Here is a 576,716-nt window from a genome sequence, read left to right on the forward strand (position 1 = left end):
TGATTCTGAACTGGGACGTGGCTCCACCCGGAAACCCCAAAGTTATTCTGAACTGGTACTCACATTAACTCACATGCTCTCAAGCGCAATGGCTTCTCCGTGTTATTGGACACATCACAAAGCCTATTAGCGATAGAACCTATTTTCTCACTAAAAGCAACATAACCTAGTTACATGTAACAAGACTACAGCATTTTGTTTTAAACACAAAGGTTGGTCCTTTTGGAAAGTCACTGGGGAAATGAATGTTATGCCCTGGAATGTCTAAGATCCAGGAACAATGTATCATTTTGTATCTCAACCAAACATCAACACCCTATGGCTGCCCTCCTGCTATCTACAGTAAACATGGGCGTACTGCTACCATTGTATCCTATATTTAAAATGACTCTCATTATTGTCTATAAATATAGTTGACACAGCTCCAGGAAACATTATTAGCAACATCAGTCTGTCGCTGTTTTTGCCTGGGCAAGGCCAGAGAAGATGTCGCCGTATTGCTAAAATAAAGTTACTTTTGTAAAGAATTATACTTTGTGAAATAGAGATAAGCATACGGATGTGTCTTTACTTAGCTTTACTGAAAACACGCCAAAGGCCCCTCTCCTTCGCGCCATGGAGATGAAGACCGTGGTGTGCCATGTTACTGGCTGTGTGATTGACAATGACCATTATGTGCACTGCACCATACAACTCACCTTGTGCTAGAGAAACATCAGCATTATACAGTATAATACAAAGCTTAAATACAAATTAACTACCCGCCGCCTGATTACCTGTATTGCTCTTGCCAGGGCCGTAAAAGGGCGCTGCGGCTAGTGCTATCACACATGGCGGGATGTCCTGAGGGCGTCAGAACGATTTTATATGGGGGGGAGGAAGGATATTTAATTTTGACGTGTGTCACGCAGATGGGACGCCTGTTTCCGACGGGTATTTTGCACCCAGCATGGGATAGGCATAAGTGCTGATACCAATGATGGCGGCCGCAGACATGAAAACAGTGGCCTTCCATATAAAGATGGACGGATTTTCGGCATAGACAGGTGGGTATTCCATTGTCATAAGGTAGCAGGAAGGCAGCCGCTGACGCTTTTCGAAACGCGCTTTCCCAAACGCGCCCAATTGACTTTTTTCAAAATAACTGAATTGTCTTTAAGGCAGGGCTTAACAAATCCCAGGGGCCAGGTCGCCATGGCTACAAGATTTTGCTGCCTGGCTACCAGATTTTGCAGTGAGGGAGGAAGCAGATCCTCATCAGCCCCTTCGGAGATTCGTGCCTATAGTATTGCGACGTTCATTTCATGCACAGGAGTGCATGTGCTGAGTGTCGCCTGTGGTGACTGCTGCGCCTGTGTCCTTCCCATCCTGCGCTGACTCCTCCTGTCCGTACCATCCTGCGCTGACTCTTCCTGTCCTGCTCTGATCCCTGCTGTCTGTCTAAAGGTGCGTACACACGGACAGATATATCGTTACGATATGAATGATAACGATATCGTTCAACGATATATCGTTCATTTTTATTCAGTGAACAACCAATGATGCGCGTTCCCGCATGAACGATAACTATATCTCTGATCGTCCGTACATGCAGGCCAATCTGGACGATATCATCAACTTTGCATGTTCAGAGATGTGGCAGGATGACTCACTGAAAGATATCTTTCATGTCGTTGGTGGTGCAGATCGCCCCGTGTGTATGCACCTTTAGTCGTCACTGATCCTCCTGTATGTCCCGGCTGTCTACTGTCTCCTATCTCTGGCTGCATAGAGCTCCTCGGTAGTAGGGTCTATGGGGGTCATTCAGACCCGCTCGCGAGCGCTGGACGCTCGCTAGCGGGTCGATGGTGCCCTACTGCGCATGTGCACGACGGAGGGAGCTCCGTCGCGCGCATGCGTGAGACCCGGCTAGCGACGGGATAGCCGTCGCTCCGGGTCTTGCACCAAAGGGGGCGTGCTGTCGATGTTGATTGACAGCACGCCCCCTTTGGTGGGCGTGCCGGGGGCGTGGCTGCCAGACGGAGGCGTTCCCATGGGAACGCCTACCGTCTGAGGCCGGCCCCACTGACATCAGTAGTGATGTCAGTGGGAGTGATTTTGGCTCTGATAGAGACAAAATCACTCCAGGGCTTGCGGCAGCGAGACCCTAACGCGGGGTCTCCGTCGCAAGCCCGATGGTCGCGATGGTCTTGACCATCGCGACCATCATCATGGACGCTCGCTATAGCTGTGGGACCACCCACAGCTATGCGAGCGTCCAAGAGGCCGCTCCATTTTCATGTAGGAGGGCCCTGATTCAGAGCGAGCGCTCTGGTCAGAGCGTCCGGCTCTGAATCAGGCGCTATGTGTGGCCAGGGATTGTGGAGCGGCGTCAGAGGGATAGTGGTGTGACCACAAGGGGAGAGGGGTTCTGTTGTACTTTCTGGCACCATTGTTTTATATGAAATGTGGTCATTTATTACTGGAGGGTGGGTGATGGAGCAGGGGAGCTGTACAGAGCAGTGAGGGGGCCTCCATGTTACTGTATCCATTCAACTGCACCATTTTGTGGACTAGTATAGTGTGTATAACACAGAGCTGCGCTCCTCACTCCTGTAACTATTTGGGGGGGCGGTGGTCTGGCTCCTACACTTTCATCCTGGCTCCTAGATTTTGGAAAAATTTGTCAAGCCCTGCTTTAAGGCCTCAGTAATTTTGTGATACTCACTATGGTTTAATGTTTCACTTTCTCAGAGATGTCGGTAAATGCATCACAGTTCAAGGGATTAACCAGATTACTAAAGGCATTATTTATATTTTTCTTCCTGTGACATTTTGATTTGTTTTGGGACTCCTGAATCTCGCACACTGCACATGACTGTATGCTAACACTAACTGAAGCGAATGCTGATTAGAGGTGAGAAACAAACCTCATTAAAATGAGTTAAATATTGCAAAGGCAGCACACATGACCAGACAAGGCAGCATTAATCTGTACTGAGATAAACAACTGCTTTACATTTTGTATGAATACTATAAATGTCTATAGTTTAATGTTGCGGAATGAAACCCAACTTGGTAGTATTTGGATAGCCTGAACACACCAGAATTCTGGGTAATCCCATGGTAGGGGCGCCTTCAGGGGGGGACTGACAGGACTGGTCTCCCAGGCCCGCACACTCAGACATTGGGGGGGTGAGTGGGACCATCCACTTCTACTGCCGTGTATTAAAGTTAGAAGGGGGTCCATACCTGCTCCCACTACCTGCCCATTCCGACAGTAACTGTGCAATAAAAAGCAAGAGGGGGGCCGCATCTACCGCCCACCAGTTCCTACTGCCGGCTGGCACAGTGTAATAAAGTATTTTTTGTTTGAGAGCCGGCGCATGTGACGTCACGCCATGCTGCGAATCCTCTCTCTTTCAACCGCACAACGTGACGTCACGTGCTCCAGCTCTCGGACACAAAAAAACGTTATTGCACTGCGCTAACCCAGCGGTAGGAGCAGGTGAGTATCAACCCCAACAGATGAAAGTAAGTCTGAATGGGATTCGGGGACTGGCTAGGGCTAGAGATGAGACAAAGCAGGGCTGGAGAGACAGAAGGTACTGGATGGGCTAAGGAGACAGCGCAGTGCTGGAGACACAGAAGGGGTGCTGGCCGGGAAGATAGAAGGGGTGCCGGAGAGACAGAGGGGGCTGGCTGGGAAGATAGAAGGGGTGCAGGAGAGACAGAAGGGGCTGGTTGGGAAGATAGAAGGGGTGCCGGAGAGACAGAGGGGGCTGGCTGGGAAGATAGAAGGGGTGCCGAAGAGACAGAGGGGGCTGGCTGGACCTGGAGAGACACTGCAGTGCTGGAGTTGCAAAAACGTGGGGGGGGGGGGGGGGGTGCGTGGGGGCCCTGCCTATATTTTCATTCCCGGAAGCCCAGATCCCATGATGCATTGCTCCAGCATCGAGCAGGAAGTGAATGTCAGCAGAGTATTCTATATGAATAGTACCCATGGACACTTGTTTTACTTTGCTATTAGACACAATAGGAATAAGTAGCAAAAATTAGTCAATTGCTCATTTATACCGCTCCAACACCGAAACCTGTTAGGCCTCACTCCTGGCCGGTTCAGGCTGTTTAAGCCTGGCCCAATTTTAGTATGGCCCCTTCGGCCTTCTGTAAATCAGGACTGCCTGAGAAAAATAGGACTGTCTGGTTTATGTTGCTTATGGAGCTGATTTATCAGTACTCCCACAGTACCCCCATCAAGTATTATTTCTCATCATTGCATAGCGCAGTAATAAGAACAATTATTTTAGTTTGCAGTTTAGCAGGTTTGTCTTGCTGAGACAGTGGCTCCGATAAGAAGCCGTCCCAGACCAGAGTACAAAGTGATAAATTACGCTATCACATTACTGCCAGTTTTACACCCGGCTTCCATATTGCACAAGAGATTTCTCTTTCCAAATAAATAAAATCCATTAGTTGTTAATACGCACGCAATTGGCCGATTGTTGCGTTATGCGTATGCATCGCAGTGTGCGAACTAGCCATTGCAATCGGGACTGCGATGGGAGTCACTACACAGACCCATCTCAGAGTGATTGACGGGAAGTGCCGTTTGTGGGTGGTGATAGGGGGTTGGTTGGGGAAAGGCAGGCAGGCGTGCCAGTGCGTTTGAACGCCATTGCAGAGGCGTGCATAAATTATCCACTGTGATGCCCTACGCAGCCTGAGGACTGATGGCGTGAGCGGAAGTTGGCAATTCCTGAGTAAGGTCAGAGCTTGTGCAAGTGTGCGTGAGGCTGCGATGGATGGTACTCCATGTTACCGATGGTTTTGCAGTCTTGCTAAGATTTACGGATGTGTGTAAGGTAAGGTGGGCGTCCTTATGTAGTGCTGTGACGGCATAGCGATCGCAGTGAATTAGCATACTATTGCAGTTCATCTGCGTGCGTAATCACTATCGCAGTTGCGATCCATAGTGAATCAGGCCCTGAAAACTGTATTATCCGTACTTTACCGCTTCTATACAAACACTTGGGAGAAAGCAGGCGTGCCTGTGCGTTGGGACACCGTTATAGGGGCGTGCATAATTAAGGCACTGCGGCAGCATACACAGCCAGACGACTCGATGCACGCAGGAAGTGGCCAAAATCCTGCACGACATCAGGTCATCCTCTGTTGTGCGTCTGGTTCCGATGGTTTTTGATGTTACCGATGTTTCCGCTGTCTTGCGGACTACTCAGGCTTTGAGTGAAGGGAAGCGGGCGGCGTTGTGTAGTGCTGGGCGTCTGCTTCTTGTGCTGCGGTTGTCGTGCGTACGCATTGATTAGCATATACACGCAGCGTACTAATGCGTACAGCTTGGCGCATATCCGCAGTAAGCTACATGCACTCAGTGCCGGTGTATTGTAACTGCGGCTGGCTTGCATGTAACTCTTAATCGCCGCTAATCGACTCAATGATCTTGTAGATACTCCAAGCTAGTGTCTATACAGTAATGTTGGCTATATGGAGGCCATTGAAAGCCTAGTTGTTATACAGAAGGGTTCCTGCTTCCAGTCACATAGACAGATGTGGTGGGGCCGATAGTTACTTCCGTCACTTCGCCTGAAGTCTGCTGTGTTTCATATCTGTCTGCGGCTGGTTGAGCAATCCACAAAAAACTATCTTTCTTCCTCATTCGCTGTATACTACCTGCTTAACTGATCAGTGGCATCTAGAATCCATGACTACACAGTTTCTGTATAACCTGATTTTGCTTCAGGGGATCTGACTGAAACACCCTGTAAAAGAATCTACAACCAGCCGCACACCTACAATGAAGTCTAATGGTAAAGTCACTCTTGTGAACAATAAATATTTTGTCTTGTGTCTGCATATATAAATGCAACGTACTGTACATAAAATGTCAGGGTAATATTTAGCTCTTTCTGTTTTATGGGTTGAGTATTGCTGCGTTAAAGGCCATACTCTCCTACACTCCCACACTGTCTGTGAGATTACCCAATTTCAGGGAGTTCACCTGGGGACAATGGAGGGCTACCCACCCTCACGGATGCCCCAAGTGAAGCTTCGTTAAGCCCCGCCCTCTGCTGATTGATGCCGCAAATGGCAGCATTTTGCAGCGGGAGGGCTGGGCCGTGATGGCACAAATTGCGGCAGGATCGCGCCCCTCACACTGGCACTGTGGACCTCACCCTCTTGAGATCTATTGGCAGGGAGCCCCAGAAAGTCGGTAAGCATGGTAAAGGTCCTCTGCGTCTATATAGAAACAGTGTAAGTAGCCAGTCTTATGTGCTATTGTTTGTTCAGTCTACTTATTGAAGGGTATGGTATATTTATACAATTGTCTCCTTTTGTATTTGCTTAATTTGCTGAAAATATTACGGGACGGATATATAAAAATATTCTTGCTATCTGGTTTCTGTGATTGGGCTTGTAAACCAGCATGTATGGGCCACTATTCAGTGTGGTTGCCGTTGTTTGATTCCTCTTCCCCCATTTTTCCTTATCTTCTTCCCAGAGATCTGCTGTTAAGCGGCCCATACACGGTGCGATTTTTTGCACGATTTCAATCGATCGTAACGATCAATCATGCACATCGTGTGTTGTTTTGGTATGGTTGCTATGTCGATGCGCGTCTCCGCCGTCGTGTAGTTGGATCGTAAATATTACCGATAAAACGTAAGATTGCGATCTAGTGTGTAGGATGTATTATGATGTATGTATGATCGTAACGATCAATCGTACACCATTTGATCACATCGTATGGAGACTTTCAAAGGAGGAATCGCAAGGGCAATCGTACAACACATTGTGAGGTTTCTAATCGCACCGTGTATGGCCACCATTAGTCTCAGATAATTGTGATGCTCCTCTCACAACAAGGCAATAGATATGATTCATGGTCTAATCAAGAGAGATTTATGTGACATCATGAGGATTGTGTAAGATGTAATGTGAGGTTATGGTCCTATTCGGGAAGGGAAGCGAGCAGACCATGAGTTAGCATACTGTACATACTGTAGACAGACAGTAACGTGACTAGTGGGGAGCTCCGAGGGGTGACACCAAAATGCCGGATCCTCCTCAGTGATCGGGAGCCTGGCGCTGAGCTGTAATGTTATTGTGCAGTGCTGGCTCACAGTCACTGAGGAGAAGCTGGCAGTGCGGAGAGAATCTCTGGGGCAGTCCGTCATCTTCGGGAGTGCTGGGCAAGCCCCCAGAGTGATGAAACGGGGAAGGGGGGGATGCCGAGACAATGCCCTCTTATTAGCGATGCCACACACTCTTTTTGAGTGTCGCTGACCCCAGTGATGTCACTGTAGACAGGTAACACAAAGCTGTGTCTAGTATTTCACAATCAATCAAGAAATAATTTTTGAGGTTACTTGGGAGAATTTATCAAACTGCAGGTTTGATGGCTGCAATGTAATTGCCGTATATCATCGTTGATTTTGCCCTCCAAACCGCCGGTAGTATGCGATAGAGGTTTTCTGCTTTACCGGGGAAATTTTGGTAGGCTCTTGGTACAGTAGACAAGTATGGATGACAGCTAGGGGCATTCCGCCTGTACCATGTTTCTGGTGATTTGTTTACTGTGCATGTGCAAATCTTCAGGAAAATGGCGGCCGCCGGAGAGGTAAGTAAAATGTATGGGTGCAGGGTGTAAGATGTGGGCCGACATGGACCCCCGGGCCCTGTGTGCACTGCACACCCTGCACCCCTGTTATAGATATGCATATGGTGAGCCATCTTCTCCATTACTGATATTTACCCAAATGTCTATCTCACAGGACCCTCACACCTCCATTTTCCTGCCACACAGACTCCTGAGCTGCAGAAGTCCCCAGAACTCCATGATGGAGAAGTCCTCCTACATTTTGTAGAAGAGCCGGTTCTGGCACCTGAGGAACAGAGACATCCAGAAACTGACACCTTCTCCGCCATTCCCTCCACCACAAGACCCACCCTTACAGAATCTTTATGGCACCCTGAAGGATTTCAGAAACTTTGACGCATCATTTCTGCATGGACAAAAAGCAGATACTCAACATATAGAACCATATGAGGAAGAGCGTCGGGTATATGACAAAAACCCCAATACATAAGAAGGAGAATAGGCAATTCATTGGACAGAATAGATACAAGAACGTTGACGATGACAACTGCTGTCACTGGGCTGATCAGTGCAGTAAGAGAGACCTCCTTTGGCCAGCTCCTAGACATCCTGCTTACGCAACTACCTGGGCACCAATGTCAGCAGACATATACACCTTCGTATGCCCCCAACACCACCACTAGTGTACTAGAAGGGAACGCATAAGGTTACTGTCCAGCATGGTTGCCGTGGGCCAACATTACCAACAAATGTAAGTTGTTTGTGCATTTCAATGGTTCAGTTTTTATGCTATATATGTCTGAATTTATGCTTTTTTTGTTTTACTTATCTTGCTAGAATAATCACGTGTACCTAACATGCTTGATAATAAATATGCAGACGTTCCTACTAAGAGTGTGGCCTGCTGTAAAATTGGCTTAGCCATGGGTGAGTAAAGGTGATTATAGATTACAAAGTACACATACCAGGATAGTGGTAACACTAGAGCCCATAGACACCGGAACTGGGAGGGGGTGACTCACCCCTGCCCCAACATTTTGCGAGAGGTGCCAGCTACATGTAAAGACTGACCATCGGGACACACGGAGTCTGCACAAGTTTGGTACATTGCTGGGAGCTGAGTAAGGCTGGGTACACACCTGGGCAACTTGTCCTCCGACCCAGTGATCCGCAGACCAAGCGGCGATTGGTAAGCTATACACCCCACTCTGCCGCGCCATGTGTCTGAGCTGACATCACAACTGGGCGGGAATTTAAATTTGCCCGTCCAACAAAAAGGGTACTGACACTTGGCAGAATCCCAGCGCCGACATCCCGCCTGCCGGCATCTCGAATGTAATTAGCGGGGTTAGGGGGAGGGTTAGGGGTAAAGGTTAGGCACTAGGAGGAGTTTTAGGGTTAGGCACTAAGGGTGGAGGGTTAGGTTTAGGGTGCGGGAAGGGAGGGTTAGGGAGAGGGGTAGGGTTAGGATCCCGACCGACAAGTGTCACTATCCTAACCCTGTCGGGATGATACCCATCCCCCTGGAAATAACTATAACCTGCTTATACTACACCCCACTATCTAACAAAAATGTGACAGGCCTGTTCCATCCACGGACCAGTCACCAAGTATCTCTTTTAATAATGAACATCTGTAAAACCCATGAAAAAAGTTATCATGAAAATCACTGATTCCTCTAAAACAGGGGTTCTCAAACTCCGTCCTCAGGGCCCCAAACGGTTCATGTTTTCCAGGTCACCCAGCAGGTGCACAGGTCATTGCTCACTGGCACATTTTTATAAGATCCACAGGTGGAGATAATTATCTCACTTGTCATTCGGTGAGGAAGCCTGGAAAACATGCACCGTTTGGGGTCCTGAGGACCGAGTATGAGAACCTGTGCTCTAAAGTGTGCGCACTGGAACAGAAACCCAGTCTTTCTCACACCCGGTCCATATTGCCCTGACGGTGCATATTTTCCAGATAACCTAGCTGGAGCACAGGTGTTTTAACTGATTTAACAGATCTACAGGTAGTACTAATTATTCCTTGGGATACCTTGAAAACATGCACTGTTAGGGTTCCATGATGACAGAGGGAACCATTCAGCGATGGACGCAATGCCTAGGTTTAAGTAGTTGAGCAATTATCGGCGGTCTTCTGCGCATATGTCATTAGCGTCGGCGGTTGCAGTGTGATTGACAGGGAGCGTTTGTCGGAGGTAACGGGAGTGTGGATTCAAATACAGGCACATGGAAACTTATCCGGGGGGGGTGGTCGCAGCCTGCGATGGCGATCCCATACACTGTTACTACGGCTGCGGCGTCTCCGTTCCGGTTTCCATTCTGTGTAACTATAAGGTTACTCTGACCGGTCTGTGTCCGATGCTGCGTCCTTGTACGCAATCTCTCGGATTGGCGAAGCCGCTGGCGGGCGTCTCAATACAAATTCCGGCAGCTTGCAACATTTGAATATTTTCACGCAGCTGTTGCGTACGAATTCGCGACAGCGCCTGCTTTGGCCCAGAGTTGGAGAAACACTGGGATCATCTGATAAGAAGTCTGCCCTGAAGGGATGCATTGAGAACCTGCTGTTCAGTGCAACCCTTCACCATAGAGTTATTATTAATCTTTACATCATGATTTATAATCTCTCTCACCGTGGTGACAACATGGATCATAATCCAGAGTGGGGGGAATGGCATGATGTGGATTATTTTCGGTTTGTCATTTGCCCATGGAGTTATACTGTAAATGTGTCCTCTGACTGCTCATTTTTGATTATTTGTTTTTGTAAAATGTACAGGATTTCATACACTGCAAGATTCCCTTTTACACTGACGGGCCGCAATGGGAAGGTGACGCGATACCTATCGGTGAGTGATTGATAACGTTACATCTATTGGACACATAGCTGTGAGCTGCTGCTTGTATCTAATTTCAGCTATTCTGCGGTATCCCGTTGTTGGGTACACAATGTGGTTTCCATGGCGAAGCACAGCATCTGTTTTGTTGCAAAGTTTATTATTTGGTGGAGACATGAAACTGTCATCCACCTACCACAGGATGACGCATGGCTGAGTAATGCTCTAAATGGTGGAGAATATGCACAAATGTAAATGAACTACTGTAGTGTAAAAACGCTGTAATCCAAACGGACCTCTGGGCCTGATTCAGAGCCGGACGCTCTGACCAGAGCGCTCGCTCTGAATCAGGGCCCTCCTACCTAAACTTGGAGCGGCCTCTTGGACGCTCGCATAGCTGTGGGTTACCACCCACAGCTTATGCGAGCGTCCATGATGATGGTCGCGATGGTCAAGACCATCGCGACCATCGGGCTTGCGACAGGACCCTGCGGTAGGGTCTCGCTGCCGCAAGCCCTGGAGTGATTTTGGCTCTATCAGAGCCAAAATCACTCCCACTGACATCACTAGTAATGTCAGTGGGGCCGGACCCAGACGGTAGGCAGCCACGCCCCCGGCACGCCCACCAAAGGGGGCGTGCTGTCTCTCATCATCGACAGCACGCCCCCTTTGGTGCGAGACCCCGAGCGACGGCTACCCCGTCGCTCGCCGGGTCTCGCGCATGCGCACGACGGAGCTCCCTCCATCGTGCGCATGCGCATTTGGGTACCATCGACCCGCTTGCAAGCGTCCTGCGCTCGCGTGCGGGTCTGAATGAGACCCTCTGTTTTCTCTTTCCACTTGCACTAGATCCATTAAAACAAATCGCTGAGTGGTTGCAATGGGTTGCTGCACATTGGGCCTGATTCAGACCCGCTCGCGAGCGCTAAGCGCTCGCAAGTGGGTCGATGGTGGCCCAGTGCGCATGTGCACGACGGAGCCGGCTCCGTCGTGCGCATGCGCGAGACCCGAATAGCGACGGGCAAGCCGTCGCTCCGGGTCTCGTACCGAAGGGGGCGTGCTGTCGATTTTGAGTGACAGCACGCCCCCTTTGGTGGGCTGGCTGGGGGCGTGGCTGCCCAGACGGAGGCGCTCCCATGGGAACGCCTACCGTCTGAGGCCGGCCCCGTTGACATCACAAGCGATGTCAGTGGGAGTGCTTTCGGCTCTGTTAGCACTCTGGGCTTGCGGCAACGAGACCCTACCGCAAGGGTCTCGTTGCAAGCCCGATGGTCTTGACCATCGCGACCATCATCATGGCCGCTCGCATAAGCTGTGGGTGGTAACCCACAGCTATGCGAGTGGCCAAGAGGCCACAAAAAAAACAAGAAAAAAACGCCCTGATTCAGAGCGGGCGCTCGTTCAGAGCATCCGGCTCTGAATCAGATTGCCCCTTGTTAGTATATCGCACATGTTATGTTATTTTTACCTCCAGCAATTGACCAGATACCAGTAACATCACTGAGGGAAGATACCAGTCCTTGTAGCTTTTGCAGTCACCTTTCTCTTCACTATCCTGATGAAGTTTCCATAAGGATTGGGGGAAAATACATGAAGAACTGGTTGAAGGATATAATTCAATGGGTAACTATAAACAGAATGTATTCAAACTTGGCTACAGGCACGGTGACTGGAGTATAAGGAGGGCACTTGTATTGGGCCCCGAGATTTGGGGGGGCCCTACCACTCAGGGAGCAGGCTCTGATCGCTGCCTGTGCAACTACACTATTGTTACAAGTCACCAGCATGACTGGCTACCTTCCAGCACTTACTTCCGCCTGCCGTACGAGTACTGCACCATCTGTCAGACATCACGTGTTACTGGAACACTGAATGATCTTCCGTTACTTTGATTGGTTCTTCACCTGTTAAATATCCGGCGGCATCTTCACGGCCTTGCCGGCTATAGCGTCTCTGTATGTGCCCTTCCGGTTTTTGTTTCTGGACTCTGGGCCTGATTCAGACCCGGTCGCGAGCGCTCGCAACCGGGTCGATGGTGGCTCACTGGGCATGCGCACGACTGAGCCGGCTCCGTCGTGCCCATGCGCGAGACCCGGATAGCGACGGGCGCTCCGTCGCTCCGGGTCTCGCACCAAAGGGGGTGAGTGACAGCTCGCCCCCTTCGGTAGGCGGGCCGGGGGCGTGGCCGGCCAAACGGAGGCGTTCCCGAAGGAACGCCTGCCGTTTGGGGGCGGCCCCACTGACATCACTAGTGATGTCAGTGGGAGAGCTTCCGGCTCTATTAGAGCCGGAAGCTCTCTGAGGATTGCGGCCACGAGACCCTACCACAAGGGTCTTGTCGCAAATCGCGACCATCATCCCGGCCGCTCGCAATAGCTGTGGGTGGTCACCCACAGCTATGCGAGCGGCCAGGAGGCCGCTCCTTAAATTAAATAAAAACACCCTGATTCAGAGCGAGCGCTCTGTCAGAGCGTCCGGCTCTGAATCAGGCCCTCTGTTCCTTCATCTCTCTAAACCGTACCTCCGTCATCAGGCCGCACCATATCCTCTGACTCTCATAGCCGCACCACGGCTAACCAAGCCGCACCTCAGTCCATATGCCGCACCATATCCTCCGGCTCTCGTAGCCGCACTATGGCTAACTAAGCCGCACCTCGGTCTTTAGGCTGCACCATATGCTCTGGTTCTCTTAGCCGCACCACGGCAAACCAAGCCATACCTCGGTCATCAGGCCGCACCATTTTCTTTGGCTCTTGTAGCTGCACCACGGCTAATTAAGCCGCACCTCAGTCATCAGGCCGCATCATATCCTCCGGCTCTGGTAGCTGCACCACGGCTAACCAAGCTGCACCTCAGTCATCAAGCCGCATCGTATCCTCCGGCTCTCGTAGTGGCACCACGGCTAATCAAGCTGCTCCTCGGCATTCAATCACATCAATTCTACCAGCTCCTTGCTGCATCAATTCAACCGGCAATACCAGCCACATCAAGTCTACCAGCTACTTGCTGCATAAATTCAACAGACTGTACCAGCCTCATTATCTCACCAGCGGCAATTGCCGCACCTGTACCACCAGTGCAGCATTAACCGCATCTATACCACCAGTGCTACATTAGTTGCATCTATACCACTAGTGCTTCATTAGCCGCATCTATACCTCCAGTGCTGCACTAGCCGCATCTCAGCTTCCGGCTCTCGTTGGTGTCATCTTCTATTTTGGTACTCCTGGGTGGCCTGCGTAAACCCCTACTACTTCGAGCTTAAGTCTAGGCGGCAGCCTAAGTACCGGTGAACGTTCCTAGTTCTAAGGGAACAACGGATGGCTGTCAGTGGCAGAAGATCTCGTCTTTTGAGTTTTGGGGGTTTACGCAGGGTATCCAGGGAAAACTGAAACAACTATTCACCGGGGGATTCTTAGGGCACATAGCAAACGGCTCACTGATATACTGATCCTGTTGTGGGGGTTTTCGGTGCTGTTTGCATGATGTCCTGGTGTCGCACCACTGAAGGGAATATGAGGCACATGCAGCGGAGCAACCACTAAGAAGGGAGCAGAGCGAACTAGGGTAATTGGGGCCAGAGCAAACCGTTGAGATGAGGATGGAGAGACCCAGAGTGGGATGAGCTGGAGACACAGGGGCAATGGCTTTAGAGACAGAGAGGCTGATTCTGAGTTGCACGCAGTGCTGAAGACGCGCAACTGCTCACACAGGAGGCCACAGACAGAAAAACTGCACCTGTCATAGAGCTGGTGCAAGTTTCGATGGTGCGTCCAAAGATGCACCGGGGCGGAAATGCACCTTCACAAGACGCTGCAAGTGGGGGTCTCAGTTAGATTAATTGCAAGCAGTATTAACATAAGACGCAGCTGTGGCAAAAGACGCATCTACGTGCATCTCAGAATCAGCCCCAGAATGGTTAGAGAGAGACAGGGGGCATGAGACTGGAAACACAGGGGCAATGGCTGGAGAAACAGGAGGGATGAGGCTGAAGAGACACAGCAGGCTGGAGAGACACATGAGGCATGGGATTGGAGAGACACAGGGGGCAATGGCTGGAAGTCACAGGTGGCCTGAAGGTGGAGAGACATAGACACAAACCCTGCTTATTTCAACTCTGTACCAGGAAGAAAATAAGGGGCAGGGGGGAACTTGAGTGTACTGGGGCCCAATATATCTGTTGTCTCGACTACTGGGCTAACATAGTTTTATCATTGTATAGTCAGAACACATCTTGAATAGCTGGTACAGTTTTTGGGCACCTCGCTGTAAGAAAAACACATGAAAACTGTGGAGGGCTCATAGCAGGTGTCCTTATTATTAAATGAATGCAATTATAAAGAGTGGTTAGAAAAACTAGGTTTGTTTACTTTGCAAACCTTGTGCCTTAGAGGTGACCTAATTAATATGTATAACTATATTCAAGGTAGGGGGCGTGGCCGAGACGTTAATGGAGTAGCACATGCGGGAGTGAGCGCTCCAGTGTCAGCATCCTCCATCACATGCTGATTCGCACACCCCGGGGCCAGTGCATAGTTACCGTGTGCCGGAGTGTTGGGTGCTCCTGCTGAGACGGATTCCGGGGCATTCTGAGGTCTCCTGTGCTGATACGGAGCGTCTCCTCCGGCAGGGCCTGAGGCCGCGGCATACCACGTGGGACGCCGGACGGCTCCCTGACTCAGCGTGGTGCGGCTGAACGAGGCACCGTTCTCCCCCTGACACACGCTGCTCTCCCTCTGCACACGCAGTCTACCTGGTGGTCTGGGTCACTGCTTGCCTTTGTGGTGTCCCTTGTGGGGGGTGTATATACTCTGTGAAGGAGCGGCTGCCATCTTGCCTGCTATGGCCCATCCTGACTCCCTGGCCTGCATTACGCTGTTCTCCTGTATTGCAGCTCTGGAATAATTGCTATACGTATCTTTCTGTATCCTGCACTGCCTTATCATGGGGAAAACTCCTCATGCTGCAGTCGCAGCAAAACTGGAGCTATACACCCACTCCTCTACTCCACAGCCCCCACCCGCGGGTGATCGGGGCGGTGGGTCTCCCCCCGCGTCCCCAGCATCCCCTGCACGGTTGGTGGACAGCCCTGCAACTACTCTACAAAGTGCGCTGGACGCGGTCACGGCTAGTGAGAAAAGGCTGGCGTATAAGACCGGTGAGGCGCAATCTGATCTATCTATTATCCATCATGATTTACAACGTGTCCGTGAGCGAGTGGGCGAGGTGGAAACAGGTACTTCCACATTGAAGGACGCGGTATCTCCGTTAAAGATGAAAGTGGATAACTTACAATCTCAAACGAACACGGCGAATAAAAAGATGTGAGATATGGAAGGGCGCCTTAGACGCAATAACATCAGATTTGTGGGGCTTCCGGAGAAGGAGGAAGGGTCGTGACCTGAGGAGTTCCTTGAGAAATGGTTATTGGAAACATTTGGTAAAGAAGCTCTCACTTCCCATTTTGCCGTAGAACGAACCCACCGTGTGACGACTAGAGCGCTGCCCCCTGGAGCACCTCCCCGTACTTTCATTGCCAAATCCCTTCATTATCAGGATCGGGATGCGGTATTCAGGCTGGCTCGCACTAAAGGTCCGCTGGAACGCGATGGCTCTAGGATCTGGGTGTTTCCTGATTTTTCTGTTGGAAGTTCAGAAAGAAAGAGAGCGCAATTTCTTTCCGTAAAGAGGCGTTTGCGGGACCTTAGTTTTCCTTATGCTATGTTGTTGCCTGCAAAATTGGGTGTTGCTGCAGATGGTGAAACTAAATTCTTTTTCACCCCACGAGAGGCTGCTTTGTGGTTGGACCGTTGTGCACCGGCCAGGAGGCCGCTGGTAAGTGACTGACGACAGTGATCGCTTCTCTGATTCAGTTTGCACGAGAATATTATATGTTTACATTTTCATAATGATCATATTATGTATAATGTGTATTTTAGTGTTGAATGTGATGCCAACAGCTATCTGCTATTTACTATATTGATATTTGAGTTAGTAGAGGGGTTAACTTTTTCTGCTATGCTGCAATAATTATATTTTTATTGTTTGTTGTTTTCTATTTCGGTGGGTATGATTGAAATTTTTCTGCCACTGTACTTACCTGGCTGATGGGGTGGATTCATCCAAGAATGCATGGTTGTTGGCACAGAGGGCATGGACTGATTGCTTGAAAGATAAGGCTCAATATAAACTTTTATTTAACTCCCATTCTAGATATGCAACAGGTGATAGACCTGGTAGTTACTTGGCCAATTTGGCGAGATTGGAACGTCCTTCGACAACTATAGTGGAGATTATGGGTCCGGGGGCTCTAACCTATGATCAAACTCCTGATATTGCACAAGAGTTTGTCCGATACTACCAGCGATTGTATAGTTCTTGTCTGACATATGATATTGAGGAAATACGCCGATATCTTGTGGCGGTGGCACTTCCTCAGTTGGCGTCTGAGGCAAAATATTTTTTCAGATTCCCCATTAACTGTGGAAGAAATTGATATAGCTATAAGATCCTTTCCAAACGGTAAGGCCCCTGGGTTGGATTGAATCCCTCCTGGAATTATATAAAAAACACAATCAGTTTTATGTGCCCCGCCTGCTCGAGCTATTCAGTCAGTTATATGAGAGCGATTCTCTTCCTCATTCCATGTCGGAGGCTCTGATAATGGTGTTGACAAAGCCGGGAAAAGATCCTAGGCAGACAGACTCGTACAGACCCATATCTCTTCTGCCCACGGATATCAAAATCTTGGCTAGAGTTCTGGCCATTAGACTGAGCCAGGTGATTACCCAGCTGATTCACCAGGATCAGACTGGATTTATGCCAGGTAAATCGACATCAATAAATCTCCGTTGCCTCTTCACACATTTACAGGTCTCACACGAGAACCCCTCTTCTAAAATAATTGTGTCACTGGACACCGCTAAGGCCTTCGATTCTGTGGAGTGGTCGCTTCTGCAGGAGACAATGAGTAGTTTCGGCATAGGCTCTGGTTTTACTAAGTGGGTTAAGTTATTATACTCAGCACCTGTGGCTCGGGTATCGGTTAATGGGTTTGTTTTATCCTCATTCCCCCTCTCAAGAGGTACAAGGCAGGGCTGCCCCTTGTCACCCATTCTGTTTGCCATGGCCATTGAGCCTTTAGCTTGTATGCTTATGGTCAATCCTGGGGTTCAGGGATTTCACATGGGACCTAAAACTGATAAAATAGCATTATATGCTGATGATATCGTCCTTTTTTTCTCCAATTATAATATTTCCATGCCTAAAGCCCTTGAAATTATTAATTCATTTGGGAAGTATTCAGGTTTGTTGATAAATTAGGAGAAATCATGTATACTTCCTATTAGAGGAGCTTGTCCTGTTGCTCCACTTGTATCTCTCCCTTTGAAATGGGTTGATTCCTTTAAATACCTAGGTGTATGGATTACTAATGGCCCTCACAGCTATATGACATTAAATATCAAACCACAAATAGATTACTTAAGATCCCGGGTGGTAACGTGGGGGAAACTACCATTGACACTTACTGGGCGAATAAACCTTATTAAAATGATGCTACAACCCAAATTTCTATACGTGATGCAACATTCCCCAATTTATGTCCCTCAAAGTGTGGTCAGACGAATAGTAGACCTACTGTCTTCCCTGATTTGGGTTAATCGTAGAGCCCGTATTCAATTGAATACAGTTATAAGGTCATGAGACTCCGCGGGACTTGCGTCACCCCATTTTAAGTTCTATTATTATACATCACAATTGACAGATGTGTGGACTTGGCTGCAGGATTCAGACGCAGAAGTTTTATCTGCTCTCCTGGTGCAACAAGAATCTACAGGACATACCCCACTTCAAATATTACTCAATGGTAGTTTGAGGGGGGTTAAAGCTCCATTAATTAGACAAGCGGTCCTGATTTGGAGGCAGGTTTTGCAAATTTTTCAGGGCCAGGGATGCTGATACCCCCTTACTCAATACTAAGGGACTTGAAGAGCTTGCTTTGCTCCAGGTTGATAGAGTCTGGGGGACGTGGGGGGGGGGAACGCCCTAGGACAATTGTATACGTCTGGGGTATTTAAAACATTTTATCAGCTGCAATACGAATTTAAAATTCCAAAGCAATATTTCTATAGATACTTGCAGCTCCTTCTACTATGACTGCACAATTTGTGGATGCCCCCCCAGAGCTCCGAGATTGCCCTGTTAAAATGTTACTACGAGCCGCTGGTCCTCGGCACTTAGTGTCTGTTGTGTATGCAGCCATAATGAGAGCGCACCATGTTACGGATTTGCTGTCTATTTGGCAAAAATGGGAGGTTGACCTGGGAATACTATCGGATGACGAATGGACAGGGGCTCTGGGTAGTCCGAGACTGTCCACTATTCCCATTCGGTTTCAACAAATTCAATTGTTCTTGCTGCATATAATATACTTAACACCAGATCGTCTATTTAAATTTGGAGGTAGATTGGATTCTAGATGCCCTAAGTGTGGATCCCCTGCTGGTAATTTTTGGCACTTACTATGGACATGTCCTGTAGATAGTTCCTTTTAGGTGGAGGTTATTCATATACTGGTGTCTACTGGAGTTCCCCAAGTTGTGCTAACCTCTACGGTGTGTACTTTAGCTTCAATTGAAGAGGATACCTTAGATAAATCTGTGTATGCTTGCTAAGGTTTGCATAGCTAGAACATGGCTGGCCCCTGGTGGTCTAACGATAGGATCATGGGTGGCATTGGTGAATGGACCATGGCGCATGAGAAGTTTGTTTACCTAGCCAGAAAAGCTGAAGAGAAGTTTCACCTTGTTTGGTGTAGATGGATAGATTCGCCATATGGGCGGAAATGGAGTAATGTGAGATCCAATCAGACACGGGTAGCTAATGAGGATGTAGATGTTTAAACTGCCTAACACCTGTATTTTATATGATCCCATCATGGTACTGTACTACATCAAAGTGAATACTGTTGTATGCTCATACCCTGGAGCAGTTTACATGCCCCGATGTCTTATAGTCTTATTGTTATTATATGTTGTATTTTTTTGTACGATATACATTATATATTAGACTGTACACCTTTAGTTTGAATATGTACTGTATTATGTTTTGCACTGTCCAAATAATCTGATGTATTTTAGTGTTCACTCTAGCTCCGGCGGCAGGCAGGGCGCCGGAGCTAGAGATGGCAACCTTATGTGCGTCCGAAAAAGGGGGCGTGTCTATAAGACGCGTCCCCTTTTCGTCATACTTGGGGGCGTGCCCGGCGCTTACGGACATGCCGGGCAGCCCCCAAGCGCTGCAGGGGGCGTGCCCGGTGTCTATTCTCCGGCGGTGACCGGGACACCGAATGTTTCTCCACCCGCGGGACACTGCGTCCCGCGGGTGAGAACGGCACCCGCAGGCTGTGAGGGCAGGGCGCTTTTTGCCCTCCTCCTGGAGGGCAGGGCGCTTTTTGCCCTCCTCCTGGAGGGCAGGGTGCTTTTTGCCCTCCAGAAGGAGGGCAGGGCGCCACGCCCCGCTAAAACAGCCTAGTGGGAACGCTAGTATTTAACTATGAGACCACGTATGTAATGTTTATTATATTGTATAGGTTTTATTTTATGTTGTAAGTTTGTTTCTTCTTTTCTGGAAAAATAAATAAAAATGATTGAATTAAAAAAATATATATATATATGTATATTCAAGGTTCAATACAAAGACTTGTCTAACAAACTGTGCATAAAAGGACCAGACCATACAGAGAACAAAGAGTCATCAACTGGAAATGGAAGAAAGATGTTCTCTTCATTTGCATTAAAAAGGAGATTGGATGCAGCAAATAAAGCAGAGGACACTATAGGGGTAAGTGTTCCACGGAATTGATCAATTTGCCACTTTCAGTGTCAGAAAGGAATCCCACCCACTCTATTCCTTTGCAGTCATCATATTAGGGGTTTTATTAGTCTTCTGAGTCAAATAAAATAAATGTTGAACTCATAAATAGTTAAGGAACATTATGATCTTCACACATTTCAGAAGTCTGTATGCTATCACATAATCTCTTTTAAATTAAACTGATGATGAAGATGCTCCTTGTGTTTGCAGGGGGTGACCCTATTGCAATATGTGTTTTATGTACCCTCGTTATAAATTACATATTTATCCCTTTTTTACTTAACATTGTGAAGCCCACTATGACTCAACCGATATTACTATGGTCTTCTTTCCTTTTGTGGTAAGATTTTGGTTAACTGTTTCACTCACCTGGCACTGGCTGCTGTAGTTGCAGACCTCTGCTCCATTTGAAGTTTGACATATCAGAAGTTGTGAAATTAAAACTCCCAACATACATGATATTTGCAGTTCTACAACAGCTGTAAATCCAAAGGTAGGCTACTGATGCTTCAGTATATGTTTTACTTGTGGATTATAAAGTTACAAGTTAGTACATCCCACCGCTGCCACCAATTACATGAAAAAAAAGCTTTGTATATAATGATGTAACATTGATCAGAACCCTTATTTGGTAAAAAATACTTTATTTTGCTTTATACTGTATTAATGCATAGAAAGCATATTGTAGCATAAATTTAGGATCCATTTTGTAAACATTTTGCTTTTTGAAACTTATTTTGTAACTATTTTTTCTGTTTTTGTAAACATTTTTGATTCATCCTCACAGACATCCTAGACAAAAAAAAATGGGTTGACACTGTAGCAGGATCCATATTAAAATGTGTCTAGCCAAAAAAAAAAAAAAAAACTTAAAAATTTACATATAAATATGGTACTCATGGTAAGAACGTCCTACCAGTACACAGTAGTGTACAGATGGAGTGCTGGATGGTTTATGGATGTAACGCAATACGGAGATAAGACGCTTTTTCAACATGGTCACTGCACACAGGGTTGGTTGATCCTCTCTAAAAGAAAAAAGATCATGTAAAAGCGGAACCTTCTGTTTGTGCGTTTACAAAGTGCACTAGCTATTGTGAAAGACATGTATTATCTCAAACATGACAGGTTTTATTTCACATAATAAAGAGTTATGCATAGGTGTAATAATATTTGCCAACTCTATGTAACTCCTCTCTGGGAGAACTCCTGAGAGAAGTTGCAGCTGGCCGCTGAGTGGTAGGGGTTGGGCACTTTGTGTCATTCTCTTTGACTTGCGTCATGTTGGCCCCGTCCCCTCCCTGTGAACTCGCAATTCTTGTCACTACACTCCCCATCCTGCTCACATCACTTCCAGGAGAGCAGGAAAGTGTGGGTATAATAAGGGGCATTTATAAAAACTGTTCTCAGCCAACTGTGATCTAAAACCATCATAATGGAGTTGATAGTAACAAGTCAGATGTTTGCTTTCATTGTCTAATTTGTGGTGAGCGGAGAACACATTAGATAAGCTCTGTCTTGCCGCTGATTGTGATCTCGCCACCAGTACGTTCGCTGGAATGTATTGATGTGATCTTGCCAGGACCGCTCTTCCAGTAAACAGCTAAAAGTCTGATTCTGAGTCGCCCGCTGCTGCTACAATTTACTTTCTTTTGCCGTAGTTGCGTCTGTGACCTTATGCTGTTCCAGCCCTTCCCCTGGTGTACAAGCGTCTGACTGTGCAAGGGACGGGACGCAGCCATCGGATGCACCATCAAAACTAGCACTTGCCCCATGCTAGGGGCAGATTCTCTGTCAGAATATGGGTTCCAATGAAAGCGATTAAGTGTCCTGAGGGCCTGATTTAGAGACAAACGCAGTGCCGATATTTACGCAGTCGATCGATGTTTTGCTACTGCGCATCTGCAAAAGTGTAGAGAACCCTTACTGCGTACATGCGGAGCAATGTAAGCGATGCCATTCGCGATTGTGTACGGAATGGCTAACACTTGAGAAGGGGTTTGCTATCCCTAGGTGCATCATTGTGGAAACTGGGGGGGGACCGCAAAAAGGAGCCGTGTCATGGGTGTGATAGGGGAGTGTCACAGGGGTCCTCTATCCAATGGCCCGCGTTTAGTTGGATTAGAGGAGAGTAGCTAGAGTAGACCCAAAGCTGCCGCATATGTCGATGGCTGAGATTAGCATTTACATATTCCTATTGCGACCGCGGCTGCATTACCAACCCTCTCTGAATCGGGCTCCTAGTTCGCAACTTCTTCAGCGACACGCCTGCGACCCTCTCATAGCACGCCCATTGGACGGTACATCTTCGTACGTCAGAATAGCCATCGGCCCGGAGCGCCCAATAATTTTCCTATACATTTCCTAGACCTTGGGGTAGCTGTAACGAGCCGCAATAACGCTCCCTGCTTCATCTCTTTACCAAGGCGAAGCAGGAAGCACTATCGATGAGATGTATGAAAATGTAATCGGCCAGAGCGGGGGAGCGTTAACTCCCCCTCTCCGGTGATCCCTAGTGCTGATGCGCTGTGTCTATGTACTGGCCGGATCCACTGAGTCTGCGCAGGATCTCGCAAGTATCGCGAGATCCCTGCGTGCAGCCCTGGAGCCGGCAGCCCACGCAGCAGGGACAGCGCTGTCCCTGCTGTGCGGATCGGGCGTCGCCAGGCTGTAGCTGTCGATAGCGACAGCTGCAGCGGGCGGAACGATCAGGCGAACTAACCGTTCATACATTGCCCCTGTCATTTACCACCAACCACCTGATCATACATTGGGGATAAGTGGTATCAGCGCACACAACGTGCGCTGATACCACTTTGACGCTTGACGCTTCATACCCCTTTGCGTCTTAATCGCACCTGTGCCTCTGTGTGCATACAGACCGTGGAGCTCATGTGCTGTGCGACTCTTTAGCTACTTAGGTAAATGGAAAAACCTTGACCATTTGCGCGAATATCGGCATTGTGTGCAGCTCAGAATCCCTAACTTTACTACAGTGTTCCGGACCCGGCAGAGGTAACGCGCACGCACAAGTGGCCATTAGTGGAGAGTGAAACGGAGGATCCCTCTCTGATAAATTTTGCGATTAAGCAGTTAATAGGCTACATTGGCTAACTCCATCAAAATAGAGCGTTCACTATCGGGGCTCAGGCTCCATAACCGGATCATTTAGAGCTGAATTTCACCGGGTAGTAGCGCAGCACCGGCTCTGACATCATGTAAGATTTGTCATATGGACACAGAAGGAGCAGCACGTATCTAGCACTCGCATGGCAGATCCTGGTTCACTTTTACAGGTACAGCAAAGGCGTGCATATGGGAATTAAGCGCACCCCTTTAAAATGCATCTTATTTTGGGTTACCAGTTTCTTTGAAACGCTGCGTATATTCTGCGCTCGGTAAAGACCAGGGCCCTCATTCAGAGCCACTCGCTAGCGGCAGTACGCTCGTTCCGAGCGATGTTCGCACATCTGCGCATGCGTACGGATCGTTATACGCATGCGCGAACCAGTCAGTGCGGCCGAAATTCATGTGCTCGCAAAATAGCGAATGCCTGATAATTTGAGTGACAGGATGAGGCGTATGTGGGTGGTAACAGGGGAAGGTGCTTGAAAACGGGGAGTGGAAATCAGAACGCAGGCGTGCTTAAAGGTCAAAACGGGCGTTTTATGGGTGTGCATATTTAAAACAGCAGCGTCATTGACCACGTCACTGGGTTTTTTTATAGCCAGAACTGTTTGCAAAATTGTGGTAGCAAAAACCAACCACAAGAATAGCGAGCAGTTCATACGCTGGTCGATGTACTCGATTAATCTAATAAATAGCGGACATGACGTATGGTGCGAGCGGCCAGGGGGCGTTTTTAACAAATAAACGAGCGTATGTTTTGCTCGCTCGTTCAGACTTAGAGGTGTGAACAGACTGCAATTTGCGAACGGATCATTTGAATAGCCACCCCTTGTTTTTGAACGAACGACCGCAAATAGCGAACGGCTCTGAATCAGGCCCCAGATGCGGCTTTCTAGTTGATGCTGATTGACGCATGTTACACCTCTATGCGATAAAGATTGCCCGTATCTTAATATGAATGATACTTGGAAATACAGAAGACCTGTAGCCGTGAGCATGAATATTTATACACATGTGCATATGGGCAACTGTAAATCCCCCCATAATGCTCCTATCTCAGCCAGGATCACCATTAGCCTGTCACATGGGTTCGATTCCCACCATGGCCCTACCTGTGCAGAGTTTGTATATTCTCCCTGTGCTTGCGTGGGTTTCCTCCGGGTACTCCGGTTTCCTCCAGCACTCCAAAAAATATACTGGTAGGTTAATTGGCTCCCAATACAAATTAACCCTGGTGTGTATGTGTGTGTGCATGTGATAGGGAATATAGGGCCTGATTCAGAGCCGAACGCTCTGACCAGAGCGCTCGCTCTGAATCAGGGCCCTCCTCCATGAAAATGGAGCGGCCTCCTGGCTGCTCGCATAGCTGTGGGTGACCGCCCACAGCATATGCGAGCGTCCATGATGATGGTCTTGACCATCGCGACCATCGGGCTTGCGACGGAGAACGCCTCCGTCTGGCAGCCACGCCCCCGGCACGCCCACCAAAGGGGGCGTGCTGTCAATCAGCATCGACAGCACGCCCCCTTTGGTGCGAGACCCGGAGCGATGGTGAGCCCGTTGCTCGCCGGGTCTTGCGCATGCGCACGACGGAGCTCCCTCCGTCGTGCGCATGCGCAGTGGGGGAACATCAACCCGCTTGCGAGCTTACTGCCGCTCGCGAGCGGGTCTGAATGACCCCCATAGAGTGTAAGCTCCACTGGGGGAGGGACTGATGTGAATGAATATTCTCTGTAAAGCGCTGCGGAATATGTGTGCGCTATATAAATAACTGGTAATAAATAATTATAACTACACAGTAGTAATAACTCAGGTCACCATGGGCATTGCTCCAGGCCTTGTTGTCATTTAAAGAAGCTCTGACTAAAGCTGAATAATCAGCCTGTGAGATGGACATAGGTTTGGCGTGTAAACTGGTTTATACATTCCTACCTCTCAGCAATATTGAATTCACAAGTAAACATTGAAGCGAAGCCCTGCTCCCTGTACATAGCTGTGTATGCTTCATTATACAGCTGACAGGGCGGAATGCACATTACATTTTGTACTGAGGCTGCTTTAGTCAATCAAGGAGAACAGGGCTTCATGTTGGCAGTATGAAAAGAAGTCTGTGCCCAGGTCCAATATTAGAACCCTTTTCCTATTATGGATTAAGTAAATGTACATTTATTTTAATGTTATATTGTTAGAAATCTGGGCTATAACTGAGGACCTCATTCAGAGCCGCTCGCAAAATGCGAGCGCTCGCTCTGAATGAGGGCGGCTGCTTCTCTTTAATGAGTCGGCCTCCTGGCCGCTCGCTAAGCTGTGGGTGACCACCCACAGCTTTAGACTGCGGCCAGGTTGATGGTCGCGATGGTCAAGACCATCGCGACCATCGGGGCTTGTGACGAGACCCTTGTGGTAGGGTCTCGTCTGCCGCAAGCCCCAGTGAGCTTTCGGCTCTAATAGATCCCGGAAGCTCACCACTGACATCATGAGTGATGTCAGCGGGACCGCCCCCAAACGGCCTCCGTTTGGCAAGCCACCCGCTTCGGGGCTTGCGCACGCGCAGTGCGGCTGCTGCGCGTGCGCAGGGCCTCAACATCGACCCGCTTGCGAGCGGGTCTGTATGGGACCCTAAATCTCATCAAAATTTCAATACGGGCTCTCAAGACCCACTTCTAATCAAAGGCTGCCAACTCTCATCCTAACCCACTATCCCATGCTCCGGGGCTCACTGACTCTTCCCTCTGTGTCACCCCTGTCTGTCTGCCCCTCCCCTGTAGATTGTAAGATCTCACATGCAGGGCCCTCTCCCCTCATGTGCTCCTCCTTCCATCACGACCATCATCTTAGGCGGTCGTAAGGCTGTGGGTGTTAACCCACAGCCTTACCACCGCAAAGGAGGATGTCTTGAAAATTCAAGACGTCCTCCCCTCATTCAGACCGACCGCACGCTCTGTGCGACCGGCTCTGAATGAGGTCCTGAATCCCATGAGGTAAGCCAGCCAATTAAACTAACAAGGTGATATGACTCATCCACCCTAATTTGTTTTTGGACAGGTAAGTGGTTAAATTTCGGCTTCTCTTCCGCAATTTGTAACTTTCTGAAATAACTGTTTTTCACAGATAGAAAATGTGATCAATAGTAATTACTCATGGGGGCAGTGACCACAGCTACCACTGGGTGAGTTAGCTGACCATTTGGTAAGAGCAAGATCATCACTTGGTCCTAAACTACCTTTCTCGGTGAGTCGCACACAGCATCCTGCTTAAAGTCATGTACTAGTAACCTACACATAATAGAGACACTGTGAGATGGAACAGAGGGCCTGATTCAGAGCCGCTCGTTCGCTCTGAGCGATGTTCGTACAACTGCGCATGCGTATGGGTCATAATGCGCATGCGCAAAACAGTCATTGCGGTCGGAAATTGTACGCTTGTAAAACAGCGAGGGGCTGCTAATTAGATTGACAGAATGTACCGTTTGTGGGTGGTAACGGGAAGGTGCTTGAAAACGTGGGGGGGGAGATCAGAACGCAGAGGCGTGCCTAGCGGTCAAAAGGGCGTTTAATGGGAGTGCATAATTAGTAAAGGAGCGTCATCGACCACGTCACTTGGTTGTCTCTTAGCCTGAACTGCTCGCAGTGATAGCGGTGGGAAAAACCTACCACAAGCACTGCCAGCAGTTCAGATGCCTTTCGATGTACCCGATTAATCTAATAAATAACGGAGATGACGTGTGATGCGAACGGCAAAGGGGCGTCTTTACAAAATAGCGAGAAATGTTTGCATAGTAAAGTTTAATATTTTCTTCTCATTAGCATTTAGTTGTGTTTGTTTGTGTGTTTTTTTTAGAACCGTGTCTGTGCAGTGCCGGCCTTATTTTTAGATTTTAAACTCATTTGCATAGATCAATGGCAGCCATCCGGTGCGCCGGATACATTAATGTGTCACAGAGCCAGGATGCATGCGTCACAGGTACCAGTGAAAACCACACTGTAGCCATGCAATGGGGGCTATAGAGGTGACTCAGAGCTGGACTCTATGTTCTAGCTGAGGCCACTGGGCGTCCTATCCAGGCGCTTACAGACAGCAGTGCGAGTCCGCCAATGCGTGTACAAAGACGCTCCGTCGTACATTGCACTTGCTTATAGCAGGCACAGAATGTCCGAGAGACCATGGGCGTCAGTGTCTCCAGGCTCTTTCGATCTGTGCCCCCTTGCGGTATCCATCGGGTCACGTGCGCAGTGCCCCTCGGATCTATGCACAGAGAGAGTGCCGGCGGCTTTCCCTGTGTCCGACTCCGAATCACCCCCCTTATATCTGACCTCTATTTAATAGCTTATTATACAAATGAACTGTAATCTGCACTGGTTTAGTTTTAGTTACTACAAATTTGTGACTTTGTTGCATCATGACAAAATGGATCATGTGACATCTGCGAGTCGCTGTGCAGCAGTTTGCTCAGATGTTCCCCCAGTAATGGGGCTGATTCCAAAAGCGGAGCAAGGCGGAAAGAAGGAGCAGATTTGCACCTTGGCTAAAACATATTAGACTGCAGGTGGGGCAGAGTTCAAGTGTGCAGCGAGATTTAGGCTTGGAAGGGTCGTGTCCTAGCCAGTGGTAGACTCTACCAAGGGGCTGCAGCCAGTAACAATCTACCACTGCACCGTCACTCCAGTGAGTTCCAGATCCAGGCCTAACCCACCGCGATCACTTCTGTATCCTTGCTAGTGAGAGACAGTCCCGGAGATTGTGTAGACTGGCTCTGCATGAGGAGTCGTTGTGTAGTGGCTTCCAATTGGAAGCACTGCATGCTTATCTGACACAAGGCTGGCAGTCTCCTCTCCCTGGCACTGCCAGTCCGGAGTAGGGATGGCCATCGGTGTACCCTCCATCAATGGTTGCCATCGTTGGAAAATACGGACAGAACCATCAATGGTATTAAACTATGCAATGGCGTACCACCGATGGTTCCAGCCTAGTAGCTTTGAAGTTCAGTTGTGTGTGTGGGGGTAGGCATTGGGTCCACAAGTACCATCGATGGCGGGAAAATATCTGCATCTCCACCATCGATAGTAAAACAATCTACCGTCAATGGGCAACCATTGATGGTTTCTAACCATCGATGGTTAGCCCTAGACCGGAGTGCTATTAGCAGTAAGAGCTTCCAGCAGGAAGCCCATGCTGTGCTAATAGGGGCTGCAGTCTGTGCACAAGAATTACGTCAGCAATTAGAGAGCATCCATTCAAGGTATGCTGACAAGGAAATGTAACAAAGTAACACTCAATTATATATCAATAGTATTGTTACAAATGCACTGAATCGTTATAATAGTGGCTTAATGTTCTCAAATAATTTTCCTTTTTAATGTTATAGGTGTAATTCCCACCTGTCAGCATGAGAGCAAGCTTTATGTTTTACACACTATAGAAGGCGTAACTATATAAATAAGGCTTTTATAGTGTGTAAAACATAAAGCTTGCTCTCAGATGCTGACAGGTGGGAATTACACCTATAACATTAGTAAGGAAAATTATTGTAAGACACTGAACCTGATTCAGCAAGGAACGCAGTTGCTTAAACGCACGCAATCGGTCGTTTGTTGTTACTGCGCATGCGCGAACTAACCACCGTGATCGGGACAGCGAGTCGGTAGAGTATACGCAGACCCATGGCAGATTGATTGACAGGAAGTGCCGTTTGTGGGTGGTGACGAGGGGGTGGTCGGGTCGGGTGAACGCAGGCGTGACAGTGCATTTCAACGGTGTTGCATGGGCGTGCATTAATTAGCCACTGCAATACCTGAGGCCTCATAGCGTGCGCTGAAGTAAGCAATTCCCGAGTGTGGTCTGGGCCTCATTAACTGTCCAATGTTACTCGATGTTACCGATTGTTTCTCTATGTTGGCCAAGTGTACGAATGTGAGTAAGGGGAAGTGGGCGTCCTTACGGTAAGCTGTGATCGCAATGTGAGTGCAAGCCTTTACATATCACGCGTTGCATGCGTATAAGCAGAATAGCGACCCATAGTGATCAGGGCCTAAGTCACTATTCTAAAAAACAAACAGAAATAATGTATAAAACAGAACAATTCCACCCGTGCGGCCTGTTGTACATAATATTGCTGTAGTGAGCCCTGCACTACCCAGGCTATAGCACACGCTGGGCCTGATTCAATAAGTTGGACACCATGCTATTTGCGCAAATTGTCAGTTTTTCAACTGCGTATGCGTCTAAACACTGCCTGTAAAGTGACAGGAGCTGATTGGTTGGTGCTTTATCTCTCTCCGAGGCTTAGTACATACAGTAGAACCCTATAACAATATGCTATCGATTTAAAGTAGATTATCTGTATGTGGTGCAACTAGCAGTAGCAGTGTAAAGGAGGAGCCACCCAGGGGCGGAACTACCGTTTTGGGCCTGCCGCAATATAGGGTTCCACACTGCCTGTATGGCAGGTGCAGTGCAGCTGCTTGCCAGGTAGTCATCAAGGCTGTGACTGATCCGGCCGGCAGCTACACGCAGGGGACGGGAGCACAGTGCAGTCAGGCTCAGCATTGCAGTGCATTACTGGGTAATAACTCCCAGTAGTCTCTGCAGTGGGGTCAGAGGAGCATGTGCTGAGCTCTGATTGGAGGAGCCCATCACATGCTCCTCTCTCTGTCCTGGAGCTTAGCAGCAGCGCAGCCTCATGGGTGTGACTTATTATGAGGCTGTGACTGCTGCTCTGCCGGCTGCCTGAGGGAAGATGAGGATACTGCTGCTGCTGGTGAGTACACTGTGGGGGCACTACAGGTGGTATAATGTGTGGGCACTACAGGCGGCATAATGTGAGGGGACTGCAGGTGGCATAATGTGTGGGCACTACAGCTGGCATAATGTGTGGGCACTACAGCTGGCATAATGTGTGGGCACTACAGCTGGCATAATGTGTGGGCACTACAGTGTAGCATAATGTGTGGGCACTACAGGTGGCATAACGTGTGGGGACTACAGGTGGCATAACGTGCGGGGACTACAGTGTAGCATGTGTGGGCACTACAGGTGGCATAATATGTGGGCACTACAGGTGGCATAACGTGTGGGGACTACAGGTGGCATAACGTGTGGGGACTACAGTGTAGCATGTGTGGGCACTAGAGGTGGCAAAATCTGTGGGCACTACAGTGTAGCATTATTTGCGGGCACTACAGTGTGACAATGTGGTGGGTACTACAGTGCGGTATGTGTCGGGCACCCACTGCGTCTCCCTGTCACCCACTGCCTCTCCCTGTCACCTCTCCCTATCACTCTCTCCGTCACCCACTCCCTATCCCCTCTCCCTGTCACCCACTGCCTGTCACCCACTGCCTGTCACCCACTACCTGTTATCTCTCCTTGTCACCCACTGCTTCTCCCTGTCACCCACTGCCTGTTACCTCCCCCTGTCACCCACTGCTTCTATGTCACCCTCTCCTTGTCTTGCCTCTCTTTGTCTACCTCTTGCCTCTTCCTGTCACCCTCTACCTCTCTCTGTCACCACTGCACTTTGAACTTGTAGTAGGGCAAAGGAGAGGGGCCCAAAGCAAACTTTTGCACCTGGGCCCACCACTCACAAGTTCCGCCACTGGAGCCACCACTTGTTCCTAGCACACCTCTAAGTTCCAGTGTAATGGTGCATACACGTTCCAATTTAAAAGAACGATATAAACGATAACATAATCGTTTGATCATCTATATCGTTCTTTTTTTCAACCCCTCTAAGGGCCAAACGATGGTCGATGCGCTGACACGGACGATCGATATCGACCATCGCCCGTGCATGCAGGCCAACCTGGTCGATATCGACCAGGTTAGTGTGTTTGTTCTAGGGACCCACGATAGTTAAGTTGTTAGGGGGTTGATGCATGTGCTGGATGTTCGATATTGAACATCCAGCACACGCAGGACGATCAGACAACGATATCTGATTGACTCGTGTGTATGGGACATAAGAATAAAGCTGTCCAGCAATTATGGACTACATGCAAAAGCAGCCACTATTTACTTGCATGAAAAAGGATGTATAACTTACATTGCATCAAGGTTTAGCCAGGTGCAGAGATGCTCCTTTTTTAAAAATTGTTGTTTCGGATGGGGATCTGGGGGTGTCGACAATGCGATCAGGCAGAACTGTTCTGTCTTGTGAGAGTCTTGTGGGCGTATAGCATGAGTTCCGTGTGATACCTAGGCGCGCGTACGTGGAAGGGAAGCCGGTTTCTGATGGATATCTTGCACCTAGCATGGGGCAGGTTCTAAAGATGACGATTGGGGGTGTGGACGCAAAAACAGTGGGCGGAACAGCTTCCCGCTCGTAAAGCACAGGTCCTCGCATGAGCTCTGCGGAAACGCAGGTAATGACTCAGGCTTCCGCGGCATCGCTCCATACTAGGTGCAGATTCGCCGTCAGACTACCGCCTCCAATGGGAGAGATTATGCGCCTGAGTTCGCAGCCAGTTATACGATTCTCCCATAACACGCCCATAAGATGGACCAACGCTGTGTGTCTGTTTAGCCATTCAGAGGTGCACGCGATGCCGATGTTTACGCAATTGAGTGATTATTTGCTACTGCGCACGCACAAAAAGGTCCTGCAAACCCCTAAGGCGCATGAGTGTACGTGTCGACGACAACGGCTGCGTTCTCAAACGCAGTGCCGCAGCCACAGAGGCCATGATTAGGGAAAGTTCAGAAGGAGATACTGCTCCAGCCATAGGGTCTCGTAGGTAGGGGGAATGGCTGAGGCACTCAAGTGGGGATGACCCGGCATACTATAACAGAGGTGGGTTCTAGGGGGCACTGGGGCAGAGCACAGGGCAGTGCCAGCAGGGTGGGAGCAGAGTTAGTGGGGACACAACACAGGGTCGGTTGGGCAGTGAAGCAGAGGTGACCTGGTATATGCATATGCTGGGTCACTTCACTATACTCTGGCGGGAATTGGTATGAAATGGCCGGCGGTTCGATTCCCGTCAGCGGCAGCCCGACAGGAGCAGAGTGCGACGCAGCGGAAGCCCGACAGCGCTGGAAATCCCGATCGTGGATAGGTAAGTATTTACTAACCTAACCCCTCTAACCCTCCTTAGGGGTGCCTAACCCTAACTTCCCCCCCAAGTGCCTAACCCTAACCACCCCCTTCCCCGCTGCCTAAACCTAAGTCCCCCCCAGGGGTGCCTAACCCTAAGTCCCCCCCAGGGGTGCCTAACCCTCCCTCCCCCTAGCCTAACCCTCCCGGGGGGGTGCCTAGCCCTAAGTCCCCCCCGGGAGCCCTAAACCTAACCCTCCCCCCCCCGCGGCTGTCCGCTCGCGGCGCCCGGCATCCCTACGATCGGGATGCCGGGCATCGGTCTCCCGGCGTCGGGGAAATGCGGGCGTCTACATATAGACGCCCGGCATTTCACCCTTGCCGGGAAATGGCAGTCGGGAAGCCGGCTGCCGGTATTTAGGCAGTCGGCTTCCCGATTGCCTCCCCTCTGGCGAATGTCCCTGTAACACACAGGGAGCAGGGGAGTTTTTCTCCCTCCCACATTCTCCCTTAGCACCGCTGATTGGCCGGTGTCAGGGAAGGGGGCGGGGTGAAGGCGGGGAGACGGCTGTCTTTCCTGCTCTTCTCCTCTCAGGACGCTGTCACCGCCATCCTGAGATGGAGACAAAAATGTAGAAGTGAAACGGAAAGCTGAGCTTTCCCTTCTCCTGTGTATGGGGACGTGATCCTAAAACAGAGCTGCCGGACATATCTGCGATGTCTCCACGGTAACCCCTGCTGTGAACAGGAGGAAGCAGGGAATAGCCCCGTCATCACTAATAAAGGGCTTTTCTCTGCTTTATGTATAGATCCCTGAGAGAGAAATAATGTCTTTCCCAAGAACGAAATAACCTGAACAATATCACTCAGGAGAGGACGTGTCCTTATGTCATGTTCGGTTCCTCGTTGGTTTCTGTTTTGATATTAGGTGTTTTTAATTTGAAACCTGCAAACTCCTAGGGGGATTTCTGCCAGAAACGCAACCCTGGAGCGAGCGAGGCAGCTGTGCAAACGCGACAAAGGATCCCCTGCAGGACTTATTATAATGTTATTATTGAATTACAAAAAGAGGCGTGCAACCCGAATATTTATTTACAGTCATCTCGCGGACGGTTAGAACGTTTTACAAGGACTAATTGGGAAAGCAGAATAAAACAACGATCTCTTCAGATTTCTCATAGGCGTACACTCGCCTGTAGCACATTCCTATATCGCTTCTTGAAAAATGAAAACTATTATTTAAATACAAGTTGTTCTGCCAGGTGTTCTTATGGAGAGCGCGTCTTGTGCACCATTATTTTACTCCCCCTCTCTGTCTATGTAGAGAGAAACAACTCGTCCCATCCAGTAAGAGGTTTCCAGCTCAACTAAGGACCATACGAGAGGGCCTGATACAGTGGTGGTCGCTATTGCAGCTGGGACTGTGGGCCTGACCAGACCCGGACGCTATTTGCGTCCGCTCGCTGGTTAAAAGGGGCCGGCTATTTAAATCATGTGCTCGCACTGCGTCGTGTTAAGCCGCCCACTAAGTAAAAGCGAGCGGCCGCACTATGCGCTCGCACCTGTATAAAGACGCCCCTTTGCCACTCACAACACACGTCATCTCCGGCAGTTGTAGGATTAATCGGGAACATCGAGAGCCATCGGAGCTGCTCGCAGCGCTTGTGGTAGCCTTTTCCCACCACAACATTGCGAGCAGTTCAGGCTAAAATACAACCCAGTCACGTGTGTAATAACGCTACTTTGCTAATTATGCACATCCATTAAACGCCGTTGTGACGGTCGGCACGCCTGCGTTCGCACATCCACACCCCCGTTTTCAAGCACCTTCCCCTGTTACCACCCACAAACGGCACGTGCTGGGTGCCTGGAGATGCACCCTACTACATAGAAAGACACTGGGTGTTTTCTTAGGGTGCTCTTGGCGGCCGTCTTCCTGTTCCCAATGCTCCTCTGACTATGTTGCGTGATGTCATAGCGTTACATGTGCTAGGAATGGCCCAGGTGCATCGTGCTACTTTACTGTGTTTTGGGGCAAAGGGGCATCCTACCAAGTACTAGCAAGGTGCACCTAATAATAAATAAGCACAATCTCTACCGTCTCTTTAATATCCTGTCCACAAATCAATCTATGATTTTGTGCCTGATTCAGGTCCGGAGCTCTGATTATGGCAAAACTGGGCATGTGCAGAACGGGTCCTGCGATCTCGCTCTCTGATACCCCAAACCGCAGCATTATTGACATTCTATGGCGTTTGGGGGGAGTGCCTGGCCAAAGTTCCCAGAAACGGGGGGCATATGGCCCCCATTTTCCGGGAGTGCCAACCCAGGGTCTGCATCGGTGGGCGCAGATTTCCTAGCCTCCCAGGTTGCAAGTTGCTGCCGCCATTGCACAAATTGGTCATAATGGTGATCTGAGACGGTGTCTATGGAAGCTGCACTCAGATCGCTATTGCTGTCAGGAGGCGTCTGCTTCCTACAGGCGCCTCCTGCAGTACATTAATATTTGCTGCACGGTATTGCACAGACGCTTCCTTGCGGCTGTGTAATACCTGAATCTGGAAAAAGATGCCAACATGAAGAATTACTAATGCCGCTGCACCGAGCAGTCATATCACAGCAGGTTCTCTGGGTCTGTTTTATGCTATAGTCTGTCTGTGAATAATCACTGGCTTGTCTGCGGTAATGCGGTTTCAATAAACGCTTTGTGATTAATATCAGAGGGCCTGGTTCATTACTGATCGCAACTGCGATTGTTGCATACTGTGCATGCATCGCAGTGCGCGTGCGCAAACCAACCACTGCGACCGGGACTGTGATCGCAGTGACTATGCAGACTCATTGCAGAGTGATTGACAGGAAGTGCCGTTTGTGGGTGGTGACGGGACGGTGGCCGGGGAAACGCAGGCGTGCCAAGGCGTTTGAACACCGTTGCAAGGGGCATGCATAAATTAGCCACTGCGATGCCTTACGCAGCCTGAGGCCTGATAGCGTGCGTTGAAGTTAGCAATTCCTGGGTAAGGTCGATTATTCCGATGGTTTTGGCTAAACATTACGGATATGTGTAAGGTAAAGTAGGCGTCCTTATGTTATGCTACGGCGGCATAGCGATCGCAATGGATTAGCATACTATCGCAGTTGAACTGCGTGCGTAATCGCTATGGCAATCGCAGTTGCGATCGCTAGTGAATCAGTCCCAGAGTCAACTGATTAAAAAAATACGTATAGTCTACTACACATTATTTTATTAACAGAGATAAGTGAGAGCCTCAAACATTTACCACAAATATCCTTCACAAGCGCTGATCTTCCTTATCGCAATGCAAATACATGTGTTATATAATACATCAGAATATTTGCTTCTGAATTTCTCCTGGAGGGATTTATCAGAGGTAAAGTCTGTAACTTATTCTGCATGCCCTTCTGCAAGTTTTGCTATATACTTTGATACACCTTGCTTCCTTCTGTGCTTTTCAGTCATGTTCTTACATCAACAGGCAGAGCTGTTTTTGGTTACTGCCCAGAGTGTATGTCAGTAATTGTACCCCACGTTGAGATCACAGCGGGGGCTGTTCAAGGGTAACGGAAATAAACAACTCTGATTATAAATTGGGGTAAGCCATTTCTAGAGGTAAGGACGCAGTAGGACAAGCCAAACAAAAACAGCAACTTGGACTTGGAAAATCCCTTCAATGCACTATTGACTCTCTGAAACAAGAAATGTGAATAAATGCAAACTACATATATAACTACATAAAATAAAATTAAATAGATGAAGAATACCCAATTTTTATAAATGTATAACAATGGTAATTTTTGGTACACAAGCCAATGCAGTCATTTTGGTTTTTTTGTTTGCCTGTCTACCATCTGGGAAGAGACTTCTGACTCACTGTCATACTAGTTACATCTTGCAGAAGAATACTCTGTATCCATTCATTTACAGTCATTAGTAGCTGTTTTGTTGCAGTGTTTTCCAGTCCATGCCTTTGAGAAGAAGTGTGATAAATACCAGCCTTATCTCTCTGGACCTTTGAAGTCTGCCACGAACCTCCTGATTGCTTCCCAAGTCACATTCCCAGGTGTTTTTGTTTTATCTACATGGGCATAATCTGTGGCATTTCCAGGACAAAACCAATAACACAAGCAGTCTGGCCTTGAGAAAGAAAATAAGTCATGTACAAATATTATTTATTCCACTTTGGTGCTGTTTTTTTGTTCTTGGCGAAACATTCGACAGTAATGCTGGGTACACACTGGCCGATATATTGGCCTATCAATTGATCAGCCGATGTATCTGGTGCCCGTCGGCCAGTGTGTACAGACGAAACGTCTGTGAACCGCGTTGTACACGGACATATCGCATCGGCTGTGCTGCACACGTAGACATATCTGTCCATCGGCAAATGTGCATGGGCGGTCTGCAGACCGCCCGTACGCACACAGCGGCAGCCGCAGGGGGGAGGGTGGTCCCGACCCGCCTCCCTGTCAGCGGGACTCGCGGCTGCTGGATAGATGATGGCCATTCAGTGTGTATGAACGATCATCATCTACAGATATATCTGCAGATCACTCGAATGGTGTTTACCCACCATTACTGTTCTGGATACTTTTTGTTACGTTCCTACTTATCATATATCAGAAAAGGGGCGGGGGGGGGCATTGATAATTTACTGTACAGCCTTTAAATACTCCTTATATATATCCTCCTAGAGCAGGGATGGGGAACCTCAGGCCCGGGGGCCGTATAAGGCCTGCGGAATCATTTGGTCTGGCGCTCAGAGGTTTTTTCTGTTAGCCTCATCTGGATCGCAGGGTGCCTAGAATGCCATCCTGCAGCCAGAATCTATGCAGCAGTGCCGCCTGGAGCCGTCCTTAGGACATTTCAGTCGGTCTTACTACTGCCCTCACAGCTCCCAGGAGCATCCTCAGGAGGCTCCGGGCATTGCTGTAATCACCAGCGATTGTTGCCCGCCCCATATGATGTCACACAGAGGGGGCGTGGCCTGCACCAGGCCCGCAAATAATGTTATATATATCAAAATACCCTCGGCAGAAAAAAGGTTCCCCACCCCTGTCCCAGAGGATATAAAAAGCTAGCCATCTACAGTGCATATTAATTATAATTAATAGCTGCCAACATACACTCAGCAATCGGCTCAGTTCAGTGAACATACATTCTAGGGCCTGGATTTAGTTAGCTCCCCTTGGCACTACAAGCCCACCTTGTCACTGGGTCACAGCCCTTGGTTCCAAACGTCAGATTTCTACTTCAGGGTCCATAGGGTATCCACAGGATACCTTGGGGTATAGGTGTGACGTCAGTCGCAGGGCACCAAAGAGTTAAGCTTTCAGCCTCCCAGGATGCACTAGGTCCCCCTCCTATACCCCGCCCCCGGGCCAAGGCACCTCAGTTTAGTTTGGTGCCCGGCCGGAGTCGGGTGCACCTGTTGGAGTGGGGGCTAGAAGAGCCCCTGAAGCTTATTCTTCATGCAGCTGTGGCTGCACAACTGGATGTACAGCATGGACAGTCAGTCCTGACGTCCATGCTGTCTTCCCTACACCCCGCCGGTACCAGAACGCCGGTACTGATCCGGGGATGCTGGTGGGCGTCTGGGGTCACAGCTAGCGGTGACCCCAGATGCTCCGGACCATGGCCGGATTCAAGGGGGACAGAGGTAAGCAGCGGGGTCCCGCGGTGGGTCCCCGCTGATCACATGGTCCTAAGTCCCCAGGCAGGGGGCTCCCTGGGGACTGGCTGCAGCGTGGAGCCAGGCGACCAACCTGCGCTTCCACTACCCCCTGGGACAGCGGACCGCAGCAGAGCGGTAGCGCTGCGGCGTCCCAGGGGTTAAATGCATGCCAGGGGAGCGCGCCTTCCCTGTCTCACAGCCGGCGCCTCCCCCGCTGCACACAGCCCTCTCTGCATGCTGCCGACTGGTCCTGTGGCAGCGCTCCTCCCCCAGGCCAGCCTCCTCTCTGCTCCTCGGCGGCCATCTTCTCCAGAACGCATGGTGAACGCTGCTGGAAGCGCTGGACGGAAGCATCGTGGTCTGGGTCCCCCCGCATACCTCTCCTCCGCTGTGGTCAGGTCTGTGTATGCAGCGCTGTGTCCTACCAGGCCCTGTGTCTGTGTAGTTGAGTGATCAGCGCTGTTAGTGCAGGAATTGTTATTTCTCTGCATTGTATGTGACTGTGCTAGCGCTGCTGCCTGTAATCTTTTCTTCATCTAAACTGTCAGCTTTATTACTGTCCCTGTTCTTTCTGCTAAAGCCCTTGCGGTGCGGTGCTGCAGGGTGGTCTCTCGCCTATTTAATACTTAATTGGTGAGAGAGGTCACATACGTGGTGCCATCATGTCTGAAAGTGATTTTCCCCTCCGGCTACAGTGTACCACGTGATAGCGGAGGGGGAGGGTAGTGCGGAGGGCCTTTGCCGGCAGTGTTTGTCCATGGCGCGGCCTATTACGGTTACAGCACCGGTACAGGAGCCGCCCTGGGCTTGTTTCGCTCAGGCGTTAACAGCTTTAGTGGGCCAGTTAGCTCCGCAGCCCGCGTTTACTCCGATGGGTTTGTCCCAGCAGTCTGTGGTGTCGTCACCCATGCAGGGGTTCCCACGACAATTGGTGGTACCCCACAGTCTCCCTATTTCCCCGCTCCCGGGTTCTCAGGAGCCAGCGTGGGTTAACTCCCTGACGAGTTCTGTACAGCACTTGTCGGATGTGTTGCAAGGGGAGTCTGTGATGCGGTCTCATAAAAGGCCGGTGGCGTCTCTGTCCGCTCCTTATGAGGATGACGAAGGGACGTCTGATGATGGGGAGATTCTAGATCCTTACGATCAGGAACCTCTCCATACTAAGGACGCTGATGCTAAGTCCAAAGTATATATTCCTGGACTTATTCGGGCGGTCCGCACAGCCTTGGTGATTGAGGACGAAGTTCCCCCAGCGGCTAAATCTAAGTATGCCTTTTTCAAAGATGTGAAGGGCGATGCCACAGTCTTTCCTCTTTCGGGTCAGTTGGTGGACCATTTAGAGGAGGCGTGGAAACAACCTGGCAAAAGATACCAGCCGCAGAGACGCCTGGCGGTGGCTTATCCGTTCGCGGATAATTATTTTGCGAAGTGGGAATCCCCTCCACAGGTGGATTCTCACGTGACCCGTCTTGTCCGTAGTGCCACATTGCCGATGCCATCCATGTCCTCCCTTAAGGATGCTACGGACCGCAAGGTAGAAATCTGCCTGAAGTCCGCTTATTCCCTTGCAGGGGGGGCAGCACGGCCGGCTATGGCCATTTGCTGGGTTGCCAGAGCGATGGAGCGCTGGGCGGATTCATTAGAGGCTTCTTTTGAATCCGACTGTCCGACCGATCAGGCGGAGTTGATTGGCAATCTCCGTGATTCGGCCACCTACATCAACGAGGCGGCTCTAGACATTAGTACTCTGGTGTCTAGAATTTCTTCAGCAGCGGTAGCTGCTCGTCGCACCTTGTGGCTGCGATCCTGGAAGGCGGACGCAGATTCCAAGAAAGGTCTGGAAGCGTTGCCGTTTACCGGAGAAGTTCTCTTCGGTCCGGATCTGGATAAGATTGTGGCCACGCTGGCGGCAGCCAAATCTGCCTGTCTCCCGTCGGCCGCTGCTCCTTCTGGTTCGGGACCATCGTCCTTTCGGTCATCTAGGGCCCAGGGCAGGCCCAAACCACAGTCGTTTCCTCGACAGGCTGGCCCTAAGAAATCGGTCAAGCCCCGGAAGCAGGCATGGAGTACCAGACGTCCGGCCCCCAAGCCAGATGACAAGCCTGCGGCCTGACGGTCCGGGCCTCCCTTTGGGGGATCCCAGGGTGGGAGGCCGCCTGCTACAGTTCGCCCAGTGTTGGTCGACCACTACGACAGACACTTGGGTTCTGGAGGTGGTTTCTCACGGATACGCCCTCTCCTTCCGGCACAGACCCCCGGCTCGCTTCTTCACCACGGGTCTCCCATCAGACCGGAACAAGGCTACGGAGCTGCGGAAGGTATTGCACACTATGCTCCAGGCTGGAGTTATAGTGGCGGTTCCATTCTCCCAGAGGGGCCAGGGTTTCTATTCAAATCTATTTTTGGTACAGAAACCCAATGGGTCATATCGTCCGATTCTCAACCTCAAAGCACTCAACAAGTCTTTGCGGGTCCCGAAGTTTCGGATGGAGACCCTACGGTCCATCATTCTGGCGCTGGAACCTGGGGACTACTTGGTGTCATTGGACATACAGGACGCTTACCTGCATGTCCCTATTCTTTGGCGCCATCAACAGTTCCTCAGGTTCGCAATCAGCAGCGACCACTTCCAGTTTCGGGCGTTACCTTTTGGCCTGGCAACAGCACCACGTGTTTTCACCAAGGTGATGGCGGTCATGGCGGCTTCTCTGCGGCTGCAAGGAGTCCGCATGTTGCCGTATTTGGACGACCTGTTATTGGTGGCAGGATCTCCAGAGCTCCTGTTACGCCACTTGGACCTGACCATTGCACTGCTGCAACGGCACGGCTGGCTAATCAACTGGCAGAAGTCCACTCTAATCTCGTCTCGGAGGATTCTGCATCTTGGAGCCTTATTGGACTCGGGACAGCAAAGGATCTTCGTGACGGAGGACAAGATCTCTGCTTTACAGTCAAGGGTGCGCAGTTGTCTGCACAGCCGCCGGGTGTCCTTACACTCGGCGATGAGGTTACTGGGCTCCATGGTGTCGGTGTTCGACATGGTGGAATACGCCCAGTTTCACTCCAGACCTCTGCAGCACCTGATCCTGTCCAAGTGGAACGGGCTGACTCAGTCTCTGAAGTCCCAGACGATTGTGCTCACCCAGGAGGTTCGCCTGTCCCTTACGTGGTGGTTACAGACGACCCACCTCAACAAGGGACGTCCGTTCTGGGTTCCAAATTGGGTCCTGTTGACAACGGACGCCAGTCTTCGGGGCTGGGGAGCAGTTTCGGGTCCACACTTGTTCCAGGGCAGGTGGACGCCGACAGAAGCGGAGCTTCCAATAAATATCTTGGAACTCCGTGCGGTCTTCAATGCTCTCCAGCAGGCACAGCGGTTTCTCCAGGGTCGCCCGGTGCAGGTCCAGTCGGACAACGCTACCACCGTGGCCTACATAAACAGGCAAGGAGGAACTCGCAGTCGGGCGGCTCTCGTAGAGGTCTCTCGGATCCTGGTTTGGGCGGAGCGCAATCTTCCGGCCATATCAGCGGTCTTCATCCCGGGAGTGCTCAATTGGGAGGCGGACTTTCTAAGTCGCCAGGACGTTCATCCGGGGGAATGGTCCCTGCACCCGGACGTTTTTCAACTACTGGTGGACAGGTGGGGTCTTCCAGAAATCGACCTCATGGCGTCCCGGCACAACAACAAGTTGCCGGTGTACGGGTCTCGCACAAGAGACGAAGGGGCGTCTCTGGTGGATGCTCTGTCCGTCCGGTGGACGTTCCGGTTCGCATACCTGTTCCCTCCGGTCTCCCTTCTTCCACGGGTAATCCGGAAATTCAAACAGGAAGGAGGGACGCTCCTGTTGATAGCTCCCGCGTGGCCCAGACGGCACTGGTTCTCAGACCTTCAGGGTCTGTCCGTGGACATTCCTCTGCGGTTGCCGCTACGACCGGACCTTCTGTCTCAGGGTCCTTGCCTTCACCCGGACCTGACTCGGCTGTCTTTGACGGCGTGGCTGTTGAGACGGCCATGCTGAGGTCCCGGGGGTTTTCCAGCTCTGTGGTGCGTACCATGTTGCGAGCTCGGAAACCGTCTTCCGCGAGGATATACCATCGCGTGTGGCATACGTTCTTCCAGTGGTGTCGACCGAGAGGTTATGCACCGCGGGAGTTTCGTCTGTCTCGGATTCTCGCCTTCCTGCAAGCGGGACTAGATCATGGGCTTCGCCTTGCTTCTTTGAAGGTACAGGTTTCGGCCCTATCTATCTGGTTTCACCGTAGGATTGCTACAATCCCGGATGTGCGCACCTTTATGCAGGGTGTTCTCCGCATTCAGCCGCCCTTTGTTCCACCTGTGGCGCCTTGGATTTGGCTGTGGTCCTGAGGGCTCTCCAAGGACCGCCGTTTGAACCACTGGGCTCAGTGGATCTTAAATGGCTAACAGCTAAGACTGTTTTCCTTCTGGCCATTGCTTCGGCCAGACGTGTTTCTGAGTTAGGGGCTCTTTCTTGTAGACCCCCTTTCTTGGTTTTTTATGGGAACAGGGCAGTGCTCCGCACTCGGCCGAGTTTCTTCCCAAAGTTGTTTCCCAGTTTCATATTAACGAGGAAATAGTTGTTCCGGCCTTTAACTCACCGGGTCTTTCCGTGGGTGAGGCCTCTTTGGATGTTGTGCGGGCCTTAAGGACTTATGTTGACCGCACTTCTTCGTTTAGGAAGTCGGACGCTTTGTTTGTCCTCTTTGGCTTCCGTAAAAAGGGTTGGCCTGCTTCAAAGCAAACTTTGGCAGCCTGGATCCGTATGGCTATTTCTGAAGCTTATCTTCATGAAGGCCTACCGGTCCCTCCTTCTCTGAAGGCTCATTCCACTAGGTCTGTGGGTCCTTCGTGGGCAGCTCGACGTGGTGCCTCGGCAGTTCAGATCTGCAAGGCTGCTACGTGGTCTTCTGTCCATACCTTCGTGAGGTATTACAGGTTTGACACCTTCGCCTCTCAGGATGCTTCCTTCGGGCGGCGGATTCTCCTTTCTGCACAGGAGCGTCCCCACCCTTAAAGGATACTGCTTTGGGACATCCCCAAGGTATCCTGTGGATACCCTATGGACCCTGAAGTAGAAAATATGAGATATGGTAAGAACTTACCCTTGTTATCTCTATTTCTACGAAGTCCATAGGGTTCCACAGGACTCCCGCCCTGTCGCACCTGTGCTGCAGATGGGCTTTGCTCTGGTCACCGGTTTTCCGTCTCCCTCTGGTGAGAATGTGATTCTTGTATGTGTCCAGATCTTTGTTCTCTCTCTTCCTTCTCCTCCTCCGGCCTATGGCTTGGTAACTAACTGAGGTGCCTTGGCCCGGGGGCGGGGTATAGGAGGGGGACCTAGTGCATCCTGGGAGGCTGAAAGCTTAACTCTTTGGTGCCCTGCGACTGACGTCACACCTATACCCCAAGGTATCCTGTGGAACCCTATGGACTTCGTAGAAATAGAGATAACAAGGGTAAGTTCTTACCATATCTCATATTTTTCTCCTCAGATAATTGTCTATCTACAGGTCCTTGGAGGTGGTGCCTCAGCCTATACTTCCAACAAGAGGCATTTTACACCTTCCAAGCACATTTCTAAGTGCGCTTTGTTCCAACCTAATGGAAACATAAGCACACACAAAGTGACAAGGTGCGCTATGCTCCGTAACTAGAGGAACGTGTTTGCCACTGCAAATGGTGGTCCTGAATCTCCCACTCACCACCCCCTACCCGTGTGTTAGTCGGTAGACCCACTCCCGCTCTCCCAGACACCTTTACTAGTTCTAGTGTGTGACTGTAATAATCAGGTGTAAGCAGCGGTCACTGGCAGCGCCATTGCTCATTGTAAATAGAAAGTAAGGCAAACCCTGATGTCTCAGCTTCTGTTTACTGCAATAGAAAATCCCCTTAGTGTTTATGGAACAGTAATTACATAGTGATCAGAGGTGCTAGATTTAATTAACACTAATAAGTAATGACAGCCTGATCACTGGTGTGACTAAATGATTTACTGTGCACTGTACGGGACTTCAAGACCTACTTTTAGATATCACAAAGGTTTACATTACACCTCCACCTGTGTTTAATCAGGAATGTCACTCGATGGATCTACAGCACAGATGTGGAGCCTATTCCCAGAATGCTTTGGGCTTTGGACCGACTATACTAAGCTGGTTTTAATCAGCGTAAGAACCTAGGTAAATCATGAGTGGCATTCTCTGGATGCCAGAATACGCTAGCGCTTATAGTTCTGCAAGTGGCAGCATGCTCTGGCAGCCATGGGTCTGCTGGTGCTTGTAGTTTCACAAATCCCAGCATACCCGCTTTAGCCATGACAGAGTTTCCTAGGATCTGCAGTTTGCCAGCAAAAGATAAAAAAAAACCTATGATCCTGCAGAAGGCTGTCCTTTACTATTGATGTTGCACCTTAAATAAATAAACACACGGTGCAACATCCAACTTAGGATACCAACCATCATCCACTAGCCCAGGGTGCTCTGTGTCATGGGGAGCTCAGCCAGACTGCCTGAGATTCAAACCAGGATCTCAATGATCATCACCAGCAGTAATCCGGGCAGCTATTCAGCTGAGCCACCTCATGACCAAGTGAGACTTTTATCAATGTTATCGTTCAGTCTGGGAGAAATATAAATAGCACTGGTCCTGGGATTCAAACCAGGATCTTCTCCATGGTCATCGCCAGCAGTAAACCCAGCAGCCGTTCAACTGAGCCACCACATGACCAGGAATGTGATGAGACTCTTACCAATGTTATCATGCAGTCTGGGGGAAAATTAAAGGTAATATAAATAACACTGGTCCTGGGATTCAAACTGGGGACCCCACTATAACTATGTGCTAAGAGAGAATCAACTAGGCTGCTGCTGATTAGCAGTGTAAGTTAGCTCACTGGCCTAGTTGTAAAGTTCTCTATACATTGTTATGGTGGGGTCCCTGGTTTGAATCACATGACCGGTGTTATTCCGATTACCTGTAATTTTCACCCAGACTACATGATAACATTGGTAAAAGTCTCACCATATACTTGGTCATGTGGTGGTTCAGCTGAATGGCTGTCAGGTTTACTGGTGGAGATGACCATGGAGATCCTGGTTCGAAACCCAGGTTCCGTGTGTTTTATATTACCTGTAATTTTCCCCCAGACTAAATGATAACATTGATAATAGTCTCACAATATATGTGGTTACGTGGCGGCTCAGCTGACTGGCTGCCAGGCTTACTGCTGGTGATGACCATGGAGATCCTGGTTCGAATCTCAGGACTAGTTTTATTTATGTTACTTGTAATTTCCCCCAGACTCCATGATAACATTAGTAAAAGTCTCATTGTCTACTCGGTCATGTGGTGGCTCAGCTAAATGGCTGTCAGGATTACTGCTGGTCATAATGGAGATCCTGGTTCGAATCTCAGGCAGTCTGGTTGAGTTCCTCATGACACAAAACACCCTGGGCTAGTGGATGATGGTTGGTATCCTCAGTCAGGTGTCCTAAGTTGGATGTTGCACCGTGTGTTTATTTATTTAAGGTGCAACATCAACAGTAAAGGACAGCCTTCTGCAGGATCATCTACCACAATCTACTAACAGGTGATCTGCCTACTGGGGTCTTTTTGTCAATTTCATCCATCTTCCATAGAAGACACTAAAAATGAAGTCACCACACCCATGGAGCCTTGATCCAAGATACTAAAAGAATCTTACATGGCGATCTATCTACTAGAGATCCTGCTTCAGGTAAGATTCTTTTAGTATCTTGGATGTTGATCTAGGTGTCTTCTCTTCTTCCTCCTCCTTTCTTCTCTTCCTCCTCTCTCGTCTTTTCTTCCTCCTCATCTTCTCTTCCTCCCAGGTGTGGTGACTTCATTTTTAGTGTCTTCTTTGGAAGATGGATGACATTGACAAAAGGCCCCCAGTAGGCAGATCACCTGTTAGTAGATTGTGGTAGATGATCCTGCAGAAGGCTGTCCTTTACTGTTGATGTTGCACCTTAAATAAATAAACACACGGTGCAACATCCAACTTAGGACACTTGACTGAGGATACCAACCATCATCCACTAGCCCAGGGTGCTTTGTGTCATGAGGAACTCAACCAGACTGCCTGAGATTCGAACCAGGATCTCCATTATCACCAGCAGTAAGCCGGGCAGCCATTCAGCTGAGCCACCGCATGACCAAGTATAAGATGAGACTTTTACTAATGTTATCATGGAGTCTAGGTGAAAATTACAGGTAATATAAAATACACTGACCCTGGGTTTCGAACCAGGATCTCCATGGTCATCACCAGCAGTAATCCTGGCAGCCATTCAGCTGAGCCACCACATGACCGAGTATGTGAGTAGACTGTTACCAATGTTATCATTTAGTCTGGGGGAAAATTACAGGTAATATAAAATACACTGAACCTGGGTTTCGAACCAGGATCTCCATGGTCATCACCATCAGTAACCCTGGCAGCAATTCAGCTGAGCCACCACATGACCAAACATAGTGTGAGACTTTTACTAATGTTATCATGGAGTCTGGGGGAAAATTACAGGTAATATAAATAACACTGGTCCTGGGATTCAAACCAGGATCTCCATGGTCATCAGCAGCAGTATTCCTGGCAGCCATTCAGCTGAGACACCTCATGACGAAGCGCATAAGGAGACTATTACTAATGTTATCATGAAGTCTGGGGGAAAATTACAGGTAATATAAAATACACTGACCCTGGGTTTCGAACCAGGATCTCCATGGTCATCACCAGCAGTAAACCTGGCAGCCATTCAGCTGAGCCACCTCATAACCAAGTATATGAGTAGACTGTTACCAATGTTATCATGCAGTCTTGGCGAAAATGTATCCTGATACTGCACTGATCAGTGATTTGGAGGTCCAGGTTCTATTCCCCATGCAACATTTGTTTTATGGGGCATACACACGGTCAGATGTGTCAGATAAGCGATTGAACGATTTTGCAAACGATTTGAACTACGAACGATTTTTTACTGCATTAAAATTACTGAAAACGTCCAATTCTGACTGCAAACACATCAGATGTCGGATATCGTTATCTGACCATCGGGAACGCGCATCGTTCATCGTTCAGATATGTCAGATTTTCCTTCAGATATGAACGATTGAACGATTTTTTAAATCGTTATCGTTCAGATCTGAAGAAAAATCTGACCGTGTGTATGCACCATTAATACTTTGAATGTTGTTTTGGAATGTTTAATGAAACTGACACAAGTCACTTGGGTTGTATAGCAGGCTCGCTGGCTCAGTGTGCTAGTGTCCAGCTTCTCTGTTTATGTTGGTGGAGGTGTCTCAGCTTTGATTGTTCAAAAAAGTTTACTTTTATTACTTTAGTATCTGTACTAAACAAATTGGTGACACTGAGAAAATTAGCCTTGCTATGTTAGAGAGTAAGCTGGCTGAAAGTGCAGGTGGTGCCATTCAGCATTCACATAATTCCGCACTTACACAGCTGATGCTGCTGCTCCCTGTTCAAATCTCCAAGTGGCTGTAATGTTACATCTTCGGATCTTATACCAGTCTTGCTGTTGATATTGAGAATAGTCTCCCTGTTTGTCCCCAGGTATTAGGTGGCTCAGTAACTATTCTCTCCTTGACCTTAGCATGTTGGAGTTCTTGGGTCAATTCCCCCTGCAGCCTCTTTTGATTCCTTGACTTCAGCGTGATTGATGACATTGAGATAAGTTATCCCTATTGTTTAGGTGCCAAACTGATTGTGGCCTGATTCAGCAAGAATCGCAAGGCTGCGTTGGCACGTAACCGCTCACTGCTAATGAATGCAATCGCACGGCAACCGTAGCACCATACCAAGCCGCCCACTTCCCATGACATGCTTCCGCAAGTCTGCAGTAACATCGGAACCATTTGCACAGTTGTGGTTGACCTGACCCTACCTCACAAACTGCTAAACTTCCTGTCGCCATCTAGGCCTCTGCCAGCGTATCCAATCGCATTGGATTTAATTATGCACGCCCATGAAATGGCATTCAAATGCACTGGCACGCCTGCGTTTCTTTGACCACCCTCCGTCTCCACCCCCAAATGGTCACTTCATGTCAATCGCTGTGCTATGGGACTGCGCGCTCGCTGTGATTGCTTCCCGATCGCAGTTGCCGGTACGCGCATACACACTGCGATGCACAGAGCACAAACATCGACTGGCTCCGTGCCAATGCGGCATTGAGACCCAACCTGGATAAGGCCCTAAGTACACTAATAACCCTGTGCGTTATGCACTGCAATTGGCACAGAGTTATTAGTGTACTGTACTTAATCAGACTTGGGGCCGATTTCAATTAGAAGCGAAAAGCCGTTTTTGCCGCGGAAGAGTATCGCCGATCAGGGCTTTTCGTGTGGTCAGAACTTATCTCCAAATTCAATTCCAGAGGTTTTTGGCCTACGCGGAAAGTCAATACAATGTAATAGGCGAAAAAGATTTGCCTAAGAATAGCAGGAGGAAAAAAGTGCAACATTTTTATTTTGGGGTGTAATCGTGGGGAAACAACTCAGAACCCTTGGGACAGCCCCCCCCCCCCAAAGGATAACTGTGTCAGAAAATCCTGAGAAAAAACTTAAGAACACCCCAAAAGAGGACTTTCATTTTGAGGGTGAAAAAGTACAAAGTGGGGGGACACGTATAAAAACTAGTGAAATAGACTTCTTGGGGTGCTGTAAGGAAGGGTCAGGTGTTTTTGGGATTGCAGGTGCATGTATGACTGTGGCTTTTTTAAGAGTTCACTGTAGCGATCTAAAAATATGCTAGCACCCATTTTCATGTACCCCAAATTTGACAGGACTACTTATTTTCACCAAAAAAATACAGCTGTATTCCATTCTTCACCACTTTTTCAATGACTTTAATAACAAGGTTTTTTAAATAACTTCAGTACCCCAAATAGTTTATTAGGGCTATTGGAACACTTCTACATTGATCCCCCAATGTTAGTGCATCTTTTTCTGGGGTACAGACTGATTTCCCCTATTCTGACAGTACTTTCCGCATGGTCTGCATTCGCCACTTGCCGTTTTCGCCTGGTTAGTAATTGGAAAGGGCGAAAAGCGGGGACGCGCATGATAAGTTTTCGCGTCCAGAACACGAGACGTAGGCGAAAATTTTTTAATCCGACGCAAAACTAATTGAATACCGCCCATAGAGGTAAATTTACTATAGGTTGATTTTAGATCAATCTAAATCGATGTTGTGTGTTAGGGACTAAGTTGCACATTTACTATCAGATGATATTTTTATATTGATTTTTAAATGTTAGTAAATGTGCAATGTAGCCCCTGAAATGCAACATTGATATTAGATTGATTTATCATTTTGATAAATCTCCCCTTAAGTTTCTATATACCTCTGTAAGTTCACTTGTTATAGAAATCTAAGACTAATTGACATAACATGAATCTCTTTTTCAAGCCGTAAAATCACGTGAAGCCGTTTGGCCTTGGCCATTGGGGCTGATTTGAGTTGAACACACGCAGGTCCATTTTGCGGAGGGATCTTGCGATTTTTCACACTGTGAATGCTGTGCGGCTGAGCCCAGGAAACTTTGGCCAACTGCGGGAGATGTAGAGTCGCATGCATTCTGTAGCGCATTACCTTTCTGGCTGAGCGGGCATAAAAGGGTGCCCGAAAGTGTTCTGAGAGGTTGTCCTGGGCGGGATTGTGGTCTATTAAGGCTCGAGCACAGAAATGAAATCAGACGGATGTCTAGACGCAAGGATAGCACTGGTGCAAGTAGGGGAGCCAATGCCAGGGTTTGGATCGGCGGTATCCCGGGATTTAGCGTGAAAAACACCAAGATTTGAATCCTGGGATTGGTGCCTCCAATCCAGGTATTTTTTGGATTAAGCTGCGCACATTCTCTTCTGCCCGGGGACAGTGCTGCCCGCCTCTTATACAACCATGTGCACCTGTCTGCTCTGGGGGAGCCTGCTGTGGGCGGTCGGCGGCTACGTTAAGCAAAGGCATGGCTTACTACCTGGACCCTGTTGCGTGAGGCGCCAGAGCCAGTCCGGCCTAAGAGGTGGAGAACTGGAGGAGAGGCGAGGACTGGCTGGCTGCCTGGTTTGGGAGTCGGTGGGAGCCTGCTGCTGCCTGCCAGACAGCATAAACCTACAGTACATCTGGTTTTTGTTACTGTGGGTCAGTGGTACTTAGAAAAAGTACAGACTAATAATATTTTCATTGATCCCGAATGAGGCGGAATTGGCTTCCCTAGGTGCAAGTTTTCGCTGATTGCTGCTTTCACAAGCGGATCGATAAGGGCAGTGGAACTGCAATGATGCGGTCAACTCATTATATAGGGTACGCAAGGAGGAAAGGATCTGCAACCCACTTGCGTACTACACTGAATCGGCCCCACAATTGCCTACGCTCCTGGAACATCTCAGAGACTCTTGAAAGTTTGGGATACACACTGGGAGAGCAGGGTAAGATCTCAGAAGATCAGAAAGTGGGCGGGACCTGTGTTGATGATGCTTCACCTCATGCCTTGCCCAATCAATGCGATGAAGCTAATGGTGTAATAAAGTAACGCCCAGTGGCATCACTAGGGGGGTACGGGTCACTGGGTGTCACCTTCCAATGGGGTGACACCAAAATGCTGGCTCCTCCACAGTGACCGGGAGCCCCTTGCTGCACCGTGACATTAGTGTGTACGGCCCGGCTCCCGATCACTGAGGAAGAGCTGGGAGAGTCTCTGGGGGCAGCCTGGCATCTCAGGGAGTGCTGGATATGCCCTCAGATGAAGCCGGGGGGTTTGCTTACAAGGCCCCATTTTGGCCGCATGCAGGGGTGTTACTTGCTTCACTGGGTGTCACCTGCCCCACTGACGACCCTGGTAAGGGACACCTTTTATTTTTTTACCTGCCATCTGGAAGTCTCGGGGCAGATATAAAAAGTAGAAAAGTATGTTTATCCAAGACATGTACAAAGACTTCCAACAGCCATAACTGTAGATAATATACAAGTATTATTTGCCATTTGATAAAGGCAGAACCTCCACCCTCCACATCTTGTTCATTTGTTTATTTTATTATACCTGAGCACCTTGTGTCCGCCTCTCCCTGTACTAGGTTTATCTCCACTATCACTGTTTTCTTGTCAGCTATACAAATAATTCTCACCTTCAGCCTCCCATGCTCAGACGCCCATGTAAAAGGACAATGCGGCTACACTTCTGCAGTTTCCGCCTGATTTAAAATTTAGGGTCTATTTAACAATCAAAAGAGATATCAGAGATATATCCTGCAAAAGGTTCAATAGTACTACAGACTGCTACTTATTCTCTGCTGGGGACTGTGATCTGGCTTTGTTACCAAGTTGCTTTGGCTAATGCCATCTTCAGGAAACGGTCGTCCTCCTTGGCAGCCGTTTTCGAAAATGTAGCTTTCATTTCACTACCAAGCTCTTCATCGGTACAGACTTCTTATAAGAGCTGCCGTCCCAGAGTTCTTTGTTAAATAGGTGCAAAAAATCTTTCCTTATTGCCTCTCCACTCCGGGGCCTGTAGGGAGGGATGTGCAAGGGGTGCTGTCGCCCAGGGTGCAGGGCCCTGGCGAGAGTGGCACCGTTGCTGCCCCCGCATCAGACTAGCATGGTGCCTGGAACAGCGCCCTGCGGCCAGAAGCACTGCACAGAGGAAGCTCCACACAGTTCTGATGGCGCCAACCCCTCCCCCTGCCTTGATGTTACGGGTTCAGGGGCAGGGTTGGCACAGGAGGGCGCTGGAGATCACTGCTCCGGCGCTGCACTCCTCCCTCTCATCAGAACATGGAAGAGGGTATGATAAGAGTGGTCTCCAGCACCAGTCTAAAGGTGTATAGAGGCCACATTACTTGTTTAGCAATGATCATGTATTCAGCAAGACTCAAATCAACTGAAGGGAAAGTTGCATATTCTGCAAATTCAGCTTTTATGTGGTTTTCAGACATTTACCTCTGTGCAAGTTCATTTCGGAAGTGGGTGCATGCAGACACCTTGGTGCACACTTATGATTGCAGTAGGCGCTGACACACTGGTGTAACGTAACTAAAATTCACTATTTTTTTTTTGCCATTGTTGTTGTTTTCTTCTCTTTTTTGGGTTCTCCAGGTGATGTACTTTCACAAGAGAATGACATACTGCATGTGCACTAAAGTATCCTTGCACAATTTCTGTTCTGAGTGGAACATCAAGGAGCAGAAAACCTGGCATGTAAACTATGTAAATTTTTTGGCACAGACGTGGTATTTTAAACATGTAAACAAGTATGTTTAATTAACCTGGTAAAAACACAGGGTAGTCACAACATAGCCAGAATTCTAAGTGCATTCTCAGCACGCTGCGTTTTTCACGGCACACGCTAAGCAAATTTTTGAAATGTTGCTGTGTAGGGCCTTTGCGATAAGTGGAGCCGTATTAACAGCTAGCGATGTGTGAAGACCGCCATGTTTTGGTTTTGGTACAGGTTTTGCTTCTAAACCCATTTTGTGTTGCGGTTTTGGCAAAGCCACCCTGATGTGTTTTGGATTTCATTACAGTCCTGAAAACAAGTGAAGTCAAAAATTGGACCTTGTTTTGCTATCATTAACATTCATTTACAGTCCATTTCCTAATGACAAGCTCACAACTGTCAATATTTAAATTTTTAACCAATATTGACCAAAGGCTGCAGCTAGCTGGCTGGCTAAAATTACTGACGGCAATTCAGTACAAGATACAACACCTATCAAACTTGCAGGCAGTGCACCTACTGATAGGATGGTCGCTTTAGAAGAAGATACATGAAGGTGGTCATCACGCAGAAGTGAAATGGTTACACAACTTGTGTGACATAGAGATGATTATGTTATACACACCAAGCAGCATGTTTGGCATACAGACAGAGGCATAGCAGTGGCAGACTGCTCATTTTGAAAAAACAAAACAAGTTTGACATACAGACAGAGGCATAGCAGCAGCAGACTGTTCATTTTAAAAAAGCAATATGCCTGTATAGAGGCATAGCAGTGGCAATAATGCATGCTCAGAAATAAATGGGTATCTAGAAGTCTATGCAGTGTCGGCCACATCTATGCGGCTGCACTGCCGTTATCCATCCACTTGTGAAAGTAGCCATGATCACTATCAGCGTGGATTTGCACCAGCCCTATCCTGGTGCAAGAGATCCTTCTAAGTTCAGACAAAACTGGATGAATGTGCAACTCTGAATAGGTCGAAATTCCACCTACATGCCCATGGCACAATCTCACTCTACGTACGTGCGATTGCCCAGTTCCTGCCCACTTACTTCCATTCAGGCCCTGGTGGAGACATAGATGCTGGAGACTGCATATACTCACCTGTGCGGAAATCACAAGATCCATCCGCAAATCGGTGTGGAATTCCATTTTCTTTCCACCTCTTGCTGGGGTGGCATATGATATTTTGTTTGGAGCTATCTGCAATGTTGTACATGTCGCCGAATGCCCATAACGCCCATGTATGTGTACAGGCCACAGACCGCATCCCTAGCACCGCCATTTTGCTGTGACATTCCTGAGATTTAATAACATATTGACACCTCATCCGGTATGTTTATACAGAGAGTAGCTTGCCTGTGTGCGACCTGGCAGTGGGGGAGATGTATCAAACCTTGGAGCTGAATTAGCCCCTCAGCATGCATTAGTAAGTTGGATGCAGCAGGACTGCATTGCAATAATAATAGGAGGGTGATGATGAGGGTGTTGGAAATGAAGATTGTATGAGGTATCTATCTATGCTGCCGGTAACTGATGCTGGATGCTTGTTACTATGCACAATTTTCCAGCTTTTGATGAAGCACTTGAATGAACTTGCTGCAGATGACATACGGGGAGTATGGTGCCTAGATGCCTAATCAGGGCCTGGATTATAGGGCTGCATAGGCCTGAAAATGTGCAAGGGCCTATACTGAGAAGGGGAGTAGCTGTGACCAGTGCTGTGTGGGTGTGGCCAGTGCCATGTGGGCGTGTACACCACCTACATTATCTGTCCCAATGTCTCCCTAAATACATTCCAAAAAAATCGATAATTTGCAGACATTTCTGAGAAAACTATAACTACACTTTTAATGCTCATGAAGATGGTCCTATTATACATGGAAGCTCCGTCCGCCCCATTGTTAATCTGCCCCTGTGGCTAATATCACTACCTCTTCTTGTGAAAAAGGCTACAGATGGCCTGACAAGTATTGTCTTATTTGGGGTTACTATACTTCCACATGCAAAAGGTGGATTGTTAGGTCTTTTATCCAAGCACGAATAGGCGCTTATCATGGACCCAAGGGGGTACCACAGGTGCCTGCCTGGCTGGGACACAACAAACATCATTCTCATGATCTTCTTGAAGTCCAAAAGGCTGAGCAGGCTGGGGCTGGCAACTTTTGTCCTGTGGGGAAAGCACAATTAAATGGCCGAGGCTTTTCTACCAGTGCACCACACAGGAAAGGTTGGTGGGTGTCGTAAACCGTGTGGGCCTTGGTTTCTCTTATATGGGTGTGATTTTATATAGCCTATGAAATGTATGAAAAATTGTTATATCTAAGAGCTATAGTGAAGTACAGCCCCATCTGACTAGTCTTCAATACAGTACAGAGATGATTCATGTGACCTCTATACAATACTTAGCCCGTATAAATATCCAATATACAATATGTCAAATATTCTAGCTACCTCCATACAATACAGAGAGTAGTCTAATGGCCTCAATACAATAGAGATTTTATATAGTCACATGCAGATGAACTATATACAATACAGAGAGCATTCTAGTGACCTCCGTACATTAGAAAGACCATTCTAGTGTACATACACAATACAAAAAAGCATTGTAGTGACCGCTATGCAATATAGATATTCGTCTTGTTTACCTCCAAGTAATATACACAGAGATCTCTACCGGGTTATTATACACCAGGCACCGGTGTTCTTTCTTGCCCAGGATGCGAAAATGTCTAGTTATAGCTCTGATCCACTGTGTGAGTGTCGAAATAAAGGGGAACATGTTCTCAGCCAGTCTACACATTTTGCAATTATTATACTACCAATAGTTCAATGCTCAGGTGGCAGCTGAATGCCCTTATCCTGAATTGCTGCCCTGCATTCGGAGTGGTCCCATCAGTTTCAAACTCAACAATATGTGTGATTAAAGTCTGTATTAGTATAGAAATGGTATGTGTATATAAAATAATTCATATTAGTTACATTACCATCATCTGGATGCAGCACAGGTGCACAGTTTGTCCTAGAGTGACAAGGAGTACATTCTTGTGGTTGTGGCCTCTTCCTCATATGAGACACTGCCGATCGGCCAGTGAGACTGGAGCAGGCTGATCACAAAGGGGCTCACTTCCTGTCGTAGTGAATTGCGCAGCTGTATTTGGAAGCGGTACCACTTCTGGAGCGGTTTTAGGCAAAACGGGGCACCATAGAAAAATCATTGTAGGCCTCATACATGGTGGATGCTGAACCAGCATCTGCCCCTGTATCTGTTTTATGCTTCCAAAAATATCTCCACACCATGTTGTGATTGTGTTTGTTTTGGAATGTAGGAGGAAGGAAGATCCTACTCTACCAGGGCCTGACTGTTCAGGGCAGTGTGACAAGTCCAGATTTGGGATTGTTGGGGGGTATGTACATGTACAGTGCCATGACTCACTACAGCTTTCCCCGTGTAATACATTAACCTTGATGTGCTGCACGTAACACATACAGCTTTCCCAAACATCCCTATGTACCATATTATGCCCTCCTCACACTCCCATTGCCACACATACCAGACGTCCTACTCACACCACACATTCTGCCTCCCACCCTCTTCTCGCACATACCATCACCACAATATAGTATGCAGTACCTTCTTCCCTTTCTTCTTTTGCCCATATTTTAGTCCCCCTACACCATCTCATGTCTTGTCTTGCGGTTCGGTAGACAAAAGGGCGGATTGAAGTGGCCCTGGAAAAATTCTAAAAGTGGCCGCATATAGGCAGGGTCAAATGAACTATGGGCGGGACCAACTCCAAAGTAGGTGGGTTTTGCACGCCATCATATATAGCCTTATTGGGGGTAGGTGAGGCCAATGCAACACTATATGGTAGATGGAGTTAAAATAATGGCAGGCATTCATGGGACCTATATACAATACAGAGAGCATCCCAGCAACTGGGATTCATTATAAAAAAACATACCAGTGGTCTTGTACAATACAGAGAGCATCTTAGTGGACACCATTTAATAGAGAGCATTTTGTGACTGCCATAAAATATAATATCCTAATTATTAATTAACTCTTCAAAAACCATTAACTCTATCAGCATTTTCAGAAATAATTGTCCTTTTCTGCCAACTTCTGCTCTTCCTGGACCAGCGAGTCTTCCTTCTTCGGTTCCGCAGTGTGGTTCTTCTTCAGCTCCTGCAGGACGGTGGGTTAATGGCCTCTATGTTTTTGGTTGACAGGTAGCCTAGATTGCCCCCCACTGGATCTGCCCATGTGGACCCAATTGCGGACGGCTGGTTGCTCACTCTGGACATCTGTACTATGTCTATGAAGTGGCATGTGAAGAGGAATAGCTTTCACAGATGAAGCAGGGACCATGTACTGTAGGAATAGGCTGCACATCCCCTACAACGAGAGAAGTAGTGATAAAACAATTTAATCAAGACTACCCCAACTGCAAAAGAAACAGTCATAATTCTGCCTGCGGGTTTGAAAAGTTGTTCAAGTCCACAGTTGAAGCAATGCCAACGGTCTTTGTTGATTCAATGGGGTAGATTTCTCATCCCTTCTAAAGAGGGCTAGTGGAGGCTTTGCCCATAGCGACCAGATTCTAGCTATGATTCATGTAGCACATGCTATAAAATGATAGGTAGGATCCTACTATCTGCTATAGGAAACACATCCACTCATTCTCTTTAGAAGGTTGGATAAATCTTCCGAAAGAGTGTTCTCTGTATTTCTTATTTTATACTTTTTGGGTCTTAAGTGCTCATTAATATTGTTGGGGGTAAGCCCAGTCTCAGACCTTCACCTATCTGTCCCATCTTACTAAGTTCCCACCGTACATTAGGCAGATGTCATGGAAGTCCATGTGCTATCACGTATCATATGAAGTCTTCCCACCAGTTTTAAAGACTTGTCCGAATAAGGTTATGGTTTTTATTGTCAATGAGCTATCCATCTGATATGTAGTTTAGGCACTCCCAGATTGACATGTCTAATTGTCTAGACCTAAATAATGAAAACATCCATAATAAATAACAGGTTCTCCTGGTTCTTCATGTAACTGACTAAGCTTGGAAGGCTCTCACACAGCATTTAAAAATCCCCATGTGCCCTGGGAAGCGGCAGATTCAGCACATAGGTGCTTTAATATTCCTAAATTGTGCTTCATCCGGTGTGATTGACAGAAGGCTCTCGTTACATGTCAACGTGACCATCCCAGCTGTTCCTCCAGCTCTTGGTAAATGCATCATTGTAAAGCTATGGACAGACCTATAAACATTTTATTACATGGACTGTCCTCCTACAGCCCAGAGTGGTTTATTGCATGTGGTTAGCGTTATTAAAAGGACTTCTAAATAGAAACTGTGACACCTAGACATTATGGAAAGGTACTACACCACCATATTGACGAAATGAGGGCAAATTGTAAAAGATATTTAAAAAAAAAATAAAAAAATTCTAGAACTTTTTTTTTACCAAAGGAAAAAATATAAAAAAATTTATAATTTAATTTTCCACATTGCACATATGTTGATGATACTTTGTGGCTAATTTGTATCTTAAATTTGTTAGTGATAGAACAAATTGTACTGAATAATACATCCGTTCCTGCCTATGTTCTCTTCCTACTGTATCTCAAGTTATTTCACGCACAGTCTATCGATATTATCCAATGAATCTGAAATTGCCCCATTATGCATGGAACTCGCTTCCATAAACGCCATATAAATTGTCTGTAAACTAAAATATTATTCAACTTATAGCGCTGACAACACATTCATTCTAAACTAACTATATATTTTTTCTTTTATTATTCTTTAACCACTTAACTGGCTGATTTGAAAAAAAAAAAAAAAAAAGGGAGAAAAAAAAATTCAGAAATTTTTTAATTCTTTTATGTAAGTTCAGAACATAGTTTTAAAAATGTATTTAAATACTTTATTGAACGAAAAATTATGCCTAGAGATGTTCCCCTGCTTGAACCTTTATTACAGCCGCGTGCGCTGAAGAATGCAGTCTGCACGGCCTCATGGGGTGCGATTACTACATTGACGTCAGCAGCCACAGTCAACCACATCATGCCATTTCGACAAAAGCACTGCTTGCTGTCTTTCACTGTCTGAAGTGCCGCTGCAGGCCCTGGTAAGTAGTACCCATTCCCTACTATGGTGCCCCTGGTAGTCACATCCCATGCGACCGTCTCAGGTAAGTGGTCTATGGGTCAGTTCACTTATGGGCAACCCCTGAGGTTTCGGCAGACCTCCAATGTAGTTCTTCAGTGGGTGTTGTTGCTAGGAAAAAGCCACCACTATGTACATGTGGCTCTCAGCTCTATCTTCTAAAGGGAAGAGCCCTCTGCAAAGCTTGGTGTGAGATCCCTGGCGCTCTACTTTTATGGGACAGCCAATATGAAATGAGCTGCAGCCAGTCCCATTAGTTGCCATACACAAAATACAGTCTTCTCTAGGTGGCCAAGTAACCACTCTATGGCCCCGATACAGAGGCGGACACACGGCCGGTGTCGGACGTAGTGGAGCAAATTTTTGCCACCGCCCACGCATTAACCGTCCCTAGAGAGACGCATTTGTAAGTTCAGGCGCAGGCAGGGAGAAGTGTAGTGAAAATGTAGCGGGTGTTCATAGGTGGCGACAGGGGAGTGGCTAAGAGCACGCACGGAGTTGGCCCATTTTATTGGCGTCTTATGGGAGTGTCGCGAGCAGTATACAGATCCACGACCGCTCACATAGGAGGCCATACACGGACGTAGACCCTGCGCATGCCATAGGACTGGCGCAGGTTTTGATGGTGCGACCAATGACGGCATCTAAGGAGGCACCAATCAGTATCACAGCGTGTACCGATGCTGACAGTGGGCGTCTCAGCCCCTGCACATTCAGACGCGCGGTGATGGCTCCGGTCACCCTGCTAAACCTCTGACTGCTGAGAAGAAACTTGCGCAAACTTTTGGAAAGTTGCTCCTCTTCTCCAACCATTCATTTCTATCTGTTCCTGACCATCTCTGACCACTTATAGATTATACGGATATCGGTTGGTGCTGGGTCTCATCTCCTCTTCCTGGGGCATTTCCAAGGACCGGGAAGCGGGCATGCACCAAACGTGCAGATCAGACAATTAGACACACTGCGGAAATGAATACACTGCTTTTTTTTGTGGTTCATTAAAGACCCTTAAAGATTTATAGTTTATTCTAGGAGACCACATGGAAAAGGCAAAGGGTCTTCCTGGGGATAATATAATGTTTCCTCTAAAGTGTGATGTGTGGATGTGTATAATACGTAGACCCACTTGTTGTTGTCCTGACTGAATGGTCAGCGTGGGACCGGTCCCTGACACATACTGTAACTCCTGACTACTAGAACTTCTTACGAAAAAGGGGACATCTTGTTTTTCCTGGAAATTACATGCAGTACAATATAAACCGTTGGTTCCTCATTTCATCAGTCAGATATAATATAGCAGAACTTTTGTTAGATGGTTTTGAGGGGAAACACCTATTATTACAAATATGTATCTCTAGACTTCACAACGCTATAATGCACGCCAGTCTAGTGGTGAACTGGAGCTTTACTGTACACATATATAACATACAGCACTAGTTATCTCGGATAGCGATCGCTCATGACATTTGCTAAATAGTATAAGATTGCTAGTCACGCTAAGATGACTCAAGGTATAGGTACGTGTAGACAGGGCTGAAACTAGGATTTTTGTCACCTGGGGCAAGGCCATAATTTGGTGCCCCCACCCCGAAAAAAATACAACATAGAGGACGAAAAGGGTGTGTAGTTCTGTGACACAGTAATGCCCCTTATAACACATTATGCCACACATTAATGACCCTTATAACACATTATGCCACAGTAATGTCCCTTACATTACATTATGCAACACAGTAATGCCCCTTACAACACATTATGCCACAGGAATGCCCCTTATTCATTATGCCACAGTAATGCTCCTTATTCATCAAGCCACAGTAATGCCCCTTATACATTCATACCACAGTAATGCCCCATATACATTATGCCACAGTAAGGCCTCTTTTACATTAAGCCACAGTAAGGCCCATCTCCCTTCTCTTACCTGCCAGGGCCGTGCGGTGGGTGAGCTCGGGGTGGCGCAGGACGGGGCTGTCACACGCTGGGGAACTGTCAGTACTGCCATCATTGTAATGTGGCGCCACTCGCGAACCAATTGGAGCTCACGGACTGGCAGCCTCTGCTGATTGGCTTGCGACCAGCACCACATTAGACTGACGGTGTCTCTGTGCCTCTCAAGGCCGGGATGCGGCTCCAAATCCACAAGTGCAGCAACCCTGCCTCCCGACAGCATCTTCCCGGCACCCCCTCAAGTCCGGCACCTGGGTCACGTGCCCCCTTAGTTAAGGCCCTGGTGTACATCTTGGCAAGAATAATCAGACTTTTATTTATTTTTTTTTCCAGTAAATGTCTATATTGACGTCCTAAATATCACTGGGCAGGGAGAATACACTCACTGTAGAGTTTGTTTTTCCCCCAAGATATAAACCGAATGAATTTTTGTAGACCAAATTTCTACCAGTATGTTGTGCACAGGCCTCCCATCAATTTAAGGTTCCCGGATGAAGAAATATCACCAGTCTGCATAAAATAGAATTACAGCAGGATGTTTTTACATGTTTCGTGGGACAACTGTCTGCCTCATTAGAAAATGTGATGCTAAGGTATAGATTTAAATAGCCAGTGTTCTTGTATCAGGGAGACCTTACACTGGGAATCAGCGAGTGAAATGCACTCACTGCACGGAACGCTCTGCAGACAGACGTGGCCACATCTCCATTCTATTAAACCACAGCACGGAGATCTCCCTGATACAAGGACACTGGCGGACTATTTGCATCTATACCTTACCAGCATGTTTTCTGATGAAGTGGGCAGTTGTAATGTGAAACGCGTAAGGAAAATCTTGCTGTAAGAGTATTATTATAGAGTATTCTCACAAGATTTCGTTACAAATGTTTTTCTTTGGAGTGGAAACATCAACTCCTCTGAAGAACCTTAATTTGATGGGTGACAATCCTTTCATAACACATTACCCCACTGAGGAGGCTCTGGAATCCCCTCACTATCTCAAAGCAGCAGGATAGATAACCATCCATTTGATTTCTAATATTGGAGGGTTGCTGATCAACCCCCTAATCTAAATACTGGTAGACATTGCTTCATGTACATGGAGGCTCTTACAAAATTTTGCTATTAAGTCCTTGTAGGATGCGTACCTTCCTTACAACTGTCACGACCAGGGTCTCTCGGCATGGTAGTCGACTGGTAATACCTGTGAGGAGGCTATGGCGAGGGGCATCTGGTGGTGGCAGTGGTGCCTGGCGAAGAGCATTGGCTGTGCATGGTTCTGTGGGGGCATACTGTCACTCTGGTCTGGTTAGGCCTGGTGGTGCTTCCATTCCGTTCTGGCATGGGCGCCGCCATCATGCCTCCGGACATGTGACCTAGTTGCCCTATCCTGGTGTGTCACATGCTCCTCTCTGACCAGTCACGGCTGAGCACTGGGGATTTAAGGGAGTTCAGAGCTCCCTTGCATTGCCAGTGCAACGTGTTTCTCTGTGAGAGCTGAGAGAGAGTGTTCCTGTGCTTAAACCTGTCTATTGGATTCATTGCCTAAGCCTGCTTTTCCTACCTGCTCCAAACCCTGCTGGATTCCCCTACCTCCTCCATATACCTTTCTACCTGCCTAAGTACCTGAACCTGCTGCTTCCCTGCACCTTGTTCCATTTCATTCCCAGCTGGACTTCACTACCTTCTGTCTGCATCAGCTACAGCTCACCAAACCTGCATTCACTTACAGCTCATCAAGCCTGCATTCTGTTTTAGCTCACCATACCTATACTGGACTGTTCTGCCTGTCACTACCTGGACATTTGTTCATTAACCCTCACAACAGTTATCAAGTGCACTTTAGTGCTATACCTGAACTTTTGTTTGCCACTCCCATGTCTTCTCAGTCCCTTATTAAAAACCCCACTTTTTCATTTAAGTCTGCTCCTGTGTCTGCTACTATCACCACCCCGGGTCCACAACAAATTCAGAACCTCACAACAACTATAAATGCATTTCATATATAACACAGCTGCCAAACAAACCTATATTCCCATCCCCAAGTCATTTTCTAAGGAAATTAATATCTGCAAGATCTACTTAATTGTGGCTGGACTACAATCTCCAAATCCTCATACTCATCACCAATACTGTATGTGTACAATAATAATGCCCGTCACCGACCATCACTGAAAATTCAGTAAATGAATGAAAGTTAAGGAGAGTTCTGGCTTCTCTGTTAGATCAAAGAAAGACGAGTCAGCTGTAAGGTTTTGTGGGAGAGTTCAGATGACCACTAACTGCCCTCATCACACCTGGGGGGTATCCATGTATGAATCTATATTTCCTTTGTCCTTAGCTCAGTGCTAGTGGAATTTCTGAAACACGTGGAATTGCGTCTCAAGAGTATGGACAAAGACGCAAAATAAATTTTATCGGTCACGTGGCTGGCTTGATACAAGGAATCCATTTATCGGTTTATAGTCGGAGCTGGCAGTATCGAGGTGCGGAATCTTCACCAGAAACCACTACCGGGAGCCCACGTGCCCAGGCTAACTCTAACTGCCCCCTTAACGTAACTAGCTGAGCGGCAAGGTTGTAGGGTGGCGATGCGAGGTACAGAATCAGGAGGCAGAGCAATGGTCAGGGTCACAGGCACAGTATTACATACATAATACAGACAGAGGTCAGGGTCACAGGCACAGTACTACATACATAATACAGACAGAGGTCAGGGTCACAGGCACAGTACTACATACATAATACAGACAGAGGTCAGGGTCACAGGCACAGTACTACATACATAATACAGACAGAGGTCAGGGTCACAGGCACAGTACTACATACATAATACAGACAGAGGTCAGGGTCACAGGCACAGTACTACATACATAATACAGACAGAGGTCAGGGTCACAGGCACAGTACTACATACATAATACAGACAGAGGTCAGGGTCACAGGCACAGTACTACATACATAATACAGACAGAGGTCAGGGTCACAGGCACAGTACTACATACATAATACAGACAGAGGTCAGGGTCACAGGCACAGTACTACATACATAATACAGACAGAGGTCAGGGGCACAGTACTACATACATAATACAGACAGAGGTCAGGGGCACAGTACTACATACATAATACAGACAGAGGTCAGGGTCACAGGCACAGTACTACATACATAATACAGACAGAGGTCAGGGTCACAGGCACAGTACTACATACATAATACAGACAGAGGTCAGGGTCACAGGCACAGTACTACATACATAATACAGACAGAGGTCAGGGTCACAGGCACAGTACTACATACATAATACAGACAGAGGTCAGGGTCACAGGCACAGTACTACATACATAATACAGACAGAGGTCAGGGTCACAGGCACAGTACTACATACATAATACAGACAGAGGTCAGGGTCACAGGCACAGTACTACATACATAATACAGACAGAGGTCAGGGTCACAGGCACAGTACTACATACATAATACAGACAGAGGTCAGGGTCACAGGCACAGTACTACATACATAATACAGACAGAGGTCAGGGTCACAGGCACAGTACTACATACATAATACAGACAGAGGTCAGGGTCACAGGCACAGTACTACATACATAATACAGACAGAGGTCAGGGTCACAGGCACAGTACTACATACATAATACAGACAGAGGTCAGGGTCACAGGCACAGTACTACATACATAAGACAGACAGAGGTCAGGGTCACAGGCACAGTACTACATACATAAGACAGACAGAGGTCAGGGTCACAGGCACAGTACTACATACATAAGACAGACAGAGGTCAGGGTCACAGGCACAGTACTACATACATAAGACAGAGGTCAGGGTCACAGGCACAGTACTACATACATAATACAGACAGAGGTCAGGGTCACAGGCACAGTACTACATACATAATACAGACAGAGGTCAGGGTCACAGGCACAGTACTACATACATAATACAGACAGAGGTCAGGGTCACAGGCACAGTACTACATACATAATACAGACAGAGGTCAGGGTCACAGGCACAGTACTACATACATAATACAGACAGAGGTCAGGGTCACAGGCACAGTACTACATACATAATACAGACAGGTCAGGGTCACAGGCACAGTGCTACATACATAATACAGACAGAGGTCAGGGTCACAGGCACAGTGCTACATACATAATACAGATAGAGGTCAGGGTCACAGGCACAGTGCTACATACATAATACAGATAGAGGTCAGGGTCACAGGCACAGTGCTACATACATAATACAGACAGAGGTCAGGGTCACAGGCACAGTACTACATACATAATACAGACAGAGGTCAGGGTCACAGGCACAGTGCTACATACATAATACAGACAGAGGTCAGGGTCACAGGCCCAGTGCTACATACATAATACAGACAGGTCAGGGTCACAGGCACAGTACTACATACATAATACAGACAGAGGTCAGGGTCACAGGCACAGTACTACATACATAATACAGACAGAGGTCAGGGTCACAGGCACAGTACTACATACATAATACAGACAGAGGTCAGGGTCACAGGCACAGTACTACATACATAATACAGACAGAGGTCAGGGGCACAGTACTACATACATAATACAGACAGAGGTCAGGGGCACAGTACTACATACATAATACAGACAGAGGTCAGGGGCACAGTACTACATACATAATACAGACAGAGGTCAGGGTCACAGGCACAGTACTACATACATAATACAGACAGAGGTCAGGGTCACAGGCACAGTGCTACATACATAATACAGACAGAGGTCAGGGTCACAGGCACAGTGCTACATACATAATACAGACAGAGGTCAGGGTCACAGGCACAGTACTACATACATAATACAGACAGAGGTCAGGGTCACAGGCACAGTGCTACATACATAATACAGACAGAGGTCAGGGTCACAGGCACAGTGCTACATACATAATACAGACAGAGGTCAGGGTCACAGGCACAGTGCTACATACATAATACAGACAGAGGTCAGGGTCACAGACACAGTGCTACATACATAATACAGACAGAGGTCAGGGTCACAGGCACAGTGCTACATACATAATACAGACAGAGGTCAGGGTCACAGGCACAGTGCTACATACATAATACAGACAGAGGTCAGGGTCACAGGCACAGTGCTACATACATAATACAGACAGAGGTCAGGGTTACAGACACAGTGCTACATACATAATACAGACAGAGGTCAGGGTTACAGACATGGATTCTGTAGTATTTCAGAAGATGATGTGGCTAGAAATTAGATACAAGAAGTAACGGTATTGGCGAACCCTATATAAGTTTGCAGCAATAAAGGTACTCCATGCATAGAATAAAGGGCACAGAGAGGGGGGAGGCAGGCTTGCTGGGGAATTATAACCCCCCCCATGATGTCATAGCCAAACCCCAAGTGAGCTCACAGCTGCTTTGCAACCGCACATAGTTTATATAGAAGCATCCCAACAAGAATAGGCCTCTCACATGGTTACATGACCCCACCCAGCACGGGGGCCGTCGGATGTGTCACCGGCCCTGCACAAAATAGAAAAGGGGTCAAAGAGAGAACAATTGTTGGGTCTGTTGTTTACACAAATGTGTTTACAAGGATGATTAAAAAGAAACTTATCCATGCAGCCAGCAGTGATCATCACGTGGTGTCATCCTGCACTTGTGACATACTTAGTACATGTCACAAGGTCTTAATAAATGTTGTGGGGGAAAGTGTAAGAGGCAGAAGGTGAATTTGTGGGTGAGAACCAGATCTCGCCATTTGTTTCTAATGACATTGAACACATGCTACCCCATGAACTGGCAGGGGTGCTGTAGGTTGGAGGCGGCACAGAGTGCCTGGGCCTGTCTTGGGGTCTGGGTTTGCCTGGAAGGTGTAACCATGTCCCCCCCACATTGGCATGACCATGTTCCCTCAGCAGTGGTGCACAGCTTCTTAAAGGAGGGCACTTGCAATCACAACGGAGCATGGCCTCAACCCCCATGAACGTACATAATATTTGCTAAGAACTATGGGCCTGATTCAGACCCACTCGCGAGCGGCTGTCCGCTCGCAAGTGGGTCGATGTTATGCACTGAGCATGCGCACGACGGAGGGAGCTCCGTCGTGCGCATGCGCCAGACGCGACGAGCGAAGGAAAGTCCTTCGCTCGTTGTGTCCGATCAAAGGGGGCGTGCTGTCAATGTTGATTGACAGCACGCCCCCTTTGGTGGGCGTGCCGGGGGCGTGCCTCCCTGACGGGGGCGTTCCCACGGGAACGCCTCCCGTCAGAAGCCGGCCCACTGACATCACTAGTGATGTCAGTGGGAGTGATTTTGGCTCTGATAGAGCCAAAATCACTCCGGAGCTTGCGGTTGAAAACCTCAACCGCAGGCTCCGGCTCGCAATTTCGATGGTCTCGACCATCGCGGCCATCAAAAAGCACGCTCGTATAGCCTGTGGGTGGTGACCCACAGCTATACGAGCGTCCAGGAGGACGCTCCATGAAAATGGAGCCCGGCCCTCATTCAGAGCGTGCGCTCTGCTCAGAGCGTACGGCTCTGAATGAGGGCCTATGTCTTATTTTAAGTTAAATGTCAGACTTACAGGTCTAATGACATTAAGTATCCACAGCAACCCAGTGATGAATATATGCCTCACCTAACTGACCGATAACTATCTAGCTAACTATAAATGTACAAAACACAATGTGAGACGTGGTATTACCTAGACGGCTTGAACCTTCGGCATACTCGGGTCGCATTTGGGTCTTTGCACAAGTTAGGGCCCATATACTGTGTGACGCAACACATGATAGTTACAAATAATAAAAGCATTGTATGGTAGTTTGTATAGCTATGAACAAAATGGTTATTTTCTCCCCCAGGGCATGGAACATTTTAGTTGGGTTGTGGTTCCACAAACCTCAGCAATACTCTGGTCTCCTGCAGCCGGTCTTTCAAAGGTTGGTGACAGATTGTCAGTGGAAAATGTGGAAGGTTTGTAGTAGCTGGATCTGGGAGGGCTTTGTGCTGGTCTCTGGAAGGCTTGTGTTGGTCTTTGGAGGGTGGTTTTCTATCCTCCGGCTGGTCTTTATGCAGTCTATACAGGTCACAGGCATTGGCTATCACCACCCGGACACTCTTATGGTGCATACACACGGTCAGATTTTCCTTCAGATCTGTACAATAACTAGTTTAAAAATCGGTCAATCGTTCATATCTGAAGGATAATCTGACATATCTGACATGTTTGTCAGATGAACGATGCGCGTTCCCGCTTGTCAGATAACGATATCTGACATCTGATGTGTTTACAGTCAGATTTGGCCGATTCCATTCATTTTAATGCAGTCAGAAATCGTTCATAGTTCAAATCGTTCAATCGTTCATCTGACACATGTGACACATCTGACCGTGTGTATGCACCATTAGTTGTATTCTCCTCTCTACAATCAGGCTGTGGAAAAGCTGGTATATAGCTGTACTCCTCTGTTGATGTCTCTGTGCCTCTCCCACAATATCTTCACTTGCCACTCTGACCCTTTCCTTCTTTCTCAGCCAAACTCTAATGTTCCTCTCCAGAACTCTTCTCCCAAAAACATGACGCCAACTCCACTTTTCCCAGGCTATCTGCACTCCCCCCTCACCTGTTTTCACTGGGTGTTTGGCCCAAACGCCCCCTTTTTGCTGCCCTTAAGTCTCCTATGAAATGCACAGTTCTCTCTGGGCCATGGGAACGCCTACCGTCTGGGGCCGGCCCCACTGACATCACTAGTGATGTCAGTGGGAGTGTTTTTGGCTCTGATAGAGCCAAAAGCACTCCGGGCTTGCGGCCAACGAGACCCTACCGCAAGGGTCTCGTCGCAAGCCTGATGGTCGTGATGGTCTTGACCATCGCGACCATCTTTTTGGCCGCTCGCATTAGCTGTGGGTGGTCACCCACAGCTATGCGAGTGGCCAGGAGGCCGCTCCAATTTTAGGTAGGACGGCCCTGATTCAGAGCGAGCGCTCTTGTCAGAGCGTCCGGCTCTGAATCAGGCCCTCTGTTTCTTCACTCATACTTCACATGGTTAGCTCCCCTGTGTCCGCTCACTCATCCCCCATGTCACCGGTCCCCCCTGTGTCCGCTCACTCATCCCCCATGTCATCAGTCCCCCCTGTGTTCCATCACTCATCCTCCATGTCATCAGTCCCCCCTGTGTTCCATCACTCATCCTCCATGTCATCAGTCCCCCCTGTGTTCCTTCACATCCTCCATGTCATCAGTTCACCCTGTGTTCCCTCACTCATCCCCCATGTCATCAGTCCCCCCTGTGTTCCCTCACTCATCCCCCATGTCATCAGTTCACCCTGTGTTCCATCACTCATCCTCCATGTCATCAGTCCCCCCTGTGTCCGCTCACTAATCCCCCATGTCATCAGTCTCCCCTGTGTTCCCTCACTCATCCCCCATGTCATCAGTCTCCCCTGTGTTCCCTCATTCATCCCCCATGTCATCAGTCTCCCCTGTGTTCCCTCACTCATCCCCCATGTCATCAGTCCCCCCTGTGTTCCATCATTCATCCCCCATGTCATCAGTCTCCCTGTGTTCCCTCACTCATCCTCCATGTCATCAGTCCCCCCTGTGTTCCATCACTCATCCTCCATGTCATCAGTTCACCCTGTGTTCCCTCACTCATCCTCCATGTCATCAGTCCCCCCTGTGTTCCCTCACTCATCCCCCATGTCATCAGTCTCCTCTGTGTTCCCTCAATCATCCCCCATGTCATCAGTCTCCCCTGTGTTCCCTCACTCATCCCCCATGTCATCAGTCTCCCCTGTGTTCCCTCACTCATCCCCCATGTCATCAGTCTCCCCTGTGTATTCCCTCACTCATCCCCCATGTCATCAGTCTCCCCTGTGTTCCCTCACTCATCCCCCATGTCATCAGTCTCCCCTGTGTTCCCTCACTCATCCTCCATGTCATCAGTCCCCCCTGTGTTCCATCACTCATCCCCCATGTCATCAGTCCCCCCTGTGTTCCATCCCTAATCCTCCATGTCATCAGTCCCCTGTGTTCCCTCACTCATCCTCCATGTCATCAGTCCCCCTTGTGTTCCATCACTCATGCTCCATGTCATCAGTCCACCTGTGGTCCCTCACTCATCCCCCATGTCATCAGTTCACCCTGTGTTCCATCCCTAATCCTCCATGTCATCAGTCCCCCTTGTGTTCCATCACTCATCCTTCATGTCATCAGTCCTCCTGTGTCCGCTCACTCAACCCCCATGTCATCAGTCCCCCGTGTTCCATCACTCATCCTCCATGTCATCAGTCCCCCCTGTGTTCCATCACTCATCCTCCATGTCATCAGTCCCCCCTGTGTTCCAGCACTCATCCTCCATGTCATCAGTCCCCCCTGTGTTCCATCACTCATCCTCCATGTCATCAGTCCTCCTGTGTCCGCTCACTCAACCCCCATGTCATCAGTCCCCCGTGTTCCATCACTCATCCTCCATGTCATCAGTCCCCCCTGTGTTCCATCACTCATCCTCCATGTCATCAGTCCCCCCTGTGTTCCATCACTCATCCTCCATGTCATCAGTCCCCCCTGTGTTCCATCACTCATCCCCCATGTCATCAGTCTCCCCTGTGTTCCCTCTCTCATCCCCCATGTCATCAGTCTCCCCTGTGTTCCCTCACTCATCCCCCATGTCATCAGTCTCCCCTGTGTTCCCTCACTCATCCCCCATGTCATCAGTCTCCCCTGTGTTCCCTCACTCATCCCCCATGTCATCAGTCTCCCCTGTGTTCCCTCACTCATCCCCCATGTCATCATTCTACCCTGTGTTCCCTCACTCATCCCCCATGTCATCAGTCTCCCTTGTGTTCCCTCACTCGTCCCCCATGTCATCAGTCTCCCGTGTTCCCTCACTCATCCCCCATGTCATCAGTCTCCCCTGTGTTCCCTCACTCATCCCCCATGTCATCAGTCTCCCCTGTGTTCCCTCACTCATCCCCCATGTCATCAGTCTCCCCTGTGTTCCCTCACTCATCCCCATGTCATCAGTCTCCCCTGTGTTCCCTCACTCATCCCCCATGTCATCAGTCTCCCCTGTGTTCCCTCACTCATCCCCCATGTCATCAGTCCCCCCTGTGTTCCCTCCCTAATCCTCCATGTCATCAGTCCCCTGTGTTCCCTCACTCATCCTCCATGTCATCAGTCCCCTCTGTGTTCCCTCACTCATCCCCCATGTCATCAGTCCCCCCTGTGTTCCCTCACTCATCCCCCATGTAATCAGTTCCCTGTGTGTTCCCTCACTCATCCCCCATATCACCAGTTCTCATTAGGGTAAGTCTTCTATTCTTAGTGAATTCACAGGACTGAATTTTCAGAAATGTTGAGTCAGACCACAAAATGGCTGCCTCCATTGTGTATAAGTAACAGATGCACTATATACATTCTTCCTAGCAATTTCAGTTTGCAGTGGGTAAGAAAGGTGTGGCCTCACATGAATTTGGTGTGTCATATCTGAATGGGCGGCACGGCTAGATCGGAGGCATGACTAAATTTATCCTTCCTTTTCTGTCATTGGTGGTTATGAGCTATATACACATTTGTCTGTTTCAAATTCACTGTCAGTAATACATGGAAACTAGGCAAGCAGAACCAACTATCTTACAGTCCTAACCTGGCACATTGACCTGTTTGTACAGTCACACAATTGACACTGCACTGAATACACATCATAATTACATGTTTAAGCGTGTTTGGAATTCCTTGGCTTTCAGCAATCAGCTCGGAGGCCTAACGTCAAGAATGAAAGAATGAAGAAATAAACAAACAGACGCAGCCAGTCTGCATGGGGCAAGGGACTTTTCTGTACACAAGAGCGATAACTAATACAGAATAGCCATTCATGGTGACTGCACACTGCTCACAGATCATTAACTCCCTCTCCAGGGTCATAATGAAAGTAGAAGGTCTGTACAGGAGGCATGGGAAATATGTCTGGGAAAATGACTATAACTATCATTTGGCGCTCACAAATTGTTCCAACAGACGTTATAGTTCAAGGTTATCGGCCACGGGAATTCAGCCATTATCCTATAATATTTCACCACCAACTTGAAAAGTGAGGAGAGACAAAGGAAACTCATATATTTGATACGTTTTTATATTTGTTGTGTCCTGTGTGTTCGTCTGCGGTCTGAGCACTGTCTGCAGCCCAAGTCGGCCATTCATTGAAAACCTGTTTCCCTGTCCTCTAACAAACTACAAAAATACGGTCTGTTTATTCTCTGAAAAAGCTTTGAGGCCTAAAGCTAAAACAAAAGTCACCCTCCGAGTTGAATAGTTACCCCGCCTATCCTTAAATAGCAGCCTGGAAGAACCGCCATTCTGTTTTTATATAGGATCTATCCGTGCACAGTGAAATGTTCCTACACAATTACATGGAATCTGTTTAATTTCTCCGCCAATCTCTCCGCCCGCCTACATAGCTGTTCTCTTTGCACTCGTAGGGCCAGATTCAGTGGTGGACACTAATGCACGCATGGTTACGGAATTTTGCGGCGGAGGTAAGACGTAAATGCTAGTTTCAGCCTACCTCTTGTGTACTGGTGTGCGCTGGACAGTGCAAGCCCAGGGAGGCCCACTTTCAGTGACCGTGGACAGTGCAAATCCGCCGGTGGTTCCAAGCGCTCCACCATAGGCGCACCATCGATACTTGCACCAGCCTATGGCTGACGCAGTGCCTCTTTCCGGCTAAACATGGCCTCTGTGGCTCTGTGTTTGGGAATGCAGCCAAGTTCAGGACGTTTCGCGCATGCGCGGTAGCAAATAATCGCTCAGCTGCACAAATATCGGTATTATGTCCCACCCTCTGAATCGGGTATCAAGGCCAGAGACTCCATCATCAAGGAAGCATAAAACGCAAAGCCAGGTACAATGGCATCAGAAACACTGGGGAGGAGATGCACTAAGCCCTAGGGAGAGATAAAGTGCCAACCAATCAGCTCCTGTCATTTTTCAAACACAGCCTGTGACATGACAGGAGCTGATTAGTTGGTACTTTATCTCTCTCCAAGGGTTAGTACATCTACCCCTGGAAGTAATACGCTCATTGTATAAATCTCCCTATTGGCCTGCAGTTGCAGGATAAACTTATGATCTAGAACTTTAAATCTACAATGGTAGAACAAGCTGGGTTTATATTTTAACACTCTTGATAGTATCTAATTTCTTTCACCCTAATGCCGCGTATCCATGACTATCCGATTAAAATGAGCGATTGAACGATAACGACATCGTTATCTTTCAATCGCTCATTAATCGTTCACAAATCGTCCATTAAAATGTCAAAAACGACCAGCGATGCGCGCTCCCGCTGGTCGTTTACGACATTAATCCTCGCCTGAACATGCAGGTCAATCTGCAGATAACGACAGATTGACCATGTTTAGGGATAAGGGAGGGTGCCTACACTGACCGACATATCGTCTAGTGTAGGCACCTGCAGGATGAGGAATGACTGTACGATTACAATGTTGTAGTCGTACTGTCGTTCCTCTATCGCCTGGTAGATAAGCACCTTTATAATGATAAATTGGTATTCGGAATAAATGTAGCAATTCCCAGACTTCTCAACAATTTTGCCCAACTTGTGGCTACAGGGACTCTAGCCTACTATAACCGGAATCTTACCAACCGATTTCCACTTGAGACAAAGACATTAAAATATTAGCACAGTTAATGGCTGTTAAACTAAATAGTTATACTACAGATCAGCCCCAAAGACCAGATTGGAGTTATCCCCGGAAAACACTAATGCAACAATCATGAGTCTTGTTTTATCATGGATAATTGAGTAACCTTTGATATAACAAGTAGAAAATTAGTGTTACATCTTGCCATCAGGGTTCTTGCTGCTGGGCGTGGTCTATCAGAAGTGTACCCGTCACCCGCGTACAGAGTGAGCGCCACCCCAGTACACGTAGCGCATCTTGCATGATTTTACTGTGGTCTTGCCCAGAAAGCGAATGCACACTGAGGCACCTACACCGAGCAGCAGGCACTTTGCATGGATCAAACCTAGAGAGTCACAGGCCAGTGGGAGGAATTGGATGGATTTGGATTAAGGATATTGACACTAAATGGCAGAGCAGAAGGCACCAGGGCGCTCATTCCTCGGTCTGCAAAGGGCGCACAGCCATCTGCACTCCGCAGCAAGACTTCATTTTTGCACTGGCTTATGGGCAGTGGGGTTAAGGTCCTAGCCTATACTTGTAATGGGACACATATAACAGAGTACATCCTGGCCTTGTCATCTACTTAACTTTTTTTGTTAACTAGGTACCAGAGCGCCAATGTTCTTGGACTCCGAAAAGAAGAGGGGTCTTGATTATAGATATAATGAATTGGATTATCAGAGACCTCCAGAAATAGATTCTGGGAATCCTCTTGGCGTCCTGAACAACAGGTTCCTCTGCTATATACGGGGATATATTTTTAGATGTGACATACTAGAAGAGGAAAGGCCTTTTGTCCTGCTTCCCAGGCATCGCTTTCATGAATGAGACGCGGTGGGTCACGCCTGTAGTCTTTCCTTTGTATTGGTTTCCCATGTTGCTGCAGATCAGTTAACAAGATCTTCTTGTACATATAAGAGAACACAATAGTGTGACCCTTGTGTGACATTGACACTTCATACGCCTGAAACCCTATATCCCTGCAGGAGCTCTTTGTACATTAGGGCATTTGCGTTACAGCATATGGGGAAAGGAGAGCGCAACAGTGTAACCATGATGCCAGGAGGATAAAGTGTGCCAGCCATAAGGCCCAATGCCAAATATGCCAATGATAATGCCCAGTGGCAATAGGATAATATGTGGCAGTGATAATGCCCAATGTCTAATATGCCAATAATGCACGGTGGCAGTAGGATAAAATGTGCCAGTAACAATAACCAATACTCGTTGGATAAAATGTGCCAGTAACAATGCCCAATACTCATAGGATAAATTGTGCCAGTAACAATGCCCAATACTCATACGATAAATTGTGCCAGTAACAATGCCCAATACTCGTAGGATAAATTGTGCCAGTAACAATGCCCAATACTCGTAGGATAAATTGTGCCAGTAACAATGCCCAATACTCGTAGGATAAAATGTGCCAGTAACAATGCCCAATACTCGTAGGATAAAATGTGCCAGTAACAATACCCAATACTCGTAGGATAAAATGTGCCAGTAACAATACCCAATACTCGTAGGATAAAATGTGCCAGTAACAATACCCAATACTCGTAGGATAAAATGTGCCAGTAACAATACCCAATACTCATAGGATAAAATGTGCCAGTAACAATACCCAATACTCGTAGGATAAAATGTGCCAGTAACAATACCCAATACTCGTAGGATAAAATGTGCCAGTAACAATACCCCATACTCGTAGGATAAAATGTGCCAGTAACAATGCCCCATACTCGTAGGATAAAATGTGCCAGTAACAATACCCAATACTCGTAGGATAAAATGTGCCAGTAACAATACCCAATACTCGTAGGATAAATTGTGCCAGTAACAATACCCAATACTCGTAGGATAAAATGTGCCAGTAACAATACCCAATACTCGTAGGATATATGTGCCAGTAACAATACCCAATACTAATAGGATAAATGTGCCAGTAACAATACCCAATACTCGTAGGATAAATTGTGCCAGTAACAATGCCCAATACTCGTAGGATAAAATGTGCCAGTAACAATACCCAATACTCGTAGGATAAAATGTGCCAGTAACAATACCCAATACTCATAGGATAAAATGTGCCAGTAACAATACCCAATACTCGTAGGATAAAATGTGCCAGTAATAATACCCAATACTCGTAGGATAAATTGTGCCAGTAACAATACCCAATACCCATAAGATAAAATGTTCCCGTAACAATACCCAATACTCATAGGATAAAATGTTCCCGTAACAATACCCAATACTAATAGGATAAATGTGCCAGTAACAATACCCCATGCGCCCAGTGCAGTCTGCAACCCCCGCACACGATGCCACTGCCCCGATGGGCATCTCAATGCAAATCCAGACAGCTGCAACATTTGCATATTTTCACACAGCCGATGCGTACAAATTCGCAGCTGCATTGGCACTAGCGTCCATCACTGAATCAGGCCCTCTGTCCACACTGCACATGTGCAACCAACAAATCCTCTTTTAGCAGCTTGTCTCTTTTATGCTCTATGTGGCTCCACCTGGTGGCTGCCTTGGGAATACCAGTGTCCATTAGCTTTCATTGAAGCCAGGGGTATCACAATAGTGATACAAGATGGGGCTGGGCGCATAAGCTCGATTTGCCATTGGTCTGGGTGGAAGTAGTGATGTATGTTGGAATGCTGGCTATAGCAATAAATAAACTAGATAGATGCTATTATTCATGTAGGATACATTTGTTTTGCGCCATTATAGACATTTATACATACCGGCCTATACATCATTGTCCAAAGGAAGCACCTTGTGAAATGAGAAAGGGAGAAAGGAGTCTTCTCTAGTTGTGCATATGTGCGCTGTATAGGGAACACCAGATGGGGATATGTACTGTGTACCAGTGTGCGCTGTATAGGTATCACCAGATGGGGATATGTACTGTGTACCAGTGTGCGCTGTATAGGTAACACCAGATGGGGATATGTACTGTGTACCAGTGTGCGCTGTATAGGTAACACCAGATGGGGATATGTACTGTGTACCAGTGTGCGCTGTATAGGTAACACCAGATGGGGATATGTACTGTGTACCAGTGTGCGCTGTATAGGTAACACCAGATGGGGATATGTACTGTGTACCAGTGTGCGCTGTATAGGTAACACCAGATGGGGGATATGTACTGTGTATCAGTGTGCGCTGTATAGGTAACACCAGATGGGGGATATGTACTGTGTATCAGTGTGCGCTGTATAGGTAACACCAGATGGGGATATGTACTGTGTACCAGTGTGTGCTGTATAGGTAACACCAGATGGGGGACATGTACTCTGTACCAGTGTGCGCTGTATAGGTAACAGCAGAACGGGATATGTACTGTGTACCAGTGTGTGCTGTATAGGTAACACCAGATTGACATGTACTGTGTACCAGTGTGCGCTGTATAGGTAACACCAGATGGGGACATGTACTGTGTACCAGTGTGCGCTGTATAGGTAACACCAGATGGGGATATGTACTGTGTACCAGTGTGCGCTGTATAGGTAACACCAGATCGGGACATGTACTGTGTACCAGTGTGCGCTGTATAGGTAACACCAGATGGGGATATGTACTGTGTACCAGTGTGCGCTGTATAGGTAACACCAGATGGGGATCTGTACTGTGTACCAGTGTGCGCTGTATAGGTAACACCAGAACGGGATATGTACTGTGTACCAGTGTGTGCTGTATAGGTAACAGCAGATGGGGATATGTACTGTGTACCAGTGTGCCCTGTATAGGTAACACCAGATGGGGGTATGTACTGTGTATCAGTGTGCGCTGTATAGGTAACACCAGATGGGGGACATGTACTCTGTATCAGTGTGCCCTGTATAGGTAACACCAGAACGGGATATGTACTGTGTACCAGTGTGCGCTGTATAGGTAACACCAGATGGGGATATGTACTGTGTACCAGTGTGCGCTGTATAGGTAACACCAGATGGGGATATGTACTGTGTACCAGTGTGCGCTGTATAGGTAACACCAGATGGGGATATGTACTGTGTACCAGTGTGCGCTGTATAGGTAACACCAGAACGGGATATGTACTGTGTACCAGTGTGTGCTGTATAGGTAACAGCAGATGGGGATATGTACTGTGTACCAGTGTGCCCTGTATAGGTAACACCAGATGGGGGTATGTACTGTGTATCAGTGTGCGCTGTATAGGTAACACCAGATGGGGGACATGTACTCTGTATCAGTGTGCCCTGTATAGGTAACACCAGAACGGGATATGTACTGTGTACCAGTGTGCGCTGTATAGGTAACACCAGATGGGGACATGTACTGTGTACCAGTGTGTGCTGTATAGGTAACACCAGATGGGGGATATGTACTGTGTACCAGTGTGCGCTGTATAGGTAACACCAGATGGGGATATGTACTGTGTACCAGTGTGCGCTGTATAGGTAACACCAGATGGGGGTATGTACTGTGTACCAGTGTGCGCTGTATAGGTAACACCAGATGGGATATGTACTGTGTACCAGTGTGCGCTGTGTAGGTAACACCAGATGGGGGTATGTACTGTGTACCAGTGTGCGCTGTATAGGTAACACCAGATGGGGATATGTACTGTGTACTAGTGTGCGCTGTATAGGTAACACCAGATGGGGGTATGTACTGTGTACCAGTGTGCGCTGTATAGGTAACATATTGTGTACCAGTGTGCGCTGTATAGGTAACACCAGATGGGGATATGTACTGTGTACCAGTGTGCGCTGTATAGGTATCACCAGATGGGGGTATGTACTGTGTACCAGTGTGTGCTGTATAGGTTACACCAGATGGGGACATATACTGTGTATCAGTGTGCGCTGTATGGGTAACACCAGATGGAGATATGTACTGTGTACCAGTGTGCGCTGTATAGGTAACAGCAGATGGGGGATATGTACTGTGTACCAGTGTGCGCTGTATAGGTAACAGCGGATGGGGATATGTACTGTGTACCAGTGTGTGCTGTATAGGTAACACCAGATGGGGATATGTACTGTGTACCAGTGTGCGCTGTATAGGTAACACCAGATGGGGATATGTACTGTGTACCAGTGTGTGCTGTATAGGTAACACCAGATGGGGATATGTACTGTGTACTAGTGTGCGCTGTATAGGCAACACCAGATGGGGGTATATACTGTGTACCAGTGTGCGCTGTATAGGTAACATATTGTGTACCAGTGTGCGCTGTATAGGTAACACCAGATGGGGATATGTACTGTGTACCAGTGTGCCCTGTATAGGTAACACCAGATGGGGGACATGTACTCTGTATCAGTGTGCCCTGTATAGGTAACACCAGAACGGGATATGTACTGTGTACTAGTGTGCGCTGTATAGGTAACACCAGATGGGGATATGTACTGTGTACCAGTGTGCGCTGTATAGGTAACACCAGATGGGGATATGTACTGTGTACCAGTGTGCGCTGTATACTTAACACCAGATGGGGATATGTACTGTGTACCAGTGTGCGTTGTATAGGTAACACCAGAACGGGATATGTACTGTGTACCAGTGTGTGCTGTATAGGTAACAGCAGATGGGGATATGTACTGTGTACCAGTGTGCCCTGTATAGGTAACACCAGATGGGGGTATGTACTGTGTACCAGTGTGCGCTGTATAGGTAACACCAGATGGGGGATATGTACTGTGTACCAGTGTGTGCTGTATAGGTAACACCAGATGGGGGTATGTACTGTGTACCAGTGTGCGCTGTATAGGTAACACCAGATGGGGATATGTACTGTGTACCAGTGTGTGCTGTATAGGTAACACCAGATGGGGGACATGTACTCTGTACCAGTGTGCGCTGTATAGGTAACACCAGATGGGGGTATGTACTGTGTACCAGTGTGCGCTGTATAGGTAACACCAGATGGGGATCTGTACTGTGTACCAGTGTGCACTGTATAGGTAACACCAGAACGGGATATGTACTGTGTACCAGTGTGTGCTGTATAGGTAACAGCAGATGGGGATATGTACTGTGTACCAGTGTGCCCTGTATAGGTAACACCAGATGGGGGTATGTACTGTGTATCAGTGTGCGCTGTATAGGTAACACCAGATGGGGGACATGTACTCTGTATCAGTGTGCCCTGTATAGGTAACACCAGAACGGGATATGTACTGTGTACCAGTGTGCGCTGTATAGGTAACACCAGATGGGGATATGTACTGTGTACCAGTGTGCGCTGTATAGGTAACACCAGATGGGGATATGTACTGTGTACCAGTGTGCGCTGTATAGGTAACACCAGATGGGGATATGTACTGTGTACCAGTGTGCGCTGTATAGGTAACACCAGATGGGGATATGTACTGTGTACCAGTGTGCGCTGTATAGGTAACACCAGAACGGGATATGTACTGTGTACCAGTGTGTGCTGTATAGGTAACAGCAGATGGGGATATGTACTGTGTACCAGTGTGCCCTGTATAGGTAACACCAGATGGGGGTATGTACTGTGTATCAGTGTGCGCTGTATAGGTAACACCAGATGGGGGACATGTACTCTGTATCAGTGTGCCCTGTATAGGTAACACCAGAACGGGATATGTACTGTGTACCAGTGTGCGCTGTATAGGTAACACCAGATGGGGATATGTACTGTGTACCAGTGTGCGCTGTATAGGTAACACCAGATGGGGATATGTACTGTGTACCAGTGTGCGCTGTATAGGTAACACCAGATGGGGATATGTACTGTGTACCAGTGTGCGCTGTATAGGTAACACCAGATGGGGATATGTACTGTGTACCAGTGTGCGCTGTATAGGTAACACCAGATGGGGGATATGTACTGTGTATCAGTGTGCGCTGTATAGGTAACACCAGATGGGGATATGTACTGTGTATCAGTGTGCGCTGTATAGGTAACACCAGATGGGGATATGTACTGTGTTCCAGTGTGCGCTGTATAGGTAACACCAGATGGGGGACATGTACTGTGTACCAGTGTGTGCTGTATAGGTAACACCAGATGGGGGATATGTACTGTGTACCAGTGTGCGCTGTATAGGTAACACCAGATGGGGATATGTACTGTGTACCAGTGTGCGCTGTATAGGTAACACCAGATGGGGGTATGTACTGTGTACCAGTGTGCGCTGTATAGGTAACACCAGATGGGATATGTACTGTGTACCAGTGTGCGCTGTGTAGGTAACACCAGATGGGGGTATGTACTGTGTACCAGTGTGCGCTGTATAGGTAACACCAGATGGGGATATGTACTGTGTACTAGTGTGCGCTGTATAGGTAACACCAGATGGGGATATGTACTGTGTACCAGTGTGCGCTGTATAGGTAACACCAGATGGGGATATGTACTGTGTACCAGTGTGTGCTGTATAGGTAACACCAGATGGGGATATGTACTGTGTACCAGTGTGCGCTGTATAGGTAACACCAGATGGGGATATGTACTGTGTACCAGTGTGCGCTGTATAGGTAACACCAGATGGGGATATGTACTGTGTACCAGTGTGCGCTGTATAGGTAACAGCGGATGGGGATATGTACTGTGTACCAGTGTGTGCTGTATAGGTAACACCAGATGGGGATATGTACTGTGTACCAGTGTGCGCTGTATAGGTAACACCAGATGGGGATATGTACTGTGTACCAGTGTGTGCTGTATAGGTAACACCAGATGGGGATATGTACTGTGTACTAGTGTGCGCTGTATAGGCAACACCAGATGGGGGTATATACTGTGTACCAGTGTGCGCTGTATAGGTAACATATTGTGTACCAGTGTGCGCTGTATAGGTAACACCAGATGGGGATATGTACTGTGTACCAGTGTGCCCTGTATAGGTAACACCAGATGGGGGACATGTACTCTGTATCAGTGTGCCCTGTATAGGTAACACCAGAACGGGATATGTACTGTGTACTAGTGTGCGCTGTATAGGTAACACCAGATGGGGATATGTACTGTGTACCAGTGTGCGCTGTATAGGTAACACCAGATGGGGATATGTACTGTGTACCAGTGTGCGCTGTATACTTAACACCAGATGGGGATATGTACTGTGTACCAGTGTGCGTTGTATAGGTAACACCAGAACGGGATATGTACTGTGTACCAGTGTGTGCTGTATAGGTAACAGCAGATGGGGATATGTACTGTGTACCAGTGTGCCCTGTATAGGTAACACCAGATGGGGGTATGTACTGTGTACCAGTGTGCGCTGTATAGGTAACACCAGATGGGGGATATGTACTGTGTACCAGTGTGTGCTGTATAGGTAACACCAGATGGGGGTATGTACTGTGTACCAGTGTGCGCTGTATAGGTAACACCAGATGGGGATATGTACTGTGTACCAGTGTGTGCTGTATAGGTAACACCAGATGGGGGACATGTACTCTGTACCAGTGTGCGCTGTATAGGTAACACCAGATGGGGGTATGTACTGTGTACCAGTGTGCGCTGTATAGGTAACACCAGATGGGGATCTGTACTGTGTACCAGTGTGCACTGTATAGGTAACACCAGAACGGGATATGTACTGTGTACCAGTGTGTGCTGTATAGGTAACAGCAGATGGGGATATGTACTGTGTACCAGTGTGCCCTGTATAGGTAACACCAGATGGGGGTATGTACTGTGTATCAGTGTGCGCTGTATAGGTAACACCAGATGGGGGACATGTACTCTGTATCAGTGTGCCCTGTATAGGTAACACCAGAACGGGATATGTACTGTGTACCAGTGTGCGCTGTATAGGTAACACCAGATGGGGATATGTACTGTGTACCAGTGTGCGCTGTATAGGTAACACCAGATGGGGATATGTACTGTGTACCAGTGTGCGCTGTATAGGTAACACCAGATGGGGATATGTACTGTGTACCAGTGTGCGCTGTATAGGTAACACCAGATGGGGATATGTACTGTGTACCAGTGTGCGCTGTATAGGTAACACCAGAACGGGATATGTACTGTGTACCAGTGTGTGCTGTATAGGTAACAGCAGATGGGGATATGTACTGTGTACCAGTGTGCCCTGTATAGGTAACACCAGATGGGGGTATGTACTGTGTATCAGTGTGCGCTGTATAGGTAACACCAGATGGGGGACATGTACTCTGTATCAGTGTGCCCTGTATAGGTAACACCAGAACGGGATATGTACTGTGTACCAGTGTGCGCTGTATAGGTAACACCAGATGGGGATATGTACTGTGTACCAGTGTGCGCTGTATAGGTAACACCAGATGGGGATATGTACTGTGTACCAGTGTGCGCTGTATAGGTAACACCAGATGGGGATATGTACTGTGTACCAGTGTGCGCTGTATAGGTAACACCAGATGGGGATATGTACTGTGTACCAGTGTGCGCTGTATAGGTAACACCAGATGGGGGATATGTACTGTGTATCAGTGTGCGCTGTATAGGTAACACCAGATGGGGATATGTACTGTGTATCAGTGTGCGCTGTATAGGTAACACCAGATGGGGATATGTACTGTGTTCCAGTGTGCGCTGTATAGGTAACACCAGATGGGGGACATGTACTGTGTACCAGTGTGTGCTGTATAGGTAACACCAGATGGGGGATATGTACTGTGTACCAGTGTGCGCTGTATAGGTAACACCAGATGGGGATATGTACTGTGTACCAGTGTGCGCTGTATAGGTAACACCAGATGGGGGTATGTACTGTGTACCAGTGTGCGCTGTATAGGTAACACCAGATGGGATATGTACTGTGTACCAGTGTGCGCTGTGTAGGTAACACCAGATGGGGGTATGTACTGTGTACCAGTGTGCGCTGTATAGGTAACACCAGATGGGGATATGTACTGTGTACTAGTGTGCGCTGTATAGGTAACACCAGATGGGGGTATGTACTGTGTACCAGTGTGCGCTGTATAGGTAACATATTGTGTACCAGTGTGCGCTGTATAGGTAACACCAGATGGGGATATGTACTGTGTACCAGTGTGCGCTGTATAGGTATCACCAGATGGGGGTATGTACTGTGTACCAGTGTGCGCTGTATAGGTAACACCAGATGGGGATCTGTACTGTGTACCAGTGTGCGCTGTATAGGTAACACCAGAACGGGATATGTACTGTGTACCAGTGTGTGCTGTATAGGTAACAGCAGATGGGGATATGTACTGTGTACCAGTGTGCCCTGTATAGGTAACACCAGATGGGGGTATGTACTGTGTATCAGTGTGCGCTGTATAGGTAACACCAGATGGGGGACATGTACTCTGTATCAGTGTGCCCTGTATAGGTAACACCAGAACGGGATATGTACTGTGTACCAGTGTGCGCTGTATAGGTAACACCAGATGGGGATATGTACTGTGTACCAGTGTGCGCTGTATAGGTAACACCAGATGGGGATATGTACTGTGTACCAGTGTGCGCTGTATAGGTAACACCAGATGGGGATATGTACTGTGTACCAGTGTGCGCTGTATAGGTAACACCAGAACGGGATATGTACTGTGTACCAGTGTGTGCTGTATAGGTAACAGCAGATGGGGATATGTACTGTGTACCAGTGTGCCCTGTATAGGTAACACCAGATGGGGGTATGTACTGTGTATCAGTGTGCGCTGTATAGGTAACACCAGATGGGGGACATGTACTCTGTATCAGTGTGCCCTGTATAGGTAACACCAGAACGGGATATGTACTGTGTACCAGTGTGCGCTGTATAGGTAACACCAGATGGGGACATGTACTGTGTACCAGTGTGTGCTGTATAGGTAACACCAGATGGGGGATATGTACTGTGTACCAGTGTGCGCTGTATAGGTAACACCAGATGGGGATATGTACTGTGTACCAGTGTGCGCTGTATAGGTAACACCAGATGGGGGTATGTACTGTGTACCAGTGTGCGCTGTATAGGTAACACCAGATGGGATATGTACTGTGTACCAGTGTGCGCTGTGTAGGTAACACCAGATGGGGGTATGTACTGTGTACCAGTGTGCGCTGTATAGGTAACACCAGATGGGGATATGTACTGTGTACTAGTGTGCGCTGTATAGGTAACACCAGATGGGGGTATGTACTGTGTACCAGTGTGCGCTGTATAGGTAACATATTGTGTACCAGTGTGCGCTGTATAGGTAACACCAGATGGGGATATGTACTGTGTACCAGTGTGCGCTGTATAGGTATCACCAGATGGGGGTATGTACTGTGTACCAGTGTGTGCTGTATAGGTTACACCAGATGGGGACATATACTGTGTATCAGTGTGCGCTGTATGGGTAACACCAGATGGAGATATGTACTGTGTACCAGTGTGCGCTGTATAGGTAACAGCAGATGGGGGATATGTACTGTGTACCAGTGTGCGCTGTATAGGTAACAGCGGATGGGGATATGTACTGTGTACCAGTGTGTGCTGTATAGGTAACACCAGATGGGGATATGTACTGTGTACCAGTGTGCGCTGTATAGGTAACACCAGATGGGGATATGTACTGTGTACCAGTGTGTGCTGTATAGGTAACACCAGATGGGGATATGTACTGTGTACTAGTGTGCGCTGTATAGGCAACACCAGATGGGGGTATATACTGTGTACCAGTGTGCGCTGTATAGGTAACATATTGTGTACCAGTGTGCGCTGTATAGGTAACACCAGATGGGGATATGTACTGTGTACCAGTGTGCCCTGTATAGGTAACACCAGATGGGGGACATGTACTCTGTATCAGTGTGCCCTGTATAGGTAACACCAGAACGGGATATGTACTGTGTACTAGTGTGCGCTGTATAGGTAACACCAGATGGGGATATGTACTGTGTACCAGTGTGCGCTGTATAGGTAACACCAGATGGGGATATGTACTGTGTACCAGTGTGCGCTGTATACTTAACACCAGATGGGGATATGTACTGTGTACCAGTGTGCGTTGTATAGGTAACACCAGAACGGGATATGTACTGTGTACCAGTGTGTGCTGTATAGGTAACAGCAGATGGGGATATGTACTGTGTACCAGTGTGCCCTGTATAGGTAACACCAGATGGGGGTATGTACTGTGTACCAGTGTGCGCTGTATAGGTAACACCAGATGGGGGATATGTACTGTGTACCAGTGTGTGCTGTATAGGTAACACCAGATGGGGGTATGTACTGTGTACCAGTGTGCGCTGTATAGGTAACACCAGATGGGGATATGTACTGTGTACCAGTGTGTGCTGTATAGGTAACACCAGATGGGGGACATGTACTCTGTACCAGTGTGCGCTGTATAGGTAACACCAGATGGGGGTATGTACTGTGTACCAGTGTGCGCTGTATAGGTAACACCAGATGGGGATATGTACTGTGTACCAGTGTGCGCTGTATAGGTAACACCAGATGGGGATCTGTACTGTGTACCAGTGTGCACTGTATAGGTAACACCAGAACGGGATATGTACTGTGTACCAGTGTGTGCTGTATAGGTAACAGCAGATGGGGATATGTACTGTGTACCAGTGTGCCCTGTATAGGTAACACCAGATGGGGGTATGTACTGTGTATCAGTGTGCGCTGTATAGGTAACACCAGATGGGGGACATGTACTCTGTATCAGTGTGCCCTGTATAGGTAACACCAGAACGGGATATGTACTGTGTACCAGTGTGCGCTGTATAGGTAACACCAGATGGGGATATGTACTGTGTACCAGTGTGCGCTGTATAGGTAACACCAGATGGGGATATGTACTGTGTACCAGTGTGCGCTGTATAGGTAACACCAGATGGGGATATGTACTGTGTACCAGTGTGCGCTGTATAGGTAACACCAGATGGGGATATGTACTGTGTACCAGTGTGCGCTGTATAGGTAACACCAGAACGGGATATGTACTGTGTACCAGTGTGTGCTGTATAGGTAACAGCAGATGGGGATATGTACTGTGTACCAGTGTGCCCTGTATAGGTAACACCAGATGGGGGTATGTACTGTGTATCAGTGTGCGCTGTATAGGTAACACCAGATGGGGGACATGTACTCTGTATCAGTGTGCCCTGTATAGGTAACACCAGAACGGGATATGTACTGTGTACCAGTGTGCGCTGTATAGGTAACACCAGATGGGGATATGTACTGTGTACCAGTGTGCGCTGTATAGGTAACACCAGATGGGGATATGTACTGTGTACCAGTGTGCGCTGTATAGGTAACACCAGATGGGGATATGTACTGTGTACCAGTGTGCGCTGTATAGGTAACACCAGATGGGGATATGTACTGTGTACCAGTGTGCGCTGTATAGGTAACACCAGATGGGGGATATGTACTGTGTATCAGTGTGCGCTGTATAGGTAACACCAGATGGGGATATGTACTGTGTATCAGTGTGCGCTGTATAGGTAACACCAGATGGGGATATGTACTGTGTTCCAGTGTGCGCTGTATAGGTAACACCAGATGGGGGACATGTACTGTGTACCAGTGTGTGCTGTATAGGTAACACCAGATGGGGGATATGTACTGTGTACCAGTGTGCGCTGTATAGGTAACACCAGATGGGGATATGTACTGTGTACCAGTGTGCGCTGTATAGGTAACACCAGATGGGGGTATGTACTGTGTACCAGTGTGCGCTGTATAGGTAACACCAGATGGGATATGTACTGTGTACCAGTGTGCGCTGTGTAGGTAACACCAGATGGGGGTATGTACTGTGTACCAGTGTGCGCTGTATAGGTAACACCAGATGGGGATATGTACTGTGTACTAGTGTGCGCTGTATAGGTAACACCAGATGGGGGTATGTACTGTGTACCAGTGTGCGCTGTATAGGTAACATATTGTGTACCAGTGTGCGCTGTATAGGTAACACCAGATGGGGATATGTACTGTGTACCAGTGTGCGCTGTATAGGTATCACCAGATGGGGGTATGTACTGTGTACCAGTGTGTGCTGTATAGGTTACACCAGATGGGGACATATACTGTGTATCAGTGTGCGCTGTATAGGTAACACCAGATGGAGATATGTACTGTGTACCAGTGTGCGCTGTATAGGTAACAGCAGATGGGGGATATGTACTGTGTACCAGTGTGCGCTGTATAGGTAACAGCGGATGGGGATATGTACTGTGTACCAGTGTGTGCTGTATAGGTAACACCAGATGGGGATATGTACTGTGTACCAGTGTGCGCTGTATAGGTAACACCAGATGGGGATATGTACTGTGTACCAGTGTGTGCTGTATAGGTAACACCAGATGGGGATATGTACTGTGTACTAGTGTGCGCTGTATAGGCAACACCAGATGGGGGTATATACTGTGTACCAGTGTGCGCTGTATAGGTAACATATTGTGTACCAGTGTGCGCTGTATAGGTAACACCAGATGGGGATATGTACTGTGTACCAGTGTGCCCTGTATAGGTAACACCAGATGGGGGACATGTACTCTGTATCAGTGTGCCCTGTATAGGTAACACCAGAACGGGATATGTACTGTGTACTAGTGTGCGCTGTATAGGTAACACCAGATGGGGATATGTACTGTGTACCAGTGTGCGCTGTATAGGTAACACCAGATGGGGATATGTACTGTGTACCAGTGTGCGCTGTATACTTAACACCAGATGGGGATATGTACTGTGTACCAGTGTGCGTTGTATAGGTAACACCAGAACGGGATATGTACTGTGTACCAGTGTGTGCTGTATAGGTAACAGCAGATGGGGATATGTACTGTGTACCAGTGTGCCCTGTATAGGTAACACCAGATGGGGGTATGTACTGTGTACCAGTGTGCGCTGTATAGGTAACACCAGATGGGGGATATGTACTGTGTACCAGTGTGTGCTGTATAGGTAACACCAGATGGGGGTATGTACTGTGTACCAGTGTGCGCTGTATAGGTAACACCAGATGGGGATATGTACTGTGTACCAGTGTGTGCTGTATAGGTAACACCAGATGGGGGACATGTACTCTGTACCAGTGTGCGCTGTATAGGTAACACCAGATGGGGGTATGTACTGTGTACCAGTGTGCGCTGTATAGGTAACACCAGATGGGGATATGTACTGTGTACCAGTGTGCGCTGTATAGGTAACACCAGATGGGGATCTGTACTGTGTACCAGTGTGCACTGTATAGGTAACACCAGAACGGGATATGTACTGTGTACCAGTGTGTGCTGTATAGGTAACAGCAGATGGGGATATGTACTGTGTACCAGTGTGCCCTGTATAGGTAACACCAGATGGGGGTATGTACTGTGTATCAGTGTGCGCTGTATAGGTAACACCAGATGGGGGACATGTACTCTGTATCAGTGTGCCCTGTATAGGTAACACCAGAACGGGATATGTACTGTGTACCAGTGTGCGCTGTATAGGTAACACCAGATGGGGATATGTACTGTGTACCAGTGTGCGCTGTATAGGTAACACCAGATGGGGATATGTACTGTGTACCAGTGTGCGCTGTATAGGTAACACCAGATGGGGATATGTACTGTGTACCAGTGTGCGCTGTATAGGTAACACCAGATGGGGATATGTACTGTGTACCAGTGTGCGCTGTATAGGTAACACCAGAACGGGATATGTACTGTGTACCAGTGTGTGCTGTATAGGTAACAGCAGATGGGGATATGTACTGTGTACCAGTGTGCCCTGTATAGGTAACACCAGATGGGGGTATGTACTGTGTATCAGTGTGCGCTGTATAGGTAACACCAGATGGGGGACATGTACTCTGTATCAGTGTGCCCTGTATAGGTAACACCAGAACGGGATATGTACTGTGTACCAGTGTGCGCTGTATAGGTAACACCAGATGGGGATATGTACTGTGTACCAGTGTGCGCTGTATAGGTAACACCAGATGGGGATATGTACTGTGTACCAGTGTGCGCTGTATAGGTAACACCAGATGGGGATATGTACTGTGTACCAGTGTGCGCTGTATAGGTAACACCAGATGGGGATATGTACTGTGTACCAGTGTGCGCTGTATAGGTAACACCAGATGGGGGATATGTACTGTGTATCAGTGTGCGCTGTATAGGTAACACCAGATGGGGATATGTACTGTGTATCAGTGTGCGCTGTATAGGTAACACCAGATGGGGATATGTACTGTGTTCCAGTGTGCGCTGTATAGGTAACACCAGATGGGGGACATGTACTGTGTACCAGTGTGTGCTGTATAGGTAACACCAGATGGGGGATATGTACTGTGTACCAGTGTGCGCTGTATAGGTAACACCAGATGGGGATATGTACTGTGTACCAGTGTGCGCTGTATAGGTAACACCAGATGGGGGTATGTACTGTGTACCAGTGTGCGCTGTATAGGTAACACCAGATGGGATATGTACTGTGTACCAGTGTGCGCTGTGTAGGTAACACCAGATGGGGGTATGTACTGTGTACCAGTGTGCGCTGTATAGGTAACACCAGATGGGGATATGTACTGTGTACTAGTGTGCGCTGTATAGGTAACACCAGATGGGGGTATGTACTGTGTACCAGTGTGCGCTGTATAGGTAACATATTGTGTACCAGTGTGCGCTGTATAGGTAACACCAGATGGGGATATGTACTGTGTACCAGTGTGCGCTGTATAGGTATCACCAGATGGGGGTATGTACTGTGTACCAGTGTGCGCTGTATAGGTAACACCAGATGGGGATCTGTACTGTGTACCAGTGTGCGCTGTATAGGTAACACCAGAACGGGATATGTACTGTGTACCAGTGTGTGCTGTATAGGTAACAGCAGATGGGGATATGTACTGTGTACCAGTGTGCGCTGTGTAGGTAACACCAGATGGGGGTATGTACTGTGTACCAGTGTGCGCTGTATAGGTAACACCAGATGGGGATATGTACTGTGTACTAGTGTGCGCTGTATAGGTAACACCAGATGGGGGTATGTACTGTGTACCAGTGTGCGCTGTATAGGTAACATATTGTGTACCAGTGTGCGCTGTATAGGTAACACCAGATGGGGATATGTACTGTGTACCAGTGTGCGCTGTATAGGTATCACCAGATGGGGGTATGTACTGTGTACCAGTGTGCGCTGTATAGGTAACACCAGATGGGGATCTGTACTGTGTACCAGTGTGCGCTGTATAGGTAACACCAGAACGGGATATGTACTGTGTACCAGTGTGTGCTGTATAGGTAACAGCAGATGGGGATATGTACTGTGTACCAGTGTGCCCTGTATAGGTAACACCAGATGGGGGTATGTACTGTGTATCAGTGTGCGCTGTATAGGTAACACCAGATGGGGGACATGTACTCTGTATCAGTGTGCCCTGTATAGGTAACACCAGAACGGGATATGTACTGTGTACCAGTGTGCGCTGTATAGGTAACACCAGATGGGGATATGTACTGTGTACCAGTGTGCGCTGTATAGGTAACACCAGATGGGGATATGTACTGTGTACCAGTGTGCGCTGTATAGGTAACACCAGATGGGGATATGTACTGTGTACCAGTGTGCGCTGTATAGGTAACACCAGAACGGGATATGTACTGTGTACCAGTGTGTGCTGTATAGGTAACAGCAGATGGGGATATGTACTGTGTACCAGTGTGCCCTGTATAGGTAACACCAGATGGGGGTATGTACTGTGTATCAGTGTGCGCTGTATAGGTAACACCAGATGGAGGACATGTACTCTGTATCAGTGTGCCCTGTATAGGTAACACCAGAACGGGATATGTACTGTGTACCAGTGTGCGCTGTATAGGTAACACCAGATGGGGACATGTACTGTGTACCAGTGTGTGCTGTATAGGTAACACCAGATGGGGGATATGTACTGTGTACCAGTGTGCGCTGTATAGGTAACACCAGATGGGGATATGTACTGTGTACCAGTGTGCGCTGTATAGGTAACACCAGATGGGGGTATGTACTGTGTACCAGTGTGCGCTGTATAGGTAACACCAGATGGGATATGTACTGTGTACCAGTGTGCGCTGTGTAGGTAACACCAGATGGGGGTATGTACTGTGTACCAGTGTGCGCTGTATAGGTAACACCAGATGGGGATATGTACTGTGTACTAGTGTGCGCTGTATAGGTAACACCAGATGGGGGTATGTACTGTGTACCAGTGTGCGCTGTATAGGTAACATATTGTGTACCAGTGTGCGCTGTATAGGTAACACCAGATGGGGATATGTACTGTGTACCAGTGTGCGCTGTATAGGTATCACCAGATGGGGGTATGTACTGTGTACCAGTGTGTGCTGTATAGGTTACACCAGATGGGGACATATACTGTGTATCAGTGTGCGCTGTATGGGTAACACCAGATGGAGATATGTACTGTGTACCAGTGTGCGCTGTATAGGTAACAGCAGATGGGGGATATGTACTGTGTACCAGTGTGCGCTGTATAGGTAACAGCGGATGGGGATATGTACTGTGTACCAGTGTGTGCTGTATAGGTAACACCAGATGGGGATATGTACTGTGTACCAGTGTGCGCTGTATAGGTAACACCAGATGGGGATATGTACTGTGTACCAGTGTGTGCTGTATAGGTAACACCAGATGGGGATATGTACTGTGTACTAGTGTGCGCTGTATAGGCAACACCAGATGGGGGTATATACTGTGTACCAGTGTGCGCTGTATAGGTAACATATTGTGTACCAGTGTGCGCTGTATAGGTAACACCAGATGGGGATATGTACTGTGTACCAGTGTGCCCTGTATAGGTAACACCAGATGGGGGACATGTACTCTGTATCAGTGTGCCCTGTATAGGTAACACCAGAACGGGATATGTACTGTGTACTAGTGTGCGCTGTATAGGTAACACCAGATGGGGATATGTACTGTGTACCAGTGTGCGCTGTATAGGTAACACCAGATGGGGATATGTACTGTGTACCAGTGTGCGCTGTATACTTAACACCAGATGGGGATATGTACTGTGTACCAGTGTGCGTTGTATAGGTAACACCAGAACGGGATATGTACTGTGTACCAGTGTGTGCTGTATAGGTAACAGCAGATGGGGATATGTACTGTGTACCAGTGTGCCCTGTATAGGTAACACCAGATGGGGGTATGTACTGTGTACCAGTGTGCGCTGTATAGGTAACACCAGATGGGGGATATGTACTGTGTACCAGTGTGTGCTGTATAGGTAACACCAGATGGGGGTATGTACTGTGTACCAGTGTGCGCTGTATAGGTAACACCAGATGGGGATATGTACTGTGTACCAGTGTGTGCTGTATAGGTAACACCAGATGGGGGACATGTACTCTGTACCAGTGTGCGCTGTATAGGTAACACCAGATGGGGGTATGTACTGTGTACCAGTGTGCGCTGTATAGGTAACACCAGATGGGGATATGTACTGTGTACCAGTGTGCGCTGTATAGGTAACACCAGATGGGGATCTGTACTGTGTACCAGTGTGCACTGTATAGGTAACACCAGAACGGGATATGTACTGTGTACCAGTGTGTGCTGTATAGGTAACACCAGATGGGGATATGTACTGTGTACCAGTGTGCGCTGTATAGGTAACACCAGATGGGGATATGTACTGTGTACCAGTGTGTGCTGTATAGGTAACACCAGATGGGGATATGTACTGTGTACTAGTGTGCGCTGTATAGGCAACACCAGATGGGGGTATATACTGTGTACCAGTGTGCGCTGTATAGGTAACATATTGTGTACCAGTGTGCGCTGTATAGGTAACACCAGATGGGGATATGTACTGTGTACCAGTGTGCCCTGTATAGGTAACACCAGATGGGGGACATGTACTCTGTATCAGTGTGCCCTGTATAGGTAACACCAGAACGGGATATGTACTGTGTACTAGTGTGCGCTGTATAGGTAACACCAGATGGGGATATGTACTGTGTACCAGTGTGCGCTGTATAGGTAACACCAGATGGGGATATGTACTGTGTACCAGTGTGCGCTGTATACTTAACACCAGATGGGGATATGTACTGTGTACCAGTGTGCGTTGTATAGGTAACACCAGAACGGGATATGTACTGTGTACCAGTGTGTGCTGTATAGGTAACAGCAGATGGGGATATGTACTGTGTACCAGTGTGCCCTGTATAGGTAACACCAGATGGGGGTATGTACTGTGTACCAGTGTGCGCTGTATAGGTAACACCAGATGGGGGATATGTACTGTGTACCAGTGTGTGCTGTATAGGTAACACCAGATGGGGGTATGTACTGTGTACCAGTGTGCGCTGTATAGGTAACACCAGATGGGGATATGTACTGTGTACCAGTGTGTGCTGTATAGGTAACACCAGATGGGGGACATGTACTCTGTACCAGTGTGCGCTGTATAGGTAACACCAGATGGGGATATGTACTGTGTACCAGTGTGCGCTGTATAGGTAACACCAGATGGGGATATGTACTGTGTACCAGTGTGCGCTGTATAGGTAACACCAGATGGGGATCTGTACTGTGTACCAGTGTGCACTGTATAGGTAACACCAGAACGGGATATGTACTGTGTACCAGTGTGTGCTGTATAGGTAACAGCAGATGGGGATATGTACTGTGTACCAGTGTGCCCTGTATAGGTAACACCAGATGGGGGTATGTACTGTGTATCAGTGTGCGCTGTATAGGTAACACCAGATGGGGGACATGTACTCTGTATCAGTGTGCCCTGTATAGGTAACACCAGAACGGGATATGTACTGTGTACCAGTGTGCGCTGTATAGGTAACACCAGATGGGGATATGTACTGTGTACCAGTGTGCGCTGTATAGGTAACACCAGATGGGGATATGTACTGTGTACCAGTGTGCGCTGTATAGGTAACACCAGATGGGGATATGTACTGTGTACCAGTGTGCGCTGTATAGGTAACACCAGATGGGGATATGTACTGTGTACCAGTGTGCGCTGTATAGGTAACACCAGAACGGGATATGTACTGTGTACCAGTGTGTGCTGTATAGGTAACAGCAGATGGGGATATGTACTGTGTACCAGTGTGCCCTGTATAGGTAACACCAGATGGGGGTATGTACTGTGTATCAGTGTGCGCTGTATAGGTAACACCAGATGGGGGACATGTACTCTGTATCAGTGTGCCCTGTATAGGTAACACCAGAACGGGATATGTACTGTGTACCAGTGTGCGCTGTATAGGTAACACCAGATGGGGATATGTACTGTGTACCAGTGTGCGCTGTATAGGTAACACCAGATGGGGATATGTACTGTGTACCAGTGTGCGCTGTATAGGTAACACCAGATGGGGATATGTACTGTGTACCAGTGTGCGCTGTATAGGTAACACCAGATGGGGATATGTACTGTGTACCAGTGTGCGCTGTATAGGTAACACCAGATGGGGGATATGTACTGTGTATCAGTGTGCGCTGTATAGGTAACACCAGATGGGGATATGTACTGTGTATCAGTGTGCGCTGTATAGGTAACACCAGATGGGGATATGTACTGTGTTCCAGTGTGCGCTGTATAGGTAACACCAGATGGGGGACATGTACTGTGTACCAGTGTGTGCTGTATAGGTAACACCAGATGGGGGATATGTACTGTGTACCAGTGTGCGCTGTATAGGTAACACCAGATGGGGATATGTACTGTGTACCAGTGTGCGCTGTATAGGTAACACCAGATGGGGGTATGTACTGTGTACCAGTGTGCGCTGTATAGGTAACACCAGATGGGATATGTACTGTGTACCAGTGTGCGCTGTGTAGGTAACACCAGATGGGGGTATGTACTGTGTACCAGTGTGCGCTGTATAGGTAACACCAGATGGGGATATGTACTGTGTACTAGTGTGCGCTGTATAGGTAACACCAGATGGGGGTATGTACTGTGTACCAGTGTGCGCTGTATAGGTAACATATTGTGTACCAGTGTGCGCTGTATAGGTAACACCAGATGGGGATATGTACTGTGTACCAGTGTGCGCTGTATAGGTATCACCAGATGGGGGTATGTACTGTGTACCAGTGTGTGCTGTATAGGTTACACCAGATGGGGACATATACTGTGTATCAGTGTGCGCTGTATAGGTAACACCAGATGGAGATATGTACTGTGTACCAGTGTGCGCTGTATAGGTAACAGCAGATGGGGGATATGTACTGTGTACCAGTGTGCGCTGTATAGGTAACAGCGGATGGGGATATGTACTGTGTACCAGTGTGTGCTGTATAGGTAACACCAGATGGGGATATGTACTGTGTACCAGTGTGCGCTGTATAGGTAACACCAGATGGGGATATGTACTGTGTACCAGTGTGTGCTGTATAGGTAACACCAGATGGGGATATGTACTGTGTACTAGTGTGCGCTGTATAGGCAACACCAGATGGGGGTATATACTGTGTACCAGTGTGCGCTGTATAGGTAACATATTGTGTACCAGTGTGCGCTGTATAGGTAACACCAGATGGGGATATGTACTGTGTACCAGTGTGCCCTGTATAGGTAACACCAGATGGGGGACATGTACTCTGTATCAGTGTGCCCTGTATAGGTAACACCAGAACGGGATATGTACTGTGTACTAGTGTGCGCTGTATAGGTAACACCAGATGGGGATATGTACTGTGTACCAGTGTGCGCTGTATAGGTAACACCAGATGGGGATATGTACTGTGTACCAGTGTGCGCTGTATACTTAACACCAGATGGGGATATGTACTGTGTACCAGTGTGCGTTGTATAGGTAACACCAGAACGGGATATGTACTGTGTACCAGTGTGTGCTGTATAGGTAACAGCAGATGGGGATATGTACTGTGTACCAGTGTGCCCTGTATAGGTAACACCAGATGGGGGTATGTACTGTGTACCAGTGTGCGCTGTATAGGTAACACCAGATGGGGATATGTACTGTGTACCAGTGTGCGCTGTATAGGTAACACCAGATGGGGGTATGTACTGTGTACCAGTGTGCGCTGTATAGGTAACACCAGATGGGGATATGTACTGTGTACCAGTGTGCGCTGTATAGGTAACACCAGATGGGGATCTGTACTGTGTACCAGTGTGCACTGTATAGGTAACACCAGAACGGGATATGTACTGTGTACCAGTGTGTGCTGTATAGGTAACAGCAGATGGGGATATGTACTGTGTACCAGTGTGCCCTGTATAGGTAACACCAGATGGGGGTATGTACTGTGTATCAGTGTGCGCTGTATAGGTAACACCAGATGGGGGACATGTACTCTGTATCAGTGTGCCCTGTATAGGTAACACCAGAACGGGATATGTACTGTGTACCAGTGTGCGCTGTATAGGTAACACCAGATGGGGATATGTACTGTGTACCAGTGTGCGCTGTATAGGTAACACCAGATGGGGATATGTACTGTGTACCAGTGTGCGCTGTATAGGTAACACCAGATGGGGATATGTACTGTGTACCAGTGTGCGCTGTATAGGTAACACCAGATGGGGATATGTACTGTGTACCAGTGTGCGCTGTATAGGTAACACCAGAACGGGATATGTACTGTGTACCAGTGTGTGCTGTATAGGTAACAGCAGATGGGGATATGTACTGTGTACCAGTGTGCCCTGTATAGGTAACACCAGATGGGGGTATGTACTGTGTATCAGTGTGCGCTGTATAGGTAACACCAGATGGGGGACATGTACTCTGTATCAGTGTGCCCTGTATAGGTAACACCAGAACGGGATATGTACTGTGTACCAGTGTGCGCTGTATAGGTAACACCAGATGGGGATATGTACTGTGTACCAGTGTGCGCTGTATAGGTAACACCAGATGGGGATATGTACTGTGTACCAGTGTGCGCTGTATAGGTAACACCAGATGGGGATATGTACTGTGTACCAGTGTGCGCTGTATAGGTAACACCAGATGGGGATATGTACTGTGTACCAGTGTGCGCTGTATAGGTAACACCAGATGGGGGATATGTACTGTGTATCAGTGTGCGCTGTATAGGTAACACCAGATGGGGATATGTACTGTGTATCAGTGTGCGCTGTATAGGTAACACCAGATGGGGATATGTACTGTGTTCCAGTGTGCGCTGTATAGGTAACACCAGATGGGGGACATGTACTGTGTACCAGTGTGTGCTGTATAGGTAACACCAGATGGGGGATATGTACTGTGTACCAGTGTGCGCTGTATAGGTAACACCAGATGGGGATATGTACTGTGTACCAGTGTGCGCTGTATAGGTAACACCAGATGGGGGTATGTACTGTGTACCAGTGTGCGCTGTATAGGTAACACCAGATGGGATATGTACTGTGTACCAGTGTGCGCTGTGTAGGTAACACCAGATGGGGGTATGTACTGTGTACCAGTGTGCGCTGTATAGGTAACACCAGATGGGGATATGTACTGTGTACTAGTGTGCGCTGTATAGGTAACACCAGATGGGGGTATGTACTGTGTACCAGTGTGCGCTGTATAGGTAACATATTGTGTACCAGTGTGCGCTGTATAGGTAACACCAGATGGGGATATGTACTGTGTACCAGTGTGCGCTGTATAGGTATCACCAGATGGGGGTATGTACTGTGTACCAGTGTGCGCTGTATAGGTAACACCAGATGGGGATCTGTACTGTGTACCAGTGTGCGCTGTATAGGTAACACCAGAACGGGATATGTACTGTGTACCAGTGTGTGCTGTATAGGTAACAGCAGATGGGGATATGTACTGTGTACCAGTGTGCGCTGTGTAGGTAACACCAGATGGGGGTATGTACTGTGTACCAGTGTGCGCTGTATAGGTAACACCAGATGGGGATATGTACTGTGTACTAGTGTGCGCTGTATAGGTAACACCAGATGGGGGTATGTACTGTGTACCAGTGTGCGCTGTATAGGTAACATATTGTGTACCAGTGTGCGCTGTATAGGTAACACCAGATGGGGATATGTACTGTGTACCAGTGTGCGCTGTATAGGTATCACCAGATGGGGGTATGTACTGTGTACCAGTGTGCGCTGTATAGGTAACACCAGATGGGGATCTGTACTGTGTACCAGTGTGCGCTGTATAGGTAACACCAGAACGGGATATGTACTGTGTACCAGTGTGTGCTGTATAGGTAACAGCAGATGGGGATATGTACTGTGTACCAGTGTGCCCTGTATAGGTAACACCAGATGGGGGTATGTACTGTGTATCAGTGTGCGCTGTATAGGTAACACCAGATGGGGGACATGTACTCTGTATCAGTGTGCCCTGTATAGGTAACACCAGAACGGGATATGTACTGTGTACCAGTGTGCGCTGTATAGGTAACACCAGATGGGGATATGTACTGTGTACCAGTGTGCGCTGTATAGGTAACACCAGATGGGGATATGTACTGTGTACCAGTGTGCGCTGTATAGGTAACACCAGATGGGGATATGTACTGTGTACCAGTGTGCGCTGTATAGGTAACACCAGAACGGGATATGTACTGTGTACCAGTGTGTGCTGTATAGGTAACAGCAGATGGGGATATGTACTGTGTACCAGTGTGCCCTGTATAGGTAACACCAGATGGGGGTATGTACTGTGTATCAGTGTGCGCTGTATAGGTAACACCAGATGGGGGACATGTACTCTGTATCAGTGTGCCCTGTATAGGTAACACTAGAACGGGATATGTACTGTGTACCAGTGTGCGCTGTATAGGTAACACCAGATGGGGACATGTACTGTGTACCAGTGTGTGCTGTATAGGTAACACCAGATGGGGGATATGTACTGTGTACCAGTGTGCGCTGTATAGGTAACACCAGATGGGGATATGTACTGTGTACCAGTGTGCGCTGTATAGGTAACACCAGATGGGGGTATGTACTGTGTACCAGTGTGCGCTGTATAGGTAACACCAGATGGGATATGTACTGTGTACCAGTGTGCGCTGTGTAGGTAACACCAGATGGGGGTATGTACTGTGTACCAGTGTGCGCTGTATAGGTAACACCAGATGGGGATATGTACTGTGTACTAGTGTGCGCTGTATAGGTAACACCAGATGGGGGTATGTACTGTGTACCAGTGTGCGCTGTATAGGTAACATATTGTGTACCAGTGTGCGCTGTATAGGTAACACCAGATGGGGATATGTACTGTGTACCAGTGTGCGCTGTATAGGTATCACCAGATGGGGGTATGTACTGTGTACCAGTGTGTGCTGTATAGGTTACACCAGATGGGGACATATACTGTGTATCAGTGTGCGCTGTATGGGTAACACCAGATGGAGATATGTACTGTGTACCAGTGTGCGCTGTATAGGTAACAGCAGATGGGGGATATGTACTGTGTACCAGTGTGCGCTGTATAGGTAACAGCGGATGGGGATATGTACTGTGTACCAGTGTGTGCTGTATAGGTAACACCAGATGGGGATATGTACTGTGTACCAGTGTGCGCTGTATAGGTAACACCAGATGGGGATATGTACTGTGTACCAGTGTGTGCTGTATAGGTAACACCAGATGGGGATATGTACTGTGTACTAGTGTGCGCTGTATAGGCAACACCAGATGGGGGTATATACTGTGTACCAGTGTGCGCTGTATAGGTAACATATTGTGTACCAGTGTGCGCTGTATAGGTAACACCAGATGGGGATATGTACTGTGTACCAGTGTGCCCTGTATAGGTAACACCAGATGGGGGACATGTACTCTGTATCAGTGTGCCCTGTATAGGTAACACCAGAACGGGATATGTACTGTGTACTAGTGTGCGCTGTATAGGTAACACCAGATGGGGATATGTACTGTGTACCAGTGTGCGCTGTATAGGTAACACCAGATGGGGATATGTACTGTGTACCAGTGTGCGCTGTATACTTAACACCAGATGGGGATATGTACTGTGTACCAGTGTGCGTTGTATAGGTAACACCAGAACGGGATATGTACTGTGTACCAGTGTGTGCTGTATAGGTAACAGCAGATGGGGATATGTACTGTGTACCAGTGTGCCCTGTATAGGTAACACCAGATGGGGGTATGTACTGTGTACCAGTGTGCGCTGTATAGGTAACACCAGATGGGGGATATGTACTGTGTACCAGTGTGTGCTGTATAGGTAACACCAGATGGGGGTATGTACTGTGTACCAGTGTGCGCTGTATAGGTAACACCAGATGGGGATATGTACTGTGTACCAGTGTGTGCTGTATAGGTAACACCAGATGGGGGACATGTACTCTGTACCAGTGTGCGCTGTATAGGTAACACCAGATGGGGGTATGTACTGTGTACCAGTGTGCGCTGTATAGGTAACACCAGATGGGGATATGTACTGTGTACCAGTGTGCGCTGTATAGGTAACACCAGATGGGGATCTGTACTGTGTACCAGTGTGCACTGTATAGGTAACACCAGAACGGGATATGTACTGTGTACCAGTGTGTGCTGTATAGGTAACAGCAGATGGGGATATGTACTGTGTACCAGTGTGCCCTGTATAGGTAACACCAGATGGGGGTATGTACTGTGTATCAGTGTGCGCTGTATAGGTAACACCAGATGGGGGACATGTACTCTGTATCAGTGTGCCCTGTATAGGTAACACCAGAACGGGATATGTACTGTGTACCAGTGTGCGCTGTATAGGTAACACCAGATGGGGATATGTACTGTGTACCAGTGTGCGCTGTATAGGTAACACCAGATGGGGATATGTACTGTGTACCAGTGTGCGCTGTATAGGTAACACCAGATGGGGATATGTACTGTGTACCAGTGTGCGCTGTATAGGTAACACCAGATGGGGATATGTACTGTGTACCAGTGTGCGCTGTATAGGTAACACCAGAACGGGATATGTACTGTGTACCAGTGTGTGCTGTATAGGTAACAGCAGATGGGGATATGTACTGTGTACCAGTGTGCCCTGTATAGGTAACACCAGATGGGGGTATGTACTGTGTATCAGTGTGCGCTGTATAGGTAACACCAGATGGGGGACATGTACTCTGTATCAGTGTGCCCTGTATAGGTAACACCAGAACGGGATATGTACTGTGTACCAGTGTGCGCTGTATAGGTAACACCAGATGGGGATATGTACTGTGTACCAGTGTGCGCTGTATAGGTAACACCAGATGGGGATATGTACTGTGTACCAGTGTGCGCTGTATAGGTAACACCAGATGGGGATATGTACTGTGTACCAGTGTGCGCTGTATAGGTAACACCAGATGGGGATATGTACTGTGTACCAGTGTGCGCTGTATAGGTAACACCAGATGGGGGATATGTACTGTGTATCAGTGTGCGCTGTATAGGTAACACCAGATGGGGATATGTACTGTGTATCAGTGTGCGCTGTATAGGTAACACCAGATGGGGATATGTACTGTGTTCCAGTGTGCGCTGTATAGGTAACACCAGATGGGGGACATGTACTGTGTACCAGTGTGTGCTGTATAGGTAACACCAGATGGGGGATATGTACTGTGTACCAGTGTGCGCTGTATAGGTAACACCAGATGGGGATATGTACTGTGTACCAGTGTGCGCTGTATAGGTAACACCAGATGGGGGTATGTACTGTGTACCAGTGTGCGCTGTATAGGTAACACCAGATGGGATATGTACTGTGTACCAGTGTGCGCTGTGTAGGTAACACCAGATGGGGGTATGTACTGTGTACCAGTGTGCGCTGTATAGGTAACACCAGATGGGGATATGTACTGTGTACTAGTGTGCGCTGTATAGGTAACACCAGATGGGGGTATGTACTGTGTACCAGTGTGCGCTGTATAGGTAACATATTGTGTACCAGTGTGCGCTGTATAGATAACACCAGATGGGGATATGTACTGTGTACCAGTGTGCGCTGTATAGGTATCACCAGATGGGGGTATGTACTGTGTACCAGTGTGTGCTGTATAGGTTACACCAGATGGGGACATATACTGTGTATCAGTGTGCGCTGTATAGGTAACACCAGATGGAGATATGTACTGTGTACCAGTGTGCGCTGTATAGGTAACAGCAGATGGGGGATATGTACTGTGTACCAGTGTGCGCTGTATAGGTAACAGCGGATGGGGATATGTACTGTGTACCAGTGTGTGCTGTATAGGTAACACCAGATGGGGATATGTACTGTGTACCAGTGTGCGCTGTATAGGTAACACCAGATGGGGATATGTACTGTGTACCAGTGTGTGCTGTATAGGTAACACCAGATGGGGATATGTACTGTGTACCAGTGTGCGCTGTATAGGCAACACCAGATGGGGGTATATACTGTGTACCAGTGTGCGCTGTATAGGTAACATATTGTGTACCAGTGTGCGCTGTATAGGTAACACCAGATGGGGGTATGTACTGTGTACCAGTGTGTGCTGTATAGGTAACACCAGAATGGGATATGTAATGTGTACCAGTGTGCGCTGTATAGGTAACACCAGATGGGGGATATGTACTGTGTACCAGTGTGCGCTGTATAGGTAACACCAGATGGGGATATGTACTGTGTACCAGTGTGCGCTGTATAGGTAACACCAGATGGGGATATGTACTGTGTACCAGTGTGTGCTGTATAGGTAACACCAGATGGGAATATGTACTGTGTACCAGTGTGCGCTGTATAGGTAACACCAGATGGGGATATGTACTGTGTATCAGTGTGTGCTGTATAGGTAACACCAGATGGGAATATGTACTGTGTACCAGTGTGCGCTGTATAGGTAACACCAGATGGGGATATGTACTGTGTACCAGTGTGCGCTGTGTAGGTAACACCAGATGGGGGTATGTACTGTGTACCAGTGTGCGCTGTATAGGTAACACCAGATGGGGATATGTACTGTGTACCAGTGTGCGCTGTGTAGGTAACACCAGATGGGGGTATGTACTGTGTACCAGTGTGCGCTGTATAGGTAACACCAGATGGGAATATGTACTGTGTACTAGTGTGCGCTGTATAGGTAACACCAGATGGGGGTATGTACTGTGTACCAGTGTGCGCTGTATATCTAACATATTGTGTACCAGTGTGCGCTGTATAGGTAACACCGGATGGGGATATGTACTGTGTACCAGTGTGCGCTGTATAGTTATCACCAGATGGGGGTATGTACTGTGTACCAGTGTGTGCTATATAGGTTACACCAGATGGGGACATATACTGTGTATCAGTGTGCGCTGTATAGGTAACACCAGATGGAGATATGTACTGTGTACCAGTGTGCGCTGTATAGGTAACAGCGGATGGGGATATGTACTGTGTATCAGTGTGCGCTGTATAGGTAACACCAGATGGGGGATATGTACTGTGTACCAGTGTGCACTGTATAGGTAACACCAGAGGGGGGTATGTACTGTGTACCAGTGTGCGCTGTATATCTAACATATTGTGTACCAGTGTGCGCTGTATAGGTAACACCAGATGGGGATATGTACTGTGTACCAGTGTGCGCTGTATAGGTATCACCAGATGGGGGTATGTACTGTGTACCAGTGTGTGCTATATAGGTTACACCAGATGGGGACATATACTGTGTATCAGTGTGCGCTGTATAGGTAACACCAGATGGAGATATGTACTGTGTACCAGTGTGCGCTGTATAGGTAACAGCAGATGGGGGATATGTACTGTGTACCAGTGTGCGCTGTATAGGTAACAGCGGATGGGGATATGTACTGTGTATCAGTGTGCGCTGTATAGGTAACTGCGGATGGGGATATGTACTGTGTACCAGTGTGCGCTGTGTAGGTAACACCAGATGGGGATATGTACTGTGTATCAGTGTGCGCTGTATAGGTAACACCAGATGGGGATATGTACTGTGTACTAGTGTGCGCTGTATAGGTAACACCAGATGGGGGTATGTACTGTGTACCAGTGTGCGCTGTATATCTAACATATTGTGTACCAGTGTGCGCTGTATAGGTAACACCGGATGGGGATATGTACTGTGTACCAGTGTGCGCTGTATAGGTATCACCAGATGGGGGTATGTACTGTGTACCAGTGTGTGCTATATAGGTTACACCAGATGGGGACATATACTGTGTATCAGTGTGCGCTGTATAGGTAACACCAGATGGAGATATGTACTGTGTACCAGTGTGCGCTGTATAGGTAACAGCAGATGGGGGATATGTACTGTGTACCAGTGTGCGCTGTATAGGTAACAGCGGATGGGGATATGTACTGTGTATCAGTGTGCGCTGTATAGGTAACTGCGGATGGGGATATGTACTGTGTACCAGTGTGCGCTGTGTAGGTAACACCAGATGGGGATATGTACTGTGTATCAGTGTGCGCTGTATAGGTAACACCAGATGGGGGATATGTACTGTGCACCTGTGTGCGCTGTATAGGTAACACCAGATGGGGATATGTACTGTGTACCAGTGTGTGCTGTATAGGTAACACCAGATGGGGATATGTACTGTGTACCAGTGTGCGCTGTATAGGTAACACCAGATGGGGATATGTATTGTGTACCAGTGTGTGCTGTATAGGTAACACCAGATGGGGATATGTACTGTGTACCAGTGTGCGCTGTATAGGTAACAGCGGATGGGGATATGTACTGTGTATCAGTGTGCGCTGTATAGGTAACACCAGATGGGGATATGTACTGTGTACCAGTGTGCGCTATATAGGTAACACCAGATGGGGGTATGTACTGTGTACCAGTGTGTGCTGTATAGGTAACACCAGATGGGGATATGTACTGTGTACCAGTGTGCGCTGTATAGGTAACACCAGAACGGGATATGTACTGTGTATCAGTGTGTGCTGTATAGGTAACACCAGATGGGGATATGTACTGTGTATCAGTGTGCGCTGTATAGGTAACAGCAGATGGGGGATATGTACTGTGTACCAGTGTGCGCTGTATAGGTAACACCAGATGGGGATATGTACTGTGTACCAGTGTGCGCTGTATAGGTAACACCAGATGGGGGTATGTACTGTGTACCAGTGTGCGCTGTATAGGTAACACCAGATGGGATATGTACTGTGTACCAGTGTGCGCTGTGTAGGTAACACCAGATGGGGGTATGTACTGTGTACCAGTGTGCGCTGTATAGGTAACACCAGATGGGGATATGTACTGTGTACTAGTGTGCGCTGTATAGGTAACACCAGATGGGGGTATGTACTGTGTACCAGTGTGCGCTGTATAGGTAACATATTGTGTACCAGTGTGCGCTGTATAGGTAACACCAGATGGGGATATGTACTGTGTACCAGTGTGCGCTGTATAGGTATCACCAGATGGGGGTATGTACTGTGTACCAGTGTGTGCTGTATAGGTTACACCAGATGGGGACATATACTGTGTATCAGTGTGCGCTGTATAGGTAACACCAGATGGAGATATGTACTGTGTACCAGTGTGCGCTGTATAGGTAACAGCAGATGGGGGATATGTACTGTGTACCAGTGTGCGCTGTATAGGTAACAGCGGATGGGGATATGTACTGTGTACCAGTGTGTGCTGTATAGGTAACACCAGATGGGGATATGTACTGTGTACCAGTGTGCGCTGTATAGGTAACACCAGATGGGGATATGTACTGTGTACCAGTGTGTGCTGTATAGGTAACACCAGATGGGGATATGTACTGTGTACCAGTGTGCGCTGTATAGGCAACACCAGATGGGGGTATATACTGTGTACCAGTGTGCGCTGTATAGGTAACATATTGTGTACCAGTGTGCGCTGTATAGGTAACACCAGATGGGGGTATGTACTGTGTACCAGTGTGTGCTGTATAGGTAACACCAGAATGGGATATGTAATGTGTACCAGTGTGCGCTGTATAGGTAACACCAGATGGGGGATATGTACTGTGTACCAGTGTGCGCTGTATAGGTAACACCAGATGGGGATATGTACTGTGTACCAGTGTGCGCTGTATAGGTAACACCAGATGGGGATATGTACTGTGTACCAGTGTGTGCTGTATAGGTAACACCAGATGGGAATATGTACTGTGTACCAGTGTGCGCTGTATAGGTAACACCAGATGGGGATATGTACTGTGTATCAGTGTGTGCTGTATAGGTAACACCAGATGGGAATATGTACTGTGTACCAGTGTGCGCTGTATAGGTAACACCAGATGGGGATATGTACTGTGTACCAGTGTGCGCTGTGTAGGTAACACCAGATGGGGGTATGTACTGTGTACCAGTGTGCGCTGTATAGGTAACACCAGATGGGGATATGTACTGTGTACCAGTGTGCGCTGTGTAGGTAACACCAGATGGGGGTATGTACTGTGTACCAGTGTGCGCTGTATAGGTAACACCAGATGGGAATATGTACTGTGTACTAGTGTGCGCTGTATAGGTAACACCAGATGGGGGTATGTACTGTGTACCAGTGTGCGCTGTATATCTAACATATTGTGTACCAGTGTGCGCTGTATAGGTAACACCGGATGGGGATATGTACTGTGTACCAGTGTGCGCTGTATAGTTATCACCAGATGGGGGTATGTACTGTGTACCAGTGTGTGCTATATAGGTTACACCAGATGGGGACATATACTGTGTATCAGTGTGCGCTGTATAGGTAACACCAGATGGAGATATGTACTGTGTACCAGTGTGTGCTGTATAGGTAACAGCGGATGGGGATATGTACTGTGTATCAGTGTGCGCTGTATAGGTAACACCAGATGGGGGATATGTACTGTGTACCAGTGTGCACTGTATAGGTAACACCAGAGGGGGGTATGTACTGTGTACCAGTGTGCGCTGTATATCTAACATATTGTGTACCAGTGTGCGCTGTATAGGTAACACCAGATGGGGATATGTACTGTGTACCAGTGTGCGCTGTATAGGTATCACCAGATGGGGGTATGTACTGTGTACCAGTGTGTGCTATATAGGTTACACCAGATGGGGACATATACTGTGTATCAGTGTGCGCTGTATAGGTAACACCAGATGGAGATATGTACTGTGTACCAGTGTGCGCTGTATAGGTAACAGCAGATGGGGGATATGTACTGTGTACCAGTGTGCGCTGTATAGGTAACAGCGGATGGGGATATGTACTGTGTATCAGTGTGCGCTGTATAGGTAACTGCGGATGGGGATATGTACTGTGTACCAGTGTGCGCTGTGTAGGTAACACCAGATGGGGATATGTACTGTGTATCAGTGTGCGCTGTATAGGTAACACCAGATGGGGATATGTACTGTGTACTAGTGTGCGCTGTATAGGTAACACCAGATGGGGGTATGTACTGTGTACCAGTGTGCGCTGTATATCTAACATATTGTGTACCAGTGTGCGCTGTATAGGTAACACCGGATGGGGATATGTACTGTGTACCAGTGTGCGCTGTATAGGTATCACCAGATGGGGGTATGTACTGTGTACCAGTGTGTGCTATATAGGTTACACCAGATGGGGACATATACTGTGTATCAGTGTGCGCTGTATAGGTAACACCAGATGGAGATATGTACTGTGTACCAGTGTGCGCTGTATAGGTAACAGCAGATGGGGGATATGTACTGTGTACCAGTGTGCGCTGTATAGGTAACAGCGGATGGGGATATGTACTGTGTATCAGTGTGCGCTGTATAGGTAACTGCGGATGGGGATATGTACTGTGTACCAGTGTGCGCTGTGTAGGTAACACCAGATGGGGATATGTACTGTGTATCAGTGTGCGCTGTATAGGTAACACCAGATGGGGGATATGTACTGTGCACCTGTGTGCGCTGTATAGGTAACACCAGATGGGGATATGTACTGTGTACCAGTGTGTGCTGTATAGGTAACACCAGATGGGGATATGTACTGTGTACCAGTGTGCGCTGTATAGGTAACACCAGATGGGGATATGTATTGTGTACCAGTGTGTGCTGTATAGGTAACACCAGATGGGGATATGTACTGTGTACCAGTGTGCGCTGTATAGGTAACAGCGGATGGGGATATGTACTGTGTATCAGTGTGCGCTGTATAGGTAACACCAGATGGGGATATGTACTGTGTACCAGTGTGCGCTATATAGGTAACACCAGATGGGGGTATGTACTGTGTACCAGTGTGTGCTGTATAGGTAACACCAGATGGGGATATGTACTGTGTACCAGTGTGCGCTGTATAGGTAACACCAGAACGGGATATGTACTGTGTATCAGTGTGTGCTGTATAGGTAACACCAGATGGGGATATGTACTGTGTATCAGTGTGCGCTGTATAGGTAACAGCAGATGGGGGATATGTACTGTGTACCAGTGTGCGCTGTATAGGTAACACCAGATGGGGATATGTACTGTGTACCAGTGTGCGCTGTATAGGTAACACCAGATGGGGGACATGTACTGTGTGCCAGTGTGCGCTGTATAGGTAACACCAGATGGGGGACATGTACTGTGTACCTGTGTGCGCTGTATAGGTAACACCAGATGGGGATATGTACTGTGTTCCAGTGTGCGCTGTATAGGTAACACCAGATGGGGATATGTACTGTGTTCCAGTGTGCGCTGTATAGGTAACACCAGATGGGGGATATGTACTGTGTACCAGTGTGCGCTGTATAGGTAACACCAGATGGGGGTATGTACTGTGTACCAGTGTGCGCTGTATAGGTAACACCAGATGGGATATGTACTGTGTACCAGTGTGCGCTGTGTAGGTAACACCAGATGGGGGTATGTACTGTGTACCAGTGTGCGCTGTATAGGTAACACCAGATGGGGATATGTACTGTGTACTAGTGTGCGCTGTATAGGTAACACCAGATGGGGGTATGTACTGTGTACCAGTGTGCGCTGTATAGGTAACATATTGTGTACCAGTGTGCGCTGTATAGGTAACACCAGATGGGGGTATGTACTGTGTACCAGTGTGCGCTGTATAGGTAACATTGTGTACCAGTGTGCGCTGTATAGGTAACACCAGATGGGGATATGTACTGTGTACCAGTGTGCGCTGTATAGGTATCACCAGATGGGGGTATGTACTGTGTACCAGTGTGTGCTGTATAGGTTACACCAGATGGGGACATATACTGTGTATCAGTGTGCGCTGTATAGGTAACACCAGATGGAGATATGTACTGTGTACCAGTGTGCGCTGTATAGGTAACAGCAGATGGGGGATATGTACTGTGTACCAGTGTGCGCTGTATAGGTAACAGCGGATGGGGATATGTACTGTGTACCAGTGTGTGCTGTATAGGTAACACCAGATGGGGATATGTACTGTGTACCAGTGTGCGCTGTATAGGTAACACCAGATGGGGATATGTACTGTGTACCAGTGTGTGCTGTATAGGTAACACCAGATGGGGATATGTACTGTGTACTAGTGTGCGCTGTATAGGCAACACCAGATGGGGGTATATACTGTGTACCAGTGTGCGCTGTATAGGTAACATATTGTGTACCAGTGTGCGCTGTATAGGTAACACCAGATGGGGGTATGTACTGTGTACCAGTGTGCGCTGTATAGGTAACACCAGAATGGGATATGTAATGTGTACCAGTGTGCGCTGTATAGGTAACACCAGATGGGGGATATGTACTGTGTACCAGTGTGCGCTGTATAGGTAACACCAGATGGGGATATGTACTGTGTACCAGTGTGCGCTGTATAGGTAACACCAGATGGGGATATGTACTGTGTACCAGTGTGCGCTGTATAGGTAACACCAGATGGGGATATGTACTGTGTATCAGTGTGTGCTGTATAGGTAACACCAGATGGGAATATGTACTGTGTACCAGTGTGTGCTGTATAGGTAACACCAGATGGGGATATGTACTGTGTACCAGTGTGCGCTGTGTAGGTAACACCAGATGGGGGTATGTACTGTGTACCAGTGTGCGCTGTGTAGGTAACACCAGATGGGGATATGTACTGTGTACCAGTGTGCGCTGTGTAGGTAACACCAGATGGGGGTATGTACTGTGTACCAGTGTGCGCTGTATAGGTAACACCAGATGGGGATATGTACTGTGTACTAGTGTGCGCTGTATAGGTAACACCAGATGGGGGTATGTACTGTGTACCAGTGTGCGCTGTATATCTAACATATTGTGTACCAGTGTGCGCTGTATAGGTAACACCGGATGGGGATATGTACTGTGTACCAGTGTGCGCTGTATAGGTATCACCAGATGGGGGTATGTACTGTGTACCAGTGTGTGCTATATAGGTTACACCAGATGGGGACATATACTGTGTATCAGTGTGCGCTGTATAGGTAACACCAGATGGAGATATGTACTGTGTACCAGTGTGCGCTGTATAGGTAACAGCGGATGGGGATATGTACTGTGTATCAGTGTGCGCTGTATAGGTAACACCAGATGGGGGATATGTACTGTGTACCAGTGTGCACTGTATAGGTAACACCAGAGGGGGGTATGTACTGTGTACCAGTGTGCGCTGTATATCTAACATATTGTGTACCAGTGTGCGCTGTATAGGTAACACCAGATGGGGATATGTACTGTGTACCAGTGTGCGCTGTATAGGTATCACCAGATGGGGGTATGTACTGTGTACCAGTGTGTGCTATATAGGTTACACCAGATGGGGACATATACTGTGTATCAGTGTGCGCTGTATAGGTAACACCAGATGGAGATATGTACTGTGTACCAGTGTGCGCTGTATAGGTAACAGCAGATGGGGGATATGTACTGTGTACCAGTGTGCGCTGTATAGGTAACAGCGGATGGGGATATGTACTGTGTATCAGTGTGCGCTGTATAGGTAACTGCGGATGGGGATATGTACTGTGTACCAGTGTGCGCTGTGTAGGTAACACCAGATGGGGATATGTACTGTGTATCAGTGTGCGCTGTATAGGTAACACCAGATGGGGGATATGTACTGTGCACCTGTGTGCGCTGTATAGGTAACACCAGATGGGGATATGTACTGTGTACCAGTGTGTGCTGTATAGGTAACACCAGATGGGGATATGTACTGTGTACCAGTGTGCGCTGTATAGGTAACACCAGATGGGGATATGTATTGTGTACCAGTGTGTGCTGTATAGGTAACACCAGATGGGGATATGTACTGTGTACCAGTGTGCGCTGTATAGGTAACAGCGGATGGGGATATGTACTGTGTATCAGTGTGCGCTGTATAGGTAACACCAGATGGGGATATGTACTGTGTACCAGTGTGCGCTATATAGGTAACACCAGATGGGGGTATGTACTGTGTACCAGTGTGTGCTGTATAGGTAACACCAGATGGGGATATGTACTGTGTACCAGTGTGCGCTGTATAGGTAACACCAGAACGGGATATGTACTGTGTATCAGTGTGTGCTGTATAGGTAACACCAGATGGGGATATGTACTGTGTATCAGTGTGCGCTGTATAGGTAACAGCAGATGGGGGATATGTACTGTGTACCAGTGTGCACTGTATAGGTAACACCAGATGGGGATATGTACTGTGTATCAGTGTGCGCTGTATAGGTAACACCAGATGGGGATATGTACTGTGTACCAGTGTGCGCTGTATAGGTAACACCAGATGGGGATATGTACTGTGTACCAGTGTGCGCTGTATAGGTAACACCAGATGGGGGACATGTACTGTGTGCCAGTGTGCGCTGTATAGGTAACACCAGATGGGGGACATGTACTGTGTACCAGTGTGCGCTGTATAGGTAACACCAGATGGGGATATGTACTGTGTACCAGTGTGCGCTGTATAGGTAACACCTGATGGGGATATGTACTGTGTATCAGTGTGCGCTGTATAGGTAACACCAGATGGGGATATGTACTGTGTACCAGTGTGCGCTGTATAGGTAACACCAGATGGGGATATGTACTGTGTACCAGTGTGTGCTGTATAGGTAACACCAGAAGGGGGGTATGTACTGTGTTACACCAGATGGGTTTGTGTGAAAAATATATGTAAGATTCTGTTGGTTTATGCTATAATTTATGTTATATGTTATGTTATTTTTGGCCATAATTGTTTATGCCTGGTTTATGTGCAGGCGTATGTGCTGTGTAGCATTGTATGCTGTTGGCCTGAGTCAGAGATGGATACAATGCTGATTTTTCCACATATGCACCGATTGTTTTGCGATTACACCCGCACCTAGAAATCAGGTAGTCACCGTTTGGGGGAGGTAACAGGGGGTGGGTAGGGAAACGGAGGCGTGTCTGACTATTTAAACGCTGTTTTATGGGTGAGCATAAATTAGCCATTGCGATCTGTGCAGCATGTGAGCTCTCTGCATGACAGGTGAGCTGCAGTGTTTGCAGCTGATCAGACATATGCCGCCCCGATGTATGTCGATGGTACCGATGTTTACACTGTTGCACATCGTCGGACAGATATGAGAAGGCAGCGGTGGGTGTCCCTATGCTCGGCTGTGCTTTGGAATGTATTAGCATATTTTAGCAACTGCGATCTGTGAGAGTATATACAGTCAGGTCCATAAATATTGGGACATTGACAGAGTTTTCAGATTTTGGCCTCTATGCACCACCACAATGGTTTTGAAATGAAACAAACAAGATGTGCTTTACCTGCAGACTTTCAGATTTAATTTGAGGGTAATTACATCCAAATCGGGTGAACGGTGTAGGAATTACAACGGTTTCAATATGTGCCTCCCACTTTTTAAGGGGCCAAAAGTAATGGGACTATCAACTCAAATGCTATTTCATGGGCTATTCCCTCATTATTTCATTATCAATTAAGCAGGTAAAAGGTCTGGAGTTGATTCTAGGTGTGACATTTGTATTTGGAATCAGTTGCTGTCAACTCTCAATATGAGATCCAAAGAGCTGTCACTATCAGTGAAGCAAGCCATCATTAGGCTGAAAAATCAAAACAAACCTATCAGAGAGATAGCAAAAACATTAGGTGTGGCCAAATCAACTGTTTGGAACATTCTTAAAAAGAAAGAACGCACCGGAGAGCTCAGCAACACCAAAAGACCCGGAAGACCACGGGAAAAACAATCGTGGTGGATGACAGAAGAATTATTTCCCTGGTGAAGAAAAACCCCTTCACAACAGTTGGCCAAATCAAGAACACTCTCCAGGAGGTAGATGTATATGTGTCAAAGTCAACAATCAAGAGAAGACTTCACAAGAGTGAATATAGAGGGTTCACCACAAGATGCAAACCATTGGTGAGCCACAAAAACAGGAAGACCAGATTAGAGTTTACCAAACAACATCTAAAAAAGCCATTACAGTTCTGCAACAACATCCTATTGACAGATGAGACAAAGATCAACTTGTACCAGAGTGATGGGAAGAGAAGAGAAGGAAAGGAACTGCTCATGATCCATAACATACCACCTCATCAGTGAAGCATGGTGGTGGTAGTGTCATGGCGTGGGCATGTATGGCTGCCAATGGAACTGGTTCCCTTGTATTTATTGATGATGTGATTGCTGACAAAAGCAGCAGAATGAATTCTGAAGTGTTTTGGGCAATATTATATGCTCATATTCAGTCAAATGCTTCAGAACTCATTGGACAGCGCTTCACAGTACAGATGGACAATGACCCGAAGCATACTGCAAAAGCAACCAAAGAGTTTTTTAAGGCTAAAAAGTGGAATGTTATGCAATGGCCAAGTCAATCCATGACCTGAATCCGATTGAGCATGCATTTCACTTGATGAAGACAAAACTGAAGGGAAAATGCCCCAAGAACAAGCAGGAACTGAAGACATTTGCAGTAGAGGCCTGGCAGAGCATCACCAGGGATGAAACCCAGCGTCTGGTGATGTCTATACGTTCCAGACTTCAGGCTGTAATTGCCTGCAAAGGATTTGCAACAAAGTATTAAAAAGTGAAAGTTAGATTTAGGATTGTTTAGTTTGTCCCATTACTTTTGGCCCCTTAAAAAGTGGGAGGCACAAATAGAAACCGTTGTAATTCCTACACCGTTCACCTGATTTGGATGTAATTACCCTCAAATTAAATCTGAAAGTCTGCAGGTAAAGCACATCTTGTTTATTTCATTTCAAAGCCATTGTGGTGGTGAATAGAGGCCAAAATATGAGAATTATGTCAATGTCCCAATATTTATGGACCTGACTGTATGTGCAGTTGCATTAGTGTCTGAATCAGGCTCTGTATACGTAACAACACAGTTATGTTGCCGATAAGTGAGTGAGTGGGTGTAAGTGACACTTCACCTGAGGTTACACAACAGCTACACTCACACCATCACCTGAGGTTACAAACCAGTACAATCAATATAAAAAGAATTAATCATTATATCATCACAATATTATGAATGTGATAAGGTGAGTAACAAGAACAAAGCCGATTTATGAGGCCGTTGCACTCTATGTTAGGATTGTGACCCTTTCATCAGATATAACGTGGCGAGGTTAAAGGTTAGGCTAGAAGATAACGGTATCTAGACTTTGTCCCCCCCATAGTCCTCTCCTGACATTATCTTAATTTTACAGGGATTCGCCCACAAGCACGATATCATGTGAACAGGTGGTGCCAGGGTGCCCGATTCTCATACGCCATGTAATTAGACTGGGCAGAGCCACATGGAATGAGAGACATGTATGTTATCTAAATGAAACAACTACAGTAGTTACTATCAATTGGAGCAGAACACTGTGTGCCAGGTCCAGAGGCAGACGGTGTAGCGTGTGCACGGCAGCCGAGAACGACAAAGTGCCCAGGTACTGAGGGTGCGGGCAAAGCTGGAGAGGCCACACCCCCTAAGAAATGTAAATAGATTTAGGCAAATGCAGGAAAGAGCGGCAATGCCCCCCCTTAGCAGCAGCCCCCGGCCCCTCCAACAAGCTTGAGCCCAGGTAATTAGTAACGTCATCACTCCTGTGCGTGTGCGACTTTATGACAATACTGGTACAAGCCCTGCCCTGGTGTACATCTGTGCCAATGAATGTGCCGTGCATATTTACATTCAACCATCGGTCGCACCATTGAAACTTCCACCAGCCTCCAATGTGTGCGTCTGAGGACTCAACTACTTCAGCGACCCGCCCGACACTCCTATAACACGCCCATTGGATAGTACATCTCCATGCATCTGAAAAGCCGCCTTCCAGTCACCAACCAGGAACGCCCATTACACACCTGAGACCGCGCATTTCATTCTCAACTGCACCTCTGTGCGTTCACACTGTTGGGCGCATGTGCAGTGAAACTTTTTAGCCATTTGAAAGACTTCGACTATTGCGCAAATAGCATTCTGTGCGACTCAGGCCCTGGGGGGGTGCACTAAAGGCGCATATCCACTACAAGAGAGTGGAGCGACTGTGTGATTACAACATTGTAATCATTCACCATCCTGTGCAGTGGATAATGTGCCCACACTGAACGATATGTCATTCAGCGCAGGCACCCTCCCTCGTCCCCGAACATGCACAACCTGATGATCTCGGCAGGTTGGCCTGCGTGTTCACGCAATGACAGATGCCGGCCACGACCAGTAGGAGAACGCATCGTTGGTCGTTGCCGGCAATCTACTGCATGAATTATGAACGATTATTGAACGATTGAACAATAACGATGTCGTAATCGTTCAATCGCTTATTTTTCTCGTCTAGTGGATACGCACCTTAAGCCTTGGAGAGAGATAAAGTGGAAAGAGCTAAAGTACCAAGCAATCAGCTCCTGTCATTTTTCAAACACAGCCTGTAACATGACAGGAGCTGATTGGCTGGTACTTTATATCCATACACTTCATCACTCCTCAAGACTTCGCACATCTCCACCTGGGTCGCAAAATAAACAAATTTGTTGAGTGAGTAATAAATAAGAAGGTTATATTAATATATATATATATCTGGAAGCAAGCGGCACTCAAACGGACTTTTCACACAATAATACTCAGGAGCTAGATAATGCCTTCAACGTTTCGGAATTTAATCCGGATTAAATACCGAAACGTTGAAGGCATTATCTAGCTCCTGAGTATTATTGTGTGAAAAGTCTGTTTGAGTGCCGCTTGCTTCCAGATATACCTCTTCTTATGCAGTGCAACTCGGCCGTTGCCCGCTGTATTGGAGTGCCATTCCGTGTTGTCTATATAGTTTTGATTTAAGTACTGCACATGACGAGTAATAATTTTAATATATCCTTTCGGAATGAATATGAAATACCGGCGGCTGAAGAACCGAAGTCTCCCTGGGGGGGTGCCTAGCCCTAACCTCCTCCTGATGGTGCCTAAACCCCCCTCCCCGCACCCTAACACTCCAGGGGGGGTGCCTACCCCTAAATTCCAAACGGGGGTGCCTAAACCTAACCCCCCTTACCCGGGAAGCAGCTCATACTTACCCGGCCCTGGAAGTTCGGCGGTTCAGGAAGCTGATGCAGGTATCCCGATCCCCTTCTGGATATCGGTGTCGGCATTTTGCTGGGCGGCAGGATTCCGGCGTCGGTATTTCGACGGCCAGTATCCCGTATTCCGGCATCTCAACTGCATTCCATCTTTTCTGCAGTGCTCCTAGTAAATTACTGAAGGTGGCCTGATATCTTATATTTCTTTGTGATCAGGCGCCAAATGCTATGTGATATCATCAAATACAGAGCTTTCAGGAAAGCAATAGGCCTGGAGGTTCCACATACTGTACAACTAGCGGAGCATGAGTTGCATAGCCTTGCTGAGCTAAAACACTGCCTTCTTTTGCTATTTACTATTAACTCCAGTCAAAAAGGACTTCTCCATTAAGAAACATAGAATGGGAAACCACGTGACTGGAAATTCTGCAGAGGCCGCCATTTACTCAGCTATGTAGGATCTGGATGATTGAACAACTGGCCAGAACTCTTCTCAACACTGGGAGGTGGGGGCACTAAAAGCATCACATGACCTGAAAGGACAGGTGCCACATGGTCTAAACACTCAATGATCTCAGCACAAGCAGCTTAACTCCAGGAGGACAAGAGACGTTGGATTAGGGTTGGCTATTGACCACCGATGGTTAGCAACCATCAGTGATTTTGCTGGTAATTGTCGATGGTTTTACCAGAGGTCATTTTTTGCTTGTATATGCTGCTGAAAACCATCAGTGGCTCAATTATCAATGGTTTCCCAAAGATTGTCAGAAACCTATCGATGATCGACGGAAGAACCTTTGATGGACAACCCTAGGTCGGATACAAATTAACCGCGCCCATGCTAGTCATGGAGGTGACACCACACCCAATCTGGCTTCATGGAAGCGCAGCATTTACGCACTATGGGACGTGACCACACCCCTAATTGGCCATTCCCACTTCAAAGTTTAGGCTCAACTCCTGTAGAACCTGAAGATGAAAGGTAAGGGACAGCTTCACTACTCCCTGTGGGGGCTGGTCTTACTTAGGGATGAGATGTCTTTTTGACTGGAGTTTTGTTTAACACCTAAGTATAATGTTTCATGTGAGCCGCGGTTAATACATAAGATAGTGGGGTGGAACCCATATGGATTTCCATCTACCCCACAGTCTATATAGCGCAGCTTGGTCCAGCAGTTCCCGTACACACAGCAGGATTGCAGACGGATGGCTACAGGGAACAATTTTGAGGAGTTTTTATCCTCTTAGGCTACCTCCAGCCTGTTTCCTCCCTACATTCATACAAATTCTAGCAGGTTAATTGCCTTTTGTCTAAAATTGCCCAGTGCGTGTGTCCCTGTGGTAGGGAAATTAGATGGTAAGCTCCTCTGGCGAGGGACCATGTTACGTGTGTTTGTTTATAACATTTCTATCAAAGCTGGAAAAGTGTATCATGTTTACATGTAACGTGGCAGGTTGTGCTGAAATGGAAGGGATCTCAATCAACCAGCGATGTTAGCGAACATTTCAGACAAACTATAATAATCTCTGAAGAGTGGATATTATACATGTGCTTGTGTGCCAACCGCTCTGTGAATAATTTACACTTTCTAAAAATGAGATGATGGGATGTGTGACACACATTGATATTACTATCCCAAAAATAAAGCAGATATCTCATCCAGACTGACACCGGGCTTGTCCCAACACCGCGGCTCCCAGTTCCCTACACTCCCAGTGAAAGCTCTTGACATCACGGAGACGCATTCCTCGTCAAGTGAAGATTTCCTCCTTACACAATCATAAAGCCCATTACATCACTTATAGATTACTCTCAGATCCCGGATATGCCAGAGGATACAGGAGATTAATCTGGCTGAATAGAGATAGAGGAAATTAATCTGGATGATAAAATGACCAAAATAGAAACTAACAATCACAACCTCACTCTGCTGACCTAGAAAAATATATATTACATCACAATAATACACCTGAAGTTACATAATAATCCCCCTCCTCCCCCCATTCACACCCATACCTGTAAATAGGTGACGCACAATGTGGATTGGGTGTGGTGTCTTGGTTCATTAGAGTCAATGAAGGGATTTAGATGACTGTACTTGTCAAATTACCCCATAACTAGACTACACAATCCTGACCTGCCTGATTGAATTTCTGATTACGGTGATATTGTCGGGAACACAAAATTAGACGCAATAGGCCTGATCCATTTTTTTTTTTACTACATGTGCAGTATGCTGGGATCCACAAGATCCGTTGGGTTGGGTACGCAATCCTGGCGCCAATAATGCCAGTTGGTCAGAATCCCGGCAGCGAAATCCCAACGCATGCAGGTAAGTATTATAACCGTAACCTTAACCCACCTTTCCCACAGCCTAACCCTCCCCTCCCGCAGCCTAACTCTAACTCTCCCCCTAGTGCCTAACCATAAACATCCTATTTTACAACCTAACCATAATGCTCTCCTCCCGCAGCTTAACCCGCCGCCCAGTGCTGAACCCTAATACCGTCAGGATGGCAGCCGTTGAGATTCTAAAACTGGTATTCTAAATGCAATCGGGACTCCGGTGCCGGGATTCTGACTGCAGACATTGTGCGTGTTGAGATGCTGACTACATTCCGATCCGTGCGTATTGTGACTTACGCGGGACTCAGAATCAGCGCCGATGTCCAACTCAAGATCAGCTTCCTACAGAAGCTGAAGAACCTATATGCTCTTCAGGCTAGATATGTGCAGGCTCAGTTTTCTGAAAACCGAGCCCACTCTAACTTCCTCGATCCGAGTGGCTGCTGTGTCCATCCTCTCCACCTCCAGTTTCTGCTGCTGTGCTATGTCCACTCCAGTCCCTGTGTCCAGTGGCTGCTGCTGTGTCCTTACACTCTCTGGACCTGATTCAGAGCCGGACGCTCTGAACGAGCGCCCGCTCTGAATCAGGGCATTTTGTTTTTTTTTTTTTGTGCGTCCTCCTGGACGTTCGCATAGCTGTGGGTTACCACCCACAGCTTATGCGAGCGTCCATGATGATGATCAAGACCATCGGGCTTGCGACGAGACCTTTGCGGTAGGGTCTCGTTGCCGCAAGCACTGGAGTGATTTTGGCTCTATCAGAGCCAAAATCACTTCCACTGACATCACTAGTGATGTCAGTGGGGCCGGACCCAGACGGTAGGCGTTCCCATGGGAACGCCTCCGTCTGGGCAGCCACGCCCCCGGCACGCCCACCAAAGGGGGCGTGCTGTCACTCACCATCGACAGCACGCCCCCTTTGGTGCGAGACCTGGAGCGACAGCTTCCCCGTCGCTCGCCGGGTCTCACGCATGCGCACGACGGAGCTCCCTCCGTCGTGCGCATGCGCACTTGGGCACCATCGACCCGCTTGCGAGCGTACAGTGCTCGCGAGCGGGTCTGAATGAGACCCTCTGTGTCCAGTGGTTGCTCTACTGTGTCCATCCTCTCCACCTCCAGTAGCTGCTGCTGTGCTGTGTCTACTCCAGTCCCTGTGTCCAGTGGCTGCTGCTGTGTCCATCCTCTCCACCTCCAGTAGCTGCTGCTGTGCTGTGTCTACTCCAGTCCCTGTGTCCAGTGGCTGCTGCTGTGTCCATCCAGTCCCTGTGTCCTTACACTCTCTGTATCCAGTGCTTGGTGTACTGTGTCCATCCTCTCCACCTCCAGTGGCTGCTGCTGTGCTGTATCCACTCCAGTCCCTGTGTCCAGAGGCTGCTGCTATGTCCTTGGTGCCCAGTGGCTGCTGCTGCTGCTGTGTCCATCCTCTCCACCTCCAGTGACTGCTGCTGTGCTGTGTCCTTACACTCCCTGCTGCTGCTGTGTCCATCCTGTCCCCGTGTCCAGTGGCTGCTGTTTCCATCCTCTCTACCTCCAGTGACTGCTGCTGTACTGTGTCCTTACACTCCCTGCTGCTGCTGTGTCCATCCTGTCCCCGTGTCCAGTGGCTGCTGTTTCCATCCTCTCCACCTCCAGTGGCTGCTGCTGTGCTGTATCCACTCCAGTCCCTGTGTCCAGAGGCTGCTGCTATGTCCTTGGTGTCCAGTGGCTGCTGCTGCTGCTGTGTCCATCCTCTCCACCTCCAGTGACTGCTGCTGTGCTGTGTCCTTACACCCTGCTGCTGCTGTGTCCATCCTGTCCCCGTGTCCAGTGGCTGCTGTGTCCATCCTCTCCACCTCCAGTGGCTGCTGCTGTGCTGTGTCCTTACACTCCCTGCTGCTGCTGTGTCCATCCTGTCCCCGTGTCCAGTGGCTGCTGTTTCCATCCTCTCTACCTCCAGTGGCTGCTGCTGTGCTGTGTCCACTCCAGTCCCCTTAGTGTTAAACATTGTTAATATTGGCTGAGCTATATTTACAGTACAGACAGATAGCAAATCATTGTTTATTTATTTTGTTATAGTGCAGGAATTATTATAGCATTATTACTAGTCTAACTCACACAGAGGTGCTGCAATGTAACTCCGCAGGCAATACCCCACTGCGATATAAGTAGTGTCATTTGCGAAAAAAGTAAAAAAAAAAAATGATAAATGAATTTTTTTTATATACAACCTGTGTGCACTGTCTGCCAGGGCATTTTCTTCTATTGTTGTTTGTACTACGTCTGTGCACTGTTCTTGTTTATGTACATATAAGCGCTGTGACTGCACGCAGTGTCAGCTGAGCTGAAAATTTAAAAAGTTATTTAAAAAAAATAAAAAATGTCTTCTATTGTATTTACTATTTCCACTGCCGGCAATAGAAATCTCGGGGCCCGGTACACTGTCGTCTCTGGGGACCCCACCTCCTCACCACCACCCCCCCCCGATCCCGCTCTTACCTTCCCTGCATGTGTGATATGTGAAGCATGAGAATGTTAACTGAAATATATGCCAGCCTTTACATAAAGTAGTAATACACTATGACTTACACCACACCGTCTCTCTGTCACTGATGGTACAGGCTGTAGTTCTTATCTGCCGACTCTTGCGAGGTCTTCTTGATGACCTCGCTGTGGATGCCTCAGGGCTAGGAGGGATGGTGCCTGCAGCCAGCCATCCACAGTACTCATCACCTTCCTCAAATTCAGCCTCTCATCACCATCCTTAGCCCAGAAGCCTCTATCACCTTCCTCTGCCCCCAGACCAGGTCACCTTTTGCCCCCAGCCCCCTTCACCAGGGCCGGCCCTAGCCCATTTTTTTTAGTAAGCGAATCTTCTTCTTTGCGCCCCCCTAGTTATGTTTAAGGGGGCATGGTCTCGTGGAATAAGCCATATATATATATATATATATATATATATAGACACGTGGTATTGTCTCCCTATACCATTCTCTGCGGTCTCCCCACAGGGTCACAACACTACCAACCTGCTTTTTCATCCAGCTGTTGCTCACTGCTCCCACCCACAAGTCACGGGGTGCATGGCTTTCGTGGAGCTGAGTTATCGCACCGTGTATGGGCCGCTAAAGATACGAAATAAAAAAAACTAAAAACAATATTTATGACAACATAGCATTGAGGATTATTCTGATCACAAGTGGACTACAGTCAGTAACTATTTAAGAGGTAGGCAGTGGGGTGGCATCTTCCCAGATAGCAGAGGCCGGCTTACCTCCACAGTGAGGAAACACTCTGCCCACTGTAACTGCAGGCACAAGAAACAGCAAAATTTGTTTACATCAATCTTACCAGCTAGCGATTCTGTATACCAGGGATAAGTGGCCCATGGCATGCCAGCTGCAGTGAAACTACACATCCCTGCATGTCCTGACAGTTTTAGCATGCCCTGACAGCAAAGCTGGGATGTGTAGTTCTACAACAGCTTGAGTGCCACAAGTTGCCTACCCCTGGTGTACAGGCAAATATCCTTGTATGCTGACCCAGGGATATTCGTACAGTAGTGTAAATGCAGAACAATTTCTTACAGAGACTGAGCATATTGGTCTATAGCGATGTACAATCCAAATCAGTAAAGACTTTTAGCTTCCCCCTATATAACCCCTCCAGCTCCACCGTTTATAGAGAACTGCACATTGCCATGTTCCAACTACCTCTTAACATACATGGTTATAGGGAACAGGGCCATAACTAGGGTGGTGCGACCAGTGCCATGGCACAGGGCACCGCAGGGCAGGGGGCGCTGTTCGGGCCTGTCAGTTTTCTGTTTATTATCATTCTCACTTGTAGCTTCCTCTTCTATTATCCCCAGCATCTCCTGGTCTCCCCTATCTCTTCCCTGGCCCATCCCCATCAGGTGCTCTATATTATGTCCCTATTTATCCCCGGCATCTCCTGGCCTCTCCTATCTCTTCACTGGCCCTTCCCCATCAGGTGCACTATATTATGTCCCTATTTATCCCCAGCATCTCCTGGTCTCCCCTATCTCTTCCCTGGCCCTTCCCCATCAGGTGCACTATATTATGTCCCTATTTATCCCCAGCATCTCCTGGCCTCCCCTATCTCTTCCCTGGCCCTTCCCCATCAGGTGCACTATATTATGTTCCTATTTATCCCCAGCATCTCCTGGCCTCTCCTATCTCTTCCCTGGCCCTTCCCCATCAGGTGCACTATATTATGTCCTTATTTATCCCCAGCATCTCCTGGCCTCCCCTATCTCTTCCCTGGCCCTTCCCCATCAGGTGCACTATATTATGTCCCTATTTATCCCCAGGATCTCCTGGCCTCTCCTATCTCTTCCCTGGCCCTTCCCCATCAGGTGCTCTATATTATGTCCCTATTTATCCCCGACATCTCCTGGCCTCCCCTATCTCTTCCCTGGCCCTTCCCCATCAGGTGCACTATATTATGTCCCTATTTCTACTTCAGGGTCCATAGGGTATCCACAGGATACCTTGGGGTATAGGTGTGACGTCAGTCGCTGGGCACCATAGAGTTAAGCTTTTCAGCCTCCCAGGATGCACTAGGGTCCCCCTCCTATACCCCGCCCCCGAGCCAAGGCACCTCAGTTTAGTTTGGTGCCCGGCCGGCGTCGGGTGCACCTGTCGGAGTGGGGGCTAGAAGAGCCCCTGAAGCTTTCTTCAGTGCAGCTGTGGCTGCACTTCTGGATGTACAGCATGGACAGTCAGTCCTGACGTCCATGCTGTCTTCCCTACACCCCCGCCGGTACCAGAACGCCGGTACCGATCCGGGGATGCTGGTGAGCATCTGGGGTCACAGCTAGCGGTGACCCCAGATGTTCCGGACCATGGCCGGATCCAAGGGGGACAAAGGTAAGCAGCGGGGTCCCGCGGTGGGTCCCCGCTGGTCACATGGTCCTAAGTCCCCAATCAGGGGGCTCCCTGGGGACTGGCTGCAGCGTGGAGCCAGGCGACCAACCTGCGCTTTCCACTACCCCCTGGGACAGTGGTCCGCAGCAGAGCGGTAGCGCTGCGGCGTCCCAGGGGATAAATGCATGCCAGGGGAGCGCGCCTTCCCTGTCTCACAGCCGGCGCCTCCCCCGCTGCACACAGCCCTCTCTGCATGCTGCCGACTGGTCCTGTGGCAGCGCTCCTCCCCCAGGCCAGCCTCCTCTCTGCTCCTCGGCGGCCATCTTCTCCAGAACGCATGGTGAACGCTGCTGGAAGCGCTGGACGGAAGCATCGTGGTCTGGGTCCCCCCGCATACCTCTCCTCCGCTGTGGCTCAGGTCTGTGTATGCAGCGCTGTGTCCTACCAGGCCCTGTGTCTGTGTAGTTGAGTGATCAGTGCTGTTAGTGCAGGAATTGTTATTTCTCTGCATTGTATGTGACTGTGCTAGCGCTGCCTGTAACTTTTCTTCTCTAAACTGTCAGCTTTATTACTGTCCCTGTTCTTTCTGCTAAAGCCCTTGCGGTGCGGTGCTGCAGGGTGGTCTCTCGCCTATTTAATACTTAATTGGTGAGAGAGGTCACATACGTGGTGCCATCATGTCTGAAAGTGATTTTCCCCTCCGGCTACAGTGTACCACGTGCAAAGTACCGTTAGCGGAGGGGGAGGGTAGCGCGGAGGGCCTTTGCCGGCAGTGTTTGTCCATGGCGCGGCCTATTACGGTTACAGCACCGGTACTGGAGCCGCCCTGGGCTTGTTTCGCTCAGGCGTTAACAGCTTTAGTGGGCCAGTTAGCTCCGCAGCCCGCGTTTACTCCGATGGGTTTGTCCCAGCAGTCTGTGGTGTCGTCACCCATGCAGGGGTTCCCACGACAATTGGTGGTACCCCACAGTCTCCCTATTTCCCCGCTCCCGGGTTCTCAGGAGCCAGCGTGGGTTAACTCCCTGACGAGTTCTGTACAGCACTTGTCGGATGTGTTGCAAGGGGAGTCTGTGATGCGGCCTCATAAAAGGCCGGTGGCGTCTCTGTCCGCTCCTTATGAGGATGACGAAGGGACGTCTGATGATGGGGAGATTCTGGATCCTTACGATCAGGAACCTCTCCATACTAAGGACGCTGATGCTAAGTCCAAAGTATATATTCCTGGACTTATTCGGGCGGTCCGCACAGCCTTGGTGATTGAGGACGAAGTTCCCCCAGCGGCTAAATCTAAGTATGCCTTTTTCAAAGATGTGATGGGCGATGCCACAGTCTTTCCTCTTTCGGGTCAGCTGGTGGACCATTTAGAGGAGGCGTGGAAACAGCCTGGCAAACGATACCAGCCGCAGAGACGCCTGGTGGTGGCTTATCCGTTCGCGGATAATTATTTTGCTAAGTGGGAATCCCCTCCACAGGTGGATTCTCACGTGACCCGTCTTGTCCGTAGTGCCACATTGCCGATGCCATCCATGTCCTCCCTTAAGGATGCTACGGACCGCAAGGTAGAAATCTGCCTGAAGTCCGCTTATTCCCTTGCAGGGGGGGCAGCACGGCCGGCTATGGCCATTTGCTGGGTTGCCAGAGCGATGGAGCGCTGGGCGGATTCATTAGAGGCTTCTTTTGAATCCGACTGTCCGGCCGAACAGGCGGAGTTGATTGGCAATCTCCGTGATTCGGCCACCTACATCAACGAGGCGGCTCTAGACATTAGTACTCTGGTGTCTAGAATTTCTTCAGCAGCGGTAGCTGCTCGTCGCACCTTGTGGCTGCGATCCTGGAAGGCGGACGCAGATTCCAAGAAAGGTCTGGAAGCGTTGACGTTTACCGGAGAAGTTCTCTTCTGTCCGGATCTGGATAAGATTGTGGCCACGCTGGCGGCAGCCAAATCTGCTTGTCTCCCGTCGGCCGCTGCTCCTTCTGGTTCTGGACCATCGTCCTTTCGGTCATCTAGGGCCCAGGGCAGGCCCAAACCACAGTCGTTTCCTCGACAGGCTGGCCCTAAGAAATCGGTCAAGCCCCGGAAGCAGGCATGGAGTACCAGACGTCCGGCCCCCAAGCCAGATGACAAGCCTGCGGCCTGACGGTCCGGGCCTCCCTTTGGGGGATCCCAGGGTGGGAGGCCGCCTGCTACAGTTCGCCCAGTGTTGGTCGACCACTACGACAGACACTTGGGTTCTGGAGGTGGTTTCCCACGGATATGCCCTCTCCTTCCGGCACAGACCCCCGGCTCGCTTCTTCACCACGGGTCTACCATCAGACCGGAACAAGGCTACGGAGCTGCGGAAGGTATTGCACACTATGCTCCAGGCTGGAGTTATAGTGCCTGTTCCATTCTCCCAGAGGGGCCAGGGTTTCTATTCAAATCTATTTTTGGTACAGAAACCCAATGGGTCATATCGTCCGATTCTCAACCTCAAAGCACTCAACAAGTCTTTGCGGGTCCCGAAGTTTCGGATGGAGACCCTACGGTCCATCATTCTGGCGCTGGAACCTGGGGACTACATGGTGTCATTGGACATACAGGACGCTTACCTGCATGTCCCTATTCTTTTGCGCCATCAACAGTTCCTCAGGTTTGCAATCCGCAGCGACCACTTCCAGTTTCGGGCGTTACCTTTTGGCTTGGCAACAGCACCACGTGTTTTCACCAAGGTGATGGCGATCATGGCGGCTTCTCTGCGGCTGCAGGGAGTCCGCATGTTGCCGTATTTGGACGACCTGTTATTGGTGGCAGGATCTCCAGAGCTCCTGTTACGCCACTTGGACCTGACCATTGCACTGCTGCAACGGCACGGCTGGCTAATCAACTGGCAGAAGTCCACTCTAATCCCGTCTCGGAGGATTCTGCGTCTTGGAGCCTTATTGGACTCGGGACAGCAAAGGATCTTCGTGACGGAGGACAAGATCTCTGCTTTACAGTCAAGGGTGCGCAGTTGTCTGCACAGCCGCCGGGTGTCCTTACACTCGGCGATGAGGTTACTGGGCTCCATGGTGTCGGTGTTCGACATGGTGGAATACGCCCAGTTTCACTCCAGACCTCTGCAGCACCTGATCCTGTCCAAGTGGAACGGGCTGCCTCAGTCTCTGAAGTCCCAGACGATTGTGCTCACCCCGGAGGTTCGCCTGTCCCTTGCGTGGTGGTTACAGACGACCCACCTCAACAAGGGACGTCCGTTCTGGGTTCCAAATTGGGTCCTGTTGACAACGGACGCCAGTCTTCGGGGCTGGGGAGCAGTTTCGGGTCCACACTTGTTCCAGGGCAGGTGGACGCCGACAGAAGCGGAGCTTCCAATAAATATCTTGGAACTCCGTGCGGTCTTCAATGCTCTCCAGCAGGCACAGCGGTTTCTCCAGGGTCGCCCGGTGCAGGTCCAGTCGGACAACGCTACCACCGTGGTCTACATAAACAGGCAAGGAGGAACTCGCAGTCGGGCGGCTCTCGTAGAGGTCTCTCGGATCCTGGTTTGGGCGGAGCGCAATCTTCCGGCCATATCAGCGGTCTTCATTCCGGGAGTGCTAAATTGGGAGGCGGACTTTCTAAGTCGCCAAGACGTTCATCCGGGGGAATGGTCCCTGCACCCGGACGTTTTTCATCTACTGGTGGACAGGTGGGGTCTTCCAGAAATCGACCTCATGGCGTCCCGGCACAACAACAAGTTGCCGGTGTACGGGTCTCGCACAAGAGACGAAGGGGCGTCTCTGGTGGATGCTCTGTCCGTCCGGTGGACGTTCCGGTTCGCATACCTGTTCCCTCCGGTCTCCCTTCTTCCACGGGTAATCCGGAAATTCAAACAGGAAGGAGGGACGCTCCTGTTGATAGCTCCCGCGTGGCCCAGACGGCACTGGTTCTCAGACCTTCAGGGTCTGTCCGTGGACAGTCCTCTGCGGTTGCCGCTACGACCGGACCTTCTGTCTCAGGGTCGTTGCCTTCACCCGGACCTGACTCGGCTGTCTTTGACGGCGTGGCTGTTGAGACGGCCATGCTGAGGTCCCGGGGGTTTTCCAGCTCTGTGGTGCGTACCATGTTACGAGCTTGGAAACCGTCTTCCGCGAGGATATACCATCGCGTGTGGCATACGTTCTTCCAGTGGTGTCGACCGAGAGGTTATGCACCGCGGGAGTTTCGTCTGTCTCGGATTCTCGCCTTCCTGCAAGCGGGACTAGATCATGGGCTTCGCCTTGCTTCTTTGAAGGTACAGGTTTCGGCCCTATCTGTCTGGTTTCACCGTAGGATTGCTACAATCCCGGATGTGCGCACCTTTATGCAGGGTGTTCTCCGCATTCAGCCGCCCTTTGTTCCACCTGTGGCGCCTTGGGATTTGGCTGTGGTCCTGAGGGCTCTCCAAGGACCGCCGTTTGAACCACTGGGCTCAGTGGATCTTAAATGGCTAACAGCTAAGACTGTTTTCCTTCTGGCCATTGCTTCGGCCAGACGTGTTTCTGAGTTAGGGGCTCTTTCTTGTAGACCCCCTTTCTTGGTTTTTCATGGGAACAGGGCAGTGCTCCGCACTCGGCCCGAGTTTCTTCCCAAAGTTGTTTCCCAGTTTCATGTTAACGAGGAAATAGTTGTTCCGGCCTTTAACTCACCGGGTCTTTCCGTGGGTGAGGCCTCTTTGGATGTTGTGCGGGCCTTAAGGACTTATGTTGACCGCACTTCTTCGTTTAGGAAGTCGGACGCTTTGTTTGTCCTCTATGGCTTCCGTAAAAAGGGTTGGCCTGCTTCAAAGCAAACTTTGGCAGCCTGGATCCGTATGGCTATTTCTGAAGCTTATCTTCATGAAGGCCTACCGGTCCCACCTTCTCTGAAGGCTCATTCCACTAGGTCTGTGGGTCCTTCGTGGGCAGCTCGACATGGTGCCTCGGCAGTTCAGATCTGCAAGGCTGCTACGTGGTCCTCTGTCCATACCTTCGTGAGGTATTACAGGTTTGACACCTTCGCCTCTCAGGATGCTTCCTTCGGGCGGCGGATTCTCCTTTCTGCACAGGAGCGTCCCCACCCTTAAAGGATACTGCTTTGGGACATCCCCAAGGTATCCTGTGGATACCCTATGGACCCTGAAGTAGAAAATATGAGATATGGTAAGAACTTACCCTTGTTATCTCTATTTCTACGAAGTCCATAGGGTTCCACAGGACTCCCGCCCTGTCGCACCTGTGCTGCAGATGGGCTTTGCTCTGGTCACCGGTTTTCCGTCTCCCTCTGGTGAGAATGTGATTCTTGTATGTGTCCAGATCTTTGTTCTCTCTCTTCCTTCTCCTCCTCCGGCCTATGGCTTGATAACTAACTGAGGTGCCTTGGCTCGGGGGCGGGGTATAGGAGGGGGACCCTAGTGCATCCTGGGAGGCTGAAAAGCTTAACTCTATGGTGCCCAGCGACTGACATCACACCTATACCCCAAGGTATCCTGTGGAACCCTATGGACTTCGTAGAAATAGAGATAACAAGGGTAAGTTCTTACCATATCTCATATTTTATTCCCGGCATCTCCTGGCCTCCCCTATCTCTTCCCTGGCCCTTCCCCATCAGGTGCTCTATATTATGTCCCTATTTATCCCCGGCATCTCCTGGCCTCCCCTATCTCTTCCCCGGCCCTTCCCCATCAGGTGCACTATATTATGTCCCTATTTATCCCCAGCATCTCCTGGCCTCCCCTATCTCTTCCCTGGCCCTTCCCCATCAGGTGCACTATATTATGTCCCTATTTATCCCCGGCATCTCCTGGCCTCCCCTATCTCTTCCCCGGCCCTTCCCCATCAGGTGCGCTATATTATGTCCCTATTTATCCCCGGCATCTCCTGGCCTCTCCTATCTCTTCCCTGGCCCTTCCCCATCAGGTGCGCTATATTATGTCCCTATTTATCCCCGGCATCTCCTGGCCTCCCCTATCTCTTCCCTGGCCCTTCCCCATCAGGTGCGCTATATTATGTCCCTATTTATCCCCAGCATCTCCTGGCCTCCCCTATCTCTTCCCTGGCCCTTCCCCATCAGGTGCACTATATTATGTCCCTATTTATCCCCAGCATCTCCTGGCCTCCCCTATCTCTTCCCTGGCCCTTCCCCATCAGGTGCACTATATTATGTCCCTATTTATCCCCAGCATCTCCTGGCCTCCCCTATCTCTTCCCTGGCCCTTCCCCATCAGGTGCACTATATTATGTCCCTATTTATCCCCAGCATCTCCTGGCCTCCCCTATCTCTTTCCTGGCCCTTCCCCATGAGGCTATGGCCCTTTTTCAGGTGCACTATCTTATGTCCCTATTCAAAAATTGGGAGGGGGGGGGGCCAATGCTCTCTATGACACAGGGCACCAAAAAGTCTAGTTACGGCTCTGATAGGGAAGGTATATAATGATTTCAGTCACTACTGTGGATGTCTATACATATGCAGATCTGGTCTGTAGATAACAGTAGTATTAACTCCATCTGTAGTTGTATAGGTCATGTCCTTAGGGAATAGAATCCTCCCCTGTGCATGTGTATTAGTGTATATAGGTCATGTCTATAGGGAATAACAGCTTCCCGTGTGCATCTGTATATAGGTCAGGTCTATAGGTGATAGCAGCTTCCCCTGTGCATCTGTATATAGGTCAGGTCTATAGGTGATAGCAGCTTCCCCTGTGCAGCTGTATATAGGTCAGGTCTATAGGTGATAGCAGCTTCCCCTGTGCAGCTGTATATAGGGCAGGTCTATAGGTGATGGCAGTCTCCCCTGTTCAGCTGTATAGAGCTCAGGTCTATGGGGGACAGCAGTTGTAAATAGATCAGGTCTGTAGGTGACACCATGACTGTAGCTAGGATCTATATGATGATAGATGACTGTACTGTATATAAAAATGCTGGGAATACAGAGAGCCGTATTCAATTTGAGGCGAAAAGTCCATACCAGCGATACTTTTTCGCCGATGATGTCATTTTCGCCTGTTTTGAGTTTACCCCGTATTCAATTTGAAAGACTTTCTGCCTAGGCGGAAAGTCAATGCAATGTAATAGGCGGAAAAGTTTGGCCTATGAATAGGAGGCGGAAAAAAGTGCAGAATTGGGGTTTTGAGGTGCAACGTTGCAGGAACCCCCCCTGCAGCCTACAGACAGACCCCCAAAGGTAAACTGTGTCAAAAATATTTAAAAAAAGACTTAAGGACACCCCAAAAAATGACTTTGAATTTGGGGGCATAAGAAAAAAAATGTTGGGGGACAAAGTTAAAAACTAGCGAACTTGACTCTGGGGGGGTCCCCACGTATGCCCAAAGTGTTTTTTTTTTATTGCAGGGGCTTGCGGCAGGTGGATTTTTCATGATTTTTTCAACTTTACTTTAGCAACTTATAAATATGCTGACCCCCATTTTCAAGTACCCCAAATTTGCTGGGATAAGCTATTTTCTGGAAAGCATACTCCAGAATACTATTCTGCATGAGGTATAGAAAAACGCTATTTAGCAGCTATTGAGCCCGTTTAAAAACACCAAATACCTTCAGCAAGCCAAATCAGGGGGTACTATAGGAAACCCCCATGTCAGAGCATCATTTGGGGGGTGTCAGGCTGATTTCCCACAAATCTGACAGTACTTTCTGTCTGTTGACGGGGTCTGCATCGGCAGGTAGCATGGAGGGGCAGCCCTGGGGGGTCCTGTTCGTGCACACTGCACTCCACTCAGTGGTTGTAGCCGCACTGGGGAGACTGAATTGTGGTCCGGTGGCTATTCACAGCGCCCTCTGCTGGCTGGTGCTCTACGTGCCTGCGTAGTCTGTGTAACGGGTGGGCCCGGCCCTGCCCTTCTCCTTCCTCCGCCCCCAGCCCATGTCACCTTCTGCCCCCAGCCCCCATCACCTTCCTCTGCCCCTTCATCTTCCTCTATCCCCGGCCCCCCTCCCCTTCCTCTGCCCCAGCCCATGTCACCTTCTGCACCTAACCCCTATCACCTTCCTCTATCCCCAGCCCATGTCACCTTCTACCTCCAGCCCCCATCACCTTCCTTTGCCTCCCCACCCTTATCAGCTTCCTATGCCCTCTTCACCTTCTTCCGTATCCAGGTCCCAACATCTTCCCCTTCCGCAGTCCTTATTCCTCTACCGTCCCCTCCACTCTGCAGTAGGCTGATTTGGAGTTAGCTGCAACTATTAAGTTTCTTGGCTTCTCTTTCAACCCTTGTGAGGAATCCTTGCCTACTGACAATGTAATCTTTTATGGGCTCCTTAAGTTTAACAATGTACTACAGGGGTGTGTTACCCAATTAGGGGAGGGGTAGTATGGCCAGTAGTTCAGTCTCCTCTAATTTATTTTTACTAGTATACGATAGGCTGATTTGGAGTTATCTGCTCTGCGGTGCAACGATTCTGTTTCTTGGCTTCTCTTGTGAGGAATTCCTGGCTATTAATGTAATCTTTAATGGCCTTAAATTTAATTTTATTAATCAATTATTAAATCAATCAATTCATTATTGCACCACTTTCATCCATTTTAGGTGCTTATTTTTTAATAGCAATTTTCACTTCTCTACTTTGTTTTTTTAAAGCAGTAATAAAGTAATAATTACTCAATCAATCTCTCTTCCACTACATACTCCACCTCCATTTCCCTGTACTGCCCTCGGCCTCTGATCTAGTTCTTGATTAATTAAAACATTCTATAGCATTGTATAGTTTACATTAAACTACCATCCTGTCTGCCACTGCAGTGCCACTCTGTTTCCTAGATGTGTCATTTTGGACTGCCACAGCCGCTGAAATCTTCGACATGCTGTTGCTGAATGCCGAATATGTCCAGAAATGTTTATGGCCACAGACAACATCTCCTGCATGCCCCTGTCATTTAAAAAAAAAAATTCTGAACCACCAAGTATATTTTGTGGGAAAAACATAGGACATGTTCACCAAGTTGTTGTAATACTCTCCCCTCCTCCCTCATAAATTTGATTCGGAATAAAAAAAAATAATTACATTTATAAACTAATCAATCCTTCTTTTCCCTGCCTTCAACTACATACATACTCCATCTCTCTCAGGCCTCTTGATTATTAAAACATTCTTAGTTTCTTTCTATAGGGTCGAATAGTTTATTGAACTGCCATCCTGCCTGCCTCGCAAATGCCACTCTGTTTCCTAGATGTTGGAAGTTGAACTGCCACATGTTTGTGCGCCCACTGGTGTCGCTTAGCTTAGTCCGCCAGCTATCTCGGTGCAACCTTTTGGCCTAAACTGGATGAAAACAATATTGTGAGGTGGTCAAAATTGATTGGAAATTAATGTTATTGGGGTTAATAATACTGTAGGGACAAAAACATGCCCAAATTATGTGCTTTTAGGTGTTTTGATTATATTTTTAAAAAATACAGATCCAAAACCCGTGAGGGCGGTTTTGCCAAAACCAAAACACAAGGTAAATACAGAACCAAAACACGAGGTTCGGCGCACATCTCTACTTATGGTGAAAATGGTCCAAGAGTCAAAATAGGAGATTTAAAGGAAAGCAAAAAGATGCAATTTTGTATGCGTCTCAACTAGATACATAACCACATCTCCGCAGCACCATGCCCCTGCTGATGCCAGGCCACCTTTACTCAACCTTGGCAGACTTTTGGACACAAAGCATAAAACAAATTTTTACTATTCAGAGTTACGGACAACAATAAAAGCGCTAACGTAATAGTCAACAATAGCATTGGAAGGAAAATCTGGAATCAAGCTGCCAAGCAGTAAACAGACCACACAAAAGGGTAACACAAGTCCAAAATAATGACGGGTCCTGCGGGACGTTTCAGAGGTGCATTACGCAATCACAGACTGGGAGTACGGAAAATTTCCCAGGCTCTTTGACCTCGTTTTACACAACTGCTGAACAAATGAGGAAGAGAAGGAAAAAAATAATAATTCTATGAATTCATAGAGAAAACAGTAAAATAAAATCTGTCAGTGAGTAACTGGTGCAGGTTCTAAGTTGGCCATTCTGGTTCTATAGGCAAGTGCACAGTGGAGGATATACATGATCTGGCAGTCTTCCTTTTGTGTGTATGATACAGTTCAGGAAATTTCTATCACTTCCTTTTCCTTGAATTAAAGTTTGGTAATTTGGACATTCCCCAGACAGCCGAAATCCATTACATCACATCAATAAACACTTCCTTAATCTTTTTTATTTCATTTCTCTCTACGGCAGAAACATAATGGAAAGCCTCAACAACTTGAGTGGCGATTATTATTATTTTTTTCCCAAAAGTGACCCAACAAAATTGACAATTTATTCTATTTAGTTAAAAAATATATATTTATATATTTTAGTGAAAATAAAAAAAAATACCCCTACGGGTAACTAGCACCCACTACCCTGTCCATAGGGCCCCATTAACCACCTACCACCCAGTAGCAAATATCCCAGAAGTATTACCCCCATCCTTGTGTTGTGCATAGATAGCCATTAAAGAATAACCCCCTCCCCCCAGGGTAGGGAAACTCCCTCAGTTATTATAATTCTCCCACCCCTGTAAGGACAATAATCCTTCCTGTTGAAATAAACCCAGTATATTATGCCAGAGCTCAGCACTATGCTCTCACTAAACTTTGCCTACCTGCGAATGCCCCGCTGATACACTCATTCATCCGCAAGTGGATGCACAGTGTGCACAGTCACAAGATCCATCTGCAATACTGACTTGCAGCTCTGAAATAGCCTCACAGTCTTTATATCCACAATAAAGAGGTGGCCATATTCATACGGTATGCAGTCGGGAAGCCGGCGGACCTAATCCCGACAGCCGGCTTCCCGACTGCTTAATCCCGGCGAGGGTTAAATGACAGGCGTCTAAATCTAGACGCCTGTCATTTTTCTGATGCCTGGAGACCGGCGCCTGGCATCCCGAACGAAGGGATGCCAAGCGGATAGCCGGGGGGGGGTTAGGGTTAGGTTTAGGGTTTCCATGGGGGGGACTTAGGGTTAGGCACCCCCCCAAGGAGGTTAGGTTTAGGCTAGGGGAAGGGGGGGGGTTTAGGGTTAGACACCCCCGGGGGGGGGACTTAGGGTTAGGCACCCCCCCAGGAGGTTAGGTTTAGGCTAGGGGGAGGGGGGGGGGTTATGGTTAGGCAACCCCTGGGGGACTTAGGGTTAGGCACCCCCGGGGGGGACTTAGGGTTAGGCGGCGGGGAAGGGGGGGGTTAGGTTTAGGCACGGTTAGGGGAGGAATTAGGTTAGTAGTTACCTTAGGGACGATCGGGATTTTCACCCATGTCGGGCAGCCGCTGTGGGGGATTCCAACCGCCGGACATGCGTCCATTCATACAGTAGCTGGGTTCTACTTCTGCTCTGTATCCTCATTCCCTGTCGGCATTGCGTCCCGTTAGGTAATGCAACCTCGGCGCCGGCCTCAAGTTTTCTGTTGGCCACACACACTGCAATAGGTTATATGGAGAATCCTCCTTAAATAGTCCAGATACCCTAAATTGCCGCAATCCTATGATCTAAGGACTGACGGCAATTTTTTGTTTCATAAATAGGCCTCTATCTAATTGCTCGCTCACTTTCCTCGTACTGCAAACAGTGGATACTTTGATATTATTACAGCGTGGAGTTGAGTTGCTTATAGCTCACCATGGGCCAAGCAATATAAGTGAATGGAGCAAGATATATGGGGGCAATTGAATTAACCGAACAACCCGTAATTTGGCTGCGTACGTATCGGCCTATTACGGTAGGCCCAGCATCACTAATATTCCTGCACAATTTTGGGTATGAGAAAGACTGGCAATGTTGATGGTTGTTACAGAACGGCAACTCGCCGCTAATTGCCGCTATAGCAAATCAGTGAACTTGCACAGGGGCTGATTCCGGTTGGACGCAAAGTGGCTGTTTTTGCAGGTAGTGGCCGAAACCTGATTTACTATTATATGCTACAGGGAGTTTCCATAGTGCCAATGTAAGGATCTGTGCCGCTACAAGTGGAAAAGCCGCTCAGCCCACTGTTTTCCTGTCCACAGCCAGAACCATCATCAGTATCTGCACTGACTGCTCAAAGTCGCTATTTGCGGCCATACAGAGAGAACCATCAGAATCAGCCCAACAGTGATACAGTAACACAGATAATCAATAAATGTGATATATTCTGTCTCATCTATTACACCTATTATTATTATCTATAATACCACACAACAAAAAAAGGAACTTTTGCAAAGATCTATGCTGACAGCATGTGTCGTGTACCACCAGGACAGGGTCACCCGGCAGGACACACACACACAGATTACACTGACAAACACAGACTTTAGAAGAGGCTCCAGGACTTGTTTGGCAATTGCAAAATGAGATTACCCCTTGTCTAATGCAATAACTGCTTATGTTTTACGAGTGGACATAAGCTTACAATGTAGTCATTGACATTTGGACTCTTCTCAATGTTATCCTGATAAAAGCTCAGACAATGAATACATACAGATTTCTGTTTTCTTTTTCCAAAAATGATGGGCGTTTAGTCTATGGTGACCAAAGAGGAAATCTTATCTCTGTCCCGGAGTACACAGTGCATAATCGGATTTATTTATCAGATGCAAAAAATCTCAGCAACCTTCAGGTTACTCAGGATGGCCGGGAAATTCACACGATGACGCAGCTACTGGCCTCGGCACACCAAGAAAACAGGGCCGACATGCCCTTGTTTTCTGGGCCGCCGTCGCAGCAACTTCCCCACCTCCAAATGACTGCAGCTTGTCAATCATGCTGCATCCTATGAGGCACTGCGACCGTTGTCACAGACACCGATCGGCACATCCACAGTCCAGATCATGCACGTGTGCTGGTCGCCCACCATCGGGGTTGCGTACACCTCTGGATCAGGTCCAATGTGCCTACATTTGGGGGTTTCTATATATAAACCATTTGATAATGTCTCACTCCTTAATATACAATCAGTCAGACAGCCTTCACAAGTGAGAGACTCTCTCTCCAGCATCAGCTGCTCCTGTGTACGGTCACTTGACAGCCTTACGCGTTTCTTCACATTCTATTGAGATTTCTTCAGAGGCTCAGGCCTAAGTAGGGCTGTGATTTCTAGCAGGGTTTTTTTAAGAAATGACGTGGCCCAAGTACAAGTGTATTGAATATCCTCACAATGGGGTAGATGTATCAAGCCTTGGAGAAAGTGTAAAAATCGCCCAAAGCTTCCAATGAGCATCTAATGGTGGGTACACACTGGCAGACATATGGGCCGATCAATTGATTGGCCAATATATCGTGTGCGTCGGCCAGTGTGTACCAGCGATATGTCTGTGGACGCCGTACACTTGCGGCAGAGGCTGCGGTGAGGGGGGCGTGACCCCCCTGCCAGCGGGGACCCATGGCCAGAAGATGGTTGTTCCATCTGCAGATATCTGTTAGGTGTGTACCCAGCATAACGGTCATTAACTGGACCTAGCACAGTCTATGAAATGACAGAAGCCGATTGGTTGCTTTGGCCAACTTCTCCACTCTATATCTCTCCAATGCCTGATTCATCTCCCCCAATACCACTGAGCATTTTATCACGTGAGAGAGTATGAACCTGTATGTGAAATAGAAAATAAATTCTACTTCCTCTTAAACTGGTGACATTCTACAATATTGTTGCTACTGAGAGCAACGCTTTCCAGAAATGGGATGACCATTGGTCTAATCCACGCAAGGACCTCAAAGCAGGGTTGCTATTTGTTCCGATTTTCACACCTACGCAGAAAACCTTCAGCAGAACTGGCCATGTCATAGCCGTGCTAGGTTTTGGCAAATCTGTCTTCCATTTTCCTTTCTTTCTTTCTTTGTTCATTGTACATTTGCAATTCCCTAAATGTATCATCTACAAGTTGGTCTGAAAAAATGCTCAATTCATTCTGCTGTGGTGAAGTTTAATTTCTAGGTGGAACAATAATGGGGAAATCCTGTGTGGGACACTCTTGGGAGAAACATACCAACATTTCTCAGCCAAAAGCAAAATGCAGCAGATATTTGGCAGAACGGGTTCCATACAAAAGGTTGACAATGATTCGGTTGACACCAGAAGGGTGACATGATAACTGGTCAATAGTACAGAAGGGTGACAGTTACAAAAAGTCAACATGGAAATGGATGACATGTTTTTATTGTTTGAGTTGGGGTTAGGCACTAGGAGGGATGGTTATGCACTTCCCCCAACGGTTAGGGTTAGGCACCAAGGGAAGGGTTAAGGTGAAGATTAGTGTTAGAAAAAAAAACCATGTCGACCATTATGGTGTCAACCGGTTCAATGTCGACCTTTTGATCATGCAAACCTTTCTTGTCAACCATTATTTTTTGTTGTTGATTTTTTTGTATAAATTGCACTACCGACATTCCAAAATGGCTGCTTCCCCGAGTTACCAGGGCTGAGCTAGACCGTCACACAAACATGAGAATTCATCATCTCCTGCCAGTAGAAATCTACAAGAGTCTGACTATTAGAGATGCTGATAAAGATATACTACAGAACCACAATATTCATGTTCAAACATGCCCTTTTACCTCAGACATGCCGATACGTAGGAATCTGACAGAAAATAGCTAAACTGAGTCAGAGGCAGAGGTCAGGAATGTGAGAATTTTGGCTGTACAATATGTTCTCTTCTCGCTGTATCCTTTTGTGACAGAGGATGTTATATAAAACTCTCAGCGCCGTACAGGCTTGGAACCTGTCCAGAATTATGTAACCGTGACGTCATTTTCAAATCAGCTGTGAGCAATCTCCTCAAAGGAAGGGACGGTACTGCCCATTGGCTAACGCCGGTGTGCACATTCCTGTGGTAAAGATGGCGCATGACATGTACTGTACACCTCAGGAGATATATGAATTTTTTGCATTAAAAATACAAAAACTTTAATAATCCCTGGGACAGAATTTATGGAGAATTTATTTAAGGCATCAAAAATAAAAAATAGTCACACAGAGGGAAAAAATAGGTGGATACAACACAGACGAATACTTACCTATTGTTACCTTATGTCGATAACTATTTTATTGTCATTTTTGGCTGTTTGATGGAAATATGGAGATTTGTGCATAATCTTCCTACAGCATAAACATGATACTAAGGGGCCCCATTTAACAAAGAATTTTATTACCAGCAGTATCTTTCATATAGTAAAGCAAAGGTCCAGCGACATCCTGCTGCCAGCGACAGGCTGCTGTGTCAGCGTATGTGCAACGGCCAGTCTGCACCTGTGCATGGCAGGGAGTCGGCAGTGCCTGGGTTGCTTTGCTGAAGCCAGAAAGGCTGTTGCTGGGACCCGGACCGTATCGCTCTCACCATCTGGCAAACAGCGGTAACCTTAGATTGCCGCTGTTTGCTAATTACCGACATTACTGAAAGGAGAACTTAACCCCTTTAGAGAGTGCTAAAGGGATTATGAGCGGGATGCCACGAAGCATATTTTGCGTTCAAACCTCCGAAAAAGACGTTCCAATCGGATCCCTCTCAGCACCCCCCACGGTGCGTGCGTCACTCTACGCATGCGTAGAAGGACCCCCAGGTCATACACCCAGAAATCCTTTTATCTTACCGGGAGCACTGTCCTGTGTGATTCTCTTACAGGATACGGCGTTAGTAAACGCCGCTATGCTTGTGATGAGTGGCATCCCGCCCCATGTATCATTGTTAAATGGGACCCTAACTCTGCTTGCCTAGTTTACCACTGGCTTGATCACTGCCCCATAATCCTCTCTAAAGCTGGGTGCACGCCACAGCAATGCGCCAACCCCAATGGGGCGACGGCAGTGCTGGGAAGGCTTCGCTTTGCCAGAAAATGGGCCGGTCAGTGACAGGCAGTTATGTGAGATAGGGGAATTATCATGGTGAGAGGTAAGGGACCACTTGTCCTGGTAGCAATAGGAAGTGACAGCAGTGAGGTGGCATGACCTAGCAGTACAGTACGTGATAGGAAGTGTAGAGGAAATACCTTATGCCCTTTAACCCAGTTAGGTGTCTGAGTCCGCGCTAAGTCACCAGCAGCACAAAGCATTGTATCACAATGTACTAGGCTGACAAGTTCCAATACGGCCTGTCCTGCAGAGAGATATGCCATGACATGTAAGGATTTACGTAATGTGACTTTGTACATGCACACGGCCCTGATCACAAGGGGAGAAAACCTTTGTCCCACTACATATTACTCACTAAACTGGGGTTTATAATGTTCACACTCCATATAGAGGACACTTCAGCTATAGAAGAATCTAGATGGATACAGGATGATGCGCCTCTTCCAATCGTATTATCATTCATCTTATTTTACTTCTATTCTACTTTAAACAAAAAATCGTAATTTCCACGTCACTCAGAGGAACACTACGTACTAATTAGCACATTTATTAAACACTTTCCAAAAAAATCCTGCGGAGACGGACCCGCAAAATGTAAGTCTCCCCTGACTGTATGACGGGGGTCCCGCGGCAGATATCTGCGCTATCAACTGCGGTTCCTGTTACCCATCGCAATAGCAGCTCCCACAGGCTTCTGTGGCGGCTGCTATATTATGAGGTTGACCAAAATCCAGAAGGCGAAGCATTCCGGAGCTGGGCCTCGTGAGCTAACGCTTAAGATAGTGCTCGCCATTGTATTGTAGCCTATAGGCTACATATCATATTATTTAGCGGGAGAGGCTTCTCCAGGTATTAGCCACTGGTGCATGTGCAGTCTTACCACCAGGGGGCCACGCAGCATAAAGTGACTGCTGATGCGATCACTTTACTCTGCCCATGGCATGCGCTACTGCTGGACGAGGAGGTTTTGCTTCCCTGGCGCACATTCATGTTCCTGAAACTACTCGTGTTGTCTTGGGTTCACATCCACATCATAGACTTCTGCGCCCACGTCTGCTTCTTTTAGTGGTCATGTGTCCGAGACTTTATGCAAATGCCGCTAAGAAGCCCTTCCCTGGTGTACAACCGCGCAGACTGAGGCGCCCGCTAGAAGTGTCGGCAGACGCTGTAATACCGGCTGCTCTGTCTTTAGACGTCACCATTGGTCGCATCGAAACTCTCAGAGTATGGCTTCCTATGTTAGTGGCTGAGCGTCTGTGTACATCCACTTTCACCGACTCTCCCACAACACGGACCATCTCCATGTGTGCGTTAAGACGCCTCCCTCTCACCGCCAAGGAGCGCCCACTTCATTTTCACTACACTTCGCCCCGTGTGCGCCTGAAATCACAACTGCGGCCCTGTACGGACACAATTGAGACACATGCTCGGTGCTACTTAGACGCATGCGCAGTAGACAGAAATCGCCCTGTTGCGACCGACATCGGCATTGCGACCACCTGTGACCGGGCCTTCGAGTATCCATCTCTTCACTGATTCTTGCTCTTGATACCATCAACTCAGGTCTTGGAGATGTCAGAAGAGTCGGTCAGCTCCTCCCTTACGTCCAGGAGATAACGTATAGCTCTCCCCTAAACGCATCAAACTCAGCTTATCTCATTGCCCCCGATAAGAGGGTGACGTGCCCAACCCCGCCTTACGCTGGTTAAGGTTACCCATTCTTTATACATTGTTCATTTTTTTCCACATCCCTTTTCTCAAACCATTAACGAATAATTGTGTGTCCCTAATTTTATTTTACTCTAAGATCTCTCATTGCAGATTATTATATTTGGGTGACCAGAAGAGCTCCCCCTTCCATCCACGTCCCCTTTGAAGGTGATGATGCTCAGTCATATGTAAGAGCTCACAGTGGCATCAGTTTGGGCATTCTCCTCTTCCTGCCTCCAGAACGTATGTTAGCTTTGTGCCTGCTGACATCAGTAGGTGCTGGATTTGAGAGTACAGTTATCTATGCTACTTTATGCATGCTCATCTTTCTAGTCATTACTGGTCAGGCTTGTTCCTAACCTATGTACCTGCTGCTTGTTTGCCATCTCCCCCCCCCCATCCTTTACTGGGTACACAGTAGGACGACAGGTCGGGCATCCGGCAATCCACCAATCCACCTTCCTGACGATTGGTACACACTTCACCAATTGTCAGCCCGATGTGTCATGCCCAACATCACAACTGAGAAGGCTTTTACTTATGCCCACCCAGTTGTGATGACAGTCACCGGCAGCTTGTGCAGCAAGTGACGCCTGTGCGTCGGCTGACCGCCCGTACAAACAGCATGATGTGCCGATATATCTGCAGATATATCGGCTGTGCTGCACAGCCAGCATGATAAGTCTGAACGACAGGGATATCGCTTGTACACACTCATCGATGTGCCCACAATATATCGTCCGTTCAACTGAACTTCCAATATATCGGCCAGTGTTTACCCAGCATTAGTATCACTGCTGCCGATCTTGATCTTTGACCTGAGTGTGATCTTCTATTTCTCATTCCGTTGTCTCCTGGTCAGTGCACGGCTGCCTAGTGGGGTCAGTCTGGGGGCTGTAACCTGTGATGTCTTTCAGCTAAGCTCATTATGTCTTGCAATATGTGGCAACTAGAGACAGAGCTGTAACTAGGGGCATGGGAGCAGTGCCAACACAAAGAGCACAGGGTCCTGTGGATGGCACAGTCGCTGCCCCATGGCACCTACATTTAGCTTGAAGGGTGCCCGGAACAGCACCTTGCAGCCACTAGCAGTACTGCAGAGGGGTTCAGAGCGTCCAAGGAACTCTCCATGCAGGCACTCTGCTGCCTGTGGAGCTTCCTTCCTTAGGGCGCTCCTGGTAGAGCTCTACTAACCGGAGCCGGCACAGGGTGGCATAGAACCCTGGCACTGACTAGAGAGACGGTGCATGCATTCCCCTGTTTCGTACGGATGCGTTGGCATTAGAACCGGTGAGGCAAAACCATGGGCGTTCCTGGGCAGTGTCAGGGAGGTGACCTGAAGTGGGTGCAAAAAAAAAAAAAGGCGTCTCACAGGCATGTTGGTGAACGCATTCGCAAATGCAGAAACACAAAAGACATGTTTAGAGCAATTTCAGAAGGAGACACCGCATCTGCCATAGGCTGATGCAAGGCTCGATAGTAAATGTGATGGTGCGCCCATGGAGGAAGTGTTCAGAACTATTGGTGGAGTTGCAGTGTCCACGGTCATTCACCAGGGGCGTATTAAGAGGAGGTGGCCAGGTGTCCACTCACCGTCCGGTGCCCCTTCCTCTCTCCCCGGCTGCCATCAGCGAACTGACAGCAGTGGTAGACCCTGGGCACTAGATTGTGCCCGGAGTCTACTGCGCATGCGCAGATCACTGTAAAACATGGCGCGGCAGCCATTCTCCTGGCGATTTCTTACTGCGCAAGCGCAAAATGCTGGGAAAATGTCCGTGGCGGCTATTTTCCAGGCATTTTCTGTAGCACTACTCCATGGGACGTAAGTATAAAAAAAAAAAAAAAGTATGGGTGCAGGTTGTGTGGTGCGGGCTCTCCCCGGGCCACTGCACACCCTGCACCCATTATAAATACGCCCCTGGCTTGCACTTTCCGATGCACTCTAGTACACAAGGGATGGCTTGAAAGCAGCATTTGCATATTGCCACCCTACAAAAAGTTGCAGTTGCTGTTGCAATAGTGTTCACCCCTGAACCAAGCCCAGTGTCCGGGGGAAGAGTGATAGCTCTCACTATATTTACTGGGCTGTACTATCTGCACACGAGCACCCAATAAACTGCACATGTGTGAGTTTAAGATGACAGTGAGGAGTCTGTATATCAGTCTCCAGTGAAAACATGCTAGAGCCATCTTTAAGGTGGTGTAGGCTACCGATTGCCACAATGGTAAATTTAGTATTTGCAGTCCCCATTAGCTACGGGCAATTCTATTGCAAGCAGAAATACCCTCATAATAAATAAATGTCCCTGACACTAAACGAATCGGCTATCCTCTGAAAACAAATCCAGCAACAAGGTGCAATACTGTAAAGCCACGTTGCGCTGTGGTGGTGCACATTTAAATGTCACTGAGAGAGTAAATGCAGGGGAGGGGGGCAAGTCCTTGCTCAACTCCACAGTAAATGTAAAGCTGTGCAGTATTTGCCACATAGAAAAGCTGCCGGTTTTCTGTGTTCTCCATGCAATACCAGAAACTGCATTTTTACTGATTGCATCGCAAGGTGGATTGTCAAGCATTAAATTAATACATTTTAGCTGGATCATTTGCTCCCACCTCTGGATATGATCCTAAAGCACATAATTGGCTGATAGGCCCGATAATTGAATAGCGTGTATGCAGGAACACGAGAGCATTTGTAGACAATAAATGGCCTCAAACGCTCCTGCAACAGTCAGATCAGGAGGATGATCGTTCCCAACCTCCTGATCCCGTTGTAGAGATCAAAAGAAAGTGCAGCAGTGAGCAGTTACTTTCTCATTGTGTACGGGTGCACACAAATCCGACAATCGCTACCTCGGTTGGGGTAAGATCAAGGCCTCTATGAGCGTTAATTCCACATATACTCAGAGGATGCAGAATGAACATTGGCCCTGATTCAGAGCCGGACGCTCTGACAGAGCACTCGCTCTGAATCAGGGCCGGGCTGTTTTCTTTTTTGAACGGCCTCCTGGCCGCTCGCATAGCTGTGGATGACCACCCACGGCTATAGCGAGCGGCCAAAATGATGGTCGCGATGGTCAAGACCATCGGGCTTGAGACGAGGCACTTGCGGTAGGGTCTCGTGGCCGCAAGCCATGGAGTGCTTTTGGCTCTATCAGAGCCAAAAGCACTCCCACTGACATCACTAGTGATGTCAGTGGGGTCGGCCCCAGACGGTAGGCGTTCCCATGGGAACGCCTCCGTCTGGCCAGCCACTCCCCCGGCACGCCTACCAAAGGGGGCGTGCTGTCACTTACCATCGACAGCATGCCCCCTTTAGTGCGAGATCCATAACGACGGCTTGGCCGTCGTTATTCGGGTCTCGCGCATGCGCAGGACGGAGCCGCCTCTGTCGTTCGCATGCGCACTTGGGCAACATCGACCCGCTTGCGAGCGCTCAGCGCTCGCGAGCGGGTCTGAATTAGGCCCATTGTCCGAAGGCATTGTGGCACTGAGTTATTTGAATCCCTCTATACACAACACTGTTTTATCAGTTATTCAGTTACCTTGTAGTTCTGTGCCATCTCATCTGTTGTGATAGCAGCAACTTCCCCTACTGGCCGTTACACGGTAAAACAAACATCTACAATTGAATGGTTACAAGTGGATAGACCGGTGTGATACAAAATGACCAACAGTAACCTCAGTGTTTTTCTGTAGCTGCGTTACTTACCTGCTCCCCGTTGTCCTGGCTATGCACCTTGGGTCACGCCTGTGCAAAGCTGCCGGGGAGGTAGTGAGGAGGCGGCGGAGGGATCCGCTCTTTGCATCCCTGGAACTCCTTCCCATAGGAAGGAGCGGGACATCCGAGAACAAGTGCCGTCTGAAGATGACGCCTGTTCTCAGCAGCAAACAACAAAAAGGTTCAGTTTTCGGAGCTTGCTGAATACCAAGGGGGTCCTGTCGGACCCCTGATGATGAATGGCCCGTTAAGTTAAATATGTGTAAACTAGTGCTTCTGCATGGTTACTTGGCCACTTATCGATGATGAATAGGCCCCTCTATGCAAAGATTAGTGCGAAGTAATAAAATCCATATAGACCAGTGGTTCTCAAACTCGGTCCTCAAGACCTCATTATCTGTCCAACCAGCCAACTAGTTGATTGGTTGGAATTAAAATCTGGTAATGTATGGGAGTAACTGATGATCAGCAATTTGCTCCTAAATGCCAGAAAACAGATGAAAATGGTCGGTCAGACAAGTTTGTTAAATGTTTGATCTAAATAATTTGTTCGAACAACAGTTTTTGTCCATTTTCCGGCGTTTAGGAGCAAATTGCTGAGCATCAGTTACTCCCATACGTTACCAGATTTTCATTCCAACCAATCAACTAGTTGGCTGGTTGGACAGATAATCTTTAGATGTGTGGCCAGCTTAAGTGATCACAGCCAAAAATGGAGCTGGCCAGTGGCTGTTGATATAAATGCACAGTCTGTAGCCTCCTATATTAAGGGGCTGTAGTCGGCATCACGGTGGTAGTGATGCCGGTGGTTAGAATCCCGACTGCGGACATCCCGACGGTTAGAATTAGGTTAAGGTTAGGCTGCGGGAGGGGAAGGGTTAGGCTGCGGGAGGGGGAGGCGAGGTTAGGGTTGGGCTGCGAGAGAGGTAGGTTAACGTAGGGGTACTTACCTTCAAGCGTCGGGAGTCTCACCGCTGGCATCCTATTTCCAACCCATATTAAGGGTGTTTCATTATTGAAAATGGCTGATCCTGTGCAATTTGGAAACCAAGTGCGTGACCCGCTGTTTGGCAATCTGATCAAATGTCCAGATGTTAGTGAGTAGGGCGAGCTCAGCGTATTGTGGGCCTAATTCAGACTTTCCGTATACGTCCAATGATGTGTGATCTGCACATGTGCGGATCTTGGTTTTGGCGATGGCGCGCAGTACTCAGGATGCCGCAGCCTGTCAGTCATCCATTTGGGGGCGGCGACAGGAAGCATTGCAGAAAACGGGGGCACGTTTTCGCTGGTTTCAGCAGCGTGAAGTCCCCCAGGTCACTCAGATGACCGATGTTCATGCAGATAATCTCATGCTGCATCCTCGGACGCAGCAACGCACCAGAGAAGCCAGCAGGCGGCATCTATTCACACAAGACGCCTCTTGCGCCAGTAGCAGATTATTGCACAGCTGCCGCCCACACAAAGTCGCAGCCGCCGTGTGAATAGCGTCCAGCTCTGTTTCAGGCCCTGTGTGTTGTATTTAAGTACAATATACACTAGGCATTATAAATGTGCTTAATCACACCGGGTGGAGGTGGCTACACGTGCTTAGGCCTATGGAGGTCACATTCCAGCCCCTTTTTGTCCTCAGGACGCCTCTTCTTTCATTTCTGGTTTCCTTTTAAAAAAATCACAGTTAAAGTCTTAGAAGCCTTCTTATTAATTATCGGGAATTGGTCCCGATGATTATAATTCCTTATGGCCTCTCATCACAGCAGTAAGAACTTAAGTATTGCAGGAATGTACCAAGAATCGCACACAGGGACGGGGGCTCCGATAGATGATGTTAGCTGCTGTGCCCAAGATAGAGTCGACATATTAGCTGCCCCCATAGAAAACCTATGGGGGCTGTTTCTGCAATCGAAAATGGTGGCTGCTGCGGCCCCCTGTACATTCAGTCAGAGGATGCTTAATAATTGTGAATACCCCTTGAAAATAGGTGTTTTTCGCTGCAAAACCCACAACTATTGTTTGATAAATAGGCTCCTTAGTAATTCTGGCTATAGACTTATGAGGACCGTTCTGCCTTAAGCCTTTAGAGAAGTTCATTTATTGCCTGGCCTGATTTATGGGGACAAAGGGCCTGATTCAGAGCCGCTTGTAAACGGCCGCTCGGTCCGCTCCGAGCGATGTTCGCACATCTGCGCATGCGTATGGGTTGTAATGCGCATGCGCCAACCAGTCAGTGCGGTCGGAATTCGTGTGCTTGCAAAATAGCGAGTGCCTGCTAATTTGAGTGACAGGATGAGGCGTTTGTGGGTGGTAACAGGGGAAGGTGCTTGAAAACGGGAAGTGGAGATCCGAACGCAGGCATGCCAAACGGTCAAAACTGGCGTTTTAAGGGTGTGCAAAATTAACAAAGCAGCGTCATCGACCACGTCACTTGGTTGTCTTTTAGCCTGAACTGCTCACATGATTGCGGTAGGAAAATGCTACCACAAGAATAGCGAGCAGTTCATACGCCGTTCGATGTACTCGATTAATCTAATAAATAGCGGAGATGACGTATGATGCGAGCGGCCAGGGGGCGTTTTTTTCAAAATCGCGAGCGCATGTTTCGTTCACTCGTTCAGACAGAGGCGTCAGACCGCAAAGAGCGAGCGCTTAATTTAAATATCCGGCTCTGAATCAGGCCCAAAGTGTTGTCTGGATGTCCCACTACTAAATCGATCCTTTAGGGTAGGAAAAGGACTTTGGGGCTGATATGGAGACTGAAGACGTTTGTGACACATTCTCCATACTAATAAGACCACACAATGCCTATGCAGAACCGCAAACAAAAAAACGACAGATGGGTGCAGGCTATGCGCCTGGCTTATGCCAAACCTACATCGGGTACACTTACAACTCTTTTAAAACTTTTGTTTTGATTAAGAAATACTCACCCGCTATTAGGAATACATTTTTCTTAAAGAATGAAGTAGGTATGGCTCACCCTCTTATGTCCGAGGAAACCCCCTCCCCCAGAGTATTGATCAAATGCGCTCCCAAAATCATATAATAAATGCACGCCGCTCCAGCGAAGGAGAAATCACCAATCAGCTTTACTGTTGAATCAGCCATCAGCCTATCAGAAGCCGTTATGAAGTTCTGGCCACATCATCACTATAATTGTACATTTGCACCTGCCCTCGGGCACCCAATATTGACATGGTTTGGCAGATACTGTATAATGTATGTGTCTCTCTGTGCAGGGCTGCATCTGTTTATAATTATGTAAAGATCATGTGCCATTACTATACTAAGAATACGTTAGATCACCCTATGGGCGGATCCAGAAAAAAAATGACAGAGGGGGAGGGGCACTATAATCAGTCAGGAAAGGAGGGGACATGACCAAGTGTATGAGGAGGTGTTGCCTCAGCGTGAATGCACCCACAGTTACTGTGCACTACTGGAGGGGGTATGTGTCCTTGGAAGCCTGTTGCATTGCTATGTGCTTCATGGGTACTTTTGTCAAATAAAATAAACTCCTACCTGCTCCTGGCTGGCAAGGCTGCAGTCCAGATGTGCTGAAATCTGCAAGGTTGGGCTACCACAATCCTTAGTTATGTGTGCAGTAACCAAAGCGTCTGTTGTAAATAAGGGATTCAATATAATGAAGATGTGAAAATCTCCACCAGCTTTTAATTCACAAGCCCTTCTGTCCTCCTTCTCCCACCAGCTTTTCTCATACCCATCTGCCCACCAACTCTTCCCTCATATTTCCCTCTGCCCACAAGCTCTTTCCTCACATGCGCATCGATCACCAGCTTTTCCCTCACATTGCACATCACTGTGCGCCAGCATTTCTCACATGCCCCATGTTGCCCACCAGCTTTCCTCTTACATGCCCATCATCTTTTCCCTCTGCACACCAGCTTTCCTCTTACATGCCCATCACCTTTTCCCTCAGAGTCCTGCAAGTGGCGAAAGTCCAACTCATCATCAGCCCCTTTGGGACCCAGAATCTGCAATCTCACATGCACCGGTCTCATAATCCATCCTGGATTGAGCCTTATTACTAATATTGTTTACACACTTTGTAGACTGCCACCTTGTGGCCTGAGAGTTAATAACGCAAAGCCAAATACCAATGATATGCGGTCAGTTTTCGGACTTTGCTGAACACTATCATTTCTGCATGTGTAATGGGCCCAGTAGTGATAATGAATAGGTCCCTAAAACTTCAAATCCATCCGTATTTTGTAGATGTAGTAAGAAGGGGATTTTTAGAGCCCGTAAATTGGACCTGCAAATCTCAATTCTGAAAGCGCAATGAAATATAGCGATATATAAGTACATATTAAAAATATGTTAGTAAATAAATCATGTCCATTATGTCCCAGATATTGCAGGCACCATTATTTTACTCACCAAGAAGAGGTAAAAAACAACATTATTACACAGAAAATAAGTCTCTTGTTAGTGTAATGTTGTTGGCTTGTAACAAGTTCTACAGGAAACAACACAACCAAAAATGTGTTTTCTTTAGAAGACAAGATGGTATTGTAGTGTATTTAGTTTGCGGTTGTTTGTATTCCTTTGTTGGCAGTTAGGCATTATAAACACTCTATAGAGAAACACTTTGTTCTCAGGGAGGCTCTGCTGTCTGACTGTCCTTTCTATCGCTGTATGGTTTCTGTGGGAAACATTCCCGGCATACCAAGGCAGGCGGGGAAGGAATGCAGAGCCTCCTAGCTAAGTTCTCTTCGCTCTGTGATTTTCTAGAAAAACAGAATAGTCAAGTTGTTTATGTACCGAGGCGGCCATTGTCAGTACAAGGAGAAGCAAGGGATAAAATTCTCCCCCGAATATATGAAAATATAGGATACTGGAATCTATTGTCCCTTGCAAAGTTATCTTTTGTTTATAAGGCAGCACAAGGGTTCTGCAGCGCCGTATAATGGACACCAAGGAATAGAAGTACAGACAGTGTATGAACTCTCATAGATACATACATAAAGTGAGCATTTAGGGGCAGAATATCCCCCTAAAAACACTCGCAAATATTAAGTATCCCCCGAATGTATGGACAGGGGTCCGCAGCAGAAATCAGAGCTATATGCTGTGATCCCCCATTTCAGTCACAAAACAGCCCCCAGAGCTTAGTTCAAATAGCCAACGCAAAAAGTAGGATCCCTCCCCGGCAATCTCCACTCGCGGGGGATTGGCGTATTGTAAAATGATAAAGATCACTGACAGACAGGAGGTGATATAGGAGAGGATAGAGGAAGAGGGGTCCGGGAAAGACCGGTAAACTTGGGTATCGTCTGCATCTATAGAGGTTCATGGTTTGACATTAGTACGCCCACTATGTCTTGGCCATACTTGCCGACACTCAGTTCCCTCCTTCCGGGAGGGAGCTGATTGTCGGCTAACAGCGGGGGGCGTGCCCGGCCATGATGTCACATTTGGTTGCGGAGCCGGGGGTGGAGCTGCGTGATCGCGTCATCGTAGCCCCGCCCCCTCTTCACAATGCCATTATTTTTGGCATTGTGAAGCAGGGGGCGGGGCCACGATGACGTGATGCAGCGCGAATCGCGTCATCGGCCCCCTGCTGCGGGGGTTTTTAGTTTATTCTGGGTGGTGGTCGGGAGGGTTGCCGGCTGCCGGGAGGCTTGCCTGCCTTTCCGGGGGGCCGGGAGGCTCCCGGCCAAATCGGGAGGGTAGGCAAGCCTGGTCTTGGCGTGCGATCGCGGTGTGTATTTAGACGCCCACCAGCCTGTCATAAGACGCCCACTTTCCCTACGTAACACACGTCATATCCAGGAAGTGTATGCAAAAATCGGTGACATCGAGTAACATTGGACCCATACGCAGCACTTTGCGGCTGACCATAACCTACCGCAAGCACTGCGAACGCTGCAGTGTGTAATTCAGACATGTGACATGTTCTATGACGCTGCTTCTTAATTATGCACGCCCCTGAAACGGTGTTTTGACACACAGACACGCCTGCGTTCGCAGCACCACACCCCCGTTTCTATCGACCTTCCGCTGTTACCACCCACAAACGGCACGTCCTGTCACTCATCCTTGCGAGGCGTCAGTGTACTCACTGTGATCGCTTCCTGATCGCAGCGACTGGTTCGCGCACTGCGTCTTATACGCAGGCGCCGATTGCAAAAATCAGCCAGCTACGCGCGAGCGGGTCTGAATCAGGCCCAGAGTACAAAGTTAGGGCCTAGTATGCTCACATCTACATCTGGCACAGGGATCACGGTTCCAGTATTCAACTGGAGAACCAACTGACTGCCCAGCGATTGTCCTTTGGTCACTAGAAAGGCTCTGCCATGTTCCTGATTACTGTAACACAGGGCCACATGGTGATGCCTTCCACACTGGTGATTCTGGTCTTCTCTAACCTTCTCCTCCTACCTGATGGCCTAAGCCATGGAGATCTCAACTCCATTGCTCAAGTAACCCAGACAGGTTGTGTTTTCAGGATTACTCTAATCATTCACGGATGAGTTCATCTATTTGTCAGCAATTATAGCACCTGTTTCCACAGACAGATATCCTGAAAACATTACCTGTTGGTTGTACTTGAGGCTTCAGGTTGAGTACCACTTCGCTAGACAAAGTACTTCTGCCACCCCCCATCTAGCCAGACCAGCACCCCAAATTCCTTCTAGGATTATGACAATGAACAGATGTTTGACCTCGGGAGTTGCTAGCAATGAGAAAATACTGTAAATATGAGAGGGCACATGCCGCACATACTATCTACTGACAATAAGCTGGTGTGTTACCAAACAGCATGGCTGTGATCTTCAGTAACGTGCGGCCCGTGCCCTCACCCCTTTGGTAAAGAACTAACGCCAATGCCTGTTCCTTTTACTGAAATCTAAGATGGATACAATGCAAGTCCCCAAACTAGTCCACCTGGTACATAGGAAATGCATCTGTAATCACCTCATTATTTAGTCAGAAGGAGCTGCACCCAGGATCCTGTCTTGATGTTGTGCTGGACCTCTGGAGGTATTTGTTAAGGGGTTTCTATCTCAGCAGTTTGTTGCATCAGCTGAGTGTGCTAGAAGCACCAGAGCAGAGAGCGACACCCCAGGCAGGAAAGAGGAACTGCACGGGTTGTGTGACAGGTGCAGGGTGCTAGAATGAACACTACACAACATCATTTCTGCCCAACCTGTGCCCCCTGGAGGCCACTGTGCCACTCTGGGTAATTAGGCCATACTTTAGGTGAACTTACCCCCTTACGGTGCAATTAGAAGGTTTGCACGGTGTCAACCGATGTTTGAAAGCTATGAAGTCTCTAGGTGCCTAGTTACACATACAGTAGGGCCCAATACAATGCTGACAAGTGCCCATCAATGTCCTGTCTACTCATCATATTTAGGAAGTTGACCACATTCTGCTGCCAAACTCTCCACTGACACAGCTCGTGGTCCTACAACCATCAGTGTCTCACTCAGCGGAATCAGTATTTGGATACGGTGGCCAGTTAGTACCTGGTCACTATGCCAGTACAATACCAGTACCTGGCCACTGTACCAGTACAACACCAGTGCCTGGTCACTATACCAGTACTATACCAGTACCTTTGTCACTATACCAGTACATATTAACAGTTGAGCACTATAAGCAGAGATATGCACCATATTGCTCCACAGAGTGTGTGTGTGAGAGAGAAAATGTGTGTGTATGTGTGCGAGTGAGTATGTGTAAGAGAGACAGTGAGAGTGTATGTGTGTGAGTGAGTGTGTGTGAGTATGTGTAAGAAAGACGGTGAGAGTGTATGTGTGAGAGGAAGTGTGTATGTGTGTGTAAGAGAGAGTGAGAGTGTATGTGTGAGAGGAAGTCTGTGTGTAAGATACAGTGAGAGTGTATGTGTGAGAGGAAGTGTGTATGTGTGTGTTAGAGAGAGTGTGTGTGTGTGAAAGGAAGTGTGTGTATGAGTGTATGTGTAAGAGAGAGTGAGAGTGTATATGAGTGTGTGTGTGTGTGTATATATGAGAGTGTGTGTGTATATGAGAGTATGAGTGTGTCAGTGTATATGAGAGAGTGAGTGTATATAAGAGAGTGTGTGAGTGTATATAAGAGAGAGAGTGTGAGTGTATATAAGAGAGAGAGTGTATATGAGAGAGAGTGTGTGACTGTATATAAGAGAGAGAGTGTGTGAGTGTATATAAGAGTGTGTGAGTGTATATGAGAGAGAGTGTGTGTCAGTGTATATAAGAGAGAGAGTGTGTGAGTGTATATGAGAGTGAGTGTGTGAGTGTATATGAGAGAGTGAGTGTATATGAGAGAGTGTGTGAGTGTATATGAGAGAGAGAGTGTGAGTGTATATGAGAGAGTGAGTGTATATGAGAGAGTGTATATGAGAGAGAGAGTGTATATGAGAGAGAGAGTGTATATGAGAGAGAGAGTGTGAGTGTATATGAGAGAGAGAGAGAGTGTGTGTGTATATGAGAGAGAGAGAGAGTATATGAGAGAGTGTGAGTGTATATGAGAGAGTGTGTGTGAGTGTATATGAGAGAGAGTGTGAGTATGAGAGTGAGAGTGTATATGAGAGAGTGAGTGTATATGAGAGAGAGAGTGAGTGTATATGAGAGAGTGTGTGCGCGCGTGTGTGTATAGGAGAATGAGTGTATATGAGAGAGTGTGAGTCTGTGTGAGTGTATATGAGAGAGAGTGTGTGAGTGTATATGAGAGAGAGTGTATATGAGAGAGAGTGTGTGTGTATATGAGAGTGTGTGAGTGTATATGAGAGTGAGTGTGTGAGTATGAGAGAGAGTGTGTGTGTATATATGAGAGAGAGTGTGTGTGTATATGAGAGTGAGTGTGTGTGTGTGTGTATATGAGAGTGTGTGAGTGTATATGAGAGTGTGAGTGTGTGTATATGAGAGAGAGTGAGAGTATATGAGAGAGAGAGTGTGTGTATATGAGAGAGAGAGTGTGAGAGTATAAGAGAGAGAGTGAGAGTATATGAGAGAGAGAGTGTGTGTATATGAGAGAGAGAGTGAGTGTATATGAGAGGGTGTGTGTGAGTGTATATGAGAGAGAGTGTGAGTATGATAGAGAGAGTGAGAGTGTATATGAGAGAGAGTGTGAGTGTATATGAGAGAGAGTGTGAGTATATATGAGAGTGTGTGTGTGTATATGAGAGTGTGTGAGTATATATGAGAGAGAGTGTGTGTATATATGAGATAGAGTGTGTGTGTATATGAGAGTGAGTGTGTGTGTGTATATGAGAGTGAGTGTGTGTGTGTATATGAGAGTGAGTGTGTGTGTGTATGAGAGTGTGTGAGTGTATATGAGAGAGTGTGTGTATATGAGAGTGAGTGTATATGAGAGTGTGTGTGTATATGTGAGTGTGTGAGTGTATATGAGAGAGAGTTTGAGTGTATATGAGAGAGTGTGTATATGAGACTGTGTGTATATGTGAGTGTGTATATGAGAGTGTGTGAGTGTATATGAGAGAGAGAGTGTGTGTATATGAGAGAGAGTGTGTGAGTGTATATGAGAGAGTGTGTGAGTGTATATGAGAGAGAGAGTGAGTGTATATGAGAGTGAGTGTATATGAGAGAGTGTGTGTGAGTGTATATGAGAGTGTGTGTGAGTGTATATGAGAGTGTGTGAGTGTATATGAGAGAGAGTTTGAGTGTATATGAGAGAGTGTGTGTATATGAGACTGTGTGTATATGTGAGTGTGTATATGAGAGTGTGTGAGTGTATATGAGAGAGAGAGTGTGTGTATATGAGAGAGAGTGTGTGAGTGTATATGAGAGAGTGTGTGAGTGTATATGAGAGAGAGTGTGAGTGTATATGAGAGAGAGTGAGTGTATATGAGAGAGAGAGTGAGTGTATATGAGAGTGAGTGTATATGAGAGAGTGAGTGTGTGAGTGTATATGAGAGTGTGTGTGAGTGTATATGAGAGTGTGTGAGTGTATATGAGAGAGTGTGTGAGTGTATATGAGAGAGAGAGTGTGAGTGTATATGAGAGAGAGAGTGTGAGTGTATATGAGAGAGAGAGTGTATATGAGAGAGAGTGTATATGAGAGAGAGAGTGTGAGTGTATATGAGAGAGAGTGAGTGTATATGAGAGAGAGAGTGTGAGTGTATATAAGAGAGTGAGAGTATATGAGAGAGTGTGTGTGAGTGTATATGAGAGAGAGTGTGAGTATGAGAGAGTGAGAGTGTATATGAGAGAGTGTGAGTGTATATGAGAGAGAGAGTGAGTGTATATGAGAGAGTGTGCGCGCGTGTGTGTATAGGAGAATGAGTGTATATGAGAGAGTGTGAGTCTGTGTGTGAGTGTATATGAGAGAGAGTGTGTGAGTGTATATGAGAGAGTGTGTGTGAGTGTATATGAGAGAGAGAGGTGTATATGAGAGAGAGTGTGTGTGTATATGAGAGAGAGAGTGAGTGTATATGAGAGTGAGTGTGTGTATATGAGAGAGAGTGTGTGTGTGTATATGAGAGAGCGTGTGTGTGTGTATATGAGAGTGTGTGAGTGTATATGAGAGTGTGAGTGTATATGAGAGAGAGAGTGTGAGTATATGAGAGAGAGAGTGAGTGTATATGAGAGGGTGTGTGTGAGTGTATATGAGAGAGAGAGTGAGAGTGTATATGAGAGAGAGAGAGTGTGAGTGTATATGAGAGAGAGTGTGAGTGTATATGAGAGAGTGTGTGTGTATATGAGAGAGAGTGTGAGTATATATGAGAGAGTGTGTGTGTATATGAGTGTGTGTGTGTGTGTATATGAGAGTGAGTGTGTGTGTATATGAGAGTGTGTGAGTGTATATGAGAGAGTGTGTGTATATGAGAGTGAGTGTATATGAGAGTGTGTGTGTATATGTGAGTGTATATGAGAGTGTGTGAGTGTATATGAGAGTGAGTGTGAGTGTATATGAGAGAGAGTGTGAGTGTATATGAGAGAGTGTGTATATGAGAGTGTGTGTGTGTATATGAGAGAGTGTGTGTATATGAGAGAGTGTGTGTATATGAGAGAGTGTGTGTATATGAGAGTGTGTGAGTGTATATGAGAGAGTGTGTGTATATGAGAGTGAGTGTGTGAGTGTATATGAGAGTGTGTGTGTATATGTGAGTGTATATGAGAGTGTGTGAGTGTATATGAGAGTGTGTGTGAGTGTATATGAGAGTGTGTGTATATGTGAATGTATATGAGAGTGTGAGTGTATATGAGAGTGAGTGTGAGTGTATATGAGAGAGAGTGTGAGTGTATATGAGAGAGAGTGTATATGAGAGTGTGTGTGAGTGTATATGAGAGAGTGTGTATATGAGAGAGTGTGTGTATATGAGAGAGTGTGTGTATATGAGAGTGTATATGAGAGTGTGTGAGTGTATATGAGAGAGTGTGTGTATATGAGAGTGAGTGTGTGAGTGTATATGAGAGTGTGTGTGTATATGAGAGAGTGTGTATATGAGAGAGTGTGTGTATATGAGAGAGTGTGTGTATATGAGAGTGTATATGAGAGTGTGTGAGTGTATATGAGAGAGTGTGTGTATATGAGAGTGAGTGTGTGAGTGTATATGAGAGAGAGTGTGTATATGAGAGAGAGTGTGTGTATATGAGAGAGAGTGTGTGTGTATATGAGAGAGTGTGTGTGTATATGAGAGAGAGTGTGTGTGTATATGAGAGTGTGTGAGTGTATATGAGAGTGAGTGTGTGAGTGTATATGAGAGTGAGTGTGTGAGAGTATATGAGAGTGAGTGTATATGAGAGAGTGAGTGTATATGAGAGAGTGTGTATATAAGAGTGAGTGTGTGAGTGTATATGAGAGTGAGTGTGTGTGTATATGTGAGTGTGTATATGAGAGAGTCTGTGTGCGCGCGTGTGTGTATAGGAGAATGAGTGTATATGAGAGAGTGTGAGTCTGTGTGTGAGTGTATAAGAGAGAGTGTGTGAGTATATATGAGAGAGAGTGTGTGTGTGTATATGAGAGTGTGTGAGTGTATATGAGAGAGAGTGTGTGTGTATATATGAGAGAGAGTGTGTGTGTGTATATGAGAGTGAGTGTGTGTGTGTGTATATGAGAGTGAGTGTGTGTGTGTATATGAGAGTGTGTGAGTGTATATGAGAGAGTGTGTGTGTATATGAGAGAGAGAGAGTGAGTGTGTGAGTGTATGTGAGTGTGAGTATATATGAGAGTGTGTGTATATGAGAGAGAGTGTGTGTGTGTATATGAGAGTGAGTGTGTGTGTGTATATGAGAGTGAGTGAGTGTGTGTGTGTGTGTGTATATGAGAGTGTGTGAGTGTATATGAGAGAGAGAGTGTGTGTATATGAGAGAGAGAGTGAGAGTATATGAGAGAGAGAGTGAGTGTATATGAGAGGGTGTGTGTGAGTGTATATGAGAGTGAGAGTGTATATGAGAGAGAGAGTGTGAGTGTATATGAGTGTGAGTGTATATGAGAGAGAGTGTGAGTGTATATGAGAGAGTGTGTGAGTATATATGAGAGAGTGTGTGTGTATATGAGAGAGAGTGTGTGAGTATATATGAGAGTGTGTGTGTGTATATGAGTGAGTGTGTGTGTGTATATGAGAGTGAGTGTGTATGTATATGAGAGTGAGTGTGTGTGTATATGAGAGTGTGTGAGTGTATATGAGAGTGAGTGTGTGTGTATATGAGAGTGTGAGTGTATATGAGAGAGAGAGTGTGTGTATATGAGAGTGTGTGTATATGTGAGTGTATATGAGAGTGTGTGAGTGTATATGAGAGAGTGTGTATATGAGAGTGTGTGTGTGTATATGAGAGTGAGTGTGTGTGTATATGAGAGTGAGTGTGTGTGTATATGAGAGTGAGTGTGTGTGTATATGAGAGTGAGTGTGTGTGTATATGAGAGAGAGAGTGTGTGTATATGAGAGTGAGTGTGTGTGTATATGAGAGAGAGAGTGTGTGTATATGAGAGTGAGTGTATATGAGAGTGTGTGAGTGTATATGAGAGAGTGTGTATATGAGAGTGAGTGTGTGAGTGTATATGAGAGTGTGTGTGTATATGTGAGTGTATATGAGAGTGTGTGCGTGTATATGAGAGAGAGAGTGTGAGTGTATATGAGAGTGTGTGTATATGAGAGAGTGTGTGTGTATATGAGAGAGAGTGTGTGAGTGTATATGAGAGAGAGAGTGTGTGTATATGAGAGTGAGTGTATATGAGAGAGAGTGTGAGTGTATATGAGAGAGTGTGTATATAAGAGTGAGTGTGTGAGTGTATATGAGAGTGAGTGTGTGTGTATATGTGAGTGTGTATATGAGAGAGTCTGTGTGCGCGCGTGTGTGTATAGGAGAATGATTGTATATGAGAGAGAGTGAGTCTGTGTGTGAGTGTATACGAGAGAGAGAGTGTGTGAGTATATATGAGAGAGAGTGTGTGTGTATATGAGAGTGTGTGAGTGTATATGAGAGAGAGTGTGTGAGTATATATGAGAGAGTGTGTGTGTATATATGAGAGAGTGAGTGTGTGTATATGAGAGTGTGTGTGTGTATATGAGAGTGTGTGTGTGTGTATATGAGAGTGTGTGTGTGTATAGGAGAGTGTGTGAGTGTATATGAGAGAGAGAGTGTGTGTATATGAGAGTGTGTGTGTGTGTATATGAGTGTGTGTGTGTATATGTGAGTGTGTATATGAGAGTGTGTGAGTATATATGAGAGTGTGTGTGTATATGAGAGAGAGTGTGAGTGTATATGAGAGAGAGAGTGTGTGTATATGAGAGTGTGTGAGTGTATATGAGAGTAAGTGTATATGAGTGAGTGTGTGAGTGTATATGAGAGAGTGAGTGTGTGATTGTATATGAGAGAGTGAGTGTGTGATTGTATATGAGAGAGTGAGTGTGTGAGTGTATATGAGAGAGTGAGTGTGTGAGTGTATATGAGAGAGTGAGTATATATGAGAGAGAGTGTGTGTATATGAGAGTGAGTGTGTGAGTATATATGAGAAAGAGTGTGTGTGTATATGAGTGTGTGTGTGTGTGTGTATGAGAGTGTGTGTGTATGAGAGTGTGTGTGTGTGTGTGTATATGAGAGTGAGTGTGTGTGTATATGAGAGTGAGTGTGTGTGTATATGAGAGTGAGTGTGTGTGTATATGAGAGTGTGTGAGTGTATATGAGAGAGTGTGTGTATATGAGAGAGAGAGTGAGAGTATATGAGAGAGAGAGAGAGAGAGTGAGTGTATATGAGAGAGTCTGTGTGCGCGCGTGTGTGTGTATAGGAGAATGAGTGTATATGAGAGAGTGTGAGTCTGTGTGTGAGTGTATATGAGAGAGTGTGTGTGAGTATATAGAGAGTGTGTGTGTATATATGAGAGTGTGTGTGTATATGAGAGTGAGTGTGTGAGTATATATGAGAGAGAGTGTGTGTGTATATGAGAGTGAGTGTGTGAGTGTATATGAGAGTGAGTGTATATGAGAGAGTGTGTGAGTGTATATAAGAGAGTGTGTGAGTGTATATGAGAGCGAGTGTATATGAGAGAGTGTGTGTGAGTATATATGAGAGAGAGTGTGTCTGTGTATATGAGAGTGAGTGTGTGAGTGTATATGAGAGTGAGTGTGTGAGTGTATATGAGAGAGTGTATGAGAGTGAGTGTATATGAGAGTGAGTGTGTGAGTGTATATGAGAGAGTGAGTGTATATGAGAGAGAGTGTGTGAGTGTATATGAGAGAGTGAGTGTATATGAGAGAGTGAGTGTGTGAGTGTATATGAGAGAGAATGTGTGTATATGAGAGAGAGTGTGAGTGTATATGAGAGTGTGTGTATATGAGAGTGAGTGTGTGAGTGTATATGAGAGAGAGAGTGTGTGTGTATATGAGAGTGTGTGAGTGTATATGAGAGAGTGAGTGTGTGTGTGTATGAGAGAGAGTGTGTGAGTGTATATGAGAGTGAGAGTGTGTGTATATGAGAGTGTGTGTGTGAGTGTATATGAGAGTGAGTGTGTGAGTGTATATGAGAGTGAGTGTGTGAGTGTATATGAGAGTGAATGTGTGAGTGTATATGAGAGAGTGAGTGTGTGAGTCTATATGAGAGAGTGTGTGAGTGTATATGAGTGAGTGTGTGAGTGTATATGAGAGTGAGTGTGTGTGTATATATGAGAGTGAGTGTGTGTGTATATGAGAGTGAGTGTGTGAGTGTATATGAGAGAGTGTGTGAGTGTATATGAGAGAGTGTGTGAGTGTATATGAGAGAGTGAGAGTGTATATGAAAGAGAGAGTGAGTGTATATGAGAGAGAGAGTGAGAGTGTATATGAGAGAGAGAGTGTGTGTATATGAGAGTGAGTGTATATGAGAGTGTGTGAGTGTATATGAGAGAGTGTGTGTATATGAGAGTGAGTGTGTGAGTGTATATGAGAGTGTGTGTGTATATGTGAGTGTATATGAGAGTGTGTGAGTGTATATGAGAGAGAGAGTGTGAGTGTATATGAGAGTGTGTGTATATGAGAGAGTGTGTGTGTATATGAGAGAGAGTGTGTGTGAGTGTATATGAGAGAGAGAGTGTGTATATGAGAGTGAGTGTATATGAGAGAGAGTGTGAGTGTATATGAGAGAGTGTGTATATAAGAGTGAGTGTGTGTGTATATGTGAGTGTGTATATGAGAGAGTCTGTGTGCGCGCGTGTGTGTATAGGAGAATGATTGTATATGAGAGAGAGTGAGTCTGTGTGTGAGTGTATACGAGAGAGAGAGTGTGTGAGTATATATGAGAGAGAGTGTGTGTGTATATGAGAGTGTGTGAGTGTATATGAGAGAGAGTGTGTGAGTATATATGAGAGAGTGTGTGTGTATATATGAGAGAGTGAGTGTGTGTATATGAGAGTGTGTGTGTGTATATGAGAGTGTGTGTGTGTATATGAGAGTGTGTGTGTGTATAGGAGAGTGTGTGAGTGTATATGAGAGAGAGAGTGTGTGTATATGAGAGTGAGTGTATGAGTGTGTGTGTGTATATGTGAGTGTGTATATGAGAGTGTGTGAGTATATATGAGAGTGTGTGTGTATATGAGAGAGTGTGAGTGTATATGAGAGAGAGAGTGTGTGTATATGAGAGTGTGTGAGTGTATATGAGAGTAAGTGTATATGAGTGAGTGTGTGAGTGTATATGAGAGAGTGAGTGTGTGATTGTATATGAGAGAGTGAGTGTGTGATTGTATATGAGAGAGTGAGTGTGTGAGTGTATATGAGAGAGTGAGTGTGTGAGTGTATATGAGAGAGTGAGTATATATGAGAGAGAGTGTGTGTATATGAGAGTGAGTGTGTGAGTATATATGAGAAAGAGTGTGTGTGTATATGAGTGTGTGTGTGTATGAGAGTGTGTGTGTATGAGAGTGTGTGTGTGTGTGTGTGTGTGTGTGTGTATATGAGAGTGTGTGTGTGTATATGAGAGTGAGTGTGTGTGTATATGAGAGTGAGTGTGTGTGTATATGAGAGTGTGTGAGTGTATATGAGAGAGTGTGTGTATATGAGAGAGAGAGTGTGAGAGTATATGAGAGAGAGAGAGAGTGAGTGTATATGAGAGTCTGTGTGCGCGCGTGTGTGTGTATAGGAGAATGAGTGTATATGAGAGAGTGTGAGTCTGTGTGTGAGTGTATATGAGAGAGTGTGTGTGAGTATATAGAGAGTGTGTGTGTATATATGAGAGTGTGTGTGTATATGAGAGTGAGTGTGTGAGTATATATGAGAGAGAGTGTGTGTGTATATGAGAGTGAGTGTGTGAGTGTATATGAGAGTGAGTGTGTGAGTGTATATGAGAGTGAGTGTATATCAGAGTGAGTGTGTGAGTGTATATGAGTGTGTGAGTGTATATGAGAGAGTGTGTGAGTGTATATAAGAGAGTGTGTGAGTGTATATGAGAGCGAGTGTATATGAGAGAGTGTGTGTGAGTATATATGAGAGAGAGTGCGTCTGTATATGAGAGTGAGTGTGTGAGTGTATATGAGAGTGAGTGTGTGAGTGTATATGAGAGAGTGTATGAGAGTGAGTGTATATGAGAGTGAGTGTATATGAGAGAGTGAGTGTGTGAGTGTATATGAGAGAGTGTGTGAGTGTATATGAGAGAGTGAGTGTATATGAGAGAGTGAGTGTGTGAGTGTATATGAGAGAGTGTGTGAGTGTATATGAGAGAGTGAGTGTATATGAGAGAGTGAGTGTGTGAGTGTATATGAGAGTGAGTGTGTGAGTGTATATGAGAGTGTGTATATGAGAGTGAGTGTGTGAGTGTATATGAGAGAGAGAGTGTGTGTGTATATGAGAGTGTGTGAGTGTATATGAGAGAGTGAGTGTGTGTGTGTATGAGAGAGAGTGTGTGAGTGTATATGAGAGTGAGAGTGTGTGTATATGAGAGTGTGTGTGTGAGTGTATATGAGAGTGAGTGTGTGAGTGTATATGAGAGTGAGTGTGTGAGTGTATATGAGAGTGAATGTGTGAGTGTATATGAGAGAGTGTGTGTGTGAGTCTATATGAGAGAGTGTGTGAGTGTATATGAGTGAGTGTGTGAGTGTATATGAGAGTGAGTGTGTGTGTATATATGAGAGTGAGTGTGTGTGTATATGAGAGTGAGTGTGTGAGTGTATATGAGAGAGTGTGTGAGTGTATATGAGAGAGTGTGTGAGTGTATATGAGAGAGTGAGAGTGTATATGAAAGAGAGAGTGAGTGTATATGAGAGAGAGAGTGAGAGTGTATATGAGAGAGAGAGTGAGAGTGTATATGAGAGAGTCTGTGTGCTCGCGTGTGTGTATAGGAGAGTGTGTGTATATGAGAGTGAGTGTGTGAGTGTATATGAGAGTGAGTGTGTGAGTGTATATGAGAGAGTGTATGAGAGTGAGTGTATATGAGAGTGAGTTTGTGAGTGTATATGAGAGAGTGAGTGTATATGAGAGAGTGATTGTGTGAGTGTATATGAGAGAGTGATTGTGTGAGTGTATATGAGAGAGTGAGTGTGTGAGTGTATATGAGAGAGTGAGTGTATATGAGAGAGTGAGTGTGTGAGTGTATATGAGAGAGAGTGTGTGTATATGAGAGAGAGTGTGAGTGTATATGAGAGTGTGTATATGAGAGTGAGTGTGTGAGTGTATATGAGAGAGAGAGTGTGTGTGTATATGAGTGTGTGAGTGTATATGAGAGAGAGAGTGTGTGTGTATATGAGAGAGAGTGTGTGAGTGTATATGAGAGTGAGAGTGTGTGTATATGAGAGTGAGTGTGTGAGTGTATATGAGAGTGAGTGTGTGAGTGTATATGAGAGTGAGTGTGTGAGTGTATATGAGAGTGAATGTGTGAGTGTATATGAGAGAGTGAGTGTGTGAGTCTATATGAGAGAGTGTGTGAGTGTATATGAGAGTGAGTGTGTGTGTATATATGAGAGTGAGTGTGTGTGTATATGAGAGTGAGTGTGTGAGTGTATATGAGAGATTGTGTGAGTGTATATGAGAGAGTGAGAGTGTATATGAAAGAGAGAGTGAGTGTATATGAGAGAGAGAGTGAGAGTGTATATGAGAGAGAGAGTGAGAGTGTATATGAGAGAGTCTGTGTGCTCGCGTGTGTGTATAGGAGAGTGTGTGTATATGAGAGAGAGTGTGTGAGTGTATATGAGAGTGAGTGTGTGAGTATATGAGAGTGAGTGTGTGAGTGAATATGAGTGTGAGTGTGTGAGTGTATATGAGAGAAGAAAAAACACCTTGCAGTGCCTTGTAGCGATAGTGACCGGCAGACATAGGCGCTAATTTACAACTTCTCTGGGGTTAGGCTCTGTAACGCTGCCAGCCAATGTTTAATAAGCCGCCCTAAACAGAGGCCTCCCCGAGAGCGGTACTGCATTCCTTTATTGGGTGCTGCCTTATTTTCTAAAATGTAAATAGCTTTACACCAGCATTAGAGAAACTTTGTCTCTTCATGCTGTCATGTACTACACGTCCCTATCTGTGCTACATACTGAGCAGGCTATGAGCTTTCTCCAGTGTGTGACATTGTGGCTATCACTCATCATACACCTTACACCTCATCCACTGCTCACTACATAAGTCCTTTCCTCCCATCACACCCCTTACTCAGCGTCTTCCCTCAAGGACACTAATACCCCTTTCAGACATCTTGAGAATCCCGGGAATTTGGCCTGCCTCAGCCAAATTCCCGGGTAGCCAAGTCTGTCTGAAAGGTACCTACACGTTCCCGGGTAGCCGCCCCTTCAATCGACCAGGGTTTTTCCCGGGACTTATGTCCCGGGAAATTACCCTGCTTCTGTCTGAATGGTGCTACCCGGGACTTTACTACTCCCGGGCAGCACCAACCAGCTTTTACATTGGCAGCGCAGAGCATCCTATAGGACGCTCTGCGCTGCTGCTCACAATCCCCCGCGCCGGTGGCTGTGGCTCTGACAACCAAATCAGCGACCATGGCCAGGTCCTCAGGCACAGAGAACCCCAGCCGGACGCCGGGGACACACACCGGCGCTGGAGACCGCCAGTGGGTCGCAGCCACAGCGTGCTGGACTACCTCGGCAGGACCACCCGCTGGACCACCAGGGCAGGGTCAATTATTTATTTTATTAACTATTTTAATAGTGGCTGCATTTGGATTGGACGGCTGCCTGGTGCATGATGATGACATCATCAGCGGCAGCCGGAGAGGGGATAGGCTAGGAAGAACAGAGGAGAGGCAGGTAATATTTAAAACTAAAAAAACCTGGCTTATGTCTGAAAGGGGTCTACCTGGGAATTTCCCGGGTAGACGCTGTAGTGTGAAAAGGGGGGTCTCGACCAAATAACCCGGAATTTGCACAGGAGAAATTCCCGGGTCTGAGCAGGAAATTTCCCGGGTCATATGTCTGAAAGGGGTATTAGGGGTATATTTACTAAAGTGCGGATATTTTGGAAATAGAGATGTTGCCCATAGCAACCAATCACATTCTAGTTATCTTCTAGAAGGTGCTAGTTAACGGATACAGTGGAGAAGTTGCCCAAAGCAGCCAATAAGCTTCTATTTATCATCTCTCTCCAAGGCTTGATACACCTCTCCCCCTCAGAATGAATAGAGATACATACATTGCCCTCCTGCCCATATACTGGACAGAATGTGCCAATTTAGTTCAGAGAGCCAACGCATCGAAGCCTATCACATATGTGGACCTTGGAGCACTATAATTCCTGTCATACCAAGGGGTCTATTCATAAAGAACACAAAGTGGCTCACGATAAATATCGCTATATATGGGATTACATCGATGCGATACAGTATGTAGTGAAGTTTAGTATCCATAGCGTTCCCGCTAGGCTGTTTTAGCGGGGCGCGGCGCCCTGCCCTCCTTCAGGAAGGCAAAAAGCGCCCTGCCCTCCAGAAGGAGGGCAAAAAGCGCCCTGCCCTAACAGCCTGCGGGTGCCGTCTTCACCCGCGGGTCGCAGTGTCCCGCGGGTGAAGAAATGTACGGTGACACGGTCACCGCCGGAGAATAGACGCCGGGCGCATGCGCCCAGTGTCTATTCTCCCTGTCTGCAGGGCTTGGGGGCTGCCCGGCGTGTCCGTAAGTGCCAGGCACGCCCCCAAGAGTGACGAAAAGGGGACGTGTCATAGACATACATGCCCCCTTTTCAATGACCACGCCCCCTTCTCGGTCACGCGTGTGCCTTTGGCACACGCACAAACGTGCCCTCTCCTGCTCCGGCGCCCTGCCTCGCGCCGGAGCTAGAGTGAACACTATATCCATTGATGTATACTCACCTGTCCGACATCTTCATGCGCTATCCCGCCCCTCCGCGATCCCTGGACACAGTGAGAATACAGACATATCGAGTGCCCGGCGTCCCAGATCAGCAGGTCAGACCTGCTGCAAAGGCCTCTGGGAAAAGGGGGCGGGGCCAGCGCCGGTGCTGGGCAGATAGCAGGGAAGTATGCAGCTTCTCCTCTGTTCTCCTTGCGGTACAGATAACGCTATCCTCAGATTGTGAATCTGTACGCAGGAGAGGGATGGGAAGCTGAGCTTTCCGTTTGTTTATGAATTGCGATGCAGGCATGGAGCGGGGGTGCCGCTGGGGAAGTAATACACTTCTCCACAGTAACTTGCTTCATGAATAGCACGAAGCAGAGAAGAGCCCTGATTTTAGCTAAACAGGCATCTTCTCTGCTTCATTAATAGACCCCCCAAGTTTTTATTGCACCTCAGAAACTCCTCTTCAATTAAAAAATGACTGACATGGGTGTTGGAATAGGAATACATTGCATAATGATATCTAACGTGCAGAAAATTCTGCCTCCCCATATATAGGCGCACACAGGGTCTGTGCACGCTATTCCCACAACCGCTGTGTTTCCGTACGCTGCTGCTGTGCAAACTTACGCAAATGCTGCAGGAGGCGTTTTGCGTAAAAAGATGTCTTTTTCCGGTTTCTTTGATCCGCTGCTGCGTCCGAGGAGTGACCATACATCTCTGAATCAGGCTCACAGTTGGGAACTATAAGCCCCACCCCCAATCTACCAAAACTCTGCCCAGAAATGTGCGCTTTACGGTAAAACTCTGCCCATTTCAAGGTCTGCTAATGGCGACTGTTCTGCCAAAACCGGAACAGTGGGGAGGTGGTCAGTACAGAAATAAAAGCTATTTGCAGGAACAAATCTTTAAAACATGGGACTGTGCAACTAAGCAGCCATGTACCCATGTCCAAAAATGTTATGCTCACAGCTAGGGATGGCCATTGGTGGTAAAATATCAAGTAATCATCGATGGTTACAGTCTATTCACTGGATGACCATTTTCCAATAATAATAGTCTTAGTAAGATTATTATTATTATTATTAATAACAGTAATGCAGTGCTGTGATTCCTCACAACCCAGGCATCAGATAAGGACATCAGTGCCAGCCAAAGTCACGTGTTCATTCAAGCCATATATCCAGGTAGAGCTGAGCAAAGCTTCTAAAGGCTAAGTTCTGCACCAAGCAATAGCAGCAATTGGATACCTAGGGAACCACTGACCTAAAGCATATCTAGCGGTCCGCCAGATGCTGTTGAACTACACATCTCAGCATGCTCTGCAACAGATCTAGCATGGCCTGTTAGCAAAACTGGGGCAGGGCATGCTGGGATGGCTAGTCCCACAACAGCTGGAAGGACGCATATTGCCCACCTCTGATCTAGTGTATACTTGGCCCTTGTCAATGGTAGGTACTATGCTATTGTAACGCGTTGGCCCAGGGGCTTAGGGGTCCATTTACTAAGCAGTGTTAGGAGACAGAGTGAAAAGTGATAAGGTGCCAGCATGACAGTTGGGAGCTGATTGGCTGGCACCTTCTCACTTTCTTATCACTTTTCACTCTGTCTCCTAACACTGCTTAGTAACTAGACCCCTTAGAGTGGTTATGGTGCAGCTATTGTCCAGCAATGTGGGGTTGTAACCACTCCGACTCCCCGCTCCCATTTGAAGCCCCTGCTCATTTTTTTTCAGGGCAGGTATGATCATGCCCAGAAGAGACACCAGCTTAAGGGATGGCCATCGAAGGGGTCACCATTGATTGTCACTATTGAGGGTGCCACATGTACTTTTGCATCGATAGCATGAAAAACCATTGATGGTTTCACCCATATGGGAAGTGGGCCAAATATTACTATGGGGCCCGGCAATGCACAGCCTGCTGAGTGGCTGAATTGAAATCAGGGCCTAGTTCTGAAATGTACGTCTCCGATAATGTTAGATATGGGCGTGCACAGAAGCCGCACTGCACAGGTGCAGATCTGGGTTTGCAATCTGCTTGCAGTGCCCCAAATGCTGCAGGAAGACTGACATGACGCTGGAGTTTGGAGGCGGTGAGGGGACAGTGACGGCCTGCGTCCCAGAAAACAGGGAAGTCGGCAGACATCTGTGAGGGTTACACAGTTGTCTGATGTTCACACAGATGATCCGATTTTGGACCTCAGAGGTAGGAGCGGATCAGAGAAGCCAGCAAGACGATCAAGACACGTCCTGCAGCTTTTCCGGATTTTAGCGCAGCGACGGTGCTACTGCGTCCCTCTATAAATCAGCCCCTCAGCTCAGATTACTGCCTATCTGCCATTATGGTACAGTGCAGTATTTTTCTCTTATTACCAATGTGTTTATGGTTACTACTCTGACAGAGAAACGCGTGTTAGAACAGACGCTGGGCCTGATTCAGGGGTGGACGCAAATCCTGCCGCGGCTGCAACTTGCAGCATGCAAATGTTCCCGGCCACTGAGACGTGTATAGCGCCATCTAAGGTCTGCCACTTGCATACAAAGATGCACCATCGGCCGCACATCAGTTGTAACATCGATGTTAGGACCCTACGGGTCGCTCAGAATGTCCATCTCAAGTAATCCAACCGGAGTCTTAACCACTGTGTATAAATTCGCTGTTCAAGGCACAAACTCTCCCCGAAAGGGTTGCAACATGCCTCAGTTTGAGTCGCCGCCCCTGCCTGCCCCCTCCTGACCTCCAAATCCTCACTGCGACCGCCGTCTTCAAGCCATCGGGATGCATGCGCCGTGCAACACTTGCGCAGTACAAAGAACATGGGCCAATTGCGAAAACATCGGCAGTACGCCCATCAGGCCCACTAACAGGTAGCTCGCTCAGCGTCAGGGGCATGGATCATGCTGATTGCACACAGACACTGTCTGTTAGTAACATACAAACATTGCCTGGGTGGAGCGGCTTTGGTGCATTCATTAATGACTCCAGCCGTCCTTAATCTCTGCTCATGGCTGGCTTCACTTTATTTTTCTTTTCTTGAGTGAAGTCAGTGAACATGTCCCAACAAATTCCCAATCTTTATTACATGGTCAGTAATAACCACTTTACAAGGCATGTGTATGAGAGCGGTCACACGACATTACCCCTGCACCAGAGTTATCTTCTGTTCCATGCAGCTCAGATGTGGGTTTATAGCACAGATCACAAGGCCGAAATCAGGGACGTACGCTAACAGGCTGCTGATGCATCTATGCGGCATGCGCCCGGCGTCTATTCTCCGGCGGTGACCGGGTCACCGCATGTTTCTCCACCCGCGGGACACTGCGTCCCGCGGGTGAGAACGGCTCCCGCAGGCTGTTAGGGCAGGGCGCTTTTTGCCCTCCTCCTGGAGGGCAGGGTGCTTTTTGCCCTCCAGAAGGAGGGCAGGGCGCCGCGCCCCGCTAAAACAGCCTAGCGGGAACGCTACCTACAGACACCACATACACACAGTACGATCACCTACAGACACCACATAGACAGTACGATCACCTACAGACACCACATACACAGTACGATCACCTACAGACACCACATACACAGTACGATCACCTACAGACACCACATACACGGTACGATCACCTACAGACACCATATATACATTACGATCACCTACAGCCACCATATATACAGTATGATCACCTACAGCCACCATATATACAGTATGATCACCTACAGCCACCATATATACAGTATGATCACCTACAGACATCATATACATAGTATGATCACCTACAGACACCACGTACACACAGTACGATCACCTACAGACACCACATAGACAGTACGATCACCTACAGACACCACATACACAGTACGATCACCTACAGACACCACATACACAGTACGATCACCTACAGACACCATATATACATTACGATCACCTACAGCCACCATATATACAGTATGATCACCTACAGACACCATATACATAGTATGATCACCTACAGACACCACATACACAGTATGATCACCTACAGCCACCATATATACAGTATGATCACCTACAGACACCATATACATAGTATGATCACCTACAGACACCACATACACAGTATGATCACCTACAGACACCATATACATAGTATGATCACCTACAGACACCACATACACAGTATGATCACCTACAGACACCATATATACATTACGATCACCTACAGCCACCATATATACAGTATGATCACCTACAGACACCATATACATAGTATGATCACCTACAGACACCATATATACATTACGATCACCTACAGCCACCATATATACAGTATGATCACCTACAGACACCATATACATAGTATGATCACCTACAGACACCATATATACAGTACGATCACCTACAGCCACCATATACACAGTACAATCACCTACAGCCACCATATATACAGTATGATCACCTACAGACACCATATACATGGTATGATCACCTACAGACACCATATACACAGTATGATCACCTACAGACACCATATATACAGTATGATCACCTACAGACGCCATATACATAGTATGATCACCTACAGACACCACATACACAGTATGATCACCTACAGACACCACATACATAGTATGATCACCTACAGACACCACATACACAGTATGATCACCTACAGACACCATATATACATTACGATCACCTACAGCCACCATATATACAGTATGATCACCTACAGACACCATATACATAGTATGATCACCTACAGACACCATATATACAGTATGATCACCTACAGACACCATATACACAGTATGATCACCTACAGACACCATATACACAGTATGATCACCTACAGACACCATATACACAGTATGATCACCTACAGACACCATATAGACAGTATGATCACCTACAGACACCATATACAGATTGTAAAGCAATTCAGAGCATTTGATAATGATGCCATGCCCATATGACATATTGCCCTGTTTGCGCTGGTGTTCCTGTGTATTATAATGTCATAGTGTTTGTCACCTCTGTCCCCTCAGAAGCCTGCATAAAGGCCTCGGGAGGTGAAGGGTACGACCAGGTCACATGATCTGCCGCCTTATTACATCCTATGAGGAAGTTGGATAATTTTATTCTAAATCTGGAATGACAGCGATCTGTCTAAGTAACTCCACACTGCAATCAGTCATAAGCAAACATATTGTAACGTTATTATATTTGGTCATCTCATGATAACAGCCAAGCTTCCTCCTGCAGAATGCAATGGGTACGTGATGCTAAAATGTACAGTATTTATAGGTGTATATTTGCCATTTGTTTATATAGTTATAACTATGGAGAATGAATGACAGGGAAAGCGGATTACTCTCACTACTGGGAAATCTGCCGCTCAGCAAACACTAATAATAACGGGGATGATGCAGAGATACTGGCGAGGCCGTTACGCAACCGTGCATATACAACTACGGGCGGTTCAGAGCCATTCGCGTCTGGCTTTCACCTCCACTGGCGGCTGATTGGGCGAAGCTGTGGGCTCGCACATAGGCTAAGTATATCGCCGGCTTGTCATGGTCGTGTAGACGGAACTGCGGGCTATGCAGAGATCTGGCTGATTTCCGGCACCAGGTATAGGTCTGCCGCAAGTGCGCGCCGATAGTAATAATGACTGTTTGACCACGTGTATTGATAGGGACGCGTATTGATAGGGATCCCTCTTCGCAATCCAGCGCGGGAACCAACGCCATCTGAAGAGTTTGCTGACTATTAGGCGGCTCTACCGGGCCCATGAGGTATCATGAATAGCGATACTTGTCTACACTTTTGGAATACACACAAATTTGTGGGCAGTCCCTCACACACCCAGAAGAGTAGGCGGTCCTCCCGCATCCTGCCCACTTCTTAATGGCGCAAATCGCGGATAAATGGGGATGGGGTGGGGCTAACATGACACGTTTGTATGCAAATCACATCATACTGGTCCAACCCCCTCAAGATCAACCCGCGAATGGCGGCATTCCCCCCGAGGGGGCTGGGCCGAATAACGTGTAGTGCCAGGCCATGCCCCCACCTGCAGTCAGACGGTATCTCTCCTCTGGGCTTCTCACGGAGGAGAGAGCTGAAAAGTATGTGAATAGCCCCCTTAGTCATTTATGTTTGTATTATGTGCTGTACATAGTGTTGTGTGACCTTTTTATATAAGAAATTACCTGAGTAGAAATCTTCTCTTAAAGAAAATCCTGTGTTTGCCATATCCCGGTTCTCTGCCTGGAAACCTCAATCATGACAGCGCTTTCTTAGTGTGCTTCCTATAAAAGGGGTAATACAGTTAAAGACTTTTCTCCCAAACCAACATTGAGATCTTACTAATGATCATTTTGTACGGTACGTACTTAGCTTACCCATCTGCGTGGGGCTCACCTTCCTGCTCAGGCCTGCAGGAGAACAATTTGTCCGGTTGTTTGTCGGTGGCTGTGCGCAAGCCTGCTGCCTTGCAGGTGTAGTCTGGTATTCACTGCACGCCATGCGCTCTCACCATGAGGCCGGTCAACGGTCCTGAGACGCAGGTCGGACACGGCCGATGCGAGAGGGAAAATCCTGATCACAGACCCTGGAAAGGAAGGCAAACGCACTGAGTCCGGATGCACACTTTTGGGTACAGAGGAAGGTCAGCATTGGCACACATAGCCTCAGCCAACACGGTCACGGTGCCAAGCACCATAGAACAACTGTTTGAATCGCTTGAAGGAAAGGGGGTAGCGATAACACACAAAACACAGATACACTCACCTGGGGTACTCATATCACCTTGATGGACAAACGGTCACTATCTCAGTACCTGCAAAGAACAACAAAACAGCCCACCCACATGACCTTTTCCCTAAGCGTGTTCCACCCACATGGCTGTGCTCCACCGACCTTTTCCCTAACCGTGTACCACCCACATGGCTGTGCTCCACTGACCTTTTCCCTAAGCGTGTACCACCCACATGGCTGTGCTCCACCGACCTTTTCCCTAACCATGTACCACCCACATGGCTGTGCTCCACTGACCTTTTACCTAACAGTGTACCACCCACATGGCTGTGCTACACTGACCTTTTCCCTAAGCGTGTACCACCCACATGGCTGTGCTACACTGACCTTTTCCCTAAGCATGTACCACCCACATGGCTGTGCTCCACCGACCTTTTCCCTAAGCGTGTACCACCCACATGGCTGTGCTCCACCGACCTTTTCCCTAAGCGTGTACCACCCACATGGCTGTGCTCCACCGACCTTTTCCCTAAGCGTGTACCACCCACATGGCTGTGCTCCACTGACCTTTTCCCTAACCGTGTACCACCCACATGGCTGTGCTCCACTGACCTTTTACCTAACAGTGTACCACCCACATGGCTGTGCTACACTGACCTTTTCCCTAAGCGTGTACCACCCACATGGCTGTGCTACACTGACCTTTTCCCTAAGCGTGTACCACTCACATGGCTGTGCTACACTGACCTTTTCCCTAACCGTGTACCACCCACATGGCTGTGCTACACTGACCTTTTCCCTAACCGTGTACCACCCACATGGCTGTGCTACACTGACCTTTTACCTAACAGTGTACCACCCACATGGCTGTGCTACACTGACCTTTTCCCTAAGCGTGTACCACCCACATGGCTGTGCTATACTGACCTTTTTCCTAAGCGTGTACCACCCACATGGCTGTGCTCCACTGACCTTTTCCCTAAGCGTGTACCACTCACATGGCTGTGCTCCACTGACCTTTTCCCTAAGCGTGTACCACCCACATGGCTGTGCTACACTGACCTTTTACCTAACAGTGTACCACCCACATGGCTGTGCTACACTGACCTTTTCCCTAAGCGTGTACCACCCACATGGCTGTGCGCCACTGACCTTTTCCCTAAGCGTGTACCACTCACAACACCCTGACTACAGATACTATATATATCGGGGCCCTAACTATCTGGCCCAGTGAAATAACAGCAACAATCACAGGCTGGGTGTTAGGCACTTAGGGCCTGATTCAGCACGGATCACAATTGCAATCGCAGCTGCGTAATTGCACGCAATGAATATGCAAAAATATGCTAATGTCTGCCACCGCTCAGCCAGCATAGAGACGCCCACTGCTGCCTTCTCACATCCGTAATACCTCGCAGTCCTGCGCATACATCGGAGAACATCGGCCCCTCACGCACAATTACTGCAGGTCTAACCTGTCTCGTTGCACGCAGTGAGTACTCAGGCTGCGTAGGCAATCGCAGTTGCTAATTTATGCACGCCCAGGCAACGGCGTTTAAACAGACAGGCACGCTTGCGTTTCTCCGACCACTCCTCGTCATCACCCCCAAACGCTCATGGCCTGTCACTCACTCTGCGATGGATTCCACAGTGCGTCCGTAATCGCAGTGCAATCACCAGGCTCGCGCAGTACGCAACATTCAACTGATCTGCGCACGCGGTTGCTATTGCGATCCATGCCTCTCTTCATGCTATTGCTTTATTCTCCAGCAATACAGTTACACAGCAATGCAATAAATAGGAGCAGGTAACTTACCTATAGTCTACCTTTAATGGGGGCCTGACTGTGGGAACTGCAATAACGCTGTGATCACCTACACACAGGGGACTCATGCAATACGTGCCCTCAGTAGGTCAGGCCTAGTGCCCAACTAACAAGGGACAACAGCAACCATGGGCCTGGTACACAATCACTATAGAGGGCCTAGTGCCCCATTATGCCTCCCGGGCCTTGTGCCTGCCTTTGTTGCTACAGACCTAATGCCTGACGATGCCCACAGGCCTGAACCCTGGTGGTCTATGGGGGATACAGAAATATAATAAATGGACATACCAGTCTTGCAGTCTTCGGCTGAACCAAGCCTGGTTCAGCCAGTGGGCCTCCCTGACTCTCCAAGTGCTTCACCTGAGGGTCAGTACCCTCTGCGACCCAGGGCTTCTGATGACTGCACCTGGTCAGCATTGGCCATGCTTAAGCTCTATTGCAGAGGCTACTGCTACTCCTGGCGTTTCCACCAACCCTGCACCTGGCAGATGTCAGCTCTTTTGCCGCGGCCTGTAGGTGGCGGCTCTTTTATACTAGCCCCTGCCTCCAGGACGTCCAGAGCCTTCTTCCCACTCTAATCTTCAGGAAGTCTACTCTTTCTCCGCTCATGGATTTAAGGCCCCCATACACGGTGTGATGGCACCATGCGAGGAGACAGGGGATCCGTCAGACATATCGGGCGGTCCGCACACACGGTGCGATCGGGTGGCTGACCGCCTGATATGCTGGCTCCCCCCTCTCTCTCACCCACATAGTAATCCATGGGATCGCACATCGCATCCCCTGATCTTATGGTTCTGCAGAAAGATCAGGGGGTGCGATGTAACACCCCACGGTAGCGCGCTCGGCCCGACATCAGGGCCATACACCGTGCAATATAGCAGGCAAATCGCACCAATCAGTCGGATCGACTGCTTTATCGCCCCGTGTATGGGGGCCTTATGGCCTGCAACCTGACAGGGCTCATCACGACTGGCTCGCCATGGCCATCTTGGATTTGTGGCGCAATTGCCCATTTTCAAACTGGGCGGCTGTGATTTGCGGGGCCTGAATCTTTGCAGATTCAGGGCCCGGCCTTGTGCTTGTGGGACGGCTCTGGGCCCTCCACCGCTGCAGAGATCGGATGTACTTACCGACGGGGACTGGATCCACTGGGGACTCCGCTACAGGGTTTGCTGCCCTTTCCTTCCCTGCTGCAATCCTGCATGCTGATTTTCTTGCTGCTGTTACTGTGCAGTGACACCTAGCGCTATAATGAGTTATCACATACAGCACATTGCAGGGCATGAGAGACACCCATTACATCCTTACCATGCTGGGAGTCTAGCCATGTACAGTGCCCAGGGGGGGGAGGGGGAGAAGATCTATTTTAATGAAAGAGTCCCTATAGAACAATCTGAACAAATAAAAAGAAACTCATTTAACTACCCAACGTGAGCATTGTCTGTGACTACAGGAATTCATCTGCATCAAGACAAAATGTGTGTGTATATATATATATATATATATTTCTACTTCAGGGTCCATAGGGTATCCACAGGATACCTTGGGGTATAGGTGTGACGTCAGTCGCAGGGCACCAAAGAGTTAAGCTTTCAGCCTCCCAGGATGCACTAGGTCCCCCTCCTATACCCCGCCCCCGGGCCAAGGCACCTCAGTTTAGTTTGGTGCCCGGCCGGAGTCGGGTGCACCTGTTGGAGTGGGGGCTAGAAGAGCCCCTGAAGCTTTTTCTTCATGCAGCTGTGGCTGCACATCTGGATGAACAGCATGGACAGTCAGTCCTGACGTCCATGCTGTCTTCCCTACACCCCGCCGGTACCAGAACGCCGGTACTGATCCGGGGATGCTGGTGGGCGTCTGGGGTCACAGCTAGCGGTGACCCCAGATGCTCCGGACCATGGCCGGATTCAAGGGGGACAGAGGTAAGCAGCGGGGTCCCGCGGTGGGTCCCCGCTGATCACATGGTCCTAAGTCCCCAGGCAGGGGGCTCCCTGGGGACTGGCTGCAGCGTGGAGCCAGGCGACCAACCTGCGCTTCCACTACCCCCTGGGACAGCGGACCGCAGCAGAGCGGTAGCGCTGCGGCGTCCCAGGGGTTAAATGCATGCCAGGGGAGCGCGCCTTCCCTGTCTCACAGCCGGCGCCTCCCCCGCTGCACACAGCCCTCTCTGCACTGTGCTGACTGGTCCTGTGTCAGCGCTCCTCCCCCAGGCCAGCTTCTCTCTGCTCCTCGGCGGCCATCTTCTCTGCAACGCATGGTGAACGCTGCTGGAAGTCTGGAAGGAAGCATCGTGGTCTGGGTCCCCCCGCATACCTCTCCTCCGCTGTGGCTCAGGTCTGTGTATGCAGCGCTGTGTCCTACCAGGCCCTGTGTCTGTGTAGTTGAGTGATCAGCGCTGTTAGTGCAGGAATTGTTATTTCTCTGCATTGTATGTGACTGTGCTAGCGCTGCCTGTAACTTTTCTTCTCTAAACTGTCAGCTTTATTACTGTCCCTGTTCTTTCTGCTAAAGCCCTTGCGGTGCGGTGCTGCAGGGTGGTCTCTCGCCTATTTAATACTTAATTGGTGAGAGAGGTCACATACGTGGTGCCATAATGTCTGAAAGTGATTTTCCCCTCCGGCTACAGTGTACCACGTGCAAAGTACCGTTAGCGGAGGGGGAGGGTAGCGCGGAGGGCCTTTGCCGGCAGTGTTTGTCCATGGCGCGGCCTATTACGGTTACAGCACCGGTACAGGAGCCGCCCTGGGCTTGTTTCGCTCAGGCGTTAACAGCTTTAGTGGGCCAGTTAGCTCCGCAGCCCGCGTTTACTCCGATGGGTTTGTCCCAGCAGTCTGTGGTGTCGTCACCCATGCAGGGGTTCCCACGACAATTGGTGGTACCCCACAGTCTCCCTATTTCCCCGCTCCCGGGTTCTCAGGAGCCAGCGTGGGTTAACTCCCTGACGAGTTCTGTACAGCACTTGTCGGATGTGTTGCAAGGGGAGTCTGTGATGCGGCCTCATAAAAGGCCGGTGGCGTCTCTGTCCGCTCCTTATGAGGATGACGAAGGGACGTCTGATGATGGGGAGATTCTGGATCCTTACGATCAGGAACCTTTCCATACTAAGGACGCTGATGCTAAGTCCAAAGTATATATTCCTGGACTTATTCGGGCGGTCCGCACAGCCTTGGTGATTGAGGACGAAGTTCCCCCAGCGGCTAAATCTAAGTATGCCTTTTTCAAAGATGTGAAGGGCGATGCCACAGTCTTTCCTCTTTCGGGTCAGTTGGTGGACCATTTAGAGGAGGCGTGGAAACAACCTGGCAAAAGATACCAGCCGCAGAGACGCCTGGCGGTGGCTTACCCGTTCGCGGATAATTATTTTGCTAAGTGGGAATCCCCTCCACAGGTGGATTCTCACGTGACCCGTCTTGTCCGTAGTGCCACATTGCCGATGCCATCCATGTCCTCCCTTAAGGATGCTACGGACCGCAAGGTAGAAATCTGCCTGAAGTCCGCTTATTCCCTTGCAGGGGGGGCAGCACGGCCGGCTATGGCCATTTGCTGGGTTGCCAGAGCGATGGAGCGCTGGGCGGATTCATTAGAGGCTTCTTTTGAATCCGACTGTCCGGCCGAACAGGCGGAGTTGATTGGCAATCTCCGTGATTCGGCCACCTACATCAACGAGGCGGCTCTAGACATTAGTACTCTGGTGTCTAGAATTTCTTCAGCAGCGGTAGCTGCTCGTCGCACCTTGTGGCTGCGATCCTGGAAGGCGGACGCAGATCCAAGAAAGGTCTGGAAGCGTTGCCGTTTACCGGAGAAGTTCTCTTCGGTCCGGATCTGGATAAGATTGTGGCCACGCTGGCGGCAGCCAAATCTGCTTGTCTCCCGTCGGCCGCTGCTCCTTCTGGTTCTGGACCATCGTCCTTTCGGTCATCTAGGGCCCAGGGCAGGCCCAAACCACAGTCGTTTCCTCGACAGGCTGGCCCTAAGAAATCGGTCAAGCCCCGGAAACAGGCATGGAGTACCAGACGTCCGGCCCCCAAGCCAGATGACAAGCCTGCGGCCTGACGGTCCGGGTCTCCCCTTGGGGGATCCCAGGGTGGGAGGCCGCCTGCTGCAGTTCTCCCGGTGTTGGTCGTTCACTACGACAGACACTTGGGTTCTGGAGGTGGTCTCTCACGGGTACGCCCTCTCCTTCCGGCACAGACCCCCGGCTCGATTCTTCACCACGGGTCTACCATCAGACCGGAACAAGGCTACGGAGCTGCGGAAGGTATTGCACACTATGCTCCAGGCTGGAGTTATAGTGCCTGTTCCATTCTCCCAGAGGGGCCAGGGTTTCTATTCAAATCTATTTTTGGTACAGAAACCCAATGGGTCATATCGTCCGATTCTCAACCTCAAAGCACTCAACAAGTCTTTGCGGGTCCCGAAGTTTCGGATGGAGACCCTACGGTCCATCATTCTGGCGCTGGAACCTGGGGACTACATGGTGTCATTGGACATACAGGACGCTATGGCGGTCATGGCGGCTTCTCTGCGGCTGCAAGGAGTCCGCATGTTGCCCTACTTGGACGACCTGTTATTGGTGGCAGGATCTCCAGAGCTCCTGTTACACCACTTGGACCTGACCATTGCACTGCTGCAACGGCACGGCTGGCTAATCAACTGGCAGAAGTCCACTCTAATCCCGTCTCGGAGGATTCTGCATCTTGGAGCCTTATTGGACTCGGGACAGCAAAGGATCTTCGTGACGGAGGACAAGATCTCTGCTTTACAGTCAAGGGTGCGCAGTTGTCTGCACAGCCGCCGGGTGTCCTTACACTCGGCGATGAGGTTACTGGGCTCCATGGTGTCGGTGTTCGACATGGTGGAATACGCCCAGTTTCACTCCAGACCTCTGCAGCACCTGATCCTGTCCAAGTGGAACGGGCTGCCTCAGTCTCTGAAGTTCCAGACGATTGTGCTCACCCCGGAGGTTCGCCTGTCCCTTGCGTGGTGGTTAAAGACGACCCACCTCAACAAGGGACGTCCGTTCTGGGTTCCAAATTGGGTCCTGTTGACAACGGACGCCAGTCTTCGGGGCTGGGGAGCAGTTTCAGGTCCACACTTGTTCCAGGGCAGGTGGACACCGACAGAAGCGGAGCTTCCAATAAATATCTTGGAACTCCGTGCGGTCTTCAATGCTCTCCTGCAGGCACAGCGGTTTCTCCAGGGTCACCCGGTGCAGGTCCAGTCGGACAATGCTACCACCGTGGCCTACATAAACAGGCAAGGAGGAACTCGCAGTCGGGCGGCTCTCGTAGAGGTCTCTCGGATCCTGGTTTGGGCGGAGCGCAATCTTCCGGCCATATCAGCGGTCTTCATCCCGGGAGTGCTAAATTGGGAGGCGGACTTTCTAAGTTGCCAGGACGTTCATCCAGGGGAATGGTCCCTGCACCCGGACGTTTTTCAACTACTGGTGGACAGGTGGGGTCTTCCAGAAATCGACCTCATGGCGTCCCGGCACAACAACAAGTTGCCAGTGTACGGGTCTCGCACAAGAGACGAAGGGGCGTCTCTGGTGGATGCTCTGTCCGTCCGGTGGACGTTCAGGTTCGCATACCTGTTCCCTCCGGTCTCCCTTCTTCCACGGGTAATCCGGAAATTCAAACAGGAAGGAGGGACGCTCCTGTTGATAGCTCCCGCGTGGCCCAGACGGCACTGGTTCTCAGACCTTCAGGGTCTGTCCGTGGACAGTCCTCTGCGGTTGCCGCTACGACCGGACCTTCTGTCTCAGGGTCCTTGTCTTCACCCGGACCTGACTCGGCTGTCTTTGGCGGCGTGGCTGTTGAGACGGCCATGCTGAGGTCCTGGGGGTTTTCCAGCTCTGTGGTGCGTACCATGTTACGAGCTTGGAAACCGTCTTCCGCGAGGATATACCATCGCGTGTGGCATACGTTCTTCCAGTGGTGTCGACCGAGAGGTTATGCACCGCGGGAGTTTCGTCTGTCTCGGATTCTCGCCTTCCTGCAAGCGGGACTAGATCATGGGCTTCGCCTTGCTTCTTTGAAGGTACAGGTTTCGGCCCTATCTGTCTGGTTTCACCGTAGGATTGCTACAATCCCGGATGTGCGCACCTTTATGCAAGGTGTTCTCCGTATTCAGCCGCCCTTTGTTCCACCTGTGGCGCCTTGGGATTTGGCTGTGGTCCTGAGGGCTCTCCAAGGACCGCCGTTTGAACCACTGGGCTCAGTGGATATTAAATGGCTAACAGCTAAGACTGTTTTCCTTCTGGCCGTTGCTTCAGCCAGACGTGTTTCTGAGTTAGGGGCTCTTTCTTGTAGACCCCCTTTCTTGGTTTTTCATGGGAACAGGGCAGTGCTCCGCACTCGGCCCGCATTTCTTCCCAAAGTTGTTTCCCAGTTTCATGTTAACGAGGAAATAGTTGTTCCGGCCTTTAACTCACCGGGTCTTTCCGTGGGTGAGGCCTCTTTGGATGTTGTGCGGGCCTTAAGGACTTATGTTGACCGCACTGCTTTGTTTAGGAAATCGGACGCTTTGTTGTCCTCTATGGCTTCTGTAAAAAGGGTTGGCCTGCTTCAAAGCAAACTTTGGCAGCCTGGATCCGTATGGCTATTTCTGAAGCTTATCTTCATGAAGGCCTACCGGTCCCTCCTTCTCTGAAGGCTCATTCCACTAGGTCTGTGGGTCCTTCGTGGGCAGCTCGACGTGGTGCCTCGGCAGTTCAGATCTGCAAGGCTGCTACGTGGTCTTCTGTCCATACCTTCGTGAGGTATTACAGGTTTGACACCTTCGCCTCTCAGGATGCTTCCTTCGGGCGGCGGATTCTCCTTTCTGCACAGGAGCGTCCCCACCCTTAAAGGATACTGCTTTGGGACATCCCCAAGGTATCCTGTGGATACCCTATGGACCCTGAAGTAGAAAATATGAGATATGGTAAGAACTTACCCTTGTTATCTCTATTTCTACGAAGTCCATAGGGTTCCACAGGACTCCCGCCCTGTCGCACCTGTGCTGCAGATGGGCTTTGCTCTGGTCACCGGTTTTCCGTCTCCCTCTGGTGAGAATGTGATTCTTGTATGTGTCCAGATCTTTGTTCTCTCTCTTCCTTCTCCTCCTCCGGCCTATGGCTTGGTAACTAACTGAGGTGCCTTGGCCCGGGGGCGGGGTATAGGAGGGGGACCTAGTGCATCCTGGGAGGCTGAAAGCTTAACTCTTTGGTGCCCTGCGACTGACGTCACACCTATACCCCAAGGTATCCTGTGGAACCCTATGGACTTCGTAGAAATAGAGATAACAAGGGTAAGTTCTTACCATATCTCATAGTATATATATATATATATATATATATATATATATATATATATATATATACACACACACACACACAGTGCATCCGGAAAGTATTCACAACACGTCACTTTTTCCACATTTCGTTATGTTACAGCCTTATTCCAAAATGGTAATAAATTCATTTTTGTCCACAAAATTCTACACACAATACCCCATAATGACAAAGTGTAAAAGTTTTTTTTGCGATTTTTGCAAATTTAATTAATAAAAACAAAACTAAGAAATCACATGTACATAAGTAGTCACAGCATTTGCTCAGTACTTTGTTGATGCACCTTTGGCAGCAATTACAGCCTCAAGTCTTTTTGAATATGATGCCACAAGCTTGGCACACCTATCTTTGGGCAGTTTCGCCCATTCCTCTTTGCAGCACCTCTCCAGCTCCATCAGGTTGGATGGGAAGTGTCGGTGCACAGCCATTATCAGATCTCTCCAGAGATGTTCAATCAGATTCAAGTCTGGGCTCTGGCTGGGCCACTCAAGGACATTCACAGAGTTGTCCTGAAGCCGCTCCTTTCATATCTTGGCTGTGTGCTTCGGGTCGTTGTCCTGCGGAAAGATGAACTGTCGCCCCAGTCTGAGGTCAAGAGCGCTCTGGAGCAGGTTTTCATCCAGGATGTCTCTGTACATTGCTGCATTCATCTTTCCCTCTATCCTGACTAGTCTCCCAGTTCCTGCCGCTGAAAAACATCCTCACAGCATGATGCTGCCACCACCATGCTTCACTGTAGTGATGGTATTGGCCTGGTGATGAGCGGTGCCTGGTTTCCTCCAAACATAACGTCTGGCATTCACACCAAAGAGTTCAATCTTTGTCTCTCATGGTCAGAGTCCTACAGGTGCATTTTGGCAAACTCCAGGCGGGCTGCCATGTGCTTTTTACTAAGGAGTAGCTTCCGTCTGGCCACTCTACCATACAGGCCTGATTGGTGGAAGGTTCTCCTCTCTCCACAGAGGAATGCTGTAGCTCTGACAGAGTGACCATCGGGTTCTTGGTCACCTCCCTAACTAGGGACCTTCTCCCACGATCGCTCAGTTTAGACGGTCGGCCAACTCTAGGAAGAGTCCTGGTGGTTCTGAACTTCATCCATTTACGAATGATGGAGGCCACTGTGCTCACTGGGACCTTCAAAGAAGCAGATATTTATCTGTACCCTCCCCCAGATTTGTGCCTCGAGACAATCCTGTCTCGGAGGGCTACAGACAATTCCACGGACTTCATGCTTGGTTTGTGCTCTGACATGCACTGTCAAGTGTGTGACCTTATATAGATAGGTGTATGCCTTTCAAAATCATGTCCAATCAACTGAATTTACCACAGGTGGACTCCAATTAAGCAGTAGGAACATCTCAAGGATGATCAGTGGAAACAGGATGCACCTGAGCTCAATTTTGAGCTACATGGCAAAGGCAGTGAATACTTATTTACATGTGATTTCTTAGTGGGTTTTTTTTTTTTCAATTACATTTGCAAAAATCTCAAAAAAAGTTTTTACACGTTGTCATTATGGGGAATTGTGTGTAGAATTTTGAGGACAAAAATTAATTTATTTCATTTTGGAATAAGGCTGTAACAAACAAAATGTGGAAAAAGTGAAGTGAATACTATCCGGATGCACTAATATATATATATATACACATATATACATATATACATACATACATACACACACACACACACACACACACCGTGTGTGTAATATATATATATATATATATATATAACCTTTTAGATGTGTTCCTGAACTCCCTTTTGTGACTCCATATTATTTGCAAACTACAAAAAAAAGTAAGTTACCATTCATAACACTACAAACCATTGCAATAGTTTGGTACTTTTGTTTAATTCAGTGCATTTCATGTATTCGTGAATATGCTGCCACCTAGTGGTCGCACTGTAGTACTGCCTAAAATAAAAATTGCCAATATTATTACAGTAAGTAAAATAGAATGGTCAGGGGCATAACTATAGTGGGTGCAGGGGGTGCTATTGCTATGGGTCAAGGTGACTAAGAGGGACCACTCTCGGGGTTCGTGTCCCCTGCACTCAGCTCATATCAGTACCAAATGGTGTCAGTGGTGAAGTGTTTACCTCTACCGGGTATTTATTGTATGCATCTATCCTTGTCCTGTGTGCTGCCCACTAAACTAACCCAGTCACCTGTGATTGTTGCATGTCCTCTGTACAACAGCTTCGGTTGTGATACAAAAGGTCAACAATGAAAAGGTCGCCATTCATTTGGCCGACACAACAAAAGTTAGACAGTACAGAAAATCGACAGATAGAAAAGGTTGACACAAAATTTGTCGACACTTTTTTTTCCCCCTTGGTGCCTAAACCTTCTGCAGCCTAACTCGAACCCTGGAAAAAAAAATTAGTCGGCCATTTCCATGTCGATCTTGTAGAGTTAACCATATAAATGTTCCCATGTAACTTACCAAGTTTGCAGTGCTCAATGTGTATAGAGAGCAGGGCGTAACCGGGGTGGTGCGGGCGGAACCGGCTGCCTCAACCCCAGATGACTGCCATTAGTCTTCTACTGCCCGCTACATGTATAATAGTAGCAGTGTGCCTGGCTCTTATGGTGCGGGACGCACCACTACTAATACACATTACAGCTGCAGCTCTGCAGCTGTCTGTCCTATGTGCTCCTCCCTCTCCCCCGCCCGTCTCCTGTAGTCGTCAGGGGCTGGGAGAGATGTCATGAAGTCTCTCCCATCCAGTCCCACAGTGCCCATTCCTCCGGCACTGGGCTGCATGGAAAGATGCAACTGGAGGACAGAGCTGGATGATTTTAGCAATGTGCGCATGCGTACGCCAGTGCAAGGGATCGAGAAGCGTTCGCTCGCTGCGCATAGACTGCCCAGTAGAGTGAGTAACAGGAGAAGCCTTTTGTGGGTGGTAAAAGGGGCTGGCTGTTAGAAACGGGGGAGTGGAGATACGTACGCAGGCGTGCCCGAGCGTCTCAACGCTGTTTCGGAGGCGTGCATAATTTAGAGGCAGCATCATAGTCACCTCGCTGGATTTTCACTTAAGTGCTTGCAGTAGGGTATGGTCAACCACAAGCGCTGCATCCGATGGTACCCGATATACAGATGGTTGCATATACTGGAGATGACGTGCGCAAATGAGCATCTTAAGACTTTCTGGTGGGTGTCTACATACACTGAGCGATCGCACGCCAAGACATAGTGGTCGTGCTACTGCCCTGCCGTGCGATCGCCTGCCTTCCCAAATTTGCATACGCTGGCTGTGAGCGTAAGCATCTAGCGAGCGGGTCTGAATGAGCTCCAGAGACTTCGGCTGCAGAATCTTGTTATGGGCATAATGTGTAAGGGGCATTACTACTGTGTGGCATAATGTGTAAGGGGCATTACTACTGTGTGGTATAATGTGTGAGGGGCATTACTACTATGGGTATAATGTGCAAGGGGCATTACTACTGTGTGGCCGTAATGTGTAAGGGGCATTACTACTGTGTGGCATGTGTAATGGGCATTACTGCTGTGTGGCATAATGTGTAAGGGGCATTACTACTGTGTGGCATAATGTGTAAGGGGCATTACTACTGTGTGGCGTAATGTGTAAGGTGCATTACTACTGTGTGGGCATAATGTGTAAGGGGCATTACTACTGTGTGGTGTAATGTGTAAGGGGCATTACTACTGTGTGGCTTAAGGTGCATTACTACTGTGTGGGCATAATGTGTAATGTGTAAGGGGCATTACTACTGTGTGGGCATAATGTGTAAGGGGCATTACTACTGTGTGGTGTAACGTGTAAGGGGCATTACTACTGTGTGGCATAACGTGTAAGGGGCATTACTACTGTGTGGCATAACGTGTAAGGGGCATTACTACTGTGTGGCCGTAATGTGTAAGGGGCATTACTACTGTGTGGTATAATGTGTGAGGGGCATTACTACTATGGGTATAATGTGTAAGGGGCATTACTACTGTGTGGCCGTAATGTGTAAGGGGCATTACTACTGTGTGGCATAATGTGTAATGGGCATTACTGCTGTGTGGCATAATGTGTAAGGGGCATTACTACTGTGTGGCATAATGTGTAAGGGGCATTACTACTGTGTGGCGTAATGTGTAAGGTGCATTACTACTGTGTGGGCATAATGTGTAAGGGGCATTACTACTGTGTGGTGTAATGTGTAAGGGGCATTACTACTGTGTGGCTTAAGGTGCATTACTACTGTGTGGGCATAATGTGTAATGTGTAAGGGGCATTACTACTGTGTGGGCATAATGTGTAAGGGGCATTACTACTGTGTGGTGTAACGTGTAAGGGGCATTACTACTGTGTGGCATAACGTGTAAGGGGCATTACTACTGTGTGGCATAACGTGTAAGGGGCATTACTACTGTGTGGCCGTAATGTGTAAGGGGCATTACTACTGTGTGGCATAACGTGTAAGGGGCATTACTACTGTGTGGCCGTAATGTGTAAGGGGCATTACTACTGTGTGGTGTAATGTGTATTAATGTGTAATGTGTAAGGTGCATTACTACTGTGTGGCATAACGTGTAAGGGGCATTACTACTGTGTGGCCGTAATGTGTAAGGGGCATTACTACTGTGTGGCATAACGTGTAAGGGGCATTACTACTGTGTGGCCGTAATGTGTAAGGGGCATTACTACTGTGTGGCATAACGTGTAAGGGGCATTACTACTGTGTGGCCGTAATGTGTAAGGGGCATTACTACTGTGTGGCCGTAATGTGTATTAATGTGTAATGTGTAAGGTGCATTACTACTGTGTGGGCGTAATGTGTAAGGGGCATTACTACTGTGTGGTGTAATATGTAAGGGGCATTACTACTGTGTGGGCATAATGTGTAAGGGGCATTACTACTGTGTGGTGTAATATGTAAGGGGCATTACTACTGTGTGGGCATAATGTGTAAGGGGCATTACTACTGTGTGGCATAATGTGTAAGGGGCATTACTACTGTGTGGCGTAATGTGTAAGGGGCATTACTACTGTGTGGCATAATGTGTAAGGGGCATTACTACTGTGTGGCATAAGGGGCATTACTATTGTTGCTGTGTAGCGTAACGCGTATCAGGGACACTATGTAGTGTAATGTGAATTGGGGGTACTAAAGTGTGGCCACGACCTTTCCCCCGCTCCGGTGCCTCCCTATAGCATTTGTGGTCTCTTCAATATGCTCCTATTGGGCCCACATAGTTCTAGCGCCCTGTTATGTGTACAGTATATTCGCTCTACTGCTTTTCCTAGCTCTTCTTTCCTGTGTGAATAATAGCGTGTGCATGGTTTCTGTAGTTCTGCATCTTGGTGGCTGTGCCACTTGCACCTCCCATGGACGCCGTGTCTCTTACTTGTACCTTGTGTTCTTCCTGGCTTGTTTCCCTATTGGCGCATGTCCCTTGCCTTAATGTTCCTGGTGTTCTCCTACCTTGTATGTGCTCCTTAGTAGTATGTGACTGGGGTAGAAGAAGAGATGATGGCGCGCTAGACCCTGGCTTATCTGTCCAGCACTCCCAGAATCCTGTGCAGACAGATGAGCACAAGGGCGATATTGCACAGATGTGGTCCCAGTGGCATTTATCTGAGCCAGAGAGCCCTGCAACCTCCCATTTACAGGGTGCTGTTCCAGGCAACCTGCTAGCCAGATGCTGGGGCCGTGGGATAGTGACCGTGTCGCCCACAGAGCAGGGGCGTATTAAGAGAGGAGGAGGCCCATGTGTATTCCCCGCCCGGGGCCCTCTCCTCTCTTCCCGGCGGCTGGCAGCAGACTGACGCATCTGACCCGCCGACCGCAGCATCAGTAAATATCTGGGCATTAGTCTGTGCCCAGAGTCTACTGTGCATGCGCCGGTCGCCGGGTAAATGGTGCGCCCGCCATTTTCCCGGCAATTCCCCCATAGCGCATGCGCAAACAGCCGAAAAAATGGTGGTGCCCATTTTTCAACGTTTTCTGCAGGGCCGAGACACCCAACGCGGGACCTCGGAAAGGTAAGTATGCGCCCTAAACACTAGTCTCTCCGGCAGCTATCGCTCTCAGACGGAGCAACAATTGAATTCCTCTGCCGGGTGCCTTAAAAAAAATAGCCGCCTGTAAAACAATTGATTTGCCCCACCTCAGAATCTAAGGGGTATATTTACTAAAGTGCAGGCTTTTAGAAGTGATGTTGCTCATAGCAACCAATCGGATTCTAGCTATTATCTTCTAGAGCAGTGATTCCCAACCTCGGTCCTCAAGGCACACTAACAGTCCTAGTTTTAGTAATATCCAGGCTTAAGCACAGATGGTTAAATTAAAATAACTGAGATACTAATTAAGTCACCTGTGCTCAAGTTTGGTTATCCTTAAAACATGGACTGTTAGTGTGCCTTGAGGATCGTGTTTGGGAATCCCTGTTCTAGAAGGCTCTAGATAATAAGCATAATCTGATTGGTTGCTATGGGCAACAATTCCACTTCTAAAAACATGCACTTTAGTACATATACCCGTCAGGCCGTAGGCTGTGCTAGATAAATAACAGCAAGTGGCTTATTATCCTATACAGGCCCCACTCATCCCCACATTATACCCAAGAGGGATTATCAGCAGAGCCATTCTCCTCATTATTTTATGCATGTTTTATACAGATGTGATTAATTCCATTAAATCCCAGCCTATATAATATCCAAACACCTCTGACAATCATTCATTTCATTATACAGGGATTGTGCACCAATATTTTGTTTTGGTCTATTACCACCAAGGAGGGCCAGACACCCCCCTTATTCAGCAGCACGTCCCGCCACAGTGCGCAGTGTTCGCTCTGTTGTATACCTGAAATTAATAAGGCAGCTGGACATGAAATTCCTGGTATATAATGAATGTGTTGTAGACAAATTCATATTTCACACAATGAACAGAACAAACTGAACACAAAACACAATTAAAAAAAACAAATTTAATATATTTTACAATCTCTTTCCATAAGAAAAAAAAACAAAAAAAAAAAAACATAAAATCTTCATTTCTTAAAAAATAAATTAAAAAATTTACAAGAAAACAATGGACAAAGTTTATAATTCGATATAACAGCTGTAATATGAATCTCCGGATAGAGTAAAAACAATAATAGAATTAGATATTCTTGTAATGTTCCTTCGCTAAGCTTAAAAATACAATGGGGGGGGACAGTTAGGAAAACTGGTGCGCAAGTGCACTGTACGTAATTGGTTGCCACGGGTACGGTTACCCACGGCAACAAATTAGAATCTTCTATCCAATGTGTTCGATTTCCCCGATTTGCAGATCCAACCAAAATATGATCGTGATCAACAAACCTGGGATTTGATCAGCATCATCGATGGCCACCGATCGCCATTTAAGTCTCCAGGCAGATTACCTGCAGACGTATGAGGGGTGTTACTCCAGTTACCTGCACACTAATTTTCAGAAATGCCCCCCAGTCTGTTTTCCAATACTGATGTGTGAGTCTACTCCAGGGGTGGGGGAAATGTGGGGTACAGTAAAATACAGTACTATATTATATACCATCTGCATAGCACCACCTGAAACTCCCAGCAGGCACCTGTCTAGGTAGATTTATTGAATGTTAGACAGTAGAGAGGCATTTTCTTGCATAGAATCTTCTATTACAGTGTATCAAGGATGTATTGATTCAGGATAGAGCACAACAAGCATAAAGGTGTCCCTCAGACAGGTAATAATTCTCATCATTTTAACCGCATGACGTAATTGGCTGTGGACAGTCATGTGACCACTGTCGCCATCTCAGAGTGGAACCATAAACCACCTATTTAGAATACACACAGACTGCAGCAGGCAGGGATGGCCAGAAATAGGCCATGCTATGTCACAGGGAGTTTTGGCACTAACAGTGTGTTTTGCTGAAAACCATACACATCCAAAATTTGGGGTTCAGAGTCAGAGTCCCGGCTAGGATCACTTTTGGGGTTCCAAGTAGAACAGAGTCCAAGTCCGAATTTTGGATCTAAAAACCAGATCTCGGGTGTTGGATTGAATGTAAACAGGTCCAAATTACATGGTTTTAGCATCTATCGATTTTAAAGAAAACCAAAACCATAACATTTGAGGGTGGTTTTGCCAAAACCAAAATACGGGGGTCAGCTTAACAAAAAACTGCCTCTTACCATAGACAAAATGGCTGCCACTCACAAGATGGCAGACTTCCTCTCATGTTCCTCTCTATTTATTTACATTCTACTCTGGGGCCTACAGTAAATGCCTCCCTGTAATGTATTCCCACCCTCTCTCACATTGGCATACTTCCCAACCGTCTCAATTTCAGCTGGACAGTCCTGCTTTTTGGGCACTGGCCCGCCATTTCGGCACGCGCGGGGTCCCGATCTAGAAAGTACATTTGTTTGGAGGTCTAAGGAAAATCGGTGATCATTCAGACACATGGGCCTCTATCTATTAAACTGAAAAAAGCTCTGTCACCAGCAAAACTAGGGAGAGATTTACTAAAAACTTTCTAAAGAGCACAAGTGGAGGTGTTTCCCATACAACCAATTAGGTACTAGCTCTCATTTTAGAGTACTAAATAAATGATAGCTACAATCTGATTGTTTGCTATGGGGACCCCCCCTTTTAGAAGGATTGGTAAATTCTCCCCCTATATATGAAAGGATCATAGCTGGCGATAGCAGTCTTATCTTTACCGATAGACCCTACTGTAGAAAAGTTCACCAGGTCTCGCCAGTGAAAGCTGACCCATGCAGAGCGCAGGGGAACCTACCTGACCACGATCACATACATTTTCTTTTAATAAAAGTCAAGCTGAAATTCTGGTCTTTCAGTGCAACCTGGCATACGTGAGCTGGCTATCCGGGTCACACATGCCCAGATCCCCCTCAGACTGCCCAGGCAAAGCGGTAAGTTGTCTCTTACCACTCCCGGCCATCATCGCTGAGGCAGCTCAGCTGCACCAGCAATGCTATAACGGTAAATCATGGCGATAGGTGGTTTTCTTATCTGCGCGATAAGCGTCAACAGAAAACCAGCCCCATGACTCATTTCTTACAGACCCTATAGTCTGATTTAGTCCTCACGGTGTATATACATTGAAGAAACGGTGTAACAAAATGGTGGTGTTACCAAGGTGCACTGTAGGTAACTGTTGTGGTAACAGTTACCCACATATGGGTGGTGGCACTGAGGTATTGTGAGGGCATATCAAGTACATGTGGCGATATGGAGGTAACTCCTCCAATGCCAGGAAGGGATGAACAGAAATGTATAAAGAACTTGGAAACGGAAGGATGATGAGGAGAGGAAGGGGATCAGCACCATCATTAAGTCCCTGATCAATTAAAGTGCAATTGTTGCCTATGCACAGCGGTGGCAGCCATTTTGTGGGCTGAACAAATAATCAAGCGAATGATGCAGCCTATCCGCTACATAGAGAACACTGACGAATACTGGCCTGGCCTCATGAATATGTAATAAATGGACTTGGTTCTGAGCGGATAGGCCGCATTCTCATGGATATTCTTTCAGCACACAAAATGTCTGCCTACGCTGTGTGTAGGAGTCAGGTGTCCTTTGAGTTGGCAATTCATGTGATCAGTTGCCAATCAGTCACATTCTCCTATGGAGTATAAGTCCAAACATCAATAGTTTGGTGTAGCTGTTGCTAATGCTGAAGAGAAAAATGGCGTCGGCCTGGTGAAACTATCCGCGCCAATGGTGACGTCCTTTGTCAGCATGCATTGTGCCCCGGCCTGATCACGTAACCAGGGCAAATATTTCTCAAATCCTAGCAACAAAGTCATCACATACAGTAAGTACTGTAGATACGGCAATAGCACAATGCTGTGTAGAAGGCCGTCACAACACAACCAGCGTTCAGGTGTCATTGTGCAGATTACGAGGGGATGAAATGAATATTTACACACTTAAGTGAAAAATGCAAAATATTTCAGGTTCGGGAAACTGGCGAAGAAAAAAGGAGGCAAAATATAGGTCTCTCGGGGATGCAGTCAGGAAGCAGACGGTAGAAACGCCGACCACCGGCTTACCGACTGTCTAATCCCGGCAGGGATCTAATGACAGGAGCAGAGATCCCAACGCCTGTCATTTTATCTATGCTGTGAGCCTAACACCCAGCAAACCGATCGAAGGTAAGGCAGGACGCGGACAGCCGTGGGGGGGGGGGGGGGTTAGGTTAGGGGCTCCCGGGGGGTACTTAGGGATAGGCAGCCCCCCTGGGAGGGTTAGGCTAGGGAAAGGGGGGGGGGGGGGCTTAGGTTTAGGCTGTGGGAAAGGGGGGGTTAGGTTTAGGCACTTGGGGGGGAGGTTAGGGTTAGGCACCCCTAATGGAGGGTTGGGGGGGGGGGGGTTAGGTTAGTAATAGTAGAAATACTTACCTGTCGGGATCTTCACTGCCGGTCTTCCAGCGTCGGGATTTCATACCGATCCCATCTCTCGCTACTACGCACCTGTCAGAGACTGTCTTAGGTACCGGGCAGTTAGTGCATCTGTATTTGGGCTTATGTGGACGTTGCTAATGTTGTGACCGTCATTTCCCCATGATTCCTATTATGAAATATCAGCATGACGCTGACTTGCACCTGTCACAATCTGCAGCCTATAAATCACAGTTGACGTGGATTAGGAAGTCGGTATAGGAGTTTGGTTGTGTAGCAGGACAAAGGATTTGGGAAAGCCGACGGACATAAAAAGCAAATATACAATAAAGTCTTTCACCACTCTTCTGCTGGCGTGGCTTACAGGCAAAGTGTCGCAGGCTGGACCAGCACTAAAGAGGTTAATAAATACAGTCTCTTCTGAATATATAAAATATAGAATCTGGTGCGGCAGGGGGCGGTGGTGGGCGACGTGCTTGCTATCGACTCTCGGACGCCCTGGATCGCTGGAGAGAGTGGGTGCAGGAGGAGCAGCAGGCTTGCTTGTAGTAGGCGTAGACACAAAGCCTGGCTTGGACGACCACCGCACAGTTGTGGTACCGATCTCGGCAGTTCTCGTCTGGTTGGAATAGAGAAATATCACTTCTGAGCTCGGGAATGTACTATACAATGCAAATCGCACTCATGGCATACAGAAATTGACAGAACTACTGGTTTCACAGATATAATCACATGCCGAGATTACATGCAATTCTCAGGTTTCATGCATGTTTTATAATGTGTGCTCAATCTGGAATGTAATTCTATAGACTAGAGAATATGACCTATATACTGAATTACACTAGCCGTTTGTTTTAAAGGTTATTTACTCTTGGAACTAAATTTACTAAAAGCAGCAGGTTTGGCCTAGACATTTAAAGCGGCACTAAAATTAAATGCAAAACCAGGCATGCTTTGCACATAATGTTAGTACCGCTTTAAATTTTGAGTTGAAACATGCCGTGGAGAGTGCAGGTTCTTAAGTCTGCGGCTTTGGAAATCTTGCTCGTCTCGTCTTTCTGTTGCATTGAGTGCTGCTGACGTTACGGAAAGATGAGACTGAGGACCTCATTCAGAGTCGGTCATTGCGGCCGCACGGTCGTAGGGGAAAGGGGCCGGATATGCAAATGAAGCGATCACAAGTTGCAGTCCTAAGATGAGATCGTTAGCTGAACGACCGAGGGTAAGAAGCGGTCGTAAGACTACATCACGCCCCCTTCTCGATCACAACACACGTCATCTCCTGGGATATAAGGATTAATCGCAACCATCGGAGCTGATCGCAGAGCTTAAGGCTGACCATACCCTCTCTTAAGCACTACGATCATGTCAGTGTAAAAACCTCCCATGTCACATGTGCCATGACATTACTTTGTTAATTATGCACTCCCACTAAACGCCGTTTGCATAATTAGGCACGCCTGCGTTCGGATCTCCACTCCCCCGTTTTCAAGCACCTTCCCCTGTTACCAGCCACAAACGCCTCATCCTGTCACTCAAACTACCGACCTGGCTGTGTTCAAGGAGAGAGAAATTTCTGATCATAACAGCTAGTTTGCGCACGCGCATTGCGAACTTTACTCATGCGCAGTTTAGCTAACATCGGCTGTGTACGACCGTGCGGCCGCAACCACCGACTCTGAATGAGGTCCTGATTTTGCAACCTTCTATCAGTGACACACCCATAAGGCGGACCATCTCAGTGTAATTGCATTGCCACCGTCCAGCTCATTTTCAAGACAAGTATGCGACCGCATGTCTCAATCAAAACTGCGACTGTGCGCTCGGACTCTGGACACGTGCTCAGTAGAAGAAAAAACGCTCAACTGTGTCTGACATCGGCATTGCATGCATCTTAGTATCAGGGAGACCTGCACGTGGGGTCCCCCGTCATAACGTGCCCGAATGCTTGCTGCAACTTGTAGTTCCACAGAGGTACGTAATCTATTTTTGAATGCATAATATTAAGAGCCCATGTGCAACTTAAGATGGGGTTTAGTTACCCCTGGAGGGGAAGGCAACAGGGAAAACCCTGGAGGGCGATTTCGGCATCATGCCGACCAGGCTGTTTCTGGTTTAACATTACAAAGTTATGACATGCCACAAAGCGGGTCTGATTTACTGTATATGAGCAAAGTACACCCGCTCCCTTGAGTTCGAGGTGGACACATTGAAAGCCGTGCATACACACTTACTAATCACTCATCAGCGGGTCCCTGCAGCATGGTACGGACGATTGGCAGGTCGCCCTTACACACCAGCAGATGACCAATAGATCTTTTCCGTTCAATGGAACGGCCAATACATATATCAGTGTGTACCCAACTTTAAAGTATGAGCAGCCTTAAATCTAGCGTCCAGATTCCTATGAAGCAAACAATCACACTCTCCAAAATCGTGTAGCTCAGAATAAGCCAAATCTTAGCGCTTAACCTGCACCCATAGTGTATGTGAATACCCCCGGTGCGCCTATCCAAGATACGCATAACCTGAAACACGGATGATAATAGTGCATTTATGCCATGCGTCAGTTTTGCACCAAGACACAACGCACAAATGCACTTAGGTGCAGCTCTAAGCCGGCCTTATTTCTGAAGTTTACAAATATCTGTGTCTATAATGCAGGAGCAAGTGCAACAGCCAGGTGATATTAATATGGAACAGCCATGTAACATTAACAGTGACACAGGGTTTAGTTCACATCACTCTTCAAATAAACACAGAGACACACAGGCCTGATGTGATGCTATAAAAGTATTATGGATGGGGATTAATTGCAGCCTTTTTTTACATGGACACGAGCAGCGGTGATTCACATTTGGGGGGGGGGGTCACTGATACTTTCTTGCACTGCAAAGCATTCACTGTGGTTTATTAACCTCTTAGCTGCTGGAGAGGCCTGCAAGGTAATGTCAGATCAGGGCTGGGGCGCTTTCCTCCCTCTCCTCACCTAGTACAGCGGAGCAGGGCTGGGTGTTGCACACTTTCTTCTCGTCCGGCTTGGAGTCCAGGTCACAGAGCTGGCTGGAGCTCTTATCGGCTGCCAGGCACCGGACCTCTCTCACCTGAACGCCACCGAGGCAGGACTGCGAGCACTGGATGGGGGTGGGGATAAAAGATTTGCATCAACTGTCAGCAGGAACAATATTATCCTGTAGCAACCAGTTATTATATACTGTACATCTGACTTGTGTTTATTTAGTCCCCTGAACGTAGAGGGAGGTGTTAAAGTGGCTTCTACTGTGCCATATTATATAAAGGAAAGTGTTTATTACAGTTGAGCTGATGTAATATATTGGGACCACTCACGGAGCTCCAAGGCGTGGTGAACCAGCGTGAGCCGCAGGGCCCGGAGTTGCATGACTGCAGTCCGGCAGGTTTCTCAAGACTGGCGCACTCCGACGGGTCAGTGACGTTGAATTCCGTCCCCAGCTTGCTTACGCAGATCACATCGCGCCTCTGTGAGCCTTCGTCGCAATCGGCTGAGCACTGCAGACCAGGAGACACCAGGCAATAAGATTCGCCAGCTCTTAAACATCTCTTCTTTTCCAGAATTACAGCACTACTTTTATTTTAAATGAGCGTTTCGATGAAGAATGGAGATGATCCATTTACCTGAGACCAAGGTCCCGTGTACCACTTCACCGTGCGCTCACAGGGGCCGCTGTTGCACACGCGCATGTCCGAAGGTTTGGTTCCTGTGCAGCTTTCTTGAGACTCGTCTGTGGCAGAACTAGAGAGGCAGAAGACCGAGCGCCGCTGTATACCTGGTCCACACTCTGAAGAGCACTGTAAATAAAGACACACCGGCTGAAGTGAAACATATAAGTAGCTAGGAATACTGTGACATACTCCCAATCAACCAGTATCCTTAACTGTCCCAGCGTGAGCCCTCAAGTGACTCAGGGCCTTACTATTCCAACATCTCACAACCCAACCAATAACTATGACCCAGTATCCAAACTGAACAGACAACATTTTTACCAACTCATAACCAGCAACACTTCTTCAGCAGGCAACTAAAGTTGGAGAAGACTTACTGTGGCGCTCCATTCATTGTGGAACCAGCTGCGGACACATGGACCCATGTCACAGGCCTCGTTGGTCCTAGGTCGGAGGCGGTTGCTGCACTCTCCCTCGCCGATGACATCTCCGTGGTTCGTGACGCACCTGACATGACGGGTCCTTTGGCCGAGGCCACACATGACAGAGCACTGCAGATTTAATAACAATGACAGGATGATAGTCATGCGTAGCAATCGGAAGACCATGAAGGATTGGAATTCACATATACATCTTACAGATAAAGAGCTAGCAATCTAATTAATGGGACAATAATGGCTGTATGCAATGTTCCCTCGAAACTGATTGATCCTGAAAGACGTGTCAGAAGCTCAAGCTAATGAGGAGTCCACTCCACCTACGTCACTATAAGATGGTTCTCTTCCATGCGTGTGCCTGCTTGTTGCCGGCTTTCACCCACACAAACGGACAAGACCCACCCAAGTCAAGACCGCCCATTGAAAAGATGCCTAAACTTGCTATGGCGCGTGTGAAGTTTGCTGAAACCTGCTAGATGTGGCCACATAGGGACCTGCATGAGACTCAGAATCACCATCTGCAGGGTTACATTATAACACTATCATTTCCAAAACTCATCTTAAAGGGAACATGGAGTGTAATCTACCAAGTTACATACCATCAGGTCTATATACTAAGCTATGGGGAGAGATAAAGTACCAACCAATCAGCTCCTGTCATTTTTTCAAGCCTGTAACATGCAAACAAAAAAGTATGGTGGTCGCTCACATCAGCCACATCAGCTTAATGACTTTGCAAAGGTGCTTGTAAAGGGTGGGGGTTTACACTAAACTACAGAAAAAAAAACAGCCTGTAACATGACAGGAGCTGGTTGGTTGGTACTTTCTCTCCAAGGTTTCGTACACAGACCCCCATATCTGAAGTAAGCTTAACTTTCTGATATATCTATCTTTATCCAGCAATCTCACTGTCCCATCGGCTTCCTGAAAACTGACATGTGAGAGAAGCATCACACTGGGAGGTGAGATGATAGCTAGAGCACAAGGCCCTAACCTTTCATACATCTGAGTGACCGGCATGCAATTTCCTACGTTGAGTGAATCAGAGAGATGCTCCTGCCAGTTTGTAGGGCCGTGCTCTCCTTTGGTATTTCAGCTTTTTGATCCAGCAAAGCAGATGTTCCCGTTACACATAGTCACTAATGTTGGGCAAGTACTATACAGGATAAACCTCAGCTGTCTGCGACTACTAAACTTTACCACACGGAATGGGATATCAAAGGCGTAATTATAGGAGAGTTCAGATGCATCTGTTCCTCACCGTGCTCCAGTTGCTTTGGATTTCCCAGTGGCTGCAGATGTGTTGTTGGCACGCCTGGGTGACATTGGGCTTCACCAAATTCCCACACCTCTGGGGGTGGACCATAGTGGTCCTGTTTGCATACATCTGTCGACAGAGGACCTGCCGATGTTGGACTCCCCCGCCGCAGGTCCTGCTGCATACGGACCAGTTGCCGACATCCCAGCTGCAAGGAAGACGAGGATTACACACAGATTGTGCATTGTCATAGTAAAGCAAGTATTTAGCCCTCCAGTGTAGGCCCATAACCTTACAGACAGGAAGTGTGGTGTGCATGGAAATGATTTCCCCCAGTGTCACAAGTGCAGGTCTCCCCCTTTCTATCAAATTACCTTTCATTTGGTTCTGACATCCAGAGATTCACTCGATACTGGGAGAGTCTGTTTGGCTGTGGCACGTATAGAAACATTCATACCCTGTAGTGTTATGGGCTTTCATTCTTGGCGGTAACTTTTGTCTATAGATTTACAGTAGTAATACTGTATATATGAATTCAGCGAGCCAAGCCTGTTTTTTGGACACTGTCCTGCTGTCCCACCCACAGGTCGCAGTGTTCCCGTGGGCGCGGGGGGAGGTTGGGGAAGCATTTGATCACTCAGAGAGCACCGGGCATACCCCAGAGAGTGCCGAAAATGGATTGATGTGCTGTGAGGCCACGCCCCTCCCCGAAGCCACACCCTCTTTTGGACACTCGCAGTCCAAATTTCCAAAGTACATTTGTAGGGAGATATGATCATAATCATTCTGGTCTGCTTGGGTGTGAGCATATGGCTTTATAAAAACATCATAAGTAACAGTCATCAGTTCCAGATTAACAATAGGGCAAATGGGAGTACACCCAAGGCCTCCACATAAAAATACACCCATCATCATGACGATGACCAGCTGGCCACACAGTCGGCCATATATCATGAGTATTTAAATTGTATTTGTTTTCCTCACAAAATATTTTTGCATATTTAGTATATTGGGGCTGATCGTATAGGAGTTGTACACGCCCACATGGCACAAGCCACACCCACACAGCACTGGCAACGCCTCCTCAGCGTCTCACAATAGGCGCTGGATCATTTTCAGCCCCAGGCCCATGTGGCGCTTAATCCGGATCTGACCCTCACTGACCATCTTATATATTGGGCTCTCACAGTAGTTCAGATATTTCTACTCCTGAGAAACTCTTGAATTGCTCACATATAACCGTGATCATCTGTAGTAGGTTAAACATATAAATGATCATCTACTGTACTGTTTTGTTCAAAAAATTAGGTCAATAAAACCTATGGAAGCTCTTGGGACATACGGGGGCTGTAGAACAGTTGATTTTGCCAGTTCTGCTGTAGCCAATAAATAATCAACAAAACGGCTTTATTCTCTCCATTTACTTAACATTCAGCAAAGTGATCTTGAATAAAAACTATGTAGTAACAGGGCCAGCTGGGAAGACAGTCATTACTAAGCATCATGTGCGCTACTGCAACACAAATCCATTTTCCATCGGGACTCAGTGTTAGAGCTCATGGGAGGGTGAACTGGATGGACCTGTGTGTAACTATGTAAGGATGCAGCGCGGCGTCCAAATCAGTCTCCGTCTCAGGTAGCACGCATCGGAGCCGGGTGTCTAATATACTCTGACTGTACAGGGAGATTCTATATACGGTAAGATGAGTTGAGAGAAGCCCTGCAAAGTGTTTTATTACTAAAGTAGAAATACATAAAGTATATAGGGGCATAAAACACTAGGGCAGTGTTGGCTAACCTTGACACTCCAGCTGTTATGGAACTACATAACCCAGCATGCACTGCTACAGTTTTGCTATTAGGGCATGCTAAAACTGTGGCAGGGCATGCTGGGATATATAGTTCCACAACAGCTGGAGTGTCAAGGTTAGCCAACACTGCACTAGGGGGACTTTACAAAGATGGAGTGGAAAAGGTCTAAAAATGTATCATGTATACTCCCCAACTCTAGTGCTCAGGTAGTACTGCTGATAATAAAGGGGGCACAGATACGGCTTCTACTAATAAAGGGGGCACAGATACGGCTTCTACTAATAAAGGGGGCACAGATACGGCTTCTACTAATAAAGGGGGCACAGATACGGCTTCTACTAATAAAGGGGGCACAGATACGGCTTCTACTAATAAAGGGGGCACAGATACGGCTTCTACTAATAAAGGGGGCACAGATACGGCTTCTACTAATAAAGGGGGCACAGATACGGCTTCTACTAATAAAGGGGGCACAGATACGGCTTCTACTAATAAAGGGGGCACAGATACGGCTTCTACTAATAAAGGGGGCACAGATACGGCTTCTACTAATAAAGGGGGCACAGATACGGCTTCTACTAATAAAGGGGGCACAGATACGGCTTCTACTAATAAAGGGGGCACAGATACGGCTTCTACTAATAAAGGGGGCACAGATACGGCTTCTACTAATAAAGGGGGCACAGATACGGCTTCTACTAATAAAGGGGGCACAGATACGGCTTCTACTAATAAAGGGGGCACAGATACGGCTTCTACTAATAAAGGGGGCACAGATACGGCTTCTACTAATAAAGGGGGCACAGATACGGCTTCTACTAATAAAGGGGGCACAGATACGGCTTCTACTAATAAAGGGGGCACAGATACGGCTTCTACTAATAAAGGGGGCACAGATACGGCTTCTACTAATAAAGGGGGCACAGATACGGCTTCTACTAATAAAGGGGGCACAGATACGGCTTCTACTAATAAAGGGGGCACAGATACGGCTTCTACTAATAAAGGGGAGCACAGATACGGCTTCTACTAATAAAGGGGAGCACAGATACGGCTTATACTAATAAAGGGGAGCACAGATACGGCTTATACTAATAAAGGGGGCACAGATACGGCTTCTACTAATAAAGGGGGGCACAGATACGGCTTCTAATAATAAAGGGGGCACAGATACGGCTTCTACTAATAAAGGGGGCACAGATACGGCTTCTACTAATAAAGGGGAGCACAGATACGGCTTCTAATAATAAAGGGGAGCACAGATACGGCTTATACTAATAAAGGGGGCACAGATACGGCTTATACTAATAAAGGGGAGCACAGATACGGCTTATACTAATAAAGGGGAGCACAGATACGGCTTCTACTAATAAAGGGGGCACAGATACGGCTTATACTAATAAAGGGGGCACAGATACGGCTTATACTAATAAAGGGGAGCACAGATACGGCTTCTACTAATAAAGGGGGCACAGATACGGCTTCTACTAATAAAGGGGGCAGATACGGCTTCTACTAATAAAGGGGGCACAGATACGGCTTCTACTAATAAAGGGGGCACAGATACGGCTTCTACTAATAAAGGGGGCACAGATACGGCTTCTACTAATAAAGGGGGCACAGATACGGCTTATACTAATAAAGGGGGCACAGATACGGCTTATACTAATAAAGGGGAGCACAGATACGGCTTCTAATAATAAAGGGGGCACAGATACGGCTTCTACTAATAAAGGGGGCACAGATACGGCTTCTACTAATAAAGGGGGCACAGATACGGCTTCTACTAATAAAGGGGGCACAGATACGGCTTCTACTAATAAAGGGGGCACAGATACGGCTTCTACTAATAAAGGGGGCACAGATACGGCTTATACTAATAAAGGGGGCAGATACGGCTTATACTAATAAAGGGGAGCACAGATACGGCTTATACTAATAAAGGGGGCACAGATACGGCTTATACTAATAAAGGGGGCACAGATACGGCTTCTACTAATAAAGGGGGCACAGATACGGCTTCTACTAATAAAGGGGGCACAGATACGGCTTCTACTAATAAAGGGGGCACAGATACGGCTTATACTAATAAAGGGGGCACAGATACGGCTTATACTAATAAAGGGGGCACAGATACGGCTTATACTAATAAAGGGGGCACAGATACGGCTTATACTAATAAAGGGGGCACAGATACGGCTTATACTAATAAAGGGGGCACAGATACGGCTTCTACTAATAAAGGGGGCACAGATACGGCTTCTACTAATAAAGGGGGCACAGATACGGCTTCTACTAATAAAGGGGGCACAGATACGGCTTCTACTAATAAAGGGGGGCACAGATACGGCTTCTACTAATAAAGGGGGCACAGATACGGCTTCTACTAATAAAGGGGGGCACAGATACGGCTTCTACTAATAAAGGGGGCACAGATACGGCTTCTACTAATAAAGGGGGCACAGATACGGCTTCTACTAATAAAGGGGGCACAGATACGGCTTCTACTAATAAAGGGGGCACAGATACGGCTTCTACTAATAAAGGGGGCACAGATACGGCTTCTACTAATAAAGGGGGCAGATACGGCTTCTACTAATAAAGGGGAGCACAGATACGGCTTCTAATAATAAAGGGGAGCACAGATACGGCTTATACTAATAAAGGGGGCACAGATACGGCTTATACTAATAAAGGGGGCACAGATACGGCTTCTACTAATAAAGGGGGCACAGATACGGCTTCTACTAATAAAGGGGGCACAGATACGGCTTCTACTAATAAAGGGGGCACAGATACGGCTTCTACTAATAAAGGGGGCACAGATACGGCTTCTACTAATAAAGGGGGCACAGATACGGCTTCTACTAATAAAGGGGGCACAGATACGGCTTCTACTAATAAAGGGGGCACAGATACGGCTTATACTAATAAAGGGGGCACAGATACGGCTTATACTAATAAAGGGGGGCACAGATACGGCTTCTACTAATAAAGGGGGCACAGATACGGCTTCTACTAATAAAGGGGAGCACAGATACGGCTTCTACTAATAAAGGGGGCACAGATACGGCTTCTACTAATAAAGGGGAGCACAGATACGGCTTCTACTAATAAAGGGGAGCACAGATACGGCTTCTACTAATAAAGGGGGCACAGATACGGCTTCTACTAATAATGGGGGCACAGATACGGCTTCTACTAATAAAGGGGGCACAGATACGGCTTCTACTAATAAAGGGGGCACAGATACGGCTTCTACTAATAAAGGGGGCACAGATACGGCTTATACTAATAAAGGGGGCACAGATACGGCTTATACTAATAAAGGGGGCACAGATACGGCTTCTAATAATAAAGGGGGCACAGATACGGCTTATACTAATAAAGGGGGCACAGATACGGCTTATACTAATAAAGGGGGCACAGATACGGCTTCTACTAATAAAGGGGGGCACAGATACGGCTTCTACTAATAAAGGGGGGCACAGATACGGCTTCTACTAATAAAGGGGGGCACAGATACGGCTTCTACTAATAAAGGGGGCACAGATACGGCTTCTACTAATAAAGGGGGCACAGATACGGCTTCTACTAATAAAGGGGGCACAGATACGGCTTCTACTAATAAAGGGGGCACAGATACGGCTTCTACTAATAAAGGGGGCACAGATACGGCTTCTACTAATAAAGGGGGCACAGATACGGCTTCTACTAATAAAGGGGGCACAGATACGGCTTCTACTAATAAAGGGGGCACAGATACGGCTTCTACTAATAAAGGGGGCACAGATACGGCTTCTACTAATAAAGGGGGCACAGATACGGCTTCTACTAATAAAGGGGGCACAGATACGGCTTCTACTAATAAAGGGGGCACAGATACGGCTTCTACTAATAAAGGGGGCACAGATACGGCTTATACTAATAAAGGGGGCACAGATACGGCTTATACTAATAAAGGGGGCACAGATACGGCTTCTACTAATAAAGGGGGCACAGATACGGCTTCTACTAATAAAGGGGGCACAGATACGGCTTCTACTAATAAAGGGGGCACAGATACGGCTTCTACTAATAAAGGGGGCACAGATACGGCTTCTACTAATAAAGGGGGCACAGATACGGCTTCTACTAATAAAGGGGGCACAGATACGGCTTCTACTAATAAAGGGGGCACAGATACGGCTTCTACTAATAAAGGGGGCACAGATACGGCTTCTACTAATAAAGGGGGCACAGATACGGCTTCTACTAATAAAGGGGGCACAGATACGGCTTCTACTAATAAAGGGGGCACAGATACGGCTTCTACTAATAAAGGGGGCACAGATACGGCTTCTACTAATAAAGGGGGCACAGATACGGCTTCTACTAATAAAGGGGAGCACAGATACGGCTTCTACTAATAAAGGGGAGCACAGATACGGCTTCTACTAATAAAGGGGGCACAGATACGGCTTATACTAATAAAGGGGGGCACAGATACGGCTTCTAATAATAAAGGGGGCACAGATACGGCTTCTACTAATAAAGGGGGCACAGATACGGCTTCTACTAATAAAGGGGAGCACAGATACGGCTTCTAATAATAAAGGGGAGCACAGATACGGCTTATACTAATAAAGGGGGCACAGATACGGCTTATACTAATAAAGGGGAGCACAGATACGGCTTATACTAATAAAGGGGAGCACAGATACGGCTTCTAATAATAAAGGGGGCACAGATACGGCTTATACTAATAAAGGGGGCACAGATACGGCTTATACTAATAAAGGGGAGCACAGATACGGCTTCTACTAATAAAGGGGGCACAGATACGGCTTCTACTAATAAAGGGGGCAGATACGGCTTCTACTAATAAAGGGGGCACAGATACGGCTTCTACTAATAAAGGGGGCACAGATACGGCTTCTACTAATAAAGGGGGCACAGATACGGCTTCTACTAATAAAGGGGGCACAGATACGGCTTCTACTAATAAAGGGGGCACAGATACGGCTTATACTAATAAAGGGGAGCACAGATACGGCTTCTAATAATAAAGGGGGCACAGATACGGCTTCTACTAATAAAGGGGGCACAGATACGGCTTCTACTAATAAAGGGGGCACAGATACGGCTTCTACTAATAAAGGGGGCACAGATACGGCTTCTACTAATAAAGGGGGCACAGATACGGCTTCTACTAATAAAGGGGGCACAGATACGGCTTATACTAATAAAGGGGGCAGATACGGCTTATACTAATAAAGGGGAGCACAGATACGGCTTATACTAATAAAGGGGGCACAGATACGGCTTATACTAATAAAGGGGGCACAGATACGGCTTATACTAATAAAGGGGGCACAGATACGGCTTCTACTAATAAAGGGGGCACAGATACGGCTTCTACTAATAAAGGGGGCACAGATACGGCTTCTACTAATAAAGGGGGCACAGATACGGCTTCTACTAATAAAGGGGGCACAGATACGGCTTCTACTAATAAAGGGGGCACAGATACGGCTTCTACTAATAAAGGGGGCACAGATACGGCTTCTACTAATAAAGGGGGCACAGATACGGCTTCTACTAATAAAGGGGGCACAGATACGGCTTCTACTAATAAAGGGGGCACAGATACGGCTTCTACTAATAAAGGGGGCACAGATACGGCTTCTACTAATAAAGGGGGCACAGATACGGCTTCTACTAATAAAGGGGGCACAGATACGGCTTCTACTAATAAAGGGGGGCACAGATACGGCTTCTACTAATAAAGGGGGCACAGATACGGCTTCTACTAATAAAGGGGGGCACAGATACGGCTTCTACTAATAAAGGGGGCACAGATACGGCTTCTACTAATAAAGGGGGCACAGATACGGCTTCTACTAATAAAGGGGGCACAGATACGGCTTCTACTAATAAAGGGGGCACAGATACGGCTTCTACTAATAAAGGGGGCACAGATACGGCTTCTACTAATAAAGGGGGCAGATACGGCTTCTACTAATAAAGGGGAGCACAGATACGGCTTCTAATAATAAAGGGGAGCACAGATACGGCTTATACTAATAAAGGGGGCACAGATACGGCTTATACTAATAAAGGGGGCACAGATACGGCTTATACTAATAAAGGGGGCACAGATACGGCTTATACTAATAAAGGGGGCACAGATACGGCTTATACTAATAAAGGGGGCACAGATACGGCTTATACTAATAAAGGGGGCACAGATACGGCTTCTACTAATAAAGGGGGCACAGATACGGCTTCTACTAATAAAGGGGGCACAGATACGGCTTCTACTAATAAAGGGGGCACAGATACGGCTTATACTAATAAAGGGGGGCACAGATACGGCTTATACTAATAAAGGGGGGCACAGATACGGCTTCTACTAATAAAGGGGGCACAGATACGGCTTCTACTAATAAAGGGGAGCACAGATACGGCTTCTACTAATAAAGGGGGCACAGATACGGCTTCTACTAATAAAGGGGAGCACAGATACGGCTTCTACTAATAAAGGGGAGCACAGATACGGCTTCTACTAATAAAGGGGGCACAGATACGGCTTCTACTAATAATGGGGGCACAGATACGGCTTCTACTAATAAAGGGGGCACAGATACGGCTTCTACTAATAAAGGGGGCACAGATACGGCTTCTACTAATAAAGGGGGCACAGATACGGCTTCTACTAATAAAGGGGGCACAGATACGGCTTATACTAATAAAGGGGGCACAGATACGGCTTATACTAATAAAGGGGGCACAGATACGGCTTATACTAATAAAGGGGGCACAGATACGGCTTATACTAATAAAGGGGGCACAGATACGGCTTATACTAATAAAGGGGGCACAGATACGGCTTATACTAATAAAGGGGGGCACAGATACGGCTTCTACTAATAAAGGGGGGCACAGATACGGCTTCTACTAATAAAGGGGGGCACAGATACGGCTTCTACTAATAAAGGGGGCACAGATACGGCTTCTACTAATAAAGGGGGCACAGATACGGCTTCTACTAATAAAGGGGGCACAGATACGGCTTATACTAATAAAGGGGGCACAGATACGGCTTCTACTAATAAAGGGGGCACAGATACGGCTTCTACTAATAAAGGGGGCACAGATACGGCTTCTACTAATAAAGGGGGCACAGATACGGCTTCTACTAATAAAGGGGACACAGATACGGCTTCTACTAATAAAGGGGGCACAGATACGGCTTATACTAATAAAGGGGGCACAGATACGGCTTATACTAATAAAGGGGGCACAGATACGGCTTATACTAATAAAGGGGGCACAGATACGGCTTCTAATAATAAAGGGGGCACAGATACGGCTTATACTAATAAAGGGGGCACAGATACGGCTTATACTAATAAAGGGGGCACAGATACGGCTTATACTAATAAAGGGGGCACAGATACGGCTTATACTAATAAAGGGGGGCACAGATACGGCTTATACTAATAAAGGGGGGCACAGATACGGCTTATACTAATAAAGGGGGGCACAGATACGGCTTATACTAATAAAGGGGGGCACAGATACGGCTTATACTAATAAAGGGGAGCACAGATACGGCTTATACTAATAAAGGGGGCACAGATACGGCTTATACTAATAAAGGGGGCACAGATACGGCTTATACTAATAAAGGGGGGCACAGATACGGCTTATACTAATAAAGGGGGGCACAGATACGGCTTATACTAATAAAGGGGGGCACAGATACGGCTTATACTAATAAAGGGGGGCACAGATACGGCTTATACTAATAAAGGGGGGCACAGATACGGCTTATACTAATAAAGGGGGCACAGATACGGCTTATACTAATAAAGGGGGCACAGATACGGCTTATACTAATAAAGGGGGGCACAGATACGGCTTATACTAATAAAGGGGGGCACAGATACGGCTTATACTAATAAAGGGGGGCACAGATACGGCTTATACTAATAAAGGGGGGCACAGATACGGCTTATACTAATAAAGGGGGCACAGATACGGCTTATACTAATAAAGGGGGCACAGATACGGCTTATACTAATAAAGGGGGCACAGATACGGCTTATACTAATAAAGGGGGCACAGATACAGCTTATACTAATAAAGGGGGCACAGATACGGCTTCTAATAATAAAGGGGGCACAGATACGGCTTCTAATAATAAAGGGGGCACAGATACGGCTTATAATAAAGGGGACTCATACGGCATAATAATAATAAAGGGGGCACAGATACGGCTTATACTAATAAAGGGGGGCACAGATACAGCATAATAATAAAGGGGGCACAGATACGGCTTATACTAATAAAGGGGGGCACAGATACGGCTTATACTAATAAAGGGGGGCACAGATACGGCATATAATAAAGGGGAGTCATACGGCATAATAATAATAAAGGGCACAGATACGGCTTATACTAATAAAGGGGGGCACAGATACGGCTTATACTAATAAAGGGGGCACAGATACGGCTTATAATAATAAAGGGGGCACAGATACGGCTTATACTAATAAAGGGGGCACAGATACGGCTTATAATAAAGGGGACTCATACGGCATAATAATAATAAAGGGGGCACAGATACGGCTTATACTAATAAAGGGGGGCACAGATACAGCATAATAATAAAGGGGGCACAGATACGGCTTATACTAATAAAGGGGGGCACAGATACGGCTTATACTAATAAAGGGGGCACAGATACGGCTTATAATAAAGGGGACTCATACGGCATAATAATAATAAAGGGGGCACAGATACGGCTTATAATAAAGGGGACTCATACGGCATAATAATAATAAAGGGGGCACAGATACGGCTTATACTAATAAAGGGGGCACAGATACGGCTTATAATGATAGAGGAGGAACCAGGGATGGTTTAGGAGAGGAGGCGGCCCGTGTGCCGTCTGTGCGCAGGCCTCCCCTCTCTTGCTAGTCTACTGCGTATACACAGGTCTCTGGGAAAATGTCGCCCGCGTCATGTTCTCAAGTGATTTCTCTACAGTGCAGGCGCAATGTCAGTCATGCTACTTTCCCATTGATTTCTGCAGCACTACCGCCACCAAACTCTGCAGCAACAAGTATAATGTATGGGTGCACTGCACATCCTGCACTTATTATAGATAAGCCCATAGAGGGCACAGACATTGCTTATAATAATACAGGGGGACCATACAGTGCTTATAATAATACAGGGGGACCATACAGTGCTTTTATTAATAAAGGGGGCACAAATAGGTGGTGGGGTTTCCTGCTGTTTCTGTAGCCACAGGTCAGTGTATCCAGTCAATTGTATTTTTTTAATGCGAAAAAAGTGGAGAGGACAATGTGAAGCGGGACGGGTTTTCACATGGCTGTTTTGCAGTGATTTTATGATGGTATGCTTTGATAGATCCATTAACTGGAAAAGCGCCCATAATTCATCAATTTGGAGTTACCGCCAACATCACATAGCCCAGCAATAATTATATAGCCATTGCTGCATAGTCGTGACAACATGACGGCTCAGGAGTTAGCATCTCTGCGTCCTAACAAGTAACTATCTATGTGCAGTTTATATGATCTTCTCGTGTTCCAGTTCTCACCCAAAGAGTGGGGAAAAAAAAAAAGGACTGGTAGGTTAATTGGATCCAACACTCTGTGGAGCCGATGTATCAGTAACCACATTTCCCCCCCCCCCCCCAATAATCACCATTTCTTATAGCCGCACATCGTCCAACACTGTAATTTTATATATTGTACAGTACATGGAAGTACTAAGACTATCCACTAGAGGGCAATGTGTGCACATTTTCATTGTTCACAGCTCCCTGTCTTTTCCACATTGTGAATAGCAGCATAACACAACACACAGGGGGAGATGTATCGAGCCTTCTAAAGAGTGGAGAAGTGGACCAGTGGAGGAGTTACCCATAGTAACCAATCAGCTCTTATCTAACATTTTATAGAATGTACTTGATAAATGCTACCTCAACGCCAATTGGTTGCTATGGGCAACTACATCTCCCCCCACAGTGCTTTACAATCAGACTGTGTGCGATCATTTACTACAGCCCCTGTCCAGGGGAGTTTATAATCCAGTTATTTTACTACACGTACAGCAAAGGCCACATACAGATACAAATGCCAGCTCACAGACGAAGAACACAACGCTGACGCCATCATTTTACTGCCGGCTTCGAACCCAGCTTGTCTATTGCGCATGTGCAGCCATTTGACCGCTCCCCCATGCGGAAAAGCCAGTGCCAATCTTGTCCCGGACAGCCTGTTTTTAAAACGGGTGCTGGGTCTGGCCACTGTTTTAACGTAGGCTGCCACGACCCCACGTGTGCGCTGCCAGAGCCATGCTAGTGAAGCACTCTGGAGAGGCGCCCGCCCCCTGGAGGCATCTCCCAGCTCACTGCCGCAGGCCCTGTGTATGGGGCTCCTATTTTTTTCATCTTCTCCCCCCATGTCAGAACAAATAATACATTATTGAAGAGAGAATGAACTACATATTATGTACCTGTAGTGTGTAGTGATTTGGTGACTATATTCTGAGTGCATACCATCTCCTTTTCATATTTGGGAGAAGTCAGATTTACTCTCTCTCTGCCGGAATGGGAACAGCTGCGCTCTTATAGAAACTTTCATTTTTGGATTATACATTAAATAAATAACCGTATGTACCCATTTGTAAACGGATTTAAGTGATCTGCAACATCTCTACATCTATATGCAACATTGTTTCATTGTGACTTTTTAAATAGTTGTCATAATTGTTTATTTTTAGTCATGTTTATATACTCATGTGAACATTGGGGGTTTTTAGTGGATAATTCAATATTTACCTTTCATTGATACATTCATCCTATATTATTTTTGGTAGGACAATGTATAGTATGTTGTTCTAGTTTGTTTAAAATTCTTATTTACTTGGGGTGGGACCATATATAGAGGTAGCGCAAACTATTATTTATGCATACAGCCATTGCTGGCTAGGCAGCTCACTGGGCATAGGGCGGTCACTGGTAGCTCCCGATGGCACATCTTATAGTAGTTACTGTATAACGCTTTGTGCTTACAAGGCCGGACAGTGCTGGGTGTTACAGGGCTCCTCCTGGGGGAACGGTTTGGTGGATGAATCACACTCCTCCTCATTAACCTCCTCTAAGGAACTCCTGGAAACACACTGGAAAATGGGGTACCAGAATCCTGCAGAGAAAGAGACAGCGTCAGGGGTGTCACCGGTGACAGGAGCTGGCCGCCACAGAACAAATCGCATTACTGTACTTATTATACTACTGCGTATACCCCGACTGTTCCTTTTATTGTTCTGATCATAAAGACCAGAGTAAGATGTGTGCTAAATGTACGAGAGGTAGGCAGTGAGAAAGAACTACACATACATAAAGTCCATGCATAGAACAAGCAGGGGTAACAAAGTGTTTCTTTCGGATACATCTGCCTTACGCAGCCTGGATGCAGGATCATTGCGAGTTCTGGAAGCGCATAGGCAGCGCTCCTCCCCCCCCCACACCCTCGTTATGGCATAATATCCAAGCGTCACACTCCCAACCCATCTCAGTCTGCTCAGAGGCCTAGGTATAACACCCTCGTTATGGCATAATATCACACGTCACACTCCCTAACCCATCACAGCCTGCTCAGAGGCCTAAGTATAACACCCTCGTTATGGCATAATATCACACGTCACACTCCCCAACCCATCTCAGTCTGCTCAGAGGCCTAAGTATAACACCCTCGTTATGGCATAATATCACACGTCACACTCCCCAACCCATCTCAGTCTGCTCAGAGGCCTAAGTATAACACCCTCGTTATGGCATAATATCACACGTCACACTCCCCAACCCATCTCAGTCTGCTCAGAGGCCTAGGTATAACACCCTCGTTATGGCATAATATCACACGTCACACTCCCCAACCCATCACAGGCTGCTCAGAGGCCTAGGTATAACACCCTCGTTATGGCATAATATCACACGTCACACTCCCCAACCCATCACAGCCTGCTCAGAGGCCTAGGTATTTAAAGGGAATACTAAATGGACTGTTTTAAATATAAGTTATTGCACTACTATTCCCAGCACGGCAGATACAGATCCACCAATTAATGTATCAGTAAAGTTGATATGCTATTTGGCAGTTTTTACAAGGCCTGTCCTATAACGATGCCATCTAAAGGTACTCAGGGCCTGATTCAGAGACGCTCACAAAAAGTGAGCGCTCGCTCTGAATCAGGGCGGGCGCTGTTTTTTTTTTTTTTTAGGAGCGGCCTCCTGGCCGCTCGCATAGCTGTAGGTGACCAAAGCCCTCCCCCCCGCCACGCCTACAAAATGGGGCGAGCTGTCGATCAACATAGACAGCCGCCCCTTTTGTAGTGAGTCCCAGAGCGAGTGCTTTTTGCGCTCGCCCTGGGGCTCGCACGTGCGCACTGGGCCACCATCGACCAGGTTGCGAGCGCTCAGCGTTTGCAACCGGGTCTGAATCAGGCAACAGGATGTATTGGGATGTAGCTAAAGTATTTTTAAAAAAGAACATAAGTCCCCTTGCTGGAGGCAGCCACTTTGAGGAGCAAGATTCAGTGAAAAAGAACGCAGTCCAATTTTTTTCTCACGTGTATGCTTTGTGATCTCGCTGGTTCTTTGTGAACGGATTTGCTCCATCTTCATGAATACTGGTTTACAAAATGGCTGCCTCCACAGTGTAGAGGTGACAGGTGCGTTTGTAAAATGGTTTCTCTCCTGACAATGGTTTGAATACGGAGATAAGGACAAAAAGGTCTCTCATTACCTAATCAAACACCATTTCTTGAGGTCACGAGCCCTAATCAGCGTTCAGTTGTTTATTAAGGTGATGGCCCAGGACACAGAGGTTGTACGTTTACTTTCTCTGGTTTTATCCGAAAGAGCTCGTAACCTAGTAACATTCAGGTGGAGTTACTCACCTTTACCACAGGATACAGAGCATGGCGTGTTCCCCACCCGCTTCCAGAAGAACTGCGGCTGTTCTGGCCAGTAGTGGATCGGGGGTGCGGGGAGTGGGGGGATGCGGATGTTACGCTGCAAAGTGCCAGCTGGCCGTGCTGGTGGCGGCGGCCTAGCTTGGGGTGGGGAGACCAGATTACGCTCCTCTACCGCGAGACTCCGGGAGCCTGTGTGTGTGAGGGAATCGCTGGATGGCACCGATCTTGGAGCTCCTACAGAGAGATCATACAGTATTTACATGAATACATTTATTTATTATACTGATTGTTCTTCAACATAAAAATGTAAATACTTTATATAAGAGTTAAAGGACATGGAAAAGAAGAGTTGGCAGAAAAAGATTACGTGGCAATGCACAGCTGGCCAGTTATGTTATGACATCACTGACCACAATGCCTGTCTGTGAATACACATTTAGAAGCCAATCACGTCCTCTGATAGAGAAGCTCTGATCTCCCAGGTAGAAATGCAATCTATCAGCAAAAGTATGGGACATATAAGTATATAAGTACATGGGCAGATTACAGCAGGTTTACACACAGTAAGTATTAAAGGGATATTATTTAGCTCAGTAACACCCATTTGTTATGTACTAATAATATCTAAAAGGAGACTATTTTTCTCTTTAGGTATCTTACTACTAAAATTATGTAGGGGTGGCAGGAGATTCAGGTGACGAATTCTCTATCACCGACGCGTTTCTCCTACAACTAATTAGCATTAGTAATCCCATTACTGACATCCAATAAGGGTGCTAGAACCAGAACGTGTGGTCGCTCCTGTAGACATGAGAACCGGCGGACATGTCAGACACTTGTTGCTAAAGTGCGATGTATTCCTGAAAAAGGCTCTTACCGTGCTCCTGCTGTGGGACGTGAGGGATGTAACTGGGGTTATCAGAGCTTGGTGGCGAGGAGATGAAGAACTGGAACGAGACTCCGGGATTGTCTTGCTGAAATATCATCTGTGAAAGGATGAGAGAAGAATTGTGGTCACCGCTTGCTGGTTGTATGGCCACGCTGGATGCATTAGGGACAGTTTTCACGTAACAAGTCAGATATATAGGTGATGTTTGGTATGTAGAGAGTTTAGTGGTGTTTTGCCATGAAACAGGTTTAATCACCTACACACTGAAAGAAGCCATAGTGTGTGATGAGCCCGTCTTCATGACAATGTAGACTACTGATGCACAAGGAATGAGTGACATTATTGGGGCACTGGTTGGCGATTCATGGCACACTCTCATGAAACCACTTATTCCTAGACAATAGACATGCTGAACTTTCATGAATATTGGCTGGGTCCACAACATGGCTGTTCATACGCCTATATATGTAAGCGGCAGGTGGGTGCACAGGTGACAGGTAAGTGGGAAGAAGCAGCAATCATACGATCAGATATCGCGGACTGGGAATGAGGCACAGCTGAACGTAGGCCTGTTTGCATGGCGTATCTTGCGTGTTCTCGCTGGCACATGCTCTGGAGCTGAGCACATACATGTACCGATGGTGCAGAGTCGTACGCTGTCGGTCACATCTCCACTTGCAACCAAAGGGGGGTAACTGGACTATAATGGGGCGTTCGCATTGGAGGCGATGTTCAGAGAGGGCGTGTGGATGGAATTTGCGTAAAACTGCATACGGGAGAATAGCAGCAATTACTTCCACGCGAGCGTTTACGACAAACGCAGCACCGGCCCCACTGTGTTTCCCTATTTGGGGAGGTGGGATTCTGGGCCTCTGTCTATAGATTGGGCCAACTAAAGCCTAACCAATATGTATAGCACTGTCACCTAGTCTCTGGAAGGCTCGCTCACCATTAAATACTACACGTAGGTAAGACCCTAACATTACTGTGATTTACGGGCAAATCTGACCTCTGACCTTTTAGAAGGCAAAGGCTCGTGTTCCACTCATGACACCAGCATCACCCAACAAACTGGTTCAAAGTTTATGTGATTTCTCCTGGCGCCTTCATTGCTCTGTAGTAGGTCAGTAGCACCAATGTGTTAGTCACAGTCTTGTCACTTGGAGCCATCCACGCCAGGCAAATCACAGATGTCCCCATAGATCTACAGATCAGTGACAGGGGCCCGTAACATGGGGCCCGTTGCTTGGTTTGCAAAGATGAAGCTTTGGTAGCAGCGCACACCGGTGATTATTTCACTAAAATTACAAAATTATTTCTCCACATGAAAGTTATTGTTGAAAATTGGGAAATAAAAGCACATTTTAAGCTATACTATAATAAGTACCTATATATAGTTAATTCAGCAGTAACTGAATATGTAGTGCAGGGTGGGTGAGGGGGCTACAGCAGGAGTGGTTAGGATCATACTTCGCTAATAAGTAGCAGCCCAATTTAAGTTAAAATTCTGTGTTACCCTCCGGGGAGTGAAGATGAATATAGTAACAGGTCATGGGTCAGATCCAGTATGTTGCCCAAGAAGCTGGTGGATGAAGGATTGCCGTGCAGAAACAGGGCCAGACTAGGGGGCTACACGGGCCTGGGGCTGAGACGTGAGGGAGGTGTACACCCCCCTACACTGTCAGCCCCAATGTCTCCCTAATCACACAAAAATAATAAAAAAATTGCATCATTTTGTGAGATAACTAGAAATACAACTGTAAAACTTGTGTGTGACAGCTGGTTATCATCATCCTGCTATAATGATGGGCCTATTTTTATGTGGAGGCCTGGAGCTGTAGCTCCATCCGCCCCATTATTAATCTGGCCCTGGGGTTAAAGTAACAGATGGGAGAAGCACATTATAATAGGCTGACATCACCTGCCAGTTGTTTATTTATAAGGACGTCTTTCCTGTACTTGCTCCTTAGTAATTCAGGAGATGAGAACTACCAACCTTCATCTTGGAATACTGTGATTTAAGGCTATAACCCAACCATAGCGCAGACTACACAACTGCATAGTGAGCCAGAGGCAAGCAAGTGCTGCTTCTATAGACAGTGTGGAGACTGGCAGCTCTTACTGATAAAAGGAATCTATATAAACCAATCAGCCATCGGGTCAGACTGACAGTGATGTAACCGATGCCTTGATGGAATTGCTGGGTGATGGATCAGGTCTTTTGGGCGCGGTAGCGTTATACACAGAGAGGTGGTGTGTAGTGACTTGTAGCCGGGGACCACCTTACCTACCAGACCTAGTAATTGCTGGTTACACCACTAGCTGTGACACAGGTCTATGCCTCTCCCGAGGCAGGGTCCGTGCTGGGGATATAATCACTAGTACAGATTTTGCACTAGCTATAAAATAAAGAAAGAAAGTGCCTCTAGGGCAGAAGTTCTCAAACTAGGTCCTCAAGGCACCCTCACAGTCTAGGTTTTAAGGATATCCATGCTTGACCACAGGTGACTGAATTAGTACCTCAATTTGATTTAACAACCTCTGCTCAACCAGGGATATCTCCAAAACCTGAACTGTTGGGGAGCCTTGAGGACAGTGTTTGGGAACCTCTGCTCTAAGGCATGCTGGCACTTGAGCCATGGAATGCCAGATTCCAAGCCTGATTGGTCAGTGTGTGGGAAAAGCCACTCTTCTCATTGCTAAACACCAAGTGGGCTCTAACCATAGTGCATACATGCCTACTCTCCCGATTTGGCCGGGAGCCTCCCGAAAATCGGGTGCCGCTCCCGGCCCCCCGGAAAAGTAGGCAATTCTCCCGACTTCTTCAGTCCCCCCGCAATGTAGCGCTAAACCCCCGCTGCGGAGGGGCTGATGACGTGATTCGCATCATCATAACCCCGCCCCCTGCCTTGCAATGCCAGAAATACCAGCATTGTGTAGTGGGGGTGGAGCCTAAATGACGCGATAGTGTGGCTCCGCCCCCAAACCCCACCCCTAAACACTGGTAATGTGTCCGGCCATGCCCCTCTATACAGACCACCCCCCTGCTAAACCGACCTGGCTGCTTCGTCCCGGAGGAAGCAGCCAGGATGTAGGCAAGTATGCCATAGTGGCTCTCCTTGCAGTGTGACCAAAGTGAAGCTGCTCTGTTTAATTAGAATAACAGAATTAGGACCGGTCTTTCTGCAGCGGGGCTCCTCGGAGCAGTGTAGAGTTACTCACGTGGCTGTTCGTGTGACAAGTGGAAGCCTCGAAGAAAGGGGTCATTTTTGCTGTATTAGGTATTTGCAGCTCTATTGATACCGAATATCTAATGTGTAAAACAGGTCCACATGCTACTGATTTAAGGCTCAATTCTAGCCACCTCTGCGCCAGCCCCAGAGTCTATAGCAAGGAGTGAGCAGAAGGGGAGATTACAGAAGGCTAAAGCTGGGTACACACTGACAGATATATTGACCGAACAATTGATCAGCCAATATATCTGGTGCACGTCGGCCAGTCTGTGCCAGCGATATGTCTGTGAACGTCGTCATTCTCAGACATCGCGTCGGTTGTGCCGCACAGCAGATGGACAGATATCTGCAGATATATCCATCGGCAAGTGTGTACGGGTGATCAGCATATGCAGCACGGGGAGGGGGGGAGAGTCTGCCCCCCCCCCCGGCTAGGGGGACCCACGGCTGCCTGGAAGATGATGGTCGTTCAGTGTATATGAACGACCATCATCTACAGACAGAGCTGTAAGTAGACTTTTTGGTGTCCTGTGCCAGAAAGAGCATTGGTGCCCCCCTGATTTTTCAAAGGGACATAATGCACCCAAAAAGGGGCCATGGCTTCATGGGGAAGGGCCAGGGAAGAGATAGGAGAGGCCAGGAGATGCCGGGGATGAAATAAGAGGAAGCTACAAGTGAGAATGATAATAAACAGAAATATGAGAGGCCCAAACAGCACCCCCTGACCTGTGGTGCCCTGTGCGATGGCACCGCCCGCACTACCCTAGCTATGGCCCTGTCTACAGATATATCTGCAGATCACTCGATCTGTAGATATATCTGTTAGGTGACATCCCAAATTAAGACAAAGATATGACCCAGGCACCGTTCTTATCTAAACCTTTGGCTACTGACGTGTGTTGAATTGTCCTATATATCGGCCTGTACATCTTTTATACTAGAAGGGAGAGTTCTCCACAAGCAGAAAATCCCATTTTCCATATAATTAGCTCATCTGTAAGTGGAAGGATATGAATCATTAGCCATCACTAATACAAGGCAAGGGTGCGGAGTCTGTACCAACTAGTACACAGGTCAGCAAAGCAATGGCCTTGGCCTGCGGATGTTCAGCTCGTTACAAAGTCTGTACTAAAATGATCTCTCAATCCATCCCCCAATACAACGGATACCTCCCACTGACCAACCCCTAGACAACACATTTTTCCTTTCTTGCTGATCACCGTTTGCGGTTTTGGAGAACTTGGTGTTTAGATAAACTCTGTGACCCCTCCGTGTAGGGATCGTAGGAAGCCGGACAGACACATGACACATTTCTTATTTCTATATAATCAGTGTCCCAACCACGGTGCCAACAAATAACGCATTGTTTTATTATTCCACGGTGCCTTGAGTTCTGTTATAACAGAACATGGGGAATGACCACGCCAGCCTGCGGAAGAGTCTACTTTTTATATAAAGTTATTATGCATAATTACTGTACGGAGAACCAGAATAGTGCACAAATTGCTGGGTGACAGTCCTGGTTTCAGACGATATAACTTTAACCCAAGCTTGGCTAATGTAGCTTTGCAGGGTTTATATTACAGTGTAACCTGTTCTTGTGGGTTCATGTTCCATGGCCTCTTTGCATGCACTGACAATGTACAAAGGGGAGGGGCTTTGACAACTGTTGTCTGTTTTAATCAGACAAGTGTTTGTAATACACAGGAGCTTGGTATACAACCTTTGGAGGGTTCAGGGTCCAACCAAATTGGTAAAAGTGTCAGAATTCTGTATATCTCCACCCAGGAGAGCCAAGGAAGGGAGGTGGGGTACTGATTAACTGCATCCCGTCTTGTAGGAGGTGCCAGGTGGGAGCCCTGATCAGCTGCTGTTAAAGTATTTTGTCTTTTTTGTGGAAGGGGCCATGGCCACTCCTCCCGGATATATGGCCATGCCCCCCAAAAATGGGGAGCAGTGTACCAACTTATCTGAGGCGGAAATCTGTGTACATCTGACCACAATATGACACAGTTTAGTACATAGCATTCCATAATTTGCCAGGAAACATCACTGCAAAAATGGGGCATGGTCCAGCATAACGTGTTGGGGAAAGTATGCCCACGGAAAAAGACGCCAATCTGCCTGCACACTATGGAGGGCACAGGTGCAGCAACGTAGCCCTGTGAAGAATATAAACAGGCAAGTAAGTGGCATGGTTAGGGCCTGATTAACAATGGGGTGGAGGTTACTGTTGGAAATGTGTGTGTACAGGCTTGATGGTGTAGCAGAGTTTCTGTACACACCAGCGGAGGCCAGTTACTTATTTAGTGGAGTGATTTTATTAAAGGTAAAGCAGGTACAGCCGTACTCACTGTTATACACTGGTAGGTGGAGCAGAGTGAGCTATCAGACTGTATGTAGAAACCGGGTAGCGGTGCAGGGTCACTGGAAACTCTTGTGGACCGCAGTATAATAGTAGGTCTCACTGAGCCAAGTCGAAGACTACTATCTCTGTGGCGCTCTAACACAGTGACAAGATGGTGCCATGCATGCGCAGTACTTAGGTCAGCTGCCATCTTGGAACAGGGAATGAAGCCTTCCTGGAGGAGTAATATGGAGTCTGCTCAGTACCGCACTCCACCTACGACCGATACTATGGCCCTCATTCAGAGGCGGTCTCAAAATGTGAGCTGTCGCTCTGAATGAGGGTGGCCGCTTGTATTTTGAAGTGCGGCCTCCTGGTCGCTAACTAAGCTGTGGGTTACCACCCACAGCTTTAGCGACCAACCAGGTTGATGGTCGCGATGGTCAAGACCATCGCGGCTTGCGACGAGACCCTAATGTTGGGTCTCGGCAACCGCAAGCCCCAGGGAGCTTCCTGCTCTGATCGAGCAGGAAGCTCCCCACTGACATCACTGCTGATGTGAGTGCGGCCGCCCACAAAACGGCAGGCGTTCCATCAGGAACGCCTCAGTTTGTGAAACCACACCCCCGCCGCGCCTACAAAATGGGACGAGCTGTCAATCACCATCGGCAGCGCCCCTTTTGTAGTGATCTCCGGGAGTGAGAGAATTTCTCTCTCGCTCCGGGGCTTGCGCGCGCACGCACAGTGTGGCCGCTGCGTGTGCGCAGGGCCTAAACATCGGCCCGCTTGCGCGCGCTTAGCCTTGCGAGCGGGTCAGAATGAGGTCCTATATCCCTAGGCATCCACATAAAAATAGGTCCATCAACATGACAGCATGAGGAGGATCAGACGCCCACATGGTCGGCCATAAATCCTCAGTATTAAAATTATATTTCTATTCTCCCTTATAAAATTATGCAATTTTTCTACTTTTACATATTTAGGGAGACATTGGGGTTGATAGTGTAGAGGGTGCACACGACCACACGGCACTGGCCGCACCCACACGGCACTGGCCGCAGCTAACCTTCTCAGTATAGCCCCTTGATCATTCTCATCCCCAGGCCCATGTGTCCTCACTCCATGGCTGGTTATGGCTATTTCAGGATGATTGCAGGGTCTTAGAATGGGTTTTAGTGACACAAAGTTACTGGTCTCCCCCGATAATGAGAAAAGCGTCATTTAGTTTGTATTGTGGCTGCCAGAGACAATCTAACTTGGAGCACTAAGAATAGTTTGTTGTTTTCCTTAAAAAAGGAATTTTCATACATGGAAATATAAACTTTAATTCATACAAAGCACACATTGAATGTGCCGAGAAAGTATCTGAAAGTTCCATATTATTACTTCTACATAAAACTGTGAATCGTAATAAAAGTCAATTCCAAAGGCTCAGTGAGTAGTTTGTTCCTGGCAATGTGCCATGTTGGCAATATTTTGTCCTAGCGTATTCCAGTCCGTAGTGTCCTCGTCCGCCTGGCTGGTGTGTCCCTCCACTGACCTTGCTGGATTTACTAAACTTTCCACATTGCAGCTCATGTACACTGGGGACGTGCTGAAACAAACCCAGGAGGAAGTATAACGGTGTGGACTTACTGCAGGGCTACGGATGGTGGATGTAGCTATGGTCTTCCTCTGGAACCACGCTGTGTTGGGGGTAATAGCAGGCAGCCTCATAGCCTCCAGCTAAGTAGGGCACATGCTTTTATAGATATCAATAGCCCCAGCCTCCAGAACTCCACTTAGTCGGACCTAATCATTGGTGCCTCAGTCTATATGGCATGGCCCAAGAGAGCCTAGAGAACGGGATGGGGAACCTCAGGCCCGGGGGCTGTATAAGGCCCGAGGAATCATTTGGTCTTGGCCTCTGAGCTTTTTTCTGCTAGCCTCATCTGGCTATTACAATGGGGCTCAGATACCAATTTGTAGACCTAAAACAAGCTTTGAACTATTAGGAGTTTAAGAGGAGGAAATGTTGAAATTTTAATTTCCCTTTTTAACTTCATATAAATATAAAGGGGTTATGAGGAAGAGAAGACAATTAATGGCACCTCTCCTGGATGGTCAACTCTGCAATTAGAATTACTAGCACCATTCAAAGTTTACGGTTATACCTTCATCCCCTTATTTTTACATTGCAACAAAATAATGGTAAATAATATAGGGTTAGAGGCCTATTATTTCTAGCATGTCTGCATGCACAAATCACCACTAATTTAAAAAAAATGAATCAAACTTACTAGTAATTGGAAGAGAAAATGATGGGTACATTTCCTAAAGATTTAAAATCAATCAAAATCTATGTTTTTCAGGGGTTAAATCGCACATTTACGAACACTTAAAAATCAATATTAAAAAAATTGTCTGTTAGTAAATGCGCAAATTAGGCCTTGAAACAAAACATTGATGTTAATCGATTAAAATCGACCTTTAGTAAATGTACCCGCTAGCTCTTCCTCTCGCTGTTCTTCCTGCCGTGACCTCACTACACAGGCAATTAGATACCGCAACCTTGTTTTCAGCCTAGGCAGAGGGGCGTGATGTTTGTGGCCAGCCTGGGCAGCGGGGAGTGATGATTGTGGCCAGCCCATGCAGTGGGGAGTGATGATTGTGGTGGCCAGCCCAGGCAGCGGGGAGTGATGATTGTGGTGGCCAGCCCGGGCAGCGGGGAGTGATGATTGTGGTGGCCAGCCCGGGCAGCGGGGAGTGATGATTGTGGTGGCCAGCCTGGGCAGTGGGGAGTGATGTTTGTGGTGACCAGCCCGGGCAGCGATGTTAGTGGTGGCCAGCCCAGGCAACGATGTTAGTGGTGGCCAGCCCAGGCAGCGGGGAGTGATGTTAGTGGCCAGCCCAGGCAGCGGGGAGTGAGGTTTGTGGCCAGCCCAGGTATTGGAGAGTGAGGTTTGTGGCCAACCCAGGCATTGGAGAGTGAGGTTTGTGGCCAACCCAGGCATTGGAGAGTGAGGTTTGTGGCCAGCCCAGGCAGCGGAGAGTGATGTTTGTGGCCAGCCCAGGCAGCGGAGAGTGATGTTTGTGGCCAGCCCAGGCAGCGGAGAGTGATGTTTGTGGCCAGCCCAGGCAGCGGGGAGTGATGTTTGTGGCCAGCCCAGGCAGCGGGGAGTGATGTTTCTCTCTCAGCCCAGGCAGCGGAGAGTGATGTTTGTGGCCAGCCCAGGCAGCGGGGAGTGATGTTTGTGGCCAGCCCAGGCAGCGGGGAGTGATGTTTGTGGCCAGCCCAGGCAGCGGGGAGTGATGTTTCTCTCTCAGCCCAGGCAGCGGGGAGTGATGTTCCTCTCTCAGCACACATGAGCTAACCTGAAGCTCATCACAAGTGTGGAGAAATCCACATCACCTACAAATCACTCAACATAGAATGTCTTAACGAAAACCTCTCTTGGCATGTCAGCCCTGTCATTGTGACAGCAAATTGCTTAACACCCTCTGCATTCTGACACTCGCCCCTCAAAATAAGGCGTGTGTCCTAAAATATTCCGGCAGCCGTGATGGTAGAACCAGACAAGACTCTACCTGACGCCGGATTAGGAGAGGTACCTGAGTTTCAGTCACGTGTCACTACAAAGGTCTCTGTTCCTATACGTAGAAAAGCAGTAATGTCGACATAAAATATCCACCAAATTATTTTTTCATCAACAAATGTAGTAATATTTTCTCGGTTTATAAAAAGTTTTTCTAGGTGTATCCAGTAATAAAATGGAATAATGAAGTTATTCTGCCGAGAGCACTAATCTGTTCTGATACTGAAGAGTTTACAGCTATGTCTGGCTGCCATCATACGGGAGACATCCTCTGAACCTTGGTTGCCAGGATAACACGTCGTCGGAAAGACACATCTGGGTAACTGTAATAGCCTACGCACTGCAGGCATCGGCGAGATCCCCAGCGAGAATGCCTGATATTTTAAAGGGGCAATCATTTTGTTTTGTTATTGCACACTTTTTTTTTGTATTTGATCTATATATTCTGTCAGCGTATATTACTAATGGCAGAGACCCAGAGAATGGGAGCAATGTGGTGCACCCACAATGCACTGCAAGGAATCTATACTTACATAGACGTCAAGGGCCTCAGAGGTGGGCCCGGGGGCAGTGAACGACTCTCCCTCCTGCTCCTCGCGGCCAGGTTGGGTGTAGGTGAACACCGTGTTGCCTGCCTCGTATTTTCCTGGTGGATCTATCGCCCACTTGCCATTAATGACCGATTTCCCTGCGCGGTTTCTCAGAGCTGAAAATAGGGTTAGGAAATATTAATCTTCATAATATAGGCCAATATAAGATTATTTAAAGAGCGGGACGTGTTCCGGCAGGTTGCACAGAGAAGTCTTTCGTAATCTTTCAGTCATCATTTCCATGGCAATTTGTACCGTTTCCACTCGTATGTACATCATACACTCGGCTACTTGTAAGAGCGGCGCATAAAGTCAGATGCTCCCTTCACTGGGCTGGAGCTCTACATTCTAACGGAAACTACTATACTTGTACATCCTTCAGTAGTGTATCCCCCTGCTTTCCTCTCAGCAGTGACCTTCTACACCCCAGCTTTTTGTAAACATTTCCAATAGCTTTTCTCTACGCCCTTTACCATTTTATGGGTTGGACATACATTGCCAACACTCATAATATCGACATGGCATTGACCATGTCGACACTGATGAAATATCAACCTGATTAGAATGTTGACAATACAGTCCCAGTGGTCCAGTTACCTTGTTTGGCAGCTCCAGTGGTGTCTTTCAGGTCCACCGGTCACGTGATGACTGCCGGCTTCCAGCGTTGAGAAACGCCCCTAATCCTAACACCTAACCCGAACACTCCAGTATACTAACCCTACCTCTAGTGCTTAACCCTGATCCTTCCTCTCCTGTAGCCTAAAACTAACCCTCCCCCTAGTACCTAACCTTTTGCTCCCTCAACCTAACCCTAAAATTGTCATTCTTCAGAAAGTCAACATTTCACATGCCGATATTTTGTACATGCCGACATTGTTGATTTATTGACACAGAACTGCACAAATGTCAACATCATAACTATTCGACAAGTGTGATTGCATCCCATCCCTACTATACCTCTACATTTATCTCAATACTAACTTTCTACATCCTTTTCTTGTCTGGACATAGATCATTCTATTAAACTTTTATATCCTTCAATCATTTGTATTTCTTTATCCCGTTACCTGCTACATAGTTATATTCTCTGCTCTTCTGGACAATCATGTTGACCTTTATCTTGCACATAAGTCTTTCTTATAATATTAACGTTATGGGGCAGATACAATGACCTTGGAGGTTCCGCACTAATGCGCCTCTTGATGTTAGGGCAGGATAACCTTGCTTGCCCTGGCTCGTGTCCCACAGAGGTGCGAGCAAGAAATATAATAACCGAAAATGTGCGCAGGATAACTGAATCCGCCTCTACGTCTCGGTCATGGTTTTGACATGGCGACACCCTTCCACCACCGTTACATTACATTCTTACCCAGGTAGTTGGGGCTCCAGGTAAGTTCTCGGACGCTGATCTGTGTAGCCCCTTTGGGGATCTCCAGGATTTTGTGGTAGCCGATAGGAACATTGACTTCCTTGTAAGTTCCTGTAATGAACTTGCATGTCGAGCCGTCCCCACCACACACTCCGCAGGTGTCCAGGGTGCTGTTAGATCCTAATATACCATCGCATCCCGGGCTCTGTAAAGAGACACATTGGGCAATATTACTACCTTGCAAATCCTTCACAAAAACATCACAGCATAGTGTTTTAGATAACTGGCTTCCTCTGATTTACGGACAGTAATTAATTAAAAACTTTCCACTCCTGTGCTTTTATCGTTCCACAGATGTGAACAATAGAAACAACATTATAAAACATCCTGCAGTGTCCAGCCATCAACAGAATGGAATCACGAGCTTTCTCCAACAGCCCTATCTTTACGCCATGAAAGCACAACATCAATACCCTTTGTTGAACGATTGGAGTCTCTTTAAGATACGCAATATTGACAAAATTGTTGCCAAGTTGTTGGGGTTGAGACTTGGGGTTGACTTATTAAAGAGTGGAAAACCCTATCACAGTTGGGAGTGGGTGTGTTCGCTGACTGTAGGCTGCTGGGCTATGAAGTGGCATCCGAGAGGGAGTCTCCCCGACATTCCGGGAGAGTAGCCGGCTGAAGGCACATATATGAAATGACATGATCAAGTCATGGATCCCTCTTGACTCCAAGATAAGAGAGCTTTCGGCCCAACTCCCACCATTAGGCTTCATCCTGAGCATGCCAAAGAGCGTGCGCCACCGTGGATACAGAGGGCATGGTACCGCGGGCAAAAGGGGCTGGTCACACCCTCCTGAGGGGTTCTTAGCGATTTAGAAGCACTAGGCTGTCTTCCTCAAATTGCCCATGGCACCTATTCTGCATATACCCCTGAAACTTTCCATGCATGTGCCAAGCAAACACGCCGACAGTCGGGGAGCCTGGCAGTCCCACCAACTCGTGGCTGCCGCCCCGAAACCAGCACAGGTTGATGGCATGCATTTAAAAATATAATGTGGCTTACAAAAAGGTTTGAGTTATGGAGGAAACACAATTTTAGCCTGTGCATTATACAGACTCAGACATGTTACTATCTTTGAGATCTCAGTGTTTGCCAAGGTTGTTCCAGAAAATTAACATTCTGCACCCATGTAATCTACCAGCCTCGGACTCTATAAAGATGACCCACTGGGCACAGTTAATCTATCACCATAGCAAAAATACCAGCTCATGTTCTGCCACTACAGTTAAAAACTATATTTCAGCATCAGATTATACCCAAGACCCCGGATTTAAACACGTACCCCGAAAACATAGACCTAGCTTCTCTATGACCCAAGTGACAATGAAGCTATCAGGGGCAGCCAGTCGTGTTCTAGATCTGGCATGCCTACCTTTGCTGAACCCCGAATGAACCATCCAAATTCCCCAATTCAGAACATTTCTCGTGGATTTTGACTTGTGTAGATTTTTTATTTTTTTTTGTGAACTGTACAGTTTTGGCCAACAGAGCAGCTCATGTGAGTCTCGCTACGTGTGGAACCATGCCCTGGATGTATGCAGAGGACTAGAACGCCATGCCAGACCAAATCCCTGGAATGACTATAGAAAGGGTCCTTCGCTGGGAGGAACGCAGACGCTCTGGCTGCTGGCAAGATCGAGCCCATACATCATGGAAGAAGCACTGGGATAGAAGCCAGCGGTACTGGTGACCAGCGATGGGACTTTTATCGCTGATGACTAGATCTGGAGCTAAATATCAGACACACTGTACAGGTCAGGAGAAGTAACTAAATAACTACGTTCCAGTTACAATGATAAAGAAGAGCTGCGACCATATCAAGGTAACATTGCTTGCCGAATGCTTTTATAGTGGACAGCCATACCGTAGTTCTAAAGTCCGTATAATTGAATTAAACAGAAAATACAATATATCATACACGCAGTCCTAATATATAGCGGTTTATGCACTTGGCCGTACTTCCCAACATTTCAGATCCGTGAATCTGGACAGGGGGGCACGACCATCCACTCACTACGGCTGGCATGGCTCTGCAGCAGTCAGTAGGACATACCTCCCACATGTCTGGCCCATGGGACATTGCTGCCTAAATAGAGATGGCGGATGCCCTCAAATCAGGACAGTTGGTAGGCAGGGACGGACTGGGGCTGCTGAGCAAGAGAGGTGTGGCCTAATCTGTGCAATAGAGGTGTGGCCTAATCTCAAAAGGGGTGTGGCACACCTCACGGGGGCGTGCCATGAGTCCCGGGGGTTTGACCAAATGGCACGCCTCCGTTTTCAGCCGGTTCGGGGTTTCACGCCGGACCGGCCCATCTGCCCTACTGGCGGACAAAGACTCAGCACCAGTAGCAGATCTTTCGATTAGTAGTCTTCTGAGTAACCCTATGGTTGCACAGAATGGGCCGCGGGAACGGAGACGTTGCGCATGGGATTGCAGACGCAGGAAGTGACACGCCAGTGTTTTTTGCTCTCACGCTCCCCGTTTCCTCCCCCAAATGCTCCCATCACACAGCGAGTAAATAGCCACTGCTAGCGACTATGGTGACGGACCTTGCCGCATGCGCCGTACGACTCAGACGCATTCGCAGGTTGCCAATTATCGCTCAACTGCGTAAATATCAGAACAAGGTACAACTCTGAGTGAGGCTCTGAATACCTCAGTGTGCAGGATACTGGCTGGCCTGTACTCTGGCACCAGTGCCTGAGATGTAACGTGCCTGCCAGCTCATTTTGGCACAGATGTAATAGACGCTTCCATTTCATCTTGGACGACCTCTCACTGCCTCACACTCAATCATTCCAACACAGAGCTAATGATATTCCCACTGGCAGCCAGAAATTACCTACCTGACATCCTAAGGTCGGTTAACACAAAAATAAACCCTACCCCTCACGCTCACTGCCTAGGTGTCGCCATTCACTCAGAACCGTCCTTTGTTCCTCACGTTCTACCGGAATCCAAATTCTGTTACCTGCATCTAAATAATACGCAGATCTCTCACTGCAAGACACTGCAAAAATAAATAATAATAATAATAATGCACTCATCTCCAGCAATGACTATTGTAGTCTTCCACAATCTATTTTGAATGCAGCGTTTTACTCCTCACTGCCTGTATTTCATCTCATCCAATATAAAATACTTCTATTAACAAACAAGGCCATAAACAAAACTGCGGCCACATAATCTCTTAATATTTTGCCAAAATACCTCCCAACCCCTCCACTCTGCACTTCTCACCCACACTCATAGGCGCTTATTCAATTGGCTGCAAGAACGTCCCTCTCCTTTCCTGGGGTGCGAGAGATTTCGGCCAGGCAAGAGGTTTTTCCTATTCAATTAGCCACAAAACTTTTATCCGCAGTCATTTCTATCGGAATTAAAACCGCTTTGTTTTTCGTGCGGCTTCAGAGCAGGTGCAGAGTTGGGAAAAATTGTTATGCCGGGACTTGGGCCCTGATTCAGAGCCGGACGCTCTGACAGAGCGCTCACTCTGAATCAGGGCCGGGCTTTTTTTTTGTTGAACGGCCTCCCGGCCGCTCGCATAGCTGTCGGTGACCATCCACAGCTATAGCGAGCGGCCAGGAAGATGATCGCGATGGCCAAGACCATCGCGACCATCGGACTTGCGACGAGACCCTTGTGGTAGGGTCTCGTTGCCGCAAGCCCCAGAGAGATTTCGGCTCTAACAGAGCCGAAATCTCTCCCACTGACATCACTCGTGATGTCAGTGGGGCCACCCCCAAACGGAGGCATTCACATGGGAACGCCTCCGTCTGGGCAGCCACTCCCCCGGCCCGCCCTTCAAAGGGGGCGTGCTGTCACTTAACATCGACAGCACGCCCCCTTTGGTGTGAGACCCGGAGCGACGGCTTGCCCGTCGCTATCCGGGTCTCGCGCATGCGCACGAGGGAGCCGGCTCCGTTGTGCGCATGCGCACTGGCCCACCATCAACCCGGTTGCGAGCGCACAGCGCTTGCGACCGGGTCAGAATCAGGCCCTTGGTTCAAAACCCCTGGGACCCTACCTCTAATGATCAAGTAGTCAATTAGAAGTTTTAAATTACCTTAATAGGAACAATAGTTACATGTCATTATTGGGGTGAAATTCTGCAAATTGCAGCATAATGGGTTAAATGATGTGGGACAGGTATATGGGGACATTACTAGACATCTACAAATGTTATCCAATATTTGATTTTGTCATTTTCACCACTGGGTTTTGTTGAAAAAACTATCGCACTAAGGAGCTGATTCAGACCCGCTCGTTAGGATACGTTGCCTCATAGCTGGCCGATTGTTGCTTTCAGCGCATGCATTGCAATGCAATGCGCATGTGCGAATCACTGCGAGAGATCGGGAAGTGTTCACTCGCTGCGCATAGACAGCCCGGCAGAATGAGTGCGAGGAGAAGCCATTTGTGGGTGACGGGCTGGCCGCTAGAAACGGGGAAGCGGAGGTGCGAACGCAGGCGTGCCTGAGCGTCTTAATGCCGTTACAAAGGCGTGCATAATTAACAGGCAGCGTCATAGCACACGTCACTTGGTTGTATTTCACACTGAAGTGATCGCTGTGCTTGCGGCAGGGTATAGTCAACCTCAAGCGCTGCGATCGCATTCGGTGGTGCTCGATATACCGATGGTTACATACACTTCCAGGAGATGACGTGCGCATGTGGGCGTCTTATGAATGGCTGGTGGGCGTCTGCATACACTAAGTTATCGCACATCAAGACATAGTGGGCGTCTAATGCCTTGCCGTGCGATTGCGTGCCTTGCTGGGCGTGCGCTGGATTTGCAAACACTGGGTGTGAGCAAACGCATCTAGCGAGCGGGTCTGAATGAGCTCCTACATTTTTTCCAATTGGATAGCGCGAGAATCGGGACAGCGCATAGCTGCGGTAATCAGATATTAGTTGCTATATCAATGTTAATCTCTGCTGAAATAATCTTGCGGCTAATTGAATATGGCCCATTACCTTCTCCAATTCCCGAGGACAGGACTTTTCTTGTGGGCTGCAGCAAACCTGTGGAATCCCTGAGCTCCAGCCTCCAAATCTCATCTCTCAGGCAAATCAGATTCCTGAGCCACCCATTTAACCACCTAGGCAATACTACTCAATTACCCCTGCACCACAGTCTGTACACAAAGCTTACATATATTCTTACTCTGACCCCAAACTAACAATGCTGCTATGACTGGACCATATAGCCCCTGGGCCAATATGTATTGTAGTATGACTTCATCTATCACATGGCTATTTTGCTATATCTTGCACAATCTCACACAGGACCCTACTAGCTCTATGTCTGATAATACCCTGACTTGTTTACTTACTGTTTCCAATGATAAGTCACTACAGAATATACATGGCGCAAATACACAAATGTTAGTAAATACTAAGCATGCCATCCGCGATACGGTACATCCGGCAGTTGATTACTGCGGTATGTACCTAAAAATGCGAATACAATCACAAAGGACAGCTCTCCCGATAAGATCTGTCCTCTGCGATACTCTCGGATAGAGGGACCTCCAGGTTCAAACACTCAGAAGTCCCTCTAGCATCCTTCTGTGCACAGGCTCCTATTGGGTAGCGCCACCTGAAGATGGTGTTACCCACCGGGATGAAGCACCGGATGCATCGCATACTGGTGCTTAGTACATATGGGAAATGCGGTAAAACCCCCGAAAATGCCATATACGGGGGTTTTACAATGTACAAGGCAAAAAAGTTTCGCCTATGAATAGCAGGCGGAAAAAAGTGCAGAATTGGGGTTCTGGGGTGTAACATGGCGGGAACCCCCCTGCTGCCTTCAGGCAGTCCCCCCAAGGTAAACTGTGTCAAAAATGTTTAAAAAACACTTAAGGACACCCCAAAAAATGACATAGAAAAAGGGGGCGAAAAAGTTGGGGTACGAAGTTAAAAACTAGCGAACTTGACTCGGGGGGGGGGGGGGGGGGTGTTGTCCCCAAGTATGCCCCAAGTGTTTTTTTATTGCAGGTGCTTGCGGCAAGTGGATTTTTCACGATTTTTTCAACTTCACTTTAGCAACTTATAAATATGCTGACCCCCATTTTCAAGTACCCCAAATTTGCTGGGATAACTTATTTTCAGCAAAAGTTACTCCTGAATACTATTCTGCACCACTTATACAAAAACGCTATTTAGCAGCTATTGAGTACGTTTAAAGAGAGCAAATACCTTCAGCAAGCCAAATCGGGGGGTACCGTAGGGAACCCCCATGTCAGAGCATCTTTTGGGGGTGTCAGGCTGATTTCCCCAAATCTGACAGTACTTTCCACCTGTTCAAGTTTCGCCAGGTCCCGTTTTCGCCTACTTTCAAATTGAATATGGGGTAAAGTGGGCACGTGCGCGTTACTTTTCCGCTTAAAAAACAGGCGAAATGTCTGGGAGGCGGAAAAGTATCGCGGCTTGGCTCAAATTGAATACGGCTCTTAATCTACTACAGGAAAAAGTGCTAGGAATTATTACACCGTTTCCTCCAACCATATTGTATAGCTGACGTCACCTGCACATACAAACACTGGGCTTAACCCCAGAGGTTAAACAGCAATCGGTAAAATAAACTTTATCAATGACACTAATAAAGAAATTTGAGGTCAGGATTCGGAAACATGAATCCATATGCCGTGCATACATGTATTTCCAGAGACATGCTGGGTTGTGCTAATGAAGTGTAAGCTGTATGGCACCCGCTGTACACAGGGCAGCCTGATGCCCTCTATATTAGTAGAACCTGGCCCAGTATGGGTTAACAGACACTAAAGAGCTTGGCCGCTATGTAACATCCCATTGTCTCTCGTTGCAGTCAAGTACTTTCCCTGGAACTGGACCAGTGGTCCTGGCTGTACATCACAAAGGCTGGGAGGGCTTTGTGCTCTCGCATGTGGTCTCAATAGCTGCTGGAGACCCATGTCTGCATGTTTGGAGCAGGACTCCGTCTCCTACGGATCTGTCTGCCATCCGTGTTACCTACAACCTTTCCCCAGCATGAACTCCTCACAGAAGACAGAATCACACTTACAGGACTAAAGGAGTCTGCTGGCCAGAGGTCGGGGTTGCTTCGGCTGGAGACATTGGATTCAGCGGCTGTCCCTGCAAGTCTCTCGCTTAAAAATTATTATTTTAATGTGACGACAGTATTGTCCCTCAACCGGCGGCGGCCTCTCCATAGTCCTATTTTCACCCTTCAGCTCATTAGCAACACGGGGTAATCATAAGGCCATAATACGAAGGTCCAGCAACATGATGTACACAACATGGGGAATAAGGGCGAATTTCTAATCCACGGGTGAAGCACATGGAGAACATACATAAATAAACACTGAACTTGGCCTGATTATGGAAACAATAGAAAGTTGTAAACACAACAGTTTATAAGTCAATGCAACAATCATGGCCGCCACAGGACCACGGCTATAGAAAGCCCGAGCGCTGAGAAAAACAAATGAAGGTAGAGAACGGTTTTAAATACATGGTAGCTATAGTGTTACAGTTAGCCGCTGTGCGTCACTCATTTGGAATTGCCTGGTCTGCGGGTCCACTGTGTCCCCTTAGGAGCCTCGCACAGCAGTCAGGCTCGCCAGCCATATCCCTGGTTCTACTTACTCACTGGCTCAGACTACCTTGGTAAACATACATCACCGGCTCATTACTGATACTGCAGCGGCCTATAGTTTTAATGAAGTCCCTGTGGAAACCAGGAAGAAATTTTTTTCCCAAAGTTGGCGCCATCTATTTTTTTTGGAAAGTGCCCCGGAAAAATAGTCGCCTATTGCTGCAATAAGAAATACTAATTCTCAGGCCCCCACCAGCACCAATGATAAATATACCCAAGAGACATAGGTGTATATTTATACATGATATTATTATTGGGTCGTAGTACCGCTGGGCTGGTCGCATGCACAGACGGGAGATCTGAGAGGAGCCCAGCACTGCGAAGGGAGCGCTGCATTACTGCGCATGTGTGGTCTGCTGACCGCACATATGTGAGTGGTGAGTGTTGGGGGGGATCCTACGGGTCCCACTCCCGATTCTTTTTGTAATATGTAGCTGACGCATTTTCAGATGGAGTTAGCTACCGGGGCCAAGTTGGCTCAGTAAGTCGGCAGAAAAGTAGTTCCCGTAGATTTTGGTCAAAAATAGGGGATCCCAGCAGATATTTCCGATATAAGCTTTGGTTCCCTTTAGCTACAATCCAGGAGAGACAAGATATTTGCGGGGACCCCCCAAAAACGTTAGTCTTCGAGGGATAAACCACAAGGGATAAATAGGCCCCTATGAAATTAAGATTCACAATGATTTTTATTAAAGTAAGCCGACAGGTAGAGGGGCTCTGATAGGTGCCTGTCCCTGTGATGTGCTAGAAGTGAAGCCACTGCAGTAGGGATAACGTCACTCCTCTATTGGCTGCCGGGAGGGGGGGGGGATGGTTAGGTTTAGGGGTAGGTTTAGAATACTTACCAAAAGGTGTCGGTATCCTAACCCTGTCAGTATCCTGGTGTCGGGATTCTGACCGCCGGTATCCTGAGCTCCGGCATTCCATACTCCATCCCTGGGGAGAACCCCCTCCCAGTATTTTCTGCGGCGTCTAGCCCATAGGCTACAGCAGCTAAAGTCACCTAGAAGATACTTGGTAAATCAGACTGCTGTTGGACATAGAGGCAGATACCGGCTGCAGCCCCTCCTTCTTACATCCTGGGGGATCCTAAACATTTGCGGGTACCTCCTGAAAAATGGTGTTTGATACATACGCCCCATAGGGAGAAAGACTATAGTTATATATATCGCCTGCAGCTCCACCATGTAGGAAAAAAAAGAGACCGCTAAATAACAATTTTAATGAAAGGAAACTTTAGTTTACACTGTACATGATAGGAATGGTGCTGCCACTTTAAGAAATAGGAGCAGGAGAAAAGTAAACATTGCAGAGATTTTTTATGTAATGAAACATGGTAGGTGCTTGTGACTCTCTGCCAAGCCAGTTACATGCGATGTGTTGCGGTTGCTCTGACAGACTGTCGGGATCACACAGTACATCCTCACCGCCTCCCTGCCCTGTAGCGCTGACTGTGGTGTACGGGTGTGAATGCAGGGCTCGCAGCCTTCAGGGGACACTTTATAGAAGCTCTGACGGCTCCCCAGAGATACGCAGCTTTCCTCACTTTATGGTTACAGCTATGTAGTTACCACAAGCCAGCGCTTTTACATGTGAATGATACAGGAATTAGTGGAGTCATTTGGAGGGCCCCCCATTCACTCGCCCTCTTTTTTTCCCCTCTTCTCGGCTGTAACTGTGATTCCACATAAAAACCCAACAAACTGTGCTAATGAGGCCAATATCGGAATGTAAAGGCCCCCGTAATGCCTGCGATTCTCTGCGAGAAGTGAACACATCTGTACGGCCAGGACCCTGAGATGTCACACAGCTGGCTGAGAAGACACAAGGGGCTTGTTTAAGAAGAGATTAGGGCACACTTGGGGCATTGTGCCTGAACGGCGCCTGGTTTCCATGTGCTAACAATATGTTCTAGCAGCATCAACGTTCCAATGCAGCACTTACAGCAAAGCAGAGCATGGGGGGCCGATAGGGGAACGCTGTCACTGTGATAATGGGACTCCATGACCATCCTGGACGAACATCTGGAGACTGACAATGGAGGCCCAGAGTTAGTTGGACAAGGCCTGATCCCAGAGCAAATCGATTTATCAGAATAAATAAATATTATATTAAGTATCCCCGGGATGTATCTAGAGAGGACCACAACAGACACCGCAGACTCTAGAGCAGACTAGTGCTCAGAGTCTACTGCTGCGCTCAGTGCTCTGCTGGCCAGAGAGGAGGGGGCCCCAGACTGGAGACTTAATACGCCCCAGCCTGTAGCCAACGCCATCTTTGATAGTGTAAGCCGTTGTAGACTATGGTCTACACGCCACCACATTTACCAGGAGTGGGATCCAAAGAACTCCTAGTCTGTATTGGGCACTCGCACGTGCGAGGTGTAATGACCATGCCGGCGCAGTAGCACGGACGGTCCCCAAGCTTTGAAGTAAATAGCGATCACTTTAACATCACAGCGATGGTCTCCCATCGGCGTCCCTGTCACTGCGGGTGTATTTTGATCATTTTGGGCGATTGCTAAGCTCTGCAAGATGACTGCAGTTACGATGATCTCATTTGGAATAACTAGTGCTCCATCTGTATTTAGGATTTGCCCTGTCTGCTTTGTGTCACACCCTTCGTTCTCCACTGATTTCTGCACTTATAGGCCAGCGTTTCGCATGGATCTAGGACGACGTCACTGCAAAGTGTCCACTTTACAGGATAACCGATATCTAGACCGTACAGAGAAATGGACAGGACATCCTAGAACCTGCTTGTCTCGGTGACCCCTAGAAGGCTGGGGCTGTAACACCACATAAAGTATACGCACCACAAGAGATTTTACAGTCAGACAGAATAAAAAATGTTCACGTTATAATGTTCCTCTGTGCTTTGGTGATTTGGACTTGCTGTGTGTGGGGGCCCATTGTGCTTCTTTAAGAGCCTTGCACAGCAGTCAGTCAGTCAGTCTCACCCACTACATCTCCTGTTCTATTCTCTCAAATAACCTGGCCCTAACTAAGGGTCTGATTCAGAGCCGGACGCTATTAGCGCTCGCTCGTTCAGAAAAAGGGGGTGGCTATTCAAATGAACCGTTCGCTCTTTGACGCCTCTATGTCTGAACGAGCGAACAAAACTTGCGGTCGTAATTTTGAAAAATACGCCCCCTGGCCGCTCGCACCATACGTCATGTCCACTATTTATTAGATTAATCGAGTACATCGAACAGCGTATGAACTGCTCGCTATTCTTGTGGTTCGTTTTTCCTACCGCAATCTTGCGAGCAGTTCTGACTATAAAACAACCAAGTGACGTGGTCAATGACGCTGCTGTATTAATTATGCACACCCTTAAAACGCCCGTTTTGACCTTTAAGCACGCCTGCGTTCTGATCTCCACTCCCCGTTTTCAAGCACCTTCCCCTGTTACCACCCACATACGCCTCCTCCTGTCACTCAAAATAGCAGGCACTCGCTATTTAGCGAACAAACGATTTTCGGCCGCACTGACTGGTTCGCGCATGCGTATTACAATCCGTACGCATGCGCAGATGAGCGAACACCGCTCATAATGAACGAGCGGCCGCTTACGAGAGGCTCTGAATGAGGGCCTAATACTGTAAAAATACACTAAGGGGCCCATTTATGAAGCCTCTAAATCCTGCAAAATTAACAGATTTTATAGGATTACAGCAATACTACTAAGTATATCTGCTACAGTATTATCTATACAGTGATGTACAGTAGGAGATATTAGATATATATCCTGCATCACACGTCATGTTTTTTAGTCTTCCTAAGCGGAGGGCACCATGTTTTTGTAGCACGTACACAAACTCCCTTCCTACACATATTAGTATATCCACGGCAGTATGGAGGAATGCATATTTATTTACTAAATGAAAAGTCTGCCTTCTGCTTCCTAATCCCGTGTTTATTTGTAGGGAAGACGCGGGGAATGTCCTCTCTAAAACCCATCCAGCGAGTGTCAGTACAGTGTCACTAAGGGACGTGTGAGAAGTCAATAGCGATCCCTGCCCCCAAATTAGCAGTATGGCTCTGACAAGTGACACATCCGTGATGACCGGTACGAGGGATGGCCCTGCTGGGTGGTCAGCTACAGTGCTCAGTTATATTATATATAAATATATATATATATTTTAGAAATAGCTTTCCGCAGCCTAGATTGAAATAGTGCTTCTCAGCCCCCACTCCCTGCCCCAGCTGGCTGGATATCTCCTGTCTGTGACATCTAAGAGACTGGATCATTCAGTGGAAGAGAAAGGTCCCAATGTAACTCTGTGAGAATGAGGGTAACAAAATTAATGATGCAGCAACTTCCGTTCCATGGATAATAGTTGCTGTAGCAGAAAGCCCGTCGTTTCTCACTTCACTGTGTAAAGAGAATAGGAAATCCAAAAGGGGGCCGCTGGGGCACCCAGGGGGCAGACAACTGGCTTCCAGAGCCTAGTGGGCATTCATTAACTCATACATAGTTCATCGGCATGGCATTCCTCCTTCTGTCCGTGAATGGCCACATGGACATTTCCCTGTATGCTGAGTGCTACAATCCCCGCAGTAAACACGCTGCACTATAGGGTGACAATAATACGTTATATTATGTACATAGGGAGCGTCTCCCTTCAAGGACAGATTTCATTGTTTAAACCAATCATATTTAAAACGCATAAGCAAATTAACAGACAAGCTAAAAAGAATTTAATCAGAGCATTTCTATATTATTAGTAATAATGAAAAGGTAAGGCAGGGTGCATCATATATACTATGCAATACACCCTGCCACTTATTTCATGCATACCGCCGTTAATTAATATCCGCTGCAGACCACTGTAATGCATATAGGGAACCATAAATACATATGTATTGCGGTAAACCTGATTTTGTTGCTTAGTACATCCAGCCCTCACACTGTAATGTATGAATAGCATATAGCCCGAAAAAAGGGATGGGGCTCGTGGGCGATTTTTCAGCATCCTGTGGGAATGCCCAGCTCTCTCTCTCCTCTGAGTAGACACCATACGTGTGTGTGTGCACGCCATCTATTCAGTACTTGCTCTGCTAAGCACAGCAGCAGGTGAGAGGGGTTCTTCCACCCTACACCATGGGACACTAAGGGTAGGTGCACACCTGCACGATATCAACCAGATTTGGCTGATTTAGCCAAAACGGAATGACAAAAAGGTCATATCATGAAGTGTGTATGCCCGATTTCCCAATCGACAGCACGCACCTGTCGGTGCGAGACCCATAATGACGGCTTGGCCGTCGTTATTCGGATCTCGCGCATGCGCACTTGGGCAACATCAACCTGATTGCGAGCGCTCAGCGCTCGCGAGCGGGTCTGAATCAGGCCCTCTGTTCAACCAATTACAGAATAACTTACCAACTTTAGGGATAAAAAAAATGAAATCAGGGAAAATGCACAAGGAACATCTTGACCAAGAGGCATGTCCTGCTCCACCCAAGGGGCGTGTCCTGCTCCACCCAAGGGGCGTGTCCTGCTCCACCCAAGGGGCGTGTCCTGCTCCACCCAAGGGGCGTGTCCTGCTCCACCCAAGGGGCGTGTCCTGCTCCACCCAAGGGGCGTGTCCTGCTCCACCCAAGGGGCGTGTCCTGCTCCACCCAAGGGGTGTGTCCTGCTCCACCCAAGGGGCGTGTCCGCACCCCTCCCCATGGGCATCTCTCATTTCCAAACCTTCACACTACCTACTTTCTCTCTTCCTCTGACCAACATAGGTCATTCCCCTTCTACCTTTTCTCTATGTGCCAGAAGACTTGGCTGACCATGGCTGTCCCAAGTTCTCTCATGAGCTCCCCCCAGTGTATCAAAACACTGATACAAGTTCAGACACCGTCCTCATCTTACTATAAGGACGGGCACACGGCACCAGACCTCGGCTTGCTTACTTCTTTCAGGGTATTACAATTAGGATATAAATAATAAAGGGATTGGGAATATCCTGTATATAGTATAGATCTAGAGCTGAATTTCATTCATATATCCTGTGTGCAGGACAATCTCTCTGGCCAGTTATCCCAAGGAAACACTAGGGAGAAGTATAGGCAACCACTACAACTGTGTGGCGGAGAGCCATTTTCTTGTAGCACACATCCTGGTGAATTTCATTAAATCAGGAGATAGTTGCATCACAATAAAATGGCCACAACCCTCCAGCACACAGTCAATTCTTCACCCAATAGTTCCTCCATGGTGGGCTTTGGGATTATGTAAAAAAAAAAAAAAAACTAGCGATGGCCATCAAACCTCAATGTTTTCAAAATATTGATGGTTGCTGGCCGATGTTAACTAGTTTTGACATCGATGACAGAAACAATGGTTCTCTACCATCGATGGATGAGTGGGAGCTGATTTCTTGTGTGTGGCAGGACAGAGTTCAGCCCGCCCCCAGCTGCTAAGCCCCACCCCCAATTTATTTTTATTGGCCCGCGGCCAGCTGTGTACGCAGCAGAGCTGACCATCGAGGAGGTGCAAACAATCGATGATTCACCATAGATGGCTTTTGTGCCATCGATGGCAATCGCCGATGGACTCCCCCACCGATGGCCATCCCTAGTAAAAACTGCCCTAGGTACACGTCACAGACACTTACCCCTCACTTGTGCCCATCTTAGTGAAATGATGGGCTGAATGTTGATTTAGTCCACAAAATGGCTGCTTCCACTGTATGTCTGTACTTAATAGATCCGGTTTAAAGAGCTGTGTAATGCAGCAGAAGTCTATAAAGTGCTGTAACGATGCAACACAGACTCCTGTTTATCTTCACCTGCCGGTTCCATGTAGGCTCAGGTTCTTGAAGCTAATTGAATACGGAAACTTAAGCAGGCCATAAAGTGTTATTCCTAGAGGACTAATAAGGTCACAGAGATGAGGAAAGTAGCTGGCAGTTTCCTCTACCCTCTGATATAACTATTGGACGGAGCAGACATCCATTCCAGTAAAACAGAGACTGCAGGCTGCATGCCATATGTCAAGTTATAATTGACCACAGCTGTGTCCAGTACAGCTTCCAGTTACCACATAGGATACTGTGAGGTGATTCTAGGAGCCTGCGAGGTCACACCAGTAGCAATGCACAGAGAGCTTAACCAGCCAATACCCAGGCAGGGTCATGGGGCATGGTGACAGCCTGGCATTTACGACCAGACTCGGCTAATAATGGCGCGTTGCTAAGTTTACACTAAGGTGTAAATCTTGGAATATTTTTGCAGAGAGGTCAAACTATGGCACTTGTAAACATTCTAAACAAATACTACTGCACCAGTTCAAGTGAAACATTGATTAGTTATGTAAAATGTGCCAATGAGTAAAACATGGGTTGTTTTACTGAATATCGAATCTAAGTGGCGTGAAAATAGCTGGTCAGCTATGGGGACCGTGTGTAATATATGATTATGCTGCCAATCAGTACAGCTCCCATAATGCAGAGATGGAAATACCAGATAGCTTTAATTACGTTTTCTTATGCCGCATATAAACCATGCCAAACTTTCCATTCAGTGCCAAACATTGTATAACGATTATAGGAACCTACAGCCACTTATTGTGTTAAGTCAGGTGCATCAAGAATGTAAAACACACACTGCAAGCAGAATGCTTCCATCTGCAAAATTAGTACATGGCAGCCCCATCGGTGACTTGTGTACAGTGCAGTGTAAGCAGTGCCCTAGCATGGCGATTTTCCACCGTGTGCTGGGGTGTCCCCCGAAAATGTGCTGTCATGTCTAAGGGCTGGCCCGATGGGACCAAGAACAAGAGGCGTGTCTTAAGTATGCACCAGGCAGTGGCACTACAGGTTGCAGGGTGTCGTTACAGGCACCCGGCTCGGAATCGGTATGAAATACCGCCGGCCGCATGGCGGTTCGATTCCTGGCAGCGCCTGGCAGCGGAAGCCCGACAGCGCTGGAAATCCCGATAGTTGCTAAGGTAAGTATAAACTAACCTAACCAACTAACCCTCCTTAGGGGTGCCTAACCCTAACCTCCCCTCCCAAGTGCCTAACCCTAATCCCCCCTCTAAGTGCCTAACCCCCCCCCCTTCCCCGCTGCCTAAACCTAAGTCCCCCGGGGGGGTGCCTAACCCTAAGTCTCCCCCGGGAGTGCCTAACCCTCCCTCCCCCTAGCCTAACCCTCCCGGGGGGGTGCCTAACTCTAAGTCCCCCCCCCCCGGGTGCCTTAAACCTAACCCTCCCCCGCATGGCTGTCCGCTCGCGGCGCCCGGCATCCCTTCGATCGGGATGCCAGGCACCGGTCTCCCGGCATCGGGGAAATGTCAGGCATCTACATCTAGACGCCCGGCATTTCACCCTCGCTGGGATATGACAGTCAGGAAGCAGGCTGTCGGTATTAAGGCAGCCGGTTTCCCGATTGTATACCCCCTGCAAGCCAAATACAGATGCCACGGGAAAGCAACAGTGCCGCCCCCCCTAGGTGCACCCTGGCCAGCGACACCGCTCTCACACTCCTAGTAACAGCCCTCTGTGTAATTACAGTAGACGTAGGGGGTCGATTCAGAGTTACATGCAATTCTGCTCGGACTGTGTCCACGGCTCTAAATGCAGATAATCGCCCGTACGGCTGCTGTGCTGAATGCATCTATGCAACCGCTTGACCCCCCATCTATGCAAAGCTGACGTCATTAGCAGCGCGCACTTACAACCAGACCTATATCTGGTGCAAGAGACCTCTCTGAAGTAAGACAGATCTTTGTATTCCCAACCCAGTTATGCTCATTCAGCCGCAAGCGTAGTTACCACTGAGATCCGGACGCTCAGCTACGGACTATGGGCCTGATTCAGAGCCAGACGCTCTGACCAGAGCGCTCGCTCTGAATCAGGGCCCTCCTACCTAAACTTGGAGCGGCCTCCTGGCCGCTCGCATAGCTGTGGGTTACCACCCACAGGATATGCGAGTGGCCAAAAAGATGGTTGCGATGGTCAAGACCATCGCGACCATCGGGCTTGCGACGAGACCCTGCGATAGGGTCTCGGTGACCGCAAGCCCTGGAGTGATTTTGGCTCTATCAGAGCCAAAATCACTCCCACTGACTTCACTGTGAGGTCAGTGGGGCCGGAGCCAGACGGAAGGCGTTCCCATGGGAACGCCTCCGTCTGGCAGCCACGCCCCCGGCACGCCCACCAAAGGGGGCGTGCTGTCAATCAACATCGACAGCACGCCCCCTTTGGTGCGAAACCCGGAGCGACGGCTTTCACCGTCGCTAGCCGGGTCTTGCACATGCGCACGACGGAGCGGCCTCCGTCGCGCGCATGCGCACTAGGGCACCATCGACCCGCTTGCGAGCGGGTCAGAATCAGGCCCTATGTACGGTGCTAAAAGTTGTGTGCAGCCCCTTAAATTACTTAAACTCTACCCTGATCGGATCCCATAGGTACTACTGCAACACACTATGGATAGGCTACGTATATAACTTATCTGAGCTGAGAGTCAGGAGTTACGCAGAAACAATGCCTAGTAACTTAATCGGAACACTGCACACCACATGCATTCCCGTTTTCATATAGGTTATGCTCCATCCGACCCAATAACCCTCTCTCATTTAGTTTAGCCTGCATGTGCATAAAGCTTCAGATGTAACCAAAGATTCTTTATTCTGTTCATACACGAGGAATGCTGGCTTCAGTCATTATTACCCACGCCCCCCCCCTGATTTACAGCAGGTAGAGTCATCAGTACACAACCACGTAGCGCATCTAAAAATATTCAGTTGCAATTGCCTTGTGCTGTACAGGTTATAGCATGTGCAGTGCCCCAGTAATAATAATTAAAAAAAAAAATCCATTACGCCTTATTTATTACAGCTGTCATTTTAACTCTTCACTACATAAGAGAAGGAAGCGATTTTCACGATAATTTCACGATTAAAGAATGTTTAGAAAGTGAGCATACCATAGGCAGAATTTTTAGTATATTGTATGCATGTAGATATAGCTTATTGCCAAGTAATTAGGATTATATAACAATAAAAAAGAAAAATAGCAGAATGAAGATAGCGCTTAGGTCTTTGTGTCACGGATTTGGAAATTGCTGGTCACGTGCTGGCAGATCCTATTCTTGCTACTTGGCTCAAGCACCCGAAGGACAGGCTCACAATTTATACCACACAGTCTGGCAATCTCCATGCGGCAGGGCCAGACAAAAATACTATGGGGCACATTTACTACATTTACCACATTTGCCTGGGTTTCCTCCGGATGCTCCGGTTTCCTCCCACACTCCAAAAATATACTGGTAGGTTAATTGTCTCCCAACATAAAAGTAACCCTGGTGTGTATGTGTGTGAGCATGTGATAGGGAATATAGAGTGTAAGCTCCACTGGGGGAGGGACTGATGTGAATGGTAAGATATTCTCTGTAATGCGCTGCGGAATATGTGTGCGCTATATAAATAACTGGTAATAAATAAATATTCTTGTTAATAATGTTAAATGGTGCTCTGACCAATCAACTTCTGTCATTTTTCAAACTCCGCCTGTAAAGTGACAGTTAGGAGCTGATTGGTTGGAGCACCATTCAAGATCAGTGGCGAGTGATACTGTAACAAGAATATCTCACATTATTAAATGGGGCCCTATGTCTGGGGAAGTGCTGTACTGGAGACAGGGGGTCTGCAGTTTTGTTATCACCCATAACTCTACCTCAGACACCGATTTATGGGACATCAGGAGACTCCATACTGCGCTCCGCGGCTACGAATGGATAGTTACCATTTCTAGTTTCTCTAGGCGGAGGACACCATGTTTTTTTTTTTTTTAAGCATACTTTATGCACATACCACCTCCCTCTAAAGCAGGCCTGGCCAACCTGTGGCTCTCCAGCTGTTGTGAAACTACAAGTCCCAGCATGCCTTGCCACAGTTTTGCTATTAGGGAATGCTAAAACTCTGGCAAGGCATGCTGGGACTTGTAGTTTCACAACAGCTGGAGAGCCACAGGTTGGCCAGGCCTGCTCTAAAGCGAAGACCATTAGGCAATAGCAGACAAACGGTGGGTGTAGCCCAGTATGATAATCATTAAGCTTCGCCCACCATGCTGTGATAAAGCAATTTGCATCATCTTGCTGCAGCGGGCAGGACATTGTGACATTAAGGGGTCTATTTACTAAGCTGTGTTAGGAGATAAAGTGAACGGTGATAAGGTGCCAGCCAATCAGCTCCTAACGGCCATTTTTCAAACACAGCCGGTGACATGGCAGTTAGGAGCTGACTGGCTGGTATCTTATTTCCTTTCACTTTGTCTCCTAACACTGCTTAGTAAATAGACCCCTAAGTCCAGCCTGCCACAGACTTAACAAAGCTAACCAGACAGGAGGTGTGAAAAGCCGACAACTACGTTTGGATGAGAGCTGTGAGTGACAAGTGCCCAGGGCACCATGAACCACACCCGGGCTTTTCTAAAGAGCTGAGAAGATGGCAGTGACTTTAGGAGGTGACTGACATTCACAGGCATGACGTATGACTATATTAATGATTGCTATATAAACATTATTTTGCATTGTTTCTTTTTTCTGTCTTGTTTGGACCATACTAGGTCATTTCGGATTATATTGTCCAATATCACTAGGGTGTGTAGCCGGTATTGGTCTTGCACAGGCTACCTGAGCTACAGACAGCACTACCAGCTAATATGCAATAGTAAAGCCATCTGTTAGCGGCACAGTGAACGGACAAGACACAAACTAAGAGAAGAAACAGGGATGACAACCACAGCTCCGCAGTAACACAGAAAGGAGATCACACAGAATAAAACAAGTAAAACTACACTCCCCCTAAAGCTAAAAAAAATATATGTATAATTTATACAATATGTTGATAATAGGTTTCCTATGTTAAAGATTAGCCTGATCGGGGCAACAAGTAGCTTAATACAATTTGGGAAGCATATATTATACCAGTGTAGATGTGTGTCATGATATCACTAGATCTGAGGGTGTTAATCCAATCGGCTCACTGTGTCCTGAAAGGGATTAAGACGAATTATGGTCCGAATAGAACGTCACAATGCCTCCTGGAATGAAAATCTGCAGGGGAATTCCATCACACATGTGATCGGGATGAGGGAAGGAAAGTAGCGATATTTAAGACAAACACACAATAATCTGGTTATGAGACAGTATATGGTGCCACGCTCATGTGATGCGGTATCGTCTTCTGCAAATGGCTGATGGGGGTAGGGATGGAAAACGCAGGCCTGTTTGACTTCAGGATTGCAGGCCGCTGTCCAGGATAATAAAGTACACATGTCGGAGAGTGGAACCTGGACTGGAGCCACGGATCTGAAGAGCTTAGTGCTCCACACAACATGAAGAATGGCTCTATATGCCCGATATGCAGCTGTATCTACTGCAAAGCAATGGTGGGGGCCAGGTGAGTATCAGAGCTGGGTTTATACCCTATGTAGTCAAAAGTGATTGGACACTGACAAGATCCTTCTTGGCAAACTGTCCACAAGTTCCTAGACAGTAGCAGGCGGTATGTGTTGCCATTCTGCCCTATGTACAGTGACCAACTGTGACACTGAAGAAGGTGGAGTCGGCCTAGAACACACCCGTCACTCCAATTCCTCCCAGAGGTTCTCAGTGGGGTTAAGATCTGGTCTCTGAGCTGGCCAGTCCATCCGGGTTACCGGATTATCTGTATACCAGTCCAGCGTCGCCCTGGAAACATGACAGTTGGCATTGCCGTCCTGATAAACGCATTAGTCGTTTCCATAGAACTGCAAGTGCACGGGCCTCCCTCCCAAGTGGTCTTGTCAACACCGCCACATTAGTGGCCATTTAGAACTCACGTGCAGTGGTTTGCATTTCGCTTGTGCAGGGGGTGTCCAATCACTTTTGTCTACATAGTGTAGCAGATCCCAGACTCTGGACAAGTCTTCTGAAGTTAACAAAATAAAACTCCCATTGTTGTAATCTACCAGCACTAAAACAACACACTACTATTGTAAAGGGATACAGTGTAGCAAATCCGATCTCTATAAACAGATGTGAGATACAACTGCTTGCAGCGTCTCCAGGCAGGCGAGGAGCATGAATGTGTACACTCAGGAGTTATTCATACATGGGAACCAGCAAGTTTTCATTCTGCCACAAGCTAAACATGTATGTGTTGCGGTGCAACGAATGCTGGGATTATCTAGGGAGAAGAGAAATGTGCCAGCTGCAGGACACATTGCCTGCCCGCGGGACTGGTCACACTGATCATGGAGTATATGGCATCACTTAATAAACATTTGTGCCCAAATTAAACTTCAATCTGAAGGATCGCACTCTTGGGTAACCATTTCCACTCGTTATACCAGCAGCTAATTGAACAAGCAAGATGTCCTACCAATATATTCATTCTTTGGATTATATCAAAGTCACACTTTGTAGAACCTGATAATGCAATACATATATAGGAGAATGTGTTACTCCATATTGTTGGTTTGGGACGTAGTTACCATCCCAACAGTGATGAAGGTGGTAGCTCAGAATACCGGCACCGGAATCCTGACCGCAGTCGGAATCCCGGCGCCAGAATCACAACCACCGGCATATCTGTCATGACCCCTGGCTACATTGTGCCAGCAACAGACCAAATAAAGATTAATGACAGATTGCCAACATCTGCTCTAGCACCCGAATCCGATCCAATCCAATGTACAAAACGCGAGATAATGTAAATGCACCAGGAGCCTGGGAAAGTCTGCATTTGGGATGACAGATTGAGGGGCATGTGTATTGCCTCGTAGTCCTCACATGCCAATTTGGCATTTGTTTTGGTATGTGGTCAAAATATAACAGACCCTTTGTTGCTATCAAAAGGTTTCAATTGAATTTTTGGCCACCATTTTGCGTGATAACGGTAGGGAGTAAATATATAAATATATCAAATGTGTGACACTGGGCTTGGTTCAGAATTGCATGCTATTGCACAGCCGATGAATGCTGGCTGCTGCCGCCCCGTCAGCGCCCCCAAACGGGCGCAGCGACTAACGCTGCAGCTTGGGGGCACTACCTGCGGTCTCGCCGAAAGAGAGATTTGCACATGAGCAGATCGCACACCATTGGAGACGTATGTAAACCAAAGGGGTTGCGTACATCTTGGAAACAGGCCCACTGATGCTATTGAGGTCTCCAGATGTAATGCATAGCCAAGCAGAATTATACACTCCTCATTGTTATAAAAGCAAGCACACAAGAGGCACAGTGGCCTACAGTAGGGAGCACACATGTTTTATGGGAATGATACACAAATAATAAGTTATGCTCTTGTTAGTTCTCGGTTTCCTGACTGAACGTAAGGAAGTTACCACAACTGAGACTACAGCACATGTTCTGCACGCTTAGTCACTGTAGCATGTACTTGTGAGACTGTCTGATAAGTCGGTGATAGATCTGTGGTTGCTTCCAGCTCCTGACGGCTACGTGTTTTGAACATAGTGGTCAGTGCAGTATGAGCCATCCATTAAAGCCTATTTTGGACCTGAAACCTAAATTTTACCTCATTAAATCCCAAAGACATTCTTGTCAGAAGGTTGTAGGACCTTACAAAGTCAGGTTACTCGCCATATACAGTACGATTGCAGACTGCTTTAGCGGTCCAGTCAACATTGACACATAGCCCAGAAAAAAAACGGAGGCTCGTTATGAAGCCAGCGACAGTAAACACTAAGCTTTTCGCACTATGGGTCTAGACGACATAGACGAGCTTCTATAGATTACCCCAGGCTTACCAGACATTGTCCATCAACACAAGTATCCAAGGAACCGGCTTCACACGGCGTGCCGTCTTGTACCTTCTCCGTGTGGCGTACGTAGAAACGATAGCCAATGGGGCGACAATTCAAGGCACATCTCTGATTTCCATTCACTATAAACAAAAAGAAAAAAGAGAATATAAAACAAACTAGTATTGTTTTCTATAAAAACAGGTCTACAAACACTTCCTCTGAGTCCTTCCATCGTCTAAGATGGCTGCTCTCTGTAGACTTACTTGACGGTATTGGCAAGAACCAAACTCGGAAACAGAAGAATCAAGTTGCAGCACTATTGTGCGATGTTCCCCCCCAATAGGGGCTTACAGAGCAGTTGTATTTAGGGCCACCAAGAGATCGCAGGGGGCGTAGCCATGCATGTGCCATTTTGGAGGGGCAATTGCCCCTCTCTGGTAGGCCTAGTTCCCCAGAGAGGCCCAAGCCTGTGTACTTTGAATGATCCAGCTACATATATATTATAGCTTTCAGGTCTCACGAGTCCCACAAAATGTCTTCACTATAAAATGATGAATCTAGGCTACGGGGCTAAACAAAAATTCAAGTACACGTACTAAGGGTAATCTTGTTTTTTAAGTGAAATAAAAAATTGAAAAGGAGTAAGAAATGTAACAAAGAATTGCTATACATATCAGCAGTCATTTCATTCAGTGCGTTTAGCTGAATGTGCACCTGACTGATGCCGGTGGCGGTAACACTTGGAAACGGTTACCTGCCAAAACAGCTGCTTCGAAAAGGTCCATGATAATGAGCCTAAATAGTGAATTCAGTCCTGTGTATTCTGTCCTTTCTAACATGCTTACAGACACGTGAGAAGATCACTAGCCCACATGGAAAGGAAGGCACCAGCTCGTGCAGGGTTCGGTAAAGGAAAAAATTCAATTAACCGCACCATTCAAAGCAGTTGTGGCGCATTTCTTATAGCGCAAAAGCGATTTCCATGACATAATTCTTGGCACAAACATATCATTATTCTATTTCTCATGTCAAGCGCACACGTTATTTAATAAGCAACCAGTGACCGCGTCTCTTTGGTAAACACACTTTACAGCATATGTTTTGCTTCAAATGATACTTAGAACTAGGATTCCCTCACATACAATAATAATAAAAAGATATACAAAACCCGTAACAGCTCGGGAACATCTGCTGGGCTGAGACTACAATTCCTGACCTCCGTCTCCTTTAGGTGGGGTTACAAAATCGTCACAGATACACTGTGGACTCGTTTAGGAAACTCGAGCAAAGATCTTTTTAAAAAGGTAATAACGTTAGGGAAAGACGATCGTTAAAGTGTACCAGTCACCTATACACTGGAGGCAGCCATCTTGCTCCTGGTGTCATGGAGATAGCCTAGTGACTTGACAGACTTTATATTACTTACGTTTTTGTTTTTTCTTACATGTGTTGTACAATTGGAAACAAGCTGAATAAAATACATTTTAAAAAGGGACTACTCTTTTCAGTTATCTTACTAGGAATGCCATTATTCGCACAGGCATACAGTAGGGTGTCATTGTGCAAACATTACAGAGTATAGTGAAAGTGGTAAAACACAGTCAGGTCAGTAAAAAATGTCAAGAATGAAGAATATCTGTATTTAAGCAGAGTCACGATACGCACATCCCCTCAGACTGGGCGTAGTTTAACAGATCGACAGGAAAAAGGTAGACAATGTCTAGATAGATACCAGATGTTACACAGTCAATAGGTCGACTGGGACAAAAGGTCGACAAGGACAAAAGATCAACGTGCAAGAAGGTCGACAGGTACGAATGGTCAACAGGGTCAAAAGGGCGACATGAAAATGGTCAACACAAAAATGGTTGACATTTCTTTTTGTTGTTTTTTTAGCTCTAATCTTCACCCTAACCCTCCCTCCTGGTACCTAACCCGAACCGTCCCTTCAAGTGCCTAACCTTAACCGTCTGGGTAAGTGCCTCACCCTGGGCTTGACAAATTTTTCTAAAATCTAGGAGCCAGGATGAAAGTGTAGGAACCAGACCACCGTCCCCCCAAAAAATTGCAGGAGTGAGTAAGGAGCACAGCTCTGTGTGTTATGCAACTGTTATACACACTAGTTGAATGGAAACAGTAACATGGCGGCCCCCTCACTGGTCTGCACAGCTCCCCTACCCCACCCCCACCCTCCAGTAATAACAGACCACATTTCACAAAAGTAATGGTGCCAGAAAGTACCCCTCATGGTCACACCACTATCCCCCTGAAGCCGCTCCGCAATCCCTGGCCACGCATAGACCCTACTACCGGAGAGCTCTATGCAGCTGGAGACAGTAGACAGCCGTGACGTACAGAAGGATCAGCGCAGACTGGGACAGACAGCAGGGATCAGAGCAGGACAGGATGGAGAGGAGTCGTCAGCGCAGGCCGGGACAGACATGGGCACAGCAGTCACCACAGGCGACACTCAGCACATGCACTCCTGTGCATGATATGAACACCGCAATACTATAGGCACAGATCTCTGCCAGAGCTGATGAGGATCTGCTTCCTCCCTCACTGCAAAATCTGGTAGCCAGGCAGCACAATCTGGTAGCCATGGCGACCTGGTCCCTGGGATTTGTCGAGCCCTGCCTTACCCTAACCCCCTGGTAAGTGCCTTACCCTAACGCTCCGGTAAGTGTCTAACCCTAAACTAAACAAACAAAAAAATCATGTGTCGTCCTTATTCATGTCGACCTTTTGTCTGTCGAACGTCATACATGTCGGCCTTTCAGTCCCAGTCGACCTACTGTCTAATATCTGGTATCTATCTAGACATTGTCTATCTTTTTACTATCTAGTCCAGCACCCCCTGAGACTGGCCCAGCCCAGTGGTAAGTGAACCTTTACCTCTCCAGACTTTTAGCTCCAAGGCAGCGCAGTGTCCCTTAGCGGGCTCTGAGAGACTTTATTCATAAACTGGTGTAATACAAGATTTTATTGTAATCATCGTGGAAATCACTGTTATGGCAGCTAGGTAATAGGCACTCGTGTTTTTGGCTCTGGATTATTTGGTTACAATTTCTATTATTTATGTAGATATATATATTTCTTTTTTTTTTTTTTTTTAATTGTTGGCATATAAATCCAAGTGACTGAATTCAGCGGAACATCTAAATTGTGGTGCAAGATCCTGATTAATACAGAAGTCACTCAGATTTAGATAATTGAAGTTAAACCAAACCAGTATAAAATCTCTTATCGATTTCAGGAGCAAACCCAGGATTTAAAAGGACAAATTTCTATGTGTGCGCGTCTGAGTGTGTGACCTCCCTTTACGATGGTTCCTGGATCTGAATGAGGACCAGGTCCGCTGATCACTGCACAATGTAATTGTAATGCACATTAATGAGCAGGGACACAGAGTTGGCCATATTCCCCCAGTACCTGGGCCCGTCACGGCACAGCCCTGTTTATGAGGGATTGGTGACTGTCCAGCTCTCTACTGTCTTTTTCTAGGAATAATGATGCTAATAAATATCTGGGGATCAGAGCTGTGCAGATGAGCATTGCTTTGTGGTATGTGAGACCTCCCTGGCTTCTGCAGATCACATCCACAAAACCTCTCTTCAGAGTCCAGATTGAAAGCAGAAATGTCTCCGTTTGTTGCCTGGAGAGCTGGGAACGGCGCACAGCTGGGGGACATCTGGCCGTGAGGGTCTGTAGCCTGGGCCAGATATCAATCCAACAAGGTCATTCTGTGTTTTACAGTATTTTCCTCATCTGTCCTAACAGCAGCCTGACTCCAGTGTGAGGATAAGTCAGAGCTGTTCCCAGTGCAAGAAACAAAGCTGTGCTCATCTGCTAATGTCATAATATACAGAGAGGTGTCCTGGATAGAGCGTTCACTCAAATGGGACACTTCTGACCTCGCACATAGGGGGAGATGTATCAAGCTTTAGAGAGATAGAGTGGAGCGGTTGCCCAAAGCAACTAACCAGCGTCTGTCATGTCAGACTGTGCTAGATAAAGGACAGTCACAGCCGATTGGCTGCTTTGGGAACTTCTCTACTTTATCTCTCTCAGAAGCTGGATACACCTCCCCCATACCTTTGTAAATTGTGTATTTCTGCCTGAGCGGGGTGTTACCAACATCAGCCAGGCTGGAATTTAGTTACTGACAGCTATATTCATACACCGCAGCACTTTACAGACAATATTTAGCCAGTGGAGCTTACAATCTACATCCCTGTCACACAGACATACACACACCAGAGTCCCTTTTTTGACATAGGCCAATTATCCTACCAGTAGGTCTTTGGAGTGTGGGAGAACATGCAAACTCCACACAGATGGAGCCCTGATAGAACTCTCAACCATGTCCTCCAGCTATGGCAGCAACTCTAAACACTGAGTCACCCAATAGGACTACAATTCACAGAGGAGCCGTTCTGTTATTCACTAATTACTAAGACATGGCGATAGGCAGCAATAGAAATATATATTCACTATATATACACACACACACACAGTATATACACACACACACACACACACACACATATATATATATACATACACACACATACAGTATACACACACATTTTATATACATATATATATATATATATATACACACACACACACACACACACACACACACACACACACCCACATATTTCCCTACATACAAAGTACATAAGCCTAAAAGAATGCTTAGGGGTCTATTTACTAAGCAGTGTTAGGGGACAGAGTGAAAAGTGATAAGGTGCCAGCCAATCAGCTCCCAACTGTCATTTTTCAAACAGCCTGTGAGATGACAGTTGGGAACTGATTGGCTGGCACCATATCACTTTCTTATCACTTTTCACTCTGGGCCTGATTCAGAGCCGGACGCTATTTGCGCTCGCTCGTTCAGAAAAGGGGCTGGCTATTTAAATTGAGCGCTCGCTCTTTGCGGTCTGTTGACGCCTCTATGTCTGAGCGAGCCAACGAAACATGCGCTCGCTATTTTGTAAAGACGCCCCCTGGCCGCTCGCATCATACGTCATCTCCGCTATTTATTTGATTAATCGAGTACATCGAAAGACATCTGAACTGCTCGCAGTGCTTGTGGTAGGATTTTCCTACCGCAATCATGCGAACAGTTCAGGCTAAGAAACAACCAAGTGACGTGGTCGATGACGCTGCTTTGTTAATTATGCACACCCTTAAAACGCCCGTTTTGACCGTTTGGCACGCCTGCGTTCGGATCACCACTCCCCGTTTTCAAGCACCTTCCCCTGTTACCACTCACAAACGCCGCATCCTGTCACTCAAATTAGCAGGCACTCGCTATTTTGCGAGTGCTCGATTTCCGACTGCAATGACTGTTTGGCGCATGCGCATTACGACCCATACGCATGCGCAGATGTGCGAACATCGCTCGGAGCGAACGAGCGGCCGCTTACGAGCGGCTCTGAATCAGGCCCTCTGTCTCCTAACACTGCTTAGTAAATAGACCCCTTACAGTACATAGCATTGCAGAACGTGGCATACAACCTAGATGAACTTCGTTTCACAGATGTAGCACTGCTTATTGAGAACAAAAGTTTAGTGCCAATGTGGGCAGGGGAGGACAAAGCCATCGAGAGCTGACAAGGGCCAGGATACTGAGGAGGGGCGTGGCCAAATCCAGGAAGCGTTGCCACATCCCCTCCAAAGAGTCTAGAAAGAAATACTAGATTAGACTCCCTCAGCAACTCTGCAGAGGAGGACAATGCCTCCTCAGTAGCTGACCCCTCTCCAACAAGCCCGGGCCTGGGTAATCAGTATCCCTGGTGGAGGGAAGAAGGCCCTGCTTGTGAAAGCCTACAGTCTAAAGGGGAGGGGCAGACAGACACAGGTGACACAGAGGGGACAGACGTGAGCGAGGAGCATGGAGCAGTGGATGAGAGCCCATTTGAAGATTTGTAGAGAGTCAATTGAGAGAGGGCGAGAGTTCCAGTGGTGGGAAGCAGCATGTAGTGGCGGATCCAGGGGGAGGAGGGGGGCAACTGGAGCAAACACCCCCCCTAGCACAGTCCGTGCTTTGCATCATTCAGCCTGTGCTGTGATCGGAGCTGTGTAAGCGCGCTCCCAGTCAGGGGTTGTGTCAGGGACAGGCTGTCACCCAGAAGTCGGAGAGAGAGAGATCACAGCCAGCTCCTCGCACCCTGCTGCAGAACTGACCAGAGACTGTGGTCCCTGCACAGTGGCGCTGTCTGTGCGCTACAGACACTGTGCAGGGAGACGTTACAGGCTCTGTCCTAGTCCACTGCTTTTATGCACTGGCACAGAGGGGAGAGTGAGGGGGCATAGCTTCTGCTGCCCTCGGACAGAGGGAGGGGGGAGCAGGGAGATGGCTGCTTCTACCCCTGCACAGAGGTGAGGGGATGGTGTCCGCTGCCCTCAGGCAGAGGGAGGGGGAAGCAGGGAGATGGCTGCTGGTGCTAAAACTGTGTATTCACACATAGTGAATACATAAACATATAAATTATAATAATGTGGCAAAAAAAAACTGAAGGGGAGGAGCTGGGATCAGAAAGGGGAGGTACCACTACAGGAAAGAGGAGGAGTCAGAATTATTAATTAACTCACTTCCCCCCCCCCCCCCTAAAAGAACAGTCTAGATCCGCCCCTGGCAGCACAGGCAAAATATTTGGAGGTGGGAATATGTAAACTGCTGGGAGGAGAGATGACAATCATTGTCTGAGAGAAGTAGTCGGCCGGGAGCATGGAGAGAAATGAGGGTGGAACTGTAGGGGAGGGAGGATTGGGAGAGATATATATTGCTGAGTGTGAGGAGTTTAAATTGGGTTCTGAAGGGTAAAGGGGAGCCAGTGAAGGGCCTAGGGAAGGGGGTGGGACCAGGGGCGGATTGGGCAGCCGGGACACCGGGCCGGTTCCCCGCTGGGCCGGTCACTACAGTGGCCGACGGACACCATCCACTCACCCACGGCCGCGATCGGAGCTGAGCTCCGATCGGGCAGCACTACAGCACAAACAAAACTGGCTATGGGGAGCTGCTGCGTATGACAGCCCCAGCAGCTCCTCCACAAGCCTTTGTAGAGCCGGTCAGTCAACACTGGTGGCTCTGCCTCCAGCCCCTCCACGTCCCAGCCCTGCCGTCAAGACAAGCTCAGCAACAGGCAAGCTGCCCTGCTTGGTAGGAATGCCGGCCACGCCACAGAAAAGCAGCGAGCAGCCACAGAGGAGCAGCAGCAGGTAAGTATTGGCGGGTGGACGACAGACGCTGGGGCTGGTGGCTGGGGCTTGATTCTGAGCACTGGGGCTGGTGGCTAGGGAGAGGGGACTGATGCTGAGGACTGGTGGCTGGGGACTTATGCTGGTGGCTGGGGCTTGATTCTGAGAACTGAGGCTGGTGGCCGGGGAGTGGGGACTGATGCTGAGGTCTGGGACTGGTGGCTGGGGACTTATGCTGAGGGCTGGGGCTTGATTCTGAGAACTGGTGGCTGGGGACTGATGCTGAGGGCTGGGGACTGATGCTGAGGACTGGGGCTGGGGGGGGAATGAGGCTGAGAGACACACTGGGTCCTGGGGGAATGGGGCTGAGAGACGCACACTGGGGCCGGGGTAATGGGGCTGAGAGACACACACTGGGGCCGGGGTAATGGGGCTGAGAGACGCACACTGGGGCCGGGGTAATAGGGCTGAGAGACGCACACTGGGGTTGGGGGAATGAGGCTCATTGCCATAGGTGGGCCCGGGGATGGAGAGATGCAGTGGGGCTTGGAGAGAAGCAGAGGGTCCTGGGGATGAAGATACAAGGGGGCCTGGATATGGAGAGACATAGGGAGCCTGGAGAACCACAGGGGGACCTGGGGATGGAGAGAGGTAAGGGGTCTGGAGTAACACAGGGAGGCCTGGAGAGACATGGAAATTGTTTGTTCAGGGAAATTCACATTTTACCCTGCACAAAACATCCTGTTACTATATATTAACTGGATACGATTAAGACATTGGTTATGTTTCTACGTAAACAGACATCTTCCAGTCAGTCAATGTGATCTCCTACATGAACAGTGAATACCAGCAGAAGGCGCTGCCCAGTGAGGCTCAAACTCCTCAGAGGTTCCCCGTTGCAGAGAAACCACCATATAGGTAAGAAAAGACTTTCAAACTGACTGGCCTGTACCTAGTGCAGAGGGATGGGGTGCCCCAAAAAATCATTGACCAAGATTTATGTTGCCGACCCTGCTCCCCTCAGTGGCTTGCAAAAGCCCCTCCAGGCCCTAAGAGGAGGGAGTATTCTGCCCTCCTCCACAGACCCCGCCCTCTCAACATACCCACCTCCATCAGGGCTGCTTCCAGAAATTTCCTGGGCTGGTTTTCCACCCCAATCTGCCCCTGGGTGGGACAGAATTGGACATATATATATATATCTGTGTTAAAGAATATATGTATAAAAAAAATTACTATTTTATATTATTTCCAGCTGAAACAGCGCTTTGTTATTTGAATAAATAATTTTCTTCTATAAATATATTCTGCGATCACCAAAACCTGTAGGTGTGTCACTGTGTTACGTTCCCCATGCTTTGCACAGCAGCACATACAGTATGCCAGGCTCGCCACGCACAAACGTCAGACACACATATGCCAGGCTCGCCACGCACAAACATCAGAGATATATGCCAGGCTCACCACGCACAAACATCAGACACACATATGCCAGGCTCACCACGCACAAATGTCAGACACATATATGCCAGGCTCGCCACGCACAAACATCAGACGCACATATGCCAGGCTTGCAACGCATAAACGTCAGACACACTTACAAAATCCACATTTGCTATTAGGTTTAAAATAAAACTCTTGCAAACACTAGGTAGAACTCTCCTTTGAGGTACAGAAAAAAAAACCTTCCTAAAATACGCCCACGAAACCGTATAATATAATTGGTCAGAGACTACAATACTCCATTCTCACCACCTATTATTATTCTGTAGGTAAATGTCACACATGGGGGTCTATTCATAATGTTAATTATCGGGGTCCGACCCTAATAATTAACATACTAACTCTCCGCGAGTGCCGAACCAGTTCATTGCTCCTGCGCGGAGACAGCTTATCCGAAAATCAGCTGTCTCCTCGAGCGGCTGCACTGCTGCTTTCGGAGCAGTGAGACAAGTGCAAATGTGTGACCTAAAGGTCAAGCATGCGCACAAGAGCCCCGATGTCCTGCGGAACTAGCCGGACAGGGGCGGAGGGATACGAAAAGGATCCCTTTTTGCAACCGGGGACTCCTTCCCATAGGGAAGTGCGAGTGGGCGCAAACGCTATCTGAAGATGGCGAATGTTAATTTTCACCTGCTTTTGTAGAAATTAGTGATGATGAATAGGCCCCTTGGAGTTATACTGCAGAAATATTCAATGTAAAACTGTACTATGTAATACATGGACCTTCCCACTAGCAAAATATCCCTGAAAATCATTTTCAGATGTTGCCAAGTATGTACACTGCAATGGGTAATCTCCAGCCATTAGCACAAGGCATTGTCTGAATACCACGAAATCCTTCTCTGCTGCAATATAGCGAGTTATGTGCAGACATACGCCATATACTGGTAAAGAGATTCCCCTTATCCTCGCTCAATGCACACATAATTGAAAGCTATAAATATTCTACGTCTGCCTTTGTGCATCACAGGAAATGACCCTGCATAGACGTACAATGGAAACAATCTCCGATATGATTTAGGAACATGCATCTAATGAAGCGTGGATACCCCAGGGAGAATCTGAGCTCCACTTAAAATAATGATAATGTCCAAGTGTATTTTAGATTACCTAGAATCAAAGGCTCCTCTGCCCTCTGTTTAAATAACCTGCAGATTACTAGTTTAATGGTCACTTTAGAGACCACGAGTAATACTCCAATATGACAGACCAATGTAAGAAGGTCAATGATCTTGATTCATTTTGATTACTCTCGTTCTTCTGCGGACTAAGCCTCTGCCTGTTACTCGCACTCATTCGTAACAAAGGCAGGGTGTACATAATGCACAATTTTTGGGATCAAGGTTTCTTATTTGAGGCCCCTTAAAGGGTTTGCCCATTAGTGGCCCACTTACAAGTCTGTCTACTGTACCACTTCAGTGGGGGTATTCCTAACCCCCTGGACCTCCACCATTACTCCCAACAGCTAAAGGCTCATATATACTGCTGTTTTTTACATGCATTTTAAATAGGTCCGACACTCACACTTCCAGGGTTACTATATCCACTGGTGTTACAAGTGCGTCGGGAAACCTACAGTGAGCTCTAAAGAGCCAATAGGAAAGCAAGTCATCTGCCTTGCTGTCCCTGTTTGAGGACTATTTCCTGCTGTCATGACCGCTGTTTTTGTTTTGTGAATGAACCTACAGTACACACCGCTTCTAGTCGCAGGTGGTAAAACGCATCAGTGCATAGCTACAGTACACGTCACTTCTAGTCAGAGGTGATAAAATGCAACAGTGCATATCCACATTACATCTAGTCAGAGGTAGTAAAACGCTCCAGTGCATATCCACAGTACACATTGCTTCTAGTCAGAGGTGGTAAAACGCTCCAGTGCATATCCACAGTACACATTGCATCTCGTCACAGGTAGTAAAACGCGTTAGCAAATATCAACAGTACGCATCGCTTCTAGTCAGAGGTAGTAAAAAGCGTCAGCCATATCTACAGTACACATTGCATCTCGTCACAGGTAGTAAAACGTGTTAGGGAATATCAACAGTACACATTGCTTCTAGTCAGAGGTAGTAAAACGCTCCAGTGCATATCTACAGTACACATTGCTTCTAGTCAGAGGTAGTAAAACGAGTCAGAACATTTCTACAGTACACATTGCTTCTAGTCAGAGGTAGTAAAATGCATTGGGGCATATGTACAGTACACACCGCTTGTAGTCACAGGTGGTAAAACATGTCAGTGCATAGCTATAGTACACATCACTTCTAGTCAGCGGTGATAAAATGCGCCAGAGCATATCCACATTGCTTCTAGTGAGAGGTAGTAAAACGTGCCAGTGCATATCCACTGTACACATTGCTTCTAGTCAGAGGTAGTAAAACGTGCCAGTGCATATCCACAGTACACACCGCTTCTAGTCACAGGTGGTAAAACGTGTCAGTGCATAGCTATAGTATACATCACTTCTAGTTAGAGGTGATAAAATGCGCCAGCGCATATCCACATTGCTTCTAGTCAGAGGTAGCAAAACGTGCCAGTGCATATCCACAGTAGACATCGCATCTAGTCAGAGGTAGTAAAACGCGTCAAAACATGTCTACAGTACACATCGCTTCTAGTCAGAGGTAGTAAAACGCGTCAGAACATGTCTACAGTACACATCGCTTCTAGTCAGAGGTAGTAAAACGCGTCAGTGCATATCCACAGTACACATTGCTTCTAGTCAGAGGTAGTAAAACGCTCCAGTGCATATCCACAGTACACATTGCTTCTAGTCAGAGGTATATCTACAGTACATACTCCCAGCTTCTGGCTGTCTGCCATGGAGAACCAGCTGTTCCCATATGTTAGCGGTGTAGAAGGGTCCCACTATACACTGCTGCACTTTCCCAATGTTTTCAGGCAGATCTCTTGCACTATGATGGGGCTGGTGCAGTTGTGCACTGAGGGCCCTGAATCAGCAGTGGCCGCTAACGCGGCAGCGCCTACGTCTTTTTACACGGTTGCAACTGTGTCTTTACTGTAATGCCGGAGCAGATAGGCGTCTGACTGAGAGACCCAGCGGCTGCCGCGCTAATTCGCCACTGTGCATATTAAAATGCACCATCTGTCACATCAACAGAGATTGCACCAGCCCTATGTAGGGCCAATCTCTCTGTCTGAACATGGCCGCCAGGGTCAGTGCAACTGTGAGTGGCTGACCGCGGCACACGCTCTACTGGCTAGCCACCCTTCACCTCCCAGAACCGCCAACAGCGAATTAGCAAGGATCTGCGTGGAAAGTCAGTCTGCGACTTTGTGCTATAACCAATCGGGACGCATTAAAACGTCTGCTTGCGTCTGACATCGCCACTGTGTCCATCTCTGAATAAGGACCCGATGGAGACTATGAAATCCAGCACATGGATGGGGGTGGACCGAGCGCATACATACGGTGTGTACCATCTCTGCATACAGGCGAATATGCAAATTTTTCTCTGATCGCGCAATGCTGGTGTAATTACGGCAGACGTGCATTTAACTCTGCATCTGCTATAATTCTGCGCACAAACATAATTGTATATTACCTACGTCTCCTTTTTCTGTCTGCTGCAAACAATAATCATTTTCTGTTTCTGATTTTATTCTAACTACTTCAGGATGTTTGTAGGCAACACCATCTGTGCTGCCCATTTACAGAATACCAGCGAAAGGCCACTTAAATGACACACTGGCCAGTATGATGTCACTATTGTGACATCACTAAAACGAGCCGCAGTAGGGAAATAAGCCCAGCCCATCACACAGGTGGGCATGGCCATGCAAAATAGTAGAACTGCCTGTGGCAGAACCGTTCTTCATCTCTGGCAACATTATTAATACAGATATTTTCCTCTTAGCTGTGTAATTTATGTGACATTAATCATTTCTCTATCTTGCCGGTCTCTACATCTGCGAATATTAAACTGTTTCCATCTGACAGTCTGGGGGGGCTCTAATCATGGACACCCCTGGTCACCGGGTTGCATTCGCTCCCTAGGAATGTGACTACTGTGCAATCCCTATGGGCCCTGTATAAGCACTTAGGAATGAACGAGAACACTTGGCTCCCCTGGCAGGGCTGCATTTCACCTTACAATAACTCTGTTTTAGGCCCCCCCCTGCAGCAGTCCTTTTTTATATTAAAAACGTAAAAATACCATAAATCATATCACTTTATTGAAAACGGATTTTCCAATCTCAGTCGTTGCCCGTTGAAATTAAATTGTTACGTGTGCACAGCTGTGAAGATTTAGATTTAGCAGTGAAAACTGTAAATGTTTTGGGGGGCCTTTGTTAGCCAATGACTATTTTCGGTCCAGAAAACTACAGACGCTTGAAAGGTAGTTCAACCTGTGGATCTCTAGCAAGTCTGTGGCTCTCCTTTCCACCAGGTTCATGCAATCCATCACACGTCCCCTGTAATGCAGCACACACGGTTGGACACAGACCCCCCCCCACAATGCAGCACAAACCCCCTGTGATGAAGCAAACACACACACTGTATTGCAGAACACATTAGTAACATATAGCAGAGCATATTCCATATTTATAAGTGGGAACAAACAGTAATAAAATAAGACTGGGTAATGACAGACCGGCATGTAGGTAATTCCTCACAGATCTTTGGGCACACAGAGGAGGGCGTTAATGCATGCATGGCTGCGATTTATTTAGGATTTGGAACGCCCATGGCTTTCCAACGCTGGCTGAAATGAGCATGATCGCGTATGCAACAGAGATCCCTGCGTGCACACAGTGGTACGCATGCGCCATAGCCATTTTCCAGGAATTTTTTCGTGAATGCGCACTAGCAAATAATTGCTCAACAGCGCAAACATTAACACATGACGGTTTTTAAACCATTGGTAGAAATCCATTCATGGTTTAGCCATCGATGGATGGAATGCTATGCATATGCAGATCTTGGCCATTGGGCCAGTTACACAGAGGATTTATCAACATCGGGCCCCCCCCATCAATGGTACGCCATCGGTGCCAAAACTACTTGCCATCGACCATAGGCCATCAAAGGTTGCAAACCATCAATGGCCATCCTTAGCTGAGAGAGTGATGACAATATGACTGTGTTGTGTCCACCCAAACCGGCCTTAGGGGTCCATTTACTAAGCAGGGTTAGGAGACAGAGTGAAAAGTGATAAGAAAGTGCCAGCCAATCAGCTCCCAACTGTCATTTTTCAAACAGCCTATGAGATGACAGTTGGGAGCTGATTGGCTGGCACCTCATCACTTTTTACTCTGTCTCCTAACATTGCTTAGTAAATAGACCCCTTAAAGAGATTGCTAGGCTCTTCAGGGAGATCATCATTATTTCAGGGAGTCTCCCTGACATTCAGGGAAAGTTGGCAAGTATATGTTCCATTACAAATAAAAGAATAGCAAGATAGAAAGTGATGAGCAATTTTTTTAGTGAAGTATCACAGAGATGGAGTTTTGTTGGGTGAACCGGCCATTTCGCAGAGGTGGGAATATCTGCAATACAATCTTCCAGTTCTACTTTATTCAGTAGAATTCCCATGGCACCCTGTATTAGTGAATTCATATTTCGGCAAATTTCATACCTCAAAAAGGGGCAGAGTTTTGCCTAAGAGCAGGTATTTCTGGGCCGATACGGGTGGGGCTTGGATGGACATATTGGGCAGATAAGGAGCGGGCATTATTTTGTTCAGATCTCACATGTGTAAACGTTGGGTGGCATTTATAGTCTATGAATGGACCTGGGACGATGATGGTAAGTTCATTGCGCTGTGTGGAAACGCAGACCGAGGGGGAAGATTTCACATACTGTAAAAGTTTTGTCATTTGCGCTCATCCCTAGCGGAAACTTCCCATATAGAAAATAAAACACACAAGTGTGGCCAACTTTTCACTGTAGTTTGTGAAGCTGAATCGGTAAGTGTAGAGTTAAATGTTTTGGGTGTTCATCTGCTTTAGTACTAATACAATAGGAGTGAGATCATGCAGGCCCCATTGCTAATGTGTTTTTTTTGTTCCCAGATAAACACAGATCCTGTATAAAGGGAGGCGACCAGTGCAATTGTTTCATTACAGTGGACTTAATCTAGTGGCCTCCCTTACAAAAGGGAGAGTTTAATACAGAGTAACGTCCACAAAGAATGGATTAAAACGAATCGTTATCAATATATTGGTATAGCAGCAACAGAATGCAGCAGCCGTAATAATGAACTATAGTGGTTATTGTTTACTATGCTATGCGGCCGAGGCAAGCCATTAGTTTACATTAGTGCTCCTTTTCAGGTGAGGCAGATATACAGTATATCACAGCTATATGGTCCTCCGACTGTGGTACACAGCTAGAAATATGGGCTGTGCCCTGAATGGTTGCTGAGCACTTTACAGCTGATTCAGAGTTGTCTGTAAGTACGTTTTGCAGACAGATCTTGCATCATTTAGCGCAGCACAACCGTTAGCACCTCCGTTAGCGACTGAGTGGGTGTAACTGGTTGGCAACAGAGCGCTCGCAGGTAGGCCAAGTGGTCTAAGATCATGTCAGGGTGGTGTAGGGGGAAGTATGGTCTATACGCTCGCTTACAAAGCCCTCACCCAATCTTCTCCCATATACATCTCTGATCTCATCTCCCTTCACTCTCCTCTCCGCTCTCTTCGTTCAACTAATGCACGCCACCTTTCATGCCAGCTGATTACTTCCTCCCACTCCCGCCTCCAAGATTTTGCCCACACTGCTCCCCACCTCTGGTACTCTCTCCCACTCCCCATCAGACTCTCCACCTCTTTACAATCCTTCAAACGGGCTCTCAAGACCCCACTACTTCATCAAAGCCTTCCAGCTCCCATCCTAACTCCCTGATACATACACCTTCCTCCCCATCTACCCCATCTATGTCACCCCTGTTTGTCTTCCCCTCCCCTTTTAGAATGTAAGCTCTTACGAGCAGGGCCCTCTACCCTCTTGTGCTTCTCCTTACTATAGTGTCATTTACTACTTACTCACCACTAGGGCACCTAACACTTGGCTGCTTATGCTCTGTTGTTTATCTGGGTGTTATGGTCGCTAATGTAGCAATATGTATTATCCATGTCCTTGTCCTGTATTGTATTGTACTGTAAGTCGCTTGTCTACAATTTGTTTATGTACTTTGTAAGGCGCTGCGGAACATTTGTGGCGCCATATAAATGATAATAATAATAATACACTGAGCATACTCAGATCTGATTATGGACGGATCTCTTGTACTAATTAATGAGCTGCTGCAAACGCGCAGTGAGTGATGGAGGCTACTTTCGCAATCGGATGGAAAGGGGCGTCCAACCCTGCATACGGGCAAAGATCCGTATTTAATTTTATTTCTGACAAACTTGAAAATGATTTGAATCAGCCCCTTTAGTAACTAAAACCCATAGCGTACACCCCACCTTTGGTGTGAGCCATTGTGAACTCAACTGTAAGATAATTAGGGGGAAATGGATCAAAACTTCTAAAGGAGTGGAGAATTTGTCCGTAGCAACCAGCGTCTAGCTATCATTTATCAGGAACATTCTATAAAATGATAGGTAGAAGCTGATTGGTTGCTATGCACAATTACTAGAGCTCAATTGGAATCCTTTTTCCTTTTATAAGCTACAAGTGTCGGGATACACAGAAGTCCAGGCCTGGCCTTATAGGGCAATTATACGCGGATACTTCCTATTTGGGGTACTGCTGTCTTGTTGGGTTTTCCTCCTTGACTTTAGTACTCATCTCACCTATGATTAGTGGACGCTGATTTAGTAACGCTTTACTATGTCTTGCCGACATGACCTCTTCCATTCTTTCATTGGTCACCAGTCAATCCTACTGACCATCAAATGTAGTTACATGTAAAAGTACAAGACCTGGGGACACCTCAGTATTGGTACACACCTCACTTACAGATTTTATCATTACTAGCTGCTGCCCGTGGCTTCGCCCACAATTAAATTGCTTCTGCCAACATTGTTTTTATTTCAGCTGTGCTAGTTGTATTGCTTTGCAAAGGGGCCCTGTGGTGAGAGTGGCCCAGCTGACCAGCAGCGCTATACAGATTGGTGGCAGCACCTTCACCCACCACTCACACCAATGTCACTGTGTGCCCTGTGCACAGACTGCTATGTCACAGTGTGCCCTGTGCACAGACCTCTCCTATTCACCCACCACTCACACCAATGTCACAGTGTGTCCTGTGCACAGACTGCTATGTCACAGTGTGCCCTGTGCACAGACCTCTCCTATTCACCCACCACTCACACCAATGTCACTGTGTGCCCTGTGCACAGACCTCTCCTATTCACCCACCACTCACACCAATGTCACTGTGTGCCCTGTGCACAGACTGCTATGTAACCTCTCCTATTCACCCACCACTCACACCAATGTCACTGTGTGCCCTGTGCACAGACTGCTATGTAACCTCTCCTATTCACCCACCACTCACACCAATGTCACTGTGTGCCCTGTGCACAGACTGCTATGTAACCTCTCCTATTCACCCACCACTCACACCAATGTCACTGTGTGCCCTGTGCACAGACTGCTATGTAACCTCTCCTATTCACCCACCACTCACACCAATGTCACTGTGTGCTATGTAACCTCTCCTATTCACCCACCTCTCACACCAATGTCACTGTGTGCCCTGTGCACAGACTGCTATGTAACCTCTCCTATTCACCCACCACTCACACCAATGTCACTGTGTGCCCTGTGCACAGACTGCTATGTAACCTCTCCTATTCACCCACCACTCACACCAATGTCACTGTGTGCCCTGTGCACAGACTGCTATGTAACCTCTCCTATTCACCCACCACTCACACCAATGTCACTGTGTGCCCTGTGCACAGACTGCTATGTAACCTCTCCTATTCACCCACCACTCACACCAATGTCACTGTGTGCCCTGTGCACAGACTGCTATGTAACCTATCCTATTCACCCACCACTCACACCAATGTCACTGTGTGCCCTGTGCACAGACTGCTATGTAACCTCTCCTATTCACCCACCACTCACACCAATGTCACTGTGTGCCCTGTGCACAGACTGCTATGTAACCTATCCTATTCACCCACCACTCACACCAATGTCACTGTGTGCCCTGTGCACAGACTGCTATGTAACCTCTCCTATTCACCCACCACTCACACCAATGTCACTGTGTGCCCTGTGCACAGACTGCTATGTAACCTCTCCTATTCACCCACCACTCACACCAATGTCACTGTGTGCCCTGTGCACAGACTGCTATGTAACCTATCCTATTCACCCACCACTCACACCAATGTCACTGTGTGCCCTGTGCACAGACTGCTATGTAACCTCTCCTATTCACCCACCACTCACACCAATGTCACTGTGTGCCCTGTGCACAGACTGCTATGTAACCTCTCCTATTCACCCACCACTCACACCAAGGTCACTGTGTGCCCTGTGCAAAAAGCACCTCTTCCCCCCCCCCCCACCCCTTACCGGACGCCAGCATGGTGACACTCCTATTTCTTGCATTGATGGCATCAAATCATTTTGTTTTTGCTATTGATCAGCTTTAACTTGATGGATGGAGATGATACAAAGTGCAGGTTATCTCTAGGAGTTCCCACTACACAATGATGCCGTTTTCATGAAAATCGGTTCAGTCATTTTTGCACCAACTTGGAATAGACAAAACGTTCTTATTATATTACTATAATTGACTTGATAAGATCCCAAGGATTCCGTAAGTGCTCTACAAAGGGAAAAAAAGTTAGGAGCCAGTCCAGGTAGGAAGTACATATTTGCAACCTTGCTGTGCTGCTTTGGGCTGAGGGGCAAACTTGGTGTAGGGTCTTAGCTAAACTCTGACAGTGTTAAAAATAAACTGAAGCTGTCTAGTATGGAGAAAAGGGGCTGCTGTAGGTAAACTCCTCAACAATCTGGCTACAGCGGCTGACCTAATGGCGTCATTGATGTCCATCACATAAACCTATACTTGTTGAAGTAGGGGAGACCCCCAGTGGCAAGTACAGGGTCCGTAAACCATACTGCTTAGACAGGAGGCATCGCTGCATTATACATCTAAACATTACCCAGTTACTCTGCAAAGCCTGAGAAAGACCAGGGGAGCACATTTCAGTATCAGAGGGGGGAAAGAGGGGGTAATTGGGACATCTGGCAGAATTTTGAAAGGATTTAGTGCTGAATATGTGCTTGTAATCCCCTGCAGCCTTATCCCAGCAAACGCTATTAGTCGGCGTGCTAAAAGCATTCATGGGAGCACACGGGTTAATTCCAGCCTAGCAGTCTTCCTTTGATTTGCTCAGCAGAAACGTCGTATTGGAGGCAAGTATAAAAGGACTCTTCCCATTGGCTGCTGGATGGCCCTTGGCACAGCATTTTACTGCATCAAATTAAATTTTTTTTTTTTTTTTAATAGGTTTTGGAAACCCATCAAGGTTTTAAAGTGAATACTGTACACCCTGTGGAAAAACCAGAACCTGTAAATCACAAAGCCAAAACAGTGGTATTAAATAAAACTTGTAGTACAATGCTACTACATTGCTCACCCTTTATATCACCCTCATTGCTGGCCACCAGGAGCATTCTCAGCATCAAATGTCACCTTATTTTTACCACCACCTTTACTATTGCACCAGCTTTTGCCTGTGTTTGGAGCGGAGGATACGTTTTACTATAGGTCTGGCCAGCGGAGGCGCCGTTCTCATACCACTGATGATGTGAATAAGCAGATGAGTCATTGCCATCTCCACTAAGGACGCTCTTCTGGCTCTTTACCTATGAAGTAAAATACAAACCACCGCTTGGCTTCCTGGCTCCTGCACAGTAACTAATATAAGTGCACCGCAGAGCTTTTCATTCCATTGTTTCACGGCCAATAATGTGGCTCCATCTAAGAGTTCAAGCACTTTCTTGTGATATAATCGCCTTCTTAAGTTTCACCCAACCTGGAACCCACACTGCCATGTGACCGGTCTTTCATTCTTGTAAATTCTCTCATATTCAATGAAGTGCTTCATTTTGTGAAAAAGGTATAAAGAAACATATGAAATCTCTCTAATAGTGCCAGGTAAGTCACACAAAATATTTCTGAAAACGAGATATGGTAAGAACTTACCTTTGTTATCTCTGTTTCTACGAGGTCCATAGGGTCCACAGCGTTGACCTTGGGGTATAAGCTGGATCTGGATCCACGGGCACCACGCAGTTAAAGCTTTGCTGCTCCCAGGATGCACTGGGTCCATCCTCCTATATACCCAGCCACAGGCACCTCAGGTTGGGGCGGGGTATATAGGAGGATGGACCCAGTGTATCCTGGGAGCAGCAAAGCTTTAACTGCGTGGTGCCCGTGGATCCAGATCCAGCTATACCCCAAGGTCAACGCTGTGGACCCCCTATGGAACCTGAAGTAGAAATAAGATTTTTGATGCCGTTGGTTCCTGACTGTCAAGTTCAGGAACACGTGTGGCGTACTTACATTTCTGTGACACAACCGGATAATTAATTACAACCTCAATGATATCAAATTTCTTTATGGCACATCTGTTGTGGCCATGTTCCCATACAATTTTTTTTAAACCACATTTGTCTATTTTCTGGACCGGACGTTTGGGAAATGTGAGAAGTGGTGCAAGCGGCAAGTGTCTGCGGCAGTTCCGTCCCACCAGGCTCTCCCCACACTGTGCAATGCCGCATAAACAGGGGATTCACCAACATAAAAAAAAGGAGATTTAGCATCGGTCTTTCTGATGAAAACCGTCACTAGTGTTTTGTACAAAGCCACATATACATCATAGAAGTCTCGGCGAGATGTATCAAGCCTTGGAGAGAGATAAATGAGCAACCATTAGAATGCTGGGAGTTGTACTAAAAGCCAAGGAGGGTTCTTTTCTGGTTTATGACCAATATTTAAAAGGGCAATGCTTTACTAGCCTTGTCTTGCTAGTATAAACATTGCCCCTTTAAATATCAGGCATAAACACAATTAGAAGTGCCGGGTTTTACAATCCGACGCTTCGTAAATAAAATTAAACCCTAAGTCTGTATTTCAGGAATAGTTATTACATTTATGAGATCAGCACGGGTGTGTCCAAGCCTAAACTTGGGGCTTGAATGAGCAAATTGGGGGTGCTGATGGGTGTTCTTCCCGTGGGGTTTATGCATTAGGGAAGGGACACTTTTAACTCATTCTTGTTTTCCTATACTATTGGGAAGTAGGTCGATAGACTTACAGGCCAAAGCAAACCCTGCTTTCTAATGGGTAAATAAGGACATTGTACGAATGTTTGTCTGGTAACACACATGTAAGACACAGACACACACCACAGTACATACACTCCGCTGAGATCCAAGCACCGGATCACAAGCCATTTGGCAGTGCCTGTGCAGCATATGGCTGGCAACTGGCACATACTGTGTAGGAGAACGTCAGCAGTTTGCTGGGTAGAAGAATCAGCCATTGTTATTAGGATAAACAATTTTACTCCGTCCGAGACATAGAAGCGCTCTTTGGAAGTATATAAAACAACAACAAGCACACCCCAGAGATTACCACACCCACTATATTGCATAATCACATCGAATTACTATGGGACATTTGTTTGCTCACCAGAAAAGAATCTGCTTCCACATTATAATAATCAGAATAGCCCCTGCCCAGCAATATTATAATATGCAACGTCTTCCCAGGTCACAGCTTACACAATGCACAAGTTACCACACAGCCCTATAAAACACTACAACTCACACATAAGAATGAACACACAATGCGGATCCCATTATATAGAGGATTTACAAGGCCAGCAGTCACAGATAAATGTATAATATTAGACCCGAATGGAGCTCAGTTTGGAGGATGGAGGCATAGCTGGGTTTAGGTATGATAAGGAATAGATTACAGGTTTGCCTTACTATACTAAGCCTCATAACCTGGAAGCAGAAAGATAAAGGATTGTTATTAGGCACTCGAGGGGGGGGGGGGGAGGGGGGTCTTCATCCTGGGACCAGTGAGCTTTGATCTCCATCTGGCCTCGCTTTTGGTCACACGGTGCGTGGATTCGGACAGACATTATATTAGGTTACCAGAAGGGACCAGTAAGAAGTTTGCTGCACACATATGGTCTGAATAACTGTGGGCCCCCAGCAGAGACTCCCAGGCCCGACCTTCTTGTAATCCATTTAATATTTCAATACAATGGATCAGAGGCTTACGTAAAAGGAAAGTCTCTCTCGCCTTATACACAGGAGAGGACTAACTGGTCCCTCACTGTGCAGAACATTCCATCACCATTAGTACTGATGGAACATACTATGTAACAGGGACGTGCGGTCAGGGTAGGAAGGTGAGGCAGGGCCTCCCCCAGTCATACTCCCTCCCCTGTCATGCTCCAGAGTTCTGATATAAAAACTGATTTTATGCAGGTGACCTCACCGCACGTCACTGCTATGTAATCACATTGGAGACGAAATTAGAGACTGCGCATGCCTAAATATGGCGGTGGCTAGTAAGGTTGGGGGTGTGGCTTACCAGGCTATGGGAGTGGCTTCTCATCTTGTGAGAATGCTTTTACACCTTCGGAGTAATTTATGGTAAATAGGCTTTTATAAAGAAGACTCTAATATGCCAAATCAAACGGCGACTATTTGGGGTTGGTCTGTCATATTACACCACAGGGACGCCGCATGCCAGGTACAGAAAACCCCCCCATGGTCTTAGGTAAAAACCACAACATTCTCTATACTCTCATTTTCTGGCACTTACTCTGCGGTGAAGCAGCAGCTTACGGCCGGATGCAGAGTCGCACACAGCGCAATTGGCAGTCGCCCGTCGGCGAGTTTATGCAAATGCTTCTACAAACTCCTTCCCTGGCGTACTTCTGTGCAGCCGAATGTGCAAGGGCTGAGACGCCCGCTATTAGCGCCTGTGCACGCAATAATACCGATTGGTGCATCCTTATACGTCACCATCACTCGCACCATGGAAACTTGCACCAGGTGCAATGTCCGTCTGACCACGGCCTCCTGTGCCTGCTGCTGTGCGCCTATTAACGCACTGACACGTCTGTGACACTCTCATAATACGCCCACTGACCAGACCATTTCTGCGTGCACTACTAATCACCCCAAGTCATCGTCCAGGAACACCCATCACTTTGCCCCCACAATTCTGATACCGTATACCCAGATCGCAGCAGCGTCTATGTGCATACACTCTTGGTACCGCATGCTCGGGGGGGGCAGTTTCAGGATTGTTTGTACATACGCAGTTGCAAAAATGTGCACTCCTACGTAACATCGGCATTGTGTGCGGCTCTGATTTAAGGGGCTGCTCTAGATTTCATGGTTATTTTGGTGCCCACCCCCCCCCTAATATGGACACAAGACGCATGGCCGAAAAAGGGACGTGATGCCGCCAGAAAGGGACAGGGCCACGTGAGTAGGGGCTTGGCCTCGCAGCCCGAACCCCCGTGGTCTCGGGTTTCTTACCGGGAGAGGGAGGCGAAAGGGGGGAGGCGGAGGGGGGTGATGGAGATGCGGACATTGCGTGCAGTGTCCCGGGCTCCCTCACCGTGTCAGGAGCCGGGCGTTGCATTTAATACTACAGTGCAGCACTCGGCTCCTGTCAATGAGTCTGCACCTTGGTGTCACCCCCTCGACGGGTGACACCCTGGTGTGGCTCGCACATCTCTTGTGACACCACTGTGTAGCAGCTGAACTTGTGAGTGTCAGATAAGAGAGGTGGTTACTGAAGTTGCTTGGGGAAGTGACCAGATGGGAGGAGGAGTAGGCCAGGAAGAAGATAGTGGCGGCCAGGAGATGCCGGGGATAAAAGAAGAGGAAGGGAGAATGATAACAAACAAAAAATTTACATGCCCGAACAGCGCCCTCTTTCCTTCAGTGCCCTGCGACGTGGCACGTCGCACCACCCTTGTTACGGCCCTGGTTTTTGTATACTTCTTTTTAATCCCTTCTCTTTTTGTATTTTTTTTTATGAAGTGCAAGAAAAACGTAACAAAAAAGGCGGCTGAGTCTATTTAGTGATCAAAGTACAGAAAAGATTCCCAGAAAGCCCTACTAATAATGTTACTCTATCTGATGATCTCAGTGAGATCACTTCTCACGAGTTATTACACAATCCCTGGGAATGTGAGGGGGCCAAGCGATGACGTTAAGAGAAGCCTGGTCTTTGGTGTTTTTGAAAAATCAACATCCGCATGTCATTTGTTGCTACAGACACCTCACTGGTCAGAAGCTACTGCCCTTGAATAGGTATTGGACATGATGCTCTTATTATTATGCCAAGGGCAATGGGGTAGGGATGTCTATGTGGGAGATTTATCAAATCTTGGAAAGCAATAAAGTTGAGAATTTGCTTATAGAAACCAATCAGCTTCTATCTGTCATTTATCTAGCATAGCCTGTATAATCAGGTTTGTTGGTATAAGCAACTACTCCACTTTACCTCAATCTCCAATATTTGATAAATCTCCCCCTCGTTCATGAGTATAACTCCACAATTTCCCTTTCCTATGATTAAGACGGATCTTAGGCAGCAATACATGATCCTGGCGTGTACACTTACACCATACTTGCCGTTTTTCTTCAGACGCCAGCCAAGAGGATGGTCCAGTTGGGAAATGCATTATCCCCGTTGTGCCTGCACATAAACCGCAGCATTGTGCCGCAGGCGGACATAATGGCGCGTTTCGCCGTGAATCATGTCATCAATACATCTAAGGCTTATATTGGGGGATACTCTAAACACAATCACAGGTTACCAGAAACCTATTTGAAAACTCAGCATAAAACTTGGTCCCTATTATAAAGCCTCCCTGGAACAGCCTGAGTTCTGGCCCTGTCTGGCTATCCTTAGTAAGCTAAACCAGGTCACAATGATTATGCTTCTGAAAGTGTTACAGTATTATACTGTACATTCCAAAATCCTCCTATCCCTAGTCTCCAAATAATATGTAGCATTTATACAGCAATGTATACTTACTTACGTGGGGGTCACACAATGTCAATAATTGCCTTATATTCTCTAATACATGGAATGGGGAATACATTAAAAAATTCTAAAATCTTGGCGGAGGTTCCCAAATCAGTCAAGTTATCTTTCACAGCAATAAGCGATCCTAGGGTTCGTATTTTGGGTTGAATACATGATTCCACCATGGGGATTTTCCTAGCCGATGTACTGTACTAATGCTTAAACTGAAAGAAAAGGAGCCCACCACAACAAGAATTATGTGGATAAATGTGATTAATCAACTCCTGCAGTATAAAAGATGATGTGATTGGGACGGAAACATGATGAAATAACACACGTCGTGCACAGTGCACCAATGATAGTAAATGTCTTGGTGCATTCCTGAGGACACGCTGTCTGTTATTCCCTCTCTCTTCCTACAACAAACCTATTTGTCCTTATAAGTCAAGATGCAATCTTAAAGTACGATGTTAAGTTTCAGGCTTGCGGAGTGCGATGTTAACGGTCAGGCTTGCGGAACGCGATGTTAAGATGATACTGAAAAGCTGGGTACACACTACACTATAAATGGTGCCGATTTGATAAACGCTCCGATCCGACTGAATGGTTATGGAATCTTTGCTCCCCCATACACACTGATCCGGAGGGATTGAAAATGACATTGAGTGTTCAGCTCATACTATATTGTCCTCCCGATTTACCCATTGCAGGAGCGTTTGAAGTATTGGCTTCAAACGCTCTAATGCTTGGAAACGGGGGCATGCGTCTCCCCATTTTCCAAAAGGGATGAGGCCCGTGTCTGCATTGGTGGACGCAGATTTCCTGGCCTCACAAGCTGCCAGGACCCAGTCAAGCTGCTGTAAGATTCAGCCGCCGCAGCCTGGCCAAAGAGGGGCAACCAATGCGTGATTGGTTGCTATGGGTTACAGCACATCTATGCTATATCCACATGTTATCAAATAAGGCTTTGCAGGTCAGAGAATACAAATGAGATCGGGACGGAATGATCCTATTTAATGCCTTTGGATTCTGCAACAAATTGAATTACCACTCATTGGAATTGCCCGCAGGCTGTGCAATAGTTTCACATCCTGGATGGACTGAAAGTCTGACCTTAATATTTCATGGCAAAAACGGATGATCTTAGTTGTAAGATCCGCCTGCGATAAACTCTACAGGATCACTTTGTAGTGAATAAACCAAGAATTTACTTCCTTGCTCTAGAGCGAGATCTGCCAGGGAAAACATCAAATGAATATAATGTCATAAATATTATTTTGTGTCCACTCCAAACAATCTTCATTTCTGCATATGAAGTGGCTGCAATGCCGTTTTGCCTGCCCTTAGGAAGGTTCTGTGGGATCTGCAGCGAGGGGGAACCGCCAGAGTCTGTCCCAGTGAGACCAGACAGACGTTGACCCAGCCCTGGTACACAAAGAGGTCTTTCCCAGTTTGTTTAATCTCTTTTGCTTTTTTATTTCTCCCCAGCCTGTTTGTTTATCCTCGTGCTGCTGGAATCACACACAAACCATGGGGCAGTGTACTGCTGACAAAGGCCGTCTCTGTCCGAGCCCCTGCTCTTCCAGCTACGGAAACCAAGCAGGAGGGGGCGTGACCGGCTGTCTGCTTCCAGCATACACAGGCCCTCTAAAGACCCCAATTGCCTGACTACCATTTTCCTTAGACTCCCAAAGAGGTGGTTCCCAAAAGACTATTTTGCTTATCAGACAATTGGAGTACTAAAAAAAATAAAAATGAATGATCCCTCTTTGACAGATCTTGCACCTCTGCTGTAAAATATGGCACCTGTTCAGTTCAGATCAGTGATGGCACCCAGTTCATAATTATGTGGGTCTCAAAGAGATTTGGGGTCCTACCTCACTTTTTCTGGTCCTTTCATAATTTACCTCTCTCCGCATGTCCCTTAAATGCCTCTCAGACCTCCCAATATGCCCTTTTTAGGCCATCAGACCTCTCCACGTGACCCTCATGCCATCAGAACCCTCCAAATGCCCTTCATATGCCATTAGACCCCTCCACATGCACCTTATATCCAATCATACACCTCCAAGTGCCACTTATATGCCATCAGACCTCTACACATGCCCACTCCTATGCCCTATGGATGGTATAATGTGAAGTGACTGAGAAACCGCCCATTGTTTACAAATGATGAGAGCCAATGACAACCCAACAGCTGCATACAATCTACAGGTGATGCTCAGAATAACGGGCATCAGGATATAGGAGACCAGTGATATCTAAGGCACCCTTTACTGATTCAAACGCATGCGAACCGGTTTGAACAAGGTCAAACAAGCTTGCGCCGGAGAAGGGCGATTTTCCTGCTGCCGTCACTAGGAAGAAGAGCGCTGCCTGTGCGTCCCTTAGGATGCTTGGGCTGCTCTTTAGGCAGCAGAGCACATGCCAGACAGCCAGCAAGTCAAATATAGGGGGCAGCGATGGTGCTTCCCCCAGGGCCCTGCACATGCGAGGCCGACTCAGCTTGAGCATGGTCAAAACTATTTGGCTCTCTCTATTTTTGCTCATTTCCAAAAGTTTACAATTTTTCAATGAACTAGCTTGAGAAACCATATGTGGCTGGTTTGACCGTCTCTTTTTATTCTAAATAAATGATTTTTTGGGATGTTTGAGAAAAAAGAAAAAAAAAAAAAAGAGCACACAGAATTCTGTTGTTTTACGTCATTGTGTCATTCCGCGATTGGTTAGACTTTTATCGCGCCCATGTTCCTTTTGTCTCGTCACTATTGAGCCACTTTTTTGGAGTATATTTATTAAGTACTGCGACTAGCCCCCAAAAATTATCGCCACAACAAGGATCTTTTTTTTTCAGTTGATGCACTAATATAAGTGGCTGGGATAAGGGCTCCAATAAGCGCCCGTCACAATGATCTGTAAAATGTAAAGTTACCGCCTACGCAATCACTTTGCCTCCGGGTACAGATCCCAACTGGGCAACAAAGCATGCATGCATGGCAATCCAGCTGCGCCTGCGCAATGTGTAAATCTCGCAACTGCCTTCGCAAACAGCTCCAACCTGCCAAGACCGCTCTCCAGCAGGGCTACCTCTTTGAAGTTAACGGGCTAATGCCATCTGAATATGGGATTAGCCCAGGCATGCCATATATCTGGAAAGCTGCACTTTGCAAATATTGCTACATACCTTCCCGATACGGCCGATGATCGGAACTTTCTATCTTGGTACATTTAAGGGATACTGAATTCTGCAATTAAACATGGGGAACAGCAATTTCGAAAAAGATAGAATTACCTGACTTAACTGAAGGCCCCCATACATCAGAGATTGATTGCAGCAATCGTGCAATTTGCAATCGATTGTGTATAAAAATCTTTCCCTTTTTCAATTGATTGTGGCAATTCTGCAACCGATTGAAAAAGGGAAAGATTTTTATACACAATCGATTGCAAATTACACGATTGCTGCAATCAATCTCTGATGTATGGGGGCCTTTAGTCTGATCATTAATTAACAACATCTTAAAATCACATGACTAAAAGATCATTATATCCAAGGGGCCAGAACCGCAGTCTCCCTGCAGTAGAATGTTTGTATACAGGCCTAGAGAGACCATGGAATTCTGATGCTCAAATCGAGTTGACAGCGCCTAATGTTTACTCCAAGCATGGCTGCTGACAGACAGTGAGCCTCTATAAATGAGAGAGTGATGAAACAGTCCTGGAGTTGGCGCCATGCATTCCTCCTTCTCACCTCCTTGCCCACCGCCGATACCGGAGATATGCATTGATTTAACTATTGATGTGCCGTGCCGGTCCCTGTAAAACAACCAACCTTTACCTGTGAAGGTACTGGTTATATAAGGCTCAAAGATCCAAAACATCGTTAACTGGCTTAATAGTTTTCTGTCAATGCGCAATATATTTTAAATCTCAAAAAGCAGTCACATGGAGGGGTGAGCTCAGACAGATGTCCAAAATACAAATTAAGTCTTATTTACAAAGTGCAATAAATGCAGACCCGCGCTGTCGTGGCAGGGTGGGGGGGGGGCATTACAGGAGGGCTGCCACTTATTACAGGGGGTTTACTACTGGTGGCTTACTACTGGGAGTTTACTACTGGGGGCATCATATGGGAGCACTACAGGGGGCACAGCATAGGAGGACCACTACTGGAGGTACTGCATAGGGGAACCACTACTGGGAGGCACTACATAGGCAGGCACTGCATAGGGGGACCTCTGCTGGGGGCATTGTATAAAGAACTGCATAGGCGGGCGGCAGCAGCTGGGGCTGGCATAGGTGCTGGTACATTTTAATTTAGGGGGGGCACTAACATTTATCTTGCCTCCGGGCACCTGGGATGAAGTTTACGCCACTGCTTACATACCTAAAGCATCTGGATCCGAGCTCACCTACTCCTTCCCCACTGTAATGCACTTAGTGTTCCGTGCTACAAAGAACGCTCACCCTCTGCAGCCATAACCACTTCCAAGCAGTGACATGGGAGGAAACCCTAAAACATACCTCCCGGCTGCCCAGATTTAGAAGTGCAGGCCCTCTCCCTCATCCTTCAACATGCCCAACCTGACGATTTCGTCATGTTCAGGCGATGACAGATGCCGACAACGACCAGTGGGAGCGCGCATCGCGGGTCGTCGCCGGCATAATTACTGCACGATCAATGAACGATGACGATAAAGTTATCGTTCAATCGCTCATTTTAATCGTGTAGTAGATATGCGCCTTAATGGCCCCCATACTCTGTGCAATATGCACCTAGCGATGCGGCAGCCGATCAGACGGCCGACATATAGGGGCGCTCCTCAACCACGGAGCGATCCGCTACCCAACCGTCTGATATGCCGCCCCCCCCCCTCCCCCGCATAGCGCTGCATGGGATCGTCCGTCGATTCTCCAGATCTTGTGCAGACAGAAGGATCTGGAGGAGCGACGTACGACCCCACGGGAGCACGCACTGGACGAGATCATACCCACAGGCTGAACGATATCATTCCAATCCGTCGGATCGGCCTCTATATTGCTCTGTGTGTGTGGGCCTTTAGACGTGGGGTGCCAGCAACTCAACACCACCACCACGCACCCAATGTGGCATTGTCATGTCCTCTATTTGGAGGTGGCTTGTCCATGCCCTGATTCCCAGCAATAGGCTGTTGTGTGATACACCTAAACCAAAGGGCCCAATATACAGCCTGTGGCTCTCGGGTTCCAGATCAATCTCTCACTGGTGGACAGGGTCATGTGACCTGCAGATCTATACAGTCTGTACAATACTACTAGGAAATATGTAAAACAAGATGACTACTAGTATAAAACCTACAAACATCGTCGTATTAATATTAAAAGAAAGAATAACATACGCTAGAACATAAGGGGCGCCCTAAAATCAGGACCTGTAGTATGAATTACTATGACGACATTGTGCAGCCATTTTGTCCTGTGCCGTGAGTGCAGTGGAATCCCCCTCCCCAGCCACACAACACATCACACTGGGGAAAAACTTCACATAATAAATTAAATAGTTTACCCAACTCTAAACTTGGCACCTGCATGACACTCTGCATCAGGAGTTGAATGGTTAAAACTTTGTACATACCATTCTCGTTACTGGTCTAGGAGTACCTTTGCTCACTTTGCCCTCGGTTTTCCTGCCGCTCGTGTTTGTGAAGGGGCCCCGGCCTTCCTCCTGCACACACAATGTTTGCTGCGTCATTTAGCAAATACTTACAGGGAACAAAGAGCTGAGTGTGTAAGGAGAGCCGTTATACCAGGAGACAGAGAGCCTGCTGGGGGCTAATGCGGCAGCCAGTGGAATTCAGGAAACGCTTATTTCACAAAACCTCTCCCAGGACTCGAGGGTCCTTATCCGCTCTGATTGACGTCCCCTTCAGTAATGAGGCATTAAACTCCGGAGTCTAGCACTTTCCCAGCTGTCAAACGGATGAAGGGACAAAATGGCGTAGGCAGACCAACGTCAAGTCCTTAGCTGGGGAATGGATCTTGCTGTAGAAGGGCCACAATACAGCAAATTGGTACAATATCCCCTTACAGTGTAGCCAGACAGGAAATTCCGTGGTGTCAGGGTCTGATGAATGGTCTATACAACTACTTAAGACTTTACCCAAATTACTCTTTTGGGTGGGGCCTCTTAACCATGTCTGTGCCACAGACCACCTTGAAAAACAACTGCAAATCATTTCATGTAAGTGCCCATATTGTCTGACAGGGATTGTGCTGTACCTCAGTGTCACCAAGAAGGAAAGCCAGTATTGCTCTGTGAGGTAAAGCAATGTACTGTATCAGGGCCAAGGCAGGTACTGTATCCACTAACTTTCTCACAGAGTGACACTTAAACCAGGTAATGGTGCCCATACACGGGACGATATAGCAGGCGATCCGACTGATTGGTGCGATTTGCCTGCTGTATCGCACCGTATATGTCCCCGATATGGGGCAGAGCGCGCTCCCGTGGGGTCGTACATCGCACCCCCTGATCTGTCTGCACAGGACCATGAGATCAGGGGATGCGATGTGCGATGCCATGAATTGCTATGCGGGTGAGACAGGGAGGAGCCGGCATATCGGCCACCTGATCGCACAGTGTGTGCAGACCGCCCGATATGTCGGATGACTGATCCCCTATCGCCTCGCACGGTGCAATCATGGGGGCCTTAACACAGACACACTGCCAATAGACAATGCAGTACGTTCCTGTGTTACAAAGAACACCAGACCTGTATATTATGCAGTGCTGGCATTGACCACCTGTCCATCACACAGCGGGAGCAGCCATTTTGGGACTGACCATATAATCATGACAACTAATGACATAATTTGGGCTCCCATTATGATGAAATGAAAAGCGTTGACAAATTTTTTTGTTATTTGTGATAGGAATACAAGTGTTGGGGATGACAATCTTCTAGAACCCCAAGGATCATTATTCTGGGACAGATGTGGTCCTGAACACAATATGTAACATATCTGAAAGTCTCATGGCCCCAAAGACAGATTCTGGGACCTCCAATTCAGCACTTTTCACTTAGATAAATCTTTAACCGATGTCCATAGTTGATATTATATAAAGTATTACCCTCAGGAGACTGGACATCTCAAGGGCCTGCAAGCCGACGATTAATATCTTCAGCTGGACTTCTCCATAACAAGCCATGACACTCTCAGTAAGCCCTTAGTGAGGGGAACCCTAATTCTCTCATCAAACCACAAATACAGAAATGTGTCTTCGTGAGAGAAAAAGGATCCTTCTTCACAAGCTAACAGCAGCTGGGGAATAAGACTTGCAGAGTGGTTGTCATTGTTAGGCGTATTTGTTCCAGAGGACGAATCCATCTGGCTCGGAAACTATAGAGATCTCTCTGTATTTCCCTTGTTAACATCAAGGTTGATTATTTTTTAACACATTCCTGCATGGAAAGCGAGAAAATGAGAAATGTGAGTTATATATACTCATATGATCATGTACTATTTCTCCAGCCATTGGTGCTGCTTTGTTTATCTATGTGTGATGGAATGGGTCTGTTTACATGTGGACGGACATCCTGACCTGGCTAGAGTATATTTCTGAGCATTTATGGAGCTATTTCTGGAACACACGTAAAGTACTCCACCCTAAACCTATTTTTGTACAATTAACACTACACCCAGACTATCAAAACTGTTGAAGCCTATTAATGATTAGGGGAGATATTTACCAAACTTTCTAAAGAGGTCAAGTGGTGGCAGGGCCGTAACTAGCTGTGGGCGACCGATGTCATCGCACAGAGGCTCGGTGGGCAGCATTGTCGCCCTCCTCGGCCCTTGCTCCTGGCTAGCAGCCTGAATACCCGGCCAGCACTGCACGTACCAGAGCAACCAGTCACGCCCCCTTCTGTGCAACGTAATGACATCACGCGCTCAGTGGGCGGGGCCGGCACAGGGCGCAACCGTGGCCTGTTACGGCTCTGAGCTGGCCATAAATCAACCATTTAGCTTCTAGCTATCATTCATCTAGTACAATCTATATAAAAAATAAAAAAAATAGAATCTGATTGGCTGACGTGGACAAGTATTTTGGGAGCCACTGATCCTGTCACCTACATGCCACAGGTTTTATTGCTGTCTGCGTGGACAGTGCGAGCGGATACGCTTATTGGCAGGTCTCCTAAAAGGTCCATTTCTGCACAAGCCCTGACAGGTGACAAAGTCCAGGAAAAGACTCATCTTCCCTCAACTATGGTGTCCACTGCCTGGTCTCCCAATGGCTCTATCCATCCACAATGTATGGAAGTCACCAGACAACAAAGCCAGCAAACAAGGGTAAACAAGAGTAAAATTAGACAAAGTATCTTTAGAAATATCTGAGATGGGCAGGGATAAAATCCCCAGCCCTAAATAAACTGAACACGCTGTATCCACTTTGTGGTGTCAAGATGAAAGAAGTCATTAATTAGTGATAAGCAAACAGACTGTCATGGCTTGCTGTGTGCTAAGCATTTATCACCATGTCGTTTTTAATAGATGGATGGGAGCTGACGCCCCTCTCATGTTTTCAGGATGTTTTTGAATAACACAGTCATGGGACTTTGTTGGAACAGAAGGCACTGCTTATTATATTTATCATTGCCATGCAACTGATGGAGATAGATAGATAGATATATATATCGATCTATCTATCTATCAACATTTTCCACTCCAGCGCAATATTTCTTGGAGATTCTCTGTGTGATGCTCGGAATATTTACATACATTCAAGTACGTGAACGGTTTGTATACCACGTCTTATATACAACAGAAAAAAAAATAATCACCATCACACCTACCCTACTCCCACTAATACAACCCACACTAATACACCCTCACACCTACCCTACTCCCACTAATACAACCCACACTAATACACCCTCACACCTACCCTACTCCCACTAATACACCCTCACACCCACCCTACTCCCACTAATACAACCCACACTAATACACCCTCACACCTACCCTACTCCCACTAATACAACCCACACCTACCCTACTCCCACTAATGCAACCCACACTAATAAACCCTCACACCTACCCTACTCCCACAAATACAACCCACACTGATACACCCTCACACCTACCCTACTCTCACTAATACACCCGCACACCTACCCTACTCCCACTAATACAACCCACACTAACACACCCTCACACCTACCCTACTCCCACTAATAAAACCCACACCTACCCTACTCCCACTAATGCAACCCACACTAATAAACCCTCACACCCACCCTACTCCCACTAATACAACCCACACTAATGCACCTTCACACCTACCCTACTCCCACTAATACAACCCACACTGATACACCCTCACACCTACCCTACTCCCACTAATGCAACCCACACTAATAAACCCTCACACCCACCCTACTCCCACTAATACACCCTCACACCTACCCTACTCCCACTAATACACCCTCACACCTACCCTACTCCCACTAATATACCCTCATACCTACCCTACCTCCACTAATACAACCCACACTAATGCACCGTCACACCTACCCTACTCCTACTAATACAACCCACACTAATGCACCCTCACACCTACCCTACTCTCACTAATACACCCTCACACCTACCCTACTCCCACTAATACAGCCCACACTGGTACACCCTCACACCCACCCTACTCCCACTAATACAACCCACACTAATGCACCCTCACACCCACCCTACTCCCACTAATACAACCCACACTAATGCACCCTCACACCTACCCTACTCTCACTAATACACCCTCACACCTACTCTACTCCCACTAATACAACCCACACTGATACACCCTCACACCTACCCTACTCCCACTAATGCAACCCACACTAATAAACCCTCACACCCACCCTACTCCCACTAATACAACTCACTAATGCACCCTCACACCTACCTACTCCCACTAATACACCCTCACACCTACCCTACTCTGACTAATACACCCTCACACCTACCCTACTCCCACTAATACACCCTCACACCTACCCTACTCCCACTAATACACCCTCATACCTACCCTACCTTCACTAATACAACCCACACTAATGCACCGTCACACCTACCCTACTCCCACTAATACAACCCACACTAATGCACCCTCACACCTACCCTACTCACACTGGTACATCCTCACACCTACCCTACTCCCACCTATACTACTCACACTGGTACATCCTCACACCTACCCTACTCCCACCTATACTACTCACACTATACACGTAGTACTATGCCGACCGCCGGCATCTAGACTACAGAATCCCGGCGTGAGTTAACTAACCTATGCTGGGAGACCGGCGCCCGGCATCCCGATCGAAGGGATGCTGGCCGCGGAGAGCCGTGGGGCCAGGGGGAGGGTTAGGTTTAGGGTTCCCGGGGGAGACTTAGGGTTAGGCCCCGCCCCAGGAGGTTAGGGTTAGGCTAGGGGAAGGGAGGGTTAGGGTTAGGTACCCCCTCGGGGGAGTTAGGTTTAGGCACTTAGAGGGGGGATTAGGGTTAGGCACAGGAGGCGGAGGTTAGGGTTAGGCACCCTAAAGGAGGGTTACGGTTAAGGGGTACAGTTAGGTTAGTTCATACTTACCTTTCAGACGATCAGGATTTCCTTCCCGGCGGTATTTCATACAGAATCCCACCCTCACACCTACCCGACTCCCATCTATGGTGCCCACGCTGGTACACCCTCACACATACCCTACTCACACTAATACAATCCACAGTGATACACCATCACACCTACCCTACTCCCACTAATACAACCCACACTGGTACACCATCACACCTACCCTACTCCCACTAATACAACCCACACTGGTACACCATCACACCTACCCTACTCCCACTAATACAACCCACACTGATGCACCCTCACACCTACCCTACTCCCACTAATACAACCCACACTGGTACACCCTCACACCTACCCTACTCCCACTAATACAACCCACACTGGTACATCCTCACACCTACCCTACTCCCATTAATACACCCTCACACCTACCCTACTCCCACTAATACACCCTCACACCTACCCTACTCCCACTAATACAACCCACACTAGTACACCCTCACACCGACCCTACTCACACTAATACAACCCACACTAATGCACCCTCACACCTACCCTACTCCCACTAATACAACCCACACTGGTACACCATCACACCTACCCTACTCCCACTAATACAACCCACACTGATGCACCCTCACACCTACCCTACTCCCACTAATACAACCCACACTGGTACACCCTCACACCTACCCTACTCCCACTAATACAACCCACACTGGTACATCCTCACACCTACCCTACTCCCATTAATACACCCTCACACCTACCCTACTCCCACTAATACACCCTCACACCTACCCTACTCCCACTAATACAACCCACACTGGTACACCCTCACACCTACCCTACTCCCACTAATACAACCCACACTGGTACACCCTCACACCTACCCTACTCCCACTAATACAACATACACTGGTACATCCTCACACCTACCCTACTCCCACAAATACACCCTCACACCTACCCTACTCCCACTAATACAACCCACACTGGTACACCCTCACACTAATACAACCCACACTGGTACACCCTCACACCTACCCTACTCACACTAATACAACCCACACTGGTACACCCTCACACCTACCCTACTCACACTAATACAACCCACACTGGTACACCCTCACACCTACCCTACTCACACTAATACAACCCACACTGGTACACCCTCACACCTACCCTACTCCCACTAATACAACCCACACTGGTACACCCTCACACCTACCCTACTCACAATAATACAACCCACACTGGTACACCCTCACAACTACCCTACTCCCACTAATACAACCCACACTGGTACACCCTCACACCTACCCTACTCCCACTAATACACCCTCACACTGGTACACTCTCACACCTACCCTACTCACACTAATACAACCCACACTGGTACACCCTCACACCTACCCTACTCACACTAATACAACCCACACTGGTACACCCTCACACCTACCCTACTCACAATAATACAACCCACACTGGTACACCCTCACACCTACCCTACTCCCACTAATACAACCCACACTGGTACACCATCACACCTACCCTACTCCCACTAATACAACCCACACTGGTACATCCTCACACCTACCCTACTCCCATTAATACACCCTCACACCTACCCTACTCCCACTAATACACCCTCACACCTACCCTACTCCCACTAATACAACCCACACTGGTACACCCTCACACCTACCCTACTCACACTAATACAACCCACACTGGTACACCCTCACACCTACCCTACTCACACTAATACAACCCACACTGGTACACCCTCACACCTACCCTACTCACAATAATACAACCCACACTGGTACACCCTCACAACTACCCTACTCCCACTAATACAACCCACACTGGTACACCCTCACACCTACCCTACTCCCACTAATACACCCTCACACTGGTACACTCTCACACCTACCCTACTCACACTAATACAACCCACACTGGTACACCCTCACACCTACCCTACTCCCACTAATACACCCTCACACCTACCCTACTCCCACTAATACACCCTCACACCTACCCTACTCACACTAATACAACCCACACTGGTACACCCTCACACCTACCCTACTCCCACTAATACAACCCACACTGGTACACCCTCACACCTACCCTACTCCCACTAATACACCCTCACACTGGTACACTCTCACACCTACCCTACTCACACTAATACAACCCACACTGGTACACCCTCACACCTACCCTACTCACACTAATACAACCCACACTGGTACACCCTCACACCTACCCTACTCACAATAATACAACCCACACTGGTACACCCTCACACCTACCCTACTCCCACTAATACAACCCACACTGGTACACCATCACACCTACCCTACTCCCACTAATACAACCCACACTGGTACATCCTCACACCTACCCTACTCCCATTAATACACCCTCACACCTACCCTACTCCCACTAATACACCCTCACACCTACCCTACTCCCACTAATACAACCCACACTGGTACACCCTCACACCTACCCTACTCACACTAATACAACCCACACTGGTACACCCTCACACCTACCCTACTCACACTAATACAACCCACACTGGTACACCCTCACACCTACCCTACTCACAATAATACAACCCACACTGGTACACCCTCACAACTACCCTACTCCCACTAATACAACCCACACTGGTACACCCTCACACCTACCCTACTCCCACTAATACACCCTCACACTGGTACACTCTCACACCTACCCTACTCACACTAATACAACCCACACTGGTACACCCTCACACCTACCCTACTCCCACTAATACACCCTCACACCTACCCTACTCCCACTAATACACCCTCACACCTACCCTACTCCCACTAATACAACCCACACTGGTACACCCTCACACCTACCCTACTCACACTAATACAACCCACACTGGTACACCCTCACACCTACCCTACTCACACTAATACAACCCACACTGGTACACCCTCACACCTACCCTACTCACAATAATACAACCCACACTGGTACACCCTCACAACTACCCTACTCCCACTAATACAACCCACACTGGTACACCCTCACACCTACCCTACTCCCACTAATACACCCTCACACTGGTACACTCTCACACCTACCCTACTCACACTAATACAACCCACACTGGTACACCCTCACACCTACCCTACTCCCACTAATACACCCTCACACCTACCCTACTCCCACCATTAGACATTGCACCAACCCTATGGAGGCGTGGAATGTCCTTCTGTACATGGTCGCCTAAATCAATGCAATTACCGAAAAAGATGCAGTCACTGACAGACACGTCTGGCTAGTCACCCCCCCCCCCCACCACCACCATCCCATCCCTCACTTTCTGTGTCCAAATTTGTTCTGCGTCCCACTGGCATTAGCCACCTAGGGCACACGGAGCCCATTAGTTGTGTACAGCAACCCATCAGATAGCTATATAAAATGTTGCTTATCCATAGACCATCCCTCACCCAGACTTAAAACAAGCAGAGCTGAAAGTAACACTTGGCTAGAAAATAAACTGAAGTAATCCTGGAATCACATATCTATAAACAGTAACTAGTGTAGGGGAGGTGCTGAAAGGATCTCTCTGCAAACAGAATAAGCTGTTCCTCTGGCCAACGTCCTGACACATCCTGCCTGCCTGCCATGCACAATGGCGTTTCTCAGGCGCAGTAAACATGAACCGCATCGGTTTGGCTCAGATGCTCCCCGCAAAGGAAACGTATTATCAAAATTAAGCCTCTAATACATTGTATTGAGTTACACATAGCTTTCTCCTTTCTATGTTAGAACTATATACAGTAATGCTTTTATTCCAGGTGTGTTGGGATGTTGGAATCTTTGGGTAAACAGGTGTCAAGTTTTCGATTGAGGCACAAGAAGAGACAGATTCAGAGACGGACGCTAATGGCACCAATCCAAGCGGCTGCGTACAAAAGCGCAGCGTCGGTCAGATACTTTGATGATCAACCTATGGTCACGCAGAATGGGCGCATGTACTGAGAGACGCCGGAGCCATTTTTGTTGCATACAGGAAAGCGGAAGCAGGCTGCGACGCACCTCTACAATGGCTGCCATGCGCCTAGGTTTTCTGTACCACTCCGCTACCTCCCCCATACGCTCCTTGACTGCCAATCACACTGTGAGCGGCAATGTACCTTGACACATGCACGTGTTACTTACGTGCATGGATTACCAATAATCGCTCAACCGCGTAAATAATGGCCTCTGCGTACTTCTCTCAATCAGGCCCTGAAAGAGGAAACGGTCTCCCCTCGTCCGTTTGTGGGGGCCCATTCTCAGACGGTCTGTTGCTTCCATCTGAACTGAAAGCCCAACTTGCTGCCCTGGTGAAGCACCATGATCAGAGGCTGGCTGGTGCGAGGGTCTCCCAAGCCGTGGAGGTCTAATGCAGAGCTGCTAGGTAAGGGATAGGATAGGCCTGGACTACAGATATCTCAGGTGACCACAAAGAAACGTGCAGGACAGCGGTTCTCCAACTCGGTCCTCAGGACCCCAAACAGTTCACATTTTCCAGGTCACCAAGCAGGTGCACAGGTGTATTCATTACGCACTGACACATTTCAAAAGATCCACAGGTTGAGCTAATTATTTCACTTGCGATTCTGGAAAACATGCACTGTTTGGGGTCCTGAGGACCGAGTTTGAGAACCTGTGGTGTAGGGTGATCCAGCACTTAATTGGGCCATGTCTGGAGGGGGTCAGGCTGGAGGAGTATCGCACCCTTCTTTGTCACGCTAATGAGGCAGCACCTGGAAGCGCGGGTTATCGGGTTCATCATTGAACCGCACAGTCTTGTTTCAGTTTCTTTTTCCCAGTTGTTCTGTAATCCTTTCACTTTTATTTTGTTCTTTGATTAACGAGCCATGTATAAAAAGTTTTCAATTGAGGCCGACAGTACATATATAAAAATCACAGTCCAGTACTCCCGCGGACCACCAGCCTTCTGCCTCCTCGTCATCCCCCCTCTCATCCACTCACACACAGTAACAAATACTAAATGATGAGGCCGCCATGTGTTGCCTACGTTGCTGCGTTGTTGAGTAACTGGTTAATATGGGTGAGAGGTGTCAAACCATAAGAAGAGGACAAGCAAGGAAATTTCCCATAGCAACCAATCAGCTTGTAGCTATTATTTATCAAGTACATTCTATAAAATGACAGCTAGTAGCCGATTGGTTGCTTTTGGAAATTTCTCCAACTATCAAATTTAAAAGGTCTGATACATCTCCCCCCGTATTAACCAATTACTCAACAACTTCTGAGTTACACGGATCCTTGCAATAGTTTTTTTAATTAAATTAATTCCAATTTTTCTAATATTACATTTTACACTGTATTTTAAATAGGGTGCTTTCAGATCAGTTCTATTACATTATGGGCCTGATTCAGAGCCGCTCTTAAGCGGCCGCTCGTTCGCTCCGAGCGATGTTTGCCCAACTGCGCATGCGTACGGATCGTTATACACATGCGCTAACCAGTCAGTGCGGTCGAAATTCATGTGCTCGCAAAATAGCGAATGCCTGCTAATTTGAGTGACAGGAGTAGGCATATGTGGGTGGTAACGGAGGAAGGTGCTTGAAAACGGGGAGTGGAGATCCAAACGCAGGCGTGCTTAAAGGTCAAAACGGCCGTTTTATGGGTGTGCATAATTAAAACAGCAGCGTCATTGACCACGTCACTGGGTTATTTTATAGCCAGAACTGCTCGTAAGATTGCGGTAGGAAAAACCAACCCCAAGAATAGCGAGCAGTTCATACCCTGGTCGATGTACTCGATTAATCTAATAAATAGCGGAGATGACGTAGGATGCGAGTGGCCAGGGGGCGTATTTTTTCAAAAAACGACTGCAAGTTTTGTTCGCTCGTTCAGACCTAGAGGCGTCAACAGACCGCAAAGAGCGAACGGTTGATTTGAATAGCCACCCCTATTTTCTGGACGAGCGAGTGCTAATTGCGTCCGGCTCTTAATCAGGCCCTATATTCCCAATATCGGACCACGTAACAAGCCCACAATTCAGATTTTCTGTCCACTACAGGAACAGTGGAGACCGCAACAGGCAAATATAGAACATGGAAGGATTCTCATTGAGGTTTGTTGATACTGCTTCATTAAAATAATCAGTGGGAGGCAGAAAGACAATTAGCTGCGGTTACATCCGAATCCAACGGTGGCTTTAATACTAAAGTTTTGTTTTATGGTCAGGAAGGGCTTAAACCTATATCCTGACCGGTCATGGAGAGGAGACAGAAATAAAACACTGAAGCTAAATAAAAGTTGGAAACTATATAAACATATTAGGCATAAGAGACACTGGTTCCGCAAACAGTAATCTCCTGCGCGGACTCACGGGGCCGATGGATCTCTATTTAAACATTACAGGTTCAGGCTGATAAATATTTAAGTATATAGTTCCGTGATTTATCTTTTTTTCCCCAGCTGCCGGTATTTCACTATTTATTGCACAGTTTTAAGATGTGTGGGAGTCCGATGTTTATACCAACCTGACAGAAAGAAGGGAGATAGCAAGACAGGCTGCGTAACATAGCTTGCGTACTATTTAGGCCAGAATCTTGGTTTATACAGATGCAGGAAGGGAGGGAACCTAAGTGAGAAGCAGGATTCTTGAAGAATTATCTAAACCGCAATAGATGGTGGATTTAAAAAAAAAAGTGTTGGATTTCTGACATTTAATATCAGAGTAAGTAAAAATCTCTTGCACATGTGTGGTTCATTTTGTCGACATTTACCATATTGACACTGATGAAGTGATGACAGGATTAGAATTTTGACAAAATTACCCTGGTGGTCTAGTGGTGACTTACTTGGACCGGGGGCTCATCGTTGATATCCTGATTACTTCTGGTGGATTCTGCAGCACTTTCAATGGTGAATATTGCTATCCTTAACTCCTCCCCTCCCGCAGCCTAGCCCTAACCCTGCCCCTAGTGCCTAATCCTAACCCTCTCATTCTACAGCATAACCCTAACTCCTCCCCCTTATGCCCAACCTCCCCTCCCGTAGCCTATCCCTAACCCTGCCCCTAGTGCCTCATCCTAACCCTCTCATTCTACAGCATAACCCTAACTCCTCCCCCTTATGCCCAACCTCGCCTCCCATAGCCTATCCCTAACCCTGCCCCTAGTGCCTAATCCTAACCCTCTCATTCTACAGCATAACCCTAACTCCTCCCCCTTATGCCCAACCTCCCCTCCCGTAGCCTATCCCTAACCCTGCCCCTAGTGCCTAATCCTAACCCTCTCATTCTATAGCATAACCCTAACTCCTCCCTCTAGTGCCCAACCCTAACCTCCCCTCCCGTAGCCTATCCCTAACCCTCTCATTCTATAGCATAACCCTAACTCCTCCCTCTAGTGCCCAACCCTAACCTCCCCTCACGTAGCCTAACCCCAACCCTGCCCCTAGTGCCTAATCCTAACCCTCTCATTCTACAGTATAACCCTAACTCCTCCCTCTAGTGCCCAACCCTAACCCCCCCTCCCATAGCCTAACCCCCAACCCTGCCCCTAGTGCCTAATCCTAACCCTCTCATTCTATAGCATAACCCCAACCCTGCCCCTAGTGCCTAATCCTAACCCTCTCATTCTACAGTATAACCCTAACTCCTCCCTCTAGTGCCCAACCCTAACCCCCCCTCCCATAGCCTAATCCCCAACCCTGCCCCTAGTGCCTAATCCTAACCCTCTCATTCTATAGCATAACCCTAACTCCTCCCTCTAGTGCCCAACCCTAACCTCCCCTCCCGTAGCCTATCCCTAACCCTCTCATTCTATAGCATACCCCTAACTCCTCCCTTTAGTGCCCAACCCTAACCTCCCCTCCTGTAGCCTAACCCTCTCATTCTATAGCATAACCCTAACTCCTCCCTCTAGTGCCCAACCCTAACCTCCCCTCCCGTAGCCTAACCCCAACCCTGCCCCTAGTGCCTAATCCTAACCCCCTCATTCTACAGTATAACCCTAACTCCTCCCTCTAGTGCCCAACCCTAACCTCCCCTCCCGTAGCCTAACCCCAACCCTGCCCCTAGTGCCTAATCCTAACCCTCTCATTCTATAGGGTTATGCTAACTCCTCCCTCTAGTGCCCAACCCTAACCTCCCCTCCCGTAGCCTATCCCTAACCCTGCCCCTAGTGCCTAATCCTAACCCTCTCATTCTACAGTATAACCGTAACTCCTACCTCTAGTGCCCAACCCTAACCTCCCCTCCCATAGCCTAACCCCAACCCTTCCCCTAGTGCCTAATCCTAACCCTCTCATTCTATAGCATAACCCTAACTCCTCCCTCTAGTGCCCAACCCTAACCTCCCCTCCCGTAGCCTATCCCTAACCCTCTCATTCTACAGCATAACCCTAACTCCTCCCTCTAGTGCCCAACCCTAACCTCCCCTCCTGTAGTCTAACCCCAACCCTGCCCCTAGTGCCTAATCCTAACCCTCTCATTCTACAGCATAACCCTAACTCCTCCCTCTAGTGCCCAACCCTAACCTCCCCTCCCGTAGCCTATCCCTAACCCTCTCATTCTATAGCATACCCCTAACTCCTCCCTTTAGTGCCCAACCCTAACCTCCCCTCCTGTAGCCTAACCCTAACCCTCTCATTCTATAGCATAACCCTAACTCCTCCTCTAGAGCCCAACCCTAACCTCCCCTCCCGTAGCCTAACCCCAACCCTGCCCCTAGTGCCTAATCCTAACCCTCTCATTCTACAGCATAACCCTAACTCCTCTCTCTAGTGCCCAACCCTAACCTCCCCTCCCGTAGCCTATCCCTAACCCTCTCATTCTATAGCATACCTCTAACGCCTCCCTTTAGTGCCCAACCCTAACCTCCCCTCCCGTAGCCCAACCATAACCCTCTCATTCTATAGCATAACCCCAACTCCTCCCTCTAGTGCCCAACCCTAACCTCCCCTCCCGTAGCCCAACCATAACCCTCTCATTCTATAGCATAACCCTAACTCCTCCCTCTAGTGCCCAACCCTAACCTCCCCTCCCGTAGCCTAACCCTAACCCTTAGTGCCCAACTCCAACTTCCACTCCCGTACCATAACGGTAACCCTCTCCCTAGTGCCAAATCCTAACCTCCCATACACTGACCCTCCCTCTAGGGACTAAACTCCCCTCTAGTACCATAACCCTCTCTCTAGGGCCAAACCCTAACCTCCCTTCCCATACCCCAACTCTCCCTCTAGGGCCTAACCATAACCTCCCTTTCCATATCCTAAATACCCCCATAGTGTCCAACTCTAATCTGAATTGAGGGGTGGTTTGAGAGGGGGGAACCCACGTGCAGTCTCTGTATGTCCCACCCTTCATTCGCCGGTGCAGTTGAACGGTAGACTCTGGCACTGTCCCACACAACGTAGGAGCATGCTTCCAGTGATTTCTCTACAGCTCATACGCAAGTCTCTGAAGCAGCGTCTGTGCCGGACTCCAGAGAGGTAATTATAATGTATGGGTGCAGGGTGTGCAGTGTATATGTTGCTTATGTTGATTCATTGGAGGATAATTGGATCTCTTTGCATCTATCTCTTTATCGATTTGACTTTTAGCAAAGCTCCACAGCCTAGTACACACTTTGAGCAAATACAGGTTATGCAGAGTTGTTTGCAACTCAATTCCCCCCTTGCGACTGAATGGGTGGTATCGTGGCATTCACATGCCGGCTAAGTTGAGTGAAGTGTCATAGACGTGAAGGCGGAACTGCGGGCTAGGCAGTGTTTTGCGTACGCAGAGATCTGTCCGATTTCAGACCGGCGTGAGTGCGTACAGATAACAATGGAGACTAGTAAAATAAGTGGATTCAAAGGGGCCAGTGAGGCCGCACAGATGCGTGTAACTCAGCGTACGATGGACATCCGCATTGTAGCCCTGATTCAGAGCCGGACGCTCTGACAGAGCGCTCGCTCTGAATCAGGGCCGTCCCTCCTTCATTTTGGAACGGCCTCCTGGCCGCTCGCATAGCTGTGGGTGACCACCCACAGCTATAGCGAGCGGCCAAAATGCTGGTCGCGATGGTCAAGACCATCGGGCTTGCGACGAGACCCTGCGGTAGGGTCTCGCTGCCGCAAACCCAGGCGAAAACGGAAAGTGGCGAATGCGAAATTACTGTCAGAACTGGGGAAATCAGCCTGTACCCCCAAAAAAGATTCCCTAACATAGGGAATGAATGTACTAATACCCCTAATAACAGTGTTTGGGGTACTTAAGTAGTTTAAATTGCTTCTTATTAGCGTCTTTACAAAAGTGGTGAAGAATGGCACAAAGAAGTATTTTTTGCTGAAAATAAAGAAGTCCTGTCAAATTTGGGGTACTTGAAAGTGGGTGCTAGCATATTTTTATGTCTGTAAACTGAACTTTTAAAAAACGTGAAAAACCACCCTCATACATGCACCTGCAATCCTAAAAACACTGGACCCCTCCTTATAGCACCCCAAGAAGTCTAGTTCGCTAGTTTTTATAGTTGTTCACCCCCAAAACAAAAAGTACTTTTTTGGGGTCTTCTAAGGCAATTTTTTTTTTTAAATTTTGCCGATTTGTCTTTTGGGTGGTTTTTGCCGATTTGTCTTTTGGGTGCCTGTCCCCAGGGTTCCAAGTCGTTTCCCCACGTTTGCACCCCAAAATAACGATTTTGCACTTTTTTTCACCGGCTATTCATAAGAGCTACTTTTCCGCCTGTTACATTGCATTGAGTTTCCGCTTAGGTGAAATCGTCCTGGAATTGAATACGGAGATACTTTGAAGTCAGGCGGAAAAGTCAGAATCCGCGGAAACTTTCCGCCTCTATTTGAATCCGGCCCATAGACCGGATCCCGCAGGTAGCTAAGACACAGTGCAAGGATGGGTGCCCCTCGTTCAACTTAAAATATGTGGAAAAAAAAACGATGGCGTGCCTTGGCAGTTATCAAATTTTGATTAGTGTGTCGCGAGTTGAAAATCACTGGTCTAGTGTGTACCCAGCTTATTACTGAGTGCAAGAATGCACATAGTACAGCAGTTTATCTGCAATTAAGGTCAGCTTGCCTTCTGATCCATCGTCCCTGCTTCATGAGAATTTCAATCTCTCCACATACCTAACCTTCATAACAAGTGCGGGGCCTACTCTCCCATGCCCCGCAGCCGACCTTACTGTGCCTACTGACAGTGAGACAGCACAGCTGGAGGAAGACAAGCTAGGCCGTATTCCCCTTTCCAGTAAGCTGGGCAAGAATTTCACCTCTCCAAGGCAGATTTCTTTCCTTCTCTACTAAAGCTTAGCAGGTATCCTGCAGCAGGTGCTCGGGACTCAAAAAGGGGCTTATTTACTGATTATAGGCCCCAAAGAGAGCACAGCCCGTGCCAGTTAGTTTTGGAGCGGGTGTAGCAGCACAGCGCTGTTGACATGTTTTAGGGGGTTTGTTTTTTGTTCAGTTTATGCGCCAGAATAAGCTGTGCAGGAATGGATATTTATACTCAGGATGGGTCCACGCTTTCATGTGTGCTTGGCTTGCATCAGCACTAGAGGACTCGGCCCTTGAAGAAAGCTGGAGCATTCAGAGGCCAAAAAAAAGACACAAGGAGCTGCTGTTCTGCATGTGAGTACCAGGAACAGAGGCGGGGGGTTGGCACAAAGTACAGAGGTGTAGCCACACCCCCAACATGGCAGGGCCATGCACCTTCCACGGTGACCTGACTAGAAGTGCCCAAAAGGCGTGGTCCCACAAATAGCCAGACTTTACCCATAATGCTCTGTGTGACAGGTTTCCATTATTATTGTTCATTTACACAGCACCACCATATAATGCAGAGCTGTACAGAGAGCATGTGATCATTTACATCAGTCCCTGCCCCACTGGAGCTGACAATCTAAACCTCCCCGCCACACAAACTAGAGACCATTTTATTAATTAGACTATTAAACTACATAATGTTATTGAACAGTGGAAGGAAACTGCATGTCACACATTCTGTTTGCAGCCCATGAACGGTCCCTCATAACAGCCCCCCAGAAAATCAATCTGAATGTGGCTTGGTGGAGAGTTAAAACGTAATTTCAAAGTCCAGCCTACTAATCTTCACTAATCATCTAAACCTGTTTTCCGATCCCACAGAATATGGCTTTACCTTCATTAATCATGAATGAGAAGACATCAGTACTGTATATATTACATATGTCACTGCTGTGTGTTTGAATTTTTTTCGTATTACTCAATTTCAGGGGTGCTTAGAGGGGGGCGGGTATATATTACTCAGGAGCCCTAATTGTCTGGAGTGCCTAAGCCAGTAGGATATACGGAGCAATAGCTCCACTCCACGTTGCGGCACACAATCTTCACAGGTCCTTGTGTTAGGGATGGCTCTCCACCACCAAGAGTTAGCAATCATCAATAACAGGCCGATGGTTTTCCCATCGATGGCAGATGGACAATGGTTATCCGCCATCGATGGACAAGTGGGAGCCAATGGTTATTTTTTCCTTTCATGATGGGACGGAGCTTATCCCAGTGCACGCTAGGCGCTGCCCCATTATTGAATGGCCTGCGGCCCACTGAGCCCCCGGCAGCGGTGGCCATCGAGGGGTACAAACCATCGATGACTCACCATAGATTGCCATCGATGGCACAAAAACAATCGCAGATTGACCCATACATGGTAACCATCGATGTACACCCCACCGGTGGCCTCCCTACCTTGAATTCTGAGCGGGGCGTGTTCAAATTAACTTGCATGGCCACGCCCCCTTTCTAGCAATGGGACACGCAAGATGTCTTGGCGGTCCTACTCAAATTGCAGCAAAGTAAGTGCTTTCCCACAAAACTTGAAGGAACAAAATGTGTCCCATTTAGAGCACAGAAAGAGGGAAATCTCTGACACCTTTACAGTGCTGGAAAAATCACAGCAAGCAACATCGGATATCCACCAAAACAGTGACATTTTTGCAATCCCGCAGATGCAGCCATCTTGCCTCAAATACTCCTGCTCTTCCCTGTTAAATGGTGTTCGTTTATGCAAAATGGGTGCAAAATAAAATTAGCACGGAAACTCTGCATATTTCAGCGTGTGGAAATCAGCCCTACTGCCTGTGACATTATCCAGCAAGGAGGGAAAGCGGAGGTTCTTACAGGAAACAGGAGGAAGCTAAAACATCAAAGAGACTAAGACTATAATAGGATGTTATTCAGCACCTAGGTCATATGATCCAACCAAGTGATACTATGTTGCATGAAGTTTAAACAGCATTATATTCCCAGATCAAAGTCTTATGATGCCAGTGACAGCTAAATAAGGAGATAGATACATCAAAAGGGTTCTAGTGTCCCTAATAGACTGGCAGCACAACAGAAGAGAGGCGCTAGAACTACTGAGACAGTGTGTGGAGGCTCTGCGCCTATTGTTACTGGTGACCCGCACATGATGGCATCCATTACCGAACGAGCGCATTGCACTTATAAGGCGGGATGCATTTTGAATGCTATGGATCCTGCCACTCATCACAAGTATAACGGCGTTCACCAACGCCGTACGCTTGAAGAAAATCACATCACAAAGGCCGGAAAGAGCGGTCCTTTGCGTAAAAGGGGCTGCCGTGTTTAGGACCTGGGAGTCCTCCTGTGCATGCGTAGAGTGACGCACACTGCGGACGGTGATGGAAGGGATTAGTCTTAGGGGTAAATGTGTATAGTCGCCTACCGGCTTCTATTGGGTAACGTTGCCATCCGCATCCAAGCACCAAAATATATAGCATTACAGAGCTTGGTGCATGTGCGGTAAGTGGCCAAACCTCCAAAAGTGTCATTTTCAGAGGTTCAACCACAAACTATGCTTTGATGCTTCCCGCCCATAATGATGGGTGGACCTGGGCAGACTGCGATATCAGATACTTACCTCATTTGTCAGATTGTCCGTAAGGCTCCCTAATTTGGGGGAGTAACCAGCCTTCCCTGATCCCACCGACTTTTCCAGTGAAGCGGCCTGCTCGGAACTGCGATGATGCTTTTTGCAAAGAATCGCATCATGGCAGCATTATGTTGGGGGGAGGGGGAGCAGGGTCAGAGTCATGTTGATGCTATACCTCACCATATTGGAGAGGGGGGGGGGGGGGGGAGATGATCGGGACTAGGGGAATGGCCACATCTTAAAGAGGGCATATCTATCACAGAACGGGTGTGGCCACACTCCTAGGGGCTTACCGAATACTAGACTGCCGCTGCCCTCTTTCTAGTCCCTGCAAATCAGGGCGAGTGGGTCACGTCTTCCAACTCTCCGGCACATTGTTACAATCAGGACTGCATTGTCCCGGAGTCCTCAAACAGGGACTGTCCCACTGAAATCGGAATACATAGGGAGATATGTCATGTGAAGTAATACAATACCCCCCACCCCCAAACACTTCTCATCTGGACCTCCACCCTCCTCAGATCTCCCAGAAGTTAAAAGTAAAAAAAAAAAAAAAAAATTAGGGCAGGATATGGTGTCTCACTTCTGCGAGAGAGGACCAAACAAGAATTATATTGGGAGAAAGTCATGTTTAGGGGGTGAGGAAGGAATAGCCATATTTGATATCAGGCCATGCTTTGCAATGTCAGCATCAAATTTAAAAGGTAAAGTTAAGAATTTGCTTGATGAACCAAACACCTGTGTCTGCGCAGATGCCAAGTAGGTGTATTAAAGCAGACAGAGATGAGCTTGACCGTGTCCCTCGTGCCCCCAGCCAGTATACAGTACAGTGCCCTCATCATTTCAATGGCAGAGACAACAGCACACCCCTGCTCTGTTCTGCAAAGGAGTGAAACGCTTCCCCCGCAAATCACAATCTTGTCATTAGTGATTGATGACAGATGTATAAGTAACTCAAATGACCATGCGCTGCAACAGTGCTAGGCAAGAGAACGTCCATAAAGAACGGCGCGCTGCTCCCCGATCGGTTTGTGCTTTTTCCTCCATTTGAAAACTTCCAATACTTTATTCTTGATCCTCTAGCCCAGTGGTTCTCAAACTCGGTCCTCAGGACCCCACTCAGGTCACGTTTTCCAGGTCACCCAGCAAGTGCACAGGTGTAGTAATTACTCACTGACACATTTTAAAATATCCACAGGTGAAGCTAATTATTTCACTTGTGATTCTGTGAGACCTAGAAAACATGCACTGTTTGGGGTCCTGAGGACAGAGTTTGAGAACCTGCGCTCTAGCCCAACATTCTCTCATAGCTGCATCCATATCTTTTTGGCTGTACTTAGGATCTTCAACAATTTCTTGCATGTCAGAAGGCAAGAGGTTAGGATCCTCATCCTGCATATCTTGTAACGAAGCAACGTCAGAGACTGTAAATGTCCCCAGGTGGTCGAGACTTCCCAATTTCTCTTCCTTTCCAACACAAACAAATTAAGCAGTAGAACAAGTTCCGACTCGGTTACTTAAAGTCATCGTTTCACGCACAGGAGCACAACTCTCCACAACATTTTAATATGAAGTTAATGCAAAGTTTTGCATTCAACTGCAAAAGTGTGTGACCTGGGCAAATCATTATTATTCTAATCACATGGAAACATTCTGAGAAGTCATAGATGCTTTCGCAGTCTTCTGTATGTCTTGTACCTTTGCCTCATGGGACAAAAGATCACTATTTGTATTTGTCAAATAATATCACCAACATCAGGTACAGCAATATTATTATCATCGGAAACTAACACTGTTGGAGGACTGCGCTGCGTCACTGTTTTTCCTATAGACCGTATTTTAACATTTCCACTTCCTTCTGAAGAACCACACACTTTTGGTGCAGTCCAACAAGGTCTTGCGCTTGCTCTCTGCAAGATGCACATCATCTTCATGATATTGTTTCAGCATAGACTCTTTCAACACTTTAGCCCCAAAGAGTTTAGACATAACTGACAATTTGAGGTCTGTCTCTTTAATTTCCAACTCTTTTTCCCTTTATCTTGTCTAAATTATATTTTTAATGAGGATAATTCACTTTTCAACAATTTGCTCATGCAACAGTTTCTCTTCAGCAGACTTTTTATTTAAGTTCCTTATCTGCTCCACAAAATACAAAAAACTTTCATGCAACACTTGATTCATATGGTACAATTATTCCACGCTGACATAGGCCCCGATTCAGACCCGCTCACAGCCACTGGCCGCTCGCTGGGTCTGTGGGCGTTTTTTATTTCTTTTTCTTTTTTTCCTCCGACTGCTCGCAAAGCTGTGGGAGACCACCAACAGCTAGTGCGAACGGCCAGGAGACCATCGCGATAATCGCGACCATCGGCCTTGCGACAAAATCCCTCAGTAGGGTCTCAGCTGCCGCAAGGCCAAGTGGACTACTGACATCAGTTAGCCCGCCCTACAAATGCAGGCGTTCTTAAAGGAACGCCTGCATTTGTCCAGCCACCCCTCCCTACCTGCCCACAAAATGGGGTGAGCTGTCAATCACCATCAACAGCCACCCCCCGTCTTGTTGAGAGCCCCGTAGCGACTGAACTTCAGTCACTCAGCGGGGATCTCGCATACACACGCCGGACCCGGCGCATGCGCAGTGCATAAACATCGGGTTCGCTTGCGAGCGACCCGGAATCAGCTCCATAGTCCTGATAGAGCCAGCACCATACGCTGACCACACACATTGTTAGTGTTACTGTGCTTTGGCAATTTAAAAGACTCTTTCTCTGGATCATCACTTTGCAACACAGCATCTTGATAAGACTTATCTCCATTCTATCACAGATCACCTCCTTGCAACATATTGGTTTCATTTCCAGGCTGTAGACTCCAGTCCTGGATCTGCAACTCTCTAGCTTAATACTAACCATTTGCAGACAACCTGCCTTTTCCAATAACATGCCTATTTTTATTCCCCATATTTATCTGCACACAGTATATACAGGAACAGATTTTCTTGTTTTACTGTATATCACACTTTGCTTTCAAAAGTATTCTCAACACAGCAAAGCACACTGCAGACATGGCAGGACAACTTCCAGCATTTATCACGGTAACTGTCCCTCAAATTGTCTTTGCAAAGGTATCTTTGCTCTACACCACACCGGCTATGATGAGGAAGATTAAAACACTTGGGTTTACCTTGATTAACCCCTTTTCCGACTGCACACCATCATTCCACAAACACACTTGCTTTTATTTGGAGAAACCACTTTGCAGACGTCTTTTATTTTTCTTCTTCTCCAAAAAAAGTGTCCACTTGTGATTGAACACACTTATTTAGCAGCAAATTTTGCATCTTCACATATAGAGACACATTTCTGTTTACACAACACTTCACAACAGGCTTTTTGGCGCTCACCCCCTCCCTGGGCGAGTCCTGTTGTCTCTATATTTTCCATGAAACTGCTGCTGCAATCCACATATTTCTGCATAGGTCTCCATTGCAAGCCGACTCTTCATCATAATGTGACGTTCAGTAGTGGCCAGTAGTGCAGTAATTAGGTGCTCAAATAAGGGTCACCATACAGTTTGTCTGGGTTAAGACAAACTGATGCTTTAATATAGCCAGGATTGTGTTCTTGAATGTGGAGAAAGGCCCTGGTGAGGAACTTTGCCATGAAAATGCCTCATCACAAGTCGCTCACCTGAGGTTTTGTGAGCGGGGAGGGGAAGGGCTGGAGAGCGGTACAATAATGAGTGCCTGCAGGCAACAGTGAAGCATTGTGACAGTTCCTTGCAAGTTTGGGGCTGCATTTCAGCAAATGGAGTTGGGGATTTGGTCAGGATTAATGGTGTCCTCAATGCTGAGAAATACAGACAGGCAGGTACTTATCCATCATGCAATACCATCAGGGAGGCGTCTGATTGACTCCAAATGTATTCTGCAGCAGGACAACGACCCCGAACATACAGCCAATGTCATTGAGAACTATCTTCAGCGTAAAGAAGAACAAGGAGTCCTGGAAGTGATGATATGGCCCCCACAGAGTCCTGATCTCAGCATCATCCAGTCTGTCTGGGATTACATGAGGAGACAGAAGGATATGAGCAAGATACATCCACAGGAGATCTGTGGTTAGTTCTCCAAGATGTTTGGAACAACCTCACCTGCCCAGTACCTTAAGCAGTGTGCAAGTGTACCTAGAAGAACTGATGCTGTTTTCAAGGCAATAGTGATTGGATTTAGATCTCTCTTCTATTCATTCACTTTATTTTTATCCATTAGCAAAATGTAAACTATTACCACTTCTATTTTTGAAAGCATTCTTATTTTGCAGCATTTTTTTCCACACCTGCCTAAAACTTTTGCACAGTATTGTGTATATGTGTGTGACTATGGGATCGGTATGGCCGGAGGTTCAAATCCCAACGCCGGGAGACCAGCAGAAGTGAAATTCCCGATAGGTAAGTAAACTAACTAAACCTAACCCTGCCCCCCCCCTTACCCTTCCTTAGGGGTGCCTAACCCCAACACCCCTCCCCCCCCTCGCAGTAAGTGCCCAAACCTAACTCCCCCATTCCCACAGCCTAAACCTAACCCTCCCGGGGAGGTGCCTATCCCTAACTGCCCCTGTTGGTACCTCAGTGCTACCCCTAACACCCCTTTCCACTAGCCTAACCCTATGTCCCCCCTGGGAGTCCCTATTCAAACCCTCCACCCCCTGCGTCTGTTCGCGCCAGCCTTACCTTCGTTCGGTATGCCGAGCGTAGGGCTCCCGGCATAGGGATAATGTTAGGCGTCGGGATTTCGATGCCTATTATTAGTCCCCTGTCAGGATTGCACAGTCGGGAAGCCAGCGGTTGACATTTCGACCGTCAGCTTCCTGACTGCATACCGTGAAAAGATATATATATATATATATATATTTATTATGCAAGTAAGAAAGACGACCTCTAGTTCGCAATAGGATAATGTACATAGGGGGTCATTCAGACCCGCTCGTGAGTGGCAGTACGCTCGCAAGCGGGTCGATGTTCCCCCACTGCGCATGACGGAGGGAGCTCCGTCGTGCGCATGCGCGAGACCCGGCGAGCGACGGGCTCTCCATCGCTCCGGGTCTTGCACCAAAGGGGGCGTGCTGTCGATGTTGATTGACAGCACGCCCCCTTTGGTGGGCGTGCCAGGGGCGTGTCTGCCAGACGGAGGCGTTCCCATGGGAACGCCTACCGTCTCAAGCCGGCCACACTGACATTACTAGTGATGTCAGTGGGAGTGATTTTGGCTCTGATAGAGCCAAAATCACTCCAGGGCTTGCGGCACCGAGACCCTACCGCAGGGTCTCCGTCGCAAGCCCGATGGTCGCGATGGTCAAGACCATCGTGACCATCATCATGGACGCTCGCTATAGCTGTGGGTGGTAACCCACAGCTATGCGAGCGTCCATGCAGGAGGACGCTCCAAAAAAAGGTAGGAGGGCCCTGATTCAGAGCGAGCGCTCTGGTCAGAGCGTTCAGCTCTGAATCAGGCCCACAGTTCCTTATATGTTCCTTAGAAACAGGGGATTACAGAATACTTTTGGCTTTCCATGTGCAATTGTACGTCACGTCAAGCTAACTCACTAATGAGTGTTTGCTAAAGCGAATATATTTGCAATAGTCACCCAGGTCAGACAGTCTCTGCATTGAGCAATATCCTGGGCCTCTCTCAAAGCCACATTGTTTTGATGTCGTCTCGACCAGCAGATGAAAGAAGAAAAATCTAGATTAACAATAGCTGCCGGGACGTGGTAATGGCTCTACCCTGGCTGATGGATCCCGGCTCTGCCGTCAGCACTTAGCGGGCCTGTGTCACATTCCACACAAACACACATGGGAATGGCGGACTCCCGCTGCTCCTAATATTTACTAAATAATTTCAGTTTAATTGGACTTTCTCAGAGGAAACTGCAGCTCCCCGTCAAGGCATTACTGGCCGATCTGGCTGGAAGGACTCTCATAAAAGCAGGCAGGGTAATACAGAGCAGCCAGTAACGGTGGACGTACATTAGTGATACTGCAGATACAGCGGAGGCCTACAAAACCCAGCTGGCTGCCTCGCCAAAGTTTTAGAACTGAACTGAGGGAAAGTTTTTTTTGTTTGTTTTTTTATTTTTATTTCTTGCGCCAGTTTAATATGTTCTGGAATAACAGAGCGAATAGAAGTTAGGGCTAAAGTTTGTGTCTGATGAATTCCAAAAAAGGCTGCTGTGCCCTTTGACTGAGACATGCATTTGATTTCATATGAAGGCATGTTTATTGCACTAAAAGCGTTGCTTAGAGAAAAGTTAAAAGGCCTGGCATACGTTTTGCTACGTACTTTAAAGCATCAATTGCCAGGAGAAGTGTGATGTCAATGAAAGGTATCAGTCAGAAATAACCGTTCCAAGCAAAATGATGTTGTTGGGCTTGGTGTGTATATTGTGCAGCTGTCAATGGGCGCTTTAGGTCTTGTGGCGAGTAGGGGCGTTTGAAAATACACAGTCGTGGAAAGTCTTGCTCCACAGGCATGGCTATATATTGCAGTGAATAAATCCTATACTATATATGTGGAGTAGACTTTCATAGAAGTATGGCAGTAGGCAGCAAGCATCTTCTGAATTAAGTGTCAAAAACAACCCACTGGTTGTACTTTAAAACCTGCTCTATGAACAACAGAAGGCTGCCATAAGCCTGGAGAGGCTTAAACCATGAGGCTGGGCGCTGGCTTGAGTGGTGATCACCGGTTATGATTTTACCAATAGCTAGTGTTAAGGGAATATAGTAGTTTGTAATGTTATTTAAGATACTGGCTTCAGGACAGGCCTCAATCACTGAGGAAAATTCCCCACCCTCCATCCCTATTTTTGCGGTTGTACGGCATATTTCACATGTAGGAGGCCCGAAGCTGCAGACCACCTACAAACAAGATGATTGCAGCTACGGGAATACCAACATTGGTAGATGCGTGTTAAATGCAACACGGCTCCGGCATGTCTCTTCTGCCTGGCACCAACTTCAGATGTTGCATACCCCAACATGGTTATAAGCTCTGTTTTCCGTTTGGGGCCTCCTACAAGTTTTGGAGGGAAAATAGGCCAATCATTAGCCTGCATGTAGTTGGCTCAGCGGTCGCACTCCTCTCCACAGAAATTGTTTGGGGAGTCTGGACTACCTTCTCGGGGGAAGGGAATCCACCTTTTGGGTAAAATACTGTGGTGGAAGGTTACGTTGGATACCCAACTTTTGATTTAAGGGCACCCATAGAGAGGACACTGCCCGCAATGCAATTGTTGGGTTGGCATGCAACCATTGAATTGTTGGTTTATCAGCAATAAATAGCTGCCCTTTTAACGCATAGTCCTTGCCTCTGCATCTTTATTTCTTAATCAAGTTAATTTAGGGGTGAACAAACATGTATAAGACAGTCCTCAGCGTCAGTAGGGGTAAAGGTGCCCTCACACATAGTGATGTGCTCACGATCCGACATCGTGCACGATTTCCCTTGAACACTCTCCTCGACAGCTCTGCACACGACTTGGTGTTTGCCGTGTCCAATCTTCAAATGATCTGTCATGCAGCCAGACATTTCTCAAGTGCATTGTGTCCCAGATTGGCAGATCTGCCCTACAGCACGGCAGATCTGAAGATGCGATGTACGACCAGCGGGGACGCGCACTGCATCCTGAGTGGGGACTCACGATTTTGGCATATTTTACATGATCTGTCGTTCTGATGCATCGGAATCAGCCAGATCGTGTAGAATATCACCAAGTGTGTAGGCACCTTTATACTTCCCAAGTGTCTCGATTATGGCTGTCGTGTCCCTGACCGGAGGTTAGTCAAAAATTGGGAGTGGATTTAGGAGTGTGGGCACAGTTGGGTGAATCTGGGAAGGGGTTGGGTGTATGAGGGTGGGGATTATTTTGCTTTTTAAAATAATGGAAGTGTGTTTTTATATTGCTTTATAAACCTACTTCTGAACCATTTCAGACACCCTGTAGCTCGCTTGTATTGAGAAAAGGAACAGCCCTTGCTATGGCCCCCCCAGATACCCTAGCCTTGTATGGATATAGCCCCTGCCAGGTAAACTATATAGCCAACTCTAAGGCTGGGTACACACACAAAGATTTTCTGTCCAACCATCCAACTAGTTGATTGGTTGGAATGAAAATCTGGTAAGGTATGAAAGCAAATGACAATCAGCAATTTGCTCCCAAATGCTGGAAAATAGACAAAAACTGTTGTTTGAACAAATTGTTTAGATCAAACATTTCACAAACTTGTCTGACCGGCCAATTTCATCTGTTTTCTGGCATTTAGGAGCAAATTGCTGATCGTCAGTTACTCCCATACGTTGCCAGATTTTCATTCCAACCAATCAACTAGTTGGATGGTTGGACAGAAAATCTTTACGTGTGTATGCAGCTTAAGGCCTCAGACTACACCAATGGTGCATCCTATGGTTTTGGAAGTATACATTTGCAATCTGGTCTTTTCCAGGTTAGCACAGAATAGCAGGCGATCCCTAAGGAACCAGACAACCTAGAGAAAGCCGGGACACTAGGGAGTATACAGTACTTAGAAATTATTTCAGTATTGATGTATTCCAGTAATCTTTATACGCACGTAATACACACTCCAGTGAAGGATTCTGGGTAATCATTTACACAATTGAATTCAGTTTCATTAAAAAAAAAAAATGTAATCTTATTTATGAATACCTTAAATGTTTCTCTATTTCGGCACAGGTTTGGGAGCGTGCTAAAGTCCCACGTGAACCAGGTAACTGTTTTCATAGCCAGACAGACGTTCGTTTGTGCAAGACATTAGTGATCTTTGCTCTTGCAATCCCTTAATTGTGCAAAACTCTGATTGTGTTTCCTGCAGCCTGACACACCGTGCTGGTATGTGTTTTCCCTGCTCCAGTACAAAGCAGAGGTGATCGCAGCTAGACAAGGTGTCATCCTGCCGAGTGGAAGCAGCGGAGATGTTTCTACTACTGCGTCACCGGGCGGATTAATCAGAGAGGCCATGGCAGTGGTATGCAGACGTGCTATTCTATACCAGGTGCCATTTCAATTAACCCCCTGTCCTGATATTTACTTTGGCGACTGACAACCAGGACATTAAATGAAATTTCCAGCAGGCACTATACACTGGGAAAAAGTACCCGGATTTTTCCTGCCAGTTAAAATAAATTCAGCATAGTAAATGAGTTTGAAAACGTAAGGTCTATTCTTGGTTCTGTAAGCAAACTCCCATTAGGTGGGTTTGAGGGTGCGTTAGAGGACACACACACATGCACTAAGGGCCTGATTGTCAGTTGCACTCAGCTCTAGATTTGTGCGTATCTGGTGAATTATGGCAAACCGCATGCGCCGTACCGAAAGTACCCATCTTTGCGTATCTGCGGCTGTTTCTCTCCTTACAGTACGTGAAGTGGGCATTTCTGGGTGTCGACTAATCTGACAGCCGATAAAACAAGCGAGAGGCCAGGCATCATCATCCTCCTGATGGGCCTATTTCTATGTGGAGGCCTGGAGCTGCAGTCCCATCAACCCTGTTGTTAATCCGACCCTGCTAGGACGTTCTCTGGCCTTTACCCCCCAATAAACACACCCTTTCAATGCCACGCATACCTGCTGCTGGTATGCATTGAAGGGGCTTCAGTCAGCAGGACAGATCTCTCAACAGCTCCGGAATCAGGACAGCTTCACGGGACTGTCCAGCATAAAAGGGCAGAGATGGGAGGTATGGTATACCACGGTCTGGTCTCTAGGCCTGGCAACCTATTAAACATTTCTGTGCAAATTGGTGATGCACACGAGGCCAAATGGCTAACAGGTCTGGTAGCTCGGCAAGAAGGCGGCTGCGCCGTGTGTGGTCAGTCCAAGTCAACCTGACATGTTCTGTAATTATCTCTCTGCGCTGAAAAATGTACATTCTCTGCTTTTACTCTAACACTTGGCAGCATGCGAGTCCCAAAACCAACTCCCATTTCTGTCCTATACTCTTCATTTACACGGACAGAGAAGGGTTATAGAAATACACTAGAGGACTCCTGTTACTTTTACTAAAGCACCGCTCATTAGGTCTGGTTTCTTTCTGTGCTGCTCAGCCTAGACTTGACACCATCAGGCAGACCTGTGTATAGGACACAACTCCCCTTTCTGCACTGGATATGGCAAGTTGCAGGGTACCACAAAGCAACTTGGAGAGGCTTTGGGGGCTTTTTTCTTTTTAAATAAGGGCTGCAGTAACCTGCATTACATAGGTAATAGAGGTAGGGTCTAATGTGAATTACAAATATCCGTAAGTCTGTAATATAGTGGTGCTTCATAAATAATCAGGGCCATAGCTAGGGTAGTGCGGCCGGTGCCATCGCACAGGGCAGGGGGCGCTGTTTGGACCTGTCAAATTTCTGTTTATTATCATTCTTGCTTGTAGCTTCCTCTTATTTCTTCCCCGGCATCTCCTGGCCTCCCCTATCTCTTCCCTGGCCCTGCCCCATGAGGCCATGGCCCTTTTTTGGGTACACTATGGACCTTATTCAGACCCACTCGCAAGCGGGTCGATGTTTAGGCCCTGCGCACGCGCAGCGGCCGCACTGCGCATGCCCCGGAGCGAGAGATATTCTCTCGCTCCAGGGCTCGCTACCAACGGGGCGACTGTCGATGTTGATCGACAGCTCGCCCCGTTTAGTAGGCGGGGAGGGGAGGTGGTTTCACAAAGGGAGGCGTTCCTTAAGGAACGCCTGCCGTTTTGTGGGCGGCCGCACTGACATCAGCAGTGATGTCAGTGGGAAGCTTCCTGCTCGATCAGAGCAGGAAGCTCCCTGGGGCTTGTGGTTGCCGAGACCCAACCTTAGGGTCTCGTCGCAAGACCCGATGGTCTTGACCATCGCGACCATCAACCTGGTTGGTCGCTAAAGCTGTGGGTGGTAACCCACAGCTTAGCTAGCGACCAGGAGCCCGCACTTCAAAACACAAGCGGCCGCCCTCATTCACGTTTTGCGAGCGCCTCTGAATGAGGGCCTATGTCCCTTTGAAAAATGAGGGTGGCGCCAATGCTCTTTCTGGCACAGGGCACCAAAAAGTCTAGTTACGGCTCTTTACATAATAATAATAATTATAATAATAATAATAATAATAATAATAATAATAGGATATACAGCTCTCAGACAACATATTTGGGAGTCAAGTCAATTAGACACGAGGGAGGAGAGTTGCCATTGTTATAGCATGGAAATGCCATCAACGGCCCCACAACTCGCCCCCATCACGGACAGACCTCGCCCTAGACATGTGGATTTTTCTACACAGCCCTATTGGGCTGCGAACAACATTTTTCAAGACCTGCAGTATCGCAAGTGCGGCGTATAGCCACGTATACTCACATATGGGACGAAGTTGCGTCTAACTGAACCGACCCCTTGAATATTTAATGACAGACCCCCCCCCACCTCCAGAAAAAGATTATAAACCCAAAAATGTTTAGCTATCTTTATATATTTCATTACTAGAGCAGCAGATATACTGTAAAGCTGGCCACACACTAGACCAGCTTACATCCAACCAGCCAACTTGTTGATTGGTTGGAATGAAAATCTGGTAATGTATGGGAGTAACTGATGATCAGCAATTTGCTCCTAAATACCAGAAAACAGATGAAAATGGTCGGTCAGACAAGTTTGTTAAATGTTTGATCTAAACAATTTGTTCAAACAACAGTTTTTGTCCATTTTCCGGCGTTTGGGACCAAATTGCTGATAGTCATTTGCTTTCATACCTTAACAGATTTTCATTCCAACCAACCAATCAACTAGTTGGCTGGTTGGACAGATAATCTTTAGATGTGTGGCCAGCTTAAGCGAGGAAAAAGGGTCGTCGCAGAAAATGTCATCACATAATGGCTTTATCATCATCCGAGTCTGCAACGGCCAGAAGAAGAATGTTAGCACATTCCTCAGCAGTACTTTGTAAAGGACAGACTAATCCCGAGAGCACAGATTTCTTAATGTTATCATCTTTTCATGTACCTGAAGTAACGCGATCGAGGCACATCACTCAGCGCCAGTTCCAGGTAACTGTGGCACAGCTCTAGATCAAAGCACGTCCCGAGATATGTGCTGGCAACGTCCAGCCCGATCTAAGGCCAGCATGCTGGGAGAGGCACAGCTTTTTAGCTGCTATTTCTAGACAACGCTATCTGCCGCTCACAGCTCCGCATTTGAAGCGGTTTTAAAAATAGCTAATGTTCCAGGCCAGGACTAAGCTGTTTTCACATATTTAGAAGCCTTTCCAAAATGTATTCCTGGACGAGGGTTATAATGGCCAACTCCTGGCCAGGGGGGAATTAATGCGCTTGGCGTAACGATTTAGAATGGTTTAGTTTTCAAGCCAGTGGCTGATAAATAACTCTTCACTACAGAAATATCGATCAACCTTTATGTGGCCCTAGACAGGTTCTGTAAACCAGAGAAGAGACGAAACCCCGACACTACGGAGGCATGGCTTCCATGAGATCATTAAAATCTAAATAATGAAATGCAAATTAGTTCTGCCTACAAAACGGCTGCCTCAACTGCGAGTAGCACTCCAAACATTCTATCTTTGCGAATTGGGACGCGGGCATAACTTCGTTAAAAAAGGGGAACTAATCAGGTCACATGGGTGAGGCGTTTGGGGGAGGTCCCGTCGCCAGGCGTGTTTCTACCACTTTCCAGGCGCAATAAACCACCCCAACGCAACACCCTCTTCTGAACACACACTTCTAGGCTGTGACCATCCACTGGCAGGTGTGTACAGTGGATATACTACCAAACATTACTGTGCGTTTTGACAAGTCTGTAACAATCAAGTATATCCTGCCTAAAGCGGGACAGTTGGGTTGTGTGTATAGCAACAGGAAAAAACAAACAACAACAACATATATCAAGTACATTCTATACATTGGTATAAGATTGGTTGCTAGAAGCAACTGCTCCACTTCTCCAAATTTTGAAACCGCTTGATACATCTCCCCCTGTGTTTTCAAAAGCTAGAAAAAAAAAAAAACTTTGAGGACCCTCATCCATCCAACCAACCAGCAAGACATGAAGAGACCTAAAATCAAAAGTGACTTTAAATATTCTTAAAATACACATGGCTAAACAGAGTGCAAAAGGTCAGGGGTCAGCGAGGGTCAAAGGGTTTAAACCACTCAGGAGAAGGGCAGGCAAGATGGACTTAGCAACACTTATCCCCTGTTCAAAAATAGAAGTGAAGGAGGGGGTTGCAGGCTTGGGGAATGCGGTGAACCTAAAAAAAAGATCAGTGAAGATGAAAACATAAGCAGAGGTTCAGCAAACACTTCAAAAGAGCAGACACGTTGTTTGGAAGTTGCTGCCTGACACCATGTTCTAGGAACGTAAAGCGCCTTTAACCGTCTCTCTGCCTGATGGGCAGGGAAGGTTATGATGGGAGACTACGCGAAGCAAGCAAGATGGAGGGTAGCGGCTGTAGCCCTGCGGTACTGAATGAAAACAGTGACACAGTTCACCGTAGGGACCATGCAATGATACCGTATTGGCGATTGCTGCATCGATCACCGTCCATGACAGCCCTAATAGTATTACAACATTACTTAGAACTTAGGACAACTGAAACACAAGCCTCACACTGCCAGTACTCAGCGGTTTAAGGTATTTTCAGCTAGCAGAACTTTTCACTCCCCCTATGACATCTGCTGATACAACGATAACCGGCTATATTACACAAATGATGTAACGTTACTATAACTGCAAACTCCTCTCATTCATATCTGTGTAAACAGTGACTAGAGGTGACCTCACTTTAGCATTTATTATTAGAAAAATATGTGTATATTATACATTGTAATATATTATCCTAAGATATTATATAGGATCCATGAGCATACAAAAGGCACACAAGGCTATCATGAGAGGTGACAGGAATCTAGGGTGACTTCGAATCCAGGGTGACAACGAAGTGTATTTATAATGTATAACAGGAATAAGCTGTACAGCAGGCGGTCTATATTATGCGATTTACATCAAGTGGGCAGGAAGAGCAGTGTGAGATGATGTCATCACAAGGCTGCTCCCTCAGCGATCACTGAAGTGGGCGGGGCTTGGCAATGCGACTAGCGTCATTGCGATACTCATTCATTTTGCCCATGAGTGGCCCCTCCTTTTTTTTCTTCTTTTTACTGACTCTACTACTGGAAATAGCGCAAGTATTTATGGTTTTGTTTTCATAAAGGGCATGGCCACACCTCCCAGACTTGGCCACACCCCCTCAGGATCACCCAGTTCCGCCATGCCGGGGAGATGGGCTTCACTCAGCTGCCTCGGCTAACTTATGAGTGGATTGCAATGATAGAAAACCTTTACTGTAGCTGTATATTGATAAACAGGCCCCTTTGTCTCAGACTAATGGTGCATACACACGGTCAGATTTTTCTTCAGGTCTGAACAATAACGATTTAAAAAATCGTTCATATCTGAAGGAAAATCGGACATGTCTGAACGATGAGCGTTTCCGATGGTCAGATAACGATATCGGACATCTGATGTGTTTGAAGTCAGATTTGGACGATTCCATTCATTTTAATGCAGTCAAAAATCGTTCATAGTTCAAATCGTTGGTCAAATCGTTCATCTGACAAATCTGACCGTGTGTATGCTCCCTAAGCCCTTCGCCTGCTTGCGTTCCAGTTACCAGATGCAATCCTACGCCGTGGAGCCTAGTATACAGATAAACAGCCCACTACCCAGTAGCAGTTGATATGCTGAGGTCACACAGATGGGGTTTTACGCGTCCTGCTGTTTAATGATGGGAGTGTGACTGGGACATCCCTGAAATGACTGCTGGACGCATTATACCACAGGGAACAATACAGGATATGAGCAATAGTGAGACACGAACCACTAGAGGAAATGGAAATCTCTTATAGTCTCAGTGTGTGTGCGCGACTCTCTATCAGCCCAGCACGCGTGTTCCTCACAAACATCCCAGCATCCTTCCTGCAGCGGAACATCTCCCGTGTCATTCTCTCCACCGCCCGGCAAATCACGTTCTCACCAGCAGGACTGGGCCACCTGTAGCTGGAAAGCTGAGGTGCAAATCCCGGTACTAGCCACCAGCTATTTCTTACAGATGTGTCCTTTACACTGCAACTAAGACGCAAAAAGAAAAATACGGTATGCTACTCATCTCCGTTGCGCCCGGCAGCTCGCACCGTATGGAGGAAAGACGCTCCGCGTATGAGTACACATCTGTATATCTCATAGAATGTAAGATGAACATATTATATTTAATTATGGTGCGCAGGCGAGCAATATGGAGGCCGACTGCGTCCTTCCTCTCAAATACGCCTAGCACACAGTAATTACGGCGTAGTGATTGGTGACACCACAACACAAATGGAAGTAAAGCAAGCTTGTGTTTGTATGGCTGATCCCCTTTACATAAGAGCTGTTTTCGAACATGGCAGCCTTGTGTTCAAAAAATTATTATGTACAGTAAAAAACAAAAATAATGTAAAAAAAGTTACAAGGTGCTTTCAAATTTACACTTCAAATATCTGTTAATGTTAAACGGACATAAGGGCTACAACTCTGATCTTGGAGCTCGTCTCTTAAGTCTCGCAGGTATAAAAAAGGAATAAGGTTTTGTTGATCACACATGGATCTGGTAATCCAGTCTCGTAACTGCAAGAGACAGGACCAGCCAACGAAGTGAAACTAACCGGGCAAACTGAAAACCCTTACTGGTAGTGCGACGCTCCATGTATAGTGCACATAACGGTCACTCTCACAGTTTTACATTAGTGCTGCAATTTCTGCTTTTCGCGTGAGCCATGATAAGCTGGATATACAGAGGGAAAGGAATAAGCTCTGCTCTGATTGATCTGGGATTGATAAAAGGATCCTACAACATCCAAAAAGTTGTTTTTACACTAAACATACATCTTGGTTTATTGCACAACTACCCGAGTGCAGTCTTATCCGCTGATGAATTGTGGGTAGAAGCACTTCTAAATTCCATACGGCCATGAAAGAGACACTAAGAGGAGGGAGGGCATTTTGTCAGAATGCAGGAATATGAAGCTTACATACCTGTATAGATTTTATATGTGCACCTTGACCAGTGATTATACAATGGCTGTATTGTGCTACGGTGCCATTCCGAACACACCCCGAGCCTTACCTTCTGTGAACGCTTCCCACTGGTACAGGCGACCCATGAACTCCTGGCTGTTAAACGTTGCACACTGTAGAGCCCGGGCATCGGGAAGCCCCGCTGGACACGGCTGTAAACACAAAGGGAGGGCAAAAGGGAGTCACTGCCTGCTATTTGCTGCCAACAAAACATGGAACATGTAATACAGAACTGGTATTAAAGCTTCTGCTTCCAGACATGAAATGAACACACCTTATCCTAATATATGTATAAACTCCAGTGAATAATATCAGTGTGTTTGCTTCTAATCTCTTACGTCATCATACCTCCCAACATGACCCTCTCCAGGAGGGACACAATGCTCTGGTCCTGGACTTCCCTGGTAATTTATGATTGGTGGAGGCTCCAGGGGTGGGGCTGTAGTACAGTCCAAAATTCAAATAGGGGAGTCACACCAACTGCCAGTGACTCCCAGCCAGTGATGTCTGGCAGTGTGTGAAGTGACAGTTGGTGTGACTCCCCTATTTGAATTTTGAACTGCGCTGCAGCCCCGCCTCTTACTAGGGAAGTCCAGGACCAGAGCATTGTGTCCCTCCTGGAGGGGGTCATATTGGGAGGTATGCTTCATCACTTCAAGGATCATTAGGAGAACTTGTGTATTTAGAAAATTTCACTTGCTACACTAAATTACCAGCCATCTCCGATGTCTGCGACTTGCATAAATGCAATTGGCCTGTAGCATGGGGCTGTTATATGGTGACAGAACCCCTCGGTAATTTAAAAACAAGAGATATGGTAAGAACTTACCTTTGTTATCTCTGTTTCTACGAAGTCCATAGGGTCCACAGGGTGACCTTGGGGTATAGCTGGATCCTGGATCCTCGGGCACCACGGAGTTAAAGCTTTCAGCTGCTCCCAGGATGCACTTGGGTCCAACCTCCCCTATACCCCGCCTCGAGCCACAGGCACCTCAGTTGGTAAGCAGCCCAGGCCGGAGGAGGAGACGAAACAGAGAGAAGGAAGACTGGAACACACAAGAACCATACTCACAGAAATGGGAGACGGAAAACCGGTGACCAGTCACACAGCCCATATGAAGCCAGGTGCGTCAGGGCGGGTGCCCTGTGGACCCTATGGACTTCGTAGAAACAGAGATAACAAAGGTAAGTTCTTACCATATCTCTTGTTTTCTACTTCAGGGTCCATAGGGGTCCACAGGGTGACCTTGGGGATGTCCCAAAGCAGTCCAACTAAGGGCGGGGACGCTCCTGTGCTGATAGGAGAACCCGGCGCCCAAAGGATGCATCCTGAGAGGCAAAGGTGTCAAACGCATAGAACCTCAAAAAGGTCTGAATGGAAGACCAGGTGGCCGCCTTACACAGCTGAATAGCAGAGGCGCCACGTCTAGCAGCCCAAGAGGGACCCACAGACCGAGTGGAATGAGCCTTAACAGAGGCTGGAACAGGTAAACCCTCCTGCATATAAGCCTCAATAATAACAGAAAGAAGCCAACGGACTAGAGTCTGTTTGTTGGCAGGCCAACCCCTCTTGTGAAAACCAAAGAGGATAAACAAAGAATCCGACTTCCTCACAGAACTAGTCCGGTCCACATAAACCTGGAGTGCACGGACAACGTCTAAGGAAGTCTCCCCAGCCGAAAGATCAGGCGACTGAAAGGCTGGTACAACAATTTCCTGATTAATGTGGAACCTGGAAACCACCTTAGGCAGGAACTCAGGACGAGTGCGAAGTACCGCTCTGTCCTGATGAAAAATCAGAAAAGGGGGACGACAAGAAAGCGCCCCCAAATCTGAAACCCTCCTGGCAGAAGCAATTGCCAAGAGGAAAACAGTCTTAAAAGTTAGCCTCTTGAGCTCCACTGACTCCAAGGGCTCAAAAGGCGGACCCTGTAAGGCCCGATGAACCACCGCCAAATCCCACGGGGCCACAGGTGGCACAAAGGGAGGCTGGATTCTTAAAACTCCCTGGAAAAAGGTGTGTACGTCCGGCATAGCAGCGATCCTGTGCTGGAACCACACCGACAGAGCAGACACGTGCACTTTCAGTGAGGAAAGACGTAATCCTAAGTCCAAACCAGACTGAAGGAAAGCCAAAATACACGAAACCCGAAACACCTGGGGATCATACTTTCTGGCCTCGCACCACTGAAAGTAAGTGTGCCACACTCTGTGATAGATCCTCGCGGAAGCCGGCTTGCGCGCCCTCAGCATGGTGGTAATAACGGAGCTAGAAAAGCCCCGAGACCTCAGGATGGCTGTCTCAAGAGCCACACCGTCAAAGATAGTCGACCCAGATCCGGGTGAAGACAGGGCCCCTGAGACAACAGGTCCCGCCGTTGAGGTAGGAGGAACGGAGCGTCAATGGACAAGCTCCGCAGATCGGAGTACCACGGCCTTCTGGGCCACGCTGGGGCCACCAGGATCAGTGTGCCTCCGTCCTGTTTGAACTTGCGCAGGACCCGAGGCAGCAGAGATATCGGAGGGAACAAGTAAGCCAGTTGAAACAGCCATCTCACCGACAGCGCGTCTATCAGACTTGCGCCTGCGTCCCTTGTCCTTGACCCATACACGGGCAGCTTGTGATTGTGACGGGACGCCATCAGGTCCAGTTCTGGCAGCCCCCACTTGTCCACGAGTAGTTGGAAAACCTCTGGATGAAGCGACCATTCCCCGGGATGCACGTCGTAACGGCTGAGGAAGTCTGCCTCCCAATTGAGGACTCCTGGGATGAAAACTGCAGAGAGAGCTGGAAGATAGCGCTCCGCCCAAGCCAGGACGCGGGACACCTCCGACATCGCAGCTCGACTGCGAGTCCCTCCCTGGTGATTGATGTACGCCACCGTGGTGGCATTGTCTGACTGCACCTGAACGGCCCTTCCGTGAAGAGCGGTGCCGGACGACTGCAGGGCTCTGTATACTGCCCTCAGTTCCAGGATGTTGATGGGAAGAATCGCTTCCTCCGCCGACCAACGACCCTGAAGTGACAAGGAGCCTGTCACCGCCCCCCAACCCCGGAGACTGGCATCTGTCGTGAGCAGAACCCATTCCGGGATCCAAAAGGGGCGCCCCTCTATGAGATGAGCTGTCTGCAGCCACCAGGCTAGGGACAGACGCACCTCCGAGGACAACACCAGCATCTGAGAGCGGATCCTGTGTAGCAATCCTTTCCAATCCGAAAGAATCAGCCCCTGCAGGGGCCTGGAATGGAACTGGGCAAACTCCACCATGTCGAATGCCGACACCATGGACCCCAAAACTCTCATTGCTGAGTGCACCGACACTCTGCCACTGCTCAGACAGCCGTAAATCCGCAGCTGTAAGGAGGAGACCTTCTCTGGAGTCAGAAAAATCCGTTGCTGACGAGAGTCCAGCAGGGCCCCCAAATGAACCATCCGCTGTGATGGGATGAGGGAGGACTTCTTCCAGTTGATCAACCAGCCGTGCGCCTGTAGACAAGCGACCGTTAGGTGGAGATGCTGGATCAGTACCTCCGGGGAGCTTGCCAGCAAGAGGAGGTCGTCTAGATACGGTAGCAACCGTATCCCCTGGCTCCGAAGGTGAGCCGCCATGACCGCCATCACCTTGGTAAATACCCTTGGTGCCGTGGAGAGACCAAAGGGTAGAGCCCTGAATTGGTAGTGGTTGTGGAGAATAGCAAACCGCAGAAACTGTTGGTGCGATGTTGCTATAGGCACATGGAGGTAGGCGTCCTGGATATCCAGGGAGACCATATAATCCCCCGGTTCCATCGCCAGAATGATGGAACGCAAAGTTTCCATCCTGAATTTGGGAACCCTGAGAAACCTGTTCAGGGACTTCAAATTGAGGATGGGGCGATGAGAGCCATTGGGTTTCTGCACCAGAAACAGCGTAGAGTAATACCCCATCCCACGTTGAGACTGTGGTACGGGTATAATGACCCCCGCCGTCAGCAAGGCCTCTATGGCTTCCTGAACCTGCAAGGCCTTGGTTTTGTCCTGAGAAGGACTTGTGCAAAAAAACTGGCAAGGCGGCCTGTGCCGAAAAGACAGGGCGTACCCCTGGGAGACCACTTCTCGCACCCAGGCATCCGTGGTGGTATTGTGCCAGCACTGGGCGAATTGAAGAAGTCGGCCTCCCACTCTGGGGTCCCCCAGAGGGAGGCCCGTCCCATCACGCAGAAGGCTTATCTTCTGGCTTGGAAGAAGGGCGCCTAGCACTCCAGGCTTGCTTCTTTGGCTTTGAGGCGGTCTTGGGTGCGGACTGCCTCGGGAAGGACTGACCCTTTGCCTTGCCCTGAACCCGAAAGGAACGAAAGGCCGAGCTCCGGACCTTAGCAGGTGTAGTAGCTGAAGGGAGGAAGGCTGACTTGGATTTCGCCAGGGTATCTACTATTTTGTCCAGGTCCGGACCAAATAGTAATTCTCCATTAAAAGGTAAGGCCTCCAAGCCTTTCTTTGAATCCGCGTCTGCGCTCCAAGACCGCAACCACAAGGATCTACGAGCAGACACTGCTGCCGCCGAAACCCTAGAGGTCAACAGGCTAGCATCCAAAGATGCTTCTCCAATGTAGGAGGCGGCATCTCATCTGTCCTAACAACGCCCTCTGGACGTCCGGAGCTTCATCCGTAAACGCGTCCTCCAAGGCGTTGGCTCACCCCTCAATGGCCTTGGCCACCCAGGAGATGGCCATGGACGGCCGGGCTACAGCCCCTGAGAGAGAATAAATAGACTTTAAACAAGTCTCCACCTTCCTGTCCGTAGGATTCTTCAGCGAGGATATAGACGGCAATGGCAAAGTAGCACTCCTGATGAGGCGTGTTACATGGGAATCGACTGCAGGCGGAGTTTCCCATTTCTTACAATGCGCCTCCGGGAATGGATAATTGGACGCCAAGCGTTTCTGTGGCAGGAAACGCTTACTGGGTGTCTGCCAGGCCACCGCCATGTGATCAGTCAACTGATCAGACAAGGGGAACGCTGCAGAAGTAACCTTAGCTTTTTTAAAACTAGGATACCTCGACTTGGGAGCGGGTGCCTCATCCTCAATCAGAAGAATGGCCCGCACCGCCTTAACCAGAGCCCGCACATTGATGGAAGTCATCCTGCACCTCACCATCATCCGAGGGCACGTCACTGCGCAACATCGACTGAAAAGCCGAAGATGTTGCCGCCAAATCTTGGACAGTGTGGGAAAGCGCATCCACCCAGGGTGGAGGAGCTGCCACAGGAGCCTGAAACGGCACCACAGCCTGCTGTGCCACAGGGGTGGACTGAATATACATTGGCAACCCCGCATAGGGACCAACAGGCTGAGACCCCGGGGGAGTCTGCAATAATTGTGGGACACCCGGGGAATGGGGGATGGCAGGCTGAGACAACGCCCTAGTAGGGGCGGCAGTCGGGACCGAAAGGCGGTCCGCGATGGACACCAGCACCTGGGAAAACATCGCGATATGGGAGGTTTAGACATACCAGGGAGCGCCTGGCACCGTCCGCACAGGCCGTCCTGTGACAAATCCTCCCTATCCACTCCTGCAGAACAGCGCCTGCAGGAGAACAATACCGGAGCCCCGGAGTGCTCAATCTCCTCCTCGGACATGACGTTGGAAGAAAACGTGCGCACTCACCCGTGTGCTGGACAACAGCCCACAATATGGCACCGTGTAGCACACAACTGTATGTGACGGACCTCACAAATACGTGATCTATATAGGTGAGGTCAGTAGAAACACCCTTCCCCCGCACACCTGTAGGGCTTGAAGGAGAAGGAAAGGGATAGGTATAGGCTGACAGTAAGTAGAAAAAAAGACACAGACAGGCAGCACTAGCAAAAGTCACATACCATGCAGGAAGATATACTCACTGCACCTTTCCACTACAATCAACCTCCCAGATTCAGTGTCTGGGAGGGCTATAGCGCTGTGTACACTGTCCTTGTCGGGGGAGAGGTACACAGGGGGACCGGTCCGCGTGCTCCCCGAGAGTATCTGCGCTGCCACCGAGAAAATGGCTGCTGGAGACCTCAGAGGAGGAGTGGCCGAGTAGCTGCAGCTCAGCGACGCCAGACTCCGTGCTGAAAGGCGCGCTGAGCTGAGGGGAGGAGCCGCTAGACAGGGAAGGCTTCCTCCCCTGGCTAGCATATTAACCCCCTGGTGGTCTAGTGGTCTGGCGGGGTATGCTTCCGCTGGAGGGGGGGCCCGCCGCCACCGCTAGCGCCCCCGGTCTGTCCCCTAGACCGGGGGCATGGGACTGCATTTGAAAGGAACCCACGCACCGCCGCTAATCAGCGGTGCGCGGCTTACCTGATCTCCCCGGCGTCTTCCGGCAGCAGTCCCGGGGGAAACCAGAGTCCGGCTAGTACAGACTCTGGCTTCCCCCGCCGCGATCCCCAGTTCAGTGCTGGCGTCACGTCGCCAGCAGGGAGAAGGAGCGGCAGCGTGGGCGTCTGTACAGACAGCCCAGTGCTGCCGCTCTGGAGAAAAAAAAAATAAAATAAATGTAACTAAGTTAAATAAAAAATTAAAAGCTTTAGGGGGCTGCTCCTGCAGCCCACGCCGCAGGGTGATCCGACTCCGGCCGGGCACCATCTAAAACTGAGGTGCCTGTGGCTCGGGGCGGGGTATAGGGGAGGTTGGACCCAAGTGCATCCTGGGAGCAGCTGAAAGCTTTAACTCCGTGGTGCCCGAGGATCCAGGATCCAGCTATACCCCAAGGTCACCCTGTGGACCCCTATGGACCCTGAAGTAGAAACAATCATATAACTTACAGCAAGGAGTGTATTATCCATTACCTGCTAATATACACAGGGGTTAAAAATCAGTGTCCACACAATTGCGCACGTGTGTGTACGTCGCGATAATGTGCCCAGCATGCATCACTGATCCCAACACCTTATAGGCTGACTGATGAACTGAATGAAGATAAAACGGATTTCAGATAAAACGTGATCAATGAGAGCAGATGGTGGTTTTGCCCTGGTCTTGGACAGCGTTATGAAGAAGGGTGGAGAGGTCGGGAGAGGGTGCCGGAGGAGAGGGGCTAAGGATCGGGAGCTGACCTGCAGCTGCTATAAATCAAAGTGCTTAGAATATAAAAACATTGATCACACATTGGCCGCCATCTTGGGACAGAGAAGGAGTGAGAGGCTAATAGAGACGGGTTAGACCAGTGGTGTCAAACTCGGGCCCTTCAGCTGCAGTGGAACTACACATGCCAGCATGCACTGCCAGAGTTTTGCTATTAGGGCATGCTAAAACTGTGGCAGGGCATGCTGGGATAAGTAGTCCCACAGCAGCTGGAGGGCCCGAGTTTGACACCACTGGGTTAGACAAACTGCAAAGCACTTTACCAAGTTTACCAAGCACTGTGTGCTGTAACAGATTATCAGCACTACTGCCACGTCTCCTTCACACAATGACATTCACCAAACTTAGAGGTTCTCCCTTAGCACTTCTAACCAATCAATCAAAGTGCAGCTTGCGTTCCATTAGTTACTATGGTAACAGAGAAGCTGACATTATATTATGGAACATTTGCCGCAGCCCCAGAGGGACTGTGTAATGCAGGTCATACAAGATTTCAACTATTGCCATGGTAGTATAGGGTATCGTCATTGTGCCAATCAACATGTCGAACCACGTCAACATTCTAATGTCGACATAGTGGTGCCGACATTATGAATGTCGACATGGTAATGGTCGAGTGTGTGACCAGACCCCTGCAGTATTATGCAGGTTTTTCTGTCTGTATGGGTTCACAATATGCTAATGTGGCGACACCAGAGTAAAACCCATATTAGTAACAGAGACAAGGCCATTTATACCCCCATCAGACATGAGCTGGGGCTCGACAAAGGGTTCTGAACACTGATTCAATTCGTATATCAGAGCTAGGGACCCTCGTTCACACTGAACCCGTGTCTACCCTGGCATTCAGTGCGAGTCCTTGAAAGGGGACGCTTTTTTTGGCTCACAATAATGGACTCATGAAAACTGGGCAGCGACTTGGCTGATGGGTGATGGGTGGAGACTCTACCAGAGCTGTTGCGAACGTTTGTCCCCTCAGTGAGCTACGGCGTCAGAAACTGCGTCTGCTCCACCGTCATGTGCTCTGGCGCCTGCAGATGAGGTCTCCTGCAAGCACCCCAAACAGCCAATAAAGTATTTTCACAGGACACCCCAGGTCTAAAAGCCTGGGTCGCAGTGTTCACACTACAGGCGGGAATAACCCTGGTACAGAGCAGAGTCGTGGTACAGAGATATCCGGCCCGGGTCGGGTCTGTTCACACATAGCCGAGACCCAGGTCGAAAGACTATATATTGGGGAGCTCTGGAAAATGATGAACTACCAATCAGGTCCTAACTGTCATGTCACAGGCTGTGGGGTCTAGCAACCAATCAGCTCCTGTCATTTTACAGGCTCCGTTTGAAAAATGACAGTTAGGAGCTGATTGATTGCTACTTTATCTCCATCCAAAGGTTAGTACATAGACCTCTTCATTTGAAAAAAAAAAGACAGTTAGGAGCTGATTGGCTGGTAGTTTATCACTCTCCAATTTATCACTTTCAAGAGTTTAGTACATCTGCCCCTATGCCTGAAAGAGGTATTACAGTTTACTTAATTTGTAGTAAACTTTAATTCTTCCAAAGGTTTGAAACCTAAAAGTAGACAGAGTATTAGTAGTAAAGAGAAAAGGAGCATGAGATTCTGTACATAGAGAACGGTGTGCTGTGAAATCGCTTCTCCCAGTTCAACATGATCCGTTCTGCTACAGTTTGGGACAACCAGGTAGCAAGTGACCTATCCCTGAAGTGGCCAAAGTTTGCTTTGTTTAAGAGGAGTCACCTGATTGGACCTGTTGGGTCAGCTAAATCCACCTACCATTTTGGCTTCTTTCCTCTTCTCATTTAAGAACAGAGACTTGGAAAAATCGAAAATATTAGGTTCTGAAAACCAATAATAGAGCTAGAGATTACTGGGGAGCTTATCTGATGCCTACACAATGGTGAGCTAAACTGCCTGGTTGGTTTTATGGACTACAGTATTTACAGCTGAATATCATCATACCTCTTGGTTGCATGACTTGTACTGCTTCTGCTCTCCCACACAGTGAAAGTTTTCAGACCCTGGATTGTACAGGTTGAACTGGGGAGGTTCCGAATTTTGCTGCAGTCTTTGTCTTGTGTCCTGTCCTCTTTCATAGGTGAAGGGTGGATTCCTCCCATGTGATGCCCATGGATCTCCCTGCAGAGGTCTAGGAGCAGAAGGGTTGTCTCTGAATATGCTCTGGTACGTCCTGCCGCTATCTATGTTGGGTCTGTACGGGCTTTGCCTCTGGCTGCGGGACCTAGGCAGGTGGGATGACCTGTGACTGATTTGCTCATGTGCAGTTAGTTCAGCACTGGTGGCATCACTATTTTGTAATGGTCTTGTGCCAAGACCATGTGATTGTGCTACATTTTCGTCCAGTATAAAGCTTCCATCATTCTGAATGCTCCTCTCACCGACGGCCTGGTGTCTACTTGCCAAATTTCTTATCAAAATATCCATCCGCTGACCAGCTAGCTTGCTTGGCATTGGTTTGACCGCACCAAACATCCTGGGTGAGTTCATCTTCTTACTCTCTTGCCTCTTTACCAAAAGAGACTGACCTTCCGGCATTTGAGATGCAGATATTTTCAGCGGTTTCATCTCGGAGTGCTCATCTTCTTCAAAATGCATAAGGGTGGAAGGAGCCGGAGTTGAAGCTTGTGTTGATGGTATCCTCTGCACCACAGATGGCTTCTGGGCAAGAGGTTCTGATGTTCTGGTGCTGGGATCATGAATATTTCTACTATTTCCAAATTCATTGAGCTGTACCAGATCATCATTATCTTCTTCTTCTTCTTCATTTGAAGTATCGCTCAGGCCGCCACTTTTATCAATATCTTCCCAAGAATCCCAAAGCTCATGCAGGGAATCTGGACTGGTGTCTGTCCTTTTAGGGATAAACATCTGACTTTCGACTTCCAGAGTGGAATTAACATTTCCACCACTGTTGGACTCATGTTGTCCCTGAGGTTCTTCGTGCTGGAACCCAGTATACCACCTTTCCACTGGAGAGCCGGCAGGTTGTTCCGGCCATGATGGATGATAAGATCGACTTATTCTCTTTGCTTTTCTTGGGGTTGGGGTTCCTTTTTTTAAAGACACATCAGCCAAGCCTGTGTCATGATGTGGAGACTCACTACTGTATACTCCATGGTCTTCTAACGATACCTTCGTTGTCCCAATGTCCTTCCTCTCTCTCCTCGGGCTTGTAGTGGTGCCAAATGTCATCATTTTGTGATGCCTCTTAAACCTCTGTGCCTCCTCTTTATCTGTATGGAGGGGCAATGAAAACGGTATTTTCCCATAACCGTATTTCCCAGGCTTAATCGAATTTCTAACTCGAGATCTATGGGACAAAAACAAAAAGCTTTTTGATTTATTTCATTTAATCACTTATAAATTTCGTCAGATAAATAATTTAGAATTCTAAGAACAGTTCCATCGATAATGATTATTAATAGACACCAGTGGGCTCTTTGATTCATGAGGGATGTCATAATTGTAATGTTATCATTTGGCTTAAAAAAAAAAAATCCCCTTTCACCTCATTCGTAATTCTTGGCACAAGCTGTGGGTCGGCAAAGGAAAACAGATTCTGTGCAGGAGCTGGCCATACAAGGCATTCAGAAAGCTGCAAGGATATTCAAACACTTAATTGCTTTAAACTGACTCGGCTCAGTGTAGAGAAAATAAAAGTCCCTTTTCTGGGGAGATGAAGTACAAATTTCCATCACTTTACTTTACATAAACAAGATTGTTATCCAGAGCCGGGATTGTTTTGGCTACCCTGTAAAATTGCATCTGCGGCATTTAAAAGTATTAAAGTTCTGAGCACTAATGTTTTATTGTAAACTGGCCGGGATTTTAAAACTTGACAGTGTTGAAATTGGATAATACTGTACGTTCATTTCAGTAAGCACGTTATTCGTGTTATACTGCTATACAGGATTACAATAGGTATAGGACTAGCGTGACAGGAAACTATTGCCATTTCATAGTTTACACATGAGGTCCACTAAAGAGTGGAGTCTTCTCTGAAGGGCTTTACAAATGATCAAATGCATGCTTGAAAAAAACGAAGGTACATCATGTTAACGGGAAACCACATTCTATAAGAGGGAGGTGTAATTTGTAGAGGAGCGATTCTGAAGGACCGATACAATATTTTAGCCTAATGCAGTGTTACCACTAGACAGTGACCAGGGCAGGGCGCTGAGTTGCGAGAAGGGACGCCTTGCATGCCTAAGGCGTGCGTGATCTCCCGGAAAAGGAGTGGCAAAGCGGAAAGGGGTGTGGTCAGTCAGGGGGCGTGGTCTTGTGGTATGCCCCCAATTCATCAGACTTGCAAAGGTGCTGGGCTTTCCCCAAGCTCTCCTCACACTTGGAATAGATACAGTGTACCATCTATTCGCCCAACAGCATTCTGTAACCGCAACTTTTCCCACCCATGGGACACTGCGGCCCACAGGTGGGGAAGGCACAGGACAGGCTGTTTTAGCGAGGTGCTGCTATAAGGACGAGCGCATTTTGCAAATTTAAAATCAGACAGGGCATGACGCCCTGCTAAAACAGCCAAGCAGGAACAATACTAAAGTACCTGTGAACACACAAGGTATGACCATAGCGGTCGTGGATTGACAAGTTTTCCGCTGACTTTTTTGCAATTACACACATACGATTTGGGGTGAAAACCATCAGGACAGTTGGGAGGCATGCTATTGTTACTTCTGCTATTCCTCAGCTCCAAACTCTCTCCCAGTCTTGCAGAGTCCAAAATATGGCTAGAATACACATTTTCTTATACAAGATGCAGCCAAAAAAAACTTACCTACTCTCTCAGCATTTACTGCCTAGATAATTGCAACCCCTGCTTCAATCTGTATTAAATTCTTAAGCAATTATAGTCTTCCTCTCGCACCAAACCACCACTCTGCAATTCCCCACATTGGCTCCCCATGTCCGCCAGAACCAATTTCAGACTTTCACTCACCTCAAAAACACCCCATCATACATCTCAGATCCAACTCAGACCTAACTTCAACCAGTGTTATCCACCTCTAATATCTGCCTACAAAACATCTGTAGTGCCACAACCCAGTTATGGAAATCCTTACCACAGCAGGTCACAGCCTTTGTATCTCTTAATGTTCTTTGAAAGCCCACTGCTTAGTCCACCTTATTCACACCCTCGCACCTACCCTACTCCCACTAATACACTCTTCACCTACTCACACTGGTACACAGTCACACCTACCCTACTCCTACCCATATTACTCACTGGTACATCCTCACACCTACCCTACTCCCACTAATACACCCTTCACCTACTCACACTGGTACACAATCACACCTACCCTACTCCCATCTATACTACTCACACTGGTACATCCTCACACCTACCCTACTCCCACCTATACTACCCACACTGGTACACCCTCACACCTACCCTACTCCCACCTATACTACCCACACTGGCACACCCTCACACCTACCCTACTCCCGCCTATACTAGTACTCACACTGGTACACCCTCACACCTATCCTACTCACACTGGTAAACCCAAACACCTAACCTACTCCTAGCTATAGTACTCACACTAATACACCCTCACACCTATCCTACTCCCACCGGCACATCCTCACACTTACCCTACTCCCACCTATACTACTCACACTGGTACATCCTCACACCTCCCCTACTCCCACCTGTACTACTCACACTGGTACACCCTCACACCTACCCTACTCCCACCTATACTACTCACACTGGTACACCCTCACACCTATACTACTCACACTAATACACCCTCACACGTACCCTACTCACACTGTTACACCCTCACACCTACCTATATTACTCACTGGTACACCCTCACACCTACCCTACTCCCACCTATACTACCCACACTGGTACACCCTCACACCTACCCTACTCCCACCTATACTACCCACACTGGCACACCCTCACACCTACCCTACTCCCGCCTATACTAGTACTCACACTGGTACACCCTCACACCTATCCTACTCACACTGGTAAACCCAAACACCTAACCTACTCCTAGCTATAGTACTCACACTAATACACCCTCACACCTATCCTACTCCCACCGGCACATCCTCACACTTACCCTACTCCCACCTATACTACTCACACTGGTACATCCTCACACCTCCCCTACTCCCACCTGTACTACTCACACTGGTACACCCTCACACCTACCCTACTCCCACCTATACTACTCACACTGGTACACCCTCACACCTATACTACTCACACTAATACACCCTCACACGTACCCTACTCACACTGTTACACCCTCACACCTACCTATATTACTCACTGGTACACCCTCACACCTACCCTACTCCCACCTATACTACTCACACTGGTACACCCCTCACACCTACCCTACTCCCACCTATACTACTCACACTGGTACACCCTCACACCTACCTTACTCCCACCTATACTACTCACACTGGTACACACTCACACCTACCCTACTCGTATACTAGTACTCACACTAGTACATCCTCACACCTATCCTACTCCCACCTATACTACTCACACTGGTATACCCTCACACCTACCCTACTCCCACCTATACTACTCACACTGGTACACCCTCACACCTACCTTACTCCCACCTATACTACTCACACTGGTACACACTCACACCTACCCTACTCGTATACTAGTACTCACACTAGTACATCCTCACACCTATCCTACTCCCACCTATACTACTCACACTGGTACATCCTCACACCTACCCTACTCCCCACCTATACTACTCACACTGGTACATCCTCACACCTACCCTACTCCTACCTATATTACTCACTGGTGCATCCTCCCACCTACCCTACTCCCACCTATACTACCCACACTGGTACACCCTCACACCTACCCTACTCCCACCTATACTACCCACACTGGTACACCCTCACACCTATCCTACTCCCACCTATTCTACTCACACTGGTACACCCTCACACCTATCCTACTCCTGTCTATACTACTCACTCTGGTACACCCACACACCTACCCTACTCCTAGCTATAATACTCACACTGGTACATCCTCACACCTACCCTACTCCCACCTATACTACTCACACTGGTACACCCCTCACACCTACCCTTCTCCCACCTAGACCACTTACACTGGTACACCCTCACACCTACCCTTCTCCCACCTAGACTACTCACACTGGTACATCCTCACACCTACCCTACTCCTACCTATATTACTCACTGGTGCATCCTCCCACCTACCCTACTCCCACCTATACTACTCACACTGGTACATCCTCACACCTACCCTACTCCCCACCTATACTACTCACACTGGTACATCCTCACACCTACCCTACTCCCACCTATACTACCCACACTGGTACACCCTCACACCTATCCTACTCACACTGGTACACCCTCACACCTATCCTACTCCTGTCTATACTACTCACTCTGGTACACCCACACACCTACCCTACTCCTAGCTATAATACTCACACTGGTACATCCTCACACCTACCCTACTCCCACCTATACTACTCACACTGGTACACCCCTCACACCTACCCTTCCCCCACCTAGACCACTTACACTGGTACACCCTCACACCTACCCTTCTCCCACCTAGACTACTCACACTGGTACATCCTCACACTTACCCTAGTCCCACCTACCCTAATCACACTGCTACACCCTCACACCTACCCTTCTCACACTGGTACACCACTCACACCTACCCTACTCCCATCTATACTACTCACACTGGTACATCCTCACACCTACTCTACTCCTACCTATACTACTCACACTGGTACACCCTCACACCTACCCTACTCCCACCTACATTTCTGGGTGGTAACATGGGGGTGACTAGCAAGGTGCGGGCGTGTCTCGCTCACCTATTGCATCTAAAGACACAGTTGTACTGACACAGGCGGCCATGTTCAGTCGGAGAATCTGTGACTCCATAGGGCAGGTGCAATCTTTGATGGTGCGACTACTGTGCGTTTTAAAATACATAGCGACCGTTTGGTGCCGGAGCTGGTTGGAGTCTCAGTAGGAAGACCATCGGGCACAGCATTAACATAAAGATGCAGTCGCGGCTGCAAATGCATCCACCTCTAAATCAGGAACAGAGCGTTCCACAGTCAGTCTGCTCGCTGCAGCACGTGGCATGTGACTGTGGTTGCCATGGCAGTAAATGACACTGTATAGAATTGTATATCATTACTTGCACAATAAAGAAGAAAACCTAGGGAAAATGATAATTACCAACATTCTTCTTATAGCCTGCCGCAGTGACTTGTGACTGCACTGATACCTGTGTATTTTGTAGTGGGAACATTGCATTATTTTTTAAAATAGTTACCTTCGAGAGAAGCGAGACTCTTTAGTGGGAGTCAGCGGTGGCAATGCCCGCCCCGGGTTGGTCTCCTCCCAGCTTTCAGGCTTCAACAGGGGAATGGAATCGGGAAAGAATGGCCACGGCTGAGATGAGTCATCAACTCTGGAGGCGTTCTTCCTGAATGGTGAAGGAACATCTTGGTGGGGTTTTCTGTGCATGGAAAAGGTTTCGGAAGCACGCAGCGCATCCTGCCTGAGTGGACTGTCAAGTGGCGATGGCTGCCACAGCGTTTCTGGAGTCCGTGGCACAGCTCGACCTCGGTTTGACGTCTGTCTGTGATGTGGAGGCTGATCCCTTCTTTGATAGGATGGTTGGGATCCACCAGGAAGTACCTCTTGCCGGGCGTTACGATTGAATGGATTATATCGAACAGGAGGAGGATTCCTTGGCACATATGGGTCTACAAAAGGTGCAGCGATCTCCCCGTCTGAATGAAGGGGGTAAGCGGACCGTACCGGCCCCACAGAGTAAATGTTGGCTCTTTCATCGTGGAAGGGAGGCTGAGGGTGAGGCAGAATGTTGCGTGGACCTGGCTCTGATCTGGGCACCCAGGGGACATGCTGATATGGAGATAAGCAAGTGCGGCTTCTCTCAATAACTCCCAGGCCACATGTCTGTGAGCAGGATGACCATAGTCCCCAGGAGCTCCACGTGCCAGATATTTTATTCTCTACAGCTTCATCTTCCAAAGTCTGCCGCGGTGTCCGATGAGGCAACTGCAATGCACAAATACAGAGGGAAAGTTATGAGATGGTCCAAACATTCTTAGAACACATGCAAGGTGGAAAATTTCTGGTATATAATTTCCTACAACATGGCTTTTGTTAGTGGCTGCACACGGTCACATCTGTAATATCTAATAAGGTCGACGGGCCTGATTCACAGTTGCACGCTACTGCGACCTTGTGTCTTGTGTAAATAGGCGCCTCCTGCCAGCTTCTGCGATTCGCTGCTGCGTCCAAAACGCAGCATCGGATCACTCGGCGTGAACATTGGTCAAGTAAATATGCGCAGATCTCCAAACATCGGAGTTGTACGTAAATCGGGGTTTTGTATCAGCCCCCCCCAAGATACCTAATAAAAGGGATACAGCATCTAATACCAGATGTAGCCAGTGGCGGATCTTACCTAGGGGCTGCGATGCTGCAGCCCCCCTCCCCCCAGTAAAATCCTCCACTTCAGTGAGTCAGTGCGCTACGCTGTGACTGGAGGTGGCTTCCTATTGGAAGTGCCTCCTGCCAGTCACGCACAGGCAGCCCCAGGAGGAGGTGTCTCCTCCCCCTGGGACTGCCAGTCCGGGCTGCGATAAGCAGACAGCAATTTCCAGTGGAAGCCACTGCTCTGCCTTTCGGGCAGCCCTACCGTGCTCGTCGGCTTCCCCGTGTTATGCGAAAGCGCGGCACTACTGATGTTCATGCGTATGCGCGAGTCCCGGGTGTCTGACATTCATTGTGCAGGTGCTGGGACCAGAAGCAGCTGCAACACCCCTCAGGTAAGCGGTCAGGAGCCGCTGCTGGATGTAGCTCTTCTAATACTAGGTCTGGCACTCCTGCTAACATAATGGGAGAAATCCTTGTTAAAAAAAAAAAAAAAAAAAGTCAAGAGAAAATGACAGAAAGGTTTTTTGATGTTTGGCTCCCATATGTCCTCACACTTTCTGATGTTATAAAGGAAGCATTGCGTAAATGTTTTGGTTTAACAAACTGGTACAATTTGGAAGTATTGTCCACAGGTGTACCATTCTAATAGATTTAAATGGTTTTTATGTGTTTTGCTCTGTATTTGATAGGGTACTATATGGACATCTTTTTGTCAATGTTTCATTGTTCTTTAAATGTATGTTTTCTGCTATATTTAATCTACCTGACTTTGCAATATTTATGTATTGCAATTTTGTCAATCTGTCAATAAAAACTTCTTTAAAAAAAAAAAGTAAAATTAGTCAGGGACTTCTATACAAACCTACAAACCAAAGACAGATGGCCGCTATTTAACGTCAGGCCATTTATTCCAGACACAAATTCTGTTTCGGCTTACGGCAGTTTACATGGAAGGCACCACACATGGCTAACCGCGTTTTCAGCATGACTGGGTCCCTATATGCTGCCGAGTTACACATGAATCCGTTCTGCGGACTGATTTTGCGATTTTTAGCAGTGTGCGCGCTCCGTGCAGATTCAGATTCGTCTGCATATCAGTCGCAACTCCACACGCGGCTTATGGGGTGGCTGCAAGTTTAGTTGAGGGCGCGTCATGGGTATATAGGCAGAACTGTGGGCTGCACATACGCAGAGGGTCGTCTGATTTCTGGCGGATCTCTGGCACCAAGGGCAGCAGCCATTTCCACAAGTGCATAGAATGAGGCAATGGGGTCCCATAGGGATGTAGTCACCGTCCCGGTGGTCGGGATGCCGACACTAGCACACCGACTAAGTATTAGGGTTAGGTTTAGGCACTGGGGGTAGGATTAGATTAAGGCTGCAGGGGTGGGGAGGGTTAGGGAAGGGCTGTAGCTAGGGTAGTGCGGCCGGTGCCATCGCACAGGGCACCACAGGGCAGGGGGCGCTGTTTGGGCCTGTCAAATTTCTGTTTATTATCATTCTTGCTTGTAGCTTCCTCTTATTTCATCCCCAGCATCTCCTGGCCTCTCCTATCTCTTCCCCATGAGGCCATGGCCCTGTTTTGGGTGCATTACGTCCAATTGAAAAATAGGGGGGGCGCCAATGCTCTATCTGGCACAGGGCACCAAAAAGTCTAGTTACGGCTCTGGTTAGGGTTAGGCTGCGAGCGGTGGGGAAGGGTTAGGCTGCGCTAAAGGTGGGTTAGGAGTAGGTTTACTTACCTTCAGGCATCGGGATTCTGACCATCGGAATGACGCCGTCTGTATTCTGACCACCGGGATCAACCTGCCCCATAGATACGTGCAACTATGCTTCCAGCGAATCTCTGCATCTAGCTCCATGCCCGCAGTGCGAGTGCAACTGCGTCCCAATGAGGGCAAAACTTCACATATTCGAGGTTTGGGGGGTTGTGACAGATATGTGAGGGACCTGCCCAATAAAATCCTGCTGCCATTTTATCCAGCAGATCCAATCAGTGTGGACATTCAAATGCGGCAACGCAGGGCCTGCAGTTTCCAATCTGACTAATGTGGGCAACCCTTAGTATTGATGCATGGCCCGTCTCCTAAAGACAAGTCTCATGACACGAGGCTTGTCACTTCCACAAAGGCACTTCTCATACAGGGGTCCACGATTCCTCACAGAAATTTGTACCATCTGGAATCATCACGCGATCACATAACATCCTCCTCTCAGACACAGTTATACAGATGGGAAGCGCATTTAATAGACCCAAGAGCCGAACATCACAATAAGATTAGATTGTTCATAAATATCAGTGTTATCCCCTTCATAATCTGCCGTCAGCCCAGCAATGTCTCATACACATGGATATTCCCCAGACACTTTCCAAGCATGTGATCCACCCAATTCATGGTCCTACAGACCCCAAATATAAGGTCAGCATCAACGGGAACATATTAATGTAATTTGATGTGCTCCCATTGTGCTTTCCTTGCGTTTCCGTGACAAAGAAGGTTTGAGGCGCACGCAGTGTCGATGTCTGGCGCAAGTCACACTGTGTAATGGTCCCGCTGGTTTCCGCCAGGGAATGCAGAATGAATTTAGAGTCAGAGACAGGCAATTACGTAAGGGTTCCTGGGTGGCAAGAGGGGGGGGGGGGGGGGGGGTGTTAGCCAGACTTTAACATTTGCGGTTAGCGACTGCGGCTTTTTTCGCAGTTGCAGAATTCGACGACCATCTTTAGACAGACATTCCGCAACGCCGCAGTATTCAATGGTGCGACCTACGTCCGACCCATGGTTAATACTATCGGCTGCAGCGCTAGCATAAAGACGTAGTCGCGATGCGTAAAAAGTCAGGGTGGCGGCTGCATTAGCGACCGCCTCTGAATCAGCCCCAGAATGACAATGTAGAGACACAGTCACACCGTATAGCAGGGAAGGGTTTGGCAGAGGCACAAAGGGACTGCACACGGAATAACATTCTCTCATGCCGTGTCCCCTATCTATTCTAGGCTGGGATTTGTCTCTTCTGCAGAGTGGGTGCTTGACAATGGCTGGTAGCGGAAGAGGAATGAACGTCGCTAAGCCAGAAATAGCTCCACATTCTCCCCCTAACAATGGCATGTACTGTCACTGAGGTTCTGAGCAGGGTTACAGGGATTCCCGACATCAGAGATTACGTCCTGTCCCTCCACACGCAGCACTGAGATCCTGACACCAGAAAGCACAGTGCTCGCATACTGCTGGTCTGCCACAGTAACAGCGATAAACTCAATGGCCACGTTCTTGTATAAGAATCAACCGACCCACTTTATATTTTATACCTCACCCTGTCAGTCCCACTCAGAGGGGGAGATTTATCAAATGAACCAAATCCCCTTCTGGCGTTTGTAATGTCACACATTGGCAGATGTACTAAGCCTTGGAGAGAGATAAAGTACCAACCAATTAGCTCCTGTCATTTTTCAAACACAGCTTGTAAAGGGACAGTTAGGAGCCGATTGGTTGCTACTTTCTCTCCCACCAGGACTTAGTACATCTCACCCTGTACAGTGAGATATAAGAGTTCCACACTCCTACACGCACACAGTTGCTCATGAGAGTCCCATAGACATAAAAATTAGTAAATATGATTTGGAGGCTCTGGCCCTGATTCAGAGCCTCTCGCTGCTGCTCCCGCTCTGAATCTGGGCGTTTTTGGGGGGGGGGTTTTGTCTCCGGCCGCTCGCCAAGCTGTTGGTGACCACCCACAGCTTGTGGGAGCGGGCTGGAGACCGTCGCGATTATCGCGACCATCGGGCTTGCGACGATACCCTGAGGTATGTTCTAGCTGCCGCAAGCCTGAGCGGACTTCCTGCTCTAATAGAGCAGGATGTCCACTACTGACATCAGTTGTGATGTCAGTCAGCCCTCCCTACAAACGCCAGGCGTTCCTAAGGGAACACCTGCGTTTGCCTGACCACCCCCCCTACCTGCCTACAAAACGGGGCGAGCTGTCAGTCAACATCGACAGCTGCCCCATCGTATTGCGAGCCCCGTAGCGACTGAACTTCAGTCACTCAGCGGGGCTCGCGCACGCCTGATGCGGCGCGTGCACAGTGGGCAACCATCGGCCCACCTGCGAGCAGCTCTGTCCCACCATCCCAATCAGGAATGCATGGTCCTGATCGGTCGTGTTATTGGGGGTACAGTATATCCCACTAAGAGGCAAATTCAATTAGCTGTGTGGTTTACCCAGTGGCTAAAGCTTTGCCAATTGGAGCTGCAACCCTGCACATTAAGCCACAGAGGGTGCACTTAAAACAAATTTTCTCCTTGCAGCCAAAAGGAGCTTAACGTGCGAGGTAACCCATTGATTCCGAGCACTTCACCCAGAATCTATGGGTTAACACGTTACCCACGGGCTTACCGCACGGGGAATTTGCATAATAATTGAATAACTCCAGGTGCTAAACCCGGAGCATTGCACATGTGGTCTACATAGCAGAGAATTGAATCTGTCCCTAACAGCGCAGTGCTACTGGTGCACATTACCGTCACAGTGTGGCTGGAGGTTGGGGGAGGGGGACCGGGACATCAAGGGACAGCTTAGCACTTTTCAACACTTAGCAAGTTCCCAGGAGCGTGGCTGAGCGCTATCATGCGTTTCTCCCCCCTGTTGTGATCCACGCAGCGCAAAATGTTGGGACACTATGGCTGTGCTTTATAAGTTGTGTTTAAGTTGGTTTGCACAAAGCAATATCATGTGTATCACTCCATACAGTCATGCGTCCAACTCCCGAATTCCGGGGCGGCTCTCCCATACTCCGCAAGAGTGGATTAGTCCCGAATGAAGTGGGCGACCCAGGGTCCCAGGGGTTTGACGACGGGATCCTCTTTGAATAGCACCATGGTGGCTCCACCCAAACTGCAAAATGCCACAAACTAGAGCTCTGAACAGCAGAGGGCAGAGCTACAATGATTCAATCACGAAAATATACCCCCGCCAGCTCGGACTTGGCTGCCATGTAAAAGTCGGCAAGTTTGCTAAAAGTGGATGCGTCAGCCACTTTGAACCAACAGTCATGAGAATCCAGGCTATCCATTCACTAGGTGACTTCACAGGAGGCATGAGGCACTTCATACTACATGCGTCGGTGATGCAATCAATTCATAGTTGCCAACAATTTAAAATATGCCCCTTGAGAGATGCTGGATGACAGGTGCAGTTGGGAAATGAAAGGGGCGTGGCCAGGGTTGTCAGATCATCCCTTTAATAAAGAGACGCACATCAATTACACATGGTTCTCACCCGGCAATAACCAGCCACTGTCACAGGTGAGAGGTGTCAGAATTCAAACAAACTCATTACTTTTCGACTTGATGACATAATTTTTATCAGCAGCCGATTTTAGCCACAGAACCTGGATAATTAATATGTGTCCCTTATTAAAAGGGACGATCTGGCAACCCTTGAGGGGGAGTTCACAGAGAATTGTCTCATCAAGAACCTGGACTGCCCACTTCACTGGGAAGATCAGCAGATATGAAAGTAAGAGGTGGCAGCCTATTTTCTCAGGAGGCCGAGGGAGATCCCTGAGTCTCCCTGACAATCTTGGAGGGTAGGCAAGTATAGATAAGTTCCTAGGTAACTACTATCCCAATATTGGTTCAGTCCGCAAAGTGGATGTCTCCATTTGTGCAGGTGGTGGGTGGACTTTAATGGACCCAACACTAGCAAACACAGATCCACTTTGAAATATGTTGCTTGACGGAGTGTATGGCTGTCAGTGAAGGCAAAGCAAAGTGCACCTAGATATGAGGACACTTCCTGCAGCCAGAGTGTAATGGATGTCACACAGCTGCTCTAGAGAGGATAAGGTTACGAGTTTCGCCTCTGCAGTGAAGCATGGTTCCCTCATACTGAAGGAATTAAATGAAAAGCAGAGAAACCAAATGCAGGCATCGGGTGCAGCCTTTCACATGGAGCAAGCACTGCCATACGCTGACCCGGTGAGTGTATTTGTACAAAGTCCATCAGCCATGGCATTAGTGGGATGTAGTAAGGAAACCGGCAGGCGCTATGCCCCATGCAAATATCACTGACACTGAAAGTTCAAAATCCCTACGCCTATCATTAGCCCCACGTCGAAATCCCGACACCCGGCATACCGAACGAAGATAAGCCGGGTGTCTTAAGGTGGGTACACACCTGACATATCTGCAGATGATGGTCATTCATACACCGTGAACGGCCATCAACTGCTTGTGCCCTCGGGTGCCGGCGGCCAGAGGGCGGGACCCGGCGGCCCTCCACGCGGCTGCCGCTGTGTGTATCTGTCCATCAGCTGTGCATAACAGCCAATGCGATATGTCGGTGAACACCGACGTTCACCGACATATCGCGGGAACACACTGGCCGACGGGCAGCAGATACATTGGCCGATCAATTGATCGGCCAATGTATCTGTCGGTGTGTACCCAGCTTTAGATTCTAACCGTGGGGGGGGGGGGGGGGGGGTTTCTGGGGATTGTTAGGTTTAGGGAGAGTTTAGGGAAAGGGGGGGGGGTTAGTTAGGGTTAGGTGTAGGGTGCGGGGAGAGGGGAGGTTAGGGTTAGGCACCACCAAGGGAGGGTTAGGGTAGGGAGAGGGGAGGGCTAGTGTGCTTACCAGCCCCAGTGGGGATTTGAGTCCTTCGGTCTTTTGCTGTCGGTATATGATCCGGCGGCTATTCACCGCCGGCATTACATACCGATTCCGCATTAGTATATAGATGCTGCCGCAATAACATGCACCTCTCAAATCAGACCCATATTCTCTGTACAGCACTGCATAAAATTGGGCGATGCTATCACTGTAATAGCCACTAAAGACATAGAAGAAACATCTGTTATGGAACAGCAGAAAATGCACATTACTTTAATTGAAATCAGCTTCAAATGTAATACGGATCTGACGGACACTTCATCAATTTGCACTTAGTCACGGACACCAAAAAAAATGTATAGACTAAGTAACGATTCCAACACCTCTTCCCAATTTTCACATCTAAGGCCTTTGGAGGATACCTCAAATAAATCATGCAACAAAGCGTCTCGTCCTTTTGATGCGAGAGCAATTTACCGGTCTGGAGAGCTGCTGATAGTTACTGCATGTTGCAATCGCAGCAATGAGGAACACGTTATAGCACTGCGATATGAGGGAATGTTTCACAGGTCCTGGGGCCGTGGTAGGACAACACCAATGTTACAGGAGATGTATCATGGCTCTGATCCGTGACCGTAACGTGATGTTACGGACCAGTCAGCCCTCTTTTCAAGTGTAGACTGTGGTTTACTTACAATATAACGGACATCATCTGGATTCAGTCAAGAGCTTCCGAGAGAGCGGTTCTAGAATAATCCCTATCAAAGGGATACTGACCTCAATATAAAGTAAAGTTCTTACATATGAATTGGTGGAGGGGTGTTGGGCAAATAGGGGCAGGAGTCTGACGTTTTCAGTCCACATGTACATGAGATGATCTTATCTAGAAAGACTGCAAGAACAATGATCAGGCTTCAGATCACACCTCCCAACCGTCCTGCTTTTTGCTGGCCAGCCCTGAATTTGGTCCATGAGTTTTTTTCCCCGATTTGCAAGGGCTGGGAGGTGTCCGGCACAAACAACGACGTTTTTTTGAGTTTCAACGTTTTTGAGTTTAAAAAACAAAACAAAATGTGACAACACTCACCGGTACGAGGCTGTGCCCTCAACGACCACCATCACGCCCCCTACCCCACTTTGGAGACCTCAGAAAGTTGGGAGATATACTTAATTACTATTGGTAGCAGACTGGTCAAAGAATGTACAGAAAGTCCTCCTATACAAAAGATTTCTTTGATAAATACTACACAATAGAAAGGTGAGCTTGTTGTCACTTGCCAACTAACACGTAGCATCATCAGAAGAAGGCGGCGGGTTACTCACCAGTCCAGCTGTTACTGCCAGGCGTCCTCGCACATATGCACTGCGGCTGCACACAAGCGTCCCGCACTGCACCAGCACTAGACAGATGCCATACAGCGAGGACAGTGATAAGGGGCAGCATGGTAATACTCCAACCTATTAGACTGTAAACAGACCTCCCAAACGTCCGCCTGTGGCCCCAGCTGTACGTAATACACGGAAATCCTGAGTAACTTCAATGTTACTCAGACCGACGCAGCAGCAGATGATCCCAGAAGCCGTCAGGAGTCGTCTATTTACACAAGACGCCTCCTGCGGCATTAGCGTATTGTAGCGCAGTCGCTGTCTATAAAGTCACAGCAGCTATGCAATACCAAACAACCCTGAATCAGGCCATATAAAACAGAACATTTAACATTTTCAGAAATGAACTGTGATAGTAACTTGTATTGTTCTGCAGACATTTCTCTATAGCCCTGTAAATCACCTCCCTGCTCCCTTTCTGACTCCAGCCAGGAGATCAGACAGGCAACCCGGTTATTCACTGTGTATTTCCCGCAGGCTACTATATGGTCCATCTCAGTGGTTCTCAAACTCTGTCCTCAGGACCCCACACAGGTCACGTTTTCCAGGTCACCCAGCAGGTGCACAGGTGTAATCATTACTCACTGACACATTTCCCAGGTCACCCAGCAGGTGCACAGGTGTAATCTTTACTCACTGACACATTTCCCAGGTCACCCAGCAGGTGCACAGGTGTAATCTTTACTCACTGACACATTTCCCAGGTCACCCAGCAGGTGCACAGGTGTAATCTTTACTCACTGACACATTTCCCAGGTCACCCAGCAGGTGCACAGGTGTACTCATTACTCACTGACACATTTCCCAGGTCACCCAGCAGGTGCACAGGTGTAGTCATTACTCACTGACACATTTCCCAGGTCACCCAGCAGGTGCACAGGTGTAGTCATTACTCACTGACACATTTTAAATGATCCACAAGGGGAGCTAATTATTTCACTTATGATTCTGTGAAGAGACCTGGAAAACATGCACTGTTTGGGGTCCTGAAGGCAGAGTTCGAGAACCTGTGCTCTAACTAATCCGTCTCCACCAGATCCTTTGCATACTGAAACCAATACGGAGTAAAAAAAAATAAAAAATACTAATCACAGGTTGAGTCTCCCATATCCAAAATGCTTGGGACCAGGGGTATTTTGGATAACGGAATATTCCATATTTTGGAATATTTGCATTTCATAATGAAATATCTTGGGAATGGGACCCAAATATACACATAAATGCATTCTGTGTGTAATATACACCTTATACACACAGCATGAAGGTAATTTTATACAATATTTTTAATAATTTGTGCCTTAGACAAAGTTTGTGTACATTGAACCATCAAAAAGGTTTCATTATTTCAGTCATGCCAAAATAATTCCATATTTCGGAATATTCCGTATCTCGGAATATTTGGATATGGGAGACTCAACCTGTACAACATAATGAACAAGAAAGGAATCTAAAAGCTCTGCACAGATTTACCACAGTGATACTGCAAATAACCTGCTGTAGAGGGGCTACAAATGCAGAAACATCAGAAAGTGATAGAAAAGGCTTTCCCTATAGCCACTCGCGCAGTAAGCCATATGTAACCATCATTGCACTCTTCCGTTTTACTAAACGGAGGGAAGGCAAATAAAACATAAATAAGAGACAAGCCTTTAACACCGAAACATATTCTCATTACAAATGACAAAAAAGAATGCAACAATATATCCCGTAAAATGTATTCAACTGTAGACTGCAAATTCAATGCATTCGTACGAAATGATACATTCATAGGATATTTTGAGAATTATTCTGAAAGCGCAAAATGAAGAAAATATGGTCGTGAAATACTTTATTCACTTATCCTGAGGAAACTAAAGCAGTTCCACATGAACTACATCAGAGACGGCCCCTCATCCAGGTTTGGAAACCAGAGAATGTTTCCTGACAACCTCACATCACATCAATACAAGCAGCGTGAGATTTGCCGTGAGAGGGGGATGCGTAGAACAAAAGAGACTTTAATAAGTAAAACAAATCTGACATATGGCAGACAGGGCGCAAGTGGTAGAGAGCTTAGCGAAAAGACCGTTTGCACAGGTTTGGACTGGCAGCTTATCCAAACAGAATTCCATGTTGGTCCACAAGACTGAGTAGCAATCTTCACGAAAGGGAAATATAATTAAGTGTTTGTTTAATATGTAGAATCAGTCTTCGGCCAGATCTGGAGATAAAAAGCCAAAAGGAAATCTAGGCCTGATCGCTGAAGGTTTATCTTTCAGTGCTAATATAGAATACTTGCCAAATCTCTACTACACAGAATGTCGACATGATAACTGTCCACAAATCATATCATACCCATTAGATAGCACTTATTTTAGTCTTGAAAAAAATAAAACACCAGAAACTGTGGCTTACCACCAGTAAGATGGCTCCTCTAGGCAGAAGTGTTTCTCACAGTGAGGGTATTCAGGTGTTTCTGATGGCTACTGTGACTGGTTCCAAAGGGTATATTCCAGGGGAGTAGCAAGGGTGGCTCCAGTGGACCACCTTCTCCAGGCGCCTGCTCTGGCCAGGGCGCTGGAGATCAGCCATCCAACGAAGGGCACAGCGAACCTGCTGAGCTGAGCGTGAAACACAAAGATCAGTGCTTCCAGATAAGGGGCGTGGTGTGGACGGAGCGGCGCTTTTGGCTCCACCCACACCACGCCCTCAGCAAGGACGCACTGATCTCTCCATAAGGCATAATGTGAATAAGGGGCACTACGATAGCATAATGTGAACTATGGACATTACTGTGGCATAATATGAAATGTGGGGAGTACTGTGTAGCAAAATGTGAAAAAAAATAGACCAAAATGTGGCATAACGCGAATTAATGGGTACTCTTGTGTGGCATAACGTGCATTGTGGCCATTATTTTGTAACATAATGTGAATAAGGGGCACTACTGTGGCGGAACATGAATAAAAGACACTGCTGTGTGGCGTATTTGTGAATAAAGGGCACTACTGTGTGGTTTATTTTTAATTGGTGGAATTACTTTAGTGGGTTGGAATATATCTAGCCCTCCATGTCCCAGTTTGATACTGCCCCTAATGTTTATTTTTATTTCCCTTTAATTTGCCCCTACATGCTGGACACGCCCACTACCTGGCACACTTAGGGGGTGGAGGCGCAGTAGCACACGCATGCTCCGGGCCCCAAGGCTAAACGCTACACCCCTGGGTGTATCTATAATGGGTGCAGTACACACATGAGCCCCTGGGTCCAAACCGCACATTCCTGCACCTATTCAAGATATTTACCTGTCGGTCGGCATTGCTGATCACCGGGAATATTCCACAGGCGCCATTTTAACTGCAGACTTGCACAAATGCCATAGAGGGTTCACAGGGAAAATGGCGCCTGTGACATGTTCCCGGATAACAGCACAAGCGCAGTAGACTCTGGGAGGGGGACTGCACACAAGTCTCTCCCCTCCTCTCTTAATACTTCCCTGCTGGCTCCCATTGAAGTGATTTACGTTGGTGCTCACAACTAACAATGTCTACGATGCACGGCAGGCTGCAACCACAGAATGTATTTTGCTAAAATCATTATAATTTAAATGTAGAAACAAATTGAAGAAAACCATTGCATTGTCCGTGTTTAGCAATTATCCACAGAAGTTGCAAATGGCCATCCGTACAGCCTCGGTGGGAAAGTACTATTGTGAGATGCCATCCAGGTTGGCCTTTTAAACACATATGCAAAAACTAGTAGGACGGACCTTAAATGCATTGTTCCACATCTCCAGCACATAGAGGTCAGATTTAAAGCATATATTCAAAAGTTGTTCCCCAACCCAGCAGGAGACCAGAAGAGATTAAACAGCCATGTGCGTATTCACCCAGCACATGGACCACTTTGTGAAGAGAAACAAGGAGAAGACTCTAGAGTGGTTCAATCATCGTCTCCAACTCAGAATGTATCAAGATCTTACTACAATGAGGTTCCCCTTGGTGGATGCAACTACAATTAGGTCTTAAAAAAGACAGCAACAAATGTAATACAATATATGGCCTAATATTGTGGGGAAAAGTCCATTAACTTCATAGGGCAACCTACAGAGAAATATGGCTTAAGCAACTCACATATGGTGATATCACAGAGGATACTGGGCAAATGGTCGATTATAGGAGAATGTGTGGGTTCCACAATGACCTCTGTGTTTGACAAAACTCCTGTGAGACACGCATGCCATGTACGGCCAGCATACCATACATGCAGCTCATACACAATTATATGGGGTAACTCCTACATGCGATTGCCAACATGACGTGTTTTATGCTTTACTTTGATATTTTGGAAACAGGAACATAAATCTGAGTTAGGTAAAGGTGTGTGCGATAATAGCGTACCATGGTGCTCAGTGTCGGACCCCTTCCTGTCCGCCATTATAATTGGACACTGTAGATGGCATAGAACATAAAATGTCTCTACAACATTTACTGATATCACTAATATGTGTAGGGTTATGTCCTTAGATCGGGGTCTGCATTGTATACAGGTCCTAATATAGGGCTCTGCATTTTATAAAGTTACTTAGGAGAGCCTCTGCATTGTGTACAGTTTTTATGGGGTGATCCTTAGATGGGGTTCTATATTGTATATTGAATCTTAGATGGGGTTCTGCATTGTATAGTGGGACCTCATTTAACTACGGTATAAATGTAATGCACTGAGTAAATGCACACTACACAGAAAGCTGTATAACCTGCTATGCCTCACGCAGTACATCTTCATCATTAGTGTGCCCTGGGGTAGATATGTCTATTTATTAGTGCTGCACAGAGACAACGTATGCAAAGTGCAGAAATCAAAGCAACTACGATAACTGAGATGAGAAATATAAAATGACGACATGTAGTCTGTGAAATGTTATCTGCCAGAATCCTTTATTACTCTGCATGTTTCTCACTGTGAAGCTGTGAGGGGGTGGTGCTCAGTGGTGGGGACGTAGATGGGCGTCCTTCATCTGTTCTCATTGTCAGATGGTCCGGTGGGGGACGCAATCTTCATCTCTAGGAGTAAAACAGGAGCATATACTACTGTTCTCTCCTGGTGTAACCCAGGCACATATACTACTGTTCTCTCCTGGTGTAACCCAGGCACATATACTACTGTTCTCTCCTGGTGTAACCCAGGCACATATACTACTGTTCTCTCCTGGTGTAACCCAGGCACATATACTACTGTTCTCTCCTGGTGTAACCCAGGCTCATATACTACTGTTCTCTCCTGGTGTAACCCAGGCGCATATACTACTGCTCTCTCCTGGTGTAACCCAGGCACATATACTACTGTTCTCTCCTGGTGTAACCCAGGCACATATACTACTGTTCTCTCCTGGTGTAACCCAGGCACATATACTACTGTTCTCTCCTGGTGTAACCCAGGCTCATATACTACTGTTCTCTCCTGGTGTAACCCAGGCGCATATACTACTGCTCTCTCCTGGTGTAACCCAGGCTCATATACTACTGTTCTCTCCTGGTGTAACCCAGGCGCATATACTACTGTTCTCTCCTGGTGTAACCCAGGCACATATACTACTGTTCTCTCCTGGTGTAACCCAGGCACATATACTACTGTTCTCTCCTGGTGTAACCCAGGCACATATACTACTGTTCTCTCCTGGTGTAACCCAGGCACATATACTACTGTTCTCTCCTGGTGTAACCCAGGCACATATACTACTGTTCTCTCCTGGTGTAACCCAGGCACATATACTACTGTTCTCTCCTGGTGCATATACTACTGTTCCCTCCTGGTGTAACCCCGGCATATATACTACTGTTCTCTCCTGGTGTAACCCAGGCTCATATACTACTGTTCTCTCCTGGTGTAACCCAGGCGCATATACTACTGTTCTCTCCTGGTGTAACCCAGGCACATATACTACTGTTCTCTCCTGGTGTAAGCCAGGCACATATACTACTGTTCTCACCTGGTGTAACCCAGGCACATACATATTACTGTGCTCTCGTGGTGTAACCCAGGCACATGTACTACTGTTCTCTCCTGGTGTAACCCAGGCACATATACTACTATTCTCTCCTGGTGCATATACTACTGTTCTCTCCTGGAGTAACCCAGGCACATATACTACTGTTCTCTCCTGGTGTAACCCAGGCACATATACTACTGTTCTCACCTGGTGTAACCCAGGCACATACATATTACTGTGCTCTCGTGGTGTAACCCAGGCACATGTACTACTGTGCTCTCCTGGTGTAACCCAGGCACATATACTACTGTTCTCTCCTGGTGTAACCCAGGCACATATACTACTATTCTCTCCTGGTGCATATACTACTGTTCTCTCCTGGAGTAACCCAGGCACATATACTACTGTTCTCACCTGGTGTAACCCAGGCACATACATATTACTGTGCTCTCGTGGTGTAACCCAGGCACATGTACTACTGTGCTCTCCTGGTGTAACCCAGGCACATGTACTACTGTTCTCTCCTGGTGTAACCCAGGCACATATACTACTGTTCTCTCCTGGTGTAACCCAGGCACATATACTACTGTTCTCTCCTGGTGTAACCCAGGCACATATACTACTGCTCTCTCTTGGTGTAACCCAGGCACATATACTACTGCTCTCTCTTGGTGTAACTCAGGCACATATACTACTCTACTCTCCTGGTGTAACCCAGGCACATATACACTACTGTTCTCTCCTGGTGTAACCCAGGCGCACGTACTACTGTTCTCTCCTGGTGTAACCCAGGCGCACGTACTACTGTTCTCCGCTGGTGTAACCCAGGCACATATACTACTGTTCTCTCCTGGTGCATATACTACTGTTCCCTCCTGGTGTAACCCCGGCATATATACTACTGTTCTCTCCTGGTGTAACCCAGGCACACAAACTACTGCTCTCTCCTGGTGTAACCCAGGCACATATACTACTGTTCTCACCTGGTGTAACCCAGGCACATACATATTACTGTGCTCTCGTGGTGTAACCCAGGCACATGTACTACTGTGCTCTCCTGGTGTAACCCAGGCACATATAATACTGTTCTCTCCTGGTGTAACCCAGGCACATATACTACTATTCTCTCCTGGTGCATATACTACTGTTCTCTCCTGGAGTAACCCAGGCACATATACTACTGTTCTCTCCTGATGTATCCCAGGCACATATACTACTGTTCTCTCCTGGTGTAACCCAGGCACCTCTGCTATCCTTGCCCAGCTGGATCCATCTTGTGTATATGGTCTTCTCTGGGCGCATTTTGTGCTTGTGATTTAGATGCAAATTTAATCAAAATCAGTATGAGTTCTTGGAGGAGATGTATCAAAACTTAAAGAGATAAAAGTGGAGAATTTGCCCATAGCAACCAATCCATTTCTGTCATTTTATAAACTGGGATAGATAAATGACAGTTAGAAGGAGATTAGCTGCTATTGGCAACTTCTCCACTTTATCGCTCTCAAATGTCTGATACCTTTATCCCCTTCTGTGTTAACACATGAGAAATGGGTCATGCCGCATTCTAAGATCCAGTGTGCAAGCTGGAAGCGTGCCTGGAATGAAGTTCAGCAACAGATGTAGGCCCGAGCGCTCTCTCACCTTGTATACAACGGTTTTTCCTTTCGGGTTTTTTTTTGTGCTGAACAGATGTTCTCATTCAGGGTGTTTTTTCATATCTGTAGATTGGGCTACCTTTGCACTTTACTTTATTTAACCAATTCCGTTTTTAGCTAAATAAGAGACCCAGGTAAATTTATTAGGCGGCGCTTTTCAAAGCCACCAGGTCTTCGGTGGTTTCAGAGGCTGGATTTAAAGGGGCAATAACATTAAACACAAAGCACTCCTGCTTCTGTATTTAATATTATTGACCTTTCAAAAACAGGAGCCTCTGTAGATGTGGCGGCCTTGAGAAGAACGGCATCGTAAATTTACCCCTTCGTGCGCTTTCACTAAAACAAACAGCAAAGTAGCAAAAACAAAATAAATTTGCAGTAATGGAAACAAAAGAAAAAAAAAAAAAAATCTGCTTTCTGATATAGCTCTCTTGAGAAAACTTGATGCACTTTATATATACATAAAGTTGCACTTATTCCCGTTCCATTTGGCGCACAGTCACAGAGTCACGCAGTACGGTAAGCAGATATCCGCTAAATCCACCCGGACATCTGGATCAGAATCAGGAGAGTGGGAAGTTTTTGGGATCTTGGAGGGATGTCCAAAGGAAAAAGGACAGCGAAGGGACGCGATGACAATATTATGCAAATCGTGCCATCATGGCCCAGCCCACTGCGGCAAAATACTGTGAATTGTGGCATTACATAGCAGGGGTTAGGGCAAAAAGTAGGGAGGGCCCTGCTCAAAAGAGCCTACAATCTAATGGGAAAAAGACACAACTGAGACAAGAGGAGAAAGTATGGCTCAGAGTGCAGTTTGGGACAGTTGTGAGAGAGTAAGTATTATAGGTGGAAATTCTACTAAAGATATAGGTTAACAGGTAGTGTATAAAAAAGGTACGAAAAGGCTGGGGTAGGGTCTGGTCAGGTACATGAAGTGGAGGTAGCTGCAGACTTGCAAAGGCGACAGACTCGGATTAGGTCGCAAAAATCCATATTTCTTTTTTTTTCCTGGATGCTTTTTTCGCATTGGTTTGCGTCCAACTTGGAATAAGGCCCTTAAATGACATATGGCGCTGTGAGCAGAGAGGCTTTGGAAGATCATTCATAAAACTCTGCTCACCATCCTTCCTCTGTCATCACATGACCAGTGAGGAGTCCGATAACTGACTGGCCTAGACAAAGAGACCAGGCTCACTCTACTGGGAACAAGCAGAAGTCAAATAGTTCTAGAATATCTACAGTCAGGTCCATAAATATTGGGACATTGACAGAATTTTCAGATTTTGGCCTCTATTCACCACCACAATGGTTTTGAAATGAAACAGACAAGATGTGATTTAACTGCAGACTTTCAGATTTAATTTGAGGGTAATTACATCCAAATCGGGTGAACGGTGTAGGAATTACAACGGTTTCAATATGTGCCTCCCACTTTTTAAGGGGCCAAAAGTAATGGGACAATCAACTCAAAAGCTATTTCATGGACAGGTGTGGGCTATTCCCTCATTATTTCATTACCAATTAAGCAGATAACAGGTCTGGAGTTGATTCTACTTGTGACATTTGCATTTGGAATCAGTTGATGTCGACTCTCAATATGAGATCCAAAGAGCTGTCACTATCAGTGAAGCAAGCCATCATTAGGCTGAAAAATCAAAACAAACCCATCAGAGAGATAGCAAAAACATTAGGTGTGGCCAAATCAACTGTTTGGAACATTCTTAAAAAGAAAGAATGCACCGGAGAGCTCAGCAACACCAAAAGACCCGGAAGACCATGGAAAACAACTGTGGTGGATGACAGAAGAATTATTTCCCTGGTGAAGAAAAACCCCTTCACAACAGTTGGCCAAATCAAGAACACTCTCCTGGAGGTAGATGTATATGTGTCAAAGTCAACAATCAAGAGAAAACTTCACAAGAGTGAATATAGAGGGTTCACCACAAGATGCAAACCATTGGTGAGCCACAAAAACAGGAAGACCAGATTAGAGTTTGCCAAACAACATCTAAAAAAGCCATTACAGTTCTGGAACAACATCCTATGGACAGATGAGACAAAGATCCACTTGTACCAGAGTGATGGGAAGAGAAGAGTATGGAGAAGGAAACGAACTGCTCATGATCCAAAACATACCACCTCATCAGTGAAGCATGGTGGTGGTAGTGTCATGGCGTGGGCATGTATGGCTGCCAATGGAACTGGTTCCCTTGTATTTATTGATGATGTGACTGCTGACAAAAGCAGCAGAATTAATTCTGAAGTGTTTCGGGCAATATTATATGCTCATATTCAGTCAAATGCTTCAGAACTCATTGGACGGCGCTTCACAGTGCAGATGGACAATGACCCGAAGCATACTGCAAAAGCAACCAAAGAGTTTTTTAAGGCTAAAAAGTGGAATGTTATGCAATGGCCAAGTCAATCCCCTGACCTGAATCCGATTGAGCATGCATTTCACTTGATGAAGACAAAACTGAAGGGAAAATGCCCCAAGAACAAGTAGGAACTGAAGACATTTGCAGTAGAGGCCTGGCAGAGCATCACCAGGGATGAAACCCAGTGTCTGGTGATGTCTATGCGTTCCAGACTTCAGGATGTAATTGCCTGCAAAGGATTTGCAACAAAGTATTAAAAAGTGAAAGTTAGATTTAGGATTGTTTAGTTTGTCCCATTACTTTTGACCCCTTAAAAAGTGGGAGGCACATATAGAAACCGTTGTAATTCCTACACTGTTCACCCGATTTGGATGTAAATACCCTCAAATTAAATCTGAAAGTCTGCAGTTAAATCACATCTTGTTTGTTTCATTTCAAAGCCATTGTGGTGGTGAATAGAGGCGAGAATATGAAAATTCTGTCACTGTCCCAATATTTATGGACCTGACTGTAATATATATAATTTTTTTGCATTGGCAGCCATAAGAAATGCCCCTTACTGGGCTATTTGAGAACATCCTGGAAAATAAAAAGTGATTATAAAGCTCCAGCCTAAGGGGTACAACACTTTCTGTTAGAAAAGTCTCTATGGTGTTTGCACTTTTAACAAAGAATGTACATCGGTGACAAAAGTTAGGAAACAAAGTGATTGAGAAGTACTTTGATTTTAACATTGTAGCTCACCTTTTCATCACTGTGGCAGAGATGGACAATCAGCAGCTGGAGGAAGAAGTATTGAAAGCTGGTCATCCTATGGGAATAAAGTCACAAGCGTGTTAGATAACATGTATACCTTTCACTATGCAATCGTTTTCTCTGCTGACAAAAAGTCACATAATGTATGAACGTTACAACCATGGAAACATTACAAATAAAAAATATATAAGATCACATTTCAGCTTAAAAAGGTAAATGTACCCTGACTTCCCACAGCAGACCTAGAGAAATGTAAAGGGCGTTTTACCAATACCTTTCCCCCTTCATTACAGAGCTGAAGCCAAATCACACATCTTTAAATTAACTGTTTTGTGGGAGTTGGTAGGTCAAAAAGCTGAAACTACAATACAAAGTATACCAGTTAGCGTGATCTGACATTAATGGTAACGTCCTTCTCTTTATTAATCTAATTCTGTTACTCACACTCTGCTGGCTCAGAATAACGTAATTTGGAGCATATGGACCCATCATCTTTAAAAGTAGGTGAAAAATATACATTTTTACCTACTTTTGTAAAAACTTCAATGCTGCCCCCATTCATTAAACTGGTAATGCAGGAAATTTCACTGGAATCTCCTGCTTACCGATCATCCATGAAGTGGAACGTGTTCTCCATACTCTGGTATGGGGGCTTCCTCGTGTCCCAATTCACTGCTACAGGAGATGGTAGGGACAGCTAATTTCTGGATCATCTGCCCCCGCATCAGAGTAATGTTGAATTGCTCAGGTTTTTTTTAATTTCCACCGATGCTGCTCGCAGAGCGTTTGATACTAAATTAGCAATTCCTGCAAAATATAACTCTCCCATGCATGTAACGAGGGGGGAGACGCACAATTTGAATATGCCAGGGAGGAGTTCCCGGAGCTATTCAGGGCAGGATGTACTAAGCATGGCATCTGCAATGCGGTACATCACGTCTCTCATCAGGTACATACTGCGGTTGATTGCACACTGTACCTGTACATACCATGGTAAAGGATAGCTCTCCTGATAAGAGCCATCCTATGAAACGCCTCAAATAGAGGGACTTCCAGGTTAAACGCCAGAAGGACGCCAGCGCATGGACGAAAGACGCCAGGGCATGCACAGAAGGACGCCAGCGCCGTGGGGCAAGATGGGAGCGATTCGCTGGGATTCCTCTTAGGGGGCATCCTGATAAGAACCCATAGGCTTCTATTGGGCAATAGGACAATGCATTCCGGTGCCTAGTACATTCGGGAAATACAGTAAAACCCCCAAAAATGCTGCACATTTTACTTTAGTACATCCCGCCCTCAATTGACCCAGTAAACTCCCAAATAGGATTCAGCTCACACCCTCCGGCTCTATTTACATGGCACTGAATTGAATTGCCCCCAAGGAGGGACTGCCGCCGATACCGAAGATCTTCTGGATCCCTCTCTATAAGCCCCTGCTGACATTCACGCGTGTGCTGTAAGTGGGTCAGAACCCAGAAGCAAAGTGATAGCGGAACCCGGAAGATCTGCCCCAACTTTGATATTCATTGCCGGACTATAGGTTGGGGTGTAATGATCACATCCCAATTTAGAGAAGTATCTCCCTACTAACATGACAATCTGCTCCTAAGTGGCAGAGATGTAAAAGTGTAAGCAGCTAAATGACTTCTGGTATAACAGTGCTCTGCATTAGTGGGTTGTCACAGAACCAGTCTGATTTTATTACATATTAGTGGTGCTACACAAATAGTAAGACGTTTACAAGGTGTATGTATAAACGTTAAGGCAATTCTTGTACAGTTTAAGGTCTCCGCCTGCACAAGTCATACAGAAATCCATCGTGTAGGAGCTCAGTTTAGCAATAAATTCCCTTTACACAGCAGACTCATTAGCTGAAGTCTATAATGTTCCTTGCAGTCTTTATGTTTGGAAATAGCACAATAAATGACATAACCCCGGTGGATTAGCAATGGAAATAGCACTTCCATAAATGAGGAATAATGAGCGAATGATTTAAGCACAAAAGGCAAGCCTGCCGCTGGGAGAAAACAATGCCCGCAGACTCCTAAGGTCACCACTGGGGTCATCGCAGTAATTCTGTAGTCTAACATTTGCCAACTTGGCTTTTATCTTTCCATGATCCTAATGCAACCCCTTGTCACTGTGTAGCTGGTACGAGGTGCCTGATCAGACAGCTCACCTCCTCGCTGATGCATTCCTCTGCCCTGGCTAGCGTATGTGTGTGGGCAATTAGCTCATACAGGCTTTACAGCAAAGTGTTTCCTTGTGTGGACACAGGTGACGTGGCCGCTGCGTGTGCAGGACACAGGTGACGTGGCCGCTGCGTGTGCAGGACACAGGTGACGTGGCCGCTGCGTGTGCAGGACACAGGTGACGTGGCCGCTGCGTGTGCAGGACACAGGTGACGTGGCCGCTGCGTGTGCAGGACACAGGTGACGTGGCCGCTGCGTGTGCAGGACACAGGTGACGTGGCCGCTGCGTGTGCAGGACACAGGTGACGTGACGTGGCCGCTGCGTGTGCAGGACACAGGTGACATGACGTGGCTGCTGCGTGTGCAGGACACAGGTGACATGACGTGACCGCTGCGTGTGCAGGACACAGGTGACATGACGTGATGTCGGCTTCTTGGCGGGCGTCGGGATTTTGACGTTGGTATACCTACGTCCGGCATCCCTTCCGCCAGCATCTTACCCGCATTCCATATTATAGATTTTTTTTCTTGCTAGTGCCAGACATCCCCCTTCATTTATCAAGCTCTTACTTATTAAAAGGCACTACGCATACACTCAGCAATATGCAGTTTAGGTATTGCCATCGCTGGGTTGACCATTGATGGGGCCATCAGAGAGTAACATTGATGGTGAGAACCATCGATGGGAAGCCATTGATTGTTTGCACAAAACGCGATAGTTATCCCTGCTGTAGGGAACTGCAGGCGGAGTACCAGTTACAGAAAAGAGGCGGGACTTATCGTTATGGCCAGGGAGTGGCTCCATTACTTTGCGGTGAGACGAGAAGAGAAAATAAACCAACAACATTGCTGACATCGATGGTAGAGAACCATCAAACCGCAGTCATCGATGTCAAAAACAATAGACCATCAGAATTACCATACTCTTTGTTGCACATTGACCCGCTTTCTCTGATAGGACAAATCATAAAGATGTATCACTCCACCCCTCAACAGTGCCCACTAACCAAATCACACACTGAGCACTGAATCACTCCGCCCACTGTCACAGAGGGGTGTTACATTAAAATAGTAAAATGAACAGCATACTAGTACTGTACAAGCCACTAGACTCATAATATAACCAGAATCTGGTACTGTAATCAAGTTAGAAAATTAGTGGCACCAATTTTGAACTACATCTCTGAATACCTTGTAGAGCTGTTTATTTTAAAATTCGTTCAGAAGTTGCTCACTGCATGCTTCTCGTATTTATGAAACGTTCAGTAAGCTTATGCAACATTCCAAGCCAATCACTTGACTCAATAAATGAAACAGTGATCATACACAATCGGAGCTGGACATTTCCACTGTCATGCTTGTAGCGCTCTCAGTATTAACAACAACAATAACATTACAGCACCACAGCCTTTGTAACCGATCAGCGCAGCATTCCCCAATCAGCACAATGGAATTGGTAATTGACTACAAAACACCAATTTCTCACCTCCACATGTAGGAATAAAAGGTCTCTCACTCAGAGTATTAAGTATTTCATTTTTGTAGGTTAATATAGACTGCAATAAAGAGTTACAGTTGCATGGTTCTATAAAATAAAAAGTTAGAAATTGATTGGTTGCTATGGGAAACATCTCCACCTGTCCTCTTAAGGGAAGATACATCAAACCTTCTAATGTCAGAGGGGACAGGGCCATCAATGAGGGCAGGGCTGTATGTGAGAGGTTATTATTATCATTTATTACCCAGGTTATTAGCCTTTAACAGCCCCATTTGTCTGAAATCCAACTAAACCTGGCACATTGACACTTGGGGGAGGGGGCTGGGGTGATCACAGAACAATGGCCCATCTGACACTAGGAGGGGTCACAGAACAATGGCCCATCTGACACTAGGTGGAGTCACAGAACAATGGCCCATCTGACACTAGGTGGAGTCACAGAACAATGGCCCATCTGACACTAGGTGGAGTCACAGAACAATGGCCCATCTGACACTAGGGTGGGGGGCACAGAACAATGGCCCATCTGACACTAGGGTGGGGGGCACAGAACAATGGCCCATCTGACACTAGGGGGGGGGGTCACAGAACAATGGCCCATCTGACACTAGGGTGGGGGGGGGGTCACAGAACAATGGCCCATCTGACACTAGGGTGGGGGGCACAGAACAATGGCCCATCTGACACTTCGGGAGGGAGGCTGGGGTGGTCACAGAACAATGGCCCATCTGACACTAGAAGGGGGGAGGCTGGCTGGGGTGGTCACAGAACAATGGCCCATCTGACACTTGGGGGGGGGGGGGGGTCACAGAACAATGGCCCATCTGACACTACAAGGGGGGGTCACAAAACTTTGGCCCATCTGACACTAGAAGGGGGTCACAGAACCATGGCCCATCTGACACTAGAAGGGGGTCACAGAACAATGGCCCATCTGACACTAGAAGGGGGTCACAGAACAATGGCCCATCTGACACCTGGGGGGGCGGGGTCACAGAACAATGGCCCATCTGACACTAGGAGGGGTCACAGAACAATGACACAATGAGAGCCAAGAAAAAAAAAAAAAAAAAAAAGAAGGTTGAGTACAACTAAACTAGAAGAAATAATTCAGATTTCATATTTAATAAAATTCCTCTCTTCCCAACAGCCACAGTATTAATAAATAGTTTACTCAGCTTTTATGGCTCAAACATGTCTGATATTACACCCCTTGGGATAGGTCGTGCTTATGTCCACTTTTGCGTGCGGGCAAAGTGGAACTTGTATAGGAAATGTCAACATACAGGAGGGTCACCCTGTTTTATTTTAGACAGTTCTGTAAAAACCGAATGACAAGAAACATTAGTCACAGACTAGTCAGCTGTTACAACACAAACCTCCAACAATGCAGAAGTGGGCAAAAACAAACCCAGCAAATACACCACCTCATTTTTATAGGGTTAGCTATAAGTCCGTGAACTAAATTTGACATTACGGGACCGCCGGGATGCCGAACGCATACTGTTTATTATACCCCGCATTTTATGCCTGAAAAGTACCATTCTTATTGTCCCATATCGTGGTAATAAATTAATGAAGGTATTTTATGTTGACAGATCACATGTCGGTATTTTCAGTATGTCAACATGTACTCTGTTTATTTGTAACATGTTGACAACTATTTTCAACATAACCCTAACACATTTGTATTGTCGACATAACTATGAAGATATGTCGACATTTTAAGTGTGTCGACATGGTGAAGATGTCAACATGGTAAAACTCGACATTCTGGTGTGGACATAATGAGCTCGATTCAATTCAACGCAAATTGAATAGCGCCGGGAAGGAGCTCCTGGAGCTATTCAATTCCGTTGTTAGGTTGGGGAATGCCCATTCTCCCGCTCCTCGCGCCTTAAACAGGGTGTTCCGTCATGAGAACGGGGATTCTCCGACTAAACTTCCCGACGCGATGCTGTTTCCGCCACGATAAGAGCAGAAAACAGCATCGCGCCTGTACTTTTGTCGGATCTCTGCTCACATCCCAGGAGGGATGTGAGCAGAAATACTAATACGCTCCCTGAGCGATATTGTGTAGTGTGTGTCCGGCAGGGTGTGCACAATGTCGTTCATGACATTGAGCACACCCGCTCAACGATATCATTAACGATATCGTTCAGCGCCGGGCTCTCTCCCCCATTCCATAACATGCAGCAACCTGACAACATCGTCAGGTTGGCCTGCATGTTAACCGGATGAACGATGATGACGAACGACCCGCGGGAACGCGCGTCGTCGTTATCATTCATCATTTTTGTGTTAAAAATTAACGATAAAGTGATGACTGAACGATAACGTTATCGTTCAGTCATCCACTTTAATCGCCCAGTGTGTACGCACCATTAGTCGGGGTTAACAGCGCGCTTAATTGAATAGCTCCTACCCGCCGCTATTCAATTGGTGTTTAATTTAATCAAGCCATATGACTGTCTATATAGTCGTTGTTGACTTCCTGACTACATACCTGAGCGATACACAATGAAAAAGGTTACTGCCGCCAATTGCTCACCAATGATAAATAGAGCTTCAAAATATTCTCTACCAATTACACCATTTCCTCACTCTTGGTGGAAGTCTGGCTTCAATCAGATTCAACACTCAGCAACAAGACCGGCAGATGGGGATGTAGTCCGGAAGCCGACAGTCTAAATAATGCCGACCGCTGGCTTCCAGACACTGTAATCCCGACTAGGGATGAATGACAGGCGTCTAAATCTAGATGCCTGTCATGTGACTGACGTTGGGAGACTGGCGCCTGGCATCCCGGATCAAGCGGATGCCGGGTGCCGCAGCAGACATACGCGGGGGGGCGGTTTAGGTTTAGAGCTCCCGGGGGGACTTAGGGTTAGGCACCCCCCGGGAGGTTAGGGTGAGCGAGGGTTAAGGTTACGGGGACTTAGGTTTAGCCTGCGGTGAAGGGGGGGGTTAGGTTTAGGCACTCAGAGGGGGGGTTAGGCACCCTAAAGGAGGGTTAGGGTTAGGGGGTAGAATTAGATTAGTTTATACTTACCTTTAGGACGATCGGGATTTTCTCCTTTGTCTGGCAGCCGCTGTCGGTCATGCGGCCGGCGGTAATACATATCACACCCGGCAGATGTCCTTAAATACGCGTATAGTCACATAAATGTGTTTTTCTGCTCGCACAATTGATCATATATTGTTGTAGGAAATCACTGCAAGCTCACACTCCATAGCTTAAATGTAAAAACAATTCTCTTTACCTGTAAACCACAATCCACAAGGAAAATGTTCGGACTGCACAGTTTTTACCGCAGATACAATCGTTACAGCGCTGAGGTAAACATCACTCTTGTTCTAGCATGGGAGGTCACTTCCGGCGCGTAATCACAAGACGATGTGCTCGCGATGAGATAGCGTGATCGATTTCCCGTGAACTCTCCCTGGCGCACCAGGACACTATATGGTGCTAGAAAGTGTCCAATCTGACCAACGACCTATCGTGCATCCTTAACGACTTTCAGTGCGTCATATACGAGATGGGCAAGCAGATCTTGCCTGCTGTAGGCAAGATCTGAAGATGCGATGTACGACCCGCGGGTATGCGCATCGTGAACTCATGATTTGGACATATTTTACACGATCTGTCGTTCCGATCCGATGAAATCGGGCAAAATATCGTCTAGTGTACATGCACCTTTACTGTGGTTGGTAATTTAAATATTTTATATCTGACAGCTGCTTTATTTTTAAAGGGGTGTTCAGCTTTTCGTCACAGCTCCTAGCTGGCAGCCATTTTGATTTCCTAGGAGCATTGGATGTCAATAGAAATTAAAGGGTCTATTTATCATAGTGCAATTATGCCTAAAAACCTGTTTAATAAGCCCCACTGTAGATATTAGCCCTCACCAGCCACCTCCGGCTAAATCTTACCCATGCCTTGGAGAAGCAGATTTATTAAGGGTCTCAATGGTACATGTACGACCGCAATATTCGTGGATAGTACATTAAAAAAAAAAAAAAAAAGTATATATATATATATATATATATATATATATATATATATGTATATTCTAATGTATATTTATTTGTAAAGTATATTAAAATAATTTATATTTGTATTTTTTTTTTTTTCCTTTTAAGGTCTAGATTACAATTTTGGCCATGTGACGTATGAACAGTCTCGCTACCATTGCCAGCCAGTATTGCCGGGGAGCTGTGATAAGTAACCAAATACAATCTTGCCTATCCCTGCATGCTGGTAATTAGACCCCCAACGTCTGTAAGTGTATTTGAAAACTCATTACGGGATAAGTAGGTCATCTTTGGAATCCTACATCAGAAAATCATGGAAGTTATATTAACAAGCAATTTCCAATCATAGGAGGATGCTGTGCAGGCCCGGGCTGTAGAACTAGCATCCAAAGGCTGGCATTCCATAGCATAGCAGTCAATTGTTTCTACAGTAGATCAACAGTAATAGTTCTAGATGTGTCCCGGGACATCATGTTCTGGCCCTAATAAGCCAGCTGCACAGTACCACTTCACCTGCTCAGTTATGAATAATGCTGATGTATATACACAAAGCCCATCATAAGTTCACAACGTCTCCCCTGCGTCCACCATTTATGTTTATAAGATAGATGCAATGAGTTCCTAACGTCCTGTTTTTGCTTCTTAGAGGCTGGCGAGCACAAACACAGCTGCATTCATGTCACAAGTTCAATATGTTTGTATAAATACGATTACAACGACAGATCGTGTGGCTGAGTGATTTATAGCTCAACAAGCACCTTCTTCCGACCTGTGGGCCTGTGTGCAATTTGCAAAATGGCGTCAACAGCTACAAGGTACATAAATTCAGTAGGTGAAGGGTGTGTGGAGTGGGCACCCCTTTACTCAGGGGCCAGTGTGCACCGCACGTCCTGCACGCATGATAGAATACGCCACTGGCCATAGCATAAATGACTGTCCACTGTTGTGAACCATCATTCCTCATCATCATATCGTGTCAATAAGGAGTGATTTTCCATACCAGCTTAATTAAAAACAAAAAACACCACACTTGCCGGGACAGTAACTCCGACAAGAGGCTGTCCTGGCGAAGAGCTTGGCAGTAAAGTGATAGCCATCTCTATCACATCACTGCCAGCTAGGACACTGCACATTCCCAATTTCGTCAGGACAGTCCCACTTTTCAAGCACTGTCCTGTCGTCCCACCTGCAGGTAGCAGTGTCCCGCGGTGAGGACCACTACAACCCGCTGCTCCAACAGTGAATAGATGCCACGCAGCATATGCGCACAGCATCTATTAAGTGGAAAGAGGGAGCAAGGAGCGTGCTGAGCATGCCCCCAGCATGAGGGTGTGTGTGTGTCTGTCTGGGGGGGTAAGTTTTGCTGGTGGCATAATGCACACGGTTACAGCATTTCCCATGAGGCCCCACAAAAGCCCTTATTTGCACTTCCCGAAAGTTTGGAACGACTATTGAATTGGTAGGCTGAATATTGGTTCGGCTCACAAAATGGCTGCCTGCACTGCGTGGAAGCGACGGGTACAGGTGAAGATGCCAATCCCGTGTGCAGGCATCTTCAAAGACTGTGGAAAAAAAAAAAAAGAGCATCAATATTTGCACTGGATGAAGCTCCTATCTCATACTGAAAATAGTTTATTATTGGGCACCAGGGGAGGCTCTCATTGGCTCAGGAACAGTGCCGGAGAGGAGTAAAGGTCTCTAGCAGCGTTGGACAGAGAGGGTGTACCTTGGACTGGGGACAATATATCAATTTCCTACCAAATTACTCCGCACAAGCTGTGTAAACTCTCCGTAGCTAAGCAAATACTGCAAGCGGAAAGAAATTGGGACAGTTTAATAAAATAAGCCTTTGTTAGCCTGGTCAGTGCCCCGAGCTTTGAGTGTTTACTAATAGGCTGCAAATACTGAGCTGAAATCCATGCCTGGGAGGCCAATCCACACTCAGACCTCTACAATGAGGTCTCTATGTAGAGCCTCAATAGCACAAATGCTCTGTGAAAGTGCTTATAGTGGTAAGCATGTGCTTGATCCAGTGTTAGCCGAGCTACATGTCATTCTATACACACTGAGCTATGGGGCGGATTCAGAGACGGTCACCGCGTCTTTGTACGCAACGCCTGTGCGACAATAAGTAAATGTTGCAGGAAACAGCTTGTATAAATAGACGCGTCTTGCCAGCTTCTCTGACCCTGCTGCTGCATTCCAAGACGCAGCATCGGATCAACCGCGTAACCATCAGACATCTGAGTAACTCTCAGGTTACTCAGGGTATCCGGGTAAAACAAGCTGCAGGGGCCAGTGACGCTGCATCCAAGGACGTACATCCACAGTAAAATGGGGTCAACACATCCTCGCTTTATGGAACGCTGCCCGTCACCACCTCCAAACGCAAACAGCATGTCAATCATGTTGCGGCTTTGGGACAGATATAGTAGGGATGACCATCAGTGGAGCCATCGGTGAAAACCAGTGCTTAAAGTGGTCCTAGAGAAGTGGTGAAACCGCAACCCCCACCCCCTTGGCGCTTTTTCAATAAAGAGACAGCGTGCGCCAAAAAAATGGCGCGTGGTCTCAAAATACAGCAGTGGTCACACAATAGTATTCCCAATTCATATTACGCACAATCTTATCCAGATTACACCGTACATAGTGCCCCCGATTCACATTACACCACATAGTAGTGTCCCTTATTCATGTTAAGACACACAGCAGTGCCCCTTATACACAATACCCACATTAGTGCCCCTTATGCAGAGCCCCCCAGTAGTGGTGCCCCTTATGCAGAGCCTCCTAGTAGTGGTGCCCCTTATGCAGAGCCCCCCAGTAGTGGTGCCCCTTATGCAGAGCCCACAGCAGTAGTGCCCCTTATGCAATGTCTACAGTAGTAGTGCTCCTTATGCAATGCCTGCAGTAGTAGTGCTCCTTATGCAATGCCCGCAGTAGCGGTGCCACTTATACAATGCCTGCAGTAGTAGTGCCGCTTACACACAAAAAAATAAAAACACACACACACACACACACACACACACACACTTTTCTTACCTTAAGCCCTGCTTCTGTGTCCGCGGCCGTCCGACGGGCTGCTCCTCGGAACTATGGGAGAGACGTCATGATGTCTCTCCCATACTGCACTGTGGGAGCTGGAAGACAGGGCTCAGGAGTGAACTCCTGCTGCCGTTGGCGCTGTGGGGAGGGAGCCGGGTGCCCGCTGGTAACAAAATCATAACGGGTGCCCAGCAAATGGAGCCTCCCTGCGGCGCCGGGATGAGGTGGGCCGGAGGAGGCGGAACTGGTCCAAATAGAAGTGACGGAATGCAGTTCCACCTTACTTTAACCCCTGATGATAACCATTGATGGAACAAAACCATTTATGGTGAACCATCAATGTTTGCACCACTGGGTGACCAACATTTCCAGGTGCACGGTGGGCCAATCAAAAATGGGGGGTGGGGCTATGCAAAGACCAGGGGACGTGGCTAAGCTCAGTGTTGGGAGGAAAAAAAACACCATCGGGTCCCACGTTGCCATCGATTGCAGAGAATCATTGGCTCTCTGCCATCGATGGCGAAACCATCGGCCATAAATACTAAACAATTAATGTTTGTTAACTAGCAATGGTCATCCCTAAGGGATTGCCATCGGTGGGGTGTCCATCGATGGCTACCATTGATGGCACACAAACCATCTATGGTGAACCATCGAGGGTTTGCACTCCTCGATGGCCACCGCTGTGGGGTCAGAACGGCGGGCCGCAGGCCATAAAATAAGAAAAAAAGTCAGAAAGAAAAAAATTAGTCTCCCACTTGTTCATTGATGGCTAAGAACCATTGGCTCCTAGCCATCGATGGTAGAAACATTCAACATCACCCATAAACCATCGATGATTTTGAAACATCAATGGTCGATGGCCGTCCCTACATCATAGAAACAGATCTGCACATGTGCAGCGCAGCACCTTGATTGCATGTCTGCAGTCTGGGGGCCTGATTCAGCAAGGAACGCAGTTGCGAATGCGCATGCAATTGTTTGATTAATTCGCACTGCGCATGCATCGCACAAACTAGCATTTGCGATCTGCACTGTGATTGCAGAGGGTACGCAGACTCATGGCAGAGGGATTGCCAGGAAATTCCGTTTTAGGGGTGGTCGGGCGAACGCAGGCATGCCAGTGCGCTGCAACACCGTTGCAGGGGCGTGCATAAATTACACCGTATGGTGGCCATACGCAGCCTGTGCCTCATAGCGTGCGCTGAAGCCAGCAATTCCTGAGTGAGGCCTGACCTGCCCTAACTGTGCGTATGGGTCCGATGTTACCGATTATTTTGCTATGTTGCCCAAGTATACGGATGTGAGTAAGGGGAAGTGGGCGTCCTTATGTCAGGCTGCGATCGCAATGCGAATGCAAACATTTACATATCACCGCTATTAGCAACTGCGCTGCGTGCGTATTAGCAGAATAGCGATCCTTGCTGAATCACGCCCTGTGCCCTTTGCAGGCATGTCTCCTCTCCATGGGCAGTGGTGGGTACTGTGTGGAAGGCGGTGGCACCACTGGCTGTTATAATTACCACGGGAGCAGGTCTGTGGTCCAGGTCTATGCAAACAGGTCTCCTATCCTGCGGCAGCAGCGGGGGCTGTGTGGGAGGGGGTGGCACCAGTAGCTGTTATAATTACCATGGGTGGTCCAGGTCCTCTGCAGACAGGTCTCCTCTCCAGCAGCAGCTGGTACCTAGGTGGTGGCTCCCTTCCGCTCAGCAGCTGGCACATTGGCAGAGCTGCAGCTGCTGTGTAAGAAAAAAGGGCGGGAAAACACTTGGGGGCGGTCTCTCAGCTCAGTCAGAGTCAGCCAATCAGGGAAGGGATGAGCAGGCACCATGGAAGTTACTCTCTATCCTCCACGCACTGAGAAGGGTTACATAATGAGAAGATAATGCAAAGTGTTACATTAGTAAGTAGCAGTTTAGTGTGAAGCTCTGTAGCAGATGAGTTGTCCTAACCCAGGTGGTTTCCATGTTCTGTGCTTGAACTAAAATGGAAGTGGAATAATGGTAAAATGGGTCATGGTGAAGTATTGGGGCAGATGTACTAAGCTCTGGAAAGTGATACATTGGAGACTAGTAAACTACCAACCAATCAGCTCCTAACTGTCATTTTTCAAATACAGCCTGTAACATGGCAGTTAGGAACTGAGCGGCTGTCAGTTTATCACTCTCCAATTTATCACTCCCCAGAGATTAGTACATCTCCCCCTCAGAATCTGCCTATTGTTGTATGTTGTGGGCCCTTTAAGGTTAAGATTATCAGGCAGAGCCTCTTCTCCTCTCCCCTCCTATGTAGAGACATTAGCCTTAGCCTAGAACACAGATTAATGACAATAGGTTTATATAACCAGGGACAGCTGCAGGGCAAATCCAATGACCTACTACAGTAGTATGTTTTTGGCTGGTGGGAGGAAAGACGTAAACGTAAGGAGAACATACAAACTCCACAGAGTTAGCGCCTTGGTGGGGAATCGAACACAAGACTTCAGTGCTGCAGACTTCCCAAACATCTCGCCTTTTGGCGGCGGGTGTACATAGGTTGGGAGGTCTCGCTCTCACTGGCAATCCGTACGGCATACATCCATTACAGAGGGCGCTGGAGGCAGCCGAGCAATTATGGAAGCGCCCTCAGAGTGACAAAAAAGGGTTATGAGACCGCTCCCCATATTAAGCGGCCACCTCCCCCTTTTTGTGCTCCTGCTTCCAAAATGTTGGGAGATATGGTGCTGTGAGGCAGTAATACTAACCATTACACCCACCGTGCTGCTGTTTATAAAGCAAAGTAAACTGTGTTTCCGGTGAAATCACTAGAGAAAAGCTCTGACCTCGCTGCAATCAGTTTATCAAAAGGTTACCTACAAAGAAAATCCCTGATATGCCCTGCGGTGCCTCATTTTACTCCGCTGACCTCTGTCCCCATAGACCTCTTATGGGAGTGCGGCAAGTGGTGGAGAACAAGGTACTATGGTCCAGCAAAATTAACAAGCCATCACTAGATCCCCACCGGAACAAATCGCGGTGCGCATAGCATGCCCCCCCTAACTATCCCGCTTTGGGTGGGACAGTCCCACTTTGACGACTGCCCAGCCGTCCCACCTGTGGGCTGCAGTGCTCCATGGGTAACACTCCCACGCCATGGATAGATTGCTGTGCAGTGAGAGCCCAGCATGCACCCACAGTGATGGAAACGAGGGCATGGCACAAGGTCACGACCTCTTTGCTTCACAACCAATCATTACAGATTCACTGAAAATAAATAAATAAATTAAAAAAAAATATAAAAAAAAAAAGGTTTTTGTATTTTACATCCTGATCTTAAATACAATATACACAGCACAAATAATAAGAATAGGCAAGATAGACAAGTCCCAGCTAGGGATCGCCATCGGTGACATTACCATCAATTATAAAATAGCAAGTAGCCATCGATGGCTACAAACTACTCAATGGATGACTATCGATGGTAACACCAACCGATGGTCATCCCTGTTATTTGAATGACTGACCTGTGGGACAATCAAAATGTGGGGGCGGGGCTTCACATTTGCTGGGGGCGGAACTATGCTCAGAGTCCCAGCACCTTGAAAAAAAAAAATAATAATAATAATAATTTGGTTATGATTTGACTATCTGGTTCTCCCCCATCGATGTCAAAAGCATTCAATATTGACCAAAAACCATCGATGATTCTGAATCATCAATGGTCGATGGCCATCCCTAGTCCCAGCTCCTAACTGTAAATTTCAAACACAGCCTATAAACTGACCGTTAGGAGCTGATTGCCTGGGACTTATCTTTCTCCATTTTCTCTCTCTCCAAGGCTTAGTGAATAGACCCCTTAATTAGTTCATTCAACATTGAACTGACCACTGGAGACCCAAGTGTTCTGATCTTCCACGAAACCCACAAAAATGAAAGCTTAGCTGTAGAATTTGATGGGCCTATTCCGTGAGATTGGCCTGGTGCTGCATCAGCCACAAAACCTGCCCGCAGCTCACACAAGTGTCTGAGTGAGAGGGAGGTCGTCGTAGCGTGTGACCAGGACAGTTTTATTTTGCAAATTAAAATAAAGTTAAGTGAGACTATGAACTGGCAGCGATATATAATCAGAGTTTTATGAGAGGAATGATAATGAAAGCACTTGGCATTAGCATGCAAGAACTGTGTGGGTTTGCAATTTGGAAGCAATCTTCTGTCCGCAAATTAGGGCGGGGAAACATTGAAACAATATGAACTGAGAGAACCTGTCATCGAAGAGAACACTCAGAGGAAATGGGGGTAGTATACAACCACGATGAAGGCACAGCAACAACATAAAACAGGATTATGTAAGCTTAAAGGAGAACTGAACACCCCAATAACGAAGAAGCTCATTTTGAACAAGGGTGTACAATGCATCCCATGTACCTTGGTGACATATTTACTTATCTATTTACCTATAAAGCCCCAGCATAGTCAGCACCACTATACATATTGAAAGATAATAGTTTAATATTGGAAAAAATTTACGGTAATTGTTTGATTTTATTTTTATTTTTTTTTTAAACAGTTTGCAAGCAAAGCAGTGTGGAATTGTCTTTCATAGATAAGTGTGAGCCGATAGCGTCTGAATCCAGCGAGGGGCGTATCTAATGGGTGTAGGGTCAAGGGGGGGCCCGCACCGCACACCCTGCACCCATATTAACTAAAACTTACCTCTCCAAGGTCACGCGTTGGGTGTCTCAGCGCTGCTCAAGATGCCGGAAAATGGCCGCAGCGGCCATTTTTCCAGCATTTTACACATGTGCAGTGAGGAAATCGGCGGGAAAATGTCGGCAGCGCCATTTCTGCAGCAATCTGCGCATGCTCTAGTGTCCAGAGTCTACTGATGCTGTGGTGGCCGACCAGCCGGGGAGAGAGGAGGGGGCCCCAGAACGGGGAATACGCCATACTTGCCTACCCTCCCGTTTTGGTCGGGAGCCTCCCGAAAAATCGTGTGCCACTCCCGACCTCCCAGGAAGGCAGGCAGTTCTCCCGGCCCCGGCGATGTACCCGCATCCCCTCGCACTTTTAAGTAAAAACACCGGCATCAGGGGGGCCGGTGACGCGATTCGCGCTGAATCGCGTCATCGTGGCTCCACCCCTTGGCTGCACAATGCCATTAATCACGGTATTGTGCAGAGGGGGCGGAGCCACGATGACGCGCTCACTCTGTCACGCCCCATGCTCCGCCCCCAACGTCACGTCAGGTGCTGGGCCCCGCCCCCTTTGGCCAAGTCACGCCCTCAGCCCTGTAAGCCCGACAGCTCTCTCCCGGAAGGAGGGAGCTAAATGTCGGCAAGCCTGGAATACACACGGGCCCCCTCCTCTCTGAAGATGCCCCTGCCAGCGGTACTCAATATTTTTGTTCTGCTGGGATCCCAAGTGGCACTTCCATTGTACTTTGTCCCAATGCGTCAGAGTGCAATTGTTCTTAGATGCCAAAGTGTCAGTGTGCCACTTCCTTACATCCCAAGTCAGCGTCAGGGTGACAGTGTGCCACGTTTCTTGCACCCAAAGTGTCAGGGTGCCATTGTCCCAAGGGAGGGTGATTCAATTCAGTCCGATGCTGAATAGCCCCGGGAAAGAGCTCCTATTTAATTCACTGCACTGTAAAGGCCGCTAAAGTAGGAGAATGGCGGTTAGCGCACCTGAAGCTCTGGGTATTTAGTCTCGCTAACCGGCATTCTCCGACTAAAGTGCTGGCCGTATTAAGCTGAAAGACAGCATCGCGGACGGCACTTTAGTGGGATTTCTGTCGCACATCAGGAGGGTGCGAGAAAGAAAATCCTTTAGTCAGGCTAACAGCTCAGTATTGGACCCTATTCCCGGCCCGGCACTATTCAGCATCACACTGAATTGAATCGCCCCCTCCCAAGTGTTATAGAACACAATATGTATGCACATCTGATAATGAGGATCCCACAATTTTCTGGGACTCACTTGCTGTCCCAAACCACAGGCTGATCTAGTTAAGAAGAAGGGGGACGTAACAGGCACATTACTGACACCCATGAATCCTGGATTCAAATTAAGTAGATATATCATTATGATGATTATACCTAAACATTGCGGGTGCAAGATGAAACACAGAACGGATTGATATCAGTTTACCAGGATGAGGTTTATACGTTAGGGTGTAATAAAACACGTAAGCAGGAGATGGACAGATTAATAACAAGAATAACACTGGCCCCTGTATTGCTGTGTGATTATAGGAGACAAGTGACAGGGCGACATGTCTGATCCTGAAGGGTCTGTACCCTGGAGACCTGGACCCTCTCCCTTTCCCAGTTGATGCTATCTCAGCACTGCTCAACTGGATTCTGCTAGGCTGAGGAAAGCATGGGCGTGCACAAGATAATGTTACTCACAAACATTAACACTTGGGGGGAATATTTATTAACAGACGTTATCTTATAGCCAAGCTATGCAGCTGTAAAGGTGCCTACACACTTGGAGATGTGCTGACGATCCAACATTGTGTCCGATTTCCCCCTGAACTCTCCCCGGCAGTCGTGGGCACGATTTGGTGTTGAAAACTGTCCAATGTGACAAACGATCTATCGTGCCTCCTAACTATTCCAGTGCATCGTGACTGAGATTGTCTGATCTGCCCTACAGCACGGCAGATCTGAAGATGCGATGTCCGACCTGCGGGGACGCGCACCGGCATCGTGAGTGGACACTCACGATTTGAGCATAATTTACACGATTTGTCATCACGATGCATCGGAATCGGGCAAATCGTGTAAAATATCACTAGGTGTTTAGGCACCTTTAGTAGTCACACATAATGGGGGTCTTTTATTATTGGTAATAAATCAGCCTCTGGGCAGAAAGTAATTTAGCCATACCTGGGCACATTTTGTGGATAACTGATAGCGCATGAACCCCAGCAGCACAGAATAATGGGTCCATTGGGAAGGACTCTTATCATCATTACCGATCTCATTTAAGGGAGGAAAAGAGGGTGGTGGGTTAATTACTCTTTATAAGGGGCCTACAGATGTGTCCACAATCCACATACATCTACAGATATATCCGCAGTTGAACACAGAATATAGGCATTGCAGCATATCATTTTGATCAGCAGAAGCTGCTTGTGCATCCTAATCACATTGAAGGTAAACAGTCGCACAAAAACGCTACAGAGTCGCAGGGCACTCATGCATTGTGTAACGCGACAGGATAGATGTATGTGGATACATGTATTTAGTGTTAGTGCTCTTACACCTATTTGCAGCAAGATAGGATGAGATTTCGAAGGTATTTATGTCCCCCCCCAGTGCCTCCGCTTATCGGTGCAGCTGTCCCGGCAAAGCTTGACACCATCACCATTATCAGGGGCGAACGTGTCCAAAAACCAGGTTTCGCCCCAGAAGGGTTACTGCGCATACGCACTGAGGGCCAGAGAAGGCGGATGGACACAAACAGATCCCTATTCGCAGTCTGGTTCCTATTCCAATAGGTAGGAGCAGACTAATGCATCGTTCCCACAATCAAGCTCCATAAAGCTTCAGTTTTCAGAGATTGATAAATAGCATGTCTGCAAATTGCCTGTATATTGTATGGGGACTGTGGTCTGCTCCAATATGCAGGAGATATAGGAGATAGCATCCTTACTGCGGTTTCCGCATTATTCACAGAGTTTTTAGGTATGATAAATAACTAACTCTACCATACTTGTTTTCCCATAATATAAGTGCATCATAAATCCAAATGATCAGGGCAAGTTAGAATAGGTTGCTGTAGCTGTTTTACCTTAGTTGGGACCTAATAAGAAGCATGCCGCGTACTTTATGGTCTGTGCAAACGTCATGTCATATTGCACTTGGATATCACCAAATATCAAGAATTTTATCTAGAAAATGACAGGACTCTTAAAAATAATGCATAAGGTTTGGTAAGGCATTACGGACCTCATTCAGAGTCGGTCGAAGCGGCCGCACGGTCGTACGCCACCGATGTTCGCTATACCGCGCATGCGTAAAGTTCGCAATGCGCGTGCGCAAACTAGCCGCTATGATCAGAAATTTCTCTCTCCTTGACCACAGCCAGGTCGGTAGTTTGAGTGACAGATTGAGGCGTTTGTGGGTGGTAACAGGGGAAGGTGCTTGAAAACGGGGAGTGGAGATCTGAACACAGGCGTGCCTAATTATGCGAACGGCGTTTTATGGGAGTGCATACGGATTATGGGAGTGCATAATTAACAAAGTAGCGTCATGGCACATATGACCTGGGAGGTTTTTACACTGATATGATCGTAGAGCTTAAGAGAGGGTATGGTCAACCTTAAGCTCTACGACCAGTGCCGATGGTTCCCGATTGTCTCGATTAATCCTTATATGCCCGGAGATGACGTGCAAAGCGTACGAGAAGGGGGCGTATTTTTTTGTCTTCCGGCCGCTTCCTCCCCTTGGTCGGCCAACTCCCGATCCGAACTTAGGGACGCAACTTGCGAGGGAATCATTTGAATATCCGGCCCCTTTTTCCGTACGACCGTGCGGCCGCTTCGACCAACTCTGAATGAGGTCCTATGTGTCTATGGTAGGGGTGGGGAACCTTTTTTCTGCTGAGGGCCATTTTGGTATATATAACATTATTTGCAGGCCCGATGCAGGCCATGACCCTCTGTGTGACATCACATGGGTGCGGGGCCACAATCGCTGGTGATTACAGCAATGCCTGGAGCATCCTGAGGATGCTCTGGGGAGCTGTAAGGGCAGCGGTGTGACCATCTGAAGCCTCCTAAGGACGCTCCAGGCGGCACTGCTGCGTAGATTCTGGCTGCAGGGTGCCATTCTAGGCACCCTGCTGGCCAGATAAGGCTAGCAAAAAAAAAGCTCCGAGGGCCAGACCAAATGATTCCGGGGGCCATATACGGCCCTGGGCCTGAGGTTCCACATCCCTGGTCTATGGGGTCTATTTACTAAGCAGTGTTAGGAGACAGAGTGAAAAGTGATAAGGTGCCAGCCAATCAGCTCCCAACTGTCATCTCACAGGCTGTGTTTGAAAAATGACAGTTGGGAGCTGATTGGCTGGCACCTTATCACTTTTCACTCTGTCTCCTAACACTGCTTAGTAACTAGACCCCTATAGGACAGACATAGCTGGCCAAACTGAAGGAGCCATCTGTTAGGTCAGAAGGTCGGGCTAACAAATGACAGAAGTTTCCACAGTGTTTCCTGGAAGAAGATGGCCGCACGCACATAATCACTATTCATTTTATTTGTGATTTGGGTTTTTTTTTTCTGCTGAGTGATGTAGGATGAGTGTTGTCTGGATAAAATAGCCCATGCTTTAGATTGTAAGCTCTTCAGAGTAAAGAACTCTTTCACAGTACTTTCTACATGAGAAACCGGTACATCGGCATTAATTAGCAAAGGGGACAAATCTTTACATTGCATTGTCCATGGGAATTTAGGAACTTTGGCAACTGTGTCACTATCACCTCTTACCTCCATATAGAATGCGCGCTTTTACTAATAAATCTAGTATCATTCACTATTACATCCGACCGGGAAGACAAAAATCATGGAGCATGTCACCTCTTCTCAGGAAGCCATGTGCCACAAAAGGAGCCTGGGAAATTGCCAATACATGCCAGCCGGCAGCCTTCTATTGCATGGCTAGGTTTATGTCATTTGGAGACGAGTAATAAAGGTTGTTGCACTAGGACAGTGGTGGCGAACCCTGGCACTCCAGCTGCTGTGGGACTACATATCCCAGCATGCACTGCCAGAGTTTTGCTATTAGGGAATGCTAAAACTGTGGCAGGGCATGCTGGGATACGTAGTCCCACAGCAGCTGGAGTGCCAGGGTTCGCCACCACTGCTCTAGGATGTCTGAGATGCAGTATACAGGTCTAGGCCTGGTCTTCCTGCAACTAAGGTAGCAACTGAAATGGCCCCTTGGTCATCCTGTATACAATCTGCCATGGAAACACAAAAAACAAACATATTGGATTCTAATCATTACATAAAACAAACTGCATCATTGCAGCCCAGCTCTCCCCCCGCAACTTAATGTTGCACGTAGTGGCAACAATACGTCACAGAAACAGCCCGCCGTGATGCAATTCATAGTGCCATGCCCTGTCCCAACGACCTGGACCACACCCCCCCCCCTGATCACCTGGAGAGCAGATCAGAAAAATAGATAGTTATGAATATAATGTTTTAAAGTTGAAAGCCATTGACTTCAGGCCTGCGAGATACAAGTGGGGACTGGGCTTAGACAGAGCAGAGGACTACAGTATATAGCTGGGTACACTCGGGGCAATATATCAGCCGCGCAATCGAACAGCCAATATATCACGAGTGCATCAGCGGGTGTGTAACCCCAATATGTCTGAACAACGTCGGTCACAGACATATCGAATCAACCTTTAGCACAGCAGATGTCCGTGATATCTGCGGATATATCGGTGCATCTGCTGGTGTGTACGGGTGACCAGATGATCGACCGTTCGTATGCCATACACGTGAAGCACGGGACCCAGCGGTGATTGACATCTCAACTGGGCGGGCAAGTTCAAATGCCCGTCCAGTTGTGATGTCATCGTTGACAGTGCAGACCCATCGCCCAAACGATCTGTAAGTGCGTATGCATTTACCAATCATTTGTTAGGTCAGTGCCTAGTGTGTACCCAGCTTATGTGAAATTAGCAAACACAGGGCCCAATTCAGACCCGCTCGCTAGATGCGTATGCAAATTCAGCTAACAGCAAGGCAGGTGATCACATGACAGTAGGCCCACTATGTCTTGGCGTGTGATCACTGTGTGTATGCAGACGCCCACTTATGAACGTCATCTCCAGGATGTGTATGCATTCATCGGTACCATCGGAAGCGAACAGCGATTGTGGTTGATCATAACCGACCATAAGTACTGCGAGCCCTTCAGTGTAAAATCCAGCTAGGTGACGTTCACTATGACGCTGCCTCTTAATTACGCACGCCTCTGAAATGGCGTTGAGACGCTCTGGCACGCCTGCGTTTGCACTTCCACTCCCCCATTTTCATAGACCAACCCTGTCATCACCCACAAACGGCTTCTCCTGTCACTCACTCGGCTGGGCAGTCTATGCGCAGCGAGCGTACGCTTCCCGATCGCTCAAACTGGTTCGCGAACTGCAAACATCAGCCGTCTGCGTGCGAACGCATCCTAGCGAGCGGGTCTGAATCGGGCCCACAGTGCGAAGCAGAAGGACTAACCAGGGAGATGTAAAATGGCCCATTCTGTAACAGAGCTTGAAGTGCGGCAGCCATTGCAGAGCTCTGCCAACACCGCCTTTGTTTGCTTTATGAGATAAGGGTGAGGTATGTTCTGTACATCAACCTTGTCACCTCAGGCTACAGTGTTACAAAGTGTGATGTATAGAGGTCTAGTACTAACTGTTGTCTGACATGCTGCCTGGAGATGGGGCAGGACAGATAGACGGCTGGCGTATGCTGTGTGATGTTCTGTGTGTGATTATATTACGTGTGAGTAACTTGTGTGTGGCCTTATTGTGTTCTGGACTGATGATACGTAGGCTACAAAAGACATTGTAGTGTTGCTATGATGCCAGGAAGGGTGAATTAGCCACTAAGGTTATTTAAGATGCCATAAAGTCTGTAATGACGCTGATGTAACTTTGCAGAGCACTATAGGAATACTAGAGCAGTACTATAATTATAGGTAATATTTGTAGCACTCAAAATTCAGAGTACCACTTTTTTTTTTTTTCACTACCCTGGTCCAGCACCCGCGCCATCTTCCCTATGTTTACTCTATTGCATATGCACATATCTTCGAGAAAATGGTGGATACACCATTCACCTGGTGATTTGTGCAGCGCCTGCCCCCTGGTTGGCTACTTGTCATCATTATCAGTGACAACTTGTGCTTACCCTATACTTGGTGTAGAGGACACACTCTTATAAAATAAAAAAAAAATTAAATTAAATTACATTTTTGCACTTACCCCTAGGCCTGCATGGGCCACATTTGCGTGACCATGCCCTCACTGAACTTTGCCCCTTCACACCCCAGCGTAGGTAGGTGCATGGCCCATACTTATTTTCAGTTTCTGGCGTATGTGTAGTGTGAATTCACGCAAGATACGATCTGTGTAAAACAGATATATGGTCCGAAAAACACAAGCAACGCATTTCTAATTCTCTGGTGCTTGTCCCAACAGGATCACCTCAGGACCTGTGCATCTGGCCATCCTTTCAGACATCTCTATTCTTTTCTGGTTCTATGCACGGTGAATGCACAACTATCACACGGATAATAGTGATCTTACAGGAGAGAGATGGCCGCCTAAGGATGATAGAACAGGGACTAGCAAAGACAAGCGCGTCAGCGGTTTCTCTGGTATGTTAAATTGCTCCTGCCCTGTAATGACATCTCTCTATAGCAGCGTTTCCCAACCTCAGTCCTCAAGGCACACTAACAGTCCAGGTTTTGCTTGAGCACAGATGGTTAAATCAAAATAACTGAGGTACTAATTAAGACACCTGTGCTCAAGTCTGGCTATCCTTAAAACCTGGACTGTAAGTGTGCCTTGAGGACAGTGGTTGGGAAACCCTGCTCTATAGAGATGAACTCCTCTGTTTAACTGTTAAATACAAGAATGACTAAGGCCCTCATTCAGAGCCGTACGCTCTGAGCAGAGCGCACGCTCTGAATGAGGGCCGGGCTCCATTTTCATGGAGCGTCCTCCTGGACGCTCGTATAGCTGTGGGTCACCACCCACAGGCTATACGAGCGTGCATTGTGATGGCCGCGATGGTCGAGACCATCGCGACCATCGAAATTGCGAGCCGGAGCCTGCGGTTGAGGTTTTCAACCGCAAGCTCCGGAGTGATTTTGGCTCTATCAGAGCCAAAATCACTCCCACTGACATCACTAGTGATGTCAGTGGGCCGGCTTCTGACGGGAGGCGTTCCCGTGGGAACGCCCCCGTCAGGGAGGCACGCCCCCGGCACGCCCACCAAAGGGGGCGTGCTGTCAATCAACATTGACAGCACGCCCCCTTTGATCGGACACAACGAGCGAAGGACTTTCCTTCGCTCGTCGCGTCTGGCGCATGCGCACAACGGAGCTCCCTCCGTCGTGCGCATGCTCAGTGCATAACATCGACCCACTTGCGAGCGGACAGCCGCTCGCGAGTGGGTCTGAATCAGGCCCTAAAACAATACCTATATGCACACAGAATAGGCTGATATACTAGCTATAGAATTATATATAAAAAAACACTATTTGACAGTCCCTGTGGTAGGCGATATGTACTGTATTGTTACATTATGTTTGTGACTCCCTATGATCTCAGGGCCTGATTCAGACCCAGTCGCAAGCGCTGAGCGCCAGCAACCGGGTCAATGGTGGCCCAGAGCGCATGCGCACGACGGAGCCGGCTCCGTCGTGTGCATGCGCGAGACCCGGATAGCGACGGGCAATCCATCGCTCTGGGTCTCGCACCACAGGGGGTGTGCTGTCGATGTTGAGTGACAGCACGCCCCCTTTGGTGGGCGGGCCGGGGGGGGGGTGGCTGCCCAGATGGAGGCGTTCCCATGAGAACGCCTACCGTCTGGGGGCGGCCCCACTGACATCACTAGTGTGGGGGCGGCCCCACTGACATCACTGTTTGAGCCGAAAGCTCTTTGGGGCTTGCAGCCACGAGACCCTACCACAAGGGTCACGTCGCAAGCCTGATGGTCGCAATGGTCTTGACTATCGCGACCATCATGCTGGCCGTTCGCTTTAGTTGTCGCACAGCAATGCGAGCGGCCAGGAGGCCGCTCCATAAAAAAAAAAAAAAAAAAAAAAAAAAAAAAGACACCCTAATTCACAGCGAGCGGCTCTGAATCAGGGCCTCAGAGTGATGAGAGATTTGTAAGGTTAGTCACATGTAAATAAGAGGCTCCTGCATGCTCTAATGTGTAGTATTAGATCAGGACCAGTAGAAGCCAGGACATGAATATCCTGATTATTATTATAATAACGTGCCATCACGGAGGATTTGCCAAATTCTGATTACATGGTACAGGAATAATTACTGAGATGGTAAAAGTGCTTTATCAACATGTGCAAGCAGGTTCCTGTATAAATCCTGAGTTATCGTTAGCAAAGATGCGTTTGTTGTAGTACCCAGAGCCAAAACACGTAGTAGAATGAGGTATAAATAAATATATATATATATATATATATATATCTCAGAGGTGTGAGTGTTGCCTTTTATTGCTAAGTGATAAAAGGAGTAAATCTCTCTTAAGAGAGCTAAATTTACTTATTCCAATATGACTTAATCTCCAATTGATGCCTTCAGTAACTAATCTATCTATCCATCCATCTCATATCTATCCATCTCATATCTATCCATCTCATATCTATCCATCTAGCCATCTCATATCTATCCATCTATCCATCTCATATCTATCCATCTCATATCTATCCATCTCATATCTATGGGTTCTAGTCTTGAACCGATCAACTTCAGTGGAGAACTAAAGAGACGTTATCATTTGCATCATAAATGATACGGCTACTGACATATATACGGGTCTACCTCAGTACGCAATTAGGTGAGCAAGCCTGTAGTGTACTCGGCCTGCTCTTCCCTCCCCCCACCCGCCGCTCCAAGCGTAAGGCGGCAGACAGATCTGCGTTCAGAGGTTGGACGTAGGCTTATTTTTGTAGGTATGTGCAGCACAAATCTGCGGACGTAAGCCCATCTCTGCATGTGTGCTCACAGGTTTCCTCATCTTCAGCCACATAGGTGCACTTCTAGTTTGCGGAGACTGCTCGTGAGGGCAGATACTGTGTGGGCACCCGGGCACATGGATATGAGCAGGGTGGACCATCTAGTCACAGGGGGCAAATTGTTCCGCCTTGGCATTGACTGCACTTGCTTCCATTATATTACAAATAGATAGGCAAAAGGGGACGGGTATGGGATGCCAGCGCTCTGGATCTCGGTGGTCAGAATCCAGAGGCCGGCATGCCGTCCAGGTTACAATCCCGACGGCTCTAGGTAAGCAACCCTAACCTAACCCTACCCCTCCCCGCAACCTAAACCTATCCTTCTCCCTAGCGCCTAAACCTAACCTTCCACTCCCCGCACCCTTGGTGCCTAACCCTAGTGCCTAACCACCCCCCTAACCCTGCTATTTACAGTCGGGATCCCGACATCAGCATTCTGAACGCCAGATTCCCCGCTGTCGGGATTCTGAATGTATCCCAGGCAAAAGTTGTGGGAACTTGCTAGAAGGTAAGATATTTAAGAAAATTCTTGGCAAGCATACCAGGATTTCCTACCGGTAAGACTATTGCAGGTCTATGTAGGATAACGTTTGCAGCCAAGGACAAAAGCTTGCATCTCAGAGTTGAAAAGAAAAAAAGAAAGAAAGAAAAAGAATGGTTTATTTGGTTTAAACCAGTTTAATTTAAAAAAAAATTTTTAACCAGCTTTTATTGCATTAATGTTTTATTGAAAGAAAAAGAAAAAAAACTTGAATCCTGCTTATTATATTAATACTTTGACACATTGCTGTGTATTAGAAATCTTGAGCAGCCAATGCTTTCTAACATTAACAATCCAAAAGTTATTAGGATTTTTTTATAGCTCTTTAAAAAGAGAGCCAGACTAAAGGTGCATACACGCCGGACGACTTGCAAACAATGGGACGGTCGTCCACATTTCCTTTGAACTCCCAGACAAACGATCTAGTGCATACACACTGTGCAATCTTCCAAACAACCGAACGCTATATCTTGCATCATTTGGTGGTTACACAGTTGACTATATTTTAACATATCGCCTGTTCGTCCGGTAGTGCGTACACACTGCGTGATTTGTGGGAAATCCTTAACAAGATTGTTAGATTGACCTGCATGTCGGGGCGACCTAAAGATGCGAGGGACGACGACGCGGGAGTGGGCACAGTGCATACACACTGGACACTTTGAATGATTCATTCCGATGCTTCAGAATCAGGCAAATCGCTCAAAAAAATCGTCTAGTGTGTATACACCTTAAGGGGTATAGTTACTAAAGTGCCGGTTTTTAGAAGTGGAGGCGTTGCCTATAGCAACCAATCAGCTTCTACTTATTTATCTCGCACCTCCTAGAAGAGAATAGCTAGAATCTAATTGGTTGCTATGGGCAACAACGCCACTTCTAAAAACACCCCTCAGTCTCTTCCTTCCACTCATCTCAGTTGGACTTAAGGTTTTGAATTTAAATAAACATGAAGGAAATTAAACCATGAGTCATTACTCTGTGTATTGCCTCTTTAATGTGTTGGAGTGGTTTACCTTTTAAGATTGAGAATGTTAGTTGTAGTTTTCCGCTGTCCCATAGTATTGTTAAAATGAGGAGTTTGTGAATTCTTAGCTGATGGTAGGCAGATTTAGTACCTCTCTGATCTGGTTCACCCTCCCTATTGATTGTGTATATATTTACTGTATTGGTTCAGCTCACTTAAATGAAGACCACAAGCAACAAGAATGTGGAATACCACCCGGGGGATTCCCTTATAATAGGGTGTAGTCACAGCATAATAAATATTCAAAAAAAAAATTGTTTTTTGTGTTTTTGTTTTCTTATTAAAGAACCATGTGGTTTAAACCAGCCAACCCGGTTGCATTTAAATAAATAACAAGTTATATTAAAATTGTAGGTTCTGCCCTCATTTGGGAGCTTTTACCAATATTTAACTTTTTGCATATAGTTTGTGCTAAATTAACTCGCATTTCAGTTTAATAAGCTAACACTGCTCATTGGAAGTGAAACGCGTTGCCAAATAATCTGGTACGCTTTTGCACGCCAACTGCAACAGCTGCTTGATAATGGACCAAACAGATTTGTTTTGTTTAAAATTGGGTCACCAGGACAACTGGATCGTATGAAGTACTAATGGCCAAGAGGAGTGACATTATCTGCTTAGAATAAGAGTGCATTCCCATGCTCGCCTTATAATAAAACTCTGGCAGAGATTTGTTTTCAGGACAAGCGGCCAATGCAGTTGTTCTGGGGAGCTGCCATTAAGACACTTATATCAAATGTCCTATGCTCTCTCCCAAATGAGTTCACACGTACGTATGTACATACGCGTTTTGCTGATGAGGTGCTCTCTGGCCTCAAGAACATTAATCACCTCGAGGCAAAGTGCAGTGAACCCAAGTCAGTGAAGAATCTGCCCCTGGTCCTTACAGCTCAGGACACTTTTGCTGTTGTGTCTCCTGATCAAAGGATTCTAAGTCAAATCCTGTGTCAGCTTCTTATAACCTTGTGCTTTGTATTCTACTCCTGCTGTGACCAAGAAAAGTCATTGTGGAGGGCTTATTTGGGGGGTATAGTGGAAATCCCTGCACCTGAAAAGTCTGTGCACACTGTCAACACTATTCAGGGACGGAAGATTATTTATATTCTTTTACTGGCATTTTACACAGCAATTTAGAACAACATATGATACATTTTTCTCAGAGCTCCCTTTCTATGTATAGAATAAGCCAACTATCGGTTGAGGATTTTTTTTTATTTATTTATTTTTTATCATTTGCAATGATAACTTATACTAATAACCATTTAACCTTGTCGAAAATGTCACAATTTATTTAAAATAGATCCGAGGGCCGAGGTGTCAACAAAAGCATACGTCCGTCTGCTGCACTCATTGGTGAACGCAAGACACATGCGCAGCCAGATTGAGAGTCAGTGCCACTACTAGCACTCACCAGGCACTCTCTTGGGCTGTGACAGTAGCCTACCTGCCACATGTATCCAATTACAATGATGCTTTTCCACCCACACAAGAAACAAAAACACCAACCAAACTAAGGGCCTGATTCAGACCCACTCGCCAGATGCGATCGCTCGCTCCCTGCGCATGCAAATCCAGCGCACGCCCTGCAAGTGAAGCGATCACTCGTCAAGGCATTAGTACGCCCACTATATCTTGGCGTGCGATCGCTTTGCGTATGGAGGCGCCCACCAGCGATTCATAAGGCGCCCACTTGCGCATGTCATCTCCAGGAAGTGTTTTAAACCATTTGTACATCGAGCACCATCGGATGCGATCGCAGCGCTTAAAAGTTGACTATACCCTACCACAAGCACTGCGAGCATTTGAGAGTGAAATCCCACCAAGTGACGTGTACTATGACGCTGCCTTATAATTAAGCACGCCTCTGAAACAGCGTTGAAGTTCATAAGTACGCCTGCGTTCGCACCTCCCCCGTTACTAGTGGCCAGCCCGTCACCACCCACAAACGCCTACTCCTGTCACTCACTCTGCTGTCTATGCGCAGCGAGCTAACATCCCAGTCTCTCGTACTTGTTCACGCACGCGCATTGCGATGTGTACGCATGCGCAGAAGAGCAACTATCGGCCAGCAACGAGCGTTCGCATCCTAGCGAGTGGGTCGGAATCAGGCCCTAAAGTCCAACACACCAACTAGATACTAACAAGGTGAAGGATGGGTGGGAAAATTCATCCTGCATCAGGATCCAAGAGGCAGTAAGCTACAGATAACCAGAGACAGCTTTGCCATCGATGGCAGTTACTTTTCCGCCATCGATAGTTTGTCTAGGCGCATGAGCATAGCGGGGCGGTCACTCACCGCCGGGGAACAGCCATCGATTTTGACCATCAGTGGCCTCCTATTACATGGTGAAAAACTCCCCATCGATTGTCAACCCTAAAGTACCATCATCCAAACACTTCATATATAAGCACTGCTAACGACCTTCCCATGACATGCCATTGGCTAACATCCAGCCATGCTAGAAACCTTTCCATGAATCTAAACTACAAAATCATAATCATCCAAACATTAATAGGGGAATTCAATATGGAGCGAAAACTCTGTTTTTTGTGTTAATATCGTACCTATGATGTCATTATCGCAGGTTTTAGTTTTACACAGTATTCAATTTCAAAGACTTTTTGCAGGTATCAAAAGTCTTTGAAAAAAAACGGGGATAACTTTCCACCACTGAATAGGTGGCGAAAAAAAGTGCAGAATTGGGGTTTAGGGGTGCAGGCTTAAAAAAAAAATAGCCTGCACCCCTGGGAATGACATTTTAAAAATAACTGTGTAAAAAAAAAAAAATAGGGACACCTCAAAAAATTAAATTTAAAAATTGGGGTGAAAAAAAAAAAAAAAAAATGGGAAAAAAAATTTAACAATAGGGGAATAGGTTCAGGACTATTCTGCAAGTATGCGGCAGGTGTATTCTAGAATAGATTAATAGCGGCAGGTGCACAGTTGCAGAATTTAAAAAAAAAATACTTTAGGGACATAAAAATATGCTAGTACCCATTTTCATGTACCCCAAATTTGATGGCACCACTCAAAAAAAAAACCTAAGTGCTCTTCTGCAATGTCGGGAAAAAAACACCCGCCGCAGCTATTTAAATCCCCGACTTTCATTTGCAGGCTAAAATGGGGGTACCCATAGTGATCCCCCATGTTTTTACAGCTTTAGGGGGGGTCCTACAATTTAAAGGAAAATTTCGTAATTTAACGCAAATCCCACTTCGCAGGCTCCCGTTTTCGTAGGTTTCATATGGAATACGGGGATAAGAGGGCGCGCGCCCGATACTTTATCCCAGGTAAAAGCTCCGATATGAAACATAAACTTCGACAGCGAAGTTTACGTTTCATATTGAATACCCCTGTAAAACTATGCTTATTAGATTGCAGTTGGTAACAATCCCACATTGTGTTGTTTATTATCCTAAGGCTCATCCATCCTTACATCTTTTTAATATTTGGTGGATTAGCTGGCGACTGGTCTCTCTAGGATATTTTCCTGTTCTAGTTCCAAAAAAAGCTGCATTTTTATATATTTTGCAGAGCACTGGACTTGTAAAACATTAATCAGACGACATTTTGAGACCCTACTTTATAAACATTCGTTATTGAGGGCACTACAGCCACAAGAAATGGCTTAGCAGGAAAGACACATTCCTAGCTAGCCAGTTACTGTACACGTACACCTGTTACTGCTAGAATACGGCATCCCGAAAAGCAGGCCCCTTTTTGGGCGAAAGTTCTGCAGATCCAGTTTTAACCCTATTTTTGAAGGAGAGAAAAAAAAAAAAAAAAAAAAAAGTCTAATCTCCTGCAAGAATGAGTATTCTTGCCAGAGTTAGGGGCCTCTCCTTATCTCCCAAAGCCTCCTGGCCGGTGATTTGAGTTAGCTGCGGGGGGCAAAAGCCGGAATAGATCGCATTCCGGATGTTGGTACATTTGACAGCATCGCCTGCCGGCTACCTGCAGGAATGGAGGGATCTCAGTTTCTCCTACATACATCTGGTGAAAAAGTAATATTTCCGGCTAATCCCCAGAAAAGGCAGGACCCGGCCCGCCCCCCTCCTCGTGGCTGCCGCTGTGTGTGTACGGGCAGTCTCCGAGCGCCCCCTACACACCTGCCGATAGACAGATGATGGACAGATAGATCTGCAATCCTCTCTGTCCATCAACTGTGCAGCACAGCCAATATCGCGGGTACACACTGGCCGACGTGCAGCAGATATATTGGCCGATCAATGGATGTGTACCCAGCATAAGTCACCTCTGTAGTACTCCAACTATAGATGGCATAAGCAGTACAGTGACAAACAGCAATAAGCTAAGCTTATTGCAGCTTGTTTATACTGAACAGAGAACATAGGGCCTGATTCAGACCCGGACGCTATTTGCGGCCACTCGCTGGCTAAAAGGGGCCGGCTATTTAAATCATGTGCTCGCACTGCGTAGCGTAAAGCCGCCCATTAATAGCGAGCGGCCACACTATGCGCTCCCACCTGTATAAAGACGCCCCTTTGCCACTCGCAACACACGTCATCTCCGGCAATTGTAGGATTAATCGGGAACATGGAGAGCCATCGGAGCTGCTCGCAGCGCTTGTGGTAGCCTTTTCCCACCACAACATTGCGAGCAGTTCAGGCTAAAATACAACCCAGTCACGTGTGTAATGACGCTACTTTGCTAATTATGCACACCCATTAAACGTTCTGACGGTCGGGCATGCCTGCGTTCGCACATCCACACCCCCGTTTTCAAGCACCTTCCCCTGTTACCACCCACAAACGGCACTGTCACTCAAAATAGCGGCCCGACTGCGGGCTACGGGCGAGCACTTTCCCATCGCAATGGCTGGTTCACACACACGCGCGCATTGCGACTCACACATGCGCAGATTGCGAAAAATCGTCCGGGTCTGAATCAGGCCCATAAACCCTTTAGCGAGTGCATTGTTAAATGAAGCCCTGAGGATAATGACATTGCTGTGTTTTTAATGAAACAATGACATAATTAGAAAAAAAAAAACCATTAATTTATTCATAAAAGGACATTCACATTTTTGCTCCACTGAGATATAAAAACAAAACAGGCCATACATAACAGAACTACAGTTCCACAAGGTCTCCGATTTCTGCACAGCGTTAACCGATCTCAGGATATACAATATAAATAAAGGGCACAGTATCACAATATAATGCATTCCATATGCATTACACAGATAGACCTTTCAGTCAGCACTGATGCAACGCTAGGGACGTCAGACCCATGGAATGTATTCTTGTACACGGACAATGAAAAGCAGATCAGTACATCCTTACAGTATAGAGTGTACAGTTCACCCTTCTCACACCATAACAAGCAACAGTAAAACTAGCAGCAGCTGGAAAGGGTTAAATTAAAGGTAAAGCACACACACAGAGCATCTCCCCAGGGGCGATGCAGGCCAGGAGGCCACCAAGTCTCCTGCATAGGATGCAACAAACACACATACCTGGCACCCTCTAGAGTACACAGTAGTAACATCTCCAGGCAAATCAATTTCCTTGAGTTTCAGGGACCTGGTCCAACTTTTGGACAGTTCCAGCAGAGTGATTCATTCCCATCACTATAAAGAAAACATAACCTGGGCCTCTGTCTCCAGAGCGTGTCTGTCAGGGTGCAGGTAAGGTCACAGGATTAGCCCTCTGAAGTCAATCGAGGAAAGAGCTCTCCATTCAGGATGTAACAGGTTTAGTGGCCTTACAACCTGGGTGACAATAAAATGCTTTTTCGGCAAAGTGCCCAATTATATGACGCTTTGGCCAACTTAGTGCGAACTATACCCGCAGAGCTTACGATTCTAGAGCTGTCGAACATTGCCGACAGTCTTTTCAGATAGCGATGGGAAATTTATGCCCACACAATCATTTACCGAGCGCAACCTCAGGATCCCCTCTACCGCTGAAAGGGCTCAGAAGTGTAATATTTCTAAGTTATCCCAGGTCGGCATTTGGGCATAAACTATCTCACCACTGAGCACCATCAGTTAATTAGTTTCAGTATGGCTATCAACTGGTTAAGTACCCCCGGCCACCATGGAGTGGGCTCTTTGTACTGCGCGCTGACCAGCAGGGAATGGTCCCTGTATTGCACGCTGACCAGCGGGGAATGGTCCCTGTATTGCACGCTGACCAGCGGGGAATGGTCCCTGTATTGCACGCTGACCAGCGGGGAATGGTCCCTGTATTGCACGCTGACCAGCGGGGAATGGTCCCTGTATTGCACGCTGACCAGCGGGGAATAGAGTTTGTATTGTACAAGGAATGTATTATACACTGGTTACCAGCAGATTTCATTAACTGATTAATGTTGCAAAATGTCTTGTTCTGCATCGTGCAATAGAATAAACTTTACATATAGTGGAATATTTAAAAAAAAAAAGTCAGATAAAACCGCTGAATAGCGTGATGTCATGATGCGACATAAAATGGACGTTTCCTGCTACGGTAGTGGTCCTGGTAGCCCCCACCAGCGAAAATATTTGATGTTAGTCTCTGGCGCAGGCTTGTCTGTATAACAAGGATCGTACCGTTACAAATTCCGATGCAATCCTTTTGCTGTTATCGCCATCTCGGGACGGCGACCGCAAAATATATTTTCATCACTGAGCTGATTGCCATTATTTATTAATAGGTGATGACAATAGGAGATTTTCTAAGGCTGTGATAAGCTGCAGCATAAAAAAAGTGGTAACACTTTTACTAAAGTTTGTTGCTGACGGTAAAGCAAAGTATCATAATCTATGGGTGCATACACACCAGGACGATATCGGCACGATTTGGCCAAATCGTAATGACAAAAATCGGGGCATATTGTGCACTGTGTATGCCCAAATTGCGCCCTCCCGCAGTCGCATGCGATATCGTGATTGGCCGTGCTGCACAGTCAATCAATCACACAATATCGCATGTGAGGCTGTACATATTAACGAAGGACGGAACAGGGATTGTTCAGTCGTTCATTAAATCTTTTAAGTGTGTACCGGCAATCATGCGGTGTCCAGGGTGAAGGCAAATCGCCCTGAACATGGGCACGATTGCCGGTCATTTAGGTGTGTACCTAGCCTAAGTCAGGTTCAATAATTGTACGGCTATTAGGACTGTATCCAGGCCCTCTGGCTCACTACTCTCCAAAGCAATGACTACATCCCAGCCCTGGCAATCTGCAGAGATGACTCCAGGCTAATAGTGTACTGGGACTTCCCTTGACCTTCCCAGCTATTCCAGGAGTGCCTGCCATGAATTCTACAATGGACCGCATCCAAGTTCATAACTCGGTGTGTTTACGCCAGGCCATTCTGTTAGTAAACAGAGGCAGGTCTCCATCTGCGGCAAGCATGGAGGAAACGGGTGAGGGGTGCAAGGTCTGCGATACCCCTTTTCTGTTGTCTTAAGGTGATAATAAACTGGTGCCTTAAAAAAAAGAAGGTCATTTGCAGGTCCCTTGTGATAACTGGTGTAAATAAAGTTATACCCCCCTATATTTATATATACTGCAGAGCAGATTTTGGCCCCAATACCCCAGTACATGCAGAAGCCCCCGTAGCAGCACCAATTGGTCCTTCCATTGTGTACATCAGTGTGTCCATGTGCAAGGTCTGAGACACCAAAGGTCAGCGTCTGTACACGGCATACCACCGTTCGGTGTGTCTTTAGAAGCACCGCCAGTCGCAAAGCTGACACTTGGATCAGCCCTATAGCAGGTACAGAGGGCCTCATTCAGAGGAGGTCGGAGGATGCAAGCGGTCGCTCAGAAACTGGGCGGCCGCTTGCATCCTGACCGCCCGCCTCTGTTTCGGTCGTTAGGCTGTGGGGTTACACCCACAGCTCTAACGACCGCTAGGGTGATGGTCACGATGGTCAGAGACCATCGCGACCATCGGGGCTTACGACGAGACCCTAGGGCAGGGTCTCACTTGTCGTAAGCCCCGGAGAGCTTCTGGCTCTGTCAGAGCCGGAAGCTCTCCACTGTCATCACTAGTGAGGTCAGTGGGGCCTCCCCCAAACGGTAGGCGTTCCCATGGGAACGCCTCCATTTGGGCTGCCACCCCCCCGGCCCGCCTTCCAAATGGGGCGAGCTGTCAATCAACATCGACAGCTCGCCCCCTTTGGAAAGAGACCCGCTACGACCGGCGCGGTCGATCGTAGCGGGTCTCACGCATGCGCACGAAGGAGCCGGCTCCCTCGTGCGCATGCGCACTTGACAAACATCGAGGTGGCCGTGCGGTCATAGACCGTACGGCCGCCTCTGAATGAAGGCCAGAGTCTCTGTGAGCGACTGAGCCATGCCCTGCGACTCACCCATAACACACCTTCCCGTCACGTCCGCAGAACCTCCATTGCATTTTCAGTACACGTCTCACTGCATGCACCTGAAATTAGAACTGCGACGCATATGCCAAAGAAAAGAATCCTCCACTCCGTCCAACATCGGCATTACGCTCAACTCTAAATAAGGCCCGTTAACTCTATTGTAAGCCACTGTAGGTAAATCTGTGCCCCATGAAACTGACGGACTAACGACTAAGTTCGCTCATCTCATAGAAACAACTGCCCCACGAGGGACTTTACAGAAAAGGCTCAGGGGCCTAGTCATCAACACTAAAATAACGTTTTTAAAAGGACATTTTCCTTAAATACCGTCATTTTTAGTATTCATGAAGTATCTTAACACAGGAGATATTACTAATATCTCCTGGTTAAGTCCCCCTGCGTTACTTTCCACACTCCCCATATGCAAGTAAGGGGATATGGAAATTATGCTATTCATCACATTCCGAAAATTATGAATTTTCGGAATTTGATGTAGGTACTATACGCCACTGTGACGTAACGAATAGCAGGTGACACTTACCTGCCAGCTGGTGAGTTCCCCCGGCGCTCTGGTCCGTCCTCTGTGTCTGGCGGCTGCTCTGACACGTGTTCTCCCAGCAGAACACAATAAAGTTTAGAAAAAAAAAAAATAATTTTTTTTTTTCTAAACTGTACTGTGGTCAGCTGGGAGAACACGTGTCAGAGCAGACACTGGAGCCGGAGGCGCTGCAGCGGGCAGGTAAGTGCGGGACATGGGGGAGGTTTTCGGAGGGTGGAGGGGGATAGACAAAATTACCGCAGCTATAGGCAGTGCTGCGCATGTGCTGGTTTTACGGATGTAACAGCGCATGCGCAGCACGGATTCCAGCTGCGGTAAGTTAGTGTAGGGAGGGAAAACTATTTCCCGAAAAGCTGTCATCGCAAAAATGACAGCTTTTTGGAATAGATAGTGCTGGAGAGGAGGAATGATGAATTCCTCCGGTAATTAGGTAGAACTCCATGTGAGCGCTAAACCCAATTACCTCCAGAGAAGTTTAAGTTATGAAGAATAGGCCCTTCAGTCATTATAGGTAAACCCCAGCTTATATTGGTTTGACAATTGGCTGTAGTTATTATATGGGTGTTATGTCTGGTTCTTACGGTGTATTTATTATGTGTGGGATAGGGCCCTATCTATCATGGGTTATTAATGCGCTCTCGATGGTGGTAGCCCCCGCCGGTAAAGAAATTTGCCAGCTATCTCCAGCAATAGCCTTCTCCACATGAAAGGATCCAATTTAACAAGTATCACAGCATTTTTGTTATTTTATTTAACTTTTTTATCTGAAATTAAAATATTTTTGAAAACTTTTTTGTTATTTATTTAAACTTTAAACAAATTGAAGTGGAAGACCAAAATCAGGGCTTCCAGCTCCCCTGCGCATGTGTGATCTGGGATGCTGCAGATGCACCAAGACTTCTCTCCATATTTGCCTATTTTGTGGATCTAAGGAACAATTGTAAGGTGGCCATGGCGTGATAATTCACGTCTCCGCCCAGCATTGGTCCAGGACACGATTCACAGCGCACTGCGTCATCTAGGCGCCACCCACTGTACTATGGAAGTTCTGTAGGCAGGTGGCTTAGTTTCCCGGGTGTCCTGGAGAACCTTCCAATGTTTGCTAGTCTCTCGGACATTCCAGGAGAGTGGGCAAATCATCTCCTCTTACCGTCAGCCGCTCCAGCAATATTTCCTCAGTCATTTGTGGCGATGGGCTGGGATGCATCAAGCATCGCATTTTGGATACTTAACACCGTATGCATGTAGATTTAAGCAAAGCACAGCGCTCCCAATAAGAGCGGTCCTTTGCGGTGTGGAGACTTCCGGCTTTTGGCCAGCAAATGCAGGAACAGGATCCCTCTTGGACAAGTCTCTGGAAAGAAGTCCACAGGCTTCTAATAGGCAAGCTCCTTTCCGGACTTGGGTGCACATGGAAAGTGCGGCCAAACCTCCAAAAACTACATTTTCAGTGGCTTGACCGCATTTTTGCAGTTGATGATTCCCGCCCGATATGTGTTATTACCACATAATAAATACGCCCATTAGAGTTAGGAGTAAGTTCAACTAAAAAGTGCAATTTTACATCTTCACAAATCTATGCTGCGCCGCAGCCTACCTGCCTATTCTCCCAGGAGACTTGAACTTTGGGGAGTCCCCCGGACTCCAGGGAGAGTAGGTCATGCATCCCACCTACCTACTACGGAAAGGTATGTAAAGTCGACATTCAGAATGTCCACATGGACTTTAGGTCGACAATCAATATGTCGACATTTAACATGTCGACACCACAATGACATTCTCACTGTCGACCTTCTGACTGGATCCCCTACTGAAATGGATGATACGATCCACAGCTATGGCTTCGCAGCACCTGCATGGATCAGGTTGATAAATTAGTCCCTTCATGAAGTCCATAATCTTTTCAAATCCAAATGGAGGTGACATTGAAGAGCGCAGTACAGCAAGAGTTTATGATTCAGACATGGATCAATATCACTCATCTAACGTATAACTGTATGTCCTGACCACAAAAATAGCCATAAAGTATTACAATAGGCTTCAAATAAGAGCAAAAAGGAATTTAGATTAAGTCACAAGATAATTTTACTTAAAATGGCTGCCAGAATGCCAAAACAATACTTGGACAGCGTAATGACAACAGTTCTTTGAGATACAGAACCCGTACACAGTCTGGTAAACAGAATGACTCCTCAGATTAGAACAAGGTTTGAAAGAAGCTGTTTTTACATGAATCGCTTGTGGCGGAGCCAACAATTAGACGCAGGGGTGGCCAACTTGGCAGCGTCTGGATTACAAATTTCAGCACTGAGGGAAGATGAGGGAAGGAAAGCTACACTGAGGGAAGGAAAGCTACACTGAGGGAAGGAAAGCTACACTGAGGGAAGGAAAGCTACACTGAGGGAAGGAAAGCTACACTGAGGGTAGAAAAGCTACACTGAGGGTAGAAAAGCTACACTGAGGGTAGAAAAGCTACACTGAGGGTAGAAAAGCTACACTGAGGGTAGAAAAGCTACACTGAGGGAAGAAAAGCTACACTGAGGGAAGAAAAGCTACACTGAGGGAAGAAAAGCTACACTGAGGGAAGAAAAGCTACACTGAGGGAAGAAAAGCTACACTGAGGGAAGAAAAGCTACACTGAGGGAAGAAAAGCTACACTGAGGGTAGAAAAGCTACACTGAGGGAAGAAAAGCTACACTGAGGGTAGAAAAGCTACACTGAGGGTAGAAAAGCTACACTGAGGGTAGAAAAGCTACACTGAGGGTAGAAAAGCTACACTGAGGGTAGAAAAGCTACACTGAGGGTAGAAAAGCTACACTGAGGGTAGAAAAGCTACACTGAGGGTAGAAAAGCTACATAGCCAACAATGTCTGATACATAGAATACATATAGCAGTATATGTAATAGAAATGTTGTGCTAAGAAAGAAAGACCGGAAGAGATGCAGGTAGAAATCTAGTATCATGAATGTTTGTGAACGATTTGCAATGTTCTGGATAAAGGGCACCTTGGGGCATCATACTGAAAATAAACCTCTTAACTATTATTTTATTGGCGGGACAGTCCCGATTTGAGGGTCTGTTCATCAATATGTTTTGTTTTTTTTAAATCAATACTAACAAAAGTAAAAAAGGTACAAAGTCAAATTGTAACAAAGATATTTTATGAGAACATAAAAAAAAAAAAAAAAAAAGAAGAAGTACAAAAATATCAATAATGGAATACATAAAAAAAGAGAAAGCTCTGAATATTACATTACAGATTCTCTTAGCCGAAAATGGAAAAAATTAAGTAGAACGAGGAACATCCAGTATCCTGCGTCATGCACATTATGGAAAGACCCAATAATTCCCAGTACAAAAAATAAGTACACGAAAATAAATAAGGGCCTAAGTAGAACATTAATATTGAGAAATATACAGGGGGTCGACACCAACCAGTACACTGGCGATAGGTCGACAGGTGCAAAAGGTCAACATCGGAATGGTCAGCACATTTTAATTTTTTTTAACCCTAATCTTCACCCTAACCGTTGGGGTAAGGGCCTAACTCTAACCTTCCCTCCTAGTGCCTAACCCTAACTGTCCATCCTAAAGCCTAACCCTAACTGGCAGGGTAAGTGCCTAACCCGTAATCGTCCCTCCTAGTGCCTAACCCTCCGGTAAGGGACTACCCTACCCATTGGCGTAGGTTCCTAAACCTAACCATCCCTTCTACAGTCTAACCCTCAAGTAAGTGCCCAACCCTAAAAAAGAAAAGTATCGACCATTCCAATGATGACCTTATGACCTCCATCCATGTCGACCTTTTGTGTGTCGACATATTGCCTGACTACCAGTTGGTGTCTACCTAGACACGGTCAACCTTTTTATTGTAGATCTATTGACCAGGAAGCCGTGAGTGGTGGGGAACTGACAGGCCGTGAAAAGTTATTTAGCATGTAAAATAGACAATGTGCTGTTAAGAGAGCAAAATTATACATGAATAATAAAAGGAAAAAAAGACTACTGACAGAAAGGCTTCTCCTCTAAGGGATAGCAGTCTACATATGAGGATATAAATACCAATTGGTAGATTAAAAAAAAAATAATTATATTTGCGCTTGAGAAGTGGGCACTAGGGTTTAGACATAGGGTTCCCATTTGTTCTAGAAACGCAAAACTCCTGATTCAAAATCATGTAGATGGTCTCTCTAAATAAAAGCAGAAGAGCCAACGTAACTCACTCCAGACTGGGAGGAGCGCGCTTAATCCATTTTTGAAAGTATAACTTTTTTTTTTGCGCTATAGTCACTATTATAGTGAGCAGAGGTTAAAGGTATTTTTGAGTGGTCCATATGCACCAAGAGGTGAAATTAGCACACTGTAATGCGACTGGGTCTGGTCTAAAGTGTAACCGAAAAAAATCTTTTCAGAGAAGCAAACACTTTGGGCCTGATTCAGACCCACTCGCGAGCGGCTGTCCGCTCGCAAGTGGGTCGATGTTATGGACTGAGCATGCGCACGACGGAGGGAGCTCCGTCGTGCGCATGCGCCAGACGCGACGAGCGAAGGAAAGTCCTTCGCTCGTTGTGTCCGATCAAAGGGGGCGTGCTGTCAATGTTGATTGACAGCACGCCCCCTTTGGTGGGCATGCCGGGGGCGTGCCTCCCTGACGGGGGCGTTCCCACGGGAACGCCTCCCGTCAAAAGCCGGCCCACTGACATCACTAGTGATGTCAGTGGGAGTGATTTTGTCTCTGATAGAGCCAAAATCACTCCGGAGCTTGCGGTTGAAAACCTCAACCGCAGGCTCCGGCTCGCAATTTCGATGGTTGCGATGGTCACGACCATCGCAGCCATCACAATGCACGGTCGTATAGCCTGTGGGTGGTGACCCACAGCTATACGAGCGTCCAGGAGGACGCTCCATTTTCATGGAGCCCGGCCCTCATTCAGAGCGTGCGCTCTGCTCAGAGCGTACGGCTCTGAATGAGGGCCTTTGTTCCAGCACTTTTGTTTTTATCGCAATTGCCAAAAGTTAAACAATCACTGGTTAAGTACAAGGGCTGTTCATAACTGGAGTCATCCACTGGTGTGTGCCTGACAACCCTGTACACACACACACACACGCACACGCACACACTTCCAACATGCATAGCAGGGCAGCGGTCATTGATTGCTGCAAGCAACCTGCCACTGGCGTGCTTGGCAGTGAATGAATGGTTGGAGGGCGTTAATGGGAAGCCACCACGACTCGTTGTGATAGGACCATCGTTCCCGAAATCTGCCTCTACGCTCTCCTCCTTTAGCAGGGCTCTTCGCAGTGCTCCTCACAGATACCATAGGAGAAAACACACGGTAACCTAGTCTGTGTGAAATAAATGATCACCAAACAGCTTTGATGGGCGGTATTCAATTGTTTTAGCTCGCCCGATATCCCGTCTAAAGTGACGGGAGATCGCGGGCCGCTATTCAATTGATGTCGATTATCGCGCCCATAGAGGTCGGGTTTAGCCAAGTAAAACGGCTACCCGAACAAAGTGCTGGGCAAGATTGTGAAAATTGCAGTTTGGGCACCCAAACGGGTTACTTTTCCCCTGGGGGGTGTGAGCTGAAGTGGTGCGCCGGTTGCTGACCGCACCCAACAGGAGCAACAACTGAATAGCTCCGTTGGGCGCGAAGGGGGGTAGAAACAAATGAATACCGCCCATTGACTTACTTTTCTGAATTTCAGAATTTTCCGTAGAATGTTTTTATTTATTTATTATTATTTTTTTTTAGAAATACATCACATTGCCCTAGTAAAGATTATAAGCGGTCATCTCCATGCAATAAATATTTGATACTTACAGGACTATCGCTAGCTAAAATTTGTGCCAAAATAATAAATCGCAATTCCCTGGCATTACTTCTGCCGGGGAGCCAGGACAACTTTAGATGTTTTGCCACCAACCACCAGTGCATGAAAAGGACATCCCCGCAGTGCTGAAATATGTAGGTATTCCTGCACAGGTTCTTACAGGACAAGTTATGTCTGAGAGGAGCCGCTGCCCAGCCTATATTTGCCTTTGTGACAGAGCCATCTTCTCTGGTATTTGGCAAGTCAACATCACCCTCTCACCAGCCTTATCCTGCGTGGTGTGAAAACACACATATCCTCTCTGTCATCTGCTGGGGCCAGATCGCCGGGGAAGCAACACCAGGAAACCCAGTAGTAGGACGGCAGTAGCTTGTCCGGACAGCTTACGTTTATTACCACCACATTCTTTTCATTTAGAGGTAGCTGCCGTGTCCCTCTAACATGTACATGTTAACAGGACATACATGCGGTTCATGACATGCATCAGGTTGCCTAGCGCTTCTGAAAGCTCATTACACCCAAGGGAGTGTACTGCGCCAGCTTTGGAATATTTGTTGCAGGAAGATGGTTTATATCCGAGATATTGTGCATGTGTGTTACTATTGGTGACCTACACTAGGAACAACTAACTACACAGTACAAATTTCTCTTACACTGGAATGGGTCCCGTCAGCGGCAGCCCGACATCAGCAGAGTTCCGAGCAGCGGAAGCCCGACAGCGCTGGAAATCCCGATCGTGGATAGGTGAGTATCTACTAACCTAACCCTCCTAACTCTAACCCTCCTTGGGGGAGAAGTTAGGGTTATGCACCCCTAAGTGCCTAACCCTAACCACCCCCTTCCCCACTGCCTAAACCTAAGTCCCCCCGGGGGTGCCTAACCCTAACCCTCCCTCCCCCTAGCCTAACCCTAAGCCTCCCGGGGGGGTGCCTAACCCTGTCCCCCCCAGGGAGCCCTAAACCTAACCATCCCCCCCGCGGCTGTCCGCTCGCGGCGCCCGGCATCACTACTATCGGGATGCCGGGCGCCGGTCTCCCGGCGTCGGGGAAATGCGGGCGTCTACATCTAGACGCCCGGCATTTCACCCTTGCCGGGATATGACAGTTGGGAAGCCGGCTGCCGGTATATAAGCAGTCGGCTTCCCGATTGCTTCCCCTTACACTGCCTGCAAATCACAGCATCAGTTTTATTCTCTATATGGCAGAACAATGGCACAGTAGTATTCTGTATATGAATATGTAATCCTATAAAATTATAGACATCTGCACATTTTTCATACAATTCCTATTACTTATTCTTATTCTGTATGTACTGTAAGGACAGCTGCTACACGCCCTACTTTCTTGGAATGGCTGGGAGGCTACCGAAAATCTGGTGGCAATCCCAGGCACCCTTCTCGACCCCCCCCCACTCCAATTCTTGGACTTCCTTCTCATTGAGCTTTTCTCAATTGTTTTTGAAGTATTGGTCTAAAACGACCTACTTTAGGTCTTAGGGCCGGATTCAGACCCGTTCGCTATCTGCGTATGCTCGCTAGATGCGAATGCAAATTTGTCAAAGTGACGCCAAGGGAAGCGATCGCTCGCCATGGCATAAGCACGCCCACCATGTCTTAGCGAGCGGCCACTTTGTGTATGCGTACGCCCAATCGCACAGGCAGAGCCGCCCACCAGCAACATGTCATCTCCAGGAAGTGTATTAAAAAAACATTGGTACATCGAGCACCATCGGATGCTAACGCAGTGCTGGAGGAAGCTTTACCCTACCGCAAGCACTGCGAGGAATTCAGTGTAAAAAAATGGCAAGTGACGTGTACTATGATGCTGCCTGTTAATTATGCACGCCTCTGAAGCGGCGTCGAAACACTCAGGCACGCCTGCGGCCGCATCTCCAGCCCCCGTTATTAGTGTCCTGCCCCTGTTACCACCCACAAAAGGCCTCTCCTATCGCTCATTACCCTGGGCTATCTTTGCTGGGCGAGCGAGAGGGATGCGATCGCAGTGGGTAGTTCGCGCACGCGCAGAACAAAGCGTGCGCATACGCAGAACATCGGGCCACTTGCGAATGCACAGCGCGAGCGAGTGGCTCTGACTCAGACCCTTAAACCGCTCCAACCAATAGTACAGATTTTGGAGGCACAGTCGATTTCGAGAACCTCAAAGTGAGCAGAGCTTACATGGAAGTGACCTGCGTTTTACTTGACGGGGTCGTTGCAGACAGATTGGGGCACTTATTTTCCCCTTATTTAGCATTTCTAAGGGGGGGCGATTCAATTCTTTCATAGGACGCCTTCACTAATGGGCACCCGACTGAGCAATTCAATTGTTGCTCCATTTAGAGGCGCACAGCGACGGGAACACACATTTCTGGCCTTCTCCGACTGAGTTTGGGTGCCACAAGCAGTACTTTAGATGGGTCACGTCGCTTTGCGTGGTTAAACTTGGTGTGGTCATTCACATCAGTCCCTGCCCCAGTGCAGCTTACAATCTATATTCCCTACTACACAATTGTACCTACTAAGCAGGGGCGTATCTATAATGGGTGCAGGGTGTGCGGTGTACACGGGTCGCTGGGGGCCCACACTGCAACCATACTTTCTAATACTTACATCTCCGAAGTCCCACAACGCCTGGAAAAGGGCTGCCACGGCCAGCGTTCTGCGCATGCACAGTAGGGAAATTGTGGACAGATGGTGGCCGCACCATTTTCTCGGTGCCCTGCGCATACGCAGTAGACTCTGGGCACAGACTATCGCCCGGAGTCTACTGAACCCGTCAGGGTGCCGCAGCTGCCGAATAGAGAGGAGGGGGCCCCGGACGGTGAGTGAACACGGGCCCCTCCTCTCTAAATACGCCCCTGCTACTAAGGTTATTTTTCAGTAGCCAATTAACCTACTAGTATGTTTTTGGCTTGTGGGAAGAAACTGGAGCACCTGGAGGAAACCCACACAATCACGGGAGAACATATAAACCCCCACACATCGATTGGTGGGAATCGAACACAAGACCTCAGTGCTGTGAGGCAGTAACTCTCCGAACCATTGTGCCACAGTGTAGGGTAGGAGCATTGTGCATTAACTCCACTGAAGACAGACTATAACGAATCACAAGGTGCTTAAATCCAGGCCTTTCGTGTGACAATTGACGATTCAGGTTTGCACCATCTCTACATGTCATAGCTCATTTTACCCCCTGCCTCCAACGTTATAGCTATTGTCCATACTTGTGTTGTTCTTCCATGTGAGGCTAAAAGGCTATGAGACGGCCATTAGCAGTTTAGGCAGGCAGACAATCAGATAAGCCCAACCAAATAGCTAAGCATAGGGAACGCTCAGATCTGTCCAACATCCCGAACAAAAAAAACATCTCCTTTGCATAATAATAACCCATCCTTACCACACAAATCTCTGCACAGCTACGTAAAGCGGACAGATAGCAATACAAAGGTAATGTACAAACACAATAAATACAATACCCCATGACACTGGCTGGGTTCAGATTCCAGAGTCTAATTCCACATATTGTAATAAAGGCACATAGACAGATTGCTAGCCCACCTGATCACTGTTCCTGATCTATGCATACAGAGCAGTAAACATTCCTATACAGCTGGTAGTTTGGATCTTATGATACAGTCGGTACAGACTGACATCCATCAGAGGGTCAGTAGGAGAAGGATTCGGCCCTATATAAGCATTGCTGGTGGAGAAGAATGCCAGGACAGTCCAGCAAACATCAGGGGATTTGTACGTGTTTATACTGCATTATACCTGAGGCATAAGGAAATAAATAACTCACAAACAAGTAGCAGACATGCCAGGAACCCCGATCCCCCAGGGGAGGGAGCTAATCAGCATAAACTTACCTACAAGTCTTAGATCATCTCACAGGCGGAATTCCTCATATTGGGGAATATTAATTAGAGCTTGGTCTTGATAATTATCATTTCTTACTGCGGCGATAAGAAATGAATCAATGACAAAATCCCATCCAGGGACAGGGGCTCTGATAGGAGACTATTAGGGGTATTCAATATGGGAGCGATAACATCGTTTTTGCGTTAATATCGCACTTTTGACGTCATTATCGCAGGTTTTACTTTTACACCGTACTCAATTTCAAAGACTTATCGCAGGTTCGAAAAGTCTTTGATAAAAAACGGGGATAACTTTTCACCATTGAATAGGTGTCGAAAAAAAGTGCAGAATTGGGGTTTAGGGGTGCAGGCTTAAAAAAAATAGCCTGCACCCCTGGGAATGACATTTAAAAAAGAACTGTGTCAAAAAAAGTTTAAAAAAAAAAAAAAATAGGGACACCCCAAAAAATTAATGTAAAAATTGGGGTTTAAAAAAAAAAAAAAAAAAAGGGAAAAAAAAAAAAAATTGTATAACAATAGGAAAATAGGTTCAGGGCTATTCTGCAAGTATGCGGCAGGTGTTTTCTAGACTAGATTTATAGCGGCAGGTGCACAAATGCAGAATTTTTAAAAACTTAATTTAGGGACATAAAAATATGCTAGTACCCATTTTCATGTACCCCAAATTTGATGGGACCACTTAAAAAAAACGAACAAAATAACCTAAGTGCTCTTCTGCATCACTTCTTCAATGTCGGGAAAAAAACACCTGCTGCGGCTATTTAAATCCCCAACTTTCATTTAAAGGCTAAACCGGGGGTACCCATAGTGATCCCCCATGTTTTTACAACTTTAGGGGGGTCTTACAATTTTTTTTAAGGAAAAATTCGCAACTTTACGCAAATCCAACTTCGGAGTTTCCCGTTTTCGTTACTTTTATATTGAATACGGGGATAAGCGGGAGCGCGCCCGATACTTTAACGCAGGTAAAAACTCAGATATGAAACGTAAACTTCGACAGTGAAGTTAACTTTTCATATTGAATACCCCTCTATACCCGCGATGTGTTACAGACTTATGGGGGCTGATATTTGTGCTCCATTTGCACCGCAGTGTCTCCAATACCCGCTGTCGTGCCCTGTACGTTCATTCAGGGGATCCTTAGTATCTGTGGGCAGCCCGGGTGTTTTCTGGGGACATACTGCAAAGATTTTGTCTTTATAAATATGCTCATTTATCTCACTAACGTGTGCTACAGATTAGACAGACAGTGATCATATCTATAATAAAACATTTCAGCACATTCTGCCCCTTCCCAGCCCAGAGTCTCTTACATGTATACAAAACAATATCAGGCCTGCTTACCTAATCCTACAGAGTCACCGGTGAAAATGGGTCCCGCTATGGGGCAGACTCTGGTTCCCACGGACCCATACGGATTTTCCAACATGCCCCATACTATCTCAAACAGCGACACTGGGCCAGACTCAGCAGATTCACGATTATCGGGAATCGGCGTGTGCACAGGACTCAGTGGGCGGAATTCAATTGTTTTGAGCCCCCTTTGCGCCCGACGGAGCTATTCAATTGTTGCTCCTGTCGGGCGCGATCAGCTGCCAGCGCTCCATTTGAGCTCGCAGCCCCAGAGGGGTGCTAGCGGAAATGTGCGAAAAGTGACCTGTTTGGGCGTCCAAACATCACTATTCGTGGTTGCGCCCAGCACTTTGTTCGGGGGTAACTGCTTTATGCGGCTAAACCCGACCACTTTGGGCGCGATCAGCGAGAAAAACGGCAACAATTGAATAGCGCCCCGCGATCTCCTGTCACTTTAGACTGGAGATCCGGACCACGTAAACGATTGAATTCCGCCCATTCTGTGAGTGTGCAGAGTGAGTCTTACTAAGACATACACAAGCCCTTGAATGCCTCTGCCTGATTGACAAGCATAGGGGCATTTAAGGGGAGCGGGGCAGCAGGAGAACCCGGAAACAGGCAGTGTACGCCACGTTTTCTGGGAGTGACCAACACAGGGACGGCATGGACATACGCAGTCTGCTGGGCTCGCAAGGCGACCAGCCTGAGTAAGCTGAGGCTTACTCAGCTGGCCGCCTGCCCGGCACTGGCCACCATCTATTGTCGCAATGGTGATCCCAGCCTGCGACCTCCTGCTGAATTTGCATCATTACAAGGATGGCTATTGCAGAGCTGCCTGCGTGCTTTGCTGAATCAGGTCCTCAGGGCTGGACACAGCTACAGTGCCAAATAGGCGTCTGATGGTAAAAGACATCTCCAGTTGGCATCGCAGATCCGAGTGCTGCATCCAAAGACGCAGTGCCGGATCAACATCACGACCATCGGTCGCATTGTTTGTAGCAACGGTCATATGAGCAAGATGAAGCTCTCTCAGACTGCCCGCCCTCTGTCGCTTGCGAGGCCAGGAAATACGCGCCCTCTACATGCAGACCCTGGCGTCAGCGCTTCCAGAAAATGGGGGGTGTCACGGGCCCGGTGACACTCCCCGCATGTGCAGAACCCCCAAAAAAATAATCGGAGATGTGCGTAAGACATCGGGTATACGTACAGGCCCAATGATCTCTATCAACTATTGCAGAATTCTCATTGGGCATAGCAGTAATTCTGTGGGTACATGCTGGGAAAAGAAGCCCATGATCTATCTATCTATATACACATATATATCAGACATAAGCCTATGCGCTCCACTGAGCCTCTACAAGTTAAGCAGACCACAAGTGACGGTTTGTTATAGTAAGTGAGGACACCACGTAAAGACGACTAATACTTCACAGCTGGTGGTTGTCAGTGGTGAATGTAAACGCAGCGACTGCGGATCTGACTTATTGATGAGGCCGCACTCTGCGTATTCACAGTACACAATCCCCGAGCGCACTATAAACGTAGCGCTCTGTGTCCAAGGTCAATTAAGTGCGTCCCCTAAAGTGATATCGATAGTGACTTATATATAGTTGGTGCTAACAACATAGATCACTGTAGATCAGCGATTCCCAACCTCGGTCCTCAAGGCACATTAACAGTCCTGGTTTTAGTGATATCCATGCTTAAGCACAGATGGTTAAATCAAAATAGCTAAGGTACTAATTAAGTCACCTGTGCTCAACTATGGCTATCCTTAAAACCTGGACTGTTAGTGTGCCTTGAGGACCGTGGTTGGGAACCCCTGCTGTAGATGAACGAGCGTAAATCCAGGTACACAGTAGACCAACAGTTCACGTTTTCCAGATAACCTAGCTGGTGCACAGGAGTATTCAACCAACACGTTTGAAAGATCCACAGATGAAACTAATTATTTCACTTGTGATTCTGTGAGGAGAACTGGAAAATATGCACTGTTGGTAGCTCACGAGGACCAGGGTTGGCTACCCCTGCACTAGATGATGTCTGGTGTGCCCGACATCTCCAGCTACGGAACCCGGCATCGGCAAGTGCATACACACTTGCCGATGCGGGCAGGGGCAGAAGGATCCATTCTGCCGAATACAGGACATATCATCTAGTGTGTACCTGGCGTAACTGACAGTTTATTGCCAAAGTATATATTTAACCTACCCAGCATCCAGTAACTGAGTGCCAAGGCTGTTTATTAGCCTGTGAGGGCTCCATTTAATAACGAATCTACATACCGGCGGTATATAACAATGATACTTACAAGCATACTGCTGGTAACTGCCGTTACTTACATGTCCAATGGTGCCCGCCACCCAGAAGCCTAGTGTTGACAGGGAAGGTTGTTAATAATGATCATGCCTTCTACTCATAGGCATTGTGAGTCAACCCAGCAGAGCCTGAAAGACATTGCTGAAGCTGGAAAGGCTGTTTGCTGGGTTCCCAAAGCCGGCAATGGGTCCTGTCCTGCTAACAACTACATATAGCAAAAGTGGTGCAGCCATAAACAGTGGTAAGCTAAGCTTATGTCTGCTAAGTACAGTACTGAGGTCATAACCCCTTTAGCGAGTACTAAAGGGGTTATGGCTCATTCTTACAGACCCTCCAACATGACCCTTCCATTAGGTACAAAATGCTCTGCTCCTGGACTTCCCTCTTAATGTATGATTGCAGTCACCTGTGCTGAAACACCTGTCTCATCTATTACCTAGTTCAACACAGGTGACTGCAACCATACATTAGGTGGGAAGGCCAGGAGCAGAGAGTTTTGTACCTAATGGAACGGGTCATGTTGGAGGGTAGGTTCTTAAATTAAGCCCCAAGTGACCAAGGTTAGTAAATGAGTCTGGCAGTAAGTTGTTAGGGCTATATATTAAAGTGAATGAGGTTAGTACACAGGTCAGAGGTTCCTCAAGGCACCAAAATGGTCAAGGTTTTAAGGATAGCCATGGTTGAGCACAGATGGTTAAATCAAAAGACTGAGTTACTAATTAAGTCACCTGTGCCCAAGCATGGTTATCCTTAAACCTGGAGCGTTAGGGTGCCTTGAGGACAGAGTTTGGGAACCTCTGACATAACTCTGTCCTCAGCTCCCCAACAAGTGCATATTCTCCAGGACTCCTCACAGAATCACCTGTGAAATAATTAGCTCAGTGAGTAATGACTACACCTGTGCATCTGCTGGGTGACCTGGGAAATGTGATCTGTTTGGGGTATTGAGGACTGGCCTTAATCTTCACCAGGCCAGTTTTACTCCAGTTATTTACAATTGGACCCAGGGCACACAGCAATAATGACTCCTTCCCCATCAGTGTCACAGCACTCTAGGCTCAGGGTCTTGTAGCTCCAAGGATTTCACAGCTCACAATACAACAGCGCAATATGGACTCTGCATAAATGAGGCCGGACAAGATATGTCAGGTAACCAAACACATGGCAAACATGCTTTCATCAATCCACGCTAAAGTCCAAATAATCGTAACAGACAGTGCGTAGCGGCGTACATTTCACTCTGCAGGGAGTATTAGGCAGACATCATTCATCCACAGTACCCAGTCTCCGCAGGGCACATTTACAACTGAGGGAGACACGCAGGTGTTTTAACCCCTGAAGTGCCTGGGTAGTCTACGACTCTACTCTGCGAAAATCTGAAAACCAATTAACAATTGAGAACCTGTCACGAGACCCTTTCAAGGTACATAAATATTCCCAAACTGTGCAATATCTGTGGCTGTTCTAGAAACAAACACAGCCTGTAACATGACAGTTAGGAGCTGAGTGGCTGGTCGTTTATCACTCTCCAGTTTATCACTCTCCAAGCTTAGTACATGCCATGTAAAGGCTGTGAAATTGCACCAGCGCAGGGCTGGTGCAAGCTTCGCTGCTGCTGCAACCGAGGGTGCGCCGTTTAAAGACGCACAGAGACGGATTAGCGCCGATGCAAGTGGGTGTCTCAGGATGAACAGAAATGGTTGCAACATTAGCATTAAGAGGCAAACGCAGCTAGACAAAAAAGGATCCACCTGTACATCAGGTACATAAGGTAATCCTATCTATAGCGCACATGCACTTTGGGTTACGTAGAGCCGGAGATACCACTTTATAAATAGGAAGCTTTCTAAGCTTGTAACTTTAATTAACCTGTGTGGGACAGTCTTAGAGGCACAAAAGAGACCAAATTAATTGCCCCTTGCAGTGTTATTCATAGGGGGTAACCCAACTCCTGCAGAGCTTTTCTCCCCCAATAACTGAAAACCACCACTTCATCAATAGGGTTTCCAAAACCAGTACAAAGAAAGTGGTCACCAGGCTGTATGACCCCTGTAACCACAGGAGAGATTCATTACCATTATAAGCACAAAGCAGTGACTTACCTTCAATGAGCAGATTCAGCAGCAGCAGAGCCCAAGTGACAGGACAGGGGGCGGAATCCCAGCACAGGGGGATTAATTCCTTGTTGGTTAAAAAAAAAAAATACAAAATAGCAAAACTTTTTAGAATCCAAGTGGTTGCCCTGACATGGGAAAGTAGAACACATGGGGGGCAGCAGGACCTGTGGGCATGAGGTTACTGTCCTGACATTGCTGCATTAGAGTCAGTCCATACACACATCCAGGCTGCACAGCGTTCCTAGAACTAACTCCGTCCTCTCACCTCCAGCTACAAGAAAGTCCCTCTGCACGCAGCTAAAGTGCACTCAGTGTGAGTCAGCCACAGGCACCTCCCTTTCCCTCTCCTGTCTCCCTGAAGCTGATCAATTTCACTCCCCTCTGGAATGCAATCCTTAATTCTGCAGCTTGCTGCCTGCATCCATTCTTCTTCCCCCCTGTCCTCTGTGCCTGGTGGGATTCTGTACTGGACTACTCCTCCCTCCCAGTGACAGCACCAGCACAGGACCTAGAGACCTTCATATGTGTTAGCCAGCCTACACTCCTCACACACACCCCTCATCCAGGACTACTGGGAGCATTGTAACGATCAATCATTGTGCATGTCAGTAAGTACTGATCACTAATGTATACGGACAGCGTTTCCTACACTCTGGGCCTGATTCAGACCCGGACGCTATTTGCGGACGCTCGTTCTTCAAAAGGGGACGGATATTTAAATTGAGCCCTCGCTCTTGCGGTGTGTTGACGCCTCTATGTCTGAGCGAGCGTCCGAAAAATGCGCTCGCTATTTTGTAAAGACGCCCCTTTGCCGTTCGCATCACACGTCATTTCCGTTATTTATTAAATTAATCGGGAACATCGAAAGGCATCTGAACTGCTCGCAGTGCTTGTGGTAGGAATTACTTCCCGCTGCGAGCAGTTCAGGCTAAAAGACAACCAAGTGACGTGGTCGATGACGCCCTTTTACTAATTATGCACTCCCATTAAACGCCTTTTTGACCGTTAGGCACGCCTGTGTTCGGATCTCCACTCCCCCATTTTCAAGCACCTTCCCCTGTTACCATCCACAAACGGTACATTCTGTCAATCAAATTAGCAGCCCCGATTTCCGACCGCAATGACTGGTTTGCGCATACGCATTGCGAACCATACGCATGTGCAGTTGTGCGAACATCGCTCAGAGCGAACGAGCGGCAGCTTACGAGCGGCTCTGAATCAAGCCCTCTGTCATTACAGTCCACGTTTTAAGGATATCCATGCTTAAGCACAGGTGACTTAGGGCCTGATTCAGACCCATTCGCGAGCGGCTGTCCGCTCGCAAGTGGGTCGATGGTCTGCACTGAGCATGCGCACGACGGAGGGAGCTCCGTCGTGCGCATGCGCCAGACGCGACGAGCGAAGGAAAGTCCTTCGCTCGTTGTGTCTGATCAAAGGGGGTGTGATGTCGATGTTGATTGACAGCACGCCCCCTTTGGTGGGCGTGCTGGGGGTGCGCCTCCCTGACGGGGGCGTTCCCAAGGGAACGCCTACCGTCAGAAGCCGGCCCACTGACATCACTAGTGATGTCAGTGGGAGTGATTTTGGCTCTGATAGAGCCAAAATCACTCCGGGCCTTGCCGTTGAAAACCTCAACCGCAGGCTCCGGCTCGCAGTTTCGATGGTCACGACCATCGCGGCCATCAAACTGCACGCTCGTATAGGCTGTGGGTGGTGAACCACAGCTATACGAGCGTCCAGGAGGACGCTCCATTTTTATGGAGGGCGGCCCTCATTCAGAGCATGCGCTCTGCTCAGAGCGTACGGCTCTGAATGAGGGCCTTAATTTGTACCTCAGGCATGAAGGGCCCACCAGGGGAATGCAATGGAAGGGGCTCACTGGGGCGTGACCAGGCGATGGATAGATGTGGTTAGCAATTGGAGGGGCATGGCCATCCCACAAAGGACACGGCATCGTTTTATAATAATCTGTGCCCTATTTACAGGGCCGGCTCTAGGGGTATTCGACCAGTGCAGTCGAACAGGGGCGTGACCCTCCCCAACATCCCGATTTCATCGGGACAGTACTGTCCTGCTGTTCCACCCGTGGGCCGAAGTGGCCTGCGGGTGGTCAAATCGGGAGGTTGGGGACCCCCACCGCCGCGGCAGTGCCGGACCCCGGAGTCAGAATGGATGCTGCGCACCGGAGAGGGCTGGGGGAAGCCCAGTTAGTGAGGCTCCCCCCCAGCCTGACGTTTGGAGGCACACCTCCAAATAATGTCACATAGGAGGCGTGGCCTATGGAAATTAGGTCACGCCCCATGTGCGATGTAAGTGCACACTAGAGAGAGCCGGCACAGGGTGCTCCGACCCCTGGAGCCGGCCCTGCCTATTTAGTCTACGAAGTAATAATACTGTATGTAATCCCTTTAGAAGAATAGTAAGGTGTTCCCGCTAGGCTGTTTTCGGGCATGCACAGGGAGCGTGTGCAGATGTGCCCTGCTTCTTGATCGGCGCCCTTTCCTAATCAAGAAGCTAGAATGAATACTATAATCGTATCGTATGCGTTTACTTAAGTTCTCTTCTCACTAGCAGGACCGTTCCCGTGGGCAGGCTCTGACATTAATAAAGTGTTAGTCAATGAATTGGCCAAATGGATCCAAAGGCACGACTGCCGCAGGTTACGGGAGCGAAAGTCACGACCGCGCAAGTGGCCCGCCATAGCTGTATTATCCACCGCTAGAGCCAGCCCAAAGCAACGAAGGAGGGTCCAGCTTAGGCCCAGCACATGCCCTCCATTCATACTCACACAGGTAACTGTGCGTGATAAATTATTCATTGCTTACCACCCCATAATATCATAAGTGGTGCTATATGAGCGGATAAAGGGGCGTGACCTCACAGCGGGAGGAGTGGCCACGTTCCCTTAGGGATAAAAACAAACAAACAATTTTGCAGCACCGTGAAATGTCACTGTGCCTTGTGGAGGGGGGAGCTGTGAGCCCCTCAGCCTAGCACATAGCCAGTGGGGGGTGTGAACAGTGTGATCCCTCCCCCCACAGGCATATGAGACTGCTGCGGCTGCTTGTTGCAGTGCAGCCCAGCACACAGCAGCATGTGCTGGGCTGCTGTGATGTAAGAGGAGGGGGAGCGGCGCTGGGCCCCTCCAGCAAGCCCGGGCCCGGGTAAGTAGTACCAGCCTCTCGGTGGCCCTGTATCTGAGATGAGCCCGTGGCCTCAGAAAGGCTCTATCAGTCTTGAAGGATCCTCTCATGCAGTCCTGCTTCTGTGCGTTGACAGTGGCAACATCTGAGGTGGGGGAGTGGGTGCAATGTGAGGGTGTGGCTGATGGGGATCACACACCAGAAGACCCAGGCATCAGTCGCATAACTGCTGATCCAACTGCAGGGACTCACAACCCCTTAAAATGAGGCTCTCACTACTAGCCTGGCCAGATTATGGTTAGCACATCTCACGGAACCAGACACAGAGCTGCGGGCTGCATCTCTGCATGTGGAATGACAGGCAGCCTGGCATTGAATGGTGACTGCCGGAGCCTCCCCCTTTTGGCCAGGGTGTCTTTGCCAGGCAGCAATAAAAACAAAAATGTAGGAGCTGGTTCACTAATATGCTCCCCCAAAGATGTATTAAGAGCCTTAGGCCCTCATTCAGAGCCGCTCGTTAGCGGCAGTACGCTCGTTCCGAGCGATGTTTGCACATCTGCGCATGCGTACGGTTTTTAGTACGCATGCGCGAACCAGTCAGTGCGGCCAAAAATCGTTTGTACGCTATATAGCGAGTGCCTGCTATTTTGAGTGACAGAATGAGGCGTATGTGGGTGGTAACAGGGGAAGGTGCTTGAAAATGGGGAGTGGAGATCCGAACGCAGGCGTGCTTAAAGGTCAAAACGGGCGTATTATGGGTGTGCATAATTAATTCAGCAGCGTCATTGACCACGTCACTGGGTTATTTTATAGCCAGAACTGCTCGCAAATTTGTGGTAGCAAACACCAACCACAAGAATAGCGAGCAGTTCATACGCTGGTCGATGTACTCGATTAATCTAATAAATAGCGGACATGACGTAGGATGCGAGCGGCCAGGGGGCGTTTTTAACAAATAAACGAGCGTATGTTTTGCTCGCTCGTTCAGACTTAGAGGCGTGAACAGACTACAATTTGCGAACGGATCATTTGAATAGCCACCCCTTGTTTTTGAACGAACGACCGCAAATAGCGAATGGCTCTGAATCAGGCCCTTATTCAGCAGTGCGTGCTAGTGCACTGCTAAACGCCGAATCTGTGCAGGCACCCGACTCATACTACGCATGTGCAGTACAGGTCCTGCGTCATCACACGCAGCCCAGCAGCAAGCAGGCAGTGATTGACAGCCAGCTGCCGTCTGTGGGCAGGGAGGAGGCAGCGACAACCTCAGTTTCCAAAAATGGAGGCATGTCGCCACTGTTGGGGGGGGGGGAGGGAAGAGGCCAGGATCTTCGTTGGCTGACCGAGATTTCCTGACCTCTTTCTCTCATCTGCGGTGGCTGGCTTGCGTGACCCCATGGGTCACTTAGCCGGCCGATGTTCTTGCAGATTATCCGATACTGCGTTGTACAATGCAGCTCGGATTAGTAATGCATGCCTCCTGCTGCATTACCGTAACTGCAGGTACAAAATAATGCAAAAAATCTATGTAAATAAATAATGACAGACAACAATGTAAATCTAAGGACTCACTGAGTCCACGAAGTGCCAAGGCATCTAATCTGTGTATCCAATGGGACTGTATTACATGTGTCTGTGTTCATACCTCCACTGCACTCCCAAGCCGCTGGCCTTCCCCAAGGCTCTCCCTTGCACTATTTAGATACCATGCGCATGTGTAGTGCATTAATTCATCCTATGCAGAGCAGTGGCGAGAGAGGGCCTTTCTACAGCTGTAGGATACTGCGGCCTGTGGGTGTAATGGCAGAACAGTGCCCGAAAAAAAAGGGACAATCCTGGCAAGAATGGGACGGCTGGGGGGGGGGTTAATAGCTCTCCCCTCTTCAGGGGCGTTTTAAGAGAGGAGGTGGCCTATGTGCAGCCTCCGTTTGGGCCCCCTCCTCTCTGTTGGCGCACTGAGCGCAGTAGATTCTGGCTTCAAGCGCGGGTCTCCGGGAAAATGGCCGCCGCCATTTTCCCAGTGATTTTTTTGCTGCAGAGCAGCACATCAGAATCTGTGGAGAGGTAAGTATTTATTAACAATAGGGTGCAGGGTGTGCGGTGTGGGCCCCCTGGACCCAGGGGCCCTTGTGCACCGCACACCTTGCACCCTGCACCCTTTATAAAGACGCCTATGCCTCCTCTCCCCCTCCCTCTCCCATATACTTAGCTCAGCTGACAGGAGGCTCTCTGGTCTCTGCAGTGCTCACAGTGGAGCTCCAGAGAAGGATAGAGACAGCCCAGGGGTAGTGTAGAGGAGGGGCAGGCACTTGTAGAAAGAGAGGGATAGAGTAATGGAAGGAATGGGGCGGGGCCTCAGGGAGATGAGAATGATAGAGATAGGCTAAAGCAGGAAAGGGGGCGGAGCTTCAGACAAGAAAGAAGGCTCGGGGAGGAAGGTGAGTGTGATTGACATATGGAGGACAGCAGGCAGCAGCACATGATGTGATCATTATGACTGTCCCTGCTGTGAGACGAGCGCCCGGGAAACGTGTCCCCTATGCTCCCCCTCCACGGTGCACTGTCAGTTGGAAACAGGCTCCTCAGCAGCTGCCCAGAAACTGCCAGTGCACAGTCATCACCCCACGCCCACCCCACCCCCCCATCACGGCTCACTAAGCCCCGTCCACTATAGAAAGGGGCAGAGCCATAAAGCAGTGGGGCCCACCGGGGAATTACCCGATTCTCCGGCAGCCCAGTCTGAGCCTGCCTCAGTCAATTTGATTTAAGCACCTGGACTCAAGCATGGATATTCTTAAAACCTGGAGTGTAATGGCAGAGTTTGGGAAACTCTACTATACTACCTATACCTACTACTCCATGCCATGACGACGTAACATATAGAGCACAGGTTCTCAAACTCGGCCCCTCAGGACCCCAAAACAGGGCATGTTTTCCAGGTCTCCTCACAGAATCACAAGTCAAATAATTAGTACCTGTGGCTCTTTTAAAATGTGTCAGTGAGTAATGAATACACCTGTGCACTTGCTGGGTGACCTGGAAAATGTGACCTGAGTGGGGTCCTGATGACCGAGTTTGAGAACCACTAATATAGAACTTTGGGAATTCAAGAGATTTGCGCATGTTAACTCCCACTAGAATAATGTGTAGCAATAAGGGGACTATTCTGGCAGTGATCCCTGAGAAATATGATGTGTTTAGTTTATTTAGAATGGGGCTGGTTCTGCAGATTATGCTAATGCCAGTTTCCATAGGGCTAACGCGAGGATTCATGTGGCTCCAAGCGGTAAGACAGTCTGCTTACTGGTCTCCGTCCACAGCCGCAACCAGGGGCTGCCGACAGCTCTGCTGGGCCCAGGTACAGGGAGGGGGTGTGGCCAGCGTGGGGAGGTGTGGCCAAACCCCTTCCTTACAAAAAAAAGTAACACGTTCGCAGTCGCACATGGGGCATCGATGTCTGGGAGTGGGGGTGCAATCGCTAGCCCCCACACATAATGCAGGGAGAGAGAGGACTGCTGCTGCAACAGCCTCTCTCCCTAGCCCAGCGGGGGCAGGGGTTTGGGCTGCAGGGTCTGTGCCCCTCCAACAGGCCCGGGGCGAGTAAATCGCACCCGCTCCCCCTATGCTGCCCCTGGCTGCAACCGTCATCAACTAAGTGCAAGAGCATACCCCCCCAACAGTCCCAGATACTGTCCCACCCACCCAGTTTATTTTCTATTTTCTAATACTAGCCTTAGGCTCAGCGGTCCGGGGCCGGTTATTGATTTGGAGGGGGGAGGGGGGTGTGTGAAAGCATTTTTTTTTTCTGTTTTTAACCATTTATAAACATTTTAAGCAAACGAAGTTGACACGTTAGAGGTGGGGATGGGGTCCTGAGGTTGTGATTACCCCTTTGGGGTCCTCAATCAGGAGCGGCAACCGGTGGACACTAACACCGCCTTGTCGTTGATCTCATAACTATATGGGAATTCAGCTTTAAACTAGATATATATATATATATATATATATATATATATATTTATTTTTTTAGGGGTAAAACTACATTTCGTTAGCAACATACGTTTTACATTAAGGAACAATTTAACAACTTCAAGAGGAAACAGCCAAAAAAATAATTGTGAAAAGATGTATGATTTTTCTTTTATTTTAACTATGTTGTTTTAGAAAATAACCTGCTACTTTCCTCTCTACTGTTTGACCATATTTACTATTGTACACTACCATAATAGTTTTGCTGCAACATTCTTAGGGGGAAAACCAATCTCACTGTCTATTATAAAAATCATACCAGATTAGACTTAATTGACAAACGGGTTTCAAATCAATTCCCCGAAACTGGAGAAAATCTAGGACGGAATCGGCTTCATTTCAGATGACAGCGTGAGACTCAGGAGTGAGACCATTTGGGAGATGACTTGCTATCATTGTGTGGTTGGTGGGATACATCTCAGACACAGCACTCCCGTCTCTTCAGATTAGAAAATGTTAGTCGTACCCTGCAGCGCTGAGACGTCTACTGAGGGGGATCAGCCAGGCATAATTAGCATAGCAAAGGCCACTACATCCTCCAGACACTGACTGCTAGATTCTGTTACCACAAATGGGATTTATACTACAGTACAATTTGTGGACACCTCCCAAAGACAATGGTTAGTTAGTCTCTACCCTGCTTTATTCCATTGCTCCATACCACTGGGTACAGTAGTGCTCCTCCAATAGGGAGGGCTGCCAGGAGTAAGCAGCCAAGTCTGGGCTAATGTACATAGGGCCTGATTCAGCAAGGATCGCAACTGCGATTACGCACGCAGACGGCCGATTGTTGCATTCTAGGCATGTGTATGCATCACAGTGTGCGAAGCAGTCACTGCGATCGGGACTGCGATCACAATCACTATGCAGACCCGTCGCAGAGTGATTGACAGGAAGTACAATTTGGGGGTGGTGAGGGGGGGTGGGTGATCGGCAAAACATAGGCGTGCCAGTGCGTTTGAACGTCATTGCAGAGGCGTGCGTAAATTAGGCACTGCGATGCCATCCGCAGCTCGCGTACTCATACTAGTGCATGCGATGAGGTTAGCAATTCCTGTGTAAAGGTCAGAGCTTGTGCAAGTGTGCATGAGGCTGCGATGGTACTCGGTTACCGATGGTTTTGCAGTCTTGCTAAGTATTACGGATGTGTGTAAGGTAAGGTGGGCGTCCTTATGTTGTGCTGTGGCAGCATAGCGATCACAGTGGATTAGCATACTATCGCAATGGATTAGCATATCATCGCAGTGAGACTGCGTGCATAATAGCTAATGCATTCGCAGTTGCGAACCATAATGAATCTGGCCCACAGTCATTAAAGTGGTGCCAGATTAGATAGAAGCAGAGCCCAGTCCTGGCAGAGCTCATATAAGTGACATGCCTCGGAGCCACAGTATAAGCGACATGCCTCGGAGCCACAGTATAAGCGACATGCCTCGGAGACACAGTATAAGTGACATGCCTCAGAGCCACAGTGTAAGCGACAAGCCTCGGAGCCACAGTGTAAGCGACAAGCCTCGGAGCCACAGTGTAAGTGACATGCCTCGGAGCCACAGTATAAGCGACAAGCCTCGGAGCCACAGTATAAGCGACATGCCTCGGAGCCACAGTATAAGCGACATGCCTCGGAGCCACAGTATAAGCGTCATGCCTCGGAGACACAGTAAAAGTGACATGCCTTCGGAGCCACAGTATAAGCGACATGCCTCAGAGACACAGTATAAGTGACATGCCTCAGAGACACAGTATCAGTGACATGCCTCAGAGTCACAGTATAAGTGACATGCCTCAGAGTCACAGTATAAGTGACATGCCTCGGAGACACAGTATCAGTGACATGCCTCGGAGCCACAGTATAAGCGACATGCCTCGGAGACACAGTATAAGTGACAAGCCTCGGAGCCACAGTGTAAGTGACAAGCCTCGGAGCCACAGTGTAAGCGACAAGCCTCGGAGCCACAGTATTAGTTCTTTGTGACAGGTAAAGGCAGGCGTCCTTGGGCCTCCCAACAATGCATGGAGAGAGGAAGCAGTTCATGGGTGTATTTTGTCATATTAATAATAAAGTGAATTCAAAAGTTCGGTTATATCTCTGTTTACATGGCGATACGTGCACCTTGATGGTCATGTGTCTTCTGTCAATACCTTTGAATAAGCAGGTGTGTAGCGGTGCCTGTATAACACTGATAGTGATGTGATCATTTTTATTAGCACAGAAGTCTTACTCCAAAAGGAAGAAACCAGGACCCCCTAAACCCGGAGAAACGCGTCAAGGAATATATTACACCAGCTCTGCTGGACCATTCCTGCACTGGATATACATTTGCTCGTTGTCCATAAGATTGCCGTCTCCTTATTGAGCCCACGGAACTCTCTTTACCACCTGCGCACCTCTTCGGCATCGAGCTCTCCGGGAACAGGTGGTTGATTGCAGATGGACTACCGTAGACCACCAGGCAGACGGCGAATTGTGAACTGAGACGGAATATACCAATAGCCGCCTCGAAGGCTGGTGTTCCCGCTGACAGGCGGTAGAGCGCTGCACCGTACAGACATGTAAAAGTCAATGCTCGGGTAAGCGGCAATTGAGACTGAGACAGACTGTGTCTTCTATCAACACACACAGAGTTTGCGCCCCCGTTGTCGGGCGGTGAAGTGCTGCACCCCACACAGCACTATTTGGGGTGAGTATGTGTTCTCAACAGGTATTGTGCCATAACTGAGACGGCTGACTACAGTGCCAATAACTTTCACCTTGGGAGAACTGTTTAATCTACACGTCCCGGAGGATATATCAGTTTACAGCTCACTTGACAGTAAAAGGACGCCCTTTGTATTTGGACAAAATCCATACTGACACAGATATCAGGATAGTAAGTATTGATCTGTCTGTATACATTGTGCGCACAAACCAGCTGTGTCAGGCGTTGCTTAAACCTCGGTATGTGAGGATTCGGAGTTTCCTTTAACCACTTAACTGACGAATTCTTTTTCCAAAAACCGCTCCAAAATTGTTGGTTTCTTTTATGATTGAATTGAAACATAATTTTAAACTTATCCATCACTATTTTATTTGAAAAGAAATATTTTTTTAAAACACAGCATACCATAAAAATAGCAAATTTTATGTTATACTGTATTGATGGCCATTGACAGCTGTACCATCGATGGTTCAACCATCGTTAGAAGCCATCAATTGTTTAGCGATTGGTCGAGATCTGTGTAGACCACAACTGCCGATGTTTCCTAAACATCGTTTGAGGTTTGTCATCGATGGTGCAACATTGATGGCCACCAGCAATGGCAAACCACTTGTTTTCAGTCAGACAATCGATGGTTTGCAAACCATCGATGGTCTGATGCCATCCCTAATCAGAGGCATACCTACCAGAGCTGCAGCTGCTGGGGCCAGCTGCCCGATCACTGCTGGCCACAGTGATCGGGTCACAGCAACAGCTGCGGCTACATGAGCCGTGGCTGCTGCTTCAATGGCAGTGCGCCGGGAGGGGGTTGCCGACGGTGCCCGATCACTGTGGCCAGCAGCGATTGGGTAATGCTGGAGAGGCAGCCATGCTTGCAGAGGGACCAGAAGGTCCCTTTGATGTAGGCGGCTGCGGGAAGATTAGCTTCCCACAGCCGCCTAGTGGGCATTTCTGACTGGTCGTATCAGATATGACCATGTCGGGGAAAGCCCAGCCTGGTGCGGTCGTATCTGATACCACCGTGCCAGGCAAGTGGTTAACTATCCGTGCACTGTCCCACTACACAGAGAGTTAAACATCTTGTATTGGCATTAAGAGTTGATACATATAATTCACAACACAGAATATCATATTTCTGTAATCCATTGTATCATGTTTATTGTGTTTTATTAAATTGCTGTTATAGTATCTATTGTTCTTTTGCAAACAAGCGCTTCAACATAATTTGTATTAGGCTTTTCCTAAAGGAAAGCGATTCATTCATAAATACTGTACAGGCACTTTAAGCTGTCTAATAAACTGTGTGGGATGTCACACCACAAGATGGGGCCTATTTATCAATTAATATTTGTGTGATATCCCCCAAAAACACTTGTTCTCGGGGCTACCCACAAATATGAAGTATCCCCCGAAACTAACGACGTTAGCTGTTCTAGCCTAACGGCCGCAGATAGCAAGAGTTACCGGGAAAGGAATCGGTAGGATCCCTCCCCAGCACTCTCCACTCACTCACGCACGCATGCATCAGTGGTCAGCAGATCGCACATGTGCCGTAGTGCGCCCAACTCCCCCCCCCCAAAAAAAATCACTTTTAATACACCGCATTGACGGGCTCATTTTGAATCGCCTGACCCGGCGGGTGTACCTTATTACATTCTGCCGATCATTGATTCCTTAATGCTGCGAATGGTGGCGATAAGAAATTGTAATTATTGGGACTAGGAGCCGATAATTAACAAATATGCTCTAATGTGTTTCTCTCATTTACTAATATACGAGGATAACAAAGATTTTCTATTACTGATATGCAGGGAAATAATGATGCCTATCTAAATCCCGGCACCGAAACACAGAAGGACAGTAGCCCGAACTAGGTAAGTCCGTGGCTCCCTCAGTGTTAGCTGCTGGTAGAGGGTTAGGTTTAGATAGCATAGCGGGGTTAGCGCTAGGTTTTGGGGGAGAGGTTAGGGTTAGGCACTTCTAGGCGGAAGGGTTAGGGTCAGGCACCACTGGGGGGGTTAGGGTTAGGCACTAAGGGGAGAGGGTTAGGTTTAGGCATGAAGGTGGGTGACTTAAGTTTAGGGGAAGGTTACGGTGCAGGGTGGGGAGCATTAGAGTGAGCGGTGGGAGGGTTAGGGTTAGGCTACATGAATGGAGGATTAGGGGGAGAAGGAGGGAGGGTAAGTATATTTACCCAACCCCTTTCGGGATACCAACTATCGGGATGCCGCTGTCTGTATTTTGACAGGAGTCATCCCGACAGCCAGCATTAAATACCGATTCTGTGTAAACGGGTAACTCTAGTCCCGTTTACAGCATGGGGAGTTGATGTCATCTCCAAGCACCGGGAGAAGTGTTCCACTGCACTCGTGAGCTGTGTGAACGGCGCCAATCCGGTAATAATCTGGGGCGACGCCACAGTGAAAAAAGAATCTGTCCTGGGTCTGACCCGTTTTGGAACTATGGGCCTGATTCAGACCCGTTCGCTAGCAAGCGATCGCTCGGAGCAAGCAATGTTTTTCAATGTGCACTCAAGCGTACGCTTCGTATTGCGCGTGCGTGAACTAGTACGAGTGATGGGGAAACTCTCACTCACCAAACATAGACAGCCCAGCAGAATAAGTAACAGGTCAAGCCGTTTGTGGGTGGTAACAGGGGCAGGCCAATGGAAACGGGGGAGTGGAGGTGCGAATGCAGGCGTGCCTGTAAATTATAACGCCGTTTCAGAGGCGTGCATAATTAACAGCCAGCGTCATAGGACACGTCACTTGCTTGAAATATACACTGAAGTGCTCGCAGTGCTTGCGGCAGGGTATGGTTAACCTCAAGCGCTGCGATCGCATCCGATGGTGCTCGATGTACCAATGGTTTCATACACTTCCGGGAGATGGCGTGTGCAAGTGGGCATCTTAAGACAGGCTGGTGGGCGTCTACAAACAAAAAGTGATCGCTCGCCAAGACATACTGGGCGTGCTTATGACTTCCTCTGCGAGCGGCTGCCTTGACGTCACTTAGACAAATTTCCATACGCTCGGATCAAGCGATCGCATCTAGCGAACGGGTCTGAATCAGGCGCTATGTTCCAAATCTCGGGTCAGATCCTGGACTTAAGTGAAAAAAGCGGTAATAGTTGGACGCAACAATTGGAGGGGTGAGACCTGGCTGACTCTTGCTGATGGTCTCTGTGACAGGACAAGTATACTCATCTCTTCTCATTTAGTAATGAACAAAATACAACAAAAACCTACAATGAGGCCGCAGAATACTTTCAGGCAGGTCCCTTCTGTAGCTCTTTCTCCTTTCACCAGGGGCTCAGTGGGAATCCTCTTGCGGACCCCATACCTCTACAGACCCCCACTGCTTGAACCTGTTAATGAAGTTGCTGTGAGTGATGTCTGTATGTTCCATGAGGAAGCTGTGGGATAGGGGCAGCATGGTAATAAAAACAATATCCCCCCTCCCCCCTAGCAGATGCGTGTTAATCGTTCCTGCGCTGACAGGGGTTGTGCTAGGACGCTGGAGAAAACAGAAATATAATGATAAATTGGCCTGAAAATGGTGTGAAATGCACACCTTACTCTTACCACAATAACACCACCTCTATCTGCACCACCAACGCCAAGTCACGTGCAAGTGATTAACGCAGGACGTGGCTCTAAGGCGCTCATAAATAACTCCCCTATTATAGGACTTTCTTACAAGGAACTCAGAAATAGGGACTCTGTGGGGATTATTGTTGTCATTTCTTTACTAGGTGTCTACACAGAACTTTTCAAAGAATTTGTAATCATACTCCATGGAGCTTACGATCTAAGGGCCTGATTCAGACCCACTCGCGAGCGGCTGTCCGCTCGCAAGTGGGTCGATGTTGTGCACTGCGCATGCGCACGACGGCGGGAGCTCCGTCGTGCGCATGCGCCAGACGCGACGAGCGAAGGACTTTCCTTCGCTCGTTGTGTCTGATCAAAGGGGGCGTGCTGTCGATGTTGATTGACAGCACGCCCCCTTTGGTGGGCATGCCGGGGGCGTGCCTCCCTGAACGCCTACCGTCAGAAGCCGGCCCACTGACATCACTAGTGATGTCAGTGGGAGTGATTTTGGCTCTGATAGAGCCAAAATCACTCCGGGCCTTGCAGTTGAAAACCTCAACCGCAGGCTCCGGCTCGCAGTTTCGATGGTCGCGATGGTCACGACCATCGCGGCCATCAAACCGCACGCTCGTATAGGCTGTGGGTGGGGACCCACAGCTATACGAGCGGCCAGGAGGACGCTCCATATATATGGAGGGCGGCCCTCATTCAGAGCGTGCGCTCTGCTCAGAGCGTACGGCTCTGAATGAGAGCCTAAGATCTCTGTGGCTGACAAAAGTAACCTGTTTTTGTGTGACAAACGGCCGACCGCCAGCATGTCTTTTTTGAGCTTGGAAGAAAATCAGGGCCGCTCGAGGAAATTCTTGCAAAAGCAGGGGTCACGTACAAATCCACAATCACAGGGTCCATGCTCGGAATTGCACCCATGACCCCAGCAATGTGAGGAAACAATGCTAACACTGTGCCACCAAAATGGTGCAAATGTGTAACTTCTACACTTAAGGTGCGTACACACTAGGCGATTTTACTGAGCGATTGCACAATTACGACATCGTAATCGTGCAATCGCACAGCAATCGTGCACAAATCGTGTACCACAATGTTGGAAGCGACCAGCGATGTGCACTCCTGCTGGTCATTCCCAACATTGTCCATCGCCTGAACATGCAGGCCAACCTGTCGATAACAACAGACTGGCCATGTTCAGGAATGATGGAGTGTGCCTGCACTGAACGACACATCATTCAGTGTAGGCACTGCAGGGGATCAGGAACGACTGTACGATTAAGATGTACTGTCTTTCCTAATCGCCCAGTGTGTACGCACCATTAGAGGTCAACCCGATTAGCCGCGAAGGGGGCGAATTGCCATTGGAACAGCATAGAACCAACAGCACAGCAATTGGCCCCCCTAGTGGTCCGATCTCACCCTGGATTCGCACATTTTTGCTCTCATTCCTGTGGGGCTGTAACTAGAAATATGCGAGTCTGGAAGTACCGTAAGTGCGCCATGCAGCCGCACTTACTCGTAATCACTGAGTCAGCTGATATAGGAGAGCTTAATGAGAGCAGTGTGGTTCGGCAATCATCCAGTGAGAAACAATGAGGTTATGTTGCCGTTCGTGAGAATCTTCACATTCTATTTGTACCTGCCTAGAGTGAATTGTTCATCTCTGCAAAACCGCTGGTCGGCATGGGATGCATTCACATTAAAATGCACCAACCGTGATCAGCCTATCGATGATCGCGATGTTATGTGATGGTGATCCCAAGCTTTGACCTCAGTTGCAGCATTGGGATCGCAGATGCTGCAAAGATGCGTCTGTCTCCTGCAGACACCCGCTGCTGCATTAGCATATTAGATGGATGGAATCGCACAGCTGCTTGTGTGTAACTCTGCAATTCCGTTCATCTCTGAATCAGCAGCGAGGTTCCGTGATGTGCGGCTTGCCGCATTTACGGCTATAACGGTAGGTAAAACCTACGCGCCTCTATGGAGCGCAAGCAAAAACAAGCAAGGCTTTCCTAGCTTAGTCTCGCTCAGAGTGCTAAGCTGCATTATGTGCGGCGCATGCACAGTTTGTTAAAACTCGCTAGTTGCGTGCCTCTCAGAACCAGACCCCTAGTCAATGACCAACTGCCTTCTATAGACAGTCATTGCAATAGCGACATCTATAGGCTGATATAAAGTACTGCAAATTATTTATTTTTAAAAAAGTACATGATTGAAAAAGTTGCGTGATGTCTTTCAACTTATGCAGCATATTTCAAATTCGTATTTTTGTTGACACCACCCTCTTATAGTATCGTTCATGTATTGCAGGCAATTTCATCAACTGCTGTAAAGTCTCTTTACCTGGGAGATGAATCCAAATGTCAAAGGTATGTTTAGAATAAAAATAAAGGTTTACTGTTACAGAGAATCAGTTTTATACATGTCTGTGTCTTCTAAGCTCTGTTGGCATTTTCAGCACTATAGGGTTCTGCGGATCCTCCGTGTGACTGATTTTGGGCATGCAAAGTTTTTCTACAGTCTTCTCTCGGCACTCTGTGACCTGGAGCTCCAGCACTGTAGGGATCACTGGACAAGACTTAAGGCCCCCATACATCAGCAATTGATTGCAGCAATCGTGCAATTTGCAATCGATTGTGTATAAAAATCTTTCCCTTTTTCAATCGATTGCAGAATTACCTCAATCGATTGACAAGATTTTTATACACAATTGATTGCAAATTGCTGATGTATGGGGGCCTTGACAAACAGAAGGTACATACAATTGTAATTAATTTGGGACTGTATGAATGTACACCTGGGTATATTACATAGCAACAGTAAACTCAGATAACGAGACACCCTGATTGTGAGTGACATGAACCTACAGATATATTAATATACAGAACTGAGGGCCTGATTCAGAGATGGACGCTAATGCCATTTTAACGCAGTTTGAGCGATTGTTTACCATTGCGTATAAGCTGCACTGCGCCTGCGCAGCGATCGCATTGTGAGTATGGACGCACAGAGGATCCCATCACAACGTGACTGACAGGTAGTGTGTTTGGGGGTGGTAACGGGGAGTGGTCAGAGAAACGCAATCACGCCTGTCCGTTTACAGTAAACGCCGTTACATGGGCGTGCGTAAATTAGCCACTGCAAGTGCGTGTGCAGCTCTGCATGTCAGAAAAGCTCCCACGGCTCAAGGCTGCAGCAGGTCAGACCTGCCGCAAAGGGTAAGATGGCCGCCAATGTGCATCGATGTTACCGATATTTACGTGTTGTCACACGCAGGTAAGAAGGCAGCGGTGGGCGTCTTTGTTCGAGAATTAGATCCACTGTATAAAACAAAATAAATGGCACTAATGCAGTTGTACCATACTTGCCTACTTTCTCGGAATGGCCGCCTGGAAGAATGGGCAGGCCCCATGGAGTCGCCCCCATCCCTGCCCACAATTACCCACTTCCCCAGTGAAGTGAATGGTACAGGCGGCCGATGACGTGATCTGCATTGATCTCATCATCGTGGTCCCTATCCCCGCTTTATAGTGGCGGTAATCGCGCCATTGTCTGTCAGGGGCGGGGCCACAATAACGTGATTGCATCACCACGCCTCAAGCACTGCCCACTTCTGTAGCTCCACTCTCCCTCCCCACCCCCCACCCCCCCCGCAGTGCCGACCTGGCTGACCCTTCTTGGAAGGGGAAACCCAAAGCTTGGCAAGTATGAGTTGTACATATAATTAGACCACAGTCACCTGGGAAATAATGTTGAGCTTCTGGGAGATGATGGAGGCGTAGTCCCAGGGAGAAAACGCGGGGCAGGGGAGGCATAGAGCCAGGGTCAGATTAACAATGGCCAGCCCCCCCACAGCCCCGCAAACACTTCTGCCTGAAAATCAGGCAGACGTATAGAGGGGCCTGTGTGTGATCTCGCAGGATCCGTTCCGCACGTGCCTAGAATGGGTCCTGCACATGCGCAGATTCCCGATAATCGGGGAAACTGCGTTCATTTTCCAATCTTTGTCCTCTGCTGAGTCAGGCCCATAATTTGTAACCATCGATGGCTCGTGCCGTTGTCACCATCGTTGAAGGCCACTTCGATGGCCAGCCTTACACCTGCCTCCTGGGGGATTGATTGACACTCATTGACAAATAATCAGCCTAATTGGAGGAGCCTTGATCTCATGACTTGTGGTTCCTCCCTTATTGAAGATTCTGCTCTTCCTCATCCCTCCTGGACTGGAGCAGCCTCAAATGAAGGGTGGTTGTTGCTATTTTCTACTCCCCTGCAGTAGTGGCCAGCACTTTAATTAACATATCTAAGACCTCCTGACCTGAAGCCTATAAACACTTACATCTCCTTGCTCCTGTCCCACACAGGGCACATAGAAAGATGTACAGTGAGTAGATGGTAATAAAGGTGTGTGCTAACTGAAATTTTAACAAGATCCATATATATATTTTTTTGTTTTTAAACTACTGTTTGGGGAAGGGGGGTTATGGAGACACACAGCAAAAAAGGGGGGGCACTAGGGGGCATTGCACACAGACTCACTTGTTTCTTAAAATGCCCCTGTTCCTGCCCCTCCCTCCAAATGGGGCACATTAAAGGCAGAGGTATGAGGTACCTTGGTGATGCATATCGTGTTATCTACTCAGATTTTGGGAGCCTCCCTTACTCTCCAGGAGAGTAAGCAATATGGCAGAGTTTCTCAAACTCCGCCTTTACAGTCCAGGTTTTAAGGATGCTTGAGTGGTTAAATCAAATTGACTGAAAATCTATTTAGGTCACCTGTGCTCAAGCATGGATTCTTAAAACGTGGACTGTAATGGCAGAGTTTGGGAACCTCGGCCATATGGCATAGACTAGAAAAAGATACTGAGGATTACACCACCCAGATGACAAAGAGATGTACTGTGCATGCAGAATACCAGATACCGAGAATGACATCCAGAACACGGAACTGGGGAACCGTATCTGTGAAGTTGGCCATACATGTAGTACAAAATAAATGCTGACAACTGCATACAGTACATAGCAAAGAGAATAGTACTGTGCAGTCATTCAAACATACAGAATACGATCAGATACCGAGAATGACACCAAACAGGTTGCACGTTGTTCACAATTGCAGAACTGGAACGATAATGGTCAGTACATACTGTAGCTGGGAAGTCATGAATACTGGTTCAGCCCACAGAATAACTGCATCTGCTGTGTGTTAAAGACAGGTGCATGTCATTCATACATCACTGGGCAGTGCACTATCCATCAAATAAACAGATTTTTCCAATCACAGCGTATTTCAGTGGAATCTGACACAGCTGAGGCCAGACATTCCCTGTAACTGGCAGCCGGTACTTGTATATTTAGGAGATGTTACCACCAAGACCTATAAATCATTCTAGATAGCAGCACTCAGGTTATAGCGGCAGAGAAAAGCCCTGATCCGCAGGTAGTGGCCGCCTTCCGCCATGTCATCTTAAAGGCGTCACACAATAAACTGGGAATTAGCCCCTGATTTCCTGAGTGTGGCAAATTCATCTCTTTAGTGAAGACCGTCCGCTGTGATCCTGATTCTAAAGGTGTCCATACATCGCCGCGATGCAAAGCTGCAATCGGAAATTTCCGATCGCCATCGGAAATTTCCGATCGCCCACCATTGATGTTCTGCTATCCGTCGCCAGATTGCAGACATTTGACATGTTTAATGTCCGCGATTTGACAATTGCAATAATTTTTGGATCGCGATCGTCAAATCAGCGAAATTCAACATGCTGGATTTCTGCAATCCCCCGATGCCGGGTCGGGGCCCATCAGACACTCACAAGTTTGAATGTGGCCGTATCACGTGATTTTTGGCAAATAGCGCCGCAAGGCTGCAAACGCATATTTAATAACTTATTAGTGATTCACAATAGTGCTCCTTTGTCGTTTCTCTGCGATGACATCACTTGAAGGCAGCGGGACATTCGCGTGAGTGCGTGTAGCCAGAGTTACTACCCATTCTGCACCGCGCACGCTGATAGTGGCTGCTCTGGCCGGATAAAGGATTTAGGCGTGGTGATTGCACTGAATATAGTACATGGGTTCCGCAGCAATATTACGAGATTTACCAACTGCTAGCTAATGCCATCTTAATATGGCATTATCCATTGTGGCCTATGGTGGGATACAAATTGCAGGAACACACATGCGCTGTAGGCCACCTGAGGTCCCGCAGCGTTAAAGTAAAGAACTCGCTACTTTACACATCGCAGGGACCGGCTCCTATCAGAGCCCCTGGCCATGGATGTAATTATTATTTTTTTAATACATGCTGAGTACAGAATTTCTTATTGCCGCGTACAGCAGCGTAAAAAAATAGAATTATTGGGTCTATAACCCGATAAGTAATAATTGGGCCCCTATGGGCCGTATTCAATTAGAAGCGAAAACTCCGTTTCGGAAATACTTTTTCGCCGATGACGTCATTTTTGCCGGTTTCAACTTATCCCCGTATTAAATTTTAGCGTCTTTTTGCCGGTGCGATAACGCAATGCAATGTAATAGGTGAAAACGTTTTAGCCTATGAATGCCCGGCGGAAAAAAGTGCAGAATTGTGGTTTTGGGGTGCAATGTTTCGGGAACCTCCCTGCACCCTTTAGACACCCCCCCCCCTGACGTTAACTGCATGAAAAACACAAAAAAAACACAAAGGACACCCCAAAAAAGCAATTTGAAAAAATGGATGAACAAAATCAAAGTGGGGGTACAAATTCAAAAACTAGCTACATAGCCTTTGGGGGGTCTGGAAGTATGGGGGAGGTGTATTTTTGAGTGCAGGTGATTGCTGAAAGTGAGTTTTTGGCGCTTTGTAATGCTTGCACCCATTTTCATGTACCCCAAATTTGATGGGAATACTTATTTTCCCCCAATAAAAGTTGCACAATGCTATTCTTCTCCACTTGCTCATTGACGCTAAATAGCGCCTATTGAGACCATGTAAAAACCCCAAATACCTTTAGCAGACCTGTTCGGGGGTACCCATAGTGAACCCCCATATCAGAGCATCTTTAGGGGGGTGTCAGTCTGATTTCCCCAAAACTGACTGAACTTTTCGCCGATTTCAGATTCCCCGGGTCCCGTTTTCGCACATTTGCAATTGAATACGGGGATACGTGGGGACGCGCGCGATAACTTTTCACCGGCAGAACCTACGATGACGGCGAAAAGTCCGGCCTCGGACTTTTCGCTCCTAATTGAATACGGCCCTATTGATTCTGTTTATAATTGTATAATGTTTTAGATAAATTACTTATCTTGTTATCCTTATTATAATTGATTTAATAATTTATAGGCGGTTTGTTAAGGTGCCCATCCACTAGAAGACATGAAAACAACTGCATGATTATGACATTGTAATCGTGCAGTCGTTAGTCAGTCTGTGATGAGCCTGCACTGACCGATCAGTCTTTCAGTGCAGGCTCATCAATCATCTGGCAACATGCTCAACCTGACGTTATCGTCTAAACGACCAGAGGGCACGCACATCACTGGTCGTTGTAGACATTTTTGCAAACGATTTGCAAACGTTTTATGAACAATTGATTGATAGTTATCATTCAATCGCTCAACTTAATCGTCTACTGGATGGGCACCTTTACATAAGGGGTTGCAAGCTGACCTCCTTATTAGGAGCTGCAGTTAAGTTATTGCCAACCGACATAATACGTTTTTATTGTATGTCTGATTTTTTTTAATTTATTTAATATGGACTGTCCACATCAGGAAGTAAATCCACATTCCTATAGCTGCTGTAAGACCCCGGGGCCAGCCTGCCTCACCCACCTACCCAAGGGCTCAAGGAGGACAGAGCTACATCTGTAAATACTCATTTTGACAGTTCGGACAGCATTCAGAAAGGGTCTCGGACCCTGAGACCCATACCAGGAAAGCAATTGAATGTCCCACAATAAGATGATCTAAATCATTAGTGCCCCTTGTTTTGGGGAATCAGTTGGTATAAGAAAGTGCCTTGGCAATGCACCCAACACTGGCGAGAGACTCTTCTTATTGCACTACCAAATATAAACATTGGGGCAAGTGGCATGTCCCTATGGTGGCTATAATAGTTACTATGCTGGATACTGAGGATGTTTGTATGAGAGAGGATTTATCAATAGATTACATGTGGACTGCGGTGAAATATTCACAAGCTTGTAATACACTGTATAAGAGAGAGGGGAGATTAGGTATCAACAATACTTTTTTTAAAGTAGGGGGTATATCATAAGTCAGTCAGTGAAATATAGAATTGTGTAAGAAACCAGGCGCGATGTATGTACTCATACAGAGTTAGGTGCCAGCAGTCATTTCTGTGGATATTATATAACGGGTGGTGGCCTGTAACTTTGTAATTAACTATATAATATGGAAGGGGATATAGATATTATCACAAAGTGAGCTGGTCAGTGTGTATAAGGTACAGCATGGATTACTAGTAATATAGTGGGACTTGGAATACCCTAATGCTGGGTACACACTGGCCGATATATTGGCCGATCAATTGATCGGCCAATATATCGTGCCACCGTCGGCCAGTGTGTGCAGACGATACGTCTGTGAACTACGTCGTTCACAGACAGATCGCATTGGCTGTGCTGCACAGCCGATGGACAGTGTCCATCGGCAAGTGTGTACGGGCGTTCGGCCGATCGCCCGTACACAGAGGCGTAGAGAGAAGGGGGGGAGCCGCGAGTGGGTACTACTTACCGGGTCCAGCACCGCTCCCCATTCCTCTTAGGTCACAGCAGCCCAGCACATGCTGCTGTGTGCTGGGCTGCACTGGGAGACTGTCCGAGGCTGCTAAAGCAGCAGCCGGAGAGTCTCCTATACAGAAGGGGGGGCGATCACACTGATCGCGCCCCTCATTGGCTGTGCGCTGGGCTGCACAGCGCCCCCCTCCCCAGCGCGCAGCGCTGCAAATGTATTTTTTTTTTTTTTCGGAGGGGGCGTGGCCAAGAGTTCCACGATTAGGCTACGCCCCCAGGCCGGCCCGACCCGCTGCAGCATGTAGATGATGGTCGCTCAGTGTGTGAGATCACTCGATCTGCAGATATATCACTATAGTGTGTACCCACCTTTACTCTACTCTTTCTACCTATCAGTCAATGAGCCCCAGAAATTGCTCTCTAGTAAACACTATCCCTGTATAAAAAATAACTATTAGTTACACATATACACAAGGGCAGATCTATAATGGGTGCAGGGTGTGCGGGGAACATGGCCCCTGGGTCCAGGGGGGCCCCGCACCGCACACCCTGCACCCATAATATTACTTACCTCTCCAGAGTGCCACGTCGGCGCGGGAGCCGGCGCTGTAAAATGACTGGAAAATGGCCGCCGCTGCCATTATCCCGATGGCCTGTGCATACACTATAGACTCTGGGCACACTCTAGTGCCCAGAGTCTATAACTCCGGCGCTGGCCGCGCACAGTTCAGTGCGCTGCCGGCCGCCGAGCGGAGAGAAGGGGGCCCATGTCGGAGACTGCACACGGGCCCCCTCCTCTCTAGAAACGCCCCTGCATATACACACAACATTAGTGTTCCCTCTAGCTCCGGCGGCAGGCAGGGCGCCGGAGCTAGAGAGGGCATGCCCGTGCGCGCGCGCGGCCGAGAAGGGGGGCGTGGTCATCGGAAAAGGGGGCATGACTATAAGACGCGTCCCCTTTTCGTCACTCTTGGGGGCGTGCCCGGCACTTACGGACACGCCGGGCAGCCCCCAAGCCCTGCAGACAGGGAGAATAGATGCCGGGCGCATGCGCTCGGCGTCTATTCTCCGGCGGTGACCGGGTCACCGCATGTTTCTCCACCCGCGGAACACTGCGTCCCGCGGGTGAGAACGGCTCCCGCAGGCTGTTGGGGCAGGGCGCTTTTTGCCCTCCTCCTGGAGGGCAGGGTGCTTTTTGCCCTCCAGAAGGAGGGCAGGGCGCCGCGCCCCGCTAAAACAGCCTAGCGGGAACGCTACAACATATATATACAGACTACACTAACATGCATACACATCTATACACACTAACAAGTGCGCACACACACACACACACACACACACACACACACACACACACACACACACACACACATATATATATATATACATACACATTGCACTAACACACGCATACACATTGATACACAGTAAAACAGTACACATACTTTTGATGCAGCAGCTGCTGTAGGTACAGGTTGGAAATGGAGTTGGGCAGCTTATATCAAGAGGCCCCGTGCTGTGATTCACGGGGGATATGGGGGCGGGGCTTGCCGTATTGGCTCCGTCCCCAAAGAGGCCAGTAATGGGGGGGGCATGGTCAGTCAGGGGGGGTAGGTACTCAGAAACCCCCCTGCATGTGCTAGATCCCCTCGCCTGGAACAATGTTCTGCATCTCTGAGGGTCACTGCATGAGGAGGAACTTATACAGTACCTCAATGCATATAGGAAAGGATGCTCCCGGGCATGTTTAGCGGATGCTCACCTCACTGGCGGGTTGGGCCGGAGGGGCAGGGTGCCATGTGCCCCCCGGGCCGCAGCACCTTGCGGGCCGCAGGCAGTCTGTGTCTCTGTAACACAGACTGCACCGCGCGTGTAGCGCTGACCGGACGGAGTTCCCTGACCCGGCCCGGGAGCTGGGAGGACAGACGGAGGAGCGGATGGCGGCGGTGGGAGCGGGGATTCAGGTAAGTGGTTTTTTTTTTAATTATTATTTATTACGTGTGTGTGTACTGTGGGAGGGGGGACTACTACTGGGGGCACTACAAGGGGGAGAGCACTACTGGGGTCTCTACAAGGGGCATTACTACTGGGGGCACAACAAGGGGGAGATTACTACTGGGGGCATTACAAAGGGGGGACTACTACTGGGGGCACTACAAGGGGGAGAGCACTATTGGGGTCTCTACAAGGGGGATTACTACTGGGGGCACAACAAGGGGGGATTACTATTGGGGGCATTAGAAAGGGGGGGATTACTACTGGGGGCACTACAGGGGGAGAGAGCACTACTGGGGGGCACTACAAGGGGGAGAGCACTACTGGGGGCACTACAAGGGGGGGACTACTACTGGGGGCACTACAAGGGGGGGACTACTACTGGGGGCACTACAAGGGGGGGATCTACCACTGGGGGCACTGCATAGGGAGTACAACTACTAGGGGCACTATAAAAGGGGCTTACTAATGGGGGCACAAGGGGCACTGCATAGGGGGGACCACTTTTGGGGGCACTATATAAGAAGCTTACTACTGGGGGTACAAGGGACACTGCACAGGGGGGACCACTACTGGGGGCACTGTATAAGGTGCACTGCAAAGGAGGATCACTACTGGTGGCCTGTGTAAGGGGGTCCTCTCCTGGGGCACAGGGGGCACGCATATGGGCACCACTACAGGGGGCTGCCCCATATCTTTATTTTTACTTCACATTAATTCCATATGGACCCGCCTTCTCCCTGGAACACTTGAGGGGGGTGCCTAAGCACGTGCTCCGGGCACCCTGGCTACACGCTACCCTCTGCCAGGGCCACCTGCATTTGCCCCCCAGGCTGAAAGTTGCCAGCCAGCCCCTGGCTCTCCTGCATCTCACTTCTCTCCACTCAGGTTGGGTCCCAGAATGCCAGCTGACGCAGATATGTAAAGGCGAGATGGAGAAACATCCATGTTAGCATCGCTGGTGTGTTACAGGGGGTGTCTCCACCATCAAGCTCCCCACTGATTGCGCGTTCCCAGAAATGGAATGAGCTGCTGCTGCACACTTATAGCATAGCCTGTCACCAGCTGCCCTCTGCCCACAGACTGCAGCCACCGCCACCGGGTCAGTCAGCAGCCTTTACACCTTCTATCGGATGATGTCTGTCATGTGTGCAAACCACTTTACCTTAGGCTAAGAGAAATAACGACACTGAGACGTAGATTTGGCAGAGAAACTAAAATGGCGATTTATTGAAGCAGTATTATTTATTTATTTAATGTATTAATTATTTAAGGACGTATGGTGGCAAAGAAAGGACGGCCAGAAATCAGCCAATCTGCAATGCCCACACACAACCAACAACAGGCATAGCAGCCGTATACCGCCCAGAGTGCATGAACATAACTATAAAACCCCTATAAGCAACAAAAGGTATTCATCACCTTCTACTAGGACTACCCACCCATCTGGGTGATGATACTGCCCGCCGTTAGGTTGGTACAGCCAACTACCAGTCAACAAACGGAGCGCACCTCAACTAAACAAATGCACCCGGATTGGTGACCTGACGTTCTTTCCCGCCACAGGAAGGTTCTGACCATAGAACCGCCGCACCGCCACCATACGAAAAACCTACCCCAATAATGCAACCTCCCTAAACAGATCCTCAACAAACAATTACAAACTTTCCTCCGTTAAATGGACACTGTCCACCCGATACAAATAACTGAAACGAAATTGGATCCCTACGTGGTGAACCACACGGCCATCATTGGTCACCACAAATTTTGCCACTGCAGAAATTATTTTTTGGGGGGCCTCATCTATACCTGGGAAATTCCTAACCCCACCCCACACCTGGCGAGGCGCAATGAAAGACCAGACGAGTGTGCACAGGGGCATGCTGACGGCAACAAATCGATGATAGCAAACCGCAACTCCAAAGTGGACCTCTGACCCAAATCGGTGCCCCCTAAATGACCCACCAAAACTTGCGGCACTCCAAAACGTCTTGCACACTCCAACAGACAAGAATGCTACTTCATGCCTCTGTCACCTATCCACCATACCCTAGCCGAATCTGCAAAAACTGGAGCTCGATCCGAAGCCATAAACTTAGAAGCCCAGAAAATATACGAGTGGCCTATTATCCAAACGCTACATAAATCAAAAATCAACCCTAAAAGAGAAGGAAAGGCAAAAGGAAAAAACATTAGTAAATGTATAAAAGTATAATTAGTGGGGATCTGCCAAAAAAAAAGAAAAATTGCGCTATTAGGTCACCAACTTTACTAATTAAAGTGGCTGAGACAAACAAAAAGACACATAAGGAAAGAATGGGTGGGGGGGAATTGGGAAAAAACAAGTGAACTCGGCAAGAGGTAAAATAAAAACCTGCTGAGGGACATACTAGAACCTAATTAATTAATTGAAAATAGCCGAATTAGCCAAATTAATCCGTCAGTTCAGGCAAAAATGTAAAATCCCTCAAGACTCCCATTGCCAGCAATGGCGAGTAGCTAATCCCGAGTAGGATGGACAAGGGTAACAGACAAGACAAGACAGTAACACAAAACATACATTGGACCATACATATAACAATGGCCGGTCGCTTGGCCTGTAGAGCAGGAGATGTCTCTATTGCTGGTTTGTCTGTCACTTCCTCTTACAGATGATGCTGGGTGAAGCTGGGGAAGTCGAAGCACCGTGTGCGGCACAGGGGGCAAACGTTGTTAATATGAAGCCATCGTCTCAAGCATGGTAAATGGAAGACGTGGCGGCAGAATGGCACGGCAATGTCCTCTCCAAGTTGAAACTGTGAGAGGCAGATGGTACAGGAGTTTCCTGCTTCTCCTTCCCCAGCAGTGCATCTTCTGTAGGTTGGAAAAAGAGGACGAACGACTCTCAGCGCGGTGTTCAGTGCAAGGATCTCTACCCTCTGTGCGATTGCTGCATAATCGCTTTCACTTGGTCCATCTCCTGCACGTCCTGATGATGATACTCCTGGAGATGGTCGCCCTGAGTATGGTGCCCCTGATGGCCTTCGTGATGGAGTCCTTTCTGCTGCTGTCCTTTCTGATGGTGTCCTTCCTGCAGATGGCCTCAGGCGCCCTGATCTTAGCCATGATCCAGTGGTCTGGTTTGCTCCAGCTGTAAAGATATTTTATATATTGCAGATATCATAGATAGCCATAGGTAACATATAACAATCTAATATTTTGACATACAATACGAGTTACAAAAATAACACAATTTATAAATAATTTTAGGATACATATAACTCAAATCAGCTACAAAAGTACAAGGGGGAGATGTATCAACTCATGGGGGCGAATCAATTCAGTGTGATGTTGAATAACCCCAGGAAGGCGTTCCCGGAGCTATTCAATTGACCTAACACTTTTACCCCGACTAAAGGATTTCTTCTCTCACGCTCCTGAGGGTGCGAGCAGAAATGTGACTAAAGTTCTGGCCACAAGGCTGTTTTCCAGCTCAGCAGCCAGAACTTTAGTTGGAGAATGATAGTTAGTGCGACTATACGCCCAGCTTTAGGGGGTATCCAATTAGTAGCGCTGCTAATTGATCGCGGCAGGCCTATCCAAGTAGCTGATGTGTCCCGAAAATAATCCATGACTTTATCACGGGTCCTATGTGTTTTGGGGAGAAATATCCTATTATTTCGAAAAAGAAATAATAGGATAGGGTAAAAAAAAAACGGGGTTAATCGGCGAACAATGTTCGGGGCTAATTGGATACCCCCCTTAGGTGCGCTAACCTGCATTCTCTGACTTAAGAGTCTTTAGTCAGACTTAACAGCGCGCTGAATTGACTCGCTCCCATGGAATGAGATACAGTGGGGAAAGTAACCAATCAGCATGTAACTGTCATTAATCTAGCGCAGCCTTTGAAATGACAGTTAGTAGCTGATTGGTTGCTTTCACCAACTTCTCCACTTTTTTTCTCTCTCCAAGGGGTCTATTTACTAAGCAGTTAGGAGACAGAGTGAAAAGTGATAAGAAAGTGATAAGGTGCCAGCCAATCAGCTCCCAACTGCCATCTCACAGGCTGTGTTTCAAAAATGACAGTTGGGAGCTGATTGGCTGGCACCTTATCACTTTCTTATCACTTTTCACTCTGTCTCCTAACACTGCTTAGTAACTAGACCCCCAAGGCTTGATACATCTCCCCATAATTATATAGATGGAGGCCTCATATGTTTTTCCTCAGAGCACAACTGGAAATATTGTGATATAATTATCTATAGAAAAGGCTGCTAGCTGGAATGGTAACAGAGAGCCCCTGTCAGTATGATATTTGTGTTTATCAAACATATAAAATATATATAGAAGATCTATAAAGAAGAGAAATCCAGATAGAATCACAGCCAAAAGCACTATAGGCTGTGGGAGCTCATCAGGCTGTAACATGGGGAAGGAGAACACAGGGAATCTGCAGAGCTCCGCTACGTATAGATGCCAGATCATCGATAGTGGTGCCCGATGTTAAGAAACTGTTCCTGGTACCGATCTGATAACTGAGGTCTGCACCTCAGCCAGCAATGTGGAAACCATCAATGTCTTCCAATGATGGTTTAAAACCATCAACCATCGATGCTACAACCTTCGATGTCCATTACTAGCTGAATGTAGATTTACTGTGAACTCACCTAATATATTACCCATAATCCCCCTCTCATATTAGATAACAATCTGAGGACTGAGCGTTTCCTGATCAGTAACTGAGTAACAGCATGGGAGATGCCCCCAGTAACACAGTACTCTGACCTAACACCTCCATCATCATTCCTCCCACTTCCTAATACAGCTGCTAAAGACTGAGAAATGTCTCTTACATCTCATTTACTGAGCTAACATTGTACTTACCTTCATTTCCAATGAGCTGGGCCAACTCCCTCCGGCTCATGGCAGCTGGTGATGATGGTCAAAGTCAGGTAAGAGGTAGATGCTCCAATAACAGCACAGATGGGATAGTGCGCTCGGCTCCGGTCAGTGGTAACTTGCTGGCAGTATACAATAGTGTACAAACCAGTTGTCGCTTTTGAGGCCTTTCTCTAGTGCCAGCAACTGTCAACTGAAGAAATGCCAGTGATATGGCCGTGCGCTGGGGCTTTATACCCGGCTCATGCAGCGGGCACCTGACCATGGAGAATGCTGTGTACATATGAACGTGGCATGCGGGCGGCAGTTGGTGATGGCCGTGCGGCACATCAGCTCTCTGCCCTATACCCCACATCATCATCTTCCCACTGATATTACACAGTGACACATGTGGGGAATCAGTGGGAAATGACAGGTTAGCGCTGAGGAGTCATCACGCCCAGAACAGGGTGGTTCAGGGCATCTACTGGCACCATCTTAGTTCTATTGCTGGGCCCAGTGAGCTCAGCTGCCATTGCTGCTGCCATATCTGCTCCTCCTTTGGTGATGTCTGTGGTGGCAGCTGGCTCTGTGTATAGCCATGAGCCTGATGTTATAGATGTATAAAGCACCCAGCACACATTTACTCCAAGCTGGAGGATTACCACAAGCATAGCCGCACTAAGGGCCTGATTCAGCAGAGAATAGCAAAGTCGCACACAAGCAGCTTTGCAATTCCGTCCTTGCAAATATGCAAGTGCAGCAGGAGGTGCCTCACAACCCCTACTGTGCCTGACACGCCCTGCTGTGCCTGACACCCCCTGCTGTGCCTCACACCCCCTGCTGTGCCTGACACCCCCTGCTGTGCCTCACACCCCCTGCTGTGTCTGACACCCCCTGCTGTGCCTCACACCCCCTTCTGCATTTGTGATCCCAGCGCTGTGACCGAGATGGTCGGCGCTGGCCAGCTGAGTAAGGCTCAGCTTATGCAGGCTGGCCGACTTGCGAGGCCAGGAAACTGAATCCGTGGACGTAGATCCTGGCCTTGCCACTCCCGGAGAACGCCCCTGTTTCCTGGAACCCCAGCTGTTCCCGACACCGCACCACCCAGTAATTGTATCTGCTTGTCAATCAGGCAGAGGCATAGCAGGGGCTGCATGCGATCACACAGGAACCCTCTGATAGATGCAGTAGATAACTATACACAGAACTGCAAAGATGGGAGACAGGTAGGTACAAAATGCCAAGGCCTGGCATACATGCACAGACATGCCGCCAATATAACCATGACCTGGTTTCATGTTTCAGTATTCAAAGACACCTTCATCAGGGCCTCCGCAACACCCACCCAGGGGGGCAGAGATACAGCAACAGGACCAGAGCTGTCATTACCTTGATGCAGCACAGTGCGTCCTGCTGTGCACACTGTCACATCAGACGGGCTGGTACATGTGCATGTAAGTGAGGCAGATCTCCGGGACCTTTGCTGGGACAGATATTTAGTGCAAGATCTGAACTGGAATCAAATTTAATTTAAATTGCACAATAATAGTTTTGAGCTGTACAGCTATAATATGCTGTATATTTCATGCTATTATTGTGTTTTACTAAATAGACCCCTGAGTCATTAGCGACAAATCTTCTCCATGGTTTACATACCCTGCAGCATGTTTGTTAGATGATTATAGAGCCTTTCAATGCACTTTGTAAATGGTTTATTGTTATGTTACATGGTGCTCCTGTTATGTCAGGTTATAGCTAGAGATGAGCGGGTCCGGTTTCCTGAGAACCGGAACCACGTGAACGTCGGGGATCCGGGGCGATCCAAGGCGCCCCTCGAATCTCTCCTCCTGCCCTGGATCCCTAATCGAGGCAAAACCTCTCGATCCTCTGTGTCTGATCTGGAGGTTTTGCCTCGAGCAGCCATTTTTAAAAATGCCTTTGCCTTCAATGGGCAAAGCGCTGATTGGCTGACAGAGCAGTCTGTCACGGCTCTCAGCCAATCAGCGTTATGGTGGCCATATGCATGTAGCATGGACCCGGGAGATCCGTGCTACATGCATCTGTGTGATTGACACAGAGCACGGGCGGGTCAGTGAGACCAGCCTGTGATGCTGTGTATTTCAATGACACAGATACATGCACGGGCCAGGAGATCCATGCTACTTGCAATGGAGGGAGCCGTTCATTGGCTGAGAGACGCGGGATGACCTCTCTCAGCCAATGAACGCTTAGCGGCGGGGTTTCCATGGTGAAATCCCGCCGCTAAGCTCTCATTCGGGAAGCACCGTTCGGATGTCCGTGGGATGCCTACTTCTGAACGAAGAGGGCAGAACCTCGGATAGGAGATGGTGAGTATGTTTTTTTTTCACAGGTCTCCTATGGATACTTTACCGGACAAGTGGACCGATGCTACAGGGATACATAGGTGAGTATATGTACATGTGTGTGTACATGTGCGAGTCTATGTATATTTAATAAACTTATCCTGTGTACAGTGTGTCCTGTGTTTATTTAAAAATGTATTTACAGGTGAACTACAGGTACCAGTGAGCCCTTAATGCCCTGCATGCTGGTACTTGTGGTTCCCCAAGTACCAGCATGCGGGGCAGGCTTGCTGGGACCTGCAGTTCTACTTGTAAAGACAATGTTTACACTTATTTATTTTTACACAACACATACACTATCAACCCACCACCCACCTCCACCAGGGGTGGCGGGGACCCCCGGCCTGGCCTGACTAGCGGTCAGGGCTGATTCTGAGGCTGGGGGGTCCGGTGAAAGGGCTCCCCTGGCAGTGGCTTCAGCCCCCCCCCGCTAGAAAAAGTTTGGTGCTGGTTCTGGAAGATACAGGGGAACCCTACTCATTTTTTTCCCCTGTATTTCCAGAAACAGGACCGGGTCAGAGCCCCGTGCTGGTTGCGCAGAATACGTGCGACCCCTAAGTCGTATGTCCCCCTTATTTTGGCAACCAGGGTTGGTTCTGACTAGCCCGGTGCTGGTTGTGCTTAAGTACGGGGGACCCCTATGTCGTTTGGCCCCTGTATTTAAGCACACACGGCACTGTGTCACTAAAGCCCGAGGCTGGTTGCTCTTTTGGGGTGGGGGGGCACGCCATTTTTTCTCTTTTTTTTGTTACACAGGTTTTTTTTTTTCACCGTGGCAGCACAGATAGGTCTCACAGACCCGTCAGTGCTCTGTGTCAATGACACAGATGCAAGTAGCATGGATCTCCTGGTCCGTGCAAGCATCTGTGTCATTGAAATACACAGCAGCACAGACGGGTCTCACTGACCCATCCGTGTTCTGTGTCAATCACACAGGTGCATGTAGCACGGATCTCCCGGGTCCGTGCTACATGCATCTGTACACGATCAATACAAATGAGCACCATAACGCTGATTGGCTGAGAGCAGTGACAGACGGCTCTGTCAGCCAATAGCACTTTGCTCATTGAAGGCAAACGCATTTTTAAAAATGTCCACTCGAGGCAAAACCTCGAAATCCGACACAGAGGATCGCAAGGTTTTGCCTCGATTAGGGATCCAGGGCAGGAGGAGAGCTCCGAGGAGCTCCGAGGATCGCCCCAAATCCCCGAAGTTCGGGTGGGTCCGGTTCTCATGGAACCAGACCCGCTCATCTCTAGTCCAAACAAATCAATCATTTCAGCCACAATTGGCAGTCCCTGTCGCTGAAATTATTGGTTTGTTAAACTGTGAATGTCCTGTTTCATATACAACATAAGGGTGGGTGGGGGGCCCCAAGACTATTCCATCTTGCACCTCTTTTTTCTTTGCATTATGTACTCTTTGGGGCCTAGTTTTCAAACTGCCATCCTGTCTGCCACTGCAGCGTCACTCCTAGATGGGCCACGTGTTTGTGCCGCCCACTTGTGTCGCTTAGCATAGTCATCCAGCTACCTCGGTGCAACCTTTTGGCCTAAAAACAATATTGTGAGCTGTTCAGAATAGACTGGAAATGAGTGGAAATTAATGTTTTTGAGGTTAATAATAGTGTAGGAACCAAAAAAAAAAAGATTCTGTGATTTTAGCTGTTTTTATGCTTTTTTCCAAAAAATACAGATCCAAGACCAAAACCCAGAAGAGTAAATTTGGCAAAACCAATCCAGATCCAAAACACAAAACACGAAAAGTGGCCGGTGCACACCCCTAGGAGCTCATTCAGAGCCGCTTGCAAGCGGCTCGATGGTGCCCCACTGCGCACGCACCGCGTCGCACGTGCGCGAGCCCCGTCCAGCGACTGCAGCTCAGTCGCTGCAGGGCTCGCTACAAGACGGGGCGGCTGTCGATGGTGAGTGACAGCTCGCCCCGTTTTGTAGGCGGGGAGGGGGGGTGGCTGCACAAACGCAGGCGTTCCCTTAGGAACGCCTGGTGTTTGTGGGAGGCCCTACTGACATCATTACTGATGTCAGAATTGGACTTCCTGCTCTATTAGAGCTGAGACCCTACCACAGAGTCTCGACGCAAGGCCGATGGTTGCGATAATCGCGACGGCCTCCTGGCCGCTTGCACAAGCTGTGGGAGTCTCCCACAGCTTAGTGAGTCGCCAAGGAAAAAAAAAGCTGCCTCCAGCAGGGAGCGGGTCTGAATCAGGCCTCTAGTCTTTACTCCTCACAGAATATGGGGTGTGCCCTGCATTTAATTCTGCCTATTTATCTGCAAGGTGCTGCTACCAAATTTGGGAAAATGTTCTCTGCAATTTCAAGTGGGATTGTGGAACCAGGTGTAAAAGTGCATGGCGACTGAAAAAAGTCCATTCATACATACAGTACTTACCCATACTCTGGGAACCTGCGGTAGACTCACAATTTTTTAGGCAGTCTCCAGGGCTCCCGGAAGAGTGGGAACTCCTCTCGTATTCCTAGTGGCGATTGGGAGGTATGCAATACTATAAACTTGTGCAGAGAAAATATTATTTATTGAAACAATATATTTCTGTCGGTGGTCTCCTCTTTTAGCACCGTCCTGAGAGATGTGCACCCTACATGCCCCCCTCCTCCACCCTGTACTGAATTTGGCTAAAGCGGGCATGGCCAGCATGTATTATTGTATAAGATATATTATGAAGCAGTCATGCCAATTAAATTCAATATACATTATGTGCATATATATGTCTATTTTATAAAATGTGAATTACCAGAGGAAAGGGGCCAGCAATATATAATGAAGATTCTACAGTGTAGACTGCCAGTCAGAGGAGGTGGGGGACGGAAAGTGCGCTCGCCCTGTGGGTGCAGTTCTTGTTGGGGAGTCTAGGATTGTATGTGTGGTTGCTAGTGTGTTGGGTGTGAATGTGAGCCATATGAATGAAAGAGGCGGACACAATAGTGCAGGGTAAGTGTTTTATTGGGGAAGTCACAATGCTTCTCCTGTGTAGTCCCGGGCACAATATGGATGTGGTGGTGGGAGTGAGAGAGAGCGAGACTTGGTAGATGGGTCGACCCTTTTAAGGGGCTCCTTGCCGTTCAATTGACCGGCACTTTACTCCTGCTGGACCTTTGGTTGACAGTCTTAGGAAGTCTCGGATGGTGGAGGGGGAGAGAGAACAGGTGGTGGCAAGCAGGAGTGGGTGGGTGCATACACCTGGCCGCGGCCCGCGTGTGTAGCAGAGTCTCGGAGTCTGATACCTACCGGTAGGTTTGGCCTGATGTAGATAAGGCCATGGGGGTGTAACGTTGCTGCAGGTGAGTGGAGCTGCTGCGGTAGTGGAGATGGGTTCCTGCTGAATAGGGAGATCTCCGAGTGGTGCTGGTTGCTTGTAGATGCAGCTGCAGATGTCTGCTGCTGGGGATTCTGTTGCTGTTGCCGGGTCACTGAGGCAGGGTGCGGGTGCCCCTGTGGAAGCCGAAGATGCGGTGTTGGCCTCCCCTGTGTAAGGGGGTGGGCTGCCCAGGACGGGCTGAGTGAGAAACACTCCTGAGGTGTTACATGGGTAGTTCAGGATGGAGTATAGGTGCTTGCACCAGCAAGTGCGGGGGCAGCAAAGATGGGACGGCTGTGGCCACCGGGGGTCACCGTTAGGATGAGGAGCGACGGTGGGAGCAAGCTTTGGATTTGGAGTGTGGGGGTGAGTGGGTCACCAACGAGTTTCAGCAGGGGTTCTGCCTTCTTCAAGGAGGTAAGGACAACAACTGCTCATACAGCAGAGCGCAGTCCTATCCAATCATTACCATTTCGTCCAACTGCTTATACAGCAGAGCGCAGTCCTATCCAATCATTACCATTTTGTCCAACTGCTCATACAGCAGAGCGCAGTCCTACCCAATCATTACCATTTCGTCCAACTGCTTATACAGCAGAGCGCAGTCCTACCCAGTCATTACCATTTTGTCCAACTGCTCATACAGCAGAGCGCAGTCCTACTCAGTCATTACCATTTAACTGCCAGGCAGTAAATTCACAGCACCAGTCACTTCACTCGCTCTGAGGACCTAATTCAACAGTGCACGCTTGTACACTGCTGAACACAGATTCCTGATGTTTGGGAATATGTGCAGGCGCCAGACCCGTTCTGCGCATGTGCAGAACGGGTCTGTGAGCACGCACGTAAACTGTCAGCAGACTGTTAGTGATTGACAGTCTGCTGCCATTTGGGCGTGGGAAGGAGGAGGCGATGCCTTCCATTCTCCAAAACGGAGGCGTGTTGCCAGCCTTTGGGGAGGGAAGAAATCAGGATCTCTGTCGGCTGGCGGAGTTTTCCTGGCTTCTTCATCTCAACTGCGGCGGCCGGCTGCGTGACTCCATGGGTCATCTTAAGAGGCCGATGTCCCGCAAAGTATACGATGCTGCGTTGGACAATGCAGCTCGGATACGTAATGGAGCAGGGGGCGAGATGCCTCCTGCTGCATTACCATATCAGCACAGATGGAATAGCTAAGCTTCTTGCGAGCAGCTTAGCTACTCATTCTGAAGCTGAATCAGGCCCTTAGTGGGGATGAAGTTGCACCGCTGATAATGCAGTGGCGGGTTCACAGCCAGGGATAGCAGGAATGATCTTATCCTGCCCCTCCCCACCTTGTGTTGCCTCTACTCCACCCCTCTCCACTCTGTTTCCCCTGAACCCGCCCCTCTCTACCCTGTTTCCCACCCCTCTCTGCCTGCTGTGTTGCCCGCGTGCCTCCCTAGTTCTGCCCAGGGGTCATTCCGCATGAAATCAACACAATTTCCAAAAAAAATTCTACCTTACATTCTCTAATTTCAATTAATTTTGATACGATAAATCCTGCTCCGGGTGTAAACATTTTTTTTTTAATTCTTAGGCTGATTTTGAAGTTATATGCCTTTAAAACTGCAAATTTTTGATGGAAAATTTGCTAATTTGCTATTAACAGTTTTTTTTTTATTGCTTTTGCACCTCACCTGATTGAGCTGAACAGTTGGGCAAGGTCTCATTTTAAACCTCTTTTTATGGGGTTTCATATGATATATAACACAGCAGTATGTTTCATTAAACGTAACAAAATGTAAAATTTTGAAAATAAAAATTTTGATTTTATCAAAAAGCCATTCTTTTTATTTTATTTTTTCATTTTTTAAATAAAAATCTCTTAAAAATTGTTCATACTGTTGTTAATAAATCCCCAAAGTTTTCATTTAATTTATGGTGAATCATTGATGGTTTCCACCCCTCGATGGCCACCACTGCTGGAGCTAAGGCTGGCCACGGACCAATCAATCAAGGAAAAAAAAACACATCCACTTCCACTCATCCATTGATGGTGGGGAACCATTGTCTCTCTGCCATCGATGGCAAAACCATCAACAATCGTCAGTTAACCATTGCTAACTATCGATGGTCAATGGCCATCCCTAGGGCACACTGACCGATGCAACACTCAGCACTTTACTCACAGTCTCGCCCGTCGAGATCACCGTGACCCCAGTTGCCACTAATGAGTGAGCCTGCCCAGTGAAGTCAGTGTGTGTGCAGTGTGGAGGTCTAACTGGATGGTGCCCCCCCATTGCCCCCAGCACCCGGAGCACCTTCTCCAGGTGCTCCGCCCATGCTACACCCCTGGTCCTAAAATATAGCTTAACAGAACTGGCATTGAGACAGTAACTTGCTAAATAGGCTCCCGAACAACTGCTTAACTCCAGCCAATAAAAGCCCAGTATTCGGCAAAAACACCCCTCTGCCCAAATAAATGCATACACACCGAGCTGTAAGTACCATTTCGGCAAATTAGGCATCTGCATAGGGTAACTATTTTCATAAGGCAGCATAACGTGTCATACATTATATGTTTTTATGAGTGTTTACGTGATAATTATATATATATATTGTGTTTGGATGGTATAATAAATCTATTAACATAAGTGTCGTTTCATGCAGGTTTTTATTTTTAATTTTCTTGCTTAGATACCCGGTCCTCGCGCTAACATATGTATTCTAGCAAATATACCAAAACACAACCAGTGTTTGTGTTATTATATCCCGGCAATCTAAACACATCTGGTTGTTCCACTCAGTAACAGCTGGGAGTAGGGAGGGATAACCGGTCACAACTTCTAGACTCCAAAATTCCTTATTCACAGGGCAATTTTCTTGTCACTCACAAACCCAACAATGGATGTAGATATGATCTGGGGATTACACATGTGGCTGTGTTGATATTTTAGAGCCCCCGTCTTGACTCCTGTTTATTTGGGCTGACAAAATGACAATAAAGGATGTCTACACAAAACTAATTGCAAATCGCCCCCTCGGGGGATGGTCTTTGTCTATGGTAAGAAACGTACAGTAGTTCAGTAGAGGCCCCCATCAGCGGCATCAGCTGTCTAGGGTAGACAGACAGTGTTTTCCCTTTGGCTTACTGAATGACGACATACTTGTAGTAACAGGCAGGAGGTGAAGCAAAGGATTGTGTTCAGCACTGTGGACAAACCCAATGAGTGCCTCTCCGAAACGACTGCTGTATAAGGGATCACTGTTCCCTATGGAAATGTGCCAAACATGCATCCTAGGGGGGTCTGCCCGACTACATTGGAAACACAAATATGTGACACCTGGCAATTCAGCTAGACAGTCTATCTTCTATTCGAACATAACTTCCGATTTCCCTGATTTGATGGGACCGCCTGTTCACATATTCGTCCTGACATGTGGGAGGTTGGGTGGCATGTCTGAAGTGACCTCGTTACGCAAGTGCCTCCAATGTATGCAGCAGGTTAAGGGTGTTTCAGGAGGCAAAGAGGGTGTTTGGTGGTGGCCCAGAATGGCACAAGTTCTAAGTGTTATGTGTATTGATGATGTAGTAGACTTTCTGTACACACCAGCAGATGCCCTGAAATGATTAACAGCCCAATCACTTAACCTAACCAGTGTAGTGGTTTTAGTGAAAGGAAAGCAGGTACAGCTGTCCTCACTATTATACATACTGGTAGATGGAGAGGAGCGGTATGTTATACAGTACATCTCTCCAGTCGGTGAGTGTATGCAGGTAGCGGTGTAGGATCAATGGAAAGCGTTTAGGTCCCAGGTCACTCTGGAATGTAGACTACTGTCTCCCACTGTGGCACTTTAACACAGTGACAAGATGGTGCCGCACATTCGCAGTACTTAGGTTGGTGGCCATCTTGGAACAGGGAATGAAGCCTCCCTGGAGGAATAACATGGAGTCTGCCCAGTAGCGCACTCCACCTTCAACACTAAGCACGCTCCACTGGGTGAAGCTATGCTCTACATGATGCAGCAACGCCCTGTGCAATGATTCTAATTTTTATAGTATTGGGAGGTAACGGAGGTGATGTGTACCTCATGCCTTAGGAATGTTTCTAATTTAGAGTAAGTACATGGCTCCCATGTGTCTTGGTCACATGTTCCCATATCTTCCCTTTTCCCCGTTATAACAACACAATGCTCATCTTCCCACAATTCTAACTGTTGATGCACCAAACTGAACGGGATAAGTGGACACACGCTTCTAAAACAAGTTTGTTTTATTTACCACTCAAAATGTACATTTTATGGCATTAGACTACTTCAGGTGTCTTTTTTGATGATGATGATGATGATGATTATTATTATTACTACCCTTTTCTAATTACCAGAGAAATTATAGTGTTCAGTTAGTCACATGGGTCCCTTTAACAAAATGGCTGCCTTCGCTCTGTGTAGGAGACAGGTGCACTTTAACCATGGTCACCTGAGAAAGCATGTGGCTATTTTCAGGCTTGCCTGTGTTTTTCAGTGTGACATGTGAAACTATTCAAAGTATTTGTTTTTCATGCCAAGCATGGTATTATTGTATTTCTAGGCAATATCCCTGCTTTGTGTGGCTGACAGATTACTAAGAGTTATGCACAGAATCAGCTCCATGAATTATTTATCTACCATTTTCCCATATTCGCTCTGAGGAATTTGGAACGTTCTGTTTCCAGTTTTTTGTTGAAGAGCACAAGAGGTTTCAATATTGTGCCATTTGTTTTAAATGTGTTGGGAAGCCCCCCATTTACACAGAGAGGTCTTTTCAGGGGAGTGCCATTAGTACAGAGCCCCAGGGTGCAGGTTCCCAGGCTGTGACATTCCCCTCATACCATTACATCATAGTATTGCTATACGTCCCGATTTTCCCAGGAACATACCGGAATTGAACTTCAGGATTCTTCAGGATGCACAATTGTCCCGGTTTTGCGAGGAGCCGGAGGGCAGCTGGTCAGGCAGCAGCGGGTGGCTGCAGTTTAAATTTGGTGCTGGTTGCGAGCTGGCAGCCAATGAGAAGCAGACACGATGAGCCAATCACGACGGCTGCATCATGGCTCCGCCCGCTCTCAGCATCTGATATCAGACGCATTAGGCCCGGAATCGGTATGAAATACCACCGGCCGCATAGCTGGAGATTCGATTCCCGGCAACGGCAGCCCGACATCAGCAGAGTTCCCGGCGCTGGAAATCCCGATCGTGGATAGGTAAGTATTCCCTAACCTAACCTAACCCCCTAACCCTCCTTAGGGGTGCCTAACCCTAACCTTCCCCCCAAGTGCCTAACCCTAATCCCCCCTCTAAGTGCCTAACCCTAACCACCCCCTTCCCCGCTGCCTAAACCTGTCCCCCAGAGGGGGGTGCCTAACCCTAACCCTCCCTCCCCCTAGCCTAACCCTAACCCTCCCGGGGGGGTGCCTAACCCTAAGTCCCCCCGGGTTGCCTAAACCTAACCCTCCCCCCCCCGGATGTCCGCTCGCGGCGCCCGGCATCACTACGTTCGGGATGCCGGGCGCCGGTCTCCCGGCGTCGGGGAAATGCCGAGCGTCTACATCTAGACGCCCGGCATTTCACCCTCGCCAGGATATGGCAGTCAGGAAGCCGGCTGCCGGTATTAAGGTAGCTGGCTTCCCAATTGTATACCTTAGGCCCAGGTCATTTTATATGCCCTATGGTAGGCAGACAATAGCCTGAGCCCCTGGTGAGTGGCTGGGCATTAAACCCAGTCCACTCTTTAGTGGCAGGTAGGTCAGGGGGGTGGGGGGGTCTCATGGCAAACAGTACTTCCCCCCCCATAACTATCTGCACTTTAATGTGAATAAGGAGCTATACTGTGTGACATACTGTGTATAATGGGCACTACTGCTGTGTGGCATACTGTGTATAAAGGACACTACTGCTGTGTGGCATACTGTGTATAAAGGGCACTACTGCTGTGTGGTATAATGTGTATAAAGGGCACTACTGCTGTGTGGTATACTGTGTATAAAGGGCACTACTGCTGTGTGGTATACTGTGTATAAAGGACACTACTGCTGTGTGGCATACTGTGTATAAAGGGCACTACTGCTGTGTGGTATACTGTGTATAAAGGGCACTACTGCTGTGTGGTATACTGTGTATAAAGGGCACTACTGCTGTGTGGTATACTGTGTATAAAGGACACTACTGCTGTGTGGCATACTTTGTATAAAGGACACTACTGCTGTGTGGCATACTGTGTATAAAGGACACTACTGCTGTGTGGCATACTGTGTATAATGGGCACTACTGCTGTGTGGCATACTGTGTATAAAGGACACTACTGCTGTGTGGCATACTGTGTATAAAAGGCACTACTGCTGTGTGGCATACTTTGTATAAAGGACACTACTGCTGTGTGGCATACTGAGTATAAAGGGCACTACTGCTGTGTGGCATACTTTGTATAAAGGACACTACTGCTGTGTGGCATACTGTGTATAAAGGACACTACTGCTGTGTGGCATACTGTGTATAATGGGCACTACTGCTGTGTGGCATACTGTGTATAAAGGACACTACTGCTGTGTGGCATACTGTGTATAATGGGCACTACTGCTGTGTGGCATACTGTGTATAAAGGACACTAGTGCTGTGTGGCATACTGTGTATAAAGGACACTACTGCTGTGTGGCATACTGTGTATAAAGGGCACTACTGCTGTGTGGCATACTGTGTATAAAGGACACTACTGCTGTGTGGCATACTGAGTATAAAGGGCACTACTGCTGTGTGGCATACTTTGTATAAAGGACACTACTGCTGTGTGGCATACTGTGTATAAAGGACACTACTGCTGTGTGGCATACTGTGTATAAAGGACACTACTGCTGTGTGGCATACTGTGTATAATGGGCACTGCTGCTGTGTGGCATACTGTGTATAATGGGCACTGCTGCTGTGTGGTATACTGTGTATAAAGGACACTACTGCTGTGTAGCATACTGTGTATAATGGGCACTACTGCTGTGTGGCATACTGTGTATAATGGGCACTACTGCTGTGTGGCATACTGTGTATAAAGGACACTACTGCTGTGTGGTATACTGTGTATAAAGGACACTACTACTGTGTGGCATACTGTGTATAATGGGCACTACTGCTGTGTGGTATACTGTGTATAAAGGACTCTACTGCTGTGTGGCATACTGTGTATAATGGGCACTACTGCTGTGTGGCATACTGTGTATAAAGGGCACTACTGCTGTGTGGTATACTGTGTATAATGGGCACTACTGCTGTGTGGCATACTGTGTATAAAGGGCACTACTGCTGTGTGGTATACTGTGTATAATGGGCACTACTGCTGTGTGGCATACTGTGTATAATGGGCACTACTGCTGTGTGGTATACTGTGTATAATGGGCACTACTGCTGTGTGGCATACTGTGTATAATGGGCACTACTGCTGTGTGGTATACTGTGTATAATGGGCACTACTGCTGTGTGGCATACTGTGTATAATGGGCACTACTGCTGTGTGGCATACTGCGTATAAAGGACTCTACTGCTGTGTGGCATACTGCGTGTAAAGGGCACTACTGCTGTGTGGCATACTGTGTATAATGGGCACTACTGCTGTGTGGCATAATGTGTATAAAGGACTCTACTGCTGTGTGGCATACTGCGTATAAAGGGCACTACTGCTGTGTGGCATACTGTGTATAATGGGCACTACTGCTGTGTGGCATACTGTGTATAAAGGACACTACTGCTGTGTAGCATACTGTGTATAATGGGCACTACTGCTGTGTGGCATACTGTGTATAATGGGCACTACTGCTGTGTGGCATACTGCGTATAAAGGACTCTACTGCTGTGTGGCATACTGTGTATAATGGGCACTACTGCTGTGTGGCATACTGTGTATAAAGGACACTACTGCTGTGCGGCATACTCTGTATAAAGGACACTACTGCTGTGTGGCATACTGTGTATAATGGGCACTACTGCTGTGTGGCATACTGTGTATAAAGGACACTACTTCTGTGTGGCATCCTGTGTATAAAGGGCACTACTGCTGTGTGGCATACTGTGTATAAAGGACACTACTGCTGTGTGGCATACTGTGTATAAAGGACTCTACTGCTGTGTGGCATACTGTGTATAAAGGGCACTACTGCTGTGTGGCATACTGTGTATAAAGGACTCTACTGCTGTGTGGCATACTGTATATAAAGGGCACTACTGCTGTGTGGCATACTGAGTATAAAGGACACTACTGCTGTGTGGCATACTGTGTATAAAGGACACTACTGCTGTGTGGCATACTGTGTATAAAGGGCACTACTGCTGTGTGGCATACTTTGTATAAAGGACACTACTGCTGTGTGGCATACTGTGTATAATGGGCACTACTGCTGTGTGGCATACTGTGTATAAAGGACACTACTGCTGTGTGGCATACTGTGTATAAAGGGCATTACTGCTGTGTGGCATACTGTGTATAAAGGACACTACTGCTGTATGGCATACTGTGTATAAAGGACACTACTGCTGTATGGCATACTGTGTATAAAGGGCAGTACTACTGATGTGTTGCCATTGTGGTGACCTGTGCCAGAAAGAGCATTGGCACCCCCACCTATTGTAAACAGGGACAGAGCGCACTGCAGACGTGAGCCCGAAAATGGGGGATGCCGTCAGGAAGCCGACGGACGCAATGCCGACCGCCGGCTTCCCGACTGTGAAGTCCCGGCAACGTACAAATGACAGGCGTCATTAGACATACGCCGGGAGCCCGATACCCGGCTTACCAATCGAAGGTAGGCCGGGCGCAGACAGCCGCGGGGGGAGGGGGAGGGTTAGGTTAGGGGCTCCCAGGGGGGACTTAGAGTTAGGCACCCCACCGGGAGGTTAGGGTTAGGCTAGGGGAAGGGGGGGTTAGGGTTAGGTTGCGGGAAAGGGGGGGTTAGGGTTAGGCACTTAGAGGGGAGTTAGGGTTAGGCACTTAGAGGGGGGGAGGTTAAGGTTAGGCACCCCAAAGGAGGGTTAGGGGGTAAAAATAAGGTTAGGTAATACTTACCTTTTTGTAGCTTCGGGATCTTCACCGCTGTCGGAATTTGAATCATACGGATTCCGAAAATGGGTATGGTCTTGTGGGTAATGGGCGTGGTCACACTATAGTACACCCAATTCACATTATGCTACACAGTAGTGCCCCGTACATATTATGTCAAACAGTATTGCCCCTTACACAGTAGTCCACACATTAGTAGTGCCCTTATACACATTCTGCCCCACAGTAATGCACCTTACACATTATGCCACACAGTAATGCCCATAACACATTATGCCACACAGTAATGCACATAACACATTAGTGCCCTTTATACATTACACCACAAATTAGCACCTCCCCCAATCCCCTCCCTACGTCTCTATTAGTAAATCATGATTTAATTTATTCCAGCTCCAGAGCCACTACCAGCCCACCCCACACTGTCACTTCCAGTGCCAGCCCCCAGTGTCATTTCTAGCCCCAGACCCCAGTGGCACTTCCAGTCCTAGCCTCCAGTGTCACTTCCAGTCCTAGCCCCCAGTGGCACTTCCAGTCCCAGCCCCCAGTGGCACTTCCAGCCCCAGCCCCCAGTGACACTTCCAGCCCCCAGTGGCACTTCCAGTCCCAGCCTCCAGTGACACTTCCAGCCCCAGCCCCCAGTGACCCTTCCAGCCCCAGCCCCCAGTGACACTTCCAGCCCCAGCCCCCAGTGACACTTCCAGCCCCCAGTGGCACTTCCAGTCCCAGCCTCCAGTGACACTTCCAGTCCCAGCCCCCAATGGCACTTCCAGCCCCAGCCGAGTGTCTCTTCCAGCTGCTAATACTTACCTTCTGCGGCTAGCTGCCCGCCGGTCCACAGCTCCTTTGATGGAGAGACGAGACGTCATGATGTCTCTCCGTCTCTCCCCGCAAACACTGAGGGAGACGGAACGCAGAAGACAGCCACTGCCCGCTCCAATGTATAGAGGTAGCAGTGTGCCTGGCAGTGAAGGAGCTGAGCGCACCACTACTAATATGTATTGTGGCGGGCACTAGGCTGTGGGGGCACTTTCAGATAACAGTGTTGGTGGCGGTTCCACCCACAGGGCAACTGCGCTCTGTGCAATGTAACCGGCCACACCACCCTAGTTGCGGCCCTGCATAGGAGCCGCTCCTGTGAAACTTGTACCCTCGTGGGCTCACTTCACTCGCCACGCTTTGGGCATGGTGGCTTGCTTTGCTCACCACAGGTTACTTCTCCCAATAGATGTCCACGTGGATAGTAAATTATGACGTCAGGGTCCAGTGGATCTAGCCACAACCCTTATTGGGAGGGATACATCAGAGCAAGGCAGCAGGCTGGGTCTATGTAATGTTTGCTGAATGCTGAGCCCCCTGTAATGAATGGAACCAATTAGGTACTTATTATGTTGGATACACATATACACCTGTATGTAACATGTCTGACTTATTACAGGATAAAGTGTAGGGAAACTAATACCCCTTTTCCACTAGTTTGTCGGGTCGCACCGCGGCTGATGTTCACGCGCCCATCCCAGGAGCAACCCGGCTGACAGACATTGGCGTTACGTGAAGAGCCTGCGTTTGGAGATGATCTCATGCAGAGCAGGGGACCTGGGTCGCATCCACCCGGGTTACCCATTCACACTGCATCACAAGCCGGGTTGAACCCGCGTTCAACCCTGCTCGTGACCAGGGTTGAACTGTCGTGTCGACCTGGCTTATTTGAACCCTGACCTTTCACACTGCACACTAACCCGGGTTATTGCTGGCAGTGGGAAAGGGGTATTGGTTTGAATATTTGTTTAGTTGTGATCATATTTGCCAGCTCACTGTCATTAGGTAGGTGGTGTGGCGGGATACTCTAGCTGCCCCTAAGGGGGGTGACATTCAGCTATTTAGGGGCACCAAAAATGAAATTTATATCTTGGTTAGTTCCCCTTCAACCTAAAAACGTTGTGGCGCCCCTGCATGTACCCACTAAGAGAGCCATTTTCTCTGGACTTCCTAAAACCTCAGTCAGAAAAAAGAGATCCTAGAAAGGAAGCTTATCCAACTGTCCTTCAGCATAGGAAATGCTGCCCTCAGCTTATCTCAGGGTCACAGTGACAATCTCCCATACTGTATATATTTGTCCAGAATACTTACAAGAACTTCAATAGTGATTAGTAGAAGTAGGGATATGTCACAGTATAAACTTCCACATACATTACAGCACTGCACACATTAGCCAGTGGTGTAACTTCATCCCAGGTGCCCGGAGGCAAGATAAATGTTGGTGCCCCCCCCCACCCCCCAGCACCTATGCCAGCCCCAGCTGCTGCCGCCCCCCCCTATGCAGTTCCTCTTATACAGTGCCCCCAGTAGTGCCCCATATACAATGTGCCTCTGTTGTTCTACAGAAACTTCTGTAACTGTACAATGATGTTTTAGCCCCTGCACAGGTCATCTACAGAGCTCATTCCCTCCCACAGTAGTGGAATCACATGTTGGTCCCCTGTGCATTCTGTACTGTGTGTAATGTACAAACATCATGCATCAGTTATGTAGAACCTATGCCCACTTTAACTCCCTTCATGACCGAGACATCATTTTAGTCTAGTAATTTTTACACAGAAACGGCCTATTTAATAAGCAACGCATTTTTGCCATGTTAATTAATATCTGGTATCTCCACTATTTGCAGTGATAACATGTTAATTAATGCGGCTATTTATCATTTAAATCACGCCAGGATAGCATGTCCAATAATAGGAGACTGTCCCGGTGATGACTGTCCCCCATTGAATCCTCCTTCCTTACTTGCCTATCTCGGAGGTGACGGCAGGGCTAGATTGAGGACTGTGGGGGCCTATGGCTGAAGAATTATGGGGGCCCTTCTGGCAAAGTAACTCCAGTGACTCTCAAAGTATTTTCATATTGATATCCACTCACCCTAAGAAGCAGTAGCCACTGTAGCAGTGTATCATACACCCACTCGCCGACATGGACATGGCTGGTTGTAGGTGTGGGGTTTCCCTGGATGCAGAGCTGTAACTAGACTTTTTGGTGCCCTGTGCCAGAAATAGCATTGGCGCCCCCCTCATTTTTCAAAGGGACATAATGCACCCAAAAAAGGGCCATGGCTTCATGGGGAAGGGCCAGGGAAGAGATAGGAGAGGCCAGGAGATGCCGGGGATGAAATAAGAGGAAGCTACAAGCAAGAATGATAATAAACAGAAATTTGACAGGTCCAAACAGCGCCCCCTGCCCTATGGTGCCCTGTGCGATGGCACTGGCCACACTACCCTAGCTACGGCCCTGCCTGGATGCACTAATGGTGGGGGCCCCTTGGTGGTGGTAACCCCTAGCCTATTCCTGGGTGAAGGAGATGTTTGCACTGGGTGGCTGAAGATGGCATTAGCTATTGGGCTTAGCTCCGGAAAACTAAACTTTTTGTCGCTTGGTAAATAGCCCAAGATCACAGTTCCTATTGAAAACAAAAGAGGACTGTGGGATCTTTGATATCTCCTGCGTTCAGCTATTGGTAAATAGCAGTGATATGTAAGTAGTGATAGGACTGTAAAATGTAAGTAATGTACTTTAGTTTTTAAAACAATTAATTTTTTTTTATTTAATTTTTTAAGTACAGTATAAATATTTTTAACCTGGGGTCTCCCATTTTGCAGTACCAAAGTATTTAGGGGCTAATATATCAAACAGGCGTATTTACCAGCAAAAGGTTATTTTTCCGCTAAGCAATTCTCCTCTAAGCAACAAGGGTTACCACCGCTCACACGTTTCCATGGGGAAGCCTATCTAATAAGTATCACAACATTACTGCAGTATCGTTACTGTTACTGCCATTCCAGGACATGGATTACAGAATATATATTTGGTTAAAACATTTTATTAAAGTCTGAAGCTCCATACACACGGTGCGATCAGACTACGATCAGATATCGTTGTCTGATCGTCCTGCATGTGCTGGATGTTCGATATCGAGCACCCAGCACATGCTCCAACCCCCAAACGACTATAACAACCCACGATCAACGATCGCGGGTACCTAGTAACCAGGCTAACCTGGTCAATTTAGACCAGGTTGACCTGTATGGATGGGCGATGGTCGATATCGACCATCCGTGCCCGCGCATCGACCATCGTTTGGGGGTTGGAAGGGCCCAAAAACAGGACGATACAAACGATAATGATATGATCGTTAATGTTATCGTTCATATCATCCTTTTATATCTGACCGTGTGTACGCACCCAGGTTTTTAAATTTTGTTTATATTTTTAAATATCTTTCATTGTTGTGTTTTTTATTACGTTTTTTATTTTAAGAAATAGAAATGAGAGGCCAAAACTGGGCTTTCAGCCCCATTAAGTATTCACAGGTCCAAAACGAAGCTGGTAAGTGTACCAGAGGACAGATCTTATCCGGCATGGGCGTCTAAAGGGCAAATAAAGAGAAATTATTTAGGGGTCTATTTATTAATAAGCGGCACTAACCACAATTCTGTATTGCTGCGCATCGCGGCAACCAAGATTTATTAGCGTCTGAGTTTATATATCCGGGTCTCTTTTCAACCCGGCAAAAACCTGCACCCCTGTGAGCGATTTCTCTCTAAATGTAGCAGTCTCAGTGGGGGGGTATGGCACTTGCAATGGTTCCTTCCAGACATAACTTTACTTTCTCTGATCAGACAGTGACATCCAGGGTTCCAGGCCCCGGAGCAGCAGCTTGGAGGCGATCTGAGAACAATGTACAGCGTTCCCCTGCTGGAATGGGCGGAGCTATGTAAATACGATCTGCTATGATAATGAGAGTGATAATAAGATGTCTGTGATGGTGACTGGGGATATAATGGACTTTGTGTAGACAATACTGGCCTCACAGCAGTTTCATTTATTATTTTCTTTGTAAGCTCCCCCTGGCACCTCTCCGCACACCCACTCCTGAGGGTAGACGCACTAAAGCTTCAAAAACAGGCCAGTGGAGATGTTTCCCATAGCAACCAAACAGATTCTGTCTATCCTTTTCTAGGATGCAATAGAGAAATGATAGACAGAATCTGATTGGTTGCTATGGGCAACACCTCCATTATTTATTTTTAGAAGCTTTAGTAAATCTACCCCCTTGTACTTACCGAAATCCTCCAGTTTCTGTATCCTCCTATCCCTGTCACAAGCACAGATGCCGTAACTTACAGGGAGATTACAGAAATGTTCCACCCTATTGGCTCCCTTTAGTGCAGGGCAACACTTCTAAATGTACCTAATTAAACATTGGATGAGCTATCAAATGCAGGCACGCAATGGTACCAACCATCGCCAACTCAGCATTGAATGGAAAAACTGTTTCCATCCAATCAGGATCATCAATGATTGCCAACCATCTTTTTCCAATGGCCATCCCTACCCCCTCTATTGTTTGTTTTATGCTGTTACCTCCAATGCCTATATCTATGTGTGACCCACTGACCAATGCTGCAGTTTTGTTAGAGGATTCTCCAGACATGGACCCCGCAGACTATACAGACCCCCGGGGCATCCTCAGGATGCTCCGGGGTATTGTTGCTCTTCTGAGTGATGGGCTCCTTGGCATGACATCATTTGGTCAGGGGGCATGGCTGGCATAGGACGCCATAACACCCAGTTATGGCGCTGCAGATGGCCAGTCCAGTCCTGTCTACAGCCATGTACCTTGTTACCTCTTTTTGTAGCTAGCCCTTCCAATGCTACAAAACTCTACAGTATTTACTAAATATCATTAGACAAAGTTGTTTGCTTATGTTGCCCGGGGATATCACACAATGCTACTCTGTAGAGGGATGCAGCGTGCTTAGCAGTAACGCCTTGTATCACGGCACATTATAAAGTGCCATCACACTTCACTTTATTACAACTCATTGTCTAGAGAAGACAGATCCTGCAAACTCTTACAAACGTTGACATGTTCCCACAGCCAGAAGCTGTACAGCGCAGCACACGGCAGCCAGTGATTAGTGCCGGACAGGGATTACTATGTAAGCATGATGTTCTGTACCAGCAGTTGTCAGCCTTGGGGCGGCAGATATGATGTTAGGGGCCCACCTGCAGATGCCGCTTGTCTGTCTATCACCGCTTCCCATGGAATGCAGTCTGGGATGTGCATGGGGGAAGAGAAAACAGAGAAAATGTTTGGGAAGTATGTATACAAAACTGGCTAGATAGGTGTGGTTACATGCATCACTAACAACGTTATAATACATCATGTCAGAAATGATTTTTATGGCAAAAGGGGGACACAGAATTTTAATACATGTTTGAGGCAGCCTCAGTATGAAGAAAGTTGAGAATTCCTGTCTTATATTGTATTAATTATGTCAATCTGGAAAGAAGGGTGGGATTGGGAAATTAAAATAAATTCAGTGGATAATGACATTAAATGTAGAATGCATTTATTTATTTTGTTTCCATAAAGAAACATCAATAGAAGCTGCCACATTGCTTCCCTGGCCTTAGAGAATTTAAGTATCATCAATAAGCTGCAATGGAACAGCGCCCCCCAGTGGATAGATTATTACTGACAACAAAAGACTGAGGGCCTGATTCACTACGGAACGCAACTGCGAATGCAATAGTGATTACGCACGTAGTTGAACTGCGATAGTATACTAATTAATTGCGATCGCAATGCCGCCGCGGCACTACATAAGGACGCCCACTTTACCTTATACTCATCTGTAATGTTGAGCAAGACTGCGAAAACATCGATGCAATGGAGCACCATCGCAGCCTCACGCACACTTGGACAAACTCTGACCTTTCTCAGAAATTACTAACTTCCATGCACGCTATCAGGCCTCAGACTGCGTAGGGCATCGCAGTGGCTAATTTATGCACGCCCCTGCAATGGCGTTCAAACGCACTGGCACTCCAGCGTTTCCCCGACCACCCCCCCATCACCACCCACAAACGGCACTTTCTGTCAATCACTCTGCGATGGGTCTGCTTAGTCACTGTAATCGCAGTCCCGATCGCAGTGGCGGGTTCACGCACGCACACTGCGATATGTACGCATGCACATAACGCAACAATTAGCCTATGGCGTGCGTATTAGCAGTTGCGTTTCTTGCTGAATCAGGCCCTGAGTCGGTATCATTGATCCACTCAGCAGGAGCAGAAGTTATTTTAAAATGAAAAAAGGTCATTTGGTGACTGTAAAATGTCATTTGTTTCCATCACAATGTTCTACTTTCTCCCCAGTTAGCTCTATGCCAGGGGTGGGGAACCTTTTTTCTGCCGAGGGCCATTTTGATGTATATAACATTATTGCGGGGCTGGTGCAGGCCACGCCCCCTCCGTGTGATGTCACACTTGGGCAGGGCCACAATCGCCGGTGATTACAGCAATGCCCGGAGCATCCTCAGGATGCTCCGGGGAGCTGTAAGGGCAGCGGTTTGACCGTCTGATGCTTCCTAAGGATGCTCCGAGGAGCTGTAAGGGCAGCGGTTTGACCGTCTCATGCTTCCTAAGGATGCTCCGAGGAGCTGTAAGGGCAGCGGTTTGACCGTCTGATGCTTCCTAAGGATGCTCCAGGCAGCACTGCTGCATAGATTCTGGCTGCAGGGTGCCATTCTGGGCACCCTGCTAGCCAGATGAGGCTCGCAGAAAAAAACTCAGAGGGCCACACCAAATTATTCTGGGGGCCTTATATGCTGGGCCTGAGGTTCCCCATCCCTGCTCTATGCAAACAAAGTAACAGTGCTGTGTCTGTCTGTCCTTTCCCTGCCGTCCATCGTCCTGACACAACTGCACCCTAGTTATTCCAGAACAGGCCCCTAGGCAACACCTCCGTCATGAGATTGTAAGCTTGCAAGCAGGGCCCTCTTACCTCTATGTCTGTCTGTTATTACCCTGTTTTGTTCTATCAATGTTTCCAATTGTAAAGCGCAACGGAATATGCTGCGCTATATAAGAAACTGCTAATAAATAAATAATAAATAAATCATAGGTGAAAACATTGACAGAGGGTTTTGGCAAGAATTAGGGAGCTTATAAAGCAAAGGAAAAATCTACAGGATTCCAGGATATGGTAAAGTTGGGACCACCTTTATATGAGTTGGGAAATCCCTGCGTCAGGATTGTTATTATATGTAGGGGAGCCGAGAGGGAGGGCTGGCACTAATTGGAGGGGCCCATGTGTGTCGTCCCCCCCCCCCCATAAAACTTCATACCTGTTAGCGGTGCGGCAGTAGCCTCTCCCCCCATACAAATACCCAATGCTGTATGTTGGCCTGCGGAGGGTCCTGGGAGGCATGATGTGCAGGGAGAGGGGAGGAGAATCTGCTCCTGGCTGAGGGTCGAGCACCATTTTTGTAGGTGTTGTGGCCACGCCTCTACTATTTGGCCACGCACGCTAAGCCCTAGCCAGGAATTGCACAATTTTCAACCAAACTGGGTAAAAAAATAAATGAAACTCCTGAAATATGACTAATCCAATCGTTACATGTTGTAACTGACACTGTGGTTGATAGGGCCATGAACACCTTTTGTATGTTTTCTATCAGCCAGATGTCTGATTCGGCAAAAAGACTACGTGGTTTAGTTACATTAGCCGATGCTGCTTTGAGCTCAAAATTTATAGCAGGACTAATATTAAGTGCAAAACATGCCTCACTTTGCACTTAATATTGGTGCCGCTTTAAATATGCTCTAAATATACCCCTACATTGTTATATATGTGGTCACTATCAATCTACACCATTGGCAAATGGGATAACATTTATATACACGTCTCTTCCATTTATATAAACAGCACAGCTGTGACGGGGATGTAACTGCTGTTGTATTTCTTATCCTGTGTATTGCATCAAAGCCAAGTGATTACATAGAGCAGTTGAATAGAGATCCGTTTAATGGGAACTCTTCTTCCAAAAACACCACAGCACTATTAGGGTCTTCCTGTTTATATATTCATCTTTATTGTGTGTGCTACAGTACAGGGACATGCAGGGAACCACCCGCAGCTCATTGTCACGTCTAGTACAGAGGTTCTATGAGCGGTTGTTATATATTATGCTCACTCACCCAATAGGGCACTGGAAGCTTGGTGAAGTTGGGGGGGAGTGGTATCACAGGGGTGTATTGAAAACTTAGACCCTACCACCAACCTGTTTGATACCTGGTGCTAGAAATTACCATGGATCAGCACATACCCCCTGCTTCACTCCCCAATGTAGTCAAGGACAGGAGTTGGCCTACTGCCAGACCAGTGCCTCCATATTGCAGCTGGGGTGGGAAGAAGGAGGCGATGACGTTCAGTTTAAACAGAGGAAAAAAGTGGCTGGGTTCAGGTATATTGGGGCAGGTAAGCAGCTGAGTGACTGTGAATCTAGAATAATCTTTGTTTTGTATATCCAGTCTGTATGATGACCTCTGTGTTGTATGGCAGTCACTGGGATGCTCTCAGGGGGTCATTCAGACCCGCTCACGAGCAAAGTTCGCTCGCTAGCGGGTCAATGTTTTGAGACTTAGCATACGCACGACGGAGGGAGCTCCGTCGTGCGCATGCGCGAGACCCGGCGAGCGACGAGAAATACGTTGCACGGGGTCTCGCACCAAAGGGGGCGTGCTGTTGATGGTGACTGACAGCACGCCCCCTTTGGTGGGCGTGCCGGGGGTGTGGCGGCCAGACGGAGGCATTCCCATGGGAACACCTACCGTCTGAGTCCGGCCCCACTGACATCAGTAATGATGTCAGTGGGAGTGACTTTGGCTCTGATAGAGCCAAAATCACTCCTGGGCTTGTGGCAGCGAGACCCTACCGCAGGGTCTCGTCGCAAGCCCGATGGTCGCGATGGTCTTTGACCATCGCGACCATCATCATGGACGCTCGCTATAGCTGTGGGTGGTCACCCACAGCTATACGAGCGTCCAAGAGGACGCTCCATTTTCATGGAGGAGGGCCCTGATTCAGAGCGAGCGCTCTGCTCAGAGCGTTCAGCTCTGAATCAGGGCCTCTGTATGGTATGGCAGTTGTTAGGATGCACAATAATATCTGCATGATAATATCAATATTATATGAAAATTACTAGGATAATCTCTGTTCTGTATGGCAGTCACTAAAGGTGCCTACACACTTGGCGATGTGCTCACGGTCCCACGATGTGTACGATTTCCCTTGAAACTCCTCCCCGGCAGCTCTGCACATGATTTGGTGTTTAAAGTGTCCAATTTACAAACGATCTATCGTGCATCCAGACTTTTTCCAGTGCATTGTGTCCCAGCACGGCAGATCTGAAGATGCGATGTGTGACCAGCGGGGACGCGCATCGCATCGTGATCGTGAGTGGAGACTCACGATTTGGGCATATTTTACATGATCTGTCGTTCCGATGCATTGGAATAAGCCAGATCGGGTAAAATATTGCCAAGTGTGTAGGCCCTGATTCAGACCCGCTCGCAGGTCTGAAGGGCGTTTTTTTTTTTTTTAGGTCCGGCCTTCTGGACCGCTCGCTAAGCTGTGGGTGACCACCCACAGCTTTTGCGAGCAGCCAGGTGATGGTCGCGACCATCGGGCTAGCAATGAGACCCTTGTGGTAGGGTCTCGTCTTCCGCAAGCCCCAGTGAGCTTCCGGCTCTAATAGAGCCGGAAGCTCACTACTGACATCACTGGTGATGTCAGTAGGGCCGCCCTCAAACGGCAGGCGTTCCTTCGGGAACGCCTCCGTTTGGCCAGCCACCCCCCCTCCCCGCCTACAAAATGGGGTGAGCTGTTGATCAACAACGACAGCCGCCCCGTTTTGTTGCGAGCCCCGGAGCGAGTGATTTCTCGCTTGCGCGCACTGCCCGGCCATCGACCCGCTTGCGACCACTATGCGCTTGCGAGCGGGTCTGAATCAGGCCCATAATCACTAGGAAGCTCTGTTTATTGCATTGTTGTCACTCGCATGCTTTCTGTATTGTTTGTCAATTATTAGGATGCACTCTGTATTATATGGTGGTCACTGGGATGCTTTGTATTGTATACTAGACACAAAGATGGAGAGCAGCCTGATACCGTCAGAAATGATGTCACGCCACCTACATCATTGCTCATGCACATGGTGTTGGCATGGCGCAGGGAACCACTGTCTACATATAAAAATAAATCTGCTGAGGTCCGCCATTTTTGTTTGAATTCTGCACTGAAACACCTCAGGCCAAATTCTCAGGAACACACAGGATTCCGGAGCCAAAGGCAAAATGAGACGGATTTTCCTCTGAACCATTTTGAAAATTTCACTCAGCGTCATTAATAAACCTCAGAGATATTTTTCTATCACCTTTAACCTTTGGCCACTTGTGACGCCCCCTGACCTGGCACGGTGACTGCAGACATAAGGTAGTCGGGATACATGCAGACAGCAGCACTGATAACATCACACAGATAAACAGTGACTTCCAATCCACCCTCAATAGTAGAAGAATTGCTGTGGTGCATGTTGCCCTGCCAGTGCATTATCTGTGCGAGCGGAGGAGATATGTAATTATGTCATTACATTTCCTAAACCGCCACGGGTCAGAGGCTTTGCCTCAGGGTGATGTATTTACATGGAATCTGGCGAGAGGCTAACCGCAAATGTGACTGAGGTTTTACTGTTGCTACTCATTACCGGGCTTGGTGTATAATGAGGCATTGGGAAATGTGTGTAATGGGATTCTGCTATGTAGACCTCCCATGATTAGGATTAAACGAGCACCGTACGGAAAAATAATTAAAAACAAACAAACAAATAAACAAGCAAAAAAAGTTATTTATAGAAGAATATTTGTGCCTTAAAAAAATGACTGCACGGTAAAGCTAACCAGCCATGCTTCCATTTGGTCGTTATGGGCGCAGTTCCATCATTGTACGTTGACAGAGCGCTAGAGACGGCAGCTGACGCTCGTGACAGGGAATGGTTGTTTGTACAAACAGAACTTTACCTATGGTAATTGCTCTGGGTGGTTCTACACACTGGGCCTGATTCAGAGCCGGACGCTATTTGCGGACGCTCTTTCTGAAAAAGGGGCCGGATATTTAAATTGAGCGCTCGCTCTTTGCGGTCTGTTGACGCCTCTATATCTGAGCGAGCGTCCGAAACATGCGCTCGCTATTTTGTAAAGACGCCCCTAGGCCGCTCGCATCAAACGTCTCTCCGCTATTTATTTGATTAATCGAGTACATCGAAAGGCGTCTGAACTGCTCGCAGTGCTTGTGGTAGGTTTTACTTCCCGCAATCACTGCGAGCAGTTCAGGCTAAAAGACAACCAAGTGACGTGGTTGATGACGCTGCTTTGTTAATTATGCACACCCTTAAAACACCCGTTTTGACCGTTTGGCACGCCTGCGTTCTGATCTCCACTCCCCGTTTTCAAGCACCTTCCCCTGTTACCACCCACAAACGCCTCATTCTGTCACTCAAATTAGCAGGCCCTCGCTGTTTTACGAGCGCACGATTTCCGACCGCAATGACAGGTTGGTGCATGCGCATTGCGACCCATACGCATGCGCAGATGTGCGAACATCGCTCGGAGCGAACGAGCGGCCGCTTACGAGCGGCTCTGAATCAGGCCCACTGGTCCCAGCTGCACTGAAACTGGGCTACGTCACTTTACTAGCCAGAAGCAGGGGCTGTGGGGCCCAAGGGACATGGACGACAGTACAGCTCACAAACCCCTGCCCATGGCCCTGTACACATATATTTCTGAAAATTCTAAATATGAAAGAAAAATACGAACTATTGATGCATACGGCTAAAAGCGCATTCTGTTTGCTGCAGGTGTACATAACTTTGTCCGCATTAGGGGCATATCAATTAGGAGTGAAAAGTCCATTGCCGGACTTTTCGCTGTCATCGCTAGTTTTCTGAGCGGAAAAGTATCATGCTCATCCCCGCGTATCCTCGTATTCAATTCCAAATAGGCGAAAACGGGACCCAGCGAAAACGAAATGAGCGAAAAGTGCCGGAATTTTTAGGGAAATCAGCCTGACAACCCCCAAAAGATGCTCTGACGTGGGAGTTCACTATGGGTACCCCCAAATAGCTCTGCTGCAGGTATTTTGTGTTTAAATGGTGTTAATAGCTGGTATTTCGCGTCTTTGAAAAAGTGGTAAAGAATAGGATTTAGCAAGTTTAAAAAAAAAATTAAGTAGTCCTATCAAATTTGGGGTACCTGAAAATGGGTGCTAGCATATTTTAAAGTGGGTAATGTGAACTTTTAAAAAACTTAAAATATCCGCCTGCCGCAACCGCCTGCAAACTCAATAACACCTGGGGCATAATTGGGGACCCCCCCCCCTGAGTCTATTTCGCTAGTTTAGAAGTTTGTACCACAACTTTGTTTTTTTTTCCACCCCCAAAATGAAAGTAGTTTTGTCCTGTGGTACTTTTATAAAACATTTTTTGGCACAGAATACCTGTGGGGGACTGTCTTAGGAGTGCAGGGCGGTTTTTGGAAGTTTGTACCCCAAAACCCCAATTCTGCACTATTTTTCGACACCTATTCATAGGTAAAAAGTTTTCGCTGGTTCTGTTGCATTTACTTTTCACACCTGCGCAAAGTCTCCGCAATTGAATAGGGGATAAGTTGAAACCGGCGAAAATTATGTCATCGTCGAAAAAGTATCGCCGATAATGGCTTTTCGCCGGCAATTGAATACGGCCCTTAGAGTCAGTCTCAGGCCCTTAGCGTTAACTGAATGGTGCATATTTGAACAAAGATGTGTTCATGTATGTAGTCAGTAGCGTGCATGCAATGCGGGACAGTCTATGGGTGATTTCTCTTACACTCTGCATGTATGTAGTCAGTAGCGTGCATGCAATGTGGGACAGTCTATGGGTGATTTCTCTTACACTCTGCATGTATGTAGTCAGTAGCGTGCATGCAATGCGGGACAGTCTATGGGTGATTTCTCTTACACTCTGCATGTATGTAGTCAGTAGCGTGCATGCAATGCGGGACGGTCTATGGGTGATTTCTCTTACACTCTGCATCAGGCACACTCTGGGCCTGATTCAGAGCCGGACGCTATTTGCGCTCGCTCGTTCAGAAAAAGGGGCTGGCTATTTAAATTAACCGTTCGCTCTTTGCGGTCTGTTCACGCCTCTATGTCTGAACGAGCGAACAAAACTTGCGGTCGTATTTTTGAAAAAAAACGCCCCCTGGCCGCTCGCACCATACGTCATGTCCGCTATTTATTAGATTAATCGAGTACATCGAAAGGCGAATTAACTGCTCGCTATTCTTGTGGCTGGTTTTTCCTACCGCAATCTTGCGAGCAGTTCTGACTATAAAACAACCAAGTGACGTGGTCAATGACGCTGCTGTATTAATTATGCACACCCTTAAAACACCCGTTTTGACCTTTAAGCACGCCTGCGTTCTGATCTCCACTCCCCGTTTTCAAGCACCTTCCCCTGTTACCACCCACATACGCCTCCTCCTGTCACTCAAATTAGCAGGCATTCGCTATTTAGCGAGCACACGATTTACGGCCGCACTGACTGGTTCGCGCATGCGTATTAAAATCCGTACGCATGCACAGTTGTGCGAACATCGCTCGGAACGAACGAGCGGCCGCTTACGAGCGGCTCTGAATGAAGCCCTGTATTCACTGGAATCATGTAAATCTCTTCCTCCCTCCTCCCCTGGATGCTGTTACTTGTACTTTACTTACTTACTTTTTTTAACGTCCCCCCCGGGAGATCTCAATGGGTGACATTAAGGGTTGGGCCTGGTCATTGTGGCCCTGCTCCTCATTGTACAATGACACAATTTGCTAGGGATGACCATCGATGATTCATCGATGGTGTTGCATGTTTTTGCCAATGATGGGGGAGAACCAGATGGCTTCCCTCCATCGATGCCTAGGCATTACCGAATGTTTTTTTTTTTTTTACATGGCACCTGTGAATTTTACCTATGCCAGGAGCCCGGCGCCCGGCATCCCGATCGAAGGTAAGCCAGGCGCCAGGCGTGGACAGCCACGGGGGGGGGAGGGTTAGGTTAGAGGCTCTCCGGGGAGACTTAGGGTTAGGCACCCCTGGGAGGGTTAGGGTTAGGCTAGGGGAAGGGGAGGTTATGGTTAGGCACCCACACGGGAAACTTAGGTTTTAGGCAGCGGGGAAGGGGGGGGGGTTAGGGTTAGGCACTTGGGTGGGAGGTTAGGGTTAGGCACCCCTAAGGGAGGGTTAGGGGGGGTTAGGTTAGTTTATACTTACCTTTAGCGCAGTCGGGATCTTCACTGGTGCCGGTCTTCTGGCGTCGTGCGATTACGGACGCACTGACGAATCCATTGCAGAGTGAGTGACAGGCTGTGATCGTTTGGGGGGGGTGACGGGGGAGTGGCTGGAAAAATGCAGGCGTGTCTGTCCGTTTGAAAGCCGTTTCCTGGGCGTGCATAAATTAGCCACTGCGATTGCACACGCAGCCTGAGTACTCACTGCGAGCGACGATACTTGCTGTTTCTGCGGCTGGTCAGACCGTACGGATGTGAGAAAGCAGCAGTGGGCGTCCCTATGCCAGATGAGCTATGGCGGGAATTAGCATACATTCGCAGCTGCGTTCTGTTCGAATTTGCAGCCGCGTACTTACAGAGCTGTAAGCAGACATAATTTAATATGTCATAATCATATTGTGACATATATTAATCATGTCTTGTACCAACCAACACCTGGAGAGTGAAGTCTTCCCCGCAGACAGTGCAGTGTGATCTCTCCCTCCAGCCGGCTGCATTGTCATAGACAGTAAGCACTTATTTACATACAGCTGGATGTCATAACAGCATTTGTTTGGCAACGTATCACGGTCTTTGCTGAGCTTACTCATAGGGACAAAAATGCTTCTTTTTCTTGGATCTCACTGATCCATCCAGCGCCATTTCCTCTGTACTGGAATCAGGATGCTGCTGTTGGCAGTTAGGTGCTAAGATTAACCTCACAGACACAGCGACCCTACTCAGCGCGTTTCACTTGTTTTCCATGGGCCCTTCCTGCTTTGCTTGATAACCTTGAGATGCGACCGTGAAATGCATCTGGGTTATCACTGTCACTTGTGGGAGAACAATGACCTTGTACCCTTCTCTGTGCTCTGTATGCTACTTATATAAATGACTTATTTCATCACAATTGCAACAAATGAAATCAGCTATTGGGTAATGTAACAAGGGGCTCATCTGGTTTGATATTCCAAAACAGAAATCTATATTGACAACAACCACTTATTATATGAAAACAAAATTATACCTCCCAATATTAGCCCGAAGCAGCACGCAAAAAAAAAGGTATGCCATAGCAATGTGGGGGTCTATTGGTACGGGGCTTTCGTCACGCCCCAGATTTTTGTCACATTCAGTGCAAGCCCAACGTATTTCTGAACTGCTGGGCTGCCTCTAGTCCCTCTCTTTAGTGTATGGATGCTTCCCTTCCCCTATTTTTTCTCTCTCTCTTCTCCATTATCCCCCTCCCCTCTTTCCCCAGTTCTCTCCCCCTCTTTCCCCAGTTCTCTCTCTTCCCCTCTTTCCCCAGTTCTCTCTCCCCCTCTTTCCCCAGTTCTCTCTCCCTCTCTTTCCCCAGTTATCTCTTCCCCTCTTTCCCCAGTTCTCTCTCTTCCCCTCTTTCCCCAGTTCTGTCTCTTCCCCTCTTTTCCCAGTTCTCTCTCTTCCCCTCTTTCCCCAGTTCTCTCTCCCCATCTTTCCCCAGTTCTCTCTCCCCATCTTTCCCCAGTTCTCTCTCTTCCCCTCTTTCCCCAGTTCTCTCTCCCTCTTTCCCCAGTTCTCTCTCCCTCTCTTTCCCCAGTTCTCTCTCCCTCTTTCCCCAGTTCTCTCTCCCTCTCTTTCCCCAGTTCTTTCTCCCCCTCTTTCCCCAGTTATCTCTCCCCCTCTTTCCCCAGTTATCTCTCCCCCTCTTTCCCCAGTTCTCTCTCCCTCTCTTTCCCCAGTTCTCTCTCCCTCTCTTTCCCCAGTTCTCTCTCCCCCTTTCCCGAGTTCTCTCTTCCCCTCTTTCCCCAGTTCTCTCTCCCCCTCTTTCCCCAGTTCTCTCTCCCCATCTTTCCCCAGTTCTCTCTCCCCATATTTCCCCAGTTCTCTCTCTGCCCCTCTTTCCCCAGTTCTCTCCCCCCATCTTTCCCCAGTTCTCTCTCCCCATCTTTCCCCAGTTCTCTCTCCCCATCTTTCCCCAGTTCTCTCTCTTCCCCTCTTTCCCCAGTTATCTCTCCCCCTCTTTCCCCAGTTCTCTCTCTTCCCCTCTTTCCCCAGTTCTCTCTCTTCTCCTCTTTCCCCAGTTCTCTCTCCCCCTCTTTCCCAAGTTCTCTCTCTTCCCCTCTTTCCCCAGTTATCTCTCCCCTCTTTCCCCAGTTCTCTTTCTTCCCCTCTTTTCTCTGTTACCTCTTCCCATCTTTCCCCAGTACTCTCCCCCTCTTTTCTCTGTTCTCTCTTCCCACCTTTCTCCAGTTCTCTCTCCCCTCTTTATAATGATGTGTAGGTACATGTGTGTATGTCTGGGGCATGTTTGTTTACAGTTTGAGTGTGTTTGTATAAAACAGCATCTTGGTAAATACCAGTGCTCTATTGTGATAAGTAAATGTGGTTGTGAGTACATAGATCCCTCCAATAAGCTCAGTCTTTTTCTTTTTATAAGTTTTTTTTGTTGGAGCATCAAATGTTCATTCAACCAATACAGAAATACAATATTACAGGCAAAATGAGTAGTAACTAAGCGCCTGATTCAAAGATGTAGGCAAACCCGATGGTTTGTATACATCTCAGATGGTTCTGGCTCTGTGCAGACCCCCCCCTTAGCTCCAGCATGATTGAAATGCTGCAGCGGTTGGGAGTGTGGACTCACCACAAAAGGGGGGTGTGCTGTGAGTCACAGGAGGCCTGGCCTCGCGGCTCGCTCCCCATCTTTCAGTACCTCGGCCAAGCAGCTCCTGGTGCTCTGCTCGGCCGATATACCAAAATATGGGGGCTTGCCGCGAGGCCAGGCCCCTGGGAGATATTACCATGCCCCTTTTGTGGTGAGGCCCATCAGGTCATCGGCCCTTCTGGCATTTGCCAGAAGTGCCGTATGGCCAGCCCGGCCCTGAGAATGTCCATCGCAGGTAGGTCTCGCCACCGCCCGTCACCTTCCACAAATGCTCCCTGAATGTTAATCACACTGTCATGATGTGAACAAGCCCTTTAGGCAAAATGATCGTCATCTCCAGCAAACAAGGATGCAGCCATCTCCATTGGAATATGACCACTGAAGCAAATACTCATGCAGGGATATGGTGATGTAATCTACCAGCATCTTTACCTTATCCTTTGTAATTGAAATAGTACTGCAATACCTGCATACAGACCACTGCACATGCTCCTAGACACCCCGTTGTTCACGATCTCTCATCGGGACCTGCCACGTCTAGTGCTGCACTGTCGTCTGACACCAGCACAGATGGATGGTTACTGTCACGACAGCAGAAGTGCATTTCACCCCAGGCAGGGCCTCTCCACTCTCTCATCCATCACCCTCTACTATATGTATGGTGATCAGACAGCAGAAGTGCATTTCACCCCAGGCAGGGCCTCTCCACTCTCTCATCCATCACCCTCTACTATATGTATGGTGATCAGACAGCAGAAGTGCATTTCACCCCAGGCAGGGCCTCTTCACTCTCTCATCTATCACTCTCTACTATATGTATGGTGATCAGACAGCAGAAGTGAAAGGGGATTCACCTGTCTGGATTCTGTCAACCTACTAAAGGTTTAAAAGGTGCGTTCCTTACAGTGAGTCAAATCTCTATTAACCCAAATCTGTGTCAGTTGTGCTTGATGTGTATTCTCTACAGCACATTTATTAAGGGTAAAAGATATTGACCCTCCTGCTCACTAAGCAGGGTGAAGCTCTGACGTGAGCAATTAGTATATACCTAATAAATGTGGTTACTACAATGCACTCTGCATTACCATTTCAGCAGGACTGTGGGCCTGATTCAGACTGGGACGCTAAGCAGTGATCGCTCGCTGGCAAAAGGGGCCGGGTATGCAAATTCGCGATCGCACTGTGTGGCGGAAGGACGCCCTCTATGTCTTCTAGAGCAACGGCAGTGAGCGTACGCTGGTGTATAAAGACGCCCACTTTCCTCTCTTAGCACACGTAATCTCCAGGAAGTGTGAATAATCGGTAACATCGAGAGCCATCGGAGCTGGACGCAGCGCTTGAGGTAGCCCCTACCCCACCGCAAGGACTGCGATCAATGCAGGCTGAAAATCAACCAAGTGGCGTGTACAATGGCACCTCCATGCTAATTATGCACACCCATAAAACGCCGTTTTGACGCCCTGACATGCCTGCATTCGCAGCACCACTCCCCCGTTCACAAGCACCTCCCCCTGTTACCACCCATAAACGGCGCTGTCACTCAAAATAGCGGCCAGTCTGTGTACTACGAGCGCACGATTCCCGGATGCAGTGACTGGCTCGCGCACCGCTACGCATACGCAGACGGGCGACCATCGCTCATAGTGAGCGAACACAGCTTAGCGTCCGGGTCTGAATCAGGCCCAGTGTTCTATCCACTGAGTGAAAAAAAACTGTAGGGATTTGTTTTTCTGTTTGTTTTTTTTGCTACATGAATAACAATTGTCTCTCTGCCAGCTCTTGAGCTGCTGCATTGCAACATATTGATACTAATTGTCTCTCTGTTGCACTGCTACATGTTGCAACATATTGGTACAAAATGGATACAATGATATCTCCTATAACAGTATATATGCAGTATAAACCATCTGACAAAATACTCCTTCAAGTATACTAGAATCTATGGGCCTGATTCAGAGCCGGACGCTATTTGCGGTCACTCGTTAAGAAAAAGGGGGTGGCTATTTAAACGAACCGTTCGCTCTTTGCGGTCTGTTCACGCCTCTATGTCTGAACGAGCGAACAAAACTTGCGGTCGTATTTTTGAAAAAAACGCCCCCTGGCCGCTCGCATCCTACGTCATGTCCACTATTTATTAGATTAATCGAGTACATTGAAAGGCGAATGAACTGCTCGCTATTCTTGTGGTTGGATTTTCCTACCACAATCTTGCGAGCAGTTCCGACTATAAAATAACCCAGTGACGTGGTCAATGACGCTGCTGTATTAATTATGCACACCCTTAAAACGCCCGTTTTGACCTTTAGGCACGCCTGCGTTCTGATCTCCACTCCCCGTTTTCAAGCACCTTCCCCCGTTACCACCCACATACGCCTCCTCCTGTCACTCAAAATAGCAGGCACTCGCTATATAGCGAACAAACGATTTTCGGCCGCACTGACTGGTTCGCGCATGCGTATTACAATCCGTGCGCATGCGCAGATGTGCGAACATCGCTCGGAACGAACGAGCGGCCGCTTACGAGCGGCTCTGAATGAAGCCCTATGTACAGTAGATATGTTTATCTGATATATTTTTTCAAAACTAGAAGGAAGGTTTCTCTGGTATATTTTTTTCAATAACAAGGGATGTTTTTTGATAAATATGTGTTGAATCTAACCACTTACAATAATCGCCTTTTGCCTGTATGAACTATATTGATTTATATGTTTGTTTGTAATTATTGGCTGTATTTAAATATTATTGGAGGTTGAAAAATAACCTCTTCCCCCTTATATTCTAAAATCTTATAAAATAAAAGTTAAGTTTTATTTATTCATACTACTTTAAGTGTGCCTCCAAGAAAGAGTCTTCTTTTCTCTTCCTTTTCCTAAGTGTTAATCACACTACGTCTAATCCTCACTGTGACCGCCATCGGTGATCTAACTTGGCGTATGCGCAGTGTCACTCGTACACATGCTCAGTATAAGAAAATCGCTCAGATCCGCAAACATCGGAATAGTCATAACAGTGGGTCTCATTCAGACCCGCTCACGAGCGCTGGGCGCTCGCAAGCGGGTCGATGTTGCCCAAATGCGAATGCGCACGACGGAGGCGCCTCTGTCGTGCGCATGCGCGAGACCCGAATAACGACCAGGTAGCCGTCGTTATGGGTCTCGCACCAAAGGGGGCGTGCTGCCGATGATGAGTGACAGCACGCCCCCTTTGGTGGGCGTGCCGGGGGCGTGGCTGCCCAGACGGAGGCGTTCCCATGGGAACGCCTACCGTCTGGGTCCGGCCCCACTGACATCACTAGTGATGTCAGTGGGAGTGATTTGGGCTCTGATAGAGCCAAAATCACTCCAGGGCTTGCGGTCACCGAGACCCTACCGCAAGGGTCTGGTCGCAAGCCCGATGGTCGCGTTGGTCTTGACCATCGCAACCATCATCATGGACGCTCGCATAAGCTGTGGGTGGTAACCCACAGCTATGCGAATGTCCAAGAGGCCGCTTCGCAAATAAAAAAAACACGCCCTGATTCAGAGCGTCCGGCTCTGAATCAGGCCCAGTATCTAAACAGCAACAAGAAGTTATAGTGTACCCCAAAAATGAATCCATTAAAGTGTAATGGGAGGATCATTGGCCACCAGGCATTATAAATACCATCAAGTGTATTTTGGACATTGGTATATTTGAGTTTTCATGTCACTCGATAGTGGTGCGAATATACAGTATATATATAAACCCCTGTAAGTAATATATGTATAAATGATGAGTTGTGATTTCATCACTTCAGGATTAATCAGCAAGCCTTGTGTGTTATAGGGAATTGTACTGTACGTCGCTGCGGATATTATAAGAGGTTACCCAGGAATTCTGTGACCTATGTAGAAACGCTCAGCACTGTGCTTTTGTATGGTCCCCATTATGATCAATCATATCCTTCTATTATACAGCAGGGTGTACATATATTAATTACTGTTACCCTTCACATAGGGTATCAGTGTATTAAGCAATGTAATATTTATGAGTATTGGGGAAGTTGTGGTCACATGACCAGCAATAGCCCAATTAGGGTACTAGCAGCATTGTTTTACAGTGTAGGGATGGTTGGCATGGTTACCATGGAAACATTGCACAATTACAGGCGTAGGCATTTTCCTTTTTTTTAGTCATGTGCATTCAATTGTGCAAAAAAGTGAAGCAAGAGCTGTTCATACACCCTTACAGCAATATGTCATTCTAATATTAGCTGTTTTGACATATATACGAAAACACACAATACCACATTAACAAACATACCCATAGAAATCCATATCAGATATTGGATTTGTGTACCAAGTTCCCCAAGTCATCGAACAATACTATGGTAAGTGATATCACAGGCCCAGTCATGTGGCAATTGCAGTAACCTGTGAGGCTTTGGCAGCTAGTAGCCTTGGAATGGCGCCCTGCAGTCTTTATCGCTGCGGCAGTGCCGCCCGGAGCATCTGTTGGATGCCACGGGCAGTGCTGTTAATTCCCAATGCTGGCAGAGACGCCACCATGGCATGATGTTATGTGCCCAAGGGATGTGACCGGCACAGGGCGCCATAAAGCCCTTTTCATGGCGCTGCTTGACACTCCTCAATTTAATTAACCCGCCCAACTGCCCCATTATCTATTTTTATGGCCTCTATAAAGATCTGACCACATCTGAGGTCACATTTACAGTTTACACATAAATTCAGAAGATCCTACAGGGTTCACATACTATCTATCTTCGCTGTATATAATATGTATGTATAGTATGTACAGTATGCATGATAATGATTTATGTTTGTATTTATGTGTGTGTATTGTTTTAAAAGGATGTTAAGTTATTCTAAGTAACTGCACTAAAAAATACTTGTTACTTGAATCAGGACGTCATTTTAAAAGGTAAGATTTATATATTCTGCTTGTATATTTTTATTATAAGATTGAAAGTTATTTTAAGTAAGTTTATAAAATGATACTTATTACCCTTACACAGTGCATTTTGTGCTACTCCTATCTATTGCATCACACCAGTGCTGGTAACTGTGCAGCAGGAGTCTGCGAGTGCACGTGTCTCCAGGGGACAGTCTGTAAGTGCATGAGCCTCCAGGAGACAGTCTGCGAGTGCACGTGTCTCCAGGGGACAGTCTGTAAGTGCATGTGTCTCCAGGGGACAGACTGCAGGTGTTCCTGCCTCCAGGGGACAGTCTGCGAGTGCATGTGTCTCCAGGAGACAGTCTGCGAGTGCATTAGCCTCCAGGAGACAGTCTGCGAGTGCACGTGTCTCCAGGGGACAGTCTGCGAGTGCACATGCCTCCAGGGGACAGTCTGCGAGTGCACGTGTCTCCAGGGGACAGTCTGCGAGTGCACGTGTCTCCAGGGGACAGTCTGCGAGCGCACGTGTCTCCAGGGGACAGTCTGCGAGTGCACGTGTCTCCAGGGGACAGTCTGCGAGTGCACATGCCTCCAGGGGACAGTCTGCGAGTGCACGTGTCTCCAGGGGACAGTCTGCGAGTGCTCGTGTCTGCAGGGGACAGTCTGCGAGTGCACGTGTCTCCAGGGGACAGTCTGCAAGTGTACATGTCTCCAGGGGACAGTCTGCGAGTGCACGTGTCTCCAGGGGAGTGCACGTGTCTCCAGGGGACAGTCTGCGAGTGCACGAGCCTCCAGGAGACAGTCTGCGAGTGCACGTGTCTCCAGGGGACAGTCTGCGAGTGCACATGCCTCCAGGGGACAGTCTGCGAGTGCACGTGTCTCCAGGGGACAGTCTGCGAGTGCACGTGTCTCCAGGGGACAGTCTGTGAGTACACGTGTCTCCAGGGGACAGTCTGCAAGTGCACATGTCTCCAGGGGACAGTCTGCGAGTGCACGTGTCTCCAGGGGAGTGCACGTGTCTCCAGGGGACAGTCTGCGAGTGCACGAGCCTCCAGGAGACAGTCTGCGAGTGCACGTGTCTCCAGGGGACAGTCTGCGAGTGCACATGCCTCCAGGGGACAGTCTGCGAGTGCACGTGTCTCCAGGGGACAGTCTGCGAGTGCTCGTGTCTCCAGGGGACAGTCTGTGAGTACACGTGTCTCCAGGGGACAGTCTGCGAGTGCACGTGTCTCCAGGGGACAGTCTGCGAGTGCACGTGTCTCCAGGGGAGTGCACGAGCCTCCAGGGGACAGTCTGCGAGTGCACGTGTCTCCAGGGGACAGTCTGCGAGTGCACGTGCCTCCAGGGGACAGTCTGCGAGTGCACATGTCTCTAGGGGACAGTCTGCGAGTGCTTGTGTCTCCAGGGGACAGTCTGCAAGTGCATGTGTCTCCAGGGGACAGTCTGCAGGTGTACCTGTCTCCAGGGGACAGTCTGCGAGTGCACGCGTCTCCTGGAGACAGTCTACGAGTGCATGCGTCTCCTGGAGACAGTCTGCGAGTGCACGCGTCTCCTGGAGACAGTCTGCGAGTACACGTTTCTCCAGGGGACAGTCTGTGAGAGAGTATATTCTGGTAGCTGTTGGATTAATGGAAGTGAGACTGCTGATGTTACATGTAAGGGGCAAACCCACTGCAGAATGCCGGGGTAAAGGAAATACACAACAGATCTGTGGATTGATAGGAAGAAAGCTAAACAACCAGAGACATTGTATGGCCATTTATTTTGTTGCCAAAATTGACCGTTGCATAAAAATAATTCCAACGCTATTATTGGTCCGAGTTAGCGAGGAGAGGTGATGGCCCTCACTGTCAGTGCAAGCAGAGAAACCAAAGGTGGCGACCAGCAATGACTCAATTTACCTACATAAATGAGTACTATAAGGGGTAACCTGCTGAGCTGCAGGATCCGGCATCAAAAGTCCTCCTTAAGCCGGCTTGAGAGACAAGGCCACTCCGTCGGGAACCAAGGAGCTGGATTAGGACCAAGAGCTCAACATCTATAAAACCTCCCTGGTCTCTGCACCCAGCATGAGACTCTTTGTATAATTTAAAGAGAATTTAATTGCCCCATTCTCCTCACACTACAAGGCACAATTAGTTAGTATAAAGCTGATGAGCAGTGAACGGGCAGGAGGCACGTCAGCACCGTTCAGCTAAGAGGTGTGGGCTTTTTTTCCCCCCACCATTCCTCACATTATAAACACCATTATGGGCGCCCAGCGACTCTGCAGATATCTGTTGCTCGGAGTGCGTGCCCATGGTATTCAATGTGCCCTCCTAACCTTTATTTTCCCACCTTCCTGTTATGTTCATTTTTCTTTGTACTTCAGCTCTTTGTTCTGTTATTTTGAAGTTCGTCTTGAGCCAGAACGGCGGGAAGCTGTTTTCATCACCGGCTACAATACTGCATGCCGGTCTTTGCTGGCTAAAAATGTCTGGGGTAGAGGCCTGGGGCCAAAGCTTTCCTCCGCCGTAGTTTGCATAGATATTGCAAGGAAAAAAACGCTCCTCTAATTTTGGACATTTGTTCTATTTGCAGAATTTATTTTGGAGAACCTCCCAGGAAGGGTCACTGAGCATCATATACAATATTTAGGTGATGATGAACACATGACACAGGTCTGGTGTCCTCTCTGTCACGTCCCTGGGCAAGAAAAAAATAAATAAGCTACTGTGCCTGATTCTACGTTGACACTTCTGAAAAGCACAAGAGACAAAGCAATGCATTTAATAATAGGTCTAATTGGAGTGTGTACAAGTCAATAAATTGAAGTAATTTATTACAAAGAAATGACCTTACAAAATTTAGGACCGTGGAGCTGATTCAGACCCGTTCGCTAGGATGTGATCGCTCGTAGCTGGCCAATAGTTACAATCTGTGCATGCGTATGATTCGCAATCCGCGTGCGCGAACCAATGCGAGAGATCGGGGAGCAATCGCTCGCTGCACATAGACAGCCCAGAAGCTGTTTGTGGGTGGTGACAGGGGCACTCCACTAGAAACGGGGGAGGGGAGGTGCGAACGCAGGCGTGCCCGAGTGTTCCAACGCCGTTTCAGAAGCGTGCATAATTAAAAGGCAGCATCACAGTACACGTCACTTGGTGGAATTTCACACTGAAGTGATCACAGTGCTTGCGGCAGGGTATAGTCAACCTGAAGCGCTGCGATCGCATCCGATGGTGCTCGATGTACCAATGTTTTCAAGCACTTCCAGGAGATGACGTGCGCAAGTGGGCGTTTTATGAATGGTTGGTGGGCGTCTGCATACACTAAGTAAACGCAAGCCAATACATAGTGGGCGTGCTAATGCCTTGCCATGCGATCGACTGCCTTGATGGGCGTGCGCTATATTTGCATATGCAGGGTACAAACGAACGCATCTAGCGAGCGGATCTGAAATGAGCTCCTGTGTGTCTGGAAATGAGGGCAAGATAGTGATTATGGGGTCTATTTACTAAGCAGTGTTAGGAGACAGAGTGAAGTGATAAGGTGCCAGCCAATCAGCTCCCAACTGTCATCTCACAGGCTGTGTTTGAAAAATGACAGTTGGGAGCTAATTGGCTGGCACCTTATCACTTTCTTATCACTTTTCACTCTGTCTCCTAACACTGCTTAGTAAATAGACCCCTGTGTTATATGGGCAAACCACATGGAATATGCCGTTAAGTCACAGCAAGTTACTTAATAAAATGGAGGAGCAAACCACCAAGACAACATAAATAGATGTCGGGCATCAAGAAATGTCGATCGTTCTGCCCAGATGAACACATAACAGGTACAGGTATTAGTATCTGTTCTGTGCTTGGCCCTCCATCCCCAATCAGCAGGTTCTACTACGTTCCTGATCCCGCCATTCCCCAGTCACAGACGTCCTTCTGCAAATCACTTCTTCCTGCTATAATATCCAAATGACACTTTGCGAGGCCTATTAAAGCCAGATAACCCTTTATGAGTCTCTGCTACACAGCAGCCCAATGACATTAGATAAGATTAGACCACAAGGAACGTTGCCTTACAGATAGCGCAGCTTAAATTAGATCATGGGCGGGCCGGCCCATTGTTAGGCCCGCTCCTATCAGAGTTGGCCCGTTGTCCAAGTGATGCGATGTCTGAGCGCGCATTAGACGCCTCCGCTCGTCCTGTGCTGTCAGCCAGGGGCTTTTTCTTTATCTTTCTGGTGCGGGAAGTCAGACAGTACAAACAGGTCATCAGCGTACAATGTGCACTGCTAGTGACCTCCATGGCTATTCCCTACTGACATTTTGCTGCATGAATGTAGTCGTTCAAGTCGTTTTTTTTACTTTTTCTCTCAACACCTTTATGTCTGGCTGAGTTACTTAACTATTTTTAAGCTCTCGCCATGTGCACCCAAAGAAATGCCCATTTTAGCAGCAACATCTGCCCAGCGCCGCGATTGTAAGGGACAGATAGTCAGGGTGAATCAGATGACGTTTTACAGTAGCCTCATCCTTCCCTTAAACCAGGAACTTACCACTGCCAGCATGCACCTCTAGTTAGTTCAGTTAGGAATATTAATTTTATGTTACTATTTATAAAGAGCTGATAAACATTTATTATCAACAGACTCTAGCGGCGATAAGTAAGATTGATAGAAAAAATGAAGGAACACGTTCATTTGCTGCTTTAGGAGAGTATCAGTAGCTGTGCACTTTGTCTGAGTTGGCAAGCCCAGATTTGGGGTTTCAGGGCCTAATTCGGGTTAGCGTACATCTCCGATGGTTGGGGCACTGCGCATGAGGAGCACCCATTCTGTGCAGGTGTAAATGGATCCTGCGAGACGGGCTGCAGGCGTTTGAGGGTGGGGGCGGCTCTTGGCAGAAAGGTCAGGGTCTGCGTCTACCGTAACCGTTTTAAATGCTTTTGTTCTGTAACCACAAGAACAAATGAAAGAACCTCTGGATGAAAGCTACGCTACAGTATTTAAAACCAATCCAAATATATTGGAGCAATTCAGTATGGCTCCGGTGCCAGGACACCTGCTCCAAAAAGCAGCTGTCCCATGATTCCTGTCAACCACACTTTCAAATTGGTAGCAGTGGAAATTTACACTTCCAGTTTTGTTACTGTGCGCGTGTGACTTTATACACGCATTCGCACTACGAGAGTCAGAGGGAGGATACAAATGGATCTGTCTCTGCAATCTGGATCCCTTTTATTAGGAAGGAGTGATGCTCACCAAGCTAACACCATGGGGGTAAATGTACTAAGGGTCGAGTTTGTGTGAGTTTAGGCATTTTTCTCATCTCGCACATTTACTAAAGACAAACTCGAGTGAGTTTGAAGTGAGTTCTCTTTTTTCACTCTTAAAACTCATGTGAGTTTGCAAACTCGAAAAAACTCACCATTGGCCAAATTCGGAAGTACTTTAGATAAAAAAGATGCAACTCGCAAATTTACTAAGATTCAAGTTTCCAATCTCGTGTGAGATTGTGCCAAACTCACTGTGAAATAGAAGTTTTAAACACTCACCTCCTGAGCTGCGAGTTTGGGTGAAACATACACAAATCATTGTGGTTTTTTTTTTTTAATTTTACTTGTTTAAGTAGTGTTCATTATTATAAAAAAAATTATGTGAGGTCCCCCCCCCCCAAAAGACTAACCAGCCCCGGACTTGCCAGCCTGTCCTGGTACCTAAAATAATGGGGAACACAACGAGAAGGGTTCCACCGTAAATTAGGTACCAGCACCAGGCTGCAGGGCCAGTCCTGGTTTTAATTATAGGGGTAAAAAATGTGCGTAGGGGCACCCCTAAAATTTAAACCAGCACTGGACCCTTTCTAGCGGGGGGCTGATGCCAGAGCCAGGGGAGCCCATTCACCAGGCCCCCCAGCCGCAGCATCAGCTCTGACCACTAGTCAGCCCAGGCCAGGGATCCCTGAGGAGTTGGGGACCCCTCCAATAAAGGGGACCCCCTGTCCAGGGCACCCCTGGCCTTGGCTGATAGACCGGGGCTATCCCCGCCACCCCTGGGCGGTGGGTGGCGGGTTGATAGTGTAGGTGTATTGTTAAAAATTTAAATAACAACATTGTCTTTACAGTAGAACTGCAGGTCCCAGCAAGCCTCCCCTGCATGCTGATACCAGCATGCGGGGCATTAAGGGGCCACTGGTACCTGTAGTTCACCTGTAAAGAAATGTGTAAAAAAACACAACACACACCGTGAAAATAAAGATTTATTACTTACACACATACACACATACTTTCCTGCTCCCAGATGTTCACATCCCCTTCTCAACGTAAAGTATCCAATGGTTCTACCTGAAAAAAAGATCCAATACTCACCTTTTGTCCCACGATGTTCTCCGCAGTATTCCAAAGAGGGCCCCAGAGACACTGTAACAAGACGCTACAGCATATTGTTACAGTATCGCTAATGGCAGCTCCGGACTTGAGCAATCATTGGTACTGGGGCGCCAGCCAATCAGCGGCAGCTTCCATTAGCGGGCGCTGATTGGCTGGGACCCACGTGGTCTTAGCCAATGAGCGGCTCCTCTACGTGGGTCCCAGCCAATGAGCGACCACTAATTGAAGCCACCGCTGATTGGATGGCGCCCAAGCACTAATGATTGCTCAAGCCCGGAGCTGGCATTAGCGATACTGTAACAATATGCTGTAGCGTCTTGTTACAGTGTCTCCGGGGCCCTCTTTGGAATACTGCGGAGAACATCGTGGGACAAAAGGTGAGTATTGGATCTTTTTGAACTACAGGTACCAGTGGCCCCTTAATGCCCCGCATGCTGGTACTTGTGGTTCTCCAAGTACCAGCATGCGGGGGAGGCTTGCTGGGACCTGCAATTCTACTGTAAAGACAATGTTGTTATTTACATTTTTAACACTACACCTACACTATCAACCCAGGGGTGGCGGGGATAGCCCTGGGCTATCAGCCTAGGCCAGGGGTGTCCTGGAGAGGGGGTCCCCTTTATTGGAGGGGTCCCCAACTCCCGATGGATCCCTGGCCTGGGCTGACTAGCGGTCAGGACTGATGCTGCGGCTGGGGGGTCCGGTGAAAGGGCACCTCTGGCTGTGGCATCAGCCCCCCGCTAGAAAGGGTCCAGTGCTGGTTTTAATTTTAGGGGTACCCCAACACACATTTTTTATCCCTATAATTAAAACCAGGACTGGCCCTGCAGCCTGGTGCTGGTACCTAATTTACGGTGGAACCCTACTCGTTTTGTTCCCAGTAATTTTAGGTACCTGGACAGGCTGGCAAGTCTGGGGTTATTTAGGGGGGGGACCCTATGTCATTTTTTTCTTTCAATTATTTAACCTGTTTTTACAGGTATTAAAACACACAAGCAGCTTACACATATCTCACTGATATGTGCAGGCTGCTTGCTCGGGCGAGTTTTGCAGAGAGAAAACACTGCAATCTCGAGTAAGTAATCTCATCTAAACTCTCATCTAAACTCTCCTTAAACTCACCTTAAACTCTCATCTAAACTCTCCTTAAACTCACCTTAAACTCTCATCTAAACTCGCAATTTGGAAGAAAAAACTTTGTTCTGCTTCACCATCGAAAAACTCACTTTCAGCTAAACTCACTTCTTAGTAAATTTGCGAGATTGATAAGGGAAAACTCACCCAAGTTTTGGTGAAGCAAAGTGAGTTTAAAAACTAAAAAACTCAACCAAACTCGAATCTTAGTAAATTTACCCCCATGACTTAAAAATGTGGGAACTGCTGTTTCTGCCTGTTTAATAAGGGACCCATTTGCATTGATGAATAGACCCAATCGCGTAAGTGAACAGGGCCCTCATTCAGAGCCACTCGCTAGCGGCAGTACGCTCGTTCCGAGCGATGTTCGCACATCTGCGCATGCGTACGGTTTTTATTACGCATGCGCGAACCAGTCAGTGCGGCCGAAAATCGTTGGTACGCAATATAGCGAGTGCCTGCTATTTTGAGTGACAGGAGGAGGCGTATGTGGGTGGTAACAGGGGAAGGTGCTTGAAAACGGGGAGTGGAGATCCGAACGCAGGCGTGCTTAAAGGTCAAAGCGGGCATTTTATGGGAGTGCATAATTAATACAGCAGCGTCATTGACCACGTCACTTGGTTTTTTTTAACTCAGAACTGCTCGCAAGATAGCGGTTGAAAACACCAACCACAAGAATAGCGAGCAGCTCATACGCTGTACGATGTACTCGATTAATCTAATAAATAGCGGACATGACGTATGGTGCGAGCGGCCAGGGGGCGTTTTTATCAAATAAACGAGCGTATGTTTTGCTCGCTCGTTCAGACTTAGAGGTGTGAACAGACTGCAATGTGCGTACGGATCATTTGCATAGCCACCCCTTGTTTTTGAACGAACGACCGCAAATAGCGAACGGCTCTGAATCAGGCCCCAGGTCACTTCCTCCCACAGGATCAGCGCACGCCTCTTCTTCTGCTGTGACCATTATGATGATCTGATTGGCTACAGGTTGTTCTATCCCCGCCCACCTTATTACAGGGACAAGCAGGAGATGAATTATTATTATTATTGTAGTCAGTAGCATTGTAGGACGCCACCAAGTGTCCGTAGGACCGTGTGTGCAAAAAAAATGACACTGAAACACAACTAATTTGATATAAAAAGTCCCGACATTGCTCCAGTGTGTATCGACATATCGCCTACATCGCTCAGTGTGTACGCATGTTTTTTTTGCTCCCGCGGTTGCTAGCGACAGTCGTTAGGTTTGATGTGCTGCACGTCAAACCTAGCGATATCGCTAGTGGCCAATGCATTGTTAATGAATGACGTAACGGTGATCGTTACGTTGTTCATTGGACGCACAATCACGGGCAGAACGAATGCCCGTCGCTCCAGTGTGTACCTAGCTTTAGTTGGAAATAGAACTTGCTGCTGCTTGGCCTGGAGACTACAGAACTGCACAACAACAGTCTCTGTAGTAGGGATGGTAAATGACCATCGATAGTTAACAAACATCGGTGGTTAACTACCGTGGCCGATGGTTTTGACAACAATGGCAAAGATCCAATGGTTCTCTGGTATTGATGGCAGACAAGGATCCGATTGCTTTTTGCTTTTGCACGATGGCACTGAGCTTAGCCACACCCCCGGTGGCATGCTATGCCCCACACCTGATTCTGATTGGCTGGCTGCCCGCCATGCCCCTCAGCAGTGACGGCCATCTTGACACCCCACCCTTGGTCCTCCGCATGCAATGCTGCAATTCCCTTAATTGGGGGAACAGGGCCATGGTTAAATGATCTGCAGTATATTTGCATAATCAAAGAACCCTGTATGCCCACTTCAGTAAGGAAGTGGACGGGATCTGGCAGGTGGCGTACTCACCCAGGAGTCTGGTAAAGCTCCCAAAAATGTGTGAGTCTCTGAGAGATGATGGGAGAGTAGCCATGTATGACCTACACTCAGTGGCTTCAGCTATTTTGTGGGCTGCAGCAATATTAATGAGAATACACATTAGGCCCCCATACACCTACGCGATTTCGGCACGATTACACGATTTTCGACTCGCCATACGATCGATCTTGGAAGAAACGTGTGTATTTTTACTATGAAATGATCCGATGAGTGCTCCCGCTGTTCGTACCATCGTGTCTTCTGATCATATGTGCAGCACGTCTTGCCCGTCGTATCCGTATGAGGATTGTGGCGTTTATTTTGTTCATGGGATCCATCGTGTGGCATTTCAAGTCATTTCAATGACTGTTTCCCTGATGAGCCCCTGATGAGCTTGTGAGACAAAGGATCGATCTTACGACTGATCCTGTGCTAGAAAAACCACAAACATGCTGCAGGGACTGCCAGGGAGCTCCGGGAGAATCGTAGGGAAAACCTATCATTCATCTGATCTTATGCTGGTCGTTTAGGTGTATGGGCCCTTATTGAACACTGTTGACACATCAGTGGTTTTCATGTATTAAGGAGAGATGTTTCAAAGGGGATGTAGTCAGAATACTGACACCCTGGAAGCCTTCTGATGGAATACCGGCGTCAAAATCCCGATTTAGGACTAAAGATAGGGATCTAAATCCCAACACCTATCTTCAGCCCGACAACGAAATCCCGACAGACAGCTTCCCGAACGAAGGTAAGCGGGGACAGGGTTAGTGTTATCCACGGGGGGAGGAGGGAGGGTTTAGGCACCCCCGGGGGGACTTGGGGTTAGGCATGTGGAAGGGGGGGTTAGGGGCCACCAGGGGGGGTTAGGCACCCCCCTGGAGGGTTAGGTTTAGGGTGCGGGAAGGGGCGGGGGTTAGGTTTAGGCACCTCCGGGGGGACTTAGGGTTAGGCACCACCCCAGGAGTTTTAGGGTTAGGTACCCCTAAGGGAGGGTTAAGGGGGGGGGAGGGGTAGGGATAACCTTAGCTGTCAGGATTCTGCTGATTTGGGCTTCTGGTGTCGGCATTTCACCCGGAAGCTATTCAGACGCCGGGATTTCATACCCAACCCCTATCAAAGCTTCACCAGAGATAAAGTGGAGGTATACCATAGCAACCAATCAGATTCTGTCATTTCAAATACATTGATAGATAAATGACAGGTAGTAGCTGATTGGTTTCTTTGGGCAACTTCTTCTCTTATCTCACTCCCAAGGCCTGATACATCTCCCTTTCTGTGTTGTTAATGTTACAAGTCATCGTTCCATGTAATGAACAACAAACACAGGAATATAATGTGACACGGCTGACCCAGTCAGAGGCTGTCTATCACAAGCACTTACTGTATGTACGCGTGTTTCCGGAGGTAACGTGTGAGAGTTCTAATACATTGCTGTCACCTTCCAGGTCAGACAGAGGCTCTGGGAACCTTCAGGAGATTTGTGCTATCACCGTGGAATGAAACCTCTGCCCACAGGGTGGCTTTTGTGGACATCAGGCATTCGGAGAGCATCTGCCGACAAACAGTCCTGATTCCTTTTTGCTTTCCATCCAGTTTCACAATTTGTTGGCAAGAAAGATGGGTTCAGCCAGCGGTCACATTGAGAACAGTATCTGTCACCTCTCTCTTTAACTACTCTCTATATTATAGGACAATTTTATTTGGAGATACAGTAAATGGTCTGAGATGCTGCTCATTAATAGAAATTATGAACATTTATTGCGGGCAAAACATGTACTTATTACAGATCAGAAGATGTTGCTATATGAAGATATGAATGTAGCTATAAAAAGCAAAAACACTTTCACTGATCATTTGACAATTTTTGAAAATAAATAAGTTATTAAACCTCTATGACCCACCTGGATATTACCCCTGAATCTAGTACTTTGTTTCATTCATTACATCTATTCATATATTGTCTGCTCCCTGGTATGTGCTATATAGGTCACGCCCTGGCCTCTGAGTGTAGAATTGAAGAAGCATATAGGGTCTCATTCAGACCCGGTCGGAAGCGCTGAGCGCTCGCAACTGGGTTGATGGTTAGGCCCTGCGCACGGAGCTCACTACAAAAGGGCCGGCTGTCGATGTTGATCAACAGCTCGGCCCGTTTTGTTGGCGGGGCGGGGGGGGGGGTGGTGGTTTCACAAACTGAGGCGTTCAATATTGATGTCAGTGGGGAGCTTCCTGCTCGATCAGAGCAGGAAGTTCCCTGGGGCTTGCGGCTGCCAAGACCCAACCTTAGGGTCTCGTCGCAAGCCCCGATGGGAGCCCTAAACCTAATTCTCCCACCCCCCCCCGCGGCTGCTCGCGCCCGGCGCTCAGCTTATCTTCGTTTGGTATGCCGGGCGTCGGTCTTCCGTCGGTCTTAGTACCACGCCAGGATTAGAAAGTCTGGAAGCCGGTGGTCGGCATTTAGACCATCGACTTCCTGACTACATCCCCAAAGGATGAATGAAATTGACAGATGGCTGTCAATTGAGCTGAAAACTAATTTTTTTCAGGCATTGTTTGATCATAAATGTGAACATGCGGCAGATTTGTGAACTTATCATAATTGGTTTAAAGGAGCTGGGGGCTGGTGTAACCCCTGCCAACATTTGTGTTGAAAGTGTATCAAATGGGCGCTGTGAGCACAGAGTGCACGCACTGCTAGGTGATTGTATTGCATCTGACCTCCCAAGAACGTCTGTATGCTGTATTATTCCAAGTAAAATGAAAAAGTTCCTTTTGGCGCAGGTCCTATCAAATTGAAGAGTCGATACTATCATCTTGAAATCGGCTTCAGGTTTATTGAAGGTCCTTAAAGCCAATTTCACAAATAGTGGACCGAATATTTGTATGACACGTGGAAGATTTGCATAAACTTGTTGAAATGGTTTTACGGGTACACTGCCCACTTCCTCTGACTTGTTTATGCCAATATGTGACCCAGGAATCAGGAGAGCATGGGATCCTGGCATGTGAGCCCTCACCGTTCTCCTTGCTGTATACACGCAGCTCTACTCCAGCACAGGGTCTGGCATGGGGAGTTGGGTCTTGTTTCTATAGCACAGCAGCAAGGTAATAACACACTTACCAGCTTCCTTTTTTGGCTCAGCTTATCAACTGTTAAGTTATGGACTGTGAATTAGCCAGGGTTTGGTACGGGCACTTTCCAGCTTTTGTTGAAGTGACAGAACAAACTCAGTAGGGTAACATTGAATGCTTTCATAATATTCACCATCCTTCTTGCACTCATATCCTCAAAGTGCTGTGCCTGGTCACAATGACTAGATTATCTGATGGTCCTAGTGCATCTACCAGGGACAGAGTAACAATGGGGCATATGGATCTACAGCCCCAGGCCTCCACATAGAAATGGTCCATGATCATGGCAGCATGATGATGACCAACAGCCCAGCGGACGGCCAAAGATCATACAAATGAAAATTGTATTCCTAGTATTTTCATGAAATGATGCTATGTTACTATTTGTATGTAATTAGGGAGACATTGGGGCTGATGGTTCAGGTGTACACACCCACTTGCACTGGCCACACCCACACCTCACTGGTCACAGCTCCTCCCCTTCTCAGTATAGGCACCTGAATGATCTCTGCTCAGGTCCCGTGTGGCCCTCAATCCGGCCATGGCATCACCCCCCCTCCCTTTCCCCTTCCTCTGAGGCAGGATGGGAGAGGAAACCAATTTGGAATCTCTTCAATTCTGAGTCCAACAGCAGAATGTTCCCAAACCTGTAGCTCCAAAACATAGGTGTTATTATGAAACACAAAACATGGACAAAACATTAATGGAGAGATTAAGAGCAGGGCTATGCAGATTCCTTATAGCGCAGCAGGATACTTGCAGGCCTTGGTTTAGGGTATTGAGAAGTCATTGTAGATTGAGAGCATGGTGTTTTCCAAAATATAACGCCTACGGTAAGCTCCAGGTGTTCTGTCTACAAGTGCAGAAACACTTTTGTGACAGAGCAAAGTACTATAGCAGTTACACACGGAATCGGTATGAATCACCGCCGGACATAAACCCGGCGGATTAAATGCCGACACCAGAAGTCCGGCAGCTGAAGATCCTGACTGAGGTAAGTAACACCCCTAACCCTCCCCTCTCTCCCCCCCTTATCCCTAACCCTCTTTTAGGGGTGCCTAACTCTGACCTACCCCCTAGTGCCTAACCCTAACCTCCCCCCATGGGTACCTAAACCTAACCCCCCCTCCCCGCACCCTAAACCTAAATTAAGCTGAGAGACATGGGGGCTTGGAAATGAATCTGAGAGTCAGAGTGAAGCTGGTGAAGCTGAGACACATGGGTGGGGGGATAATGATGCTGAGAGATACAGGAGATATGAGAGGATGGCTGCAGATGGAGAGGCACAGGGTATGAGGCTGGAGACAGGGATTTTACTGGAGTGATGAGGGTTGAGGCTGGTGCAACACAGGCGAGGATAAGGCTGAGACGCAGTTGGGAATGAGGCTGGAGAGACACAGGGGAGGAGCCAAATGGCAACCTGCATGTACCTACTGGGAGGGGAAGGGGCCCCAAAAGCATGAGTGTACCGGTAGGATACGCCCCCTGCTCAGGTGCATGCGCCTAAGGCGAGTGGAAGTCCCGATTTTAAAAATGCAAATGTTGGGAAGCATAACATTAAAGTGACTGCCCAAAAAAGGTGGTGTGAGATAGAAAATAAGTTTTTATGACTAAAAATATCTCAACATAAGCAGGAACTTGTTTAATAACATGGTGCAAGTAGCGTAAATGTGTTGTAACTTATAGAACACAGCTGAATTAGTCTATATTGACCTAAAATTAAATATATATATTGTATTATACAGTGTATACGCCTGATGGTCTGATTCACTTTTCTGCTTTCAGCTAAGAGCAGAGGATAGAAAACTTTGTATGTTCCAAATGTTTCCATCATTGGCTTATGTTACTTCATTGAGGCTCGCAGCGCGCTGTCATACCGTGACACAGAACAGCGCTAGCAGTGTTTATAGTGAAAACAAGTGTCACATAATGCACTTCTGAACCAGCTTTATTGCTCTGTGCTCTGTGCAATCATTCACACATTTCTTTCCTGCCACCTTAAAACAAATACAGCTCTGTAACTCAGTACTGTGAGGTAAGGTACACGTGCTATTCACATTGCTGAACTGCCTGTGTTGGGGAACCAATATTTCTCCCACCTTGCGAGTAAGGCGAAGGGACTGTCTTAGTCATGTCCTTGAAATCTGATTTATTTGTCAGCGAAATTCCTGAGGCGCTTAAAGCATACCACAAGCAAAGTAAAAATGTAATCAAATTACTAATAAAGAAAATCCAGCTCGCATTCTAAAAGTATTTGGTTGCTCTACAGGCTGCAGAGTGTCCGCAAGTCAAATGCAGGGGCCGTAGGACAGCAATGGCGTCGACCCCTAGGCCCTGAGCCCTGAGTGGCGGCACCATTTGCAAACCCCTAGTTACGGCCTTGTTAGAGTGTTCAGGAGACCCACAAATTATTTCTGCTTCCCACCCACTTTCCTAATGGAGTGGGATATTCCGCAGGTTAGGTCCAAGAGGTAAGTGCAGGGGGTTTCATGTCATTGTGCCCTCCACTGCTCAATGCGCCCCTCGTACTGATTCTCCAAGGCCAGAGAGGTGCTTTTAACCACTGCGGCTGTATAGTGGTGGATGGGCGAAATAATTTCCAGATGATGGGTGAAGGTACAAGCGCAAAAAACTGTTTATATACTACTGACAAAGCTTATAAGTGAAATATATCTGTGCACACTGGAAACCAAAGATGTCCAACAAAAATACCATAGAAAATCAGCATTAACAGACAGATACCAGGGCAGTTTGGCATGGCTCCTAATGTGAGGCCTATTGGTGTACCTCAACTTACACACACTTCAAAACTGAGTCAGCCATTTTGTGGCTTGACCCAATAGTCATATAGACCACAGGCTGTCACTTAACTATGGACCAAGAGACCTTTCCTGCTCTTCTGTATGCTAGTCCTCAGAGCTGTAACTATACTTTTTGGTGCCCTGTGCCAGAAAGAGCATTGGCGCCCCCCTCATTTTTCAAAGGGACATAATGCACTCAAAAAAGGGCCATGGCTTCATGGGGAAGGGCCAGGGAAGAGATAGAGGAGGCCAGGAGATGCTGGGGATGAAATAAGAGGAAGCTACAAGCAAGAATGATAATAAACAGAAATTTGACAGGCCCAAACAGCGCCCCCTGACCTGTGGTGCCCTGTGCGATGGCACCGACCGCGCTACCCTAGCTATGGCCCTGCTAGTCCTATTTGCATGACTGAAAATGTTACCCTTCGTTAATGTAAAACAATAGGGAAGGGTCCTTGACAAGATCACTTCTGTTCTGAAACCGGCCGCCCAGGCTATGAATGCTGGTGCTTAGATAACTTTTTGGGGTGGCAGTGTCATGCCTTTTTATATATTTATTTCAACTTTTTTTTGTACATTGTAGCAGGGTCAGATTAAGCCTTCGGGAGGCCCGTGGCACTTAAGACAGGGGGGGCCTGTCCTCACTACTCCCCCCCCATCTTATCAGCACCGCACCCACTCAGCATCCGTCGTGTCCCCACACGTCATCTGGCCTACCCCCACTTGTCATCAGTCCCCATCCCACTCATCATCTGGCCCACCCCCGTTTGTCCTCCAGCCCACTCCCACTTGTCATCCGGCCTGTCCCCGCTCATCCTCCAGGCCCTTAGAAAATGCACAGGACAGCAGTAGATTTCTCCGGCCGGGTGAGGGTGGGGGGATTTTGAGAGATGGGGGCCCCCCCTTTACCGGCTCTACATTGCAGAACATCATCATGACCAGCACGGATCCCTACACCAGCCCTCCAGCACCCCAAAGTGACACGCCCTGACAGGCACATAGCGGCTGTGTCCTGGTCTGGTTCAGCGCATTTACATGGACGCACCTTTGCTGTTCTCAGCCTGCTCTTTTCTTCCCCCATCTTGATTCTGTAATTAAAAGTGTAAATTCATCCAAATATATATATGGACGTATATGGATGCAATTTTTTCTGATCATATGCGCAGTGCGTCAATACTTATTATACACCCATAAAAACAACAACGTGTTCCCAACTTACCATCCGGCCCATACTGCTTATTGTATGAGATGCAACCATTTTGTTTTTCTGTTTCCATATACACGCTGCCCTCTGTGTGAACGTGTTGGACTGCTCTGATTAGGGGGATCACAGTGCAGGAATACAGCTTGTACGGCGGAAAACATCAGGCTGCTGGATGCAGATAGAAGAAAAATGGAGACTCGCCCAGGAAGGCTGAAAACATGTCATAAATTAGAAGGGAAACAGACTGCCGGCATAAGAACCCAAGCAACGCATTTGTCTCACCAGCATTCTGATAGAAGTTAACTATAGAGCCTGGGTATAGAGGAGCTTCTCCTGACTGAACATTTGTGGCTGTGGTTATTTTACACTGTGTAATAAAGTTTTGTGACAATTCCTTTTAATGCGCCTTCTCCACGGCATCAGCCTCATTTGCATATCTCACCCTGGGGAGCAAAACCCTTGTAAGCACTGTAGGTAACGACATGGGTGTATCTATAACCTATACTTACCTCTCCACCGACGCCCCTATACTCACCCCCCTATACTCGCCCCCCACCGATGCCCCTATACTCATCTGTGTAATCTCCAGGAAAATGATGAGGGCGCCATTTTCCCCAAGATCTGTGCATACGCAGTAGAGAAATCACCAGGATGTTACCATAGAAAACCTGCTTGTAAGGAGTTGGTCTTAACCTTCATGTCTTGGCGTCACCTGTGACCCTAGGAGATAGACGGAATGCCGATGTTTCCGCAGCTGGACGATGTTTTTTGTTCTGTGCATGCTCCTTATGCGCTCTACGTGTGCATTGCGGCTGTGTACCGTCCTCGCTCGCAGGGAGGATTCTACGCAGAGTGATTGACAGCCGGGGGAATAAAGAAAAGAAGACGTGGGCGCTATCGAAAGGTCGCTCTAAAATAAAATATCACAATATTCAAAAACAGTTGTTAAAATTCAATATTGAAATGAGTTGTACACTTTTTTTTTCTGGCGTTTGAAACACGGTAGTCATCCAAAACATATACCATAGAAAAAAAGATAAAGAAACAGCGCAAAGTGTGTACCAAATCTAAGAAAAGGAACCGTGTGAATACTCCAAAAGATATACCTTCTAATGGTTAATATTAGCAATTAGAAAAAAAAAACATAGTAAAATATACATATATATGACATGTATAGGTGTAGACATAAGATGGTGTGCCAATTACCTATATGCAAATGGTGTACAGGGGTAAAAATCAGATATACAGCATTCAGTTATATAAAAAGTCCACCAGAGTAAAAGCTGCAATTTACAAATAGATAGATAGATAGATAGATAGATAGATAGATAGATAGATAGATAGATAGATAGATAGATAGATAGATAGATAGATAGATAGATAGATATGTACATATACACTGTAATCTTGAGTTTTCAAAAAATTGTCTCCCCGCGGTGCCACCCAGTGCGGGCAGGGACGCTTTGCCGAAAAGGGGGCATGGCGATGCAGACAGGGGGCGTGGCCTCGCAGCCCTAAACCCTGTGCCTATTACTTGGTTGGGGGGGGAGCGGGGGGTGCAGGAGGTACCTGTGTGGAGTGCTGGCCAGCTCCCTCACTGTCAGGAGCCGAGTGCTACAGCACCCCCCTAGTGACGCCACTGTATAGTCCGCAGTATAGTTACCGGTAGAAAAGTCCAGATTAACAGATGTGGGTCATCATAAATGGGTTAGTAATACCCTGCAGTCCCTGTGCAGTCCCTTTGAATGGTTAGAGGTTACCCCACTGTTTAGCTGGAATCAGCTGTAGAGGATTTGAGTTCTTCCGGCCTCTAGTTGATATTAGAGTGCGGTACTCAGTGTAGATATTAGAGTGCGGTCCTCAGTGGAGATATTAGAGTGCGGTCCTCAGTGGAGATATTAGAGTGCAGTCCTCAGTGGAGATATTAGAGTGCGGTCCTCAGTGGAGATATTAGAGTGCAGTCCTCAGTGGAGATATTAGAGTGCAGTCCTCAGTGGAGATATTAGAGTGCAGTCATCAGTGTAGATATTAGAGTGCGGTCCTCAGTGGAGATATTAGAGTGCAGTCCTCAGTGGAGACACATGCAGGTGGAAGGAGATGTCAGTTATAATCAGCACTGGTGTGCATGAGGTAGATAGCCTGACGCGTTTCCCTGTCTACAGGCAGTGAGGGACAGCCAGGGAGCCTTTGGGGGTGGTAATGGAGAGGTGGGGACAGAAACGCCGGCGTGTCGCGACCGTTTTCAGGACGTGTCTCAGGCTGCGACTGTCACCCCCATCCCATACGCAGTTGTGAAGGCTCTGGCGTCTTACTTGTGATGGCCATTTTGAGTAACCAGAGGGTGAATCAGAGGTTTGATGATCCGCACGATGTGCGTCCGATGCTTACGTCTTTGTAGGCGAGCAGCGGACCTGAGACGCCCCATGTGGGCTGCGTATAAGTCCCGGTGGCTGTAACATTTGCATATTTTCGCACAGCCGCTGCGCACAAATTTGCAGCAGTGGTAGGATTAGTCAGGGACGTAACTTGGTATTTGAAGGCCTCATAGCAAAACTTTGTAAGAGCTGCTATGTACCACCCAATGGTGAAAAATGTACACATGACACATGTAACTTTGACAAGGAAGATGCCCCCCCCCCCCCAGCTCTGGGCCCCATAACAACTGCACCCCTTACATCTATGGTAGTTACGCCATTGCCCTCCTTGGTCCATGCTGGATGCAGCACCGGGACACGTCACTGCAGTTGTACAAGTTCTTAGACAACCTTAGTAATCATAGAAGCCCAGACGGAAATCAGAGCCTGTCCCCACAGTGGGCTGTGTGTGTACACAGAGCAGAAAGCTGGAAGTGAGCTCTGTAAAGAATACCCACGCCAGTGTTATTACAGGCAGCGAGATGCGGGCGAGCCTGCCAAAGCTGGGAGAGCCGAGAGCATTTACATTTCTGCAGGGAAATAATGCAGAATGTTTACGCAGCTTAGCTGTTACTCGTTATGTTTTATAATGTGTTAAAAAGACAGCGTCACTGGGCTTGTTTCATTATTTTCATGGGCTGACATTAGTCGTGGCATCAATAAGTCGTGGATATTACTTCTAGGAGAGAGATTACTTACTGAAGTCTCTTCCCTGTCCTCCACACCCGCTCCGTGCAGTAACCCCTGGAGCCTTTTCTTATTACATGAGACCTTTCTCTGCTCTTTAGAACCGCGGATTGTTTTTCTGCCATCGATGTTTTACAGGCACTGGAAGCGAAGCCGCAGTTTGACCAGCAGGGAAAATGAGCCAATAGCTATCATGATGGGCTTCCATTTGTTACACTGGGTAAAGCATAATATTAAATATGACATATTGGATTGTCTAGAAATCATTCTCTTTTAGTGATACTGCTTTCTCTTTCAGTTTATGGGCCTGATTCAGAGATGTACGTTCATCCGAGGATGAACACACATCTCCAACGGTTAGGGGTCTGCATCTGCGCAGGACCCGTTCCGCACATGTGCAGAACGAGTCCTGCAATCTCACTCGCAGATCCCCCCCCCCCCAAACGCTGCAGCTTGGGGGCGTGTCTGCAGTGGCAAATGCAGGATTTGTAGAGGGGGGGTTTCCAAATGCTTGATTTTAGAGCGAGTGTGGCCAGTCCATGAAGAGGGCATAATTAGCACTTATCCAGCTTTAATATGCATCATACAAAGTATATTGTGTTGCATAATTCCAGCATATACAGGACCAGTGATCACAGTAAGCCATTAGATATGGCAGCAAGTCCATCCTGTCTGAGCAGAATGTTTTTATGTCAGATGTGGGCACCATTCCAGAGTATGAAGCAAGTCCGGGAGTCTGGGGTAGCAGCAGAAGAACCTGGCACTGCCCTGGACGTATATGTACATATCGGTCTCCTTATGCACTGGATAGTGTATTATTATACAGTATTAATAATTAACCCTATTGATGGTCTATAGCAGTGCATCTTTAACAGTGCATGTTTTCCACATCTCCTAGTTGGTGCACAGGTGTATTTATTACTGGCTGACACATTTTAAAAGATCCACAGGTGGTGCTAATTATTTCATTTGTGATACTGAGAAGAACATACAGCACTAGTAACATTCTATTATATTACTATTTCTATTGTGGTCATGGTGTGTGCTGGGGAGGGGGGTTTCCAGGCAGACGGAACCCCCCCCTGCGTTTGCCTATGTGTCTGGGCACCGTTCCTGTAGGGACAAGGCCAGGGTCTGCATTTGGCGGATGCAGATTGCTGGCCCCTTGCGTGACCAGGCACTGGCCAGGCTGCGGGAAGCTTCAGCTCCCGCAGCCTGATCAAAGGAGCAGCCAGTAGCATTGGTGATCCCAGCCTGTCGCAGTGCTGGGATTGCAAATGCAGCAAGTAGATGTCTGACACCTCCTTCTGCATTTGCATCAGAGGAACGGATTTGCACAGCGGCTTGTGTGTAGTTCTGCAAATCCGCCTATCTCTGAATCAGGCCCTATGTCCACAGTCTATTACTTACTTCTAATTCCCGGGGAGTCTGCTGGTCTGAAGTGTGTGTATGCGCAGGTTCATGATCCCATATGTGCTCATATCAACAAGAAGGCGTCTAGGGACTGCATCGGCTGCAGCTCCTAGCAGCCAGATAGGGCTGGTGTTATAGCTGGGGAGGGACTTCCCATTGGAAGCGTTCTCTGCTCTTGCAGTCCAGGCTGGCAGTCTCAGGGGGAGAAAGCACCTCCCCCAGCAATTGCCTGTCTGGCTGTGATTGGCAGGGAGCTCTTGCAATCGAAAGCCACTGTTGCTTCTACATTGATTATTGGGCCCTTTCATTGTGTCCTTAATGCTTCCACCAGACTATAAAATCATAGCTAGAAGCTGATTGGTTGCTATGGAAAACTCCTCATCTATAGCAAACTATCAAATTATAGCTCTGTTTTCAGAGAATGTGACTGATAAATGATAGCTAGAAACTGATTGGTTGCTATGGGTCTGAGCCCTTGGGTACAATGTTTTATCCTCTTCTGCACCAGCTGTAAGAAGTGACATGGATTCAAACCAGCGTCTCTCTGTGTGTGTTTTATAAACTAGAGTGGGCACCTGCATTTCCTTTTTTCCTACCTGGCACTACAAGTATCAGCATGGTAACACCTCTTAATATGCTTAAAATGAGGGTGTGCGGTCCAGCCCCTTTTCCTTTTCTTCTGTATGTGTGTATATAATGTACACTAGGTGAGACTCCTCCTGGCTGGTTCTAGCACTTCTCCCTCCTGACCTTAGGTGATTTTAATTAGTATAGGTCATTGCATTGCAGCCTACATATTAGAATGGTCATTAAAATAGGTAATTTCTGGATACAATTATATAGTGTGTCAGTATTAGGCAGGCGCACACGCAGGGGGGGGTTTCTGAGTACCCAGAAACCAACCCCTGCCCGCCGTTCAGTGGCGGTTTCAGTAAGTGTAGTAACAAACACACTGCTGCCGGCGCCGGGTAATACACTCATTCTTACCTGCGGCAGTGTGTTTGTTTTAGGAGCCAATGAGGAGCCGGGCTGGAGCTCACTCATGAGCTCCGCCTTCCAGCTCCCTCAGTGGGTGATGGGAGAGACGTCATGACGTCTCTCCCTTGGTGCAGAGCGCAGAGTGGGCCGGGAGAATGGAGGAGCAGGTGCGGGGATTCAGGTAAGTGTTGTCTTTCTTTTTTTTTGTGTATGTCTTTGTCCTTTTTATGGAAATGGAACTGCATGGGGGGGGCACTACTGGGGCACCTCATAGGGGGGACTACTACTGGGGGCACTATATAAGGGGGCACTGCATAGGGGAGACTACTACTGGGGGCACTGTATATGGGGCACTACTGGGGGTACTGTATAAGGGGCACTACTGGGGGCACTGCATATGGGGACCACTACTGGGGACAAGCGGTGTGGCAGTCGATGTGTGTGTACCCCGTATCTACCTATCTATTTATTTATTTGTGTCTAGATGTTTTTTCATTATTTCGGTAACCATTAATTTGGAAAAACCCCTTTCAAAATCCTGCATTTGCCGCTGTTAGGGATGTGAGGGACCCACTTGATGGGGTTCACCTTGACGTGATAGGTTGGCGATTTTCAGGAACTTTTATTGAGATGCCCACCTGAGTTATTGAAGCTGCCCGCATCAGACGCAGATCAGGAAAACATCTACTCCTTGCGTGAGTCTACGGTCACTCAAAATGGCCACCGTAACTGAGATGCCAAAGCCATTTTAACTGCGTACAGGATGTGACGCCCCCAAAACGGTCGAGACACGCCTGCGTTTTTAACTGACACTCCCCGTTGCCTCCTCCCAGAGGCTCCCTGCCTGTCAATTACACTAAATAAAGACCGGCAGCGTACAACTACGGCAATATAGCTTGACTCATGCGCAGTGTCAAGAAAATCTCTCCATTTGCGAAAACATTGGCACGGCGTACAACTCTAAATCAGGCCTTAAGGACCTTATTAATGCTCCATGTTAATTGTTAGAGTTTATTACAAAGTATCAGTATTTTTAAGCCGGCTACACTTGGGACCGCATTCAGAGGTGCTCGCTGTTGCGACAAAACCCTTGTGGTAGGGTCTCGTCTGCAGCAAGCCCCAGTGAGCTTCCTGCTCAAATAGAGCAGGAAGCTCACTACTGACACGACGAGTGATGTCAGTAGGGCCGCCCACAAACGGCAGGAGTTCCTTCAGGAACGCCTCCGTTTGTCCAGCCACCCCCCCTCCCTGCCTACAAAACATCGACAGCCACCCCGTTTGTAGCGAGCCCCGGAGCGAGTGAATTTCTGCGCACTGCCCGGCCATCAACCCGTTTGCGAGCGGATCTGAATTAGGCCCTTGGTACGATGTGTAGCCAGCGATGCGATGGCCGATCCGACAAGCGAAATATTAGGCGTTCCCCACATGCGGAGCGATCTGGTGCCAGACCGATATATCGGCATTATCGTTCCAATCCATTGGATCGGCCGCTATATTGCTCCGTGTGTGGGGCCCTTTAGTACTTAAAGTGTGCACCTACATTTTCTTCTTTTCTGTATGGCACTACAAGTCTCAGCATGGTAGCACCTTTTGTTATTAAGTCCAAAGTTAGGGTGTGTGGTCCAGCCCCCCCTCTCCCCCATTTTCTGTCTTTCAGTTCACTTAACCACTGACCTAATTTATACGTATTATTATTATTATTATTATAATTTATTTATATGGCGCCACAAATGTTCCGCAGCGCTTTACAAAGTACATAAACAAGTTGTAGACAAGCGACTTACAGAACAATACAGGACCAGGACATGGATAATACATATTGCTACATTAGTGACCATAACACCCAGATAAGCAACAGAGCATAAGCAGCCAAGTGTTAGGTGCCCTAGTGGGGAGTAAGAAGTAGATGAAACTAAAGTAGGGAGAAGCACAAGCGGGTAGAGGGCCCTGCTCGTAAGAGCTTACAATGTAAAATATGTATAAACCATCATTATGGGCAGCATTGATGCCTTTAGGAGGGTGAATGAGCACCTCTGTACTTCTTAGGACCTACCGTCCCTGTGCAGAAACTTTTGTCAGTCAACAACATCCAACATTATTTCATTTGCGTTATAAAGAATCAATTTGTAAAAGTATCACAATGACTCTTTCAGCACAGAGGATTAATTACACTTCTAAACGTCTCCATCGAGTTTGTTTACCAAGGTGAAGTGTTTAAAACCCGTTCTTCCGCCTATTAATGTGGGACAAGTTGATTTGAAGAGCTGTTGCTCTGCATCAGCGAGAACATTGCTACAGCTGAATAGCACCTGAATCATCATCGCTTTAATACACAGATAGTAAAGGCCAATCAGTCATACCCCTTTTACACCGCAGCTAAACCCAGGTTATTGTAGAGTTTACCCGGGTTGCTGCTCGGTGTAAAAGGAGCCAGGGTTGGTCGGATGACCCAGCAATACAGCCCGGGTAGCTTGTATTGTTTAACACGGGAGTTACCCGTGCAACCCAGGTCGTCCGACCCGGGTCCTATTCACAACATGCGGATTTCCGGATTTTTTTCAGCACTTATTCCGCTCCAAGCGCCTGCGGAACATTTTCACTGCACCCCTGTGCAGTGTGAACAGCGTCGACCTGGGAATAACCCGGGTCGGCTCTGCGGTCTGAAGGGGTTCTGTCTTGGTTTGGAACCATGTTCCAAATACCAGGTCAGACCCGGGACTTAAGTGTAAAAGGGGTATTGGAGGACTCCTACACTCCATTCATGTGTATTAAATGTGTTCACGGGAAAGGGTCAGTTACAGAACTTGGGACCTGCGCAGTGCAATGTGTATGTGTGTGCGCTTGTGACCTGAAGTTATCCAATAGGAATGAAAAACAAATATAGGACCAATGCTTGTTTCCAGAGAAACAGACACATTTTATAGCCTTTTAATACAATCAATGATGCAACATTTGCTACTGGTAAACAAATTTGTAAACAAATGTTGCAAACTCCATTTAGTTATTGCAGCAGGTGTGTAATTGGTATTGTTGGTCTTTGTACAGATTATAAACCATCCCGCCGACTTTGGAGCAGGGCTCACCAGCACCCTGTGCCAACCCTGGAACTCGAGAGGTCACGTGAGGGGTGGAGCCGCCGGTAGGAGAAAGTGTAGAGCTGCCCGGACTCTCTGGGAGGCTCCACACACTGCAGGGTGCGCGCCCAGAAGGTCCTAGCAGCACTGCATCAACGCTACTGGCTGCAGTGGGCCATTCCAGGCAGAGACGGTGCCGCCTGAAGGCCTTGCACCGTTTTCAACGGCACCGCCCTACAGCCCTGCATGCTGTATACATCAGGTTTAGATCAGCGCATAGGGCCAAATGTAAAAGAGTCTGTGTTTTTGCTGCAGGACAAACGCTGACTTTCTCTCGCAGTTAAAGGTCAGAGTTTGTCCCTCAACTTGCCAAATGTAATAGCCTGCAAACTTGTGAGTTCTAGGTTATTACATAATGCAAGTCTGTGCAAGTATTGTCCTATGTAACCTCAAACGTTTGAATGTGACTATTATTAAAAGGTCCGAGTTATACAGAAGCCCTCACAGATCAATGAGATGCGTGAAGGCTTCTGTGTGTAAAGAAAAATAGTAATAGCAATTTTTTTGTTGAGCCTGTCCTGGTTCTTAACATACAGGAGAAAAATGCTTAGGGATCATGTGTATTTTAAGAACCAGCATCGGGCTCTGTAGAGCCTGTCCTGGTTCTTAAAATACAGGGGAAAAAATGTGTAAGGTTCCCCTTCATTTTATGAACCAGCACAAGGCTCTGCTGAGCCGGTCCTGGTTGTGTAAATACAGGGGACAAAATGAGTAGGGGTTCCCTGTATTTTCCATAACCAGCACTGGACTCTCTCTAGCGGGAGTGTTATACCACAGCCAGGGGAACCCTTTCGAGTCCCCGGCCAAAGCATTACATCTAACCTCTAGTCTCCAGGGCTGAGCCTGAGGCCATCCCCGGCACCCCTGGCAGGTGGGTGCCGGGTTGATTGTGTTAAAGTGTTGTGTAAAAAATAGATTTAATAATATTGTCTTTTGCTGGAGAACTACAAGTCCCATCAAGCCTCCACATGATGTAGACATCTGTAAAACATTCCTCACTCGCCTATTCCTAGCGTAGATCACATCCTCTTCATTCCATGTAAGCATCCACAGGGTTAAAAATAAAAACAAGGCATGAAAAACCACCTCGGACAGGAGTAAAGGTATGTGCTTACACATACCCTTCGTCCACGCAATTGACTGGGACCCACGTGAGCCCTGTCATTGCAGGCGCTGCCAGCCAATCAGTGGGCACTTCCGTAGGCTGATTGGCTCTAAGCGGTCAGGCTGCCTGTCAGACATTTCCCCCATAGACTTCAATGGTGGGAAAGCATCATTGAAGTCTATGGTGGGAACCGGTACATTGTAGCCTATGATGGTAACCGCAAGGTTATTAAATCTATTATTTACAGAACACTTTAACACAGTCAACCTGGGGTGTCGGGGAATGGCCCCCAGCTCTCAGCCCAGGAATGGGGTGCCCTGGTGAGGGGAACACCTTTTATTGGAGGGGTCTCCACCTCCCCAGGGATCCCCAGCCAGGGGACGCACATAATTTTGTTTTATTTTACTTTTTAAGATGTTTATTTTTTTTAACACACAGAAACATGCACGGATCTCATAGATCTGTGCATGTTTCTGTATAACTCGGACCTGCTCAGGCTAAACCCGCTATCCTGAAGCTGGAGTTTTGAGGCAGTAATAGTGTGTGAGTTAAACACTCGCACTCTATTACATTGCCTGACTTGTATGCAGTGGCGTAACTATAAATTTTGCTCCCCCATGCCAAAAAAGTTTAATGCGCCCCCTTCCCCGCCCAAAGATCAAACACACCCAAAGACGACGTTAAAGGTGTGTGGTTACATGATACAGTAACGTGCCTTACACATTATGACACACTAAGTCATGCCACTTATAACACAGTGTACCACACCGGAATGCCCCTTACAACACATTATGCCACACAGCAATCACCTTACACATGCCACACAATAATGCCACGTATAACACATAATGACATACAGTAATGCCCTTATAACAAATTGATGCCATGCTGTAATGCCCCTTTTTCACATTATGCCACACTGTAATGCCACATACAACACATTATGCCACACAGTAATGCCCCTAATAGCACATTGTGCACACAGTAATGCCAAATACACATTATGCCAAACAGTAATGCCCCTAATAGCACATTGTGCACACAGTAATGCCAAATACACATTATGCCAAACAGTAATACCCATTACATCCCACCCTGACATATCTACTTCACCAATCCTCCTCTCTGCTCCTGCCAGTCTGTCACCTCAGCTCAAGACAGGTTGCACAGATTTTATGTCCGTGTAGAACCAGATTATTGGGAACATAGTTTATAACCTGTAAACTGCGTGTATCAAGTTAGTGCCCCTTATACAGTGCCCCCTATACTAGTGCCCCTTATGCAATGCCCCCCTGTAGTAGTGCCCCTTATGCAATGCCCCCTGTAATAGTGCCCATTATGCAGGGCCCCCTGTAGTTGTGCCCATTAAAGTAGTGCCCCCTGTAGTTGTGCCCCATATGCAATGCCCCCTATACTAGTGCCCCTTATGCAATGTCCCCTGTAATAGTGCCCCTTATGCAATGCCCCCTGTAGTAGTGCCCATTATGCAGGGTCCCATGTAGCTGTGCCCATTATGCAGGGCCCCCTGTAGTTGTGCCCATTAAAGTAGTGCCCCCTGTAGTTGTGCCCCATATGCAATGCCTCCTATACTAGTGCTCCTTATGCAATGCCCCCTATAATAGTGCCCATTATGCAATGCCCCCTGTAGTTGTGCCCATTAAAGTAGTGCCCTCTGTAGTTGTGCCCCTTTTAGTAATGCCCTCTGTAGTTGTGCCCCTTTTAGTAGTGCTCCCGTAGTTGTGCCCCTTTTAGTAGTGCCCACTGTAGTTGCGGCCTCTCCTGTAGTTGTGGCCTCCCCAAACCTCTCTCTCCTTCCACTCTCCTTCCCTCACTTACCTGACTTTGCGCGCTGTCATCCGCGTTGTCTCTCCCACTGCCACGCTGACTGGATCTAAATAGATCCGCGTTGTCTCTCCCACTGCCGCGCAGGTTCCCCAGGTCGCGGGTGACGTTATGACGTCACCCGCGCACTGCATTACTGGGAACGCTGGCCTCTGAAGTGATCGGAGGCTTCCTTAGCCTCCGATCATTTCAGAACCCAGCGCTCACAGTTGCAGTGGCGTAACCACTGCCCCCGTCGCCCCCAAGCTACCCGGTGCCTCCAAGCCACCGCGGGGGCTGAGGGGGCAGTAGTTACGCCACTGCTTGTATGCTCACAATGGATAAACATCTGGATGCGTGTTTGGCCATTGCATGTATCCCACCCTATTACATAGGGTGAGTTGTAAACATGTGCGAGGAGAATTGCTCTATACTCGCACATTTTCCAAACGGACTCTATTACATTCACCCCATAAAAGCATTCCCAGTTATGATATTATTATTAGAACACGTGTACATTTATATCATTCTGTCTTGTGATTGTAATGATAATGAAGACTGGTGCAATACAAGTGCTGGATATTCTACCCCCCAGCAGCTGGAATTATACAGACTTACCCCCTTTGCTTAACTCTGGGATTCTGCCTTTGTGACACAATTGTCATGTCAATCATGATTATCAATGACCCCAAATATAAACGGGATTATTCATGTGCATATAATGATATTACAGCCTGCCGTTTAATGTTTGCTCAGGGTGACACAATGACAATGAAGGTGATATCACATTTCAACCCGGGGGACAGGCTTATGTGTCCGTCACAACTGGATGTCATCTGCTCCGTGGCTCCATGTCACTTCCTTGCGCTAGTGAAGCTATTATATGCGGCAATGCTTTTATATTGTTTTTTTAAAAAGTGAACTTACAAACGTAAAGCGGCTCTGCGTAATAAGCTATTTATTTTATCTTAATGAACCATCTATAACTAACATACGCAACATGTGTAGTACTGATAGATTCCTGCTGCCTAAATACAGGCACACATGAATATAGGTGTCCCTCTTTTATGTTCTCTTTCATTTATTCCAAATTTGCTTTTTCTTTCTACATACAGTAATTGCAAAAGGACAGATGAAATAGGAATTATGGATCTAAAAGCAGGATAGATAGTCAGTAAGTCCTACTACACGCCCCCGCTATTTCAAAAGGACACAACGGAACGTACATTAGGTACATCTGCCCTGAGACGGAACAGTGGAGGAAGGGGCCTGTACATAGGCTTTGTAGGATTATAGTGTGTGGCTGTTATTCCTAGACGTACAACAGAAACAGTGCACACAAGTGCAGTTGCTATGGAATGCAGCGATGATTTGTGGGTGTGTGTTTTTTATTCACAAGGGTGGATTAACGCGTGGTCCATAAGGGCTGCTGCCAAGGATCTCCGTCCAAGTCGTGAAAGCTTGCCAAGCTGAGAGCCCAGATGTTGTACAGGGGCCGGGCTGTGTCAAACCACAGAAGATTCTGCAGCCTAGCAAGAGACGCACCGTTGCTGCACACCTAGAAATCAGGAACCATGGTGTGCTCATGTGACAACACAACTACAGGGATTGTTATTTTGAATAAAAGTCAGGCAGATGGGAGGGTATGCAGGTGGGATGCCGACGGTCTAAACCCAAACCGTCGGCACACCCGACTGTCTAATCCCATCAAGGGTCTAATGACAGGCGTCGAAATCCTGACGCCTGTCATTTTACCTACGCTGGGAGCCCGGCGCCCAGCATCCCGAACGAAGGTAAGCCGGGCACTGGTCGTGGACAGCCACGGGGAGGGGGGAGGGTTAGGTTAGGGGCTCCCAGGGGGGACTGAGGGTTAGGCAGCCCCCGGGAGGGTTAGGCTAGGGGAAGGGGGTGTTAGGGTTAGGCACTCCCCGGGAGACTTAGGTTTAGGCACTTAGAGGGGGGTTAGGGTTCGGCACTTGGGGGGGAGGTTAGGGTCAGGCACCCCTAAGGGAGGGTTAGGGTTACGGGGGGGGGTTTGGTTAGTTTATACTTACCTTTAGCGCAGTCGGGATCTTCATCTCTGCCGGGCTTCCGCTGTCGGAATTTAAACCGTGCGGTCAGCGGTAAATCATACCGATCCCGATGGGAGCCCTTACCTGCAGTTAGACGGAAGCCGTGCGCACTACTGTGCATGTGCGGTCTGCAGACCTCGCTTGCGTGAGTGGAGAGTGCCATCTTCAGATGGCGTTAGCCACCGGGGTCAGCTTGGTATATTCTCTATACGGTGCCAAACCTAAGCCCTATTTGCCTGGACAGGACAACATAAAATAAGCTTTGATTAGAGTAAATATTATAAGACAATGCAGAAAGTGCTGTGGCCTGCTTAGCATAGTCCGTCTCATTCATTCTGAGAGTACTCCACAATGCAATGGAGAGCTGCATTGCATCTGTTACTGAGGGGGATTGGCTCCTATACACGGCTTGTCTGCAGCTCCCTCATTAGGATAAGTGGTTTCTCTTTATGGCCTCCAGAAGGCTAAGTGAAAATTCTTCAGTAAGAAAAGGCCAAACCAGCTACACTGAGGACCTAATAGTGACACTCTCCCAGTAATACCCTAAGCTGAGTTCATGAGCTTTTACCTCGGAGGTCACCCCATCACTCCTACAGGCAGCTGTTCTTAAAACAACATGGGCGACTTAATTGGGTCCGTGAAAGAGCCTGTATCAAGTGTCCAGTTTGGCCTCTCTGCCTCTTTCCAGTTATCGGCACTTCAAGGGCCCTGTCACACATCTGCGCAGGGAAAAATTGGCCAAATGCGTGAAAACGGACTGGTGTTATTGTTACAACTTTACTGTTAGCGTGCTCTGACACTTGAGAAATAGGTCAGGCCACCTTAAAGTTTTAGAAATCTTAGATGCATGGAGCTTAAAATACACAAGTTTTATGGCAATTTTATGGCTGTGATTTTACTGCTAAGTGCAGGCTGCAAATTTAAAGTGAGGCCCTGCGAGAGTAGCCTAGGATATAGTGGGAGTGGTACACAGAACCAGGAATCTGGTATAGCATCGCTATGTACTACTCCTCAGAGAGACAGGAAAGAAAAGAAAAAGACTGGAAGTTTGTCTAGATCGTATCCAAATTAAAGACATGGAGGTTCTAATGCTTTCTGTTCTGTAAGGTTTTCTACCATTTGCCCTAATGCTTGTCGGGTTTATTGGCAGGGCCGAAACTAGGATTTTTGTCACCCGGGGCAAGACCATCATTTGGCGCCCCCCAAAAAATACAACATAGAGGGCGGAAATTCTGTGTGGTTTTGTGACACAGTAATGACCCTTATAACAAATTATGCCACACATTAATGACACTTATAACACATTATGCCACAGTAATGCCCCTTACAACACATTATGCCACAGTAATGTCCCTTATAACACATTATGCCACACAGTAATGCCCCTTGCAACATATTATGCCATAGTAATGTCCCTTATAACACATTATGCCACACAGTAATGCCCCTTACAACACATTATGCCACAGTAATGTACCTTAAAACACATGCCACACAGTAATGTCACTTATAACACATTATGCCATACATTAATGATACTTATAACACATTATGCCACACAGTAATGTCCCTTATAACACATTATGCCACACAGTAATGCCCCTTGCAACACATTATGCCATAGTAATGACCCTTATAACACATTATGCCACACAGTAATGTCCCTTACAACACATTATGCCACAGTAATGTACCTTAAAACACATGCCACACAGTAGTCCCTTATAACACATTATACCACACAGTAATGTCCCTTACAACACATTATGCCACAGTAATGCACCTTAGACATTATGCCACACAGTAATGCCCCTTATACATTATGCCAGAGTAATGCCCCTTATACATTTATGCCACAGTAATGCCCCATATACAGTATGTCACAGTAATGCCCCTTACACATTATGCTACAGTAATGCCCCTTACACATTATGCCACAGTAAGGCCCCCTTTACATTATGCCACAATATGGCCCCTTACACATTATGCCACAGTAATGCCCATATACATTATGCCGCAGTAAGGCCCCTTACACATTATGCCACAGTAAGTCCCCTTACACATTAAACCACAATAAGGCTCCTTACACATTATGCCACAGTAATGCCCCTTACACATTATGCCACAGTAAGGCCCCTTACACATTATGCCACAGTAAGGCCCCTCACACATTAAACCACAATAAGGCTCCTTACACATTATGCCACAGTAAGGCCCCTTACACATTATGTCACAGTAAGGCCCCTTACACATTATGCCACAGTAAGGCCTCTTACACATTATGTCACAGTAATGCCCCTTACACATGATGCCACAGTAATGCCCCCTTACACATTATGCCACAGTAATGCTCCTTACACATTATGCCACAGTAATGCCCCTTACACATTATGCCACAGTAATGCTCCTTACACATTATACCACAGTAAGGCCCCTTACACATTATGCCACAATAAGGCCTATTTTACATTAAGCCACAGTAAAGCCCCTTACACATTATGCCACAGTAAAGCCCCTTACACATTATGCCACAATAAGGCCTATTTTACATTAAGCCACAGTAAAGCCCCATCTCCCTTCTCTTACCTGCTAAGACGTGTGGTGGGTGAGCTCGGGGTGGCGCGGGCTGGGGAACTGTCAGTACTGCCATGATTGTAATGTGGCGCCGCTCGAGGAACCAATTGGAGCTCTGCTGATTGGCTGCCGGTCCGCGAGCACTGATTGGCTTGCGACCGGCAACACATTAGACTGACGGTGTCTCTGTGCCTATCAAGGCCAGGATGCGGCTCCAAACCCACAAGAGCAGCAAACTAGCCTCCCGGCAGCCTCTCCCCGGCACCCCCTCAAGTCCAGCACCTGGGTCACGTGCCCCCTTACCCCCCTTAGTTGCGGCCCTGTTATTCAATTCAGTTATGCAATCTGTAAGTGGTGTCAGAGCTCAGCCATGACTGACATGAATGTTTCCCCGGACGTGGCCATCATTCCACAATTCGGGACCCCTGCTCTGCGGAGCATTGGTGCAAGACCGGGAGACTGGGGAGGGGGAGAATGCCCCAGCACTGCCCCTGCATATACAGTTTATATGCACATTGCTCTCCTTATGCACTGAATAGTGTATGTAATACGGGTTGGGTATGATATGTCGACAGTCATAATGTTGACATTCATCATGTCAACATGGTCATAATGTCTACGTTTAACCATGTCAACATTCATCATGTAGGCCACTAGCGCACGCAGGGGGGGTATCTGAGTACCTAGCACCACCCCTCCTGACAGAACGATTTCCTCCTACACTGGCTGGCTACCGGGTGGGCGGAGCCAATAAGACAAGCCTCATCCCCAATTTCACTGTGAATTAGGGGCCTAATGATGCGAGGTCCCTGCCCCCTGTGTAATGTTCTAGTGTATATACATGTGTATATATGTGTGTGTGTATATATGTGTATGTGTTATTGTGTATATGTGTTAGTGTCTGTATACTGTATATGTGTGTGTATGTGTCAGTATATATCCATGTATGTATGTGTTAGTGTGTATATATGTGTGTGTATGTATCAGTATATATCCATGTATGTATGTGTGAGTGTGTATATATAATATATATGTGTGTGTATATGTGTTAGTGTCTGTATAATGTATATGTGTATGTGTTAGTGTGTGTTTATGTGTCAGTGTATATCCATGTATATACAGTATGTGTCAGTGTGTATATGTAATATATGTTTGTTCTTTATAGATATATATATATATATACATATATATATATATATATATACACACACATATATGTGTATGTATGTGTATTTAAAAAATATATATATATGTACGTACGTGCGTACGAGAACCCTCCCCCACAGAAAATCTTGTTTGCCCCAGTAGATAGTGATGAAATATCGACTTGTTAGAATGTTGACATAACGTCCCTCGTGGCCCATCAGTGACCTGCACCGACAGCTCCACTGGCATCTTCAGGGTCCCGGTGGTCATGTGACTGTGACATCCGGGTCAGACCACCAGTCCTCCGGCATTTGGGTAAGTATTTCTCCCCTAACCCTATTCCCTACCCCAAACTCTAACCCTCTCTCTAGTGCCTAAGCATAGCCTAACCCTAACCTACCCCTAGTGCCATATTGTGGTGTGGAATGTAGACCTTTTCACTACATCCCATTTAATACAGTATTAATAATTATCACTATAGATGGTATGTATGGGAAAGAATCTAAGAAATAAAACTGTTTATCTCCTACAAATAACCTAAGTAGACAGAAAATGATTAAACATCTCATAATACATACATAATATAACCAGCAGGAGACAATTTTGCTATTTAAGCACACATTATCTCAGACACCTGTCTCTTCTTAATGGCAGCTGCTCTCTGGCCTTGTGAGTTGACTGATCACTGAGATCCACACACAGCAGATTTACTGCTGCTAGTGAGCATAAGCAACAGCTCTGTTGTGTCCCTTATACTGCATATTGTGGCTACAGCTCTATTAAAGTAACATTACATACTACATCTATTGTGGTCATGATTTTAGCTGCTGGCTGGGCAGAGGTGCAGGTGGGTGCTAGAAAACTCCTTCTGTGTTTGCCTATTGGTATGACTTAGGCCCTGATTCGGAGCCGGACGCTCTTTGTGAGCGCTCGCTCTGAATCAGGGCGGCCTTTTTTTTTTGGGGGGGGCGGCTTCCAGGATGCTCGCTAAGCTGTGGGTGACCACGCACAGCTTTAGCGGGCGGCCAGTTGATGGTCGCGATGGTCGCGACCATCTGGCTTGCGATGAGACCCTTGTGGTAAGGTCTCGTCCACCGCAAGCCCCAGTGAATTCCCTGCCCAAAAGGGCAGGCGTTCCTTCGGGAACGCCTCCATTTGGCCAGCCACCCCCCCGACTTGCCTACAAAATGGGGCGAGCTGTTGATCAAAATCGACAGCCACCCCGTTTTGCTGCGAGCCCCGAGTGAGTGAAGTTCTCAACTTGTGCGCACTGCCCGGTCATCGACCCGCTTGCGAGCGCTATGTACATAAAAACAATCCAATATTCTAGCACATGCTATAACGTTAATGTTTCCAATCCATAGACTACGTTACCAAAACGAGAGCAGTCTCTATGGTTTCTGCTTTAGCGCATTCCCTGTAGTTTCTGTTGCAGAAGGGGGAGATTGTGTTTTTGTTATTTTCTGAGTGTTACAATGTTTTTTGTTTTTTTTTGGAGGACTTTTTTGTTTTGAAACTTTCTTAATTGTATTGTGTTATGAATCTGTTTTTGATCTTTTTATGTTGCTTGTCGGTGGTTGAGCTCATGTTCTTGTACTGTTTTTAGGGTCTGTTGACATGAGAGGGCTATAATCTCTATATGACTCTTTCTGTGATCTGTATCATCTGCTTGATCTTGATAAGTGATGCCATTTTTGCACTTTTTCTTTTTAGGCCTATGAATTGGCTGAATGGTATGCTGTAGAGCCATGAGTATTTGTGCTAGCTCCTCTTTACAACATAGCACATTTGTAAAATGTTTTTGAGCTTATTTGAGAAGTCTCCTTGGCCAGTATTAGTTTCCAAATATCAAGGCTAGTTCGGTTGTGTAACATTCTTCGGTTAAGTCTGTTTTGCTTTAACTGTGTGATGAATTTCTTGAAATATAGGGCAGGGGGCCTACATAAAACATCTGTGATTGTCTTAAATAATTATTGGAATACAACGACGGTTCCAGGCATTATCCAAGCTGCGACGTGATGGCATTTATACACCACTGAGGCTTTTCACTAGTCTATACTTCTCATGGTGTGTTATTATGTTCTCAGAGGGTCTGTGGTTGCCTTGGCTTAGAGTTCTTGGGGGCTGGAATACCTACACACTCACTTTGGGATGCTACTCTAGAGGCCGGCCTTCTCATGTCTCCAGAGAAATTACCTCCTGTGCTAGCGTTGTGAAGTGCTCTTTATAAATGCGATAGGTTATGGAAAATAATGTGCTGCCCAATAGGTAATCCTTTTTGGAAAAATCTATTTATTTTTTTTTATTAATTTTTTTGCAAACACGGCATCATAAAATAATAGTAAAGTGGTATAGTGGAACATCCAAACTGAATACAGAGATAATAATAATTATAATAACAACAAGAAAAACAAGGCCCGGTGCTCCTCCTCATTAGGCCCCACGCTCTCACTGCACAATACCGCAAACCGCGAGTCCGTGAAGACTCACATCATCACGCCTCATCCGCTTGTTTCACTAGGAAGTGGGCTGGATGCCACATACATTTGGGCATGCCGATGATGTTTTTGGAGGGCATGTAAGTGCAGGGTCGGACTGGCCCACAGGGGTACAGGGGAAACCCCCGGTGGGCCCCACTGCCTGAGGGCCCACCTCCTCCTCTAGGGATCAGGTTCCAAATTGTGCACTTAAATTATACAGCACAGGACTATTGTGTATTTTTAATGCACTACTGTTATTACTCTGGTACATTATCATACATTAACTAGCAGTATTTACTATATATATGTATATATTTAAAGAGGCCCAGACCTACTCTGGAGGCTGGCTACACCCATAAGTATGGGCCCCTATCACTGCATTCCTCCGGTGGGCCCTTCATGCCCCAGTCCGACACTGTGTAAGTGTGCCATGCACAATTATGGGATGCCTTGTAATGCTGGATTAAACTAATGTGAGTATATGGAGCGCAGAGTTAAATTACCCGTTGGAATGGCCACCCACCATCCTCCCATAACTATTGTATTGAAAGAGACTTATCCATACTTACCGACATTCTTGCAGCCCTCTTCGGGAGGGGACTGCCAGGTCGGTGCAGCAGGGGGCATGGGGGCAGCTTAAATGGACGGTGTGGGGGCGTGCCATCACGATCGCTTCATCGCGGCCCGCCCCCCGCTTTTCAATGCTGTTATTACCAGCAATGCAGGGGACGGGGCTACGATGACGCAATTCAGCACAAAACGGGTCATTGGCCACCCACTTTCGCTCGCTAAGTAGGTGCGGGGGGCGGCGGCCATCCCAGGAGACTTGCCTACTCTTGCTGGGGGCCGGGAGCGGCACACAATTTTCGGGATGCTTCTGGCAGTCCCAGAAGAGTAAGCAAGTATGGATCTATCACACCTGACTATGGGCCTGATACAGACCTGCTCGCAAGCACTCGCAAGCGGGTCGATGGCCAGGCAGTGCGCACACGAGAGCCGCCGCAACGAGCGAGAAATCACTCGCTCCGGCGTTCGCATCCAAAAGGGGAGGCTGTTGATGTTGATCGACAGCTTGCCCCATTTGGGTAGGTGCAGGGCCGCCATCAGGGGGGGACTGCCGGGACTCTAGTACCGGGCCTGGACACACAGTCAGAGAAGGGGGGCCCGACCATTCCTTCCCTCCCTCCCTTCCTACCACCCACTCACCAGCAACGGGTACCAGAGTCACCGTGCAGTTGCAGTGACAGGGAACCCGCTGCCTTGCATTGCCGTGGCCGCCGGCCGCTGTGCAATAAAGTTTTTTGTTTTTTTTTAAAGCAAGAGGAGCCGGCGCACGCGTGTCTTGTCGCTGACAGGGAGAGAAGCCGTGGCTTGCGGCGTGCGAGGAGCATCCATTCCAGCCTGAAGAGCAGATAAGTGTCATATCCTGCGGGGGCTGACTGGCAGAGACCTAAGGGGGTGGGCTGGCTGGCAGAGACATAAGGGGGTGCTGGATGGCAGACAAGGGGGGGCTAGCTGGCAGACATAATGGGAGACTGGATGGCAGAGATATAAGGGGAGGCTGGCTGGCAGAGACCTAAGGGGAGGCTGGCTGGCAGAAACAATGGGGGGGCTGGCAGAGACAAGGGGGGGCCAGCTGGCAGAAACGTAAGGGGAGGCTGGCTGGCAGACACAAGGGGGGGCTGGTTGGCAGAGACATAAGGGGAGGCTTGCTGGCAGAGACATAAGGGGGGGCTGGCTGGCATAGACATAAAGGGGACTGGCTGGTAGAGACATAAGGGGAGTCTGGGTGGCAGAGACAATGGGGGGGCTCGCAGAGACATAAGGGGGGCTAGCTGGCAGAGACATAAGGGGGGGCTGGCTGGCAGAGACATAAGGGGAGGCTGGCAGAGACATAAGGGGGGCTAGCTGGAAGAGACATAAGGGGGCAGGCAGGCAGAGACAGAAGGGGGACTGGCTGGTACTGGAGAGACACTGTGGGGCTGGAGTTGCAGAAACACCAGGGGAGGGGGGCCCTGCCTGTTTTGTCAGTCCTGGGCCCCACAATTTCTGATGGCAGCCCTGGGTAGGTGTGTCGGGGGGGGTGGCTGGCCAAACGGAGGTGTTCCCGATGGAACGCCTGCCGTTTGGGGGCAGCCCCACTGATATCACGAGTGATGTCAGTGATGAGCTTCCGGCTCTATTAGAGCCGGAAGCTCACTGGGGCTTGTCACGGACGAGACCCTACCACAAGGGTCTCGTCGCAAGCCCGATGGTCGCGACCATCACGACCATCATTTGGCCGCTCGCTAAAGCTGTGGGTGGTCACCCACAGCTTAGCGAGCGGCCAGGATGCCAAACTAAAAAAATACACGCGGCTGCCCTGATTCAGAGTGAGCGCTCGCTTTTTGCGAGCGGCTCTGAATCAGGCCCTATCTCTGATAGGCGTCCTCCGTGAGAAAACAATAAGAAAAAAAAACTTTAAAGGAGCTCTGCTAAATGTTGATCTCTGCACACTGACTTATCATTACCGTTGTCACAACTGGAGACAAGTCTAACAACTATAACAGGTCTATATGATTCACCTATACATTGTGCCCTAAATATTTACATTAGACAAATACAAGTGGGTACTAGAAAATAATAGGGATAAAGGGGGTGATTAGCTTAGGATGGAAATGCAAAGCCACACGCAAGCAGCTTTGCAATTCCGTCCTTGGCAATATGCAAATGCAGTAGGTGTTGTCTGTACCCCCTGTTGCATTTGCGATCATGTTAATCAGGCAGAGGCTTAGCAGGGGCTCGTGCGATCTCCCCATCTACCCCATCTGTGTCACCCCTGTTTGTCTCCCCCTCCCTTTTAGAATGTAAGCTCTTACGAGCAGGGCCCTCTACCCTCTTGTGCTTCTCCCTACTGTAGTTTCATCTACTTCTTACTTACCACTAGGGCACCTAGCACTTGGCTGCTTATGCTCTGTTGCTTATCTGGGTGTTATGGCCACCAATGTATCAATATATATTATCCATGTCCTGGTCCTGTATTGTATTGTTCTGTAAGTCGCTTGTCTACAATTTGTTTATGTACTATGTAAGGCGATGCGGAACGCTTGTGGCGCCATATAAATAAATGATAATAATAATAATCTCGCAGGACCTGTTCTGCACATTTGTGGAACGGGTCCTGCGCATGTGCCGATTCCTGATCATTGGGAATCTGCGTTCAGCATTGCACGTACACGCAATGCTGAATCAGCCCCAGAGTCCCTTTAAAAAAATAATAACAGGTAGAAAAGACTGCGGCACCATGCCGGAATCTACTGCACCGCCGAAGAGGAGGGGGCCCGATCGGAGCCTGCACACTGGCGATCCATCCAAAATGCGATGCTTGATACATTCCCATCTAATAGTAACGAGGGAACAGCTTGTACACTACAAATGTGAAGCAATGGTTCTTTGCTAGAGGATTTGGCTGGGTGACACTTTGGGTTTAGTAGGTCATCCAGCGCAATCATCTACTGCATGTGGTGTTCCAAAGCGCGGGGTGATAATTAGCTGCGAAGCAGAGACAGGTGCCAGCTGACAAAAAGACTTCATTATTTGGTATTACCGACACCAAGTATGGGATATGCTCCTGGGGAAATCGCACCAAGAGGACCCTGAGCCAAGCTGCTGCGGCCTCTCCCAGGGCTGACACACATACAGTAACTCCAGGCACAGGGCCTGCTGCTCCTGGCCAGGATACTGACATCTCCTGCTAGCCTGGAGTCCTTAGCTGCTCCGTGTATCTGACTTTTAGTGCTGGAAATTCTGACTGTAAACCTGGCACTCAGTATCCATCGCACTGATCACATTAGGAAATCATCTGGCTGAGTGTTAGCAGTCATGGCAGAGGGAGGACGTGCAGCGCTGCCCATTTCCCCCTGGAGGAAGGGATGGAAGGAATTTGGTCCAAAGGAGAAGCCATGCCACAGAGGTGCTCTCCGATCCAATGTCACTTTCCTGTTCATCTATAGCTTCTGCAATGTTTCCTCACTTACTGGTCGTCTGTAAGTCGCGGATGAAGCACAACGGAATTTGTCGCGAGGAAAAGCCGCGGCCACCCTTTTTATACAGGTTCAGACTCAGTCGCGGACAGATTACAGATGTCGCACAACAACGTGTGCGCTGGGCCTGGCGCGCTAAGAGGGGCTATTTGGCACGACTGAAGCAACAGTTAGTAAGGACACATCTGTAGCACATTACTTTGAAGTGTTCTATCCGTTGGGTTATGTGTGAATTTTAAAATATACAAACAACTACAGAAGTGAAAATAATGCTTTGCAGACTGACTTTTATACAATATAAAAAAATAAACTACTAGTTTACTTAAATTACTTGTCCCCTTATGCTGGAGTTGGATGTATTTCTCTTTAAAGAATATAGGCTACCAGACTTAGGATACTCAGGAATAAAAATTCCTAGCTAACTAGGCATGTAGACTTGCAGGGTTGGGCAGTAAACGGGCCTCCAGCTGATGTTGAACTATGCATCCCAGTATGCCCTGCAACAGATTTAGAAAAACGCCAACATATTACATAGAGCTGTACATGGACGGTATAATGATACACATAAATATACAGGGACATGCCACAGAAGGCAAATAAGCTTAATATGAAAAATGTGTAAATAAAATTACTTATTATTATTATTATTATTATTATTATTATTAATAATAATAATAATAATAATCTTTTTCTAAAGTGATCATTTCAAACATCCTGCTTGCATAAGAGCCTCTAAGCCTAAAGGAAGAGGGTGAGCTCGGCATAATGATGGTCACCCCTCAGATTCATAAAGGCATCTAGGGTCTTAAGGTGCCCATACACGGTGCGATAAATCAGCCGATCCAACGGATTGGTACGATATGGCTGCTATATCATACCATGTATGGGCATGATATCGGACAGAACGCGTCCCCGTGGGGTCATACATCGCACCCCCAGATTTTACTGTAGGGTCAGTCGATCTGGGGATGCGATGTGCGATCCCATGCAGCGCTATGCGGGAGGGGGGAGCTAGCATATTGGGCAGGCGGCCCCCCGATCGCACCGTGTGTGGAGACCGCCCGATATGTCGGACGTCGGATCCCCCGTCGCGTCACACGGTGCATCTCGTGTATGGCCAGCTTAAGGAACATCAGCATTTACCAATGGGTGTGGCATGATTTGTCAACAGTTATCTGGTTGACATGAGAATTTCGTCATGGTTGAACTGGCAACATACAACATGTTGGCATGTTACTGTGATCATTTCGACATTCACTATGTCTGCATTAATGATATGTCGACATAATGAACTGTCGACAAACTGTCCCTGGTGGCCAAGTGGTCACTCACCTTCTCCTGGCGGCAGTGCTGGCTCCAGTGTCTTCTTCTGGGTCCCGGTGGCCATGTGACAGTCACTTGGGGACCTCCAATGCTCGAGAGTTTCGGTGACTATTTCTCCCCTAATCCCTAACCCTCCTGCTAGTGCCTAACCCTCACCCTAAACGTTGTCATCAGCATGTCGATATTGCACATGACAGCAGTTCTGCTGTCAACATTGAAAACATGCCGAAATTCTTAGTATGACAACATGTTGCCTATTGACAGTTTGACCCATGTCGACATTGTGGTGTTTACCCTATGGATGTGGTTACCGTCGACCTTTTGAACGGATACCTTTACCAATAGATTCTGACATGACCTAGTTAAATAGCATCATTCAGGTCCTTTTCTTCCAACTACTTCAAACATTTGGAGAACTTTTTTCTCTCAGATCCGTCACATTTTTTAAGGTTTCACATTCTCTCAGTCACGTGTGTCGTAGACTTTTATCTGCACAATTGTTACTCTAAAGCATGCCCATGTTGGCACTGCCCAGCATGGCAGGATATGCCAACAATGGCTAATACATGCACTAACGTGTCTTGGCGATGATTACCCCTTTCCCATATCCTGGCGCTGATTTAATGCCTACACAGTAACAGTACGTTTTAAAAATGTTCACAGGTGCTTCAGCGTCAACTTAATTGTGTCTAGAAGGCGGCAATACAGCAGGAATTTTACACTAAATATTTCTGTTTCATGTTTTCAGAGCCCGCTCGAAGTTTGTCTTCAATATGTGCTTACTGGAGATGTCATTCTAGAATTCAAGGTGGACCTATCATCGGGGCTTGATGTGAGAACTTCCATATGTCTACAAGAATGTGAGAATATTTTATTAAATGTTATCATGCCTTGCGTAGCCTTGCAACCTCAGCAACATAAACACTGACAGTGTGACAAATGATTCCAAGTAAAATTGTCTTGCAAATGTCCTCTGAAGGCATTTTTTTCTATCAACAATTGTACGTTGTCATTTTACTATTGCACAGATAGTATCATCATTTTTCAGATTTCCCGTTTGTAGCAGTTGATTGCTTTGGGCTATGCTGTATTTATGAAATAAGCCTTATACTCATGTAGGAATGAATGTGAATATGGAGAGACGCGTTTCACACATCATCAGATCCACGATAACGATAACTGTTGCCAACTGCCAAAAAAGAGCTACCACAGCAACAAGACCTTTGGCGATTGAGAAAAAATAGCTGCCTAATGCTAATCCATCACGAAAAATTCTGGACAGAGAGGAATAATTAGCCTGATATTCAGCCAGTAATCATCTGGCTTAAACTATAGTTTATAAAAAAGCAATCTAGACGTGTTCAATCTGTTCCGTTCTAAACTATGATGTAACCTTTCAATTATGTTTTTTTTTTAATGCAACAAAGATAGTGCAGGTTCAGAAGTACAATAACATAATAAAAGTAAACAGTATACAGCTCATAGATAAGGACGTTGAATGGTGACTAAAAAGGTGTCAATGGAATCAGACAATACCTGTAGACTACAAGGGGAGGGAATAGAGAAGAGAGACGCAGAGGGGGAGATGTGAGAGAAGTCAGCTGACATGACACCTGGAAGGTGAAGGGGTAGCCAATTCTAGCCAGTGTGTCACAAGCCACGGCCGCGTCTTGTTGGACTGTTGCTGGGAGACGGAGACGCCACGATGTCAACTCATGAAGTCCTCCCATTCGGCTATACGTCATCTCTGCTGGGACTGGATTGGTTCTTCCTCCTTTTTCTTTCCTGCTGATGCGTTGCTCGAGTGCCGGTGATAAGCGTCTTACCGAGTCTATGGAACCGGAAACATGTGTATCTTTCATTGTGATTGTCAGCGTCTCCAGTCCTGAGTCTGTTGTGTCTCCTGTTGTATAACATCCCAGCGCATTAACCGCACTGCAGCATCTGAGGTTCCAGCATAACATTGCAGCTATCTCCGCTGCAGGGAGCCTCCAGTCTCCAGGTGTGGCACAGTGCACACTGCTGCGTCCGAGGGTCTCCAGCCTAACATCACAACAACCTCCGCAGTGGGTGTACACATCACCTCCCAGTTGCTGCAGCACTTCCCGGTGGAACTAACCGCACTGCAGCGTCTGAGGTTCCAGTATAACATCACGGCTGTCTCTGCTGCAGAGTGCTTCCAGCCTTCCAAGTGCCGTGTCATATTCCGGCGGCACAGTGCGCACTGCTGCATCCGAGGGTCTCCAGACTTACACCGCAACTACCTCCGCAGTGTGTGTACACCTCATCTCCTAACTGCCGCACCATCCCGGCGGTATTAACCGCAGTGCAGCATTTTAAGTCATCAAATTGCTGCACCATCCCGGCGGCATTAACCGCAGTGCAGGGTCTGAGTGGACTATATTGTATATCAAGGCTGCTCCATGACCATCAGGTCACCATCTTGCCCAGTGTCGCCAGCCCTCAAGGCTGCTCTGTGACCATAAGGTCACCATCTTGCCTAGCATCTCCAGTCCTCAAGGCTGCTCCATGACCATCAGGTCACCATCTTGCCAAGCACCTCCAGCCCTCAAAGCTGCTCCATGACCATCAGGTCACCATCTTGCCAAGCACCTCCAGCCCTCAAAGCTGCTCCATGACCATCATGGCACCATCTTGCCAAGCACCTCCAGCCCTCAAGGCTGCTCCGTGTCTATCAAGTTAAAGGTCAATGAGATATTGGTTCTGATAAGAGGTCCTGGTAGACCACTTTGTGGAAGGAAGCAAATGAGCTCCTCAGAAGGCTAGGGATGCAGGGGTTAAAATGAACTGGAACAGGGTGGGACTGCATTCTGTCACTTGTATTTGGAGGTGCAACAAGTTCCGTCCTCAGTTTCTCCTCCTACAGTCACTAAACTAGTGTCGCACACTCGCCACATCTATTGAGGAGCGCCGCGCTGCGCATATCAATAGATGTGGCAAGCGGACAGCACTAGAGTGATGGCCTGCCTCCCCCTCCTGTGTCACTGGCGGGAATGAGAGGCAGTGACGTGATGAGGTGACATTTGTCTTTTACTCTGTACTATCTGGTTGAACCTTTGTTGTATGGTGATGACATATTATTCCTACGCATACAGGTGGATTCTGTACCACATGATCCCTAATTGGTATACTGAATACTGGCACAAGACACTGTCTGCCTAGGGAGGCTCAATTTCTTCAGAGGTTCCTCATTGTAGACAAACCACCTTATAGGTAAGAAAAGACTTAAGCACAGGGTATACATAGGGGTTGTAAAAAAAAGCATGGGGCACCAAAATGACAAAGACTTGGGGTCCCCATACAAAACAACTCAGAAAGGTGTCAGAAACATAATTAAGAGTGACACTGATGACGTAGAACTTTTTTTCTTTTTTTTCTTTTTAAGTGACCTAACATTGTAGTCTCAGCTGGTGGCAGGAGTAGTAAAAAAAAAGAATCTAAAATGTATTTCACACTATCATAGATCCTAAGGGGCCCATTTATTAATGATCGCACTTTGCAATGCGATCAGGGCATGCAGTACCGCCCATGATCGCACTGCAAAATGCCATCATAGCGGCTGAATGTATGTACCGGTACATGCAGGGAGACGGCTCCTGAAAGGAGCCCGGTCCCTGCGATGTGGCCGGAGTGCATGCGGGACTGCTGCGCATGCACAGTCCCGCGGTCTGCACATGAGCGGCGCCCATTGTCGGTGGAGGTATCTGGGAGATCCCTCCGCCGGCTGACATGTGATAAGTCCCCATAGACTACAGCAGCTAACGCTATCTTCAGATGACGTTAGCTGCTGGAGCCGATATCGGGAATGCTTCGCATTCGCGATATTGATACATTTGGTAGCGTCGCATCCCCCATAGAAACCTATGGGGGAAGCGGCTGCCGGCGTCAATGGAGGGATCCGATACCTGCTGCAGTCCCTCCTTCATACATCCGGGGGATACTTAGTATTTGAGGTAAACCCCCGAAAACAGGAGTTTTAGGGGAATTTACCTCAAATTAACTTTGATAAATGGGCCCCTATATCTTCTATGGACTTTAGCAGCCCCTGGTCGTTTACTTTAAATATTCCTATACATAACTGTGCATGTGAGGCGCGGGGGCGATGAGTTCCATCACCTCTCCAGGACCACTTTAACTCCTTTAGTGACATATTCCATTTGCTATATGTACCATGCCCTGTTGCAGACTGAAATGATAATGGGAGGTGGAGGATCTTTCAGGAGGAAGTGATTTGCCATGTAGTAGTGCTGATGATATTGCAGAACAATTTGTAGATGTGTTTAGGGCAATCGGGAGACAGTGGAATATACACTTAGTATAATGTGGAATCTTGCAGATTAGGGTAATGCCCTCCTCCGAAAACTACTGAAGCTTGCGGTAGCTCCACCAGATATGCAAAAAATTACCCTAGCTGATCTCAGGGTCTCATTCAGACCCGCTTTCGAGCGCAGGACGCTCGCAAGCGGGTTGATGTTACCCCAATGCGTATGCGCACGACAGAGGGAGCTCCGTCGTGCGCATGCGCGAGACCCGAACAGCGACAGCCAAGCTGTCGCTCCGGGTCTCTCACCAAAGGGGGCGTGCTGTCGATGGTGACTGACAGCACGCCCCTTTGGTGGGCGTGCTGGGGCGTGGCTGCCGACGGAGGCGTTCCCATGGGAACGCCTACCGTCTGGGATCGGCCCCACTGACATCACTAGTGATGTCAGTGGGAGTGATTTTGGCTCTGATAGAGCCAAAATCACTCCACGGCTTGCGGCCACAAGACCCTACCGCAGGGTCTCGTCGCAAGCCCGATGGTCGCGATGGTCTTGACCATCGCGACCATCATCATGGACGCTCGCATAAGCTGTGGGTGGTAACCCACAGCTATGCGAGCGTCCAAAAGGCCCTCCACATTTAAATAGGATGGCCCTGATTCAGAGCGAGCGCTCTGGTCAGAGCGTCCGGCTCTGAATCAGGGCCTCAGTTCTTACATTGTGCATCCAAGGTGTCAGGATAGATAGGAGTGGGGACATAGTACCAGCAATAAAGCAATTTATGGTTTTTTTTCTGTGATTGAGATGTTGATGAGTGGATTTTCAAAGATGTCAGCCAAGTCCAGTTGATCAACCTGTTCTTTTGACTCAAATTCCCATTGCGTTTGGAATGGATCCTTCTGGGAAGTAGAGCATTATATAGAGCAGATACAGTATGAGACAGCAATGGGCTCGATGTATTAAGCTCTGGAAAGTGATAAAGTGGAGAGTGATAAATGACCAGCCACTCAGCTCCTAACTGTCATGTTACAGGCTGTGTTTGAAAAATGACAGTTGGGAGCTGATTGGTTGGTCGTTTATCACTCTCCACTTTACAACTTCTCAGAGTTTAGTACATCTGCCCCTGTATACGGTATGAGACCTTTGGAGAAGTGACCAAAGAGACAGAGAGGTTTGATCTCCAAGGCCAGCCTGCACCAGTGGCGTGATTCCACTGAGTGAAAAAAGTGCCTAATCTGCTGATACTGGTGGAACTGTTCCCTAGTGAACCCAGGAAGATCCAGCAGGGAGCATTATCCTGCTGAAAGAAGCCACAGCCATCAGGGAATACCAGTGCCATGAAGAGATGTACTTGGTCTGCAACAGTGTTAAGGTTGATGGTGTGTGTCAAAGTAACAACCACATGAACGTCAGTCTGGATGCCGACTCTTACCTTACCGGCAACAGAATACCGACGCTGGTCAGAATCCCAGCGCCGGCGTCCCTACTGCCAGAATGCCGAAAGTAAGTAGCGGGTAGGGTTAGGCACTAGGGGGAAGGTTAGGGTTAGACACTAAGGGGGGATGGTTAGGTTTAGAGTACAGGGAGGGGGAGGTTAGGTTTAGGCACTAGGGGGGGAGGTTAGGTTCAGACACCAGGGAGGGAGGGTCAGGGTTAGGGTAGGGGGAAGGGTTAGCATACCGACCACTAAGTGTCGGTATGTTAACCCTGTCAGGATCCAGACGTCGGGATTCTGACCGCCTGGATCCCGCCTGTCGGTATTACATACCGATTCCGAATGGCAGGACCCAAGGTTTCCCAGCAGAACATTGCCCAGGGCATCACATTTGCTTTGCCAGCTTGCCTTCTTCCCATAGTGCATCCTGGTGCCATCTCTTGCCCAGGTAAGCAACGCACTCATGCACCCAACCATCCACATGATGTAAAAGAAAAGATGATTCATCAGACCAGGCCGCCTTCTTCCATTGCTACATGGTGCAGTTCTGATGCTCACGTGCCCATTGTAGGCACCTTGGGCAGTGGACGGGGGTCAACATGGACACTCTGACTGGTCAGCTGCCATGCTCTGTGTGTTCTGTCACCTTTCTATCATAGCCAGTATTATCTTTTTCGTCAATTTGTGCTACTGTTTCTCTTCTGTGTAATAGGACCAGACGGGCTAGCTTCCTCTCCTGCCATGCATCAATGAGCCTTGGGCACCCATGGCACCATCGCCAGTTCACTGGTTGCCCTTCCTTGGGCCACTTATGGTTGGCACTAACCTCTGCATACCAGGAACACCACACAAGGCCTGCCGTTTTAGTAGATGCTCTGACCCAGTTACCTAGCCATCACAATTTGGGCCAAAGTTGCACAGATCCCTATACTTGCCCAACTGAGTGTTCCCTTGCTGCCTAATATATCCCACTCCTGACAGTTGCCATTGTAACAAGATAATCAATGTTATTCACTTCACCTGTCAGTGGTTTTAATGTTATGGCTGATGGGTGTATATTCGGGTTGGGTATGAAATCTCAGCTGTGGGATGCCACTGGTCAGAATACAGACAGCAGCATCCCGACAGCCAGAATCCCAACACCCATAGGGAAGACAGATAAATATTTTTCTACCTCTACCCTAACCTTACCCTCCCCAGTGCCTAACCCTCCCCCTAATGCCTAACCCTAACCCCGCAACCTAACCTTAACCTCCCCATAACACCCCAATACTAACCTTCAGGATGGCAGCGTTTGGGATACTGGTGCCGGGATGCCAACCTGTCAGCATTTCGGTGCCGGTATTTAGACCAACGGCATCCCGCACGCCGGGATGCTGACTACATCCCGTATATTCATGCCATTAACTTTACCTTAGAGCTTTTGTACCAATATTTATTATGATACATTAACTTTAGCCATAAATGTCTACTGTTCCAGAATGTCCAAGGGAGTTTGGAAACTTGGGGAGCTGTCCTGTACTCCTGATAGCATAGACCAGCCTCACATAATATCCTCTGATGTAACCGGGTATAACTGAGAAACGCGTTAGTGGTACAGAGCGCTTTTACAATACATGGGAATTTTTTACTTTGCTGAGTCTAGCAGCCAGTTCTACCAGTTCTAGTTCTTCATTGTGTCTGCACGCTGTTCAGCTAACCATGGACTCTGGCCCTGATTCAGAGCCGGACACTCTGACAGAGCGCTCGCTCTGAATCAGGGCCGTCCTCGCTCTGAATCAGGGCTCTGACAGAGCGCTCGCTCTGAATCAGGGCCATCACTTGTGATGTCAGTGGGGCCGGCCCCAGTCGGTAGGCGTTCCCATGGGAACGCCTCCGTCTGGGCAGCCACGCCCCCGGCACGCCCACCAAATGGTGCGTGCTGTCACTCACCATCGACAGCACGCACCCTTTGTAGGGAGACCCGGAGCGACGGCTTGGCCGTCGCTATCTGGGTCTCACGCATGCGCATGACGGAGTCGGCTCCCTCGTGCGCATGCGCACCGGGCCAACATCGACCCTCTTGCGAGCGCTCAGGCCCTCTGTGCACACCCACAAATGTTTGGAGGGCTACGTGCTGTTTCTTTGTGGCCACTAAGCGCTGAGACAGGCTGCCAATGTAAAAATGAGTTTACACTGCCTTGCACTTTATAACCTGCCATGTGAATCTACGAACTTGGACTGCACTCATTGCTATAAGCTGCTTAATCATCGTTTCCTGCAGCAGACTGTGTTTTGGACGTTATCATTGTGCAGATTGCTTGAAATGAATTGTTCAGCATTTAAACAAGATTCTCTTTATCAAAGGAACCTACAGTGGAGATTGTTATATTGTCTGGCTGATAGATCCTTTACATGGATACTCCCTAAATGACTTTCCAACTGGATTACAAACATATACACATCTCCAACTGAAATACCAATTGGATTTCATTTGAGACTCAATAACGCTATGTGAAGGGAGCCACGTATAACCGTGCAGATTGTTTGTGAATACCAATTGTTTTATAATATTTTATATATGTTTGTATGAAGTATCAAGTTATTACAGTATCATTAAAAGTAAATAAGCATTTACTTATTTTTTTTCTTTTTGTCTGTATTGTCTCCTTTATTCCCTGCTTTTAGATTAGGTTTATAGCGGTTACCTATTAGTGCCCATTATGTATTTTTTCTGACCTCCCAGATCCGGCCACTTCCTCAATGAAATAGAAAGTCCCAGGGCTTGATTATGCAATTTCTGCTGATGCCTCCAAGGCTAGTCGTGTGCTGTAATTACGCTACCGTTCAAAAGTTTGGGGTCACCTAGACAATTTTGTGTTTTACATGAAAACTGACTTTTATTTATCAAATACATACAAGACATTGGCAAGGTTAGAAATAACGATTTTTATTTGAAATAATAATTTTGTCCTTCAAACTTTGCTTTCGTCAAAGAATGCTCCTTTTGCAGCAATTACAGCATTGCAGACCTTTGGCATTCTAGCTGTTCATTTGTTGAGGTAATCTGAAGAAATTTCACCCCAGGCTTCCTGAAGCACCTCCCACAAGTTGGATTGGCTTGATGGGCACTTCTTGCATACCACACGGTCAAGCTGCTCCCACAACAGCTCAATGGGGTTGAGATCTGGTGACTACGCTGGCCACTCCATTACAGACAGAATACCAGCTGCCTGCTTCTGCCCTAAATAGTTCTTGCATAATTTGGAGTTGTGCTTTGGGTCATTGTCCTGTTGGAGGAGGAAATTGTCTCCAATCAAGCGAGCTGTGATCTGAGAACAAGTGCCGTTTGAAGATGGCGCTTGTTCTCGGCAGCAAACTTCGAAAACTTTCAGTTTTTGGAGTTTGCTGGATACAAAGGGGGTCCTATCGGACCACTGATGATGAATGCTAGTTTCCTCATATTTAAGTTATGGGCCATTTATCGTTTGCTGAATAGGCCTCTCACTGAGGTAACTCCTGAGAACGGAGAATAGGCATTCTCCTAATGTACGTACACTGAGTTCTGAGTCCGTTTAAATCCCTAATACTACGTTTCCTAATCTACAATCTTTAGGGGACTTCTAAACACTTGCAATGTGCTATACACCTGAGTAAACACAAAAGGGCCGCAGCTTCCTCAATGTAAGCACTGATTAATTAACAGCTAGTGCAGTCCATAAATCAATAGGGGCGTCATGTTTACTTTGAGAGGTCAGGCTCCACAAACATAAGAACGCTTAGACAGCACAACAACAGTGACATTACCAAAGACACTACTATTATACTCCGAGTCCTATGGAGAGTGTAGAACTGCAGGGCCTCAGGGAACGCACAGGAGAGAACGCACGCACTTGGTCGATGTTTTTGCACTGCGCATGCGTATGCATCACACTGCTCGTGTGCGAAGTAGCCAGTGCGATCGGGTAAGGGTACCCAGGCTACACTCAGGGCCTGATTCAGACCCGCTCGCTAGGTGCTGCCGCTCGCTCCCAGCGAATGGAAATCAGTGACGTCAAGGCAGCCGCTGGCACGGCAAGGCATAAGCATGCCCACTATGTCTTGGCGAGCGATCAGTTTGTGTTTATAGACGCCCACCAGCCTATCTTTAGCCGCCCACTAGCGCACGTCGTCTCCAGGAAGTATATACAACCATCGGTACATCGGGAACTATTGGATCAGACCGCAGCGCTTGCGGTTGACTGTACACTACCGCAAGCACTGCGAGCACTTCAGTGTAAAAATCAACCAGGTGACGTGTACTATGACGCTGCCTGATAATCATGCACACCTCTGAAACGGCGTTGAAACACTATGGCACGCCTGTGTCCGCAACTCCACTCCCCCGTTACTACTGCCCTGCCCCTGTTACCACCCACAAACGGCCTCTCCTGTCACTCATTCCACTGGGCTGTCTTTGATGGGCGAGCAAGCAAAATCCGATCGCTCGTACTAGTTTGCGCACGCGCACTGTGAACTACACGAATGCGCACATTAACAAACATCGTCTGCAATGATCGGCCACTTGCTAGCGAGCTGCTCTGAATCAGGCCCTCAGTGTGTACGCAGACCCTTCCGATATTGACAGGAAGTGCCGTTTGTGGGTGGTGACGGGGGGTGGTCAGGCATTACAACGCCGTTATAGGGGCGTGCATAATTAAGGCAGTGCGGTGGCATACGCAGCCATAACGTAAGCTGTACACAAGAAGCGGCCAAAATCCTGCAGCAGGTCAGGTCATCCACTATTATGGTAATGGGTCCACTGGTTATTGATGTTACCGATGTTTGCGCTATCTTGCGTACTGATCTGGCTGTGAGTAAAGGGAGATGGGCGGCTTAATATGGGGCTGGGCGTCTGCATCTTGTGCTGCGGTCTCCGTGCGTGTGCATTGATTAGCATATTCTCACAGCGGACGGGTGTGTGCGTCTGCGTCCGTACGTTTTTTGCTGAATCAGGGCCTCAGTCATGTGTCGTGCTTACATGTATACAAAACACAAATACACCAATTTTATATGGAGAATTGCGTGTAGTATGCAATCCATGGTGGTGGCATTTGTGGGATGCAGGATGAATTATTGTCTGTTGTGGTCAGATGAATACACCTAGGGCCTCATTCAGAGGCGGTCGGAGGATGCAAGCGGTCGCTCAGAAACTGGGCGGCCACTTGCATCCTGACCGCCCGCCTCTGTTGCGGTCGTTAGGCTGTGGGTTAACACCCACAGCTCTAACGACCGCTCCGGTGATGGTCGCAATGGTCAGAGACCCTAGGGTAGGGTCTCACTTGTCGTAAGCCCCGGAGAGCCTCTGGCTCTGTCAGAGCCGGAAGCTCTCCACTGACATCACTAGTGATGTCAGTGGGGCCTCCCCCAAACGGTAAGCGTTCCCATGGGAACGCCTCCGTTTGGGCTGCCACCTCCCCGGCCCGCCTTCCAAACGGGGCAAGCTGTCAATCAACATCGACAGCTCGCCCCCTTTGGATCGTCGTGCGCATGCTCTATGGGGGGCCATCGACCCGGTCCGAGCGCATCGGCGCTAACGACCTTGTCTGAATGACCCCCCTAGTTATACACATAGGGCCTGATTCAGAGATTGCCACTATTGCAGCTGCGACGGTGTCATTTTACACAGCGCAACTGCGAATGCACCATCGGAGATGGTACCAGCCCTTTTCTCTGTCTGAACATGGCCGCCTGCGTCAGTGCAGCTGCGTCTTTCGTCGCAGTCGCTGACCCTGATGTTCGCGTAGTGCTATCCACCTCCCGTTATCACCCAGAAATCCCTACAGAAATTGCCTGTCCCTGCTTCCGAATTTGCTCTGCGCCTCCCGGCGGTAACCATTGGGATGCATTCTCAGTGTAACTTCGACGCACGCGGAGACCTAAAACATCGGTTGCTTGCGTTCGACATTGACGCTGCGTGTACTTCCGAATCACGCCCATAGGGAGTGATTCCATTGCTAGTGAGCGTAGAGGTCACAGGTCACCTTTAGCAGGGAAGCTGCTGGATGCATAACTAATGTCAGTGATGGCAGCTGTATATAGATAATGGATAAACAGCAGCCAGGATAGTTTCTGTCATTACATGATGTCCCTATATCTAACAATTCAGCCCAGAGATGCTGTTTCTCAGTCCATTTGTAATTTGAAATTAATTTTATGTAAACAAGGGTGTATTTAAGGGTAAAAGTTTAAAGTGATGTATGCGGGGAGCACACTGGCCGGCGTGTCCACTGCAGCGAGGATGGTAGTCACCCCCAAAAGGGTGTTTCCATGAGTCGTGTAACAAGATCCTTCCCTGGATACAGTATTCTGGCCTGACTAGCAATAGAAATAGTAATACATTGCTTTGCCTGATACTGTACTTTAACAAGTGAAATTAATACGTCTGTGTAAAGAACGGGCCGTGCGACAATGACACCTCGTGCACCCTTGAATCCGGTCATAATGTGGCAAAAGTAGGCTGCGACTGTAGCGATTAGCATATCACATGTTGCAAGAATGCTTCAAGCGACCATCGGCCATATTCTCAGTTGTACACAAGAGGAATTGCGTACGGATCCCGCCAATTATCTCCATACTGCACATGCACTGTTGAAATAAAATAATTGGCAAGAACCCATATACGCCAGACAAGAAGTACGCATGGATGGAGTTTGCATGTGTCGGCATATGGCTTGATCCATCTGCTGGCAACGCTCTCTTCCAGGGAAAGGGGCGTTTCCTGGGCAGATGCACAAAATTGATCCGTCTCTCGTAGGAGTGCCATGGAAACATCGTAGGCATGTAAGCCAGTGGGTGAAAACTGAATCGATGCTGAAGGAATATGCACAGTGCGAGGGTTGAGCTGGGGGGAAACCACAGCTTCTCGGGGAGCGCTGGCCACGACCCCAGATCATACTTGTCTACTTTTTTATATCTCCTCTCTGGGAGAAGCCTGGAGAGGAGATGCAGTTGACTGCTCGAGGCGTGGGGCCAGGCTCTCACTTCATTCGGCCCATCCCCTTGTGGCAAAGTGCCCCAATATGATGGTCCGTAGGGAGGGGACTGGGCTGAAATTACAAAATCACATCATTTTAGCCTTGCCTCCTCCCTATGCACCATGATTAACAGTGGTATTATCTCCCCATACTGCCCACTTCTGGGGGTGCAGGGGACTGCCTGGAAAATTTTGAGCCCCCCGCACCTTCCTTAAGAGTAGGCAAGTATGCCCCAGAGTGATGGAAATGGGAGCGTATCACAAGGCCACACCCCTTCCAGCGAGGCCACGTTCCCCTTTCGTGCGTCCCATTCTTCATCAGCAGTCATGTGAGAGATCTAGGTTCATTGGGAACTAGTGACATCACTGAGCTGCACTTTGTCATAAGGCACTAGTGACATCACTGAGCAGCACTTTGTCATTAGACACTAGTGACATCACTGAGCTGCACTTTATAATTAGGAACTAGTGACACTGACATCACTGAGCTGCACTTTGTCATTAGGAACTAGTGACATCACTGAGCAGCACTTTGTCAGTGGGAACTAGTGACAGCACTGAGCTGCACTTTGTCATTAGGAACTAGTGACACTGACATCACTGAGCTGCACTTTGTCATTAGGAACTAGTGACATCACTGAGCAGCAATTTGTCATTAGGCACTAGTGACATCACTGAGCTGCACTTTGTCATTAGGAACAAGTGACATCACTGAGCTGCACTTTGTCATTAGGAGCTAGTGACATCACTGAGCTGCACTTTGTCATTAGGAACTAGTGACATCACTGAGCTGCACTTTGTCATTAGGAACTAGTGACATCACTGGGCAGCACTTTGTCATTAGGAACGAGGCCACGTTCCCCTTTCGGGCGTCCCATTCTTCATCAGCAGTCATGTGAGAGATCTAGGTTCATTGGGAACTAGTGACATCACTGAGCTGCACTTTGTCATTAGGCACTAGTGACATCACTGGGCAGCACTTTGTCATTAGGAACTAATGACATCACTGAGCTGCATTTGTCATTAGGCACTAGTGACATCACTGAGCTGCACTTTGTCATTAGGAACTAGTGACATCACTGAGCTGCACTTTGTCATTAGGAACTAGTGACATCACTGAGCTGAACTTTGTCATTAGACACTAGTGACATCACTGAGCTGCACTTTGTCATTAGGAACTAGTGACATCACTGAGTTGCACTTTGTCATTGGGAGCTAGTGACATCACTGAGATGCACTTTGTAATTAGGAACTAATGACATCACTGAGCTGCACTTTGTCATTAGGCACTAGTGACATCACTAAGCAGCACTTTGTTATTAGGAACTAATTAGGGACACTATTACAGGGGGCATTATTATTGGGGACACTATTACAGGGGGCATTACCATTGGGGGCACTATTACAGGGGGCATTACTATTGGGAACACTATTACAGGGGGCATTATTATTGGGGGCATTACTGCAGGGGGCATTACTTCTAAACGATGCATTACTATTGGGGGCATTATTGCAGGGGGCATTACCACTGAAGGCACTACTATAGGGGACATTTCTATTGAGGGCATTACTTCTACAGGGGACATTACTATTGGGGGCAATACTATTGGTAGCACTATTACAGGGGGCATTACTATTGGGAGCACTATTAAAGGGGGCATTACTATTGGGGGCACTATTACAGGGGTCATTACTATTGGGGGCACTATTACAGGGGGCATTACTATTGGGGACATTATTACTGAAGGGGCATTACTACATGGGGCATTACTTCAACATGGGCATAACTATTGAGGCATTACTGCAGGGGTCATTACTTCTAAAGGGGGCATTACTATTGGGGGCATTATTGCAGGGGGCATTACCACTGAGGGCACTACTACAGGGGACATTTATTTTGGGGGAATAACATCTTCAGGGGGCATTACTATTGAGGGCATTACTGCAGGGGGAATTACTACTACAGGGGGAATTACTATTGGGGGCATTACCACTGGGGGCGCTACTACAGGGAGCATTACTACAGAGGCATTACCACTGGTGGTACTACTACAAGGGGCACTGCATAAGGGGCACCACTCTTGGGGCACTGCATAAGGGGCATCACTACAGTGGGCATTGCATAAGGGGCACTACTGCGCCTTGGACATTATGTGTAAGGGGCACTACTGCTGTTGCCATTGTATAAGGGGCACTACTACTATTACTGTGGACAGTATGTGTATTAAGGGCACTACTACTGTGGGCATTGTGTATAAGGGGCACAAATGTGGGCATTGCATAAAATGGGCACTGCTGTGTCATAACATGAATAAGGGGCACTACAGTACTATGTGGTGTAACATGATTCAGGGGCACTATGTGCAGTGTAATGTGAATAAGATTGTGCTATTGTGTGGCATAATTTGAATTGGGAATACTATTGCGTGACCACGCCCCTTTTGTTTGAGACCACACCCCTTCCCCCCAACGCATACTGTCCCTTTTTTGAAAAAGCACCGAGGGTGAATTCCACCACTTCTCTAGGACCACTATAAGCACTGCTCAGGACTGAGTTTGAGAACCACTTTTTGTGGGTGGTAGCCTATGCATTCCGAAGCTTGGTAAACTGGGAAAATATGTACAAGTCATTGAATTCAATGGACCAACGTACTGAGCAATCAGTCCCATTTTCCTCCATAGGAAGTGTATAGTACTACCAAACACTACTGTATTATTCAGCTACATCTTGATGAATGATCCTCCTCATATAGTTAAACAATTAACATCTGCTTATGTCCACAACCCCCTTGCCTGTGTCTACATGACCTTCATACAGCAGAATGAATGGGTGATCTGTCATGTTTGGATTTATTGGTAAATACACTATTAATGAAGTATATTAGTCATTGATGAGTGTTTACAGTCGGTGTGAAAAGAAGGACTACTTAGACTTTTGCTGAACTGTTTGCAGTGTTTTCTTGTTTACAAAATTGATTTCTTTGGCTGCACAACTGAGTGCAGTAAGCTGTTCTCTATCTAGTTCTCCCAGTCTCGTCTGACTTGTGGCACAGAATAAGGGGCCTATTCATCATTACTAAAAACTCAATGGAGGTAATTAGGTTTAGAGCTCGCATGGAGTTCTACCTAATTACTGGAGGAATTATTAATTCCTCCTCTCCATCACTATCTATTCCGAAAAGCTGTCTCCCCCCCCCCTGTCCCCCACCTACCTGGCCGCTGCAGCCGCCTCCGGCTCCGACTGCTGTTCTGACACTGTTCTCCCGGCAGAACACAGTAAAGTTTAGAAAACAAAAAAAAATATATATATATTTTTTTTTTAATATAAACTTTACTGTGTTCTACCGGGAGAAGTGGGAGCCTGAGAAGCGACCAGAGTGACAGAGGGTGCTGGCGGAGGTCCTGCCCAGCTGACAGCAGGTAAGTGTAACCCGCTATACGCCACCTGAGAGTGGCGTATGGTAACGCCATCAAATTCCGAAAATACATAATTTTCAGAATTTGATGAATAGCCTAATTTCCATATCCCTATACTAATGTACTAATGTATGGGGAGTGTGGAAATTGATGCAGGCGGATTTACCCAGGAGATATCAGTGATATCTCCTGGTTAAGTGTGTTCATGAATACTAAATTAACAGTAATTAAGGAAAATGTCCTTAAAACCGTTATTCTAGTGTTGATGAATAGGCCCCTATTACTGTTAAAAAGAATAAAGTGCCCTCAACGGATTGAGGTTTTACATTGTGGAGTCAAAAATAATGTTCTCAAGTCTGCACTTTTATTTGTTATTAAAATGATCAGGTGGCCTTTAAACCCCTGTTGTCCATTAAGTATAATGGATATAACCCTATCCTTATTCCCCCCTTCACTGCGGGGGCTCAGTTTTTCCTTCAGGGATAACTCTATGGGCCTGATTCAGAGCTGAACGCTCTGACCAGAGCGCTCGCTCTGAATCAGGGACCTCCTACCTTTTTTTGGAGCGTCCTCATGGACGCTCGCATAGCTGTGGGTTACCACCCACAGCTATAGCGAGCGTCCATGATGACCATCGCGACCATCGGGCTTGCGACGGAGACCCTGCGGTAGGGTCTCGCTGCCGCAAGCCCTGCAGTGATTTTGGCTCAATCAGAGCCAAAATCACTCCCACTGACATCACTAGTAATGTCAGTGGGGCCGGCTTGAGACGGTAGGCGTTCCCGTGGGAACGCCTCCGTCTGGCAGCTATGCCCCCGACACGCCCACCAAAGGGGGCGTGCTGTCAATCAACATCGACAGCACGCCCCCTTTGGTGCGAGACCCGGAGCGATGGAGAGCTCCCTCCGTCATGCGCATGCGCAGTTGGGGAACATCGACCCGCTTGCGAGCGTACTGCCGCTCACGAGCGGCTCTGAATGACCCCCTATGTTCTCCAGGGATACTGCTGTGCAACCGTCAGTGAGTATAGATGGTAGGGGGAGATAAGAAAGGTGAGTGTGTCACCTCTACCTTCATTCCTTCAGGGATAGCTCTCTGTATAATTTATGCTCTTGGCATCTATTATACGTTCCCCAGAGAAGCTGCTATGCAGCCGTCAGTGATTGTTAAGGGGAGGTGGGTATTTCGCAGGGCCGGCTCCAGGGGTCGGAGCACCCTGTGCCGGTTCCTTAGAGGGCGCCCTTCCATCGCGCGTGACCGTAAAATGGGGGCATGACCTAATTACCATAGGCCACTCCCCCTATGTGCCGATATTTGGAGGCGTGCCCGCATGGCACGCCTCCAGATAACATCAGGCTGGGGGGAGCCTCACTAGTTGGGCTTCTCACAGCCCTCTCCAGTCACTGAATGGATGCCACGCGCATTCGTGCAGCATCCATTCAGACTCCGACACCGTTTTTTTGCTCATAGGCTGGCGCTGACAGGCTGGCTGTATGTGGCGGGGTGCGGCACGCCGGCACATAGTCACACACAGCCTGTCCTGACAGTGCCAGCCTGAGCCCATGGTGATGCATTCACTTACCGTCTCTCCTCCGCACGGATGCCCTCGTCGCATCGTCCAGGCCTCCGCCCAGTGCTCAGTCTCAAGGACCAGGGTGCAGAGTCTGTAGACACACTGGGTGAAAGTGCAAAAGCTGAATGGGTGGGCGGGCTGGGCAGAGCCCGGCATGACAGGGCCGGGCCAGCCAGGGAAAATGGTGGCTGAAAATCGGCATGCCCACTGTAGGTGGCGCCCTCGTGCGGCCGCTCAGGTGGAATATGCCTGGAGCCGGCCCTGGTATTACGTTATATTGGCGGCGACCCGCACGTATACTCACCACTCCAGGGCCACTCAGTACAGGTGCTGTCGGTAATCCTGTTGTCCCGGGTGTTATTTGGGATTAGTGTCCCAGATGTAATCCTTAGCACGTTTTGCCTAGTTCAATTCACTCACCTTGTCATCAAAGTCTTTAAAAGTGTCCACTAGAAACTTCTTCGTAAACGAAGTAACAAGGTCACTATATAAACACTCTGCAGGTTCAGACTGTTCTACGGTGAGTAGCAGTCCGCAAGCTCTGCCCTCCATTCTGCTTTACCGGTGCCTGCCGTGTATGGTAACATACTCCGACTCACTCCTTCATTATGGGGATGCCGCGGCGTACTTCCACAGAGCGAGGGGCCCTACGTTATTGCCAGGTCTGTAATCGCAGTGTGGTTTAGAGCAGACTTCTCCTCTTCTGCCAGGTTGGCACATGCCTGCTGGCTCAACCCGTTATACTTCACGGACAACAGGGGTTTAAAGGACCCACGATCATTTTAAGAATAAATAAAAGTGCAGATTTGCTTTACACTGAGTCTGAGAACATTATATTTGACTACACAATATAAAAGCTCAATCAGTTGAGCGCACTTTTCGCTCCTGCGTGTGCTGGGCTGCTCAGCTGATAGGGAGGAGGGGGGGCAGAGTTGGACACGGGCCCCCCCAGCAACAATTAGTACCTGCCCCCCCCTCTCGGCGCCCCTGCTCAGGAATTCTGCAGCGGGGTTCCAAATGCTTGATTTAGGAACAAAGGATCTGATTCAGTGATATACGCTAATGACTCCATTGTTGCGAATTAGTACTCAGCGGCTATGTGAAAATATGCAAATGTTACAGCTGCCAGGATTTGTTTTGGGGCCTCTTTGCAAATCCAAGTGACTGAGGACCTGATTCAGAGCCGGACGCTCTTTTAGAGCGCTCGCTCTGAATCAGGGCGTTTTTTTTTGTTTGTTTCAGCCTCCTGGCCGCTCGCTAAGCTGTGGGTGACCACCCACAGCTTTTGCGAGCGGCCGGATGATGGTCACGACCAACGCGACCATCAGGTTTGCGACGAGACCCTTGTGGTAGGGTCTCGTCCATCGCAAGCCCCAGTGGACTTCCTGCTCTAATAGAGCAGGAAGTCCACCTACTGACATCACTAGTGCTGTCAGTAGGGCCGCCTACAAACGGCGTGCGTTCCCTCGGGAACGCCTCCGTTTGTCCAGCCACCTCCTGCCCGCCTCCAAAATGGGGTGAGCTGTCAATCATAATCGACAGCCGCCCCGTTTTGGTGCGAGGCCCGTAGCGACGGAGTGCCCGTCGCTGGGCGGGTCTCAAGCATGCGCACGCCAGAGGCGGAGCGTGCACAGTGGCCAAACATCGACCCGCTTGCGAGCACATAGCGCTTGCGAGCAGGTCTGAATCAGCCCCCGAGTACAAACATGCAGCATCGGTCACAGATCAGTCGATTATCGGACTTATGAGGAATCCTATGGTCGCCCAGAATGGCTGCAGGAACTGAGACGCCGGAGTCATTTTTACGGCGTACGGGATCGCAGGAGCAGGCTGAGACACGCCCTGGAAACTGTTACGACACATCTGTGTTTGAATCACCATCTTATCCCGCTTCCGCAAGCAAATGGTCCCAGCCTGTCACTCACTTTACAAATTAATCTTCACTGCGAGCAACATCGGTAATGGAACATGACACTCAGACGCATGTGCAGACCACTGATAATCGCTCAGCTGCGTAACCATCGGCACTGAGTCCGTCGCTAAATCAGGTGCAGAGTAAAGAAAAACTGCTGCAATAAACTAGACACTTTTTAATATTTTTTTTTTTTTATGATTATCTAGACTAGAGTGTGTGATCTCTGCAAGTGAGCTTGTGCAGGGCCTACCAACAGGACTAAAGGACACACAGACAGGACTGGGCTATAGACTCATTGACAGGACAGACAGAAACGCAAGCTGAACTGAGGGACAGACACACTGACAGTGCTGGGAGATAGACTCCCAGACCAGACAGGAAGTGCCATTTGAGGGAGGACAGCAGGGGTGGTCGAGGGAACGCAGGCGTTCTTGTGCATTTGAATGCAGTTATAGGGTTGTGCGTTATTAAGCCCCAGCGACGGCATACTCAGCCAGAGCTCTGCATGGCGACAAGAAGCATCACAGGTTGTGAGGCATGTAAAGCTCAACCACAACTGTGCGCATGGGTCCGATGTTATCGATGTTTTCACTGACTTGCGGATGTATGTAATGGGAAGTGGGATGCTTTATGAGCTGGGAGCGACTGACCATCGATGGTTACTAACAAACGATGGGTTTACCAACCGATGGTCATCCCTGTTGTTTGACTGACTGGCCTGTGGGCCAATCAGAAACTGGGGGCTTCACGGGTGTCGGGGGCGGTGCTATGTTCCGTGTCCCAGCACCTTTTAAAAAATGTAAAATAACATTTGGTTATGCTGTGCCATCATGGAGGGAAACAATCTCGTTCTCACCCATCGATGGTAAAAGCATTCAACATCGGCCACAAACCATTGATGTTTATAAATCATCGATGGCCAATGACAATCGCTAGCTGCGTCTCGCCTCTGGACTGCTCCCAGAGGAGAGACTGAAAATGTATTCACATATACAATAAAATGTTGGATACAATTGGATGCATTATTGGTATAAAATTTTCAACCCACATTTACGTTGACCTTAGACCACCACAGTGTGTTACACACTAGATGGGTTTAGCAAAACCATTTCATAGTAAAACTTTTACTTCCCTGAAGCCAACAAAATGATTACATGACAAATAGATGGAATATGTGTGTTGTGCAGGAGCTGTAAAGTATCTCCGTACACACTTGTGTATATATATATCAAATACGTGACACAGAACAGGCTTCCCAAGATGAGTCTAACACCTCCTAGACATTGCATGTGTATTTAATGTATATACTAAATCTAAATAATACTGCGATATGTTTAAACCTCGGGCTGTTTATCCTCCAGCTTTGACACTGTAAACCTTTAGCATAGCCTGAGGCAGAAAGTGTCTCTCTTTATACAAGTCATAGAGAGTTTGCCAGGCATTAAATACTTTACATGCACGGTGTAAGCAGCCCACACGGAGAGCAATATCCTCAGCGGACTGCTGTAACGCCGGGACATTCAGTATTGACCATTACATCCGTGCTACAGTAGGAGGTAAAAGGTCAGTAAAACTAATATAAACTCACATATATTTAAAATTGGGCAAAATAACAACACAAATAAGCGAAATATAAAAAAAAGTAAAACAGTGTGCATTGTTTAAACTTTATTAAAGTTTTTTATATGTGTAGTATATGTTGAAAAGAATTAAAATAACTTTAAAAAAAAAACACATCCTCTAGTGTTCATTCTAGCACCCTGCACTTGTCACAACCCGTGCAGTTCCTCTTTCCTGACTGGGTGGTTGTTCTATGTTCTGGTGCTTCTAGCACCCACTGGTCTGAATCTCAGCAGTTGATTGCATCAGCTGAGTGTGCTAGAAGCACCAGAGCAGAAAGCGACACCCCAGGCAAGAAAGAGGAACTGCATGGGTTGTGACAGGTGCAGGGTGCTAGAATGAACACTAATCCGCCATTACTGTTAATACAGAAATGACTATAATAGTAAAATATAGTGACAGGAGAAAGGTTTTTTGTTTATTACTTCCGAACAGACATCTATATTAAAGTAAATCAAACTTTTTTTTCTTTAAATCTGTAGACGGCTCAGTGGTTAAATGCACTGTCTGAATAAAGCCCGCCCCTGCTCCACACTGCTGACGTACAATTCTTCCTAGATACACTCACAATTTACTAAGCCACTGCCCACAAGCCAGGAGGCCACATGATTTCTAACCTGGAGGGAATTGGGGCTGTGATGTATAATCAGGTCCTTTGGTAGATGTACTTACTATGGGGGTCATTCAGACCCGCTCGTGAGCACAGGATGCTCGCAAGCGGGTCGATGTTCCTCCACTGCGCATGCGCACGATGGAGGGAGCTCCGTCGTGCGCATGCGCGAGACCCGGCGAGCGACGGGCTCTCCATCGCTCCAGGTCTCGCACCAAAGGCGGCGTGCTGTCGATGTTGGTTGACAGCACACCCCCTTTGGTGGGCGTGTCGGGGGCGTGGCTACCAGACGGAGGCGTTCCCATGGGAACGCCTTCCGTCTGAAGCCGGCCCCACTGACATCAGTAGGGATGTCAGTGGGAGTGATTTTGGCTCTGATAGAGCCAAAATCACTCCAGGGCTTGCGGCAGCGAGACCCTAGCGCAGGGTCTCCGTCGCAAGTCAGATGGTCGCGATGGTCTTGACCACCGCGACCATCATCATGGACGCTCGCATACGCTGTGGGTGGTCACCCACAGCTATGCGAGCGTCCAGGAGGCCGCTCCATTTTCTCCTGCAGATGGAGGAGAGCCCTGATTCAGAGCGAGCGCTCTGGTCAGAGCGTTCGGCTAGGAATCGGGCCCTATGTACTTACTATAGATGACCTGAGACAAGGTCCACTGCCTCCAGAGCAGATGGGACAACAGCCCCAGGCCCATCATTATGATAACCCGCCAGCCACATGGTCAGCCATAAATCGGACTTCTATTTTCCTCCAAAAATTATGCATTTTTTTTCTTTTATGTACTTAAGGAGTGTAAGGGGGTGTACATGCCCACCTGACACTGGCCACACCCACACATGACTGGCCACACCCACACAGCACTGCTCACACCTCCTCCTCTTCTCACAATAGGCTCTTGAACATTTTCAGCCCATGCAGCTCTTAATCCAGATTGTCTCCGAGTAGCCCAGGCACAAAAAGTGTATTGCAATCATCTGGGAAACTGACAGCTGGGAGTGGATACAAGGTACTCAGGCCAGGGGTGTATCTATAATGGGTGCAGGGTGTACGGTGCACACTGGCCCCCCCGGATCCAGGGGGGCCCGCACCGCACACCTTGCACCCATACTTTGTATCACTTACCTCTCCGAAGTTCTGCGTCAGGTCTCCCAGCATTGTTTTGCTCATGCGCTGTGAGATCGCCGGGAAAATGGCGGCTGCGCCATTTCCCCGGTGATCTGTGCATGTGCAATAGACCCTGGGTACACTCTAGTGCCCAGAGTCTTTTGATTCTGCGGTGTCCGGCCAGCCGCAGTAGTTGGGGAATGCACACAGGCCTCCTCCTCTCTAAAGACGCCCCTGACTCAGGATCAGGCCTGTCTGGGGCGCCTGGCAGAGGTTTGTGCCTGAGTCTACCTGGGTGGCCTATGTATGCCCTCAAATGATGTGGCCACCCCCCCTAGTACCGGGGCCAATAGAGCTCCCTGCGGCCTGGGCGTCAGCATCTGCTGTGAAAATGAAATAGGCTGCGTTAATAAAATCTTTTTTTCTTTCACACTTTGCTTTTATATTTTCCTTTTTTTTTTTTTTTTCTAGAATAAAAGCAATATTGTCAATACACACATCCTTTTGTTTGGGGGCACACGAAGGCATCGGCCTGACGATCCACAAACATCGCTGACAATGTGCACAAACAATGAACGAGCACATTCTGTTTCTGCGGCGGCTGCCAGGACGGTTCGTGCTTCAAGTGACTCATATACACCAGAGATGAAAGCTAATTAGTCTACACAACTCGAAGCAGTTATCATCTATTACAGGAGTAGGGAATGTTATTGTATGCGAGTTTCTCCTTTCAGAGGCGGGTGGCTTGCCGAGAGGTGAAGGGGCTGTTAAACGCAGACGAGCAGATGGTGAACTATGGTATTATAGCTCAGTAGGGCTGTCTGATATACTGATAGAGGAATGTGTACTGAATAATGCAAGGACATCAGCGTCAGGACAAACTGCGGTTCTCATATGCTTCTTAATACTTGGTGACCCCCATCGTGGAAAGTTAATATACATGTATATAAGGGCGTGCAAGATCTGAAATTGTCCTTTTTTGGCAATTACCATACACGGTACATTACATTCTTGATTGATTAAATCATAATTAGAATGGAAGCCAGGAAAACATGAAGGGACTACCAGTATTGAGTTCCAGATGTCAACATCTGCAGATCAGCAGATGTCCAGATGTCAGCAAGCACTGTGTATGGTCATCTTCATTTTCATGTATTAGGCGGACGAACAAACAAATAGTAGAGCATTAATCTATTGATCGGACCGCATACAGCCATCTCCAGGCCACCGCGGCAGGAATACATCATTCACTATAAATACTGAAGACACTGAGATCAGACAATGAGTCGACTGACCAGCACCAAACGGATGAAACAGCTGTACATGATGACATATATATAACAAGGTTCTGGAGGCTCCACGGCCAGGAGCTGATACAATAAGTATCAGTTTGCTGCCATGAATCCGGAATTTTATGAGTATCTTCTTTGGTTTTATCCTGAACAGCACAACAAGGATAGTTGTCAGCAGGGACCATGGGCGGAACATCTGCAAACGTATGGGACACCTCTGTCCTGATGTGTTTATAGTAAAGCTCAGGGCAGTTCTACAACAGCCCAAACAAAGCTTCTATTAGCTATCAATCTCAGGGCCAAAACAAACGGCCTCTAATAGGAAACTTTACTGCAGCGTCAATTACTTCCTAATAAATATTTGGTTGAGTTTGCGTTGCCTAGCAAAATTACGGCGCTTACAACTGTGAGAGATGCTTGTTTATTATAAAAGGAAAGCTTCGTAATATCCTCTAAGTCAGGGGTGGGGAACCTTATTTCTGCCGTGGGCCATTTTGATATATATAACATTATTTTTGGGCCCGGTGCAGGCCACGGCCCCTCCGTGTGATGTCACTTGGGGACAGGGCCACAATCGATAGTGATTAGAGCAATGCCCGGAGCATCCTGTGGATGCTCCAGGAAGCTGTAAGGGCAATGGTGTGACCATCTGAAGCATCCTAAGGATGCTCCAGGCGGCACTGCTGCATAGATTCTGGCTGCAGTGTGCCATTATAGGCACCCTGCTAGCCAGATGAGGCTAGCAGAAAAAAGCTCAGAGGGCCAGATCAAATGATTCCGGGGGCCTTATACGCCCCCGGGCCAGAGGTTCCCCATCCTTGTTCTAAGTGCTCAGGTCTTTCAGGACGCATAAAGGATGTGGTAAAAATGTTCAACATTCAGGTTGATTCCACAATGTTGACATGTTCGGACCGCTGAAACCGATTGTGCTATAGCAGAATTACTGCTGATGGGATGAACGCTGAGCTCACAGCACTTGTAGGGCCCAGGTAAACTGTCCAAGACCACACAGGAATGGATTCAGTACAGCACAATGAAGGGAGTTTTCCCTTACACAAAAATACTGCAACTTTTTGCATGTTGCACTCGATCCTCCAGCCGTTATTGCCTCAATTACTGAGGAGCTCCGCCAGAGGCTGTGCCAGTCCCTCACCTGTGCCCTCATAGCGAGCAGTTACTTTGCCTTTTATGAATGGACTACAGCGGATCGAGAACAAACAAATGAAAATGATATTTTATAATAATGAGACAAATTAGGATTTGGAGAGTGTTGTATTCAAATAAACCTTGTTTAAAAATTGTGTCTTATTTTTTTTTTAAATGGCAGGTGATGTACGCACAGTGCCCCTGGTGATGCGCGCACAGTGCCCCTGGGGATGCGCGCACAGTGCCCCTGGGGATGCGCGCACAGTGCCCCTGGTGATGCGCGCTCAGTGCCCCTGGTGATGCACGCACAGTGCCTCTGGTGATGCGCGCACAGTGCCTCTGGTGATGCACGCACAGTGCAGTGCCCCTGGTGATGTACGCACAGTGACCCTGGTGATGTACGCACAGTGCCCCTGGTGATGTACGCACAGTGCCCCTGGTGATGTGCGCACAGTGCCTCTGGTGATGTGCGCACAGTGCCTCTGGTGATGTGCGCACAGTGCCTCTGGTGATGTACGCACAGTGCCTCTGGTGATGTACGCACAGTGCCTCTGGTACGGATGCAGAATACATTATGTGACCGTCCATCTTCAGTGGATTTTCTTTGCACCCCATAAAGTGAAGATTTGCTACCGTAATAGATGATGTTCGTACAATAACCCTTGTTCACTAAATTATGGTTTGCCTAAGTCCTGATGTTCAGGGATTGCCTCTTTGGTCCATGTAGGGCACCATGTGATTAAAGTAAAACAAACAAATCCTTATTAGATGGTGATGATTTGCTCCTTATAGAGACCTGCTGTAAATGAGAAATAATCCGTGTATCACATCTACATATACAATGGTGTTTTCTCACAATCTTAAGTCAGACCTTAAGAAATCACCATCGTAACACATTGAAGTGCTATTTAGTGTATCTTAAACTATTAGCAGGAACGTAAAATGCAGTGGGAGACATTTTACCAATCTGCTGCTCTGCATATTGTGCAAATTGCATGTTTAAAATGGATGCAATTTCCGCTTGATTCCTGTTGACTGTGGGTTATGCAGTTGTAATACAGTACGTACTCCAACCATTTATCTTGGAACTCTACTGTTTCAGCAAAGCAACAGGATTGACAAACAATCTACACCTGTTACTTGGCCTTTATAACTACCAATGGACTATCCTGTGTTCCTGACAGCCAGCTACACAAGTACAAAACTGAGGGCCTGAGACAGAGCGCTCGCTCTGAATCAGGGCCGGGCTTTTTTTTTGGAGCGACCTCTTGGCCACTCGCATAGCTGTAGGTGACCACCCACAGCTAATGCAAGCGTCCAGAATGATGGTCGGGATAGTCAAGACCATCGCGACCTTCGGGCTTGTGACGAGACCCTTGTGGTAGGGTCTCATTCATCGCAAGCCCCAGAGAGCTTCCGGCTCTAACAGCCGGAAGCTCTCCACTGACATCACTTGTGATGTCAGTGGGGCCTCCCCCAAACGGCAGGCGTTCTCATGGGAACGCCTCCGGTTGGGCAGCCACCTCCCCGGCCCGCCCACCAAAGGGGGCGAGCTGTCACTTAACATCGACAGCTTGCCCCCTTTAGTGCGAGACCCGGAGCAACGGACTGCCTGTCGCTAGCCAGGTCTCGCATGCGCATGACGGAACCGGCTCCGTCGTGCGCATGCGCTGTGGGACACCATCGACCCGGTTGCGAGCACTCAGCGCTTGCTACTGGGTCTAAATCAGGCCCTGAGTTTCTGAAACTCTCCTGTCCATATACTATTCTGAATTCCTGACCCTCTATCTGTGTGCAATTGTGAGTTCCTGACACTCTACTATCCATGTGCAGTCATGAGTTCCTGATAGTTGGCGAATCCACGTGCAGTCCTGGGTTCCGGAAAGTTTGCTACCCATGTGCAATCTTGGGTTCCTGAAAGTTGGCTACTCATGTGCAATCTTGGATTCATGATACTCAGAGGTTGATTCTGAGGTGGATGCATAGCTGCTATTTTTACGTGCTACTGCTGAAGCCTGATTTACTACCTTATGCTAATGAGAATTTCCATAGGGCTAATGCAAGGATCTGTGCGCAGCCGTAACTGTCATCATTAGTATGGGCACGTGCATCAGCTCCTAGGTGCAAGAGATCCATCAGAGACTTCTCTTGTCAGAACACACGGCTCAGAATAGCATGAAGCTCCATCTACACGCCCACAACACTCCCACAAGGCAAAACAGCAAATTGTATAAATGGTGTTGCATTTTATTTCTGTTGAAAAAGCAAAATAATCCATTTATGTACTTTTTTAACTGTTTTTTTTATTCATAAAATCTGAAATATTAGGGCTTTTAATGTTGGGAGTCTCTTAAATAAAACCCTACAATTTCTCCTGAGAGAAGTTATTTAGGTATTGTAAGTGCCAGTGTTAGATGATGAATACATGAAAGACAGGAAAGCGTTTAATGAATGAAAGCAAGGCACGGTGTGCTAGTCTGCATATACAGATGGCGGCAGATGAAGGGTCCTGACTGCCTTACCCTATTAAAATGGTATAGTGGGAACAGAATGATATTCTCCCACCATAGAGGGTTGCTGTATCTCCTTTATTCTTGTATTGTTAAAGCGTTTCAACCCTTTCACTGCTGAGACTTTTCTCAACCCCTGTGCTGAGCCTATTTTGGCAGTTTGTTGGGCTATTCAGATTAAAAGATCAATATATCAGTAATTATTCATGCAGGACCCACACAAATTATAACTACAGCGTAGTTTAAATCGTCACCAAATAACCTTCATTTGTTTATAGGCTAGTTTATCACATCGCATGTAAAATCTACTGAAAATGGTGAAAAGAGTGGTGTTGTTTTATTTTTTATTGAAATTCTAAGACCGTGAACTAAAAGCAAACATCATTTTTTGTTATATACACCACCAAGAAATACTGTGGATAATGCTTCGTCAATTCGATTTTGTTTCCAAAACAGCAAAAAAGCAACTTCCCGCGCACAGGTGCTAAAAATTCTCCTGCACCTAAAAAAGATTCAAACTGCCAAATGCATTAAAGGCAAAGAAAACTGTTATTTTTCACACAAGACAGCCGCTACTCCCATTCCCGATTTTTATTCAGTGTTCTGAATACAAATTGTCGGAAGTAATAAGCCTCTAAATGTACAAATCGCCTGCAGCAGCAGACACATAAAAAATTTTTTATAGACATAAACAATGGTGGTGCACCCGGCCAGCGGATTGGATATTGCATGGAGTTCTACTTCAGCCTCATGTACCATATGGGTCCTTCAGGTCCACATACATGTTGGTTTGGTCTGGTCATGCTTGCAGCCAAATTTGAATCCTACTCCTCCTATTTTTATACTGTAGCAGCCAGAAAATGCCCAGTAATGGTATTGTTGAAAGTGAAACCAGTGTAATAAAATGTGCATTGCTATTTCCCTATGCTGGAAGGTCATTTATCATTGCAATTACTAGGAACAGTTTACAGTCAGGTGCATAAATATTGGGACATTGACAGAATTTTCATATTTTGGCTTCTATTCACCACCACAATGGCTTTGAAATGAAACAAACAAGATGTGCTTTAACTGCAGACTTTCAGATTTAATTTAAGGGTAATTACATCCAAATCAGGTGAACGGTGTAGGAATTACAACGGTTTCTATATGTGCCTCCCACTTTTTAAGGGGCCAAAAGTAATGGGACTATCAACTCAAAAGCTATTTCATGGACAGGTGTGGGCTATTCCCTCGTTATTTCATTATCAATTAAGTAGGTAAAAGGTCTGGAGTTGATTCTAGGTGTGACATTTGCATTTGGAATCAGTTGCTGTCGACTCTCAATAGGAGATCCAAAGAGCTGTCACTATCAGTGAAGCAAGCCATCATTAGGCTGAAAAATCAAAACAAACCCATCAGAGAGATAGCAAAAACATTAGGTGTGGCCAAATCAACTGTTTGGAACATTCTTAAAAAGAAAGAACGCACCGGAGAGCTCAGCAACACCAAAAGACCCGGAAGACCACGGAAAACAACTGTGGTGGATGACAGAAGAATTATTTCCCTGGTGAAGAAAAACCCCTTCACAACAGTTGGCCAATCAAGAACACTCTCCAGGAGGTAGGTGTATATGTGTCAAAGTCAACAATCAAGAGAAGACTTCACAAGAGTGAATATAGAGGGTTCACCACAAGACGTAAACTATTGGTGAGCCACAAAAACAGGAAGACCAGATTAGAGTTTGCCAAACAACATCTAAAAAAGCCATTACAGTTCTGGAACAACATCCTATGGACAGATGAGACAAAGATCAACTTGTACCAGAGTGATGGGAAGAGTATGGAGAAGGAAAGGAACTGTTCATGATCCAAAACATACCACCTCATCAGTGAAGCATGGTGGTGGTAGTGTCATGGCATGGGCATGTATGGCTGCCAATGGAACTGGTTCCCTTGTATTTATTGATGATGTGACTGCTGACAAAAGCAGCAGAATTAATTCTGAAGTGTTTCGGGCAATATTATATGCTCATAGTCAGTCAAATGTTTCAGAACTCATTGGACGGTGCTTCACAGTGCAGATGGACAATGACTCGAAGCATACTGCAAAAGCAACCGAAGAGTTTTTTAAGGCTAAAAAGTGGAATGTTATGCAATGGCCAAGTCAATCCCCTGACCTGAATCCGATTGAGCATGCATTTCACTTGATGAAGACAAAACTGAAGGGAAAATGCCCCAAGAACAAGCAGGAACTGAAGACATTTGCAGTAGAGGCCTGGCAGAGCATCACCAGAGATGAAACCCAGCGTCTGGTGATGTCTATGCGTTCCAGACTTCAGTCTGTAATTGCCTGCAAAGGATTTGCAACAAAATATTAAAAAGTGAAAGTTAGATTTAGGATTGTTTAGTTTGTCCAATTACTTTTGGCCCCTTAAAAAGTGAGATGCACTTATAGAAACCGTTGTAATTCCTACACCGCTCACCTGATTTGGATGTAATTACCCTCAAATTAAATCTGAAAGTCTGTTTGTTTCACTTCAAAGCCATTGTGGTGGTGACTAGAGGCCAAAATATGAAAATTCTGTCAATGTCCCAATATTTATGCACCTGACTGTATGTCGTACTCTGCTGGCGTGCAAGTGAAGTGATTTGATTATTATTTTTTCATGGAAATATTTTCATTAGGAGAAACACTGTGGATATTCTGAACAAGTTAGATCTGGAAGCCGTTTGTTGCAATTTTTTTTTTTTTTGTCGTTTAGCTTGCAGGGCATTTTTTATTTTTTTTAAAAATAAAAATACTGTTATCTGACACTGTCTAGAAACTGGAGACCTCTCTGTAACCCACATACCGATAAAAACCCCTCCCTCACTTTCAAAGCTTTTCTATTATATTATACTAGGGCGCAGAAATGATTATATTCAGAGATGAGGAGAATCAGGGTTTATAGAACTCTCCTCGCCAAACTATAGTCAACGTTTTATGGGAATGTCTTTGTTGATTGTTTAATAAATACAAGACAAAAATGAATGTTACACACTAATACCCCTTTTCCACCAAACTTGTAACCCGGGTTATTGCCGGAGCAACCGAAGTCCGGATTTGGTGTGAAAGGGTCGAACCCGTCACTGACCCGGGTAGGCGGCAGTGTGGACGCGTGACCTGGGATATCTGACCCAGGACACGAGCAATGGCTCTTTAGAAGCTTTAATAAATCTCCACCTAATACCATAATAAAAAACAAAGCAAATAAAAACAGCAGGGTGATACTACGTGATTTGAATAATTTAGAGCGTTAAGATTTGCCTGGGATGTAATCTACTTAGCTATTACTAGATGCCAATGGTAGTCACTTGGATGTGAAAGTTATGTAACCCATCTGTTTTGTTTTCTGTAACCTGTAGGCCGCGTGATCCTGAGCCAAAATCCCTCTACCCACAACTTTATTTTTAATTATCTATAGTCACTGCGAACAGCACCGCTAAATGTTTTTGAGTGCGAGGGTTGATGAGACAGGGATCATTTATTGTCTTCTAAACCTTTGACCCCCAAGTCCCAGGCGATCTTAAGCTGGGTACACACCTAACAGATATATCTGCAGATCATACACAATGAACAACCACCATCTGTCATCTGGCCGCGGGTCCCGCTGGCCAGGGGCGCGTCGCACCCCCCTCCACGTGGCCTCAGCTGACCACCCGGCCCGTACACACAGCACGATGCCCCAATGTATCTGCAGATAGATTGGGCATCGGCTGTGCAGCAGAGCCGATGCAATACGTCTGACACGCACAAGATATAGTGGCCGATCCATCGATCGGCCAATATATCTGCCAGTGTGTACCCAGCAATAGATTGGATAGATATGCAAATAGATAATTCTATGAAACATAGTAAAATATTGTATTTTTAGAATGGGTTTCATTTAATGCGTTGCAGGAATTCACTGTACGATATCTGAACGTCCTATTGCTAAGCTGTAGAAAGTGCGACTATTATAACAGATCTGTATCCTACATTGTGAGCAGGGTATTAATGAGTCACAGCTAGCGGCCACTCTCCAGTCCCGCTTATTAAGTATCTATCACAAGCTTTTTGCTAAAATGTACCCAGCCAGGAATAACTTCCTGCAAGAGGGTCTGCACCTACTTACAAAGCAGATAAACAGTCCCCCTGCTACAGTGCATAATGGGCCTGATTCAGAGCCGTTCGCTATTTGCGGTCGTTCGTTCAAAAACAAGGGGTGGCTATGCAAATGATCCGTTCGCAAATTGCAGTCTGTTCACACCTCTAAGTCTGAACGAGCGAGCAAAACATATGCTCGTTTATTTGTTAAAAACGCCCCCTGGCCGCTCGCACCATACGTCATGTCCGCTATTTATTAGATTAATCGAGTACATCGACCAGCGTATGAACTGCTCGCTATTCTTGTGGTTGGTTTTTGCTACCGCTATCTTGCGAGCAGTTCTGGCTATAAAATAACCCAGTGACGTGGTCAATGACGCTGCTGTTTTAATTATGCACACCCATAAAACGTCCGTTTTGACCTTTAAGCACACCTGCGTTCGGATTTCCACTCCCCATTTTCAAGCACCTTCCCCTGTTACCACCCACATACGCCTCATTCTGTCACTCAAAATAGCAGGCATTCGCTATATTGCGAGCACATGAATTTCGGCCGCATGTGTATAACGATCCGTACGCATGCGCAGATGTGCGAACATCGCTCGGAACGAGCGCACTGCCGCTAGCGAGAGGCTCTGAATGAGGGCCAATGTTCCCTGTGTAACTCTGACATACTTTATGGAAGAGGCTGGGTCTTTTTCCCTCAATATAATAAATTCCTGAGATTTCAATAATGACATAATATTCTTGTTCAAAGAGATCTATATATTAGGAGTGTTATATTTACACTAGGGCCTGTTCGGTGAGATTTGGCAAATATACAAGGCAGCTATATACTAAAAACAACCATATGCCCCCGAAAAGCAACGTTCCTTATCACTGCATACTGCAATCATTACCAAAAATGCAGACAGGCAGGCTCGAGGCATGTTCGAACAGGGGTGCAACCCTCCCAATTTTCAGCCAGTCCTGTTTTTCGGATTTTTTTATTAATTTTTTTTAAATAAACGTTTAAAAATTTAAAACGTTTAATTTAAAAAAAAATTTAATAAAAAAATCCTATTTAAATCCCCCCCCCAAAAAAAATCTGATTTAAATAAAATAAATCCGTTTTTATTATTTATTTATTTTTTAAAAATAATCCGATTTTTTATGCAACCCTGGTTTTCATGCAATCTTCCCAGACGATGCTGGAGCATGGAGAAGCCGCAAAGGGTGAACGAGTATAACACCGACCTTTTTTATTTTTATTTATTGTCCTAATAAATCCTGTAATTCTACACCTGGCATAAAACACGTGAACAGAGTTTTGGCACATGGATCAGACTATCAAAAAAACAAAAGTTTGGCATTTCAGGATTCTGGTCTATGGAATTTTTAATATGGGAAGGGGAACTTTCTCAGAGAAAATACTGGACAAGCTACACTGTAAGATATAGCTTCTCAGGTTGCAGAGTTGATGTGCTGGGGAATTTATGCAGGAAGAGCAGGGAAGTTGGGCTGTGAGCTTGGTTGGGCCTCAAGGCTCACAGTTCCCGTCTGTTCTCCTGGCCCTGTGTGGTGGACCTGGAAGCCTAGCTGCGGCCAGCACTAAACAGCCACAAAACCACACCAATCAGAGCCTGTTGGCAGCTGGCACGCTACAGAGAGTTTACAGTCCAAGGATCTGCCTTGTTAATGCCCCTGAGCCCTCTGGATGATGGTTCCCAAGCAAGGGAGCAGCATCCAAGGCCTCGCTGCCAGGTGGAAGTATTTATCCAACCACAGGCTGCCCTGTAACCTCTCTGCGGATGTGTCACTAGGTGGGTAGAGCTCTCAGCCTGGCTTTACACGTTTCAGGATTTATGGTAAATCCTCCACCTCATAGGAAATGTACTTACATCTCAGTGACACCTCCCAGCAATGTAGGGATTAGAGGGACTCAATGCAGGGAAGCGTCAGAATCTGATAAGGCATATCCATACAGGGTGAGGCAAAGGTCTGACTGAGGACGCTAGTTTCATGTTACCAGGGAAAATATTACTTCTCAGAAGCGGTTATTTTTCCCCATACACAATTATGTTGGAGTATCAGAAACTCACTTTATCGCCATCAGCGCCCTTTATCCCCTGATTACCGTGTTTCTGTTATATTGTGAGCGCCAGAGCCTAGGGCACGACCACCATCTAGTTTATCATTAGCTCCTGTAGTGTTTCTAATTCTAATGACCTGTCTGGTTGTACAGCTCCTATAGTTTAATTGTTGATCTAATGAAGAGGATATTATGTAGTTTTTCTGTTAACATTGTAGACAAGATATAGGGGTCTAAGGGCCTAATTCAGACCCGCTCGCGAGCGCTGAGCGCTCGCAAGCGGGTCGATGTTGGCCCAGTGCGTATGTGCACGAGGGAGCCGGCTCCGTCGTACGCATGCGCGAGACCCGGACAGCGACGGCCAAGCCGTCGCTATGGGTCTCGCTACAAAGGGGGCGTGCTGTCGATGGTGAGTGACAGCACGCCCCCTTTGGTGGGCGTGCCGGGGGTGTTGCTGCCCAGACGGAGGAGTTCCCATGGGAACACCTACCGTCTGGGGCCGGCCCCACTGACATCACAAGTGATGTCAGTGGGAGTGCTCTCGGCTCTGATAGAGCCGAAAGCACTCCAGGGTTTGCGGCAACGAGACCCTACCACAAGGGTCTTGTCACAAGCCCGATGGTCGCGATGGTCTTGACCATCTTTTCGGCCGCTCGCTATATAGTTTCTATACAGTCACATGCACAAATTCAGCTATACATCCATACAATACAAATAGACAGTCATACAACCTTAGTTGTAGTTATACACATGCGGTAAGGTACTTTGCGTATTGACTGAAAGCACAGGGTACTCTGTGTAAATTGAGGTATATATAACGACAAGAGCATTTTTTTTTTTTTAAATCTAATAATTCCAGTTCATTTGGAAACTGTAATTTAAAACAAATGCTCCATATATTGGTATAATTTTGTTTCTTTCCGCAATCTTTTACTGTGATCAGTGTAATGCGTAATCACGGTGAACACGCCAATTGCGCTGACCAGTCCTACCATTCTACAGGCCCCACATCCCTTCTGCCGCCAGAATACAGCAGCTGGGAGGAAAACCTATTTGTACTCACCAGGATGCGGCAAGCATCCTGACAAGCGGGATGCCGTCTGCCGGAACCCTGGAATCGGAATCCCGAACGCCGAAACAACACCGGCGCCGAAATCCTGAAATGACTCAGGATGCCGAAGTCGGGATTCCGGCAGACGGCATCCCGATCATAAGGACACCGCGGAAAGGTGATTATCAGCCGCGGGGACGACTTAGGTTTAGGAACCCCGGGGGGTGTAAGCGATAGGTTGCGGGAGGTTAGGGGTAGGCTCGGGCAGGGAGGGTTAGGTTCAGGCACCACCTGGAGGGTTTAGGGTTAGGCACTAAGGGGTGAGGGTTAGGCTTAGGCACTTACCCATAGTATTAAGGGGGGTATCCACTAGACGATTAAGTTGAACGACTGAACGATAGTTTGATCGATCAAGCGTTTGCAAAAGTGTCTAAAACGACCAGAGATGCGCGTGCCCGCTGGTCGTTTAGACATCTACCATCTTTCCAACGTGCTGGTCATCCTGACGATAACGTCAGGTTCAGCATGTTTCCAGATGATTGATGACCCTGCACTGAACGTCTGCTCGTTCAGTGCAGGCTCATCACACGACTGACAAATGACTGAACGATTACAATGTCGTAATCATGCCGTCGTTTTCAGACTTGTAGTGGATACCTGCCTTTAGGAAAGGAGGGTTAGGGGGTAAATAGGACAGGGGAACAGTACTCACCGTTCCCCTGTCGGGGTTAGAACCTTTGGGATGCCGCTATCAGTGTACTGACAGCCGGCATCCCGTCCATCGGTATTTCATACCGATTCCGTACTCTCCTCATATGTGCAGTGGGTAGGTGTGACAGTATCAAAGTAGATGAATCCCTATTTACAGTTATAGAAATCTGTAAAATATAATAGGTTTATTGATGGTGCCCTCTTTAATTTTTCTCAAGGAGACCATATTGTAATTAGTTTTATGTTGCAGTCTCAGGCTGGATGCCTGCTATATCCGTGCACAAAGGCCAGTGATTGTGATAACACCGCACATAATGACCAGGACATGCAACGCTCAGAATAAGGGGCCCATTTATCAAAGTGCATTTGAGGTAAATTCCCCGAAAACACCTGTTTTCGGGGGTTTACCTCAAATACTTAGTATCCCCCGAATGTATAAAGGAGGGACCGCAGCAGGTATCTCCGATACCTGCTGCGATCCCTCCATTGCCGCCGGCAGCCGCCTCCCCCATAGGTTTCTATGGGGGATGCGATGCTGCCAAATGTATCAATATCAGGAATGTGAAGCATTCCCGATATTGGCCCCAGCAGCTAACGCTATCTAAAGATAGCGTTAGCCGCTGTTTCCTATGGGCACTTACCGCATATCAGCCGGCGGAGGGATCTGCCAGATCCCTCCGCCGGCAATGGGCGCGGCTCATGTGCAGTCCGCGGGACTGCGCATGCGCAGAAGCCCCGACTGCCCTCCGGAGACATCGCAGGGACGGGCTCTTTTCGGAGCCCGTCTCCCTGCATGTCCCGGATAATACATCCGGCAGATAGGATCGCATTTTGCAATGCGATCAGGGGCGATACTGCATGCCCTGATCGCATTGCAAAATGCGATCATTAATAAATGGGCCCCTGTATCATGGACACACATTTGAGTAAGTCAATCAATAGAACCACCATGGACAAGGGTCATTTTAACTCCAAGGGCAAATTCACTGAACATATACATGTCGGTGCGCAGGAAATATTAGCAAGCTGTATACATTATAGCAACACGCAGAAGGGTTTATAAGGGCCATTCCTAATTCCTACAGTGTTGTACAGTAGATATGTCCTAGAGGCTTTTACTCTGTACAGCATCTTCCAAATGTACATGGAAGAAGAGCCTCATTTGTTTTAAGCACTAGAGAAGAATGGAGGAAAAGCTCCATGGCTGCTCCTTCCTGCTAGACCCAAGGAGGGGGCAGGGCAGGGGCGGAACTACCGGCGGTACACTGGCACCGGGGCCGGCCGCAATATAGGGGTCCACACTGCCCGGCGCCGTTTGTATATGGCAGGTGCAGTGCAGCCATCAGGGATGTGACAGAGCCGGCAGCTACACACAGGGGACGGGAGCACAGGGCACTCAGTCAGGGAGGGTCAGCATTGCAGTGCATTACTGGGTAATACATCCCAGTAGTCTCTGCAGTGGGGTCAGAGGAGCATGTGCTGAGCTCTGATTGGAGGAGCCCATCACATGCTCCTCTCTCTGACCTGGAGCTTAGCAGCAGCGCAGCCTCATGGGTGTGACTCATTGTGAGGCTGTGACTGCTGCTCTGCCGGCTGCCTGAGGGAAGATGAGGATACTGCTGCTGCTGGTGAGTACACTGTGTGGGGACTGCAGGTGGTATAATGTGTGGGGACTACAGGTGGCATACTGTGTGGGGACTACAGTTGGCATAATGTGTGGGGACTAAAGGTGGTATACTGTGTGGGGACTACAGATGGTATAATGTGTGGGGACTACAGTGTGGCATAATGTGTGGGAAATACAGGTGGCATAATGTGTGGGCACTACAGGTGACATAATGTGTGGGCAATACAGGTGGCATAATGTGTGGGGACTATAGTGTGGGGACTATAGTGTAGCACAATGTGTGGGGACTACAGTGTGGCATAATGTGTGGGCAATACAGGTGGCATAATGTGTGGGGACTACAGTGTGGCATAATGTGTGGGATATACAGGTGGCATAATGTGTGGGGACTATAGTGTAGCATAATGTGTGGGCAATACAGGTGGCATAATGTGTGGGCACTACAGGTGGCATCATTTGTGGTGTCTACAGTGTGGCATAATGTGTGGGCATTACAGGTGGCATAATGTGTGGGGACTATAGTGTGGCATAATGTGTGGGCGGAATAGGTATGTAATGCTATCGGAATGCCTCCTGTCACAATACCGACAGCGGCATCCCGATGGTTGGTATCTCGACAGGAGTCAGGTAAGTATACTTACCCTCTCCCCCCAACCCTCCATTCTTGTAGTCCAACCCTAATCTTCCCCACCCCGCACCCTAACCCTCTCCGTTAGTTCCTGAACCTAAGTCTCCCTCTTCGTGCCTAAACCTAACCCTCCCTCCTTAATGCCTGCACCTAACCCCCCCATTAATGCCTGACCCTAACCCTCCCCCCTAGGAGTGCCTAACTATAACCTCCCCCCAAAAAAACCTAACCCTAACCCTGGCTAACTGCCCTAAACATAACCCTCCCCCTCCGCGGCTATCAGGACGGGCGCCCCATACTTACCTCGTTCGGGCACGCGTCCTCCTGGATTTCGGCGTCGAGATTAAAATAGGCGTCGGTATTTCGATGCCTATCTTAACTCCATTGTCGGGATTTCAGCCTCAGCAACCGCCGGTCTCTTTTGACTACATCTCTTGTGGGCACTACAGATGGCATAATGTGTGGGCATTAGAGGTGGCATAATGTGTGGGGACTACAGTGTGGCATAATGTGTAGGCACTACAGTGTGGCATAATGTGTGGGCACTACAGTGTGGCATAATTTGTGGGCACTAGAGGTCATATGATGTGAGGGCACTATAGTGTGGCATAACGTGTGGGGCACTACAGTGTGACATAATGTGGGGGGCACTACAGTGTGGTATAATGTGTCGGGCATACACTGCATCTCCATGTCACCCACTGCCTCACCTCTTCCTATCACCCTCTCCCTGTCACCCACTGCCTCTCCCTGTCACCCACTGCCTGTCACCTCTTCCTATCACCCTCGTCCTGTCACCCACTGCCTCTCCCTGTCACACACTGCCTATCACACACTGCCTGTCACCTCTCCCTGTCACCCTCTGCCCCTCCCTCTCCTCCACTGCCTGTCCCCTCTCCCTCTCCCCCACTGCCTGTCCCCTCCCTCTCCCCCACTGCCTGTCCCCTCTCTCTCTCACCCACTGCCCCTCCCTCTCCCCCACTGCCTGTCCCCTCCCTCTCCCTCACTGCCTGTCCCCTCTCCCTCTCACCCACTGCCTGTCCCCTCTCCCTCTCACCCACTGCCTGTCCCCTCTCCCTCTCACCCACTGCCTGTCCCCTCTCCCTCTCACCCACTGCTTTTCCCTGTCACTACTGCCTGTCACCTCTCCCTATCACTCTCTCCGTCACCCACTGCCTGTCACCCTCTCCCTTTCACCCATTGCCTGTCAACTATCCCTGTGACCCTCTCCCCCTCTCTGTCACCCACTGCTTCTCCATGTCACCTCTCACCCTCTTCCCTGTCATCCACTGCCTCTTTTCTCTCCCTGTCACCTCTCCATGTAACCCACTGCTTCTCCCTGTCACCCACTGCTTGTCACCTCTCTCCATCACCCTCTCCCTGTCACCCACTGCCTCTTCCCTCTCCCTGTCGCCCACTGCCTGTTATCTCTCCCTGTGACCCACTGCCTGTCACCTCTCCCTATCACCCTCTCCCTGTCACCCACTGCCTCTTCCCTCTCCCTGTCACCCACTGCCTGTTATCTCTCCCTGTGACCCACTGCATGTCACCTCTCCCTATCACCCTCTCCCTGTCACCCACTGCCTCTTCCCTCTCCCTGTCACCCACTGCCTGTTATCTCTCCCTGTCACCCACTGCCTGTCACCTCTCCCTATCACCCTCTCCCTGTCACCCACTGTCTCTTCCCTCTCCCTGTCACCCACTGCCTGTGATCTCTCCCTGTCACACACTGTTTCTCCCTGTCTCCCTCTCCTTGTCACCTTCTTGCCTCTCTGTGTCTGCCTCTTGCCTCTCCCTTTCACCCTCTACCTCTCCCTGTCACCCACTGTCTCTTCCCTCTCCCTGTCACCCACTGCCTGTGATCTCTCCCTGTCACCCACTGCCTGTCACCTCTCCCTATCACCCTCTCCCTGTCACCCACTGCCTCTTCCATCTCCCTGTCACCCACTGTCTCTTCCCTCTCCCTGTCACCCACTGCCTGTGATCTCTCCCTGTCACCCACTGCTTCTCCCTGTCACCCTCTCTTTGTCACCTTCTTGCCTCTCTTTGTCTGCCTCTTGCCTCTCCCTGTCACCCTCTACCTCTCCCTGTCACCCACTGCACTTTGAACTTGGAGTAGGGGGGGCCCAAAGCAAATTTTTGCACCTGGCCCCACCACTCACAAGTTCCGCCACTGGGGCAGGGCTTTAAGACTCATGACGAGAGGTGTTTGATACATCTCCCCCTAAGCCACTCACAGTCAAAGAACTGAAATGAAAAACACAGTGCCAGTGACTAGGGGTGAGAGCACTAATAATCCTCTGTCTTCCCAATCTGGCACCTACTCAGGGGTACCCTCAAATAACGTGGCCTCTATATAGTTATTATCTGATGATTACCTCCACAGAATAACACCAACACTGCAGAAGTCATTATGCGCACTAGGTTGCCCTCTCTAGCTCCGGCGCCCTGCCTGACGCCGGAGCTAGAGTGAACACTATAGATAGATAGATAGATAGATATGGGATAGATAGCTAGATTTATATTAGATAGATAGATAGATAGATAGATATGGGATAGATAGCTAGATTTATATTAGATAGATAGATAGATAGATATGGGATCGTTAGCTAGATTTATATTAGATAGATAGATAGATAGATAGATAGATAGATAGATAGATAGATAGATATGAGATAGATAGATAGATAGATAAATAGATATGGGATAGATAGATAGATAGATTTATATTAGATAGATAGATAGATAGATAGATATGAGATAGATAGATAGATAGATAAATAGATATGGGATAGATAGATAGATAGATAGATAGATAGATAGATATGAGATATATTTACATGAGATAGATAAATAGAAAGATATGAGATAGATAGATAGATAGATAGATATGACATAGATAGATAAATAGATAGATAGATAGATAGATATGAGATAGATAGATAGATAAATAGATATGGGATAGATAGATAGATAGATTTATATTAGATAGATAGATAGATAGATATGAGATAGATAGATAGATAGATAAATAGATATGGGATAGATAGATAGATAGATAGATAGATAGATAGATAGATATGAGATAGATTTACATGAGATAGATAAATAGAAAGATATGAGATAGATAGATAGATAGATAGATAGATAGATAGATATGGGATAGGTAGATATGGGATAGATAGATAAATAGATATGGGATAGATAGATAGATAGATAGATAGATAGATAGATAGATAGATAAATAGATATGGGATAGATAGATATGAGATAGATAGATAGATATGAGATAGATAGATAGATAGATAGATATGGGATAGATAGATAGATAGATATGACATAGATAGATAAATAGATAGATAGATAGATAGATAGATATGAGATAGATAGATAGATAGATAGATAGATATGAGATAGATAGATAGATAGATATGGGATAGATAGATAGATAGATAGATAGATAGATAGATAGATATGACATAGATAGATAAATAGATAGATAGATAGATAGTTAGATAGATAAAGGCGATGACAGCAGCTTCTGGTGTAATATCGCACCTGGCTGCTTAATTAAGCTTTACAGAGTCTTCTCTCTGTATCAGATACTGGGCTGGGTCACAGGGCTAGTGTCCTGATCCTGTACTGATGGGGCGGTGCAGGTTCTACTCACCATACAGATTTCTTTTTAGTACTTTGAATGGTATTGCAAGATGACTTATTAAATGGACAAGAGTCACTTGGGTGATTTGGAATACAAGCTGGGTCATTGGGCTCGATTCAATAGCCCGCAATGTAAATAGATAGCTCCCAGAGCCATTCAATTGTGCACGGTTTTTAGTCGGAGGATGCCCGTTCTCGCGACTAAACACCCTGTTTAAGGCGCGAGAACGGGCATTCCCCGACCTAACTTCCCGGCGCGATGCTGTTTTCCAGGTGCGATGGGCAGAAAACAGCCTAGCCGGGACTTTTGTCCGATTTCTGCTCGCGTCTCCGGAGGGCTGCGAGAAGAAATCCTTAGTCGGGCTTAGCAGCGCTGTGTATTGAATAACTGCGGGAGCTGATTCCCGGAGCTATTCACTTCGCGCAGGATAGAATGGTGCCCATTGTGCTAGTGTCCGGCTTCTCTATTAATGTAAGTGGTGGAGTCTCAGGTTTGATTCTCCAAATAGGTTTCATTTGATTACTTTGGTTGTTGTACTAGGCTGATTCATGACATTGAGTCTCACTGCTTGGTCCTAGGTGTTAGGAGCCTCAGTGGGCTAATTACTATTCTCCACACTGTTGGTCTACATTGGGGACCCTGGTTCAAGCCTCCTATATTTCCTTATCATGAGGCTGATTGATGAGAGTGAGTCTCACTGCTTGTCCTTTGGTGGCTTAGTGGGCTTGTAGCTATGCTTTTTTTTGCTGATGTATGGTGAGGGCACTGGTTCAATTCCCCCTGAAGTGTTTTTTTGTTATTACCTTGTCTTCAAGTTGACTGATGACATTGAGGAAAGTCATTGCTGCTGCTTCAAAGCCAAACTGGCTCAGGGCCTGATTCAGAGGCGCTCGCAAAAAGCGAGCGCTCGCTCTGAATCAGGGCGGGCGCTTTTTTATTTAGGTGCGGCCTCCTGGCCGCTCGCATAGCTGTGGGTGACCATCCACAGCTATAGCGAGCGGCCACGATGATGGTCGCGATGGTCAAGACCATCGCGCCCATCGGGCTTGCGACGAGACCCTTGTGGTAGGGTCTCGTGGCCAGAAGCTCTCCCACTGACATCACTGGTGATGTCAGTGGGGCCGCCCACAAACGGTAGGCGTTTGCTTGGGAACGCCTGCGTTTGTGAAGCCACCCCCCGGCCATGCCTACAAAACGGGGCGAGCTGTCGATCAACATCGACAGCCGCCCCTTTTGTAGTGAGAACCGGGGCTCGCGCACGCGCAGTGTGCGCACTGGGCCACCATCGACCCGCTTGCGAGCGCAATGCGCTTGCGAGCGGGTCTGAATCAGGCCCTCAGTACACTAATACACATGTGCAGTGTGTGCTTTATTGAGAAGTCAGGGGTTTGAATCCCAATACAGACTCAACGGTTTGTTTACTAAATGTCAATTCTAAATCTGTGCTTTGTTTCAGGGGCTAAATTGCACTTACTAACATTTGAAAATGAATATCACAAATCATCTGTTAGTAAATGTGTGATTTAGCCCCTGAAACGCAACATCGATTTAAAATCGATCTTTACTAAATTGACCCCTTATTGTTCCTGTTGGTATCTGGGATGTGGCACCAAATGGGGTACAGTGATAAAGCTCAATACTTACCTGCTGCAGGAACTGACACAGTGCCCTAGTAATATATTAGAGGAGCGAGATTACCCGCACAGAGGTATATGAACTATCCAGCGCGTTCTGTTTCTTATATATATGTGTTGAAACCACCATGACCCTGTGATTATAATAATATATATTGAGGGTGTCTGTTAGACGTAGGGTCACTGTCAGCACGCACATGTGACCTGCAATACTCAGGAGATTATAAGATACATTGTATCAATATGTGTGTATCAGGGATGCCATGAGATACATTAAGTTGGGTTATTCACTTAACCTACCATTACGGTTAAGTGAGATTAACACTGCCAGGCTTCAATATATGATATTCTTACTTGGATCTGCATATTTTACCCACGATCTCCACCAGTCTGTGGGAATAATTATAAAGAACAATAAAAATCACATTTGTGTTTGTGATAGCTGTTTATGCATTAACCCACAGTAGACTAGTGATACAATTTCCTAATTAGCGACAGCGAGAACTCACTTCTGAATAATTATACTTGGTGATAATGTAGGGTGTTTCTAATATTTTCTAACCTTATGTGATATAATAGCAGGGAAAAGGAGCTTTAGCTTCTAACATATGTCCAAACTTACCATATACATGGGATGCTATAAAATTCCTTATTGATGCTATTGGTACACAGTATATGGGAACTATTAGAGTGGTGACTGCGTTACTAGACAGTTAACCACTGGTGATTACATTAGCTCTATTACTAATCGTCAGAGACTAATTATTAGTACTCTGTTTTTGAGACAATGCGATATAAAGATACATTGTTAATCACAAACGAACAGAGCTGCTCTGTCAAGGTTAGAAAATAGCACCCTTGGGAGATAAATAGTTTTGTTTCTTATTAATCTAAATCAGAGGTTCTCAAACTCGGTCCTCAGGACCCCACACAGGTCACGTTTTCCAGGTCACCCAGCAGGGGCACAGGTGTATTCATTACTCACTGACACATTTTAAAAGATCCACAGGTGGAGCTAATTATTTCACTTTTGATTCTGTGAGGAGACCTGGAAAACATGCACTGTTTGGGGTCCTGAGGACCGAGTTTGAGAACCTGTGATCTGAATGAATGAGAAGTGTGGTATGTCCCTTATACTACAGACACCCATCTGATAAACTCATAATAAGCCATTTGGCTATATGATGATGAGTATACAGCCAAAGAAATAACACAGCAAATCAACAGTGGTCATACAATTTTATTTGATGTATTTTCATATCTTTATATTTCGCGAATTGTTATTTTAGATAGGAACAATAAAAGTTATGTTTTAACACATAAGGGTGTTTCCCCGATTTAGTTGACAAATTAGCTGTCATACTGTACAGTCCTGATCCGTGAGTGCCCCATTAAGGAATAACTTTTTCTCCTTTTTGTGTTTACAGTGCTCTAGTACAGAGGTTCTCAAACTCGGTCCTCAGGACCCCACACAAGTCACGTTCTCCAGGTCACCCAGCAGGTGCACAGGTGTGGTCATTACTCACTGACACATTTTAAAAGATCCACAGGTAGAGCTAATTATTTCACTTGTGATTCTGTGAGGAGACCTGGAAAACGTGCACTGTTTGGGGTCCTGAGGACCGAGTTTGAGAACCTGTGCTCTAGCAGAAAGGTGACCTACTAGTAGCAATGATGGAGTCCCTGGTAGGATTCTTCTGGTACCTTGGATGCTGTGTTACGAGGTGTCTTCTCCTCCCAAGGCATAGGTCAGCTCACTGGGCTAGCAGCAAAGCGAGTAATGGTAGAGTCCCTCCTTATAATTCCCAGGGATGGTGACTTCACTGTTACTCTCTTATATGACAGATAGATGACACTGACAAAATTCCACCAGTGAGTAGGGAGTGGGGGGGATGGTTTGAATCCCAGGACTGGTGTTGTTTATGTTGCATGTAATTTTCCCCCAGACTGCATGATGACATTAGTAAGTCTCCTTATGTGCTTGGTCATGTGGTGGCTCAGCTGAATGGCTGCCGGGATTCCTGCTGGTGATGACCATGGAGATCCTGGTTTGAATCCCAGGACCAGTGTTAATTATAGTACCTGTAATTTTCCCCCAGACTCCATGATAACATTAGTAAAATTCTCTCCTTATACTTAGTCATGAGATGGCTCAGCTGAATGGCTGCCAGGTTTCCTTCTGGTGATGACCATGGAGATCCTGGTTTGAATCCCAGGCCCAGTGTTACTTATTTTACCTGTAATTTTCCCCCAGACTCCATGATAACATTAGTAAAAGTCTTGGCATATACCTGGTCATGCGGTGGCTCAGCTGAATTGCTGTCAGTATTACTGCTGGCGATGACCATGGAGATCCTGGTTCGAATCTCAGGACAAGTGTTATACTTATATTACCTGTAATTTTCCCCCGGACTGCATGATAACATTGATAAAAGTCTCACAATATACTTGGTCATGTGGTGGCTCAGCTAAATGGCTGTCAGGATTACTGCTGGTGATAATGGAGATCCTGGTTTGAATCTCAGGCAGTCTGGTTGAGCTCCTCATGACATAAAGCACCCTGGGCTAGTGGATGATGGTTGGTATCCTCAGTCAGGTGTCCTAAGTTGGATGTTGCACCGTGTGTTTATTTATTTAAGGTGCAACATCAACAGTAAAGGACAGCCTTCTGCAGGATCATCTACCACAATCTACTAACAGGTGATCTGCCTACTGGGGGACCTTTTGTCAATGTCATCCATCTTCCAAAGAAGACACTAAAAATGAAGTCACCACACCTGGGAGGAAGAAAAGACGAGAGAGGAGGAAGAAAAGACGAGAGAGGAGGAAGAGAAGAGAAGACACCTAGATCAAGATGCTAAAAGAATCTTACATGGCGATCTTTCTACTAGATAACTATGACAGATCCTGCTACTTTTAGTATCTTCTCTTCCTCCTCTCTCGTCTTTTCTTCCTCCTCTCTCTTCTTCTCTTCCTCCCAGGTGTGGTGACTTCATTTTTAGTGTCTTCTTTGGAAGATGGATGACATTGACAAAAGGCCCCCAGTAGGCAGATCACCTGTTGCAGTAGGCTGTCCTTTACTGTTGATGTTGCACCTTAAATAAATAAACACACGGTGCAACATTCAACTTAGGACACCAACCATCATTCACTAGCCCAGGGTGCTCTGTGTCACGAGGAACTCATCCAGACTGCCTGAGATTCGAACCAGGATCTCCATGGTCATCACCAGCAGTAAACCTGGCAGCCATTCAGCTGAGCCACCTCATGACCAAGAATATTATGAGACTTTTATTTATGTTATCATTCAGTCTGGGAGAAAATTACAGGTAATATAAGTAACACTGGTTCTGGGCTCGAACAAGGATCTCCATGATCATCACCAGCAGTGATCCTGGTAGCTATTCAGCTGAGCCACCAGAAGACCGAGGTCATAGTGAGACTTTTACTAATGTTATCACGGAGTCTGGGGGAAAATTACAGGTTTATATAAATAACACTGGACCTGGGATTCGAACCAAGAGCTCCATGCTCATCACCAGCAGTAATCCTGGCAGCCATTCAGCTGAGCCACCACATGGACGAGTATATGGTGAGACTTTTATCAGTGTTATCATGCAGTCTGGAGGAAAATTACAGATAATATAAATAACACTGGTAGTGGTATTCAAACCAATGACTGTGTTACTGTGGTGGAGTAGTCTCCAAAAGGTTTAGTTGTTATCACTTTGGTTACTGCACTAGACTGATTGGTGACCCTTAGAGAATTAGCATTGCTGTGCTAGAGAGCAAGCTGGCTCAGTGTATAAGTGATATCATTCAGCACTTTCACCTACTAATACATAATTCAGCCCTTACACACATGGTGCGGGTCCCTGTTCAAATCCCTCAGTGGCTGTAATGTCATAACTTTGGAGCTTATACAAGGCTTGCTGATGATATTGGGAATAGTCTTAAGGCTTGCCCCTAGGTATCAGGTGGCTCAGTGGACTAGTAGCTATGCTCTCTGCTGCAGGTACATGGTGTAGTCACTGGTTCAATTCCCCATGGGACCTCTTCTAGTACGTTGTCTTCAGTCTGATTGATGACATTGAGTCTCACTGCTTGCCCCTAGGTACCAGGAACCACAGTGGGCTAGTAGCTATGCTTTCCTCTGCTTGAGATTTGTGGGAACCATGGTTCAACTCCCCAAGAGACATCTTTTTATTACCTTGTCTTCAGGATGATTGATGAAATTGAGAAAAGCCATCCCTATTGCGTAGGTGCCAAACTGGCTCAGTGCACTAATACCCATGTGCTTTATACAGCACTTGGGGAGTTTGTGTTTCAAATCTCCTACCAGACTTAGGAGCAAATTTGCTGAAAACATATTTTAACTCATTGTTGTGTATCAGGGGCTAAGTTTAATTACATTTAAAAAGCAATATAAAAAAATTGTGTTAGTAAATGTGCAATTCAGGGCGGAATTCAATTGTTTTCGCGGCCCGCATCTCCCGTCTAAAGTGACAGGAGATTGCGGGCCGCTATGCAATTGTTCTAGATTTCCGTTCTGATCGCGCCCAAAGTGGTCAGGTTTAGCCGCGTAAAGTAGCTAAACTCGACCAAAGTGCTGGGCGCGATCGCGAAAAGTGATGTTTGGGTGCCCAAACATGTCACTTTTCGCACATTTCAGCTCTCAACCCCCAGGGGCTGCGAGCTGAAATGTAGTGCTGGCAGCTGATCGCGCCCGACAGGAGCAAGAATAGAATAGCTCCGCCGGGTGCGATGGGGGCAGGAATCAATTGAATTCCGCCCTCAGACTCTAAATCACATCAATTTAAAAACGATTAGCATCAACCTTTAGTATATCTTCCCCTTATAGTTTATTATTGTTGCATTAGACTAAGTGATGACAATGAGCAAAATAGATGAGCTGACCAAAAGCTGCCTCGGTGCACTAGTAGTGTCGTTCTGCCATAGTCAAGCTGTTGGCTGTTTGGGTTCAAGTGCTCAATGACCCATGTTCCTAGTATCGTGGTAGATAGGTCACCTACTGGTCGCAATGATGGAGTCCCAGGTAGGATTCTTTTTTTGTACCTTGGAAGCTGCCTGATGAGGTGTCCTCTCCTCCCAAGGCATAGGTCCCTGGGCTAGCAGCAACGTGCTCTAGGGACAGTCGCTGCTTATTCCCAGAGATGGTGACCTCATTATTAGTGCCTTATATGGAAGATGGATGACTCTGACAAAATGCCCCCAATCAGCAGGGAGACCACCTGTGAGAGATGGTAGATTGTGGTAGATGATCCTGCAGAAGGCTGTCCTTTAAGGCCCCCATACATCAGAGATTGATTGTAGCAATCATGCAATTTGCAATCGATGGAAAAAGGGAAAGATTTTTATACACAATCGATTGTGGCAATTCTGCAATCTGCAATCGATTGAAAAAGGGAAAGATTTTTATACACAATCGATTGCAAATTGCACGATTGCTGCAATCAATTGCTGATGTATGGGGGCCTTTACTGAAGATACCAACCATCATCCACTAGCCCAGGGTGCCAGCATATGACTCTTAACAGCAAAGAGACTTTTCTCAATCTCTTAAACCACCCAGCTGCAACTATAAAGGAATTAAGATAAAAGTGAGACAGGATCCTCAGTATGCTGCATATAGAGGACCTGACTGTTATGCTGGGTACACACTGAACAGATACTGTATATCTGTAGATGATGATCGTTCATACACATTGAACAGCCATCATCTTCCAGGCAGCCGCGGGCCCCGGGTCAGGGGCGTGTCCTTCCCCCTCCCTGGGGCTGCCGCTTTGTGTGTACGGGTGGTCTGCAGTCCGCCCCTTCACACTTGCCGATGGACAGATCTGTCTGCAGCTATATCTGTCCATCGGCTGTGCAGCACAGCTAATGCGATATGTCTGTGAACGATGTAGTCCACAGATATATCGCTAGTACATGCTGGCCGACGGGCACCAGATATATTTGCCGATCAATTGATATATCGGCCAGTGTGTACCCAGCTTTAGCTCCCTGGTCCAACTTGCATTGTGTTTGACTTGAGAGACTTTTCTCATTGCTTACCACACACTACTTTCCCGGAAGGTGCGGGAGACTCCCAATTTTTTTGAGTTGTTCCCAGCACCCCCAGAAGAGGGTGGGTCTCCTGCATCCTGCTCACTTTCTAGTGAGTGGGCAGGATGGAGAGATCGATAGACTTCAAAGGAATATGGCGTCCTATTACAAAAATGTCTGTCTTCACTGTGTGTAGTTAAAGGGTCCACATTAAAAATCCTGTTTGTAGATATCACAGAGCGGAGTCAGACAGCAATATTAGGATGCATGGTACAGACAGAAGAGTACGTGGGTGTATACATATTTTATTTCATTGTTTTAGTCTCTGCCAGCCACGGCCCTGGTGTGACTGACATGAACGAAACATGCTGGGTTAAAATAGAACAGGTCTTATCATGCTTGTCCAAACCTTCCCATGGGGATGTTTTCATGCAGCGGAAAGTTTGTAGAAGATATTTCTGGACGTTCAATAAGAGAATGACTTTGGGGAAACAGTGTGACGAGTTTTCTTAGCACTAAAATAGTTGTTATGACAGCCCAACACTTCAATAACAGTCTGGTTCTAAGCCACATGGCAGGGAAAGCTGTGGCCAGTATATGACAATTAGGCTGGATTAGATAAACAGGTCATATTTATTTGGTTAAGTTGATAAGTACGTATTGTGGTCAGTTACTCGTCACATTATTCCATTTCTACACTATGTAGACAAAAGTGAGTATAGAGATGTTCTTGATACCTCTGTGTTCCCTACATTGTGGCATTGTGTCCTTTTTAGGGTGTTTTTTATTAAAAGTTACATTTTATTTAACATCTATTCATTAAATCAGATAATCATAACATTAGAATCAAAGAGTGCCCCCCCCCCCAAAAAAAAATCAGGTTTTGTCATTTTTTGCCTTTATGCAACAAAAATATATCCGATTAATATCACACTTGATCGCTTTAAATTGTCAGCTCATTATATAATACCTTAACTGTGTGGAGTTTGTATATTCTCCCTCTGTTTACGTGGGTTTCCTACGGGTACACACTCCAAAAATATACTTAGGTTAATTGGCTCCCAACAAAATGAACCCTAGTGCGCATGTGATGGAGAATATAGATTGTAAGCTCCACTGGGGCTGGGACTGATGTAAATGCCCAAATATTCTCTGTAAAGCGCCACGGAACATGTGTGCGCTATATAAATAACTGGTAATAAATTAATAAATGTCATGTTTAAACAACTTAATTAAAATAAAGAACCCACGATCTGTCATCTTGAAATAGGCCACTAGATGTCCTCAGATGACACACCATTCTCAGTCTGGAAATAAAAATAATGAAATAAATATAGGGATCTCATCCTTTTTTTTTTCAAGAGAAGAGAGAGAGTAACGTTGGTATTGGTATCCTGATGACCAGGAGGAGAGAGGCTCTAGCAGGGCCACAGGGAGGTATGTGCGAGCAGTGCCATTGTATAGGGCACTGGGTACGGGAACGTCTCTGCCCCACGGCCCCTGCATCTGGCTAGCAGGGTGCCTGGGATGGCTTCAGTGCTGCCCGGGGCATCAAAGGGACACTCATGGCCCGCTCGCTGTAGTTTCTAGAGCCGGCCGAAGCGTCCCCTTCTGCACATGCGCAGTAGGACGCCAGAGGGACTTCTGGATCATAAACCCGGAAGTCTCTCTATTGCACATGACAGCTCTGATCGGGAGAGGTGTCCTTTGTGTATTTCTAGGTACATACCGGCATTAATAACGCTGGTATTTACCCGATAAGAGGAGGGATGAACCGCATTGGCAATGCGATGCTTAGCACATCCTGCCCTCTTAATGATAAGAACCTTGCCTACCCCGATCAGTTTGCCAGAAGATGGCGCCAGGAGGCAATTTTCAGATCCAATGATTAATCCTTTAATACAGCGGTCTCCAAATTAATTAAGGTGTGAGCTACTTTAGAAAAATGAAACCTCCTGAAGAGCTACTAAAATTGTAGAAAATAAAAAATCAGGCTAATAGCGGAACAATTGAAGGTAATTTAATGAAAAAAAAAATGTTTCATAGAATATAAAAATGCATTTATTATTATTACAGTGATATTGTTGTAGTTTGTAAATAAGATGTAAGCACAGGCACGTTTCACTGCTAATTACCAGCTCCAAGGAGGTACGTGCAGTAGAGGAGCAAAAGATATAGGCAGGGCTGCCGTGTGATTTTCTGGCAGGGCTGGGCGAGAGGCACTCGCTCCGCCGTATCGTAGACACCGTGGGTGGAACCAGGTCAGGTGATTGCTGTAGTGGCTGTGGCAATCACCTGACGGGCTTCTCTGTGGCTCCACCCATGGCGTCGATGCCACCGGCGAGCACACGTCAGAGGTCACATCCTTCTAGTTGACTCTGCAGTACTACAGTGAGGTGAGCTACCAACATTAAGACCACGAGCTATTGGTTGGAGACCACTACTTTAACATGTGTAAGCAGGTACAGTACAGTACTAAATTGACCCTTTTTGAATTCCTAAAATATATCACATATCAGAATTATGGTTCAAATGACTTCTCCAACAGTTACACAAAAAGAGATGAAGAATTATTTCCTGTTTATCCATACTTATTGTACACACAATTACACCATGGTGATAACTAGCATAAGGTATAAGACCACTTACATATAAACGTGTGACTATTACAAGTTACTATATTCCCTTTCATCTTAGTGGAGCCTTAAGCTGGGAACACACTGGGGGCGATTCAATTCAACGCAAATTGTATAGCACCGGGAGCGATCTCCCGTAGCTATTCAATTCAGTGCGCTGTGTGGTCGGAGAATGCCGGTTATCGTGCCTCAACCGGCATTGTCTGACCAAAGTGCCGGACACGCGGCTGTTAGCAAAGCGCTAAGCAGGAAAACAGCTGCGCGCCCGGCACTGTGGTCGGATTTCTCCTCGCATGACCAGGGGGATGCGAGAAAAAATCCTTAGCGTGCCCAAACAGCACGGTGAATTGAATAGCTGCGGTTGCTCCCACCCGCGGCTATTCAACATCTCGTTGAATTGAATCGCCCCCACTGATAGATATATTGGACATTCCATTGAACGGCCAATATATCTTTAGTACATCAGCAGATATGTGCACCCAAATGTCTGTGAATGGCGTCGTTCACAAACATACCGGATCGGCCCTGCAGCACAGCAACTAGTCGATCTATCTGAGAGATGTATTGGTCATGTGCTGGTGTGTACGGGCAACCCGCCGATCGCCAGTACACATGCTGCCTGGACCCGGTGGTGAGTGACAACTTAACAGTGACCACTGTTGTGACATCAAGCCCTGCACATCGGGCAGATGATTGGTAACTGTATATGCACTTACCAATCGTCAGACAGGTTGACCTAGTGTGTACCCAGTCCCGGCAACAGGGGAGAGAGTACAAAGGGGACACATGTACCGGGCCCCGGCCCCTCAGGAGCCCAATTAATGTGTCCCCCTTGTCTCAGCTGTGCACAGAAACAGAGTAGAGGGAAGAGACAGGCAGCCCGGAACTATAAATTAATTTTTGTCCCGGTGCATTGCACGTAATGTCATGACATCACACCACTACGCCACTGGGTCAGAGAGGAACTAGGCCCAAGCCGCCAGGGAACAGGAGCAGGTTGGAAGTAAGTGGTGGCTGGGGAAGAAAACCACGGGTCAGGCAGGGGTTGTGAGGGCTGTGGAGACGCGGTTCTGGTGGTGGTTGGGGAAGCTGGAGATGAACTGGCAGGCGGGATGGAGATGAGGAAGACACAGGGCTGGAGAGGCACAGGGAATGGGTTGTGAGACACGGGCTGGGGGCCGTGAGGCACTGGGGCTGGGGGCCGTGAGGCACTGGGGCTGGGTTTGAGGTGGACAGACACAGGGGCAGAGGCCATGAGACATAGGGGCCAACCTGCATGTACTGTACCTACTGGGAGGGGATGGGGGGGCCCCAAAAACACGTGTGCCGGGCCCCAATATTTCTGTTGCCGACCCTGTGTTTACCCAGCTTTAGTTGGAGGACTGGTTGTGACTATGACAATTGCCCAGTTGTGTGACCGGTCCTGTTTGCATACAGTGCCTTCTTATCAGCTTATTCTCTGCTTTGGTATCACAGTGTTTTGTAGAGCTAGGGGCACAGGAATAAGTGTCTTCTGGCTGCCATGTACTGGTGACGGAGCTTTGCCGTTTGGTCTGCTGACAAATTAGAATGCAATATGTGAATAGAGTGGTTCCTTTATAACTTTTTATTATAGACTAAAGGTGCCCATCCACTAGCAGACATGGAAACGGCTGCACGATTACCACATTGTAATTGTGCAGTCAGTCTGTGATGAGCCTGCATTGAACGAGCAGTCATTCAGTGCAGGCTCATCAGTCATCTGCAAACATGCTCAACCTGACGTTATCGTCGGGTTGTCCAGCATGTTTGCCCGATGATAGATGTCCAAACGACCAGCGGGATCGCGCATCGCTGGTCGTTTTAGACATTTTTGCAGATTATTGAACGATCGTTATCGTTCAATGGCTCAACTTAATCGTCTAGTGGATGGGCACCTTAAGGGGTCAATCCAATTAGGTGCGAGCTGCTATTTTCTCTTCGAATTTGCCCAGCAAATTAATTTTGCAATTCAATTAGCAACTCGCACTGAACCAGTCAAACTTCACTAAATTCACAATCTTCCACTCGCACCTCCCTGAGGGTGAGGGATGGGAAGAATAATCTTTATTTTAAAGGTAAAAATGCTGGGACACTGTGCTGAACCCCTTGGACCCACTGCTTCTCCCCTCTCCCTGTCACCCACTGCTTCTTCTCTCTCCCTGTCACCCACTGCTTCTCCCCTCTCCCTGTCACCCACTGCCTCTCCTCTCTCCCTGTCACCCACTGCCTCTCCCCTCTCCCTGTCACCCACTGCCTCTCCCCTCTCCCTGTCACCCACTGCCTCTCCCCTCTCCCTGTCACCCACTGCTTCTCCCCTCTCCCTGTCACCCACTGCCTCTCCTCTCTCCCTGTCACCCACTGCTTCTCCCCTCTCCCTGTCACCCACTGCCCCTCCTCTCTCCCTGTCACCCACTTCCTCTCCCCTCTTCCTGTCACCCACTACCTCTCCTCTCTCCGTCACCCACTGCCTCTCCTCTCTCCGTCACCCACTGCCTCTCCTCTCTCCCCGTCACCCACTGCTTCTCATCTCTCCCTGTCACCCAGTGCCTCTCCCTGTCACCCACTGCCTCTCCCCTCTCCCTTTCACCCACTGCTTCTCCCCTCTCCCTGTCACCCACTGCTTCTTCTCTCTCCCTGTCACCCACTGCTTCTCCCCTCTCCCTTTCACCCACTGCTTCTTCTCTCTCCCTGTCACCCACTGCCTCTCCCCTCTCCCTGTCACCCACTGCTTCTCCCCTCTCCCTGTCACCCACTGCCCCTCCTCTCTCCCTGTCACCCACTGCCTCTCCTCTCTCCCTGTCACCAACTGCCTCTCCTCTCTCCCTGTCACCCACTGCCTCTCCCCTCTCCCTGTCACCCATTGCCTCTCCTCTCTCCCTGTCACCCACTGCTTCTTCTCTCTCCCTGTCACCCACTGCCTCTCCCTGTCACCCACTGCCTCTCCTCTCTCCGTCACCCACTGCCTCTCCTCTCTCCGTCACCCACTGCCTCTCCTCTCTCCCTGTCACCCACTGCCTCTCGTCTCTCCCTGTCACCCTGTGCCTCTCCCTGTCACCCACTGCCTCTCCCCTCTCCCTTTCACCCACTGCTTCTCCCCTCTCCCTGTCACCCACTGCTTCTCCTCTCTCCCTGTCACCCACTTCCTCTCCCCTCTCCCTGTCACCCACTGCCTCTCCCCTCTCCCTGTCACCCACTGCCTCTCCCTGTCACCCACTGCCTCTCCCCTCTCCCTTTCACCCACTGCCTCTCCTCTCTCCCTGTCACCCACTGCCTCTCCTCTCTCCCTGTCACCCACTGCCTCTCCTCTCTCCCTGTCACCCACTGCCTCTCCTCTCTCCCTGTCACCCACTGCCTCTCCTCTCTCCCTGTCACCCACTGCCTCTCCCCTCTCCCTGTCACCCACTGCCTCTCCTCTCTCCCTGTCACCCACTGCCTCTCCCCTCTTCCTGTCACCCACTACCTCTCCTCTCTCCGTCACCCACTGCCTCTCCTCTCTCCGTCACCCACTGCCTCTCCTCTCTCCCCGTCACCCACTGCTTCTCATCTCTCCCTGTCACCCAGTGCCTCTCCCTGTCACCCACTGCCTCTCCCCTCTCCCTTTCACCCACTGCTTCTCCCCTCTCCCTGTCACCCACTGCTTCTTCTCTCTCCCTGTCACCCACTGCTTCTCCCCTCTCCCTGTCACCCACTGCCTCTCCCTGTCACCCACTGCCTCTCCCCTCTCCCTTTCACCCACTGCCTCTTCCCTCTCCCTGTCACCCACTGCCTCTTCCCTCTCCCTGTCACCCACTGCCTCTTCCCTCTCCCTGTCACCCACTGCCTCTTCCCTCGTCACCCACTGCCTCTCCCCTCTCCTTGTCACCCAATGCCTCTCCCCTCTCCCTGTCACCCACTGCCTCTCCCCTCTCCCTGTCACCCACTGCTTCTCCCCTCTCCCTGTCACCCACTGCTTCTCCCCTCTCCCTGTCACCCACTGCTTCTCCCCTCTCCCTGTCACCCACTGCCTCTCCTCTCTGCCTGTCACCCACTGCCTCTCCTCTCTCCCTGTCACCCACTGCCTCTCCCCTCTCCCTGTCACCACTGCTTCTCCTCTCTCCCTGTCACCCACTGCCTCTCCTCTCTCCCTGTCACCCACTGCTTCTTCTCTCTCCCTGTCACCCACTGCCTCTCCTCTCTCCCTGTCACCCACTGCTTCTTCTCTCTCCCTGTCACCCACTGCCTCTCCTCTCTCCCTGTCACCCACTGCCTCTCCCCTCTCCCTGTCACCCACTGCCTCTCCCGTCTCCCTGTCACCCACTGCCTCTCCTCTCTCCCTGTCACCCACTGCTTCTCCCCTCTCCCTGTCACCCACTGCCTCTCCCCTCTCCCTGTCACCCACTGCCTCTCCTCTCTCCCTGTCACCCACTGCTTCTCCCCTCTCCCTGTCACCCACTGCCTCTTCTCTCTCCCTGTCACCCACTGCCTCTCCCCTCTCCCTGTCACCCACTGCCTCTCCCTGTCACCCACTGCCTCTCCCCTCTCCCTGTCACCCACTGCCTCTCCTCTCTCCCTGTCACCCACTTCCTCTCCCCTCTCCCTGTCACCCACTGCCTCTCCCTGTCACCCACTGCCTCTCCTCTCTCCCTGTCACCCACTGCCTCTCCCTGTCACCCACTGCCTCTCCCTGTCACCCACTGCCTCTCCCCTCTCCCTTTCACCCACTGCCTCTCCTCTCTCCCTGTCACCCACTGCTTCTCCCCTCTCCCTGTCACCCACTGCCTCTTCTCTCTCCCTGTCACCCACTGCCTCTCCCCTCTCCCTGTCACCCACTGCCTCTCCCCTCTCCCTGTCACCCACTGCCTCTCCCTGTCACCCACTGCCTCTCCCCTCTCCCTTTCACCCACTGCCTCTCCTCTCTCCCTGTCACCCACTGCCTCTCCTCTCTCCCTGTCACCCACTGCCTCTCCTCTCTCCCTGTCACCCACTGCTTCTCCCCTCTCCCTGTCACCCACTGCTTCTCCCCTCTCCCTGTCACCCACTGCTTCTCCCCTCTCCCTGTCACCCACTGCTTCTCCCCTCTCCCTGTCACCCACTGCTTCTTCTCTCTCCCTGTCACCCACTGCTTCTCCCTGTCACCCACTGCCTCTCCCCTCTCCCTGTCACCCACTGCCTCTTCCCTCTCCCTGTCACCCACTGCCTCTCCCCTTGTCACCCACTGCCTCTTCCCTCTCCTTGTCACCCACTGCCTCTTCCCTCTCCTTGTCACCCACTGCCTCTCTCCTCTCCCTGTCACCCACTGCTTCTCCTCTCTCCCTGTCACCCACTGCTTCTCCTCTCTCCCTGTCACCCACTGCCTCTCCCCTCTCCCTGTCACCCACTGCCTCTTCCCTCTCCCTGTCACCCACTGCCTCTTCCCTCTCCCTGTCACCCACTGCCTCTTCCCTCTCCCTGTCACCCACTGCCTCTCCCCTTGTCACCCACTGCCTCTTCCCTCTCCTTGTCACCCACTGCCTCTCTCCTCTCCCTGTCACCCACTGCTTCTCCTCTCTCCCCGTCACCCACTGCTTCTCCTCTCTCCCCGTCACCCACTGCCTCTCCTCTCTCCGTCACCCACTGCCTCTCCTCTCTCCGTCACCCACTGCCTCTCCTCTCTCCCTGTCACCCACGGCTTCTCCTCTCTCCCTGTCACCCACGGCTTCTCCTCTCTCCCCTTCACCTACTGCTTCTCCCCTCTCCCTTTCACCCACTGCTTCTCCTCTCTCCGTCACCCACTGCCTCTCCCTGTCACCCACTGCTTCTCCCCTCTCCCTGTCACCCACTGCCTCTCCTCTCTGCCTGTCACCCACTGCCTCTCCTCTCTCCCTGTCACCCACTGCCTCTCCCCTCTCCCTGTCACCACTGCTTCTTCTCTCTCCCTGTCACCCACTGCCTCTCCTCTCTCCCTGTCACCCACTGCCTCTCCTCTCTCCCTGTCACCCACTGCTTCTTCTCTCTCCCTGTCACCCACTGCTTCTCCAGTCTCCCTGTCACCCTCTCCCTGTCACCCACTGCTTCTCCTCTCTCTATCACCTACTGCCTCTTCCCTCTCCCGGTCACCCACTGCTTCTCTCTGTAACCCAGGGCCTGTCACCTTCTTGCCTCTCTTTGTCTACCTCTTTCCTCTCCCTGTCACCCTCTACCTCTCTCTGTCACCTACTGCACTTTAAACTTGGAGTAGGGTGGAGGAGCGGGGCCCAAAGCAAATTTTTGCACCTTGTCCCACCACTCGAAAGTTCCGCCACTGCCGGGAATCCTATATACACACACACAAGCCCGGGAATCCTATACACACACACACGAGCCCGGGTATCCTATATACACACACACACACGAGCCCGGGTATCCTATATAAACACACACACACAAGCCCGGGAATCCTATATACACACACACCCACACACACACACGAGCCCGGGAATCCTATATACACACACACCCACACACGAGCCCGGGAATCCTATATCCACACACGAGCCCGGGAATCCTATACACACACACGAGACCGGGTATCCTATATATATATACACACACGAGCCCGGGTATCCTATATATACACACACACACAGGAGCCCGGGAATCCTATATACACACACACACAAGCCCGGGTATCCTATATATATATATATACACACACACACACACACACACACACACACACACACACACACACACACACACACACACACACACACACACACACACACACACACACGCCCGGGTGTCCTATATACACACACACACGAGCCCGGGTATCCTATATACACACACACACACACACAAGCCTGGGAATCCTATATACACATGTTTAGCATCTAGTAATTATTTTTATATCCATCTCTCTTTTTTATTTTTTTAATATACATACAGTATATTTTCATTTATTGAAGCAAACAACAGTTTTACAAAAAGAAATGGTATGACCAGCAATACAGCAAACCGTTCACGTAATAACCAGAACAATGCATACATTAAAAGTAGTATAGTGCCATAAAAAAAAAAATAAAATACATTATACAGGACAGACGGCCACATTCAGCAAGGATCAATATTGCGACCGCAGCCGCGATTACGCACGCAGTCTCACTGCGATGGTATGCTAATCCATTGCGATCGCTATGCCCGACGCAGCACTACATAAGGACGCCCGCTTTACCTTACACACATCCGTAATCCTTATCATGACTGCAAAACCATCAGTAACAGTGAGTACCATCGCAGCCTCACACACACTTGCACAAGCTCTGACCTTACTCAGGAATTGCTAACCTCTTCGCACGCTATGAGGCCTCAGGCTGCGTAGGGCATCACAGTGGATAATTTATGTACGCCCATGCAACAGCGTTCAAACGCACTGGCACGCCCTACGTTTCCCCGGCCCAGAGACCTAATTGCTCTGTATAACACAAGGCCCATATAAGGGTCCGGATTACATTGAGGGAACAATGAATGAAGGATCATTAGCCAGTACTGTAAGGGAATAGCAGGTAATATGCTGACACTGGAGAGGTGGCACCACATACCTCGGGGAAGGCTTCCGCCTTGGCCTCCTTATGAAATAGCGCCTCTATCTTCTCCATTATTACTGTGCATTGCCTATACATGCTAAGCCTATGGCAGTGACCCTGGGTTGTCCTGGTTACAATTTATTTTGCAAATCCTACTGCAATTAATTTTGGGACTTAACATATTTTTGTATAATAATAATAATAATAATGTCCCCGATATTTTACCATCTTCTTAGACCAGCTGATGTTCCTGCTGACCAGGGACGGACTGACGGCCCAAATCAGAGATGGACAGTATTACACAATCGCAGGGTAGTAATTTTTTTTAAAAAAATCGATCAACGTCAATGTTGTGTGTCTGGGGTTAAATCACACATTTACTAACAGACATTTTTATATTTGATTTTTAAATTGATCCAAAATCCACTAAAATCGACCTTTAGTAAAAACACCCCTAAGTGTTAGTCAGGAGGCTTTACTGAGAGGGCAACTTCCATTCACAGACTCAGGACCTCATTTAGAGGCGATTGCTCTCTCTGAAGGAAGGCGGCCGCTTCTGTTTTTTTGGTGCGGCCTCCTGGTTGCAAGCTAAGCTGTGGGTTACCACCCACGGCTTAGCTAGCGACCAGGGTGATGGTCACGATGGTGATCACCATCGCGACCATCGGGGCTTGCGACCAGACCCTAAGGTTGGGTTCGGGCAACCGCAAGCCCCAGGGAGCTTCCTGCTCTGGTCGAGCAGGAAGCTCCCCACTGACGTCACTGTTGATGTCAGTACGGCCGCCCACAAAACGGTTGGCGTTCCTTAAGGAACGCCTCACTTTTGGAAACCACCCCCCCCGGGCCCACCTACAAAAAGCGGCGAGCTGTTGATAAACAGTGGCGGGCTGGACCGGGGGGCAGGGTGCCATCTGCCCCCCAGGCCGGTACAATTCTAGTATTTCAGGGCCGGCAGGCACTGGCAGACAGCACAGGATGCGATGCTCTGGCTCCCGTGCTGCTGCCCCGAGAAGAGAGATCCGATTCCGGTAACAGAGACTAAACTAAAATGGCTGCCCCCATATCAGGCTACAAAAAGATGGCCGCTGTAAACCAATGGGGAGCCAGGTTTCCCTACCCACAATTCCAAGTGGTGGAGAATGAGAAAGGGGCGTGGCCTATCGGGGAATGGGAAGAACCGAAAAGGAACTGAATGATAAAAATACATTTTTTATCATACCCATGGAGGAGAGAGGGCAGAGATGAGGAATGCCTGCTTCATGTCTTCTACACCCATACCAGGTAAGTGGAGGGTGGAGTGGGGCATATAAATGTAGTGTCACAGTGATATAAACGTTTTGTTATTTAAAATATGTGTGTGCGCTGACTAGGTGTGACTGTTTTCGCTGACTAGGTGTGACTGTATGTGCTGACTAGGTGTGACTGTATGTGTGTGTGCTGACTAGGTGTGACTGTGTGTGTGCTGACTAGGTGTGACTGTATGTGTGTGTGCTGACTAAGTGTGACTGTGTGTGTGCTGACTAGGTGTGACTGTATGTGTGTGTGCTGACTAGGTGTGACTGTGTGTGTGCTGACTAGGTGTGACTGTATGTGTGTGTGCTGACTAGGTGTGACTGTGTGTGTGCTGACTAGGTGTGACTGTATGTGTGTGTGCTGACTAAGTGTGACTGTGTGTGTGCTGACTAGGTGTGACTGTATGTGTGTGTGCTGACTAGGTGTGACTGTGTGTGTGCTGACTAGGTGTGACTGTATGTGTGTGTGCTGACTAAGTGTGACTGTGTGTGCGCGCTGACTAAGTGTGACTGTGTGTGCGCGCTGACTAAGTGTGACTGTGTGTGCGCGCTGACTAAGTGTGACTGTGTGTGCGCGCTGACTAAGTGTGACTGTGTGTGCGCGCTGACTAAGTGTGACTGTGTGTGCGCGCTGACTAAGTGTGACTGTGTGTGCGCGCTGACTAAGTGTGACTGTGTGTGTGTGTGCTGACCAAGTGTGACTGTATGTGTGCGCTTATTAAGATTTGACTGTGTGTGCTGACCAATTGTGACTGTATGTGCTGACTGTGTGACTGTGTGTGCGCGCTGACTAAGTGTGACTGTGTGTGCGCGCTGACTAAGTGTGACTGTGTGTGTGTGCTGACTAAGTGTGACTGTATGTGTGCGCTTATTAAGATTTGACTGTGTGCTGACCAATTGTGACTGTGTGTGTGCGCGCTGACTAAGTGTGACTGTGTGTGTGCGCGCTGACTAAGTGTGACTGTGTGTGTGCGCGCTGACTAAGTGTGACTGTGTGTGTGCGCGCTGACTAAGTGTGACTGTGTGTGTGCGCGCTGACTAAGTGTGACTGTGTGTGCGCGCTGACTAAGTGTGACTGTGTGTGCGCGCTGACTAAGTGTGACTGTGTGTGCGCGCTGACTAAGTGTGACTGTGTGTGCGCGCTGACTAAGTGTGACTGTGTGTGCGCGCTGACTAAGTGTGACTGTGTGTGCGCGCTGACTAAGTGTGACTGTGTGTGCGCGCTGACTAAGTGTGACTGTGTGTGTGTGTTGACTAAGTGTGACTGTGTGTGTGTGTTGACTAAGTGTGACTGTGTATGTGTGCTGACCAAGTGTGACTGTATGTGTGCGCTTATTAAGATTTGACTGTGTGTGCTGACCAATTCTGACTGTATGTGCTGACTAAGTGTGACTGTGTGTGTGTGCGCTGACTAAGTGTGACTGTGTGTGTGCGCTCTGACTAAGTGTGACTGTGTGTGCGCGCTGACTAAGTGTGACTGTGTGTGTGTGCTGACTAAGTGTGACTGTGTGTGTGTGCTGACTAAGTGTGACTGTGTATGTGTGCTGACCAAGTGTGACTGTATGTGTGCGCTTATTCAGATTTGACTGTGTGTGCTGACCAATTGTGACTGTATGTGCTGACTAAGTGTGACTGTGTGTGTGTGCGCTGACTAAGTGTGACTGTGTGTGCGCGCTGACTAAGTGTGACTGTGTGTGCGCGCTGACTAAGTGTGACTGTGTGTGCGCGCTGACTAAGTGTGACTGTGTGTGCGCGCTGACTAAGTGTGACTGTGTGTGCGCGCTGACTAAGTGTGACTGTGTGTGCGCGCTGACTAAGTGTGACTGTGTGTGTGTGTGTTGACTAAGTGTGACTGTGTGTGTGTGCTGACCAAGTGTGACTGTATGTGTGCGCTTATTAAGATTTGACTGTGTGTGCTGACCAATTGTGACTATGTGCTGACTAAGTGTGACTGTGTGTGTGCGCTGACTAAGTGTGACTGTGTGTGCGCGCTGACTAAGTGTGACTGTGTGTGCTGACTAAGTGTGACTGTGTGTGTGCTGACTAAGTGTGACTTTGTATGTGTGTGTGCTGACTAAGTGTGACTGTATGTGTGTGTGCGCGTGTGCTGACTAAGTGTGACTGTGTGTGCTGACTAAGTGTGACTTTGTATGTGTGTGTGCTATGTGTGACTGTATGTGTGTGTGCTGACTAAGTGTGACTGTGTGTGTGCGCGCTGACTAAGTGTGACTGTGTCTGTGTGTGTGTGTGTGTATATATATGGCTGCAGCTTCCGAGCGAGCGGTACGTGGCTTATCCCCGGAGGACGAGGAGCGGCTGACTGTGTTTGCCGGGTATACTTACATTAAACCAAGTGGTACACAGCCCACTCAGTGTGATACACGGTACGAATGTTACATGTCTGTCTATGCTTTTATGATTAAAACTTATATGCACTATGGAGCGCCCCCTTTGTTCTATATATTAACAGATTTTCTACTTCAGGGTCCATAGGGGTCCACAGGGTGACCTTGGGGGTATAGCTGGATCCTGGATCCTCGGGCACCACGGAGTTAAAGCTTTTAGCTGCTCCCAGGATGCACTTGGGTCCAACCTCCCCCATACCCCGCCCCCGAGCCACAGGCACCTCAGTTTTAGATGGTGCCCGGCCGGAGTCGGGTCACCCTGCGGGGTGGGCTGCAGGAGCAGCCCCCTAAAGCTTTTAATTTTTTATTTAACTTAGTTAAATTTATTTATTTTTTACTATTAGTTTTTTCTCTAGAGCAGCAGCGCTGGGCTGTCTGTACAGACGCCCACGCTGCCGCTCCTTCTCCCTGCTGGCGCCGCGACGCCAGCACTGAACTGGGGATCGCGGCGGGGGAAACCAGAGTCTGTACTAGCCGGACTCTGGCTTCCCCCGGGACTGCTGCCGGAAGACGCCGGGGAGATCAGGTAAGCCGCGCACCGCTGATTAGCGGCGGTGCGCGGGTTCCTTTTAAATGCAGTCCCATGCCCCCGGTCTAGGGGACAGACCGGGGGCGCTAGCGGTGGCGGCGGGCCCCCCCTCCAGCGGAGGCATACCCCGCCAGATCACTAGACCACCAGGGTTAATATCGCGGCAAGCGGGATGCCGGCAACTCGGGGGTTAATATGCTAGCCAGGGGAGGAAGCCTTCCCTGTCAGCGGCTCCTCCCCTCAGCTCAGCACGCCTTTCAGCTCGGAGTCTGGCGTCGCTGAGCTGCAGCTACTCGGCCACTCCTCCTCTGAGGTCTCCAGCGGCCATTTTCTTACTGGCAGCGTGGATACTCTCAGGGAGCACGCGGACCGGTCCCCCTGTGTACCTCTCCCCCGACAAGGACAGTGTACACAGCGCTATAGCCCTCCCAGACACTGAATCTGGGAGGTTGATTGTAGTGGAAAGGTGCAGTGAGTATATCTTCCTGCATGGTATGTGACTTTTGCTAGTGCTGCCTGTCTGTGTCTTTTTTCTACTTACTGTCAGTCTGTACCTATCCCTTTCCTTCTCCTACAAGCCCTACAGGTGTGCGGGGGAAGGGTGTTTCTACTGACCTCACCTATATAGATCACGTATTTGTGAGGTCCGTCACATACAGTTGTGTGCTACACGGTGCCATATTGTGGGCTGTTGTTCAGCACACTGGTGAGTGCGCACGTTTTCTTCCTAAGTCATGTCTGAGGAGGAGATTGAGCACTCCGGGGCTCCGGTATTGTTCTCCTGCAGGCGCTGTTCTGCAGGAGTGGATAGGGAGGATTTGTCACAGGACGGCCTGTGCGGACGGTGCCAGGCGGTCCCTGGTACGTCTAAACCTCCCATTTCGCAGGAGCCACCATGGGCGATGTTTTCCCAGGTGCTGGTGTCCATCGCGGACCGTCTGTCAGTCCCGACTGCCGCCCCTACTAGGGCGTTGCCCCAGCCTGCCATCCCCCATTCCCCGGGTGTCCCACAATTATTGCAGACTCCCCCGGGGTCTCAGCCTGTTGGTCCCTATGCGGGGTTGCCAATGTATATTCAGTCCACCCCTGTGGCACAGCCGGCTGTGGTGCCGTTTCAGGCTCCTGTGACAGCTCCTCCACCCTGGGTGGATGCGCTTTCCCACACTGTCCAAGATTTGGCGGCAGCATCTTCGGCTTTTCAGTCGATGTTGCGCAGTGACGTGCCCTCCAGGGCGTCTAAACGCTCAGTCATGGCACAGGCTGCGCATCTTTCGGATTCTGAGGGGTTCTCGGATGATGGTGAGGTACAGGATGACTCAGCCTCAGATGCCTCAGTCCAGGAGGTAGACACTAAGTCTTCCATCAATGTGCGGGCTCTGGTTAAGGCGGTGCGGGCTATTCTTCTGATTGAGGATGAGGCACCCGCTCCCAAGTCAAGGTATCCTAGTTTTAAAAAGGCTAAGGTTACTTCTACAGCGTTCCCCTTGTCTGATCAGTTGACTGATCACATGGCGGTGGCCTGGCAGACGCCCAGTAAGCGTTTCCTGCCACAGAAACGCTTGGCGTCCAATTATCCATTCCCGGAAGCGCATTGTAAGAAATGGGAAACTCCGCCTGCAGTCGATTCCCATGTAACACGCCTCATCAGGAGTGCTACTTTGCCATTGCCGTCTATATCCTCGCTGAAGGATCCTACGAACAGGAAGGTGGAGACTTGTCTAAAGTCTATTTATTCTCTCTCAGGGGCTGTAGCCCGGCCGTCCATGGCCATCTCCTGGGTGGCCAAGGCCATTGAGGGGTGGGCCAACGCCTTGGAGGACACGTTTACGGATGAATCTCCGGACGTCCAGAGGGCGTTGTTAGGACAGATGAGAGATGCCGCCTCCTACATTGGAGAAGCATCTTTGGATGCTAGCCTGTTGACCTCTAGGGTTTCGGCGGCAGCAGTGTCTGCTCGTAGATCCTTGTGGTTGCGGTCTTGGAGAGCAGACGCGGATTCAAAGAAAGGCTTGGAGGCCTTACCTTTTAATGGGGAATTACTATTTGGTCCGGACCTGGACAAAATAGTAGATACCCTAGCAAAATCCAAGTCAGCCTTCCTCCCTTCAGCTACTACACCTGCTAAGGTCCGGAGCTCGGCGTTTCGTTCCTTTCGGGTTCAGGGCAAGGCAAAGGGTCAGTCCTTCCCGAGGCAGTCCGCACCCAAGACCGCCTCAAAGCCAAAGAAGCAAGCCTGGAGTGCTAGGCGCCCTTCTTCCAAGCCAGAAGATAAGCCTTCTGCGTGATGGGACGGGCCTCCCTCTGGGGGACCCCAGAGTGGGAGGCCGACTTCTTCAATTCGCCCAGTGCTGGCACAATACCACCACGGATGCCTGGGTGCGAGAAGTGGTCTCCCAGGGGTACGCCCTGTCTTTTCGGCACAGGCCGCCTTGCCAGTTTTTTTGCACAAGTCCTTCTCAGGACAAAACCAAGGCCTTGCAGGTTCAGGAAGCCATAGAGGCCTTGCTGACGGCGGGGGTCATTATACCCGTACCACAGTCTCAACGTGGGATGGGGTATTACTCTACGCTGTTTCTGGTGCAGAAACCCAATGGCTCTCATCGCCCCATCCTCAATTTGAAGTCCCTGAACAGGTTTCTCAGGGTTCCCAAATTCAGGATGGAAACTTTGCGTTCCATCATTCTGGCGATGGAACCGGGGGATTATATGGTCTCCCTGGATATCCAGGACGCCTACCTCCATGTGCCTATAGCAACATCGCACCAACAGTTTCTGCGGTTTGCTATTCTCCACAACCACTACCAATTCAGGGCTCTACCCTTTGGTCTCTCCACGGCACCAAGGGTATTTACCAAGGTTATGGCGGTCATGGCGGCTCACCTTCGGAGCCAGGGGTTGCTACCGTATCTAGACGACCTCCTCTTGCTGGCAAGCTCCCCGGAGGTACTGATCCAGCATCTCCACCTGACGGTCGCTTGTCTACAGGCGCACGGCTGGTTGATCAACTGGAAGAAATCCTCCCTCATCCCATCACAACGGATGGTTCATTTGGGGGCCCTGCTGGACTCTCGTCAGCAACGGATTTTTCTGACTCCAGAGAAGGTCTCCTCCTTACAGCTGCGGATTCACAGTTGTCTGAGCAGTGGCAGAGTGTCGGTGCACTCAGCGATGAGAGTTTTGGGGTCCATGGTGTCGGCATTCGACATGGTGGAGTTTGCCCAGTTCCATTCCAGGCCCCTGCAGGGGCTGATTCTTTCAGAATGGAACGGATTGCCACACAGGATCCGCTCTCAGATGCTGGTGTTGTCCTCGGAGGTGCGTCTGTCCCTAGCCTGGTGGCTGCAGACAGCGCATCTCCTGGAGGGGCGCCCCTTTTGGATCCCGGAATGGGTTCTGCTCACGACAGATGCCAGTCTCCGGGGTTGGGGGGCGGTGACAGGCTCCTTGTCACTTCAGGGTCGTTGGTCGGCGGAGGAAGCGATTCTTCCCATCAACATCCTGGAACTGCGGGCAGTATACAGAGCCCTGCAGTCGTCCGGCACCGCTCTTCATGGAAGGGCCGTTCAGGTGCAGTCAGACAACGCCACCACGGTGGCGTACATCAATCACCAGGGAGGGACTCGCAGTCGAGCTGCGATGTCGGAGGTGTCCCGCGTCCTGGCTTGGGCGGAGCGCTATCTTCCAGCTCTCTCGGCAGTTTTCATCCCAGGAGTCCACAATTGGGAGGCAGACTTCCTCAGCCGTTACGATGTGCATCCCGGGGAATGGTCGCTTCATCCAGAGGTATTCCAACTACTCGTGGACAAGTGGGGGCTGCCAGAACTGGACCTGATGGCGTCCCGTTACAATCACAAGCTGCCTGTGTACGGGTCAAGGACAAGGGACGCAGGCGCAAGTCTGATAGACGCGCTGTCGGTGAAATGGCTGTTTCAACTGGCTTACTTGTTCCCTCCGATATCTCTGCTGCCTCGGGTCCTGCGCAAGTTCAAACAGGACGGAGGCACACTGATCCTGGTGGCCCCAGCGTGGCCCAGAAGGCCGTGGTACTCCGATCTGCGGAGCCTGTCCATCGACGCTCCGTACCTCCTACCTCAACGGCGGGACCTGTTGTCTCAGGGGCCCTGTCTTCACCCGGATCTGGGTCGACTATCTTTGACGGCGTGGCTCTTGAGACAGCCGTCCTGAGGTCTCGGGGCTTTTCTAGCTCCGTTATTACCACCATGCTGAGGGCGCGCAAGCCTACTTCCGCGAGGATCTATCACAGAGTGTGGCACACTTACTTTCAGTGGTGCGAGGCCAGAAACTATGATCCCCAGGTGTTCCGAGTTTCGCGTATTCTGGCTTTCCTTCAGTCCGGTTTGGACTTAGGATTACGTCTTTCTTCACTGAAGGTACACGTGTCTGGTCTGTCGGTGTGGTTCCAGCGCAGGATCGCTGCTATGCCGGACGTACACACCTTTTTCCAGGGTGTTTTTAGAATCCAGCCTCCCTTTGTGCCACCTGTGGCCCTGTGGGATTTGGCGGTGGTTCTTAGGGCCTTACAGGGTCCTCCTTTTGAGCCCTTGGAGTCAGTGGAGCTCAAGTGGCTAACTTTTAAAACTGTTTTCCTCTTGGCAATTGCTTCTGCCAGGAGGGTTTCAGATTTGGGGGCGCTTTCTTGTCGTCCCCCTTTTCTGATTTTTCATCAGGACAGAGCGGTGCTTCGCACTCGTCCTGATTTCCTGCCTAAGGTGGTTTCCAGGTTCCACATTAATCAGGAAATTGTTGTACCAGCCTTTCAGTCACCTGATCTTTCGGCTGGGGAGACTTCCTTAGACGTTGTAAGGGCACTCCAGGTTTATGTGGACCGGACTAGTTCTGTGAGGAAGTCGGATTCTTTGTTTATCCTCTTTGGTTTTCACAAGAGGGGTTGGCCTGCCAACAAACAGACTCTAGCCCGTTGGCTTCGTTCTGTTATTATTGAGGCTTATATGCAGGAGGGTTTACCTGTTCCAGCCTCGGTTAAGGCTCATTCCACTCGGTCCGTGGGCCCTTCTTGGGCTGCTAGCCGTGGCGCCTCTGCTGTTCAGCTCTGTAAGGCGGCCACCTGGTCTTCCATTCAGACCTTTTTGAGGTTCTATGCGTTTGACACCTTTGCCTCTCAGGATGCATCCTTTGGGCGCCGGGTTCTCCTATCAGCACAGGAGCGTCCCCGTCCTTAGTTGGACTGCTTTGGGACATCCCCAAGGTCACCCTGTGGACCCCTATGGACCCTGAAGTAGAAAACAAGAGATATGGTAAGAACTTACCTTTGTTATCTCTGTTTCTACGAAGTCCATAGGGTCCACAGGGCACCCGCCCTGACGCACCTGGCTTCATATGGGCTCTGTGACTGGTCACCGGTTTTCCGTCTCCCATTTCTGTGAGCATGGTTCTTGTGTGTTCCAGTCTTCCTTCTCTCTGTTTCGTCTCCTCCTCCGGCCTGGGCTGCTTACCAACTGAGGTGCCTGTGGCTCGGGGGCGGGGTATGGGGGAGGTTGGACCCAAGTGCATCCTGG

At 47.8% G+C, this 576,716-nt stretch overlaps 2 protein-coding genes and 1 long non-coding RNA gene across 4 annotated transcripts in view; 2 read left to right on the forward strand and 1 right to left on the reverse strand.

Moving 5' to 3' along the window:
* Positions 1-56,845, forward strand: part of LOC148532611 (uncharacterized) — a 110,502-nt gene extending 53,657 nt beyond the window's left edge. The window contains exons 3-6 of the mRNA XM_088467662.1: positions 7,773-8,348; positions 10,385-10,454; positions 20,130-20,285; positions 56,674-56,845. Of these exons, the coding sequence (XP_088323788.1) occupies positions 7,773-7,993 (221 nt within the window). The 3' untranslated portion in view covers positions 7,994-8,348; positions 10,385-10,454; positions 20,130-20,285; positions 56,674-56,845. The remainder of the gene's footprint in view (positions 1-7,772; positions 8,349-10,384; positions 10,455-20,129; positions 20,286-56,673) is intronic.
* Positions 56,846-188,636: 131,791 nt separating this feature from the next.
* ADAMTSL4 (ADAMTS like 4) lies at positions 188,637-399,529 on the reverse strand. Of its 2 annotated transcripts, none has more exons than XM_088467660.1 (17): positions 399,086-399,529; positions 347,583-347,649; positions 327,701-328,452; positions 321,286-322,654; positions 312,245-312,347; positions 246,737-246,873; positions 224,272-224,476; positions 222,846-223,018; positions 213,146-213,254; positions 212,251-212,502; positions 210,365-210,494; positions 197,461-197,665; positions 196,140-196,313; positions 195,715-195,888; positions 195,409-195,588; positions 195,050-195,194; positions 188,637-192,679 (listed from the first exon to the last, which is right to left on the reverse strand). In XM_088467660.1, exons 2-17 carry the CDS (start codon positions 347,646-347,648, stop codon positions 192,540-192,542), a joined length of 4,314 nt encoding a protein of 1,437 aa, XP_088323786.1. In that variant the 5' UTR covers position 347,649; positions 399,086-399,529; the 3' UTR covers positions 188,637-192,539. The 2 variants fall into 2 exon arrangements, with proteins under 2 accessions (XP_088323786.1, XP_088323787.1); XM_088467661.1 differs by having other exon boundaries at positions 192,600-192,679; positions 194,979-195,194.
* LOC148532613 (uncharacterized) lies at positions 398,046-476,534 on the forward strand. Its single transcript, XR_015877710.1, has 3 exons — positions 398,046-398,132; positions 414,884-414,942; positions 476,460-476,534. It is a non-coding gene; the product is annotated as an uncharacterized LOC148532613 (long non-coding RNA).
* The last annotated feature ends 100,182 nt before the right edge of the window (positions 476,535-576,716 follow it).

This window comes from Taudactylus pleione, unplaced genomic scaffold, assembly GCF_031769625.1.
Source record: "Taudactylus pleione unplaced genomic scaffold, aTauple2 ptg000073l, whole genome shotgun sequence".
NCBI lineage: Eukaryota > Metazoa > Chordata > Amphibia > Anura > Myobatrachidae > Taudactylus > Taudactylus pleione.

Excerpts from the sequence above, each read along its gene's own strand:
- ADAMTSL4 (XM_088467660.1), bottom strand. The coding sequence starts at position 347,648 with ATGACCAGCTTTCAATACTTCTTCCTCCAGCTGCTGATTGTCCATCTC. Across the intron at positions 196,314-197,460 it reads TCCAAAGCAACTGGAGCACG|TGCTCTGTCATGTGTGGCCT; the intron begins GTGAGGAACAGA and ends TTAAATCTGCAG. Across the intron at positions 195,195-195,408 it reads TCACCACGCCTTGGAGCTCC|TGCTCGCAGTCCTGCCTCGG; the intron begins GTGAGTGGTCCC and ends ACCCCCATCCAG.